This window comes from Falco cherrug, chromosome 11 (genome assembly GCF_023634085.1).
Source record: "Falco cherrug isolate bFalChe1 chromosome 11, bFalChe1.pri, whole genome shotgun sequence".
NCBI lineage: Eukaryota > Metazoa > Chordata > Aves > Falconiformes > Falconidae > Falco > Falco cherrug.
Window position 1 is genome coordinate 27,526,663 of NC_073707.1, and position 483,510 is coordinate 28,010,172.

Genomic DNA, 483,510 nt, shown 5'->3' on the forward strand with positions numbered 1-483,510 from the left:
TGGGGGGAGAGGGGGAACGAGGGAGATAGAGGTTATCCTCTTTTTACCCATATTAATATAATCAGAACTTTAATTGCTTAATTTCACCGTTATAAAGTACCCTCGCTAGGCCTCCCTGTATCGGGTAAAAATAAAAGGATGCTTCACGTCTTTGTAAGCACCTTTTTTTCACTACTTCATACATATATGCATTTATATATACAACTTGCTTCAACAAGAGGGTAGCTCCTGCTGTAGTCAGGCTCTGTACTTAAAGTCAGTGTCAGTGCATGGATCAGCTGATAAAGGCACCAAGACAGCTTAAACTAATTACAATTTGCAGGTAGGGTGGTAATTGCACTTCTAACTGCCTAAATTAGGCATACAAATGCATGGCTGCATTTGTATAGAGGCTGACAGAATACTCTGTGCCAGCTGAAATTTCAGCCCTAAATAGTGCTAATGTTCTTATCTAAAAATGACTTTTGTTTGCCTAACATCTGACAGTGTTACATCTATTTCACTAGATGTTTAATTAGTTTGTTTTCATGGTGTTCTCGTTTCCATTTTAGCTGTTGTTACTGATGGGAGAGAGCAGGTTTCTGGCTCTGCGCTTAAATCCGGTCCCAAGGCACAGAACGTGGCACCAGTTTGCCGTCACCCTTCCAGTGTCAGCTGCACCGAGCGCTCAGCCAACATGCTGAGCCCTCAGCAGCTTTTGTGGTTTTAAAGTACATTCGAGCTAGCCCCTGCTTTGCCTCTGATGGCTGGCTTTCAGAGGTTGTAAACATCCATCTCAGTGGAGTTTTCAGTTTCTATTTTTGAAAGAGCAACTATTTTTCTGCAAAATACAGGTCAAGCCGTCCCGTTGCATCGACAACGGATTCACGAGCAGGTGCTCTCAAGTAGCTATAATGTCTCCACCTTTTCTCTTTGAACAAAAACCCATAAAAGATTAATCATCTTGGTCCATAAATGCTTTAATAGCTTGCCACGAGCGTATGTTTATGAATTCTAGGTATAGGTTTGTGACTGGCCGGGCTGCTCAAACCCAGACTAAAGCTACACAAGGAAGTTCACGTGATTCAGGTGTCAAGAAAGGGAGAAGGGGACAGCTCCGACTTGTGTCCCACACGTCCTCCGGTCTCTTGGCCAACTACCAGCTTCTTTAATATCTCACTGGGGTGGTTTTTTCTAATTTTTTTAAGCAAGCAAACATATACATCACCCCACCTTAGTACGAGCTTTAGTCTATGCACTCCCTTCAAACCACCCCCCAACAGCTATACAGGCCCCTTAAACACTGCTCACAGTATAAACTGCTGAGCACTATCCTGCATTTCAGCTGGTAACAGATCGGCCAGTAACCCAATACCTCATTTTCTCAAAATGTTGAAGGGCACACTTAAATATACAAATGGCACACCTACTCATAGGAATTTTCTTCCTGGAGCACTACCACCCAGCTTCCAGATGCACACGCTAGCAAGGGCAGCCAGCAAGCCTGCTGCTAGGAACTGCATTTGCCTTGGAAGTTCGGGGCAGAGCAGTGAGGCATCCCCACCGAACACCCACCCAACAGAAGACCCTTCCCTTTGACAGCTCTTCTTCAATTGTATAGGAGGCCCCGATTTAGAACAGTTAAGAGTAAGGATTCTTGTAGCAATGAGCATGAGCTCAGCGAACTGTTTGATTTTGTACAGCCTATGAGAAGGGAAGGTTGTGTGTAAACAAAAACCATCTTTTGACCCCCTCTTCAGAGAGTTCCAGTTTTTCTAAATTAAAACAATTCTTCTGTATGCTGGACAGGTGCTGGCTAACTTTTTAGCCCAGTGCTGAGTAAGAGCTAAGTTAGAAAGAAATGTTCTTTTTATTCCCAAGTTTGATGCAAAAGTCGCAGAACAGATCCTATAGTTTTACCAATAAAGAAATCTCAGCACAAAGACTTAAGAAATTATATTTAATTCAACTAAACTCTCTGAATTTAAGCTTAAAAAAATATTCAGGAGAATTGAATTATCTGTGTTATGATCAAAGGTAGGTATTGTACAAAACAAACTACTGCTCCTCAAGAAGGCACATCCCATAACAGCTAGATGGTAAAAGTATTGTTTAAAATTCTGGTTTTGAGAACCAGTCTCACCTAGAATTTAAAAGAACATCAGCCAAAATACCCCCAAAAAATTACACACTTGTTCTTATGCTACACGCACATGTAGTATTGGAAATGAAAGAAGCAGGAGCAAATCCCTCATTTTGTAAAACTTTATTTTTGCTTGTTTGCATTACTGTGGAGCACTTCTGCAACTTAGAAAGCTCACCTCCACCTCTAATCCCGCTATGTCACACACTCAGCTTTCTGGCTGCTGTGTGACAGCTGTAAAACCAGTAAGCACAGACCCACTCCATTACCCACCCAGAAACACCGAACAGACCCCGGGGAGCCCCGCTCAATGTGACCACGGCACTTACTAGTAAGGTTTGTTGTCCAGTAGGTAGGGATCAGCCAGTTCTGTATTTGCTCACTAGTAGTTTCCCCTCTGCTAGCAAACTCACAACGCTGTCACACAAGACAATGCTTTACTAAAATTGGGTCAGATGCTTCCTACTGTCTTCTCCAGTATCCAGAAGATTCGTTACACTGCTCTCGGTAATTACATTGAGAACAAGTTGTCAAATCAGCAATTCAGTGTTAATTATTGCTTATCACCTTGTTATTTTAACCCAAAATCTCAGTGATTTCATTTCTCCCTATCTCACTGACAAGTATCTGGTCCTCTGACAATCAATATCCAAAAAAGCAGTTAAGGGCTTCAGTGCAATCCTAATATACACAGTGGCAGTGTATCCTCTCACCAGTTTGGGGCCAGGCACATCTTCAGTTAAGTGCTGCTAGAGTACATCACCTTAGAGTGTAGTCAAAGAGCAGTAGACAAAGTAATGAATACATTTAAAACAGACAATCACCTCATTTAATTACAAGGAGATTGAGCTGCCATTCATCTCTTAGTCCTAACATAAGATTTTTATTTTTTTTTTTAAAAACGGTGTACTTATTTTTTTAAAAAATAAAAACAGAGGCATCTCACACTGAATCGGAACATGGCAAGTTAAGATAATAATGCACCCAGAATGCAGGAGGGGGTAAAGTCACACTGGAGGCAGGCATCATGTCCCCCCTCCTTCACCGCCTTCAGCAGCTAGCAAGGCTGAGCAGAACTAGCTCCTCCGCTAGAAAGTTACATGCAACAAGTGACGAGCAGTAGGACTCCACACTCTGAACAACCATTTTCCATTCATTTAGCAACCACAGAGCTGTGCAGTAGTGGTAACGACACGATTAGGCAATATAGTAAGCCCTCGCGGTTCAATTGGGTTTAAGTGCAAACAAACTTGATATAGAAACTAAATACAAATAATCTGCTAACTAAGACAACCACAGGAATAATGATAGGCTGATACTATCTTAAACTTGCATGGAGTGCACCAGGCTGAAATTGCCGTTTCAGAAACAACAGAAAAGAAAACAAAAAGCGTTGTCAACCTTAAGCATAGTATTTATTGAATGTTTTTTTCCTAGAGCCACTTTATTAAGTGCCAATGCATATTTATCTATGGTGTTTATTTTGAATGGGTAAGGACAAAAGACCCATGGCTACATATATCCCGGGGAGGAGGGGAGAATGGTGAATAGGTCGAAGAAGAAAAAGGTTGATTCTGGCAGACCCAGACCTAGGAAGTGGTATACTTTATTAGGAACAGCCACATAGCTAACCAGAATATAGTTGTAGGCTGGAGTCCAACACAATGCTTTTTATGTGACTCTCATAAAGCAGACTCTCATAAAAGCCTGTTTAGCAAAGCCATAAGCAGTGTTATTTTAAACAGTTTATTTACATTACTTGGATCGGCAAAAAGAGATATAAAAACCAGTTAAGTCTGACACATTCAGAAGCATCACTAGTTACATGCAGACACAAGACAAAACATTGGTGGTTAAAAAAAACCAGAAGTTGAGAACGCCTGCTAATACACAGTTAAACTGTTAATGAAATGCAGAAATATACATATTTAGATAGTTCCTGAGATAGCATTGCATCGTGAAACAAGGGAACATACAGTTTTGAAGGAAGACAAATACATGAGAAAGCCCGGTAAAAGCCTTAGGAGTACTACAGCTGAAATCTGACACCCCAAAACTGGGCCCTCTAGTTACAGCATCACACCAAAAATCCCATACATTAAATAATGTTTCATTAACCAACTATGTGGAAGACATGGGGTTTTCAGGGTTCGTTTAGCAGCCCTACTGGAAGGGAATGCGATTATTTTCCTCAGAGCTTCACTTCAAAGAATTCATTTGACTTTTGGGGGTCAAAGCTAGTCATAGCCTTTAAACTTACTGTTCAAATAAACCCACATAACATACCACAGTGTTAAAGCGAGGCTGCAGAAGATCATAATCACAAAAACTCAAATTCTATATATTTTTTTAATAAACAACTACACTTATAAAATATCTGGAATAAGCAGCTGTACAACAGGTTAACTGTCATACTTGAAAGGTCAGGTACTTCATAATGCATCTCCATTTAAGTAATCTAAAATTCAAACAGAGTGCTCTGCCAACTGATGAAGTAAGGCAAGCACAAGTCATCCAAACTAGCAGTACGTTACGTGGCCATCACCTTCATTTCAAAATCTGACAAAGTAGCTCATTGCCTAGAGGCGACAATTTCCACAGAAGAAAATGCTTCCATTACGCCGGTGAGAAAATACATTTGTGCAAGGGAGTACTGCGTCTTACATGACAACCGAGTTACTCATCCCACTGATTAGCTGATCTGCTTCAGGACAACTAAAGTCCCCTTGTGATTAACTTAGTGTTATCTAAAATTTTGCTAATCACTGCTAAGTGCTAATGACTAAGGTACCATTAATGTCAGTAACAGGTCATTTGAACAGCCAGCTGCCTGTCAGTCACTACAATACAGCACTGTATTTTACACCCGCTTCATATCAAGTGGGTTGTTGATCGACTTAATGTAAGACTCCTTTTTTCAAAGATTGAAGGAAGATTGACCAAGGAAGGAGAAGGAATACCCTGTTGGGGAAGAAAGAAGAAAAAAAAAGTTATTTAATCATTTATTAGCCAGTGTCAATAGTACAGTAGTCATTTCTCGATCCTGATAAATACCTTCTGTACTGTTACATTCCTTATACTATGTGAGATTGGCAGCTTTTTGAAATTAATGATTCAGCATTTCTAGATTTTGAACAGAAAAGTTAAATGAGCTAAATGAGTAGAATGCATATATTTAAAAAAATGCAGAAGAAAGATTTTTCCTTGTTACCAGCCTCAAGAGATTCAGATGCAAGAACATGTTTTTGATGAACAGCTGTTAACCAAGTATTAGCGTACATCTTGCATCACACTTTTTGCAATAATAATCTCTCTCCAAATTGAAGGCAAGATACATTATGATAATCTTAGAGAAATGGAGCTCCCCTCAGATCCTACAAATTTCTGCATCCTTACCAGCTTTAAGCCCCAAATTAGATGCTGAACACATGCCTTCTTGGCTACAGAAGGCAACAGACATCACAATGATTTGTCAAAGCTTGCTTTAGCTGTGCCTGGATGGGCACAAACCGGGCAAAAAGCTGACTTTTCTGGTGCTAGGAGCATAGACTGCTTCTGGAACTTAAAATTACAGTGAAATCAACACATCAATATCTAGTACTAAACGTTAACCTCTTCGGATCAGCTGAAACTTTATATTCTTTTTTCATTAGACCTCAAAATACTTCCATAAGCAATCTTCTGTTGCTCTTTATAGCACAGCCAAGCTTTTCAGCATATAAACAGGTCATGGTAGTTAGGCAGCTTGCTGCACCTGCACGCTTCAAGAATCTTTTAAATAGGGATATTTTGAGCAGGTAAGGATATGCCACCTCACTATGAAGCCTAAAGCCCATTTGTGGCACATCTTCTGTTTGCAGTCATATGCACTGTTTGAAAATTAAATCCTCAACTCCTCTTTAAATAGCAGCTCTTATTAGACTCTAAAGTACTTTATACAGGGTATTTCTTCTGTTTACAGATAGGGGAACAAAAGCTTAAATCCACAGGTAAAATTAGCTGCTCAAAACTTCCCTGAAACCAAGTTATTAAAGTCCTTTCAACTCTGACCCCTAAGCTATACTGCCACTTGGACAACTAAACAGAGACGGTAATTCAATTGTATTGAAATTAAGGGGAAACCTACACACACACAGATTAACTAAAGTTAAAGGGGTCTGTGAAAGAATTAACTTTGCACCCAGAACCAGAACTAAACCACATGTGAGTAATTACTCCAACTCCGTGCACTAGAACAAGTCAAAGAAAAACCCAACACCATCTAAAACAATTCATGGATTCTAGGGGTTTATATAGTTGTACCACAGTGTCTTAGTTTAGAGGAATCAAGATCAGGTTTTTTTGCTCACTTCATGCAAGATGGGTATTAACAGTCAGGGTTTGATGCACAGTATTTTTCAGCACCATACTGATTATCTCCAGCATCACCACAAGTGATAGTAATAATAGGGATACGACATAATCTGTCCAAGGCATGACCATTTAAGCTTTCCAAGTTGGAAGAGGTTTTTTCTTCTACAGCATTAGAAAGATGAATATTTGGAGAGCCAGGACACACCACAGGTCGAGGCCTGGAATTTTGGGAGCTCCAGTCAGCAGAATTGGAGCGATGAACATTAACAGCACATTTGACAGACCCACTTAGGTTGCATGTTGAAGATGAATGAGCAATCTACAACTAGGAAGGTGTTCAAGAGTTAGTCCAAACAACAATAAACCCAAGCATCTAATCTGTATTGATATTTTCACTCTATAGGTTTACTGCACTAAAAAAATCCCCACGTAAGCACAGGCCAGGATTTTATCTAAATAAAACAATATGTCTGAATAACAGCTTTGACTCTGTCAATGGACTCAAGATATGTTTCCTACAGCTTTAGCTTCCTACCCAAGAACTGCACTGGTATCCCAGCTTGAGGGGCTGGAATTCAAACCTCTCTTTTCCCCTTCAACCTTATGATTCAACCAGAAAGGCTTTATGCAAGCTCAGTAGTGTGTGGGATTCGTTAAAAAAAGAAAAAAACCACACAACACATGATCTGCTGCCAAGCTGCAGCTTACTACCTCAGATATCCGAGAACTCTGGGAAGAATTTAAAATAGGAAAATACTTTTTACTACTATGAGTTCCTATCATTTTGCAGAAAAAAAGTATTTTTGTACGGGGCAGACACACGAAGATAAGTGCGTGACTAGCATTTCCATGAGAAATGAGATACAGTGCCATATCAAAATGAAGACAGAATATTAGAATTATAAAAAAATTATTGGAGCAATCATAATTGAATGAAGAAAATCTCTACAGAGAACTGGGGTATAGCCACACTGATAGATTTTTTTATTATTTCCTTTCAAGCAAGGGAGTCCGCTGTGATACTTCCTCCCTTATTAATTCATAGTTTCTCATGCCCACCTCACATGGCAAAGCAAAGCAATATCTTCATGTTGTACAATTTAACGGCCACTCAAACATACTGAATTATCTCTATATTCAGGTCCTGACATAGCAGGCAGTAGTAGAAAGATACACAGGAAATCCTATTCTTGGCCTTCTGTCCCACAAACTACAGACTTTAGAAGTAGATGCTTACTCAGCATACAGATTTACTCAAACACTAGAATAAAAGCAAAGATGATGAAAAAATTCCTTCAAATCTAGTCTGCTTTAACTATACTGTACTAGGAAATTTAGTTTGACCCAATGTAGCAGAAGAAAGCTGCAATAGGTAGCCAGGCATAGCAGAATAGTTACGGTACATGGAACAAGAAGTTATATCTGTTTACGAAAGTTTGGTAAAAAGGAGGCAATTCCCTTGCCTTTTTGAAGCCTTACAGGCTGGAGCATGTGTATTTCTCTACCCTTCCTTCCCAGTTTGTTTCACTGAACGTCTATTATCTCGCTACTTTCACAGTTCTATTCGGGGCCGACCACCACATTTGTATATATCGTCCAAACTTAAAAGGATGAGCCAACATAAGACAGTGGGCTGGAAGCTTCTCACTCTCTCAAAAGAGGATACATGTTCCATCTCTAGCAAAAGAGGTTGCTTAGTTTCTCTCCACCCCCAACTTAATTGTACAAGACAACTCCCAATTTCTAGTACATACAGCAGATTTTTCTGCGTTTTCAGCAAGCAAGCCTTCCCGTTACACAACACTTGCTCAGAAAATAGCAAGTCTCCGGATGTAGTTAAAAATAATTTTTTCCACTGTGGATCTTGAAATTGTTAAAATAAGATCAGCACCAGACATTAAAATAACTGATCTTAAAAAGGTTACTTATTTGGCCTGCACAGCCAAATCACTTACCGTTAATGACGACGTACTAGTCAGTCGGCTGCCTATATAATTCTCATTAGCCGAGCTGGGACTTCTTCCTTCTGTTGCACTATGTGACATCAAAGCCCTTCGAAGAGCTCTCTTTGGGGTTTTTGAGAAAGAAAATGCTCTTGTAACCTGAGGAGTATGACAAGCAGCTTATACACTGACAAAAGACAGGCTGTATTAACTACTACAGTATGGGCTACCATTCGAATTGTGAACAGCTGCAGGACACATCAAATGTTAATATGACTGTATCAAAGCTGGCCAAACACACACACCCACAAGGTGATCTGGCTTTTAAAGCTCCCCATCACTCATGCTCTTCTCACTCTCTCCAAATACAAAGACAACATTTTTTTTGGGGGGGTGGGGGGGTGGGGTGCAGAGACCCAGACAGAAGTCAAAACAAGGCCTAGTCAACTAGGCTTCCCCGCGTCCCTTGGGTTCAGCAAAGTCAGGCCTCCCCTCCTCTCAGATGCTCTCAATTTGGTCTTCAGCAGCTTCCAAACTACAGCAGCCCCTACAGTGATCTCTAAGAAACAATATTATTGTCTTGAACATATTAAGGCTGTCGGGAGGCTGCTGAGAACGGACAACAATTCCCCCTCGCTGCGTCATTCCCTGTCACCCCTTCTCACACGCCACAGACTTTAGCAGAACCATGCCCAACGCAGAGCCAAGGTGACACAGCTGAGAGGCAGCCTTCCTCCTGCCTCCCAGCCAGGTCCTCGCAGCAGAACAGGGCACAGTTTCTCTAGTCCATTAGCTGACTGCAGCTAAGCTGTACAAAGAAGCAAGACAAGCACACACGGGCAGACAGCAGCATTCAGCACTTACTTCCTTGCCATTTCAAAGCTTATTTTATTACCAGAACACATATATTCTACACCCATCCTACTTTTGAAGGTACTTGAATTTCAATAATTGTATGCAGCTTTAAAACTCCATTCAGTATGCTAAAATACAGTTACAGCTGAGGGTTAGGGGTTTTTTTGTAATATTGTTAATCTTTTAAATATGTTAAACAGGGTAAGTTCCATAACAGACTCAAAAATGACTACATAATACTTAAGACTATACACAGATACTCCAAAACTCAGTCAAAGCCTCAAACGCTCCCCACCTGCTTTCCTTAAGGAGCTTATACTTAACAGTTTTACTTCAAATTAGGTTTCTCCTGTCGCTACTGTTAAGCGCTACAAAACACCTGAAACAGGAATACTAGCACAGTTCCCCATCTAAAATGGGGTTTATGGTAAAGCACTATCTCTGTAGTATCTTACCTTTTTTGATGTTTTCTTTATTGCCCTGGAAGCTCTGCTTAAAGTACTATCCATGTCTTTAGTACTTACTTCAACTGAATCGGGATCAGTAGTATAAATGAGATTTTCCTGCAGACAAAAATAGTCTTAATAATGGTCAAACATCAGCACTTGACAGAATTTCATTCTCCAGGTCATTAGGTAAGACTTAGTGGGTTTAATTACCATATTCCTCCATATTTAACTCGTAATATACCGTTCAGTAGCTATTTGCTTTCATGCTATGTCATTAGATTAAGTGCTGGTGCAATCAGTTTATGAAACCACTTCATCAGTAGTTTTAAATTTGGTGTGATTCAGTTTCAGGTTCAGGGTTGACCAAAGTAAAGGCAGCAGTTCTGAAGTATACCTAGGGAGCTTCACAGGACAGATACCCCTTTGTTTCACTAGCACATCTAGCACTCTTTGGAAGTGAAACCTTGATAGCTCCAGCTGTCAAAGCCTGAGACTGTCTTTCAGCCGAAACCCAAAAGATGTTTCAGAAGAGCCACAAGTCTGGTTTTTTCATACCTCTTTCTTAACTCTCGCATATGCAAAGCAATCTCTGACTAGCTACTTAGAAAACTTGGGAGGGGGGCACGCATGGGAGTGGGAAGCTCCTAGAGATTTTTTTTTTGCTGCTGTTTTGGGTTCTGATTTTCAGAAAAAACAGTTTACCTAAAAAAAAAAAAAGTTCAGGTGCTTTTTTTCCCCCGATAAGGACATCACACAGCAAGTGGTATGGCTATTCCCAGCGCCGAACAAAGAGTCGTGAAAGCCTTTAGTGCCACCACGTGGCAAAGCCAACGCCAGCTCATTCTCACATGATGCTACACAGTTCTTAAAAGCTGGGGAAAAGGGGACGAGTGCTTAGATTGAAGCTCAATTTGACATTCAAATCAGCAAGAAAAAGAGTATTATATAGTTGGTACAAAGCACTAGTTACAGAAATTGTAACTAATGGGATTCCGCATAGTAGGTTACAATTTGTCAGCGTATGATTCTGAATGTCCTGGGTTAAAAGGGAACAACTTTACCTAACTACCTCTCCTGAAACAAGCATGTATTTAAAAGTAACTCTTTAACTAGCATGTATTTAAAAGTAACTTGTACAGTACGAGTACAGCACAGAACACAAACCATTTCTAACTTAAACCCAAGCTGTTTCAGCTATATGTACTGCACATATTTTCAGCAATTTGCTGTGATATGCACACACTCTTATACAATTAAAACATTAGCTGAAAGTCTCTTGCCCTAATTGGAGAGGATGTACTCTTCAAATTAGTAGTTTTCTGCCTGTGGAAAGCCCACACATTGAACTTCAAAAAGCGTGAGGGGGCTAGTGCCTCCTTTATTTCTTTGTTTTCTTTATTTCCTTGTGTTGAGGTTGTAGGCTTCCGTCTATAGCAGGAAGACGCTTTACGTCTCTCACATTACAGGGCCTATGCAGAAACAGAGAATTCAACCTAACACAGAGTTAAACCAAAACATACAATTCATAATGCTCGGGTCATAAATCAAAACATAGCTGTGCAAACAAGCTGGAGACAATCCTGTTTAGATCTACAGTGCAGACTTTAAATAATTTATAATTAATCTGTGATGGGGGAAGGGTATGACTCTTGATTTTTAATTACTTATTAGCTTCTATAGAAGCTAACTTCCAGGCTGCTTCTTTTTCCACCTTTTAACCACTCACTTGCAGACATGCTAGCACAAATGTTTTCTGCTCTACTTCACCTCAAGCATGTCTGCTATTAACAAGTTCTTCAGCTTCATGTGCTTCAAGCCAAAAAGAGTGAAGTATTTCTAATCAGCAACATGGTTCCAGAGTACTTACTGCATCTGCTTTACAAATCGTGTTAGCCACGTGCCGACACAACAGCTTCAACCAATCTTCTTTGGGAGGCTCTTCACTTGTCATCTGGAAACTGAAGAGTTTGTTGTTGAGTTCGGTCGGTGGCCGCACAACTAAGGCGAAAGCTTTATGGCAATCTACGGTTTATTAAAAAAAGGCAGGGAGTTAAGACAAAGAATAACCATTTTTCATATAATTCAGAGGGGAATCTTCAGAAGAGTTAACCCTCTATCTGCCAGGAGCCAGTTAGAGACAATATGATTTAATGCAAGGATTTTATCTTGATTTACACAATAGCTGTTTTATTACTTGCAAGAGCACGGAGTTCTGTCCACATCCTTCATCAAGAGGCTGCAATCAGCTGTTCATGCACCAGTTGTTTATTCACTAAATAATCTGTACAGATTAGTCTGCAGAGCAGTCAGTCATTACCAGATATAGCAGTAAATATCAACTCATTCTCTATCTCATAGAATGCTGGACAGATCATTTCCTTACCAACAGAGAACACTGAAAACATTTACCCTATTTTGTAAAACGGGAAAAGGCAAAAACAGTACTATAGATGACATTAAAATAGTCAAAATACAACAGGTCTAAACTTGACAAAGATTGCTTACTTGATAGCAGACAATTAATTTATTGCTGGTACTCCTTTATAGGAGACAGCTGAAGCATGCTAAACACAGTTGAGGGAGAAAGAAAGAAAAACCAAGCCATCACCAATTCAGAAAAGCAGCACTGGAAAAGCGATCCTATAAGTGTATATAAGAGAGCAGCTGACCTCTCCCAGGGTTTGCATATTGAAGTTCTTGGCAAATATTACATGATATGCCTAGAAAGGGCTCCCATCGCCCAAGTCCCAAAGTAAACCTAAGCATTGCTTAGTCATTTAAAGAGAATTCTTAGAAGAGAAACCCTAAAGTACCTTTTAAAAATGCAGGTAAGCATCACATTTACTACCTATCCTCTTTGCCAATTCCATTTTTTATTTGGCTTCTGTGTTCAGGTGCTTCAGAGAACATAAAACAGAACAAGTACAGCATGCATACCATCACCTACCGTGAAACATCAGATCTATCTTTCTAGGGTATAGATCTATAAACTAGTCTGACTAGACTTCTCTGAAGTCACTACCAAGACTGGAACAGTATTGCAGCATGAGTTCTGCTGCTGTAGCAATGCAATACTTCAGCGAAACCTCTACAGCCTCAGTATAGCAAAGCAGCCAGAGAAATTAAGTCATCTAAATCTTTCTTTTAAGATGCTAAGCACAGCTCCTCCTGAGCATTGTTATCACCAGTCAAATGAAGATTTGGGTTCACAGCAACAGCACTTGTCTCTGGTCAGCCTAATACTCTGGACTGAAGTTCAGGTTTTTTGGTTTTGTAAATCCAGAGCCGTCAAGCATACTCCCCTCGTTTAACTCACACTGCCATTTGGTTGGCGTATGCTAATGCTATCTAGCAGTGCTGCCAAATTCAGCATCGTGCAGCAATTCTTGAAAAGCCAAGAGGTGTCAGCACAAGGAATTCTCAAGCTCATACAGAGCTTCAAACAGAAGCTTATACTAAAAGTCACATCCTAACATACCATACAACAAATATACCTTAGCATTCTATCCCACAACAGCAGACCTTCATCCTTTAAGCTACTGAAAACTGTGGTTCAGGGTAATCACAGCACTTCAAAACATACAGACCTTCTGTCTCCCTGATGTCTAGGACTTTCTTGATCTGGGAGAGAGGCATTAGAACAACATGCTTGAGAGATGCAGGAGGCCTTGTGTGGCCATGTGGACTCCTGAAAACACCAATAACTTTATGCCGTTTCCTCGCAATCTGCAGTTGAATAGAAGATAAAGAAGTTAAAGTTTGAAGGTCTATTCCCATTGTTTTGTTTCTCTTCCGTTCTTTTATCTTCTAGTATACGGGAAGGCACAGAAAGTCTTGCGACAGAAAAATACTTTAAAGAGTATTTTACTCTATTTACTCTACCACATAAATCTAAGGAACTCATTTCTCATTATTCGCTGTCTACAGTTCAAGTGACCCAGCAATATTGTTACTTAGCATCAATACACTCACCTCAAAAATAAAATAAATTTAAAAACAGGGAAAGTAATTTTGCATTAGAGACCTCAATTCTACCTTCCATAACAAGCAAGGGCTCTTTGAAACCTACCAGAAAGGCAGTCCAGATTTATACAGAAAAGACAACATCTATACACATGAACCAACTTAGGCTGTGGTGCGTTATACCCTAGAAATAACACTTGATGTCGCTTGCGCAAGCAGCCATCATGTGGGTTTTGCAGTGGGTCAGTCAGTTTTTACTTTACATTAACACACAGGTATCTTAAGTGGTTTTTAAAACAAGGTACCTTCAGTGGCTTGTATCTTGTACAAGACATAAGCCAAGAAACTTTGTTAGAAGTATTTTCATTTTCCTTTCCTTCCTTTACAAGGAGCAATGAAGCTGAATCAACTTGACTCCCAGGAATAGTTCATCACTCGTCACAACAATAGGCTTTTGCCTCTAGATGCCGCTTAAGACAGCACTAATTTTGGATTAGAGATGGTCTTCTATGAAGACAATGTTCTTTACTGCTGCAGACAGTAACAAGTACTTTTATCAAGTGTCCTTTTCAACCTCAGTTTCTCCACATAAGTCTCCTTTTTTTCTCTCCATATTTCTTCCTAACATACTGCTAGTCCAAGGCATTTAAGATGTGATTTTTTTATTTTCATTTTTTTGTAGCCTAAGCACAGACAAACCCAACCCAGAGGCCCACTATTTACTCATAACACTCAGTATAAGTAAACAGTAAAAGGACAAACATCCTGCTGAGTCAAGGACTCCAGTGCTTTTTCATCTGTTGGCACTACTCAAAGTATTATTCAGATAAACATTTATTTCTTTACATATTAAGCCGCTTCTATATTTTTGATCTGGCTGCAAGACATTAAATACTACATTAACACCCTTCAACCATCCAGCAGTGACTTGCGCTGGCTTATACAAGAGCTATCAGAAAGGCAGTATCAGCATGTGTTGAGCTGTCAGCTTTCTGTAAATTAGTGCTCTGTTTCATAGTTTTTAAATTTTACTTGTTTATACTCCTACATAGCGTCGAGCCTTTTATAATTCAGTTCATGAAATGTACTTATATAGTCATCTTACCTCTAGGCAATCATTGAACAGAAAGAGTGTAACCTGTTCTCCCCTGTCACAGAGGTCATCACTAAGTGCTACAGTTTCCAAACGTTGAACTAAGCTTCGGTGAGAGGACAGGAGATTGGCCTAAGTGACAGAAACAAAAAGCTCATTAAGCATTTAGTTCAAGGGCTGGATTACTGCTTGCTTACAACTTAACACTGGAAATCTGTTTAAACCAGCACCTACGCATTTTAACCTCACATGCTTTGCAAAGGGAGCAAACTACTGCACAGTCATTTTACAGCTTCAGAGAAATTACTTACTGGACATCCATCAACTTCATAGACAACATCAAAGAACTGCCTTTGTGCCTCCGTTTTTCTTTTGTCTTCATTAATATGCCTGAGGGAAGCATTTATATTTATCTTCAATAACAAGTAACGATAAATGAATGCACTGCATGTAAGACACATAAAAATAAGGAAGCTAAACATCCAGAGATGTATTTTACACAGCAGCACTGGAAAACACAAAATCAACCTTACTTGCTCATTGAAATATCCAAATACCACATGCTAAGCATATGGGAAACTTCAGGACCTAGAACAATATTCTTGTCACATTATCAGTAGTCAACGCACCATTCAATTCTCCTCCCTTACCCCGTAAGATTTTGAACTAGAGACCAACCCAACGCATTTCTTTCCAGCCTGCATTTTACCTCCCTCAAGTCAGGGCTGCAGCTCACCAAGAAGCAGATGCAAGAATAATTACAATTTAAAAGTTGTTGTTAAAAATCAGACAAACATTTACCCAATTAATACAGGAGGTCTCATTGCTGGAGACATACGCTACACTTCAAAAGAGGCGAGACTAAATCTAAACAACTTCAGCTTTGAGCTAATTAACTCATGGAATGGTGCCAAGAATAGCTAATACAGAACCAGAAGAGAAACTAATCTTCCACCAACAGTGTATCCTTTCAGTGGCTATATGCATAGGAGTAAGATTTAAAGACTAAACACATCTCTTCCATTCTGGAGGGAATAGATAGAAATGAGTTGAAACAGAACAGAGGACTCGGGAGGTTCAGCTTCACGCCAAGGCAGGGAGTCAGCAGAGGTTCAGGTAGAAGTGCTGTGCAACAACCCACAGGCTCCTCCAACAGCTCTGGCACAGAACACCGAAGTGACCACAGCCATCAAAGAGAGAGTGAAGAACACGTGCAATTACATATACATACATGAGACTGAAGTTATGGCGCCAATGCACCAGAAGCAATTCAGAAGGAACGGAGATATCTAAATGGGTAACAGTACGTTTCATAAAATGAGCATCACTTACGTCATCACTTCCTTTAATGATTCAATAGCTCTCTCTAGAGTTACTTTGTCTGGGTTCTCTTCTGCTGTATGCTTCTTAATATCTACAATTTAAATAAATAAATAAACAAACAACCCCCACACTCAATTGCCTGAAAAGAAAGATGAAAATATCAAGTTTAAACCGTAAGCCAGATAAGATGACTGAAGGAAACAGAGCTATCCAGGAGTACAAATAGCCTTAATTAAGTGGAAGAGCAGGCAAGGCAGCAATTGTCCATACATCTCATTAAGAAAAAACCCACCTACAGTGAAAAAACTAAACGCTTAAACTATTCAAAAATCAACAAGACCATGTACTGGTTTTGTTGGAGTGCAGCGACAAGCACAGAAGGTTTTTTCTAGCCAAAGCAAAGGATGCTGGTGTGCTGTTTTTCTTATTTTTACCAACATAATCGTTACTGCAGCAAGTGGTTGATACCAGGTGGAACCACAGGAAGCTGTAAGCCTTGTCAGTAGGAACGGCTCCCTAGTCTATGCTAGCTGCATTTGAATCTCAATTATATTTGTATTTGAAGAGACAACACTGTTGTCAGAATTCTTCCTCTACCTGTATCCTGCAGACAAATGTATGAACAAGTGAAACCTAGCCAAAAGTATGCTTCCTTCAGTAATTGCTCTTGCTGACTGCCATTAAGCAAGATTAACTCCCAGAATCACACTTGTTTTATATGAGAAGAGCTGTTGCTAATTATGACAAAAAGCAGACATTTAGTTTGTATGTGAAGGGTGTTAAAACAAAGATATAAAAATATACATATATATACACACACACATCACTAGATTACCATTTAGTAGTAGAGCAACACTAGGCAGCCTTTGAACAGGACGGATAAGGAGTTCAGCTAGGCTTTGGCGGCCACATTCAGGTTTAGCTTGGTTTATCTGAGAAAAGGGAGAAAGGAAATAATTCTTACCCTTTTTCCCCACACAAAAAAAAAAAAAAAACCAAACACACAACCCTGCAAAAATTACACATTAGGAGAAAAATTGTCTTCCTTGAAACTAGAATTGCAGTAAAAGTTTGAGAATCATTTGCCACGGATACTTAGTCATTAACAGATCATGTTAAAAACACATTGCATTCAAATCTGCACGATATTTATCACACTATGTTCTCAGAACATCTAGTTTTAAACTGCCCCTATTATTGACCTCTCAGTCTTTGTTTCAGATGCTAATGTGAAGTGGTACAGGAGATGACCTGTTCTCTTATTCTCCATCTTTTAGATATCAATACTGGGATATAATTCCTTTTACCTCAGAAAACATGAGCTGAAATCTGTCAGTTTGATTACTCCACTATTTGAGAGACACTTGTTGGATATAGAAGAGGAGTTAAAGCTATGCTGCACTACTCATCAACTCTATACCTTTATCTGAAGGGCTCAAGAGTCTTTAGACTTGTCTTCAGCTAACTTTCTTTGAAGATCATCTTCCTGTTAGATCTCCACTGTTATGCTCCTATTCATTAGTCACAAGACTGTTGACAGATTCTACCTCCCTGGACTTCACAGACGCTGAGAGCAAGTTAAAAAGCTATTTCAGAAATGTAAGTCTTTTAAGCACAGGGAGGGGGACCAATAAAAACCAACAGCTGTAGTTATCTTTACAGAAAGGAGAAGACATGTATTTGGGAGAAGGTAAGTCAGAATGCACTTTTTCCAGCAACGAATCCATATAATCAAACTATCTTGAAAGCTAAATAACAGAAAAGGAACTTGGACCTCTTACAAAATAGTCTTAAGAGGAGCTTGAGGGATTGAAGTTCAAATCCTTCCCCTCTCTGTCTCACCAAGAGGTGTTTACATTCCTCCAAGCTTCCAAAATTCCACATTCTTCCACCTACTGCGTTAAGTAGCTTACTTGGTAATGGTCTCCATGTTCTACACAAAGACTTAGTTGTGCACTTACCTTTAAGAAGGCATGAAACCTTGGCTTCTGTTTTTCACACCTAGTAATAGTCTCCTTGCTCATTTCGAAGAAATTCACAAATGGAGGGTATGTTTTCAACAAGTCTTTTGACTGAAAGAAACAACTGTTACAGCTCTGCTTTACATATTATGTAGCATTGTACATATGTTCATATGCCCTGAGCCATACAAAGCTGCTCAAAGACACATTTCAATAAAGAATAATAAAAAATGTGTTGTAAACCCAGGCATGTTCACAGAATAAGTTAAGACATTTTTGCATGCCAGATGCCCAGGATTTAATGCTACTGATTAAATGCAGACTGCTCTCAGAAACATCAAGTACACACATGACAATCTTAGAAGCTGCCGAGCAGCTCAAATAGAAGGCAGGCTCTCACCTAGCAAGATGGTTTTGGCGAGAATTTCAGAAATTTCTGACAGGTAATTTCTCCAGTTACTGCAATCACCTTTAAATGACACTAAACCACCAGAAGCAATACCTTAGACTGAAAACTTTTGAATGCCAAACGCTATTTGCCTCAATATGATCAGATCAGCAAAAGCACAAGATACCCAGCAGACTACCGATGTTAAAACAAATTGCGGTCCCAGACCTAGCTTTCCTGTTCTGCACATTCTGTACGTGGGAAAACGAGTCCTTATTCACTTACACATTTTGAGTCTTGAAGGATGAAAAGAAAAAGTTGCGGTAAAAAGCTGTTTTGCTAGTTATTTACTATTGATCAGAAACAGCACATAGCTAAGGTTACAGAAGAGCCCCTTTTAACGTGGGAGTAAAAAGCATATCCCTAGTGTTGCAAATTACAGTTGTCAAACTGTATCTATTTGGAGTTTTACCCCCTCATTGAAGAGGACAGGCACACATAACCTTACCCTGAACTGCCCATACAAAGTATATCATGTAACTCAACTGAAGAGCCTAAACAGAAAATACAATGATACAAGTTAGCGGGTTTTCCTCACTCGCTAGTGCTTTGCTTGTATGTGCTAGCTCCTACAAACAGATTATTTATAAGGCAAGATAATAGCTCTAACACATAAAAAAAAAAACCAGACACTTACATATTTAAGAATGATATCACCAATACTTCTGCTTTCAGTCCAGTTCATCATAAGATCTTCTAGGTCTTCCTAGAACACGTGCAGGGGGATGGGGGGGAAGAAAGTGAGAATGAACTTGCATAAAGTTGTAAGATGGGATCAGTGTTCTGCCAGACACATGTCACGAGCTGTGTGGCTCACAGAGGTGAAAGCGAGACCTCAGGCTTACAGAATATACAGCTCTAAACCAATGCAAGCAGAGCATCAGCACCAGCCAACTCTGCAACAAGAGGACACTGCTGTGTCCCATACGCTACAGAACATATCCCAGAGGTTTATTAAACAAGTATACACAGAAGACAGTTGAACCAATTCTAATTAAGAATGCACACCTAATATAGAACTCTTAAGTCCATAAGACAGGACTGAAATAGAACTAACATAGTTCTCCCTCAATCGTTTCACCAGGGTGTCAAGGAAAGTGAGACCAAGCTGCTAAGCCTGTATCAGCTTGATAAGGATCAAGCTTATTCACTGTCAGCTAATAAAAGGGCAGGAGGGCAGACCTGAAGGTTCAGGATTTGCCTTAAGTGAGAAGGATTCACCATTAATATTGGTCTGTTGCTGCCACTTGTCTTACCTTTGTTACACCAAAGATGAAGGAAAACACAACTACATCTAAGCAACTTTGTCTATGCTACATGCTGCAGGTGAATCCTACTGGACACATGAACACACATGCTCTACCTCTGTTTCAGTGGGCACATACCCTATTTAAGCACCCGTTGTGCTTAACTAGACTAGATCCCAGTGGCTGGGGGGAAAAAAAAAAAAAACACAACAAAACACCCAAACCACTTAAGATACAGGCAGTCTGCAAGTCCTATTTTAAAAGCCTGTTGTGAAATGCACACAGCAACAGGCATATGCCATTATTTGAAGGAGATTTTGTGACTTCAGATTTGAGGAAGACTTGCGTTGTAGTCTATTACGAGACCCAGAGATGGCTTCAGAGGGTGTTTGCAATCCAGAGCAAAAACCCAACATAAAGAAAGCCTCAAGAAAACAACCTCATAGAGAATTCTAATCAGCTCTTATTAAGCCTCAATACCAGCTCAACTGCTTCAGAAGTTGAAGCATGAGCCAGTTTTACAAGCTGGTAGTTTCTAACGTTTGGTTCAAAGCCATTTAAGGAGGGATTAGTTTCTCCTACCAAATGATATGTTCATATAGTGAGAATCCTATCTAAAACCCACAAAAAAAACTGATTTTGTCTTGGGGTTTTTTGGTTGTGGGTTGTTTTTTTTTTTTTTTTTAATTCCATAGCTTTACCTATCCTTCCAAGAGTCCCTGCTTACTTCTTTAATGGAAACGCATATGTTATAGTCAGACTACTGTTTGATACTACTGGCCCCTTTGACCAGTTTTGTATCAGTTACTTAAAACCTCCTACAGGAGGGATTAAAATGGGAAAAGGAGAAGCCAGCTTATGAATGGCAATACTAGTTACATGCACAATTCTCAGATTTGATATTTATAAGCAAGTGTTAAATCTTCAAGCATACTTTGGATTTGCACATAATTCCACAGGTTGAACAGTTTGTAACAGCACCAGGATGAACCTACACCTGTCCAGCAGACACAACTTAAAGCACACAGAAAAGACTCGAAATCTGTATCAAAGCTTCCCCTGCAAGGGAGAAGTTGCAGCTTGCCTTGATTTTAGTATGGACATCAAGAATATCTGGAATGCTGCCAAATATGGTCTTAATCTCTTCCTGTGCAAGGATTGGTCCCCCAAGTTGCCCTTCCTTCTCCAACGGAACTTGAAATAACTGATGAAATAAGACCATTAAAAAAAAAGTTAATGCCCTCCCAACGACCACACATTGTGTTAAAAACAGTTACGAAGAAACCGACAGCATTTTCCTTCTAGATCATGCTTTCCTGCACTCACAATCTTGAGATATTCCCATTTAGCAAGAGTGGGTTCAAGATAAAAACACCAAGTTCAGTATATGACTACAGCATAACACCCTTTCATCTACTCTTCTACTCACACACATCTTAGCTCGCTCTTTAAGTAGATAATCTGCTACAATGCAAACAAACTTTCTAGAAATTAAGCTCTTCCTGTAAACTGTCTGCCAATCTGCTCTTGGAAAAATTTTAAATCCCTTGCCATCACTCTCTAGTCACTAATATCTTAAAAATCTGAGTCATGAAGACCCTATTTTTTCTGGTTTGGAATTTCCATGCAAACTGAAGTTCCACTGCCGATCCCAGATTAGAAATTGTATTTTCCAGCCTTTATTATTAACCAAAACTAAACATTTTTATATGCCAGCAAAATTACATGAGATTGTTTACATTGTCATCATGCACCTAAGCCCTCAAAAGCCTGCACATTACATCAATGACCATTTTCAGCCTATGAACACTAAAAGTCTTATTACAATTGACCTGTACTTGCTTTAAAACCAGCTTACCTGAATGATTGTTGTTAGAATATCAACATAGTTACTTTCTGTCTGATACAATTCCTTTGCAACCTGCCATCTTGCAGACTGCTTCAGCGGAAGAGGAGTTGAGTTTTTTGAAGGCTTTGCACAGGATTTTGGTGTTTCTGATGAAAAGATATTCCCAAAAGAAAAATAAAGCTTTATTACAACGAGTCCCAAAAAAAGCTCACCCTCAACAACATGAAATAAGAACTTCAGAACTTTTAAATGAAGATAGTTGTTTGGGTTTTTTTAATAAAGGCTATTCTGAAGGATATTCTATAGTTATCAGAGCTCTTTCTAGAAAATCGCTTTCTTTATTACAGCCTAATTATAGAACAACAGTAATTATTATTCCTCAAAATTAGTCTGAAACTAGTAGTCAATGACTTCACCCTATTATGTTTAGTAGGGAGTGAGGATTAGGTGTTGAACATTATTTATACATACAGTAGGTACGTAGCTCAAAACCATTTATTAAAATCAGTTCTTGCATGAAACATTTCATCCTACTCTGGGAGGAACATAGGGAATAATTTCTCTTAAAGCTAAAGCCAATTGGACCTGGAGCAGTCCATTAGTTTTAGACACTTGGACATCAGAGACCTGTACGTGCTCATTCTGGTGTCAAAGTTCATTACTGTCACAGTTACTATGAAATGAGTACCTTTCCAGTTGTCCTCAAGATACCACTTTTTCTGAAACTTTCTGCTGACGTTGGATTAGAAGCAAATTATGTAGCAGGGATTACAACAGCACTAGCATGATCCAAGAAAGCTGGTCTTTGAGAGTAATCTGATCTTTCCTGTGTTTCTTCCGAATTATCACTTACAGGTTGTGCCTTACTGAGATTTCTTGTTTGACTTGTGTTACAGGGGCCTTTTTAAAACAGTAGTAACTCGAGATACCTCCTCTATATGATGCCAGTTAACTCATCAAAACCAGTTGGTGATTTATATCCTTGTGAAGTTTTTGACAAGATAGTTTGCTAGCACAAATAGTCTTACCTCAACAGAACACTTCAAAGACCTAGGAATGGGCTTTGCAGGAATTTTCCCTTTAATTCCTTTAGAAAAGAACCTTTGTCCTCCTTTCTCCAAGTATACTACCAGAGAGGGTTTTTAGACTATTTACTTTCAGCTACATTGCTTATTTGCTGCAGATTTCCAGCAAAGTATTTGAAGCATTTTGGAATAACACTGTACTGTACTTCATATTTATAACTCCATATTTTTCCTTGTTTTCCCTCAGATACAAATATGCTTACTGTGACGACAAGAGGCAGCCAGGTGTCTGTCTGAACTCTTCACTCTACTTCTGCTTTCTGCACAGTTTGAAAAGATGAAAGTCTGGAATTACTTAGCAAACATGCAGCAAAACCTGTTAGACTTCCCTACCACTACCGTTACCACTTCTATGCAGAGAACTCTTCAACATTGCAAGTGTGTCTGAATGGAAGTTTTTAGCTCTACCTCCACTGGTAGTGCTTGACTCTGGAGTGTTAGAAATATCCAGCAAGGACCCAATAGAAAGCGAATGTTCAGCTGACGGGCGTTTCCGAGGAGGGAATGGCGACATATCTGTTTCTCTGGTCAGTTGTGCAAGAGTCTCTTTCAAACGGCGTCTTTTGCGATTGCTGTTTGGAGTACTCAGAGAAAGTAATGACACAGACTTCTTGAGGCCAGGACTCTCTGACTGTAGCAAAAGAAAGTATAGTTTAGTGGTTTTACCCACTGTGTCCAGCTCAACTCAGTGCAAAGGTAAATTAATTGCAAAGACCAGCACAACTCTTCTTAGGGAAGAGGAGTTCTTTCAGAAGGAAAACGGGTGAAGCTTTTTTTTTTTTTTAACTGGAAGCCACACCAGTATTTTGTTTAACTAAAAATAAGTTCAGCCTTTGGGAAGCAGAAAAAAGGGTTTTTTCCAGATTAGTATTATATGAATAAAATTTCTAATAGATTATCTGGAACTTAAACGCCACTAAAACATTTGATCTCTGGCCCTACACATACTATTGGATTTGGGGGTAAAATTAGCACATACATGCTGCGCATTACGTGACAGAGTTCAACATACCTTCTCAAATAAATACATGGATTCTCCAGCTCTGGCATCCATTTGAATGCTTCCCCAGAACCACTAAAGGAAAAAAAAGAAAACACATATTAAGAACACATTACAGGGATTCACCCAAACCTAAAAATACTCAAAATAATATATATTATTAATAGCAAGGCAGTCTGCATACATTTTTTCAGAATAAGCCAAACGTTTGCGTTTAGTATCTCAGATACTGAGTATTACATAGCAATGTTCTTTCAACATTATTTCAGCACTAACCTCTTGCTTTACAACGTACAGTTTTTCTAAAGGCTCAAATGGAAGATCTTTTACTGTACTTTCTTCAACGACTAAATGTGTACACCTTTCATCACCAACTGGTAAATACTGTCCTCCTAGATAAAAAAAGGCAAATTAGCAAGACTAAAGAACATTATTGTTAGAAATTAATAGCTCACTTGGTAGTTCTGTGGCACCTATCATTAAAGAGACAAGAGCCGAAGAGAGATGAGCTCTTGCGAGCTGATCAGTTGTTGGGCTTACATAACACGCTGTTATTATCAGCAGTGGACAGCTTTAAGGAAACGGGATGTAACATGCAGTAGCAAACTACACATTGAGAAGTCAGGAGTACACAGCATTCAGAAGGCATTTAAACCTGTCCGGCAATAAACACAATATTCTTCTGCAAAACTTTTCTTGTTTCTTGGAAGAGCAAGCCAGGAGTACTCACCCTAAAGGCATCCATAAGCTAGAACCTGTGCATGTCACAATCTTATAAGCAGCTTTAGGTAAACAGGTGGGGGGGTGGGGGGAGATGAAGCAATCTGAGCCACCTTTCATCTCTTTTGAGGAAGCCTTGCTGTTGCAAGCTTGCTCTGTTCCCATGCCTACAGTTCTGTTACATGCAACTCTAGCAATACAAGACTGAAGACTTGTAAGGTGTCTGTTACATCATTACTGTCAACGTAACTATTAACATTGTACTACATTATTGAAAAATGGAACACTTCCAATCAGGTGTTTCACCAGCAATGAGTCATATCAATGTCAATGCTTTCTGTGGATTATGTAAAGATACGTACTACAAAACGGAAGCAGAATATACATATTATGTAGCAGGTTTTCCAGGATATCTTCAAGCATCCTACAATCACTTCTTTTTAAATTCTCTAGTTTCAATCAGCCTCAGAAGTCTGAATTTTTCAACAGCTACCAGAACTTATGCATACATGACATCTAAAAATCAATTTATAGCTCTCCAAGTTGAAGAATCCTAATACTGCAGGATTCATGATCCAGCATTTCCACTTCAGTGACATTTATCAGCTACAAACACCATTCTTCCCACAGACCAACTTGCATAAACAATAACCTTGCATTTCTGTCATTTCTTCCATGTTAGCTTTCTCATCATCAGAGAATCCAAGGAAACTTAACATGCAATCCTGGAAGGGAAGAACCTTAAACTGATCTCTGAAGTCATCATCAGCTGCACAGAAATCACTGAAAAAGAGAAAAATAAACACAACAAAAAAAAGAATTGCACAAAAAGGTCACTAAAGCAGTGCTACGTCACTATTTAAACAGAAGCTCATAACCTTGCATCCTGTTCACCTGCAGTGTTAAGGCTGAAGAAAAATAAACACCTACATTTCGTTCCTTTTCTCCCAAGCCTTATAAATCCACTCAGCTTTCAGGATAGGAGTACCAAGACTTACAGCAGCCTATAAAACAGGAAAAGCACAAGTTGTACCAAGTATTTCCCATTAAGTCTTCCCATGCCAAGAAAAATTTGTAACTTAGCTTATAATTTTCTAGACAGATAGTGCAAAAAGTGAACATATTCCTTCAAGAATTGCATCCAACTCACTCCCAAAACTTAGAATGTATTAATTCTTCCGTGACTAGGAGATCAGATCAATAGTTATTTTGGAACTTAGAAGTGCACCGTTTTATTAGTCTGATATCCTTCATCACTCACAAAAACACAAAACCAAATCCCTGTTCCAGTGGAGTACAGGACCTTTTTTCTGCTTTTGGTACTTTGTACGAAGACAAACATCCCAGCCTGCTTTACCAAAGATAAAGTGACTATTCCAAAGGAAACTTCCATGACTGCACGGGAGAGATTGTAAAGTTTTCCTACTTTTCCCCTTTGAGTTGGCAGAAAGGGGTGTCAACAGTTCGAAAGTACACCTTCTCTTCTAAATGGAAGGTAAGACAGGCTAGGAAAAAAGCAACAGCTTACTAACAATTCAAACAAGGGAGAATCAAGGGACATAAGCATTTATATGTCATATTCCATGGAATAAAAACCTATAAACTCATATTTACTTCTCAGCTGGACATCGTGGCCTGCAAGATCCCCTTTTAGTAGATTGTCAGAGAGGAGGGAAAAAAAAAACCAAAACCAAAACATCCACCACTCATAATTACACATAAAGGAAGATTTGCATCTTTATATACAAGTTAAAAGTAATTTTTAAAAGAAGATGCACACAAATTGAGCACTAAAGTTTTTTGCAAATTACCTCAAAGTTTATTGTTTGGACAGGAAAAAGAAGCAGGCATGTTTATATATAAACACCTGTTCATCAAGTCTTAAGTATACTGCCAACATCAGTAGATATAGATGTATTGATGTAATCAGTACTTAGGCATTTTGGTTCTTGTTATTTACTATACTTGTCTATTTCAAAAATCCCTGCACTCAGGCAATTCATATTATTTAGATCTCAGAGACAAAAACATGTCAAAAGCTCAACACCAGATGGAGATGACCTTACCATTGCAAGACATTGCTGTTAGTACAGGAAAAAACCTAGCAACTTACAGCTGAAGTATAATTTACAGACTTGGTCTGCAGGAGACAAATTCTGAAAGTTTCTATGAAGTGCCCACTCAAGCTTACATACTCTGAATTTTTCTCCATGTGTCGAGTGAGCCACCAGATGTGTAACTTTTGAGCTAAAGTCCCTTCGAATAATTCCACCCATATGATGAACCAAGGTCACTAGTTTAACCTGAGAAATAAAGATGAAATAAATTTTCAGTATATCTTTTGAAGCATACTATGCAGAGAGCAGTACAAAAATAGTTTACAAACCAAGCTACAGGAAGTCACATCAAATGTCTAGGAATAGAAATGCTCCTATTTGTTCTTAAACTTGTTCACATCTACAGGAGACAGTACAGCTGATATCTCAGAACTACTAAATTTTTCTAAAAAAAACCCCCTTAATACAGCCTCTCATGATCATGATACATAATGGCTTCACATTTTCATGCAAAACAGATTTGAAGCACGTTTAGCTCATTGATTTAGTCAATTGTACCTGAAAGGGTAATTGCCAGAATTTACATAAGAATTTGAATCTAGCAGATAAAACCTAACTACTCCTAACACTGAGCAAAGGCTTTTGTTTTGGGTTGGGTTTAGGTTTTTTTTCCTGATGAAGGTGTGGACCCACACTGTCAATTCCCATTCATTCAACAGGGACATTAGGTGCCAACTGCACCATTGAGAAAAAGCAAAGTACTGGAGTATCAAACCACTTCATACCTAGATACATCAAGACTGAAGTCCTGATAGCATGGCAGCGAGATAGCATGTCTGCACATCCTCTGAACAGGACTACTCGGCTTTACTTGACCACACTACTACCATACAAATAAGAGGACAGTATCGGGTAAACATCATCTTACCTGAAACCTCAACCTACACATCTTTAAGCCCTGCTGAAACAGAGCTGTTTAACGTCACTCAACAAAAAAAGTGACAGAAGTATGGACAACACTACTTGGACAAGGAAACAATTTTGTTCCCATCCTCAAAAACTTCACTGCCTCTGGACATGCAACAAAAAAAAAATAAACAATTCATTCCCTGCAGTCATGAGCTCTAGTCATGGCTAAACCCTATGGGTGAGAAAACAGAAGAGTATTTTGAAAATAAACTTAACACAGTTTTAAGAAAAAATATAAAAGAAAGACAGTCTTACTAATTCATCTTTCTTTCTGAATCCTGTAAAGCACAGTACCAAGTTCAACATACTTGCACAGTACAGTGGACGACAGGAGAAAGGTAAAGGCTGCAAGTAAGAAGTAAGCTTATTAGTGAAAAGCATATTGCTTCCATTAGTTTTAACATTATCTTTAATACAGTACTATTGTTCCTAGTATTAAAACGCATCGGGGACTACTCCAAGTCTGTGTATTCAGTTATACCTCAGCTCCAGACCTGCCAGCATTCTGATAAACTAGAGCAACCCCAAGTTCCACGTAGCACTCCATCCTTTCTTTCCCCCCCCCCCCTCCCCAGTTCATGCCCTCTATGTGACAACCTTTGGAAATATAAAGCGTCTGCTGGAGCATCATTTGTGTGCTGCCTTTCCTAATGGTGCAATCCCAACTAGTGGGTCAACAACTCCCACAGCTACTGCAGTCGTTGTAGCCATACTGTCTGTTTTTCACTACATGCAATATCCTAACACAGTATTAGAAACTTGCTCTTCTCTTGCTACAAATATTTATGATTGATTGGCAAAGCAAAATAGATTTTATTTTGTACACTTAATGTTTAGAACTCACCACATCAGTGAACTGCTCAGCTGATTTCAACACAAAGCACATACCTCTCCTTTTCGTGCACAGTGCAGTACTACTGGAGGTCCAATGACACGGCAATCTGCTTTGCAGAGGTTGTTAAAGATACAATCTTGGAAGTCTGACACAACAAAGATAGTTTCAAATTCTGGGGAATCAGAATCTCCAAGCTCTTCTATTGTGTCTGTCTTTATGTAGGGCACTTTAATTTCCTTGATGCATGGGAACAAAGGGGAAGGCGTTATTCAGGCAACATAACTTGCATTACTGTCAAGATTCAACTGACTTTTATTTTGGGCCATTCAGAAAATGTACAATTCAGATTTCAGAGACAGACTCCCAGGACTTGTGAAAGCTGAATTAGATGCAACTGTTCTCTAGCATAAGAATAGCTATGAACTGCACATAAAAAAAAAAAATATCTTAAAGCAATTCCTGCTTCTGAAAAATAAGAATTCTAGTTACTATAGTATACTACTATAGTAGTTTACGTATCAGTTCACACTGATAATATAGTATGGGAAATATCTACAGACAGAAAAAAAAACCCAAACAAACCAAGCACAAAAGAGTAATTCAATTTCAGACTGTTGGAACAGCATAAGGTAATTCTGGATGCTACTAAAAAGTAGGATCCAGCTTACAACAGCAAGATCCATGCTGCGTAAGATCTAAAGTACAGAAGTCAATTTTGTTCATTGCTTGATAATTTTAAGGGTTCTAAAAATTTGATCTATTCCAGTTTCAATCATTAATTGCAAATTTTCCATGTTTTTTACATGAAAAAAATGGAGAACCACTTTTACATCTAAGCTTAAACGCAGCTTTCAACTGAAAGAGAAGTCAATTAAGCAGTTATGAGTCAGTTCATAGCAAAACCTTATTTGTTGACTGTTAGCATGCAGTTGAACACCCCATCAATATTTCTATCCCCATGTTAGAAGAGAGCTGCAGATGCAACTTCCATATTTGAGAGTATTCATAAAAAAAGTGCCTATTTTGACAAGCTTTAAGTGACACCATCAGTAACATTAGCATACGCTGCGGCCACTATGCCCAATTAATATAAAGGGTGCACATTTCAGTTCGTGAAGTACAACATGCTGCATGCAATCACATGTGCTTTAATTGCATGACATACCATATGAATAATACTTTTTATTAGTTTTTCTTCTGATTTACCAGGACTAGTTTTCTTTATCTTTATAACTGGTACTTCCATTATCTTAATGGTCTGTGGAAAAGGAGAACTTTAGTACAGAACCGGACTGGCTACCAGAAGTCTAAAAGCATACCATCTCATCCCCGTGACTGTTTTATCTTAAACCCACATACCTCCAAGGCTTTCAGAAGCTCCTTATGTTTCCCTGCTTCCTGAACCAAAACCACTCTTGTTTCTATTTGAGGCATTTCTTCTGTTTACAGAGAAACAAGGATAATAATATTTTAATAGAAAACTCCATGTTAGACCTAAATCAAGCAATAACACATAGAACAATACAGGCAGACTGCATTCTTCCAAGATACCTTGTCTATCAGGAACAAACCTGAAAATAAATGTTACCTCAAGAAGCCGGTCCTTTAATTACAGCATACTCAATTGACCATAGAACCTAAACTGCCCAGTATTTCATGAAACAAGATCCTGCAATTCATGACCGGTTACCTTACAGTCAAAGCAAGAACATGCAAGAAGAGTCAGTGTGGGCAAGGAGGAAAATGAAGAAATAAAATTAAAAAAAAATTACAAAATTGACTTAATGCTTCTAGCATAATTAGATACCAAGACTTGCTGGAAAATAGACAGCTGGTATCTTTTCTAGCTTCTGTGTTCCTGGCTGACAAATTTTATTACTTCCTAGTGGCTTCTCAGTTTCACCAAGGAATATCTGAACTGAAGTTCAGTATCTTGTTCTTTTTCTCCATGTATTAGGAAGCTTTCAAGATATTAGGAAGGAGGGACAAGCGTTGTTGCTTCCATGTCATTTGCACCAAAAGACCACCACTGGATTTTGGCTACTGCATTGCAGAATAACAATATGTCTTTTTTGTTGTTTTTTAATGTCAAGATTTGTTCTTGAATTAATTTCAAGCTCAAGACTATTCATCTCTAAGGTCTACCTGTACAGAGCAGAGCAGCTGTAGTTTCCAAACACTAGTGTCAAAATATCACCTGGAACAATTTATTCCACAGAAAAGGCATCAATTGCAACTAACAGCTTTCTATGCATCAGCCAGAAGACTCACTTGATCTCATGGCTGCAACCCCAAATTTTTATAATAAGGTGAGTTAAAGATTAAGGAATTCCCTTTGTTGGTGAAAGGATACCAAATCAACACCCTTTTAGCTACCCTACACACAATCCTGTAGTTCATCAAAGCACTTTGGTTTTTCAAAACTACTTAATGCCTACAAAGTAAGTAGTCATTACAAAAACATAGTAGTCTTAAAATAAGTTTCTCCCGTTACCTTCAACATCCAAAGCAGACCCAGGAAATAAATTCTCTTTGGAGGTTTCTATAATTTTTGAATCAAGAACAGAAGAATCAGCCAAGAGGCTCCTCCCAGCTTCAGATACCACCGTACTGTTGTCAGCCATGATTATGTCTTGTTTCTTTCTTCAACAGCTAGAAGATAAGATACATAACTATGTTACAGTTGCAAAAAGCTCATTCTAAGAGCTCTGTGACTAAAAAGTCAGAAGTAACTTCTGAAAACAAAAGATTTATACTCTTATTAAAACCCCACTCACACTGATGGCATAGTTCTAATGCTCTTTCAGGAGTCACACAACTGATAGAAAGGACTGACAACAATCCTGTTGCAGAAATGGTTCTGAGCAGGCTACTTACCACCACAAATATTTCATTTGCACAGAAAGCTGCAGAGAGAGTACTTCAACTCTGAGCAGCAGGAAAACAGTAACTCTAGTATTATTTTTAGTAAGTTTTACCACAAAACACCAACAAACTAAAAGCACTTGCTTGCTTCAGTGATAAACTATTATAAGCTAGATTTGAGACCAAGATTAGCATCGTCAATTCTCCTGCTGAAGTTTCACTTCAGGGTACACAAAGTGTCTTGCTAACATTTGATTTTTCAGGTGAACTGGCTAGAGTTACTGTGATTACCTAAAAATGACCTCTCAGGGAGTAGAGCCAGCAGTACCCAAGAAATCCACGAGATTTCTCAAAATGCATGAGTCTTTACAAAGGTAATAAGCATATCTATGTCTAACTGTATGATCTAGTCTAATACCTTACATTAACTAAAATATAGTAGAAGTATCCATTCATCTCCAGATAAAGAGGCCTTCTGTCTTCTCACAGGTAGACTAAACCTGGGCTCTCCCTGCCCATCAAACAAACTTGTCACGTACTAGAAAGGCAAAACTCTTACTCCTCTCATATTTTGTATAGGTAGCTACCTGAATCTTGTAGCAGTAAATTTGTTCCAAGACATCTGCCCAACACATAGCACATTTTCTTTTGTCCGTGAAGCACTAAGCAAGTATTTCCTGTGATTCATCATTTATATATTTGCACAGCGATATCAGAAGTTATCTAGATTAGCCACTGTATCTGAACTGCTGCAGTATAATGACTTTCTGTACCACTTTAACTGAAGTCATTCTCCTCAGGACTGTAAAAGTCCCCTTAAAACAGTAGCCACCCAAATAATGCCCTAAAGCACTGTCTGAAAGGGGACTCATGAGGTAGTAAAACCCCTAGAGACCAGCACATACTATCTTTCAAGTTGTGCAATGCTTGTCAAAAAAGAAAAAAAAAAAAAAAAATCAGAGGACAAAAAGCAACGGGTGTCCAGCATAATGGCAATATAGAAAATAATTTATCTTCTAGAGTTTAGGAAATTGTGTTTAAGACTCTTGGACAGCATTCACATACATTCATAATACATCAGGTAAGTCCTAATATAGTCACAAGCAATAAGTCAACACCACAAATCTAGCAATTCTAGGCATATTCAGTTATCAGAATTGCCACCCTAGTTGCAATTATGTTGCACACACAGCTGTGTGGGCTCCACAGAATTAAGTTTCCTAGTATCAAGTCCCAGTCATCCAGCTACTTTAGACCTAGAAAAAGGAGAAAGTACTTTTAACTAGAAGAGTCTTTAGGGATCACCTGACCAGAAGGTTCTAAAGATAGCACTAGGAACTGTCACACAATTACCTCTCCTTTAGCAGCAAGAGTGGGGGGAAGCATTAATCGCTGAAGACTCAAGCCATATTGTTAATAATTATTACCACACAGACGTATGTAAAATCAGACCAAAAAAACACTAACCACCTCCAGTTAAGTGTACCATTAAATTTAAATCCTAAAGATTATTTTTTAAAATAACAGCAATATGATTCCTGTCATGCTGCTGTTGTTATACCTAATAACATGTATATGAACTCACAGAGAACTTCACAGTGTATTTGTGAGAAGCCCATACTTAGGGCTAGGCATTGATTTTCTTCATGGCTTTTCCAATATATTTATGAGGTTCCATTCTGGGTGTATTTTTAAAACATTCCCTGCTTTAATGGTCATGTATTAATTAATAACATAATATTTCTGGATATTACTGGACTTACACACCAGAAGTGCCAAGATACAGAAATAGACAAACTGCACACAGGGACATGAAACACAACAGCTTTACCCTCACACCAAAAAAAAAAACCCAAACAAAAAAACCAAACAAACAAAAAAAACACCTAGAAGTCAGAACACCATCACTACAGGACTCGGACAGACACGAATGCCCCTCCAGCACTACACTTACAAATGACCTCCCAAGGGTTTGTGGAAAGCCCGAAGGTCGCAAAGCATCCACAGGCGCAAATATGTTTTTGAAAGCAGGGAAAGGATATCTAAAAGCTTCCCGTGTTGCCCATTTCCCTTCCGAGAAACCACCCGGCAGCGTGACCAGGCTGCCGTGCCGAGGCGGCCGGCGCAGTCCCAGGCACCAACAGCCGCCCCCACCCCGAGCCAGCAGGTGCCACCGAGCCGGCGCCTCCGCGCTGCCCCGAGGGTCCGGCCTGCAGCCCGCAGCGGGCCCCGCCACCCCCACAGGCCCTCGGCTCTCACGGCTGCCCCAGACACAACCCCCTGCCCACCCCAGCGGCCACGGCCGCGACCCAGCCCGCCCGAGCCCACCACCGCCCTCCGGGATCGGCTGCCCCGGCCATACCGCGCCCGCTGCCGGCGCCCAGGGCCGGCTGCCCACTCACCGCAAACCGCAAAAACAACCTCCGCCATGAGCGGGCGCCGCCACCAATTCAAAAAGCCAGCCGCCGAACTAAGTGAGCCGCCCATTGGCTGCCAGCCCCACGGCATCTCTGTAAGCCTCCACCTCATTCGGTATCTCTCCCAGATGTCCCGCCCTCCTCCCGCACAATTTGGACTGCTCTTCCACGCCTTCCCTTTCCGATTGGGTGTCGCAACTGCTGCTCATAGCGGGGACGTCTTCCATTGGCGGGAGGCGTTTCCTGGGCAGACGAACTGGCCTCGTTGCGGTACCCGAGAGCAGGTTGCTGAGTGGGTGGGGGCGCCCTGCGGTGATTGGCTGCTGGGAAGGTTCGAATGCTTCTAACGGCCGCGCCGGAGAGACCCGGATGGAGCGGCGGCGGCCGCGCTGAGGCCGCGCTGAGGCCGCGCTGAGGCCGCGCTGAGGCCGCGCTGAGGCCGCGCTGAGGCCGCGCTGAGGCCGCGCTGAGGCCGCGCTGAGGCCGCGCTGAGGCCGCGCTGAGGCCGCGCTGAGGCCGCGCTGAGGCCGCGCTGAGGCGCAGTCCCGCTCCTGGGCAGGGCAGGCCGCATGCCGGGGAGCCCCGGAGCCGCCTTCACAGGTGTCCCATGGCCGCACGGAGACGGCAGTTAGCGGCCCGCAGCAAGTGCGGGAGGGCTGGGCCCTCAGCGGCCATTGGCGGCCCGGCCCCCCTCATCCTGGCCGCCGTGTGGTGGGCCGCAGGGCACGGCCTGGCCGGCAGTCCCTCAGACCGCCCTTGAGCACTACCCAAAAGGGAGGATAAATAATGGCAGTGGCCGCCATAAAAATATTAATGCTATTAATAATGTAGTAAGCTCTGCCTGGCTGAGGATACCGGCGTGCCTGTATTATGCTGAGTTTCAGAATAACCAGTTTATAGGAAACAAGGGGAAAGACCTGGTCAAGATGAAAATCAACCAGCACCAACCTCAAAACAAATCAATTATACCAAATGTTTTGCCGTCCTTTTCTTTTTAATTTTCTCTAATACTAAAACTTGCTGATCTCAAAAGGAGTCCTTTCATAGGGGCCCAGCACCTCTGCAACCTGATTTAGCAGAATGTCTCACTGGCTCAATGTAAAAAGAACAAGAGATCTATTTTCTATTAATAGAATTTTCTACTATATGCTAAACTCATATATGCCAAATTAAGTTCCTTAGATCTTACTCATTTTTTTATGCTACAGATCTTTATTGGTTCAGGCATTTTCATGACTGATCCATCAGCTGTAGTGCCAGTAAGAGTCCATCAACCTTTTTATGACTTGGAAGAAAAACAGAATAGGAAAACGCAGCAGAAGATGGTAACAGTTGTTGTTTATGTGACTAAAGATTTGCTGGTGAGATGCACGCAAATTAGGACTATTTTCTTGCGGAAAACATTTCAGAATAACAGCCTGGAAACCAAGAAGATCATTTCAATTATTACACAGTCCTACAATTACTTTATTTCTTACAGAGTACTTGCAACAATGACTTGCAGTCGAAATACAGCCTAACCTGGGGTCCTTCTGTCACCTGGAAGTAGTATTGTGGGCCATCATTTCGCAGTCCCACGGCAGGCCAGCCTTCACTGGCTTTTCCCCTGTTCTTTCTTTGCACTCATACCATGTCCTTTTCAGCCAGGTCTTCAGTCTCCCTGACACCCGGAACCAGGGGGCAGCTTTCTCCTGGTTTGGAACAAGTTCTGCAGTACTGGAGTCAATGTTGTCTCCGCAGTACGGTTTCTGGGAAAGATATTGGTGATTGTACATTAATTTCCACTTAACCTCTAGGTCCTATATGAAATGTTGTGCCTGCAAAGACAGGAGAAGCATATTTATTGGGGCTGAGGATTAACAGGTGATACATGCATTGCTTCTCAGTTAAAGGTTTAAAAAGAATGTGATACCTAAATGTTCGGTATGTAAATATAGGCTCACTGTGCCTATGGAGAGTAACGTGGGCATTAGCGATTTTTTTGAATATACTTGAAAATCCAGAATTACAATCTCATAAATCAACTAGGGTATTTCTGATGAACTATCTTAAGCTGTCCTTCCTGGGGGTGATAGACAAGTTGTAGGTAGTAATCACTTAAGAAAAGTGGCTAAGATTTTTATTTTTTTTTTTGATCAAGAGCATTTATTCTCTCTAAAGTTTCGATCAGGACTGATGACAAAAATAATTACTATTCTTTATATGTCTGACATTTAAAAGTCTAAGTGCTTTTCTGATAAAAGGCTCTGAAATAGAAACACCTATTATTTTTTGTTGTGTAAAATGTAACACGCAGTTGAAACTTGCTGTTCCTTCCAGTTATCTAAACATCATTAAGCCAGGAATATAACACTTAATAGTTAAATAGTTTCTTCTCACAGTAACACCCACAGGGAGAAAGTTCCAGGAGATTAAATCATTAAATGAACCTTGTCACATCAGCTTTGTGGGAGCAAGGATCTTGTACCTTGTGGTGAAAGACAATGGAGGCACATCAGAAGAGCTGATGGAACCCCAAGGGCCCTGAAGGACACTTGGTGCCCTGCCTTGCCTCTGGAAGTTGGCTGTCTAGCAACCGTTTCTTGGCTTCAGGGTGTGAGTTTACGTAGATAGACTGCTTGTCTCCTAGATAGCTTGCAAGTGTTTGGGGGTTTAATTTATCTATTTATTTTTCTTTTAAAGAAAGGAATCTTTCTCAGACCACAGTGTTTTATTTTTTCAACTAACTGACTTCTTTCTAAACACCTGGAATAACCCGTATTCCTCAAAGAGCTATTGGTTCAGTTTACCCAGAGCACAGTAGCTTTAAGAATGTGAGGAAGAGGGGAGATCAAGCCCAGGATGTATGTGGGGGTCAGTGGGAGCATGAGAAACCTCAGAAGAATTCCATCCAACCTTTGTAGTGCTCTTTTGGAGAGAGTAGATGAGAGAGGAGTGGGACTAGACCAGTTTTGCCAGAGGTCTGGGAACCATGTTTTTGTGGAAAGAGGCAGGTACAAATTACTACGCTCAAGGATCCTGCATGCGGGCTTGAGGGGCAGATGCTTGGGAAAGCAAGGGAATGGGAGCAGGCAACGTAGAGGAGGCAGGGGAGTGGGGCACAATGTGAAAGAGAAGGTGTGAGCACAAAGTAACACAGAAAGGGACCACTCAGTCTAAAAAGCGTGAAAGCTCAGGATCCTCACCTTGTGCTGCTTCCTTGACAAAGCTTGTTTCCCAACAGACCTTTCACATCTGTAGTCTACTCAAAACTGACTGTGGAAATTACAGAAATTCCATCTGCTGCTGTTAGGGAAAAAGGTTAAAGATGCTTGAGAGGTGTATTTCCTCACAAATTCCAGAAACTTTCTTCTGCAACCTTTAGAATCAGCAAGGTTTTGCTTCAGTTCCAGTAAAGCTGGCTCGAAAGCTGACCTTTTACCTCTTAGAAACATATTTTTCTTTTATTACCTTTTCATGTCTATTTTTAAAAGAAAACTTGTCCTTTCCAGGACTCTATTTATATTTCTGTGTAACTTTTTAGTATTATGAATTCATTTTAAAGGCAATGTTATTGTTAAAATTAGTACTCATTCTTTTTCCTGAATTAGATTCATAATGCACGTGAATCTGGCTATTTTAATAAATATTTTAATTTGCTGAAGATAGTACTATGACTAAATATTAAGGAGTTATTTGTGCCAAGGCTGAACTCTATGGTGTAAATCCTGCGTGAATAAGAGACGAAAAAAGACCCATTTAGAACATTTTCTTGTCTTAGGTGTAAGAGGTGTTCCTGCATTAAACCAAAATTTGGTGCTGACCAAGGGGATGGGGGTGGTAAAAAACCCAAAACAAATAAAAAAACCCAGAACAGAAATTCCCCGTCCAAAATAAAATTATAATTATTTTTATAATAGATAAAACCCATACTTTTTGAAAAAAAAATCTTCTTTCTGGAATTGTAATGCGTTAAATGGGGAGCAGGATGGTTTCTTCAGCTAAAATAAGGGTGTCCCGGTGTTCCTCCTGGAAACACACTGGGTGTGGGATCCGCCAGCAGCGCCGGGCTCCGCGAGGCAGCAGGACCTGCCTCTGCACCGGGGCTCCCGCAGCCCGGCGGCAGCGAGCGGCCACCGCACACGTCTCCGGGCCTTCGAACCCCGAGAAATGGAACCCGGGGGGGGGCCGAGACACGGCCACCAGGCCGGGCGCGGGGGCCTCGGGCGGCCCAGCCAGGCAGCCTCGTGTGGAGCTGCCGGGCGAGGCCGGCGCGGCGAGGCCAGGCCCGGCCCCTTCCCGCAGGGACCCGGCCGCCCCGGGCACGCCCCCGGCAGCCCCCCGCCCCGCAGGCCGCTGCCCGGCCGCGCCTTCCCGCGGCGGCGGCTGCGGAGCGTCCGTCCCGCCCTTCCCGCCCCGGAGCGCGGCGGCCCCGCGGCGGGCGGGCGGGCCGACGCTGCGCTGCGCGGGGGCGAGGCGCGGATAAGGCCGCCGGCGGGCCGGGGCGGCAGGGACGGAAACGCCGGGACTTCCTCTGGGGGAGGCCGGCCCCGGGGCGGTGCGCTCCCCGCGGGGGTAGCAGCGATGCGGGCCGCCTGGGTGCTGCTGGCGGCGCTGGCCGCCCTGGCCGCCTACTACGTGTACCTGCCGCTGCCCGGCACCGTGTCGGACCCCTGGAAGCTGATGCTGCTGGATGCCACCTTCCGGGCGGTGCAGCAGGCGGTAAGCGGCGCCCCGGCCCCGCCGGCGTCACGGTCCCGGCTGCGGGGCGGCGGGCAGACCCGCCTCGCCGGGCCGGGTTCGCGCCGGGGGGCTGCGGTGCCCCCGCCGGGGAGCGCGCCCCGGGCATCCGCGCAGCGGGAGCGGCGTCCTCCGCGGCGCGCAGCGAGGGCCCCGCACGGCCCTGCCGGTGCCGGCGGCCCGGGGCCCGAGGGGAGCCGGCACGGCCGGGGAGCGGCGCCGCGGGCAGCCCCGGCAGCTGGGGCGGCGGGGGGAGCCGCCGGCATCGCTGACACGCGCGGCCGCAGGGGCAGGAGCCGATCGGCGCCGTACGGGTCCTGACCGCACCGGGGAGGGAGCGCGGGGGCCGGGGGGAGCGCAGTGCCCCGGGGGCCGGGCGGGGGGTCAATGCCTGCCGGGGCGCAGGCAGCTCCGGGCAGGGCCACCCCAGGCTGCTGGCCGTTCGCCCCCACCCGTACCTCGGGTGAGCCCACTCCGGTGCAGCTGGCATCCCGGCATCTCCTCTGGGACTCGTGGTGCTGATGTTACCCGGCGTAGCTTACTCTGGTTTCCAACTTGCAGGCTGTTGGTAAAAAAAAAAAAACAATAAATTAATGGCATCTATTCTGATGTACTAAGTGTGCCCTAGGGAAAGAAGACGTAGGGAAGCTCTTCCAAATATTAAACGGCCTTGATCTGGCATCCTATCACTAAACACAACTCTGAATGATTGGGTTTTGTCACAAGGCACACAACAGTTGTGTCACTTCATGATGTCTCCCTCATGATGTCTCCCTCGTTTTCTGCCAACGTTTCCATGCTGACATGAAACAGATCAGAGGTCACAAACTTTCTGATAATGGCTTTAGCTGGGAACTCAATTTTCTTTTGGAATAGCCTGGTCCCTTACAAGGGCTGATGTAAGGTACTATGTATGTGAAAGGTTTTGGGGTTTTTTACTTTCCTAGCAGCGTTTCCGTTTACTAACTTCATTCTGAAATGTACCAAATCTTGTGCCTTCAGTGGGTGAGAGTATCAGCATATTCAAAATGGGATCCAGTGAGTTAATGCACAGAGGGCCCACAAATGGGTACCAAAAGGACGAGAGGGCAGCGTACCTTCTACATTCCTAGTACAGTAACTGCAGATGCTGGGAAGTATGAGGAGAGTGGACCACACAGTGCTCCAGGATAAAACCTGTTTGCTTGTACAGGATAAAATCCATTTGCTTGCATACCCTCCCCTATGTCTGCTATGAAATTTATGCAGCCATGGCCTACAATAGCTTCATTCTTCAGTAAAATCTATGGCTTGACATTCACTTGCTCGGTCTTTAACGTGAGTAACTGAACAGCAAGTGCTCAGCTTGACCAAACCCCCTGGGAAGCACGGCCAGGACCATGATGCCCCCCCAGCATGCTGCCTGCAAAACACGCAGTCATGACTCAGCCAGGAGCACCTGAACCAAGGCCATAACCTCTAGCTGAAGGAGACCTATCTTTAGAAAATCGTATGACTGACTATATATATATAAAACTATTAGCTGATGTACACATTCAGTTTGTTTATGTGGTATGCTGGGCATAGTCAGATGAATTTAGCCTTTAGAATAGTCAGAATGGTGCCTTTAGCCTGAAGGCTGAAGGTTATGTCTTTTGGGTTATTCTAGAGGTCATAATCCCACGAGGAGTTGGCAGGACACAGCCTGGCAGGTGGCAGCTGGAGCAAACTGGCAGGCAGGGCTGAAGTGCCAGCATCTGTCCCTGCTCTCCGGGGTGGGGAACTCTGTTAGGGGGAAGTGGCAATTTCTTAGTGTTTTGCATCTCTGGTCTTAGAAATAGGAATTTCTATAGCAAGAAAAATTACTAAACAAGTAACAGTTCCTGTAACAGAGCTTACAGACCAAAGGAAGGAACAAACGAGTTTTACACAAGCATAAAAAGTGAGGCTTTAGGGGTGCCCTGAATCACACCACAGGTAAGCCTTGGGGCGTTTGTTCCTGGAGAGAGCGAGCGAGAGAAGGTGCTTTCCTGGTGTTCAGGAGTCTTTCATGACTGCCATTAAGAAGGAACTGTGTGGACTGAAGCTAGGATTGTAAAAGTTAAGTTTGAGTATTTACTTTGTCAGACAGCTTTTGTGTGTGTATATAAAATAAAGTGTGTGTCCCTTCTTAGGGCTCAGCTTCCCCTTTTTTCCTTTACCGGCTATTGCAAGACCAGGCGGTTTAACATTTCTCTAAATGTGACCACTGAACTTTCACCTGCTTCGGAGTGTATTTTCAGCTTGCTATTTATTACTTTCCTTTGTAGGTTTGATAGCAGCCAGAAGTACATTTCTGATTTTTGAAATCTCTGAAATGTACTGTAAGCCTTTTTTTCCAAGAGCAGGAAACAAACTTCATGTGCTTCAGATGCAATTGATTGTCTCTTGCTTATTTTGAAATGGATTTGGGAAGACACTGACAACCAAGCGTGACAATTTCTTGTTGGAGATTATGTGTTTGTTTACTCAGCACAGTAATACTCATTACCAAAAAAACATAGTAAGGTTGTCGCTGGCTTTCAGCGTACTAATGATAAGGTTTTGACATTTCCATGTAGAGTTTGGTCCCAGTCAGCTACAAACTTTTTACAAGCTTGGGACTGACTCAGTGTCCTGGCTTAGCATGAGACACTTGAACAAATGTTCGAGTATAATCACATGGTTAAAAAAATGTGTAATGCTTATAGGGCAGTGCCTGCAAGTAGGTTTCAAAACCTACTAGGGGAGGGATCCGAGAGTGTTATTCTAATCTTAAACTGGGAGGGAATAGAGATAGGAAGAGATGAAGTGCCTTATCTGAGGCCACAAAGATTCCAGTGGTGGAGCTGGAAACCGAGCTGGGTTTTCAGAGCCTTGTTCCGGCACCCCCTTTAATGTCCTGTGCTGCCCCAGAAAGAAAGCAGAGACACTTAGACTGTAATAATAAATTAGTTCATTATATTAATTTAATTAATAAATTATTGATATATTAATACATAATATTAATGAATTGATGTTAAAGTGCTTAACTGAGAATGAGAGTAATTTGCCTCTTTCACCTGTCTTAAAATGGGACATGATAACACAGAAAACTGTGATATAACACAATTTTAGATCAGAAATTAAAAACTATGTATACATTTGTATACAGATAGATCAGAACTTGGCTTCACTGAAATTTGGACAAACGCATAAAATTAATTATGGGATTGAGCCATAGAAGAAGGGATAGTTATTGTTTTACTTGGACAAGAAGTGTCTAAAGCAACATTTCATAACTGTGCTGTTGACAGCTGGGTCAGTACATGCGTTTTTCACTTCTTCCTCTAACCCTTTTCCTTATCAGAGTGAAAAGAGCAGCATATGTTTATCTAATAAGTCCACAGAAATAAATTATTTCTGAACACCACTGTCAAGATACTTGCTATTCTGGTGCATGGCAAGAAAGAAGGGAGATTTTTTTTTTTGGGGGGGGGGGGGGAGCTGGGACAGCTGTTAGCAGAGGTTTGGAAGGACAAATGGGTTGGCAAAAAGGCCATCAGATAGACGTATATGGAAGAAGGTAGACAGCTGTACAGGGGAGAAAACTATCCTCGTATTTGTCCTCATCACAGCCAAGTGATTCCTCATGCTTCTCTACCCCTCACTTGCTTTCAGAGTAAAATGTAGGGCATGGGACATCAACATCTAGGATTATAGAAAACAGTAATCAGTTTTTTTCTGACATTTTAATATCTCTCTACCCATATATTTCAGAGTATGTGATACCTGGACAGATGTAAATCATAGTTGTAGCCGGCCAAGTAAGTTGTTGATGTTTCTGTGTGCAAGATCATAGTCTTGGAATTGGTTTGCAATAAACCAAATAGTTAGTTGTGTCACGGCGGTCTCGCAGCTGTGGTACCTGAGCAGAAATTGAACAGCACTGAAAGTCCTGTTTGCAGCAACAGAGAATTTATGTCTCTAGGATAAAAGCAGATCATCGTGAGTATATGCACCATGCCTCACATTAAAATGTAATCTAGTTTCTGCTTCTAATTAATGATAAAGCAGTCACCTTGGTTTCTTTTCAGTTCTAAAGGAAATTCATAAAACTAAGAGCACTTGTCTTTGAGGACTGTTTTCGTACAACAGCATTAAAAATACATAATCTTTACTGGGCAATAATGCACCTGCATTAAGAAATGGCTCCATAAAATAAAAGAAAATAGACATACACCTTTAAACAAGATAAACTGCCTGAAATGCACACAAAACAGTATGTTGTGTGTGCAGCTAAATGGGGAAATGATCTTGTTTATTTTTCACTAATCTCTATTACTGACTTCAGATGTAGTTGGCATTTTGGACTCCAGTGTTATAGAAATGTATTTTGCAAAGTGATGCCAGAATTTATGATAGTGGCTGCATCTTTTAAGGTAGGAAGTTTAGCCTTCAACTGTTTGGTTGCCCAGTTCCAGCATCATTAGTCATTTGAGTCATGAGTGCGATTTGGCTCAGTCCTAAGTGGTGGTGTATGAAAAGAGAGCCTTAGCTGTTTGCTTAATTCCTGATCCTGCTAAGGCCTGAAAGGTCAGCGCGGGACCTTGGGTCTGACCAGCTGCACAGGCTATAGAGGAAGCAGCTGATGCATTGGGCTCGGCTTTAGAGGCATGCTGCCTTTGTGCGCTGGCTGCATGCGCCCTGCTGCAATAGTTTCATGGCTAAAGGTCAGAGACATGAAGCCGGAGAGTGTCAGCCATGGAAGTCACATGAGGACAAAGAATTCCAACATGCTGAGTACTGTTAGAGGTTAATAGACATTAGCAACAGAAAACATTTTTTGATTTTTTTTTTTTAAATGAAGAACACATGACTCATGTAGAGTACAAGTCCATGAGGGAGGTAAGCATAAAAGCAGTGAGCATTTGGGATTCTTCGTGAAATTCAGCCGAAGAGCTAATCCTATTAGTTTAGGGACACATATTGGTGATTAAAGGACACATATTGGTGATAAAATAGTGGTGCCTTAGTAGAGCAGTACTTTGTTCTATTGTCTGCTTTTTATCGCAACCCTGCCACCTTTCTTCACTTATTAAAAATTTTCTCCTGCATCAATTAAATCTTTCAATGTCTGAGGGGTACCTCACCAAAGAATTTACCAGGAGGAAGGTGGCAGTCTTGAACAGTTTCATCTCTAGGGCATCCCTGGGTTGTCCCTGCCTGAAAAGCTCTGATATGGGGATGTCCTGGGAAAAGAGGAGGAGGTCGTGGCTGTAGTGGTTGCTTTGCCTGATTTGTTGGAGAGCTGGGGAGTATTACAGCATGAGCATAAATCACACTGCTGCCAAGGCAGTGCGGGATCACGGGGAGCCAACAGCCCCAAAATGAAAAGCTGCAGTTGGAAATGAGCAATAGATTGTCAGCAGGGCTACTGTAATATGTCCACAGCAGTTATTTGCTGAATTGGCTCAAATGCCAGCAAAATACTCACATTTGCCTTGCTAGCCTGTCTAGCCCTTCTCTCCTGGGGCCCTCCTGCTCATCCAGCTCTGCTCGCTTCCCAGCGGCAGAGTGCTCCTGTGTGTCAGCCCATTACTCTGTCCAGCCCAGAACACAATGAAGTTCACTAGCCACATTTCCCCAGTTACCTGTTCAGAAAACAAAAGTGTTTTTTCAGACAGATGCATAAAACCAGTCGTTACCCGGGACAACCTGGGGCTGTGACCCAGACCAAGTGATGTGCCCGGCACAGCAATTCCAGGCTAACTGCCCACAAGGCTTTCATCTTTATACTATCTCCTCTTTTCTGTGCGTTGGTCTTTAATTTTTCTGTAGTCTGTTAATTTTCCCCCTTGTCCTTTTGCTTTCTCTTCCTTATCACTAGCTTTTGTTATTACAGCACTGTTTTCTCTCCCTTTTCACCAGAGAGCATCACCGTTTCTCTCTTCTATTCCACATGCATATATACGTACGCACACATCATTCCCAGATATATTGAAGCGCTATATTTGATAGCCTGCAACAGTCCTGCATGTTGGCACAGGAAGGACAGTAAAAATTGCAAATACCAGCAAAGAGCAAATGAGTTATTGCTCATGTGAGATGACTGGATACAGTTTGGTAATGGATTTAAGGCAATCCAGCTGTGGACGGCTGCCAAAAGGCAGCATCCTTTTCCTCACTCCCTCTTTCCTGCCTTGGGTTATCAGTAAGATGGTGACCTGGCTGAAGGTTCGTGTTGTTTCTCTGTTTTTGCCGGGTTCAGGTTGAGCTGGTGCAGCAGGGTCACGCCGACACAAGAAAAGCCCAGCCAACAGGATAGGCATGTCTGCCCTTGGGGCGGCAGCTTAGTCCTAGAGGAGAGTTATCCAACCGTTCAACGCGTCTTCTTCTGCCAGTAGTTATATCACAGGGTGATATTACATATCTATTTTAAATATTTATTTATAGAGAAAAAAAAAATCTTATTTGTAAGAACTTTGGACAAGACTAGCTCTTTGCCAGCAAAAAGTGCAATCCTGATGCCTTATAAATGACAAATAGGCTGATTAAATATACTTACAAAGAATCAGTGTGATAAGTGCTTGGCAAAAAAGCTGCCTATGCCTAACGAAAGGATTGGGACTGTTGCTATCGTGTCCTGATGTACAAAGCGTCTCTTCCAGGTTTTTGTGTTCTTGGAAAGAGTGGCCTATTATAGAAGAAAAAATAGGCACGAAAGTGTGTGATAACCTGCAGATGGCCACAGTGCTCTGCAGTTTAAAGAAAACACTTCTTGGTAAACACCACCAACTAGCCTTGAAAAGAAAACATTTCTGATTCCAGGGAACATGTGGTAATCTCGTCTACAAAGAATGTGAACTCAAGTGGGAGAAAACTAAAATGGGATGTCTATTGCAGCACAGTCAGTCTGAAAAAATCTCCAAAAATGTTGTTTTCCCTGGCAGTATTTCCAAAATCTCTTCCCAGTGGTTACCTTCCCCAGGAACCTCCACAGGGCACAGGGAGGATCAGACTTTCAGCTGGTTACAGCAGCAGCAGCCCAACAAATTACATGCCAGGCTGTTGGTAGATGTATTGCTCTTCAAGTTTCAAACTCAAACTGGGTTTTCCTGTGGGAATTTTTAAGTAAGGGGAGAAAAGCATGATCTGAAATTCAGAGATACAAACAGCCTTGTGAATTCAGCATTTCTTCTTGGCAGGTGGATACTTTGTGTTTCTTCTCCTAGAGAAAAGCCTTCCAGGATGAAGAAGTGATGTTCCATTCAAAAAGCATCAATTGCCACAAACTATCTCAGCAGGGTGACATTACCACAAGCTAAAGCAAGAAAAGAAAGTAATATTTTTTTTGGAAGTGATTTCCTCTTCCTGCTCACATAGCAGCCCATTGTATTTGGCATAGATTTTGGGGGGAAAAGTATGAAAGCTTGTCTTTTATCTACAGCAATCTGCAGTGGAAGTGGGGCTGGGCAGAGCCTTTTCTGTACACCACCTCAATGAAAGCCATTTTTTTTTTTTTTTAAAATTTATTCAAACTCAGGATGACATATTAAAAAGTTACGTGTAAGGATCTGGGGCTGTAGACCTAAGGAGACAGATCTTCTTTGGCATGGATGCTGCTGAACGCTTCAAAAATTACTTTTCCTCTGGAGGTGTGTGTTTGCCTCCATTAGCCCTTCTTTTGCTGTCAGCAGGCAGTCCTGGCAGGGAAGCTTGGCACTGAAAGTGGCTGTGAAAACAGTACTATGCAAGTACGGTAAAGAAAAAGTCAAAAAATTAAATAACTGTCCATGTGAACAGGTAATAGAAACCAGAAAGAGACTCTGAAACTCTTTACTTGCAAAATTATGTCTGTCACAGGGAGCCATACACAACGGAAATACTTTGCATTTCTGGTACCACCACAAAAACTTTGCATTTCTGGTACCACCACAAAAACTTTGCCTGTGTGGCATTGCCCTCTGCTGGCACCGCTCTGAGGAGCTTCCCAAGTGCTGGTGAGGGTCGTCTCCTTTCCGAGGGGTCTTCTGGAGGCAGGGATCAGAGCGCTCATTCACAGTTGTCTTGATCCACATAGTGCTCATGGTTTGATTTATTTTGACAACAAAGAATCTTTTATGGACAGGTTTTTGTTTTAATACACCTTTAAAAGCATTAGAGACCTTTAATAATTCATTTTCCAATGAATATTCTAAGAATCCATATTCATTTTAATACTGGACCTGCCCTTTGAAGACTGTTGCATTGAACATCAATGCGGTGTTGTATGATATGCTCTGAAGTGACAGAAATCTCCTTTTTTCTTCTTTTTTTTTCCCCCCTAGTGTCACCTGATTCACTATCTGAGACTCAGCCATCACTTGATAGTCCTGAATTATTTGATTTGTACTTTTGACAAGCTGAAGTCTGTCTCCTCTGAAGACATTAACATCACGGACACTGTGTTTGATGGGGTGGAAGTCAGAGTGTTTGAACCTCCTGCTCAGCCAGATGGAAGGCTCAAGCGCAGCGTTGTTTACATCCACGGAGGGGGCTGGGCCTTGGCAAGTGCACGTATGTATCTGCCCGCAATTAAATGGGATTCTGGTCTGGTTTTCTCCTAGCAGAAAAAGCCACAAGATGTTTTTGCCTGTCAGGGCTGACAGTTTTGCTAAGACGTACCTGAATTCAGTAGTAACTGTCTCCACTCTGTTAGATCAGCTCTATGGAGGGAAGGGGAACAATATCGTGAACACACAGCAAAGAACACCTATCTTATCTGCACGTGAGCTGTAAAAGGACCAAAAGGTTAATTTTGTTACATCCTGAGAAGATAAAATAGCTTACTGTTTAAATTCCTGAGATGCCTGGATGGGCTGTTAGGGCCAGTCCCCCCTTTTCTGTGGTCACGTGCAAAAGCCGAGCCTTTGTGATCAGGATCCAGTGACTGCATGTGAGGGGTTTGCCCCATTTTCACACAGTAATTAGAAGAGTGAGCTGAACAACACCGTCTGTAACAACATGGCTAATGTTTGGCTCTTAAATAACACATAGCTGGGAATATGTGCTGCTGATCACGCACAACGGGAATCGTGATGGGGGAAACAGGTAGGGGTCAGTTCCCGTCCCTTAGGGGAGCACTGCCACTGCTAGCAGAGATCACCTTGAAAATTAATGCTGTTTGCTTCAATTAACTTGGAAGCCACAAATGTGGTCAGAGAAATGAAGGTATAGCTATAGATAATGATAAGCTACCCACTTATCCTTCCATATCGTACAGGAGAAAAGCCTTGGGAGGAGAAACGACATGTGGTTTTCATGGCTGCTGCAAGATCCAGGGCCGGCAGGAGTCTTCCTCCTTTTCCTTCCCCACTGCTCCTCAACATCATGAAGTCCATACAGCCCTGATGCATTCTATGGCTTCATCTATTTAGAGAAAAAAGAACATTAATGGGGTTTTCCTAATTGTTCCAAAACAAAGACCGTATTGATTGCATTTGGCCTATGCAAGTCACTTAGACCATGATCTCAGTGAGATTTAGGTTCCTAAATAACTTTAAAATCTGGCTTTCACGTGCCTTTGGAAATCCCATCTCTCTGTCCTATAGTCCTATAGCAGCTATTTTTGCTCCTCGTCCTACAGAGGAGTTGAGGTGGTTTCCTTAGGCCAGCCTAAGGCATGTTTCTCAGCGTCCTGCCTGCCTCATTCGTTCTGTAACAGTTTGCATCTGACTGTTGTGCAAAAAGTTTATATTAAATGACCACGCTTTGTTTGCATGACTAACTCCGCTATGTCGGGTGCTATCCTCAAGTCCCAGATGCAGAAGTTAATGGCACAAATGTTACAGCTAAATGTTAAATTCTAAGACTAGATACTGTAGAAAATGCTTAGTGTCTTAGTGTATTTTATAGTACTGGGAACCAACGATTAAGTAACCAGAAAGGAATAACATTAAAGAAAATCAGTCCACTGATAAACAGCATAGCTGTAATTAATCCTCTCTTAAATGAGTAGTTCAGTTGGCGTTAATAGGGCAACTTGTTTGAATCAGAGCAATGTGTGCTATAATAAAATGAACAACAAACAGTGACTCATACAGCGATAACTAGCTCTGGATGCTAATGCCCCCAAACCACTGGGTACCTTAAATTTTGCCAAACTAAGAGAATTGTGGTAGGCGGATGAAGTGACGTACCCCAAATCACCAAGAAAGAGATGAGAAAGAAAGCATTAGACTGTAGTACTTGAGTCTACAAAAAGAGAAAGCTACAAGGCATGAATTATGTTCCTTCTGCTACAATATGTATTTGCCACTTTATCTATTGCAAGCTGATCTCACTTAACTTTGCTTATATTTGTATGATGTCTTTATATTTTCTGAGAAGGCTTACACACAGCTTTGCAACTGTTGACATAAATGGACTCATACGTCCCTAACACCATGTCCTATCGTTCCAGGAACGAGTCTTTATAACAATCTCTGCAGAATCATGGCTGAATCTCTTAATGCTGTCATCGTCTCAGTTGAGTGAGTAATCTAAAACCAATCAAGTAATTTTAAGGTATTAGAAATATGTAATGTAGTTCTTCTAGCTTTTCCCTTCTTACTAGCTTGCGTATAAGGCTTTAACTCGGACAACAATTCTCTAATGCCAGTCTGGTATTTATATCCTTTTAAAATTTCAACAAATTGGAATGGCATCAAAAATTCATTTGGGTTTCTCAGTATTTCAGAGGTCGTTTTAGAAAGCAGAAATGTAGGCAAAAAAAGTAGCACTGAATTCAGTTGGACAAATACTAAAACGCAAATGTTGGTGCTTCTTGCAATTGTATCTACATGTAAGGAGTGCAGCTGAAACCTGAGGTCACTCAGGTGCCAAGTTGTGATTCTGTAAATACTTGTGAATGTTAAAAACAGTCAAACAAAAACCCCAAACACATTGGGACATGATATATACCTGCAGGAAGGCTGAACCGTGTCTCAGTACCTGCTCACATAGCAAGAGGCACTGTTCCCATCCTCGAGGGTCACTCCACTGCTGCAAGGCGTATTTTTAGTATATAGATGTAAAGTAATGTTTGTATACATACATGGCATTAAAATACATATAGACAGACTTGAGGGGGTTTTAATATAAACCACAGTTTTTAAGTTATATCGAGCAAGGGTCTGCAACATAAAAACTATCAAATCCTTTCACCCCTGCTCATTAGTGAGAATACACCGTGGAGGCTGGCAGTTTCCCTGCCGCTCTCTCGGTCTCCCAACGTTCCAGTCATCTCATTTAAGCCTTGTGCTCCACTCAGGAGCCGAGGACTGCCAGGGTGCCGGACAACAGAGAAGCAGGGCTGCTTTTTAACACACTGAACAATCGCAAGGTAAACAAACCTCTCAACTAGCTAAGTTACCTAGATGACTCCAACTCGATTAGCACTTTTCCCATCCTTACTGTCAACTTCAATATTGCCTTTTGCAAACCAAATCACTTGATGTAATTACTCAAGTTTCCCACCTGCAGTTGATTACATACCAAGCTCTGTGATCTAATTGCAACTTAATTATATGAAGTTACTCATTCAATACTTATTATAGCGTACTTTAAAGGGTCATTTTCTTTTTTATTATTCTTTGTTGTTTATTAGCAGAAACAATGAAAACTAAAAAAGCAGCTGTTGGTTATTCCAGGCAAGCAGTGATCACAGTATTGAAAACTTCCTTATTATTCCTTTTTTGATCTATGGTGGTATAATTCTGCCTGTTTCTCTGAGTTATTGTTTACCTCTTCTCCTTAGCCATTATATCCTTCAGTCAAGGCGTTTGTACTCCATTAGTGAAGTCTCATTAGATTTCTCATTGGTTTAATTGCGCGTCTCTCTTTCATGATCTATGCACAGTCTGTTACGCAGTTTTGCGAGGTGTTCCCAAAGGATGCACTTATAATTCCATATATGCAGTGTATAGATCACTTTCTGAAAGCAGCTGAGATTTGGACTTTGAAACTCTAAGCCAAGTTTGAAATTTATTCTGCCTATGAAACTTTTTTAGCTTACATCCTAAAGAAAATGTTTTGAATCAGAAAACTGAATTTTGTTTTGGTCGGCTCTACTGAGAATATGTAAAATCTGTTGTTTGGAAAGCTACAAACAGAAGATGAGCTTTGTACCAGAAGGCCTAGTAACAACTCTTAGATTACAAATTATTCAGCGCATATGAGCAGACTTCTCCTGCACTGCTGTTTGAAAACTGAGAAAATCTCGTGAATGGGATGCAGCTGCTGGCTCTTCCTGGGCAGGCTGTTTGCTCCCTCCGTGCCTCAGTCTCCCCACTTGCACAATGGGTATGTTTCTGCTCCTCTGCTTGGTAAAGGAGAGGAATTATCGCATCTGTTGCCTTGGAGCAAATTGGTATTACATCACTTCTTGGCCATAGTTTATTTAATGGTATAGAGGTACAGCCAGGTTCATTCTCTCCTGAGCAAGCGTGAAAATTTGGGAAACAGAACTGCTTAGGTGTTTGGCTCAGCAGAATCGGTTGGGCGTATGAGACTTACTCCCCCTTGTTCTAGTTGAAGTGGGGATTTGGATCAAAAACAGTCTGATTGTAATGACTGCCTTGCCAAAGGTGTTTTAAATATTCATTCATTTTTATAATGTATGATGAAATCCTCTATTGGGAAATCCCAGGGAAGTGCTGCACAATTTTATACTACTTGCTATTATTCATGTCTAGTAGGTTCATATTAATCTTTCAGAATTAAAGCATTAATTATAAGATTAAGTCTTGCAGAAGTATTACGCACTTCATATTTTTCCTGTAGTATTTATCCTAATGAAATAGTTATTTGCCATTAAGGAACAGCTGATATCTGCTATTAATCCTGAAGGAGAGGTACACTGGTGGTAATAATTGTCTCTCATCTCTTTTGTTTTGTAGATACAGGCTGGTGCCAGAGGTGTGCTTTCCCGAGCAATTCCATGATGCTCTTCGTGCTACTAAGCATTTTTTGCAGCCTGACGTTTTAGCTGAGTATTCAGTTGATCCAAGTCGAATTGCAATTTCTGGCGATAGCGCAGGAGGAAATTTGGCAGCTGCTGTATGTCAGCAGGTAACATCCAGCACCTGTTGCACTGCAACAGCCCCTAATTCCGTGATGCATATAGGTTGGCAGAGTCTTTGTGCTGCATCATCACAAGGTCGTATACCAACCCTGAAGGCAGGAGAGTAGAAAACCAGCATCTAGTCACTTTACAGAAAAAAAATGAGTCAATCGCAATATGAATGAATCGCATAGCTTGCAATGTCTTACTACAGTTACCGATTGTTATGGGCCAGATTTTAAGAGCAAGTAGCTAAGTGACATTTTTTACCCCTTTTGCTGGTGAATTCTGTTTTCTAAGTAGGTAACTAGGTACATGTGTAACTTACCAATTTAGCTTCCTATTTTTAGATGCTTGTCTCTGAAAATATGTTTTTATTTCTTTCAAATACAAAGGAAGGACAAAAAATACAATAAATGAAGCTTAATTCTTCTGTTATTTTCCTGTATCATTTTGTAGCAAGTTTAAGGAATCTTTTTTTTAGTATCTGCCATTTAAATGTAATCTGAATTTAATCTAGTTAAGATTTTAAAGGCAGCCTGGAGCAAGTAATAATATTTTTCATGGATGACTGAAATATTATTATTAGCTTTTTTCCTATTGCCATAACTATTGGTGATAAGAATGCGGATACCATGTCCAGACAACTAATTATCATGACAACCTTGCAATATTCAATTAGAGCAAAAAAATTAATGAGACAATTACACTATACATTTCAATACTGAGGCCTGATAAACATGATAGTACCATGGTTTGGAAAAAGCATTCCTAATTTGTTTTCCTGATGCATAATTCTTTTTAAGCAAGATGAGATATGGTAGAGCACCGTGTATCTTGTGTAGAAGATGAAGCAAAACAATTAGGGGGCACCAAATGTGGAATTGGTAGGCTCACATCAAATGCAGGTGGCAGGGTCAAGTCAGAGAAATGCTTTTACACATGGTGAGCCTTTGCTAGAGAAAAGAGTGGATACCAACAATTTCCATATGCTGGAAAAAAAATACTAGGTAAATTCATGGAAGAAAAATCCATGAAAAGCCGTTAAAAGCAAGAATATCTCCTTTGACTCATTAAGTCCTTCAGTTGCCAGTTGTTAAACTGGACACTGTGTTAGAGAAATGCCACTTTACTTACCCTTCAATAAACTTCTGCCACTGATTTCTATTGGAGACAGAATACTGAGTATGCCTGAATGGCCATCCCTACAAGAGAAGAAGATCAGGCTGCTCATATTTCAGACAGAAGAGCAACATTATCTGCCTAAGAGCAGAATTCAGCCTAAAAATCGTCACATGAATGGTTGCTTGTATGAAGTTCTAGGTTGATATTGTATTGTTCATTTTCTTTATAATCCCAGTTCTAACCTGTATTTTTCCCACAGCTCAGCAAAGATGAACACTTGACCATCAGACCGAAACTGCAGGCCTTAATTTATCCAGTCCTTCAGGCATTCGACTTCAATACACCTTCCTATCAGCAGAACATGAATATGCCCGTCCTTCCTCGTTATGTCATGATCAACTATTGGATAGATTATTTCAATGGTAATTACGACGTGGCGCACTCACTGCTGATTAACAACCACACTGCTCTTGACGTTGGCCAAGCTTTGTCTTTTAGAGGGCGTCTGAACTGGACATCTCTCCTGCCTTCATCGTTCAAAAAGAACTACAAGCCTGTAATACAAACCACAGGCAAGGCTGAAATCATCCAGGAGATACCGGCGCTGCTCGATGTACGAGCAGTCCCGCTCCTTGCGGAAAATGAGACACTTCAGCTGCAGCCCAAGACTTACATCCTGACCTGCGAGAACGACGTCCTGCGAGATGACGGGGTGATGTACGCCAAGCGCCTGGAGAACGCCGGCGTGGAAGTTACGCTCGATCACTTCGATGACTGCTTTCACGGCTGTATGATATTCACCATTTGGCCTACCGATTTCTCTGCAGGCATTCAGACCAGGAACAGCTATATCAAATGGCTGGACGAAAACCTCTGAAGAGAGCGTCTCTCTAGAAGATGCAGGGTGTGTAGCTCTGGTGGCGGCTCTTGCAGAAGAGCAAACAATGAAAAAGTGCACTTTCCCACATTCTGACTTCATCCATTCAGCTGCAGCTGCTGGGGGTATAGACCACTAACTACAGCATTTTCTAGATCGATTGGCCTTGCCCAGCAAAGTGTTTTGAGAAATACTGTTTCAAACGTTGATCTTGATTTTTTTCTCGTTCTTTCAGATGATTACTGCCTAATACAAACAAATCTTAGGCAGAGAGATCGGCATTCCTGTAGCATTCTTAACAGGCTCCCACTATCAAGCTTTGACTCAATTAGGCACAAAGGCCTCGCTTTGCAAATGATGTGAGGTAAAGCCAAACACCTACATCAAAATACTTCAAACCAGAGCTAGTTTTCAACAGTGGTGAGCACCTGATGTCAAAGAAAGTGTGAGCACTCACCTTTGACAGCAAAGCAATGCATTGGAATGTCAAGCAGGGATTCAGGTGTTAGCTTTTAGGCACACAGATGAATGGCTTGTTTACATTAAAAAAAGAAAAAAAGAAAAGAAAAGGCTCTTCTAGGCAGTTGAGATGATGCTGGACAAGTCTCTTAGCCAAACATGTAATTCAGCTTTGGAATTTGGTCTTTATTACCTTTTAGTTATTTATACTTTATAAAAGCACAGCACTCAATATATTTTCAATAAAAAGTATTATAGCATACATGCAAATGTATAGGATAAAATATTATGTCTAGCAGCAGAATCCAGGTTGTTTATGTGAGCGAGCTTCAAAGCTGACTACTTATTTGGCTAAGGAATGTGACTTCACCTGTGTTTAAAGCCCCCGTTGTATGACCTCCCTACAGAAAATACTGAGCTTACAAAAAATAATCTGCTGTGTGGTTTGCACTAATGTTTTTAATTAATAGAGGAAGGTTTTGTTCATTGACTTTTCTTTTGTGCTTGTAGTGTTTATTTTATTTCATGCTTCCTGGAAGGACGGGAGCAAGCAAATAGAAGTAGGTTCTAATCTCTATGGAAGATTTAAAGCTGAGCTTTGCAGCTAAACTTTGTTTGTCTTCTAGACTGACCCACAACACCAGGTAAGATGATCTCACTATCAGACAGCAAATCTCTACAGCTTGAGCCAGTCTGTAAAATTCAGATAGGCAGGACAGGGCAGTGAAACCACTTTGCAGCAGTGTGTATGGTCCAGGATGCTTACTGCTTGCAGAAATGAAGGTTGTGTCAAAAAGCCCGGTGTTTCTAGGCAAAGAGGAGTGAATAGCTGCCCCATAACTGAACTAGTAGATTAAATTCCTCCTTTAGCTTTATCACAGGCTTCCTGGGGGACCCCAGGAGAACAACTTCATCTCCTTCTGCCCCACTGTCTTCTTCTGCAAGAGAGGGAGTAGTAATTTCCTACCTCACAAAGGAGCTGTGAAGCGAGTTCACAGATGTTGGTGAAGCACAGGGATGTGATGGTGACTGGCAGGCACTGAACAGCTCCCGTAGCTTTTGACTTCCCATCCTTCTGTAATAGCTGGTGCTGAGCAGCCTGCCCCATGATGGGTGGTGCTGGGCTGCGGGTCCTCCTGGGCGGTTAGCTCAGCTCGGTCCTGGCTCCCGTCACAGTACCATAAGGTGAGGCTTCTTGGCTGTTGGGAAATCACGACAAAGGCAGTTTCATTAAAGCTTTGCTCATGGCAGGATTCTGAAAAGTTATTTAAAGTTTAAAAAAAACAAAAACAAAAACAACAAAACAAAACCTCAACCGAAAACCCAAAACAAAAAAAGAAACCCAAGAAAAAACAAGATACTATTAGATCAAACTGTCTTCTATCATTTAAAATATATATATTTAAAATATACAGAACAATCCACTTCCACCGGTATTTAAAGTAAATAAGAGAATGGCTTTGCTGAATCATTGCTTCCCAGAAACATCAGGTTGTTAATGTGGTTGTACGTATTAAGAAAAGCTATTAATGAGACACGGCTCTGATGCTGGCTCAGTCATGCGGGCTGAAACTCATTTTCTGGGCATGGGTTCACACAGAGATGACAAGGCAAAGCTTTTTCAACAGTGGCCCAAATTCTTCTTCCATTTAGATTGTTACGAAGACTTGGTGGAATGAGAGCAGCTGAGCGACAATCTGAATCAAAACAAATTTCGGTCAAGGTATCCAATTAACATTGCAGAAGGATTAAAATTTTGTTTCTGGATTTAAAAGCTCTTTCCTCCTTTCCCCCATAAACACAACTTCAGTAGATATAATTGACACTTAGAACAGACAGCAAAGTCATGTCCATTCGAAAGACAAATTACTGATCTGTTCCAGAGTCATTTTCCCCAGTGTGGAGACAGCTCCATTTACCTGACTTAATGACTTAGAGTAAAAATAAATATTGTTACTCTGAGTTGTAACAACAGGCTTCTTCTCAGCTTTCCCACTTAAAGAGTAAACCCATGTCAGAAAAGATGTAATTTATATTCACCTGCCGTCATTAAAAGAGAGTAGTAACCGTAGTACTGGGAAAAAAAAAATCCTATTAATTTTATAATAATTACATTTACCTTAGAGCTGTCTGCAAAGCTTTAGACCAGCATTTGTTTATAGCTAAGTTATAAATATCTGCTATGAAGCTATACTATAATTGCTGCTGTTTGTTTTTTTTAATGGAAACGAAATGGAGAGCTGGAATATATGTATTCATGGAGTCGATTGTAAATTTCCTTCATGCACTGAAGCACATTAAAGTCTTGGCACAAGAAATGGTAGTAAGTATGTAACTGGACTGAAGGTGTTTACCTAAGTCATCACCAGCTTGATGTGCCATCCAAGACTGCAGCACGACTTGGATGCGACGTTACAGTGTTAACTAGTTCTGTCAGAGTATCTTGACTACTGTTACCTTGCAGCTGTATGGTTTAAATACACGATAGCTGCAAAAATACGATGTGATGGATCCTATAACGTATAAAAAGAGGTCTGAGATCCAGCTATAAAAAGACCTTTTAGTATATAGCCGCACAAGACACTTGATTTACAATTCAGTGGAAACCTTGAAGTAAGCGTTAGTCCAAACTCAGCTTTTCTCCTACTTTGTTCTCCTTTGCATATGGTCCCGATGCCCCATGTTGCAAGTTCAGGGTTGTTTCCAGCTGCAGGCTCCTGGAAACAGCGGAGAGCTGCGCCGGGGCCGGCCGGCATGGCTACAGAACACTGATGCCTGAGAGCAGGAGATGAAGATTAATGCATGTTACGACACCTCAATTTGTTCGTGTGTTTAGTCCTACGTCTCCTGAAGTGTGTCCTCGGGCATACCTAGCACTTTCATCCTTGGTTATTTCACAAAGCAGTTTAGGCACTTTGCACATTGTAGGATCAGATCAAGTATTTGTAACTATTTCACCTGTGTGTAGTAAAAAAATCAGACTTCTAAATGGAGATAAGTTTGTCTACTTACCTTCTTGTCAAATCAATGAGTATGGCTAGCTTTGTATTGTAGGTGGCTTTTTTTTTTCCCCTCTGGCCTACAATTAGGCTTTATCAATTCATTGCCAGAATATCTTGTTCCTGATGGCCATCAAGGCATTCAAATGTAAGCTTTAAAAATAAAATTAAAAATAAAATTAAAAATACTTCACATAACAGAATCTATAGTCATTTGTATCCTACTTTCATAGACCTGGGAACTATATTAGCAGGTCCCCAGTATTTTGGCCAATATTTGTAGGAATAAATGGAGGTTTTGTCTTCCTAGCGTAGGACTTCTTAAAAGATGGATGTTCAGCATTTCTGAAAGCCCGGACCCCTTTAAAGATGTTGCATGGTGCATAAAAAATCACAAATAAATTGAATTTCCTAAACTTCATCTAAGAAATTCCAAGATTACATCCCTGGCCAAAGCAGAAAGACCATTGCAGGTTTTAAGCCCTGCAAACTAAAAAGAAATGCTTTATATTTAAAATCATTATTTTGTAGTCTTTGGGCCTCTGTATTTTTTTGGTCTCTTACCAAACTTTATTATAAACTTCTTCAAATAAAAATATTAGAAGTAGATTATCCTGTGTTAAACCTGTTAAGCTGCTATGATCTGTAACAACGATCTTGTTAAAAACAAACAAGCAAATAAACAAAACTAGCTGGTTTAATGTCCTCTTATTTATGAAGTTCAGAACCCCAAGGTACAACGTACTTGATGTGAATGCTTTCAGTATCTTATGCATGACCATTTTTTGCTTTTTTACCAGTGCAAGGGACAGCTCTTGTAAGCTTTAATTAGCAAGTGGGATTGAGATGTGCTACCAAAAGGAAGAACAAATAAAGTTAAATATATCTGATTTTTAAATATTTTTTTTTTTTCTCCAGGACCACTGATTTTATTTTCTGATGTACGACAGTACCAGTTTGAGTTTTCACTTAGCAGAGGTCAGGGAAACAAAACGGGAGACCTCAGAATTCCTGAAGAAATGTCGAAGCAAAGCCCAGGTGGTTGTTTCCATGGCAGGAGACTTTGCCTGTGTGTCTGCGGGCGGTGAGGGCGACCTCCTCTTATTTCAGTTCTGCCAAATGACTAATGGTGACCGACCACATCTGCTGGTGTTGAACAGTGGATGTTACCTGCACTAGTGCTGTTCTCTTTTGAGATAGACAGAGGAGCTCATGTTCTCCGTTCTGATCTATAAACACATTTTTATATGTTTGGAGATTACCTATATGTTTCAAATCTGGTTAGTCACTGCAAATCCTACTTCTGTTCTCATTTCTATTTGCCTGCCTTCCCCGTTCTTTCTGAACTGTTACCCATTTTCCTCCGCTGCAGTCTCATTCGTTAATGGTCATAGCAGCGTTAATTTTGAAATCTCCTAATGTGGGCGTTTGCCATTTTATCCGGCAGGGTCCTGCGACTTTCACAGAAGATAAAGCTTTCCTCCTGCTGAAAATAGTGCTGAGGAAAAAAACCTTCAAAGGACTTATAAGCCTATTTTTAAGTCAGCAGGAGTCATACTCCTCCTTGCATTAAACTGAATGCATTAAAAACAGGCTGGACGTCACAGAAATTTTTTTTCCAAGTCCTGTTTTGTTAGATTTAGTAAAAAGCGTGACCCGCTGGCGCCAGGTGCTGCTGCAGCTGAAGGACTCACTGCCATCTGTGTTCGCTTCCACTGGCACTGAGCTGCCACCTGAGGGTGGCCCGGCACAAAATCCTCAACAGCACCTTCAAATGGCATTAGGCGAGTGCGTGAGGCATCTTAAATCAAGCTGTGACCTGCCATAGATCCAGCACACTGGTTTTTTGCAGAATGATGGTGCGGTTGAGCATGAGCCATCCACGTGGGGCTGGCCAACTTGGCAAAAACTCACGGGAGAGACGAGCTTGGAGGCTGAGCCAGGGGCCAAGTGCCTCCCTGCTGGCCCGGCATGCCCTGATGGCACTGAGCTGTATTTCCCTGTTCCCCTCACAGCACCCTGTCTCCCACCTCCCTCGCTGGAGTGGGGCTGTGAGCCAGGGGTCCTCCAACCCACGGCCAGGCAGCCCGCCACATCCTCGTGCCTCTGCATCCAGAAATCCCTCCCTTCACCTGCATCCCTCCCAGCTGGGCGCTGCTCCTTGCCTCAGCCTTAGCAAACCCTTTGGATCTGGGCCATGTTTTATTGTGTTCATTCCTAGGGGAGCAACATATTTTCTCTTTGCTCTTAATTCCATTTTTTCTGGCATTTATTTCTTTTATAAATGTTGTTTAAATAGTTGGCAGCATGTCATTAATATAAGACTAAGTCCTACCGCTAATGTAAATTTAATCATTTTTCACAATGGTTTTCACAGCATTTTAAAGTGTTTATCATCAACTGTTCAACAGGAAGACAGGCAAAAGGAAACAAAACCAAACCCCGCAATGGCTTCTTTAAAACTCTTTTTACAGAAGCTGTATTTTAAATAACTCTTTCTCACTTCATGTAAGCAAGAGAATACTAAATATTTCCATCACAACCACTTGTTCCTTTCTGAAGCAGAATCTCTACAAAACACAGCACTTCCCATCATAAGCCAGTCTGGGGATACAGGAGACACAGAGTTTGTTAAAGGATAAAATATATACTAAGAAATTTAAAACAGCAATAATACTTGGTGTCATAGAAAACTACCTCTCCCTCGAACACTGTGCCACTATCAGGAGATGTGCAGTACACTCAGAGGCATCGAGATGTGGGATTCAGAGTATGGTGGAGGAACAAAGAAAGGGAATTTTCACTGTTAACTTCACAATTTCACTACGATCAAATTTTAGCCTGAGGTTTTTAATTAAAATCTAATAATTCAGGCTATAGCCAGCAGAGGGAGCGGTCAAAACAAAGACTCCTTTGAAAAGGTCCAGCCAAACCAACTTCGAACCGAAAGCGTTGTTGTGGGAACGGCACCAAAACGTCGGTGGCAACTCAGCCCCTGACTTGTGAATTCATGCATGGACAAGGCATAAGGCTCAGGCTAATGGGAAATCACTCAGCCTTCTCACAAAAATAAACAACCTGAAAGCCATTCCTCAGCATGACTCACTTTCAGCCCTTGGCATGCCGCAAGGATTTTTTCAGGCCACCTAGCTGCTGTTAGTTCGGGTGTTGCAGACTGGTTGGGGTGTGCGTGGTTAATCAGGTCTCGCCATAGGTGCCCGGACATGTTTCCAGTGTGCAGCTCCAAAAGAGCGATGGAGCACACCGCGGGGAAGTCTGCCTCACTGTGCCAAGGGCACGGCAATGTGCTTGTGGAGGGCTGTATTTTCAGGATTATCTCCATTGCTTGCAGATATATCTGGCTTTGTCAGTGAGGGTTGCATGGCAGCGTGGCAGCGCCTCCAGATATCTATGAAGAGTGGCTAGCACCCCTGGGAACAGTTGCATTTCAACCCCCAAGGGTAATACCTGGGGAAGCGGGGGTATTTCTGCCCTTGAGCTATACCTTTTCTGCTCTTTTAACAGTGCATACGGCAACACGTTGTAAGGAAAGCCTTGTACACCCTGCTCAGTGTGGTGAGGAGGAGAGCACCTTTCCAAGAGCCCCACTGGCCAAGCAGCCCTGACACTCTGCTCCGGGGTCCCTGGGAGGCTGCGTCACCGGGCATAGTCAGCAGTTACGGTTTGGATTATTTTAGTGAGCAGATGAGTTACCTTTGATGTTTTCCACCATCCGGCCACATGCACACATGCCACACTGCATTAGCTGCCATCGCATCACCCTCTCCAGTGCTTTCATCGCTGCAACACAAACATGCTGTGGGTTATGAAACAGTGTGAAGCGAGAGCAGTCAACAAAGCAGCAGCACATGTTCAGTATGACTACTCAGGAGATAGTCCTCCCCTGCCAAAACCCCATGCTGAAAAGCATGCAAAGGCAGGAGCCAGAAACACCGTCTCACCTCCCTGCTGCAGCCGAAGAAGCTGGGCACGAGGGGTCAGGGGCTGCGCCCAGCGCCAGGGCTCCAAAAACTTGCGCGTTTCACTTTGCATTCCTATTTTCATGGCCATTTTCTCTGCAAAAGTGGAACAGAGCTTACCAGACTTCCAAAATACCATGCCGTTACATTTTAAATCCCACTTGTGATCATCTGCATGGACTGTCAAGGGAGGGAAGATGCTGTTTGTTATTTCCCAGTCACTGCAATGCATTGGAGCACAGCATAAGCCTGGTTTTGGGCACTAAGAGCCAGCTGCTTACTTCAGGTCGTGTATGATCTGCTCAGATTTCAGGCAATTGATCAGAGATCACATTGTGGATTTCTATTGACTGTTAAACCCCAGAGCAGTTAGCATACAGACAGGGCATCTTGTGTATAAGGACTTTCTTTGGACACAGACATAGAGTTCATTGGGTATTGTCCATCTCCGTGGTAAAATTATGAAAATCGAAGACGGGGCTACAAATGTGCAAATGGGCTATGGAATTGCAGGACTCACCATGAGTAATATGGTGAAGCTGGTGAAACAGCAGCTTTGATGTGTATTTTTAAGCATGCTCTAAGGAACTGCTTATAAATTGTATTTGTGTATATGCGTACATATACTCATACATGTTGCAGTAAGTACAAACCTAGAACCACTTCACTGAGGATCACAGACTGACTCAATGGTCCTTTTAGTCAGACTCAAATGATACTATTGGCATGAAGTTGGGCTCAGACCTTCTACTTTGATGAGTGTCATCATCTTGATTTCTTGGGCTAGTGATCTTACTCACCTGACTGAGTTTCCAAGGCAGTGTGAGTTTAAACAAAATCTGAAAAGCTGTCAGCTTGAGGCAGATGCACATGCTTACTTACATCAGCCACCCATCCCATCTCTTCAGGCCTTAACTTCAAAATGTAAAGCCCAATCTCAACTCACTTTTCAGTGTCACCTTGAAATGCAACTTTACCCTGAGCAGAGTTTATTACTGTGGCAGCTCTCCTGTGCCCGCCCAGAACACTTATCTCCTGAGCCCTGAAAAGCTGTTTACTGTTTGCATATTGACGCAGCAGAGCCAACACAGCTGGGTGCTCTTCATCCTAAAACTTCCTCCACAGACTTGTTTACTAACCTGTAGTCAGTTAAGGGCAGCAGAGTTAACTCAGCACTGTTTTATCTTTGGTGACAGGAGTCACCAAACTTGACTTGCAGGCGTCCAAGCCACTCGGCTGGACTCAGTCTCAGTTTCCAGAGCTGAAGGCAGGAGCAAAACCAGCTCTCTGGCAACTTCCAAGTCAGCCGGGGCACAGAAATCCATAAAAGCTGGTATGTGCCAGGATGCATAATGACAATTTGCAGTTATTTGTTTTGCAGATGAAAAGCAAGAGGTGTTTTTCCTCGTAATACTTCATCCCTTTCCTAAGTATGTCTCGGGAGCCAGGGGATTTTACTGGGTGGGAAGAAGGGCGTTCGAGAGGGGGAAGGTTTGAAAAGCAGCAAAACCAGCATGGCTTGATCAGCTGGGCTAACCTGGCAGCAGCAGCTCTGCCAAGGGCACAGCCAGCCCCCAGTGGGGCTGCTGCATCCCAGGTACCCCGGGATGTGGGGAATTCCACCGCTCCTGTCACTCCCACGTTCCCTCCCGAGCAGCGCCTGGCTGTGTGCCAGCTCTGCCAGGGTGAAGCAAAACAATGAGGGCGTTTACTCATTTAGGCTTGCAGGAAGAGATTGTGAATTTAATCAAAACAGTGAGCCTGCAGCCTGGGGAGCTCTTCTTCTGCTCCCAAACAGAGCTGGAGCAGCCAGAGGCTGGGATTTGCGACCGACCGGGCGCTCGGCTGCACGTTTCACTGGAACGGCAAGGTTTCCATAGCCGGCCTGTGCAAGGTATCGCACAGCCCACCAGTTCGCCAGTGTCAGCAGTGTTTACTCGGGTAAGGACTGCAGAACATAAACACCATCATGAGCTGGCACTCGTGCTAACTGAGCGGGTTTGCTGTTTTTTTCCTTGACAATGTCTCTGCAACACCCAAGCTGCTGCAGGCTGGGGGGCATGGAGGGTCCTCCAGAAATATTACACTCCTCACAACAGCTGGGGAGACTCAGCTATGTAGTAAGGAAGAAATGAGATAACTGACATATTGGCATTTTAGGACCTTAACTACAGCCTCCTGCAGCCAACAGAGAGGTCAATGTTGTCCTAAGGAGCCCCGGGCCCACAGCTGATGGAGAAGGAGCCCTGAGACCCCAGCAGTGGGTTGCTGCTGCCCCCGCCGTAAGGGTCTCTGAGCACCTACCACCTCTTGAGCTTTGTCACAGTGAGGTTCCAACAGGGTTAAAACTCACACAGATTATAAAACTTTTGCCCATGCATTTATTGTTGCTTCATCTAACGTGCTGGTGAAGGAGCCTCGGACACCAGAGTGGAGCAGCAGCTGGAACAAACAAACAGGGCATGCACGTTTATTACTGCATGTCTTGAATAGGCACACTGCGGCACAGGTAGCTCAGGTCAAAACTGTCAGACTCGGTGCTTTCCACAGCATCAATAAACTCTCAGCCAAGGAAAGGATTACATGGGACTGCTGTCCTTTTTACCTGCTCCGCCCCTCAGCTCGCTTCCCTTTCCCTGAAATGCTAAAAAAAAAAAAAAAAAAAAAAAAAAAGGAGCCAATGTGGTTTCAGTGAAGAGAGTTTCAAATATTAAACGAGCCTGTTGCTCGTAACTAATAAGGAAGGAGGCTGGCCAAAAGGCCTGCCTGTTTTCTGCCTCCCTGCCCTGCTGGAACTGCTGCCAACTCTCTGGTGAGAGCAGCATCGCCCTTGCAAAGCCATTAAAAAGAAATCTTGGGAAATGCTAGGAACTTGTGCAAGTCGGGATAGTTTTGCTCTTTAGCAAAACCTTGCTAGAGAGAGCCAGATTTCACAAGCCCAAACCAAACGCCTTGCAATTGAGCAGAAGAGTGCTTTTACACGTTTTCAAGTGTCCTATGTACCTGAAGTTTCGTTTGCCCTGAGAATAGAAAGTTTCATTTACGCTTTCTCTCTGATCTGTCTTGAGCAATAATCATTAAGCAAAATGAGTCCAACTGGGCAATTGCCTTGCTTTTATATATTCTTTTACAACCCTTATCAGGACTAACAAGAAGGGATAAAATGTTGCAATCAAACCATGCACAGTCAGAGCTGCCACCACTCCTGACACTGCCATTCCTGCACCTTGCGCCAGTAATTTGCCAATTATCGTTGGGATTTAATGCATCAGGTATTTCCCAGGTTTGCATGCAGCACAGTGTGCAGAGCTAGACATGCAGGCCCTGGACAATTAAAAAGTCACCTTTTCCCAGCCTGATCCGCAGAGGTGTCAGCCTATCTGGCTTTCATCACCTAACTGCAGAGGCAGACACGTCACCACAGAGCTTGACTGCTCCGGATTCATCTTTCTTTCTTATCCTTTTATTTCTCCTGCACGTACCTCTTCATGCTTTAGACATTTGCTTTCTATGGAAACACCTTCTTGGTTAGGAGATGTATTTTTAAACTGTTTTGTGAGAAATTCATACGACTCTAGTATATATTCTCAACATAAAGAAGGGCATAAAGCTCAGTGGGTTTAGAAGCCCTAGCATTAGGCATTCCCGGGTTCTCAGACTCACTGATAAGACAAGCAGCCTGAGTTTGCGTGGTTAATACCATTTCAGGCTTTTTCATCTTTTTTGTTTCCAGACTATTTTCACAGGGAAGTAACCACAGGAATCTGAGGGCTGCGTTCCACAATGCTGCATTTCCCGGCTTTCCAACTTACTGTAACTACATTCTGTGTAAGAAGTTTGCTTTTCTTTGACCATTTATTTTAATTTGGGAATGAATAGTGAGACACATTTGCAGTCCCCTTACCTAAGGTTGCTCCTTGGAGGCTATTGCCACCGCAGCTCACAAGCCCGTGCTCCCTGCTGAGGTGTGTAAGTAGGAGGGACCTGCTCCCATCACCATCACCTGAGCTTCTTCTCTGCACTTTTCATCACAGTTGAAGACAATTTTGTTTATACGCAATAATTTCCATGGTGCACCAAGCCAACCGCTTGTTTATCTGAAGACATTACCTAATTACATTGTGTAGGTGTCTGCAAGCATTTTGAAGCTTGAATGATATTTGCTCAATTCAAGTTCAAGTTCAGACCATACTCACCAAGATGAGTCAGGTGAGGTTTTCCAGTAGGGTGACATCTTCCTTTTCTTTCCTTAGACAAACAGGCATGCAACTTGCTCATTCCATTTAACGTAGTCTTTTGAGAGAAATAAAACCTGTTTATGAAATCTAGTAGCACAGGTAGATCTGCAGAGATTAACAATATGAAAGAGAACATTGTCAAGCGTATAATGATATTTTGTGGTATGTTTACTACAGCTAATGCTTTTAATTGCATTTTCCAGTTTAATTCTAGTAGCCAAAGGCCCAATGCACAAGGCAAATAAAAGACAGGATAATTGGCATGCCCAAGTGCCCCTTCTCAACATAAATCAGGCAGACAGCAAATATGAGTTGAGCAAGGAGATCACTGTGTTGCAGTTTAATTCACTCAAGATTTTGCCAAAACTAATCTTACACTGCAGGATGCAAAAACAGGCCTTGGGAAATGCATTGAAAATGTCAGGAGGGATGGAAGCCACAGTATCCCCCTTCCACATTATCGTTTCACGCAGGTGTGAGAAAGCTCGGCAGCAGGCTGATCCAGGAGGAACAGGATCACATCGAGTGGTGCCTGCACTTCTCCATTCCCTACATTTGTCTGAAGATGCGTTAGTAAAAGATTTCTTCTGTGATTACAAGTGCAGTTAATAAAAACCTTTTGAAAGAGAAGGACCTTCCTACAAACCCGACCGCAGCAACAGATGGTTTTTTTTAAGACATCAGCTCTGCAAGCACTTGCAGAGCTGAACTGTCATGCTATTTCAGTCGGCGTTACTCAGTTGTTTGTACGTACACAAGGGACTGCAAGGTACCCATTTTGACTGTAAGTCCTCCAGGGCTAAGATTATCTCTATGGGCTCAGAAAAATACATAAATATATCACCAGAGCTTTGGGTTTAAGTCCATCAGAGTTGCAAGGTGAAATAAGTAAAAAGTTAAGTACTTTTCCTTGAGTTTTAAGCCAAGGTGGGTTTTCTCCTCTTTGATCGACAAGTCCAGCCAGAGTAAACAACTTCAAAACTGCTAAAATTCATTAAGCACAGAAATTTGCTCATCTGAGTCCTATGCACTTCTCATTGGGAGACAGAATAAATAGGTATTCCTACTTATTGACACTGCAGAGCTTACACAGTTTCTTTGCAGAAAGCCTGATTCTCTAGAGCTTTGCACAGCAGCAGCTGAAACACAGCTGGGCAAATTCCCTGCTAGCGTTATCTGAAATATTTCCATTAAATTTGAGAGAGTTTCACCCCTTTATGCCAGTAGACCCTTGACTCTACTGCATATGCATTGTGTTCCAAGATCCAAAAATCTGGCAGCTCTTCACCAGGTTTTTTTGATCATTTTTACTAACTGTAAAGAAAACATGCCTTTATTTGGCTTCTCCACAGATTATTTGGCCATCTAACCTAACAAAACACTACAATGATGCTGTCGATCACATCCAGTTTTGGAAAGCCGCACTGCACTGAGTACAGTATTTCCAGGCTGTAAGCCACAAAACAAGCCTGTTCCTGCTGCAGTTCATGTGGCTTTTGCTATGGACTGGAATGAGGGCAGGACCACGTCCAACGCATGGTCCCAAAGACACTCGCACATATTTCAAACCCAAATATCATCAGCTGTAAAAACAAAACATTTGGGAAAACTCCAGTCAGGGAGCAATCTTCCAAAATAATTTATTTGCTGTGTACGTGGAGTTTTTGATTCCATTTCTGCTCTGTGGGCTGGCCCAGGGCAAGGGCAGGTGAGTGCTGGCTCAAGGGAAAGGGTGGGAGCAAGCAGCGGAGGGACAGGACAGTCCCTTTTCAGCATCGACAAACCATCAGTTTGACTTTGCTTTAACGTCAGGTTGCACCCTAAGATCGCAGTGCTTGTTCCAATAGATCCCTCATCGTATTACTGAAGACCAGCTCCTGAAGAGTGTGACATTTCTCCCTGGCTTGACGATAATCCCAATAGCTGGGTGCATCTCCCAGCACAAATCATGCCTCTGTGCCCATTGTGTGATTTCTGCAGGGATCGCCTGCGTGGCTCGGTCTCGGCCCTTTTACCGGCTGACGTCTCAAGTGCAGAGAGCTCTGTAAGCATCTTCACGCCCTTGTACATATACTTCACAACCTTCAGTTCAGATCAGTGTTATTGTGAGCACCTCTTTACAGTCAAAAAGGCGGTGTTGCAAGGGATGAAAGCCAGATGTTCCATGTTTATCCAGTGTCAGTGATTTCACAACACTTAGCTTGCAAGTCATGACTAGATTATTTCAGCTGCCAACGGCACAGCCCCAGCATCAAGCTGTGTTCCCTCCGCTCAGCGCACTCACAACTCTGAACTGAGTCACAGGAATCTTAAATTACCATGTCTAGGAGGAAGTGCTTCAGAAATATGTATTTTGCCTTTTGAAAACTGGGTTTCACAAATAGGTAACACATACCTTAAAAATACTCCTTGGGGGCACATAAGTTCCACCTCTGGAAGCATTCAGCTTTGTCTTTGTGCAGACAAACCAGTGAGGCGTGATGCTGACCACCACCTGACCTTTTTGCTGATGCTGCCTGTGCCAGAATAAAGCACGGATCCTTCTGCAACTATACAGACTTGGCAGCACTGATACTGTTAGATTAATTAATAGTGTCTTAAGACGAACACAACCTAAGGCCTTCATAGATGCTAAGGTATAGGTGCTAAGGCAGGTGCTTCCTACACCTGACATTTCTGTTCAGAGGATCATCCAACACATACCTGCTCACTTTCTCTTACCTTTACAAGACTTTTGGACTCTGCTGTAACAGCGGAAACACAAAGAGCAGAAATTAGGTAAGAAACTCTGGAAGCCAGGTTGGACATTATGCTTGCTACCTACATGAACCTGAGAAAGACGTGAATACAATAGATTTTGCAAGAACTGCAAAGTCTACAGGACAGTGTAAATACACATTAAACATACATCAAGCCTCTGCTCCAGACTGTCAGAAATGGCAAAGTAACTTGATGAGTCTTTTGAAGAGCTACATACTTACCAAATACTGAACTGCATTTGCTTGAAATATATATTCTCTATGTTAAGTAACTCCAATACTAGGTGTCTTGTATGCAAAACAGATAACTGGTTCAACTACAGTCGTACTCCACCTGGGGATGAATGCCATCCAGATCATTTAAAGCACAATAAACAAAACTGTGTTAAATGCGCCAAATCAGGATTACTGTTCCCTGGTAGGAATTACACAGGCTGTGTGCAGGCATTCAAATATTTGTGTATTTAGACAGCAGTACGCATTCATTCATATACCTCTGTATCTATGCAGACAGAGGTTTCAAGTCTGGAACAGCATCACATGCAAGGATTATGTGATTAGTGAAATTTTTAAATAACCTGTTTCTTACGACATTCCTTGCCTGTGCAAAAAAAGCAGGGGTTTGTCAAGGCATCAATGATCGAGTCTTAAAAGTTATTTTTCACAAAGTGCTCTTTAAACATGAATGCTTCATAATTTGCCTGTGGGGGGAGATGGGTGCTGAGATTTCTTTCACCTCATCGTTCCCCTGAAGACAGGGCCACATTGTGGTAGGAAAGCTGAATAATTTGGCAAAAGCCAGAGGAGTAATCACACAAAGAGCCCATCAGAGCTCTTAGGAGCTCCGGGCTGGCAGGTCTCTCCCTGGACCACCCATCTCCATCAGTCTGATGCAGCTGACTGTCTACAGCGATACCACCTCCCAGAAACAGGTGAATAATCAAGCGTCGATAATAAACATATACTTGTTAAAGAAAACAAAAGCAAGCTTCCAGCCCTAAAAACTGTAATAAGATCATCAGTGCTGAGAGAAACGCAAAAGCAAGGGAAGGGAACACCAGATGTCCTCTTTCAGACCTCTGGAGACCTGGCAGCCTGTTGCTCCAGGGAGGATGCAGCCATCCAGCCTGCAGCCAGATCTAGCCAGGGAACCGTAAGGTCGGAGGCATTTTTTTCTCTCTCCATGCACTCCATCATGAGCAGTGACAAGAGCTGTTGGAAGTCTGGAGGCTCACCTCATGTAACACATTACACCTGGACTGGCTCTAAGGAGGGCGTGAACAGAACCGATAATTCACAGACTCCTTTCTAGCGGGATGCAGGCGAGCAGCAGCAGCTTAAATGTCAGGCTGAAGACACAACTACCACTCGCCGTACACTTGTAAGTCATGCCTTCATGTAGAGCATCATCAAACCGCTTTGGTCGCGTACAAGTCTCTGGATTCAAAACAGTGACATGGCCGTGAGCATCAGACACAGCCCAAATCAGACAGACAGCACACCAGGGTAACGAATGAGGAATGCAATTTACCCTTCAGGCCCTTGTTTTGATTTACAAAGTGCAAATGAAGAAGAAGTTATTGCTTTTTCCTACAAATCTTGCCTCAGGAAGATTTACAAAATTTGGGAGATTTCCTGTATTGCATTTTAAAGCCATAACCTGGAGCCCCTGGCAGTCAGCTGGCCGGCAGTGTTGCCTCTCTCTGATTGAAGCAGAGACTTACAAAAGAAGGGAAGAGGCCATTAAACCTGCTCTGGTGTGTAACAGTTCTTTTCTGCGTCGGGCAATGATGCCTCTGTGAATTCACTACCTCTGACCTTCAAAAAGTTTCTGTGTTAAAGAAAACTGATTTACCTTTAACACAAAGAAACTTAAACCCCAAAGGTGCTTGCTGAGTGATTGCACCAAATTCTCCCAGCCCTTTTTGCCTGGTGACAGATTCAGGCTTAAAGTTCCCAAAGGCAACAGAATCTACCCGATTCCCACAACTCTGGTGTTGCTCTGGTTCTTTCTGCAGTGCTGCTTGCGACGATGGGAATCGGAGACAGGCACCAGGGACGTGTTTAGTAGAGATGGAGCATTGCTACAATGGGACTTGAGTCTGGGCTCGCATCTACAGTGGTCCTGGTAAATAGGAACCTGTTCCTACACAGCACGCAGGGGAGGCAGGAAAGCAGGTACTCCTTTGGTGGGGAGAAGAGGCGCTTAATCTAATAAAGCCCTTTGTGCTTAATCAGATGAAGCAACAAAACCCACCTCAGGAGCTGCAGCCCTATAAATAATGGGACTTAGTTCTTTCAAAACAACAGGGTGCCTCATCTGCAGGCAGGAAGCAGGGCTTGGAAAGGGAGTTTTTGCAAACAATGTGCTCACATCTGCTTTCCTTCTTACCAAAACTTTCCTTCCTGCCAGCTTCCATCTCCTGCTGCTCTAGCCCCCCTCCAGGCTGAGACCCCAGCCCTTGCCCTTCTCTCCCTGCATGTTTACATACCTTGGTTAACTCAGGGATGTTGAATTCTTTGTGGGAAACTTCAAAGTGCTTTACTGCATTGTCCTGCTAATGATTTGCAAGTCTATTATCTGCAATCTCTGCTATCCCCATCCAGCTATTGTGCTCCCTGTAGAATAAAGATCTACATAGCCTTGTCACAATGCAAGACAAGCTCAAGAAAGCAAACAGATTGCTACTGGAAACATCGTTTTTCTGTTTATAATTTTCAGGCTAAAAATATAAGCACTTATACAATATACACATGCTCATGCAATAGGCACGTACGCAGTCAGACACTTTCCGGATCTGTCTTATTCACCATACCTGTACACATCAGTTTTCAGGAATGCGTGTAATTCTTTCTCAAAGAATTTGATTCCCTCTGAATGTGGACATAGGTGGCAAATCTGAGACTGCTGGAGGCATGGCAGGCTGGGGAGGGCTGCTGCGCTTCTTCGGTTACATCTCCTAGTGACCCTGTAAAATATTTCTGAGGAAAGAAAGAGGGTATGACCACAAAAAAAACCAGGCTACGTATGGAATACTTATAAAATATTTCTAACTTCCACCCTATGAATGTCTTGTAAAGATGAGGAATTTGCTGTTTAATAATAGGTTCCACAGGCCAGCTGCAAAAAAAAGGCTCTCTAAACAAGCATCCATTGGTTGTGGACAATTTATCAGTTTTAACTGATACAAAATTAGAAACAGCACCTCTTCCCTGTGACAGAGAGGCAGCGATGGTAAATGTATCTTAAGAAAACACATTGAAGAAAAGGAAATACAGTATTGTACAGAGCTGAGCACTTTTTGGATGTCCACTCCCAACATCTCTGGCATGCAACATCTCTTGGGCAATCCTGATGGTGCAACCCTGATAACCCCTGTCTAGATTAGTGGCAGCAACTCATGGTCTTCTGCAATCCTGTAATTTAAATAAAATCTGTGTATCCATCAGCAAACAGCAGAACAGTAGCATTGTCAAACCTGGTGGGCACTACAGTAGTCTCACTGCTCAAATTAAGATTGCAACTTCACACCCCGTTCTGTTCCAGTTGATAACAGTGAGTTCAAAGGTCCTGTGCTTCCTACTTTAAGAGCTAAGCTGTAGTCTCAAAAGATCTACTGAAAATTGGCATCTATCTCAGCATATCCACCACAAAGCCGAGAGGTGTGTTTCCCCAGCTCCACTTCCCACCCCTCTCTCTAAATAATGTTACAGGAAAGAAGGATCTGTATTTCCCTGAATAAGGCAAATGCCCTTTACACAGCTGGGCGCTGGCAGGGAGTAAGGTCGGTGTAGTTTAAAACTGGTTTGTAAAGCTGTCGTGGAAGGAGGCATGTGAGTGACTGCCCCATCGCCCCATCCTGTCCTTTCATTACAGGGGAGCTCAGGCCGCAGGCTGGGATGAAGGCTTCTCATGCTCCCATGCCCCTTAAATATAACCACAAAACTCCGTGTAACCACACCATAAACCAGACTGGGGAACCGAACATTTCTTTCAAACCCGATCGGAAAGTGGCTGAGAGCTGTAAACCACTATTGCCGTTGGGAAGGTCAAAGCACCACCTCGGAGCAGCTGTTGGTGATGCCTCCCAGGCTGTGCCTGACCGACCCCTCGCTTGGCCCTAGACAAGACCTCCCAGACGGCACGATGGCACTGGCACGGTGTCCCTTGCCTGGGAGGCACCTCAGGTGTCCCCGTGCCTGGAAGGCACCTCAGCTTCCTTCATGGAGAACCACCTCTAAACATGAAACTGCTGCTAACAAAGAAAATGAAAGCAAAACAAAACCCAGTCTCTCTGCAGGAAATAAGCATTGTGTTTCTCATAAACGGCAGTTCTTTCCAAAAATGAGCATTTCATAACAAGTAAGCATTAGGCAGATCTTTCCCGCTGATCTGTTGGGCAGGTGAGTTTCAGTAGCCTGAAAATACTCTATAAAAATGTGTGACGGGGTGACTGGAAAGCCATTCACTGGCTCTTCTTTTTTTTCTCAAATGTGAAACCGCTGAAGAGAAACCAGGGCCTGGAGAGGAGATTCGACCTCTGCACTAAAGCGAGATGCTGGAGTAGCTCAGGCTGACCTGGGTGGGCACCTGAGCCCTCCGCCTGGCCAGGGCAGGGTCCTCCTCGCCCTGGCACTGGCTCCCACCTCTCCTCGTACTGCCCTGGGCTCGCTGGGCTCTTCACTGAGCCAGGTCTCATTGCTAGCCCAGAGAAAAGCTATCTGGCTCTTTGCTGGATTAATGAGCTGTGCTGGCTCTGATGAGCGCCAGAGTTGATCCAAGGCAAACAGCAAAATTATGGGTCCACAATCAAAAAGGGAATGAGCCAGAAGCAGAGTTTATTTTCTCTGAGAAGGGGTGAGCACATCTAACACCGCGCTGCGTGTCTCATAAGCATCATTCACCATTTGTGCTTTGCCTGTATGGATGGCTATCATATCCTATCCAATTACCGCATCCCGCCCCTGCCACTGATGCCAACAGCAGCTGGTTGAGAGGGAGCAGTTATTTCTGTGATGCCATATCACCGTCTCCTGGTGGTTTTCTTTCACAAAATTGCATCTGCAACATTAAGGTCCACTTCTTAAAATTAAGCCCTCGAGTCACTCCCTTTTGCATGCGGCTGCTCCGTTTCAGTGCCACTGTCTGCTGCCAGAATACTCTGTGCTGGGGATGGCTCCCTGCTGGGAGGTGCGCTGTGATGCTTCTCCTCTAGGTGATTAAGGAGCTAATTGTCCCAAACATATTACTGGACTGTAGACTTGCAGAAGCCAGGGAAATCAAGTTCACCTGCCTCCAAAAGTAATAGAAAGGAACATATTATTTTAAGCCAAGGCAAGCCCCTAGGTGGTTGTTTTAATTCAGTCAGTCATGGAGGTAGTTGTGCAATCTAACTGTGCTGAAGAACTATTTCACTGGCTGATTGCAGTCATCAATTATTTTTCAAGTGCCGTTTGGTGATAATTCTCCCTAGTTATACAGAAATTACTTCCGTATTTAATCTTTCCACCTAAACATTCTGTTGCAACATTTCCAATTTTTGCTTATCCCAAACCCCACGAATCCTTAACCAGTATACACTCACAATCCAGAATTATCCAGGAGACTGAAGAAGCACAACCTTTTACCCAGCCTGGTAGCATTGACACGCAACGTAGACTTCAAGCTATGCTTCTCCATATCTGTCTATGCATGTCCATATATCTTTACTAAGGACACAAACATCCTCCACAGCCTTCTCCATGGCGATCTCATGCACTGATTCTGCCAACACAAGTTTTCAACACTCATCAGCAAAAAGTTTTGAAACGGTTTTACTATTGCGAAACATTTTACAGGCAAGTCTGGATTCCTTTAATATCTGTGTTTATGTTTGAACCCCCAGGATGTGCCTTTGCTGCATTTCCAATCTTTCCTCCTTCACTGTAAAATCTGAAAAAAATGTTTTTTTTCTTTTGCTTATGACATCTGAGAACCTGTATGAACTCTAGGAGCTAGGCGTTAGAAAAGGTCAGCTACATCAACATGATGTCATCATATGGATGTTTTCTTTGGCAAGAAAACTGTTTGAAGTGTTTCCTCCCATCCTTTGCTGCCCTTACACAGTTTGTCATGCTTTCAGCTGTGCCCCTACAATGTTTTGGTGTCCCTGCTGTGAAACTGCTCCCAGAACACAAACTTTTTTAATAAAAGTGTTTTTTTAACACCTTCTGTGACCTGTCTTTGCATGGTGGCCCCACTGACCGTTGCCCTGGCCAACTCCAGCACAGTGAGGCAAGGACTGGCCAGGCACAGGCACTGCCACTGCCTCGGCTGTCAAGGAAACCTCGGCGAAAGAAGCAAGTGCACGAGGGTCCGGGGGGTTCCACGGCTTGCTTGGCTCCTCTGCAGATGTGGGGGCAGCAGGGATTTGCAAAGCCTCCAGACCCTACCCACCGTAGGCGTCTTGCACGCACCCTACGTGTGAGCTCTCACAGCTGCTCCCTCCTGTTGAATGACCTGGTCATCTTTCCTTCTCCCTGGGTCAGAAATCGTGCCTACGCTAAGGTGGAGGCAGTTTCTGAGGAGCTTGTATTTCTGCCTGTAGAAAGACCCAACAACCCCAAAAAATCACTTGAAAGCACCATCTGAAATTATAGGGAATCCTGAATCCTGTGCACTCGGGTCTGAGGAAATACCTGGGATAAAGAAGGATGAGACTTTGATAAGACTCAAAGCACCTCTCTAAAGCTCTTTCCTCCTAAATGTTGACATCTTGCATTTTGTTTTCAGATGGACTTTATTTGCATTACCTGAATAAACCTTCTAGTTAATACATTACTTAACAACTCTGTATGACCAGAGTAGTAGATAATCTGCTGATATTGTTGTGGTGTTCAGGCAAACAAGAGTGATGACTGAACAAAGTTGAATACACAAGTTGGGAATGTTTTGTTTGCTAAGATATTAAAAAGTCTCCAGGGCTTGCTTGGTGGACTACTCCTGTATTAACCCACAGCTTGGTGCTAGCTAAAATTTAATGCGAAAAAACAAGTGCTGTGGGTTGCCCAGAACGAGGTACTGGGTTGCGTATAGCAATCGCCATCATTGCCACAGCTCTAAACCACTGAGATTTTTAAAAAATACTATATTCTCCCCTTTAAGATTTTTTTACATTAGCTATTTATTGTCAGGAATCTTTCCCAGCTTCCTTCCCAAGTAAATAAGGAAATCCTGCTCTGAAGAGTCTGGGGAAATGTTTGTTATAAGTTTCTTATTCCCAGACACTCAAGTTCTTGTTTTGCAAATCGATGTCAGCTTGAGTTTAACTTGAAAAATTTGAGTGAGGAAAAGTGAAAAACTTAGCCCTAAGAGTAAATATACTGCAGCTCAGTGAAGTACACTGCAGTTTACTTTTAGTTAAATATTGTTATAAATGTTTTTTCAGTTAAATATTACACAACTTTGGAGTAGGAATGATGAAACTAAAACGCATATTGACCCAGGAGACAGCTTTGCTTTCTATTCCTCAAGCCCTTTCTGTTTACTGACTTTCAGTGCCATACAAACCCATGAAAACATCTTGCACCTGGCAAAATATGCCACCTGTAAACAACACCAGATGAATTCAGACTACTCCGTCCCTGCGGCAATCTGGCCACAGAGCTGTTGTAATACTGCCTTTGCCAGGAGGTGTGGGGAACTTCTCCTCCCTACCATATAATGACCCATGTTTCAGGACAGAAGGAAAATGCCTCTTTGCTGGTCGGTGTTGCTGAAAATACAAACTGGCTGCCAAAGACCCAGATACACAAAATGCCATTACAACGTTTACATAACATTTATGCAATACTTTCTATAACTGAAAAGCATGTGCGTTTTGTATTACCACCGTGATATTGGCGTGTTCACTGAGGCTGATGTTTCCTTTCAGCTTTGCTTCAACTAGCTGATAACCCCGCAATCTGCACCAGGAATTCAAGTCCTGCTGGTCATGCATTGCCTCCACTGCCCTGTGTTTCCTGCTCACCAGCCTCTGAAGTCTCCCTCTAACACCCTGGACAGCCCTGTCTAGCCCAAACTAACCTGGATAGCGGTCCCTGAGCTCTCACAGCCCCCCTAAATTCACAGCTGTTTATCTGAAAAGAACATTTGAGATGGTGCAGCTACCACCACCCTGAAGGATTTAAAAGTGTTTCCTGAGAGTCACGACACCCCACTCCCAGAAAGTCCCCCATGTCCCTCACTCCGGGCTAAATAGCTACAATATTCTCAGGCACATTCTCTTCTGGTTATTGCCTACTCTTTATACTAATCACACCGCATGAAAGACGAAGCAGATGAGTCTTTCCAGCTACCAGCATGAAGTCTTTCAATAGGCATAAAAGAAATGGTAGAAAAACCTTTGTGTCTTAAAATAGTCAGTGTCTAGTTTGAAGTATGCAGCACTTCAGCAATCATCCAGGAGCCAGATCCACATGCCACAGATCAGAGCAGTCCACAATATCTCCTAGTGTCTGTATTGAGGCTAATGCATAGACCAGTACAGACCAGTATAGACCAGTATATGCAGTGTCCACTTCACCTGCTACCAGAACCCCTCCTCAGAACACAGCAGCCACCAAGCAGTCTTAAAAACGTCCACAGCAGCAGGACGCAGAGTGAATAAACCCAGAAAGCGTGCACACAGCAATGGGTACCACCTTATATGACATGACGCTCTTGCTGTAGGTGCGTAGGTGAGAACATGCAAACACAAACAAACCTGTTTCCCACTTCCATTAGTATATCCTCATGATGGCTGAACTGGTATAAATACAAACCCAAATCCATGTATGCTATGTGTGGATTAGGTATGTTGAAGACCAAGCCAAACCCAGGCTGCAGGAAAACAGATTCTGCTGGACAGAGCTGAGAATTTAACTTCACTCCATGTTTTTTCAGTCACAAGAAAGAAAACAGTCCATCCAATGAATACAGTGCAAATATATGGTCCAATCCATTATGCCCTATTTTACTACTTATGGGAACAGGGAAGGGGTTTCACACAAGTACAAATCATCCCCAGCTGCTTCTCCCCATTTCCTCTGCACCCACAGGACTTTGTTGCCAGCTGGGGAACACATCTGAGCGGGAGCCCCAGCTGCAATGCCAACAGCACAGAGGAGGCAAACAGCAGGTTCCCTCAGCGAGGAAGCAGAATTCTCATTCACTTCTCTACCTACAGCCTTGTTATGGATTTTGATCTGTCCCAGAAAGAAACTGTAGCCCAGATGAAGATAGGGAGCTGTGTGACAGATGCTTTACCGTGAAGAAGCCTCCAAAAAAGTAATTTATTTGCATATACATCTAGAACTTTACAGAGAAATATTTGTCTTCCACTTTCAGTGGCAGTTAAAAGCACTCACCTATGGTAAAGATAATCAAATTTCATGCTTCAAGGCTTTGCTGTGTGCTAGGGACAATTCTTCCTCTTTCTGAAACGTTGCAGAGGCAGCTAGGTGTGTTATGGGTTTCCTCTCAGCTTCCTCCAGAGCTCAGGCTGCAAGGAACCTGTTTCAACATTATCACTTTGGTAATATAATACAGAGAAAGATGTAAAAGCAGCTGTAAACACCCCCTTTGCTCCCTTAGCAAGGCGGCCTTACCATCATCTTCACTGAAAGGGTGGTCAAGCCTTGGAACAGGCTTCCCAGGGTCATGGTGGAATCACCGTCCCTGGAAGAGTCCAGAAAACGCATAGATGCGGTGCTTAGGGACACGGTTTGCTGTGGATTTGGCAGTCATGGGTTAATGGTTGAACTTGATGATCTTAAAGGTCTTTTCCAACCTAAATTATTCTATGATTCTATCATCTAGTGCTTCACACAAGTCTGGTCATGCAATAAGGTAATAACCACATGACCAGATCCAGCCTTGGGATCTGCAGCTGAAATGAGTTGCTTCTACTGTAGCATTCTCAAGGGACATACAGGGATGTACAGCTATATAGCCCTTACAGTGGATATATGTTATTCTAATGATAAAGTCCCTTCAATTATTCCAAAATGAAGTTTTTAGAAACTTTTCTTCATCCAAAATCTTTAACTCTAGGACAAACAGAAAATCTTAAATGTGAGACTTCCCCATGGAACTGAAATTCTGTGTTGTGCCACTACAAATAATAATGAAAACAATGACATAAGAACCATTTACATTAAAAAACTTGACAAGGAATCTCGGACCAAGGCCCCCTAGTGAAACGAATTGCACTGATTTGCTGAGTGACATCTAGGTGCCCTGCTGGGATGTGCCTGGTGACAATCCCTGGCGTTTGGCTCAGGCAGTGAACGCCAGAGGAGCAGGCACCGTGGGCGGCACTGCAGCCTAAGGCTGGAATTTCACCAAAACTCCCAGGGAAGTTCAGCATCAGGAAGGTGCTCTTTCCTTTTGAAGCCACAGCAACGTCATAAACCAGGTTGGTTGCCCAGGACAGCATAAAGCACAGGAGTTGAGTTTCCAGAGATGCTGCCAACAAACCTCAAATCTGTGGTTAATGACCTTGTGAAGGGTTACAGAGTATACACTGGAGAATACTGCTGCCACTGCTCCCATCCTACTCAAGAGCTGGCTTTCTAAGCACAACCTTCTTGTAAAAAGCTAAAGAAGTAGTAATCCTTTTAAAAATGACGAGCGCTCATAAGTGACAGTATATTTTTGGGAATACCCCTATATAATTGACATAAATAAAGAAAAAGATTAAGATCTATATGGTACATTAACAGGCACAAAGTTAAGTATTTTGTCAACTAAAGAGAAGAGATCCAAAGATCTAGAGTGCTAATGGTACAGCATTACTGAAAATTAGTGCGGCGTGTGCATGCACATATATTCCCTGCTCTATTTATCAAACCCACTGCTTGGGGCACTGAAACAGAGGCAGCAGGTCTGAATACGTTAATTCATAGGTGCATTTTGGGCCAGCTAGACCTATTGCCATTGTTTGTGTAACACCATAGGCAAAAAGATAAACAGATCCTCATTCTGATCCCATGACAGCACAAATCATGATTAACTCATGAATTTGCAATGGTTTGCAATTGACAGTAAAACATGAGGTCTGAATCTGGCGCATGGACCACGAAGGAATGAACAAACCGCAAGAGCCAAGATATGATTTGTCCGGCCCATGTGCAAAAACAAGGACCACTGTGCAAGGTTAACCCTGTGCTGGCTGGCACGAATCATGCTTTTTGTGCCTGCTTAACCGGGAGGCTCGGCAGGGTGAGGCTGTTGGTGACCCGTGCACCTGCAGCAGAGTGTGCCAGTGCCCCACATGTGCACTGGGAGGCTGCGGAGGTGAGCATCCACTGCCTCTTCCCTTCAGGAAGGAGAGAGGGCATGGTAATCTCTTGGTGTGCTCCTACAGCCAAGCATTCAGTGGCTTTGTGGTAGAAACTAGCAGCTGGAGTAGCAAAGCCCAGATCAACATCAGCATTCAGGTGTCTTCTGGTAGGAATGGGGTACCTCCGTTAGGCATTAACTTGTGAAGGAAGACTCAAGTTGCCATCTCGGGTGACAAAATGCTCAATCTATCCGAGCCATGCTCCCAGGAGGTGAAAACTACAGCCAGAAGGCACAGCCATGGGGCTGCTCTCCGCTCCAGAATGGCTGAATTAGCTCTCTGCAACTACAGCACTACAGTTACGTGCTTTGATACGCTTTGATGCCTGTGATGAAAAACACAGCCTCCTCTGCTGCTCGGCAGGGAAATCAGTCGAGAACTGCTATGTACCTGGAAGTCAACTCTGCTTTCTCTGCCTTGGGAAACGAGCAGAGCCCTGCTGCGTGCCAGGGCTGGCAGGGAGCGACAGCAGTGGTGGCAAGAGCCATCTGCACCACTGGGAGACCTACACGCATAAACAAGGGTGAACCTCTGGCCTCCTCTGAAAACATATTCACCCCTGCCATCGCTGCAGTCAGTGAGGAATGAGAGCTAAGGACTTTTTCAAGATGCAATTCCCTTCATTTTTACACATTTTCAGAGCCATTACGGATTCCCAACAGTCACGCTGCTGGGGGAGAAGTACGACAGGTCCACTGCCAGGTGTTTCCTTGACATGCCAAGTAACACAGGTCCTGAGCCCACAGGGCGGATTAAGGTTTATCTCTAATTAAATGGTTCACCGAGTAAGCTTTAATAGGATGAAGGAGCTGGGAGGAATCAGGGGTTTTGCTGGGGAGCTGCTTCGGTCTGGCACTACACAAATGCACAGAACTTGGTTTTGCTTAAACGGGCGCTGACGGCATTCCTTCCCACTGGTGTCACGACCCCACAGTCTTACTGCAGCAAAATTTCATGCAAACACTAATTTTACACACTCAGGACTTTTGAAAAAAATTATTTTCAGTATAAGTTTACACTTAGTAGAGACAAAAATTGACCGCGGAAAAGTAAGCATTGAAAGTAGCGAAGATTTTCAAATCTATTCAATGGCTTTCATAGTATCCTATGCCAGTGTGGAAACCCATAAACATTTTATCATTGCACAATGAGATTTTAAGATCTAAAAACCTCAGAAAGAAACACGATTTGATCATTTTTGGAAGAGGTGGATGTGAGTAGTTTTTTCCTTGTTTTCCCCATTGCTCTTTTCAAAACAAACTTCATTAATTTTGCCTTACAACCAACACTGGCACTAACTGAACAAGTATTAAATCAGAGAGATAAGGAATATCCAGGAAGGGTTTCAAATGATGGGTCAGGGGGACATGGGCCATGCCCGGTAGACATCTACAAGCTGAGTACATAGCTTTTGAAAAAATGTTTCATGAATTGGTACGTTAACCCACAAAAATAGTTTGAGCCATAGGTTGGGAGAAAACCTGTGAAGAGGCTGAAAAAGCACAGAGTAAAGCCCAGCTCCTAAATGTGAACAATAACAAGAGCGCTCTGTAGTGCCCTGGGTTTCCTTTCACTTTTGTTTCTGTTCTCTTTGAAAGGAAACACTGAAGGAAATTTTGTTTCTTTCAAACAAGGCAGCACCTCCCTAAACACTGGGAAAGAAAACCTGCCCAAACTTTTCTTCATCAGGCAGGAATCTCCCTCCAGGTTAGCTCACCGCCTTTTGATTGACTTTTTACATGGCTCCCTCAGATGGAATGTCTTTCTTAGCGCTTTATGAACCATGATAAACAGAGTAGGATGCAGACCATTTTTTTTATCAGAGTCTTTTGTGCATGTGCTACAAATCTATAGGAAACTCCTGTTCCGAAGCTGCTACAGAGAGCTACTTTGCATTAAGTAAAAGCAAACAGGAGTCCCACCAGCCCTGCTCAGCAAGGGGCTTGGATGCTCCAAAGCAGGAGCCCAAAATGTCACACTGACTTTGCTGAGAAGTCATAGGAGGAGACCATGATCTCACTTTCAAGAAAACGTTCATCTTCTCCATCTGACATATGTGTTGGAATTACACAGATCTGAACTGTTTTGGCACACAGACTGAATGCTGCAAAGAGCCAGACAAATAAACTGCCTGCTTTGCTGTGATGAACAGGGATCCAGGGATCATTTTGCTACATTATGATGGAGAAAAAACAATCAATTTTCCTGTAAATGGTTGAATACACTGTGGTTACATCTTCTAAAGGTCTTGTCCGTAGTCAGGAGAGATGGAGAGATCTTTCTTTCAATTTTTGGCTGTAACTGAGAACTCCCACCTGCATCTTAGCACCCGGGTTATGGATTTTGGACAAGAGCCAAAATTTCTTACTGCCCTGTAGTAACAGCGTGACAGCGAACACACTCAAGCCTCTGCGCTGGGATTTGAAATCCCAGTTTTCCACAGCTATGCTATTAGCAGACCATAGTGGCGCTACCTCTGCTTGTTTTCAAGCATCTGCAGATCACTGTGAAGTGGTAGCCCAGCCTGTGCAACGTGGAGGTGTCAAAACCCCAGTGAAAGTCAGTGGCCACACCTTAACTCGCACACACCCACAGAAAACTTCTCTCTGGGCTCAACCGTTTGCAGAAAAGTTTGCAAGGAGTCTTCAAGGTTTGAAAAACAGCCAAACCAACCCAAAAGTGGTTTCAGATCAAGCCAGTCCAAGATGCACCCGATGTTCACGTACTATGACATCAAGCACAGGTGCCCAGGGAGGTGGTGGAGGAACAGAAAAGATGTGTAGATGTGACACCAAGGGACATGGTGCAGCAGTGGCCTTGGCAGTGCTGGGATAACCGTTGGACTTGGCGATCCTAAAGGGCTTTTCCAACCAATGTGATTCTACGGATCGATGATGGGGGGAGAAGCGGTGCAGCACCGGGCTGGGCCTCCTGGCCAGGTCGGGGCCCCCAGGCCCCGCTCTGCCACCCAGCAGCTCCACAGGAGCTCAGAGGCCCCAGCAAGGACTCGGGGAGCTCTGGGGCCTCTCCCCTCTTAGCCAGAGCCTCAACCGCCCCAAAAAGCCCGTTCCCACCGGTCCCCGGCGGCGCTCGCTCAAACGCTCTGCAACGCGGCGGCTGAGAAGCGACCCCCACCTCGGGGCGGGGGGAGCGGGAGGCGCGCGGGAGGCGCCCGGCGGCCGCCCCCCCGCCCCCGCCCCCAGCCCCGTCCCGGCGGCCGCCCCCCTGCCCCAGCCTCAGCCCCGTCCCGGCGGCCGCCCCCCGCCCCCCCCCACAGCCCCGTCCCGGCGGGCCGGGCCGGGCGGGGCGGGCCGAGGGCAGGCAGGGTCCCGCCCGCTCCACCGCCCCCCGCGGGGCTGGGGCTGCCGCAGCCGGGGCGGGGTGTGCGGCGGGCGGGCGGCCGGGGGCTGCACTTTGCTTCGGGACAGCGGCCGGTGAGCCCCCAGCCCAGCCGGGCCGCTCCTCCGCCGCAGGGACAAGCCCCCCGTACCCCCGAGCGAGGGGCGCAGCGCTGCCCGGCCATGATGCTGCCCGCGGCCGGTCCCAGCGCCGCGCAGACCTGCGGGGCCGTGCTGGTGTCCGCCGTGCTCCTGCAGTCCGTCTGCGTGGCCATCACCTTCCTCTACTTCACCAACGAGCTCAAACAGGTTAGTGGGGGCGGGCGGCCCGGGCCGGGCCGTTTTCTCCCTTTCTCCCTCATTTCGGGCCAAGAAAAGGCAGGGCGGCCCGAAGCCGGCGCGGCGGCTGGCCTTGCTCCGAGCAGCAGCCGGGTGCGGGGCAGCGGGGCTGCGGGCGGGAGCGGAGCCGTGCCCAGCGCCCCGCAGACGGAGCGCCTGGCGCCGCCGGTGCCCGCTCCTTTGTCCGCGCCGCCCTCGGGCCGGGGACGTGCAGGCAGCGCGGGGAGAGCGAGGCAAGGACGACCCAAAAGTTTTTGCTTTGCCTCCCCCCCCCCCCCCCCCCCCCTCCAAGTTAGGCGCTTTTGCAGAGAAGTAGCAAATATGCTTCTCATTAGAGCGCTGGATTGCTGCCTCAGCACATTGCGGGGCCCGCAAGCGCTGCGGCGGCGTTCGCGGCGCTCGGGGGACAACAGCAGCCTCTGGCAACTGGGTTTGCACAGAGGCGGCGGGGAAGGAAACACTGAGAAAGGCTGAGGTGCCTTTTAAATGCCTTCTCTAGGAAAAGGCATAGTTTTAAGACAATGACTAATCCCAGAGGAACTTCACCCAGACAGCAAACACCACTGAATTCCCCGGAATGACCTGGAAAATACCCATTGTGTAGTCTGGATGCTTTGGTCTTGCAGCCACCGTCCAGCCGCTGCTTAACTCTTTCCTCTTCCTGCCAAAGATCATTGGCATGCCAAGAAAACTGCATTTAGCCGAGAGCCCCGTGAGCCTGTTGCACCCATGGGGTCCTGCTTTTCACTGCCCCTCCAGCACTCAGCCTTTCCCCGAGTGCCTTGCCCCAAATTCCCAGTCCTGCTGCCAGTTGTACCAGTTTTGTTTCTTTCCCTGGCACAAAGATAAACCTAACTGCAGGTAGGTGTGCTATAGTTACACAGCTTCAAAGAGTATTGCAAAAATGTAAAATATTACGTTACCTGTGCATTTATTCCACATCAGGTTTAATAGGTGGAGTCCTCTGAGGTGTCAAAGTCCTCTGTGAAGCAAATGGCAAAGGGGATGCAGTCATTCTGCAGCCAGTGCTCACACTTGGGAAATGCACAAAACAGATTTTCCTGCTAAGTTCATAGCTGTGGCTGCCCCACATTTGGTGAAATTGGGTGTGTGTGTGTGTGTGTGTGTGTGTAGCAGAAACCTGTTGATTTTAGGAAATCTGGTTACATAATATTGCTAATGAAAAACACATTCATGCATTCTCATCTCTTCATGCATATGGTTGGGAGTCCTTTGCTAACAAGCTTGCCAATCTAAGTAATTAGTAACCACACTTACCTTTCCCTTCCTTTTACTCAAACATGTACCTGGGACACAACTGTACCGAGCGATACTTGCCCAAAATACAACTCACTTTTTCAGAAGAATAAAAAGCCTGCACTTGGTGTGAAAAGCTAAATCTGCCCACCCTGGAGTTCTGCTGGGCTGCAGAGTAAGGTTACTGGCTCTGGAGGGGGTTCCTTAAGCACATACTCTTGCATGTGCCATCTGGTGCACAATAAACAAGGAAGCAGCTTATCCAGAAACACAGTCTGCTACCATGCATCCACGTGGTGCGTGTGGAATAAATCTCAAAAGATAAACTGCAATTTTTGCCTGCCCATTTCTCTTCCCTTTGTCGTTCATAATATCTGCATTTCTACACCTTCACCAAACTACTATGTCTGCCCAGACTACAAATATTTTTATCTTTAGAAAAAGAATAATGTATAGCTAGCAGGGTTTTTTTCTCTACAGCTGCAGTAATCTGAGTAGGACTACGAATATGGCTATTTGTTTTAACGCTTCTGCTGTGGGAGGAAGTGCTGAGACATGAGCACAATAAAGTTCATTATGCTTCAGGATACAGGCCTGCAAGGGAAATATCCTCAGACTTCCTTCTGTTTTGAAAACATAGTCCACATACAGCTCCTGGAATAGGAGAGAAGCTTTAACAAGACAGTATTCCTGCAGGACTTCTGTCCTCAAAGACTTCAGTGCTACAGGTAAACCTCATTTGAGCAAGTCTTACAACACCCTTGCTTTCTCTACCCATAAAACAGAAATACCAGTCCTTCAGTACCATATGGTGCTAACACAAGGTTGCATTCCCAGAGGATTTCAAAATGTGTGCAAAACACTGTCCCAAGGCCAGGATGCTAAAGCTGTTAGGGGGAAAGTGTGCAGGTAAGGAGAAGGCAGAAGCATTGAAGGAGGACTGTGCTTCCAGACTGGAGGGCAAAGCTCAGAAGTGAGGAGATCTGGTCAGACAATACACAGTAACAGCTCAACTGCTCACATATATTTTATGTTTTTTTAAAAACCCCGCTTCCTCAGATTACTTTGTTGTAGAAGCTAGCATAGTTAAATCTGCCAGAGCCCTTAATTTTAAGTGTGGTTTTGCCTTTACAAGCACCTCATATTAATCACTTTCTTGAAACAAGAAACCTGATTTATCATTGTACTCCTCAGCAAAGACACAGAAACCTTCACAGACACTTGTAGTGCTGGCCCTGTGCCACTCTGATGCCTATAAACTACAAAACCATTGCAAGGAGCAGACGAAGCTCGGTGGAGCGTGCTGCTGCAACAAGGTGCTGTTCGGCAGGGCAGTATGGCTCAATCTCCCCATCCTTCTGGAGTGGGAAATCTCTTCCTAAACGTATCTGTTTAGCAAACCTAACCAAACTTCTTAAACAGAACAAGGGCGAAATGTCAATGTTGCAACCAGAAGTCCATCTGCGCGAGCTTATTGCTGGTTCTTCCCAGCTCCTGCAGCACCTCTGCTGCACACAAGTCCTGCCAGGCTGGAGCCGATGCAGCCGCAGCCCAGCTCCAAGCGCACAGGAGCTGGTCTTGTGGCATTTGCTGGAGGCAGCGCAGGTTTGTGGGCTCGTACATTAACCAACAGCGCCAGCTGGAGTTGTGTGTGTGTCGCCTGGCCTGCGGATGCTGCAGAGCTCGGGAAGAGCTTTTTGCGGTGCTATAAGCTCTCCCAGTCGGATTCCCTGGGAGCCAACAGGAGTCTTGCCACTCTTTTCAAACTTATTTCTTTTTATCAGAAAAAAAAAGGTGTTTTCTCTATGACTAGAGGATATAGACACAGGCCCATGTCATAAGCATTCAGCATTTTAATTTGATTTGGACCCAAATGTCATTTCTGCTGCCTGGACTTTGTTCTGGACTACTAGGTCAAATACAGTTAAGAGGAGACCCCAGACTGGATATGAGGAGGATATGGTATGGATTTATAACAGCAAAAGCCTGGATTAAAAATGGCATTGGCTGAACAGACAGAATAGAAAATACTTTTAAGGTCTAGTATTTGATTTCATCCTCAATAATTTGTGAAGAAAAAGCCCTTCTGCAAAAGAAATATTTCTAATGCAGAACTAGAAGAATTCACAACCTGAGTGATTTGGGTACTGAATTTTCACAAAGCTTATTTAGTTGAGTGCTGGGTACCAAAACTATGTCCATGGAGATAATGCAAGTATATTTTTGCATATTAGGTATGCCATCATAGTTAAATAAATAAGCTAAACCAGGATGAATTACTCATGCTGTCTACATAGTCATATATATTTTTGCATAATATACATTGCACTGTACTAGCAAATGCTTTAAAGAAAAGAAAGTGTGTTCCTCAGCATAATGAATTTAGTGACATACTGTAGCTGCATCTCTGTGAGCGCATCACAGGAGAAAAATCCTGGCTTCCTCTTTTGCTGCAGCTCCGGGACACGTACTCCAAGAGCGGCATTGCTTGTCTCACCAGTGAGGAAATGGGAGATTTCATCCAAAACTTGGATCTAACTGAAAGTGAAGACAGAGTGGCTGATCCCTGCTGGCAAGTAAAGTGGCACCTGGGAAAGTTAATTAAAAAGGTATTTGGGAACCGACACACTGGAACAGTGTGCTGGGTGATGGTACAATTCAAAGAATCCTACTGGCAGAATAAAGGGGGCTCTCGGATAGATTTTTTGCAAAGCAATAGTCATGGCGCAGCTTCAGCTGCAGAATGCTTGCACAGAAGCAAAAAACCCGCCAGGACGGTGGTTGCACTACATTCAGGAAATAACAAAGCAGAGACAATCCATTTTTTCTAAGCGAATTTCAGTGTAGGCTGGCTTGTCTGAAATACCTGGGGGTAAGTGTTTGACTCGAGCTTGTTTTCTCCCTGACCATACAGCTCATAGTGCTAGCAGAGGTGTCACTCCCTCCTTGGAAATGTAGGGAGACTGACATGAGAAAATGAAATGAAATGTAACATGGGGAAAGGTAAAAAGGTGCCTGAGGAATGGTCTAGTCATGAGCTGCGTAATGTATTAGGGTTGGAAAGAGCGAGCAAGTGCACAGCATCAGGCACAGCACCTTCCCAGCTCAGTGTTCAGAGAACACCATCTTCTGCATGACTCACACGCAATACATACAATATTGGCGACAGAGAAGAAAATAAGCCTGGCTGAAAAATCAGAAAGGCCAAAATCCGGAACAGTTTTCAAATCTCCAGCACATTAAAAAAAAAAAAAAAAAAAAAAAATTATCCATACAAATTTACATCTTGCTGAAACTTACCTGGCAGATCTTGCCACCCAAAATAAATCTTCTATTTGTATTCAGAGATCTCTGCTCCTTTGGTGGAAATTATGCCAGTGAAGTCCCTGAACTTCTGTGTAAAGAAAATATTGTTTTATTTGGTGGACATTTACACATCTAGTATACCTACCAGCTCCCTGATCGCTTAAAAAAAGATAGCCTGGGTGCTAGAAATAATAAATTATAATGATGATGATAATGAAAATTATGATGATGACGATGATAACAACAACAACAACAATAATAATAGTAATACAATAATATAGATGGATGGCTAGATAGATAAATAGAAAGGTGGCAGGGCAGAACCCATCAGTAAGTGGCAATACAGGGCCCATGTTAGTCACGCAGGGAAATCGCCTCAAGCCATCAGCACACTGGCTGCAGCTGCACCACCGTCGGTAACCGCACTAGTACGTGTCAGCAGTCAGCAAACAGTTATAAAGAAGGGGAATGCAGAAAGTAATATAAGCTGGTTTAAGAGCTTAGGTAGATAGGTAAAGGCATAAAAATTTCTCAGAGCTAGGATCTCACAGAAGTGTATGCTGCCAGGTATTCTGCAAATGGAAGCTTGTGCTTGCATCCTGTATCTCTTATTGGAAAAAAGCGTGAGGGACAAATTTTCCAATAGACTTAACACCTAGATGGCTGAGCTCCCTGGAAAATGTTTTCCCACGTATGCTGTTACATAAAAGATGTAGAAGGAGAAATACTTCATTACAACAAATTAATAGGCTCTTTTTGATTTGCTTGTTGATCAAATCCAGAATATCCTTTATTTTCACGGGTCTGAGAAAGTGTCTTTTTCCTCTACCTATCAGTTTCTGCTGATAAACTAATTCATTTTCTCTTGTGTTGGCAGATGATGTCAAGAAGCTATGAGGAAAACATATCTGCAGTCAACGGTATTATAATAATTTTATTATCTGTGGCAAAAAGGAGCTGTTAGTGGCACCTGATGGGTAGTGACTCAGTTTTTTAGAAGTGCAGAAGACGCTGACTTAAATCTCATACCGGCAGCCAGTCATTGAAAAACGATTACTTATTACTAGAAGGCAAATTTTTCAGGAGCCAGAAATACGGTCAAGTGGTTAGAGCAAGGTAACCAAGGTGGATGCAGAGGACTCTGCTTCTGGACCTCAGTCCCACAGTGTTACAGGAACATTTAAAAAGCCTGCTTTCCTGTGAACAAGCAGCACTGAACTGCTGTACACACAGATCAGTTAAGGAGTAGCTCTGCTGAAGCTCGTGCGGCATCAAACACGCTGAGCAAATGCATTTCAACCTCCAGGTGGAAATTCGGAGTAAAGGTTGTGAATACTTGACTGAGAAAGGTACTGATCGTGAATGTGAGAATTTGGTACCGTGGATTATTTTAGGTTGTCTGCTGGTAATTTTGAGGGGGGGGGGGGGGGGGGGGGTGAGGGTGAGAAAAAGGAGAAGAGAGAGGCACATAAAGACATTTCAAGGAGAGCAAGAGGAAAAGGGAAATGTAAACCTCATTACCCAATGCATAGCGTTCAGTCTGTGATTCAGTCAATTAAAGAAAATATATACCTATTCTTGAAAAGCAGGTCAGATGAGACAGATTCACTTTCTGATGTTCTTGCTTCTAACATGAGGTTCCTTCTCTCATATCTCCTCAGCTGAAGGAGCCCTGATGCTGCCGACGGACAGGCAGCCCCCACGCAGCCCCAGCAACAGGATCGCGGCGCATCTGACGGGCAACAGCAATAGGAAGAATTCCCTGTCCCCGTCCCCACGCAGTAAGGAAAAACCTTTAAAAACAGTTAAAGGTCACAGAAATTACTCTCTCATTGCTAGCCTCATGCTTACATACACCTTTTAATACTTGCATTGAGTGTATAGTAAGAAACAAATCATCACAAAGTCTTGTCCCAGACGGTATTTTTCTTGGCTAATTCTCGTACAACGAGGAGATACATCTGGATACATCCCTAACTTTTCTTCTGGAACCTTCATGGTGGGGGGAGGAGGGAAATACCCTTCTTCCTAACATGAACTTTTCCTCTCTTCTTTAATTTCCTTCTGTTAGTTGTGAGTCCCAGCTGCTATGGTGACAGACCCATTAGAAACGCGAGACAGACAGGAGAGACTTGACATTCAGGCCATATTAATGATGGGCTCGTTAGGGTTCCTGCAGCTTTGGAGGGCATCGGACACAAAGGGATATTGTAATTTTGTCACTAAGTAACAACATGATAAATTTTCTCTTATTTGGGAGCACAAAAATGAAAAATAGAGGTGGTTCGTGTGAATTCTCACATAGAGCTAAACAGCTCACTTCTGGACCTTAAATTGTTGGAGAACAGACCTAACGAACCGCCGGGAAGAGCAGGTTTCCTTACTTCGTTATTAAAAACCAGACTGCCCAACTAGCAGACACCTGGCTTCACTATCTGGCTTAATTTCATGTTTTCTCTCTTCTTTTTTCCTCAAGTAGATTCCTCACCCAGAAGAGGGAACGGACAAAAACTAAACAACTGGGAGTCCTCCAGGAAAGGCCACTCTTTCCTTCACAACGTGGAGCTGAGAAACGGCGAGTTAGTGATACCCCAGATGGGCTTGTATTACATCTACGCACAAACTTACTTTCGTTTCCGTGAAAATGAGAATGAGGATTCAGATTTGTTGGCCCAGATCAGGAACCCCAAACAGCTTGTCCAATATGTTTACAAACTGACTAATTACCCAGAGCCCATTTTGCTTATGAAAAGCGCAAGAACAAGCTGCTGGTCTAAAAAGGCAGAATATGGACTTTATTCCATCTACCAAGGTGGCGTGTTTCAGCTGAAAAGAGAGGACAGGATTTTTGTCTCTGTCAGTAATGGTGACATAGTTGACATGGACAAGGAAGCAAGTTTTTTTGGAGCCTTTATGATCAGTTAAAAGGTGAAAATGGTGCTCCAAAAGGAGCCAGTTTTCCTAGTCAGGACCGGCTTAAAATTCTGTAAAATAGGGGATAATAAGCAAACACTGTAGCAATACCGACAATACCAAAGTCCCCTTTCTCAGCTCACTCAGCGCCAGGTCCGACCATGCCAGACACCCTCCCAGCAGCTGGGAAGGAGCAGCAGCAGCTGGCTGCAGCTATGCTGGCGATGCTCTGTGCGGGCACGGGCACCACGGCTCGCCGCCCCGCCAGGCCGGGGATGTGTGAGGATTTCGCACACCACAGATGATACCTTCATCCAGAACCCCAGGCAGGTAAGCGCTCGCCACCACCTCCGCAGAGATGCTCCCAGCTGGCTCAGCCGTGGCAGGTGGGATGGAGGATGCTCCATCACGTTTTATTCGTGGTCTCCATTGGGATCCTGTCTGCAAGTACTGCTTCCCAGATGCCCATGGAATTCCTCTGGAAGTTTTTGTTTGAACCTGAGTTTTAGAAAAGTTAAAAGGCCATCAGAAACTCAAACTGCACATCTTCACCTCACCTAACAAAGCACTTAAGCGCCTAATTAATTTTAAGCACACAAAGAGTGTGTCTAAGCCAGGGTATTTACGTGCTTGAAACTAAATATGTGCTTAAGCGTTTTTCAGGATCATGGCTTGAGTAAACACATTAGTCTGTCTTAATCAGGATATTGTACATAAAAACAACTGCTGAAATGGCACAGAAGAGGTTTTGAAATCAATTACTATTTTGATCAGTGCATTATGATAGCGCCTATTTACTTCATTGCTGTACTGCAAAGATTTCACCCCGCTTCCAACAGGTTCAGTAATGCTGTAAAACTGTTGACAGCAGTTGATCCAGAAAAAAAGGTGTTTTTCTGTAAATACTGAATTCCATTGAGACATTTGCCACAAATTAAGCATGACATGGTTCTTCCATGTTTATTTGTACTGGCCTGTATTTGGTAGGATGTAATGTGAAATAACACCCCAATGACTAATATCTTAAGGAGAACAGACACAACTATCTATACTTGATCGAGAGCTGCATATTTAGGTAATGCTGTTTTGATTTTATTTTTAGAAATGGGTGGGAAATCCTCATAGTTTTGTGTAAACCATATTTTTTTTTAAAAAAACTGGCCACTATATTTTCTAACTCTTACATTAAAAAAATATAATAAAGGAAAACGAAAGATTTGCAAGTGTAAGCTAGACACAGCAAAAGTCAGGCAGCATAAATCAGTACATCTGCAGCCCTGTCAGTGGAGCGATGCCAGTTTGCACCACAAACGCATTTTGCCCAGGTTCAGAGAAAACAGCGGGGAAAAGAAGGTGAAAGTGGAAAAAAATTGGAGGGAAAGGAAGACGGTTATTCTGCACATGTTACTGTATGTCAACAGAATGATGTCAGGGGAAAGTCTGGTTGTCTCCTTTTTTTTTTCTTTTTCTTTTTTTAATACACTAATGTTGCTGTGGGAACCCTCACATTCATCTCCCCATTCTGGTAATTAAATCACCCTACAGCCCTTGCATACGGGCCTCGTGAGTAAATGGGCATCGTTCATCTTACTACTTTGTCAACAAGAGGAAATGAATAGGCATAAGCCCCTGCATTTATTTGCCATTCCGAAAAGCAGGTACATTGGTGCCCTTAAATACCTGTGTTTGAGCAGCCAGAGAAGAATTTCAGGAATACCCTCCATTTCACAAGTTAGGGCAAAGAAACACTCTGCCGTAAGCCTAAACCGATGAGTTTTAACTTTTGCCTGCTGTTTTAACGTAGCGTCACACATAATGTTTTCAGTGGCAAACACATGAAATTCTCCATCGTTTACTGGAACACTTTGGTTTGCCCCATTCTCAAATCACCTGTTTCAACAGAGATCAGAAAAATGTTTCTACAGTTCTCTTTTTGATTTCAGTATTGTATTCAGAAATTTTCTGCCTGCCAGAAAATGCTGGGGAGAACAAAACCATTCCCTACATATCTGGGTGTTTGCTACATTGGAGAAATGACTTTTGTAGGTTCACTTTGCAAACGGACCGGGCTTTTCCATCTCGGCACAGGATTGACCCATGTTAGCAGGTTTGAGGTTATTTTCACAATTTATTATATTTAAAAGTTAATTATTAAATTTTTTTAAGAAATGTTATTTTAGGAGCTTATTTGAAAGAAAAGTTATTTGAACTGTGAAAAATTATTTTGGATGTACTGGTGACAGCTTAGAGTCAGAAACTCTCTCTGGGTAAGAACCGATTTGTGTAAGAGCACTAGTGGCTGCTAGAAAGGACTGGAAGGAAACCGTGGGGGACTCCACAAACTTTCAGCTGATGCTGAGAGAAACTATTACACACCGATTTTTTTGCTGCATGTTCTCCCCTCGGCTCTCATTATGTAACACTGTGCCCACTGTCACTTGGGGAATGCTCCCTGGCATTGCCTGCCTTTTGTATCTAAATGTACATGTTCTTGTTCTCTGCATGCAGAGCATATCGCAACAGGGATCACACCAAATAATCCTATTTTATTCCTGAGTAATCCAAAGGCATGCTTGCCGATGTTACTTTGGGGGGAGATTATCAAGGAACATCAGATGGGACGCATTTGAAGATGAATGGAAAGACAGAAACTTCTGTTTGTACATTTGCACGCTGAATCATACTTTTCATCTCACTTTACCTTGAATGGCGAATGTAGCAAATTTTTATTTGTGGTTATAGGTTGTGGTAACATGTAAATAGTGTAATTTTTCTACATGCATTTTATATAAAACATTTTTAGTAAATAGTTTTTTAGTCTTGCAACGGTTATTGCTGTGAGCTTATAGCTTCCATAACAACAACCCTGTCTAAACTAATTTCTCCGACACTGGTTGGTGTCGGTTATAATCCATTAAATGCCGCAAACAGTTGCAATGCAAAGGACACAATGCAAACCACTGAGCAATGCCATATTGTGTTGTGTCATGTAACTGGCTTCCAGACCCCCCTAGTTGGTGAACAGCATCTGGAAGCAGTACACTGAAGAAATTGCTGAAAATGATTTCATGACCAGAGACTACAAAGCGCTGAGCCCTTCCCTTGAGGTTCTTCTCGTGTTTCTGGGCTTTGGCAATTATTTAAACACTTGGGAAATCTGTTTAGTAGGAAAACATCTGATCCTTACCCATTACCAAGCTACAGTAGAAGATATATTGAATTCAGAGGGACAAGGACCATTTACACAGATGCTGCAAAGCAGCAGTAAACTGGAGATCCCCTAATGCTGAAAACAAATGCACTCCCTGCCCCAAACGCAAACATGGGATATCCTGTGGTCTGTTCGCTCCACTTCTAAAACTTGCCCCGATGAAAAAAGTGTATGAAACCCAAGCAAACCCTGGAAACTCAAGAAAACTGGAAACAAAAAGGCACCACTTAATCTGAACCCCAGCCCTGAGGTGGGAGAGAAAATGGTTTCGCCCTACGCGGGCAGAGAAGGGCCACGGCTGGAACAGCAGCAACGTGCCGCAGCAGGGACCTGGGGGACAAACCCCCAGGAACACTGCCCTGACCTTAGCCAACCCAAGGACTATTTCACCTCTGTGTGTCTCCTTTGACATCGTCCCCTCATAGCAATACCCAAAATTATCTTATTTTCACAGTAATGGGCTCTGGCAGACCCTCATCACTGCTTTACGTGCTGCACATCTACGTGATTAACAAAAGGATGCTTGCCTCCCTAATGGATTCATAATCTAAATACATTTAGCCCAGTGTTTGTGTTTGTTGGGCTTTATTTGGAATAGATAGGCATGCTTTAAACCTCAGGAGTCAGATGCGTAGGTCTGTGTGCTGCTCTCCCCATCCACACTGAGCCTCACTGGCACCAGTATGCCATCGCCAGGGAGGAGCGGCCCCCATGACCGCAGCCCCATATTGAAGTGATGCACACAGGTTTTGAAAAGAAATTATTCCCTTCATACAGACTGCTTTTATTTCTGCAGAGGGTTCTTACTTTTCTGGTGTTTCCATGGGAAAGAGGACATGCCAGCTAACTGGCTTTTATTGTACCTTTCAATACTTCATGGAAAAGGACTTCTATTTTTTGCCTCTCTTTGCCTTAGTAAAAATTATTGTTTGTATTGCAGCAGTATTCACTGCCCAGGCAGGATCAGGGCTGTGTTTGCAGTTAAAAAGCCTGGTTCAGACACTGAGATTTTTGAGATTCGTAATTTTAGTTTTCAGATTACATCTAAATATTAGGGTCTAAGAAAGACTGGATGTAATGATCAATACAGCATAAATAAGCACCCGGAGATAAGATCTCATTCATCCCTCCAAGGCACCTTGTGCTATTCAGTAGCAGAAATGGAAGATAAATGATTCTATGATATCCTAATGTATGTTGGAAAAGATCCTTAAGATCATCAAGCCCAACTGTTAACCCAGCACTGCCAAGATCCCCCGCTAAACCATGTCCTCAAGTGCCACATCTACAGGTTTTTTAAAAACCTCCAGGGATGGTGACTGAGTCGCATCCCTAGGCAGCCTGTTCCAATGCTCGACTGTTGTTACTTGGAGAAGAGACTGACCCCCACCTCGCTACAGCCTCCTTGGGTCTGATCCAATTTTCACAGGTTGATTTTTCTTTTCATTAGAGTTACATGGAAATTTATAGTAACTTTCATCAGAATCATCCAAAATTTGGTTCTCTAGAACTTCTTTCTGTATTAACAACCTGAAATTGCATGCTATGTCACAGGTTAAAAATCATTATTTTTCCTCTGATTACCAGGGTACCACAGTTAACTGCCTGATCACCGCTGCTTTGTAATACCGTACCTTTTTCCAAGACATTCATAATCCAAACCTATATAGACATTTCCATGAATTTATTCTGAAAGTTTTAGAGGTGACATTGAGTTGAGACACTGGGTTGTGGCAGAAATGCTGTCAAACTGCTCATGGTCAGTGAGACAAGGCTACAGCTTATGGCAGAAGCCTGCCACTTTAATCGGCTTCCCATTTTTGGGGGCAGTTCTACCAGAGTTAATAGAAATCACACTCCTTGTCTTCGATGCACATAATGCTTCTGCATCAAACACATCACGTATATAACACTCACAGCATCAGCAAACATTAGGGAATACAAATTTGTTCAAACTGCCTTTCAGAAACCAGCAATTTAAACACAATAGAATCCCAGGCACACATCCCTCTTCAAGATACTTTCTTTTCTGTCTGACTGTGAATTCTTCAGCTCATATTATTCTCACTTTGCATTGAGTCATGGGTATTTAGCCCATATAACTACTGGGTGAAGACAAAGTGGATTAACTGCGCATCTGCTGGTGAAGCAAGCCAAGTTGTCACTCCCCATTTAACATGAGACAGAAGTCATCAACAAGAAAGTATGACCGGGAATATTTAACTGTGCAATCCCACCCTGCATGTTCTGGTGCTAACAGAACTCAAAACATAATGACTATTAATAAACACATGTAGGTCAGGTGAACATTTCCATCTAAAGCTAGGACAGCTTTGAGTCAAAACCTGCAGATCTTCTATAGGTAGAATTATACTAAAAACATACTGGATACATCTACTGTCATGATAGAAATAATTTAATAAACACTATGTAGCTTTAACCCAGAGTGAACATACCTGTGACCGACTGTGCTGCTGTTGGCTGGGGTGGAGTTAATTTTCTTCAGAGCAGCTGGTACGGGGCTGTGTTCTGGATTTGTGCTGGAAACAGCGCTGATAATCCAGGGATGTTTCAGTTCCTGCTGAGCAGCGCTTACACAGCGCCAAGGCTTTCTCAGCTCCTCGCCCTGCCCCACCAGCCAGCCGGCTGGGGCGCACCAGGAGCTGCGAGGGGACGAGGCCGGCACAGCTGCCCCCAGCTGACCCCGGGGGTCTCCCACACCGTATGATGTCACGCTCAGCACGCAAAGCTGGGGGAGGAAGGGGGGGACATCTGGAGCTACAGCCTTTGCCTTCCCAAGTCACCGCTGGGCGTGATGGAGCCCAGCTCCCCTGGGGGTGGCCCTGAACACCTGCCCGCGGTGGGCAGTGGGCACTGAATGACTGGTTCCGCTCGGCTCCTGTGCGTGGCTTTTGCTTTACCAGTTAAACTGTCTTCACCTCAACCCACCGGTTTTCCCACTTTTACTCTTCCCATTCTGTCGCCCATCCCACTGGAGGGGAGCGAGCGAGCGGCTGTGCGGGGCATTAGACAGCGACACCGATGTACCACGTTCTCTCTCCACTTGGTGAACAAGTCTGAGGAGGAGGGACACGAATGCCCAGGGTGTGACTTAGCGGCACAATGAGCTGGAGCAAGGCGAAAAGCTACGCTAAAACAGATGCCTCTGAATTAGTGGCATTAGAGCACAGCTCTGCTGATTAATAAACTAGCACTGTTTTGAAGTCTGCTTGCGGATGTTTACTGCCTCGTGTAAAGTCATTTGAGCACATTCTGGGTTTGACATTATTAAGTTGGATTGCCACTATCTCATCGGCACTACTCACTGATGATAGCTGCTAAACCATAACCTTTGAAAGCATACACCAGATGCTACCTTCTGTTCTTTAAACACATTTATGATACAAGTCAAAACATCTTCTGCTCCTGGATACAATAAAAAACCCTACATTTGCTTTTCTGCGAGTTGTTGGAGTTGCATCATTTTTAAATGGGAGATCTCTCCCTTAAAGTCTGTTTTCCACTTTCTTCATCTCTCCACAATAAAACCATAACCATTCTATATTCAAAGCCTTCAGATATTTGCATGACAACAAACAATAATATAAACAAGAATTAAAACTTTATTGGATGAGAAGAAAATGGAAAGATTGGAACATCGGAGAGAGATTTCAAAAGTCCATAATTAGAAACTCTCTTCTACCTTATCTCCAATGCTCAACACAGCTTTAAAGCTACTGAAGAGAAGTACCAATATTTCAGGAGTTCCATGAAAACTAGATGTGCATTATATATGCTTTTTAAAAAATTTTTTTTTAAATCTGTTTTGTTCATACATCCAGCTATTGGATAAAACTGTGAATAAAAAGTGCTTAACTTCTGCTTCTTTCCATATTTCTCATCCCTATCACATCAGTGACTTCAACCTTTTCTGCAGTTGTTAAGGCAACATGCAAGTACTGTTCTTGCAGCTGAGGGCTAGTAGATAACTTTCTGGAGCCTAAAGCCATCCTCTCTCACAGCTCTTATATCTTCTGTCACCATTATCTTCACCACTGTCTTTCAACATATGCAAAGCCGAGACAGGAATTCATTATCTTGCAAAGTTTGTGAGATGTCAATTCTTTATATCCCATCAAAATTTGGCCTGCAGTTGCCAAAGAAATCAGAAGCAATCAGAAAACTGGAGCTGCTTTTCTTCTGTCTCAGCTGACAGTTTTTCTGGCGCTGACCCCATGAAGGAAAAGCAGTCAGAGAAGCCCTTGACTCGAGATACACTTTAAACAAGAAGGGGATCGATGCTGCTGGATTCAAAGCACAACTGCCATTTCTGATCCAAGTGGCTCATCACTTAGCACATCAAACTCCCAACGAATTAAGTGTTAATTCATTGTATTACAAGCTCAAGTTGCCCAGAGTATATAAATCTGGAGCTACCTCACTTTTGGCTGCTTGCTTTTGCTACACACACCTCAGTTCAAGTATTATTTTAATAAGGAATATTTTTTTTTTCCTGAAAAAAAGTAAAAGAAAGCTTTTCGCTCCCTGGGGAAAGGGGAACAGTCATCTCTGACAAGACACAGCTCAGCAAAACCTAGAAGAATTTCATGAGAATGAAGGATCCTCTCTATGTAGAAAAGTCACATTTATAGCTCAGGCCATTTTCTCTGCCAAATATCAGCATCCTGCAGCTAATGCCACTGATCTGAGATATTATATATTAAAAAAAAAGTGAAATAATTCTTTATAATAACACAAAGTATCTGGCAGCTACCAGAGGCAGTTACCAGCTCCTCCATAATATAATGCAATGTTGTTTAAATCAGGGCGTACACAAAATTCTAGTATGAAATAACTGTACATTGGTGGTATAGGGCCCACGCTTTTTCTTCAAAAATATATAAAACAATTATACAGGCAGCTGGGTAAACAAAGTGAGGCACACATTAGACTGTTTCTTCTTTTCGACTGCAATTAACATGTAGCCATCCCCCGTAAAATTTCACAACTGTTCAGTAACTTGCTACAACACTCTCTCATGGTTCAAGAGCAGGGGTGGCAAATACTGATCCAGATGAAACTGCAAAAATATATCATTCAAATTAGGATATGGGTAAGGCACTAAGGCTAATGCTTGCATTATTACGGGAAGTAAATTACAGAAAACAGGCACTTCCAGAGGCACAGGCAGAGCAACGCAGCGTTGTGTCACGCCACACTTGTGCTGCCTCCTGAAGTATAGCTCTGCAGCTCTGCGATAGCAATGCTCGCAGGCGGTGTACACACGTATGTGAGCGCATCCTGGAAAACCGGCGTAGACCCGTTTCTCAGCAGAATTAAGCCAGGTGCTGAGAGGCATCCAGAGTGTTGGTTGCCACCTGAGAGAGGGGGTACAAGGGAAGGGATGCAGCCCCTCTGGGTGGAAAGACGGGAATGAAAACATATTGTGCCACAGCACACCCTTTCCAACACTTTGCGGGGACAAGTTGGAAAAGACAAAAGATAGCTACAGCCCTTACAGGTGTGCTGGGGGTCACTTTGCTGTCCCCGATCTCGCTTTGTGCTGCTCCCACCTTATTTCTTCTCGGGCACGACGTTATCCCGTAGCAGCAGGCGGGAGCCTGCCCCTGGGAAACACGGGGTTGTAACGTCCGTGTCCGCACAGGGCAGAGCGCAGGGCAGCAGAAACGTGCCGAACCGAAACGTAACCCTAGGTAGATCATATAGGAGAGGGCGATTACTGCAGCTTCAGCGAACTGGAGCTTTACCGGGCTCCTGCCACCAGCCGAGGGCACAGCAAAGGCACAAAGGAAGGAGAGGGCAGCAGCCGCCCCCGCGGGACTGCGCCCCCCGCAGCGCCGTGCGCTCGGGGCAGCCGCGCCGGCCGCCGGCGGAAGCGAGTTCCGCTGCTCGGGGCGCACGGCCGCCAGCGGGAGCCGCCGCTGCCCGGGGCGGGGCGGGGGACGAGCAGGGGACGGGCAGGGGGGACAGGCAGGCGGGGGGAGGGCTCCGGCGCCGGGGAACAAAGTTGAAGAGCCGGTGCCGGTGCGGCTGTGGCAGCCGGCCGGGCGCTGGGCTGGCTCTCGGCCCCGGGGCAGCGCGGGGCCGCTCCGCGCCCGCGGAGCCAGCGCGCCCACGTCCCCTCTGACGCGGCGGCGAGCGCCGTCCCTCCCGGGGCCGGGGGGAGCGGCGGGCCCGGCGGAGGCGGAGCGGGGCGCTGGGCCCTCCCCGCCCCCCGCACCTGCCCGAGCGCGCGGCGCAGGGCGCGCAGCGGCGCGGAGCGGGGCCGGCCGGGCCGCGCGGGGCGGAGCGCGGGGGCGCCGCGCGGGGATGCGCAGCCCGCGGCGGCAGGATGCGGGAGGGGAGCGCGGGCGGCCGCGGCGCGGAGAACCGGACGGGCGCCGAGCCCCCGCTGCACCTCTTCCCCGCGCCCGTGCTCACCGGCATCACCGTCGCCTGCGTCCTCCTCTTCGTCATCGGGATCGTCGGCAACCTCACGACCATGCTGGTGGTGTCGCGGTTCCGGGACATGAGGACCACCACCAACTTCTACCTGTCCAGCATGGCCTTCTCGGACCTGCTCATCTTCCTCTGCATGCCCCTGGACCTGTTCCGCCTCTGGCAGTACCGGCCCTGGAACTTCGGGGACCTTCTCTGCAAGCTCTTCCAGTTCATCAGCGAGAGCTGCACCTACTCCACCATCCTCAACATCACCGCCCTCAGCGTGGAGCGGTACGTCGCCATCTGCTTCCCCCTCCGAGCTAAAGTGATCATCACCAAGGGAAAGGTCAAGCTGGTCATCCTTTTCCTCTGGGCCGTGTCCTTCGTCAGCGCCGGACCCATCTTCATCTTGGTGGGGGTCGAGCACGAGAACGGCACCAACCCCCTGAGCACCAACGAGTGCCGAGCCACGGAGTACGCCATCCGCTCGGGGCTCCTCACCATCATGGTCTGGACCTCCAGCATCTTCTTTTTCCTGCCCGTGTTTTGCCTGACCGTGCTGTACAGCCTCATCGGGAGGAAGCTCTGGAGGAGAAAGAGAAAGAACATCGGTCCAAACACTGTCGTCAGGGATAAGAACAACAAGCAAACTGTGAAAATGTTAGGTACGACTCTTCTTGCTCTGTTTTTCCAAAGGATGTGTGTGCTTGTGTGTGTGAGAGAGACGGAGAGGCTGAGAGCGCCCTGGTAGTTCCCTGTAGGTGCTTCCAAAGGAAAGCATTTGCTGAAAAGGTTTCATACAAAGGGCTACATCTCAAGGTGTTCGTAAAATAACTCTCCTCCATCCTTAGATTTATTTCTAATGGGTTTGAGCTGGGGACTCTCAAGCAGTTAAACAAATGTTAATAACAATCACCGGCAAGGGCAAATGTGACTGTTACAATTAGCTCGTGCCCTGGAGATTTTTGAACATTTTTCCTCTTCGGTTGTGGATACTGACATTATTTACAGAAGGGTAGTTTATCTGATTTTTAAACAAAACCGAACCCTTCTCAAACACACAGTTGAGCTGCTGACAACTAAGCAAGCAGGAGATGATGTGCACTTAGAAGAGAGTACCAAGGTTTTAACCAACTGGGGTTATTTACTAGCATGGTTGTGTAGGCTTATAAAAATCAATCTGCATTTTTATATTAGCAAAACACCAGGATGTGCTGAACAGGGAGCACTGTGTCTCCTTTGAGATCCTGTAAATTCTCACTGACTTCAAGAAAACAGGATCTAGAGGACAGACACTGCCATTCCTAACTCTGTTTCCATTATTGAATGGTTTAAACAACAGATATTGTTGGCACATGGAAACACAAATTTTAACATACTAAGTCAGTGCATGTGGTGGGAGTTTGATGCACAAAACCAAAAAGTTGTTCTGCAGTTTAGTGTCTGAAAACTGCAGAATCCTGCTGCTGCGTACTTTTATTCAAGCAAAAAGTCCTCCACAGTGCAAGTCATTCCGTGGATTTCAGTGGGGGTGAGATGCTTTGCAAGAAGGCGGCTTCACAAGTGGCATCTCTGCTGTGCTTTTTTCATCTATGTTGAAGTGATGGGCTAATGAGCTAGATGAAGAGGTGGCAGTGTGTCTTAAGTACCTTAATTATTAAAAGGGAGCCTAACTTATTTTTTGTTCATATCCTACTTTATCACTATGCAACAGCAGGAAGAATAATAAAAAGGGCGGCATTCTTTGTGCCCTTTCAGCCACATTTTATAATCAATAGAATTACTTCAGTCTGGTAAGCGTGACCTTGGAAGTAAATGATGATTTACACTCCTAGAGTTTCAGGATTATGAATCTCTACTTACAATAACTACATAGCTAGCATATATTACTACCATGTTTAGATTTCTATATACTTACCCATAATGACTTTTGAAATAACTGTTAATTTCTGCCCGCAGTATTGCTGCAAGCATTCCAATGTTTCAGACACCTTTTTGTGCTTTCTTTTACAAGGTCTGAGAACAGCAAGGCAGTGGCAAGACTCTTTTCTGACAGGGAGCCAATATTCTCTGAATGGTAACAGTCTGATGGAAAGAAGTTAGCAAGGGTGCAGTATCAGCAGATGCTCCATGCAGTCTGCTCTCGTTGCTTGTAATACTCTGCTCAACATTTAGAAGGCTCTTTCTAAGACTTTAGCAAGTCATGGGACATTAAGTAAATGGGATTAGCATCAACACTTCTTTTAAATTGTAGAGAAAGGTTATGCCTCTAGGTCCATAATTCAACGCCTAAATGTATAGCCTGACTTGCAAAGGAGCTATCATACCCTGTTCCTGTTGAAGTCAGTGTGATTCTGCATGTGTGAAGATCAAACTGTTAGGTTTGATCTATTTGATTTGAAAGACCAGGGATATACATGCCTACACGTAAAATACTGACTATGCATAAAAATTTGTTCCTAATGACCATCGTGGTAAAATCCATTACATGGATTAAACTCTGCTTGAGAGCTAGGGGAACAGTATCTGAATTTTGTAGGTGAAGATACACGAAGGAAAAAATGGAAGTGGTTGGCTCAAGAAGATGCAGAGCTGGAAATCATCCTCTGAACCTCGGCTCTGTGCTTTACAGTCCACCATAAGTCCTGCATAAGTATCCCTTTAAACTTGGGAATGTTTGTGGAGAAAGCTTTGGGGGAAAGATGTCTATAATCATCCCTCTTAGCTCTTTGATTATTATTATTCTGCTGTGACTTGACATGAGAAAGCAAGACTGCTAACATGAGGGAACAGGGTAACTGGTAAAAATTGCTTAAGAACATCAAAAAACCTCGCTCGAGTTCCCTGGTTTCTCTCTCTCTGGTATATTAATAGACACACTCAAAGCAATATGAAAAATAATAAAGGTCAATAGCACACAGGATATGAACAGAAAATTTCCCTTTCTCTAGGACGGAAATTCAAACGGGCCAGTGTTCAAAGATACACGCTTCCCTATTATTCTACATACATCATATTTACATATATAAATGCAACCACAGGGGTAGTGTAATATCACAGATATACTATATAGCTATAATTATGCAGCTATGTATTTAGTTTTGCTCTTGGAGTAACTCATGTTTCAAAAAATGGACAAACAAAATGGAGGGGTACACTACTCTTCTGTTCTTGCCTCGGCACATGCACTTGTGTGAGTTCACATTCTGGTGGTTTATTTTATTTTTGGGCCTTTGCCTTAGATAATTTTGTTCTGCCTTGAGTAATTTTGCTTTGTATTAAATAATTTTGCTTCCCAGTGATTACATGTTTCATTATAAACTACAGTGTTGAGTCTGCCACATTGTGTATGTAATTTGGTTTTGTTAAAACACTGCAGATGATAGGTTCTTATACTTTTTTAGTCACCATTTCGTTTCTTTAATTCTCTATTTATGAAAACATAAGTTTTATAGGTCAGAAGTGTGCTACATCAGATTAGTTGTGCAAGATACAGGAAGCCTGTTTAGATATGATCAATGTGTATTAAGCATTGCTAATTTATACTCCTAGAGAATGTATTGAGAGGCACAAACCTGAAAACTTATCAAATGTATTTTCACACTTTGTGATTAATTTGTTAAAGAAATAGATTTAAAAGATAGGATTTTAATCACCCATATTTTAATACTTGTACTTAACACTATTTCTTCTGCTGTTTTTATTTTAGTTGTGGTGGTATTTGCTTTCATACTCTGCTGGTTGCCTTTTCACGTAGGACGATACTTATTTTCCAAATCCTTTGAAGCTGGATCCTTGGAGATAGCAGTGATCAGCCAGTACTGCAACTTGGTGTCCTTTGTCCTCTTCTACCTTAGCGCAGCCATCAACCCCATCCTCTACAACATCATGTCAAAGAAGTACCGAGTTGCCGCTTGCCGACTGGTTGGGCTCAAACCCCTTCCAAAGAAAAGACTCTCCAGCACAAAGCAAGAAAGTTCGCGCGTTTGGACAGAACAGAGCGTCATCACATGACATGTGATTTCCAGTACCAGAGCATCACTTACCTGTATTTCCCAGAAAGCCATAATGGAAGAGGAAGAGGACAAGAAACACACATCGAAACGTTGAAGTGGGACTTTCGTCATCATCTGGATTTGCTGAAAGATGTAATGTAGGCAGTTAAAGATTTTTTAAAAAAACAAACTAAACGTTGAGACTGTAAAAGGAAACACATGGCTACAGAATTTGGCAACACTCAAGTATTATTTTTCTGCTGCTTTTGCCCATATGATTTTTTATCCCTGACTGTAGCAGGAGAGCTAGGCGTTACCATCCTTAACAGGCAAACATAGCCCAGTCCACTTGAGAGTTTGTGTGACTTCAGCAGCAGCTAATTTGAGCTGAATTTTTCCAGAGTTAGCTTTAATTTTGCTAAGCATTTTGCTAGCATATAACCAGACCCTAGAGAGAGAAAACTGAATTGCCTTTTTGGAATATTAAACATGGAATTTGATACACTTTTCATAATTTTGATTTTTAAAGAAACTAACATTTTTCTCTGAATGAGAAAAATGATTTCTTAAGAAAAAAAAAAGATAATTTTTAAACATGCTAAAAATCAATGACCTTCATGTCATGTCCGAGTAGAAAGGAAACAAACAAACAGAACAACCTTCACAGAAGTGGCTTAGAACATGACTGTACTGAAATATTTTTTTAAAATACATATCAGTAGGACAAGGACAGTGCTGACTTCAGGATTGCAGTGATGCTATAAAAATATGGAATGTAATCTCCCACCAAAGTTTTTTTTTTTTTTTTACTAGCTAAATCATCTGTACTTGTTCTGTTCAGCTTGACTGTGAATGACTCAGTGTGTTTGAACTTGGAAGCTTTTAGTTGTTTCGATATTTGTAACAAGTCTGTGGCTACCTGTCCCTATGGTGTGCACCATTGTACCCCCAAACTTTGCTGAGTACAAGTCTCCTGCCTGTAAACCACCACTTGTTTCTGTTTAAAGCATATCAGCTGGTTACCAGTACCACATCCCCCCATAAAGCCCGATGTGCAGTTGTACTAGTTTGCTGCAGTATTAAATTGAGAACATTTTTTAACCAACGTGACTTGACAAAGTAATAGAAAAATCTGCATTAAAAAGGCAGACAGACACATTCTCATACTTGATCCATAAAAATCTTAAATTCAATTGATTTTTATAACTCAAGTATGTCATGAAAAGACAAACCAGAGAACTTTCCATCCTTTATGCTAACAATTATTTCTTATATTGCATCTACTGTCACACCAACATGTAGAATTTGTGGTCCAGCTAATAGACTTCAGAGTACGCATGTACAATAGCAGCTTTCTATTTACTTTGTTCTAGTATTTATTACCAGCTGGTCCACAACCGATTCTCCGTAATGAATTGTCTGTTAGCAGAATTCCTACTGCCTTCAAACTCCTTATTAACGCTGATGGGCCATTTTCTGCCTGTTACACCTTTAGCTGATGGTGCTGCTCAGGTATAACTCGAGAATTTGGCCTCTTCTGTATATACTGTGTCTTTTTATATCACCCCCTGCTTTGCTAGGGCCAGGGGGCTGATGACTGCTCCTTGGTGTGGCACCTGAGCCTGTCCTGCCCCCCCCTCCAGCACTGGCAGTGAGCACCGGTTTGATGTATGTGAACCTATAAATTAAGGAATTGGGGGACAAACGAGCAGCAGCACTGTAGGATCATCACCCATTTCATCTCTAACCACATCCGCCTTGTTACCCATTTTGTTCTCTCGCTCGTTGACTGACAGATCTGATGGCAGATGTCGTGCAACTCAGGGAAACAAGACATTTGGGAATCTTGAAAAGATTGTGAAGATGTGCGCTCACAAAACAACATGTCTGTGTAAATGAACTGATCACGCACCCAGCGTCACATAAGTGTTTCAAATCTCAGCTGTATCTGTGGTATTAAATGTGAACAGAAAAAGAAATAAAGTGATGAGACCCTTTATAGCCCTACCGGGTCAGTGGTGCTGGAGGACCTGGTATAGCTGCACGCAGGCTGGAGAACTGAGCCTCCATCAGGTCCTCTCAGCGCTGCCACGTACCTTTCCTCGGTGCGGGGGAGCCGGGCACGGCCCCAGGGGCTGCAGGGCTGGCAGCAGGCAGGGCAGGCAACCCACAGTGTCGGGACGGGGTACAAAATGGGTACCAGGATCACACACAGCGTGCGAGACTTCACGGGCTGCCTCCGTTCCCTGCAAGTAGAACCTGTGTCTCAGTTATAGGAAGCAACTGCGTGGCCAGAATGGTCCCACAGAGGCTTTAACCTAGCAGAGAAGCTGCATTGTTGGGTTTTAATTTTTTTCCCCAAACCTGTATAACTAACTTGATCAGACAATAGTGGTTTTGGTTGGTTGGAGCTTTTTGTTTTGCTTTGGGGGTTTTGTTTGGTTTTGTTTGTTTGGTTTGTTTTTAAAACTAGAGTAACTGTAACAAAGCTCAGTGTAAACACATTCAATTTCTGCATATAAACTATAAACATACTAACAATTTCATTCCGCTGAACACTCCATCAGGAAAGACTGTAAATTTTAACTATACCAACACTGTCAAATTGCCACAACTTTGTCTAGAATTTAAAACATTTGATCTGGGGACACAGAAATCAGAAAGAAAGGGGTCTGACTGCTTATTGGGAGAGAAGACAAGGGCTTCTTCCTTCCTCCTCACTTCAGAAATGGACTTATTTCTGCAAGTCATTGAACTTTAGGCCAAATCTAACAAAATACACACATTTTCATTAAATAAGAGTAGCCACCTTCATATGACTCTTGCGCAAGCAGGAAAATATTTCAGATCTAGCGGGGAACATTCAAGCATTTAACTCACACTGTAGCTGTCCCTCCTGCAGCTGGCACCATACCATCCATTATTTTTGCTTCCCTTGGTAGGGAAGCAGATGGTGGGTAGGGTCTGCTTCTTCAAACAGGTGCCAGTGCGTAATGAACTGCTTTTATATGGAAAACAAGAAAAATCATCTGGATATCCTTCACTTTTGCATGATAAAATCATCTACTGTCAGATGCCTCCAGAAAGATACATACCTCCCCACCAGTGCTGCTGGATGAATCCGGCATTGCTTGCCTCAAGGGTTATTGCCCAAGTTGTAAGAAGTAACTCCACTGTCAAAAAAAAGTGCAATCAAGTTTTCAATAGCATTTTTTACTTAGGAACAGCTAACTGAAGTCAGTCCAAAATAGGTATCGTGAATTTGTCTCAGGTGGTAACATGCGGCAAAGTTCCTCCCGCCTGGGCTCTATCAGGTTTTACCCAGGCAGAGCAGATGCTGCAGGCAGAGCAGATGCTGCAGGCAGAGCAGATGCTGCAGGCAGAGCAGATGCTGCAGGCAGAGCACGCGGTGGCAAACCACCTGCCTTGGCAAAAGCAATGCTGGCAGTGGTTTAATCGTCTCTCTCACCTGTTGCAGCTGCTCAGCGTTTGCAGCGTAGACTATCCTGGCAAATACTTTCTAGCAGAGGCTAAGCATTTCTCCTCTGTTTCCCAGGGCATTTCTGCAGCACCTCACGTTCCTGGCATCTTCTTCCCAAAGCCTTCCGTACGTGAGAGAGCATGGGTGTCTAGCCCACCCCATTTTGGGTCTGGACATGGCTTTTGAGGTCTGTTTTACATGCAAGGAAGACGAGAGCCCTTACAGGTGCTGGGCTGCTCATTAAGTGTGAAAGACAGGGTAGCTCTGCAGTAAGATTTCTTTCAGTCTGTTGAACCATGCTACATTCCTGAAAACTCCTGTAGGAACAAACTTTGCCAGTTCTGACTGAAAAAAAAACCATATAGGGGCTTTATGAGTCAAAATTCTGTGTTCTCACTGACCTGGATGTGAGCAGCCCATATAGGATATCGCTGGAGGTGCATTCATTGAACAGTTCAATTTTTGAAAGCTTTTCTAACTCTACATTTTCTACCACAGCTTCAAAAATAAGCAGGAACAATTTGGCTGCATTTTATTTCTTGGCAGCGTGTTAAACTGGTGATGAAATAGGTCAAAAGCACTTTACCAGAAAGCTTCATTCATTTAGAGAAGTACCTTTGATGGAGGCATGCACAGGCAGAAAAATCATGTCCTATTGTATTTCTTGCCAAAAATAAAATATACTAGAAAAATGGCACTTACATGTCAAATTTTCAGTTGATAGATACTCAGCAGTTATGTCAGTTTGTGTCAAATGACATTTGCATAAGCCATATTTAAAGCAGCAGCCATTAGATACCTAGATACCTAGGAGAACCTCCTCTCCATTGTGGATCTGCCGTAGTGGATCCCTCCTCATCTGCTGAGGGGCAAGGATGAGGCATGGGGAGGCAGGAGGGAGGGTGGCTGCAGCGGCTGCTGGTGCTGCTGGTCCCTTGGCAGGTTTGAAGGCAGCTGGCCCCGCTCCGTGGGAGACACCCCACACTTGCTTGCATCGATCAGCGCGTTTCCTTACTACTGCTAGCAGTTCCCTGAGCCCTTCAGTCAACGTTTCCTCACAGGCTTCCGTACCATTTATATCATTTGCAAAAGCCCTGTGGCCTGAGGAGGTAAATTCAGTCTTGAGAAGTAAATGCAAAATTCAGTAGCAAAAAAAAAATAATAATCTACCTAACTCCTCGTACCCCAGTGATGCTTCTGTTGTTCCACGCACCCCGAACCACCCTCCTCACCCCCAGGTGGAAGCACAGCGATTAGATTTTACTCTCACAATGAACAAGATTAGCCCAATTTTACAAAAAGGGAGTTAAAGCACTTGGTGTTTTAACCCCTTGTTCTAACCACACTGTCTCAGAGCGATGGGGTGCGGATCCACTCACCTCTGGGTGTTAGTCCTTAGGCTGTGGGCTGGTGCAGGCAACTCCGAGCATCATTTCTGTTTCTAAGCTGTGCCACTCGAGTGCTCAGCACAGTAGCCCAAGATAAAAATTATATGAGAAATAAGTAACCCCTGGATGACACTGCAGCATCCAGAGAGCTCAGCCAACGGGAGCCTGAGCACAGGAAACACAGGCTATGCTTCCAAAGCCCTGCTTCTGCATCCCTACCGTCAGCAGCGAACATGCGGTAGTGGTCAATGCAACACCTGCTCCCACAGTGGGATTTGTATCTGCCCACGAACCCTTAGACTGGTCCCTGGGGCTGCACACATGCAGGAGCTTCCCAGAAAATCCTCCAGATGATCCAGATGGACATGTATCCAGCAAATGGGGTTGCAGGAGTTGGCATGTCTTGGGAACACCTGGCACGACTGAGACTATTTTACACTATTTGCTGTCAGGCTCATTTAGCTGGAGCTACACACTGCCCAGCCATAATGCAAGCAGCACCTGGAGAAGCTGGAACATGGAGTCTCTCTGTTCATTTTGGCAGGTCCATCACCCACACAGGGCAGTGGGTACACCCCCCCGCCACTGACCCCAGCCATCTCCTCCCACCCATGCATCCCCACGTGATGTACCACAGCAGACTCCTTCCCAGCTCCGCACAAAGACCAGGAACTTCACAGGAGCAAAATAATTTCCTCACGCAGATGTGCTTGCTAATGGCTTTTCACTCTGAAACATGATTTCTGGCCAGAGACAAGTAAAACCTCCAGGGGTTTGGCTTCAAGTCCCATGTCCTTGGCCAAACTTTTGCACAAAGCAGTTTGTTAGGTGATGGGGTCCAGCTTTGCCAGCTCTATCAGACAGCAAAATCACAGTTCCACTTCCCAGAAGCCCTGGCTGTTGCTGTTAGGGGCAGGGGGGAAGAGAGAAGCGAATGCTAGATCGCAATTCGTCTTTTACCTCTAAAATGTGATTATGCAAGTACAGTGAAAGAGGATGAAGAAAAAGACAAATTTAATCCATCTTGTATTAACACAGGTTTACAGGTTTCTGCAGTCACTTCTGCTTGCTGTTGAGCCTTAGTAGGGCTGTCATTTCAGCACACAATGTAATACATCAGTATAACCAAATATAATTAATATGTTGGGGGGGCATTTAACAGGCTCTCTCGGCACTCTAACCAGCAGAAAAGTCTCTGTTCCCTTCCAAGCCCAGTGCTTTTGTGTTACTGCCCTTCCCAATCTCAGTTATGGGCTGATGCATGCAGTGACTTCAAAAGCGAGCAAAATCCTGAGCCTCTCATTAACCCTATTTTTTGGACCATAAAGGAAATTATAAAAAAAAAAAAAAAAAAAAAGCAGCCTCTACTTCATCTTGGAGCTGCACGTGGTGATGCTGATTGCATGTTTCTCCATGTCCTGAAAGCACATTGATTTGTTTTTCCTCAGCAAGAGAAGCACAGCTCTGCCGCAAAATTTTGGAGAGCAAATGCCTCCAGACTTGTCACGCACACTTACTGTTGGGGAGTAACGTGGCTCCCATCATTAACACATTACAAAGGCACTCTCACACTGCTGGCCTTGAGCAGGCTTGAGGGGCAAACACAATGTAGGCGGAGGACTACAAGCTTTGTGCAGCACCCCAGCAAACCACCCGATGGGATGTGAGCAATCCCCAGCCTCTGTAGTCTTCCCTGGGGTTTTGGGCATTCATGGACAAGGAGATATGTCCTGCACACACGGGGTCAGCTCCAAACAGACATCAGTGGTGAGACCGCTGCCTGGACCCCAGGACTGCCCCTCGCTAGGAGGGTACCAACTCCTAAGTTGGCATCTAAAGTGAGTGCTGCCTGGTTGGAGCCTACCACACTCTTCTGTGCACAAATACATCCTTTTGAAATGCTACAGTGTGCTCTTCTATCTGTACTTAGACATAAAACTCTTCGCAATGGAGGCATTTTATTGTCCTCCATGCTTGCTTCTTTCCCTCGCTGTGAGCGAAATGAAGGTTTGGTGACGTGTGCGAGTCCGTAAGTTGAAATCGCTCTCAGAACTGAAGTACCTCATGCTCAACTTCAGAGGCTGCTCTGAGGGCACAGGAGATGCTCTGCCAGCACTTGCCCCTTTTTTGAATGCTGCTGGATCCAAAGAGTAGAGCATTACTCCCTTTTTCTCACATTCTGATTGATTTTTCGCATGATTGCAGTGCTGTCCCTGAGAAAGAAAAGGCTTGGCGATTTCCAAGCCTTTATTCACATCGTTCTTCCCTGCACAGCCTCCTTCCACAAATGACCTGGTGCCGCAAATCAGCCTTCATTAGGGCAGGCTGGCAGGGAATCTAACACCACGAGCCTATTCTGCAATAAGCCCGCAGCACGGCAAGCTCCAAGGTGCAGAGATTTAAATAGATTTAACACACCAATATTACAGAAGACAGCAAAAACTCATACTACAAATTCTCACCAAAAGTTAAGCCAATACTCACGATCACACGTGGGCATGTACTCTGCCCAGTCCATAGCACCTTGGTATTTTTATCAAGCGGCGACAATGCGATTGATTTTTGTAAAATTCACCACCCTGTGCCAGGGGCACCAGCATGGGGCTGCAAAAGGTGTAATCTTCTGAGCTGGTTTCGATTGAACATGTAGTTTTGACCTCACTGAACTATCGATGATTTGTGAAAAGGGAAGCAGGTGGCCAGCACAAGGGTTTCCTTGTGCCTTGGCTGGTGCCCTGGTTCCAGCGGAGAAACACTGGTGTGGGGCTCATCCCTCAGATGAGTGGCTTCCTTGGGTGCTGCCTGACCATCTCCGGACTAATGTCAACATATAAGGAAACAAAACTAGTTTAGATGTACTCAGATCACAACAGTAGTTTCTTTTTTATAAAAAGCTAACCTGTAGGGCTAACCAATGCCACTTGCAGAGCCACTGCCCCCACCTGTGACAAAGTCACCTCGGATCAGCTAATTACTCTTGCCACGGTGTCTAAAACCACGAGAGGTTTTTATTTACCTTCTTTCTCCTTGGTCTTTGCTGTGGCCTTGTGCCTGATTTCCCACATCGCAGCGTAATTTGGAGCTTGCCATGTAGCAAGAGGAGTGCCATTGCCACAGGCTGCGGGGAGACCTCTATCAGATGTCCCTTCCTGCAAGACAGGCTGATGTGAGCCACAGGAAGGGGCTTGCACCATCAACTGCCCAGGCAGGGCTTATTTAGAGAATAACCAAAGGTTTGTACAGCTGTAACACTTTCCATTTCAACACACTGAAGTCAACCACATCATATTTTAAACAACAACATCACAAGACAGAGCTATAATGTGCAGAAGAAACGCCGAACCCTCATACTGGAGAGAAGGCAAAGCCAGGAGCAGTAGCAGCTTAAGCACTGTGACCCAGAGCAATCACAACTTTAGAGCTACACCTAAGGCCGTACTAAGTCCACACAGCAACATCCCAAGGGAATTCGGCCCGACTGCGTGCACAGACCCACTTTTTCTCAGCATGCCAAACCCCGACACACCGCAGTGACGGCTGGGCAGGCACCGAGCAGCATCCCACCCAGCGTGCTGCCTGGGGACATTAATGGGGACATTAACAGGTACAGTCCTGCATACAGTCCTGCACAGCCCTCTGAACTGAGGGCACCGCAACCAGCTTGCAAGCATTTTGTGGCAAGAAAAGGCATTTGAGGTGCCAATTAATAAATACAATATTTGCATTGGATTATTCACGTATTAATTCTCACAAGACTTCTGCGTCCTTACTTTCACTCCATTTTATTTGTAGACAATAATGGATTTCGTATGACAAAAGGGAGAGAGATGAGCTAATAAAATTATGAAGAAATGACATCCACTGAGCACACTGATCCAAGCAGTTATTTATTAACCGTGCTAGTACACCTAAAAATAGTTTTGATTGCATGCAATGCCATCTACGTCAGCAATTAGTATAATAAATGTAACTACTCAAACTAATAGCAGCATATTCACCCAAATAACACCAGATAGCAGGCTAATCCGCTGTGTTTGAAAGCATCTTGTGAAACTTTATATTTTATTTTGCCCAGCCAAGAATCTGCACATTATGGGAAAGCAACTGTCAAGAGCAGAAACATGTATTTAGAACTTATTAAATGCAATACTGATGAAATAGCCCCTTCAAGGGATCTCAGGTGGCTTTTTCTCCTCAGCCACAAAAATACTGAAATAAAATATCCTTGTGGTTCTCATTTCTGAGAAGAATGAGAAATAAAGTTGCTGTCTTCACTCCAAGACAGGTGAATATTAAGGACAGAGAATATAATTCCACATCAATGAATCACAATGCATCATGAATTCTGCAATAATACTATTAATTCTAGAGAAAGATTTGCACAGGAAATTTAGTTTACACAGCAATTTCTTTTTAACTTTTCTCTAATACCTTTGGGTGCAGACAGGTCAAATTGAACCGTCCGGTTCATGTAGGTGTCACTGATGCTGGGGGGAATCCCCCCCTCTCCCTAGTCCATACACCCACAGAATGGCAGAGCGGCCGGGGTGGGAAGGGACCTCGGGGGGGCACCGAGGCTGACCCCGGCTACAGCAGGTCACAGAGCCGCGTCCGGGCGGGTTGTGGGTGTCTCCAGACACGGAGACCCCACCGCCCCTCCGGGCAGCCCGCTCCAGTGCTCCGCCACCCTCAAGGCAGAGAAGTTTTTCCTCACATTCAGATGGAGCTTCTTGGGCTGCAGCGTGTGCCCGCCGCCCCTGGTCCCATCACTGGGCACCGCTGAGGGGAGCCTGGCCCCATCCTCTTGGCATTTGCCCTTGAGATGCTTGTGTGCGCGGATAAGGTCCCTTCTCGGTCCTCTCTTCTCCAGGCTGAACGGGCCCAGCCCTCCCCGCTTTCCTCATCAGGGAGATGCCCCATCCCCTCACCACAATTGCTCAAGGTTTGCTGAGAGCTCGAAGGATCCACTTAGGCTTGGCAGGAGGGGGTAAAGATTAGGTTGCAGCTGGACTCCTCTTCCAACCCACGAACCGCCCTCTTTCTGTACCACACGTTTAACCCCGAACAAGCACACATACGAGCAGGAGAGGTGTTTCGGTCCAGGCCTGGCCGGAGCTGAGCCGCTTCATGCCACCAGCTTCCCAGGGGTTGGCGCTGGGGTCTGAGCGGGCTGCGAGCATCAGGGCACAGCCCAGTGCTTTCCACCCGTGTAACTCCCTTAAACTCCAGCAGAAGGACAACAATACATCGGGGTGGTTGAAGAGAGCGGTGATCCAAATCACCTCACGCAGCAGCCTTGGCAGCCCTCGGCCTTCCCCGCATCCAGCCGGCACCTCACGACGGCGCTGCCCATGGGCTGCCCCCGCTGCCATGGGCTCTGCGCGCCCAGCGGCACCGTCCCCTCCGCTCAGGCAGGCGAAGTGGCTCTCCCCAGGGGACAGATCTCCCGTTGCCAGCCTGCCAGCGGCACGAGGCCTTTGGTGGCGCAGCCAAGCTGCCGCCTTGGCCCAGAACATGGTGGCGGCGGTGCCCTGGCCCGCAAGGCAGGAGCAGCTCCAGCTGCGCCGGTTTACACAGCGCGTCCTGGAGGCCTCGGCTGGCGTCCCCAGGGTATTTCATTTTCAAGGGTATTTTCAAGTACCTCTGCTACACTTCAGGATGGGAGGGACGGGCAGGAAAGCCTCGGGCTCCTGACACAAAGGCTAGAGTCGAGCTCTACCTCCCTTCAAGCAAGTGCTATTTATTCATAGCGGGCTGAATTCCAGCATCTCCTAAAATTCAAGTGACTTGAACGATCCTGGCAGGAGGAGCTCTGCAGCTGAACGGCACGGACTGATGCTGCCTCCAGGTCCCGTTTGCTTCCCTTCTGGTCCCAGGGAGCGGGCGGCTCGGAGCACGCCATGCATCTCACACACCGGTTTCTCACCCAGAGACCACCTTTAGAAGGGGCTTAACTCTCCTCCACCAAACCAAACGCCCTCCACACTTGCAACAGCAACTGAAGTCAGAAGCAAAACAAATTCTACCCGTTTTGTTTTCGAACGGGCTCTTTCATTACCAAGAAGAGAGAGAATCGCTGCTGCTATAGAAACAGCAGCTACCAGCCCGGTGACCATGCTTTGCTGCGGGCAGACCTGCACGTTGCTCACACTGCGAGATGTGCCTTGGTACACATCCACCTACTGTACCACCCTAGAGATTGTTTCTAAGGCCACAAAAATATCTAAAAAAATGAGCCTCCACTCTGTTTCAGAACTTTAAAGCAGATACTTTTCTCTCAACAGGTATGAGCAGGTGAGTGATGTCGGTAAATACAATGTTGCCCAAGCCTGGTTACAACATGCTCTGTATCACCTTGCAAAACAAAATCCATCGGAAACTTACTGCTACTTACCCCACCTCTGCGTAGTTTGGCTGTGGGAAGGTGACCCGGTACCTCTGCACCAAACCTGTGGGTTACATATAACATTTAAAGATAACATTCAGAGCTCAAACAGCAAATACCAAACCGCTCCTTCGCTCCCATAGGCTTCAGCTGTCCCCCATCATCCCTGCAGACAACCACGGCGATGCTGCAACCCAGGGACTACTGAAAATAAAAAGAGCTCTCCAGATACCAAAGCACTCATTACTATTCTATAGCCATATTCAAGAGATTTTGTTAGACATTGTTTAGATAAGCACCATTTAAATAAAACACAGCTAAGCAACTGAGTGAAAAAATTACTGTATTTCCCTAGGAAAAAACCCACTCGTAAATTGCTGTAATTAAAAAAAGTAAACAGATAAAATGTTTTATTTATACAGTGATTTGAAGAAAAGCTATTTATAAAAACAAACATTAATGTGCTTGCCAAGAAACACGTATATGTACTAGATTAATTTTTTATGATGAGCAATTGAATTTGTTGCACATAATTAACAAATAAGTAAAAAGTTCTGATATTTCAAGCATTTAATTACAAAGAGATGACAAAACTAGGTATATTTTTAACATCTGTAAATTTTCCTGCCAGCTATTTACAAGACGTGATTAAAACACCGCAGAAACCTGACTTTAAGATTATTTCTATAAACTTGTGCTTGCTGCACGTCAGCCCTGCCAAGGAAGCAAACTATGGGGCAGCAGTCAGAGCTCGCTGTCACGGCCAACGCTGCCTAAAGTGGGGCAGCCCCAGGGAGAGGACTGTAAATTCCCACGGGTGAGGAGACAGAAGGCTACAGAGACTAGCTCAGGTGAGGAGCAATTTGGCATTCACCTGGGTTACGCTTAGGTCAAAACAGCAGCAGCCTTCAGCTGCACGGTGCAGGTAACAGCCTGGCTGAACTCCAGCTTTCCAGGAGGTGGATGAGCAATCTGCGGTGTATTTAGCTTAGTCTAAGAAAAGATTACGGCATAAACTGCTGAACTGCACCAGCAAACGCTTCATGAGTAACACTAAATCATTCCAACTACAAACCAACACATCCCGAGTTAAATGCGGGGCTCCCACTCCTGCCTCGGGCTGCAGTGACATCACTAACCTGCCAGAAAGGGCTCCCGCACAGGCTGAAAGGGCTGCATTCAATTAAGAAACCTCCTGGCAATATCAGAAAGAATTAAAACATTTATTGGGCATAAATATATTACATATACACTACAGATACAGTTAAGTCTTACATACATAGTGTAGTATTTGCAAAATCTATACATTAAAATTGATATGGCAGTTTTAATATAATGCATATGAAATAGTCTAAAATTTACAATACAAGAAAACTTATGACTATTTTTTCTTTAAAGTTGAAAAGCTTGGAATGTATGTTCCCATAGTGAGGTAAAAACATTTTATTTTTTTCAATTTAAAGAACTGTGCAAGGATAAGGTTCATACACATTCAGTTAGGGCACTTCTCAATCGTGACACTGAATACTGAGCTACTGTAACCAACGAACAGGATTAGAAAACATTTCAAGTTCATAAAGAAAAAGGCAGAACAATATAAAAACATCTCTCTCCTTCCTTAACAGTTTTAAATATTTAGTGTTTCATTCTACCTTGTTCTGTGTTGTTGTTTGTAACTTCTTTGAGAGCAGAGTGCCCTCGGGTCGGATGCAATGCCTGACGTTGCCGGACCAAAGGGCACAAAGATTTATGGGGAAAGACAAGGCATCGGCAAAAGCAATCAGAACAGGAATGGTTTAACATTTCTGATACTTTATTTTGTTGTTAATATACGAATGACAATCAAAGCACTATGGCAGAATATACAAATGAAAAGTAGGTCTGATTACCTTATTTAGGGCCTGTCCCAACTCCTACAGAATACTTTCTCTGACAACCTCAGGCTTGGACTGGGCATTCTCATTAGCAGGATAATAAGGGACACCAAACAAATTAGCAATGACAGAAATGCTTCAACAAGAGTAACTGATTGCTTTTCTCTACACTTCTGCTCGCTGCTTTTAGTATCATTTGTATTTCAAACTTTCAAAACTGATCAAATCATCTAAAGCAGGATGTTGTTTTTTTATAAAGTGTTTTTTTTTAAAAAAAAAAAAGGTGTCAAGCTTGGATTTCATAGCAGCACTGCTGAAACAATAGTCCAAAAATAAAAAAATGGGAATCTATTCAAATTTCTGGGTTTCCAAACTAGCGGTCTTTTCATTGTTTTAAAAAATACACTCTTTCCCCCTCCATTGAAAACAGCTGTATATGCTTTGCTCACAAAATACAGATGCAAGGTCACAAAGTTTCATATCACAAATAAATTTAAATAAGATGTAAATAAATTTGACAAGCCATGACTTTGGCAAAAACAAAAAAATATATATATTTAGCTCAATGCCATTAGTTCGCAAGGCTAAATTAAACTAATTATAGTCAATAACAAAATACAGAACATTTCTAATATTTGCTACATCTAGAGAGGCACACAGAATAATTCATTGATCTTAGCACTTTCTTTCCAGAGATGATTATGTTTTTGGATACATGTAAACGTTTGAATCACTGATAATGGTTTTTTTTGGCATTTAATGTACTAGATGCTCCCATCTTCAAAAACACAAGGAAAGGTAAGAAGATTAATAATACTAGGAATGCTGCCAGGTAAAAAGTTGACCTAAAGTACAACAGTATAAAACAGACAAAATATAACATGCTGTGGGGAGGGTGGGGAGGGGGATTAGTACATAAGTACACTTTTTCTTTTTTCTTTTTTTACAATAAATAAAAGATTGCACTGTAATTGGTATTTAAAGTACTGTATGCAGTATATAGTATAAATAAACCTAAAACAAAAATAATGTTGTTTTTTCCCCCATTACTTTGGTTAAGGGAATATTATGCTAGTACAGGACACTGAATCTTAGACAATGGAGACAGAGCACAAAATAGCTAGGACAAAAGCCAAACCAAGTAGCAAAAATATACAAAAACAAGAGGCAGGGAAATACACTGTGTCTGTTGCACCCTTTTGGAATCTATTTGCACCTCCAGCTCATTTATGTCCCTGAGGTACTCACACAATGTTGACTTAATATAAATAACCCAATGAATTAAGAGTTAAAAATCTAGTATCTTGGTGGAATAAAACGTGTGTCTGGGAAGGGGCAGGCAGGAGGGGGGGACACTCCCATCGGAGCAGGGACTATTCCTCTGCAGGACTCTCCTCTGAATTTTGCCATGTACCAAGTTATTTCAATTAGCCCTGTGGCAAGAATAGCACAGTCACCCGTTTAAGGTATTTAAAATAAACGGATCTGATTTCTGATACCTCCAAGAAAGTTCCAGAAAATGTATACCCCCTCCACAAAAAAAAAAAAAAAAAGAACAACCCAACAAAACTAATAATAATAATAAAAAAGATCAACTGACAGTAAAGTTTTGCTTACATTGAGTGTAAATCTCACCTAATTCAGTAGAGGCAGTTAGCTGTCACCAGCTCTAATCATATAAATCTGGCTGAACATAATAGGATAATATCTAGTATTAGATTAAGAATAGTTATATACAGTGACAAACAGACAAGTTAAAGCAGCTTTTAAATAGCTGAACAAGGGAATAACTAACTATTGCACAATGCCCTCTTACTTAAAATTACTGCTAGGAATCAAAATGGTAAAAAAATCTATAATGCTTCATAATTTATATGCAGTTCGGTTATTTGATTTCTTATACAGGCAGTCTATAGTGTTGTAAATGTAAAAATAATAGATAATTAAAATGTTCTTCAACTGCAGAATATTGTTCCGATTTAAATGCACTAAACAATTAAAATAACTTACGTTTTATCTAGAAAAAAGTGGGGCAAATGTAGTGAATAATTCATAGGCGACACTGCTAATACTGTTCAAGAAAAACCTGGTACTGTTGACTAACACTGTATTCTAGTCTTACCACTATACACACTTGTGACTAATGTTTAGAAGGAAAGAGAGACAAAAAAAGTGACTCATGATTACAATTTCCTAAATAGTAAGATAAAATAAGAGACGGTACGAACTTCAGTGAAAAAAACCCAAAACAACATTGAAAAGGCAAATTGGTGACAATTTTGAAACTGTGAAGGTAGGAAAAAAAATATCTTGCTTTTGGTATCTGGTTTGCTTGTTTCTCCAGTTTGACCACTTCCTAGTTTTGAATTTCAAAAAGGTGCATCAAAACACTGATTTATCTTTCTTCAAGCTAGAACTGTAAAAACAAGAGAATATAAAATGTATGGTAGAACAAAAGGATTTCAAAAAAGGAATATCTGAATAAATGTGTGGATTATAATGCGTAGCATTAGTTAAATTTGTATCTCAAACTTCCATTGAATTGTCTACTTCATAAAGAAGTATTGTAATATACAGGCAAATAGAATTGACAAACTTGCAAAGCCAAGAACAATGAGGGCTGCAAACTGTTCATCAGTAGGAATCATGCTTTTCATCTTAGGATCATCTATGCTTCCCATTTCTCCTGCAAGCATGATCTCACTTCGCTGGAGCATAAAGGCAACGGATGGGCTGAAAGGTCCACTAAGTTCCTGTGAGGTATCCAAGCACCGGCGGCAGACGCAGACGCGAAACCGATAGTCTGTGTTGACTTGAAGGCCTGAGATGTGGAATGTGGTCTCTTCTCCCTTGTACACCTTCAAAACAAAACAGCAAGCACAGTCAAAACCAAAGAGCAAGACACCCTCCTGCTTTCATAGTACCAAACAATTTAAAAAAGTAGTAACGTTAGATTTTTGCAAGGACTTGAGCCAGAAAGTTAGGTGAAGTCCGAGCCTCTTAAGGAAACACTTCTGCAGCTCTCAAGGGAAGGAGCTCACTAGGTCACTGCAGGTTTTGGAAAAACAGAGGCATGCGGAAGACTATGTAAGAGACATCCAACCGTTTCTCCATCTTGAGTGTTCAACAGAGTCAATGCACACAAGGACAGACAAAACTTCAGGCAATTCATGAACCGTAAGACGTACTCATCTTTTGCGGGTGTGATGAATTCTACAAACATGCTTCTGTACTCTTAAAACGTGACTATATGCCTAAAACATGTTTAAGACCTAAGCACCGTGTTTGGCCCCAGAAGGAAGAAAACCTGCAAACTAAGGTTGCTGGAAGACATTCACTGTGTAATTGTAAAATTGGTTACAAATATTAGTTTAATGTACTTTTCCTCACATATCTCTCAAGAGTCAGCAATCTTGCCAGAAATTACGCTTTCAGAATTGTGGAAACAACAAAGTAATATTAAGGAATAAAAGAAACCCCTCCTCTCAGTTGCGTCTTATTTGGTTCTTCAGCAATCCAAACCTATCACATATTTAAGTTAATCAAATGTAGGTACTGCATGACTCAGGGCACATGTCACAATATGAGAAGGAAGAGAAATAACTGAGTATCTGAGAGACAGCTTTGTGACATTTTAAATTGAAAAAGACCACTGGAAACATTTACGAACTCTGCAAACAAGTAACTAGTCAACAATTTTTATATAATGGAGAGTTGTTGAAATTGCTATTTTATGAAATGAAAAATGTGTCACGAAGTGCCTGTGTCTGCTGGGAAAAAAAACCACCATCCTGAATGTCAGATACTTTTTCCTCTGCTCATTTAGCCCACCTCCTCACTGTGGGAGCAGAAAGCTGAGAGCATCTCTGCCTTCCCAGAGGTTAAGAACTAAACTTTAGAAAAGGGTAACAGGAGGGAAATTAAACCTGGGCCAGCAGAGGATTTCCTGTGTGTTACTCTGGAGTAATAAAAACAGGAGGAAAAAGAAAAGACGTGCTCAGCTAGACACCACTTAAAGAGTCCACTTTTCCTGCCTACGCTTGTCTCCAAGAACTCAACCGTCAGTTAAAAAGCCAGTTGCTGATTTCTTGAGAAGATCTGGGACAAAATTTTTTTCTTTCATTTGTTCTGTCCCCTCCTCTTAAACTTTCACCGTTTTCCCAAATACAGTTTGAATGATGGTGACACTGAGTTTCCATACTAAGTAGAAGTCCTCTAACTGGCTCATGTTTCTTGGCCCCGAGGTGCAAATCAAGAAGCAATGTTTAAAGAAAATCACGTTACCTTCCTCAAGCACGCTCAGCATGCACAGGAAGTTCACTCTACCTCAGGTGACAGGAAAACAACAAATTCATACCACAAATCTCTGCGATTAACCACAGATATGCACCGCTGCCTTTCTTGTCATCTTTGCTTGTCTTCCCAATGCCAATGAGACGGGAGTCATTAAGTTACAGTAATGCTGTAACTGCAGGGAAAAAAAACCCGACACCCGACAAGTGCTGTAGTGGTCTGCAGAAATAACGTGAAGGTTGAAACACCTGTTTGTAAAGCACACCTCATCCCAGCAACATCTCTGCCACTCTATCTTCCAATGACAATTCCATTTCTAATACCCACCTGTTGTGGACAACTGTTCACCACCTACTCCATCATCAATGCTCCACCTTGGAGGTAGTTAATACTCGGGTTTACTCCCAATTATAAATGATCATGCGAACAAAAGTTGCATACATTTGGCACATAAATGTAGGTTCAGCAGCTAATTAAAAACCCAATGTGTTCTTCCACAGGACCAGAGTCAGGAATCTTCTCCTTGGCAGACTTGGTTAATTCCCGTATCTTTAGACTCCGAGACACAGTAACTCAAAGCATCTATCCTTACAAAACAACTGCAAACAAGGTATGTTTTCTGGTGCTGATGTAATTATTTTAATTTCAAAATATATAATTAGAGGAGCTCTACATGCCTTTGCAACCAACATGACCACTTCTAAACCAAAATAAAAATCCAGTAAAACCCAAATAATGACGTTTAATAATTTTAAAATCTAAGCTTCATAAATTACATTTAACAGACACAAAGGATGGGATATATACAGCCTGTCTTTGAACTGAAAAAGCCTATCCAGTTAATCGTTTTTTACTTGTTTTGTTCCGTTAGGGTGGTGAATACCAGTGTAACTGGAGGCTGCTTGGCTAAATCAAAGACCTGTATCTTCATTACATTCTAATAAAAATAGATGACCAAGTTCACTCAAGGCAGCTACTCAACAGCGCTTCTCAGAAAAAGGCCAGTCAAGGCAGAAAAGAATGTATCTTTAAGGAAAGTTTGAAAAATAGCCAAAAATACACAGAATACATGAGTTAATATTCACTAGTGATGAAGACAAAACATTTCCTGCACTAGAGCTAGGAAGGTGGTGGAAGTTGTTCTGCTATCAGTGGTTTGATGAGTATTTAGCACCAGTGGAACTATGTCCTTTCACAGTAACAGGTGAAAAATGATTGTGCTTAATTGTCATTTACTCCTGACAGAGGCCTCTGTATCCTCCCCAGCTGGCTGCAGCGAGCGCCTTGGAGACACTACTGGCTCCAGCTCTATTTTGCCTGCAGTAGCGTCTGCAGGACCAGGCTAAGCCAATGCAGAATGCCCTCAGCACAAAGACAGATGCTTGGTCGTGAACAGTTACACTCTGTGAATGGACATTACACACACAAGAGAAAAAAAAATTGACAATTGTGTACGAGCTCTTTAAATTTGCTAAACAAGTATGAAACCAAATTTAACTGTATAAAGCAGCATTCTTTTTTTGTATGTAGCACATTATACTTTGGTGGTCAACAAGTCAAAGTAAAGTGGTTATCCAATTTATCACTTTCAGTTCCTAAACCCAGCTTGTCTGTTTAGGCACCTGAGAATATAATAAAAACATGATGAGCTTTTCGCCCGGCTCCCTCAGTGAAGATATCATCACAAGTATTAAACCGCTGCTGAAGCCTCTTATGGCATTTGATCCTACTGATCAAGCTAGACAGCTCAGAGAATTCCTGTAGGCAAGTATTTCTCAATTTCAATGATGTCACTAAAAGATTCCAACCCCCCTTCGTCTTTTCCAAACAATAAAAATGACAGCCATGTTTGCCCTATAAGCAACACACTGAGGAGTGTAAGATTAATTTACCTGGTTGTTGCACCCCATTCCAATTAATTATTTAATAATTAATAAAAGCATATTTTGCACAGCAATAAGAAGATCAAGAACCAGAGGCAGATTTCAGTCTACTCAGAAAGCAAGCCCACTTGAAAGGTTTAACTTCTTCTAAGACATCTCACAGATTTCTCTTTAAGAAACTGCCTGTTATTTTATTGAAACTCAGAACCAGCTGTACTCAACTCCACCACTGAGATGCTCATAAAGTCTTAAAGAGTTGTGTGGACAGCCTTGTCTCCTAAGCAAAGAGTCCCTCAGATCACCTTCCACTTGGGCTGCACGGAAAAACTCTTAACAAAGGAAATTATTTGCTTGTCTCATGACAAAATTGGCATCAGGAGGCTGAGAAAATACTCCATGCAATTACCACTAATAAGAAATGCCAATGCATACTGTACAACTGTGTTGTGTTTTGGCATGCAACCAGTACAAGTGCCTTTGACTTGCTACTTAAAATAGGGAAGGAAAAAATTATTTGCTGATCAGACCTTTACACAAATTAAAAGGGCACTGAATGCATTTCAGAGATTGTGTGTCTTCAGAGCCTGAAACAATGACGAAACAATTAATAAAACTTAGAGCTTGGTAAGACTGATTGGGTTCTCCCAGACATCCACCCTCCGGTGCAGACCCCAGCAGGCTTCCCACTGCATTGCTGGGGATTTTTACACAGCCAGTGTATCCTACCCATATGTTTTCTTCTTTTGGAAAGCATTTGGGGACAGTTTCCTCCCGGAAGAGATGTGGCAGAAACTGAAGAAACACCATTGCCTCCAAATTCTTGGAAATTTCAAAGGTAGAACATTTTGTCTCACTAGCAAACAGTTTAAGGATTAAGAAACTTTAAAGCTTAGCTCTCGCTTCCCAGTGGTCAGTTCTTATGAAGAGCTGGCTCCTCGGTGACTCGATCCCCAGAGCTGCTCAACTGGGAAACTAAAACTTAGGCTGCTGGGTGTTACGGCCATTATCCCAAGCTCCAGCTCGTGCCAGCGCTGCACAGCCCAGCCTGCTCCCCTAACTCCAGTTTAAAACTAGGCAAAACTGGAGACTATTTTAACACACTTTAAAGCTAAGTTTTAACAAAAAGTTTTGCTAGATAAAAGTGCAAGAAACAGAAGATCTGGGCCACCGATTCCTGGAATCTGCCATGGTTTACATCTTGATTTGTAAACCAGGAAAATTTGATTCCTAAAAAGAACTGTCACATGCCATTGCTTTTTTGAAGTATCCAAATAGATAAAGCATGCAAATATATAAAAAAGAATGCATGGCTTAAGAAGCAGGAAAAGGAGGTTTTCATATTTTTTTTAAACACACTTTTTAGGAAGCTAAATTGTCATCTGTTTAGCTCCTGCAAATCCAGTTCTTCAGACAATTCTCAGCACTGAAATATTTACAACCTGTTCTCCCAGAGGACAGCAGGGATGGCTATAGCCCCAGGCTGAAAAAAGGGCTTCTGGGTGCTTTGATATCCCCTCTGCTATGCCAAACGGTGGGGAAGCCGTGGCTTCTGGGCCATGGAGGGCTACATACACATCAGGCTGTGGCAGCAGGGCGACAGCTCAGGTGTGATGGTCTAGCGAAAATCTATAGCTTTACCCAAAAGCATGTCAATGGCTAATGCTGCAGCAAGTGAAGGAATTGCTAAAGTGACTTAAACTATGTTATACATTAATGATGACTATTTTCCGTAACTTGAATTTGTTTCTACAACAGAAGCGAGGTACAAGTACAGACCGGTGGTGTTCTTGCATCTCTCAGGAGCTTAATCTCTAGGATGGCACACAGAGCAATATATTAACAAGGAGCTCAAACTTTGAGAGTTAACAGATGGCAGTAAGACTTGGTTTTCCCCTATTAAAGTTTTATTTAATAATGTATTTATTCACTTCAGATAGAAAACACACAAGACAGGTGTTACGATGCCCTACTTTATACTGATCCACAGGCAGTTGCAAAAAATCAGTGCTGTGTGCTAAAGAGCTACACTGTGTGACCAGGGGAAGTAAAACAAGGCCACCTGCTCCAGTGTGCACCCGAGACTATGCCAGAAAAAACTGAAGCAGACTACTTCATGCTTAGTCAGCAGAAACTGCCCAGGTGGATTTTTTTTCCCCTATTAATGAAATTAACGTGGACAACATTGCATTCTGCACCTTCCGAAGGGCTTCCTAGCAAAGAGCTGGGATAAGATACATAACATAAAATCTTTCCAGATATAGGAATCAAGTGTCACATTTGTGCCACCTAAGTAAGGATTTCTGTGAGCTTTCTACTCCATGCTCAACACCATGCCACTCTGTGGGCACAACTGTTCCCCAGAAAGTCACAGGATATAGTTGAAAACACAATCATCATACAAAGTTCTAACTCTGTTTCTATGATGATAGGATCTTTCTTCTCCAAGGTTTTATTGCGATGAAAAGATTAAAATCAACAATGTAAAAGCATACAACGTTCTTGTCAATAAAACACCATCACATCAGTTTGGGAAACATAACTGAGTATGAATGCTAAGCCAATATTACAAAAGACATGTTGTCATCTTCCTAATAAGTCTGCCAGAAGAACAATATCTTTGTAAAAACTCCTGGGGGAGAAACACAGACATGTATCAAACATTCGACACAAAAAGTAGGTTGCCATGCATCATCATCTTGATTTCTGCCGTGCATAGTCACTTCTACAGACGGTAACGTTCAGTAAATGCTTTACCCTTTAATTGGTTTGTTCTGCTCCAGGATATGCCCACACATGAACTTACATCCATAAGGTTGTACTCAATTTATACACCGAAAACAACAATTAGGGCTTTAAGGTAAAATGAAGAAACTGGTTTTGGTCACTTACGAGTTTACTTCACCTTAAGTAAATCAAATAGGTGTAGACCCAGAGACACAGCTCCAGGGGCTCGTAACATGTCTTCCTAGTTAAAACTGTTTAATGCCTTGTCTTAAATAGTTGCCTTTAAATTGCTGCATATAAAGTGATCTGACTATTGACAGGATCACCACCTGATCAGAGAAACAATTTTATACATTCGTTAGTTTATAAGTTTCAATTTTAAGGTGATTTTAAAAGTGGATTTTTATTCTGTGAAACACATCTGCGTTTGGGCTGGTGTAAAACATGCCATCCTTACAGGTCCCTTCCAACTTGAGATGTTCTAGGATTCGGCGTCGCAGAACACACCCAACTGTGTCCTGGAGGGTGAATGAAGGAGAAAGTGTCTGATGATGTGTCACCCTAAATGTGATATGAAGTCCTGCACAAGCCATAAAGGCTTGAAACAACTATTGTTGCATTTATTTCCATGCCAGTGGGACATAAATAACTTTATGCAGCTATTTATTTCCTCCTCATCCGGCTATACTATCCCTGGATCTTGCAAAATGCAGTGGCGACTGCTATAGAAACTCCAATTGCTTAAGACACTATTCTTTCTCATGGGTGTATTTAATAGCCTGAAAATCTACAACATTTTTCATCTCTGCAACCCTTCAAAACAAGTTGCAAAACTTTTCTAACAGAATATGCCCCTTGAGATAGGTATGCAAAATATACATGTCACTTGTACTTCAAATGTAATTAACGTATCACTAGCATTACTTTTCAGTTAAACACTAGCAAGTGATCACACACACGCCACAGCAAAGGTAACGTGAAATGCGCTGGCCAGAAGAATCACTGAGGGATGTTTACGTATTTGATCTCCTATTGACATAACAGGAGCTACGAGCATGCATATCGCTAGAGCAGGTCAGCTCGGGGACAGCAGGTCAGTGATATGGCCCAGTGCTGAGACAACACCCACACCTGTGATGAAGGTAAGTCATTTTGATGGGTGAAACTGATTTCTGAGAAGGTGAAACAGTGGAACTCTTCCACTTTTCCTTAGCTGGTTATCAGCCAGCCCAGCTGCAGAAGTCAGTGTCAGCTGTGAGCATCCCAACCGGGGGCTTCTTCTAGCGAGTTACTTGTGAAAACTCAAGCAAAATTCCCCTCATCAAGGGCATGCTTCATGAGAAATGAAGACCTTCAATGTAAGACCCTGAAGGTATTTTTTATTTCCTTTATTGCTCATCTTTTATATCACAGTTTCTTGACTGTAAAGATTAAGCCATCACCTACCTTAGAAGAACACGAAGGCCTGCCCAATCTCCCCCAAGGACATCCAGAACATTTTAAGCGCTGAAGCTATACTTACTAGAGCCATACGTGGAGGTTATACATCAAGGCTACTTTGTAAATCAGGCAACAGCAAACCGGGGCCCACTTATCCCCTTACTACTGATATTACGAGGCAGCACAGTACACAGAGGTTTTACTACCTAAGCCAGCACCAAAAATATTTCCTGGCAAACACAAGTTAGGTTTCTGAATCTTTAGCACCCACATGAATTGCCTTGCATTTATTTTTGTTATTTTTGATAATTCATTAATTCACAGTAACACTCAAAAACAGACGGAAGAGGAGCAAAGACACAGTTGCAAAGGGAGTACTACCTTACTTGTATTTTTAAGTGTTTAATTTAAGGTTTAACAACATATCTCATTCCCTGATTTGGATTTGTTTGTAATCTGTATGACGATGAAAGGATGGACAGGGAGAAGACAAGGGCACAGATGAAGCGCACTGTAAATCACTCAGAGATGTGACAGATGAAATAAAAGATCTAGCTGTGAATGAGTTGTTCCATTTCAGGTGCTCTGGGGAAATGTCCACTTGTGATCTCTAATCGAGACAGACAAGGAAAGAACCAGTTGTACTTCATTCACTTTGTTTCCGCAGTGCAAGGAAGGACACAGTCTCTGTGGGGCAGCTAATACACAGCAATTACACACCCATGCTTTGACATCTTCGACAGGAATGGGATGGCTCAACAAACCAATTTAAAGTTATGTACTTGACCAAAACCCTTGATGGAAGGTCTTGGAATTGGCTTAGTGAACGAGAAAGATAATCTACCTACTTCATCTTCTGACAATGGTCAGCACCAGCCAGTTCAGAAGCAAACACGGGTGGATGGAATTGTAACTCTCCAAAGGTTAGTTCAGTTACAAGTAGTGATTAATTATGGACAGAGCAGAAATCACTCCAATAAGGTAATGATGTTCTATATACTTCCTCGGGGGTGAAAACAACCTATTATGGCCCTTAATTTTGATTCAGCCTTTACCAAAGTTCACCTGACACATCACCATAGGGTGTAATTCAATACAGCCAGAAGAAGCAGCACAGCAAATGTTCAAAAACATTTCCATTATGTCATCAATTTAGCAATATTAAAGCAAGCCCATTTTCCTACCTGCTTGTATTCAGATTCTCTTCCAACCAGTACCTGCAGAACATAACCAACAGGATCTCCCTTCATGGGTGGGACCATTTCCCAGGTAATTTCACAGGCGTTTCCTCCCAACTGTGTCACTCGAGGGGCTACAATAAAATGAAGCGCATTAATATTGGCTATAAAGACTACATTGAAATCTTACCCATTTTATGTCTGTAATATACACAAGAACATTTTAACAAGAGAAGTCTGGGACATCACAGGGGTCAGTAGCACACAATCTGTACTGTATTTATGTGGCAAAAAAAAATTATAAATCAAATTGCCATTACGACTGAATGGAAGCAGTAAAAATTTTAAGTCATTCAAAAGTCTCATTTATTTCAGGACACAATCCACAGAAAATTGGGTGAAATTTCGAGCTGATTAACAAGCTCCTATGAAGCTTACTGTAGGAGCCAGATCCCTTCTGCAGAAGGGCAGTAAGCTGTTAGAGCACCTCTCGTCCGTCTGTTGTGTGAGCTGCTACAAAGGGGGAGCGGATGTGACAGAAAACTTTTAAAATTCAATCACAATGCTGTGCACTTGATCTTTTCGAAGCAGAAGCCAATGCATGAATTACATTGGCATTAATAAAAGTAGCTGTATCTTGAAGTTCTGGGCAAACACCTATGCCGGTGGAAATGCCTGTGTATGTCTCCCATGCTATACATAACAGAAAGAGAGGAATAGTATCAAACACTTCATTCAGGTAAAATAGGAGAAGGAATGTGAGAAGGGAAGCTAAATAATCTTCTGTATTAGAGATTAAGTCCAGCCTGAGAAGCAAAAGTACTAGCATCATTTTAAATACTTGGACTTAATATGTAGTCCTGAGCTTGACATTCAGACGATCAGACTTGCTATTTCTAGCAGGCTTAGACCAGTCTTTCACTATAACTCCAGAAAAAATCAGTTTTTCAGCTGCTACAATACTGTCCTTGGGAGAGGATCTCTCACCAGCTGAAACCCAAAAGATGCTGCACTATGCCCGATGGCAAGCCTGCAGGTGACCCGAGCAGAGTACTAACAGTGGCAGCATGTTTATATGTACAAGGAAGCATCTGCCACTGGAAGGCATCAAAACAACTGCGACAGGAGCCAGGGGGTCCACCAGCCTCTTGATCGGGCAGAGCAAGCAAGCACGTGAGCAAAAAAATGAACTGGGAGAAACAAGAGTGCTGAACACTTTACCACGTGGTGAACATGTGCACGTGCAAGGACATGAGCTTGTTAAAGGCAATCTAGATTCCCAACCCTATGAAAGCTAACGACAGGAGAGTCTATCAAAGAAACAAATGCTGCTGCTGCATACATTACACAAATTTTAGACTAATTTGTTACTACCCAAGAGGAACGCATGAATCATACGCAGACCCAAATGTAATCAATACCCATTTGCTCCTCTCTGCACATCTGCCAGTGTTGAGTGAGTGATAATAGACACCTTCATCTCAGCTGACAACAACATACTCAATTAATTTCCCTCCTCCTTCCATACCTCACCCTGATACACGTAGATTTTTCTCTGACACTTACAAAACATTGCCATTAACAAATAATGCTATTTTAGGGCTGGCATTACCAAGTGAGTAATTAGGATACTTTATAGGAGAAGAAACATGTGCTTCTGATACATAAAAAACCTGCATTCAGTTTATCACGTACATTCCTTCGTATTGCTCCAAACAGAAGGAAATCAACACCATTTTGCCTCAACAGATCTCTTTCTCCTACAGCATTACCTCCCCACGGCAGCGTTCACTAACTCCGGTTTTGTTATGCCCTTTTCACTGTTACGGCTCGGGTTTTGTCATGTACCTGTGGTCCCAGCCCACACATGACCCAGTATTTGCACCGTATTTTAACTGCTTGATATTCAGTTAAGTGTATGACTCATATTTAACAGGTACCAAACAGGCAGGCAGGGAGTTCAAAACAAAAACCTAGGTGAGATCTGAATTTAATAAAATGGATTTCTATCCAACAAAATGAAAATGCGAGTGCAGCACGCGCTGGCACCCCTGTGCTAATTAAATGCACTTTGTGCAGCTACGAGAAGCAATGGCAACATGGACTCGGGATCTGCCAGTGACACGTGCCTGTGCCCAGGCACTCTGACCACTTAGAGATGCTAAAGCGGTGAAGGACAGCCTCCCTGCCACCGTCACCTATGCCAGCCCCGTTCATTTGGTATCAACTGCCTTGGCTTTGCTGGGCAGCATCTCCTACAGCCGTGGCATAGAGCCAATCAGGACAATTCACTGTTGAATAAACATATTTACCCTCAAACTTAACACCAAACACATACAGATTTCTTCCAGAACCAGCACTGAAGCAAATGCCAAACCCCAGGGAATATCCAGGTAGAAACGAAGGTGGGATTCTTGCATACGCCAGTTTTAGCACGGGGAAGCCAGCCCTCTGTGCTTGGGAGCAGCTAACCTAGGCACCAGGGAAATTACACCCCAGCAGCGTTCTCCCCTTAATCTTTGATTATGAATTGTGTCAAAATCACCAAAGCCAGATTTTTAAATACAGCGGAGCAAACAAAACCTCTCTGACAAGCTAACAGCCGCTGTCTCTCACAGTAAATGGTACTGCTTGACAAAGGAGTCTTATGCACAGAGGAAAATAAGGAGCCTCTGATTTCAGTTCACCTGACACCCAGTACAGTGAATCCACTGCCTTTGTAATAGTTCTCCTTGGAAGGAAGGAGCAAAATTGCTTAGGCCAAAATTTACACACAGTAAAAGACATTCATTATAAAACTTCATTGAATTAGGCCTTTTGTTCTTCCAGTGGAACACACACCAAGTCTAAATCTAATGCTTTATGTGTGTGAAATATTCTAATTCATCTTATACATTAAATGAAAAATCAACTCAAGTTCTACACTGACCATCACCTACACAACCAAAACCAACATTAAACTTTACTAATGCTTAAGTTGGTACGTACATGTATATACTACAGCTGTTACATCCCTTATAGAAGCGCTGTGGCAACCCAGAGCAATCCCCTGGTAAGTATTGTTAGCAGCAGCATTTTAACAGTTTATGTATAACAGCAGTGGTTGGTATAACATTTATATTGTTTATATGCATTTTTTTGGTGATAATTTAAGCTTCCCACCATAATGTGACTTCACAAGTCACAGAAATACACAAACAGCCCAAACTGATTTTTTACATGTGTTATTGCACGCTTATGTTAACCCTTACAAACTCACTGCATACTTACCAACTACTTAAATAATTACACGCTACTTACATATCTGTAAAAAAACCTACTACATACCTTTGATTGCAGGTGGGACTGACTTAGTTGTGCAGAAGGTACATATTTCTGAGAAAGGTCCCTCCCCAGCATCATTGACCGCCTGTATTCTGAACGAGTAACAAGTGGATTCCGTCAGCCTTTGTATCTTGTACGTATGACTTGGTCCCCTATAAATTGGAATAAACCTGGAAACAATAAAAATGAGAACACATAGTTACACTGGAGTGGCACTGACATTTCTGGCTGTTACAGACATCGGTGGAAGGTATCCAGATCGGGAAAACTGGCACAACATGCTTTGCAGAGCTGTTGAAGGCAGTAACACGCTATTTTTATACTCAACAGACTAACAATCATTAGCAGGTTAGGGAAAGCAGAAGTTCATTGTCCCTTTTGCAACCAGTACTTACCTTGCAAAATGATGACGTGAATTATTAGGAAAAACATCTGTCAATAAATTTCCTACTACCTAGTAATCAAAACTGATTCAAACCTGTGTTCTGCTACAATAAACCGCATGCGTTGCTGGTTCAAAAGCATGTTTAAAACAAGATTAATACTTTGAATCTTTTATTGCTTGATTTGGACTTTATTTGCGCATTAAGAACCAAAGCCCACATCTTATAGTCATCTGTGCTATCTTACACCGGAGTAACTCTATAAATCAAAACGCATGGATGGTGTAATACATGTGTGCTGCACCACACGCTTCTCAGTTTTGAAGAGTTCACAGACTGAAGAACAGCCTAACAGCAGAGACAGAAACAGATTCCGAGCAACACACGGTGGTCCATGAGTCAAAAGGAACAGGGGAAGCACAACTGCAGTGAGTGGGATATGGAGGATGGAGAAGGATGCTCTGAGGGATGCCCGTACCGATAGCTCTGCTCGTGAGCAGGCCGAGAGGAAGACAAAGACACAACACTAAGGAATTGATTTCCAAAACACTTCCACTGACAAGACCAAACATCAGCAGCCACAAGCTTGTCCAACAGTGTAATGCAGAACAAAGTCAATACCACTTAATCTTAAACAAAACAACAAAAAAAAAGTAGTACACTTTGCTAAAGAGAATCTGACTTTGTTAGCCAGCAATTTCTAACTAAGATCCTGACCCCTGGGTGCTGACAGAATGGGGATGAGGGTAAATCAAGAGGAAGCACCCAGCATCTTGCATCAATCCGCTTTAGCCTCCTCTGGGGAGCAAGGTCAGTCCTGCACCTGGAGAGCATAAAATTCACCACGTAGGACCACACAGGTTTTTTTATGATGTAGTACGCTTATTCAAATTTCTTAATCATTCCAGCCTATTTTTAATCACCAGGAAGCCAAAGAGATTTGTTTTTGACCTCCCTACCTAAGTGCTAGCTTTATCCTTTGGCTTTGCATGAGATACGCAGTATAAGCAATTTGAACAGTTCACAGAAACTGGGTCTGTCATTAGCTCTCAGGGAAATAAATCAATTTATATTACATTATGAATGAAATCCATGTAAGTACAGAGAGATCAAGAATGATTTGTAATAAAAAAATATGTTCAGGTAATTTAAATTGCTGGAAATGTACTCTGAGGACTAAAGTTACTTAATACCCCCACTGAGTTTTAGTGAGCCCCTCACCTTGACTCAAAATCAAAGATCTATGCCCACAACGTTTTTAAGAGGAGGTTTTAGAGCCAATTTCCAAAGAAGATTTTTTTTTTTTTTCAACCTTATGCTTACACAGTTTTAAGGACTGCCTGCTCTCCCACATTTTTGAGACTCAGGAAAGGAGCTATGGTACCTTCCAAAAGACTGCCACAGACCTGTTTTCATGGAATAAAATTTCTTGGGATTCACTGCATGATGAACAAAGCACACATATTTAGGACAGCAGCAGGACTAAAGAGACAAGACTACTGTCTCTCCCTCTCCACTTCTTGTGGCTCAATCAGGCAGCTGGCTCAGAAATGACTGCAGTACTCACAGAAGTGCAGAGACTTGTCTCTGACCCTGATCCAAGGGCAACAGATAGTAAAAAAGATGCAATGCGGTATTTTAGACAAATGACCTCTTTGTAATCGAGCTAGATTTGTAATGGAGCTAGAGAAGCAAGGGAGCATAAATGTACCTTTCCAGCTAACAGCAAGCACACTCAGACCCCAGTTTGGGCTCATGGTACACTTGCTAGACGTGTTTGTATGGTGGATACCAATAACTTAGTTCTCAAATTACATTTTCACCTTTTGGATGTGACTAAGGTTTCACAACACTGAAAAAGTAATCTGGTAGAACACTTGAGCTCCTCCTGTCTTTTGGGAACTGGACAAGTAACTCCCACCCGGTTTCCATCTCCACCCCTTTTAACTTCTTTGTCTCAAAACCCATCTGTAATGAAAGCAAAAACCATTATGGAAAGAGCTTGCATCCATGTTCAATAGAAAAGACTGTAATGGAAGCACACTCAAACTTCTGAGATTCAACCACCTTTGAAGAAAGAGGACTTCCAATTTCAGAAGAAGAAAGGCTGATGACTAAATCAGTCAAATTCAATTGCTGTTAGGCTTTACTATGGCAAAAATGCTTTGTAATTGTGTTTAAAAGATGCAGGTCATAATATAAAAAACATAATAAAGATGAAACATTTTAACTTCAAAAGACTAGTGATTTTTTTATGATAATGTAGCATTTTTCTCATGTCTAAAGTAGGTACTTTATACTCCTCCAGAATTATTTTTGTTATTTTTACAAATAATATAGTTATTTGATGCAGATGGCTATATACTTGGAACAATATATTCTACCATCTTTTTCCAGTTTCCCGGGCTTTCTGTTGAAGGACCGCAATGAACAGTAAATTAAATTGATTCAATGAAGTTGAATCAATCAGTGTGATTGCACATTGCTACTGTGACGTCTGCATACATTAAAAATTGTCTAAAGATAATTTGTTCCTATTATTGCAAGTTCATTTTTTTAAATCTAATGATTTACATTTACATCTAAATGTAATTTAAAAAGCACATTCAAACGCGAGTTCTCTACACCTTTGCCTCCCTGGCAAGGCTGACATTGTTCACTGTGCTTTATCCAGGCCCTGTTCCATACATTTATGGACATACTTAAGAACAAGCCAACTCTGAGCTTGTTTGCAAAGACTTAATATCTTATGCATTTAAAAACTGACTTAATCTGCATAGAGAAAATCTCCCTCTCACCCTCTTCCAGCCTCTATTCAGTTCTCCATCTGAATGTGGACAATGAGTTTTCCTTCTCAGATGCTGTGGGATGCCATTAATATGGTCATTAACAAGGCACAGCCATCAAAAAATCTTTCTGGCTCTGCAGAGTGATAGCTGTACTACATTGTGGGGCTGCGGGGTCGATTTTTTTTTTCCCTTCTACCATCTAACAGAGCTTTCAGTCATTCACAAACTTAACGTGAGAAGGCACAAGCCCCAGTCTCCTTAGAGCAGCAACACAGTTTGCACATCAGTGCAACTGGGAGCTGAGAGACTTGTAGAAGAGGCAGGTCCGTGGCTTAACAGAGCCTTCTCCATCCCTCCTTCCCATGTGGCTAGGCTGGAGCCGTGGGATGGGTGCGTGGTTGAACACGACTGGAATACCGCAGCTCGACAAGCTGGTGCTTCCTGTCCTTCAGTGAAAATGGATATGCTTTTAGCTGCAATGTTGAAGAAGTTTGTTTAAACTTTAGTGAAATTGCACCCAAATATTAATATACTGATGTTTGCAGTGGCAGCTAAGCCTGCCCCAGCCTTCCCGAGCTGGCTGTTCCATCCCCACGCTGCTCCTTCAGCACAAATAGTATAGGGCTAGAAGGTGAGCTAGATTTAGGGACTGATAGAGGCTAAAGATCCTTTAAGTAGATAGTCTTAAGCTGACTAGCTCCCTAGCTGGTCCAATGTTATGTTAAAACAGTAGTATTGGTACAACTGTGAGGACAGAGAGGGGACACAAGTGGTTTAAACAAGCCAAAATGCTCCTGTTCCTATATAGGAACACACTTACAGAAATACAAGCGTTTACACTTCAATTTCTTACTTCTTCATCACTCTTCCCCTCCAAGACAGACAAAACCAAACCACAACATGCTCAAGTGTGTCTCAGCCAAGATGCGTTCGTTCATTCTCTAACCTCTGCCTGCTTTCATGTAAGCCCCTAGTCTGCTAAATAAGCACCGAGAAATTTTCAGTTCTCAGAGGTTTGTCCAGTTTAATTTAAAGGACAGTAGCTTACATACCTTAAACTAGTACCCTTTGGAAAAACGACCATCTCTGTGAGCTAATGGCATTCTCAATACACTTTTAATATTACGTTTTTTAAAGTCTGCACCACCCACAAGTACATCCGTATTATCCAAACTCAACAGGCTGCAGCGTTGCCTCTCCTCTCCGCTAAACTAACAGTGGAAACTGAAAACGAAGCAACTTTCTCCAGGGATGGAGTCACTCCTTAAGAGGCTACTCCCCCCATCTCACTGGAGCGGTCCCAATTCTCCTCTTCCCAGACATTCTCATGCCGCTCACCAATTACTCATTTACCTACACATAGTGGAGGAGAGAGAACACAATGTCCTAGAACGATTGTTTGGGAGACACCACTGCTGTTAGTTTTTCATCAATACCTTTTCATTCTCAGTGAAGATCTTCTTGGAAACGTTACACATCTTGCAGCTATTTTGTTTCCTCCACTTCAGTCACTTCCAGTCAAGCAGAGGAGTAGGAATGTACTCGCTCTACCTCCGCTCATTAGCTTTCAGCACATTTAATCAGCAGGTTCCCTTTCAAACTCTTGGGTTTTGTTTATATTTTATTAACTCATTTGTCCTTGCAACAATTTAATTTGAAAGAAAATCTGCTGTACAGCACTAAATAAGACAGCAACCTTGAGCTGAGGTTCAAAGGCTGAAACGACCATCTGAATGATTCGGTCACTGCCTCCCAGAAAAACGTGGTCATCTGCCACAATTTTGGCTGCAGAGAAATCAATAACAGCACTGGTCTAACCTGGCAACCCGAGGCTTTATTTCACAGGCAGCTGCGTGATTAGGTACTAAATTACACGAATTTCACAAACCAGCGGCTTTTTTAATATTAATATTGCAACATCGCTGTTACCTGCACAGTTATAGCGCCCACCTACTTCCCTAAGTTAATTCTATTTTCTTTATAGAACATTATCAAGCACCCACTGATTTACATGAGTTTCTTTCCACACCAGCAGCTCCCTATACTACAAGGTGGCACCAAGGAAAGCAAAGCTTCAAAACAGAGAAACCTAATTCAGAGATACAGGAGTAAAGTCAATACACAATTATTATTTTTTTAATTTCTGCTGTATTTTAAAATGTTCGGCTCAAAGAGAAAAGCTTGACATCTGCAGCATCCCCTATCTCCACATCCATAACCAGTACCAGGCTGACCCAAATCTTCTCAGCTTTGGGACACCTTTCCAAGCCAGTCTTTGGCATCTCCTTTTGCCAGCAGGTGCCAAGGGAAGTCAAACACCTGGTAAGGGGCTCCCAAAAGAGTTTTGTACTCCCCCAACCCTGATTTCCAGTCCTAACTTGAGGTGTGAACCAAACAGACAGGATGCCTTGGCCCCCCTGATCCGAAGATCTGTCTTCTAGAAGATACATTTTTGAAGGATTATAACGTATGCTTGTTCACAATATATCTACATCTTGTTCATAATATATCTAGAAAGCAACCTCCACAATGCACTGTCAGTAAAATTTGTGTTTATAGGCGTAATAATAGTAGTAACAACAGGAATGCACTGAAGGAGGCAACCCTTCCTTCCTTATACTTTGAAAAGCAAAACTAAGTGGAGAATACAAAAACACAGAAAGAGAAGCAGTAAGTCAGATGGGAAGAGTTTTCTTTTCTTCTCTTAATTACCTGGCACATGCGCAGGCTAGACAAAGCAAACTTCTGCAGCCAAAAAATCAATTTTTAGCTTGGTTCTACTAGATCATCTTTCATCTGCTGCTGAATTTGAGCGCGTAATCCATATTTACTATGGACAGGCTTTTCAGATGTCTGGAACTACTGAAAACAGAGATGTCTTAGCCTACAGAACCTCCCCCATAACAAGAAAAAAAACCACCTTTTTGGAAGGAGCTTCTGGGAACATTCAGGAGGAATGGAAGATTACTCAGCAAAGTGCCTGACAGATGATTGCTGTGTGCAGCCACATCAGAGGCCAAGGAACTGATAAGAAGGAAAATACTGAGCACAACTTCATGTGAATTAACAGCATGTGAATGAAACATCTGGGAGAAGTTTGGGAAAGCATCCAATGGCCTGTTGAAACTATACAGTCAGGAAGAACTAGATTACTAGGCAGCTACCAATACTACGGCTTGCAATGGCAATGTGTTAATTATTAACTGTAGATATAAATAAGACTGGGCTTAAAGCTAAAACCAAGAGAGAACAAAACACTGTTCAGCAGTAGCAAACTGCTGCTCTTATAGCCATACGCATTTTTATCTTCCTTGTGCGGCTTTACCATCCTCGTATGGCAGCAACTAACAGCGTCTAGAAACCTTAACACAAAATTCTTCCAGCACATCACAGCTATTTACTGACAGGTCACTCAGCAATCTGTTGGCGAAGCTCGGTAAGGAAGCCAAGCGCAGTTTCTAGTTTACCAGCTTCAGCAAAATGAAGTTGGAACCTACAGATGTTGCTCTTGGAAAACTGACCAACATGATCCTGTTGCTCTAAGTTGAACCCCATCACCACTTCAGACAGTCATTACTCTGATGAAGGCATTATTTTTCTTATGAGGTTGTTACAGATGTGCAGAAAATAACTTCCATTACAGTGACAACCTTTGGTCTATGTGCTGCCGTTATTTATGATCTGCCACCTGGAACATCCAATTACACCCATGAAGTCTGAAGTACCTGCAGATGTACACTGATGCAAAGACAAGAGAAAATTGGTCCATTGTGTTTCTATGTAGACAACTACTAAATATCTCACCAAATCAGAGATTCCTTGAAAAAAAATCTTACAGATTAGCACCTCATTCTGTGTTTTGCAAGATTCCCAATAGCTGAAACATCTCATCTCAAACATTTAGCATTGTTTTCTCATGCTTCACTTTGTCTCAAAAGATGACTCACATACAGTTAACTCATATCTACCAAAAATGCTGTTTTACTCCAGCTCCTAGGAACAAAGCTGAAATGCATTAACAAGTTAAGCTTTTTACACTTGGAACAGTTCTTCCTCTTTTTTGATTTACACAGCACTTACCGCAAAGCCCCAAGTATGTGATCAGAATGCTCTCAATTAAGTATCATTACTGTTAACAGCAATACTCATCTACGCAATACAACAATACGAAGTGAAGACAGACCACCCAAACACTTTTCTGAATGTTAACTTTCTATTTAGCAGGCTTTCAGAGTAAACTGTGGCATGCCATGTATCCTGGCGCTCATCCTTAATTTCCTTTCATCATTGTTTTACCCAATATGAAAATGATTTTTCCTGCAGGTTTTTACAAGGATATGTTAATGTATCTGATTTTATATTTTAATAGAATTTCACAAGCTACTAGGCCTGATACATATCAGTAATTGCTGCTAAAATGGGTTTAAATTGTCTTGATCAAATCACAAGTGTAAACAATTTTTTAATTAGACTGCTGGAAACCTGCAGCAACCAGGTGATGATTATGCAAGTCATCAGGCAAGGCAGCATGTTTAGCAGCTCATCCCTCCGTGTTTCCCGCCTACCTTCCTTCACGTTAATACAGAGCAAACGAACGTGTCAAGGCTCACACATATGACCTCTTCCTAAGACGCAGAGGCTGCGCTTGGCACTGATCATTCTGCAAAACAAGTGCTTAGGCCAAACCATCAGATGTGATATTCCACTTCTACAGCCAGGGAAACTGCACCGGACACCGTGACACAGGCTGGCTCCACGTCATGGTGCATTCCCCGCTCTTTGTTATACTTCTTCAAGGCGTAACAGAAACTATGCTGGAAGGAAGGGAAAACAGTGTCTTCTGCTATACACAACTTCAGCACGCCTGGGGAGAAAAGGTTTCCCACATCACTGGGTGAAGATGACAGAAGAGTGGGAGAATCACTGGGCGAGCTAGGAGCTTCACAGAACTGAACCCTTCTGCAGAAAAAATGAGCCCACGTGCATCTCCGCGCTGGCTTTTTACTGTTCAAAGCATGTTTTAATTTTCCTTGGAAACCAGCTCCCCAAACAAGTTTTTTTTGGTTCCTCTCACCTTCGAAAATATTGGCGTAAATTTTTATCATATACTTTTCTCTCTCTCTCATAGGCTTTCTATACGCAGTGGAATAGCTTACCACGCAACTGAAAAAGACAGTACTACACCAGGAGCATCACCAACATCTGGGTTAGGAGGCACTGAACCAGATGAGACCAAACACCTCCCTCGCATACCGGGAGAAACCTGCCTGCCTGCCCTGATCCTGCTCAGGCTCCAAAAGGTGCTGTGATAATGCACCGAAGCGGTGCGGGGACAGGCGACCTGAGCCACTGAAAGGCACCCGCGAGCCCACCCAGCTTGCAGCTCAGGTACCACGCTGCAGGCAGCAGAGGACAGCAGGCACTCCTGGCATGAGGAGTGGGAGGGGTGGTGCCTCCTGAAATAAATAGTCAAGGTAAGGTCAAATTCTCCAAGTAGAAGAAATCATTTCAAGGGATTATGTCATTTGGTTACAAATGTTATTCCTTCCTTGGAGTTGCTAGAAGCTTCCAGGACTGCATCAATATGTGGCCATGGCCTTTGGGCCATTCATATCCTAACGAGAAAAACTGTGCGCGCAATAACTCTGCCCAATTAATATTTACAGTCATTAGGCAAGCTCTGTTTTGTGTTCAATTTTTCATTTATATTGAAGAACAATATCTCCTTAAATGGCAAGTGTATATAGTTTAGCAAAGCATTTTAAAACAGTTTAATACCCGCACAGATAATCCTTCATACGATATGAAAGGGAAGCACTACTACTAGTAGTAGTTAACACAGTGATATGGGGTCATAGCATATTTAGTCACTAAATAACCATAACAGAAACAATTACAGTTTAAAATGCCAGTAAACACCATCTCTTACAATTCACTTACCAAAGCAGACTTATTAAGAATTGTCAATGCTTCTTCATTTATACTTTTAAAGAATATTTGTAGGCTGCTGCTTAGCCAACCTTACCAATGATTATCCCTTAAAACTTAATTATCTACTTTTTGTTTGGATTCTGTAGACACACAAAATACCCCACAGAATTCATCTCAACTGCAATATACATTTATCTGAAAGGAACACAAGCAACTGATAAATGACCCACTAATAATGTACTTTCCAATTCTCTTTCAGACTGGATATTCCAAGTATTTTAAGATACTAAGAGGTATAATTAGTGCTAGGAACAACTAAAGACTAATTACCAGTACAGGAAAAAAAAAAATATTCAAAAGCATTACTATAATTAAGTTCATCTGTTTCACTTGGAGAAAAAATATCCACTGTAATCTGAAAAACAGCGTAACTTGATTAACATGATTTTCTTGACATTACTAGAGTTAGGAAATGAAGTCACAACTGACAGTTTATTTAAAAAAGAATGAAATTTTATAGTCCTCTTTACATAAAGGTCAACTACACTCAACTAACGTTCCCATGTACTGTGCTTTCTAGAAACAGATTTTTCTTCATTTCCACTTAATGCTACACATAATTGAAAGGACAAGAGATGCTAATTTGATATTCCTAAATGTCACACAGTGAAGAGCAAATGAGAGCTAAAGCAGGTACATTTCTGATGTGCACAGCTTTTCAAGCCCTTACATTAATCAGTGTCAGTAGATTTCCAAGTATTTTGTTTCACAGGTCTTGAAATCAATGAAACATTTAGTCTCCAACAAGTGGCCTGCTATACCTCATTACAGCATGGAAAAGTTAAAAACAATTCTTAATGACCAGGACACATTCAAGAGCACTGGCTCACTATCACTGCATAAAACGAGAGCCAAATCTTTACAAAAAGGCCATTAAAGCTACCAGAGTCAGAATTTAACTTACTGAAGATTTTCTTTTTAAAAAAAGTATTTATTCATCTTTGTATTTGGGTTTGTGAAAATGCTTCAAGGGCATTTTAAAGCTATTTTTTAATATTTTTTTTTTAAATTTTAAAAAAAAGCATCAATTTTAAACCTCATCAGTGAGCAGCATTACATGAAGCAAGCTGCATGCTCAGATTCACTGAAGAAGGGATGATCGTAATTCTGAGTTGAGGGATTTCAATATAAAGCTGCTAACAAGTAGTGCCAGATATCTTGGGGAACACAACAATATCTTCTGAAAGACTAAGGATGTGACAGAGGTGAATTCCGAGTTACGCATGCTTACGCCACAGCCTCTTCCCCCGAGTCAGGTGCCATCTCTTCTCTCAACCGAAGGGATACCACAGAGCCTTTCTACAACCCTTTCACACCATCAAAGACTCCAAAACATCCTTCCAGATCGTTTGTTTGGTGGCATTTTTTCACCAGAGGCTGGCTTCCTAGAAAGGTGGTTGATGCCCCGAGGCTGTCTGTGTTTAAGAGGCATTTGGACAATGCCCCTACCGTGCTTTAACTTGTGACCAGCCCTGCACTGGTCAGGCTGATGGCTGGAGGTCCCTTCCAACTGAAATATTCTGTTCTATTCAATTATTCTATTAGGTGCCCTCAGTTTACTTGCAGCCGCCTGTTAAAGCGCTGCACAGCTGAAGAGGCCAGTGATGCTCGAAGAACCGCATTCCAATTTTTTTCACAAGCACACACACAAGTAACCCCTCAGTCACGATGGGGTTTATTTCACAGGAACGATCCAAGAGAGGACTCTCACGGCTGTTACCAACAGCTGGTTCTACCACGTGTGGGCTGTCATTCTCTGTTCATTAGGAATGACAGCTCTCCTGAACGTACAAAACTTTGCTGCTGTATCCTTTCAGGGACGTCTCTCACCGCGATTGATGCACACAACGGGGAGCAACAGGGGACTGTCACATAGGGAACAAACACATCTGTCTTATTGCCAAGACCTGCCAGCTCCAACTGTTCTCAAACACAGCACCAGCACAGACAACAGCACCCGTTCTGCTCCTCCACTGCGCCCACGCCAGCCCGTGCTTCATCAGCTGGAGTGCTCAGGGCTTATTTCAGTTATTACTCGAACTAATTGCTACAAACCCAACCGCCAAGGAAGCCATCCCATGCAAGGGCTCTGTTCAACAGGAGGCAACAGCGCAATGGAGATGACTAGTTACTCTGCATCTTTCGGAGCTCACGTAACTATAAGCCAAATTCAAAGTTAAGACAACCTCGCGGAGTAACAAGTTCAAATTCCTCCTAATTAACAGCTCTTAAGAGACCATTTGCAGTGGGAAAAGTCTGTGCAGAAGCAAAGGGTTATGCTAAAACCTTGTGCAAAAGCAAAAGAGAAAAAGCTTTCCTTCTCTGCTGCCAGGTAACATAACGCCTTTTATTCTTACAAGGAAACTTATTACTTTCTCCAACATAAAACCAGGTTTAGAACAATTTACAGTTCTTCACCATCCTACCTGCAGTGCTACATGAAAGCAAACAAAAGCAGCCTGCTGGATGTTTCTTTAGAGCTGACTTGATCACACACTGCTGCGAGTGACGGGCTCCTGCCAAGCATCATTGCATTCTGAAGAAACTGTTTTTATCAGTCAGACTTCCAAATGGGCATTTATATTCATGGGACACCTCTCAGTATCAGTACAGGGGGCTATGTACCCTCTCTGCATCAGCATGGTTGAGATACTGGGAGGTATTTAGGCATTATTCATGGTGGTTTTATTACTTATAATTAGAGCTTTTGGGCCAGATCTTCAGCTGGCATAAACTCAGCACAGCTTTATTTAAATTAAAGGAATCATGCTAATTTACACCAAATTATAATCTGTACTGAAGGTCTCTAAGGATTATCTACTTGATACATCAGTTATTTTATGTGATTAAACTAACTGAGAGTGTTTCTTAGTCAATTATGAGCCATCTACGATATTTATTCATTGAAGAACTCACACTGTTCGGCAATACTCACGTATTGTCTTTCTTTCCTTCCCTTTTTTAATTGACTATATCTCATCCCAACTCTGGAGCTACATTATCACATCTTCCCACACAAATTTGCACAGGAAAATACTTTTTGCTGAGCACTGACTGCTCAATGTTTATCCTTGTGTTTCGTGCACACTGAAAACTCTCATGGCTTTGAAGAAAACGTTAGGGAAGTGAAACATGGTGGGTGAGCGACTCTGCATCCTTATTTCATAATTATTGCATAGTACCAAGCTGATGGCAAACTCTTACTTTCTAATGCTCCAAGATATTACACTTGTAAAATCCTGACCATCATGTTGCCCAAAATCTTGTTCTGCTCAGTTCTGCCTTTCCTAGACCTCTGACTTTGTAACTGTTTGGTTTTATTAATACACACAGCACGTTGGGTGCAATATTGTTGTTTTGTATATTCCAAAAGGTAAAGGCCTATGACCTTGAAACTCAGTAACTAAGTTTTGTTGGCAGAGGGGCCAGGGTCTTGCTAAAATTTCAACAGCACAGCACTGATTTCAGTTGTTCTGTAATAAATTTAACAGCTTTGTTACATAATTTGTTCAGTTAGACGACAGGCACAGAATCCCTATTAAAACAATACTTTGTACATATTTGTTGATATGAAGTAATCAGGAAAACATTTTTCTTGCCATGATTCACAACTGCATTACGATGAACACGAATTAATTTTCATTAATACAAGGAAAATCTTCCTCTCTCTTACCTTTTATTTCTGTCTTCTATCTGCAAGATATAGACCATGTCGTCGGTCGCGTGAAGCTTGGAACTGCTGTCTCCCCATTTCAGCTTCAGGCTCTGAGGACCTGCTGCAGCACACTCTAACCGAGGAGGTAAGGGTGGTAACGGCCTGGTTTTTGCCTTAATAAAGTGGCTAAATGGTCCAGCTCCAATTTCATTAATAGCCTGGATCCTGATCCTGAAACAAACAGCAAAGTTAAATGTTAAATAAAGTGCTTTCATGAGGTTCTTGGTATAAAAAAAAAATAAATCTCAAGATACAAAACAGCCTTTGTGGACCTGACTGCTCCATCAGCAACACAAAGCCTGCTCCCAGCACTTTGCTTTGGTAACATGAAAGGCTCTGCAAATGTAACAAGTAAGAGCTGCAGTGAAAAATATCACAAAATTCAGTAAGGCAGAGGGGGGAGGATTTGAGCAAGCAATCTCAGAACCTGATGGCAGACCCTCTAACCACAGGAACAAGGGACAGCAGCACAGATACAAGTGCAACCTGGAAAACATGAAGTGTGTAACCGCGAACAAATAAAATGCAGAAACGTGTTGTGATGGTCTCAAAGTTCATGAGCTAATTTAGGTGAAATCATGAAGTGAAAACATTGGCGTCACTACTGTGAAACCCATCTCCATGTTGGTAAAGATCTCTGAAGACCAAAGAACAGTTATCTCAGTGTGTGCAACACCTCACAAAGCACGCTATTTAAGTACATGAAACTCAAGTGGGAAGAGCTAACCAAGAAGGTTAAATACACATATCTTCTGCACGTCTTACACAAACTGTGGAAGTATTAACCAGCAGTGAATATCTATTAGATCAAACACAAGTTGGACTCCAGTCAGTCTCACAAGATGCACAACAGCTCTGGAGCCACCTGGATTGCATTAAGGACATTTAGAAGAAGACAAAAGCAGACCACCTACCTAGTCATGGAAGTTTTAGCTTGGAAATATTCTTTAGACTGAGTTAGTCTTCTACATTCTATTTCTTTCTTAAGATAATGACTCCTGTCTTCTGTTTTGTCACTCTCTTATCTGTCTGCACCTTAGCTTAATAACTTGCACAATGAGAATCTGCTTACAGAAATGAGCGAAGACTAGTAAAAAGTCTTTTACTATGGTAACATCAACAAAAACATCATAACAAAAATATGAAACAGGCATTTCTAAAGAGCTTTGGGGACTGTGTAAACAGAAATACTGGCACAGAGGAGCCTGAAAGGTTTACAAAAGTTTGTTCAATCGGAGTGAAAGTAGGAGAAAACAGGATGGGCAAACTAATTAGCTCTTTTAGATAGTTCAGTCTAGTTCAGATAGCTGGACAGATGCCATTTACTTTGGAAATTCTGTGTACAGCAGCCTAATATTTTCTCATGGGAAAAGACTCTCTACAAGAAGTGTTGCTTCTTCCCCAAACTATCAGCCACCAAGAAGCCAGAAGTCCCTGAGGAAGGTGGCAGGGGGGAGAAAAGAGCAGAAGCTGGTAGATCCCTATGACTGCTCGCTTCAGAGAAAGCAGAAGAGAAATAGAACTGTCTTTGGCTGGCATTAGCTATTTATTTTGATTGAAGTATGTGAAGTGATGTAATTTTATATAAACAACATATAAAAAATGACTTTGCTTTGAACAACAAGTTTCCAGCTCTACCATTACAAAAAGATTAGGAAGAGTTAAAGGGATAGAGGAAAAACCCTCAAAAGAACAATATTCCCTGTTACAAAAGCCCACAAAACTTGTATTTTCTGCAATTTCAAGAACAGAAAGCGTGAAATGATTAATAAACATATCGCAAAATACTAAGAGCCTTATCTACTCATTAGGCAGCTAAACTAATTGTACACTGTAAGAATGCATTGCATTTACAAAGTCACATGTAAATGTGTGCTTAAACCTTTGCTTACTGACCTAGCCATTAAGAAGGGTAAAGCACCACTTTGCATGGAGCTGCACTTTCCTTTTAACCTTCCATTCGGTTTCAGGAAACACATCCTGATCACCTTACAGCACTATACAATGGTGACTTCATCCTCTTCCTCCCAAAGCATGGATGCTATGAAGACAGATCTAGTGGGAGCCCCCTCTTCAACTGCTGCACGTAAGCATTTGACATAAAAAGAACAGAAAACTTTTCTAGGATCTTAAGAAGTGTAATTAATATAGACATTGCTCTTATGCCATAGTATGTTACTGGTTTGCTTTAGATTGAAGAGTCATTATTATTTAATGGTCTTTCCAGTAAAAAGTGAAAACTCCCTGAATTTTCACTGGATTCTGGCAAGTGGTCCATTAGCATATGCACATAAACAGTAACAGTGACATTAAGAAATGCTGCTCCTTATTTGTGGATTGATTACAGCAACACGCTCTGGAGCGCATAGCCTTTTTTCCCCCCGTTTTATTTTGTATTATCCAAAGTCCCAGTAACAACAAAGCCTCTCCCATCCTCAAGCATCGTAACTAACTCATGTCCACACTTGAAAACAAGCAGCAATTGAAATTAATCTCTCTCAAATCTCACTTTTCTTAAGCAGAGGTGGATAGATGTACTTTTTAGATATGTGCATGAACTTTTTAGATATCTGCATTCACTTGTTTTCCCTTTGCCAGGTGTATTACCTTGCACAAGGTACAAACTTTTCTCTTCCTCTTCCCTCGTTTGCTGCTGCTTTCACCTGCCGCATGGCGCTCTCGCTCCTGCCTTCCGCCACACACAGCTACACCCCCCCCCACCCCCGCCCCGCCACCACTTCTGACTTGGGAGCACAGCAAGACTGATGGAAACTCTTAGGCCTTAAAATAGAGACAGGCATCTTTCCAGATGAATGAGATAATACTGGGAAAGCAAGAATTGATTTCTTTGACTCTCATGGCTGGATGTGGCTACCCTTTTTCTGCTGATTATATCATTGTAACACTCTCTGTAAACGGCCAGTGTCATTCCCAGGTCCCCAGCTTTGCCAGACAGGAACAACCAGCCAGCTCTGATTTCTGTGCACGTGTCAGTGTAACCCAGACCCAGCTCTTGCTTCCCTCTGAACCACAGCAGCATCTCCTCAAGGGATATTAAGCCTCTGAAACATCCACAGGGAATGGCAGAAGGAAGAAGGGAAAAAGGCAGGGGAGAAAGGAGGGCTGTCTGGAAGAGGAGGGGGAGCACACGGTGGTGGGAGAACACCTCCAGCTCCTGTCCCTGCCCCAGCCCGTGACACTGAGCTCCTCCAGCTGGGTGGTGGCACAGCCACGGTGGGTAAGGGAACTTCCATAATTATGTGGAAACCAATTACTGTTCACAGAACTGATACTGGCAAAAATCAATCCCTTATTTTTGTGTAAAAGTAGTATTTAGACACACAGAAATGTTCAAATGAAACCACTGCCTCAATCCCTTTCAACTTTTTCACTAATGGTTTCTAAGTGAAGATACCCCAAATGCTGTCCTGGAAGGGCAGTTTTAAAATCTGACAATCACAATTTGAAAGTGAGGTTTTTGAGAATGTATTGACTATATTTATTTATATCTATATATCTATATAAATATATAGATATATGATATGGACTATATATATTTAGGGATAGTACTTAATTCTGCAGGCTCAGGACCAGTCATACTTGTATCTATTCTCACATTTTCCCACTGCATCTTTTAAACATTTAGAAAAAAATAAATCAGACTAGGCAAATTTAGAAACCATTAAAAGACCTTTAACAGAGCATTCTATCTTAGAAGATTCTTGACCCAGGGAAATAAACACACTAAGCAGGATGCTATTTTCAGATTGGTCACAAAATCCTTCATATAGTATTCCAACAAAATGAAAAATCAACTTTTGAATTAATCTTAAGAGTCTGACATGAGAAGAGTTTGATTTGCTAGTTCCCATAAGTGGAATGCCACCAGTGGGAATGCCTGTGGAAACCTGTGGGAGTTAAAATGCCACGGACTTCAAAAGGGAGGAGAAGCAGGATGCTCCCTCGTCAGCAGCAGCCTGAACATCCTGGGTGGTGATGACACACAGTGCCCAGGACAGGCCAGCCCCACAGATCCCCGCTCCGACTGCACTCTTCTGGGGCTGCAACAAGGCTTAGTTTTACACTCTGAAGCATAAATTTTGTTTTATAACCCACTTAAGTGATGTTAACTTGGACATTTATGTGCATTCTTCTCTCCATCTTGGAAGATCTTTTCCTCAGTACAGTTCAGAATTAAAATATCTAGATTTTTTATTCCTAAAGGAGATTAAAATTTAGTGTTGATATTAACATTTAATAAGACTACTACGCATTTCTGTGAACTAACTTCAGAAGAAAATAAGCATTCTAAAAAATTCTAAGTTGTTTTGCGGTGAAGTATCTCAACAGCACAATTAACTACGGAAAGCATCGAGTGAAGCTTGGGAACACAGAGTATAACAGAAAATTGGTATTTCTATTACTGTTGAATACTTATTTATTGTGGAATATTTATTAACTCACTTCTAGTTACATCAGTTCACAGAAAACCAGTCCATGTATTATTACCCTATAATCAGAGCTTCCAGAGCTTCATGGCTACGTCAATAAAACAGAAAGACTGCAGAATTCCCAGACATATTTCTGCAGCCGCTCACCAGCAACGATGTTTACACAGTGCATTTGCGAGGCATCTGCTTTTTGCAGCAGGGGTGCTGCTCTGTGCCTGACATGGGAGAGGTTCCTCCCGACATCAGCCCTGCGCCGTCCGTTAGCAGCACAGCAAGGGCATGTCCCAGTTCCTCCTGCCTCGAACGTATGTTGGGATGCAAATCTTCCCTGTGGCATGCTGGCTGGATTTGCTACTAAGACACAGCAACCGTCAGACTTGTCAGCTTTGAGCCCACCTCTGCGAAGAGCCTGGTGTTTGCCTGGCACGTCAAGTCACCCACGCACGGGCCATGGACGGGCGATTCCCAGACAGGGGCTGGAAGCAGCAAAGCAACGCCAGACCTCAGCTAACAAGTCCCGTAGGGCGGACACTCGCAGACATGCTGTCAGAGGCACACTGCTACACAAAACAACGTTCCTTTCCAAATCTGGACTTGGTGGATTCATAATCACCAAGATTTGCTCTCAGTTTTGGGTTCTCCCAAACAAAAACATTGACAGTAAAATTCCAATGCAACTAAATCATATAAGCCCTTTGCTGATTTACCTCAAATTCTGCTGAAACTCTGGCAAGAGAGTTCAGAGTCTCAAACCCAGTAGTACAGGAAAAACCAGGGCTAGGAAAAAACATGTTCACCACTTCTAAACAGAGCAGGGAATAAACACAAGAGAGAGAGAAGGGCTAGCTGAGATAAACAGGGCTGACATGAAAGGAAAAAACACTGGTGAACAAATTTAGAAAACAAGCTCAGTGATGTTTTGAAACACTCCTCCGATGAAAACAGGGAAGGTAAAAACCCATCACCTTTCAGCGTACAGCTTGATATGCGCGTTTCTTATGGATACTGTTATCAGGGCACAGACATCGCCCGATGAAAGCCAGGTGGTAAGTCAGGCTTGAAGAACAAATATCAATGAAAGAGTTAACGATTCATAGCAAAACCAGACACATTAAATTGGTTTTATTAGCAGAAAAATACTTCAAGATACAGAAGAGGTGCTTCTGCAACTTGACTGCAGTCACTTGTCATCCCTGAGAGGCACGAGACGCGAGACTTGGGGGTTTCTTTCTCTTGTTTCATTGAAAGGGCTTTCATATATTATTACTTCTGATTAGTCATCCCCTGGTTTGTACTCTTCACAATTTAATATTATTTTTTTAGTCTGACATTTAGAACAGTCCCAGTTAATGCTTGTGCTTTAGCCTTTCCATCTGGATCAGAGACAGGCAGACTCCTGACTAAAAATATGTTATTTAATACAGGGCTTTTTTTTTTTAAAATAAGAAAATAAGAACGCAAAAAAAAAGAAATCTAGTATTTCTTACAGCAGCAGGAGCAAGAGCTTCACAGACAAGACTGCAGCATGATTATAAAGCAGAGTAATGTCCTGCCCATCCCTTCATTCCCCATCTCCATTTCCAGGCTTTGAAGGCATGGACACCTCCCTAAAAAAAAGCTACAGGGAACCAAGAACCAGCTAAAAAAAGAAACTGAAGAAGGAAGACTTCAGCGAAGAATTTAGATAGGTCCTTCTGGCTGTCTTGACTGGGTTGCTCATCTCATTTTGCTCTGGCTGTTCTGAGACTGGATTGAGCACGTGAGGAGAAACAACCAGGGAGTACGAGACTGCCCAAAGACAGTGCAGTTCCACAGCTGGGTAGCCAGTCAAAAGGCAAACTTTTCAACTTACTAGTTTTATTAAGGTTTTGATTAGTCTCTGATCAGTTGGGTTCTCTGGTCTGGCTTAGAGTAAGATGACACAAACACCAGTGCTGACGTGAGGCAGAGAATGAGAAACATGGGAGAACAGGGAGATGGAGGCAGCACAACAGCAACCTGAACCAGCTCAAACTGCTGTGCAGCTTCACTCAGGTGCAGCAATTTCACACTTCAAACAAGCCTAGGCCAGCTTGTCTGCTAGAGGAGGGGGTCCTGTCCTCTTCTACCCCTTCCTTTACCCATTTACAAGGTAAAAAATACAATACAATTAGTTTTTGAGAAGACCAGTTTTCCCAGTGTGGAATGGTGCGATAGCGCTTCGCTGGCACAAAGGAGGGAACACCACCAGGAGGGAAGACGACGTTTCCCTCGACAGCAATGCTAGCTTAAATTGACCACATAACTAGGATCTTAAATAAACACCGTGGAAGACAAGAAAAAGCTTATACTTTTGTTACTGCCGTTGCCAAAAAGGATCACAGCATTACAAGCTACCGAAGAGCTGGAGACAGCGATAATGTAGTCACACTGCTTGGATTTAAACGAGTGGTCTGAAACAGAGAGGTTCTGAATCACCAAGTTTGTTTTGCCTTTTTTTTTCCACATTGCCGAAGGGATGGATATATATATGTGTGTTTATATATGTTTCCATGCATATATACATATTTTTTAATAAATCTACATCTTCATTTTTTATTACGTGGTTTTAAAACCTTGATATTCTAGGCAAAGATCAGGAACCACAGTACTAGGCACTGCAAGCAATATACCTTCCTTGCTTTAAGTAACATCTAGTATACATACTTGTATACTTCCTACAAGAAGTTATCTTTTTTTGGTAAATAATAATATTTGAGAAATGAACTTTTCATTTAAACTCTACAAGATGTGTGAGATTGTGACCTTGAATAAAAAGAAAAAAAAAAAAAGAAAAATATTACAAAAGGTCTGTGCCGTATCTAATTTTACAAGTGTGCAATCAGAGTCCAGTTTTTATTAGAACAGTACTTAAAATAGAATTTCTTTTGTCACACCACCTGCTGTACTGCTGTTCATTGCCTGCATGGAACCACAGTTTTTTTTTTTTTTAATTAACGAACAGGGAAAAAAAACATATACGCCTGAATGTTAAAATAATAATAAAATTCTGGCAACATCACTTAGAGATTTAGACTCTGAAGCAATATAAAGAAATTGTTCAGATTATCTTTTAATTAATCTCCATATGCTAGAAAAAAAACAGCTATAGTTATACGAATAAAAGTTCACTGTGTGCAAATTGCTATCTCCTCAAAGAGATCAATACAGTTAATAATATAAACCCCTGGATGGAAAAACATGAGCTATTACATTGTAATTTCAGTTATTCCCCATTTTGAAAATTTATTTACCTGCCAGCGTAACCTCACCTTAGCAGAGCAACTTAATAATAAGGAGAGGTGAAAGATAATGCAAGGAGAAGAGAAAGGGAAAAAGATGGGGGGAGAAAGCAACATTTGGACATGAACTACCACAATTCATTCCATAAAGGAATTATCGCAGATTTCTATGCTCCCTAGGCTGGTTGGTGTTGTGGGTTTTTTGTTTTGGTTCCCCCCCCCTCATGTAAAATTAAGCTGTGTGTTCTCATCCCAAGCGCTCTCTGTATCACACCAAAAAAAATCTGTACTCACCGGTATGAGGTTTCTGGAAGCAAATCATCAATAACGTAACTTGTAACGTTTCCTACTGCAATGCTGATGTCACCCAGGTCAATGTTATATGATGTAATCTCAGCTCCGTTATTGCATGGCTCTTCCCAGCTCAGTACAAGGCACACAGAGGGGGAGTGCTGACAGGCATCCATGTGCTCATCCTCCAGCACCGAGAGCACAGAGACTGCATCAGGCACAGATGCGGGGATCCTGCAGGTTACCAGGTCACTGTAGGGTCCAGCTCCTGCCTGGTTAATAGCCTGTATGTTTAAAAAAAAAAAAAAAAAGAGTATTTTTACAGGATAAATGTTCTCTTTCACACGACTATTGAGTTTACAATATTGAACCGTGCAGCCTGTAAGAGCTGCATGGATTCTTCAGAGGATATGCACCGCTGGCTATCCTCTAAAGCATGACTCATAACCTCTGCCTATACTACAGCAATTAGTATCTTCCTTTGTTACTCAGGGGTATCTCAGAAAAACTGGAGAGTATTTATCTTTTCCCTAAAAGCTATTTAAAACCTAACAGTAACCTTTTGATCAGCAGCAAACTTCGTTTCAAAATGCCAGTCGTGCTGCCAGTGATGGGTAACATCACGCTGTTCAGCAAACCGGCTACTCAGATCTGTTGAGCCACCCTGTATAAAATCCTCAGCACACACACCGCAGAGTGTAACGTGCGATGTTTTATACAAGCAGAGTACCCCTAAGGCATATGGGGCACCTGGCTTGCTGAGAGCTACGCTGGTTCCTAACTCGGAGAATGGATTACTAATTTCATACTAAAAAGATTCTGATATAAGAACATAGGAACCCAGCACGGCGTGAAGGCTGTGACTCAGAAGTCACAGATCACCAGCAAACCACCTCCAAAGCACCGAGCTCAATATTTTCTACAAGAAAGGAGAGCAACCAATTATCAAGCATCTCATCTTGACTCCCAGATCCAGGATCCCAGCAGAGAAAGTTTCAAAATCTGGCCCACTTCTGCTCATTAATTACAGAGGCTGTTGTCTTCGCAAGCTCAGCGCTGCACTCTTGTACAGACCTGGCTTTTCCATCAGTTGATGCTCAGTCAGTGGCAAATGCTGTAAATCTTGCACTGGAATGGCCTAAGAAATGACCCACATCACCTCCTCTGGATTATTATAAGCTCCTGTGCACACAATCACACAATTAGTGCAGGCTGGAGGGGACCTTGGAGCACATCTAGTCCAACCTGCTGCTCCAATCAGGGTCAAAGCTGAACACAGACCAGGTTGCTCGGGCTTCTGTCCAGTCAGGTCTTGAAAAATTACAAGGATGGAGATTGCACAGCTGTTCTGGACGAGTTACAATCCTTAACTGCCTGCACAGCAGTAACTTTTTTCTTTTTATCTCACCAGAACATTCCTATTTCAGCCTCTGCCTGGAGCAGAACTGGAGACAGTATTCCATCTTCTCATGAACGACATGTAATAGGCACCACCACCTTCCCTTGACCTGGCAGCTGGGCTCCCCCTGACACAGCCCAGCATGCTGCCGGCCCACCAGGTACGCAGAGAGCTTATGACAGTAGTTATGGTATAGGCCGAGCTACAGGAGATCCAGAAGGCACAGACCTTCAAAAGCACCTTTGACATTGCCCAGCATCATCTACCATCCACACTTCCTTTGCATTTGGGAAAACGAGCCCAGAGTCTCCCACCAGATCAAAATTAATTAGAAAACCCGGATTTACAATGTTGCCAGTAGGACTACGATGGCAAGGAAAGAACATGTCAAGCAACTGTTTGATTTGTAATCTATGCTTAACTGTAGCAAATAAGTTATTTCTGCTATGCATAATACAAACACAAAGCTGTGTTCTGTTTTTCCAGGAGGCGTTTTGTTCAATTGAAGAAAAGAGATAACCAAGTTAGATCTGTCAGCCTTTAAAAAGCCCTTCAAAACAAATCTTGCTCCAGGGACATCTTCTATTGAGTGAAGCGCTCCTAGAGCTGTTAAAAGTGAGCCTTGTTTCGTGGTCTGCCAACGATATTATTTGTCTTGCCTCTAAACCAGTGTTTGGCAATCTGTATCTTGCTCCAAGCAATTTATTTTCAGAGGTGCTTTTAACTGCTTTATTGGACAATCTCATCACCATAACTGATGGGAATTTCATTCTTCTTTGCTTCCTAGATACCTCCCTCCCCCACCCCCAAATGATACAATATTTCCTTTTGCAAAAGCCACAATTGTTTTCAGGAATATTCATTACAGCAAAAAAGTTGAGCAACAGTAAAGACAAATTATCTGCCCTGCAATTATACATATCTGTGTGATTCCTCAGTTCTCTCTTTTTATTGAGTTGTTGTAAATTTGAGAGCAGTACTGTGTGTTTGTTAGAAGGCAGGATAAATATCGTTTGGGGAATATATTTTTAATAACCAAAAGGAAGATTTTTCTGTTAAAGCTGTTAACAAATAAGAAAACCAGCTATTATTCTCACCTTTTTATTAAAAAAAACAAAAAAAAACCCCTAAAATTTCTGAAACTGTTTAACTTCCCTTCTTTGTCTGCTATACATTGTTGGGGTTTTTTCGGTAATTGTTCAAATGCTCCAAGTGTGTCTTACACCAACTTCTTCTCCATATAATACACAGATCAGATCTAGAGAATGAAGCCCTCTAGAAAGTAATGCACGGGTCACTGACGGCCTTAAATAAAATGGCTTAGTGCTGTTGTGCATTTCATTTAACTTCTACCTATGGATTAAATGGCATTGGCTGTGTTGAAAACCGAGTAGATTTGTGCAACATTTTTGTGGCAGGTAATTTTAAACGAACATCCACTCGAAATCAAAGATGCTATACAGCTGGCTATTTCCATTTTTAACATTAAAACCTCCTTGAACTCCCCGCAGAAGCGGTCTCACAGTCTCCTCCCTGCCCAGCGGATGCTGAATGCTCTCCCCCTTGTGCGAACACAAGAGGCACTTTCTGGCTGACACTTCCAAGCCACTCAGACACACTCTTTCAACTCGCCTCCCCCAGCAGTGCCAGGGCAGGGATACGGCGAGCTCCACCGAGGCAGAAAATACAGCTGAGTGTCCTTACAGCTGCGGGGCCCTAGCTCCTTGGCTGCTGGCCAACAGCTCAAAAGCTACTTCATAAAAAAAAATTAATAATAATAAAAAAAATGTTCGATATCCTGTTTAAAAATACCAAACCTGTAAGGAGGAAACACTCAACAGAAGCATGTTGTCCTTGATCAAAGAAATGACCCTAGGTGGTCCAAACATTGGCAGCTGGGTGGGTACATGAACTTGTGGTTGGGTTACTGGTGGTATTCTGTCTTCACATACAATTAAGTTTTGTGCAAAAGTATCCAGGGCAAAAATATTTTTACTTTGCTCCCACCTACTTCACTTTCCATTTATTTTTTCATTAGACATAAAGGAGAAGTGCTGTATTTTTATTTTCATAAATATTTAAGAACTATATTTTAACTTACTTTTTGGTGAAAATAATAGGAGAGAAAAAGATCAAAGAAAAAGAAATTATATATAGGCTCTATACACGGTCCAGCCTTACAAAGCTAAGAGACAAAATGGTAAAGACGACGGCTCGCTGTCTGGCAGCTCCCATCTCCTATATACACAGGGATCTACTTACCTGGTTTGCTTTACTTGATAAATGAACCAGATGTTGGAGTTTATTATTTAAGCTAGGGGAATCTTCAACATCCAGCTGGGAGGTAGATGTTATTTACATCTCATTACATCTCATTACCAAAAAAATAATTCAATTTTTGGGGAATTGTCTAAAATGTTATCTTTTTTTTTTAATATCAGAGAGCAAGATGGCTGTTAACAGCGTTATTCACTGAAAATAAACCACATGATACATGAGAGCAATTTTCAAGAGCTAAAAGTTACATCAACTCCCTTGTTTATCACTTTGAACTGTACAGAATCTAAACTGTTCAGTTCTATAGCAACAGCCTGCATTACTTAAAATAAATGTACATTCCTCCTGACTTACAGAGCACATAACTTCATAGCGGCTAATGACAAAAATACAAACACAGTGGAAGGAAACTGTTTACATCTTAAGATAGCAATGCATGCAAAACCTCATAGCTTCCATACCTGCAGCCTACAGCAGTAATGTGCTGCCGCTGACAATTCACTTATTTCAAAACAGGTATCTGTGCCATTATATGCAAGTTGTAGAGATTCCTCATCTTCTCCCCACTCTAATCTGTATTCAGAGATGTCAGCACCAGAACGTTCAGGACTCTGCAACACAAATATTTATGCGGTTCAATTCAAAAATGAGCACTTCAGATCTCTGTGTTTCACTGGGTATGGAATTAAGTGCATGAAAAAAAGAACACCAACCATCCCACCTTATTTTTAAATTAATACAACATAACTGCTGCAAATGGAAATGTGCCAAATTAAGCGTTCCCTAAAAGGTTACTGAAACAGGCCAATTCTGTGCAAAAATTATCTGCTAGAAATTCAGAGAAATGAGACAGTGTATGCAGCTACTTTGCTTTCATCAGGACACTCCGGAATAAATTGTCTCTTCACTGGCTTGGCAGAAGCACAAGCATGGAGAACACAAAACCGCATCAATCTACTGAGTCTAGTTGAGCAATCAAAACACAGCCCTGGAAGAGCTGGCCTTCAAGCCTGAAACAGTCACTCACGTTACTGAGAAAAGAACAACCTCAACAAGCAAGGAGCTTGTCTGAGTGAAAGTCACCCATCAAGCTAACGGCCCCAGTATGGGATACGGGAGTGTGGACCTGGGTACATTAATGTCCGCTAAAAGACTGCGACAGGATCTATGTGTCCTCAGCAATCCCTTTATCATCCTGAAGTCCAGCGGAACACAGAATAAATACCTGAAATTGGCTGGAGGTGAGTGAGTGCAGGCATAAAGGCACGGTTACACAACAAAATACTTAGTGTTTTTACCAGAACTACCCAGAGCTGCACCACGTGGACCGAAGCAGCTTGGGGAACCACTGCTCCATGTGCAGAAGGGTGGTGTAGGATATGATAAAGACTGTGATTACAGCATGCAAGGTGTCATTTCCAGTCAAAGGATGAAGAGCGTCGCTGCATGCCACAACGACCACCCTGCACACACATGCAGGCTTCTCTAGCTCCGTCTCCGAGCTTCCAGCTACATCAGTTGGAGCATTCAGAATGGCTAAGCCAGTGTTTCAAAACAATGTGCAAAAAACTCAGTAGGCACCACAGTGTGCTCTCTAGCCAGACAAAAAACCTCTACGGTTCTCCACTGTTCTTCCTTCATATTTATATCAGCCAAAAAATTATAGACTCTTTAAGAAAACATAACCACTGCAAACCACATTACTCCTTCCACAGCTTCATTTTTAGCTAGAATAAACAAATATATCCTGCATATAAATACAGAGTCTACCAGAAACACTGCTGCATTTGCTCATGGCTGGGGAGAGCAAATGCTTGTCCATATGCTCATAAAAGGTAACATTTAAAAGTTTAGTGTGACTTCCAGCTTAGTTTCACAAAACGTTGCAAGAAATATTAACAAATACCCCTGAATGGCACCAAATGCACCTGTTTCATTATAAAATTAATCTCAGATTATTTTTATATTTAGATATGTTGTTAGCACAATCATTTTAAGTATCTCATGAACATTAGCATTGTCTTTCTCAACAGGGGCATTCTTTTGTGGAGGGACCGGAGAGATGCAGGGCTGGAACAGCTGCTAGGTTTTCAAAGCAAGTCCACGGCAGAACTACAGTCCCACTGCTCCACACCATAATGTTATTTATGACAACATCTTTTCCTTTCTGCCTTAATTATGTAACTTTTTTAATTACACCAATCAATCCCTCAGCATTTGAGCTAAGACTTATTTTAAGAGTCCAGTGTCTAAGATCCTGAAGAATGGAGAAGGAATGCACAGAAACTAAAATAAAAGTAAATATTTGGGGAAGATAAAAACAATTTTTGAGGAAAAAAACACTACATCGTAAGCATCTGTGCAGAGTTAATTTCCTATCAGAGACTCCAGCTTCAGCCAAAATTAAATATTTGCCTTCACAATTCCACCCCAGGACATGCTGACATGCTAAAAGCCTGTGGAGAGCCCTTGTACCCGACCCGTGCTCTATCATCTGACGCCAGTGTAGGAGGCCTTCTGTCTGAATCCTGGTCCGGGTGACTCATGATCAACTTTATGCCATTCTTTAAAGAGAAAAGTAAAAGATGATGATTTTTCTCCAATAGCAGAGTTTCTGCATACGCTTTTCTTGCACAAAAGAAAAGCTGCAAACCAGCAAATAGCTCTCAAGCTAGCTTTCAAGTTTTGCAGTGACCGTGTGAATTTGGATAAGCAAGATGGAAATTAAAGAACGAGGGCACCTGACTCACCTCCCAGCTTACAAGTACACGTGTGTCGGACAGGAAGGACAGGGAAGGTGCTCTGCACTGGCCAGGCGGTCCTGCTGCCGTGGTAACCTCTGTGGCTTCCGAATACGGCCCATACTAGAGGGGAACAAAGAGTCTGTACATTAATATATAGGTGTAAACCAGTCTCGCGTTCCTCAAAGGCTTTTCAAGAACAGCGCACAAACTTTTCAGCGCAATAAACTTTCTCAAACACAGACTGGGCTTCCAACACTCAGCACCAAATACCAGAGTTCAGTAGGAGACCACGTCAATTATTGCAAAGTTAGAATGTCAGGTAAGCTCAGGTATGAGCAGACAGCACGTACATCCTCCTGTGTGGTGGTAAGTGCCCGTGAAAGCATAATCCATCTCCGATTTACCCCAGAGTGAGAACATGCACCCAGCCACAGAGCCCCTGAGGAGCCGTCTGCGCCCCTCCACCTTACCTTCACGCAACAGGTTCACCCGTCTGTGCCGCAGCCTGGCACAGCTGCCTTCTGGCAGATATAAGGAGCGGCACAGCAACAGTAAAGCACATAAGCTGGATTTGGACTCCAGTCTTTTATAAAAACACGTCTGCAACATTAATTATAAAAGGACAGCAGGTGATGGAGCCCCAGGCGGGGTTCAACGTGCAGGGGCACGCTGCGCACACCCCGTGCATGGCTTCGCTCTGCCGGCAGCTGAGCCAACGGCTCAGACAACTTTTAAGCCCTTGGCAGAATAATTTAAATGCATATTAGCAACAAAAAAAGACAATTTTCAAGAGCCTGCAAAACTGGCTTCAGCCAGCAGTGCAAGGACAGAAGAGAGATAACAGTGGAAATAGACTCTGAGGCCTCGAGTGGGATAACAAAGTTCGTTCTGTACATCCCCAAGCTAATTAGAAGTTGTTCTCCAGAACGAAGGAACTTTACTGGAAGCAGAGGAAACACACTGATACTCACTTATTTTGGAATGCAATACTAGCAAATAGGAAAAAACGAGCCACTATGAAAGGTGAACAGCACTAAAATGATGAACCCCATAAAAGCTCTCAGCGGGCACATCTGTGTATCCATGCTATTGAGAAAGGCTAACACTGATCACATTGTTTGAATTACGAAGAATGCACACTTCAAAAACCTGAGTTATGGACTTCTGCTGTTTTCTGTAATGAATTGGAGGAAGAACGGTGTTTGCATCTGGTAAAAAACACATTCCTCCATTTTGCATCAGGTAAAAAAGCTAACCAAACCAAACCCAGCCCCCTCATGTAACAAAGGGCAGGACTAGACAATGCTTTGCAACGTTAAACGCTGTTCTGCCAAATAAGGAAAAAAAAAAAAAAAAAAAGTGAAAAAAAAGAAGGCAAGGCATCATATAATCGTATATCCAAAGTTACAGGAGTAGGTAATGGCTTTCATTCCAGCAAAAAAATCCATTCTTTGTATATGCATTTGATTTATTTTTCACAAGAATAAAGTAGTGGATATTTTTAAGACAAAACAGTTTAACAGTCTTGCATATTTTTGTAATACCTAAGGTAAGTTTTAAAAGAAGTTATCCCTGTAAGTGAATAACTTTACACCTCTGTGTTATGTTTATCATCAAGATTCCCCGAGGAACAAAACACATCAATACGCATGTAGTGTTGCTGGGATGGCCTCTACAAAAAAGCCTTGGAAAGATGCTCTCACAAAGGCAAGCAGAACCATCCCAAACCTCGCTGAATCAGCAAGATCTTTCAACAGATCTCTGTGGACATCAGATAGCATTTCTGATGTATTTGGGAAGGCACATCTTCCAAGGAAATCATATAACAAAAATCAGCAAATCCACAAAGCATGTATTCTTTTCAAATTAAAACAACAACAACAAAAAAAGTCATTAGCAATGCAAGCTTTCCTCAAAATATATCAATACGTGAGTGACATTTCAGTGATTGGTTTTACAGAGTTAAGACAAAAAGAAGGAATGCAGTGGAAAGGGAATAAACAGATTTCTCCTTGTAAGCAGCTACGACTTTTAGCAAAGATTTTGCCGTTTGGCATAGCTGATTTTGGCCAGCCAAATCGCATCAGTACCTGAAATCTCCTTCTAACAGAGTACCAGAGTTAGTACTGCAGCTCTTCCTCACAAGTTCCTTCAAACATGTCTCACTGTTTTCTTCTGCCCACCTCCCCTTCACCTTTCCGACGCCCAACACCAGCAGAGCCGCGCTGCAGAGCCGCCCACGCAGGCCCCGCGGCACCTGTGGTGCGGAGCGGCCACGGCACGCCCCGGCACGCCGCACGTACCCCGCCGTCGTTGGCGGCTCTCACGCGGAACCGATACGTTGCTCCGGGAAGCAGGTCGCTGACAGTGCACTCCAGCTCAGGCCCGTGATACACTTCAGAAACAACTTCTCCGGGTTTGGTCATTTCTACACTGTACTCCGAGACGGGACAGCTGCTTTCTGACTGAGGGACATCTAGAAAGAAATCACCTAATTCATTAATAACGTAAGGACAAATGCCAGAAAGATTAATTTTTCACCTCACGTACCACAGAAATATTTGTGTGTACAGACACGTGTGTATCTACGTATCTATACGCACACACACTACCCAGCAATGATTTTTCTCTTCGATAGATGCCTTACCTGCATGACCTCATCCATGTATGCGACCGACATTTTTAAAACAAACGAATACAATTACTCTTAGCCCTAAACGTTCACCAAGTCAGATCGTCACCCGCAAGAGCAGCAGCTCCCCCGAGGCACTGACCTGTCACCCCGGGAAGCTGTGCTCGATGCCAGGACGTACCCAGCTACTTCTGAAGCAGAACACAGCAGCTGCCGTTCTTTTCTGGGGATGAAGAAGAAGCTACTCTGCTTCTTTCCCCCATTAGCAAAGGTGGTGGTGTGTGCAAAAAAAAAAAAAATATGGGTCAGTGAGGCAGGAGAAAAGGTACAAAAAGCTGCACCGAGAAGGGGACTAGGGCCGAACACACCCTTCCTGGGACAGGGAGAAATGAGGAGGCACACAGTGGCTGGCTGACCCAATCCTGGCTGCTGGCGATGGTTGGACACAGGCTGAGGTGGGTCACGTACACTCCGAAACTGCTACTTATACATGGGATTTCTGACAAAGCCTCAGTAACACCCAGTAGAAGTATGAACTGCCATCCTCAAATTTTATTAGTCACACAGTCAACATATATGAAATTCTAAATCTCCGTATAATGATCTAAACCCTGCGCTTCACCTGGAATAACAGCTTTGAGGGAAACTGAATTTCTTTTCTGTGCCTGTATTTGTTTTGTTGTGGGCACCTTTTTTTTCCAAGAAAACAACAAATTTGATAATATTTGCATGTTATATCACAAGCCAGTACCACATAATCAACCTGGTGCTCTGAAAAGCAGCGCTCCACCATAAGTACAGTCTTCCAGGAAACACAGTACCCTGGATGTACAGGTGAATTTTTATTATGATGTTGAGATACATTTGTCAGTTAGAAATGGTACTGCTCCAGAATTCAGCTTAACCAACGACACTATAAAGAATCTTGGATGCTGCAAGATTACTGTAGTAAAGAAAAAAAAAATATCTGTTGGATACTGGCATGTACCTTGTATTCTTAAAAATGCGTATTTTTTTAGCAGTTTAGTGTTACGCCCGTGGTCCAAGTCCTTTGCAAAAACTACAGGTGTCCCATGGATTGTGTGTGTTATACTGTGGATAAGGGTTTAAATACCACTCAAAATCCTCAATATGTTCTAACCCAAATTTCCTGAGGTAAGTCCTACATTAGAAGTAGCAAAACACTTCTGCTAAGTCAATATTGCAAAGGAATAAAGTAGATCTTGAATCACACTGTGGTTTTGCAGTAAAAGGATAGATATTCTCATAAAGCTGATACTTTATAGTCCTGACATAGAGCTGGGTCCTAACTAAAACAAATTTGGGAGCACAGTATCAGGCCTAAAGGACAGCTGGAGGACAGCTAAGTTCAGAAACCAACACAGAGCCACAGCAGCCGATGAGAAGTTGCACTTCTGACCTGCACGGACTTCACTGGGCTTTGCTTTGTACTTCGCAGCGAGCAGAATACACTGCAACTTTTCACAAGGTCTACCAACAGAAATAAAAGCTAATGCAAGCCCAGCAGCTAACCATCAAGACCTAAGCTATTCAACAGTGAGATGCTCCAACCACTTACCCCACTGTAGCTGAACTTCTTTGTGCCTTGGCTTCCCCAAAACTCTTGGTGGCCGGCAGTGTCCTGGTGCAACACTTAGTGTACGGACAGGTAAACTTTCAGAACACTGGAAGAGAACAGGAGCAGACGTTAGCTCGCCAGTACGATTGCTGCCTACAAAGTGAGGCATGATTAGAACACAACACAAGAAATTGTTTTCTACAACAAGCACTTAATAGGAATTTATATAAACAATGAAGGATAGGAGAGGCTATCAAGCACGTCCCTTACAAATGCAAAGAACAGAGTTCTTCCATTAGCACACTCAAAACTGTAGCACAGTAAACTGATGGCTAATGTTGTGGGGCTCATTATTTTAATTTTCCTTGGTTTTAAAATAATATCAAGGCCTAAAGTACTCAATCATCAAAAAAAAAAAAAAAAGGCAGGAAGAAGAAAAGTGTAGGTACTGAATTTTTTTTAAATCAAAGGAGGGAATGACAGGAATCCGTGGCTGGAAAATGGAAGCTAAAAACTTAAAGCAGAATTTGGCCATAGAAAACATAATTGATTGTTCCAAGAAACTACCCCTACTGCAGCTCCAGCCACGAACTGTGTTCAGTACAGGCTCTTTCTGAAGCAAGCGGCCAGATAACTAAACACGATGGTCTTTTCTAGCATAAGTAATAAACACCTACAAATTGGTTTTGAGGAAACCAAATCTCACTAAATCGCAGTCTGCCTCAAAAAAAACCATCAGGTACACAAAGTAGTCTTCTGAAATTCAGCATCTTGCAAAATAAGATTAACTGCAATCGGTGTATCTTCACTGTGCTACACGAAAAATATTCACCTATTTTTTTAAAGCAGGTATCTTTTACCAAAAATAGCAGGTAAATCTCTGGAAAATATAAGCCCAGTAGTTATTACTGTTTCATAATGCTCACCTGACTGTGTCCGCCAGTGCTGATACAGCATGCCCGGAGTTTATACAAAGTGCCTGGTTTCAAGTGAGTACAGGTATATTCTGTAGCCGATCCACTATATGCCACTTCCCATTGATTTGCTAAAAAATGGAGATATAACCAAGTTTGGAGAAGTATAATGCAATGATTTTAGAAATGTCTCAGAGGAAAGAAAAACCTTAGTGTCGTCTTCCTCAAACAATATATGTTAGCAAAGTCCTAAGTATTAATATTATTATGAATATTATTCCTGCTTAGACATACATACACATAGACACATACACAACTATATATACTTACAATTATAAGTATTTCTAGAATATATTAAAAATATAATATCAAATAGTAGGTTCAGCTAAAGAACCTAAAATTCCACCAGATTCAGAGAAAAAGAGCATACCTGTTTTAAGGCTGTAAGTACATAACACAGTTTCAATTTTATGTACAGCACCAGTACGTTAATGATGATAATTGCCCAAAGGGTCAGTACTTCTTTATAGTTGCCACAATGGACTGAAATCGAGACAACCTGTTTCAAGTTTACCTTCTGGACTTCCTTGAGAAATCTCTAGCAGATACTTTAGGATTTCTGAACCACCATTATCCTGTGGAGGATCTGAAAAAAAATAAGGCAAGTTGTCAGTAAATGAATATTAGCAGTGATTAGCAGTGAAATATAATAGATTACAGAAACTGTTTCTGTTTCTGCTCCTTCTCCCCCCCCGCCCCAGTAACTACACCAAGGAATTTACAGCAGAAGTGGGTAGCAGATGTTAGTTTTCAGCATGAGTCAGACTAAGGTCACTGGGTAAGGATGCTACAAACAAAACACATGGGAAAAGGATTGAAAGAGATGCAGCACAGAGGTTTGCCCCATCAATAAAGGAAACAGCTGAAATGATGCTGCACCGGGACATGAAATGGAAGGTGAAAAGCCTGAAGATACACTTGAGTGCAAGTTAGTCCACAAAAACAAGCAACATTTTTGATTCTGAAAACATAAGACCTTCTATGCAACTTCTAAAATACTAAAATAATCAGGTTGTCAAGCTCTCCAAAAATGTTCAACTTTGGACTGAGAAGCACCATGAAAAAAAAAAAATCTAAGTTCTAAGACATATTTACATAATTTTATTTGAATTTATTATGACCCAAAAAGCTCTACTAGGACAAACTGAACTGGCTTACCCCACTTCACACTAAAGCCATGAGATGTTATTGGCCCCTTAATAACGGGTCTGGTTGGAGGTCCTGGCCTGTCTGGACTGGTTGTACAGACCAGCACTTCGCTGGGAGAACTCTTTCCTTCCACATTAGAGGCAAACAGCTGAAACAAAACCACAATAAGTTTACCGTTGTTTACTGTAACTTTTTCTGACAGTTCTGCATGAGAGTTCGTTTAGTAACTGCACAAATATCATTAAACTGGAAAGTGTGTCACATCCCAACAAAGCGCGTGGGATTCTATTAACAGACATTAGATTGTCACGCTGTTTCTTTACAAACCACATCGATTTTTCCCCTCCCTCCACTAACAATAGATCATGACATGTTTAATATAGGAGCACTGCTGTTTTTCCCTTTTAAAAACAGTCATGTGGCAACTTGCAGTTATTTATTCACAAAAGATGAAAACAACAACAATAACCGTGCTATTTTTGTTTTGGAGGAGTTTCAAACTGCTATGTAAAACAAATTAATTCAGAGTATCGGTAATCACACAACTAAAAGATTAAGTAGCATGACACGCAAACAAGCACATCTACAGCCACTGAACCGAGCAGGATGCACACAAAGAAAACCTTCTCAGCCAAATCCTTCGTCTCTACTCAAGAACACCTTTTACTGACTTCAGGGAGAAGGCTGCTAAGCTAAGAGAAGCCATGAGGACCTGGCCAGGAGATTGAGCAGATCAGGATCATACAAGAAACCCCAAATGGTCCAATGTTTTGTGGCTGCTGAGAGCTGTATTAGCTCATGTTAGTCTCTGGGACAGAGATCTGCTGCCAAAGGAGTGAGCAATAAACTACGTACTATAACTGCTAACTGTAAATATAAGCTAGCAGGAACTTTTCCACTTTGGAAGCTCTGTTACTCTCAGGAACAGTCATTTCTATCTTCTCTCCTAACATAGGCATCTGAGGAGAACAAGTTTCACTTTTTAAGGCCAAAAAAGTAATTGAGGTTCTCTAGCCCATATGCTTGAACAACTAACTAAAACCATTATCAAACACCCACTTAAGATCTTTTGGTTCTTCTCTGACTATTCTCCAATTTAAGACATCTTGCCATGAGCACCAGATACATGAGCTAGAGCTAGACAAATACCCCAGTAAAGCTCTGAGGAATCAGTGTGAGCTGCAAATGTAATGCAACATTCAGACACTTCCCCTGTGTAAACAGCTAAACATTGCACTAGCCTGGCAGGAACTGAAAATTCCCATTAAATGGATTGTTCAAGCAGGATCTTCAACACTTTTTCAGAGTCACAGCTTCTCCAACCTGGAGTCCCTCATTGTCTCAGTAGGAATAAAAATAAAACTGTTCGTTTCCAGGTCACCGACAATATTATGAAATAGCAGACAGCACTGCTTTTTGTGGAACCTCACTATGAACAGCCACTGGTGACCCCCTTTACGCCGACACCTCAAACCCTTCAGACAATGCGGCTGCTGCACCCTGTTGCGCTTGGTAGCATTTGCCCTTCTGTGCCAAACCCTTACTCAGTACTGAGCAAACGCCTTTACAGCAGTGAATTACACCACCATTTCTATTATCATTAGCCAACCTTTATTTCATCAAAAACGTTAGCAGGGTATTTCTTCTATAAGCACACATTGCCTGGAATTAAATTTCCACCTTAATTATTTATTATTAAGGGGGTTCACCAAAGAACTGCATTTTGCCCAGGTTCCAAGACAAGTCTAGAACAGACCAGAGAGCCCCCACCGTGAGTCTTAACACGCTGCTGTGATCACGGGGTGCCTGTGTTTGGTTTTGTTTGGTTTGTTTTATAGCTTTTGGGACTCTTCCCCCGGTTCCCTAGCTGGTCCGCATGCAATGAGGGAGCACCTTGGTGCTGAGTCCGAGTTGTGCTGGCAGCCAGCGACGCGAGGCTCTAAGTTTGCTCTGATGTAAACCTGGTTCTGTAAAATTCACATTTAATTTGAAAGCAGGGTTGCAGAGAAACACTAACCGTCCTTTTCCCTCAGGCAGCCACAGCAGCTTTTACAACGCTAAAGTAAAAGGTGTCCCCCTCTGAGGGACACTGCCACAGCTTTGTGGTTGTTTGGGCAGTCCTTCCTGCATCTTCACAAGGTCTTCTGTCCCACAATGGAATATACATCATTTTAAAGGAGTCTTTGAGCGAAGTTGTATTGTGTTGCTCCTGAATATACTAAGGCCTTCAGAAGCCAAATGTTTTTGAGACAACACACACCTATGGCATCCTTCTCTCCTCGTACTGGTTAGAAATGCCCCGACGCTGCTTCCAGGTGCTGTTTCTGGCCGGCAGCCCGGGTGGTGGGGAGAGCTCTGGGAGGGACGGCATGGCCCAACACCCCCTTGTGCAGTCCGGCCTTGCCTGAGCCACTGTGGCCACCGCGGCCGCAGGACGGCCGGGCAGCCACACCGCAGCCTGGCCGGCAGAAACCACACTGTCCTCCCAACAGCGCCCGGCAGAACTGCTCCACAGCTTCAGCAGCGAGGCAGGTGACCGAATTGTGTGTTTGCAAGAAGAATTCAGAGCGTCTTGCCTGGCGGGTCTGTATTTAGGAGCACACCCAGGAGCAGGAGGTACCGACACTTGCTATAAAACCAGCTCCAAACCCAGCCACACATATGTGTGAGATGGAAAAGCTTCGGTTTCTGCACGTGAGGGGAAGCCTGGCCCCTGAGCCGGGGAGAAAGCTGTGCTTGCAGCTCCGTACAGCGTCTGCTCCCCTGGGGGAAGCGAGACTGCTTGGTCAGGCTTTTGGGGAGCTGCTCACCCACAACCACCTCACGCTCTGAGCCATGCTTGTACATCATACCTGCCAGTACGTGGTACCCAGAACTATGCTTGTTTCATGAAAGCTGAGCAATGAGCAGCCCCTGTGGTAAAAGTAAAAATGCAACTAACATTTAACAGTTTAATCTGTCAGGTCACAGTATAAAAGAAATTTCTGTTTGATGATCCAGTTTTGGAGGTAGTACTAAAGGGCCCTACCCCCTCCTGGAAAAAAAACAACATGGAAAATGCTATGCAATGACAACTGGAGAAAGATTTTACCCTGAATTTATACTGTGTGCTTCTTCTGAGATTCTTCACAGTACAGGCTTGCTCCTCTCCAGTGTACTTTGGGTGAAACACGCTGTCCTAGAGAAAACAAAACCAGCCAGTCTGAGGGAGGGCTCTGTATTACAGACTGCAGCTACAGCACGTTACAGCAAAGGGGCTTCACAGCCAAGTGCTTTTTACTATTTATTATCATCATTACTACTTCTACACTGCAAGGCTGCAATAATTTTCTTTTTAGAAGGATGTTGCAACCGAGCTGAGTAATACAATTTTGCTGTAAAATAAGCACAAACCCAATCGTGACAGTTTAAGATGTTACAGAAACAGAAGTGACTGGTGACAGAACATGAGCACACCAGACAGCAGCGAGGAGGACACAGCAGGCTGAACCTATTAAGGACAAGCTGCCCCGTACCTTGTAGACTCGTGTGAAGCTTTGTAAAGTCATCAAGGATGGCGGTACAGATTTTTAGAAAAGGATTCATAATTCTGCTGTGGAGCAGAACAAATCACACAGCTCTGTCTTGCCAAATACCCAGAACTCCTAAAAGACCCCCCCAAAGCAGCAACCCACCACTTTCTCAGTGATCTTGAATTAATAAATGAAAACTCGATCTAAGTACACTTTATAGTATCACAGTACTTACATTATCTTCTTCCTGAATTTCCAGGGTGTAGGAAATCACTTCCTCTGGTGTACATCCTTCTACTTTATTCCACTGCAATGAGATCCACGTAACACCAGCTCGAACAAGCCTTGGTGCAGAAGGGGTCTGAGGAATATTACCTGCAGTGTAGCATACCACCTCCTGGCTGTACCCACTGCACAGAGACAGAGAAGACGACAGTGGAAAAAAAACAAACCTCAGTGTATTTAGATTATTATTTCACATTTTCAAAAAATCTAGACAAAGTTAAAATTACCCAGGTGGGAAAGATGAGCACCCAGTTAGAAAACACCAGAACTAGTAGAAAAAAAAAAAAAGCAGGGTTTTATGTATCCTCACAGTCATTTTTACAGATCTCATCACAATAATATTGGAAAAAATAGTATTTGATTGCCTAAAAATATTAACTTACTATTAACTGTAAAGTAGAGGAAAATCTCATTTAATAATGGGGACCTAAGACATAAGAAAAAAAGCCCCAGGTGCTCCACTTTTAGGTGCTGAATTTAAGACGCAGTTTACACCTTTTACAAACTCAGCTTTCAGAGGTGTAGCTTAAATAGAAGTTGTACTCTAAGTGCTTCAGCAGATCTAGTTCCACCACTTCAGACATCCTCTTCCAAAGAAAGCAGGGAAATAATTTATCTAGTCATGACCATACATGTTCAGCATCATGTAAGAGCTGTCTGATGCAGGCACAGGTACCTTCCAGCCCTCCAGGCTGGCTCTACTCCTTTCCGACCTTCCCTGCCCAAACCTCTTTGCATTTTAAGCTGAGCTTAAATTTGCTCTTTTGCACAGCTCAGGTTGCAACCAGAGAGAACACTCCTGGCAGAGGAGATGAACACTTTCATCTTCTTTAAATCCCAGCACACGGTGCCTTGAAAACCTAATAAGCAGTTGTGTCAAGCAAGTGTAGGAAGAGTTCTCTTAATACCCCATGCAGAATATATTATGTACAACAGAAACTTAACAACAAAATTTAAAACGGACAGAATTTGCCAAATTCTCAGAAAGAGAACATCAGAACTCAACTGAAGGTAAGGTTCTTGCAAAATGTTTTGTTTCCAAAGTACAAATGTACTTTGTTCCTTGAAGTAATAGCAGGAATTTAATATGCACTGAAAGCCACATCCCCTTTTTCTGAGTCATGTTTCTCAAAAATATTTGTTGTAATATTCTTGTATTTAAAAAAAGAATTTGAAAAAAAATCAACCTATAACTAACACCCAAATCAGACAAAAATCATCATAAATGGTAAGTCTACAAGCATTACAACTAACCAAAACCATCTTTCAACATGAAGTGTTAGATGACATTATCATGTCATAATTTCTATGTGCTGCCTATAAAAATAAGCCATGGGCTGTTGGTACTTATCTCATAGATTAACACAGAGCAGCTGACCATGAATACTGTTCTTCATTCACTCCCTCCTCAATAGCCAGGGGGGAAAAGAGAGAGAGAAGGAGGGTGAGAAAGAGAGAGAGAAGAACCAAATAAAACCCCAAACAAAAAGCAGGGGGAGGGTTGACGCATGCCCTAAACTATTTTAAAAATCTGGAATCTGGCAAAAAGAAGAGATGCCAAAACTGGGAACTTTGCACAAAACTGGCATCCCAATTCCAGCGACGCTCAGCAGCTCCAGCTGAAGCCTCTCTCCCCCAGCCCAAGCGTGATTTCATTAGGGAGGGAAGTAATGTCACAGCAAGTTGGCAAAAGGGACTCTGCACGCATGAACAGCCCCAGTGCATCTCAGAGGGAAAACACAGGAACATGAATAAAGAAACTTTTTAAAGCTATATATTACTGAGAGGTTTGTGTTTTGGAAGGGAGAACAATACAGGAATCTCCCTCAGCAAAACACATTGTAACATACCACTAGCGTTTCTTTTTCTGTCCTTCTTATTATAACGATTAGATCCTGTTTAGCTAAGAAGGACAATAAAAGCGTACACAAGAGCACTGGATGTTTAGCTTCTTCACAGCTAAACTTTTCCTGGCCTGCTTCCCTTCCGCGATCCCAGCAGCGACAGCCCCTGCAGCACCGTGTCTCCTCGGGTACACTGGCCCTCAGCTGTGCCGCATTTTAGCTCAGCACTCCCTGGCAGCTCCCAGAGGATTGCAATAAGCCTGATTGCTCATCATCTTCATGCGAGCTCCTCTGGTCAGGTGCAAAAGAAAGGAGAAGCTGAAACCCATCCTGCAGGGCCCTCGGGTGTGCCTGTTCTCTCCAGTCCCAGCTCTCTCGCCTGTCTTTCCCACCCCATCAACCAGTCCTGCAGAAGAAGGAAGGGACTGTGCTGCTGAAAAAAGACAGACAGGCTTTGCTTTAAACCAGAAAAATAAATATATCGGGATTCCTTTCAAAATCTGTAACTCAGCTTCCTCTTGCTTGTTTTTCTTGGTTCACCGAGATCCCTAGTGGGAATTTTACATAACAGATGTATTCTTTTTGTATTAGGAATAGACCACAGAACACCATTTAACACCTCAAAAGGAGCCTATCTTCTCAGGCTAACCTCATCGTGCTGAAGGTACACGCTGATTCCCTGGGAGGTGAACGATACCACCAGGGGAAGGTGCGACTTACCCTAAAGCATTAATAATAGAGCAAATGTCAGATATTTAACTCGAAACCAGAAAGAGAAAACACACACAGACACACACTCCCCTGATTCCTCTCAACACTGTCATTGATTGTTAAACTTTCCAACTACCACTTTTTCTCAACAAAGCCTGTAACCTGGGTAACTTACCTAGTACCGATGTCATTCTGAGCTGCTAAGCGGAAGGTGTAACCCAAAGCGGGACAAAGCTTAGTCAACTTGCAATGCTTCTGGCTTCCAAAGTAGCATTCTCTGAAACCACTGTTCCTCTTTCCCTAGAAAGAGAGAAATCTGTAATCGGACAGCTATGAAACAAAACCACGTGGTTCTTATTTAAAAAAAACAACGAGCTGTGAAATGATTTCAGAATTGGAGGCTTTCATCCAGGTGCTGTGCAAAGAAAGCTGTGCAAGCCACCGACAGCACCGCTATGCCACCTAACACAATACAGCTCAATTGTCAGTCTGCGGCCAGAACCCTCCTCTTTTCAGGTTATCATCTTCATGAGACGCATCTACAGCTTCAGCCATTCTGCTTGAAATGTAATTTCTCCTACTCATTAACAGAAAAGTACGCAAATTAAGGGCGAGATTCACCTCTGAGTTCAACCCTGTCAGAGGCACAGGAAAGCAGCAACCAGCATTTCTCGCAAGCGCCACCCTCCGTGCCTCCAACCCCACGCAAACCTCCGCCGGTCCTTCAGGAACGCTGCATCCCACAAGAGGGCTCCCGCTGCCCACGGACCAGCCCACCCAGCCCAGGGACAGCCCGGGTGCACCCCTCTCTTCAGCCCCCTCCCAGCCAAGGTGAAACAGATCCGCCCACCCTGGAGGAACGCTTAACATGCCAGGTTCTGCACCCACCCCACTGCTCAGGGCATGCAGTGAGGATGAGGAGGATTTATTGGGAAGCATGCAACTTGGGTACCAGAGGTAGGTTTATGGGAGCTTCGCGTCAGTGTGACTATGAGCCCTGACAAAACCAAGACAGGGCAGCAGCGAGAGAGGGTATCGAGACACCTCTCCAGTCCCCAAGACCTTCCTCAGGCACAGACCTGCACGGCGGGGCACAAGGACATTCAGAAGTTCTCTCCCTCCCCACCACGTTTAAACCAGAACAAAACCCTTCTCAATCCACCCCAATGCAGTATGCCCTGGCATAAAAACAAAGCCAAGCTTTTTGGGGGACAGAAGCCCCAAGACAACAGAGAATATCTGCTCTCATCCCATGTCACATGTGGGAAACGGTCGATTTGAAATCTTTCAGGAGAAAGGGCATGGATTGCTCAACTATCCATAAATATCTACCTCAGCTGAAGCAGTTTAAAGAAGTTTTCATTTCAATACCTGAATACAAAATGAATGGACATTTACATCACAAAGTACCCAAAAGCACACCAGAATAGAAACTTAGCAAAGCCCACCCATGCAGAGATAAGGTTATATCCATCTCTGCAACTTCTTCTGACTTAAGAGCTCTGCTACACTTTTTACTATTTTTGGTACCCGTCTCTGCGATTTTTAATTTTTATTTTATCTCAGCAAGATTAACATCTCCCCACAGACAAGGCTACTTTTTTCACCGGGAAAGATTTCACACAGGACAATTATTTATAGTGGTGTCCCTCGCTGCGGCCAACACCCTCACCTGCTGCTGCCTCCCTGGGCTCTGCCTGTCCTCCCACACACCGTTCTTCATGCTCAACACATTACTCCATCATCAAAGATCTCAAAAATGTCCGAATGGAACATCCATTTTTCACTGGCCCTTTCTCCAGCCCCTATTAATTTCCACTTCTTTTCACTCAGATTGCAACACAGAAGGGAGAACTCCATAAAATGTTTGTGGTAAAGCTCCTAAAATGTGTTTATCAAGCTAGGAACGATCATGCAGACCTCCAGCACGGCACAAGTTGAGAGTCCTGGAGAGACATTTAGCGCGGGCAAACAACTATGACTTATTTATGCAGTGTGATCCTACGCTTGTTCTAGGAATCTGGTTTTATACATAATCTTTTCAACTTCACCTACCTGCCCCAGCTGTAGCATTACTGTATGGCTCAAGTACACAAAGGGGAGGAATTGGAAAAGAATCACAAATCCTAAAGCAAAAGTCTTCTGCAAGTGACAAAACTTTTTCAGATCTAAAATCCCTAGATACAGAGTTATTAGAGGACAAGACTCCTTTTGGACAAAAGTAATGGGTCACCACACTTCCCAGCTCAGCAATAATGCATTTTAAATGCAGACTACACAAAACCTAATTAGTAATCTTATGTTTTAGCAAAATTTCTGTTCATCAGTGCAGGACTACTAAGAATAGATTTCCCCTCGCCCCAATGCAAACCCTCTTTTTTAGGTTCAGATGCATTAAGTAAATTTTTATCTTTTTGACAACTTCACTACCTGTAAAGCATTTGAAAACATTTAATTTCTTCTTGACTTCTGCTTAAGAATGTGGGGGTTTTTTTTAAAAATAATTTTCTAATGCTTTTTCTCCAAAAGAACCAAGTGACCAAATGCTAAGCATGTGGTTGATGAACAGATGAACAGTGATGGTCAGCTGAAGAGGAAGGTCATGAAAAATCTCACCTGGGGCACAATGCCTGAGCAGAGAGCAACGGGCCAGGGAAACTCCAGTTTGTCACACCGGCACGTTAAAACTTTGCAAAGATGGCCAAACATTTAAGTTACCTTTCACTTTATAACAGTACAAGCTCTGATACTGTATATATTTTTCTTCTACAACTGGTATTGTACACTGCCCAGACTCATTCAGAGACCAACTGGTATTCAAATTACTCAGACCGGCTGGTATTTTGGATTCTATTGGCACTAATTGGAGAGGCTGGCCGATATTTCTAATTATCCTGGCATTAATAGCCTGGAAATAGTCTCTCCGCTCCTTCTCTCCCAAGATTTATGAAAGCACTAATGCTGGCATAATTATAGACAGGAACAACTGGCAGGCTGGTACTGGCTGCCACCCAAGAGCCTTACAGCTTTCCCAGAATCCTTCTCCTATTCTTTGTACGCTCAGCATCCAAGTTTTAATCCTTTAAATAATGTTTCGTAAGTTGCTTAAAATACACTGTATCATTTCCACAAATATTTGTAATCCAGGCATTTCAGAGGGAGGGCACCACGTTGACTCCTTTGCTAGCCCTGCTTCCTCCAGCCTGCAGTCCCTGTTCTTCACCAGGACAACGCACACTGCGAGGATCATCAGGGCCTGCCTGAGGGAACAACAATTCAGCTCCACAAATCCATCAGAATTTGCACTATACTACAACACAGCATTTTAACACCATTTCTGAGAGTTTTGCCGGCTGTTCCAGCTACGGTTCAAGCTACACGCTCACTCAAAACAGGGTACTTCTGTTTCTCTTGGAGATTGTGTTATCGAGACAAGGGTTTTGACATTTTAAATGGGTTTTGTTGATCACATTCCCTGCAAACACACACGAAAGGAGGAACGGGCCACTGCAGGTGCAGCGGACACAGAAACAGAGCCCCCAGCCCTTCACAGGGCCTCGCTGCAAAAAGTCTGAGGAAAAGCTGCCAGCGTCAGACTTGCAACCAGGAGGCAAGATGGCAATCTGCTGCGGGCCACGCCAGCGCTGCTCCTGGGTTTGGTTCATATTGGCATTGAAAACCAACAGACTGATACTCAATCTGACACAAAGCTGCAGAGCAAACTGTCAACAATTACTGTAACACACCCTAATATCTCTGCAAAGCATTCACCGCGCAAGCTTATACAAGTAACTGAATCTTCTGTATACACAAACATTTAGAGGACAGCACAGGACCTACGAAACACCCTGAAAACATACACAAAGCTCAATTTTTTTCCAAGACTCTCCTCTTGCTGTCTCACAGGAGCGATACAGCCACAGAATGGATCAGAAGCCCAAGCGTGGAGCTCCATCCACCCGAATTCTGGTGGGCCATCACCAAGATGCATGGCCCAGATTTTCAGCTAGTATAAATGAGCATGTCTCTGCCAGACTCAAGATGTTTAAAACTTTGTGGCAGAACAAAATTATCTCCGTTTATCTAAATGTAACCATCCATCACCGAATCATTACATAGCGTGGCACTGTATCTGCCTCTCTCTTGAGCAAATTAAAATGAGGTGATTACTGGACGAGAATTAAAGCTGCTTTTGAGTTATATACAAAACAGCGACACACACTGCATGAGAGGGACGTCCTTGCCTCTGGCTCGGGAACAGTCCTCCACTTTCCCATAGAGAATGAATGGGATACTCCTGCTATCCACATGCACAAGAGAAACATTTATTTACTACCGCTTAATCACAGAATGAGCATTTCACATGTAATTAGTAACAAAGGCCTGATTCTTACAGCAGTGCCAGCGGCATTTATCAATGCAGTTACAGTTTACTGATTTTGATGAATGTTGGCATCCGCAGACAGCATCACCTCCTTCACAGTGATGTTTTCTGTTTGGTGTATTTTTAACGCTCTTTATTCGGATTAGCCTTTTGCTTACCCTGAACAACGAATCCTGGCACAACGTCACCAATTGACTAGTTCAGGTTTGTAGGTCCAAAGGGTTCAGGTTTGTGAAGTTCATAGGAAAAGAGCCAGAAGGTGGACATTTCCTTAATTACCAATTTTAACTGATTTTATTGCCAGACTGCTATTGCCATTCCCCACACCTGAAGTGCAGTCACGTTCAGATCCTACTGATTTTCAAAATACCCGAGATGAGGGGCTGAACCCACCCCCTCTGCAGTCAACGGGCACTTTGCTAGCCTACAGCCGATGTAACTAAGCGGCAATTTGGTGATCTGCTGTTATACTCTGCTGCTGAAAAATTAGCCTGTCCTCCATAGTTCACCAGGCATTTTAAGCAAAACCAAGTTTATTAGCAAGGCATCACAACTCTTAATTCAAAGACCTAAATCAGTACTGAGAAAGGAAGTATTTGAATTCTCTAGAAGTGTAACACCACTCACACTAAAAACCATTTAATCCAAACTGGGAGGGAAAAAAGACGGAAGAGCAGGAATAGCGTTGTCTGCTGGCTCCTCTATCTTCCAGAGTCTGCAGGTCAAGAAAAGCCCCAAAACTCAGAAGTGAAGCAGCAGCAGCTGGGTAGGACTGGCACAGTGACACATCAAGCAGTACAACCTTCCCTTCAGCAAAGTAGGTCAGACTACAACACGCCTAATTCCAACGAAGAAACCGAAGCAACTCATTTGTGTTTCAGCTGAAGCTCACCTCATGACGCCAGAGAAGGTTTTTCAAGTACGTATGAGCAACAGACAGCTAAACCAGAGAATGGGAACAGTATTGCATCTATTCTCGGCAAGACACAGTAAAATCAAATGAAAGACCAAACCTTGCTCCCAGTCCCTGGAGCGACCCTGCAGAGAAGGGGGGAGCCTGCGGGAGGTCGGCGCGGTGGCATGGGGCGCGCTGAGGAGCACTGCACCCAGGGTCCCTGGCAGACCCCCAGCACCCAGCTGGCTCTGCAGCGCCTCAGCCCTGGGGGAATCCCCAGCCACAGCCACGAAGAGATGAGATAGTGTCCTCACTACAATTTACAGCCTCACCTCATCCTAGAGCTGTAAAACACACCGCTTCTGCTGTCATTTCAGAGCAACGATTTATTTTTTTGCCTGTACAAGTGATGCCAGCTACACTCCTGGCTGTGTTTGGGATGCTACAAACTATGCCTCTGCCCTCTAAAACCAGGTGGAACTAAATGAGGTACTGCTGAGCATCTGACAGTCCGAGAGCTGAATTGACCCAGAGAGGGACAAACCGTCACCCACCGCGTGGCAACACGAAGGGGCTGCGGCTGGAGCCCCTCCCTTGGCAGCAGCAGGTGGCACAGCTCCAGCTGGGGGACCACGCCAGCATGCCTGGGGTACAGCCAGACACGCTCCCCAACCACCTCCACCACTCCCCACGGCTCCCGTGCTTGATGCCCATTTTGTTTCTATCGTTTGAGGCTGCAGCCCTTGCAAGACGGCTTTCCAGGATCTGCAGGTCGCCTGTGTAGCGAGGCTTTCCGTGGCTCACGGGCATGCTGTCCTTCCCTACCCAAGGGACTCAACTTCTCGAGGCAGACTGCCATTGTAGGCTGTTTTTCTAACTTGATCATCGGATAGATTTCTTGTTCTCCGCTCATGCAAAGCCCGCTCTGCTTTGCAGCCACAATTTAATTTCCTTCTGATTGCTGATTTTCCCGTGTTTATATTTTATTCTGTGCCCTGTAGCTAATGAATGTTGCTCTAGCTGAGATCTGGCAGAGCGCTTGCTGTTGTCTGGCAAGCGTTCTCCTCTTCCCTGATGTATTTATTTCTTGATTTCACCGGGACACAGTGTGGCATTGTAAAGAAGTCTGTGCTTTTCCTTACATGGCGTTTACACAACCAAGTGCAAGGGTACGGGGCACCGCATGTGAATTCACTTTTGTGCCTGGGTGCTGTGACCCCGGTAGCTCCCTGCACCCTGCCTCAGAGGCACACCTTGCAACGGCACATGAAAAAGTGAGCGGGACAGCCCGCTCAGCTCGCCATCACGGGTAGATGAGGCTCCTGCAGATGCAGGTGCAGCCAGTCTGCATCCTTTGACTTTTTCTTTACTAAGCCTTAATAACAAGTTTTAATTCAGCAACTGGAAGCTGCATTTCTGTCTCATATCAGAGGAAATTTTTTTTCGGAAAAGCTACACCTGTGGCATTAACTGTCCCACAACTGGACAACTACATTTCAGTCTTGTCAAACCACTGGAGATGTACCAAATGAATTTGTGCAGGACCATTATTCTTTCATCTTTGCTGGCAAGCTATCCACCAGGATCTCAGATTTCAGAATTGCTACTGAGAAAACAAGGTAATTAAAATAGATAAGACTACAGGAATCAGGATGCCTTCATTTTTCCCCATCGGTACGTGAGCTGGCCTAAACCAAACTACTTTTGCCCTGCGAAAAACAGACACCATAACAATCCTTTCTCAAGACAAACTCTAGGTATATATGCAGTATTAAAGGGTTTATAGGACAAAAGCATTTTAGAATTGCCTTACATACACCCAAAATTATGACTAGGCGCCATGTGGATGAAATAAATATCAAAAGTATTTGTGCTATATTAATGGTCTGTTGCTGGTTTTTCTTTTCAAAAGATCTTCTGTTGCTTCCCTTCCCTTTGCAGGCTGGAATCATTCACGTTTCCACTGCTTCACCATTCGGTGCTGTTACATCCCCATGGCTCCAGGTTACTGGAAGCCTTGTGAGAGATCACAACCGCCCAGTCAAGGTGTCACAGATGGTGTGACGGGATCATCCTGGCCTGTCCTTTGGCAGAAATGTTTTTTTCATCTCCTTTCCCAGACTTCACACTTCACTTTTTTTATTTTTCACTGACGACCTTTCCCCTCCCACTATACGGAGAGGGACAGCAAGCCATTCTGAAATTCGTTTTATTTTACTTCAGTGAGTTTCCCATCACGTAGACCCCGCTTGCTGGACACTGTGTATGACAAACGCTTGCACAGTGAGTGGTTCCAAACATCCAACATGTAGCAGAATGATCCGAGTACACGTTACATGAGATGATGGGAAACCATTCACATCAAAATACTCCCTTTGGAATATTACTTTTAGACTCCTAAAAACCTCAAGAGACTCTCCTCCGACTGTACAGCTCATCACCCTTTCACACTCTTCATTTCCTGACTCATCACATACACGTTACCCAAGCCTTTCCCACCAACTAATACTATTTTTTCCTTTAAAGATAATCTTCACTGACTCATGATTACTGCAGAAACAGGGCTTGCACAATGGGAAGGAGGCAGAAAGGAACTGGGGGATGGAGGGAGGACTCCTAGCCAGAACCACCTCCCGCAAATACTCCCCATCCCTTGCATTTACACTGCTCATGAACAATGTAAGGTATTTGGGACCGGGAACTCAGTTCCTTTTGTGCCTGGAAGGGGACTAATTGCCACTGTGTCAAGGGCACTGTTATTTTGAGCCTGAATACATTCTCTGTAGAAAGGGCTGCGAGATCATGACTCTTCTCCTTTGAGGCAGGAATAGGTTTTTATTCTGTGGCCAGAGAGCAGCCAGAAAAAAAAGAGACCATGAACAGAACTCCACGATACACCACAAGGAATTAAATAATAAGTAATGCTGATTAACAAAGAAAGTACACTAAATGAGGGATAAAAAGTTATATTTCAAGACCACAGAACCAGAACACTGTCTCTGCACAAAATACACTGAATGAAAAGTTCTCCCCCCACTGCCCCTTTCACCTTTCCAACCCTTTACCTAATGCCATCAGGATTTCATTTTCCTACTTCTACTTTCTGCTGTATTAAATTATTTTTCTTTACTCAGCAAATCCTTGTAAAGTCTGAGTGCCATTTATTCATGCCTTTATTTGAACTAGTTACTACTTACCTCATCCCACTCCAAAAGGTAGCTGGTGATTTTTGAACCATTATCAATGGGTGCCTACAAACAAAAACAAACAGAAGGGGATGTTGGGAAGAAGAGAAAACTAATTTTCCCCCAGGCAAATGAGTCCAGTTTAAAGTGAAACCAAAGCCTGGGGTTTGCACATAGCTTGGCAACCTCTTAACAAATACCGAGAAGAAGCTGGATGTAATGAAACACATACATTTTAAAAGTCAAGTCAGTGCACGGGGAGGCATTTGTCAGAGTACAACAAGTTCAAGTCTCTCACTGAAAAATTACTGTCTCAGCTTCCAATTATTTTCAACGGTCGTGCTCACTGTCAGTAAACTGTATTTTTCCCTGCTTTCTTGCCCAATCCAAGCATTACCTACCTTCCATTGTAAGGTTAAGGAGCTTTTGGTCCTGTGTGAGGGTTTGGGTGGGAAGGGACACTCTGGTGCTGAGCTGTGAGTGGTGAAGCTTACTGGCTCTGAGCAGGATCCCTTTACCGAGTTGTACATTGCATATACCCTGGAAACAACATCCAAGCGGGTTAGAAATTTGCCAACAGTTACAAGATGAGACAGCACTGCCCCAGCCACAATATTTGACTACCAAAGCATCCACGATACCCTCCACTAATGACAGATTTCTCACAGAGCAGGGGCTACCATTATTCTACTTCACTTGACAGAAGTATGCAAAAAAACCCCAACCACAGCAGAAGGGGAATATTACAGTGTTTTGTGCAAATACACCCATAGATCACCGAGTTACCATCTTTTCCTTCCACCGCTCTTTCCTTGCCCATTGCCAGACTTTCACATACTGTGCTAAAATCCCCTTCGCAATACAACAGAAAGTATGAACTCATGAGAAAAAGGTATAAACTTTAACGCCTGGCTTACACGTGATCCACGCATACCATGCTGAGTGGTGTAACCGCTTGTCTCCTTCCACGGCTACAAGCTTCTGCACAGCTTAGGTGCCAACACTTAGTGGACCTCCATGAATTGGAACTAACAGGAACATTGCTCTGACCAACTAAAAATCTTCAAAGCAAATTTGATTTCAGGCAAATCCTCTGCCTACCAGCACAGAGGGAGATATACAATACCAAATAATGTGGGAAAGCAAATACAGTATAGTTGAGCACTTCCTCACGAGGTGCTTTTCTCTGAAAAATTTGGGACGTTATTTTTTCTCCCTTCACATTTTCCATGCAGCGAAAGCGCAAACTGGAAGTCTCTTACTCAAAAAAACGTTCAAACCATGACCAGACGATGACCTCTGAGCTGGCTGTAGCTATTGTGTACTTGAATGCAGCGTTTAAGAAAGGGCAATTTCTAAATTTGCTTTCAGTAGATAAGAGAAATTTATGTACAATGGCCACCTATGTAGAATCAAACCTTTCAGGGCAGGTTCACAAGAACTGCTGCAGTGCTGTTTTACCCATCACCTGCTAGCAGTCAGAAGTGAAAACAAATGCAATTAATTAATTGACTCTGCACCTGGCAAGCAGTATGTACGTGTGCGGGAAAGCAACATAGTCAAGCATCAAACACACACCGTCGGGGAATACAACCATGCGAAAAAGAGCTTAACGAGCATTTTCTGCAAGTCACTCAAACACCGAGCACAGCCATCGCTGAAGGTACCAAAACGACACTACCTGAAGAAACGCAGGCAGCAGGTTCAGCGCAAACCAAGTTGTCCTGGCCGCCCAGGGCACAGCGGGGCAGGAGCGAGTGCAAGAGCTTGTCTGCGTGGAGACAAAGCCCTGAGAGATGCTGCCAAGGTCAAGGAGACCCAGGGCCATCTGCCAAGTAACTGTTGGCCCCATAAATTTCTTTACTTAACAGATTTATTTCTTTGCAGTCGTTAATACGTAATGCAGTTTCACTGAAGAAAAAAACCAAACTGTCATGGAAAGCCAACAACCAGCCTTTCCAGTGGCGGTTCCCTCCACTACCAACACGTGCTGCTGCTTTTTAAGTCTGACTTTTATATTTAGCGGTTATTGCTAACTGTTCACAAGTGATATATACATCTGGCAAACCTGCAGGAAGGTGGAGGGAGCTGTAGGTATGGAGGAAAGTCAGCCAGGACATGGGGCAAATACGCACAACACCCCTAAAAATCACAGAAGACCTCAATGCCACGCTGAGCATGGGGACCACTCTGCTCTTTGGGGCTGGATTTAAAAGTGATGCTCGACTGCTTACAGCAGGAAGCTCAGCAGTGTTATACAACTTTCTCCTCCTTGCTACCATCCGTTTACTGCTAGGGCTGGGACTACTGCCCAACCTGGGAGCCTGCGTCTTTCCCTTATTTACAAGAAGTCACTTCTGGTCCCATGCTTCTACTTGAAAAGTCCATTTCAGGGCTCCAATAGAAAGTATCCTTAAAAATAAAAAAAAAAGAAACTATAGTATCAGAGCAAGACAGACACATTTTGGTGTTGGTCTTTTTCACAGCTCAGAAGCAACGTGTTTGTTCTTCAGAGTTTTACAAACAGGAGCAGCCTTGATGTGAAAAACCTTGCCAAACCTAGCCCTTGGCTGGAGAAACAGAAGGAAACAACAGACAGGAGTGAAAGGATTTTTTTTTCTTTTAAAGGACATTGAGTGTAAGTGAACAGGATGTGAATTTGAAGCCTTGGTTAATAAGCAAAGTCTTTGAAAAAATGCAACGTGAGCAGGTAACACAGATGGTGTTAAAAACATCAGGGAGCAAAGCTGAGAATGTGTTAAGAGGTAACAAATGTGTAAAACATTTTTAGAATCAAAGAGAAATATGCTCTGAAAATACCAATGTAGGCCACTGAATTTTTTTTTTTTTTTTTAATAAATGCCTAAATGACTGTGGTCAGATGAATCCGTAATCAGTAGATTTACTTCACAAAGCAGAGTATTTATGAAGAAGCTGTGCTGGAGTACTTTCAGTGCTAGCACACCTATGTTACCATAACTAAAAAATGCCAGTTGATAGAGTCAAATTTTTAAGAAGCTTGAGGTATTCCACTTCCATACACAAGCGCTTCCAGGCCTGTTATACAGACAGACACACAGATACGGAGATGTCTTTTTTTCCTCTTGCTACAGCAATGACAACAACATGACAGAAAATGCATTATTGCTCAAAAAGCACTCTCATAACTTAAAGATAAAATCTATCAGAAAATATTACAAAGCCACTGAAAACATACCTGCAGAACTGACCATGAAATTCTTGAGCTACACCGTATAGTTAAGAAAAAAAGCTTTCACAATTATCCTCATATAATTGAGAAGTTTATATTTAAGTGACATTCACAGTCACACTAACTCACCTGACGTGATAATCTGTTGCTGGCCTAAGGTCTTTCAGGTTATACTCTAATTCTTCTCCACTGCAGGAAAAGAAGCCCAAACCCAACAAATCAGTAAGTTATGAAAAGCAGTATCACACTTAGCACAGCTAATCACTTCCCAGTGACAACTGACTCCCATGTATTATGGTTTGAAAGAAGAAAAAAAATCCCACCACATAAACCCAGTAGTAAACATATATACCAACAATTTGTCGACACACTTCATGTTTCTTTAACACTTCATAAAGCTCTGTATACATAGAAGTAGTTATAATCTCATTTTATATGCTAAGTTAGCTATACGGGTTTATTTCAATGCTATCATTACATTCTGATGATATTTGCAGAAAGCTCATTGTGTTTTTCAACCCTCCCAGAGCTGAGAAGAGCCAAACTGACACATTACTTTTGTACTTTCTGCACATTCATTCTTGCAAAATATATAAAGTGAGTCATTGAACTTCTGAGGAAAAAAGTACAGGTTTTGTACAAGCATTTCACTTAGTTGCTTTTTTTCCCAGAGCTGTGCTCTCTGAGAGGACCATGGCAAGGAGTCATTTCATGTCCCAACAGCTGGACCCAGATCTCTTTCAATACCAAGAAAAGTAAAAGCACAGTTTCAGACGTTTTTGGAAAAAACCCCAGCATATAATCTATTAATTTCAAATGGAGCCAACATAGTTAGGGCTATTATTTTTCATTTTGGCTCATTTGCTGGTAAATGAGCACTAGACTCAGTTACGCGGTGCCAGTTCTGTGAAGATTAAGGTACAGATCAGCGTTTAATAAGTAATAGTCATCTCATGGAAGTGCTCAGCTGTTCATGATTTTATAAAAATATGGGAAAAGACATTTCTCAATTCTACATAAAGAAATATTTCATAACTAGCTGGTCAAATACAGGGAGATGTCTCAAAATCAAGAGAACAAAATCCATCAGAAAGCACATGCCTGCTGGGCTGCCAGAAATCCACTGAAAAACCTTCTTTTTTTCATACAATCCAATCCTCTGCAAATTCAGTTTTTTTCCCTCTGAAATGAGTGCACCTCCTTGCAAAGACAATGTATTCAACATATTGCAGACTTTTTGCCTATAGTAATAATGATTACTGCTGCTCATGACAGAGCGTACAGCATTAAGTTAATGGCTGTACTCTGGCCAGAAGCAGGAGACGAATTATTACTAGCAGCTTTAAAACAGATGCACAACATTTCATAACCAGGAGAAAATGTGCAGCCGTCACACCAACAAGCACAAGTAGTACTAGAAAGTGTCCTTCCCGTTTTAACAGCCCAGCAGCACATATTAACCTACAGAGATGCCCACGCTGGCTCACAAACAGCTAGCGCAAATACTAAAAGAAAAAAATTAATAATAATCAGGCAGCATTTTCCTGGTTAATATGCTCGTTTTACATTACCCAAGACAGTTCACACAGATCTGCCTCTAGCACACCAAGAGGAATAGTGTAATTCACAGGACATCTTAAGAAAGGAGATGGTTTAGTCTTGAGAGGTAATTCCATAAATGCTGTATCACCTGGACTTTATTTAGTGAGATTTGGGAAGGATTAGCTATTTCACAACAGCCAAGGTCACATCTCAAAATTTTCTTTCCTAGACATCATTATTGGGGGGGAAAAAAAAAGCATAACACCATATGTACTTGATCACAGAATGAGCTCAGAGGATCACTGGAAGGAGAGGGAGAAATCCCTCAGAATTTTTCATGAAGATTGCTGAGCGCCAAGCATTCGGGTTTTTCTGGGGAGCTCCTATAGCCTACTCATTGGTGTACTCCCTCCTCTGCTCACTTAAGACATTACAAAGCAGTAAAGCCCTCAAACCATTGCTCGTTAGCTCAAAACAACAAGCTTTTTAGTTCTTAATTGTGCAAGCCCACACAAAGTTAGGCCATTAGGAAGGCAGCTGTCCTGCCTGCATGGTGTACATGAGAAGCTTTGACGTTTAGCGTAAGAGAAGAAGTAACCTTTCCATTGGCAATGGGAGAGATGGCATCACGTGCCGGGGAGGTGGGATGGGAGGGCAATTAGGGACCTTGTGACACGCTCTCAACCAGCTCCCTGCAAGCTCCTCCAGCAAGGCAGGCTGACAGGACAGTGGGGGAACAACTACAGGGTCTTCAAAGGTGCCTTCTTTCTGCAGCTGATGGGCATGCCAAAATATACCCTGAAAAGCCCAGGGAATGTATTCCTAATGAAAACATGCGTGTAAAAATGATGCTGTTACCTGTAAATTATCTTGTATTTTCCATCCCTCCCTTTATCCGATAAGGCAACCTCATAGGTACAGGTGTAAGGCAAACTGTTGTTGTGTCTATCTGCATTTAGAAGGCCAGTGGGAGGTGACCAGGAAAGTAAAACTGTTCTTGCTTGAATATTTGTAACCTGTAAAAGAAACAGCAGTTACTCTGACTTGTAAGAAAAGCACTATTCTCTTAAGTATTTGCTTTTTGCTTGCATCTTCACAATCGATTTCTTGTACAAAGGAAGTTCCAGAGTTAGAGGTGAAAATTAAAAGGTCAGAAATGGTCATCAGGAACACAAAACCAGATTCATGGCATAAACCAACCTCTAACAGACAAGAAATACAGAGAGATGTCCCCCTGCAGCAAACTGGCTCGTCATCATCTGAGCATCCAGCAAAGGATGTCTCGCACCATTCTGGGGGTACCTGCTGCCGTGGCCATTACCAGAAGGGAACCGGAACTACGTGGAACGAAGACTTGACCCTACAGATTGTTTTGTATGCAATTATTTTTCTAAAAGCTTTTGTCAGGAAGATTCTGTAATAAAACTCTTGATGGCTTTTTCAGTCATCCTGTTCCTTCTTGCAATTTGAAACTGCAATAATTCAGCTGCAAAAAAGTAAAAAAAACCCAAACCCCAATTCAATCTACGAAGTTACAGACTCGACAGTATAAGGGAAATCTCATAATAGAAGTCCAGCTTGTCAATTAAAAATTACATTGCAAATCAATCACTTCGTGCCCTAAGAGAAAGACTGCGCATACGATCTGTGGTCACTCCCGGGTGCAATGCCTCAGTGGCAGACGGGTGAGGATTCTCTTTTATTAGAGCATGGAAAAAATACCTCAACCCCCTGCACACCAAAACAACATATCACCCCACCAGCGCGGCTGTATCCTTCTGGAAACGCAGGTCCACATAACTCTAGACTGATGGAGCTTGCAGAGCTAGCATCGCCTTTCTCACCAGGAGAGCCCGCTGGCACAGCGCCGGAGGCATCGTTCATCAGCTGCACGTACCGAACAGCAGCTTCCCAGAGAACGGCCTTCTGTTATCATGCCAGGAAAGAAGAAAAAAAGATACACACACACACCTCCCCACCCCCTGCCACTGTCTCAAAAGAAAAAGAAATAGAAAACAATAGTTGCACTGGCTATCTTGGAAAGACAGCACAACGTTTTTATGCACTTCTGACAAAAGCCCAGGGAAGCCTCAAAGCCTCCGTAGCCTCAACGTCTCTGCCACAAATTCTCCCCTTTTCGTAATGAAAACAACTACATTGCTCTTTCTTAATTGTAGTGAAAACGTAAAGAGTAATTTTTTAGCTAGCCTCCATGAAGATGAATCAAAGCAAGAGGTTCTATGTTCTTTATTCATTTCTCCTATGCATCAAATTTCACTGGTTCTATCATTTTAGGAGATATTTTTCCAACACACAGAGCACAACGGTATTTCAGAAGCTGTAAGATGAATAATGCAGGTGCTTAGGTACACATTTCCTACGCTCTCCTGGAAACAACTGAAACGCCTCACCCATAAATGACTTGGTAATGACATACTAGCAATCACCTTTCAGGGACTGCTTGTTTACAAACCCGGCTTCGGGTTATCTTTAGATAATGGAGAATATTTAACTTCTCCTGTGAAAACACATTGCTTCCAGCTGAAGAGTACTGCAACTGTTGGACGTGACACCCATATATCAAGCAGATTCTTTCTGAGCAAGTCATAAATCTGTATTTAACAGACTGACAAGTAGGTGACACCGCAAAACGTCTCATCTTAACTTAAAACATCATGCTCTCAAAAGTTAAAGATTTTAATTTATAGCTGCACACTTAAGCCTTGCCAAAAAGAAAACCTCTGTTCAACCTAACATGAAAAACAAGTTGTAAGGCAAGAAGTTTTAAGCAGCATAAAGGTTTTTTTCATAAAAAAGACAAACATGCAAATTCTTGTATGAATCTTCACAGGATTTCTTGCTCTAGTCGTATTTTTCTGATGCTATGAAATCCATGTTTGGTTCAAAAACCTGGACCAGCAGACACTGATACCGCATTAGATAGCTTATCAGAATCTTGAATGATTCAATTAAGACAGATAAGTTAAATTTTTGAGAGGTGCACACACACATATGTGAAGGAAATTGTGAGAAAGCTATTTAGAGCTAGAAGGCCGCATTTCAAATAATATTTTGATCAGAAAACTGGATAGTAAGATTCACATAGATTCTTTTTTTTTTTTTTAACATACATGACTACTATAGCAGCTCAGCCCATCAACACACAGTTCCTTTTATTATGGAAATACGCTTGCATAATTGTTTTTCATAAATTCAGACAGACTTGGAGCTGGAGGCACAATATCCTGCCAATGTTCTATTGAAATGTTTTTCTCTATGACTACTCACAAGGACACACGTATATATTCTGCGTATGGCAAAAACTCTGGCCTTTCATGAACTTTAGTAATCTGTAAGAAGTTAGGTCTTTTATCATTTCTTAAAATAAGAGAGAGCATCTTACGGACTAACCGCCAGAAACTATTAGGCTATTATTCTGAAGTCCGCACGCAGACGCTTCCATGCCATGGATAAAAGTCCAAACCCAGTTGCTAAGCTGCTCCAGTCACACCATTAACTTCTTCCTGATGGAGCGCTGAGTGGCGGCTGGCCTGCCTCAGTGCTGCTATGCACACAGCAACTGCTGGTGGAGGTTTAAAAATAAACACCAGAAATCGTTAAATACAATTCTAAGCTGCACTGAGTACACACAGCAAGCGCAGTAAAGCAAGTGAGGGGTCACCGTCTGCACGATGAAGTCAGAAAAGGCAAATCTATACACTGCCCGGGTAGAGAGAGAGTACTGTGCGTGTCAGCACCAGTGCCGGGAACAGATTTATTTGTATGGCTAGAGGTAGAACTATCTGCTGCTCACTAACAGGCTTGATATCCTATCACATGTACCAGCCAAAGGTGTATCTCTTCAAGATCTGATTTAGTGGTCAAAGCCACTCTTAACTTTACCAAGGCACTCCTACCTGGAGCAGGAAGCACCAGCTTTGCCATGAGAAGGGCTAAGTTAATTAGACAGGGATACGATACGCTGAGAATAACAAGCAGGCACTTGCAAACCAGCTCAGTAGCTTTAACTCCAACTTTTCTTGCTTACACCTGGGAAAACAAGCACCTTTCAAGTGACCTCGAGCAGCTGAACGGACGGGGCGCAGCCCTTCCCAGGCCATGAGGAGCAGCACGGCACAGGGCTTAATGCCGCTGCCAAACTTGCGGATGTAAATACTCAGCAGGACGTAAAAACCGGTTCGTTGTCCACCAACGGTGCACTAATTCCACCCGACCACAGCACGATAAGCAGCCAGAGCACCTCGTCACAGGCTGGGCAGGTAAACCTGCGTGCTGCTTCCCAGTTACCCCAGCCTGTCCCACCCGGCCCCAGAACTGCTGGGCTTGCTTTGAACGGGACCGGCTTGGCCTTTTAGCCCAGACCTAACAAAAGATTTTCCCCACAATGTCTGATGAAAAGCACAGTTAATTAGTTTCTGAAAACTTCTCAGTTTACACAGTAAATGCCTGCTTTCTATGCTATCAAAACTCAGTGGTGTAAATAATTATTTTATAAAAGCCCCTGGGAAAGAATCCCAGCTCCTGCACTACTTTAATAAGGTTACAAGACTGATGAATATCGGTCCTTCCCGTCTTTCAGGTAATGAACAATGTTTCTGTACAACTTTCATTATCTTTCAAATTCCGGGTTAGCATTCACAGGCATCGTGTGGTTCGGGGTTTTATTGTATGTGTGAGAACTACACTGCACGCAACATTCATTTACTCCCTCGAGGGCAATGTTTGAAAGACTTGGGGGTCAAACGAATTCACGGTTATTACCAGGTTGAGATTTTGCTTTTAAACTATGGCTCTAATCCTGCAATTTTAGGCAAAAATCCTGATGATTAAGTATGAGTTTTGCTGCAGAGCCAGTCAGCAGGAGCAGGCTGCCTTTCGGAAAGTCAGACTAATGCCTGAGCTCCGACCCAGCAGACCCGCGGGAGGGGATGCCCCCCCGAGCCGCCCCGCAGCCATGCCGTCGGATGCAGCGATGCTTTGGAAACCCAGAATCAAATTTCCCTTCCCTCACCAAGATATCTGCTTTAGGGAATGCTTACTCTGCTGTAATGTGAATTAAAAATACATTTCAGTTTAAATAAAGACATGGAGGGGGGGAAAAAACCCAGAAGGCTTCTTTTAAAATTTTTGCCATTAAAAGGATAAAACCACAATTAAATATAGTTTGCACATCTTAAACATGTAACAACATCTATTATTGAAAACAGACCTCTTATTAATTAGTAATTTTTGAAGTGTGTATATTTTGTGCTCAGAAAGGTGAGAGAGACTTTGTCATGCAGAGGTACCCAGACAAGCCAGATTAAAGATGCCTCCAAGCAACACCACAGCTGCTCAGACAGCTAATCCCTTCAGATGGCTTCCCCACCGCTGCTGGCGAGCGCTGCTCGCTTGGGCACACCAAAGGCATGTGCTGCAGACATAGCATCACTCCACGTGTCATTGACTGACTACTCTGTGCCCTTTACTTTTGTGCCATTTCTCTCTCACGCAGTTGTTTTTTTTAGATATTGTTCGATTTTTCATTCATATAATACATAAGGCTTGCCAAGAAATACGGCCCAGCTGACTATGCATAATATGATATATTTCTCTTAGATACAATACTGACTATACACACAACCAATCATTCATAGCAATTAATGGTTTGTAGAGATTCCTATGAGTTTAACTATTCTCTTTCTAACTTCGACATTTGTGAGTAATAGATAACCCTCAGCATCTTCTCACTAAAGGTCAGTATTATCAAACTAGCATTCATCATCTTTTAGATCTTTCCCTTTCAAAAAAAAGAAAAAAAATCCTATATTTGCTATGATTCAAGAAAAATATTTTTTTGTCTATTTTTTATTTTTTGCTTCCCTCTGCTTTAAATGCTCTGGTTACCATAAATCTCACTGTACAAAATCCTTCAAACTGCTCAAATAGCTCCTCTCCTTACCTCTGTGAAATCACAAGTTTTTTATGACAGCTCTCCAGATCTTTGTAGAAGACATCTAGCTGTGGCATTTTACCAGATGAGCAACATTCAGGTAGTTCTCGGTACAAGACTGACTCTGTACAATAAACTAGCCTAATTTTGTGCTAACTGCACCGTCTTTCCCTTCTGATCTCCCAGAAACTCTTCTCTGAAGTCTTCAGCTTCGTATGGCCACTTGTTTCTACATGAAACAAAGCAACTTTCCTTCTTGCAAACAGAAACCCGGGCTGTAGCCCCCCGATACTTATCCCTGAGGGTCTGGTTTAGGCTCTGGCTGCCTTTGAACCTGCTTTGTAGGTGCCACGACACTAGGATCCACCTACCGACTGAGCAATTCAAGGTGAAAAACCTTTTGTATTTGTTCAAAACAAAAGCAGCCAAAAGAACAGAACCTAAAAATAAAGCTCAGCCTGCGCTCACGCCTGCAGCCCCCGGAGCGCTGCCGCTTCTGCAGCCAAGGAATACCCACCCCTTCACGCTCCCACTGCAGAATTTCTTTATACCAGCCTCTGCCGGCTACTTGTTGAAGCCAGCCTTTAGATCAGCTCTCCAACGGTTATTTTATTTGCTTATTTGTTTACTAGCTTTCTCCACACAGAGAAAGGCCTGAGCCCTGAGAGCACAGGAGATAAACCCCCACAGCACAGCTGTCTCCCTCTGCCTCGCGGCTGCTTCTTCCACTGCATGTTTGGACCATTCATTTAGATCCACAATCCTCTCCTGGTTTTCACTTGACACACCAAACTAAAAAACACCCATCACATTCAAAGGGCTTACAACCAGATTTATTAATAAACTTACCGGGCTGTGGTCACACCCAGCATTATGGTTATTTACATGGTGATTCAATTCCATTACGATTAATTCACATGCTTTTACGGCTCAGACTAATGTAGAATACAGAAATTGCCATTGAATAATACGATTAGCTTAATTTAATCATGATTACAGACATAACTTGCTCATGACAAATAAAATTAAACTCGGGGGAAAGGGGATAGAAGCTCTGTAAGTCACCCCAGTGCACTGCCTTCCCCACCACAGCGTGAATACTGGGACATGGCCCCTGGAAACAGGTGACTGGTGAGATTCCTGCAGTGGGCAGAGCTCACCAATACCCACGAGCAGAAAAGATGCTTCAAATTTATATCCCAGCAAAATCAGTTAAGACACATAAAGCTGCAACAGTCTACCACAGAAAAAAATGCAGAGGTGCTCCCCTGTGAAATCACCAGTATGTTGGGACACAATCCACTTATCACAGTTGCTATTTTGTGCGTGTGTGGTAATTTGGGATCACATACCTGTGGTTTCTCCATTCCAGAAAGAATGTCTTGAACTCTTTTTGTTTCTGAATCAAATTCTGTAAAACAGAGCAAAATAAATGACCAAAATTAAATAAAAATGTGAGCTATGTCAGTCATTCTTCAGGGATTTGTAAATAGGAGAGAGACACACATTACCTGCACAGGAGCATCGGCTGTTTTGCTCTTGTGAATTTCAAGTATGCAGTTACATGGATTAATATTAAAAAAAATATGAAAGAGGAGGGAATGAAACTTCCAGTAATTGCAGATATTCAGAAAAGTGGGATTAGTTGTGGAGGTGTCCTCCACAAACAATGTTATTAACTGGGATTTGCTTCACAGAGCGAAAAAACATCCTGTTGCCTGAGCTCAGCCATGGAAGAAGCCCAGGGGTTTCTACAGCTCAATTACTGCTGAACCTAATCCTAGTTTGTTTAAGCAAAGACATCCTTACTCCATCAACTGCACAGCTGGGCTACCCACCTGCTCACCAGAGTGCTGGGCTACTGGCGAGGACGAGCATCCCTGCCCCGCGCGGGCAGAGCCCAGACGAGCTGCGCAGGGTGCCTGCCTGAGCCCTGGCACCCACCCTACAGCTACCGGCCCTGAAACCGTTACCCTGTAATGCTCCAAGCTCCTCATTACCTTAGTTGTAATATACGTAGTTGAAAGGTGGTGGTTAGAAGTCATGCCAGGCTGACTGAGGTGCCTGCTAGCAGTAACCCATCCTCCCGCCCCAAGCGCAGGGGCTACACAGCGTTATCACCAGGCAGGGTGTGAAACACTTCCCCTAAATTAGATGGGTTAATTAAGCGCAGAAGGTGTTACAGAAGCAATCATCTGAGCAGCGGAATCAGCCTTTCCTCCATCCCCCCATAAAGTCTTAAGTTAAAACATCAGCTTAGAGTGATGAGGTGACACAGAGCAGCTTTATTCCTTTTGGACCGCAGCACAGAGAGGCCTCACTTTCCACTACAGTATTCTCTAATGGAAAACTAGGAACATTTTTTTTCCTGTTTTTTTAAATTTTTTTTTATTTTTTAATGTTAACGTAAAAAGTTTGCTCACCAAAGCAAAATACATTGCACCTAAAGCAAAATGAGCTGGACCTCTTCACAAAAGGCATAAAAATTTGACATAGGAAGCATAAAATATTAATAAAAAAATTGGTAAGATCAGATCAACAGCTTTTGCAAATGATTCCCCCAAAGCCTGACCTACTTCTTGTAGCCCAAGAATGTGCCTTTATTTTTGTCTGTGACCTGCTTTAAAGAAGTAGATCATCTTTTTAAAAATTCCATGTGCTCAGCTGCCAAAAAGGAGAATTGGCTGAAAGCTGGTGGCAGAACTCCAGTGTAAATGCCCATCTCTCCCTAAAAGAATGCACCTTGGTGTGGAGTGGGAATGACACATCTCCTGCTCCATGCATTCCTGGACTCCTTTTAACCTCAGCCACTCGGAAAAGAAAGGAGTAGTAATAATTCAGGAGAAGAGCAGGATAGCATGATTGTTTTTTTCCATACTAGATAACCCTTAGAGTGTATTATAAACCAGCAGGATTTAGCCAGCATAAGATAATACTGACTTGAAAACTACACAGATGGACTAAAGCAGCTAAGGAGAAAGTTGAGATGCTGATCCAAGTGAAAATGTCATCAGTTTGGGGTGTTTCAGAATTTAGGGTTCCCCTCAGCATCAGGACAGGAGTAGGACTGCGCCACAAAAGCCTGGATCTGGAAACGGCGGAGGTCCTGTAGGTTTATCTTGAAGGGATGCTAATCAGAAGCAGCTTCTGCAGCTACAGATTGCAACAAAAATGCTGCTACTATTTTATTGAAAGTTTATGGTTATTATGTCACCCCTAATTACAACCCCCAGAAGCTAAGCGTGAATCACTCTCAACCTTAAATCCCAAACATGTGGACTGAATTTTCTTCCCCCTCTCTGCTTTCTAACAAGGATGCTATCTCTGTCACACTAAGCAGCAGAGGAAAATAAACTCTGAAGCCCGAAGAAATCTCACTTCCCTCTCCTGTGAAAACCAATCGCTTTACACAGTAACCATGTCCTCTGACCCTTGCAGGTCAGGGCTGAAGGCTGTAACTGCTCCAAACACAGGAACTGACTTAAGACCAAAAGGAGTTGGGTTTACCCAGCAAATAAATAATAGCAGTGGTAGTAGTAATAATGATAATGATTATGATGATTCAATCAGACTTCTCAATGAAGAGTGCTACCAAGGAAACCCTTTATATTGGCTCCCCAAATATGTAGCTTGTTCACAAGGAGAAGGCTCAGAGTACCAGATTCACTGAAGCCTTCGGTTATTAGGGACACCTGGACATTTATGCGGACTATGTCATTTGTGTCACCAAGTGTTTACACAGATAAGCTGGAGGTGGAAGAAGGAAAGCCTTCCTCAAAGGTCTTGGGGTGAGGAAGAGGGGGAATGGGACACACACAGACCTAAGGTGACAGTGTGAGCGCAAAAAAAATGAAGAGTTTAATTTAAAGCCGATGAACAATACATATATGAATGGGTTCTGCATCACGTTTTCTAAAGAACAAGATGTATCAGATGATGCACATATGCTGACCAACCATGTCAGATGTCCCCCCATGCTAACCCCCCCCTGCACTCACACGTGAGACCGGGCAGGTGCAAGTGATAACCTGCACACCGCAAGCCCTTCCCAACCGCCGCGCACACAGAGCCCACGTACCCCTGCTGCCCATTTGCTAATGCCATGAATCATTTTACAAGGACACAGCAAAGACAGAGAAGTCTACAGTAAGAAGTGCCCTTTCATCAGAAGCTTTGAAATCACCGTACCGCATGGGAAGGACAGCGTGTGCCTTTGAGCCCCGCACGGAACTCAAACTAAAAACCACCCCCGTGAATAACGGGTAAATGCCCTGTGAAAATAGAGCAACTGTAAAACTAAAGACCGAAAGCAATAAATATGCATGAGTGATGGCTATAAGCACACCAGAGAGTAACCGGGGTTGGAAGGGGACCTCAGGAAAGGTCGTCACGTCCAACCCCTGCCTGAAAGCCAGAAAAAAAACAGCGCAAAACTGTCCCGTGGAAAAACCTGTTAATGAAACTGAAGCCAACCTTTTTGGGAGAGAAAAAGTTCTCTCACAGAATTGTCACCTTCTTATAGTATTTCAAATACTTAGCTTCCCATTTCTAGAGCAATAAAAAATTCTCAGGCTTCTATGGATGGTTGATCTTCTTTCAGTAATAAATGTAATTATTCACTGTGCCCTGAGCTAGAGTAAGCTAAGGAGAACGAGACCTGTCCTGAACCCCTCCGTAGGGAAGTTGGTCTTATCTCCCAACCTCTCTCGTAACACATTAAATATCAAGCTCAACATCTTTCTCCCAAACCAACAAAGAGAAGAAATCCTTCCAAAATAGAAAGTTACAGATGAAAAGAAAAAAATTTTATTTGGTCTACGCTGATAATAGAGAATTGGTGAAGTGCCTTCTCCCCCAGCTCACTGTTGCTGTCACTTGTCAGCTGCTGAGGACTGTTCTACAAGATCAGCTCACTGGAGCATTTAGGGATGAGGAGCATGAACGTCTCCCAGACATCACAGATGCAGTGGCGGAAAGGTGAGGAAAAACAGGAGGAAGGGAAAGGGAAGCCTTAACATAAAACAGGAGATTAAAATCCAGAAAAATTACCTACAACTGCTTGGGAAAGGTGGTGGGTGGCTGAGCACGATTCACCCACCTAGCACGGGCTGGCCTTGAGTAACAGCCAGCTGATTTGCTTTGCAGTCTTTGCCCCTTCCCCTCTCTCTCTTCCCCTCTCTCTCTCAGCTGAGCACTGTTATCCGACACGAACACAGAAAAGCTCGGTACGCCAGCGCCCCGACCTTAGCACGGGGGCTCGCAGAGGCAGGCAGCGGACACACGCTGCTTTCCTCCTCTGCCGTCGGGAACAGAAGTTCAGTCACGTCAAGGAAGACCCCAACTAACACTTCAGGTCATTGTCCCGTTTTAACTTTTCCTCTCCACATCTGCTCCCCACATCTGTCATGGCAAAACTCTTCCTCCTAGGAGGAAGCTGGGGGTGGGGATGAATTCCTTGTGAATGCTCAACGGGGTCCTCCGAGGGACAGTACAAAAACCCGAGTTATCCTGTAGATCCCAGTGTCTAAGAGATATTAGAGCTGTCCCAAGCTACGGTGTTAGGTTCTAATTCCCAGGCTGTGAGTTATGTGGATCCAATGTTTCAGGCAACCCTTCCGTCGCAGGGAAGCCAGCTGTAAGACCTGGACCACATTAAGGCCGTATTTTGGTCATCTCTCTTTTTCCAGAGTTTTGGGTCATAACCAGAACTCCACAGATACAACCAAGAGTAAATAGCCCTAAAATTTAAATACTTTCCCAACAGCTGTTTGGTGCTAACAAGGTTTCAGTGTCAAGTCTTGCTAAACTAAAGCCTTTTATTATATGCTTCTGTTAGCCTGTGTCTATGTTCCTGTCTGCACGTACAGTACAAATAGAATTTTCAGATCTTTCCAACCATACTTTTGAACACCAAGCAGAGCTTTAAAAAACAGGAAAAAAAATAGTTGTCATTTCAAGGTAAGTTTGAAGTTTCCATCAACAGTTTTCATGTTTGCATGAACAGCAGCTGTGTATGTAAATGGTTTGAAATAGCTAAAAGCTCTAAACTAATTAAGATTTTCCCATTGCAAATACACATTTTAGGTTTGTTCTGCATTCTTTCCTTCACAGAGAGGAAAAGGTCTAGCTCAAGACTTAGCTTCTGGCCACAGAAAGTATTTACTGTTTCAACAGCCTTTCCATTCCAAAGGAATGACATCAGCACTAGCACTTTGCAAACTTTTAGTCTAATTCTCAAGCAGAACTCCATGCTTACAGATATGCCAGTCATAACATGACATGCTTTCTCAGAATTTGTTCCAGATTTATTGGGGCTGTGACCGGCTTTAATGCTAGGAAAGATCTTTTATCAGTCACGTACAGCACAACCTACAACCCGCCAGAAAACGAACTCTTCAAAACACAGCCCAGGTCCTTTGTGAACTGCCTGCAGTGTCAAAGCTTCAGACAAAAAGAAGAACACAGACAGACTTTTTTCATTTCAGAGAATTGTAAAAATGTGCATGAAAAAACTCCTTGTACGAGAACAAACCTAAAACTGCAGATGCCACGCTGCAGCTGTGTCACAGAGAGCAGGACCGGAGGGAACGTGCCACAGTCATTGAGTCCATCCTCCTACACTGAAAGACGATCATCTACACCTAAAGCATCCCTCAGAGATGCCTGCCTACCTGTTGTGTGAAAAATAACTAAAAATTAAATAAATAACCTCCCGCCCCATGACTGTGGCAATCTCAAAACTTCCTCGGCTAGGCAACCTACCATAGCACCCAGCTCTTCCCACCGGGAAGACCATCTCCTCGGCTTTCCCTGCTCCACCTTAAAGTTATTACTTCTTTCCTGCACACCCACCGCAGGCGAATTCATCACCGATCTCTTTGTTGCAACCTTTCACACACTGGAAGGCGGTTTTTCCTCTTTAAACAAAGCACGCTCATTCGTTCCACCCCTGAATTTACCAGAGCACAGACCCCACTTACTGCTGTCCTCTGGAATGTTTTTTAAATTGGTCTCCATCCTTCCGAAGATGCGGTGGCAGCCCTGGCCACCACTCTCCCCCCACCAAGGAGCAACGTGCCCACTTACAGAGCTTGCTTTGAGGTTTCTTCTTCTCGGCGTTCTATAGAGTAACTTGACTCTTGGGTTTTGTAGTCTACTATGCCCCCCAGAACTACTACACAGTAAAAAAAAACCCAACCAACCAAATTAAAAATAAGAACAGATTTGAGGAGGAGTGGCTGAAAGTTACTTTGCTCTTGTCTTGACTGAATTTTTTCATTCAAGGCCATTTGAGCTCTCCTCCTGTCTTGCCCTCTTTCCCTTCCCCCTAACCCACCAAGCACTCTCCACGCTGTCAGAGCCTGATATGGACTATAATTTAATAAGCATCAATCCTTATTCCATCCTTCAACTCCTTAATGAAAATATTGAATAAAATTAGACCTAGGACAGATTCCTGCCTAATCCAGTTTGATGCATCTTTCCAGTTTGTCAGGAAGGCGATGCTGGGCAGGGTCACGGACAAACCGCAGGGCTATGTGCTGGCTAACAGATGTGACACTGAGAAGAGCAAATCCAGCATCACACTGAACACACAGTGCTTTACGCAACTCTTCTCAGCACCACTTCCACAGTGGGTAAAATGGGGAGGTCTTTAGAATAAAACACTTGTGAAAGGAATATTTACATTTGAAACAGTCAGTCACACCATGCTAATATGTAATACACCAAGGAAGATTAATTAAGCCTACAAATATCTGGAATGAGATATCTAACTATTAAATATTACAAATTTCTGTTAATTACATGAAAGCTAATAAACCCACAAGTGATAAAACACAACTGCAGCTCCCATGTTCCAGGTAGAGAGATTGACATTACCCAACTTCAAGAAAAGATCCAATATTTGAAACACATTTTAATTCCTAAAAAATGGCTGTGCATGAGCATCTCACATGTTTTCCATTTCTGAGAGCCTTGCCACTGTTGCCATCTTAACTCTCCTGCTAAAATGCCTTATTTGATGTCTATAAGCTTATCTTTCAGTATTTGACCTTAAAGACCAAATCATTTGTGGAGAAAAAAAAAAAAAAAAGCCACTCCCCTAAATAGCTGAAGGCAAACAGAACAAAAACCGTGCATAAACCCCAGAAACGTACATTTTCAGATGTCAAATAAGGAAAAAAATAAATATCTCTAGCCATCCTGACTCACTGGGACATAAAGCAAAGGATAACTGAAGCGTTTGCCTCAACAGCCTTGTAATTTAGGCATGAAGTTAATGGCTTGTTTCAGAGATGTCCTGGCCATCGCCCATATCCATTAACCTGCCAGTTTTACCTTGACTGCTTCAGTATCCTCCTGGCAATGGGGCAGGATACTCCAAAATACCTGGAGTGCAAGCTCATATCATATGGTTTGTCTCCCTGCTTCAAGCCATCCTTCTTTAACAAAAGATACCTGCTATCGCCTGGAAAAGCATCAGATGTTGTCTCATCAAGCCGATGTGGAAGCACTCAGATTTAAGTAACGAAGTCACTTCTGCTAAAAAGTGTTTTAAAAATAAATGTAAGTGTATTCAGTCCTCCCTGTCCCCCAATATTCTTTCTATGTTTATTTTTTGTTGGGATGGAGCAAGGAAAATAAGCTCAGTAGGAGCCTACGAGGGAAACTGGATGCAAGGGACAAACGGAGTGTAAGTGACATGTTGGGTTTGTTTTTCTCTGCTTCTTTGCTGCTACTGCTGGAAGACAGCAATAACAACTCCTACTTTATTGGCTAAAGATCTGAGTGAATTCCTACTGTGAACAAGCAGTCGGTCCATTAGAAGGCAGAAAAGGGCTTTCTTAGTAAAATACAGCAACCCCCCTCCTCCATCACATATATTTTACATCTTAAGAAAGCGCTTTGTACATCTCACCAAGAAGATAACAGAGGCAGCGCACAGCGTATGGCTGCAGCTGGCTGGCTTTGAAGGAACACCAAATTAAACAATGACCCAACCTGCAGAAACAGAGAAAGCCCAAGCTGAGTCTGCTGGAACAACAAACTGCTTACACACAGGACCTCTTCTTGGAGCGCTCTCTTTGGTACTTTTGACTTGCTTTAGCTTATCTTCTGTGTCAAAATAACTTTTTCCAATTTTCAGCAGCTTCCCTTTTGCTATTATCTAACAGCAGCCCGCACGCTATGTGGGTTTGAGCGACAGCACAAGCTTTGTGGATAACCCAGGGCTGCCTATGCAGGCTGCCGGAGGCAGGGGCCACCCCGCCACCTTTGTCAACCACGCTTTTCAGAACAGCACAGCCAGCTCACACAGAAGTAGCTAACCAAGAAGAACTATTTAAGTTCTGTTGCTTTTTATTAGCATAATTCCAACGCTGCAGGCTGCAATTTCAAAGCGCTCTTCTAAGTTGTGTTGGCATAGGCAAAACTCCTGTTTGAGCAGGCAGGCAGCATCCATGCGTGCGAGGCAGGCAGAGAGACACCGTGGCGATGCTTCCTCATTCTGGCAAACCCCCACACGTGTGACAGCTATCAACACGGTTGAATCTTTGTGGCTACAATCTTGAGCCCCTACAGCTTGATCTAAAGCGCTGCCCTTCTCGTCACAGAGATACAGCAGGTTCGCCTTGGTGGCCCAGGAGGGATGGACGGCACTGCTCCCTGGGCTGCACGCTGAATTTGTGCCAGGAGGAGCAGCAGCTCAACGCCACCAGTCGCTTCATACAGAACACTTCAAAAAGAAGTTTTACTTCTTGAGTTTTGCCCCTTCCACACATACCACAGCCCCGTATCCCACTGCAGTTCAAGTGTGATACAAGACTGAAGTAAATGGTAAAAAACCAAACCAAACCCAACCAAACCCACACACAATCAATCCTTTCCAATTGAGTAATAATTTTAATCAGTCTTGCTTAAGGCACAGGAAGATGCCTAAGGACCGCTGAGAGACCCACTAACATGTAAGTGAAGCTATTTTTATTTCTTTGTTTTTTAAAAAACATTACCTCCCTTCTTTCTTGACTTTCTTGTTTCTGTCGTTTCTGATTTGGTTGGATTTATGGGAGCTACCTAAATCTGATACATCTTTGCAAAACATTTTTCCACCTACTTTTTCAGGAGTTTGTAAGTGATCTACCTGCATTTGCCATCAAGGCCTTCCATGTCTAACAATAAGAATTTTTTTTTTGATCTGACACTGAGAGGCTCTTCCCTGGAGCTCCTGACTCCCACTTGCCAGGTAAAGATCTGGCGTTTCACTCTCTCTACAAACGTCACCAACAAATGCTTGTCTTTTCCTAGAGACAATGAAGTTCTTCAGACCTCTCACAATCTTCTACGACAGCCGGGATGCGTGACTCAAAATGCCAGCTGTGAAATGACGTTATCTGGCATTTACAGAGGCAAGTTTTCCCCTCGAAGGAGAAGGCTCCCTTCAATCATGGCACCCAACTCCCAGCTGCCAGGCAAAGCAAGAGCCTGAGCACCACAAGCACAGCCAGCGGAAGGAGTCTTACCCCTTCCTTCTTCTCCTTACACTGATGAAAAGCACAACTCTGACAGCACCAAAAATTACTGTCTCCTCTTCCCAGCTGGGTCACCGACAGCCCCACTGCATCCCAGCAGCAGCCCGAGAAGCAGCAGGCAGCACGAGCTGGTCTCCGTCACTCCTTGGTGTCCCTGCTGAGACAGCCACAGCGGGTCCTCCCGCAGCAGAGGTGACCCCCACACCCGCTAAGGATGGAGGTGGAAAGCACAATTCCTATCAAACACAGACTTTGACAAGTCTCCAGTGTCACCAGCCTGGAGTTTTACATTCTGTGACTGCTGCCCCATGCCAATCAGGAAATATTTTTCTCTGAAATACTGCCTGTAGTGCAGGGGGACAACGGCATCGGTATTGAACCCAGCATAAAACATGCTTTTTCTTGACCTTCAAAAAATATGACCATATGAAAAATGACCGATAAAAACCTTTCCTAATCTGCTCGTTACACAAGTAATAGCATTTTCCTGATCAAACACAAAGCTAGCGACGTAACCTGCAAAACTGCATATTTGCACAGAAAAACAATCAGGCAGCGCAGCCAAAACAGACGCCATAGGAGCCCCAAACTTGGTCGGGATTAAACGGAGTTCCGCAGCCAAAATTAACAACCTCCTTGGCAATGAACCTTGTAAAGCCACTGAGTTTGCTACAACAATACGAAGGCAGCAGAGCACCTACCCAATGCAAAGGCATAACGCTGCCCATCAGTTTACAAAACTTTTAAGAAAATAACCAGAAGCCGAATTTTGCCCTCAGTCACAACTCCTCAGCCTTGCTTGAGTCAAAGAAGAAACAAACGGAGAAACGTCATCTTTCGATTTCACAGTGGGTAAGGAGAAGTGCTTCGGGATGCTCAGATTTAGCGCTGACTGCTATTTCTGTCTCAAGGACAGAGTCAGAGCAAGCTATTCACTCTTCACAAGAAATTAAGCAGGGAAAACTTTATCTAAAACAGGATAAAAGTAGAAAATGCCTTCTCTTTTCACTGTTCTCGGTATTGTCTTAACATTTACATTAAAGCAGAAATGTTATTTCCACATACTACTTAGACTATCAGCATGTTTCTAAGAGAGGTTAGATTCCACAGGAAAAGTCTGTTTTTAAGAGAAAGAAATCATTCCAAATGATAACACTTGAAATACAAAGATTTTTCATGGAGCCTCCATTGGGATTTTTCAATGTCAACCTAGGGAATGGCTGCAGAGTCACGGTACTTTCTGAATGAACCCCAGCCTCTCTTTTCTGTTACCAATGTAAATTATTGCCATCTTTTTCCAGACGAAAACTATGAGATAATTCAGACTGCAACGAGTGGTGGTGGAGATCGCAGTAATCCAGGAAATCTATTAACTTTTTTTTCCTCTTTCCCCTCTGCACTACAGCTCAGAGATGGGGAAAACAAAGAACTCCCACTCCCCTCTCTACATCAACCCAAACACCTACAGATTGACAGCTGAATAGAAACCAGTCTTCTTCCCCATGACAGATGACAATCAACTTATGCGACTAATCCCAGCCTAAACTGTTTTGCAGCCAAGGCTGAATGATGAACTATGACTATGTGAGCTAGAATTATATTAAACAGAACATTTGATAAAGATCGGGTGCTAAATTTCTACAATGCAATAATAAAAAAAAAGGCTGACGTGATGTTACTGATGCCCTCCCATGCCTGTCGTGTGAAGAGCGCACTCAAGAAAGTTTAAAAAAGCCTGGTCTGTAATGTCTGCACTAACCAACTGCTAGTAAGCTGGAAGAACTGCCCGTGCAATTAGCAGTCCTGTATGGGATGAGGGCAAAATACAACCTCTGATATTTGCACAACCAGTTTCACCACTGAGAATCTTTCCAAATATTTAAAATATTTCACAGAAATATCCACCTGATTACAGCTCGCTGGGAAGGCATCAACAAAGCTACAGGAATTTCAGCTCGATCTGGATTTCATTGCCGAGATGAAATTCAGGCAAAAGTCACATGAATCACAGTAAATCAAAGCAGCTGCTTTTAAGCACAGCTCCTTACGGAAGAAAAAAAATAAACAAAAAACCAAACCCAAGCTCCAGGACAAAGTCTTTTATCATAAACCTTGGAGAAAACTGAAACGGCTGCTTCATTCAGGAGCAGTGCTATGGCTTCTGTCAATTGAATACTCAAAGCCTTGCCCCGCATTTCTAAAAATAAGATGCCGTCCCACCTGTCTCCAAAAGAAAATACACCGAAGGTCACAAAAACTTTTGAAATCAAATTCCACCCTTCCTCAGAAAAGGAAAACTAACTGATGGGTTTTGAAGCACAGCCTGAGAGTGAGGCAAACAACTCCCGTTAACTTCAGCAGGACGAGAAATTTAATTTCACCGCCTTTGCAAATCCAGATGAATATACAGACAGCCATCGTTCCTAACATCTGGGTATACAAATAGGGGTTGACCATTGAATGATTAGACTTAAAGGTGTTTTATTTTTTATACTCTAGAGGGAGGAAATGTTCTACCTCTTCCCTACAAACACCCTCTCCCGTTTGGCTCCGTGTCCCAGCTATGGCCAAATACGGGAAGCATGGTTCCCTTCCTTTGTCACTGGTCCACGTTATCTCCTCTGAACTGGTGAGAATACACTGTTTATCTCACCCTGAAGCTCTGAGACCTTTGCCTAACTTCTCCCCAGCACGGGGATTTAACCACTGAGCATTTAAAGCAGGATGAGAACGTATGGTTTTTTACTGTTGATTTGGCATTATACATTACATAAAACTCCTAGGAAAAAGACTCAGATTTCAGTCTTCTGGATTTGACTGTCAGTTGCAGCAGAAGCTGCAAATTCTTGAGACAATATGAAGATCCTCTGGGGGAAGAGGTTGTGCCTTACGTCATTCGACACTGACTTCCTGATAAATCACAGGGCAAACAGCTTATCCAGCTCCCCCACCCCCACCCCCCGAGGAGATCCTGCTGGCCAAGTGAGACAAGGGAGGGATGAAAGCAGATGAGAAGAATATGAGTCTTACAGGGGTTGATCAGGATTTGGAAGAACAGCCTTGGGGAAAAACTCCAACCACCATCAAAAGGGTTTTTAAGTCACCACTAAGGTCAAACGAGAGCCCTGGATCCAGATTTCCCCAGCCTTCACCAGTTATGCCCTACGGTTTCCTAGGTGGACTCCGAGCTGTGTTTCTGGCAGCGTAGCACACTTAGATTAAGGAGCTTCGGCTGAGGTTTACTCTGTCTGAGCTTCTGTGATGAGACTGAAAAATGTCACTAGAATTGTGGTCACCCATTCTGCCCCATCTGTGCCTCACAGCCGGAGATGCCCAAGCGACCACTTCTCAGAGCAGCTTATAACCACGCTGGACCACGTGTCCACAGCTACGTTTCTAGTCATAAAAAGTCTGCATGAAACCAAGTTTGACACATTTACATTCACCTTTAAAAGTAGCTCTCATGGAAGATGGGAGAATACTGTGCAATTGAACTAAGAGGCAACGCTCCCATTTAGTTAATGAAAACAATGTCTTATCTCCTCTGGTGCCTAAGTTATGAAGCTGGTTCTTTAGTCTTTCAAGATAAGTGCATAAAAATAGAGCGCGAATATCTGCTCCCTCCCTGCCCCAGCCCCCCAGCTTGCAGGACTCTGCTAAGGAAGCACAGAATGAAGCAAAGAAGGTAGGACCGCCACGGCACTCGGGCTTCCCAGAAACTTTGGGTTTGTTCCTGCAGCATGGGTACATCAGGAGAATACCACCATGCTCATGACGTTTCACATGCAGACAAGATTTTGCAGGCTTGTAAATTCCTGGGAATTATTTTGCACACAGCAGACTTCTGGGAAAGAGTTGGTCGAGATGCACGAGAAGGAGCTATCCACAGGCAGCTCCAAGCGAAAGGCTGCTGGGTTTGGAGCTGGGCAAAGCGACGGCCGAGGGAGCGAGTATGTTGGCGCTGGGCATGGACTTGCTTTTCAGTACCACTGGTCTCCTTGTGATAGTTTTCACCTTTCTCCATCAAGCCCTATGATGCAAGTCAAGTTTCAAGACAGCAGATAAGCAGACTTGTTTCTCTCCCTCAACGCAGCGTCTTTCTCTCTGATACTGGATAAACATTTTAGCAATTCTCACTGAAGACAAGTCACAAATTAAGCCTAATCTGGATCAATTCTTGCATGCATACAAACTGACATGAACTTGGGTATCTATTTTGCCTGAACCCTGCATGACATCAATATGTTCCTAATATATCCATCAATCTATATAGAGCCCCACTGAAGTGGTTACTTCATGTGACTATTAGGTGAAATATTCTTTGGTAAAGAATCTGTGTGGCCCAGCTAATGGAGTTGACCCTGGTACACAAAGGTATACTCTCAGCATGGTAACATCAGCAATTTCTGCAACTCATAACCATTTTATTTTCTGCCTGGACGAGCAATTTCACACCCTATTATTTTAGGGAAAACACAAAAGACAAGGAATGTTTAAGAAGCAGGCATATTTCCAAATAGAAATAAACAAAACCACAAGCTCGGTCATGATGTGAGAGATGAGGTCGAGGCACGAGAATATCACACTGGAAATTCCCTGGCGTCACAAATTAACTGTGGTTTCTCAAGTTCAGACTAGTGCCCTAATTAATGCATCTATTTCCTCTCACTTATTAAAACTTAAAGAAAAACAGCATGTGCACAATACACAATCTATATTTCTAATTAGATTTAAGTCTAAACAATTTAGCCAAGTAATATTATTTGCTAAAACTATTAAAAAAATGCAGCAGGAACAGTAATACCATTCAGATTTCATATGTGATGCTGATCTATGCTTACAAGATTCAACAAGTCTCTGTTTCCACTAAATATTATGTTTCACATTTCATTACTTGGTATAATACTGAAACTGACAAAGCCTAACAGATGTATTTTAGAATTCAGAGTGGTTTTTTCCATGTTCCTAATGTAATTACTGTGTCAGTTTTGATGGGTTGTCTTCAGGAGCCAGCCCTGCTAAATCTCCTTATTTTACAGGAGCAAATACATTTAAGGAAACCAGGGAAGCTGCACTTACGTAGGGACATTTTGTATTTGAGCAGAAGAACCATTTAGGACAAATTTTGTCTGCAGAATACTTCTATATTGGTATAACAAAGGTCTTTTGTTAGCACCTACCAAATCATCAGCTCCTGGCAAAAAGAACACAGAAGTTACACATATTAGCACAGTATTTCTCAGCCCCTCTGCCTGCGCAGACCGAAAGTGATGCAACTAGTCTTTTAAATCTATAGGATATACAGGTACAAACACATATATGGCCATTAAGATTACAAAACAGATTCAGAACCAAAATAGGAAAGAACTGACAGCATCTAGAATGAGTAAGTAGAAGAACTTCGCCTGGTTCCTGTCTGCACTGAATCATAGTTCCCTCAATTCCCCTTTAATTCACAGGCTCTGGATTACAGAAAACCTGATACAATTAAAAAAAAAACCACACAAAAAACCCCAACAAAACCAAAACCAGAAAAAAACCCTACTTTTCCTGAATATATTTAACTGTTCTAGACAAAAGAGAGAAAGAACAGGATAGGGTTATATCAAGAAAGCAGCAGCTCTGTTTTTTTATATATCGTCACCCATTCTGCATCAGACACGAGCAGCTTGCAGTGCGTATCCCACATGGCTCAGGGATACTTGCTGGTACTAGTTCTTGCTAGCATCAGCCCCAGCTAGCCATACCACTCACATTTATATCTTCATCTCAGAACTTCTGGCTTGCCGAGTTCACTACTTTTAAAACATTTTCAAACTGAACCCACCACAGTTAAGAAAGGTCTCTGGCTAAGCCCATTTTCCATCTGTTCTTGGCCCACTGACTTCAAAGAAATGAGCACAGAGCTAGCCATATCTCCTGAGAAATGTCCATCAGCCATGCAGGCAGGAGTATGGAGCAACAGCTTCCACCTTTGGGAGCATCTGAAGGCTGCTTCAGTGCACAAAATCAGATTTACAAAACCTCAACAACAGGAAAGTAACACCTTTGCGTTTTTAAGCTGGTTGTACCCATATGACAACAGCAATGGTACTACAGAAGTTTATGATTTATCTGTAGTCTACAACAACTTTTGGAACTATTAGACCATTCCATATTTTGGTCTCCCTTCTCCATTTGTAAAACATGCCACTGCCATGTCCATGCGAGAAACCAGCTGCTCAGAGAAGCGAGGTGGACACCAAGTCAGCATTCCTCAGCCTGGGCAGTGCAAAAGCAAGTCTGCTTTTCAAAAAAAAAAAAGTGTTAGACAAGTCCACAGACAACAGGTCGACAAGTGGGTACCCAACGGACTAGGCAGGAGTAAACCCTCTATTGTGCCCGGCAGGTCTGGATGCTGGAGGAGGCTGGAGGAGCAGGGACCAGTGTGCGTAGGATGGGGCCGGGCTCGCTGGCTGCACCCCAGCAGCATCTCCGCCAGCTGCTGAAACCAGACCGCTGGGCTAGATGGGCCCCCCTGCTCTGACCCAGGAGAGCCAAATATTCTCAAATCGCCACCAAAAAAAATTCTTTATGGAACGCTTACATAAAGGTGCATGCGACCCCCCTGGAGCTGCCTCCCTGCCCAGGCTCGGTCTGTTTATTCTGGCACCCAGTTCCCAGCACCCACCCAGCTCCTGGACAGGATGCACATAACAATCCATCTCCTGCTTTCTGCTTTTAGCCATTTGAAGTGTTTTAGTTTTGGCTATCTTGGGTTCTTCAAACTCCAATGAGGATTAAAAAAAAAAAAAAAAAAAAAGATTTTATCTCACTTGAAGGGGGAAAAAAAAAAAAGAGGTTTTATTAGCAAATAGGCAAAAGCATTGTAAGAATGCTCAAAACTGCCTATGTTCCCACAGTACTTGCAGTCACACACAAAACTTCTCAAACTACCAGATCCCTACATGACCAAGTGAACCACTGAGTGCATGAGAAGGAAGTGACTCAGACTGAAATTCATAAAGGACAGCATGAATGGGACAGGATTTCCGCTTACAGCTGTTTTTATATGGCAAGGCTCCTTTAGAAGAAAAAAAAAAAAAAAAATCAACCCACAACAAACCCCCCCTTGCTCCCTCCTCTCCCATTCAGTTTTTAAAACAGCTCTGCAGAAAAGCTACAGTATGGATTTTAAATCAGAAACCCTACATCATACCTCCAGGTCTTCTGCCTGTGTAAGACACCATCCATCCTACCACAACACACACTCAGAATAGCTGCTAACTTTTCAGACCAATCTAAGCCACCAGTTTCCTATTTTTTTTTTGCCTTGAAATGGCATTCTTCCAGCATCACTAGAAACCTTTATTTACAAGTGCCACTCCCAACATAAAGACACAATGCTGTCAATGGAAAAAGCCAGAGCAACTGCACTTATATCCCCAAGCTGAAGCTGTATTTTCTCTACCAGAAAGAGGTCCTGACCCATGTTACAGGGCCAGCCTGGGGTAAGGGTGCATAGCACCAATGTACTTTTAATGTACCATCACGCTGTACAGAGCGGCACAGTGGAGCACGTGCTGGACCCACAATTGAGGAGGTGACAGAACCAAAGGTACCCCAGAGTCATTTATTTTAGTACTACTGATGATGCTGTCACCCCTTTTCTTCTACCAGTGCTGAATCGGCTTTTGGGGGAAATCCCTGGTCCTTTTAATTCTGAAAGGAGGCAGTAAGTTATTGACACATAGCAGAATTTTCCTTGACCACTTACTCAAATGTCATGGGTGCAATACATGCAGTGACTGTATGTTTTGATGGAAAAGTATGTTGTTAACTGAAATATCTCATGTCCTGTGGTTTCCATCATACCTTTTCAGGGAAAAAAGTAGAGCTGTCCTTGCATTGTACACTGGGCATTTTCTTCAACATTATTCTTACGGTACTCTAATAACCTCAGTGCAGTAGTAGCAGAGGTTGCTCTGGGGTGCTCGGTAAGGAGCAACACACCTCCCACAGAAACCGCTATCAAGAAACAAGGAGCAGGACAAGCATTTACTGAAACACAGGGGTAGCAGATCCAAGAACCTATCTTCCACTTCCCCATCACAAACACCACGGTGCAGATCATACTCCTGTACCGATTAAACCAGACACTCAAACCGCCTTTCCAAGCGCCGGCTCAGGTGGCACGCACCCTGCGCAGGGCGAGACGCCGCCTGCCAGCAGCCAGCTCCTACCCACGCTCCCAGCGCTCTGCTTCCGAAAAGCCCAGTTGTTAAGGAAAGCGATGGCTGTGCCGTGCTGTAGTACCTGGGATGGACCCACGCTGTCTTCTGCGGCAGCTTGGGCTGTGCAAGTGTCTGCTCCAGCTGCGTACAGGGCTCCTGCAGCCCCGCTCCCTGGCAGGCAGCGCGGCTGCTTCGGGGACAGCAGCTTGCCAGGAGCTGGCTCGCCGGATGGCTCCAGCATCCAAACACCCGGAGTAAGTATGCTACTAGCTACCCTTGTGCAAACACACGCACACCACAACCAGATACGAAACGATCAATGCTATAAAACACAGCACCATCTCAATCAAGAACTTCACACAAACGAACCCATCAGGTCCAGTTCTCCTTCACCTTACTCTTCAGATTCACTCTAAATTTATACATTCCTACTTGCCTCTTAAGAGTTATTTGGCTAAGTGGTTTTCTAAATAAAGACTCTTATTCTCTACGTATTACACATATATATTTTATAGTTTTTCCAGGCTATTCTGCAATTTTGGAAGCAGCCACCCAGCACCACCAAGTTTTTAACTATTAGAAGGCTTGAACTAATGCACATGCACAAAACATGTAAGTTTAAACGCCTTCGCTGCTTGCTGCTTCTGACATTCTCTTCCTGGGTTACTTTAAACACAGTCATCTTAGCAGCATGAATCACAATTATCAACTGCTCCCAGACTGCTTTTAGTTCTCACCCCAACTACCCATATGGCCAGGTTAGTCAGGCATCAATCAATAAATCCCTAAATTCAAGAAGAAACAGAGAAGGTAAATATAAAGCAGCAAGTATTATTAGAAACTTAAAAATATCAAATAGGAACTTCTTTCAGGGTATAGTTCGGCGAGACACATTACAAAAACTCTTGTGATCACCTGTCCACATATACATATACATGCATATACACCTATAAAAATAACAATAGACAGATGTGAAAAAGCTCACATTTGGGTCCACAGCATTATAATTATTTTTTCTTTTATTATGAAATAATTTCTCCTATTCCTGCTCTGGCCACAGACTTTGCTGTAGAGCAGTCTGACAGTGGCTCCCGGGTCACCATCTCCAGGCTCCGATGCAGAACCTAAGTTTAAACCACCAGTGAGTTGGATTTATCAGTGTGGGACAACTGATGTTTCTTTGCATGGTGTCCTGTTATGGACTTTTCCACAGTCTGGGGAAAGACTCCATCATTTGCTGTTCCCAGTTTTAAGGTGCTTTCCAGTAGACAGACTGGACGTGCCGTAGCCCTGACTTCACTAATTTTCTTGGCATTTTAAGAGGGCTTACACTCTTCAGCTGAAGCACAGCAGACTACTCCAAAACAAAACAAAAAAACCAAAAAAAAAAAAAGGCAAACAAAGGTTGCAGGAAACGCTTAAACTAGATGGTTTTAAAATAAATCTAGATTATTTTCAAAGGGATCAACCAGGCTGACTTCGGTACCCACTGAAGCTATATTGTGCTGTTTAGCTGTTACGACTATTCCATGTCTTTCACGTAGGTGCTTCCAAACACCTCATGTATCCCAACATGGACTAGAGTAAAAAATAAAATAAACATTAAAAAATAATTTTAAAGGTGATATAAGCTGGTTGACAAGGAAGAATTAGGAAGTCTAATGCAGTGATTAATTTTCTTGGATTAAAGGATTCCCAAACACAGCTCTTTGCTAATTCTCAAGACGCCGAAGCAGGGCTACAAATCCTCATTCCTTACCATGCCAGTAGCATTTTTTACCCCTTCAGCTATCAATTAAGTTAATTTTTATGAGTATTTATTTCAATTATGTCTCAAGTAAAAGCAGACAGCCAAATAAATACACACAGTATACAGATAATGGAAAATCTATGCTGCATGTATAAATTCACACAAGAGATTCCAGAGTATGCTACATCATAAATACCCCAGACATGCCAGGTATAAGCTTGCTTACCACATAAAAGTATTTTTTAGCCAGCTGCAGTTGCAGCACTCAGCAAAGAGACAGGCAGAAAAGAGAAAGGCTGAAATGTATAATGGATTATCACAAGCTACTAAGCTAAATTTACGTAGAACTGGCTACATACAGAATGGCTTGGGATAAATAAGATTTGATTAGATGAATAACCTCATGTTTTATTGTAAACTTTCCTTTTTTTTTTAAATAGTAAGCCTCTGAAAGCATTGAAGAAAATTATTTCAAAAATAGCCAGGTTTATTTGATCACTAACTCCAATGGCTAAGATTAAGCAATTTCTTCTCAAATTTGTTGTTTCAACTAATCATACTTCCATTGAACTTTCACATAAAAAAACCTGGTTTTTCAGCAATCACCTCAAAGCTTTCTAATACTTTTACTACATTTACCTAGGAGATGCAAAGTAGCAGTATTTAGCGGTCACGTTTTGGTTATAGCTCAATTGTCTGTAAGGATTTCTGCGAAGTGCCAAGATGCCTGAATGAAAAGCAGAATAAAACCAAGAACTTGCCCATAAAATGCATTTCTGTTTCCAGTAGATAAAAAGAAAATGTTGCTGCATCTACCAGGGAGCAGTCATGAAAGATGGGGAGGCGACCGGTTCATCTTACAAAACAAATATAGTACAGCAAGCCCAACGTTTATATTTAAGTTCACACTGTATTAACACTGTCTTTATGTGTGGGTGGTAGTGTTTTTTGGCATAGTTACTACATCCATATACAGGCGGTCGTAAGCCGGAAAGGTGCAATAAAAAGGAATTAAAAATAAATAAAACTGTCTTTACCATGTGGGTCTTGTTCATTTGACTTCGGGCTGCTTCTTGCTCTGCGCTCCGGTTTCTTTACTGGTGGAGCCCCCCCGCCGCCGCCTCCGCTGCTTGCTCCATTGTGGCTCTTTGCATAACCATTATATACAGTTGTGCAGCTGCCTATATGGCTTTTGTAGATGGATGAAGGGGGACTATTCAGACGGTTTTGGCGATCAATCTGCCTGTCTTTGAGTTTTTTGTGCTGGGGTTTACTGTACTGATCTTCCCTGGTTATATAGCTGGACATCCCATACAGTGGTATGATTTCTGAAATGAAAGAATTCAGCCATGTTAACCGCCGTATTTTTTCAGAAAATCAAATTCCTGACTATCTCTAAATGAAATTACTGCAGATTCTCCTGGAGACATTTTACAAGAAGCCATTTTTTTTTTCTTAAGAAAGCTTTCCTGCAAGGTTGATGATTTTTTTGGTAGTAAGTGTGCTCCTTTGCTGATAGAATTCCATAACTCCTTGGATGAGTGTGAAAAACACAGCAATTAGGGCAATAGTTTTTTCTTTCCTTTTCAGTCTTGTGTTTTGGGGACACATTCAAGCAAAAATCCAGTGAAACTGATACTTGCGGAAAAGCCTCCCTAAGTTCACAGCAGTTTAGCAGTTTCTTCCCCAAGGCCTGACTGGACAGAATAATCTGGGATGCCCTGGTTCCAAGCTGCCATCACCGATTACATGCAATTTAATTTCCCAGTATAAATAGACTTCACAATCATGTCAACTGTGCCTGCCTAAGGAGAGAAGCGTAGCATGAAATGGAAGCTCTGGGTAAGTAAAACTGCCTAAAAAAAAAAAAGCTTGAGAAATATAAATATCAGAAGTACACTTCTGATAGACTTCATTAAATACAATCCCCACTTTTCCCCTCCAAGGATTACTCTCTCTAACCTAAGGGCAGGTCAGCTTGCAGGAATCTGAGTGTTTTCTGCTTTACTCTATAGTCCAGCCCTCCTTTTTGTGCTCTACTTTGAGTCTGAAGCTTGAACAAATTCATGCTCAGAACAACAGTTTTGCCTTTGCTAGCAAAATAAGTGATACTCTATATATTCTTATTTTTTCTACATCCATTCAGATGCTATTATACAAACTTCTGAGGCAAACAAGCATCCTATCCAGCTGTTTGAAGCCTTGTTTATAAGTTGAGACTGCCATGTATATTGTATTATAATTTTTCAAGTTGTTTCAACTAGCCAGATTTTCTTTCTTTGCTATGTCAGTGTGTCTTGGTTTTCATCTTTTCTTATCTAGCTACATAACCCTATTTGTATTCTCGCAGTAACTAGCTGCCTAAACACAACATTCTACAAATAAATGCAGTTTTTATTTAAAGTATAAGCCATTGTACAGCAAATGGGAGACAGTGGATTAATACTCTTCAGTACAATATTCACCACTTCAATTATTTCAGTGTTGCAGGTATAGGTCATTCAGTAAAGCAACCGAGGGTATTTATTTTTTTTTTTAATAAATTTATTTTTAAGTTAAATTGGCTTCTTGGTATCTCCAGGCTATGGAAATATTCAATGTCTACTTAACTTGCAGAGTGAACGTAGAGCCACTCACTACCGTGTTTGCATGCAAGACTTGGCCAAGTGACCTGACAAACTGCCCTGTTCCCTTTTCAAGGGAATAATCCCTTCCCTACAGTGGCTACACCCTCCTTCTGCTTTCCTGAGCTTCCCATTTCCCCAGCCCCCAGTATAATGAAGTATAATCAGCAGTAAGGGTCCATTCCTCACTAGAGAATGAAGTTTGTTGGTCAACAGAAACTTCAAGAGGTAGCATCAGTATATACCCTCCCTCCCTCTTCCTTCCTGCTCCAGCAGAACCTCGTATCTGGTGACATGGCTTCAAAAATATTCTTTAGAAAGGGTCTTAAAGTCCAGGTAGTTCAGCAGTAACATAAAACCATGAACCCTGAACTAATTTCTATGTTAAGCATCGAAAGGAGCTTTGCAGATTACTTTTTTGGTTAACGCCCTCTTTCAGATTACACAAAGACTTATCTCCAGGGTGGCAGAGACACAGCAGTGCATACATAGTTCAGACAGAAACGTGCCCCTTTCACTCCTTTTCTTGCAAGTATTTACTCACGGCCTGATTTGGGTTGCCATGCTACCCTTTGGTATCGGGCAATGCTTTTTTCAGTGACTTACTGCACAGTCTCAACCAGAATAACAAACAGAAAATGCCTGTTGTTTCTTGGAAAACCACGGCTGGGGGGGGGGGGGGGGGGGGGCAGAAAGCACAGTACTGCCAACAGGAAGCAGGACCCGGCTCTTCCCACTGGAAATGACTGCAGCAATTCCAGCCCTCCGTATCCATCCTCATTCCTGAGCCAGGATTGACATACTTTGTCTCTAGGTTTTCTGTACAATGCTGCATCATGACAGGAACAGCAACCGGAATGACTCATGTCCTTAGTTTGGAGCATGGGATGAGAGATTTTTCCCCCGCTTTATTTACAAATTAAGTTCAAATTGGCTTTGTTTCTGCAACCAAATGCTGCAATGTAGGACTGCCCTGTGCTGCTGCACTCCGGATGGCTGACACCCCCTGCTCTGGATGTTGAAAAAAAAAAAAAAAAAAAAAAAAAGATGCTCCACAAAGCCATTCTACAAGTTCTCCAACTCCTTTCTACTCTTGGTTTCACTAGCCCTTAAAAAGTGCTCAACACAGGTGTGAAACACCAGTATCTTCCCTCCCTGCTCACCTTGTTCTCCATATATTGTCGGGGGAAGATGATGCTGTGGGAAAAACTGCGGTGGCATGTCCCCAGGGCCAGTGACGGGAGGATAAAAAGCTGTATGAGAGTTGTGAATAAAATGAGGATGATGTGTCAGGTATGGAGGTAAGTGATGGGTTGGAGAGATGGCCGAAGGATAGCTAGGAGGGTAACACTCCGGAGACTGGGGGGTAACCACCACCCTCCGAACGCCGGTGTTGTCTTCTATCACCTGGAAGGGAAGGCAGGGAAACGAGCACGTTATGCAGAATCTGAACCAAACATATTTTTAAAACATTACTGTTTACAGTTTGTTCTCCCATTAGAAAATGGTTGGTTTATTCATAAACACATTTCTAAAATTAATATCAGCAGAAGTAATCATAGTGGTGATGTGGCTTTGCTTGGAGACTCAGAGTGCCACACTAATCACTAGGAAACTTACTGCTGCTAAATGATAACTATGTGGGTAAGAGACAAAATAAATAACCTGTATTTAGGGAGTACAACAATTGAAAAAGGAACACAAAGCACCAAAATAAGAGTACTCATTGGGACCAGCTTTACGTTCTGCCCATAAAATTTCCGCTACTGATTTTGACAGCACTCCGAGTACAGAGTGCGTAACACTCGGAAATTTGCTGGCACTGCTGCCACGGAGCAGCCGCGTGTGTGCACAGAGCCATGTACCCTGCAGGAACCCGCTCTGCTGACACACGTTTTCAGAAGAATTGCCCTGTTCACAACAGGTATCTGCTCAAGACAAACCATAGGGCAGAAGGTTGATTCTGCTGCAGAGCTTGTCTATACACCCGTGCAAATCAGCTCTGGAATATGCATAACTTGGCCCCTAATGCCACAGTCAAAGATGTAAAAACAGATGTAGGAAGGTGGAAATGTGCTTAGGCTGAAAAAAAGTTTTTCAGCTTATAATTTTTCCAGAACTATATTTCTGGAGAAGAGTCAACCGGCCAAATTTCAGTCCAGAATTAGGAGCCAAGCTTTTCTTGAAGCTTATTCAAAAAACTTCTGCTGTTTCTGGAACTTAAAAATACAAGTGCGTAAGAACAATTACTATCCCTTTGATTCTCCACACTGACGTGCATAAGGTAGAGAAGCATCAAGGAAGCATAATGTAGTTTTATACACAAATAGGTGATTAAAACCCTGTTCTTCTCTAAACTGACTGATGACACAGATGGAATGCTGTATGTGAGGGATGTACTGTATGAGATAATGAATGTGCATCCAGGGCACCTGCTGTGAGATGCTGCCACCCCCAGCTGACCACCACCACCTGGAGTTATCCACCCCCCACAGCACCACCAGCAGGACAGACCCTGCTAGGGACCCCCATGCCTCAGCGACTCTGGTCGCATCACCCCCCCTTAGCCCAAACCACAAAGAAAAATTTGTTTATGCTGATATACCCCAAAGTGAAGCTACAGCACGGGCACAGGGTTATTTCTGCTGACACCGCCGCAGAGGGCCAAGCCCAAGAGGCCGTGCCCACAGCTGTGCGCCATAATGCTCCAGCAAACACAAGTCCCTGCCCCAGGCATCAGCTGAGCGCGTTAAACAGGGTAAAATTTAACTAGTATTAGCTGGCCCAGTTCCTTCTTTGGGCCACGTGTTTCCTTGGGTTGTATGAATTTATACCTGTTAGCTACAGGCTGCGACCGCGGGCCTGGACAATTTCTGTGGACTGGCTGGCCTCCTACAGAAATCAATTTTCTACACTACGTTAAATCATTCACTTGTAATTGGGATTTTACATTAAAAAAAAGTGTTGCTTGCGACGTTGAATAACCAGAATAGGAATTTAGTTTAACATACTTGACCCTAACCTCTAAATTTAGAACTTCAGCTAGCAATTTGGCACCTGCTGGCTTTAAGTTTTGAAGGCTTTACAGAGTCCTCAAAAATGGCTGAACCTCAGAGACATAGACTATCACATCATTGTAGCTGCTGCGTTTCCAGGCCTCTCATCTTTGCTACTGGTTCCACTCAACCTCCACAGCATTTCTTATCCTGGTGTCAGGTCCAAAACCTGCCCTCCGGAAGCTGGAGAAGAGGAAAATCCTTTTCCATTTAGCATGCATTTGAAAAACAGCAATACTTATTTAGCACTGTGCACAAAAATGCTGGACTCAACTCTCAGACTTGGATCAAATTGAGATAGCAAGTTTCTGCATCCTGATCTGAAAAGTTTCCATCACGGCTTTAACTAGTCCAAGCCTCAAAGACAACATCAGTCTTTCAGGTGGGTACAAGCTCTTATCTGTGCACATCTAGACCTGACAACACATGTATTTTGTGCTCTAGTGAAAGATGAGTATGTTAAGGAACAGATTTAGACAGAGAGCTTGTACCCTGCAGCAGCCCATAATGTAAACCATATTTAAAATTACTAGGATTCCTCTTCCTGAACTATCTTCTACAGAGCAGGGAAGAAAGCTCAAAATCCTGTCAAAGACCTTTTTGATGAAATTATCCTGCTAGACAAAACTATAAAATATCAGCAGTAGTGAGAGAAAAGCCAGAGATGAGTGGGATAGAATAGAATATTTCAGCTGGAAGGGACCTACAATGATCATCTAGTCCAACTCAGAGGATGAGCCAGCCTTCCAAAGGACTTTCATCAAAAAGCTAAGAGACTAATATCTTTTATTTGTTTCCTCCCAGGCCACAAATGCTGACAGCATTCTTGTTACTTCATGTGCCCACGTTCCAAATGAATGCAGAAACAGAGAGGACATGGTAAAAAATACTGTATCTCCCTATCCTACAAGACATTTTCTCCCCAAACTAGGAATTTTATATGTATGTATGTCTGTGTGTGTGTGTATGTAAATTCCTGAAGCTGCACATACAATCTTTAAATGTACTACCCTGACACTAACAGATAAAAAAAAAAAGATAATCCAATGCATTATGTATTATATGCATTAGATAGCTAAAAAAACAGCACAGGTTAAGACATCAGGCATCTCTGGATTTGTAAAATTTGCAGTGGGTAGACTGTAGTAGCGTCATTCTGGGAGATGACACTCTCATCAAAGACAGAGCTGATTAGTTTTGATCCATTAACATAGATAACACAACTAAGCAGAGAGGTTAAACTTTGCTAATTGAAGAAGAAACCTGCAATTCTTTCTATCTGCTTAAAACTGTTTGTCATGAAGATCATAAATCCATCAGGAAACACACTGTCTGCTAAACTGTCTCCAGTGCCCAGCAGCAATGAAACCCTAATCCCTGTTGAGGTCTCTAGATGCAATTAGAACATCAGAACTAATTGCTACTACTAATTTTAGCAGTTTATATTTACAGAAAACAAATATCTCTGGTCATTTGGCACCTAGAGCTAAACTTTCATTATTCTGTGTTTTTCAAACTGTTACTAGGTAAACTGTCTTTTGCTGTTATTTTTTGTGCTTGCTGGTGTAATTGGCACGCCACCTCAATAACAATATTATTATAGCATAGTTCTGTGTGGTTTTTTCCCATATTTTAGGGAGCTTAATTGCCAAGTGAGGTAGGTAGATGATCCTTCAGAAGGATCAGGATGAACATTACTCATACACAATAAAACTGCCTCCCCCATCAGTTGCCACATTTTGAGAATACCATTTTAAATGTTAGTTGTTTCACATTAGAGGTATCACTGTAGCAATGAAAATTCAGTCTAACTAGAGATAATGCACATATTCAAAGTACTTCAGTACTCCACATTGTCTCATATTACTCCACTGAAATGTAATACTACACCCCCACGAAAGAGGCATGGTGATTTTGCACAGGTAAATTGTATCTGTATTTTGAGAGTTCCAGTTAAAGGAATATGATCACTCTCACGCTGTAACACACACACATTTACTGAACGGGTATAATATGGCAATATGCAAATAATTTCCATTTGCTTTCAAAAAAAATTCTGATTTCACTTAAGCTTAGCATGCTAGATCCAGCAAGGACATCTGGAGCATGGCCACTGGGTGGACCACAACCAATACTTCAGGAATTTCATAAACTAATTTGAAACTTCATTCATAAATCAATCTGTACCAGAAAACAGTACAGAGTGAGCTCATCCACAAGGAACTTGGATGTCAACATTTTATTTATTCACTTCATTTCTTAAGGATGCCAGTCCAAGTTCATGCCAGCCCTGGCAAGTTTGCATCACTATCTTTGCCATCCATCACGTACAAACACCGGTATTAAATCTGTACCTCGAAACTGGAAAACAAACAGATGAACATCTGTAATGCTGGCAAGAACGTTAGGGTATTTTAGATCTAGAACGATACAGATCTTCAGGACCAACGCTCATGAACTTAAAAGGATCATCACTTTATCGCTTGCTCCGCATACGAGATCTGCACAACCTTCCTTGTGTTCAGAGCGTTAGGGAGGATCATCCTGTTAAAGGGTGGATGACTTAACTGACTGCAGTCTACAAAACACACAGGGGACCTCTCCGAGCAGTATGCCACACAAAACCGAAGAGTTTGTGGTTAAAAGCTTAGCCAGCCAAACATGGTTTTGGAAGAGAACATCTCTCTTAGGGTAGAGGATGTACCCGAGACCAAAATCCTGGTTCCTGAGGATATGATGGATTTTCTACCACTTCACATGTCATTGGAAGACCTTCCCCTTTCTCGAAGTTACACTTTAGTTCTGTTATAATGCTACGTGTTTCATGGAGGAATACCGAACTGCAGGACATGCACAGTTCAGGCTGTATGACCTCAACGTTACCTCCCGACAAAAGGAGTCTTATCAGCACTATGCATGCTTCGTGCTCCAAATAGTAAATTGGTCCTTTAGCCTTAAAATATCTGTGGCAGAGACCACATATTAACAACTCTGTAAATAAAATTCAAAAGCGGAATTTCATGCCAAATTTTCACGTCCAACTACATGAGTAATTCCTCAAACTCCAGTGGAATTGCTCCAGATTTATTTCAGAGAGAGCAGTCCTCAGGCAATAGCACTAGCCCTAAGCAAACAAGTTCATGACCGTGCTTTTTTGTATTTCCATTTTTCTAGTTCTCCTCATTAGAACACCCCAAATCCTCCTTCCCTCCTCCCAAACATAACACACTGTGAAGAGCAGAAAAAACCACCCATGAGAATGTCCCCAAAATTAATAGCTTAGCATCCAAATCATGATCTTTGATCTTTAGATTACGCTGACACCAGGGAGGTCAGGTGCTCGAGGAGCCAGGAGAAGGCACTGGGCCACAGACCCTGATGGCAAGAAGCCTCCAGCAGGCATCCTAGCGGAGGGTGGGCTCCCACCCTGCCCCGCAGGACTCCTGTGGCACCGAGGCGCCTCCGCCTGCAGCTTGGAACTGGAACGGGCATAACAGCTTGTGCCCGGCTCCTGGCAAGTCATGGGAGCTGCTCCTTCAACCTTCAACAGCTGCAGCCAAAACTGTTGATGTAACACACATTTAAATACAGATTTTCTACCACACCACCTTCCACAACTCACTTTTACAGTAGCAATATTGTCCACCGAGAGCACAGCAAAGAACTTTTTCTCTCTTTTATATTTTACTAACCCTAGGCCAACAAAGAATTGCAGAGACCTGAACTCTGATCTGATAGTTCCTATCTGCCAGAGGTGCACAGAGGTTTGTTTGCTGAAAAGGAAACGCAAACCAAATGGCTGCATTGAACTGGTCTTTGAAAGCAAAACCATAGCATGAAATAGCTGAACTGGTGGTGTGTATTTGTCTTCTATTATTTTCCTGGATTTTCTCCCACCCTGGCTAAGCCTCACCATTGGGAAACATCTCCTTAATATCAACAAACCCAGCTTCTAGTCACGGCTACTAACATGGTCCTTCAAGTCTAGAAACACAGTCTATTTCCCTGCTGCTTCCAGTGGGGCTGGTCTGGCAGGGCACACAGCCTCCTGCCAATTGTTTGCTGATCATTTTCACAATACTGAAGAGGTCACGAAGCATCATTTTAATCCGAGGTTGCAATCACAAGATCACCAATGTAACATTTCAGGCTAATACTCACAGTTCCCACAGGCTTGGCATAACAAAATGGAAAAAAAGATTTCATGTCTTTTTTTAATAGGCACCATTACTTCTCCACAGAGGTATCTGCTTTCTGCCTGACTCTTAGATGTGCACTTTAGGGACAAATCAAACCAAAAATCAAACTTATTTTGATTCCTATCTCAGAGCGCATTCATTTGCTTTATAGCCTTTCCCTTGCCATTCTAAATTTAAAGCCGTGTTCTCATTACTTATCATAAACTAGAGTTTTGAACTGTGAGGCAACAAACGCAAGAGCAAATGAGGCAGGGACACTTACTACAGTATGAACTAATTCGATCACCACACACTTTCAGCTACTACTATTCAACACGAAGCAGTCTGAAAAGCAAGAGGCTCTCTTGCCACACAGCAGAACACACATTCTGCTGCCGAAAAGCACGGAACACAGAGTTTTACCCTAAAACTTTACAACATATTTCCAGCTCCTTGGAAAAATTTCTTCAGAAGAGGGTTTTTGGTTAGGGTGTTTCTGGTTAAGAAATGACTTAAAGGCTTTTTTTAGTGGAATTATTCTGTTGCCCCACAAAAAGCATTAAAAAGGAACAGAGTTCAGAGAGAGATACAACTGGAAGACTTTTATCACTCTGGTTTGGAAAGAGTTTCAATTATACCCAACCGTTTATCTCAGCACAGGGGCTGAAAGGTACAAACATTTTAATAATTACAATGTGTTAAAGTAATTTCAAAGGAAGAGTAAATCTTAAAAAAATAAAATCCTTGCATGATATGGGTCAGTTCATTGAATTAGGTCAGCCCACAAGGAGTATTAAAACAGCACTGCAAGTGCTGTCTCAAAGCGTACCCCAGCCACCCACCTCGGGACGCTTGAGAAGCGGGAGGAAGCTGGACCACCCTGCCGTCCTGCCCTCTCTCCTAGGCTGGCTAACAAAGTCCCCTGCACTTAAAGCATGTTCTCATTCTGTTCAGAAGTTAAAATACCACAGAGCAATTGCAGTATTTTGTGGGATTTAAGTATGACGCCATCCACAATTTTTCAGAATGACACAAGCTCACATGTTTCCTGGGGAGGGGAAGGAATTCCAGGACATCAACTATTTTCTGCTTAATAAGATGCCAGGATGTATGTACCAGAAGTTCCTATGCTCTTCATCAAGGATATTTCAAGTATTTTGTATACTTTTAATGAAGCTTTCAATCCAGTCCAGGTCTCAATGAAAGCGGTTTGTTTTTTTTTTTTTATTTAAATTACTTATTGCATTTTTCACAGCTATTCTGCCTTACACCAACCTTTTTTTTCTTCCTGACTTCAGAAAGGGTTTAAGCTTTGCAGAAGACAGCAGGAACACAAACAATCTGGTAATCTATAGTGGTTATTTACACAGTAGAGCAGTAGGTGTTCAAGAGTCTCAAAACCTAATGCAACAGCTTTGTGAAAAGCGTTTTCCATTTTTTCCATGGATAGGTAATTAAATCCCATCTATTCTTCAAAACAAAACACCACCACCACCCCCAGCTCTTGATACGCTGCAGTATTTCTGCTGGGAAGATACAACAGCGTATTTTATAGCTACAGTGGTGTCTCCTCTCACTTCCAACTCCTACCCCTTCCGACTATCACACTAGAATTAAGGCACCCCCTACCATCGCGGACTTCTTTCCCTCTCACAAAGGGTAAGAAGTTGCACATGTAGGCTCAATCTGTATGCATAGCTTTTGTTAGCGTTAAAAATAAAACAAAACTGGTTGCGCAAACGTGTGTATGCTGTCAGTAAAGAGGAGCAGTATGAAAACGTGTATTACCATTTCCGTTAGTATTTCTAGACTAGAAGTCGTACTTCAACCAAGTACACTTCTCCATATGGATCAATACTATTGCTTCTATACACTATGTAATTCTTCAAGATGCATACCTGTGAGATATAACCAGGAGGCACATGAATAGGGGGGATGGATCCATTGGGTGACATCATGGGAACCTCTGCTGGTCCTAACAGAGAGAAAGAAAGAAGATATCAGCTTTTTCAGTTTTTTAAAAAATGGTGCAATTGCTCAGAAAAGGCTAAAAATAGCTTTATTTTTTAAGTCTCCAACAGCAAAATGAGCAGCTCCACTAATTTCTGGTATATGGAAAATGCCTTGTGCCATCATTCTGAGAATAAGATCACTGTTCAACGACTTTACCATATATTCCATTGAAAAAATATTTTCATCATAAAACAGCTAAAATATAGACTTTATATTACCCACTGATCAACTTATACAGCATTAAGCAGTAACACAATATGTCCTTTAGCAGCCCACAATTCCTATATTGAAATCTGGTTAAGTTATTCTTGTCGAAGGCATGGAAGCAGAGAACAAAGCAGAAACTGTGCAGCCTGGAATTAGGCTGCTCCCAAGGAAAGCGTCCAATTGTAGCAAAAAAAAATTCACATATGTGAAAAACTATCTATCTATTTAAGAATGCACAAAGACCAAATTCATTATCTCAGCTATTCAGACTAACCTTGGAATGTGGTTATACAAGCAAGTAGCTTATGGTTTCCACTCCGAAATCCAGCCCTGAACATGCAAGTTCCATTTTGAGGCACTGAGTACAAGGATAACAAAGCCAGTGCCATAACCATCCAGCTTTTACAAACACAGCCTCACAGCTCAACGAAAGAGTCCAGATGAAATGCAAGTAGTTCGCTTGATTGCTCATTGACTCAGCCATTAACTGGGAACATCACACAGAGCAGTCGGTAAAATGAACCCCCCAAATGTCAGACAGATGTTTGCATGTTTGCAGTGAGAGTTTATACTACTTAATTTCATTGCTTCCTTAATACACATTAAAATGTTTACACTAACCTGGTAGTTAGCCCAAAACCAGTCAGGGCCAAACTCTTGAGAAGAGCTCAGAGAGAACTTGTTGTTGCAAACTGAATTTTAGCTTTGGCTAACAATACAGGAGATAACTTCATAACCTCCTCTGATGGAGAAGCCATCAAACGCCACCAAACTGTATCACATTCTAGGTAAGGAAGCTAAACACTAGAACAGATGAAGGACTTCAGGCACAGATGGGATGTAATGGCCCTCAGGAGCGATTTCTCCCTAAGTTTAGGCAAATCTAACAAAATCCTGAACAACCTAGCAAGCCACAGTCTAATAAAAGCAAAAGCAGTCCACATTAAATTATCAGAAAGATATTCCCTATCCATCTACGTTTTTATACTCCTCAGGCTGCTTATTGTACAATAAGCAGGATTTCCCAACCTCTCAAAACCCAAGTTACACACAGGAATCCATCCCAGTTATTTATATCTCCTCTGATCACGGCTCATTTTCTCTAACCTGTTATTTATAATCTAATCAGCACATATGGTTTTTACCAGTCACGTCTAGATCTGAAATAGGATAATTTATCATCAAGTACATTAAGCACATGGAAACTCCAAGGTTTAAACTAAAAGAAGTCATTTTCGGCATGTGGTTCTGCTGCTCTTCAAACTTGCCTATACTTAGCTATGTAGGGAACTTGACCTATACTACAACCCCAACAAGAAAAGAAAAAAGTCATTATTACTACTTCTTATTATTCAGCCCATGAGTCCCCTGCCACCTTACTCTATAGTCAACAATCCTTGTGTGAAAGGGAAAAATAAAATATCAGCATGAGCAGTAAGCGATTACTGGGGGGAGCTGTCATCTAAATGGTTCTATTCAAACCCATCAAAAATATGAAGTGACAGTTCGTTCGGAAGGAACTTCACAGAAATATTGAGTAAATGTGTTTTCCCTATCAAAATATCTGCAAATTTCTTTTGAGGAATACGGGTTTTTTTATTTCTCTCAGAAACTACTTTGGTCTATATACGCTGCCAAGTTTCACTCCACAGTAAGTTGGACATGTATCTATACGTAGCAGCCAATACTGGTAAACACAATGACACTGTTTTGGGGGATTCGGTCCACACCGGATTATCAAGTGCTGTTTGGTTCTTCAGAATGAAACATGCCTGAGATTAGGTAAAATTAATATTCACATTGTTATGCAACTCGTGCCTTGTCAGTGATTTCTCAAACCTGAAAAACTGCAAGAAAAAAGTCATTATAAAATCAAAAATCCCCAGTTCACCATTCAAGTATACAACAGCGTAAGCGTTGCATGTAAACGTTGCTTAATAAAGCTTTAATGCTTAATTTGTTTCAGTCCCCCACCAAAATGCTATCTACTTACAGTTGTATTGGCCCGAGCCAGTCCTTCCCATAAGACTGGTACTCTGATTTGGAAATAAATTAAAAAATTAAACAGTTTTGGAGTTTCTGTGTATGGACCAGATAGTCATTATACAACAAGGGAGAAACACTTTGCTCGCATGCCTCACATCTGTCCTTCCAAACCTTGTGCCAATTGCTCATATGGAGTAGCGATCTACTTGCAGGAAGAAATCGAACTCCCACACTGATACTGTTGACTGTAACACTTCCATTCCCATAAAAAAAAAATAAATAATATTGTGTTTTATCATCAAAACGTGCACCATGCAAGATGATTCTTGACTTTGCGTATGACCCACAAACTGTTAAAGTCATTTGGATAACAGGTTTTAAAAGAATGACAGCCTAATGATTTGCAGTTAGATTTTGTTTCCAGTGCTTTGATTTCAAGGCTAGCCAAATGACTTTAGCATACATTATTTCATCTCTGTCATCAACGATATCAAAACAACTTCAAGCTCCAGCAACTGAAATACAGGCCCCATCTCTACAGCACGATGAGCCCCAGGAATTATTAAAGACTTGTTATTGCAAGGAAACCATTCCCCAATTAAAAACAATGGTATGGTTTTGTTTTAGTGGGGGTGGGGTTTGCGGCATGGTGAGGGTTTTTTGTTAAGTATTTTTTAACTGTTAAAAAGCAGACAATTAGTGAAGGATGCTCCTCAGTCGCTTTGTATCCACAGGATGGATACAAGTAATATGTCCTCTAGGGAATTAGAACTTTGCAAGTTTTAATTGAAGCTCATCTTTCCATGCTAAATTTAATAGAACTGAGAAAAAATCCTATATCCCATTTCTATTTCCATCCACTCTAACACGGATGCTATACACTGAAACGAGCTCATTTTAACACTTTTCGAACCTGTTGACAAACTGAGGCTGTCTCCCAAGTTCATAATGAAACCGAGCCAGAGGAGCTTTGGCCATCTCTGCTGACAAAGCAAGAGGCCAAATCCCACCCCGAGCTCCTTGGCTGTAACCAGAGCACATCCATCGGCTGCTGGGGACACCCCAAAGCACCGGGGCTGGCTCCGTGCAACACGCCGGGGCAAGGGGATTATTCCCCTTCCTCTGACACAGGGGGAGAAGCAGAGGAGCCACCAGGCTGAAGGCACCGAATGAAGTCCAGCCAGCCAGGCAGGTGACAGACCACACTTGTCCCTAGCTGCAAGAGCACAAAGCTTTCATATTTCTAACATGTGAACAATTAAGAAACAGTAAAAGAAGCAACTCAGCCTCATACTGCGGCAGAGCTAATTAACAGCTTGACAGCCCAGGAAGAGCCTGTCCTCTTCCAAGCCACATGCTCCCTCTTTTGTGCTGCCCTGTTACTCCTCCCATGGCATGGAAACTAATTATTTTGACCGTTTTAGATGACCAAAGGGGTTTTTATAAATCTCTTGCCTTTTTAAAAAAACACCTGCACATGCAGTCTAACAAAAGTGACAACAATTAATCTATTCCTTCTCTTATCACGGTTTATTGTGTGAAGTAGCAGATCAAAGCAACTCTCCCTTCCGTCTCCGTCTCCCACTTCCCCTGCCAAGAGGATGCTTCTGTCACCAAGAGATTGTCAGTTCTCTTGGCCGTTTTTATTCCTTCAGGAATAATGTAACAATCTACTAGAGAGACTTCAGTCCCAAGGTTTTCAAGGCTAATTATAGCCTTGGTTGCAATCCATGGCACTTTCAAAATTCTTATTTAAAGCCGGTTTTGGAGTAAGTATGGTTTTTTTCTTGTTCCTGAGTGACCTTTTACACATGCATTAAAGATCGCTTTAGCTTAATTAGGTTTTCTTCCTTAAATTATAGAAACCAAAATCTAGTGTTTCAGTTCCTCCAGCTGTAGCAATGCACCTTTCCTATTTCCTTCTTCCTGCATCGCATTTTAAGTCAAACAAGCAGTTTCACTACACTATTTTCCTCTCCTCAGTGCTTACAGAACATGGCTTTTCTCTCTTTATGACTAAATTATGTCCACCGTAGAATATTTTTCAGACCCAGCTCCAGCACACGGGCACAAGTTTTACCCCGTGTTTCTACTGACCGTTTTGCACAGCTACTTGCTAAGCGCGAACCCTACCAGGCTTCGTTACGAAGTTCCCATTCTGCGATCAGTTACAGAAAACTCTGCAGTTCAAGAATTTCTCAGCCCTGTTTCTAGTAAACACGTACTGACTTACCGTTTCACACCGCAGTACCTGCGTTAGCACAAAACAACATGAAATGTAGTGATTTGGGTACTTTTACTTTGGAATTTAAGAATCCTGTACATTTTAATAACAAGAACCTACTGTATTAGCAAAGTAGAAAATGAAATCCAGCCAGGTAAATGCACTGTATTTTATAAAGCTTAACAGTTTTAAGTAATCCATGAAAAAATATTATGCTTCCCTCTGATTCAGAACAAAACTGGTATCACATCTTTCACACAGGGTGCTTCTCAGGAAGCGAAACTATGGAGCAAGAGGTGTGACCAAACGAAAGATAATTAAAGGGCAAATTGGCCTGCCTTGCTAAAACAAATGACCCAGGTCCAGCTGACCTTGGCCAGGACCCAAGGGTTTGCATTTTCACATGGATGAGCAGCTGTTCCGGAGCAATTTCCTCAATGAAAACAGCACAAACAGGCTCCCCGTTGCTGTCAGGCACACGTGTCTTCTCCCTCCACTTGGTTGTTCTCAAAGCACCTTATGGACCAAACCAGGTGATGACAAGGAAAACACAAACAAACAAACAAGGCACCCTGGATCCTTCCATTCATCTTCTTTCCTTCACAGCAGAGAGAAGTTTTTTTCCTAGCCTTTCAGCCACAGCCTAAACCTGCTTGTTCGCACAAGCTAACACGAGTGTGTCAGACCACTTCATACAAACCTTTAAAGCGGGATATGAAGAGCTTTCACACACAAACATGACCACGGTTTTGAGATGCAATCTCTCCTAGAAAAGAGCTCATTCAGATGTTAACTCTGCTCTCCTACGGTAAAAGGCAGAGAAAGAGTCAACTCCCAGGTGTCTACTTAAGTCACTAGGACACAGGGTGTTAAATTTGCTGCTGATCAAGATTTGAATACTTTGTCCTTGGATGAGTATACATTTGTAGATTAAAGCAACTCCACACCAGGAAGAAAAGAAGGAGTAACTTTTACAGTATTAAGTACTTGAGGGGGTAAAACGATAGCTTTGAAAAATACCTTTGGAGAGGTCTGAAATGTCAAAAAAAAATCCCACCTAATGCTGCACTCAACCTGCCACAGGTGGGGTTGTGAAAGGTGAAAAAAATAACATGATCAATACAGCTTATCAAGGCATAGGTTAATGAAAGCATCCAGCACTCGGCCATCCCCATGGCACCAGCTCATGCCTGAAGGCAGCAGCACATAGAGCACTTTATACTGCTTATCCATACATACCTGTCAGTATTTTTAAGGCAACCTTACCTGCACATAAGGATGTGAATAAAAGGATGCCTACCACGTGTCCATTCACATTGTCTGGCACCTCAACTGTTTATTTTCTATTCAGATCACAATTTACTAGTAGGAAGTAATTCCTTCACCTTATAAAGAGTACTACAAAAACATTACCAAAACCCTCAACTTTAATAGAACTTGCTCCATGGATTTCAAATGATCTTGGCCCCCACAACAAACAGCCACTTAAATGCAAATGAAACATTAAAAAAAACCCAACAAACTATCAGCTTGAAGTCTCCTGTACCCACATGGCTTAACCACTGAACACCGTTACCTCAATCTGTACCTGCAAACACAGTGTTTGAAAGTGGAGATTGAAACACTTTCGATGTAGGTAACACGTGCCGCTAAACTTTGCAATTTCTACGACCACTTTAGGTTTTTTTCAATATCCTTTCTAAATCCTGTGACTACATTAGAAGAGGTTACAAATTATAACAGTCCTTTACGCACCCCCACCCCCATTATCAAATTTTATTTGTCGCAAATATAATTAAAAATGAAACATAAAATAATTAAGGTTAAAAAACGCATTAATGTCTTGGAGTTTCAGTGCATTATCACCCCCAACATTAAACTGCAAATCATGTACACCTGGTTTACATGGTCAGTACTCGGCCCTTACAGCCACAGGCCCTACGACGTACCCAGTTTGGAGACTGGTTTGACTGATGTTTGCAGCATGTGCAGACAAACCAACTCACCCAAACATCAAAGTACTCAGAAGCTCAAGCCAAGCACATCAAGCAGGCAGCTCCCGGAGCATTCTGTGGCTTATTTAAATGACAGCACCCTTGCTGTTTACACCGGAGACTCTTGAAAACAGCTTATTTTACCTGTGTTTGCTGTTTGACCTGCTACACACTGCGAGGGGCTCAAGTACCTTCCATTTGGACTTAACAGCACTCTATGCTTTTATGTAAGAACCAAGAGATTCCTACTCAGCAGCATGCTATTTTGCAGTGCGTGTCTCCCAGATGTTGTGTCCTGGTTCAGGGCATATTCTAGGAATAATAAAGTCACCCACACACACAGGAAATTAACTCAAATACATCAGTCGCACCGAACGTGCCCTCTCCAAAGCTATCGCAATGCTACAGATGGTTACACAGCAGCAGTATTCCATCTGAATTTGAGGAGGAAGCTAGGTTAAATTCTCATTTTTATCTCCCACGGACCTATGAATTCACAAATCTCCAAGTGTCAAACATTTGATGTCTCAAAGGCTAAGCGCACGGCGTTTTGAGATAGGTATCCTGAGATACACAGTTTGAGATGGGCATCCTCCCACTCCTCACCTGCGAGAGCTCACACGCCGTCCTGCACCTTGGTTTTGGAGTCACCACTCCTCACTGATTTACCAAGCGGAGACAGCCTGGGCAAGGCCATGGGCACATCGCCCCTCGCGCAGGGCAGCCTCTCCTGCCGCGGGGCTGGGAGGGCAGCAGGGGCCGCCTGGGGACACAGACCCCGTCCCGCCGCGCAGGGCCAGCCTACGCCACTGACAGCGCCGCTAACGGTCTGCAGCGGTGATTAAGCTTACACATCAGGAGCAAGTCTGACAACACAAAGCTCACTGAAGCCTTTAGAAAAGGTTAGACGAGTCTACTTGCTCAGCCACAGAGAAAGGGGATGGACAGGATGGGCTCTTCAGGTCTCTTGTTCTTCTGCATCCCCAAGTGGGTTTTGTTTCTTTTTTGAACTACACCCATCTATCCCTCTAGAGTTTCAATTTTATGGGCAAGATTTTGGAGCAGAACACTTTTTTTGTTGTTGTTTTGAACAGAAGCGGAGTATTTTCGTGCCCCAATCCGAACAAACAAGTTGGATTCTTTTGCTAAAATAAACCTTTTCTGATGGTTGGCTCATCAGCCGCTACTGCAAAAACACTTGCAAGGAGTATGTTGCAATACTTCAAGCATTGAAAATAAGAATACTCCCATGGCAATTCACCAGATGGGCTACAGATTGTAAATCATACATGTCTAGACTAAAACACAAGAGACAAACATCTGTCTAAAATCAGTTGACTTGAATGGCAAATACTGTTAAATAAATTAGGACTACTTTGGAAACAAAGAGAACAACCAACTACATTGAAAACATCTGAAATTAATCCATTAACACACAAGCCACAACACAATAACCTGAAACTGGAGAGACATCCATTTCATCATGAATATTAACCCAAGATGACACCCTGACATCTGAAGCAGGAGCACAAAAGCATTTCTGTGACCCAGCACCATGTTACCCGCAAGGACTCATGAATCCATCCCCAGAACATCTGGCTGGAGCAGGGTTGTTATTCTCCTCGCTTCACAAGTGAAACTGTGGGACAAAAGACACGAAGCGCCTGATGCAGAGTCACACAGGAAGCATGTGGGAACATCACTGGACACAAACCCAGAACAGGGCTTGGGTCGTAAAACGATACTTATGCCTGAATAAAACTTCAGACTGCTGAAGAAAGGTAGGGTACTGCATAGAAAAACTCTGGTTTGAAAAAAAGTAAGTCTTCCTCCTATCTACTAACTTTGCTTTCCTTTGGTAACCCTTTTTTTTTGTGACAGAAATATGCCAGAAAGTCCATGGATGAACAGAGGGAACAGCACTACCAAGAAAGGTGAGACAGAAGAGATGCTGCACAGAAAACTGCAGCCCGTCCTTTGCAGGAGTCTCCAAGAGAAAAAAGGAGACTATAAAGCTGAACTCGGGAATGGGAGAAACTCAGATAACTATTACCAACCCATGCAAACGCCGGGAGATCTCTGTCAGCATCAGGCTTCATTTTTGAATCAAAAAATCTCATGTATCAAGTTTTTACACCACTAAAGGTTTGAAAAGCAACAGAAGGATTAGCATCCTCCAGCTGAGCTCCCACCAGACCTATAACCATTGCACTAACTTTTAACCAGAACTCAGTTTTAGGGGAAACAGATGTCACAAAATGAGAATTTATTTTTTTCCACCAGTTATTAACAGCATTATCATTTACACAGAATGGGACACTATTTGCCTGATAACAATAGAGGTTATTTGTTTGTAGAAAGACAAAAAACAAGCCACAAAAACATCGTAAGGATGGAAGTTCAACTACAGACATGATTTTGCCTTTGCAGTTTCGAGACAGCTCTTTAACACATTCTAGTGATGTAAATCCTTTTTGGGGAGTGTGTGTTATGTGCTAGCTTTCTGGCAATTTTCTAAAATGGCATTCACTTGCAAAAAGTTTTGTTCTCTGCAACGGATTTATACAAATGATTAACAATCGGCTTTGAGTACAACTTCCATTAAAGGTACCGATAATTATACAACACCACTTTTCTGCCGCAGTAAAAGAAAAAGCTCCAATTATGAATAATATAATTATTGCATTCCCATGGCAACAACACAAGGACCGTACAATCAGCAACAGACCCAAAACCTAGCCAACAATAAAGTTTCACAGTACATTCTCTTCTGCCTGGCCTAAAGGAGGCAGCAATTAGGTGATGGCTATTCTTTACTTGTCCACCCACAGTGACAAATATCATCCAGGCACCAAAAAATAAAGCTAACTTTCAATCCTGCCACCTGCCTGGAACTGACACTGTGCCATCAACCGTCATCACAGGGGCTGATGAGTTCTGCTCGTGACATGTTTGCATCCCAGACTTCAGTGAATCGTCTCGTTCTCTATTTGAATGTGCTCATCAAAAACATAGCAATTAATACCCACCTGCCACAAACAAGCACTCTACCATGTGGGGCTGGGGAGGGAAGAAGAATCATCAGCACCATCGGTACTCAGGTACAGGTGGGGATATTTTGTGAGGCTGATGGAAATCTGTCACCTCCCTGGAGTAGAAGCACATTCTTAATTCTTCTTCTTCTTACATATATAAAACAACATACGTATTTTAGATACACTTTTATATAATATATACATTTATATATATGTTTATATACATTCAGTAAGTATTAAAAGCACATGTCAAAATATTTAATACTGTCTGTCCCTCTGTTGAGAGTTTTACTACAGTATTGCACTTCCACCCAAATAACTTGGGGGAAAAAAAAAAAAAAAATAAGACAGACACAAGCTAAACTTTTAAATGTGTCAATGAGTGCAGTGCCCAGAGATGCCCTTGGTGAGCCCAGGGGTTTCCCATAAAGAATTAAAAAAAAAACAACAACAAACCAGAAGCTGCATCTTAAGTAAAGAAGCCTCAACCAGAACATTGCTTTCTGGATCAGTGAGTGCAGCAGACAAATAATTTATTTCCCTGAAACAGAGAGCTGCCAGAGCACATCTCCCCCCTCCCCAGAGAAGGCCAGCTCTGCCTGAGCCTCTCCTGACTCCTGCTGCTTCTTCAGCATCTCCAGCGACTCCAAAGCTCCACAAAGTCCCCAGCTAGTGTTCTCCATCGCCTACCTGCCTTTGCATTGGAAACGTGTCCAACTTTATTTTCTTTCCTTAAAAATTTCTGCTTGTTCTTTCTCCACCCATGGCAGCGGGCAAAGGAGCCTTCTATTTTCTTTCCAACAATCTTTTACAAAAGCCCCCAACCCATCCCCCTTCCCTTTGCCCTGTATCTCCCTTGAGCCTGCACTTCCATCGGTCAAACACCACCTGTTTTTTCAAGGTTTTCTCTTCACTCACATTTACAGACCCCTGATTCTCCCAACGAGACACAAAAAGCTGCTTACATTGACTTTGGTTCCTCCTCACCTCTTCTGCTCCAGCAGACTCCTCTGGTAGGTCTCAGCTCAGCTGTGGCTGTTCCAGAGAAGGCACTAACTTGTTTTTTCACAGCCTGCTTTCATTTATGAGCACTAAAGGTGAGGAGGAAGGCTGTGACTCACCAGGTTATGTCTGAAGCGCCCCATCGCCCACCCCTTGCTTTCTCTTTGTTTCTCATGTTTCTAAGCCGAGCCACTGCACGGAGCACGTCAGCGGAGTTCTGTCCTAAAACATGCCTTTTGGCTAACGACAGCATTACATCCCTCAAAAAATAAACCATAAATTCTTATTTTCCTGTGTCCTCAGGTAAAAAATCCTATCACACAGCATGACATAGAGGGCAGAATTAGCCTCTTCTCTTTCTTTATAAATTAACTGCTGATAAGAAGCAAATATTGCGTAATTAACTAAATTCTTCCAATTATTAAAGTAACACTCCTAATTTAAAAAGAAGGGATCTAGGACAGTTTCTCCATAGCACATCTGAAATATTCTGCTTTTTCAAATGCAATAAAGGGAGTTTCTTGTTGGCTATAGCAACTGTGACTTTAATTTACTATCCAAAACATTAATCATGCCGTTTGATAGAGATTAAAATCCGCTACCCTCCAGGGACTATGCATTTCAACTGGTCATCACTCTTCAGGTACTTATTGCCGAGGAGTTTTTAGGGGAACGTACAGCTTGGTATCACACAGGGGTTATTAGAAAGTTTTCCAACATAGGAGCAAAAAGTTATCCTTTCAGTGGCTTCCAGTCCTCACCGTGTCCATCCCAGCAGAGGAAGAAGAGCCCTGCCTCGCAGGGGACCAGGCTGCTGCGGTGCCTCTGCTCAGGAGGCTTCATGGGGTGGCTGCATTGGAATAATCCCATCGCCGGGGCCCTCCCCAGGCTAAGAAGGCTCCCAGAGGGAATACCCCACACAGCGGAACCCACCGCAACAACCCTGCCCACAGGGGCTGGAATTTGCAGAAAGCGAGCGGGGTGCAGGGAGAAGGGGGTTAGCCACTTTGCAACTATTCAAGAAACGCGCTTCATTTCCTCCTAACAACCTTAGGTTGAAAAACTATCTTCCAAATTATTTTAATTTCTTGCTACCTCAGCTCTGTTGTTGGGATCTAACATCTCAGTAAAGTCAAGAGTCCAAACCCAGTATGACAGCATTTCTCCTTAGGAAGCAAGGGAAGGGAGGGGAAGTGGCAGGAACAAAAAAAAAAGAGATGTAGTGCATTATTTAAAAATACAATCTTCAAAAGGTAAAATTCTGAGGCATAACTTTGGTCCCTGTGGCTGCAGGAGTGCATGTGCTAACAAGGGCATGGACTGTGTGCGCCCTGACAGAAACGGGGAGCACAGCAGCCTTGACTTATTCCAACTGATGAAAACAGAACGTCTCATCACCCACCTTGTTTCATTTAAGTTAATTTTGAGCATTAAGAAAAAAAAACGAAAATAACCTTTCCCAACATTTCTGGACCTAAAAAACTATCAAATGTTCATATTGTAAGGTAGAAACCATCATTTCTGTTCAAAATCTCCCATGTTTGACTTGTATTTCTATGCCACAAAACCTGCACACACATACAAGTGTGCAACTCTTACGTTGCACCCAAAACCAAAGCGCTTCTCTGTCAAATCAAGGAAGAAATCCACGGGCATATTCTTCCTTTTCTTTCTCCTCGCTTCCACTCAAGCCATCCCTGGCAAGCTCCTCTGGCTTAGTGAAAAGATAAAAGGATGCCAAGTGAAAACCAATAAAATGCACCTGGCCATCAGGTCTACACCACATACACTGCCCTAACACCTGCCCCAGTGCGGTCCAGCCTCCAGCTCAGCCCCCGGGACTCACACACAGTCGGGTTGATGCTGCCTTAGGTAGAGCCCACAGCACAGCGTGCTCCTCCACCCAAATGCCCTCCCCATCCCTTCCGCTGCTCCAAACCACACTGCTCCTGAGGTCAAGCAGCAAGCAGCATCTTTTTTTATTTCTAAATCATTCCAGTGACCCCATCAATCAGGGAGCACTGCCGACAGCAGCAGTGGCGATGATGGGACAGAAATACCTGGAGTCGGCACTGCTGCACATCCAACAGTATTTGTCTGACAGCGAGCAAAACAACTCACTGGGTCATACGAGTTTGTGCATTACCCCTCCCAGCACGCAATTTTTTTAAAAAATAATAATAATGAAAACAATTTGTCCTGGTGACTCAGAATCTCCACCGCTTGAAGAAAGCCCTGCTTCTGTAACACTGCATCACTCTGGCTTCAGATCTATTCTCTTGGGTCTCAGGCTCGTGACTCAACCGTTTTCCCCTGTATTTGCTCATGCAGTTACCCATCGGGGAGTTATTGAAATTCACAGGGTCCGGCTAAAAAGCAAATAATCTAGAGAAATTAACATCACTGGAGAATATATATAAAAATAATTAACACTTATTTTCTTCAGAAGCCTACAGAAATCACAATTCATCAGCCTTTCTGGTTAAAGACTGCACTGTTTACTTACCACAAGCCTTTCTAATGCTGAGATTGCAACAATGTTCAGCAATTGTTTTGGAAACACCAGGAGAAAACATCCTGGAGAAACACACCTCACACCGCAGCTACTCTATTTGCTGGGAGTGTTCAAGAAGTTAGTTTCATTATGTTAAACTCAGAGCAGTTCTACTCAACTTCTATCTCACTTCTAAGACCGCTGCTTTTATTTCAGACCTAGAAATGTGTTTCTGTCCCAGAAAGATGATGCATTCAGGAAAAAATACTTCATGCCAGAGACATGTCTTTCTTCGATAAGCTTGTCTTTATCTGCAGCATCCCTGAAGGCCTAATGCAGTAATATTTTTTTTCCAAAAGCAAAGAATTAAGAGTCTTAACCATGAGCTTCTCACCTCCTTTCCTTTCTGCTGAAAAACCAGGCAGCCACTGAAGTTTGCATTGCATGCTCTGTATCACACACCCGGACTCTGAATTTTTTTGTCCAGGTTACCCCAGCCTTGGAAGGCAAGTTAGCCTTTGACTTGTCAGCAACAAAACCGTCAGCCATTATTTTTAGTCAGAGAAACTGACTATGTGACACGAACTGTTTTATGTTGAACCTCTGACACAAGCTAGCGGAACAGCCTAGCACAACAGAATTGCACTTACCTCATTTATTTGCCAGGAGAAAGTTTAGCATCAAAAATTACATCTTGCACATAGCAGCATTGAAGGACCTCTAAACCCTACCGTACGTTACCTTGTAAGCTGTAATACCCACTTTTATAGGAGAGCACAATGACGAAAAGAAACTATCAGATACTGCCACGTCAACCGCAAGAAAAAGAACCAGGAAAATAAATAAATTGTAGTGATGCTCAGCGCTCTATCCACTAAATCATTCTCCCTTGACACCTAAGATTCAATAAGCCTTACGACAATCCAGAGCCATGACAAAAGAAAACAACTTAAAGAATTCTCTGAAAAATGTGGTTTGTCACTTTGCATTTTGCCCTGCATCTGAGTTACATTAAATCAATATAGTTTTCATTAGGGAAGTTACCTTTTCTATACAAACTTTGCTGTGTCAGCATAATAGAAATATTGTTCCACACCATATGTTTTAAGGATTTACCTCCTTTCTCTCTCTCATTTCTGTATGGTTGTGCACACATGTACACATACTTATATACACTTTACGCTGGCATACATGAGATAAATAACGCTGAAAAATTAAGAACAGTGAAATTTCAACCTATAAATTTATAGTCATGAAAGATTTTCATCTGTCCCGTGTGATAAATACTCTAGCCATACCTAGGCAAAATTCCGGAGGACACAAAATACCCTACAATGTCCCATTTAGAGCAACATTGACAGTGATCAGATGCACAGCAAAAGTTTCACTTTTCTAACGCTCACCCACAACAAAGGCTATCACTACGCCAAATCAGTAAGAGTTTCGAGCAAGTTGAAAGTTTTCCAACAAAGGTCTTCCTATAGAAAACAGAAGTTTGCCAGAATCAAAGCATTTGACAGGAAGACTCTGATGACACTGATGAGAACTAGGCAGGTTTTCAAGCAACACTCACCACCCCCCCCGCCAGCTCTCCCACTGGCTACCAGGACTTTAAAAAGACCTGACAAGTTAAAGATGCTTTCCAGGATCCCCTCGCACCCACTACAAAGAACGTGGGTGGCCAACTGATAGGAACTAGCTGCCTTCTGGAGGTTAGCCTGGGCTGCACCGGGCTGGCTAGAGTCCTCTGAAGGGAAAAAAATAATATTACATTCTGAAATGGCAAATGAGAAACCCACGATTTTGCACAACATGTGGTATTACCATCTGTATAGCTGGCACCATTGCTACGCAAGGCAGAAGCCACAGCTGGAGCCCACAAGTCTGGTTCTTTCAGTATTAGCTGGTGGTACAGGATATATAGGAGTAATTCATAAATTTGCATGCTCAAGTTTCAAGCTCAGCCCATTTTACCGTCAAAGGCCAGGTCCAAATGAGATTTTGGTAGGATGTGGCCATAACGGAACACTCCCGTATAGGTTACGCTGCTTTAAAATTGGGCTTCTGATTAGCAAAACATATATGATAAAAGATAAGGGATCATCTGGTGAAAATTGCTACTGGAATTTAACTTTTCCAGCTTTAATATAAATAGAAGCTTCTTAACATCATGCACTTACAGATATTTTATACCCCAATATACCACGCTGAATCCATTAACCAGGGCCGTTTACAGGTATTTTATAGAACCGTGCACCACAGCGGGGTATTACATCAGCATCTTATCGTATAATAAGCTACACTAACCTCTGAATGAATTAACTTCGACATACAATTTATAATATACTGTGAAGAGCCTATAAACACTCAGAAGCGGTTAATTTTTTTTTTTAAGTTTTCTCGCTATAAATGATTGACTACAGTTTATGTCAATACCACCCAGAGAATGAGCTGTCACTATAGAAACAGCGACAGCAGTGAAGTCCTTCCTCCCTCCCCGGCACACAAAAGTCAAGGAACAAACACATTCTTGTTATTTCTTCGACAGTGTGTGCACACTGTGAAATCCTGGGCAAAACTCAGCAAGTTCAGCATTTTTCCCTTGGTTTTAAAATGCATTTTTCATTTCCAGGAACTTGTGCTCTTCACATCAGCTTTTCCTTCCATGGAAAAAGCTCTCTAAGTTTGGAGTTGCAAAATTGCTTCTGAAGCATTCTGAAAACAAAAATAGATGAGCAGGGCACTTAAAGGAATTATAATCCATGTTTATTTAATTTAGATATAAATATAGTTAGGGAATGGCAGAATGCTTCTTGGGGGAGGGAAGGGAACAAGGGTAAAATTTTACTTGGGCCTCAAATTACCGTACTACACATTTCAGTTTTCAGATCCGCTCACCAAAATCCTATCAAGTTATCTATACTACGCAACCGAGTATCAGATGCAGAGAGTTAAGCTTGTATAAAATCCTTTAACATCAGAGGAGCTTGCACAGGTAATAGAGCAGTTAATGCAAACGCTGTTGTAGAATCAGGTATTACTATGGTAATTTTCCAATACAAAAGTACGTTTACAAACTACAACTGAAGGCTTAGAAGACGAAAATAATTATTTCACAGGCACTACTTTAGTCTCTTCAAAAAGAGTTATGATGAACTTGATTATTTTGAAACCAATGTTTGCTGTCATTAACTGAATCGTATGTTAAAAATGTACATTTACAAGAAGTAGATACAGCAACATTGTGTTGTGAAAAAAGTTTAATGCTAAAAATATAGCAACAAATGCTAAAAATCCCATTCCTTCTTTTTAACTTCCTTCCCTTTCTGAACCCCTGCATTATGGCAACACTCTCATATGGTCGCTAAAGGTTTTTTGACATTGCAGAAGGCTGAAAGGAATATTTCTCTCTCTCTCTCGCATTCAGAAAGCCTGAGCACAAGAGGAGCTATTCAAGCTGTGATGGAGTGCCTCACAGAGACTGCAATATGTTCCCAGTTGGCAAGCAGAGATCTGTTTGGACAGTGAGCCCAGCCATCCCCTCCGCAAACACCAGCATTCCTGCGACTGCGGCAAGGAGCGCTGCTGGCCCTTGTCGAGGGCTCTTGCAACCCATCAGGTTGGGGCTCCAGAACAAACACCTCTTTGTGCCATGCCTGCAGTTCAGTAGGCTTTACAAAAAAAAAAAAAAAAAGCGCTGTCTCCCTCCACTCAGCATTAGGTTTGAGTCCAAAAAAATATTCAAAAGTTGAAAACCAGGAAGGAAATACCATGGAATTATATTTAAGTGTATCTCTAGTAGCTTAAACTTTTGGACAATATTACAAATCTGTCTTTGGATACTTATCTGGTTCCTAACGCTATGGATTTTTGGAAGTTTCTAAAGCAACAAACAAAAATCACCAAGTGACAAACAGACTGGAAAGTACTGGTATTGCTGCAAGTTAGCAGTGGATATTAAAAACTAAAATACCACCCTCAGCCAAAGCATCAGCAAGCTGCAGCTTTCACACAGCATCACTAGCCCCTGGTGGGAGCCTTCCCCAGACCCGCAAATGTATGCGGAGCTTCTGCCTGGCCGGGTCACATCTGCTTTGCAGCCGAGCACGGGGGGATTCACACCCCCCGCCAGCCCCTGCCCGCGGGGATTCGGCGTGCCCACCCTGGCAGGGGTGACGGCACCGGGACTGCGCCCTCACACCGGCGCGCCCCTCCCTTCCCTCCACCTCTGCATCCCAACACCTCTGCATCCCAACCCGTGGTCGTAACATCAGCTCCGGCCACAGGGAGCCGAGAAGCCTCTCTAATACGAAGAGGCTGACACACGGCACCAGGCCTCCAAGCAAGTAATCAGCTTTCTCTGCCCGACACGTGCTCCATCTTAACTATTGCTATTTTGCACTTGTGGAATTCATTAGCACAACCTTAACAGAGAGACCTGCAACTTCTACATACTTCATCAAACATCCTCCTTCAGACAGACTCATCTAGTGGCAGATTCAGCAAGAGAAAGAAAACAAAACCACAGAAGTACACGAGAAAAGCACTATTTGAACCGACCAGGTTATGCTGCAAAGTCCCAGTCCTCGCTTCACCTTTCTCCCATCTCCTGTCCGAGGCTGATGCTCATCCCCAGTGCTTTTAGTATCTCAGCCAGAGGTGGGTTTTTTGGATTTGTGGTTTGTCTGTCTGTATTGGAGGAGGGGAGAAGTGCAGATGTTAAAATGAGGGAAGGATTTCTACTGTGATATACTCCCAGATTAAGAACCAGGCTTGACACAGCTATGTTTGGTCCTATGGCCAGCATCACGTGGTATCAGATTAACCAATAACATCCTTTGAAATCTCTGAGTTTATGAATCTCTATGTTTCCTCCTCCATTCTACCTGGGCAGCATTAAATCAGACCTCTGCTCCTGCCTCCTGGTCATACCATGGCTTCCATCAGCCACGAGCAGCAAAGTCCACTGGCCTTCCACAGCCTTCCACCAGAGCACATACAATCTTCAGAGAATTGAGCTGTCAAAAGGACAAACCCCTGCAGCTCAGGAACATTTAACATTTTGCCCACTCCCACCTTGCCTGGGTTGAGCGAGATACAGCCCCACTGCAAGTGTGATGGGAGAAGGGACTGCAAGGGCCTGAAGAGGGAACAAGGACCTGAAGAGGGGATGGAGACAGTGCTCCACAAGGGAGGAGGAGGAGAGGCTGGAAACGGGAAACCAAGACCCAGCAGAAGCAGAGAGGACTCAAAGGCACACACATACAGTTTGGGGCACTTTCTATTGAACTCCGTGACACATTCAATGAAGAAGGGTAATTCCTTCTCTGAGGCTTCCAAAGGCACCAGGCAGAGTAAGGAGGAGCAGGAGGAAAAGGGTAAATGGGAACCCTGAAACTCACAGAGTTTTTTCACTTGCCTCGCAGTTTCCAAGGTTGCTCACTGGCAGCCCCGCATCTCTCAGGCACAGCCCGTTACCCCTCAGCAGAGCTTCATAAACATTAGGAGAGCATGTATGTATGGAAAAAGTCTGTATTTACATTGCAATAACACACCACTCACCGTAAGCCTACAAATGAAGCCCAACCAAAGGGCTCTCTAAAAGAGGGGGGACGGGGATCTCTCTATAATTAAAGTGCAACAGAACTATACCACAGAAACTCTGGGACATTATTCAAACCATCCACACGAATAAACTATCCCACTTTTGCCAAGTTTTGTTCAAGCTGACTTCAGCTTTCTGCTTAAACAAACCTCAGGCAATACTGACATCACTTGTAGCAGAGGCAGCATTTTATTTAAGCTTGAAATCTGAGGGTGTTGGGTAGATTACCAAATAAAGAGTCGATTTTTCATCTAAAGAATCTCAAATGACCTGACTTCAAAGGCTGGATTTAGACTTACTAAGCCAGCAGAAAACAAACATCTTTAATCTCCATACTGACATTAAAGTCAAACAGAAAATAACGCTGGGAAAAGCCCTTTATTATCAGAAGACCACATACAAATAGGGGAAAGGTGGTGGTGGTGAAATCCAAATTATTCTACATGAATAGCCTGCTTCACAGGCAAGGTTACCTAGCTCCTCTCTTCCTGCTATCTTTTTCCATCCCATTTTTACTCACCTCTTCTTCAAATGTTAAATTATGCTAGCCATTGAGCCTAGATTAACACACCTGAACACTGAACACTAAGAATTTACTCAAGGGCAAATCCAGACATTTAGATACGTAGGCAAACACCTAAATTACCCGTCTTCCGCATTCAGGTGCTACTGCACTCAACTAAGAAGGAAGCTTTGCACATGAAAGAAGAGAGGTCTGGCAGCACTGAGGGATCGTTTTTTGGCCCTGAAAATAGCGAGTTATTAGACCTGAGCCTTACTTCTGGTATAGAATTCAACACTGCCTGTTCGTCATCTCTGAAAATCTACTGAGACTAGAAACCATGTGCCTGGCTAAAAAGGACATGCTAAGATCAGTTATCTTCTTCCCCATCTCAAAACCAACAGCTTTCAAAAACCGCTCAGAAACACAAAATACGTAATACTCCCCAAAAGAAGAGACTGGGTAGAGAAGGAAACCACATCCTTTACCATAGGAATATTGCCACCAGGTGATGTGTGGTTCAGGCACATATAGGTGACAGTCTGCCATTGCGATGAAACAGGCTCTGGCTTTAAAGGCAGGAGCTGTTTAACAATGAATAGGAAGACAACAATCAAAGCAGGAAAGATACCACAAATTGTTTGGAATTACTAGAAGAAAATTATTGGGGGGAATTCCAATACAGCATATACATCCTTTATTCAGGCACTAGTAGAAGGTAAGCGGTCTGAAGAAAGCTGTTGCACGCTCCACAACTCAGGCTTATAAAAACATACCCACAAGTAATAACACGCCATCACATTTCTTTTTTAAGCAAAATCATCACCCTTCTTTTGAAAAGAAATATCAAGTTTCCTGCTGAATAAATTGAGGGAGCCTCATTATTTTTAGCACGCTAAGTGAACCTGTCAATCTACTTACATAAATACATACAATTAGTCTGATCCAGCAAGATGCTTAATACATGTAATTCTGAGACTTCAGAAACCTGAGCGACTCACCAGGGCGCACACAGTATCTGGCAAGTATGGAGTTACACATACTCTGTATTTTTAAGCCACAAACAGTGACAGCAATACAGCATTAAATTGGGAAGACCGAGCGCTCCCTTTGCACACAGGCACTGGAGCATTCATCCCAGTTTGGATGTTTTACTTCCAGTGCTGTCAAGCCACATACGTGATGTCACCCGCACTTCACACACGCTGACGTGCAAAACCCAATCACCTCCCAGAGCACAGCACAAAGCTGTGTTTCTTACGTGTAGTTTCCTACTAATAACCTAGACCTCAAAGCAAAGCTGTGCCAACAAGCCAGGTTTTATACACACAGTGGAAGTTACTCCTCTGCAGAGTCGAGTCCTCTGGGGAGGCAAATTGCACACAGGGCTGAGGAACTCCACCGCTAGGTCTACAGCTTTCAGATGTAAACCAGAAATCAGCTCAGCTTGATTAAACGAATGGTACGTTCTCTTGAAATGCATGTGCCATTCGGTGAAACTTTGGAAACCTTCTTCCAATTCACCTTCCAATTACAATTGCAAAGAGTACCCTTCTCCACCGGGCAGGACACCACAGAGGAGCCGTATGGAACTTGCTCAAAGTGACTCAGCAACGCACTGGGAAGGTGCCTCAGCAGCACACGGCAAGAGCTTCTGCTAGATCCGCACATCTCAAGGTAATCTGCAGGCTTGCGGGCAGTTCTGGGTAGATGTCTGGATTTGACTTACCAAATTAAGAGTCAGAGAACACAAAATGCACAATGCTGCTAGGTGGAAAGCACTTAAATATTACCGAATGGAATTTTTGAATATTTATGGACAGAAGTAGATCAGCTGTAACTGGAATGGAAAACCACCCACACTCCAACTCCTCCTTCAAAACACCAAGCTAGGAATTTGTGATTTATACCTTCAGAAAGGTCTTCAAGGAAATACAGCCCAGGGTTTAACTACAAACTGCGCCTTCGTCCAGAAGCATAAAATAGCTTTTGTAACTCAAGAAAAATCCACTGCGACAGAGAATACTGAGGACAGAGAGCAGATGGAGCCAGACTCTTTTCAGAGGTGCACAGCAACACGATGGGAGGCAACAGAAAAATGGAAACATGAGAAATTTCAATTGAATATAATAAGGATTATTCTTTTTTTGTCTTTTTATAAAGATACACCTTAAGGGTAATCAAATGCTTGAACAAGTTGCCCAAAGAGGTTGTGGAATTGCAGTCCTTGGAGTTGTTCAAGACTCAGCTGGAGAAGCCGCTGAGCAAGCTGCTCCGTTTGACTGGCGTTATGCAGCTGGTTGGACAGGACGGCCTTTGGAGATCCATCGAACTGGAGCGATTCTAGGATTTAACTCTGCAGTAAGAATCCGTTAGTTTTAATGCTGAACATAAGCCTTGTAAGTGCTACCTATAAAGGCTTCTTAAAAATATGAAAATTAAAAACAAAAGACATCCAAACAGTATGAAATGTATCATAATAATCAAGAAGGTTTACAAAATACAAGGTTTCTACTCACGCCTGTTAAGTGAGTTACGGTTTGTTAATTACTCCACTTCATCACAACCCATTTCTTATGAATCCACCAAGCATGAAAAGAATGTGAAGAATATCAGGTAGAAAACGTCTGGGCACTTCTGCCACAGTTTGTTTCAATGCTTGCTAATACTGGGTGAATTATTTATACAGAAAAGATGGAAATGCATGAGTACACCAAGCAAAATCTTGTATGAATTTTTGAGACATTTAATTTTTGGAAACTTAATCCTGCTACCTATTAGCTTTCCTCCCATGTAGGCAACACTGAGGGTAAAGCAGCTTTTCTCTCGAAAGCATTGCTTTTGAAAACTCATGTCATTAACAAGAGCTCCTAAACCTGGCAGGTCACTGTTGATACGATCAAACAGCACAAAATTATTTAATGAAGTTCACTGGATAAAAATTACCCAGCCTGCATTCATCTTTGAACAGTGAAATTGTTTTTGCTTTATTACATTTTAAGACTGCCCTTAAGAAAGCCTATTAAGAAAGATCTTTTTAAGCTCTCAACAGTATAGCTGGATACTTTGTACCACTTCTACTCATGATCAGCATTAAAATCATTATAATCAGATAATTTCAGGGCTTTAGGGAACCATGCTCTACCATCTGGGGACTGAACATGCTCGAGTAAATCGGGCACAACTCCATTGATGTTGAAGGAATTAGAATTATAAAATTATTGCAACTAATCTTACAGGCCATATTTTGCTATGTACTAATTTGAAAATATACCAGATGTCTTTATTTTCAAAAAGGAATAGGGGCCAAATTACAAAAAAGCTCTTAATAAACAACAGATGATGGTGAGAAACATTTTGCAGGCAGCAGTGGTACAACACGGGTAGGAGACTATGCCGGGACGGGGATAAAGTCCTGCCCAGGACCCCTGCCCGTCCAGGGGGTCACTCCGGCCGTTTCTGCTGGAGCATCCCTGGCAACCCTCACACTCCAGCCAGCTGGCAGAGAAACCTGCCTGCGAGACTGGGGAGGAGGGGGCCTTTGCTAAGAATTACTAGTGAACCTTTCTTTAAGGGGTTTATCAGTTCATTTCTGCACCCCCTAAAAGAAGGGAATTTTCTCTGCCAGCTTCACATAAGTATTTCTCTTTCCTCAGAAACACTTTACTGTTTGTGGAAGTCCTCAACAGCTGCATCAAGGTCTGACAATCCGTACTACAAGAAAAAGGAGATTTCAAAGGTGGAGTACAGCCGGACTAAGAAGATCCAAAAAGTTTAAGAGTTTGGTGTTACCATGTATCTGTAAAACCAACCACCTTGAGTGAGATGGACCCAAGCAACATTTGTTCAATTACTCCTCTATTTAAAGATGTATTTTGCTCTCCCAACATTTTCTAATGGTTGGGGGACTGCTTCCAATACAAGCCACACAAGTTCACCCCAGTGGAATAATGCATTAATTACCCTCAAGTTTATTTTCTCAAAAATTACTTCCACAGTAACACTGTGAGGGCTGTAACTCTAGCAGAAGAGGTGCTCTAGTTGATTCCAGGCTTCAAAAAAAGTCAAACTCTGAACTTACAAAGCGTGCTGACTGGATTGAGGCATCTTCTGCTCAAAAGAAAATGTTACACCCCAGCGGTGCAAGGTACCGCATGCGCACACAGGTTAAGCCAGAAGAGGCCTGCACATGCTTCATTTGAGTATATGAATGTTAAATAGGTCAGTGGTTACTCAATAAACAAGGCATTCGGACTTCCAGCCACACCAACAAACCAACCCCAGTCTCAAGTGTCGGGATACAAGCGCAGCGCAGAAACAAATCTGGAAATCAGCCTTCCGTCAACAGTTTCTCTCCAAGTTCAAGATTATCCTGTTTTGTGTCTATAGCTAGCGTAACACAATCATTTTTTCGTGTTAAGCAAAAGCTCCATCAGAGTGCTGTTTTAAAAGGCAACACTATTTCTTCCAGCGATCATCACCATGTATGAAGTTACCAAGCAGTGAGTATACCGGGTCAGCACTGTTCAGTGCTGTGTACGTGCATCCCTGTTCCAGCTAGGCGAGCCACGTACGTGATTGTTCCTTCGCTCAAGTAAGAGTATTTAGCGCATGGGAAAAATTTTCAGGTTCTTACAAAACACTGTTCGTTTCCTGGTTTTTACTGAGACACGGAAGAGAATGATTTGCAATCACCTTGCACATGCAGCAGCAGGCACGTTACCAAAGCGTGATACAAGACAACAGGCAAATCACAGGGGCTATGGAAGCTGTTCCATGTCGGAGTCATCTCTATGATAAAGCTGCCTGCAACAGGCAAAAAAAATGAAGGGCTGAAAAAAAAAATCCATCAGGTGAAGTTTTACAGCAGGGTTGCAAGGTTGCTGCCATCCTGCTACCAGCCCCTGGGCAGGGCTTTTTTAGTAAGGGGGGGAAAAAGAAAACCCCAAAATCAAAACAAAAGAGTCACCCAAGGAGCTACCCACAGAAAGCAGTTAGAGCAAATTATGCTTTTACAAACATTAAAAAAACCTCTAAACAAACAACAGAACGAGCTGAATTTTCAGTCCTCCTAAGCAGTGCTCTTCTACAAATGGTAGCAAAGAACACAAACTGTGTCTTCATATAGGAGAATTATTTAAAGCTACATTATTCCCCTAAATTCTATTTATGTTAAGTCATTGTTTGTAAAAATAGGCATAAGTATACAAGACACGACCATTTACTTTTGCACATACAGACACAGGAGAGAAAATGATCTATACATTTTTGAAAATAATTAAAGGCTTTTCTTCCGTGTTTAAAAATTAATCTTGTTTATTAATTGTTGCCTTTTGAATTAGCAAAGCTTTTAGTTGTCTAAACTATTAAGTGATGGTTGTGCATTAAACAAATCAAGTATTCAGCAGCCTCATTCCAAACACCTTTCTGTAACTCTGCAGAATGTCGTACCAACTACCTTGTCTCTTTTGTAAATGAACGGGTATTTCTGCATTCATTTTAAAAGCTAGCTGTTTTCAGATTTCAGTAGAGATTTTATGCAAGTATTTATGACAGTTTCAGAAATATCGAGGACATTTTTGCTGTTACAGAAAATCATTGCAAGAGTATGCAGTTCCTAGGAAGTGTCCCCACTCCATGTTTAGAATTCCTCGCATGCTTGAGCACTATATTTTGGCATCAGGGCAACAGTAACTACCGTGCCAGTGAGGGTTGCCTGAAACGCCCTGCAAGAATAATAATGGTATGTAGCCATTTTGTAGATAAAATATTATGACATAAAGGTGGTCTGAACGGCTTTGAAATCAACAGATTCCATTTCACAGCAAAATAACAGCAAGTGGAAAGGTCTCCTCTAGCAATAAAAGCCCAAACAGGCATGAAAGCTCACATTTGCCATTAACTGTGGGAAACGACTGCACGTATCATGCTTTCCACTGCAACCAGTGTCCCATCTGTAAACAGAAACGAGCAGCAACTTCTCTGCCATTCCCTTTCCTGCTATGGCAGAGCATTACCTCTGACCATCCACCAGCTGCACCTCTTTCCCCTGTTTTCCTGAATAAAGCTGGCGCAGCCGTTATTGAACTGCTCCCAAGCGTGACGAAGGTGGTATCAGCACTTTTTTCTACAGGTTATCTGATTGCACCCTTGGGAAGTGAAACACCTGATATTTGGTACTGTATATTGGGCTATAGCTTGATATATCCTCACTGCATAAAGAGGAGCTCCAGGTCAGCTCCGCACCAGGAGGGATGAGCACTCCCATCAGCGCAGAGCCACATGAAACAAGCCCCCTCCCCTTGAGATTAGTGCCTGAATATCACGTGCCGGTGAACACTAGGTAAAACACTTCCAACCTCTAAATTCTATTTAAAAGGTCTGCAAGACACAGAGAAAGTTACAACAGAGAAATCAAGGGAGAGGCGCTGCTCTGGGCACAGGGGAAGCTCTCATACAGCTACAATATTTTGATAGTCTCATGGAGAACCAGAAACTGCTGATTTTCATCCATTCTCTCTTCAGTTCAGGGTGGAGATTTTAATTTTGACCTCTTCCAGCACAGTTCAGCTGCCCAAATATAACACTGTGGACCTAAGGACGACCGGCACAGCCTGCTGTGATATCTGACTGGAGAGGGATGGAAACAGCCAAGCTGGTCCCAGTTTGCATTTGGTATGCACTGTTTGCATGAGGCTTACCAATCTACTAAGAGGGAAAAAAATAGTTCATAAGCATACACAGGCTGTTCTGAGGCATAACACCTCCTATTTTACTCATTACTACCTACAGGAAGTGGTGTTTAATGGAAGAGAAAAATACAGTTTTAAGAATTCAGTATGTGTTCAAGCTGCCTTTTGTATTAATTAGCACAGCAAATTTTTTTCATGACATTCCAAATGCATGCTGTGCATACGTACACACTCAACACCTATTGTAGTGATATACATATCATGCTATGCGCAGAGTGAAAAAATTAAAAGCATTATCCCAAAATAAAAAATGCGATGAGATAGGAAAGAGCTATACAAATGATGCTACATGCAGAATTATAAAGACACCATGGAAAAGCATTAAGAGTTTGGGATTCCAGAACATGTTTCTGGGTTACGCGCTGTTACATCAGCGGCTAAAATTATACTTTAACCTGACCTGTCTTGCGGTATCTAATAATCAGCTTGAATTTCGGGTGATGTGAACCAGCCTGCTAACATACTTTTGCAGTACGTCATTCAAGATAATACAGCCGTTGAAATGGCTGCAGTGAAGACACATTTTTTTTGTGTTTGACTTCACGGGCTCACAAAAGGTGAGCTGCAAGACCCATTTCAAGCAGTCTGCAACATCTCCTACACCGGCATTGCACAGACATGCAAATCAGTACATTAGCACACAGACTGGATGCGCATACTATTTTTGAAGTCATCATAAGTAGACATAAATAAGTTTCTAAGAATTTTATAAACAATCTCCCCAGTGCTCACACAGATGAAGAGCACACAACCTTAATTCTCACTACTCACCTAAAGGAGAATGGAAAGCGAGAACATAATTCTAAACCGTGCTGTCACAAAACTCAAAGAACAGCCCGAGGTTGAAAGCAGATTTGAAGATCAAAAATTAACAGGATTAATACACAAAGGAAGCGAATAAGCCATTAAAACTTGTAGCCTTTTTTTTTTTTTTTAATTAGAGAGGGCTGAATGTTACTACTGATTATTCCTCAAAGAGCTTGCACGTGAATCTAGCAACTTCTCATTCAACTGAACGGATTACTGAAGATAAGAGTTTAACACACAAATAATGTTTGTAATTCTTTTACTTCCACGAAGAAAGGATACCAAAAACTTGCGCTTCCCTCTTCACCAGGAGTGTGAATAGCCTCAGGCATCACAACCACTCAGCACAAAGTCTAAGCAAACAAGTGATGTTTTTTAGATACAATGATTAAGGCCTACGACATCGAAATCTTAATTAGCGTAATATATGACATGCTAATATATGTATATGTCTGCAGACTATATACATACCATCGTATCATAGAAAGATACCTTTCTCTTGCCTGAGACATTGTAAGGCATCTCAACACCAGATCCATGGTCTCTCGCAAGTCTGTTACACCAACCAGTTTAGGACAGCAAAAAGAAATTTTACATGTTTTCTCTTGAATGTATGTAACCAACCTTGTAGCATGCTAGTCCACCCCCACATACTGCACACAAAACATTACAAATGTTGCCATTTTCTTTCTTCTCAGCCTTCTGTCACAAAACACTGGAAATTTTGAAGGAAGAGGGGGATATACTGAGGAGCTCCACCAACAGGTTCATGTTCTACTCTAGTGGTCTAACAGTTTAGGTCAGTCTCTAACAAAGTATTTATGGGCACACAGTTATGAAAGTTTAATTTTTTTTTTAAAGGGTATAACAAGCTGCTGAAGAAAAAGAATAATCGAAAGTGTAAATAAACCCACAAATATTTAAGTGGATGTCTGGTCTTCTCAAGTCGGACTTAACAGAAAGCATTTTTCCTTCAATGTAAACTATGTTCCTTGCTTTTTTATACTTGCAGGAATCCATAAGCACGCATTTGAAGCTTCCACTTTGTGTTTTGAACAGATCTACACATCAGAGGCACAGATCACGATGCACTATCACATTATAGTCTCAAGACGACATGACAGGGTGGCAGAAACCAACCTCACTGAGCTTTTTGAAAGAATGTAGTTTCAGAGATGTATTTAAGGAATCCCATATTCTTAACATAGGAAAACACCAGACAAGTCGTAAAATGAGTTAGATGCTGCAGTCTAACTTCCATATTTTTTAATATTATTTTGTCATTAAACAATTTCATTACCAGCTTATGCTTCAAGTCAAGCAACTGTTATTGTTTGAGTTCTTATACTTTAAAAAAAAAAAGTGCTTAAAGTTTGGCAGAATATTAAAGTAAGTAAGAAGAAATGTGCACAAAGTTTGGCAGATAATTAAAGTAAAATCTGATTTTTCTGGTTCCTATCTGTATATATTAAACTTTTTTTTAGACTTTGTTCTAAAAACATTTTTCTAGAACAGTGAAAATGTCAAAGCTAAATAATCTTACTAGTCAGGCTGAAACAAAGCACAGGCAGTAGACAAAGCTAACAATTTTGAAAAAGCATATGCCAGAAACAGCCATGCTTTTAAAGAAAAATAAGTCTTCAAGCTCCCTAGGACTCTTACAGATAATAAGTTAACAGTAAGACAACCATAGCTATGCATTTATTTGCATCAGCTGTATGTCAGATCACTATAGCATCGCAGACATCTTGCTTTCCAGCTGCATGCACTCCCCCATTAAAACTTTATCTATGTTCAGAAATGTTGACGACACTGTCAAGGAGGAGAGAGCTCTGACAGAAACTCGTTAATCCAAGCACCTCAGTGAATGCAGAGCATTGCCTGCTGTAGGTGTTTACCATGACAGCCGGTCCAGCTTGCTCATACTCCTCCTTAAAAATAGATGTGTCTAAACCAAAACATGAAAGACCACCTGCAGTCATCCCCTATTCTCTTCTGCTAACTTTAAAATGAATGCTTTGTTTGATACTGTCCTGTTTTGCAACAACATACTTTTGTCTCCCCAGTCATGTTTATGAAACCTAGGTTCAATTAACAAATCTGAAGGACACGTTTTTTACTGCATTACTGAAGAAATGCAGCAAGTTGTCCTGGCAACCTGAACACTAAAGAATAACTTAAATTATAAAACCTGCAAGCAGGAATAGCCAGAAAAATGTTTTCACATAATTTTGCTTCCAAGTATCAAGTCAGGTTTTCTTATTAACAAATATTTGCATTATTAAAACTTTATTAACATCTGCTGAAAAAGTTGAAGGTGAGGGAAAAATGACCATGCTGAAAGACAGTTTCTTTCACCCTCGCTTCTGACAAGGCTTTCGGCATTCCTGTGCCAACTGCGTGTCTGGCTAACGATAGCTATCTTGGCTGCTGCGATGAAAGCAGGCATCGCATTTGATCTGCTGAGAGCTTGGCCTGGGTATTGTCCCGTTGATCTCACTGGAGTCATCGAAGCAGTCACTTGTGGCGCTCCCCAGCATCCCACCAGCACTGTCCCGTGCATCGTTTCTGGGCTGCAACATGACTCCAGACCTCGTCTGCCTAAAACTGCTGCCTCTGTAACCAGAATACGTGTGCGCCAGCAAGAGCTGGGCTACCAAAAACTCCATGTTAGAAAGCTCTTTCTTTTCCATTTTGCACTCTGAAGATTTTATATGCTGCTAAGAGGAGACTTTTTTTTTTTTTTTTAGATCACGAGACAAAAAGCCCCAAAATTATGACCCTCTGAAACAAAAATGTTCTTTACACCTTCGTATTTCATTGATGGAGTATCATGGCTATACCCTTACTGCTCTTGAAAATGAAGTGCCTGTTTCTGAAGCGGGCAACCCGAGCAGAGCAGCAACACCTCCTGCCCGACACACTCGCTCTGGCCGCGCTCCCACACCAAAGCAGCCCCTGTTACAGGAGCTGAGCAAGGACCGAGCACCTCAGCCAGCTTCACGGAAGCCTGGTCTTTGTAAAGGCTTTAACCCAAACCATCCCACCAAACCTTTGGTACCTGAGGTGCCCACCAACACCCCCATCCATGCCTCAGGCTGTCCGGCGCACCGCACCCTTTGGGATGCCCTTGCTGTTACAGAGGGAACCAAGGGGGCTGGTTACCTCCACTAACTGCCCAAAGTTATACGAACACAAACTCTTTGGTCAGTCATCACACTAACAAGTGAACCAGAAGCAAAACTGTCTCACAGTTATTTCATCTCAGGTTTCCTAGAGCCCACGGGACTTTTGAGATTCTTTGGATTTCTCACCTTCTGTGCTCTTCATTTTTTCCCCACAAATACACTTCCAGTGAAATATTTAGTGACAGCTATTGGTAGGCTAATACAAAAACAGGGTTTTGAAGTTATTTGCTTCTAAAGGCATAGAGAACAAATACCTGAGAAATCTCTCCAAAAAATCCCCAAAAATCTGAGAAATTGAGCAAGTCTCAGTGTTAGCCAGCTGAGAAAAACATTACTGCACGGACACTGGAAACGAAATCACTGTCTCTGCACTTTGATGTGCAGAGAGAAGTATCCTTCTGTCTTCTAAAAAACTAACTATAATCACATTCTGCTATTCAATACCTTGCATTTCAACAAGCAGGACTGTTTGTTATTTTTAATGAACAACAGAAATAAATCTAAGCTCTATTTCTGAAGTGTCTGCAGACATGTACCTCTCCCCGCTCCCCACACAGTCCCTGCTGCTCTCCCTCCTCCCTTCCTCTTACTTCAAAGGCCAATGATGTTCCCAAGGCAATACTCTTGCTGATTCTACCTAATATATTTGGGTGACCTGTATCATATACCAGTTTAGCTGTACCAAGTTGTAATTACAGATCCTTCTACTGAGAACTTAAACATGGAGGAACAGATTGACTTACACAGGTGGAGAAAGAAGGAAAACCAATTCTCACTGTCCAGAACCTCTCACCATTTTGCTGCAACGTATGGATTTTCCCATATGCCAGTTTAGCAACAACTACACATTTCTCGGGGAGAACCAGAGAGGGGTATCTTGAAATACAAATCCTTTATCGCCTGTTCAACAGCTGACAGCAAGAAAAAAAGAAGGGAGTTTGGATGTACTTGGCATGTGTCAGGAAGCTGAGATACATTTGCATCCACAAACCATTACTATTAAGTAATAACAAGGCAGAAACATTTTCTTCCAAATTGTTAAAATTTTCCAGACAACGGATCCCAATTAGTCACAACATAACTATTTCATCATACCGTTAAAATAAATGCATCCATTCTGGCAGGCTATATGGCAGCACCGCACCTAGGAGCATGACACGACGCACAGATGCTGGCAATCTGGGGAGGGGGTGGCACTCTACACCACACATCTGTTATTGTGGGAAAAGTCCATGTTGGTGTTTTGTCAAATTGCTCTATTAGTAATGAATACAGCTGTTTCGCGTCAGATAATCTGTGTTGCAACACTTCACTAAGTGACTCTGTGCAGAACTATGCCCTGCTGTTCATGCTCAGCTGTAATTCTGATTATCAAGGGAGATGCCACTGTGCTTTTTAAAAAAAATAAAAACCTTGAAGGCAGCTGTTTCTGCTTCAAGAAACGTCAAAAGAAATTGTTTCTCCCTGCTATGTAGGTATTTTTCACTGTAAATTAAAATGCGTTCTGGCATTAAGGCAACTGCCCACTGGCAAAACACAAACACATGCCATGTGTTTTTTCAGCCTAAACTGAGAGCGGTGCTAGTGCCCAGCAAGGTTTTAGCATAGAGAGATGCAAGGCTGAGGTTATCATGACGACAGGCTTCAACTTAGGCCCTACGTAAGGGAAATACGATCATCCTCCTCCACTTGATAAATCCCTGCATGGAAATAAATGGTTATCGGTGCTACAGACTCGTAACCGAAAGTCAGCGGAACATCTCCATGCTCAAGGTTATAGATTTTGCTAACAAGCCTCTTGTCACATCCGAGAGAGATGTTATGCCAAAGAGCATTCCCTCTTAGTGTTTTGTGTTTGAAATGGCACCTAAGCCCTAAGCTTACCGAGATAGTAACTACACGATAATGTCTTAAACCAGGCTGCAGGTGCACCACTGCTCCCCTTTGAAACACCCGACTCGCAATCCGAACGTGGAATTTGTGTCTGTTTTCCCCACAGAGCTCAGCTTTCAGGCTTTGTAAAGCTACAGAAAAACATGAGGACAGAGCCCCTTTGTACGCAGGCCCAGGTGGAGAGCTGGGTCCTGCTGCTGGCAGACACCTCCAAGGAGCCTCTCTTTGTCTACAGGTAACAAAACCCTCGGCTTCCAGCAGATACAGGACAACGGTTAACATGATAGGGAAGCATGTGCGCCGGCGAAATTTTATACCAAAAAAAATCCCCATCAGTTTCAAGACACTTACAGGCCAACAGGAACACTTCCAGTTTTCAAGCAGCAGCAGAAACTTAGAAAAGGGAAAGGGAAAACAGCCAACTGGAAAGGAAATTAATTCACAGATATGCAAAGCTTCTATTGGGAAGTGTAATTTTGAAGTGCTCTCGTACAAGGACAAATAGAAACTTACAACGGACAAATTTTCACCTCTACAAATGCAAATGAAGCTTTCTGGCAAAAATTCATGTATGCACAGATAATACAGGCGCTTATACTGAACTGCCAATTTAGCTGTTTCTCTGCCTCACATACAGGCCCCCCAAAAGGCAGACGTACAGCCCACACAGCACCCTCAGCCACAGCCAGCCTGCGAAGCCGGGCACCCCGCAGCACGAGCAGGCTGGTGGTGCAGGGGTGGGTGCAGGACGCCCACGCAAGGCTGCAGCCCAAACCGTGCGGCTGTCAGCACCACGCCGGCACAGAACCCCAGCGCCACGAACCAGCTGCCACCCAGGCAGGAGGATGCTCACACAGCCCAGCACCGCTCTGCTCAACAGACACCGCTTGGTGAATGAATCAGGGGGTCCCTACAAATCATCCTGCTAGCTTTAAAAAAACAGAGCACGAGTGTGGGAGCAAACCTTTTTACTTTGATGTGATCGCCAGACAGGATGCTTCAAGGTGAGAAAGGTTTTGTGAACACTCATGTAGGGCCAACAGTAGCATCAGACTAAGCCATTAACAATCAAATAGACTAATGACATACCAATTAGAGATCATTCAAGTCAGCCTGCATACAATAAATCAATGTCTGTCTTAAGATGAATCCACAGTCAAAGAATTTTTCACAGCTTTTAAAGCCATAACAACACAGCTAACACACAGTAAGTGTATTGAAAAGAACATACAAGCTAAAAATATTTTTTTTTCAATCTAAATACGTGGATTCCCTGCCTGAAGACACAGCGACTTCATATTTATTTCCACTCCAGAAGCAAAAGTGAAGGCAGAGGCAGACCTATGTCTTCAGCTCCTTTACCCATTTAAGGCATCAAATCTTATGAAGGTCCCCTGTAGCAGCAAAGAACACGACATGAGTACTCACCGATGCGATACTGTACACATCAGCTCACTGCCTGCAAGCGATCTGATTACAGACATCTTCCTCCTGACAACTCCAGCATTAACAGGTTAACAGAGTCAGGAATACTTGAACTAGAGCTACAAGACAGCCCTGACAAACCAAGCCCCAGATACAGATAATTCTTAAAGGAAAAGTTTTCAAGAATAAATAACAGTCATTAAGGATGCATGCTGATAACCAAAAAGCAGATTTCAACTATCTTAATCTTGAACTTCTAGAATCAAAAATTCAAAAGCCTTTGGCAGAATTAGATCAAATTCACTCAAAACTCAAGCAGGCTAACTGGCAACGCAACTTAACTCAAAAGCTGTACAGGGGTGATCTGTTGTCATCTCATTCTTCAGCAAAAACACTTTCTGGAGAACAACTGAGAAGCTATCTTGTATCTCAATAAAGCATCAACTGAGGAAGATGATGCCAAGTAGCATTTCACTTGGGTGAAAACTGGATATTTCAGGTGGCTTCGGAGGATGTCCAGGAACAACCACGTGCTTAGGAAAAGCAGTACATGGTCAGTTGTGTTTGCCTACAACTCCACTGATCACAAGGGTGCAGATGACCACGTTAGAAAAACAAAAAAAACCCAAGAAAATCGCCAAACAAAACAAAAAACCCCTGAACCAACCACAAAAAGACACACCATTCAGTATTAGGGCATCTCAGGAATCCTAAGAATTCTAATTATTTGAGTTGATCAGAAAAATGTCTGCTTGTTGAACTTCAGCCACAGCATGGTGAATTGCTCAGAAATGCAAAACACACCATCTGAAACATCCAGAAAGAAGTTCTAAACTCATCAGGCTACTCTCAGTTACAGCTCCCAAAGTGGCAAAGCTGACCTTCAGTGTGGAAAAATGCTGCAGGTACAAAAATCACAAATGTTTCTCATAGAGTGGGTGCACTGAAGCAACGCAATACAAAACATGCAGATCAAGTTGCAAGTCAGGAAGATCTAGAGTAGGGCAGACTGGCATTCCTCTTCTGAATTTTAAATAAGTTATGCCAAGCTCTCCTAAGTCCAAAAGGAGCCGTTTACTCTCCCGGTAATTGGGCAGAAGAACAAGGCAAACAATAAAAAGGGAGACCACTGCTTTTGAACTGAAGAATTTATATCACTCCAAAATCAGGGAGGAATTTTCTCTTGCAGCACACTTTAGTGGAAGAGCTTCCTAGGCTGGGGCCAGGGAGGAGCAGGGACTCCACGGATGGCCCCTTTGTGTGCCCCTTACAATTTGCTGGTCCATGACAAGTCTGTTCAATTTTCCTTGAAAATAAGTTAAATGGTTCCCAAGTAACTAAAAGAAAAGGCACAGTCCTGCCAGTGTTGCTCCACAGGCCTGACTGCCTGGCACCTACTTTGCTCAGGTCCCCCTTGGGCATCTGAAGTTTCTACTTCTTTCGGGGCCGCTCAGAAGATGGTCAATGCGGTTCACAGTAGAAAGAAGCCTGAAGTGACCTCAAGCACAATGGATGATTTCTTTACGGGCAGGGTTTCAAAAGCCCCACAGTAAGAGTGTGTGCAGAACAAACAATAAAAAGGGTCTTGAAGACAGGAGGGTCCCAGACTGCTCTCCTGGGTGCCCACATGCTGATGCCCTACCGTTGGCCAAAGCCTGTAGCACGCACACCCAGCAAGCTGTGTAAGCAGGTGCTTCCAAGCATACATAAACAGAACAAAATAATCCAACGAGTGGCTTTCTTGAATCCAAACCTTTGTAACTCACATGATTTTCCTACCAGGGTGCATAATTAGTGACTGAGTAAATAGGTTTGTGAGCCAGTGCCACTAAAGTGGCAGTCTCACCCTCTTCCTCCTTCTTACCTCCTGCTCCTCTTTTCTGCCTCTGAACGATGGGAGTCGAAACTAAATGGCAGAAAAGCACTCTTCAGGTTTTGTTGTTTGGTTGGTTGGTTTGGTGTGTTTTTTTTTAAAAAATACGATCAGTTTTCCCTTCCCGACCAGGCTAATGGGTCAGGCAAATGCCAGCATCAGGCAAAGGAAACAGTGGGAGATGACGCAAGGGGTGGAGAAGACCTCATGAGGTCATGTCTTTCAGCAGCAGCTATCCATCGTCAGGTCAGGTCACTTGGACTTTGAAGAAGTTGCGGTTTGGTACAAAACAACTGCTGTTTTTATCAGGAAAGGCTTGCCCTGTTCCACCCATAGAAAAAGGACAAGAGAACTACTTTAGAGCAGCAGAAAACAGAGTAGCCATTAAACCGAGCTGAAAGCTGTGCCAGTAGCACCACATCCACCATCACAGCCAGATAAAAGCATCATCATCCTGCCTCTGAGACACCAGTAGAAGAAAGGCTTAAATGTAGGTTAGATAGCCCAGCAGATCTAGTAATTTGCAGGTAAAATGTGAAAGAGAAGGAATCGGAGAGGGGCAGAAATGGTTTGGAGTTTCTTCTCTACAATGAAACAACACTGGTGGGTGCCAACAAACCAAATAAAATAAAGATAGGGAATTAAAACACTATTTTTCACTGTTATCTCTGTCCAAAAGTTCAACACAGGAAAATACAATTAACATTTTCAAGCATGATCCTCTACAACTTCTTATCTTTGGAGCAAGTTACCTTGGCTGACAAACAGCTGAAGCTCTCTTAAGATTTCCAGCATCTAGTTCCCTCCGTTTACTCAGAAATACTCTAAAAAAGCAATGTTTCAGAGCAAGAACTTCACTTACAGGCTCTGAAACTCCTTCCAAGGGGGGCAAATTTGCACCACTGGCTGTTCAGAAACCTGAGGGACCACCGGCCTCCCTGAGCAAGGCTCTCGCCCCGCGGAGCCTGCAGCTCTCCTGGCCACGTCTCACAGGGAGCAGCATCAGCTGTCTCCAGAGGGAGTCCAAAAAGCAGCTCCACACACAGCAAATACAGCCACGTACAACAGAGTCACTTTTTACTGAAGGGGGTGGAAAACGTGTGGGGACAGCAAGCTCTGCTACCAACTGTTGAAAACATGAACAGCTCTGATGACAGCAATGTGGGAGCGTGCACGGCTTGGAGAGCGCCGCGTTCCTTATCAGCAACGTTGCATGCTCTCAGCTTTTAAGGGCTATCTGGTTTGAAAGGCCATTTCTTAGTCTCTAACTGCATTTGTACTTAAAACAGAATTACTACTGCTTTAATGACTCTCATTACATTTTTAGTTATAAAAAAAAATTCCATTTAAAATTGACCAGACATTTGCACAAACTGCATTCAGCAGATCACTAAACCCAGGCAGATAAGACTAACCACTACGCCTGCCTAGCACATCCATCTTAAAGTAAAAATAAAGCAAGAAAAAACATGCTCCAAATTGGATATTCAAAATGGTCCTTGAAGTACCTCCTAAAATGATGAAACAAGGGCTTTAAAAAAGCTGCAAGCAGAGGAGGCAGAGCAGTATTGGAAGAATATTGCAACTACACAGCCTGGGGTTAGAAAATAGCTATAGTTCTATTTCTAGTGTAGCAGCTGGCTCAAATAACTGCCTAATTCACTTAACCCATCTTGTGCATAAGTTTTTTTGGCTATATATAGAATGGAAATAACTATGTGAATGCGCAGCAGTTGGTAAACGCCAGCTATCGGCTTGTAAACCTCTGTTTCTTTCCATTGGTGTATATGATGCAACACAAAACGGAGCACCCAAATTTGATGCTCAGGTATCTGGAACGGCCTTAAAACTGAAATTCAGTCTAATTCATTTTATTTGCTGTGCTTGTCAACAAAACAATTTTAGTCTTAGATTCAGCCTGAGGAAACTGTAAGCTTATGTTATTTGAGCATATTAAAAGGCCATAGTTCAAATAAAGACAGGGCATCAATAAATAAACTGCAGAGCCTTTGCACACACCCTGCCCTTCTGTGGAGTTAAGCCCCACTTGCAGAGGAACTGCTGAAGTGGAAAGGAGAAAAATTCAGCTTATGATAATAGGACCAAGACTTTAGAGTTTGTGGGTTGTTGGGTTTTTTTCAGTTTTAGGGGTTTTGTTGTGTTGTGCATGTGCAGTGCATTCCCCTCCCCCTTTTTTTTTTAAAAACACATGGCATACACTAAAACACATTCAGGATGCTTCCGTATGTTCTGCAGGACAAGGATCTCTACTTGATGGGAACCACTGTAACACTATTAGCCATTACAGCCATAATTATTATGTCTACCACTGCCACATGCCTCACCACAGGTTCTTTCAGATTCACCATCTTACCGTGTTCTGAGACACAAGTTTCCAAGGACAATTTTCAACTTAGAATCTGACTAACATTTCTGGCGTTGCATATACGCTCATCAAAAGCAGCCCACCGCAGTAAGACCCAGCAGAGCATAAAAGTTTCTCCGTACACCCTTCTGGCCATAAACCACCGCCCCCCCCCCGTCCCCGTTCGCACACACCAGCAGCCACCCACCGTCACAGCCCCGGCTGAAGAGAGTGCTCTCCTGGGCGTTCATCATTACAACTGCCTTCAACATCGCATGAGGTTAGCCATTAGCGTGGTATTTACAAATAGCATCACAAGGTGGGGGCTCCACCTGGAAGCCACAGTTGTTATTTACCTGGTAGCGCAATCCTAAGACAGACAGTTACAAGAAGTTTCTTTAAATGCAAACATAAGTGGCATATCAATTAATTCTGCAGTTAAAACCATTTGAAGGTAACTTATCAAATACCCCATAGAGGAAGGGGAGAACCCCTTCACACAGTAACTGCGCTTTCCCCAAAAGCATTCTGTAAGCCACAACTCCTGGGCTAGGAATCCACCAGGAAAACACGCCATTCCTGCACTAAATAACGTCACTGCTGATGAGGGGGGACCGGCACACGGAGGGACCTGCTGGCCAGGCTGCACACTGCTCAGACCTTTCGTAAGAAATAAATTCCCACCAAACTCCAAGTGAACTCTCATACCCTGGCAGAGTAGAGTTTCTAGAAATGTAGGTAATAAAGTAAGATACTGAATATCCTTACAAGCATTCTAGGGTGGGTGAACTTGTACAAAGCGACATGAAATAGTAGAAGGGATAGTTGTATAACTTATTTGACAGGCTCCAGGCAGTTCCAATGGGCATGTCGATAGACATGATGGGCACAAAAATACAGAAAGAGTCTTTAAAGAAAAAAAAATGCACAGAATGAAAATAAATAGAAAATAGGATCAAAAGAACCGGACAGTAGCTTCCTACTGGTTTCCAAGTACACTGACACATAGCGAAGCTGTGGGTGCGCACCAGGGGAGTCTCCCTGCAGGAATGGGGCAGGGAAGTATCCCTGCAACCCCCCAGAGCTGCCCCGCAGCCCCTCGCCCAGCACCCAGCGCAGGGGGCCGGGCCCCAGCCCAGGGGGCTACCAGCCCGGGTGGCCAGCAGCAGGCAGGGAGGGGAGGCACCCGCACAGGGCTCGGCCGGCCGGTACCCATGGCACTGCGTTAGCTGCGGACAGCCCGTGGCCACGCTCAGATCCTCCCATCTGGTGCTAGCGCGGTGATCTGAAACGGTTAAAGTGTTTTGCAAAGTACAGGAAAATGTACACTGGTTCTTCTAGCCACAAAGGACAGACACCTGGATGACCTTGGAAGAATAATCTGGAGTATTACCATGCACATGCATTTTCCAATTGACACATTTGTGATCCCTCTTACCTCATCTATTCCGACACGTTAGTTATTCAAGCAGCTCATAAGAACATATAAGAATATCCCATGAGAGAACTTCAGGAGAAGCTTAATTAAATAACTGATTATCCTTCATGTTTAAAAAATAAATACATGCACATACACTTCCATGTGATGAGCTCCCAATGGAAAATTTTGCAAAATAAGCATAAAGTGTTTATTTAACTCAGAGATCTAATTAAACCATTAAGAAGAGCTCAAAGTAGGCATTACACCGATTATCCCTTAATTGCATGCATTCACAGCAGTGACATACAAAACTGCAACAACAACTATGTTCCATACTAAATTTTTTTTCTGACCTGGGCACATTTTACAACAAATCCATCAGCATACATATTTGACGAAAAGCTAGTTTAAGAGTGCTGGTCCATAACTGCTCAAGTTTTTCCCCTACCAGCATGGAGATATACACAATTACTACTTCTACGACCAATTTAAAAGTACTAAAGTTTACTTCAATACAAATAGCTGAAGCTATTTATTTTACCTACTTTTCATGACATACTATGTCATGTTAATGACAGCCTAATAGCAATACTCATCTACCCTACTCATCTGCCCCAACTCGGCAGATGTGGAAGCATCTGCCCGTGTCTCTGCATCCCAGACACCGCAGGATGCAGTGCGGATGCAGGAGCGGCAGCCATCGTTAGGTGAACTGCAATCCAAGGAGCTCCTTCGGTGAAATTCCAGTTAACAATGTGAACGTTTAAGAACCACCACTGAGGAGTCCCAAACTTTCCGTTTCCCTTTGCTCGCAGATGGGGCTTCCAGCTGCATTTACCACACAGGAGCAGCCTGCCAAATTACACTGTGACCACAGCCAAGTCGCTGAAATGCAGGGGTTTGAACATTTTTGCCACTCAAGATTGGTCGCATCTCCTGCGTCCTACAACAGGGGTAAACAAAGTAATTTTATAATTCCCTTGGCAGCAGCAGCAGAAGAAACTGCCGAGAGGAATGTGCTCTGCTCCAAACGTGCTGGAAGAGGAAAGCGGCTGCCAAAGCATCTAGTCACCAAGAAAATTACAATATGATAGTCTTAATTACACTAATTGCGTTTCCTGGTAGTGAGGCAGGATTAATATAGTATTTCTTATGCTAGATTTCATAAACACAATCGGTTTCAGCTTAACTCTTGTAATTGTATTTCACAGCTCTTGCAAACAATTAGCCACCAATTATGTTCATTCCATTTTGAAGATGACTGATAAACACTCCAAATATCAGAATCTCCCTCAAGGGAAACAAATTACTTCTAACTTGTTCGGTAATCTTAATGAACCCTCAGCGAAAATCCTGCAGGCAAATCACCCACTGGCACTTGCTTGCCATTTCCGTGCTGTTACCAAAAAATACATAAACTTCCACCAAAAGGAGAGCCACACTTGGACCACCTTCGGAGAGCTAAGCAACAGTCTGTAGATGATGAAATGATTATATAAATATATATATGTTTATGTGTATGTATTTATATATTTGTGTATGTTTATATATACTTCTATATGTAGAGATATACACAGAGACATACATGTATATTCATGCACAAATACTCGAAATTAAACATGTTTGAGCTAATAGAAATCGCAAAGCAACAGGTGCCGGGAACTGGAGTGGCATGGTCTTACTGGTTTCTCCCTCCCACCCTCCTCACCCAACGCCGTCATCACACCCAAAGGCTCCGGCTCACACAATTGAGAACGATGGACATTGTGTTTCAGTCCCCTCTCCAGGCACAGCTCCAACGTTCAAAACAATTCAGCTAGAAACGTTCAAAAAATGTTATGATGAGATAATACAGTCTGCGGAGACAAAAACAGTATTTTACAATGCTATGCCGAGGTCATCTGTGGTGACCTAGGCAAGATGGCATTGGAAGAGACTGACCCCTTAGCAGCAGCAGGAGTCGATAATCAAAAGCCTATGAGCCTACGAATTTTAGGCCAGATTTTTGTAAATAATATAGTATAACCTTGCTTAACATTTGCATCACTTAAAAGGTGAAGTTTGGATAAATAGGACACAGACAGTTCTAGGCTACATGGTTACTTACAAAACTTTGCTTGAAAGCCGTATGGACAAAACACCCTAGTATTTTGAGCTACAATAAAATGAAGACTCTTGCTTGGCCACCATTGGCAACAGCAAAGCCTTCCCATAATGTACCAACAAGAATATATTTTGCTGCAAGCCTTACACCAGGCTTTCTGCACAGGTTACTTGCTTCCTTCTTCCACACCTGTGGGGACACAAGCCTTTCACTTGCCAAGAGAAGAAAAAAAAAACCCAACCAACCTTGCTGATTAATAACTTGAAATACTTCACATGCACACTGAGTTAATGCGCTTTGTGCAACAAAGTATTTTTTGAAAAACCTCCTATGTTAGGGTATTGTCAGAGAATTAACAGTAACACAGAGGAGAAGGCACTGCTGCTGACAAGCCATCTACAGACAAATGTGTTCCTCCATCACACTTCCAACAGAAACAAGAGGGAAGCTTACAAAAACAAAGAAAAAAAAAAAGGCAACCAAAACCAACACACTCCACCAAAACTGTTGTTAATAATATATCACAAAGTTGTTTACAATAACCAAACACAGCTTATAAACAAAGCATTTGCAGAACCCTGCAGCCTTATGTTATAACACACAGGGGGTACATCAATAAAAAAAAACTGCACGAATTATGACAGAATTTAGTCTTGTGCTGAACACTAAAAAAAAAAAAAAAAAACAGACCCCCCACTCATCTCCAGGAGTAGCTTGATCTTTAAGTTGTATTTGATGCTCTCTGATAAAGAAAGGAAAAAATAAACTTAAGTTCTGCGGTGTGTAAATGAGTAAATCCAAGTGTAGGTTTGTTTGTTTGTTTCCATTGTTTTGGCCTTAAATATTTTACAATACCAGTTCAGATTCTGGATTTGCTTTTTGGACAACTATTACTGATACTACTGGATGGCAGCCTACAGCCTTCAAGGTTGTCCAAAGTTACACAATTTCAAACTTGATAGTGTGGTTGCGTGGGTTTTTTTCTTTCCTTTTTGAAGCCAGTGATGTTTTAATTACAAAACTGACTCAGTAATTTGTTTCTGTTAATAAGATGTATTCTTCAAACCTATATTAATGAAAATATTAAATGATACAGAAAATGTTCTACTGATGTCACAGGCACCAAACCCACCATATTGCAGCAACTGAAAGCAAATGCTGGTGCAAGAAGGAACAAACGAGACTGCTCTTAAGGATATGATCACACATACTATACCTAAATATAGACGAGGTCAGGCTTTCAGGGAGTGAAAGCTAATCAGTCCAAGAAATCTGACAACAGCAGAATCAACAGCTGATTCAGACAGAGCTTCCAACAACTCCTACGTATTTATTTTTAATAGTGGCAATAAGTACAATTTAAGTTTCAGCAAAACCAACAAGCAATCCAATTTACATTCTTTACCACCAACACATCTGAAGTCAATTCATTATCATTACTTATTCAAGTTGATATTTGCTTTAAAACTAGAAATAAGAAACATAATAATAAAAGCCCTGAATGATTATGTCATCCCCCACCCACAGCTCCTAACTTATTTCACAATTAATTGATAGACAATCTACATGGCTGTCACAGATGTGAAGAGTGTTTCCTCAGCCTCCCTCAGGGAGGGAATTTCATCTGCTGTTCCCTAAGTGAAGTTCCAGGTACAAGTATTTGGAAGTTGCTACCAAGCTGCTTTCCACCTCCCCCTGCTTCACCCCTCAAATGGGCAAGTCAGGAAAAGTCTCCACTTTGAGTCTGCTGCTTAACTTCTGTTTTCCCGGGTTAACAGTCTGACTACATAGAAGGAAATACCCGCCTCAGCCTTTTTATAAATACCAGAAAAGTATTTGTTATACCAATTTCGGGCAGTCACAATGGACCATATGAAGTTAATAAAAAGTTATGAACTGGCAGTTAATAAAAAGTTATGAACTTGAAAAAAAAAGATTTTTTTTTCCCCTGCAAGGAAATAGTTCTTGATATGCTAAAATACAGAAAGTGTATCATTAGAGGCAGAAGCAGCACTGTTTTGTACAGCACAATGGTTTCCCAAGCCTCAGACACTTGCATTTGAAAAACTCATCTGCTAAATAAACACCTTGAGTCCTTAGGCAGCAGAATCTGGGAAAAACCACGACTGAACAGAGGTAACATCTTCTCCACTGGGAAGTCTGAAGAACAGGTTAAACACACCCAATTTACATTTCTCCAGCTTGAGGTCCTTCCTCAAAGTGACCTGAGGGTGTGAAGTCTATGCATGCAGGCAGACAGCAATACAACGCACAAGCTACGTAGACAGGCCCATGGCAGAACTGACCTGGAGGTCGGTTCCTCTCATCTGGATAACATGCTCTCTTTAAATCAAGGTTAATGCCCATTGCCACACCAATTACTTGCGTTTTTAGCAAGAGGAACAGGCAGGACTTCAGTTACCTGAATCTACCTTCCATCCTCTTAAGACGAACGTCCCCCTGCATGTCACACCAAATGCACGAAGGCTTGTTAGATCTGGCACCTGAGACACAGCTCGCACTGCAGTAACGCCAGGATACCTATACATTTGTCATCCCTCCTGCTGTCCTAGTCCCTGCATTTTTTTCATCTCCAGGAGACTGAAAAACTGGGTAAGGCTTGTGCAATAATGTTATACAAAGAACTATTTCTGGTTATAACAGCACGTGCTAGCTTTATTTTGTAATGGTAACCTTTATCTAACACTGCAAATCACACTGCACCATGGTGAGTTTTCATCACGTATACAAAACAAACATGAACCAAAATCAAAGAGGATAACGAGTAACAAGTATAGAAAACCAAACACTTGCCTGTGAGGAGTAGTAATGGAATTTAATAAGGCTGAAGGAATCATTTATTGACTCTTCTGGTCAACCAATATAATTGTGTCAGATTACGAAAGCTGAATATCATTGATTTACTGACTCGGAACTATAACTGCACTAATATGCTTTAAGACTATTAAAAGCACCGACTAACGTGTTTGCAATGTCTGTAGTCTGAGTAGACTGGGTAAAGAATGTGGATCTTTGATTTTAAAATCCTGACACCATTGACTGGAATGTACTGGGTCCGCACTTGGAGGATTACTTGCATTGGAGCAGGATGAACACTGACAACTTGGGCATTCCTGCAGGTACCGACACCCTCACATAGCTCCCCTGCATCCCGGGGAGAGATCCACAGATATTGGGTGGCATTCAAAACCTGACAGCATGCTGGTATGGAAGAGTCTTCCCAAGTGCCCTTCAAATTAGTTTACATGTACCACACTTACTGATCTTTTCAGACATATACACACACACACACACACACACAAGTAAATTAAGAACTAAGGGCAGACACAAACCCCAAATACAAGTCCTGCATATTTACAAAGCCAAAAAAAAAGTCTGAAATTATAGGTCTGACTATGTTCTAACATTTGTCTTCAAAGTCTGCTGTCCTAATTCTATAGATAAATGCATTTCCCAGCAGCAGATTCTTAGGCATTCAAAAAAAAAACCAAAAAAAAAAAACAAACCGAAACCAAATCAAAAATCTTCATTTTACCAAGGAACAAACTTCATGAACTACTTTTCTGCTCACTTATGTGTTATTCTCCTGCGAAGCAGGATGCTTCGTTGTTATATACTTGCAAACCAGAATAGCTGGAGCCTGTATTTATTTCTCCTGCTGCTGATGATTCAGCCCCTGCCCCTGCGCTCTGGCCAAGCTGCTCTGCCGGGAGGCCACGTCAGCAGGACACGGCGCTGGCTGCCAGGTCACACCGTGGCCGGCTACAGCGGAGTCCCCGGCAGCACAGCCCGGCTCTCCCAGGGAATCGCACCATGGGCTGCGTTGGAAGGGACCTGAGAAGAGGCTGCAGGGTCGGGAAAGACTGTGGCCACCGCTCTGTGTCTACACCGATGCAGACCATTAGCAAGGCTCTCACAAACTGCTTAGAGTTTCCATGTTTCCAAGTGTTCCGAAAGTATTCCCGGTTCCAGCAGCATTTCTCTCCCTCTCTCTCCTCACAATGAGTAGTGTAAAACATTCAAACTTTAGGATTTGGAAAGACTGAGCCAAGTTAAAATGTAGTTACGTGTCAAGTTTCTTCTTTTTTCTTTTGTCTTGCATGAGGGGAGTTATATCAAGTAATACCTGCCAGTTCACTGTATTTTCATGGAAAGGTATTTTTAAAGGATATATACTCCATAGAGCAAATCGACTAGCGCAGGTGCATCTTCCTCAAGATCTAATCTGCACACATGCAGAAACAGATTTCCATGATTATTCTTAGCATTATCAGATTTAAAATGGAAACACTAAGATTGTTCACACAGTAAACAAAGCATCCTACTGTTTACTTTTGGCTTCTTACATGGCTTCCTATACTTTACTGTAGCGTGCTAAAAACAAAACCTACGAGATTAAAGGAGAATGGTGCCACTGTCACGCTGATTTGACTCACAAGGGAAAAAAAAAATAATCTACTCTGAGTTAGCATCCCTTTGCTCTCTCAGAAGATTTCAACACAAGTTACACAAAGCTATCGAAACGTGAAAGTTAGTTATTGCACATGGAAGGAATAAATGATGCACAATCAGGACCTCAGTTTTCTAAGGTGACCAAACACTGAAAGGCTAAAGAGCCCATGTCTGAATTTCAGGTGAAGTCACCAAAAATAACACCGAGGATAAAAGGCTCCACTGGAAAATCTGGTATTTTCTGGCTAATAATAAGGCAACAATGAGAAAATAAAATATCTGTTGTGATCACATGGTTAGGTATTAACAACAGGTCATTTATAGCTATGCCTCTGAAAAACTACAGAGTACACACCATGGGTATCCAAACGTAACTCAACAAGGGGCATGACTGAACCCAGGCCGGGGGACATGCCAGCGCTGCAGAGCCGAGCTTGCCATCACACTGAAGTGACCAAAACTAGAAGATGGTGACAATGCCTCTAAAGGATGATACTGACTCTGTTGATCGAAGAAAATAAGTATTTTGGCCAATACAGCAAGGTTGGTTAGATAAAAATTACAAACAGCGACACAAGATTCTCCAGACTAGAGCTCTCCACCACCGTTTTGTTCTGGAGGATGCTTGTGCTGATAATTCCGTGTTCATCCATTAACAGAAAGAACCTTAATAAATCTAAACCTTATTTAAATGCGTTGATATGCTAAGGAGGCCAATGGGTATTGGAGGCCTGGTTTCTCCATCAAGTATTAAATTTAAATACCAAGTACCACGAGTCAAGTAAGATGATGTAAATGATTAGTAAGAATTATGTCTTAAAACGTATTGGGGTGAAAAGGGTGTTTACTGTAAAAGGGAAAGAAATTGAGCCAAAAATTAATAAACAAAATATAAAAAAGCTGTTTAATATCAAGAGAGCAGCTGTATTTTAGAACACTACTACCCAAACCATTTTTCTCCAAACTCTAATGACCAAAACAATTTGAACTGAAACTCCATTTTTCCAGCTGCGTAACCAGTCTGCACACCAGCATGTAGGTGGAAAGAGCCGAAACACTTTGGAGAAACAAGCAGGAGCAAAGTCAGAGCTCACTCTGCACTTCACCCCTCCCTCCCTTCCCTGACATCACCAAAGCATGTCCATCCCATCCCACCCCCGTGCACCCTGGCAGGTGTGTCCCCAGGAGCCCTTCCCGTGTCCCAGGAACATGCCTGACCTGATGCAGACACCCAACTAGCATCACACACAAGGCAGATGAAGCATGCTTTTCTTCCTGCAGAATGCAGAATTTCTTCCTGCAGAATTTCACGTTCTGATCAATGCAGTGCTCTGCAGCACATTTTGAAAACAGTAGTAAATTAATTTCTTCAAACTTAACCAAGGACCAAATTCTGAGAATTCAGCACCAGCTCCTGGCTCTCACCAGTGTATAGGCAGCGGCTGTCCTGAAATGCCCAGTGTACCTTCCCCCCCTCAGACTTCATGAGCTGCCCTTCAACTAAAGCCTATTTCCAGCCTTCTGAAAACCTCTCCAAAGCAACATGATTTCAGGTGCTGCTATCATTTCATCTCAGACTGAAAACAAGCCAGGTACACTGAGGAGCAACGCATCATCTGCCTCTGTACCTGCAGAGCGATGGAGGGAGATGCTCTCAGCAGCTGATGCAACAGGTAAGCTTACAGAATCACACAAACAGCCAGCTGCCTGATCCTGTATTTTTTTTGTCCCACCTCCTTCAGTTCCTTTCATCCCCAGTCTCTGACACCCACCAGCTGCCTGCACGTGCCCTTCACTGCTCTCACCTTGGCACCTCCATCCGCACCCAGTAACAAGCCACAGGGATCACATTTGCTCACACCATCTCCCACCTATTTTCTACTCCTTCCTTCCCCCCAAGAAACTGACTCACTTCCTCATTTCCAATCTCATACTAAAGGGGAAAAAAAAATAAAGCCGCCTTTTGGTTTGCTTACACAAGATTGAACAGCCCTATTTCACTGACACACACACTCACTACATAAATCTGCAGCTATTTAGCCTTTAACATTACTCGTTCCTTTGCATTACCACACCAAACCACACCCACCCATCAAATTAAGGGAATAATAATTCCAGGAAATCTTTCATTTGAGAAACCACTGCTAGATTTTTAGCATACTTTTGGCCCTTCTCTTGAGTTACTGGCTTTTAGAGCCACAGAAAAAGCAGCACTGAAATTTAATTCTTGCATTCTTTGTTTTATGAGACAAGAACAAGCACAGGCCCTGGAGAGCTTCAAGTACAGCATCAATGGCAAAAACTTGAAAGTATCACTTGAAACAAATACCAGGATTAGTAAGCTATGTATGTTTATTATCCTGTTTTCATTTCAAAATGTAACCACCCAAAGGCAGCTTAGGTCCTTGTCTACTACTTCATGCTTAAACTTAGCTACAACCCCTCTGCGCCACTGCACATCTGTATCTTGTCCCTGAAAACATCACAAAAGCCCATTTAATGCACAGCCTTGTTCACCTGTGCAATGCTAGAATTAAAGCATAATTTCTTTCATTAGCATATTTTTTTTCTTTGCATACAAATTTTGTGCTTCACTATTCCAGACCTAGTGCTGTGACACTGAACAAAGTCAAGAGGTAAGTTTCAAGAGGGTATTTTCAACAGCATGGGCTAGACGGAATACAGCAGGAATTTCCATTTTTATCACGCCAGGTGTTTTTCTGCTACCTGTTCTTTCTTCTGTTACAAGTTTTTTGCATGCTGTGCATACATACAGAAAATTACAGAACAGAAAACTCAGTCTGCCTTGCTTGTGGCAGAAAATGAGACCCAGCTTAGGTATCATTTAGATGGATGGCAACAGAAAGTTCATTTAGCAATAACTGAGCAATTCTGCGTGATCAACGGATAGAAGCGTTATGCAATCTGTATACTCCATACATATGTATTTTCAACCTGTGGGTGACAACCAAGTTCAAGTGGCAATGTAGCACCGGAGTAATCATTTTGTCCTTATTTTTCATACCACACTGCACATGACAGCTTGGCATTATTGCCTTCTAGGATCAAAATGCACTGAACAGATCCTCAGGTACAGCTTCACTGCCCCACACTATGCAGAAACTGCTGTGTTTTTAAGTAATTTAGCATATGCCACAACTCTCATGCAGCAATAGAAGTTCTTACCAAAGATCTAAAGATAATGGAAAGGGGAATTTCCTGAACACGTCAGATTCACCCAGAATTCATTTATCCTGAAATTCAGAAAGCAGAATAATATTTTTTTCCCCCAATACAGAGGGGCTGTTTCAATTCCATTCTGCAGTTGATCAGATCCACGTTCTCTCTTCCATATTTCATTTAATGTGGTTACCCCAAAGCACTAGCTAGAAGTAATCTTTCATGTAAAGGAAATACAAGGTCTACAGTTACAGCTAAGCAAAGAAACAGGTGAGGATATGCCTTGCCCTCGTCCTTCCCTTGCAGAGCTGGCAACAGTCGAGTCCTGAGTTTGTGAAAAATTAAGTGGAAAAACACAAAAAGGAAATGAAGTATTTGAAGTATTGACGTATTTATGAAGTATTTACTATCCGTCAAAACTATATAAAGAGAGCAGCTTTTAAAATATGCACATTTCATCTCTCAAAAATACTAAATTAAGATCCTAAATCAGTCTGCCTTTAACCACCCAGAGAGGTACAGTTTTGCAGTCAGAGCCCAAAGCTCGGCTGGGGCAGCTGATGAGCAGGGCTCTCCTCCCCTGTCCCCCAGGGATACCACGGTTTTCAGAGGAAGGACACTAATACTGTGTCATTAACACGCCCATGGCTTAAAAGGAACAAAGAACGGTCATCCAGCCGCACACAAAGGATGTGCTTTATGTTCCCACTTTATAACACAGGCCAGGTGGCCAGCCTCGATACTCAGCAAGCACTCAAGTGTTTAACAGCCTAGAGGGGCACAGGCAGCATCAGCTCCCCGTCTTCTACTCAATTTCAGCCTCTACCAGTTATTAAAAAAAGATTCCTCTCAATGAATCCCCAACATCGCCTTTCTTTATTCCTTTATTTGGTGGTTGTTACAAAAGGCTACAGAAGTCACATACCACAGCATCTCTTCTACCACGTGGGATGGAAGAGGCAAGCCCTTCGGAAGCCAGCTGGTAACACATGTCCCGGTGAGAGCTTCCAGAACCGCTCAGATGCTTCCCTGCATCTCCCGATGTGTGTGCTGTACCACACAGACCCGTCCTCGAGGGCCGCGTTTCTCCAAAAGACCAGACTGATCAATCTCTAAATCTGTCCCTCCAAGGAAACCACAGACCACCTACACTTCTCCCAGCCACCGGCGCTGGTGAGCTGCCCAGTCCAGCACCCAGTTGTCATCTGCGGGGCTCGTAATCAGGGTCCTGAACAAGTCACCTCTGGCTACACACAAATAGGAAGCAGGAATGAAGAGAGCGCTCGCTGTAACACATTGCACATTCCATCAAAAGTACACATGTATTCTGGTTTTATAGTATTTAAGGGGTTAGTTTCTCAAATAGGGGCATTTTTATTTTTCAAAGTTTTCACTGATTATCTTACCGGTGAAACTCTGAGAAACTAGAAAAAAAGCTTTGTATTCAGGATTTCTCCACTAGTCCAAAACATCAGAGAACATCAAATGTGCATCTACTCTTTCTGGTTTTAAATAGTGGTTATTCAATTAGTGGCTAATTACACTTCAGGGCATTTAAAACAGAGGATATTCCGCAGAGGTTTTCCTCAAACAAGTGACATTCTTCCAACCTTGAGAAGACAAATGAAGTTTCACTAAGCCCTTTTTCTCCACTATTTTCACGTCAGTCCTCTAACGCATTACCATCAGCCACCCCCAGATACGCCATAGGCATGGAGCCAAAAAGGGTCCTGGGTACAAAGCACTGGTTCACAGGGTATCCAGACCACGCTCAAGGAGCACAAACCAAGGATTTCAAACATCTCAAAACGCCATATATAAAAATAATGCTTTCCCCAAAGATAAAAAAAAATGAAAAGAAAAAAACAAACCACTTTGCTCACATAGAATAACAACTGCCCCTGCAGAACAGATACATTCCAAAGCAAAGAACAGCTTTCATGTAACCTGAACACTTTAGTGTAACCAAGTCATGACATCTCAAGTTTTTAATAACAGTGTTCACTCCCTGAAATCAGGGGAGCCACATGATTTACAGTAATGTAGTCCTTTGTATTGTGAATGCCAATTAATACTATTTACAAGCACATCTTGCGTCTCAACACTGAATACGTGGCAGCAAGGAAAAAGCGAGTATCGTCCGTTCAACAGGGAGCTACCAGCTCAGAGGCATACACACTGTCCAAAAAGCGACTTCCATTCTGCCTTAACAGAGTGCTAAAATTATCCCGTAGCCTGCCAATCACAGTGCAATGTGCGAGCAAAGGAAAATGCATCATTATTGTCCAAGTGCTGCCCCACATAAAGGGCATACATTAACCTTTAAACAGAGTATTCTGTATCACAGAAATATCAAGAAGAAAAAAAAAGGAAAAAAAAGACACTGTCAGTTTTATGGAGCAAGGGAGTGTGTAATTTCCAAAACCACTGCAGACAGATTAAGTCCATCTTTTACAATAACCTCAGAGCACAGGAAAAACAGAACTGTCACGAATCCTAACCTTAGTACATTTGTTGGCTGATTACAGTTTCTTCTGCAACAGATCACCATTAATATTATTTAAGTTTTCCGCAATTGCACTGTGAACACAGCTTTATCAAAGAAATAAAAGCAACAACAATACAGTCAGGTGCTCTTCTGTGTTCGAAGCATGTACTTGTTTCAGCAATATAGATATTTCATAATAAAGTAGGAGTTGAAGCTTTAGCATGAAAAGAGTACCAGAATTTTCAGACTGAAATTCAAGAGTGTATACAAATAAACACATATGCTTTGGTGGTCAATACCGCAGCTCTACCAAACAAGGTGACAATCTTTTGCTACAAATTCTAGATTAATTTTATGAAAGACTGCTGACTAGTACCAAATAAGCCCCATTAGCACAAACATGTTAAACTACTGGGATTACAGAACCAGGACATTTCAAATTGCATTCATTTAAACACACTGCCTGAACAACAGTTTGAGCATGAAAAAAGTTATAAATAAATGGTGTCATATTTGTAATGGGAATTTTTTATGCATTAACCAATATGAAGTATTCATTTCAAATAAAAGGAGTAGCCAGCTTTAGTCCTCTGTTAATTGCCACGTGGGCCAATTTCTTACCACACAGCATGTTGGCTATAAACCTTAACAAGCAGTTTTAAATTGCTGCTATTATTGCTCATCAAGACCAAATAATCCTGGATGGTGTTCAGGGAAGCTTCTGTAATGTCTGTCTCAAACAACTATTAATTTGTCATTTCCATGGGGATGAAATTTCAAGTAACAATCACCAACTCCTCCACTGTTTAAAGGGGGGGGGGGGGGGGGGCACAGAAAAATGCAAAGAGACTGCAAGATGGAAAATTTTAAATAGACAGAAAGGACAAACTCTTCCTGACAGGAGCGGTGCAGCACTGAAGCAGTTTGCCCAGGGAGCAACTCCACCCTCAGAGCTTCACAACCCAGGAGGTTGTGGACAATCCGGGAGATTGTGGACAACCCAATCCACCTCTGGCACTATCCCTGCTTTCAGCAGCAGGTTGGATAAGGTGACCGACCCCCAGGGGTCCCTTCTAATCCAAATTTTAACAAAAAGCATAGTCATCCTTGAGCTGTATGACCTTCGTAATCCATCTAAGAAACAGTCTTTCTTGAGTAGATTTGAAATTCACAGTCAAAAATACAGGGGCAATTCACTAGTTCCACAATTGAACTGACTTCCCCCCCTCCATTACTATCACTTTTTTAGGAAAGCCTTTTGAATTAATAGCCCACCGAGGCTGCTGCCTAAATGGTACAAGATCTGGAAGGGATGAGGGATGCAACACCACCTACCTCCCTTCTCAAAAAAGTAACAGCACAAGCACACAAAAAAAATATCACTGGAAACAGCAGCAGCAAAACAGCTACACAAAGTCTATTCCCTTCAAATTTCGATTTAACCCTCCTGTATGACTGTAGACATCATTATACCGAGGGAAACATCTGCTTCACCTCAAAGCTGTATTTTGCCACTAGCTAGAAACCCTCTTCACATTACTCAATAAACAATCTGAAAGGTCTTTTGCTGCTTCTCCCTTCAGACCTGTTGAAAGATTTTATGTGGGTTCTCTTATAAAAACCAGAAACACTACCTATCATATTTGCACAATTTTACCAAGAGGTAAGACAGCAGTCAAAAGACTGCTTACGTGCTTTTCTTCATACTACACAATTAACTATCTCTGCTTTTGAAGACACAATTCAAAATTCTCCTCAAAGCCAGTCTGGCTTCTCCAAGCACTCTGCACTGTCTGCACTTCTCTGCTCATTTTCTATCCCTCCTGATGCCTGTATGAAAACAAAACAGTTTTTTCATAGAAATCCACTTAGTCCGTTACTAGTCTAACTTGAGACCTCTCATTCATATGTATTACTTCATTGTAAGGAATATGCATATATATAAAATTTAAAAACAGTGATAAATGACTGAACAGAAAGAGAAATCTCCTGGACTTGCAATAAATTAATGACTCATTCCAAGATACTAAAGTTCTATAAAACATACAGCAGCCACGTCCGCAGCTTCTCACTCTTAAATGCTTCACTGTATTTTCAGAACTGCATGTCACATTTTTGTGGAGGTGAGAGAACCAGTTTTCCATAATGCAAGCAATGCTCATCCACACATTCCTGTATCCTCTTACCTTGGATGCACTGCAGGGTTCCATCCTCAGCCCTTATTGTAAAGGTTTCACCTGGATTAACTTGAACCAAAAAGACCTGCCAAAAGAAAGACACATTTGTTTTGCAGTGTTCTTAAAAAAAAAATAATTTTCTCCAAGCCAACAACTGTTTTCCCCCTACTTAGGAAGAGATACAGGGGGTAGCGAGGGAACAGACTGGCATACTGCATCTTTGGGTACCACCAGTGGCCAAGAGCCAGTAGAGAGTTACAGCCTACCTAGTCATCTAAACTCTAAGAGCTGAAATAAAGATGTAACTCAGTTGTGTGCAGGTGAGAATTATGGCTTCGGGTTCCACCACCACACTCCTGACATTGTTGTTAACTTGGCCAAATGCTGATAGCTAAGGACATAAATATTTAGACCACTGGCACATGAGAGCAGAGAGCGCAAACTCCAGCGTGCAGCATCAAGGCATACCAGGATTTCAATTTCACAGGAATAAATGTTTTTTTTTTTACAGTGTAAGGTGAGTCGATTCATCGCATTTTTAAAAATTTCTCCTTCGATCCTACACGTTACAGAACTTAGTTAAGCAAAATCCTGACACACACAGTTCAATATTTGCACACAGAACCAGTAATAAACTATTTATTTAATAACTAATATAATAATATCTTTTTTAAATGGTCAAAATATAACCTCAGTCTCCCACCACCTAACCCTGCAGATACAGGAATGCAACAAAGACCAGGAAGCACCAAAACCCATCCCAGTTCGGTGTACACTGTACTCACCTTTATTAATTTTCAGGTGTCTAAAATGATGGGTTTAAAATTTGCAGAGTTTCACTGGGAACTAGTGATCATTTATCCCATGCTCTTGCTACTTGTGAAACTTCTACTCAAATACTTTAAACACACTTCTGTTAACTTTGCATTGTCAGGAGTTCAATCAAAATCTGGATTAATCTTGGTATAAATTGAAAATTTAGATTTATCTTTTTGTGAAAGCTCTCTCTAAATTTATGTCTGATCTTTATATTCCAGGACACCTGCATGCAGAATTTAATCATTCAATCCGGAAAGACAGAATTTGAATTAATGTTGTGTTTCTGAATTCCTTAAACTAAATGCTAAGACAATTATGACCCAGAAGACCTTCTGAATTACAGTAATCCTACAGCAACCCATTGTTCTAGCAACATTTTCAAAGCACAAGCTAAAAATCAGAAAAATAACATATGAACGGCATTATTTTGCCTGCAACGGTAATTTCTCAGGGATCTGCGATCAGGGTGGATCTGATCCAGCACACAGAGCACAACAAATAGTTCAGAAAAGGTGAAAGGCACTGTTAACACCATTCCATCCCTAATCGCTGGAAAATCAACATTTAAGTGACAGCATTTAAATGCTCTTTTGCTATGAGCAGGCATGGATTATCCATCACAGGATATGGGCATCAGGTCAAAAGCAGCACAGAGCTTATGCAGTGTCATTCAGCTTTTAAAAAAACCACCCAAAACACAAACCAACAAACCAGAAACAGAGGCAAAAAATCGTAAAAATATTTCATTAGCTCATTTGCACTGTATGTCTAAACCAACCACTCTAAAGCTGGTTATTTATTAACACGCTTGATTAACATAAACCAGATGCACCATTAACCTTTGGAAGAACCTGGTCCAGCTCCTCAAAATACCCACCCTAACCAGACTGATGTCTCCTACATGAAAAGCTCGATCCTTTCCCTAAAGCAGAGTTGAGTTTGATGGTAGATAAAAGACTGACCATGAGAGAGGGACTGGTCTCGCCACATGAGGTACATGTCCACCCCGAAGATATCAAAAGGGTATGACTTAGGAATTTCTTTTCAAGGAGCCACTGCCAAAGGTCCATCACCAGCCCACACATCTGCACTAGCATGCCGGCCGTTGGGCTTTGGAAATAATTCCTTGCATTTCTGCATTAAAAAAAAACACTATATCCCCAATAACAGCTGTTCTTGATAGTCAGGATGAAGTAGCATTATCCTTGCCTAATTGTGTGTGTTTTTAACACAAACAAATTGTTCCCTCGATAAATTTGTTTCCTGAAGGGCAGCAGCCATCACTTTGTCCCTGCATCACAAGCCCATGGGACTTACATACAAAATGTTACATATATAGAAACAAACAATTCCTTACTAACAGTTCCCAGAGTGCAACAGCTTAAAAATTTCACATTTATTAAAAAAAAAACCCAACAAAAAACCAAACAACTAACAAACAAAAAACCCACCACCACCTCAGCACTACCTACTGTCACAAAACATGGGATTAAGTCGGTCAGACAGCAAAGTTCCCCTTCATATGCTGCAGGATAACAACTGCCAATTCTGCTTGGCCTGTCTGGAGCAGGGACTACACTATTTTGCCTGAATTTTAAGTACAGCCCAATAAAGACAAGAGACCACAAAATATTTTCACCCAGGACTGTGTTTTGAGGTTGACTATCAAATACATTGAAGGGATAATGTTCTTCAACTATTCACTGTGCAATGAAGCCACAAGCCTTTTCAAAGCAATATTGCTGCTGGAAAAAAAGTGCTTTATTCCATCAGTCAATGATTTATACCAACTTCTACCACAGTTGTCACCTAAAATCCAGTAAAACTAATCCTGGTTTCCCAGGTTCTTGTGTAAGTTGTTCAGCTTCAAATGTTCACAAAATTGTTATTTCCGAAATGCACATGATTTTTACCATCTCATCTCCTAACACTTTACAAGGCTGAAAGCCATTACCAATCCGGTTTTATTCATATTTAAACATTTAAATATATACGCAAGCACAATTATTTTCAAAAGGAGGTCAATGACTGCTATCAAACCAAGTAGGGCTTCTGCACCTAATGACAGCAGCCCCACCAGATCTGTACTTCCAGTGCAGGGTTTTTTTTGTGCTACAGAAGAAACACGAACATTTGTGAAATTCATTCACTTCAGCAAAATTCAGAACAATTAAGAGCCAAGGAGCAAAAAGAGAGCCCAAGGCCCTGAGCTGTCAAGCCTCCACGTACAACTGAAAAGGCTATCTCCAGCTAGGCAGGGTTTCTCGGAACGGTGAAGGAATCAACCTTCAGCTACAGTGGTACAGAAAAGCGCATGCTAAAACCAGTAACCACCAGTGCACATCATGGACTTAGAAGTTATACTATAGGCAAGATCTGCATAGCAATGAAACACTGTAGCTTTCCTAAAAAGTTAAAAAAAGTTCTGAAGATACCAAAAGACATTCTTCTGCACCGATGTTCACATCAGCCACCTTTGGAGCAGAACACCCCACTTAAGGGCTGTTGCTGGGGGCAGGCAGCTGTACCAACAGCAAACAGGGATAGCTGATGTGACACAGCACTGGAGCAAGGGCTGGACATGCAGGGAGGATGGTCGCCACACAAGCATGCATACCTGAGGTGGCTTCAGACCCAGAAGCAGCAATCGGGATGCTGCTCCTCAAGTAAGACCCTCTGCTTGCCCCCCCACTGCAGGCTGAACCCTTCCAGCAGGCTGCAACCTGCCCCCCCCCCCGCCTCTCTTCTCCTCCCCTCCGCCCAAAGCTGGGGTACTGGGGTTTGCCCACATAACCCACCCCACCACCCAAACCCCTCCGCACCCACCCTGGCCACGCACAACGCCCTCAAGAGCCTGCAATTGCAAAAGCACTTACTAACGAACCGCAGAGTTGAAATCAAACCATTAAAGGCAGCGCATGTCAAGCACTAGGTACTCTCCATCTTCCAGCCAACACCCCCAGTTTGTCCCAGTTGCCTGGGACAAAATGTATCAAGGCATGCCGCGACTTCTTTTGTTTATACACACAAAGTATTTCAAACTAATTCAAAGATTTATTTTTCCCCATGCCCTCCTAAACAACGAAACTGTGTCCTGCAGCCTGGAACGCAGCTTTTCTCTTTCCTTTCTACACAAGGGATCTTCACGAGAACGCCTTGTTTCTGAAGCGTTTCATTAAAAATCTGAGGAAAGCAATAAAAAAGTCTAAAGATAACATCTTTATTTTAATGCAAACAAACACAGATGATATTTAATTGCCCTATGCCTCTTCCAATATTCATCATCCCAAGTACACACGTTTATGAGATGGCAACAAGAGGAGAGATAATTTGAAGAGTCACTTTGAGCCCACCCTGCTGGCCGGCAGCACCACGAGGGTGCGGTCCCATGTCACTTCAGCCCAGTTTCAGTCCCCTGGCCCCCTCACGTCCAAAAAGCTGGAGCTCATGACAGCTGCGAGGTCAGCAGCACAGTCCCAAAAGCTTTTTATTTCTCCCTAAAAAGTTCTCTGATGCTTGCTTTAGCAGTTTAATCCACTCAAGTGTTGAACCCAGCCCTATCTCCTACACCCTCAGAGAAAGCTTGCCATCTCCCTAACACTTTTTTTTTTTGCATTTATTTGGGATTTAAGAATGTTACTGTTGCTACATTTTATTTAAAGCTGTGTTTGTTAAGACTGATTAACGTTACTAAGTTGCATAGTTACTGTAAATATTTACAATCACACACACCCAATTTGGCAATAATTGCTCTGTGTCCAGACTATGTTTTCATTATGAGCCAAACACATGTCACTGGTGTCCCCCTCGGTCCTGCTGTCCATCTCCCATACCTACCCGGAGCAGGGGAAGAGACTAGCAAAGTCTAACATAGGCTTAAAGCTCAGGTTCAGGAATATAAAACTATATATATTGTGGGTAAACAGTCCCATACAGAGATAGAAAATGTTCCCTGATAAGGACCAAGGGCATATGCTATTATCTGTTTTGCACAGTGTTGATAGACTTATGCAGGTGGGTTTTTTAAGCACACACAAGAAAATCCACATTCAAAACAGGCCATCATCTCCTGCCTGCTTTGCTGCACATCACCTGCGAGCACAGGCGCAGCAGCAAGTAGGAGGACACCCACTTGCACCCACGTGATGCAATACAATCCAATGCTTGCTCTAAAATTTTTCCACTTTACGAGAAACTTTTCCTTGCTAAGGTTGAACAGCCACTTGCACTACTTTGGCTTATTGAAACGCTGCCTTAAGCGTTTCCCAATGTGGCCAATCTTCCCTTCCCTCTTTAGATATATCAAGCTACATACAGCTGGGGGGCATGGCATCATAGGCACCACCTGGGATCCAGCCACAGGTTCCTCACAAATGCTTTACATTATTAAAATCTACTGTATTTACAATTTCTATAGTGCAGTACTTTTGGAATATATTGCATCTTTGGGGGGAAAAAAAACCAACGAAAACAAAAACAAACAAAAAAAACAACCGAAAAAAAACACCAAAACCAGAATAATCACTTGGGTCCATTCTCTGTTGTACTTTAAAAGACTGTTCCCCAGATCCCGATGAGTCTCCAGCTCTGTCCCACAGGAAGGGCTAAAGAGCTCACACCATGCTATCTGCAACATTCTTCTCAGGACCATGCATTCTCCCTCAGCCACACAGGAGCAGGTAGAATAAGTATTTTCAACCTCTCTTCAGCAAGAAAAAAAAAAAATAATCGAGGAATATGCTACATCTTAAAACAATAAAACAGTGACTTTCAGAAATCAATACTTTGATAGGTGCTCTGGGCTTAACTATCCTTTTTTTCATAGAACAGCAAATAGAGGCATGAAGCAATTCAGTTTATGAGCGTTACTGATAGACAAGCCCCACAAGTGACAGATCCTGAACCCCCTCATTTATCACAAGTTCAACATGCTTCACAGCAGCAGTTTACAAAATAAATCAATCTGTATATCTGCATAGCAAATTGCTCAGATAAGCAGGAAATTTTAAGATTCATGAAGTTTTAGCAAATTCTGTGTTTCATTGTACTCACAGAGAAACATACTTATGAGAACAGCCTCAGAGTTTGCCCACCAACAGCCTTCAGTTAAAATTCCTTCAGAAAAGTTCAGTTCAGAGATTTCCTAGATAGCAAACACTGCCTATGGGTTAACTCCGCTAAAGCTACTCTTCTGCTATCTGTTCTAGTCTAAATGCCTAAGACTGAGTGTTTTAAAAATCAGAATATTTAAACAGAAGGAAACTTCATCATCCTTTATCTGATAGCCATTTTTCATGGACTGATGCTTCTCAGGTACCTTATACGTGTACCAGTTATAAACTTTTTTCTTCCTGAAAACAAGCTTCCCATTTGCAATTATCACCCTCTCTCCCCTAAAAGGACATTCCTGCAAGTATCTATCAAACTTTATACTTTCGTGAAATTTTAACATCTCTATTTTTTTTTTGGCACAAAGCTCAGCTACTGCTCAGGTGCAGTATAAGACACAACTAAATGCTTTCAAGCTCTTGCAGGGTGCACAGACTTGTGCTACAGGAAGGTACCAAACCTTGCTCCTCGTTCAGAGGTACTCTCATCTCCCTTATTCCAAGCGTGTGACCCTAAAACACCAGAACAAGCACGCACAGCACTACCTACAGTGTCTGGGCTCAAGCCAAACAGTGAAAAAACAGGGTTTGGCAAACACACCTTTACAAAGAGCAGGCAAGCACAAAACTTGCTACACCACTGCAGGTGCAGTGAGCAAACCAAGCCAAAATAAAACTTACCAAATTAAAATCACCCAGCATTCTGCACAGACATGCTATGGCACAGCTAGCTGCCCTCCCACTTTATACTGCAAGCTTTTTAGAGTTTGCAGTGGAGTACCTACAGGAAACCATTGAAATTCTTGGACCGAAAGGTTAATTATCGCTCCCTGAATCCCCACAGGAGTTAGAAGTGGATTAGAAGCAAAAAGAGAGTAAGCAGCAGCTCTGGAAGGGACATGAAAACATTAAATACAGTCAGCAGAAGTGGAAATTAAGTGTGGGAAACTTTAAAAAAAGCCAGTGCTAGAAATGCCATTTTGGGTAGTCTAGAGAAGAGGGATTACCGTCAAGCAGAGTGCTCTGCAGCACTCATACCCAGGAAGATAAAACAATTGAGCGTTCCTCTGCAATTGTCTTACAGCACAGGACTGTTTACTGGCAGAATTGCCTTCTGCATCGCTCTCCATCTGGCTGCTGGCAAAGTTGTTTTACCAGCTCCAGTCTGCCCTTTTCTACATAAGAACTGTTGTGGTTGGGTTTTTTTGTTTGTTTGTTGGTTGGTTTGTTGGGGGGGGGGGGGGGGGGGGGGGCGGGGTTTGTTGGGGGTTTTTTTGTTTGTTTTTTTTTTTTTAATAAAAGCCTTTTCTCTGAGACAGCAAGTGTGTCCAGAGCATCTCGTCAGAAGCAAGTACTGTCAGCTCCAAAGTATGCGGCACTGATCTGTGTGCTGGCCACACTGCGCTCTGGAAAACTCCACACGCCTCGTCTCCCACCAGCTCAGCTATGATGCTTGCTTACCGCCAGCTTCTAATAGAGACTGTAATTAAAGCCAGGAAAAGCACATGTCCTTATAAAACTAGCACCTATTTATGGAGCAATATAAACCATCTTTCTTAAGGAAGTCACTCTTACACAAATCTAATCTGAAGGCTGTTCTCCTGCCTTACAAGTAACTAAGATAAATCTCTTTCAACAAACATTTAACATTTGGTTCTATATTCCGTAACAAATCACGTTAAAAGCAATTAATGTAGTCCATTTGCTGCTATTCTACACAAAGATCAAAGCATTTATTCCAATCTCATTCCATTTTAGAACTGCACTTTTAAAAGGTGAAGACATCAACTAAAGCTTCACAAATAGGATGAAAATAATAAAGCATAGAAGGCAGCTAAGCTTTGCAACATATGAGGGCACATCCAGACTAGAGGCTAAAAATAGTCTCACAGAAAACTGGTATTCCAGCTACAAGTACTTAAAGAGATAAGGCGGTGAGGTCTAAAAGCATCATCCAACAAACATTTACGCAGAAAAGGAACCTGGCCCAAAACTGTTCTGCCGAGTCATAGTTGCATAGCAGAGAAAAAGCAAGATGTAATGCACTTCCAGTACGTCAGCAATTCTTTTTACTCCAACACATTAGAAGAGAAGCCAGTTTAAAGGCAATGGAGGCATCCGCCAAGCAAGGCTGCTGAGTCATCACTGACGGGGAAATTCAATGACTGGACTTAGAGCCCCGTCTCAAAGGAGGGCTCAGAAGGCTTCATTTATTCTTTCTGTAACACAAAGGACCCACAGGACAGTCTAACCTGATAAATGGTTTCCAGCAAGGAGGAAAGGGCATATGTGAAGACCAATTATCCTATCCAGTATCGTAAGACTGTTCCTTTCCTTAAGCATATTAATATTGGACTTGGTAAATGAAGCCACTAAAAGCTTTCTTTTCTGTTTTTTCAAGTTGAAGCACACTGTGCAGAAATGACTTTTAAAAAAAAATCACAGCCATGTAAATCTCTATTATAATGAGAACCTAGATAAGCCAACAGACTTAAAAGCTTGCAAGAAAAGTAGAAATTATTCTTCCTCTTAAGGCTGGTCTAGTCAAAACACAGCTTAGAAGGAAGAACATGTGATCAAGGGAATAAGTAGTAACAGAATGGCATTTGATATTGAATCATGAAGTATGGCTTATTTCTAGCTTTGCTAAAATACTTTGCTGAAATGTCTCAAATCAGGAAGGAACCAAACAGTAACACAGAAAAACTGCTAGGGTAGATGTTCTACAAAGAGAAAGCTTAACCCAAGGTGACAGGTTTGGAAACCTACCAATGATCAGCTTGAACCTCCAAGCTGTATCCTGACATGAAGGCATCGTTACGGTCTTATAATCATCCTACCTACTTCCAATCAAGCTTATTAGAGAATACCTCCCAGAAAAATACAAAGGCAACTATAAACTTGCCTTCCCTTCAAAAGCCCACTCAAAACTCCCTTCTGCTTCTTAAAATGAAGCACAGGGTAATACATAGGCCTGCCAGGATCCATACATTTAGGTAAGCAAATAATAGTAGACATCATAGGACTCATCTTAAGTTCTCCAGTTTTTTCTTTCTTTACTTTTTTTTTTTTAAACACAATGTCAGCATTTTTGTTTTAAGTTCTTAAAATCTCATCACAGATAGTAGCAAGATGTCTGGGCAACAGTAGAGTAATTAAATCATAAAACTAACCCCCTGCAAAGCTTTCAAACATGTAGCATTTTTAGCCATAATTTCAATCCCATTAGTTTTACTTCAATGAACACACATGCAAATAATCATATTAAATTTAACGGTACACTCAAAGCACTGCTTTTAATGTCTTTCCAGGGTAAGGACAGATTTCTACCTTCCAGGTAATGCTCCACCCTCCCTAGTGCTAGGGAAACCTATCTTCCCCATCTTTAAAATCCCTTGGTGGCCCACCAATAGTTTATTTAATCTACAAAAAGTCGCTTAAAACTACAAAAAGTCACTTAAAACTGTTGAAAGTAATTTTCTGCAAAGCTCACTGACCTGCTGTGATCCGTCACCATTCACAATGTGAGGCATCATGGCTACCTCCCCGTTCAGCAACGGTGGCAGCTCCAGCGGAATTTGGTCGGTCATCATCATTGTGACGTACATTCATGGAGAATTTTCCTCAACGGGCTTCCTGCAAGAGAAGCATCAGTTACAGACCCTGGAAAACCCACTTATATTTTAGAAGGTCACCAGCACCTGTATGAATTTTGCCATCAAGGCAGCAACCTAAGCAGGATACCTGCTTTTGTAAGAGGATGCATACAGGAACCCGATGCACCAAATGGAGGTTTTCACCGTTAGATTAAAAGAGCGTGAGAAGCCAAGTTGCCATGCAAGACTTCCAGAAAACAAACAGTCAGATTTCCACTCTTCTCCAACCCCATCACACAACTGAAATAATCAAGTTCCAAGATACTTTCAAGATTTGCTCTGTTCCTGGAAAATCAGCATCCTGCTTGCTACCATAGCTTTTGGTGCTGCATCATCCATATGGTTAAGGCATCACATCAGTTTCACTGGACAGCCACAGTTTAAAGCCAAACATATTTATTTTCTTTCTAGGCCCGGTGAACAGTGAACTGCCACCTGTAACAGAAGGAACAGGCACCTGACTTCCACTTAATCACCATCCAAGCGATTAAGGTTTCTGCCAGAGCAGGAGGGACAGCACATCCTCATGCTCCGAGTACCCTGTGCTATACAGACGACAACAGAAATCTCCCTCAAGGATTTGTGAAGAAACATCTATCGCTTCCAGCACACCCTCCCTCTTCACAGCTAATTGATGCAATATATAAGCATCACTAAAACCACAAGGAGACTGGTTTATAAACTCAGCATTAAGGGTACCATCATACTTATTTATGGGGCAATAATCCAGTTCTTCAGTGAATAAGATGGATGACATACTCACTTAGCTTATCCAGATTTTTGCACAAGAACTCCTAAGCAAAGCAACCTTACAGGTCCAGTGCTGATCAGGCAGCCTCCTTAGTACCTCTTGTGCCAGAGAATCCCAAAGTCCTCCTGAATAATTTCATATACATCACAAATGCAAGTTAGGAAAAAAGAAAAGTGCTGTAACAGGTGGCTGATAACAGCCACGTAATCTGCTGGCACAAGATCACCTGAGAGGGGGAAATTTTTGGCCAAGGGCAACAGGGAAATCCCCACTCACAAGGGAAGTGTGGTGGGATCTAGTATTCACGTGGAGCACTGGACTACAGAGCCATAACCCAGTTGTTTAAGTCATCTGCTCTGGAGGGGATGGAAGGGCTGAGCCAACCTCACCAGGGTGGGAGCGTGCAGTTCCACAGATGCTGCACACTGCAAACTTAATATCCCCAGAGCTGCTCTGCCCCCAGGTGCTGCTAGGCTTTAAACTAAGGGGGTTTGGGTTGGTTGGTTGGGGTTTTTTGAGTTTAAGAACTAAACCAACAGTACAGTTCAAACACACTTTCATCATTTCCATCAGCCTCTTCTAGAGCTTGTTGCAATTCCATCACCTGTGGAGTGGCTTACTGGTCAGAAACATCAGCCTGCCGAGGAGCTGGTACCCAGCTCCTGAAGAGGACTGCTTGGGTGGTTTGTAAGTGATGGCAGTGCCCACACAGACTGAATCACATCTACCCTTTCACTGCTGTCACACAGGTCCCCCCATCACATTTAAGTAGGGCCAGAAGACTAAAATTGCAGGTTTTTTTCCTGAAGACACGCAAATGTTGTCATTACCTCCAGCCATGCATCTCAAGACCAACACTTTAATTTAACTTAGTACCAAGTTTAGCATGATTCTCAGAGCTCTTCTGAATGTTCTTATCCATGTGAAAACACTACTTTTTTAATCATCACTGAGACATAAACAGAGGCAATCTATTTTCACCCACCTTCAAATGAAATCCCTCCTTTTATTTGAAACAACTACAGGACCGAAGTTCTCGCAAAGCCTGAGACACAGCTGTCAAGAGGATGGTACAACCACAGCCGTGTTTCAAGTCCCATCCCCTGCCTGCATCAACTGCTCTGTCGCAGCGCCCAGCAGTGTTTTAGTCCTACTGTCACCACCACCCTGAATAACCTGCCCTGCAGCACATACACCCACGGAGGAAGGAGTAAGGACACCTGCCGCACGCTCCCGCAGCCCACAGAACCAAGCTCTGAGCCAGCACAGCTCTATCGGTGACCAAAGCCCCCCTGGCTTAGTCATTCCGAGCTCTGCCCCAGCCATGACGTGAGCTACAAAAATCTGTCCAGCAGCCCAGCAGCTTTGCTCAATGCATTTTTCCCCCTGAAGTTTCACAATATTTGGAGCTTCTCTCCAAACTTTTTCCTTTGCATTACTTCACGGTCTCAGGTTTTATTTTTGAGAAAGAACCAAGCTCACAACCAATACACATAGGTGTTGGGTTTTGGGGGTGGACGGGAAGGGACGGGGCAGTGTGACTTGGGGGGTTTGTTTCTTTAATTGGGATGATGAAGAAGAGAACACGTGAGGGTTTAAAACCATTTCCTAAATGGTTGGGATTAAGAAAAGGACTGAAAAAGCCTAATACTGAACACCAGTGAGAATATACGAGTTAGCAACTTCCAATGGAAACAGACTGATTTAGTCAATAGTCAGCTGTACCTTGAACTACATTGGTTATGCATGTATTATGTATCTATATTTTTTGTATATATATTGTCATCTACAAATATTTTAAAGGAATGCGATGTTCACAGGAACTATTTTAAACCCATGTAATACCATACCCCCCCCCCCAAATAAACGACATTTTCAGCTAGTCCGAATCTGAAAGCCTCAGCTTTAACACAGTGTAATCGTCACTCCGATGCTATTTTCTTAAGGAAAAAAAGCCAGACTGTAGCTTGAAGCTACATATTTTCCTAGTAATATTTCCATTCCAGGCACAACCACCAATATGCTGACATTTATTTGCTACATGTCATTATTTAAAGTTTTACAGCTGCATTCCTTTGCTTTATTAATGGTTTGTCACTACAGCCATGTCTACACTTGCCTCACTTTAAAGGGGAAAAAAAAAAAAAAACCAAAACAAAAAAAGAGAGAAAAAGAAATAAAAAGGGCTTCCTTTATTTGTCAGGTCTGGTACAACCCCACCAGAGATAAAGCCAGCAGCAGTACTGGCTAGAAAGCACAGCTGCCACAGACTTTTTTTCTAGCAGTATTTCACACAGATGTACGCCGGGCAGAGTTACATGAGACATGGTTAAAACATCTACCATGAGACTGGAAGACTTCACACCAAAGCCAAAACCTTTGGAAACGGGCTGCACGCACTTTTTTAGCTTATTTGCTCATCCATCCTACGTAAGACAGATCTATTCACCAGGCATTCACACCCTTCGTAAAACCAAGGATTCCTCCTTCCTCAGGGGATGCTCATATAAGCAAACACAATTAATATGAAGAAGGTGAGATCTGAGGACAAGCACTTTCTTTTTCCTGTGAATTCAAGAACATCGATGGAAGAAAACATCGGACCAGAATTCAAAGAGCCAGGTCACATTTCAGGATATGAGAACTCTTCCTTAGCTAAAATATGAACTGCCAAATACTAACCCACAGCTTTTTTTTCAGGTACTAACTCGAATTTGGGGTTTTGTCTAGAAAGCTGACTACATTTAAATTTAACAAAGGTATTTCCTGTGCGTCTACATTCCCCTAGGTTTGGCTGGGATGGAGCACAGCAACGCCAATGTGAAGCGAGAAGCTGCATCTCCATCTCTAGCCACCTCCAGGAATACGGGAAATCACAGCTTGCTGTCTTGTTGTAGAGCAAGGAAGAAGAAATAACTGTTCAAGTTTGAGGTTCCTCTCTCCAAAGCAAACCTCCAAACCATTCGATGTCTGCAAGTTACAGTTACAAATCTGATCTTCAGCTCGGTTCTGCAGTCTTCTACTGATCACCGAGATGATTCTGTTTCCTTAAATTAGTTCAGTATGTGAATTAGTAATACATAATCTGGTTGCACATGGCACTAGAGAAAAAATTGAAACACAGAGAAGAACAAAGGGTGACTATCTAAAAACCAATGTCCATGTATGGTGAATTCACGTGACCCAACAGGTTACATCAGAGTTCTCCTGAAATTCAGCATGAACCAGATCAAGATACTCAAATCCTACCTTTCCTAGAAGTTTTACCCATGCTATGAATGGGACTATAAGCCATGAACATTTTTCTTTTTGTGGGGTTTTTTTCCCCACCTCCTGCCTTTTATGAAGCCGAAGAACCTCTTCAGCTACGGCAGACAATTTCGGAGAACCCAGCAAAACCAAGAGGGGTTCTGAATATTCAGTCCTATGACCACTCTCTGCAAAGGCTCAATTTTTATTTCCCCAGCAGCAGACCATTAAAAGCTACTGAACAAAGTGTTCTGCTTCTTTATCAGAATCATCTGGAGTTACAAAAGTTGTACCACAAAGATGACAGGCAGCTTTCCAATACCTAGTGGAGCCACATATCCTAGTTCATTTAATGTACAACAAAAATCCAGTACTAAACACAATTTGCACTCGGTGCGGTGCTTAAAGATTATTCCATGTGATTAGGAAAGAACGTACTGTATGAAGAGTACGAAGCTACACCACCTTCAATCCTAGAGTTACTATAGAAAAATATGTGGAACACAGACAGTATAAAACTCTAAATGGAAGACTCTTTCCAACCTAAAAAAAAACCACCTCACAATTTCAACATGATCAAGTTAATACATAGATGGTGCATGCATGCACACACACAAGCCCGAACAGCGCACGCAGCAATTAATAAACAAGCCAACAAAAACTCCTCAGACCTTCTACAAGATTGGTCCTCAGGCATGACAAGCCATCTGTTGACGGCCCAGCCACCTCCCAAACCAGCTGCGACCACAGCCCCTCCTGGCCACTTGCCACATCATTGAATGAGACCATCCATTTCTCCAACTGCTTTCCATGAGATTAGGCTCAAATACTTCTCAAAGGCAACCACCAGAGAAAGCCAGAGGCGCGCTGCTGCTCAGTCTTCCAAAATTTAGGATAGATGTCTAGCTGTCACAGTCAGTAACCATAAGCTATCTTGCCTTTATAACAAACCCCAGAAATTACATGGTATTGGCATGTATGGTACACACATGCCCAGTCCCCCCCTAAAGAAAACCAATCTAAAGTATTCCTTGCAAAGACAACTAAGATTGAGAGTGGCTTCAAAGATGACAGAATCTATTACTCTTCAACAAAGCTGTGTGCTATAGAAATGGTCTCCACCCGTTCTTCGAAACTGTAAAACATCCCATTGAGGATGACAGAAGAGGCTTGTGTCAGACACATTTAATTTTATTTTTTTAAAATATCAGGTTATACAGCCTAATATCAGCTCCTTTCTACCATGTTTTTTTTTAATATATATGTATGTATTATGAAACCCTCTTCTACAACTCCATCTCCTACCAGCCATTTTCCCTGGCTTGTCCTGGGACAAACCAGGTTCTGCAATGAGGACGTTGAGAAATTGGCAGCTCTGACCACAGCAGGAAAGTATTTTTGCTACCAGATCTGCATCCTCAGAACCACATCCTAATACCCCAACCAGCCCAAGCCCTCCACTGCCATCTGCACGGTCGGCTTGAATGCAGGCAGGCTCCCCCACCCACCGCGTTACACTGACCCTCAGATACTTGCGTTGTTACAACTGGAGCAAGAAGTTGCAGTTCCTTAAAATGGTTTTGCCATGGTTAAAAAAAGAGGTATGGAATCATGGGCTCATGTCAGAGGGAGTTCTACTTAGCACCACTGAGAAGGCAAACACAGCTTTAGAAACACAGGCCCCAGAAACTGGGAAAACTCAAATATTTCCACAAGAAATCTCACTTCTGGAAAGAAACACAGTGAATTGCAATAGATAAAAAAAAATAAACCCTTTCGCATTTGCAGCAGCCGTTACCTGCAGCACACATTATTCCTCTTCCATAAAAAGAAATATTCTTGGAACCATTTGCTATTTTCCAGGAGACTTTGTGGAATTGAAGAACCATATCAAAGTCTGGTATGTCAAATCGTGTCACTGTTGATCATTATACAGTTGAAGAAATGGGTGCTTTTTCCAGGGATATTTTGAACAAACTCAGAAACAATTCCAGAGAAAAACAACTAGGAAAATAAAATTGCCAGGATGTACAAACAGAGTATTATGCACACCCCCACAGACTTATTTGTACACACACATACTCAGACACTAAGAATCTAAAATGAGTACGTAACCCACTAGGAAGGCTCCAAATGACAAGTGCTTCTTCTCAGAGTTGCTGTTGATGCTGGCGTTTGCATGCAAGAGATGAACGCCCTGTTTTCCTATTGTATTTTATACAGCACATGTTGAAATTTAAGATTAATTAAAACATACATAACACAATTATATTTTCACTAAAAAGAGCGGTAAATATAGCTGCTTTCAAGAGACTCTTGCCACGGCTTGCCACTTGAATTCAGAAAGGAGTGGTAATAATTGTTCATGTAGAAAAGCCTCTCGAGACATGAGCAGTACCTGGAGGTATGCGCACAGATGGTTGGTCAAGGCACAAACAGTCTGGAATTTGTCTTGTCTGATGTGTGTTCATTACTTTAGTTAAATCACATCCGTCTGAAGAGCGACTGAAACCTGAAAGCATTCTTTCTCTATTTAATTGCAAACACGGTAGATTAATTTGAAAGCATCCCAACAGACTGGCTTCTCCGTAATGATTTTGAAGAAATACATGCAATTTTTAAAATCTGTTATGACAAAAGAAAACAGAGCAGAGGGAATGCATACCTACAAAGCTCACTGGCCCTTTCTGAAGAGGCAGTAAGATGCCTGCCCCTTGTTCTCTGTGCCATTTCAGACAAGGCCACCAGCAGCTAGATCCTAGCTCCAGCAAGCTGAAAAGCATAAACATCCTCCCCAAAATTAACCGCTGTAATTAATCAGTGGGTTTATTCCCCTCTAGTTTATTTTTATTTTAAATAACGACACATTTCAAAGTCTGCAGTACATTCCATCTCTTAAGACGGAATTATCAGCAGTTTTCAATTCTATAGGGGATCAAGGAAAGTTAACGGCATTTTTCCCCACACTAGTGTGAGATTAAGGCAGCTATCCGAAGGGTAACAGTACGATGATTTTCCGTAGTTTGCATTTATTTAGACCTACAATTTTACCTCACATTTTCATGTCTTGAAAGTTCATTATTTTAAAGAACAACAATTTGCAATGCAGCTAGCTGCATATCCTTCATAGGAAATGTAATTTAGGAAGAGACAATGTATAAAAAAAGAAGAAAAAATAAGGGGGGGGGGGGGGGGGGGGGTCCCTAGCTCAACCCTGGGATGAAACTGAATAACCAAAGAGCTTCTAACACGTACCAGAATCAAGGACCAGGAATGGGAAGATCAGGTCAAACAGCATCATGCAGGGGTGTCTTATTTCACAAGGCAAGCACAACTAATCAGCATATAATAGCTCTGATGAAATACCAGAATAAATCAAGCTGATGCACAAAGGAGTCTTTTATCCAAGATAAACTTCACGCCATTAGGGCTTTTTTCCCCCCCCCCCCCCCCCCGCCCCCCCCTCCCTGGTTTTCCGGAGGGGAATCTTGTGAAAACTTGTGTAGGAAAAGCCAGCCCACCCTCCTCCCACCGCCGCGCACGCCTGCGGTGCGCACGTGCCCCAAAGGCAGTCATATTCGAGTGAAAACGTAATGACACTAGATTTAAGGGAATAAAACACACCAGAAGTGAAACAGATCTCCAAAAATTTTATTAGGCTTGTATTAGCTACGGCTGAGCACAAAGCCACAGGCAGACGAGCTAATCCAATGGCTCCACAGCATTCTCACTTCTGCAAACGCTATTACAGCAGCAAGTTCATCTGCTGCTCAAAATCAATTCTAAAACATGCAAACCCACCACCGTTACAGCCTGCACCGCTGGCATAAAAGCAAGCTACACAGAGAAAACCTGCATACAACTCACACTCACCATTTGGCTTTTTCTGGGCTTCTTCTTCAATCTAAAAATTATGTTACTCATTTTTGCTATTTCTATTCCTTTCCATCTTTCCCATCCTCACACCCTCCTTTCCTCACTTTTCTCCACATTAATCACAATGGATAAAGACGACTCACAAGGGACATAGTTGCAAAAATCAAGAAGTTTGCAGGCACACAATTCTCACAGCAGCAACAGGCTGAGGTAAACTTCTTGCACAATGATGGCAAATTCTTTTTTCCCCATGACTGTTTACACTGTTTTTTACATTTTTAATTTGAATTTTTTACATTTAGAAAATGTCCAATTATAAAATTTGTTCTGACAGGTTGCTTTCAATGGCAACTACTTTAAATATTTTTTTCAAGGGAAGTTGTTTTATGCAATTGCAAAAACACAAGCAGTAATCAACTTTTCTAACTAATTTGTTTCCGCTCGTCCACCCTTGCGGAGACATTTGATTAAGAGTTCTGGGCACTGATCAATCAACAGCTGTATAATACACCACCAAACGCACTCAGCATCTCCGTGCTTTTCTAGAAGACCACAAGCCACATCAAACAGGGACAGGCACGAAGCAGGACCTTTGTTTCACCGACACCCTCCTCTGCACTGGTCAGCAGAAGAAAGAGCTCTTCCAGCTGCGGGCCCCCCACATGCCCCGCAAGGAGGGAGGATGCCGGCGCCCTGACAGCTCTACATCCCACAGCACAAACCGGTCCCCTAACGGCAAAGCACCATTTCATGCAACAGACAACACTGCATGTCTCTTAATAAAATGATAATCCTTTTCAGGTTCTCTACACTCTGTGTGGCCTCTGAGAACAGCAATTTGCAAACAAAAAGTCCCAACGTCGCAAAAGATACTCAGTAAACTTAAACACTGTTTCAAGCAAATACCAAATTATTCCAACTATTTGCTTGAGGAGGAACAAACCCCTTCAATCCAGACCTACATCTGGCTACAATTTGGGCCCCGATCCTGCAGACATTTGCACTAGAGTACATCTTTATGCACTCTTAATAGTTTTATTAGCAAGTACTGAGCTCCCCCGGACCCGGGCTGTGACTCCATGCACATGCCCAGGCACACAGGAAAAACCTCTACATGAAGAGAAATTCTTGCACAAAGGTGCAAGTTGGATAAGGCGTTGTTTCACCCGTTTGCTTTCTTCTACCATTTAATAGCCAAAGTATTAATCATGGTCAGAGGTTGATAAGCATAGCATCTGGCAACAAATACCCTCCCCTTCAACTCTGCTCTCTCAAATAATAGTCTCTCTGCAGTAATATCACAAAGACCTCAGTTATCCCTTCTAGAGTTCCTGTGCAGTGGAGAATCTACTGAAATCAATGGGGTGGGTTTTGGGTTTTTTTACCACTGATTAAATACAAAGAAAAAAAAAGGATATCTATCATATCAATCTGCAGCGCTTGAAAAGCACGCATACCAAATTCCATTTACAACAAGGTTTCAGCACACCTTTGTGCAAGACAAACTTTTTTGTTGTTGCCATTCACCGCTAACCTGACTCCGGGCTGACGCTGCACTGACAAAGTGGCTCATTGTGTTATTGTGGGAAACTGCTTGGGAGAGATCTCCCATTCAGCCCCAGGATTCAAGAACACATGTTCTCACGGAGCGGCCGCTGCAAGGGAGCAGCTCTGCATGGCTGCAGGAGAAGTTTCCCATGTAGAAGGAAAGTTGAACCCATTATCATCATCATGTTCACAGGATCTAAGTGCCTAGACTGTACGTTTAACAAAAAAACCAACCCCAAACCCACCACCGAACCCTCATCACTCTAGAACTTTTCACCATTGGGAGAAAAAAAAACCACGTTAGTTTTGTTTCATCATCACTCACTTTCCAGAATAAAGTAAAATTTGCAAGAGTTTTTTTACTTTCCCAAACTGCTTCATAGAAATTAAGACAGTATTTTAACTAAGAAGATTTCTCTTAATTAGAGATAGACAGGAATTCATATTAAGAAAACCAGCCCAAACCCCACAAACGAAAAAAGAAACTACACACAAATTCATCAATTCATTGACTCATTTTTGACTGAGTAATTCTGGTATCCAGCACCTTACAGGAAAGAAGCCTTTCCTACTCCAGGTATCTGATTTTTATCTCTGATGATAATAAAGCATCAGGATCAAAAGCACTGAATCTTTAAATGCAGCGTACTGGGGGGGGGGTGTTTTCTTTAAGAACTGAAGACAGGGTCTCTGTCTAGACAGAAAATGCTGAATCTTCACCATGCTGAATATGCCAAATGATGCAGCTATAAAGCTCAAGTTATTTATTAAATGGTTAAAAAAGGAAAACCTTTGGGTTTTGTTACCTGTCTGAAGCGGGGCACAGTTTGCAATGCAGACTGGAAGGGAAATGAAGTTCTGTTGATACAGAAGGAGACAGCCCAGTGGGGTTACCAGCACTCGGATCATCTGTATCAATCTTAATTCTGAATCCTCACCCTTCCAACCAAGTTAATTCCCAATCTCTGCCAATCCATTCAGGCAATGAAAGGCTGAAAGTTACCCTCAATAAAAACACATTGTTCTTTGATAACAACAGCACAGTTAAGTACTGAGCAACTTGTATCATGAACTGGGAAACGAACATCACTTAGAAAAATTACACCAAACTCAGCAGTGCTGGTTGAAAGGCAGCCAGAACCATGGCATGGTGCCAGGCAGGTGACACTCTCTGACCGCACTGAGGGCAGTCAGAAGGTGACAGCCCCATTCCTATAACTCCTAGTTACAGGAGTTACTCATTACTAAGTTATAAGGCTTTGTTAATTAGAATTCCTAATATTTCACCTATTGACTTTGATACTACCGCTTTCACTGTGAGCGGAACAAGAAGAAGCAACAGCGGTACTGAAAGGTTATTAACGCACCTTAAACTAATTATTTTTCACATAATGAGAAATTTCTGAAGACCAATGAAAATTCTCCCAAAGCCCAGAGCAAGCAGCGGGCACCTTCCAGTTCACAGCACATTGCCAGCCAGGCTCCTTTGGGAACAATCCCTGAAAGAGTGGATCTAAAAGCAACCTACCGTTTCTGGTTCTTTGGAGTTTTTTTTAATTACAAACTATCATCCGAAATATCCTACCCTACTGCTTTTAGCACCAAAACAGGATAAAACATTATAACAGCTTGCTGTTACTGTGAGCTTAGGCTAAAAGGTAGGAGAACTGAGAAAAAAAAAAAAATAAAGAGAGAAGAGGCAGTGAAGCAAGAAAACAATGTGTTTTTACGCTAGGTCTGCAGATGGATACCCAGAGCTCCTTGTTTCCTAAGAATTTCAAAAGGACATAGCCGTGACCATCCAAGCCTGCACAGACTCCATCTAGGATAAACAGCGTTAACCTGCAGGCTCCCATCAAAACCAGCCTTGACAGAAGGCAGCTTGGGTGCTCGCTGAGGCACAGCTGGACACCCCTGCCTGCAGAGCAACGGGGCAACAGCCCTGCAGGCGAGCCCTCCTGCACCAGCTGGCCACACGACTCTGCAGAAAGTAAAATTTTAAAGATAGAAAATAACAAAGGGGGCCTCAAAGAACGCAACAGAGAGTTCTTTTGGCCTAGTCAAGAGGCACATGTACAAGACAATAATAAGAACCAGGAACTTGAGCTAGGTCAAGGAAGGTAAATTTCTCCACAAACTGCAATATTTAACGCAAACTTTTTATTTAATCAAAAAGGGGACAGTCATGCTTCTTTACGCTTCTCTACTGATACAATGACACACAGCTCCAAGGAAGACAATTAAAGTCTTGAAATGAAAGTTGGCTTTCCACATCCTTTAAATTACTCAATTCTAGCCAAGCAAAAAAACCTTAAACCGATAGGCAGCAGAAAGCAAACCAACTTCCAAGCTCCGTGCCACATGTAACCGCAGTTTCATTTTCCATTGTTACACCTGGAGAAATTCATTTCCATAGCTGCACACCAAACTTCAGAGGTGCCAGAGTCTACAGTCTGTTCAAACGCATTTAAGAAATCCCCAGAGAGGTTGAAGTTGCACTCTGTAGAGGTATGCCAGGAGAAGACTGGTCTCTCCGAAGATCAGTGGGTCTTTGATTGAGAAAAAACAGTTCCTGACTTCGTAAGATAAATGCACTTTTACTTCTGCTCTGTAAGCGAGATACCCGAGTACATGCCTCCCTCTCCCTGGTTCCGTAACGGCATCCCCAGCCCCACAGATGCAAGACACTACTCCAGCAGAACAGCAGGGAACCATAAACTTCCTGGCCTGCCTGTTGCTGAAAGCAGGCTGCTGTCAAGCCCCACGCTGAGAGCCCTTCCAGCCCGAACCGCTACCAAAAGTTATTTAGTCTGTGTTTGTCCCGGGAGCATTTCACACCACCTCTGCCGACACATACGGCTGTGACAAACAGCCTCGCCTGGGCTGAGCAAAGGCACATGGAAGGCAACAGAGCCATGCAGCAAGGATTGCCCCTCTTTCCACGTCCAACCCTGGAGTCGTCCTGCTGGGACAGGGTCTGTGGTACTGACGTCAAAACACTTCTTCTCTTTCTTTGCTCCACCAGCTTTCAGAAGGTAAACTTCATTTGTTTCCTAGGCTGGCATCAAGAACCTGCTTGTGACTTACAAACATGGGGTAGATCCATTACACAAGGCTCAGAGCAGACTAGCAACAAGTACGTAAAAATAAAACTGTTGCTAGTATGTAAAAATATCCGTAACGAAGCAGAGAAAGAAGTAGCTTTGCACCCTAAAACGTGCAAACCTGAATTTCAAGAAATGGACTGTGACTTGGTTAGCACCTGGGGGTGGGGAAAATGACCTTGAAAAAAAAAACGTAAGCAGTTTTGGATCTTTGCGGAGAAGGTACAAATAATACACATTTCATCCACTGAATTTCAATAAACAGATCAGAAAAAGAAGTGCAAGTCCTTCAAACATAGGAAAATCCACCTCAAAACTCAAGTTGGATGTACCTATGTGAGGAAAAAGACTGAACCTACATGAAAGGCTAATTCTTTGAGAATGTTTTCTACATTATCTTGCATAAATATAAAGCACTTCACCACCACATGTCCTGATGGACTTCAGCGCTCAGCTTTTCCTGGACATGCACCTCACTTTGCTTATTGCAAGAGAGATTCACAGAAATCCCCATGGAGCAAAAAATATTACAGTAAGTTTATGTCCTTCCAGAATGAGTTCCACATCAAATACATACGTACAGTATATATATATAATAAGTTTTAAAAATTAAAATGGTGGTCAACAGTAGCTTATCTGTGACAGCGGAGGCAGAAACTTCAGAGTATCAGCAAACTCTGCGGTTTGCTGATACTCTGAAGGCAGCAGCACGGAACAAGCCTTCCCCAGTGAAGTCCCACCTGAACGACCTAACTGACCCACCACCCAGCTACATTTTATTCCACTGCTTTAACACCCAGGGGAACGCTATCGAGGCACGCGTACGTTGTGTGGATAAGCTGGCACACCCAGGTGCTATCACCGAAAGTACTGCACGATCTGGATTCTTTAATATTTACATTCTGACCCAGTTCAGTCTCATTTTGGCAGCGCACAGCAGAAAGGAGCCCATACAGATACCCACCTTAACCATACAGTACACGGTTAATCAGTGACAAAAGCCTACCCATTAACCCCAGTACTTCTTCCAGCAAAAAGCTTCACAGGTCTCAGAGATTCAAGTGGGTTTCATTTGTTCCCTAATTTCTAGGGGAAGGGTACATATTCTTCCATCATTTGACATGCTAATATCTGGTTTAAAAAAAATAATAATTAAAATTAACTGAAATGACTCTCTACCTACACCATAGCATACTGCTCTTGGGGCCAGGGAGGAAGATGACACACCTCCATGCACCAATTTTTATAGTAATGGACCTGTGTAGGAAAAAAGCACTCCCACTCTCTCTCACATGAGCATATTCTTCCTCCCACTTCTCTCTCTAGTCCCTAATTAGAGCTCCAGGATGGTACGGAAAGACAGTCTGCGTGTTCAGAGTTGTTTTAGCCTGCTGAGGAGTACGTAAGCAATGGAGTGGGCTGCAGGGAACCCCTCCAGTACCAAAATAACTCTTGAGCATTTCATCCTCCTCCTGATGCTCACTAAGGCAATTCCCCCATCCTTAATGAGTTCTGACTAATTTTTTCCTTTGCCCCAGATGAAACTTCAACTGCAAGATTTTTCTCTAATCTTGTTCTGTGTTCCTAGGCATTGCTTCATAAAGCCCTGTTATGAATAATCTAAGTCACAGATTGCTGGGCGTACCTCCCCATCATCCCATAGGTGCCAGAGATACCTTACACTTCATAAAGCAACTGCTTAGAGCACAACGTATGTGAGTGCTGCAGCTCTACACCAAGAAGTAATCACTGCCCATTACAGTTTTAAGTACTTGGAAATTAGTACTATGAAATTCAGCACCATTACAAGTCACCTCACCCTCAGCCTCTTCTTTGTTCAAGGAAGAGCAGAACAAGATTTATTATCGTTTCAATCAGATGCTCAACCTGCTACAACTTCTGTCTTTAAATCTGTAGCTGAAGAGACAGTGGATGCTCTGATTTTCCTCCTTCTCATCCATATACATTAGTGGTGCCAAAATCCCCGAAGAATACTTGGTCAGAAATAACGAATGAGATAATCACCTAAATTGAGCAGACTATGATATGTTTATTATTAAGAACATGCTGAGACACATCAGTTTTGAAGGCTTGTTTTGAACACTTCTTGAATCTATTAAGGAAAATCACTTTGTTACTAGTAATTTCCTTCTTGTGACAAGCATGAGTGGGTTGAGCCTCCTACCTGTTACATATGGAGAAAGTACTTACGCTAATAATAAACAAAGAAAAAGCAGTTAGTACAATCACCGACTGCATTCTGCTTACAACATGAATGCTGAAGCATCATTGGGTTGTAGGAGGGTTAAGAATTTCCAAAAATTAACAGAAAACTAATCAAAAAATGAAGAAACATGGTGGTACCTAACAGCAGAGCTATTTGGCTGGTAAACTGACAGAATTTTTAGACCAGCTAACAGACTGGAAACCCACTCTCAGAAGTCATCCTTCCCTCTCTCTAGGAAGGAACGCTATGGGGAAAACATGACTTCGGTCTGACAGCTTGCATATAACGTTAAACTGCACTACAACTAATACTGTAACAAGGACCAACATTTATCAAGTTACTTAATCACTGGGAAACCAGTAATGTAAAACTAAAGAAAGTGAGCTCCCCATCCCAAATAGAAATAGGTATGTCAGACAAAAGGATATTATATTAGATTTTATGTTAAACGTCGTGTAACATTGTCAAACACAAGGTAGAGGTCACAATGTTTTTTGTAAACATTATCCGAAAAAACTAATCAGTGGCAAGAAGATATAAAGAACAGGAGCATAACATTCGCTGCTGGCTCCAAACTTTAGCATTTAAAGGCATGCCAGTGGCCCCAAATACAAAACAAGGTGGGTTCTGTCTAGTACAATAGTGTCAGGCCACTGTTCATCAGTACAATAAAACTGATAACTACTTTTACAGCTTCCCTTGGCAGCTTTATCTCCTGTAGTCTACATTCAGGGTCTTACTCTCCCCATATCTAATCACAGAGGCTTGAAATCATCGCATAAGTCATGAGATAAGTAGGTATACACACATATATATGTGTTTGTCTACGTAACGGGTATAATTACCTTCATTTTCCTTAAGAACCTTAGAATGCTTAAACCATGTTTAGAAAGAAACAAACAAATTAAAAGAATTACTAAAGACTATAAAGCAAAGCGTTAAAGACAAACATCTCAGCTTCTCCCTCTCATTTTCCTGGATTTAACCTGCCACAAAAAGCTGTAGGCTGACAGCGTGCCCTTCAGCCGAAAAGCACAGCATGCCTGTACCCCAAAGCCTTACACACACTCGCTTCAAGAGAGCGGTGTAGCGGGAAGCACAGCTCCTGCCACTGGCACATACCAAAGATTCCAGATCATTTTTGCACCACGACTAAAATGTTCTCATCAACTTGGATTTCTGTTGTAACATGTTACTCCAGCCTCGGAAAGTGCAAACTCAGTGTGCGGAGTTCAGTGTTGTTTCAGAAAGCCTTCTCTTGGGTGCCAGGGATGCAGGGAAAATGCATTGGGAAGAACACACACAACAATCCTCCTACTTGCAAAACCAAAATCCAGCTATAAACCCTAAGAACGCCACACACCTACCACAGTCTTTTTTTTTTATTAGCACAGGGAAGATAGGAACAGGGGTACGTCGTTAATGCCTCACCTCTTCGTTACTCCGCCTTCTTTCTGTAAATGTGACTAAATGGCTAAATACATGTTGCTAACTGAGATATGTCTACAGGCAAATTAATCCTTTACGACTATACTCGTCGTTAGAAACACACACACCAAAGGGAAAAAAAAACTATGGTAAACAATAAATTCTCATTGTACTTAATAGCTGTAGGTCTTTGTTAGAAACAGCCATCCCAGAACACGCAGCCGCATTCATGAGATCAAGTGAATTCTATCTGAAGTTTACAGAAGGAAGCGTATACAAACAGTCTCACAAAGGTATTTTCATAGCAGGAAGCTACAAGCACTTCTCTGCCGCTCCAGCGGCTGCTGACCCCGCTGCACTGCAAACGAACCCTGCAGTCAATGGGGGAGCAGGCAGCAGCAGCGCTAAAGTACACTTTACTTTTACTACAGGGTTAACCAGATCACAAATCGCCAATTAAATCCTGCTTTATGATTTAGGCTTTAATTCATTACGAACGCAAAGGCAAAACGTGGAACCAGTCTGAAGCGCTTTGCTCCAGCTGTCCCTCTCCCCAGGCTCAGCCCTCCTTGCAAGTCAAGGATTTTTTAATCATGATGTTCAAAAGTCTCTTTTTAAAAAGAATCTAATGGTTAATTGCTGTACGTTGTTGACAGTGACAATTACCAGCCACTAAATATCCATTGCGAAACTAGACACACTGGTGATTTACCACTACATAAGCGGGGTGTATTTTTCTGTTCTCCTCCAAAGCCTTCCTATTTCTTCACTTAAGGCGTAACAACTAGCAACTTCTCATCTCCTGCAACGCACAAGTTTCCATCCCCCACTTCCATTTTGTGGATTTTCTGCCAATAGTACTGTTGAAAAATAAAATCTTGTGGACAGGAAATACCCTGCACAAAGGATATCCAGTTTTATGATACTCAAAATATTGTGCATTCCTCCTCATTGTCACTGTGCAGGCCAGCTGTTGGCGTGTGAGTGGGCACGTAATGCCTTCGGGTGGCCGGGAAGGGCCCCCCACGCATCCCCCCCAGCGGCTGCAGCCTCACACCTTTGGATAACCAGCTCCTTCAGATTTCCTTAAGTTTTCCCTTTTCTCCATGCTCAACTCCAGCCACCACACTGCAGTCCAAAGAGACGAGATGCAAGGCAGCTTTCCAAGCAACGCCGGCTACCAAGAGCACATCCTCCTCAACCTCTCCTGATAACCTGCTTTATTTACATTATGCCCACAACCCTCATCTTGGTGGCCTAATCTGATGTAGGTGCCTCAGCTTTTCAAGAGATCCCTTCGTTTAATTTCCTCAACGACCGCACTCCACAAAAGCAAACATCCTGTCCGGTCTCCAGAGCCAGATCCCGGCGGCAGGCAGCTGGCAGCAGCACGGGCAGGAGGGGAGCGAGGATGAGCAGCACAGCTCCAGCCCATGCCAGGAGCCAGTCCGTTCACCAGAATGGATCAAAAGTTATGGTAACAGACGTGTAGTTGTAAGGGAAAGTTTGACATGTTCAAGCATCTGGCAGGGGGGTGGTGCTGGAGCCCCCGGTGCCTGTCTCACCTCGAAGTTGGGCTCCCCGTGCAACCAACTAGGAGCCGAACAAACATTCATCATTAGGCTTTTGGGGGTAACAGTGACTGTACAGACATTCTAAGCTTTTAACGAAGTCACCAAAATTACATGATGTAGATACCGGGGGACAGCCACACCATAACCTGCTATGCAACTCTTCCCTGCTTGACCAGCTTCAAGCCCCATCAAACTGTATCTAAGTCGACAATTCACGTCTAACATTTTCTCAGCAGTCAGTAGCTTAACAAGTAAACTTGTTAAATTTCTTTAAATGACTTGTATGAAAATCAGGGTTCAATCCCCTTAAGGCACTCGGACACATCAGTAGCCTGCTGTTTCCTCCTACAAGGACACCAACATCTCAAGCTAAATGCAGAGGAGCAGCTGAGGTAAAGCCAAGGCTGCCATCTCGGGAGTAAAGGTGGCTGTTCAATGACAGAAAGCAAGCATTTCAAGAAGAAAAACAAAAACTCTGACAGCACAAAATTGCAGCCATAACACACAGATCTTTTTAGATTAGATTTCTCTAAAGGTTTTTAAGTGTCATTTATTATGCTGCTAATCAACAGACATCCAAATCTGGCCCCAGTAATAAACAGTTCTTCCACTTTACATCTTTGTTAGTCTCTATTTAAATATCTCTCTTCTTTATAATATCACTGCGGTTTGACTGGAGACAACTAGAGGCTAATGCTTGATTTGTGGAAGACTTAAAATTAACACCCGCTACCATTTTTAGCACCCCATAAGCCATCAGGCTTTTCAGGGTGTTTTAATACAGCCTTAGCCAAAGGATATTCTTATTTCAGTCAATTATACTTGCAACAGCTGACAGTCTTGTGGCTACAGAATACCCGTTAGAAGGTAAGGTCCCCATGCACCGACTCTTGCGTCCTGACAGCCCGTATACATTAACACACTCTCCCAACCCTGGCGCATCCAGTGCAACGCTCGACGCCCACTGACCACCACGACGTGCAGGGCCATTGCCTGCTAGGTTCCTTGACACCACCCTTAAGACAAGCTCAAAGGTAAGTATATCAGAGGGGATTTTATTCATACAGTTCAAATATAAACACACAGCCACAGTTTTAAAAAGCCACACAGGATCAAAGGGAGAAATCGCCACTTTCACAAGAGAAACCTCCTGCGCCTCCTCTTGTGGCAGAGCACCCCTAAAGATATTTACTCAACTACGGCCACAGACCCAGTTTTCATAACAGTAAGCACTCACTTTTAAAAACAGCTCTGCAGAAAGAAGTATGCATCTTGTCAAACACCAGATGCTGGGACACACTCAGGCTTCAGCCAGCACTGCAGCAACAAAAGGGAAATTGTAGTGGGTTTTCCCAATTTCTGTTGGCTTCACCTTGCTAGCTGGCACAGGTTAGATCCTACTCTGTGCCCTACACGAACAACTGATGCTCAACTCAAAATCCAAACTACAGCTTGATCTGCTCACTAATCAGAGCAAGCACTTCATACTAAAATCATGTTTATTCGAGAGCGCTCAATGCCTGGGGGAAAGGTGCTTCTAGCATCAAACGTTTTATAGCCACAGCATTATTTCTCTGATATTCAACACCTGCAATCACAATTTACTCAAATCAGCGAAGGAGCATCACAACTGCCCACTCACCTCATGACAGCTCCCAGATGAAGCTTGCTGGTTTCCAGGTGTAATTCACATCGGATATGCGATACCTTCATGTCTCCACTCCTTTGAGATCAGCCTGCTGTCCCACCACCAAGCCCTCAAACTCACTGAACTAGTGGGTCTGAACATTTAAAAGCTGAGATCAAGCCATTTCCAAGGGTAAGTACTTTATGTCAGACATTGCCAGCAAGCTTTGACTAGACTGCAGGAGCGAGGAAGAGAATTTGAAGAGCGTCTGCTCCGACACATCTGCCCACAGGGCATGCAGGGAGGAGAGCCAGCAACGTAAGCAGTGAAGTCTTTGTCCTTAGGTGACACCGAGGCAATCTACACATGCCAAAATTGTTGTGCAATTAGTATGTTCTTAATTTTGTACCCTTAGAGAAGTGTACTTTATCAACCGAAAATAAATGCAAAATAAAGCAACCCAAATAACTAGTTAAAAGACGTCAAATGGAAGCAAAATGAAGTGCCTAATTATACGCCATCAGTTCAAGCGTACAACAAAATACAGACCTATTAAAAAAAAAAGCCACTTCCTAAATTAATCTAAGCAATCTAGCTAAACACCACTGCTGAGTCATACCAAAGAGAAAAAAAGTTAAGAAACTAAGACAATGGTCAAAATCTTTCCAGTGAGGTTCTATAAGACCTTTTCAGTCCACTGAAGTTAACTGACAAACCTGAACCAAATCCACAAGATTCAAAGCTTCCTGCAAGACAGTCTTATGCAACAAAAATCATTTAAAGACATGACAAAAAGTATTTGAGTTTTTCTCCACTATTCATATGAACTGTACACTCTGCTGCATCCTCAACTTTTATTCTCAAAGCAGCATCTCTACCTCCAAAACCATTAAGCTTACTGAGAAATAGATGTTGACAGGTATTAATTAATCTGGGAAAAACTTCTTCAAAAAACTCCATCCCCGTTATTGCACTTCTTTGACCCTCAACCAGTTCTCTAATGCTATCGGTTCACATTATCGGTCAGGAATGTGCAATCTAAATGCAAGCCATTGAAGATTATCAGATCACTGACAACATAATTTTAACAGCTTAGAAAATTAACAGGTTTGGGGACAAATATCTTGAAAACAATGAAGCTATGCAGATGTGCATCAGAGAAAAGGCTCCCTATATGCTTGCCAGTTTTATTAGTTTTATTCTAACCTGAGTAATTGCTACAGAAAATAAGTGTCTGTAGGAAGGTGCGGGAAAGGGAAGAGGTAATGCAGCGTTTCAGAGGATATAAAGTGCCCTCAATGTTTTTCCAAATCCAGTTTTACAGAACCCAAGTGTCTAGTGTAACGGACATTTCCGATCTCCATTTCTGACAAGCTGGTTTTGTTTGTTTGCTTTTTAATTATAAAAGTCACCATCGCTACTTCAGTAACAAAATCCTAGCATCCAAAACCCTTCTGTGTGTTCTGGAAACAGCAGCAGCACATTTTGCAGAGGAATATTGTAGCATTTGCAAATATTGTGGAAATAAGTTTTTCCTTTTAAAATCAAAACAATTGGTAGGAAAAATAAGGCATTTTCAGTACACTATACCAAGCACAGTAAAATTCAGTCCTTGAGCAGGAAAGCACACATTTAATTGAATCAGATGGGATCAGGGCTCTTCTTCATTAGAAGTAAAGTAGATGCAGCGTTGTAGTATTTGCCAGGCTATTATCAGTAGTTTTGCAAAAATAAAGGTAAAAAGATTGGGCTTTGAGTTGTTTCGTCTTACGTACAATTATTGGCAATTTAAAAAGATTTTCAGGAAGACTTTACAAAAACATTTTCAGAAATAATCAAGAAACTTTAAGCTGCACTCAGCATGCAAGTTCCCATCAAGCCACATTAGCAGTCCTCTAAAAAACAGAATTAACCAAAAAGATGCTTGGAATTCTTTCTGCATTACACAGACCTTTCCCTGTCCAGCATCCCAACTCTCCCTCACGCCTACATTGAAATCATTCACCCACCCCTGGGCCAGACAAAGCCTACTGCTGAAACCAAGTCTCCAATGATGCAAGCAAAGAACAACAGTGAGCGCAAATGTAGCCATGGTGTAGGTGAACCTATATAAACGCAGCTGACCTCAATTAAGTTAAGCCCACTGCTTTAAGAGCAGAACTCTATCTCTCTACACACACACAGGGAAACACGACCCAAGGGCTACATTCTTGGGTGGAAAAACCAAAGTCTCCATGAAGCATTGCTCCATATCTCAGTAGGCTTCTTTTTGGATGCATCCTAGTAGCTGAGATTTCCAACAGAGGCGTTACTAAAAGGAGATGTTAATCATCTAATAGTTCTTTACACCGCCTGGGATCCAACACACAGAAGAGGCACTTCTGTTACAGATACCTTTCTGTTACTCATTCCTGCCTCTGTATTTCAGCATTAGAATCGTGCTTGCGCCTCAAAGCTCACTATCCCTTCCCCCATAAGGACAGAAGTCAAAGATCCGTGGACAAGCACTTCGAGCCAAACACACCCTTTGCTATTTCAGCTTTACCATAAGCAGATTACAGCTCAGCTGTATTCCGTCTGAACTTTTGTTTATCTCTTACCAATGCTGCACTAATTATCCCTGACAAAAGACAGACTTCAATTAACAAGCAGTGACCGACTTCTATCTATAAACTTTCTTGCCTCTGCCTCTAAGTAGCTATCAAATACCAAATTTTAGCAGCGAGTAATTAGGAGAGATTCTTACCGCACAGCGTTAATGCTGCATTCAAACAACGCAGGAGAGGCGCAGGTCGCAGGGGCTGCCAGGGACACCCCGGCTGTGGGAGAAGCCACCACGCACCTCTGCCCGCGGCTCCCAGCCCTTCCACGGATCCCGGGTGTTTGTGCTCTTGCAGCACACGCTGTTCCAGGAAGGCTAGGTGGCTGCTATTCAGTACAACGCGTTTCACAGTGAGTAAATATAAAGACAGACAAGATCTCCGCCTCAAGCCGTTCAGAAGAGAAAGGGAAGATCTTTCCTGACGCCTTCTCGCCTTGTCGAACAGAGGATGTGAAAGCCTGTCTCTTCAAATGTGAGAAACAAAGAGCAGGGACGGTTTCAACAGAGGAAGAAACTGAGGTATTGGGACAGATAGCTAAAGCAAACACTAAAGGAGAGCAAGTTATTTGAATCAAAACCAGGTAGCTGAGCTGTTCTTTTAACCGGCACATCACTTCCTAAGGTGTACTACAGGAACACTTTAAGAGAAAGCTGTCCCACATGTGCACAGCAGAGCCCCGAGGAAACCAGGAGGCTTTTAGCTCCAACACTTCTGCACTTACCATCTCTTAACCCTCTTCCTTTCGTGTGGGAGGTGGTGGTCAGGGGACAAGACTAGCAGACAGGGAGAATGATCACTGATGCTTTGGTTTCAAACATCTTTTTGATTATGGTTTGGTTTCAAAAGCCTGAGTACTGCAAGACTAAAGCCAAAGTAAAACACATCACATGTCCGCACGAGGACAGACCCCCTCGCACTGTACCTCAGCAGGAACATCCCAGCAGGAACATCCCTGCCTGCTGGGGGAAGGTGCTGCTGTGGCTGGGGAGCCAGCCTGGCAGCGGGAAGCCGGCGGGGCGCAGGAGGTACCCCAAGGCACACCATGCCCCACTCGGGCACCCCGCCGCCGCAGGAAGGACCATACGCCACCGACACCTCGGAAGCCACAGCTCCGCTGTTTGAGCCCAGGTTCAGGGAAGGCTGAAGCAAGCCTACTGCCAAGCCAGCACCAGCGGAGCCACACCAGAACCCCCGCTGCTGCCCCTCTCGCTGTGCCAGGATGGCACTCGCCCAGTGGCAAGGCAAGTCAGACCGCAGTTTAACTTCCAGACCAACCCCGGGGTCTAACTCGCCGAGGCAAGACAAGAGGAGCAATAGGAATAAAGGGTGCTGGAGGCAGGACTGACCTTTCAGCAGCAGCGCGAAGTTAGAGCTGTGTAATCAGGCCACGAACTTGCACTTTGATGTACATCTGTAGTATTTTATCTATCAATATACACGCAGAGTTGGATTGCAGCACCTCCTTTTTTAATATCATGATGTTTGACTACTTCACTGGGATGATCCGCCAAGTTCTGTACAGCAAACACTTGTGAAACCATTTCCTTCCCCCACTGCCTACGAAGTATTTAGAGAACTATTTGATTTACACCACAAAGGAAATTCAAACATAGCTCAAGAGCAAACAAAACTTCACTACACCATACACATAAAAACTATATAAGATGTGTGAAAAAAAATGTCAGTGTTTTCCTATCCTTCTGGCTTCTGCACACTCAGCTCCCAACAGCTGGAAGTTTCATCTTCACAGAACCAGTCAGGACCATCCCATGAGAGCTTTTGAAACACCACAGCAATCAAACATTATTAGAGGGAGATTAATTGGAGTTTGTACATGCAGTTTAGATTTAAAACAACGAATGTTCATTTCCCAAAACTGATGAGGATTGCGAGGAAAAACTGACTTGAAAGAAAATTTATGTATGTTACAATTGTAAGCTCATTTAAAATATATAATTTTTTTAAAGACAGACAACTGGAAATGAGAAATTACGATCCCCTTGTTTGAAAAAGTGGGAAATTTTGGCTAAAAAGCTATCTTGACTCCATGCTAAAAGAAAGACAATATAAATGTAATGCAACATAAAAAGGAGTAAAGGAGGGAAAGAAGAACTGTGATGAAAGTGAACTAGAACTACAGAACACTGCTAAATGAAACCAAGACCGAAGTCAAGACAAGTCAAACCAAAAAAAATAATCACAACTTGCAGGAAAACAGAAAACGAGCTGCTTTTAAAAATAAATCAGGAAAGACTGAAATCTAATAGTAGTATAACCCCACTGCAAAACAGAAATGAAAATACAGCTAACAGTGCAAGGAAAAAAGCATTTAATGAGTTTTTCTGCTCAGTATTCAAAAAAGGCAAGAAACAGCCTGATGAATTACCTCAGCGGCCAAGTCAAACCCAGAATCTTGCAATTAAGTTTTGGGTTAAGCCTTTAAGGAAATGCCTAACCTACTGTCAACAACAGGGTGCACTGGTGTGGAGGGACGGAGGGGAGGCCATACTGATCCAGCACCAGTAGCTGAGAGCGATGCAAGATGACCAGTGCCATTACATCCCATTAGCAAGGCACAGCTTTCAGACAAAACGATCAAAAGTCAGCGTAGGATTCCATCGAAAAGGAATTCAAATATATGAACATAATCAGCATTGCTGTTCTATATAAAACAGGTCCTGTCAAACAAATCCAAGTGCACCCTCTAACAAGATTACACCTTTGGCTGGGAAGATAGCCGTGTTAGCACACGTCTATTCTTCAGCCAGCGCTTGACTTAGTACCATGCAACACTGATAAATGAGTTAGCACTGCATAATCAAAAAGAATTATCTTCAAAGCATTAAGAGCTGGCAGCTAACTGACCACAGCTTAAATGGGGAGCTGATAACACGGTTTGTGCATCAGCCATGCCATGGGTGCAGCTCAACGCATGGCGCTCCAGCAGGACTTACAGCGCCGCGCAAGATTTATTTATGTGGTCCCAGGGCCAACAAGGATCGGACATTCAAGAACAATAAGAACCAGTGAGCAGAAGCAGCAGCCAGGCAAATCAGAGCTGGGCACAACATTAAAAACCCGAAATCCGAAGATTAGCTACTGAAGTAGATGGGATCAGCCAGGGGAAGTGAACGGTATTTCCTCCTCTTAGGGAAGTAGGACTTTATGTGCTCACCAGGAATATAAATTACAAGTAAGCCAGGATAACCTTACCCTTTCTAAGAAAGAACTATAACTTTACTAAATTAAGCGCATGCTGTACTGCCTACTGACAATTTTACTAGCTTGCAAAAATCTTAGCTGGCATTTGTAAGAAAACCATTTTCACCCCCCTCACCTGTAACAAGTCAGCCTTTTACAAAGACTTCCTACAGATACAACATAACATACTAAGTAGAACGCAAACAGTTATTACCCTCTTGCCAAGCTGTCAGCAATCCTCCTCTGGGAGAGGCTCGCAGAGGTACTGGAACCACACACAGGCACTGCCAGGAGGCTTGTCAAGTCTCTTGTTGGGGAGGGAAACCCCCAGACACATGCAGACCACTAATAAGACTTCTAGTCCAGCCTCAATTGGAGCAAGCCCCAGCAAACAAGTATCTCCAGTTATTTCACTTCTGTGTCTTGTTTTCTCAGCTGTAAAATGGGGATAATGAAATGCATTGCCTCTGTGAGGTGCTTTGGTATCTACGGAGAGCAAAGGAACGACCACATTCATTTTTCCAACGTTTATTTAATGGTTTCTTACTACAATTGACAGCCTGTCCCGGTCAGTAACGCTAATTAAAATTATCAGTTGGCAGGACCTTTCTGGCTGTCCACATTGACAACTACAAATTCACACTGCAAACTCTGTCATATGGAGCTTCCTAAATTAGGAAATGCTTAGCAGTTTGTAGGTGGGATCTAAACCACCGCACCCAGCTGCCCACATCCAGCCACTCCTAAATAAAACCCCACAGACCACTGCTGCTGCCTGTGCCGTGGCCCTGCCAACCTGCTGGCAGGTCCCCTGCCTGCCCAGCCCAGGGATGCTCCATGCTCCCTCTGCCCCTTCTTCCCCCTTCCCAGCCAGGTTCTTCCAGCCAGCTCCTGCCCTCCTGCTCTCCCACCAGCCCTTGAAGTTAAGTTAGTTCCTATTGCCCATGTTAACTCCTCCCTTGCCATACTGGGCTGAAATCCCATCAGAACAATAAAATCAACTCTGACATACTCTGCACCAAGTCAACCATGATTGAACAAGAGGCCACAATGCAAGACGCCATTCCCAGCCATTTCATTAACTCCCCTGCCAGAGACTTTTTAATTTAAATGGAAAAAACAAACAACAACAAACCAAACCAACCAACCAAAGAACCCCACTTCACATGCACTGGCTTATTGTGATTATTAATTAGCGACAGGATTTCTGATAGCGCACACCCCCGGCACCAAAAGGGGAGTGAGGGGAGTATGTGTGCATGCTTGTGAAAGCATTGTTCCTCTGTCAATACAGCTCATCCTCCAGCCCATCCAAGTTCTCAGCTGCCCAGTCACACAACTCTGAAAGTCAACAGCTGGGTGTTTTATAACCCTGGAGAACTCACAAGCCAATCCTTACACTGCTGGCAAGGAGCCTTGGCCAAAGCCTGAGGACCCCACAGGGACCATTCCTGCCCCACCACACTGCTTCACCTTCCTCCTTCAACCCACTGCCAAGGAAAGCGAAGTCCACGCTTATGAAGCCAGGCAGACAGCAGTTTTGTAAGCAGTTAAGTGATAGAGGCAGGCGTACTGAATTGCATCGGGCAGTGGCTGGGATCCAGGATCTGCAACCATCTGGAAGTTTGCTTGGCTTTTGTTTCAAGTCTCCAGCACTGATGGATGGAAACAAGCTCCCAGTTCTTCTGCATTAACATCAAGACAATTAAAGCAATTTCGCACCCACCCACCCCCCCCCCCCCCAAGTAGCTCAGAAATGAAAGCACATCACACAAGCTTAAATGAGACAGTGTTGATATATTTAAGTAAAACCTGACTCTTTGGAATAAAAAAACCAACCCAAAACAAAACCTCAGTTCAATCACAGAAAACAGCTTTGTCAACAAGTTCCCGTGACTCCTTGTTGTAAGAAGAAAACACTCAGATGAAAGCCGGCAGAAGGACTCGCTGCATCCTCTCTCTCCAAGAAACATTAACTGCTGCCTGACAAAAGCCTTTCTGCTGAGAAAGGGAACACCACAGGCCAGTATTAAAGCAGTTTCAGCGTAGCTACCAAGCAATTAGCTAGATAATACCTTCACTCCATGCTGATTTTTCCTTTTCTAAAGTACTGGTGCGAGCATAACTACTAATTTGTTGTTTGTACAGCCACTTCCGAAGTTGCAGGTGACTCGATTTAGGTTTTCCTTTCCATATAACTGAAAATATTTCTATTTTGGCATTGCACATCAGTTCACTAATGTTTTTTGGGTGGTTTGTGTGTTGGTGTTTTGGGGTTTTTTTAAGTTTCATGTTGTTTTTCTGGATAACTACCATCTTATATCGACAAATATAAATTCAGACATTTTGATTTTTAATTATTTGAACTCATATTTATGGAACACCAATCTTGTTATGTTTTTCCCCCCAGTGCCAAAGCATAAACAAAGTTGAACTTGTATTCTGATTTTGCTTTGAAGCTTGCAATTATCCTGAAGTTAACATGCTCCTTCCCAGAGATTATCATTAGTAAAATTCTGGATACAAACCTCTGGGCTTTACTCTGATAAGTGATCCACCACTGTCACAACACAGCTTTGGAAAACACCTTTATCGTTTGACCTGATGTTCAAAGCTCTTTGAAAGCTGCCTATCTCCTTTCCTGAAGCTATGGTACATCAGGACCTTCTACCAATAAAAGTGAGTATCAGTAACAGGCTATAGGAATGAAATTCCACCATGATCGCAGCCATATCAAAGTTTCAGCACCAATACTATACAGCTCCACACATCCATTTTTTTTCATGTCTGCTTGCACGTGAAGTTATGTTTTTTATCATGTTGATACATTAAAAAAAAGATCAGGTTTATAAATTTTGCTGTTGCAATGAATGCCTGGAGTATTTTTGTCACAATATTCCAGGACAAAAGGTCCTTTTCTGTTCTCCCACTTCTTCAAATCACTCTGCCATTTGTACGCTCCTTATCCATACATGAAAATACAACAGCCACATACTCTTCCATAGCCTTGCATAAAGCTCTATACATTACAATTCACTAGGTCTTTCTGCTTGTCATAAGCAGTCTCTTGCTTGGATAGCTGGACTGGTTTTGGACTAAGCTGTCTGATCAAATTCTGAAAAAGTCTTTACTGACAGCTTGCATCCACGCATTCATCTGCTGACACTGGCTTTTGGCTTAAATAGTCCTGTACACCTTCACAGTGTTTACATCTATTGGATTTAGAGATAGTGAAGTTCACTGGAACTTTTTTCCTTGTTTAATATTTCTCTATCTTATAAGAAAGGTTTTCTACACTTCCACTCACGCTTGTAACCCTTGCCCACAACTAGCACTTCAAATTTTTCTGTCTTTCCCTAACAAAGGTGATCAGAATGTATACATTTTTCAAAGTAAGTCCCAGAAGGACTAGCAAAAAAGTATGACTCTTCCTTCCCATCTCTATTAAAAGCATAATAAAAATCCACCCCTTGGTGCATGCCTTTTTTCATGGCTGTACCACCACTTCCAGACCACACTCACACTATGCTCGAACAGTACAAGTAGTTGCACAGCAAAGTCTCTGTATCTGCTTTACAAATCCTCAATGCTCACACTGATCACAAAGGTCAGGAAGAGATGATGTTGGCAGAAAAAACATCGAGCAGCCACGCTAAATCTTTGTCTAATGCATTAGAAAAGAATAGATAAAAATGGTTGTTTTCTGTTTCTTCCTCCCAACTGCGTATTTTTGCATATGACAAGAGTCAGGCTTTCATTTGTTTCCCCTTTCCACCTGCCAAATCCCTTTGCATTTTTTAGAAATGCACTAGTTGTTGAATGTTGTGAAACATTTTCTGGGAGAAGTGGGGATGTGCAAAAATGCTAAACCAGAGATACCTTAAACATTATATACCCAATAAAAAATACTCATTGCAGAACCAGTCAAGCACTTCCAACATATTTACAGAGAGTCAGCTTGTAAGATTTTCTTCATCTGAATTGCCTAAATTTTGCATATAGCTCCCTCAAATTGCCTTGCACTTGCCATGCAGTAAGAAGACGAGCAGCCGCGGCAGGCCAGCACAGGCAGGACACCGATCCTGGGGCAGCTCTGCACATCCAGCCGTCCAGGGAACCACCAGAAGACAGTTAAACCTTGTTGGCTTTACAGAGCCAGGACACCGATACATCATTAAGACACCTTAAATATATATATATACACACACACACACACATACCTAATTGAGTAATACCTCTCCTGAGGACAGAAGGAAAGTTGACAGATCCAACCTGCCATCCCCACACGCTTTCTAACCCAAGTACAAACCCGAGGCTAGCCCAGGCACCCGGCCAACGCTCTGTATTCCCCTCCCGAAGGGAAGCGGCAGATCTCCCACTGCCACGTCGCTAACCCACAGCCAGAAAGCAGCACCTCAACCCTACCCAGCGCTGCCCACAGCTCTGCGGCAGAACCGTGTCACTGCCTGTGATGAGGATACATCAAATTTGCTCAAAGGCGGTACTATCACTGTTCAACTGAACTCAATCACGTAAGAGAGCATACTACTGTACTTGCTTATATTTCATTTAGAGAACACCACAGAATCTTAGATGACAGCAGAGCCACAAATAATACACTATCTACCCGCAAACTTTTTCATTCATTTTATTATATTCCTTGTCTTCACATATTTGTATTTTCTACCTCGCAACTCTCGCATTTCTGAAGATACTACAACCACTTATTCACTCATCTTTGTTCCCTTACACTAACCCAATAATTCAGGATGCACTGAGATGAATACCTTGTAGTTTAAGAAAATTTAAGGAAGGAAGAAGGAAATAGAGAAATAAGGGTTTATTGAGATAGATGAGAAATGACCCAGATCTGCTAGCATGGACAACACTAACAGTCTAGAAGGTCTGAGGAACTGAAAAACATTTTAAAGCAACTTTTTAGAGCATAATATCATCCTGTTTGACTGCCTGATCAAGAAATGCCAAAAGGAAGTAAAACGGCTGATGTCTAACTTCAGTGTTTTATATCCACAAATATTGCCTTTACTGCAACATAACAGCTCTCACACATCACTGAAGCAACCTATTCAGATACTTCTGTAACCGCAACCTATTTAATGTACAAGACGGCTACACTTTAATTTTTGGGTATCTGAATGACTTGGCTCTTATGCTTCATCCAGAAGTGGCTGCCATGGAAGAGATCCGCGACCCTTCGGGTTGCACTCGGCAGGATTGCCTAACTTCCATCCCATCACCATTTCCTGCCCACTGAACAAGGCAGCTGGAACATCTGGACAAGCACGTCCAGCTCTGTTAACCGAGAGGGCAAAAGGTAAAGATAAAATACCACACACACAAGAGCTTGTAGAGAGCTGACACTTTAATTAGGTAACAAGACCATTCCTCTCCGTTTCAGATAATCTGAGCAGTCGTGGGCATCCAGCGCCCTGACCGCTGCTTGCGGTGCACGCTGACCTGAGGAACAGGCTTCAAATCCACAACAAGAAGTCTGCACTGTACATCTAACAAAGTCACAGAGGATGTTTATCTTCTGTGTGGTCGTTAAAAGCACCAGAGAACTTAATAAGCAATAATAAACATCTGTTAGAGCAGCATATGGAGTTGCAAAAATAAATATGTGCAGAGCAGAATCAAGTTAATTTTGCCACCAGCTGACATACAAGAAACAAGGATTAAGGCTGACTGTATGTAAGCGTGAGCAACCTTAACAACTCTGATCGCTTTTGCCCAATCTTGTGTTAAAATCTGCGGAACTTGTGCTGTGTTGAAAATCCCAGAATTTGTCTTTTTTCCTCTTTAGTCATAAGGTTTCTTGTGTATCGGTTCCACCAATAATGGAACCCCCACGTTCCGCACCAAGTCCTGTAAACGTGTGGTTCTAGACCTTCACGAAGCAAAACTGGAACATATGACACAGCAGCAAAAAACTCCGTGAGCCGTAAGCTGCTGCCTTGGTACGGCACTCTGCCCTCCCAGCACCGCAGAACAGCTCAGCACAGCACAGTACCTGCAAGGATCATGCAACAAGACACGCACTGAACACGATATTGAACACACATATGAATGTTCTCAGTTCATATACTCGGCATACAAACATGCAACAAGACACCCGTGTCTGGTGAAATCCGCTGGCTAATTCTGACCTCTGAACATAAGACACTATTACCTCAACTACATCTGAAGTTAACCAGAATGTGGCATATGAAGTCATTTTGGTTTGGTCCTTTAAGGTTTTTGGTTGGTTGGTTTCTGTTGCTGTTGTTTTGAGGTCCTGCCCTACTAAAATGTAATTTAGTTTTAAAACAAATAAACCCAGACAAAAACATACAAATAGAAATTGATGAGGCACCACAGGTGTGAACCACCTACTTGCTTAGGGGAAACAGAAGTATCGGAAAAATCACGCTTCACTTGCTTATTCTGAGAGCTACTTTCATCAGTATTACCTGAGACCAGGAGAGCATCTACAATAACCTAAATCACTAGAGGTGTGATCGGGGAACAGCAACAAAAACTACGTCAAGGGAGCTAAACTTATGAATGTATCAATACACCCACTGAATTCCTAGAAAATTAACCCTTCATCCTCAAAACATCTAACATAACTTTCCAGACGGTAAAAAATCTGCTTTAACTTCTCTGAGCGGAATGCCTGCAGGGTCACGGTGTGCAATACGAGCAGCATATCATGCTTGCAGCTATCAAGTCATTTTGCACCGATGTGGAATTTTAAACTTTGTCAGACTCCAGAGTTTATAATAGGTGAGTTATCTGCCACACAGTTGCCATTTTCCCCACCTCCCCCCAACTGCATAAGGTCACTCATGTAAGAGGAAACAACGTATACGCGTGCTCAGATATCAGCACAAGCACAGGAAAGCACCTTTCTCTAAGGCACTGACAACTTAGACTGAAAGTAATAATTTATTTTTAATGTCAAGATTGTTTTTTCTGCCATCTCTTTCTCATCCCCATAAACACCATCAACCTTCCTGTAGCTCAACCTGCTTCTGGGTTTGTCACCGAGTCTAAGCTCTCCATAGACCACCCAGTGCTGCAAGCCACGCACAACTTAACTCCTTCAGCACCGCCACCCCCATGCCTCAGTGGTCCCTCCTCTACATGACAGCCACAACACAAGGCCACCTCCCTACATTTCCAATTCTTAGCTTCCATCCCCATCACCCTTCATCCATGTACGCTCTTACCAAACAAGCCAGAAAACTTCTGACCCATTCCTCAAAACCAGCTTTTGAAGACGCCCATGGATTTTCTCTCCCTGCATGGCTGGCTGACAGGTACCACCAACAATGACTCAACCTACGATCCAAAAGGAGTGCCCTGTGGTCCTGCCCGATCAGGCCACTTGGACTCTTCTGAAGTACTGGGGGATTACATACCACAGCCTTCTTGTGTCATTTGTACCCACCGCTGAGCCAAGACACAGCCACCTCGGCAGTAATGCCGGGCACACCCCCACTACGCATGTGGATGGACACGTTCCTCCCATACAACTGCCTCGTGTCCACATGCCTGCATTTTTAGTCATGCAAAGGCCACGCATCACACCCATTGCGTGAACAAGAGCACGAAGCAAAAAGGAAGAGGACAGCAGGGAATGCAGCGTGCCACAAACAGATCTGCAGCCCCTCCCTCACCCACATCTGAAGCATTCAAGAAAAGCCAGCAAAGAGCAAACGCTGTGCCAAATTAAGCGCTGTGTGTCTAGTCGCTCAGTTCCCCAGACACATGGATTGTCAGATGGCATTGGCTGCTCAGGACGGACACTTCTGCAACACCAAATGCTGCACCCCAAGCCTCCGGTCTGCAGTGCGACAGCAGAAATAAAGGTGATTCTCAGCCATGCAGCGAGGTTAACAACTGTGCAACCACCAGAAGAACATAAACCATACAGAGATATAATTAAAAGAAAAACCCTATCTTAGTATCAGAAACCATGGGCAGCCAATGAATAAGCGTGCCAAAGAAATGATGGGCAAGCACAACACTAAGAAAGGCAGAAGTCCTTAGAATAAGAACACTCATTAAAGCAGAAGCCAATTCTGCAAAAATCCAGAATAAGAAATAGTTGTTTTTCCATTTGCTTTTCTTTGAGATGCCACATCTAACACTTTCCAGCATCAGAAAATAAAAAGAGTTGTTGCTCTCCCCTCCCCAAGGCAGGCTTTGAAAACAAATTTCCTAGTTAACCTGGCAAAGTAGAAGATTTGACAGCAGTCGAGTGCCCCTCTGCCCAGCTCAGGGGATGACTTGATGGAAACCAGCCCTCAAAAAACGTGTTCTCATCCTTCAGTCAGTGCAACTGATTAGGAACAAATTTCTCACCTTAGAAGTCATCGCTCCCAAAGTAGCCTCAGCTGAAGGCAGCATTGTATTCCAGAGGAACAGCACCAACAGGTTTTGGTGAAAACCAACACCTCACTTTCTACCCCTTTTTTCAATTTTTAATACAATTACTAAAAAGGTATCTACTGGAATTACACCACAAAAATAATTTCCTCACAGCTTTAGAGTATCTCACAAAAGAACAGGATATTAATATCTGTGAAGTGGATTAAGAACTGGGAAAGACAAGGCGAACTTTTCAACTGTTCAAGCCAACCAAAAACGCAACTCAAAGGAAACACCAGCCATGTAACCACCCTTCTGCTTTAAGAACAGAGGAATGTGCGGGCAGGTATTCAGCTGGGTCTCAAACCTGCACCCAGTTGAAATACATCTAGAAGAATCAGGTACGTGGTATATGCCAATATGCCTTATCTGGTCACAAAAGAAGGATTTTTTTCCACTTTTCACTTCGATCTAAGCCATTATCCTTGACGCTAAAACATCAAATGGAAGGCAAAAGACTAAGTCACATGGTACAGCAACATGCTTCGTCAAGTAAGTCAAGCCCAAGCTGTGCCTTTGCTTTTCAACGCCACCACCTCTGTCAGTACTTACAGACAAAAGCCACTATTCAGGCTTTTGAGTTCAGGCATTACACACCCCAAATAACCCACCACCTCTGCTGTTCTGTGTTGCTTATGCTCTGTTAATTTATCCTAATAAAGTGATGCTTCAGTTTGCCACACGTTTGCTAGTAACAAGACACCGAAAGCGATTCTTTTTCTTCTGTGAGTTGACATTACATGAGTCTGCAAGAAATACACTGACCAGAAGGAAAACCTACTCTCATTATCACAAACGCTATCATCTTTTTTTCTCTGCTGCATTATTCCACATCAATAAATAAATAACGAGCAAAGAACAATGCATAATACTTAATAACATACCTACATCAGCTCAAGTGTCAGCAAGCAGAAGGTCACGTTATATGAACTGCCACTGACTAGGCATATACTTCCACAATAAAGGCAACTTATAAAGTAGAATAAATTCTAGCGGCTAACTAATCTTACACTAAAGAAAAATAGTAAGGTGATCCTAAAACAAATCAGGACAATTCGCTACTCCTATGCTGTTTCTGCTACCGAGGTCCGAAACAATCACACCATTTTACTTCACTACGGCGTTGGCCTTGACTAAAGAATCGCGCAGAAATACTTGGGGCGAAAGATAACATGGGGATTTAGCTTATAAATGTTAGCATTTTATTAGTGGGTGTGTGGGGAACAGGGAGCAACCATGAAAAATTGACACAGCTGTACAGAGGCCCAGAGAATGACCTACAAACTAAGCAGAACACATTTGACATTTTTCTAGCTTAGATTAAAAGCGTGGGGAAATCTGCCCACAACATCCCAAGGATCTCCGAGGGTGGCAAGGGTCATCTAAAATTGTTGCGTATTGAAGTTTTTATTAAGAGCCTCCTGAGAGCAATTTCTTTTTTCTCTTTTCAAAACATTCCGTATGAAACATTCCTGAAAGCATGAAGTATATGTTTAAATACATATATGCACACATACACACATTCTATTATTAGAGTCCTTTGCAAGGACCTAATAATAGAAACATCCATAATTACGTATAAGGCAATTATTAGAGACTCACATATAAAACATGCTTTAAGGTATTTGCATTGCTGCCACAGAATAGCTATACACCAGGTCAACAAAGAGAAAGCAGACAAGCCTATTAGCATCTCCAGAGAATTCCAGTGTTTGGCTTCAGTTATCCTAAATCTAACAAAACCAAAACAAGAGCAGAAACCCTGCTCTTGAATCCATCTTGTCGCTCCACTGAGCGGCTTCTAGAGGAACTAGAAGCAGACGCCAGAAGAAGTAAATGCCACATGTCACTGCATGAGCTGCAACCTTTGTCCTCTTCAAAAAATAATAGAACGTATATGCTTATATTACTTAGGAATTGTATGTTGCTTCATATCACATAAATAACATTATACATAGCTGCAGCTTAATAACCAGAGTATCTAAACAGTAACTTTCAGTATATACCACTGTTATAAACTGTCACCACCAGAAATGCCAATAAAGAATGTTTCTTACACAGCTGGTGGTGTAGTTGGCTTTTTGTCTGTTATCTGCTAACAAACACCACAATTTACTTGTAAACAAAGGATTCCTTAGATCAAACGCAGAAAGCATGTCACTGGAGAAGCCCTATGTTTTAACCTCTAAGCTCAAGAAAAGGCATCCTTTCCCAATTAAAGGCACTGTGAAGATTTGCTCAAAGCCACACTACCTGGCACCTCTAGGGAATACCGCTGCTCAGGATCATACTAACAGGCTACGCTCTTCTTGTGTACTTGCTCAACAGCACCATCATTTTTCATCCAGAGCAGAGCACAAATTTTAACACCCGCAGCAGTGTTTCTGAAAGGCAACTAATCTCTCCAACACTGTTACAAATTCCACAATAAATCATATTTAATTAGTCTGTGCTTTTTTTCCTGGCTGTCCGTAATCCAACAGAGAGGGGGCTTACAACTTCAATTTTGCAAAGCGGCGCTTACAATAAATTGGTAAAAAAACCGCGAAGCCCCGCATCCCCACTGGAAACTGTTGGAGTTATCTGCTTGCTGACAGCCCAACATTCCTGCCTGTAGATGGCCTGTTACCGTTGTGTACCCAGCCTCTCTTTCTTTCCACTGCCTTGTTTGAAGAACTTCCCTCTTCCCACATACCTTCCATCTCCAGGGACAGATCACACAGGGACACTAAACCTCGGCCGTAAACAACACGACTTTTGATATTCCTGTTTCTAAAGGATCCTCCACCGCTCAGCTGCTGCTGCTCAGCAGCGCAAAGATCACCTAGGCACAAGTCCTCTGTGCAACAACAAGTCTGAGAAAGCCTTTGCCTCACTGCTATTTTGCACAGCTGATACTTACACAGGGGTCTGCTGGCTTTCTCTGCTCTTTATTTGCTGCACATTAAAGGCTACTGCAAACAAACAGGACTCTGACAACCTACAGCATATTGCACAGAACCATTCCGATGTACTGGCACACCCGATTTCCAGACTTAACACCCACCACCACAGCATCCTTGGTGGAGAGGCAGAGACGCCCTGCGAGGGCATCCCAAACTGCCCGTCCTGCAGCTCCCCACAGCTCCCTCCATCTTCCCTCACATCTTCCCTTCTGAGAGGAGTGGTGAACTACACTGAGAAGAACAGCACTGTGGAGAATCATTTGTTTTATTCAGCTGTATACAGGCTCTTGGACTTTTAAGTAATTATACGTATTTTGTAGGAATTAAGATCCCCACACTACAAACATTTACTCATACTGTAAACTTTGGTTCCGCACTAGCGCTCACCAGACTGACAACCTATGTTTTTGAGGGAAGAGCCAATTATACTAATTAAAAAGTTCATGAATTCAACCCCACACATGCAGAACTTTACTGCCTGATCTGTATATAGTTTCTTGCACATATTTATGAACTGTAGAAGTTTAACTGCTTCTCTCTCTCTCTCATCAGAGCACTCATAGTAATCTATAAGGTGGAAAAAAACCCCATAAATTCTCTGCTAAGGAAGAGGCATGATGCAGAAATCTTCTTTCAGTTCACTAAATACCACACGTAGAAAAAAAAAAAAAAAAAAACCACAGCCAGAACAAACGCACTTCAGATTGGAAGTTGCAAACTTTTCCGAGAGTAAAGACAAAATGATTGCGGTATGGAGTTACAGCTCTGAGCTTCTTGGCTATAGAAGAATATCTGCTTATTTTGGATGTAACTTTCTTCATTTCTTATCCTTTGGCCAACTATAGGCTAACAGTATGAAAAACCCCTCTCATCGCTGTCCCAGCAGTGACCTCAAACCCAAACCAGATGAGTCCCGGTGGTTCAAAACAAAAAGAGAGAAATATTTGTAAAATATATCAACTTCCACACAGACTCATCTCTGAGCTACGTTATAAGCATAAATAGCTAAAAGATACTGAACTGGGAAGAGCAATATGCAATACTTCTGGGGCAGCAGACATTTCTGTCCCAGCAGGGTCCCAATACAACCACAAAGCACAACTGCTTCAAAAACTGAGAGGGAACCACAAAGTGCTGAAGATTAGGAGAAAAGCACTAACAGACCGCTTCTGTGCGAGACCCGAAATGACCCCGGGAACATCGCCAAGAATCATTTTCTTACTGGTAGCACCGGCAGCATGTTCTCTTACTGCCGAGATGCCGGTGGTAGGTGGGCAAGACCACCGGTGGAATGGGTGAGAGGAGCAAGATGCCTTCACTTGGGAGGCAGCCCACTGCCTATCCCTGAGGTTATGGAAGCGATGCCTTTATCTGGCTTTTCAGCCAAGCATTCATCATGTCATCTGTGTCTGGACCAGTCAATCCCCATCAGAAAGGAGCAGAGCCCAGACCAGTGGCACTGCCTGTCTCAACCTTTTTAAAGCGAGCTCAGCTGCAAAAAAGGTTGAGAAATAGTGTTCTAGACTTAAAAATGCATGCAAGTTTGAAATCCCATTACCTAGCACATTGTTAAACTCGAGTTAGACTGGTTTGGCACCTTTCAGGAAGGTACTGGCTGAGCCCTGGGTTCTGCAGGGTAAGTGGTTAGAGGATACAGCAAATGCGGTTAGGGCACAGGGAACTGGGATTCGTGAATTCTGTTCTCACAAATCTAGCACGGCGTTCAAGTTTAAAAAAAAAATAAATCGAAAAGCACAATAACAACAACAAATCCAAAATAACCAAAAAAAACCACCAAACAAGAAACTTCATTTTCCCGTATCTCTGTTTCCCCCGTCTGTCACAGGGAAACTACCACTTTAAGGAGTCAGGCCAGTAATTTTAGGTACTCAAAGTGCACAAAGAAATGCAAATGAAATACAAACTCACTAATATGGAGAGAGGCATGCTTGCCCCCCGCCTTTTATTCTACAAATATAGATGGGATAAATGGTTCGTTACATTTACCTCCAAGCCGCAGTACCTTCGCCAAAACCTTATTTAAATAGCACATTTCTGAGAAGCGGGAAGGGGGGAAGGTAGAGGGGAGGGATGCAGATGTGGTCTTAACCTAAGAGAGGTTAAGCTTTTAAAAGAGTTTTTCTTTTTTCATTCCGTCTCCTGGTAGCATGCCATTTTAAAAAAGGTGTCTGGCAAGCAAAATAAAAAAAAGTTTCCAGGGTTTTCCCTCCCGAAGCCGCCAAAGCCAAGAGCCGGCGGCGAGGACGAGGCCGGGAGAAGCCGCTCGCACCTTTCTCCAGCGTTTTCTCCGCCGTGCCCCCTGGATCCCGGCATTTGGCAGGGATGGACGGAGGGGGCGGCGGGCGAGGCGCAGCCCCGGTCCCCACCTGCCCGGCACCCCGCGGCCGCCCGCCCCCGCCGGCCCCGGGCACCGCACCCCGCCGCCCCACGGGCACGGCTCCCGCGGCGGGCGGCCGAGGGCAGGGCGCGGGCCGCCGCCACCCACGCACCCACGCGTGCTGCCGAGCGCCCCCAGCGCCCCCCGGGTTCCCCCTGCCGGAGCCCAGCGGCCGGCCGGAGGCGGTGACAGCGGCCGGGCTGGCAGCCCCGCGGGGTTCCCGGGCGGTGCTGGAGGGCCCGTCCCGCCGCCAGCCCCTCGCAGCGCCGCTGCCGCCTGCCCGCCCGGCGCCGCCCGCCGCGGGGGAAGAGCCGGCGGGGCCCCGGGGCGCCGCGACAGGCACCGGGCGGGGGGCGGGGGGGCAAGGCGCCGGGAGAAACTTTCCGCCAAGTGCGGCCGCGTCCCGCCGCAGCCGCCTCCGGCCGCCCCGAGCTCCCGCCCCGCCGCCGAACAAAAGAGCCGGGACCGGCAGCGGCGCCTCGGGGCGGGGGACGCGGCTCCCCGGGGCTGCCCGCCGAGCCCAGCACAGCCCGGCCGAGCCGAGCCCAGCACAGCTCAGCCCGGCCCCGCCGCCGCGCTCCCCGCCCGCGACCCCCTTCCCCCGTCCCCCGCCACGTCCTTACCTGGCGGCGAGCTGGTGCGGGGCGGCGGGCCGGGCCGGGCCGGGCGCGGCGGTGAGTCCCGGCTAGCTGGAGCAAGCGCTAGGAGGGCTCGGCGGGGATTCCGCCATGTCAGTGATGTCGGCACCACATGGGGCCCGCGGCCGGCCCACGCTACCGCGCACTCTGGAGTAGAAGCTCCCGCCGAAAAGCCGGCTGAGGCGGCGACGGCGGCGGCGGGGCGCGCCGGGCCTCCTGCCCCCGCCCCGCCGAGCAGCCGCTCCGCCCCGCCCCGCCGCCTCCGCCCCGCCGCCAGCGGGGGCAGCCGCTAGGGGCGGCCCGGGGGCGGGCAGCGGGGAGCGCGGCCGGGGCGGCTCGGGGCCGGGGCCGGGGCCGGGGCCGGGGCCCGGGCGGGTGGCATCGCCTCGCAGCATGCCGAGGGCCAGCCCCGCCGCCCCCCGTTCCTGCAGCGTTACCGACGGCCGCCTGTCACCCATGAGGCGTCAGCCGCCCCCCGACCCTCCCCGCGGCCCGTTTAGCGGCACCGCGACGCAGGCTGTCCCGCCCAGGGGCCGCCTCTGCCGCGGGAGCCCCCTGGCCCGGGCGGCTGAGGGCCGGGGGCTGAGGGCCGGGCTCTCCCTGCCAGCGGATCCCTCGGGCCCACCGTGAAGCTCACTCCTGCCTTTCCATCCCTTGGGAGCGAGGAGGAGAAGCATCAGGCAGTGTTTTTCCGAGCTTACGAAGTGCCCTGATTTATTTAAACTCTTGCCGCCCAGGAGAAGTGTATGCCCTGGCCGTGGGGCTGAGCCCCGGGGAGCCGTGGTGGCCATTCACCGCAGCGCTGCACCGAGGCAGTGCAGAGCCATGGGCAGAGCGTTCATCTGGCTACAGCAAAGAGTTTGAGCCAGCGCTCGGCCTCACCCACGCCACAGATCACAGCCAGCGCCATGAAGGCTCTTCTGATGTGGCCTCAGCCCCTGGGCTGGCCAACCGTCCTCCACAGCAGCGTGTCACCCATCCACCATGTGCTCTGCGGCCTCCCCGTCACTGACTCCTCAGCGCTATTTTTCCCTATAGCTTTCATCAGCGGCTGATCTACCCTACCCACCCGGGTGAGGTTTTCTTTCAGAAACTAGAAAACCCTGTGGAGTCGTAAGCAGCCCAGGTGTATTTTCATCGGCTTCCATCAAAATATCAACACAAGCGGTTTTCCCATAGGACTCCTTGATGTTCTACTTCTTGTTGGAACTCTAAAGTCTAAAGAAAAGTTGGTTTGGCGTAAAAGTTCAGTAAAACCAAAATGCCATGCCCAACCAGGCTGAGGGGTTTTTATTTTTTAAACGACCAAAACACAGAAAAATGAAAATAAAGTTATCTGAAATAGATAATTGCTACAAACACAACAAATCGGCCATTTCCCATGGGAAAGATTTTTCAATGTGAAATGGTTAGCCAGCACTAAGTATTGTTCGTCGTTAATAGCAAAAACTTTTGTAATGAGTAAAATCTAAAAGTAGAAAAATGTTTTGTTTTATTAGTGACCCAAAACATGCAGACTTTTTGATGATCCTGGATTGAGTTACAGAGTCAGATGAGATTAATTATTCACTAGGGTGGTAAAGCCTTTACTTGGTCTCATAGACTGTTTTGTGAAGGAAAAGTTAGAGAAAAGGGACAACAAAGGCGTCGGTTTAGAGAGGAAGAAATCACTGAGCTGAGTTGGAGAATGACATAAAAAAGATAACATTAAATTGAAGAATAAATAGAATCAAACCTGAAGAAGGCAAAATAAAAAGAAATAAAGAGGAAGGAAATGAAATCACAGAACTGATTTGTAGCTTTTCTATCTCATGGGCCAGAGGAAGGCGAGGTCCTCGTCTGCAGAGCCAAAACAGAGGCCTCAGGCACAGGGACATTTCCAGTCTCACCTGGAACCGCAGAAGTGTCCAGACTCACAAAAACAGAGAGCAAAGCCAGCCTGGGCCTGGAGCAAATGTGTACCTTCTCCTTGGAGCATTTCTGTTCAGCCACAGTGCCCTGATGAGTTGGAAGAGCATTGTTACATGGTTAACAGCAACTGTCAGCTGGTTCAGTGGAAGCTGGTCATGGCTTATAATCCAAGGAAGAGGGCAAAGGAGAGTGAAGCAAGGAATGCTTTTCCTCAGAAAGTTCCTACATAAGTAACAAATAAAACTGTTCCTTTAATGGTTTACTCCCTGAGCCAGCTCATCTAGGAAGAGCATTAATCAGACCAGGAGGAAACATCTTTTGCCCCTGAAAAAGGAAAAGGATTAGGTTACATGGTGACACAGCAGGGACAGACAAAATGCGCTGGAGAAAACGATTGACCTGAACTATCAACCAAATAAATACAGACCAAAGCCATGAACATTTCTTTTCTGTTTTGAGGAGTCAGGGTTTTTTTTCAATAACATGCAGATTTTTGTTTTGTCACAGCGAGATCTTTCTGTTTGTTCAGGAAGCAAGTGGCATTTGAAATGCAGTAGCGCATCTCTTCTGTTTCCCTTCCCATGTGTGCTTGTTGCAGAGGAGCGGGACATAGGGACAATGCTGTCTCCTTCTTTAGCCTTTCTGTTGGATCCATGTCTCCAGGAGGGTCATTCCCAAGCTGCAGACACACCAGGACCAGACAGAAACCCTTAACTCCTTTCGAGCAGGAATTGTTTAGCTATCACATAGTAGCAACTTAGGCAGCATTGACTGGGGCTGGGTCCAAACCGATTCTAAATCCTGTATTCTGCCATCATCCCCATCAGCCATCCCCTCCTATTTGGTGACAAATCCCAGAGAGGGGCCAGTGGAAATTCTCTCTGTACAATCAGGATGTGGCCTTGGAGATCGGGCATCATTGTAAAGGCTGTGAAGACGGTCTTTATTCTCACAGGACACTTTTCCTCACGTTTCTGTTGAGTTAAACTTTTCCTTTTCCCACAAGCCGCACGTTCTTCATTCTGGAGGACAGACAGGCTGAGATCTTGGCATGGGTGCTGTTTGACAGTATACAGAGAACGCTTTGGTTGATTTATTTTACAAATACTGCTGGTTTGTTGTAGGGTTGTTTTGGGTTTTTTTACGTGGGGTGTACTGCCCTCAGTCATTTTTAATACCACATAACTTCAGCGTAGAGGGTGGATGGTTCTGCTCAAACACGGGTTGGACTGCAGCCGCAGGAGTTTTCTCTCCATGTGCGTTATTACATCTCTGAGCAGCTGTGGGGTGGGCTGGCTCAGGACTCGGTGTCTAACGAGTCACATTTACCCATAGCAAGAGCTCCAGGTTCAGACTTTTACTTTCAGGGCCAGCAACAACTTGGAAGGAAAAAAAGAGATGTACTCAGCAAGAAGCACCTTAGGTGACCCCTCAGCAGGCTAAGAGCAGGCGCTGCAGCACCCCTAACTCGGACCTCACGCTGCAAAGGGAAGGGCAGGATGCTCAAAGCAAACAACTGGATGATCTCCTTATGAAAACATTCAGAACGAAATTATGTAGGGGCTGTCCTCCCTCCCCCTTGTGATCACATAACTTACTCCTTCCACAGAATGAAGACTGGACCACATTATCTGGTTTTTCTTGTTAATGAACCCGTTTTCTGTCCTTATCTTTACGTATCATGAACCATTAAAGTTAGTGCAATTTAAACAACTGAGTACTCAAAATCACACAGTACTATCTGGTCACGGTAGTCTTCTCTCACTCTTTTATCCGGAAAAAACAAAAGCTAAAGGCAGATTAGATTGTACAGATTAAAACATATTGAATTCCTTCAATCTTTACAATGTTTTATTTTCAAGGCGGTGCCAGTGGAGACTGGCACAAGCAAGAAGTTCTGGGCAAGTGTATGCAGTTTGTAGTTCCTAACGGTCACTTTTACCGCAGGGAATCCAAAATTTGGCAGGACGGTCTTTTTAAATATCTAGGGCATGTAAACATCAGCATGAACCAGGATTTCTATCTGTACCTCTCTATGTAGAGGAAATGAATGCCAGTTATTCACTGAGCATATATTCATCTTTTTGCATTCATGAACTGACCGAGTTTGGTAAGGAGTTTGTGTTCATGGTATTAATTAGCAGATTTTTTTTCCCTTTTTAGGACACAGGTCAGTATTTCTTGTGCTCAATAACACGTGCAGAAATTAAGCCCCAAAAGTCTTATTCTTGGGATAAGATCAAAGGACTAACCACTGTAAGATTCTGAAATAAAAGTTATCTGCCTGTCTTTTTAGTGGGGTGCATGATGGATTGCACATCCATCTGTGATAAAACCAGTGCCTATTGGGCATCCTGTTATTGCATTTAATGGGCAAGACCTTAATCTGATCTTTGAATCTCTCAGGCTACTACTAAGCACTAAATATGCCCAGTTAAACTCAACTGGAAGTCACAACAGACCCAGGGACTTCACCAGCAGCTGAAAAGAAGTCCTCTAAACGCCAGGGCCATTATTCTAAAGATGTGATTTCTGACACACCAGAAATTGTTGTTTGTCAGGGATATTATTCTGTTAGTTGTTTCTTAAGCTTTACAAAGGCATCGTGGAAAGAAAATGTTGCTGTTGCCCTCTTTTCCATGAGAAGAACCATTGTCTTTGTAATTTGTCTGCTTGCAAGCTGAGGACTTACACAGGGCATTTTTTACATTTTTGTCTACATTGGTTTTATAAGTTTAAATAAGTTCCCATCTGCCAGAGCTTCCAAAGTGTGTTGGCACTTAACCAATTCAAGAAGCTTGCCATGAAGATCACACACCAGTTGTGCTTATTCAAAACAATAACTTCTGACCACTGCACCAGAAGAAAATAGTCTCATTTATTGTCTCATAATCACACATCTCTGCAGTGTTAGTTCCACTTTTTCCAATGAGAAGGATGCTCCTTTTGATATTTTACAAATATTTCAGTTAAATCTCCCTAACACTGAGCAGTTCTTTGGCTTGTTAGGTTTGCTTTGGTTTTGTTTTGTTGAAAGCTCTTGTTTCAGTTCAAGCTCTAAAGAAAACAAAGCAGTATTGCTTGCGATGTTAAAGCCAAAAGTAGGGCCATGGAAAAAAAAAATGTTCTTCTTGGACGATTTTGTAGATTGGTATTCATGAAACAGCTGGAGATGAAACATACAGCACTAATCCTGTCCAGTTGCTCCTGGTCATGTTGCACATTCAGGAAATTCATAATTAGGTGATTATATCCCCAGCGTTTCCCCTGCAGCACTCTTTACAGTTTATCTTCCTTCTTGTTAAAAAAAAAAAAAACCAACCAAAAAAAAAAGATCCCCAACTACACAGGAAGAAGCCGGGGAGAAAACACAAGCAGGAATTACTTAAAATATGCTTAAATTTCTTCTCACTGTAAGAAAAAAGAATCAGATGTCATTTCTGCACATACCAGCAAACTTCTACTGATTCATTGCCCTTTTCTATCACAGTACTTTTCCTCTGTGCTGTATCTCCTTCCTCTTCATAGTATTTATTTTGCTAGTTAATTTTTTCTTTTTCCTTGCCAGTCATGCACCCGCTTTCCTGTAAAGGGCAGCCACACCTGACAATTTAGAAATAAACGCTTTAGTAAGTAAACATTTATTTTGCTTGCCAAATGGAAGCACTATACATGGGGGTTTTATTCCTAGCTCCCTCCAAGGTTTCTAGTGAATTCCTAAGTAGTTTCTGCCCTTTATTTTGACTTCTCTAGTGGCATCATGAAAGCCTTGCTCTGCACACTGAGAATCTTCATACTGCATACTACAAACAGTGCTCTGTCAAAAGTTCATGTTCATTTTAAATCCGTCAGGGTGCAACTTCAAGGAATATTTTTTTTTATAGGCTTTAAATAGACAGCCTTATCTACTATTAATTACATACCTATACAATGTGGAGATTTTTGTATGCAGGGCAATCAATGAGAAACGTTGCCAGCTTTGGAATTAAACTATTACCAGTGACTCAGCAGGTTTGCTCTGCAACAGCAAGGCATTAAATATAAGCTTTTGAAACAACCATCATTACTGATTTTCCCCCAAAGTAATTTAAAAAAAACACCTGGGAAAACCAAGACGACTACTTAGATAGCACTGCTAGTTAAAGTTCAGGAGTTTCCATGCCTGTGGTTAGGAAGCTACACCGGTGGCTCAGAAGTCTGGTTTTTCAGAGATAAAGAAAACCGACAGCAGTTTCATAATGCGTACAGTGAATGCACAAATAACTTTAAAACAATAAAAGAGTCATAAACCCCTCTGGTGCTGGAATGGCAGTTCCAGCCCCTAGATCACAAGATCACCATAAATCCCAGTGAGAGCTTAGGGAAGAGCCAGTCCTCACCCCAGCCTTCCTCCCAACGTTTCTTATCCAGCAGAGCCTTTGCCACGTTGCTGTGCACTTGTGGTTTCTTCCTCCTCTCAGAATTTTGCTTAGTGTGTTTTTAGTCACAAATGCAGCAGAAATACACCTAGACATGTCTGTCTTTTGGGGTTTTTTTCTCCCCTAGCCGTCAGTGAGCATCTCTGATTACCTGGCTGGAAGTGTGGAAGCAGAAGGCTCGCTGCTTTTGAATAGAGATGCCCAGTCATGCCCATGTGCAAGTCCTCTTTGAAAACATCATGGAAAAGCATGGTGATTTTCAAAGCGGTGAAACAAGCCTCCTCAAAAGCTTTATATAGCTGCAATAAAACAAGAGCCTTTGTGCCAGGTGGGAGGTCCTCATGAAAAAAAATATCACCAAGTTTCAATAGCACATCTAAAAAAAAAAAGAAAAAAAAAAAAGAAAATTCTACATCAGATTCCTCTCCATGAAGGAATTTTCCTAGAGCTTCCCCAAAACTGCATGGAAATACATGAAGTGTTACTCTGAAAAGCAATCACGTTTTAAGAATTATTTACCAAGTTGCTAACTTTTCCAGACTTAAAAGGTGATGCCTGAGATAATGTATCTATTTCATGTTGATAAATAGTTGAGCCTGGAATATAAATGTTTTGGTATGGCCTTGGAAAAATCTCTTCAGCTAACTGTGCCTCAGGCTAGAATGGTTTAAAAAATAATGTTTATTTTACAATTCTGTTACTTCTATCTACTATAAATAGCCAGGCTTAACCTCTCCGTCATGCTCTGTCACACACACTATCACACTCAAATTCTACCCACCTTGAACGCTTCTTTTTAACAAAGTGAATATCTAGCAGCACGCCCTAAAGGTTGACAAAACCTGACGTTATTTTTGACTAAGGGAGGAGCAACCGCTACCAGGGTGGTGATACAGGCAGCGTGCTGCCTCAGCTCCTGCCTGCCTGTGTGCACCCTGGCAGACCACAGCTGCAATATGCAGTGACGTGAAATGGTGTCTGCGTCGGTCCCGAGTCATTCGATGGCTGATAGGTGAAAAACGAACCTATATCTGACTTCAAGGCTGACCACAGAGCTGGCAGAGAGCTGGGGGAATGACTGTGGCATGTTTGAATAAGGCGGCAGGGTTGGATTCGTCACAGGTTTCTGCTGCTGTTTTTCTTTGAAGCCTTAAAGATTCATGTGATTTAAAGACATCTTGAAGTGACAGGAAAGCAACTTCCATTACCCACACAATGATTATTGAGGCTTAATTGATGGGTATTTATAAATATGCTTTGAGCGCTCCAAAAGAGATTTGTTACAGGGGAAAGGTGCCATAAAAATGCCAGTTATTCCTATTACAATATAAATCTTATGCTGTGTACAATAAGGATTAAATCAATACAATAGACATTTTAGAAGGATTGACAAAGCTTTTGCATATGTATTTCAGATGTTTCTTACTCCCCTCTCCCCACATTACTTCAGCTTTAGAAATGGAGTTGCGAAATAAAGAGCAGTCTGCTTTGGGTTGCACTCTCTACCAGTTCCTCCCCCTGGAGCACATATTTTTGTTTCCCTAAATTATCTGCAAGATTTGCAGAGCTGATTCCTGATGCCCACAGCCTGTTTCCATTTGAAGCAGGGCACAGTGGTCCCTCCCTCATCCCTGCGCGCCAGCCCTGAGCTCGGCCCTGCTGTGGCAGGAGATGTGCCTCACGCTTCTCCTCTCCCTTGGCTTGGCGCTATCCCACCTTGAAGCAGAAGAGACTTAAGTCTCAAGTGAAGTTTCTACCCTGCCCTGTGCAGGGTTGTTAAGCGTCTCTGTTGAGAAGAGCTTACCTAGGAACACCAGCAGGCAGCAGATACGGAGGTGTACCTGCGTGTGGCTAACGCTGCCGCGCCTGTGCCAGCCTACGTCTCACGGGACACTTCTGCAGCTCTCACCACCGTCAGCCTACAGCCAAGGGCTCAGCCTCACTGCGGCCAGGCAGCACTACAGTGCCTGGGTTGCTGTCAGGTTTTACACTCTTAGATACTTGGAAATGCCAGTAAGAGGCCAAATGAAAGGATTATCTCAAGATTTCCCCTGGAGTCCAGCTTCCTCTGCATTCCCATGCCACCCAGTTCTGCCTCCCATGCCACCTAACACATCTTCTTTCAAGCTGCCTTGGTCTCTCTCCCTCCACGCCAGCAATCCACTTGGGTTCCCCTGGTCCATGTTTACTACTAAGCCTTTTTGACTGCCCCAAATTCACAAACATCTGCAGGGTCTCACCGTCTGTGGTCCATCGTGTTTACAACGCAGCCCTGCTAGCTGCTGGATGAGGGTGGGAAAGGGCAAAGATGCCCCAAGAGCCGTGCTCTCCTTTACCACGGACCACATCTCTTCTCGGCTGAGGTTGTAAAGCCACGGTTACGTGAGCAGTAATACTGGATCTGCATACTTCCAGATTTCTTTACAGTGTATTTATCCTGGAGCGAGCGTGTCTGCGGAATTTGTCAGAGTGCACGGCACAGTTCATATCAACGCGACACCTTTATGTTAACCCTGCATCTGCTCTGGGATTCAACATATAGTTGGGATGGATGTGATGGACAGTGCATGACCTGGCACAAAGCTTGGCTTTTCAAAGTTAATTGATCAGAATTTAAAAAATAAACTGGAACAAGCAGATAGGGTTTAGACCATACAAACACTTGGTCTCACATATGGCAGCACTTCTTAATCCTGTCCTGTCCAAAAAATGAATGCACTGTCCCACCACTCCTTTAGTCCTTTAGTGTTTTTGTTCTTCTGCAACTATAAAATAGGTATCCCAGCATTTCTGTAATGATGCTCCTCTAAATTTCTCATGAAAGACTGTGCCCACTTGGAAGCAATAATGAACTGATATTGATCATTTCTTCTGAATGGCACTAAAATCCTCAGAGATTAACCCAAAAATGCTTCAGTCCTTCAGAGTGCTGGGGCATGTATTTATATTTAACTTTACCCTGAGATTAACATATTCAAAACAGACTTGGCAGTTCATTATATGAGAGAGCTGTGAGAGTACTCTGAGGTATTCAGAATAATCAAGTAAGCACATGCAGGATCAGGGTCCAAGATGGAATTGTTTGGAGAAAGTCTAGTTCTGTCTGGCACAAAGAGAATCCAGCGATGAACAGAATGTTAATTTCAACAAATACTCAAGATCTCTCTGTATCTTACTTTACATTTCTTGCATAATGGTACACGTGGAAAGAAAGAAGGAGAGCTACAGTTATTCTTGTTGGGGAAAGATTTGAGTGTCAGAGAAAACTATTATTTTTTTAAGTCTCAGTAACTCATCTCTTTTTACAAGCTTGAACTTGATCCTGAAAACTGCTCAGCTCCATTCATCAATTGGCTTTGTGACTCCATTTTAGTAATAAAAAATGGCACCTGAGTATTTTAAACACCATTCACTGAATTTGAAAAAGAAAACTCTTGCAATCTGTAAATTACACATCCAGACCTTACAAAAACTTAGCTATGTTAATCAGGGGATGGAGGAAACACATCTGGAGTGAGATGGTGCAAATGCTACATATTAAAGAGCCAAAAGATACTGCTAAAGAAGGGAAAAACAAGTACATTTTTATTTTTTGTGATAAATCAGTTGAATGATCAGGTGTTTTTCCAGTTAGGACACAGGTTAAGAGAATGAAAGCTAAGAAAAGGAGAGCAGAAGAAATTTTAGGCAGGTAAACTTTAAAGTAAGCTTGTTAACACCCTATTGCATTCAAAGACTAACAGACATTATTAGTGGGATTTCTTTAAAGCTGTGTTGAATGGCGTTTGAAATCTGCGATGAAAGAGTTATCTTTTGCCATCTCCTCATTAATTACATTGACAGAAACAAGCGGCTTAATAAGGTTTCTTTGGGTGAAAGATGCAAACCTGAATTCATGCCCCTTAACTCAAAGACAGAGATGAAAACCAGCTAAACCTGCATTATTTCTGCATTGGTCAGAATACAAGCTGGGTTAGGCTGAGCTTTGCTCCCCAAACTGCAGCTACAGGTTTGTGATGCAGAACATTCGGCAGCAAGTGAGACTTAAGCTATTGCTGCCCCTCACTGCTGGCTGGTACCTCCGTGCTCTGCCCTCTCAGACGTGATGGTCCTCCTGCTTTCTGCATCAGTGCTGTGAATCAGGTCAGGAAATAGATCTGTCTGAAAACCAGCATTCCTAAAAATGCTTGGGTTTACGTTTTCTCTTCCAACCAGGCATCTCCATGAGTGGCTGCAGATGGCACAAGCAGCGGTGGCCCAGAGGCGGAGTGGTGGGCTGCAGGAGTGAGGCAAGAGTGGATGAAACAGGACAGCTATACATTAAGCCAGCATTGCTGCCAAGCGCATGCAGCAGCATGACTTTGATCCACATCTCATCCAGGCACATCACATACCAAATTCCACCAAAGAGAGACAATTCTCTTTCAGTTCAAATACAAGGGACTTGTGGTTTGGAAAGAAAAAGCTGTATTATTTCCTCTCTCCTGCTAAGTGTTTCTGAGCAGCTACGGTGTTGACCCTGTTGACGGGCATGAAACCCTACCTGGTCACTAATCCCTTACCTGCTCCCATGGATAACTGACTACTAAGCATAAATGCTGCCGGCAGCATTTTCTGTTGGGAGGTAGCCCAGCCAATGCAGAGTGAAGATCAAAACTCGCTGATAATCCAACAGTACCAGGGTTATGTTACCAATCTCGCACACACCCTGAGTCATGTGTCTGCTGCCTCAGTTCCTTCTTTTTGCTTCCCTGATGAGCACATGCATGCACTCACATGCATATGTGCACAAACCACACACCGTGGGGTTCAGGAAGGCTTCCTGCATTTAGATTCATGCAGCCCAAATTCCACCTAAAAGAATTTTCAAAGGCTTAAATCCTCCTGGACGCTGAGATGCAGCTAAAATAAAACACCGAGCTAGGGATCTCGGTGGAGCCTAAGCAAGAAGAATCTGGTCACGGGAGTCAGGCTTGTTGTAGGTTGACAGTAAATATAAATAGTTGCTGCCTTTACACAGCAAAAGCTCATATTTTGTGTACTTCATAGAATGGTTTGGGTTAGAAGGGACCTTTAAAGGTTGTCTAGTCCAACCCCCATGCAATGAGCGGGGACATCTTCAACTAGATCAGGTTGCTCAGAGCTCGGTCCAACCTGACCTTGAATGTTTCCAGGGATGGGGCATCTACTATCCCTCCAGGCAACCTGTGCCAGTGTTTTACTGCCCTTGTTGTCTTTGCTGCCTCTATCCATTATTTGTCCTTTTTCGAGAACTCTGCTAGTTCTGCTGCCCGTTAGTCCTCTACTCTGCTCAGTTTCTTTATCCTGATACTTGGCAAATTCTCCATCCGTCCATTATTCACCCTACCTCCTAACTCTTCCACAGATGAAGGGTCAGTTTATGCATCTCTCTTCTGATATCAATTTTTTATGTTTTTTTATGTTTTTAAGCTATTTTATGTTAACTGTCCCATATATTTGTGAACCATACTGCACCTGAATGGTAGTGGTGACATGGGTGCCACAGGCAGCTGCCCTGGGGTATGGCTGTGACCTAGGAGGGAAGGGTCCTGATTCTGCTGCTGTGAGCCAGCCAGTTCTCATCATCTCCTGCTCTGGAAGTTTAGTACTTCTGCCTCTTGGTATTGGACTCTTGCTACCATGATCCTTATAACAAGGTCTTTTTAGGGTATGTAAAAAAGAAATATTTGCTTTCCAGTGCTGTTTTCAGGAACACTTATTTGCATTTTCTTGCTTTTACTGCATACTGACATGCAAATATCCAGAACACCCTAACAGATCTCCATTCAGAATTGCTTATGTTAGTGTCCGAGAAGCCAAGCATCCTTCAGTTTGTATACAGTTCTTTCTTCTGCAAATAAAGCTGGAATTAATTCCTCATCAGGATAAATCCTTTGCAGGTGAAAGCTTTTCAGAACTCAAAACATCTGAGAAAATTAATACAGCAGCTTCCCAAAACAGCCTAAAATCTTCAAAATGAGTAAAGATGAAGAAAACCCACTGAGAACAGCTGACATCTTTGAGAGAAAGCCCATGTGGAACAATGGAAGTGTTTGGAAGGGAGAATTCCCCCAGGGTGAAGAGTGTTGCTTAATGTAAGACTGTTTGAAATGACCTGTCTGTGCTCAAACTCCAGATTCAGTTCAGCGCTGTTCACCCAGGCACGTTTGTAGCCAATGTCAGTCAGAGCCAGCATGCTGACTTCTCGGGAACAATTTTCTTTTCCTTTTCTTTTTGGAACTACTTCAGAATTGGTTTTGTACTTTGAACTTAAATTATAAATGACCAACAGTGATAAGGGACATGCCATACTTCTGCAATACACACACCTGTTTGAGCTATTCCCCTCTGGGTATTGCCCTAATGCAAGTTCTCCTTAATGTCCAGTACAGTTTTATTTGTTTACGTGCCTCAGCAGTTTCAGGGAGGGTGGAATCCGGCTATGTTATTTTCCTGTGCTTTGTAAGAAAGCACAGAAAGAGAGGAAGATTTTTATTTTTCTCAGATGGTATCAGTGCTAGTTGCAGACTAGGTTATATTTTCTTTCTTCTTTGGGACCTCTGGTCTTTGACCTCCTCGTTGCATACCTACGCTTCTTGCTGGTGCACATGGGTTTTCTGAGAACTTGTCATCCCACCTGAAGTATGACAGGTCAGTGTTTTGGAATGAGCCTTCAAGGCATCCCTTGGGGACTGGTTGTCTGTCAAGACACATTGTGCAAGCTCAGCTCACTACCTCTGCTGGCATTCACAGAAGTCAGTCTGTGAAGCCAGGACAGTGGCAATGGGATGAAGGGGACATGGTCACTTTGTAGGGTTATCGAACAATGGATGTGCTTATCAGCTGGACAAGGAACTACTTTGACGGGCAAGAGTCAGTAAGCGTAGTTATGAAGGTAAAGAGATGGGGCAAAATTGAGTCTCTCCTCTGTTTTTGTTCTATGGAACTGGAGGCAGAAACCTTGCTGGAACAAAGAGTTTCTTCTCCCTGCTGCAGATGGTGGTTTGACAGAGGAGCTTTCCTACAGAGCAGAGCCATCCTCCTAGGCCTACCTCCTCCCTTCATTTTCAGCTTTTCCAGCTCTTGAGGCTTTTTTTACAACTCAAGAACCAAAAAGTAAAGAAGGACATACAAGAGCCTGCGCTTTTTACCCTTCCTTCCAAACCCTGCTAGCTGGGTTAATTTTGCTGTTCTTGTTTTTTACATGTTTCATGGATTCCTAGAGGTCCCTTTACCTATGATATTACTGAGCCTCCTTCCTATCAGGCTTGTGTATATCCAGAGCAGACATCTTTGATCATGTTGTACCTACTATGAGGAGCAATGCACCCAAATCACTGGTGATGTTTAGACTCCCACTGACTTGTTTGGGTGTCCCAACTCAAGGAAAAATCTGCAAAAGCAAGGACAGCATTAGCTTAGTTCTTCTTGACCTTCCCTTATCTGCAGACAGAGACATGGGTCCATAAACTCAGCGTTTAGTTAAAACATAACTGCTGGTACTGTTAAGTTCATAATGAGGAAAATGAAGCAAAGATCAAAAGATTCCCTCTTTTGCAGATTTAATTTTCTCTCTCGTCTTTGCACTTTGGTCGTAAACACTGCTGTTCCCCCTCTGCCCTCCTGTTCCATATACTGAAGATGAAGTTGGGAAATATTTTTAGAAAAGACATGAGTATACAGAGGGGAGTATTAGACTGTGACCTTATAGCTGCTTTTGAAGTTTTTGAAGGCTACATGGCAAACGTTCTCAGTATTTCCAAATTCTCAGAAAAAGGAGATTCATAGATTGCTCTTCATTAATTTAAGTGTACTAACTAATTGGCCACATGTATGTTTATTCCATCTCTCTCATGCATGCACACATAGAGCAAAGCCAACACATATATTCCAAGATGCTTTAAACAAATAATGGACCCACAGTATTGCCTCGATAGCTACTGGCATGGAATGAAAAGTAAACAGCAAAACAGGAAAAGGAAGGCTAAAACTAGATTAAACAGATTGCTGCATTCAAGAGTGTGCAGTCATCTGGGAACTTAATGAAAAAAAAAAAAAAAGAGTTGAAAGGAAAAGTTTAAACAAATAACATACAGGCCTCTCTTGTATTTTTGAAAATCCCTCGCCAGCTGTGTGGTAAAATGCCTTTAACAAACTAGCATGCAGTATAAAACGTAGATGTACAGAATTAACCTTTCATTCACTGAGGTAAGCAAAATATCAGGATATTCCTCATCACTGGAATTCAAAGTAGGCCCAGATTGTTAGACAGGAACTGGAAGGAAGATGTCAGGGATCAAAAATCAAAAAAAGTAGCTTCTTTGTCTCAGTTGCAGGGGCGGGGAAAAGTAATTTCTCAGAATGAATATATGTTACCAATGGAGATTTATGCTGCATATATGTAACACAATATGACTTCAGTTATCTGTAAGAGTTGTGCAAAAATCAAGGCAATTTAAAAATTTGGCCTATCAAAGCCAACTAGATGTCTCACTGTCTCTATCATTTGAAGCCAAAATCTCCTGCTGAATACTCTAGTCCTTTTTAATCCTGATTTGATTTGGACTCGAAGCCTAGGTCCTAGAAGAAATCAAGCCCAGATCTTAACATGTTCTTTCCAGACCATTTCTGATAACACCACCTCTATTGAAATAACCTGGCTTCACTCCTGCAATGATTTCCAAGAACTACAACCAGGAATTTACTACTTTCCTGACCGACTTCAGACTTACCTTTTCAGGTTAGCCAATTGAGCCAAAAAAAAAAATAAAATCCTTGCCTCCTCCACCACTCTTCTAGGTTTTTACATTTGGAAAAATGAAAACTACCTTAGAATAAAGACTCTATTGAGACAACCCATCATGTCAACTGGGCAGTATTTTTCCCCTCTTGTCTGATCTTCAAGAGAGAGGGTGATCAACTTGTCTGCGATATTTCTGAGTTCTGCGGTAGCCCCATAAATTGAAAGAACTTTTTGAAGTGAAATGCCCACTGGACAGAAGGCACAATAAGAGACTTCTCAACTAAGTTAAGCAGAAGTTCATCTGTTATTGCCCTGATGAGAACACCCCTAACCAATTCTACAGACCATTTAGGCCATGGAGTCTAAAAGCAAGATGCTCTTCTATTATGCTAGCAAGGGTAAAATTTTTTTTGTAAGTTTGGGCCAGCACTGCCTTTCGGATGGATTGTGTAACACAGGACACTTCTTCCTTCATCACCAAGTCCTCTGGTCCAGGCCAGAAAAAATATTTTCATTTGGTTAGCCCAGCCTGGGCTAGTGAATGGCACAGGCTCACCTGCAAGTACTTACGGCTGAATTTATTCAAAAGCCACATACCTCTCAAATTCAGTCTCAGGTATCTAAACCTACATTTCCAATGATATTTTATGTAGGACGTAACTCTTTGTTTATCCTTAACCGATGTCCTGCAGCAAACACTTGACTAACTTGTTACTAAAATCAGCTGTGTTTCAATTTCCAAGCAAGGGAGATACAGATGAAACTACACAGTCTCCAGTTCTTCTAAATTAAAGATGTATACCAAAACACAAATAGAATCTGAAAGGCAGTGATGATCATTATTGGTATCGCTAGCATCCATAGTCATTAAGAATGAGGGGGTACTTGTAAACATCACTACTTCTCCTAACAAGCTAGTCTTTCTGCTCTTTTTTAGCAAAAGGTTTCTTCTATAAAAGGACCTCTAGATGCATCCATCTATGTGAGTGGTTTTACTGCTGAAAGCTGTTCACAGCAAAACTCTGAATAGAAGATGCTAGTAAAGCAAAAAGCAGAATTAAAAACTCCCACGGAGCTCTGCGTTTGAGCAGGACATCCTGCTACACCAAGAGAGCTCAGACTCCTGGCAACTTACGTTAGCCCAGACTCCATTGAATGGGAGCACTGGCAAGCTGAGCTGAGTGCTGGGGTGGTTTGCGCTGTAGGTGTCTGAACTGTACATGAATAGGAGATTTGAAGTTCTGGGACAGCCAGGATCTTAACCTTCACCTGTACAGATATTTATCCCAAAAAATAGAATACAGATTTTGGAAAACATACACATTATAAGCGTGCTTGTTGCATTTCCACCTGTATGAGTCACAGACACATCATTTCAAGGAACTGGGAACACCCTTACTAGATATGAAGCCATGATAACACTTATGTAGAAATAGGGCTTATGTAGAAATGGGGCAGTGGCTCTCTGGTTGCTATAATTTTATTTTTCTGAAGATTCCAGGTACTGGTACCATAGAAACAACATTAAGATACTAAACTCCAAGATGCTCATTGCTCATCTCCAACATTAGATACGAGCCTTGGTGCTTCACTGGTACGCAGGGAACTGTGCCTAATTTTAGCAGTCACATCACAAGACAAGTTTGCAGGCAGACTTGCCCCTTTCCTCCAGCTGCTCCCTCCATCTCCTGATGGGCTTTCAGCCTCTGGTCCAAGGATCCCTCCCTGTTCCCTGCCCCAGAAATGCCTAAGGATCTGAAAGTTTAAAAGGAGGATGTTTCTCCTTGTACTCACTGCTGAGCCTTCAGCTGCAATCCTTGTGCCTGGTGGAATGCAGGTGGTAGACAGCAGTCTGTAATTACTTCAAGGACTGCAAATAGAGGAGAAAAAAGTACTCAAAGAGATGAAACCCTGGTCCAAATGGAATCAGAAGGAATTTAGCTGTTTACATCAATGGAGCCAGGATTGCCCCTCTAGCTGAGATGATAAGACCCTGGAGTTTATCTATACATTTACTCTTGTTTTCTGCCAGCAATAAACACAGTAAAAAGTAAGATAAAGATGTATCAAAGAAGCTGACTGTGCTACAAGAGATGTTTCTCCTAGCTTCAGGCCGCAAGATTATCTTGCGCAAAGCAATAAGTAGGAAAGCCATTGTGCAAACACTACGCACCATTGTTTATTTTGTCATATCACAGCTAATCATAACCCTTTCAAAATGCTGAGCAGATCTCATGGAAAGCACCACACTGTCATTACTGTGGAAGGTAATCACTGCTAGATTGGAGAGTTCATTTAAACCACTTCAGCTGTGGTTGTATTGTTGTACAGGAGTTTGCAACTCATCTGCTCTTGGAAATGAAAATGGATTATAGGCAAGAACTGGTCTGAATGTGAACTTCGACATACTCCAAGATCTGACTTATTTACTACGCCATATATAACACTACCATAGCTTTGATATACTGTTTCTTCATGCAAGGGAACAGGACTTCATTACTCAGCTTCTCCCAAGTGCAGCTATAAACATCATTAACACTGTGTGATTCTGCTGGAGGGCTCTGTCATTAAAACTGGTGATTTTAAGACATTACTGGTCACAGCTGTCTGTCCTGCTTGGGGCAAACACACTGTCATGGTTGATCAAGTATCCCAGAGGTATGCAACTCACTGCTTATGACATTATGTGCAGGTGAAGCATCCATTAGTTTGAGGCTTTCTTTTACCTGGGGTCATCCCAGCTCTGCTTGTCTGCCACAAAAATCCTTGAGAAACGACCATACAACCTCAAACCACCATCGATGATTTACTGATCCAAGAGTATAATCACAAGGAGAAAAATGACAGAGTGAGGAAGCCACAAGGACTTGCGCTACCTTACTGCTGTGAGCTGCTGCCTCTCCAGCCGGGCTGGCAGTTCACCTGTCTGCTCCGCACAGCCCGAGTGCGGTCTGGCACACAAACAGAGACATTACGCCAAACTGTGAGGCAGGATCCTGGCAAGGGGAAGCAGGGCCAGGCAGGACAGAAGAGCAGCTACAGATTTCAGCCCATTTTCTTCCACAAGTATGACACAGGGGCCATTGATCGGGTTTGTGCTCACTGTTCTAGAAGGATGCTGACACTAACAAATTTTTTCCTCCCCCTCCCCTTTTTGTCCCCATAAAAAACCCCACACTGACAGGTAAAGCTTTTCAAAAACTTCTTCCATAACAAGAGATTTAAACCAATTTTGATTTCTGCTTGTTGTGAGCACCACAGGTTCAAAGGCACAGAGAATAATCAGAATCATTTAGGTTGGAAAGGACCTTTAAGGTCAAGTCTAACTGTAAACCTAATGCTGCCAAAGTCCAGAGGCTAGAAGGGCATCAGCTTTCCTGGTCCTGGTGGACCAGACATGTTGCAGGGTTCTTCCTTTCCATCACGTGGCTTGACATAAGGGGAAGAGGCAGAATTACACAGCTCTCCTCCTCTTCCTCCTCCCCCCACATCCTCCTGGAGACCTCTCCCACGGACACGGGGCACCGGACACAGCCTGTGTGTCAGCAGCAGCCAGTCCCATTTCCCTTCTCCTCCTTGCAGTGAATAATCTCCAGCTCATACCAGGCAGCAGTAGCCAAATGGAAAAATTTACCTCTTCTTTTATCCACCACCAGTAACATAAGGTTTAATCATATATCCCCAGTCATTTGTGCCCCAAGATTGGCACCTGAAAATGTAGTGCAAGTTCAAGACAGTCATCTTCCACACGCATTCACTTCACCAAGTTCAGGAGCAGGAGGAGCCCAGCCTGTGGAAGCAGGGTCATTTTTCAGTTCTTGCACTGTACTTTGAGCCAGTCACTGTCCTTGCTTTTCCTGCTACAAAACCAGGCATCAGCGTGTAAATCAGTTCGCTTCTGTCTCACAGAGTATGCTAGACAAACTCCCAGCAGAGGTGTGAACTTCCCCAATTAATCTTAATGAAGTGTTAACTTCAAAGCTGATCTGCAGCCATTTCTAGGTTAACAGAACCTTACACAAAAAACCTCCCAGTTTGACTTGTTAAAAAACAGCTCCAAGGGGACAAGAGTGGTCAAATTTGGGGGTTATTCTGGGATCTGGAAAAAAAAAAATCCCACTTCACTGGCAGCTTTTGCTCATGCACCACTTCCATTGCAGCTGCATTGTTAAGAGACCAAAGGGTCAGGCAGCCAGACTGGAAAAACCATACAGTGAATGCATGCTAAAAATATCACTGAAATGGAGCAGATGGAACAAGATAAGGAGGCCTGGATGATAAAGGCTGTAAGGAACTGTGTAATCTTATTGAGCCAAGTGATGACCTTGCTCATACTGTCTTTTACCTTATCCACATCAGAGAAGTGCAGAGCCAAATTCGTCCTGAGGCCAGATTTAATCTGTGTATTTCCAGAATCCTTAGTTACCCAAGGATGCAGATCTTTTCCCCTGAAAACTATTAATCAAGTGTATGCTTCAAATTGGTCTGTAGGTGTTTGCAGCATTACTGTTAGATCCACTAGCACCTTCAGCCATTGCTGTATGAGTGCATTTGGAAGTGTTAATCCACAGCAGGGACCCTAAATATAGGAACTCGTGTTCCAAGTCCTTCATTTGAAAGAATCTTCAATCTTGTTTTCCTGACATAATGCCACAGATGTGGGGCCTTTTAAGCAAGTTTTCCCTGATGTGTTTCTGCCCAGCTTGTGGCCAAGGAGCCCACCTAAGAACTGGGGAAGGAAGATGTAGCTTGGGGAACTAAGCTATGACCCATCAGTATGTATTCACTTCCTAGTCCCAGCAAGAACTCTTGGTCTTTGTGCTCATCTGTTACTCTAAAATAGGACCAATATATTGAGCTGGTATAGTTGTAGGGACCATATAAACAGACTGGCAGCACCTTCCCTGGGGGAAGTGTCACCAGATCAGACTTTTATGTCTTACACACTCAGGTACTACAGCAAGTAAAAACTCAGACACCTCATTTTTAACTGTTAAAGGCAATAGGAAAAGCATTTCCTTTGAAACAATTTCATGGATCTGTTTGACATAGCCCCAAAAGCCAAAGCTACTGTGCTGAGCAGTTCATGTCACATTTCGGGTATGAATATAAGAGAAAGATCCTTCCTGGCACTTCATTACAAGCTCCCTTGAAGATCTGACTCAGCTGATTGTTAATTGCCGGAACACACCCACATCTGCCTGTGTAAGCTTTTAAACTATAAAAACTGGAAAAAAGCTAAATTCATTATTCTTATTTTGAGATGTTCAAGACTAAGTGGCCATGAATGCTTTTTTTGTTTGTAGCATTGATTTTTCCTCATTATTAGCTACTATTAACCAACAAGAAACAGGAGTTCACCTCCAGCACTGTAACATGGCTCTGACCTCAAATATACTGCCAGCAGTGGGGCACAACAGAGTTTTAGTTTGGCTAACAGATGGGTGGAAGCCAGATGATGCTGAAGCAAGCAATAGTTCTTCCAGATCCATATGATTTTCTGCAGAATACCTCAAAACCAACTGTGCTCACCAGGGTCAGGAAGCAGTTATTTTCACATTGCAAAGTTAATTCATGCTAGCAGCTACTGTATGTTCTTCTTTCTCCAAAGCGCCTCATTAGAGAGACAAACTAATCGACTGAGCTTGGCAGCAGCAGGCAGTCAATAGGGAGCTGGGTAGAGGTCCCAATCCTTTCTAGGAGCGGTGGGTCATCACTGACAGGAGTAGGAAACCGTTACTTGAACTTACACAGTTATAAGATAGCTGGCGAAAAGGGGGCTTTCAGCAGCCCCAGGCTGGGAGCTCTGTTGAGCTGATGTGACAGCTCAGTCACGAAACCAAATTTACAGCTGCCAATAAGTTGTTTCCCAAGTTAGGGAGGCTTTATGTTTTTCCAGTGGAATGGAAGCATTGGTGGGTATTTACTATGACACAGAAGCTGCACAGGCTGACATCACTCTGCACCGCCTCTCCTTGCTCCATGCCAGCAGGAAGAGTGTGTGGTTTTATCCCCCCCAGAGGCACACTGCCGATTGCTAACCTGTCTCCCATCACCTCCTTCCCAACGTGTGTGTTCAGGGGGAACAATTCAGGCTGCACAGATTACACCATTTTTCTTAATCCTTTAAGCTCAAACTCCAACAAAAGCAAAGCACACAGCACTCCCAATACAATAACTTTTTTTGAACCAATTTGGTATTAACTTGGAAGTCTGGGCTGTGCTGTTTTCTCCAAAAACTGACCTTGATATACATATGGGAACACAATGGAACAGCTGTACTTGGCTTGATTCATCAGATATGGTTATATCCTTTTTAGCTTTAATTGTATACACTGTTTTCTTCACTTGGAAGACTTTGTAGAGACCATAAACCAATTACTAGCAAAAATAACGATTCTACATTTTACAGATAAATTATTAATGTCCAAAACCTTTGTGCTATTTCTTCCCTAAATTATTTTTCACTGACAGAGTAACAGTGGAAAGGAACAATGCATCTCAACAGAGCAGCCCTATTGACTGGGGAGAAACAGGTGCTCCCCTAGACGCTGCTCTGCAGGGCTGCCAAGACATCTGTAAATAAGTTATGCTGTTGCACTGTTCTCGGTCTTATTCGCATAATAGAGCTTGCAAGAGTTTAAACCCATAGCAGTGAATATATTCTTGCAGATAACAAATCAGTAAAGCCACAAAGCCACAAGTTCTTAGGCATCCCTCATCTCCTAATTAATTTCAGTACTAATAAGCAAAAGGGTATGCACACACATGTGCATGCCTACATCCATTTCTGTGTGGAAATATGGAATAACTAAGTGAACTATGACTCTTTGGGACCGAAAGAGATGGCTATGAAAGGAGCACAGTAGCTTACAGTGTAAAATGGCTCACAGAAAGCAAGCAAGAACTGACTGTTCATATTATATCACTTCAAGAAGTGATGGGTAACAAAGCTAGAAGATACAGGGCTCAAAACAGAGAAGATGTTGTTCTTCACATCACATATTATGTCATTGAACTCCCTGCTGCAGGCCAGTGAGGGTGCTAAAGGTTTACATGGGTTCAAGGGAACACTTGAGAATTTCATGTAAGGGAAATACACTGACAGTTATTAAATATAAAGGCATTGACTCCAGTTCACTGAGCCGCAAATACTCAGAGATTGAAGGAACACATTGGGGCAATATCGCTTCACCATCAGCCTGCGCCCACTCAGCTACTTTTACACTCCTCTATTAGTATTTGGTTTTGACTACTTGTCAGGGAGAAGCAAGGGCCCACTGCTCTTTAAGGGGTGGACGCCAAAGGGGTAACATGGCCAGCAGGATAGGAGGACCCCTCCAAGCACAGCCCACTCCCACAGTACCTGAGCAAGGCGAGTAGGGCAGGTTCACCCAAGAGTCCAGACCATAAGGCAATATCATGGTGATGAGACAGGTCCAAGGTCAATAAGTCAATCTACACATCAAGACTAAGATCAGGTCCTGTGGTTGCTGCATGGGCTCGTATTGCAAGAGAGTCCTAAGGCCAAGTCAGGACATCAGGCTGTACATTGGGATCTGGACCAACAAGCTCTACAAACAGGTAAAGGCATTGCCAGGCTAGAGATTAATACCCCTCCAGTACAGCTTAGACAAGAGCTGAGGGCCCCCAGGCTGAGCTTAAATAGAGTTACTGGGCCATGGGTGTAGGTGGAGGTCCCAGGTGAGGCTGATCAGGGTCAAAAAAGCTTGCTAAAAAGCACTCGTAGCCCGGTCACCACTGCTGGGCTTAGTGAGTGGTATTTTCCTGTATCGTGTAAAACTGCATTGGAATGTATGTGTTAACAGCTTAATGGCAGTGCAGAGCATCAGCCTCACCAGCTGGAGGGACAGCGACATGATGAGGCCATTGATAGTTCAGTAGATGAGGACCAAGCCCTGAAGATGAATGGTCAGACCAATAGACTGCAATTATAGCAGCTGTAGACAGGCATAGTCACTAATTAGCGCTTTGCACAGGTCCACATATTCATGCTTCTGAGATCCAACAAAAGACTAATGCCTTGGCTTAAGTTATGCTGTACAATGTTAGCCTCTTCCTGAACAGAAAATATCCAAAAGACCTGATATATTTTATTTTTTCTCCTGCTGATATGTTTCATATGACATCACAGAGGCAAGGAAATATTGCATCATTTTAACATACGGACTTGTGGAAAGGCCTCTGCTTGAACTGCCTGTTGCAGTTACGGAACATGGATTATGTTAGTGGTTTTCAGTCATCCGTAATGTGGCCTACATTTTAACAGACTATGGAAAGCCAGTCCTGATGTGAATCATGGACCATCCTGTGCATCCCTTCCCCTTGCATCTCATCACACAGCATACTCTGGCAGGGATAGCAACAGCATTTATGGAAAAATAATGGCAGTTGTATCATTAACTTGTTAAGATGCTGCAAATAAGAACACCAACACCAAACTATGTGTTCTCTCTCTGTGGACCACTAATGATATATTTACTAAGGTTGCTGAGCCATGGGAGCATACAGTCCTCTACTTAATAACATGAGTCATTCAAATGGAAATTTTTTACTCTAAAATTTTATTACTCTAATTAAAAGCATTAAAAAAATTATACTAGCCTTTTTGTAACATCTTTGTTTTGGGTATTACCTTTATGATATTTCCATTTATAAGAATCACAAAGGGTAAATGAAAATAATCAGAGTTCTGCTTGCAAAAAAGGGAAGTTTATTGGCCTGAATTCTTAGGTCAATATCCGATACCACATACCAAATAAAGAAAACAAGCCTTTTTCTTTTCTCCCACTGATGCAGTAGTGAACTCTCTTCTTAATTAAAAGTGTGATTGCCATAGTGGTAGTCCAGGGTGTCAAGACTTTTGTTGTATTATTAAGTTGGGTAAACAAATTTTATAGAAGGGTCTGAGGACCGAGCATTCAAAGGAACGTCCAGGTTTCTATAATACTCAGCAGAAACAGATGACAATGGTGACGCTGTGAATCCTACCGTGACAAGCTGTCTGTAAGAAAATGTTTTGGCCCATCAAATCCAGCACTTCATCTCTCTTATGAAAAGTCTTTCAGAATGGAAAGGAAAAAATGGGAGCGATGGACTGCAAGTGGCAAACTGCAGAGGTAGTGATGACAGCGAGTCCAAAATACACTACAGAAGACATTGCTGCATTAGCAGCTCTTAGGTGGAAATGGCAAGGCCAACAGCTAGCTAGAAATGGTAGACTTGTCTGGACAGAAAGAGAGATGACCTGAACTTCTACCCACAACTTGATCTGCAACCAAGACAAAAATGTAGTTTATATTCTAAGCAGTCAGTGCTGTTACTGCAGTGTTTGCTGTTTGGGCTTTTGGTTCCAGGCTGATGTTCTGTCTCCCAAAAAAAGTCATTGTACCTCTACAGACAATAAAACCCATGAAAGTATAGTTATAAATGAGCACGGTCACACAACAGCTCTCCTTCAACAGCTTCTCGACAGCTTGCACACTGCCTTTCCTGATTACTGCAGCTTCCTCCCCAGCCTGCCTTGCTCCCTGGAAGGGTGCAGTGAGGCACGGGGAAGGTTTTGGTCCAAGGCAGTTTTTAGCCCTCAGCTTGTTACCACCAGCCCGCTCTGGCAGACCTGAACATCTCAACTTACTTTCCTAATCCTGTACCAAGCTGTCTGCATGTGGGGGAAAAAAAATATGTATTCTTTTAATTTATTATTGCATATTCATAATTTCTTTATTATCATGGTCATTTTTCTTAATGACATACACTAAACCCAGACAGCTTTGCGTGGGCAGCATAAATGAAGATAGATGCGGTGGGTTGGTGGGTGTGGGTGCTGTAGGGAGTTCCCCGTGCAGTTACTGGTGGTAACTCCCCATACACATCAGATTGTGTCTTGCATTGTGGCCGAGCTTACTCTTTCTGTCAATCAATAGTTCAATACTCTTTAGGACTAATCCAGCCAATACTTTTCCTGGCAATAGTTTTATATACCATGGTAATGTACCGCTCCTATTTCTTTTTCATTTTTTCTCCACCACTTCCAGCCATCAGCTTGGTGTTTTCTTGAAGACCTGACAGTTTTGCAGACATTCAAAACACTGCTCCCACACCATGCTCAAACAACACAAACCTAGAGCAACTCTGCTCTGGCTTTCCCAAACTGACCCTTTACTGGCTTGCCTAATACACCTTCATTTAATTACATGAATCTCTCAGCTAGCGAGTTTAGCAAGGAAGTGACTTCTGATTTCTGTGTGATTTAATCTCTGCCTTGGAGAGTGTCTCAGGAGCTCCTCAGGTTTGAGGCTGAGGCAAGGGGTTTAGGGGGGATTAATGGGGTTGGATGGCAAGGGGTCTGGGACAGCGTGGCAGAGGATTGGAAACTGGGGTTTGTGATGTTAAATTGTGCTGCAAATATTAAAATAGAAAGGTTCATTGGGTTTACCATTTTTGCCCATATTAGATTTTGTATAAATTAAAGATATACAATATGTGCTATATATAAATATAAAATACTATCATCTTGCTTTATCATTTAAATACAGGCCCATCCTGTGAATCAAGTTCTGAAAGGGACCTCTTATTTTCCTGCGGAGAACTGAGTCTTTCTTCCAATTTAAAGTCTTTTTATAGCTTAGCTGCTGTTGGAAGCCAGTCTACAGGAGAACGCCAGCTCAGCGGCACTGCTCGTGCAGGACAGCCGCTGTTCAGACTCCTTTTGTTTGCTGCTTCTCGCCCAACACCAGACAACACCAGAAGCCTTTGCTTTTGCTACTCGTTAGGTGATCTCAGCCTCCCATAACACCACCCTTGTTTCACCATAGCCCTGGTCTAGTCCAGAATAAAACATACTGTTTTCAGGAACATTTTTTCAAGGAAAGTGAAGGTTGTATCGAGAAGGGTCATTTAAAGAGATCAAATTAACTCTGAAATTTGTTACCTGCAAATACAACTCAAATGCTGCTGCTTCATATATTCTTACCATTTTATGAAATTATCTATAGAGATAACCCTTGATTTCAAGAGATGATGGGTTCGGATCCAGTACCCAAATCTGGGGTGAGCCCTTTAGAACCTCTTGAGCCCCAGCGCTGAGCTGCAAGCGGCACGGCTGTCCGGAGTGTAAATAACTGGAATTTATATCAGGGTGATAGTGATGTCATTTGTACAGCTGGGACATCACATGAAAGCCAAAGAAAAATAAAAAACAACACATCCACCAACAGAGACGCACACAGATTAGCGGGAAGTTTCACCTCAGGAAATCACTGTGGCTCTCCGTTCCTGTCAGTAACGTGTCTGCAAATGTCACCCAGCAGCAATGCATCGCCCCACGAGCAGCCCCAGCACACAGAGGCAACCAAAAGGGTGAAGAGAAAGAGATTGCCAAATACTTTTGGAACAAATCAGGGACTGGACCCGTCGGGAGAAAAATTACGCAATAAAATAAACAGCTTTTGCCAAGAAAACCAAGAGTCAGGGAGGAAGTTGCCTGTGCCAGTCCTGGCCACAGAGGAGAAAGCTGTTTCTCTGGGAAGGACAGTGAAGTTGGATTCAATATTTGCTTCTCCTCCTTGTCGACTTCCTCCTCTACTTAACGTCTCGACAACTAAGTTTGTCCAAGCTGGTCCTCAGCCCCAAAGCTTCCCCTGTGAACGGTGTCTGGCTGCACACAGGCTGTACCTCTGTGTGAAACCACTGAGCTAATTTCCAACAGGTATACGTGGCACAGGAGAGTAATATCTCTCCTCTAGAGAAGCCTCCTTTTCTTCTTTGCCCTCTCCTTACAGCATTGCTCTGTGGCCTGCTGTTAGCAGAAAGACCTCTTTTATCTTTATGCTAGACCAGTTCTTAGAGGAGGAAAAAACACAGGTCCAGGAAAACCTGATTCCATTCTGTGCTCCCGGTGAGCACAGCTTCCCTGCTCGCTGAAACGAGGAGGAGGGTTGGCACACCACGCCAAAGGGTGCACCTCCAGATACACAGAACAGGAGACACAGAGGTGCATGGCTCTCCTAGGAGAAACCACAGCCTACGTGGACCCATCGCTGGAAAATGCCTCTGGAATTTCATCTGCTGGTGTCCTGTTTGTGTCCCGGCCCGAAGCCTTCATGCTGGAGACCTCACTTCACTCCTGGAGCCCGCTCAGCCTCAGACGCTCTGCTGACAGTACCAGCCTATTTGCCAACCACGACGGTAATCACAAGTCTACGAGGAAATGAAGTCACAACAGTAACTGGAATAACTTCAGAAAAGCCTTCCGTGAGGCAGCAGGGACCGAAAACCATTACCGACGAGGGCTGAATTAGAAACAGTGGAAAACTCTGTATCTCATTACAAGTTGCCACAATATACAGATTAAAAAGGATTAATCTGGTTGGTGGTGCCATATGCTGCTCCAGGTGGGCTGGAGAAGGACTTGGCTCGGTGGAGTGCTCAGAATGTTTTAACAGGTTAATACTGGCAAGTGTATTTAATACACTGAGCTCAGTTCCTGTTGGCTAATGTTAATGTTGGCACAATTAGGCTGATGAAAACACTGTGCAGATGTCCTCTGGTGATCCAGTCCCTCCCCAACACTTGTAACTATCAGATAATAAACTCTTTTTCCACGGCTGCTCCGGTTGGTGATTCACTGAAGATTACTTAGACTAGTTCTCCACTTCCTTTTGTAATGTGTCTGGGCTTCTTACCTAGCTCCGTACGTTCTTCTTGGTTGCTCTCGTGACGGGCCGTTCACAATTTCTCCAAGGTTTCTTGCAGCTTGCAGAAAGCAGGGCTGAGCCCGGCACGACGAGCACCCGCGGGGGGAGGGCTGCTCTGCGGGTGTCGGGGGGAAAGCTCCAGAGCAGCAGGGGTGACTGGCACACTTCTCATCTCACTCTTTTAATTTGAACTGCTACCAATACGTCAGCCTGCTGGAATTTTTTCTTCTTTTTTCTTCCTTTTTGTTCTGCTTTAAGAGCTTTTTCGCTGAACTAAACTTGTCGTACTTCTATGTAGCTATTTCCTTCAATATTTACTAAATGCGATGTTGAAATGTAGTCGTAAATTTAAGCTCCCACCTTCTTTAAACCTCCATTTAGAATATTCAGAGCAAATAGCATTTTTTGAATTGGAGTTTAATTAGTTCTTGCCCACTGTTTGTGCATCTAAGATGCACATTTTGCTATCTTATTCCTACTTTCAATGATGCTCACCTTTCCTATAATCATTGCTAACAAAAAATAGAAAAATGAAAGGCAGGTGTTGAAAAAACAGTGGGTCCTTATAGGTGCCTGTTCAATATTCAAGTGGAAGTATGAAAAGAGCAATCCATAGAACAATTACTGGCTGAAGAGCTTGGAGTCAATCACAAGGAATGAAGGCAAACCTTTGTTCCCTGAAGAGTGCTGGGTGGGACCACTCTTCTAGTTCTCTTGACAGCAACCTCTAGCATCAGCATGAACTCCAGAACAGATTCGAGTTGCTCTGCTTGCCCCCATACCTGCTTTTTTTCAGCTGAAGAAAGGGTTCTGAGGTTCTGGAGCATTTCAGTGTTCTAACATTATTCTGCAAAGGCCTGTGTCTATGGGGTGGAAAGTAGGCTGTACAAGGATGTGCTGGAAGCAGTTTTAGTGCCCTGGCTATGACTGGAAGGAGGAACATGGGTTTCATAGCACTCAAAGAGCTCCCCTGCCTGAGCGTGTTGTCTGCTCAGTGCTCAAGTTCCAGGCTTTTCTCTGTGTTTTCCTTTTTATGGGAAGGAAATTTGTATGTGTGGGGAAAATGAAGGTCACTGTGCGGTATAATCAGATTCTGGGGCAGGATAATCAAGGACCGAGACCCCAGGACATCCAGTGTTATGTCCCTGCTGCTCAGCTGAATCATCACCTGGTAGTAGCCCTTATCGCCTGTGGGGGACGAAGCCCTTGATGTGATCTGCAGAAACCAGCCTGCTCCTGTGGTGCTGACTTTTTGCTTATTTTCAGCTGCTTGAGCATATTAAATAAGCCTTTTCCCAGTATTACTCTTCCATGCAAGCCCCTGCTTTAGTTGCCATAGGGATGGCTTGCGACTGCGACTGGCAGGGATCTCGAGGCCATCTCTCTGGTGATGTGATGTCTGCTGTCAATGAGTGAAAGCCCTTACTCATTTGCATTTCACAGCTACAGCGATGTTTATTGCCAGCATCAGAGCAGAAGAAAAGAATGATTTGTTTTACTTAATTTATTTTTTCTTGCAGGCCAGTTACAATTCTATTTTATATTCTCTTTTGCTAGAAGTCAACATGAATCAAGCCTAGAAACTCATCATTTGAGGCAAGGAACGCAATGTTGACCTTATCTCCAATCTAAAGATGCCGTACAGATTTCCAAGAAACAGGAAGCCTAAGGAATTGATCTGTGCATGGAGGGAATCAGAACTGATCTGTGCATGGTGGGTGGCAGTGGTCAACTGTGCACTTCAAAAGGCATTCTCACGGAATGGCATTAGTCATTTATACTCAATAGAAAATGAGGAAAGCAGCCTTTCCTCCACTACATTGTTTTAGTTTGCAAAAGAGCATGTTGACAGCATTGTTTCTTAATTAAAAATATTTAGAACATGTGATGTGATAAATATGAATCTCTAAGAAGAGAAATAAAGTTAGTATTCTAAGAATAGACCAAACAAAAGTGATTTGTGTTTCAGCAAACAGTTCTGGGGCATTTGTCTTTATTTGCTAAACAATACTATCTAGATAGAAATATAAATGAAATATCCCACTTTTCTGTAACCTTTCACTGTAACAGCTCCCCAGTGCTGCATCTGGCACTACAAGAGCCACGTACTTTCCCAAAGACCTCTGCTGTCTTCTCCCGCAGTAGGATGGGAAACAGGAGGTTTCATTTTGGCAGTCTTGAGGAAGGGAATGAATTTCTCCTCGATGCCTCCTCCCCAAAAGTTAGCAGTGAGGTGGACTTGCCTTCTGCAGGGCCACTGCACACAGGAAGGGCAGGGACTGGGGACCAGGTTGTGAGGCTGAAAAAGGAAAACCAGGGATCAGCTGTTTCAGCATGCAGCGACCCTTCTTCACAGGACGAGGGAAAGGACAGCGGATACTTGTCTATATGCCCCGTGGCATCCCTCCAACACCGATTTTGTAGGCATCATCAATGTGAATTCGGAAGAAAGTAATGGATCTTCATAATGCCTAGTCTGGGGAAGGCTACGTGAGTTATTTATTTGAGAGGTTTTAGCGGAGCTCTTCCTGAAGGAAGAGGAGTGTAAATTCACGTGCACTTTCAGTGAGGAGTTTCTCTTCCACATGAGTCTCTGAGACAACGGAGAGGACAAAGTGTAACTGGAAGGATGGATATTATTAGTGACCTCTGAAACCATCTTTAAAACTTCTTCTGGATTAGTTCTCCAAATCAGGTTGACAGAGTAGGGCTGCCACCCATCTCCTGTCCATCTGAGCCTATTTAAGACAGGCCAGGTCTAAACTACAGGACCAGCAGTGCTGTCTAATTGTGGGTGACATCCAAGCATGCAACTTTCTTCTCCTACATTCTAGTCTCCATGGGGAGGAAATGCAGGTAATTACTCTCCGTGCAGGTTTCCAACTGAGCAAGACTGCACAAAAAATCTTTGAAGAGTATTTCACACCCAGACTACACATTACCAGAATCAGCACCGCCCCACCTCTCTTGTGAAAACAGTTGTCATCATCTCTCTCCCTGCTGGTCTTAATCTTTGTATTCCTCTTGTATCTTTTCACTGCTTTCCTACTCCGTTGCTATCTTTGCTTTTTCCTCTTCCCCATCTCATTTCACCTCCTGCTCCGCCCTGCTTCTTCCCTTGCTTGCCTCAGTCTTTACCATGTTACTTTCTCACATGGGTGGAAAATCCCGACTGAATAGGTGGGGTCCTGCCAAATAGGCAGGAAGAACTGACAAAGAATAGCTGGATGTACGGACAACTTCAGACCCTTACAGTGCTGCCTGCCAGCAAGCGGCAGGCAGACAGAGGCTGCGTCACATGGCAGACTAGAAAAATGATGCTGTAGCAACGCATCCGACACCAAGACTGATAAGGCTGGATTGAAGAGCTTCAAAACACCCACGCTATCAAAAATGGGCTGCACTGATCGATTTAGAAAGACAAAAAGCTTTTGGGCTTGACAAATCTAAATGTACCAGCTACATCCATGAGCAATAACATGGCTGAGTATGGTATTTGAAACTTCATGAGACTTGCTTATCCTGCTCCTGGTACCTCTGTGTGCGTTACATCCTTGAAAACTGTGAGGCTCGTGTGAAAAAGGAGACGTACGGTAGAATAAACATTTGTACAGTGTGTGACTCACATAGAAACAGCACTGTCCTTGCAATAAAAGTCCAGGAAAGCATCCTAAAACCCCTTTGAGTCATGTATCTTAGGTTACCCATTGTATGTTCAGTAACTGATACACGGCTGCTAACCACAGGCTCTGGGCTCCTTTCTGAATCCAGCTTGCACCATCTTTGAATAGAAAACTCGGTAAAGGCACTATGACTTTCCATTGAGAGACTTCACATCTCACTGAGAGGTCGATTTACATTTTTAACCCTACTGACTCTTGACGTATTTGCTCGAATAGCATTCGCAGACAAACCTGGGAAGCTCTGTGGCTGGGAGTGCCTCCTGATCTCATGTGGATTGCTGGCGCTTTGAGTAGACATTTACCAGCAGCTGGGAGCTTGGAGATACAGCATCTATTCTTTCCTTTCACATTTGCCTACAGAGCTGTAAATGTCAAAGCCTTTCAAGTGCCCCTCAAACAAAACGAGTTAGTAAATCAGCAAATGTGGCACCGCACACACTCATGCGGTGCATGTTAAGCTACTGTACTTCATTCACTTCTTTATCCGATGGCTCCGTGAGAAAAGAGAGCTCACTGAGGCGCCGAGATGCCTTAGTCATTTTGTTTGTTTTTTCACATGGCTACTGTTCTTGTTTTGTTTTTTTTCCAAAAGCTGCGTCAGATGTGCTTAGCATTCAACTCGACTAGATACATTGGATGAAAAGGCTATTTTCTCTTCACTGATGAAATATAATTGAACCCACTTATAATGAACTCACATACCAAATAATGAAACTCCATTTGTGTGACCGGGGCTCTTTTCCGAACCCCACAATTCCCATTCCCCTAAGGGAATGTTTTATGTGCGTTTCCACCAATTTCACTGAGATCACAATTTGGCACATCAGCTTTCGTGGAAAATGCAAGTTCTTCATTGTCTCTATACCAGAGAGAAGCCAGTTTGGAAAAAGAAAATATAAAGAGTAGGAGCAGTTTAATTAGCAATCAGTGTTATTTGCAAAAAGCCCCAGCCTGGCTTTGCCGAAGAAACCATTTCTTTAGCACACAGTTGTTCTTCCCAGTCTTCTGTTCTAGTATCCCGTTTCACTGCGGCTCATGGTTTACTGGGTGTCTTCTTCACCTTCAACCTGTTTAAAGTTATCTACTGCAAATTCTGCAGGAAGCTGCCAGTTTTGGCACAGCCCTGCAATCTATTCCCTTGAAAGCTGTAAGGGCCTTGCTAAGCAGTGAAACAGCGTAAGGCAAACATTTGTATTGTGTCTCTGGGGCTCCTGCCGAGATAAAACTCTCCCTTTGGTTCAAATATGGGAAGATGTCCCCAGCCTCCTTTACGCGCAAGCACTGTGGATAAGGAGGGTACAAGTCTCTGCGTGACCTCATGTGCATATCTGGAGAATGTCAGAACTGCTCCCTGAAGATAAGGAAGAAGACTCGGCCCCAGACAGGGAAGATGTGGAAGGAAGGGTGGGCTGTACTGTCTATACATGCTGGATTTTAGGAAAAATAAATTTATCATGCCCTTATTCAAATCTGACTGCCTAAAGCCAGGCATTTTGGTTCCTCAGAGCTGGAGCTAGTGTGGAGAAAGTCAAACCAGCTGAAGGAGGCTTTGGTTTTAAACTGAGTGATGTGCTCTTTCTGAGGTGGCATTAACCTGAGAAATTTGGGAACTAAGGAAAAAAAAGAATCATTTAAATTTGACCACATTGCCACTGCCTGTTACCAGCCCAGCGTTTTCACCAGTCATGGTGAGGTCTGGCGTGGGAGCGGGCTGCTCGCCATCAGAGACCCATGGCACAGCGGGGCCACAGGACTTTATCATGGGATCATTTTTGGAGAGGTTCTGATATATGACTCCTGTCTGCTTTTGGTCTCACACAGCAATAAATCAGTATGGCTTCACACACCATATTTAAAACTAATATCATCTGTAGGTATACGTGTCAGGGCCTCACCTGGACTTTATGGCCCTGAGCAGCCTCACCTGGGACCTCACCCACACCCTGACCATGGGCTCTGGATGCTATTTAATCTCAGCCCAGGGCTCTTAGTGTCTGAGCTGTGTTGTTGGGGTGGTGGTTTGTAGTTTTGTTGCTGCCTCTGCTTCTTGGACTGATGCTGTAAGTCGTTGTCTCCTGGATGGCTCCTTGCACATGCATTGTAGTTCATCTGGTCCTTACCTCCCTTTGCTGCTGGCTGGGCTCCCTGGGTGGCTTTGGACATGTTGTTCCCTTGCCGGCTCTGGGGATGTGGGTGTTGTGCTCAGGCTCTGTGGGAGCAGGGCAGTGCCCTTGCTGGGGTTGCCCTTGCTTCTCTTCCCTCAGGGAGCAGCTGGAGCCCTTGCTGTAACATCTTGGGTCTTGTTTATGTACCTTGTCCTTTCAGGAAACAAAAACCCATGAATGTTTTTTAAGAAGCTGGGAGATGAATTGCTTAAATCCATGATGAGTTCCTCCAGGCTGTTATATAGGTTGTAGCCCTACTGCTCCTGTACAAGCATCTACTCACCCATGTGAGTAAGAGCATGTGAGCTGGTGCTGGCTGCCTCAGACTCTGAGAAAGGGCATTGATCTTTGGAGCTCTTCCTGAACCGAAAGTAATAGATCTTGTACCTCTTTCCTGCTCTGATAGGGCTGTTCTGATGCAGGTACAATATCTGAGTATGTTTCTGTAACTGTTCCCTTGCTTTAACTAAAAAGCAATGTTTTTCACTATCTAATTGATTTTTTTTTTTGTTATAAAAATTACTGTTAGTAAGTGCCTCTCTTGTAGCATGGACTTTAACTTTTGGAGTGAGCAAGTAACTGTAGTTCAGAGGAAATTATCTTACCAGCTGCAGCAGGCAGCTATATGTGTAAGTGCTAGCTGCACGTTTAAACTGCACTGAGGGCCAGGCTGGTGACAAACCACATCTGTCAGGCTGAAGAAGACATAGCTGTAGCTTTGCTAAAGCCCGGCATAGGTGTGCTACTCTTATCATATCTATCTAACCTGGGAGTGAAACTGAGATGGAGACAAAGGCTGGGATGGTGTCTGGGAGCTGCCCACGCTCTCTGGCTGCTTTCTGGGAAGGTGGACGTGTTGCTGGATACTGCTTCCCCAACACCTGTGACTGCAGGGGCGGCAGCACTAAGGGAGGTCTGCGAGACTCATCTAACTTGTTTCTTCTTGGGCTCCTTGGCTTTTTCTGAAGTATCGGTTTATTGGTGCTGGCCTGTAACTGACCCCTCATCACATTGGGTTTCTGATCAGGTTGAGGCAGGTCAAGTCCCTTATTACTCTTGTCTTCCTTTGGAGATCGCTTACAGGTTAGACTAGATGAGCTAATGCCCTGGCTGGATTCACTCTGCTAGGTGATTCATCGCCAGCATCCAGGGAAGGAGCGCTTTGGCCGTCCTGCTGAGATGATACAAATGTAAATGGCGTACAGAATCAAGACGGAAGACAGCAGCAATGCCCAGCAGTAAGCTGTTACCTCGGAGCCATAGTCCAGTGAGGTCTAAGGCCAGGAGTTTCCTGGTTTCAGTCTTTTACTACAGTTAAATGGAGCTTTAGTAGCAATGCTGGCAGCAGCTAGCCTAGCTTCAGGCACGAGCAAAGCCGCGCTTCTTTCAGTTGGTACTGAAGAGGGATATCAGCTGCTGATGACAATCAGTGAAGAATTAAAGTCTGAAGGTGAATAAATATTGCTTGTCTTTAAGATGAATGAGTTGTCGTGTCCTGCAGCCTGGCTTCTGAAACTGCTGGGAGCTGCAGACAGGTTTCCCTGCAGACATGCTGCTCCCCCCCTCGTGCCTCTGCAGGGGCTGGGAATTGGAGTGGCAACTCTCACTTGAATTCCAAAGAAAATTGCATAGCACTTCAAACTAAGCGTTGCAAGCAAGGGTGAAGGGCTGTTAGTTATTGCCGTGATGAAGCTAATCCAGTCCTGAGAAGGATAAAGGGTTGCTTAGCAATACTTTAGCAATGACCAACAATGCTTTGCCAGGCTTTTACTGTTTACTGAGACTTTAATACTGGCTCAGTGGGTTTTTTAGTGGAATGTTTTTACTATTTTTGTAATGGTCTCCCCTCTTGAGAAACTGTCAAACTCATCACATATAATGAACGGGCAGCAGGCAGCAAGCTGTTGATTGCTGATCATGTGTTGATTTTTGGCCTGACCTCATTAAGATTCCTTATCTCCACCTTCTCTTTCCCTAGGAGTTCTTAAATTAGCTACAGAGATTAGATTATTTAAGTGCTTTTCATATAAATGCCTCCTGGTATGTTTATTTTTCCTAAGCCACCCCTTGTCTGTGTGGAAGCTCATTGCTGGTACTTGATGGAGGGATGTACTGGGCAAGAGATTATCTGAACCAGTCCAGAGTCACATATTGCAGGAAATGTTACCGTGGCCTTCTGTAAAAGCCTTTAACAGGGAAAGATGTATAAGGTTTCATTTAATATTCCTTAGTAGCATAACTATTAAGAAAAGTCACCTTCTTGATGGCAAAAGGCTGCTACGTACCGTGCCATATATTCATATACATTCCATTAAAAGACATATTGAGGGTCAAGTGTTTGTGTTTTTAGATATTCAGCTGAAAAGTATAAGCGCACACCAAATAAACTGATCTTCCTTTTCTCTGTTGAGGCACGTGAGTCATGGCTGTCACTGTAGAAAACGTGTAGTAATATTTTGGGGAAAGGAAAACACATTAAAGCTGAGGAGTGCATCTGGATTCTTTAAGCATTCCCCTTGGCCATATCTACACTTTGTTGCCGATGCTATCGGGGGAACCAGTAACAACATGGTAATCCCCAGCAAAACATAGCTCACATTTTAACTGTGTCCAGAGACTACTGTGCAAGCAAGCGCCTCTGTGGGACTTCATCATGCAGCACAGATGAGCCCTGCGTGTTCCACCGTCCAGGCAGCCAGACCGTTAGCTCCCCTGCGTGACAGCCAGAGCCTTCCTGGCCTAGCTGGGAGTAGGGGTCCCATTTAATCAGAGGTGTGTGTAGCAAAGGACCTGTGGCAGTATGACCGGTTGCCATACGTTTGCAGTCAGTGTTCATATAATAGCCAAATAAGAGTGTTCAGCCTGGGAGCTCTACAGAAAACAGTGCTGTGGCGTGGCTGCTGGGGGCTTCGGCAAACCCACCTGGGTGGCATACAACAGCCCTCTAGGAGTTCTGAATAACTGTGTATCTCTGCAGCTTTGCGTATATTCCACAGTTGTAATATTGATTACTATGAGATGGGATGTATCTCTGGTCTTGTGAACACCAGTACAACTTCCAAGACTCTGGAGGACACAATATCTCTCAGGCATTCAGCTCCCTTATCTGTGCAAATTGGCAATGAAGAATAAAGATAAAGTGAACACATTTCTAGAAGCTCCTGGTGCTTGCTCTGTGCTGAGATTCTGGTTTTAATTGTCACAGGAATTTATGTAGCTCAGATTATTCAGCTGGGATCCTGAATTTCTTTCAGCACTGCTAATTCCACTAACTTCTTAATTTTCAGCATGTTTAGAGAAAGTACAAAAGCAAGCATCTTGGAACTGAGCCGGGAGCCTGCAGCACCGTCACCTTGGTTTGAGACATGGGGCACAGCCTGCTGTGGTTTTGTGGACCCATGAGGAGGGCACACCAGGTGAGACCTTTCCTTCTGCTTTGGTGAGCTGTACTGTTGGCTCAGCCACTGAAGCGATGCCCTCGGTGTACCCAGCACTGTGCCAGCTGCCCTGTCACCTGTTTGTCATCGTGCTGAATCACCTGGGGAACATTTGATGGCTAGACACCACGGAGCACCAAGTCACCTCTGCTCTTTGATGTTTCTAGAGGGCAAATGAAGAAAGCACCTTCTCTTCTGAATTTCCTCTGCAGTCCTAGTCTAGCTGTAATCTCCAGAGCTCTGACTTGGAAAGGAAGAATGGGAATGGACTTTGAAGTTAAAATTCATCGTTTAGTTGTCCCCAGATGCACTATGAATATTACCCCAAAATCCAGTTCCAAACCCCTCTGTATTTAGCAGACACGCCTTGAAATCTGAACGTTGTCCTCTAAAACCATGACTAGACTATGAAAGTGACTTAGATAAATGTCATCTTTGATCTTCCATCAATGCTGTCCATTGAAGCATAGAGTGCAGCAAAGAATTAGCAGTGACATTTTTAGTGAGCTGTTAGTATGGGCCTCCCTAAGAGTCCTTCAGGCTTCTTTAAATCTGAACTGAAGGAAGTCTTTCCAATCTTAAGAGAATCACTTTACCACTAACCTCGTAGCACTGCTCCTTATGATGTGAGCTCAGTGTATTAACGCAGCCGTTCTGCTTGTATTTTATTGCTGGTATTTTTATAAGGTATTTGACTAACTGTCTGTGGGAATCCTTCAGCACAGAGCTATTTCTGCATGTCTATTTTTAGATAGCACCATGAAATCAGTATTTTGGTGCCTTCTTGGTATGTGTAGACTAATAAAATCCAATATATTCATCTTTTCTACTCACTTTTTCCAAGCCTGTCTTTCTCCATGGCCCTCGGTGGGTACAGATATCTGACACTGAAGGTTTATCTGAGGCTTTTTGAATACTCTCTGCTATACTTGACTGCAATCGGTCTATAATATTTATTACTTCAATGAGCTTAGTAGCTGTGAGAGGAAGGGAAAGCCACACAATAACAGCAATACGTGTGAGACTTAGCACATTCCCAGCAAAACCAAACCTCCACTTGGGAAGAAGGATGATGATGGCATGCTCCATAGAATAAAACCTAACTTGGGGTAGGTGTTCTGGTATGAGCCTCCTGTGATAATGCAGGAAGTCTCACTTGGCATTGCTCAGTGACAGGGGTGTCTGCAGCTGTGTCAAGCTCCAACTGAGTTCTGTGGCTTGGTTTTCTCTTTCTGCCCTCCCTAGGAACATAAAGAGAAGAGAATCATTCTTCACCTAGCCTGGGGTAACAAAAAGCATCACTAAACCTTGGTGATTTGGCTGGATGGGGTACCCAGAGGCAGTGTTGGAGGCTGCTGGAGGCTTACATGTGGGTGCCAGGCATCTCCTGATGCTCTTCACTGGCAAAAGGGTTGGGAGGCTGATTTTTAAAATGAAAAGGGGTTTTTTCCCAAGTATTTTTAGGAAAGAGGGGGATATGGGGGATGATCTGTTCAAAGGAAGCAGGTAGGTAAGAGAGGAAGAGACAGGAATGCTCTTACAACAAAGTATTAATTTTTCTGTAGGGATCTCCTACCTACATAGAGAGGAACAAGCTCCAGACCAAATGGCTAGACATGCAGGGAGGGGATTTAATCCCACAAAGGTAGGAAAATGTGCTTGAGGTATGTATTATTTCTCTAGCTTTTTATATTTCTTGTGCTAGCCAAGCTGCATTTGTTTTGGAGCCAGTCCACCGTCTGTACGCGTGTCGCATACCTTTGCCCTGCAGCTTGGAGCGTGGGCAGGGCAGGAGCCCTCTGGAAGCACAGGACCGAATACTTTGGATGGTTTAGGGAGTGGAATCATCTTGCCAAAGGGTCAGACAGGCAAGGTGCAAGGAAATCGGTAGGAAAATTTGGTTGGGCCTGGCACTGCCTCTTTTGGTGACGGTGAGCTGTTAATGTGACTCAGGTACCTCTTGAGACCTCACCCTTAGACACCAGCGCTGGGGTGGGAACAGAGGGGAAAGGCTAAAACACTAGAGGTGTGGTTTCTGATTTGGACCAAGAGACTGTATTTAGTCTCAAAACCAGCAGACTTGTCGGGAAGTTGCTGCATGGTACCTGTTTATTCAGTTGCTTAAGACCTGCCCATCTCTATGCGTGCTTCAGCTATATTTGATATTTTCCCATTCCATCATGCAATGGTTTTGGGAATTCTACCAGTCGGTGAGGTAATCCAAGTTAAATATTCTACCTTCCACCCTTGTTTTGAGGCTCTTTTCCCTGAGGATTTTCTTAGACTGAGGTGTTTCCATACCAGTGCCACCAGCCCAGACGGCTGTGGGCTGTGGCAGAAATCATTAAACTGGCTTTGCACTGAAGAAACTATTCTGTGTAATTATAGTTCGGTTATAAAAGGTAGCTAGGACACATCTGCTGAAGTTAACTGTAAGTTCAACCAGGGCAGACGTTCCAGTCTGAGGAACTTTCCTAGAGCTTTGTGAGATTTGTTTCCCTGAGCCCCCAGCCAGCTGGGAGGTGGATCTCTTCAGGGGTTAGCGCATCCCAGCTGTGGGTAGAAGTGGGATCACCGAGGGCTGTTCAGCCTAGCTAGTCACTGAGCTGTGTGTAGGAAAGCAGATATACAGACATATTGGGTTAGTTCCACAGGGCAAAACCCCAGGCTGGGAGGGGAGATCAGCAGTGAGGCAGTAGCTGATGATATTATTGTGGAAGAGCTTCTGCGTCCTTTTCCCTTTCAAACAATCCTGAGGATCTGCTTCAGCCCTCTGAGATGGGCCTTGAGGTAGTCCTCCCACACAGGAGCTATTTTTACTTCCATTTCTTGTTCCTGCTTGCCACCAGGCACCTTGTGATGAAAGCAGTGCCACCGTCCAAGGTGGAAGCTTCTCACCTTGCACCGTTCTTGCGCTGAAGATAGTCGTGGCTGAGGGGAGGCTTCCAACAGGGACAGAGGTACCAATGTCCCAACATAACCTTTCCTCCCTACTCTATGAACAGAATTCAGCTGCTGCTGACACCCTCCCCCTCCAAGAAACGGAGGGCGTAATACCTGTGTTTCTCAGCTTTAGCCTCTAGCCTGTGGCATCATCAGTCCCTCCCCTGGCAATTAGGAGTTAAGAGAAGAGTGAGATCTACTTAGTCCCTGCCAAGAGCAGCTGTAAGCACCCAACCAGGGTGGGTGCTGGGCGCTGTTTTCAGCCCATGCCACCTTAAAGTCTCAGTCCAGGTCTTAAAGCCCTGGAAAGTGCTGGGATTTCAAACTTCTCCATCCTGTACCTACCCTCTTTGTTCTTGCTTCTGCCTGTTGCCTAGTTCAACCACCTGGGGCTTTGGACCTTCCATGAAGTACATGACTTCTGCCGTGCATGGGGACTCCAGTAACTCAGCAATACTGGTGTGGATGGAAATCCCCCATGCAGGCGGACACCTGACAGCTGGGCACTCAGCTATCAACTGTGTTGGTATCATAGTTTTCTGCTGGGTCTGAGCTTCCATAAGTGGCCCAATCATTAACTCAACCAAAGTCGAAGTAGAAGATTTCAGTAGGATTGAGATAAATCTCAGCTGGCAACTTGCAGGAAAAATAAAACATTATCCCACCCAGCTTTGCAGTCAGATTATTCACTTAGGAGTAGGTGCATGCTTTTCTCCTTGGAGGTTACTCACATGATAGAGAAGTTACTATAACAAAGTTTTCAGAAGACATGCATAATAATGACAGTGTTTTCAAATTATTTTCTTTCTGAGGGTGTCTATGTACCTTGGTTCAAAGGGACTTTACGAGAATCAGTTTCATCAGCTGTTGCCTTCAAAGGAAGGGCTTCTTGTTTTAAGAAAACATGGCTATTAACTAATGCCTTTTCTTTGATCTTTGCTAGCAAAATTTATTTTAATTTCTTTAGTAGCCTTTCTTCCACATACAATTTGTGGTATGCTCACTTATTTGTTCTTGAATTAGTTTCCAATTAATTATCAGAGCCAGTTACAAAAAATCCATCCAATATGACAAAAAGGCCATTTTTGTAGAGCTGCAAAATCAGGCAAACGCTGTCTCCTTTCATGTGGTTTGACTTTAACCTAAAGTGCCCTGAAGGTAAAAGATGAGGAGATGAACTACTTCTTGCTTCTGACGGGCATTTGCAGTCAAGTGGGATGTGAGCGCAGAGCAGGAAGCACTTTGCCAATAATAAATCAGATGTCCCGAGGAGGAAAAGGTTGATGGGGACTTCAATGATGTTTTCTTCTCTGTTATTAGTACCTGCACAGTAGGATTAATGTCCCATGTTTTCTGAGGTGAGTCAAACATACAAGCTTGCCCTTGGCTGGGAATGCTGGGCTGTGCTCCGAAGCCAGCGCTGCAGCCAGGCAGGCAGCGCGGTGGGGCGGTGGGACGCCTGCACGTCCCCCCCACGGAACCAGGCATGCCCTTAGCCAGGGCTGGGAATGTGAACTCGTATAACCTCCCTGAGCTCAAAGAAACACAATTGCACTTCACATGCTTGAAAATATGTTCCTTAACTGCTGGTTTGTTGAGCCCACGTTTCCAAGCCTTCAGTAAAATCTGTAAGCGCTGCATATTTGGTAACCACAGCTTCCTCCGTGCTGTTCCTGGATAAGGATTATTTTGCTTTGCTTATTTACATGATGTATTATCAGATTTAAACCCTTCCATCTGTGAGGTGCAAGTGGTTTCAGGTCACTGTCTTCTGCATTGAACATGTGTCATGGCAGCTGGATCCAGCCCTTCCCTTTACAAACTTTCACAGTGTTATCCCTCTTCCTGCTCCATCACTTACAGCCGTGCAGTAGCTGGGATAGTTTAGTAGGCTGCTCGATCTCCTTTGCTCTGGTCAGAGCAAGACTTGACAGCACTTCCTTTTTGCTTTTCTGGTTGCTATCAGCAGTGAAGCTGCATGGGTGACGGTGGTGGCAAGGTGCCCACGAAAAACCCTCTAAAGCAAAGCCCATGCAGAGACACGAGGACAGCCCGTGGAGAGCTGGGGTGCTGCTGCTAAAGATTTCCTCCTGACTTGATAAACAGGATTTTATGGTCTAGAATGGACACATCTGGTGCTAAAGTAATTTATTTTTTTTAAACGAGCAAAATAACCTGTGCCTCGGTGCTGTAGCACTATTTAGATCCTCACTTGTCTTGTGAAGGAGTCATTGTAGTTTTGAAGAGCTGGAGAAGGGTGGCAGACTGGTAATGCCACCTGGAGCTGCTGTAGCAGAATCTTACATGGCATCTTCATTAGAGCCCCTGAACTATTAATTACTTGGAAAACTCATTTGTGGGCAATGACAGTTCAATAAGGAAGTGTGCTGAACTGAAATAGAAATTATAACGCTTCCAGAGAAAATAGCTTTTTTATTCTTGCTGCCCACACAAGCAGAACTGCTGACTAGAAACCCAAGAGATTAAAAAGGTTATCGGGCAGGAGTGTGCTGATTACCTGCCATAAAGCATTCTGTTCAGCCAAGCAGACCATCACCACTGTAATTTTGCCTGACTGATGATTGCAGGTTTAGACTTTAATTCTGCTGTCTGCTCTGTGTGCAGATGGACAGCTGCACGGACTGCAGCCAGATGAGAGGAGGAACCTGTGCTCAGGAGTGATTTTAATTTTCTGCAATGCCTCAGACTTTCTATTTTGGTAGAAATGTCTCTAAGCATCTCTAAGCTTTATCAAGTGAATATCATAGTTCAAGACTGTGGTTAACCAAACCACTGAAAACAGCATTACTGTTTCCAAAATCTAAGTAACATTAATGTTTCCATAAATACCATATAGCATTTCCACACAGTTTAGAAACTGTAGTTGAATTGTGGAAAGTGAAATTGTAACACAGGCTTACGTAGGTCATTAGCTATCGGGGTTGCCAGACTTCCCTCGTCTGGAAGAGATAGTATCTTGGCTTGAACCATAGTTATTGTCTCTCTGGGCAAAAAGACCTTAGGTTGGCTGAAGCTGCAAGGAGCTTTCTTTTCCATTTCTTGTTAGGAGCTAGTGGATGAAAAATGTAAGCAGCAGGATAAAGGATCGAGGGATGATGCTGACCCTGAGCTACGAGCTGAGCTGGGGGGGTTGGGGGCAGACTTGGGGAAAGGACGGTGATGATTGTGCAGGAGACAGATGGAGAGATGGATGAACAGAGGTGGTGAGCTGTTTAGCAGAAAATGAGTCAAAGTCGAGAGTGACCCACGATCAGGAACGGTGTTTGGAGCAGTGCTGTGAGTGGCAGGACTCGGGGGCACAAGTCCACAATCTCATGCCCAGAAGGTCAGTGCTTGAATCTGTAGAAGCATCGAATGTGGGTCGGTGAGCTGGGACTCGGCTTGAGTGTAAGTGCCAGTGGCAGCCAGACACACAAAGATAAAGGTTTTCTTAAAGTGATGCAACCACTCAAGTATCTCTCTACTTTGCTTTTGTAAATTAAGGTGTTTTCTGGGGTATAAATATGAGCCAGTGTCTGAACAGGCAATGGAAAGACTATAGCTTCATCCCTTCAAGTGATGTACTGGCATTCACAAACTAAAAAAAACCGTTTTACAGCACAGTTGTATTTCAGATCCTATCCAACCTGTAACGAATCCTGATTATCGTAATGCCACTTACAGCACTTGCATCAAGCGGAGTTCAACAGCATCTTCTAGCATGCCTGCTGCTGGGTATGTGCTAAAGTATTTTGTTGAGTCGGGGCCTTGGTATCTTTCTATATTGTTAGGTCAAGCATCTCATTTTAGCTAAGTGCCTTATTACCTTCCACTTTTACCTTTGTATATATGCACGATACAAGTTTGACACCCAGTGAAACGGATGCCACCTATAGTCAAATTTAATTGCAATGAAACGAAGGCACTGCTTAGGTTTAATAGCAAAATAAACTTTTCTGGTTCTTGAGGGCCACTGAGATCCTTTGCCGTAGGGTAAGACAAGACCCTGTGTGCAGCCTCTTATGTCTGAGTGGTGGGAGAGAGTTAATCAATCCATTTTGCATCAGATTCAATGGGAAGGACGTGTAGGATCTGGAAAGGCTTTACTGCTGGAGGACATGGTGGAGGCAGATACTGAAGCCCGTATCTAGAGTCTGTACCAGCTACCACCGCTTTGATTTGAAAATTTTCTCCTAGTCAAGGGCAGATTCTTTAAATGGATGCTCTGTACAGAGGTCCCTGCAGTCCGTGTGGTCCTGTGCAGGTGTTAAAGCTGAGATTAGGCTTGGTGATTGCCTTCGTTGCTCAGCAATACATATTCTGCCTGTCTTTGACGTAACCATTAAATTAACCGCTTCCTTTAAGTGTGCTGGAGGTTAACAGGATGTCAATATATAAAACAAATTTTCTTAATGTCAGCACAGAGCCTTTGTTATCCCTACTAGTCACAGTGCCAAAAGCAGAAAGGTGTTTCTGCTCACAGGGGATCCCATCCCCAACTGGTGTAACTGGTCAACACCCTTCCACTGATTCCTGTGGCTTTGGGGTCAGCCCTGGAGCATGGAACAGTCTGACCCTTCTGGGTAATGGAGATATTTGGAAAAGCTGTCTGTAGAGCTAATGCAATAGGTGTCTTTTCTGGTGTTTATAGTTATTGAGCAGATTAATACTGGTAAGTATTAAATAGGGTCATCTGGAAAGGGATAAGCACTCTAGCTTTTGCCAACAACCCACTTAAGCACACGCTTAGAGATAAGCACTCATATTAAGGTAAATGGAGTTGTGCACAGGCTTGGTGTTGAGCAAACCCAGGGTTTCTGGGTTTGGAGAAGCTCATTGTTTGAAATCAATTTTTTATCCTTAATGAATGGAAATTAAGCTCTATTATGAGAATTAATTTTCATTAAACAAAAAAAAGTGGAACTATTAAAAGGTAAAAAAGTCAGGATGAAAAAGGAAGTGATCCAATCTGAATGCCATAAAATGAAAAGAACATGATTTCAAGAAACATTAAAAAAAATTTCCCATCTTCCAATCTGCTTTAAAACTTACTCAGACCCCCAGGTTGCCTGGCAGGGTCAGCTCCGTGCCTTGGGGAGTGGATTCCTGTGCTTGATGTCTCCAGTACTCCTGGTGAGTGCCATGGTCAGGTCCAGCCAGCCCAGGGAATGACCATGTTGGGGTAGGAGGTAGGAAGGGTTCTCCCCTTGCTGAGCTGGCTGGAATAAGGTAAAAATAAGGTTAAAACTTCTCCATGCAAATCCTTAGAGCAACACCGTTCATTAGGAAGCAACTATCTGCATGGAGTGAGCAGTCGTTGCACGTACACTTCAAAAATCTTAGTTGGAGCTTGAAATATTCAAATTCAGAATTACAGACCTGCTTTGGATGCTACAAAGCGATGTTTGGAGAGGCAACAACTAAGACTGAAGCAAATCTGACCTCCTGCCAGGAATACTGCAGGAGTGTGCAAAAGCTGATATGAAGAGAGCTCCTGGGTTGGCGTCTATGCCTTTGTCCCGAAGAGGAAGATAAAATGGTAAGAAACACTCTGAATCCTGCTTTTTCCCTTGAAGCACCATGGAAAATCCGCTGCTGTGCCAAAGTGTATCAACATCAAAAGGGAGGGAAGATTTTTCCAGAGAAGTCCAGCACAAACTGAGAATTCCCACTATGCTCAGTGGGAGAGTGTATATATATATATATATATATTTATTTCTGTATATATGTAACTTTTTATATATATAAAACTATATAATCTTGGCCCTTCTTTTGGCAAGTTTATGACTTTTTTGTAGGGCAGAGTGTCCCCAGCTGGGGGGGATGGGCGGTGCATGCTGGCATTTCCCTGTCAGGCAAAATTGGCATAAAGACAGGGAAAAGAATTACTATCAGATCTTGGATGTGAACTCTTTTTAACATTAAAAATGGATAAGCTATGCTCTTGAGAGGAAGGCAGAGGAGGGAAGGGAAGCTGGGGCAGGGCTGACCCTGTGGTGGGTCAAGAAGCACTCCCATTAATAGCAATCTGCAGCATTGGGCTTTTAACCAGCTCATTAAAAGCTTGATTTGCGCTGTGCCTGGCGAAGGAGTGCCTCCTGCTTACCTGCCCACGGTGATGGAGGACAGGGCCTGCCCTGCTCCCACATGCAAACGAGGATTTATATGGCTAGAGCTGAAAATTTGGCAAGTGAGTACACGAAATTTAAGGTTACCTGTAGGCAGCTGTTGCTCACCCTGTGGGTGTTTTATATGGCTATTTAATTGCATGTTGCTCAGTACTAAATGAGTATGACTTAAGTGAATAACCACAGCAACACAAATGCTGCTGCCTCTGAAATAAAGGAGTTTGAGAAACAAATGCTTAACTAATAATACCGTGCACTTTTTGAAGTAAGTCTGTACCTTACCTCTGATAAGAAGGAAAGAAATGGTCTAGTTCTCAATAATAAACCCAAAAGTATTTTAAGGACTTTTTTTCACGCGCCCCCCCCCCCCCTTTTTTTCTATTCTTTTCCCAAGTTGCAAAAATATTGTCTGATAATGAAATGAAAACAAGCTGAATAGTTACATTCAGTGGAGGAGGGAAGAGGTAGTCGCGGACAGCTGGAGCATGTCTGGGCCAGTGTCTCAGCTCTTTTCTTTCTGCTAGTTTAGTGCCACTCCAAGAATGCAGACAATGCTGGCTACGACTGTTTCATATTTGATTTCCACACTTAAATCTGTGCCTGTTAAATGAAACCCCATTGTCAGGCTGGCACGCATCCGTGCTGCCTCCTCAGGTCCTGCTTCAGAGCTCTCCGTCTCTGTTCGGGTGTCCTGCTCGCATCCCTTCGGCGAGGATCAGGTATGCGAAGAGTATGTGGCTGGTTTTGTGCTGCTGGTGGCATTGCAGCAAAGGCTCTTGGACTTTTCTTGCAACTGCATCCATGGGTAGCCCTCGTAAATCTTGGTCTGAGGGCAGACAGAAGTGCTGCAGGGGAGGGATGGGGGTTTGGAACAGCCTCGAGAGCGGTGGATCAATCGGGCACTTGGCTGGAGCCGGGCTGTGGGCAAGGTACAGGCTGTGCTGCCCGCAGGAGAAAATGCTTGGGCAAGCAGGGCCTGATGCTGCAAAGGGCTGGGATCCTGCCCTGCTCCAGGAGAGGAGGCAGCTGGGGATGCTTTTGGTCTCGGAGGGGCCCGTTGCCTGCTTTGCTGGGCTGGGACCCGGGGGATCAGCGCTTGCAGGGCTTTGCTGAAGGGCAGCAGGAGCAGTGCTATGTATTGGGAGCAGAAGTGCTATCTATTGGAAGCAAAGCAGCAGCTGTGAATAACAAAGGATCATTTCATATCCTCTGTAAAATACCAAGGAGGGCATGAAAACTAGAAATCTTACTAATAAAGTTTAGGGGGCTACAAAACCCAACAGCTGTCCAGTCCTTTAGACTGCAGACCCTCCTGGCCTTTCTTCCCCCACCATAAGTTGGTACCATGGTCTGATACCTGCTCGTGCATCACTTGTGTGTGTGACTTATCGTTCAGTAAATGCCAGTAATGCCAAAGCAGACGGAGCACTGCCCACAGTAGTTTGCAGTCTACTTCAGCGTGAGAGGAAGGAGAGCGGAGGGGATGGGGCCGTGGTACCTTGGGGTGTGATGCTGATCGGAGGAAGAAGCACTTGCCGTGTTTTGATGCTTCAGATGCCCTGGAGGAGTCCACTGCTGGGCTGTTGTCATGGGAACACTGTTATTTTTGGGGATTCAAGATTGGCTCCAAACAAAGGTTAAAAGGAAGAAAAAAAACCTGAAAAAACAGAGGGATCAGCTGCACAGTAGGTGAGATTTTCCTCAGCACAGCAAAATCGGTGGATATCTGAGCCAGCCGCAGGTCCTGCAAGGTGTGTGGGCAGAGGTGTGTCAGGCTGGACACTGATGCTGTGCCTCACATGGGAGCTGGTCCGGAGCATGGTGCTTGTGCTCTGGCTCCGCTCCGGGTCACCTGAAAGCCTGTTCCTCCTCCTGCCCTCACTGCTCATCCTCCCACACTGGCGAGGGGCTGCTGCCTGGGGCTCTACTTGGAGCAGAGAAGGTATGTGCTGGATGCTGGTTATTTTTCACACCTTTTTTGCTGTTTGGGTAACAGATCTATGTCTGTGCAGGTTTCAGCAGCTCTGTGCATTAATGGCAGCGCAGTCTTCACAGTTGTAAAGAAGAGCAGAAAGGCAAATCTTCAGGTTATGCTTTTTGTAATGTCAAAAGCAAATCATATAATTTCTCTAAAATTTCACCTAGGCTTTAAATTTGGATGCCCAGGCTATGTATGTTAAAAGTGTGTCCCTTTGGTTGAAACGGTACTGCGATGTAATGGGTATGAAGGGCCAAATTGCTCATTCATGAAGTGATTTAATGAAATGTTGCACATGGTTTCATGGGCACTGCTAATCTTGATGTGAGTGCATTCGGGATCTGCCTGTCCTGGCACAGCTGTGCTGCCCTCCTGGCTAATTACCTTTATTATTATTGCCACCTGTAATGTTAACAGCATTACAGGTGGCAATCCACCTTCCCTGCCACAACCAATGCCCGCTTTTAAATGTCCGAACTGGAGCAGTCTCACAAAGGTCATCACAAAACCTGAAGATGCATGGAATATGGCTGAACTCAAGCACAGGTCCTGTATTTGCAGGCTGAGGTGGTACCATTCGTGATGCGATGGGTCTCTGCAGAGGTTTGGGAAGTCAGTGTAGGGAAAGGGGAGCAGGATGTCTTACGCAGGTACTTGGTCCCAGCATTGCAGCATATGAGTAGTGGTGATATGGGCCAAGTAGAAGAGTTGCAACGGCAGCAGCAGATTGCACCGAGGCGCTTTGATGTTCAGTATGCCAAAAGCGAAACTAGCCTTCCACTGAACTGGAGACAAAAGCATTTTGTCACTTTTCTGACCTGCTGAGAGATTCTTTTTTTAAAAAAAGAAAACACTCTAAAACTAAAGACTCAGTATTTTTTAATTTCTTAATTTCCAATTTGTAAAAAAAAAAACCCCACCCTGTTTTTTATATTCAGTCTCCTTTATTCTGTGTCCAACAAAGGGTGTGATGGTAAGGAAAATTAGTAGTTTGAATATCATGAACTTATTAGAGAAAAATATGGATTTTTTTTTTTTTACAGGGAAGACAAAGTCATTGAAACCATATTTTCTAAAAATACTAGAAGAATAAATTGGAACAGGTATATTTATGCAGTTTGTCATATAGCCTATAAGTACAGTGGGTGGCCTTTAAAATTTAAACTGCATACTTGAATACTAACAAAGTTCCTCATTATGAAAGAAAATGTGACAGGAACTGGCAGAACTACTGTGCTGGTGGGATACTTAATGTGCACCCTCTGTAAGCCCTGCACAGCACGCTTGATCCACAATATTAGCAAGAAAACAGCTTTCCCCGCTGAATGCATCGTCCAGATTGACTCTGCTGCTCCCTTGCTTCCTCCTGCGTGCAACACATATAGATACCATATAGACTCCTGGACTTGTCACCCAGACTGATGGCACTTGCACCTACCTCTGCCCTCAGTGGCTCCCCGCAGCAGGATTTTGGCGAGGTTCAGCTCGGCTCTGGGGTAGGTGGGTGAACAGCTTGGCTGCTTGAGCGGGTGCGGGCTGTCTGGGTGCTGGGTGCTCAGCCCTTGGTGCCCGCTCGCAGCTCTTGCGCCTCCCTCTTGTCCCGGCGCATCCTTGCCCTGGAGGGGTTTGCTATGGAGCCAGCTCTGTCCTTTGTGCCAGCTGAGAGGCTTTTCCATGCTGGGGGAAGCTTTAAAAGAGCTTTTAGGAATAATTTACACTTCCTTTGATCCAACAACTCTGCAGGTAAAGGACTAATGCTATTAGAGCAAGCAGTAACTAGCTGCTGCTCTCCAGCCAGAGCAGAACGGGCTCTTCTCCTTGATCAGGCTGGAATAACTGCTCAGTGTTTCTTCCCGGTCCAGTGCACAGAGTGGCTTTAAAAGGGGCTGCATCATGCACAGCAGAGGCAGGACCAGGGACCTGCTGGCATGCACTCAAGGCCAGCTGAGAGCATCCTGAAGGAAAAAATACATCTTTTGTCGACTCAGGCATAACATTGCATCCTCGTTGTGCACAGTGCAGCCACAGATGATATTTACTGTTGGTTGCCAAAAGGCCAACAAAAACTGTTATGTGCATCTCCTGTGATTGCTGTTCTCATGCTCCTGAGGCACATTGGAGCACTTGGAAGGAGATGGCCATCCCCAACAGGGGACACCATCCAAGCCACCAGGCTGGCGCTGACCACCACCGCACAGCTACTTTATTCAGGATTCTCACACTGACAAAGGGGGAGCAGGGAGGAAAGCGAGGGTGCCACAAAGGGGAGTGCCCAAGGAAAACCCCAGGTGGTGCAGAACGGTTATTTTAGTGTCTGCTTCGTGCTGCTTTTGTCACTCGACAAGGAATAAGTTTGGGTTTGATTATTCTTCCCAAGTGCTGCCACAGGCACAGCAGATCCTTGCGTTATTCAGCAGGTCCCCGTCAGGGCAGGGTGTGTTTCATCACTGCCCTTATTTCAGAACCAGATTTGACTGGGGACAGTATCTGTGTTGATGATGGGGAGGTGACATACACAGACAGATTTTCATTCATTTAACTACACCAGCAGTGACTCTGGCTTGCAGCAAGTAATCTTTCTTTTTTTTTTTTCTCCAGCATAAGCATCTTGGACCCACGTGCATCTTTGCTGTTCGTTTTGGGCTGGTGAATGGAAAGAAGAGCTGAAGATGTGCTAAAGATGAGAGTCTGTGTCAGAGAACACAAAATAGCACGATCTGGGCTGTCACTTCTGGTGCAATGTAAGAGAGTGTATTGCACAGATCCAGAACCTTAAGCAATATTGTCCTGTGGTTTGATTTCCATTCTGGCATGCTCAATGCAGTAAGGCCCAGGTTTTACATGGCACTTTCCAGTTTTGATATAGGGAATTTGAAAAATACTTGTCTTGAGGCTGAGCCTGAAGTTATAATCTTGGCATATCCATACCATTAAATTCCCGTGGATAAAAGCAGAAACATCTGGATTCATGAGTGGATGTTGGCTATATCCACCAGAAAAAAAAGCCCTCAAGGGATCCTAAGGGGTTCTAGCCAGAATAAATAATACAACAAAATAAGAGTGCTATTAAGAGTAATTATAATACTGAAGCCGAATTATGAGATGAGGGCCAAGCCCTTCTCACAGTCTGCTTTTCCAGCTAAGAGCCCTTCAATTTACACTTAACGCACATGTGGCTGATGGAACAAAGAAAAAATTGAAGAAGGATGAAAGCAGTGCAGAGATTATTCAGCCTTGCTGGTTTAGCTCCAGGCACATCGTTTAAATGAGTAGATGATCAGTTTCCAGTTTGTTTTAAATTCTCTGGCAAGAAATTTTACGCTCCATCCCAAAGTTGGATGTGCTTAAAACTTTATTTTTTAAGGCTTTGCTATTTTGTTTCATTTCTGAAGGCAAGACCCTGAAATTGCTTTGCAGGAGACACCTGCGTGCTGGGGCTGGAAGGGGCAGGCTGGCTGTGTCACCGAGGGGCCACATTGCTGCTCCCAGGCCATGGTGACCCCAGGACTGGGGAACAGTTGCTCCTTTTCTTTCTCACCTCTGGGAGGCTGAGCCCTGCCTTGCTGAGCCAGATGCCATATGCAAGTTCAGCAGTACCCAAAGTCAAGGGAAGAGGCCCAAACTGCTGTGTCCTGTAGACTTGCAGCCTCTCTCGGGCTGCATGCTGTTGTACCAGCACTGCTTGCCTGGTTTAAAGCTGCTGAAAGGGAAAAGGTTTGTACTTCTTGCCCCTTACGTCTTCTCTTGGTGTTTTCAGGGTTAAAAGCTGCTGAACGGCACATCCTCTGGCCACCCAGCCCTTCCTGTGTGGGTCCTCTCCATGCGCACAAGCACCAGGTCAAGCGGCAGGTCTTCCCCTGCTGTGACAGGGTGAACTACACCCACGGGCAGGTGATTAAAAAGTAAGTTGTACATTGCTGAAAATGCCCTTAATGCACCATCCCTCCCCAGCCAAATGTAGTCAGCGTTCCTCGTTATCTGCACTTTGTCCACGCAGATCTGCCTTGCTGACCCTTGCTGGCCTTGCACGTCACCCTTCCCGATTCCCGGAAAGCCTCGGGCCTTTGCCCGCTCTGTAATCTTAAGCCCACGCAGCTTGAGGTGAGTTGTTGCTTCCTTGTGGAATAAAAATGCTGGGGGTACGTCCTTGCCCTGCCCTCCTCCTTGGTTGCCCTCTTCTCCCCCATTGCCCATACCGCAGCCGACCGGTCGGGCAGCTCCGGGGGGCTGATCCCTGGGTACCACTCCAGCAGGTCCTCCTCCACAGAGGTTGTCCTCCATGGAGACGCTTCTTGGGATGTACTGTCGATGCTTAGCGCACTCTGAATGGTGGGATGCACATCTGGGGCAAGGCGATACTTGAAGCATGAGTGGAAATACCAGTGACATCACAGTGACGTTTACGTTGCTTTGTGTTCCATAGAAGGAATAAGCCTGTTTACACTGTGAGGAGTGGGAGTTCAATTAGCCTTAAAATAGCCTCAACACATCTAGGAAATCCATAAAAGGATGCCCCAGTATTTCTTAGGGCATTATTTTCAGTAGTTCTGGTTATTTAATTTGCTGCCGACATTTGCTGTTTCCTCCACTGTGCATTGCCCAGCACCCACATCCTGGGTCTGAGCCGAAAGCTGACAGGACCTAATGCAAAAAAATTCAGAGTGGTACTTTCCATTAGTCTAGCATCTCGACCATCAAAGTTAGACGAGGAAACTCATCTGCTCATAGATGTAACAAAATACTTGCTTTAGATTACATCTCACTGCCACTGTCCCCGTTTGCAGTTGTATTCTTCCGCCTAGGCTGAAGGCAATAGGAAGGTCAGCTGAAACTGCACGGCTCTTGGTTGGGAACGAGTAGTTTGAGAAGCTGAAGAATGAAAGATGAAGCCGAGCTAAATTTAGAATCTCAGCTAAGGAAATATGTGTATCTTCTGTGGTTTTATTTTGCTCTACACAAAGCACACCTTGGTTTTGCATGGCTGTTTGCAGATTGTACTGACTGAAAGAAGGCTTGGGGGGGGGAAAGGCTTTGATGTCTTCAGTAAACAAATAGCAGTGTTAAAAGATCTTCAGTACTTGTTAGCATGCTGCAAACAGCTATGTTTGAAGAAAAATAAACATCCCAAGGTTGATGGAAGGGTAGGAAAGCCATAAAGTACTGTAGTCAAATCCCTGGTATGAGGACATCAGAAATAACAATGCCATGAAAAAACTTATTCTCTCTGCCTTTGGATTAAAAAAGAAAAGAACAAACTGGTTCATGGTTTACCAGCCCTGGGGTGGGAATATGTGGGTATAAAACCCCATGGCCAGATCATTACCATCCATATCACCAGAATACTGTCTGGTCCACTGGAAAACCATGGAAGGATGGAGGCTCCGAGTCCCCTGGAGGTCTTCCTCTCTAGCCACTGGGGCGACGGGGAGAAGACGACTCACCCTTCCTCTAACCCCTGTTTTGATTCAGCTTCCTCAGCGCTTCACCGCCAGCCACAGGGCCACCGGCACCTCTTAACCCTCACAGCTACAGGACCTGGTCCCGAAAAACCTCATCGGCTTTTACGTTGCGCAACCAGAGAGGTTCCATGAGGAGGCACGAGACACGCATCGCGCTCTCAGAGGATGAGGATTTCACGGCTGCGTGCCTACCGGAGCTTTCACTCTGTAAAGCTTGTTGTACTTGTCTCATTGCATCGCTTACAACATCCCTTTGGAAATTCAAAAGCTTAGGGAATGAACCAAAGGAAAAAGCTAAACAATTATCTCAATTACACCAGCGTAACCCTGAGGATGTTAATTTACATTTATATCCTTTTAACAATCCAAATTAGGTTCAGAATGAGAAAATTTGAGTTTTCTCTGTAAAGGGAAATTAAAAATCGGCAGGTCATGACAATAATCAATATGCCAATATTTACTGCAAATTTAAATCGTATCAAGAGCCTCTAGGGAGCCTCTTGCTTTAGTTTCATACAGTTCCAAGCATTTCTCTGTCAGAAGATAGTTTGCAGGAGCTAGCAAATAGAAAATTCAGACACAATTGACTTTAAAGTGTCTGTAGCATCTCTAATGTCTTTTTTTTGACAACGCATTTGTTCTGCCTACCAAAGCTCCATTGCAAATGGCACTGGCAAGGCAAACGCTCCATCCAAAGAACCAGAGCTTATAAGAAAAAGCAGGGGAAAAAGGCAAAATGCCAGAAAAAATGCTTATAACCCCAAAGGTAATAAGTACACTTCTATTAACTTCGTACAAGCCCTTCACTTTCATTGTAAACTTCTCCCTGCTGTATTCACAGTGAGGGTTTGTAGCTAAAGCTGAGGCAGAGACATTTCATAATAAACAGAAGCTCCTTAGAGACTGTAGCCATGGCATGTATGAGCTGTTTACCTGGCACAAAGAAGCACTATTCTGTTTATCTTCAGATGTTCCTACAGAAACAGAGGGTATTGCAGCATGGTAAATAAGGCTCCTTCACCCCCAGGAATATGTTTTTTTTCCAGACTCGTTGCCCTTCACTTTCAGCTGCGGAAAGCTCATCCTGTGATTTCGGAATTACTTCTTCATCCACCTTCCCAAGAGGATGGACTGCTTCCCAGTGCAGAGAGCGCTAGCAATGGGCTAACAGCAACTGGGGCTGCTGTTTCCAAGGCTGTCCTGCCCACCACAGCCCCTGTGACACCAGCCCCCTGGTGCCGGCAGCCTCTGCAGGACACAGGCGCGTCCTCCCCGGCCGGACCACCTCCTCCCCAGGGAGAGTTACTGTTGGTGCAACATGTCTGTAGTAAGGAAATTTAGAGCGAATGGGCTCTACCTTGTAACTTGAAATCAAGCGAATCACACAGCTAATGCTGTTGGTGTCTTTGATTGCCCCCAACATGAGAGGTAAGGGCACTGGGAGCTTTGAGAGGCGCTTTGGAGACAGGAGGTCATTCCTAGGATCTGCTCCTGGGCACGGTGGTGGAAAGGTCTTTGATTTGAAAGGGATTAGGGCTGGTGCCTCCCACTGCTCATCAGACTGCAGCCCTGTTTCTCCCTGCCTGCCACAGCAAATATTTTGTTTGCAAGAGCCAAAGCAATTGTGTTGTGTACTTTATCATATGCAATCCCCCAGGCATGCTGCTGATAACCATCAGACTCATTGCAGACCTGTGGCCCCCCATCCCGCCCCCGCTGCTGGAATGCTGCCATCAGCCGGGGTGGCACTGGGTACCACCACGTGCCCCAGGAGACTGGAATGGTCCATGCTTCAGGGTAAGCCAGCTTGCATGGTGGAGGCTCCTTGGGCTGCTGTGATGACAACATCCCCTCTGCACTGCAAGGAAAACCAGAGTGACAAATTTAATTTACAATTAAACTTACACCTCTGGAGATCCTATAGTACCCAATTCAGCCCATTGGGTGAGATGTAGCATTGAACGGATTTATGGCATAGCGCAGCAGGCTGTGTGGGGCATGTTTATTGGAATAACAGCAGCCCTCTCTGGCAAACACTATTCCACTTCTAGTTTAATTAAAACACAACTAGCAGGGCTGGCAATTTTCTTAAATATGCCCAATCTTCAATAAAATTAGTATTAATCTCTGTTCAATGTGCAAGTCAGTAAAGCGCATGGAAAATTACACGTTCTTGACTCAGGAATGCAGCTTGGAGGATGACTTCATGTTCCTGAATGAGATCGGCATGCCAGATGCGCTTAGTGCCTGACCCCTTTAAAGGCTCTGAAAGATCACACGTAATTTTAAAATGTATTTTCAAGCATGCAGAAGGAAGAAAAAGGTTCTGATAGCTTTATGTTACTTAGCTTCCCGTTTAACTTGGTTAGGGCGGTGTGAATGCCTCAGTAACATAGAGCAGAGCTCTGATCTGTGTTCTGGCTGCACATTTCCAGTAGACACCCTAATGCCTTTCTCGTGGCCGGGGTGGTTAACAATCCATGTTTCTTGCTATTAATTAGAAGCTGTATTTCGTTTTCTGCTGAAGAGCTAGCCTTGCAGTATGGCTGACACGCTTGCAGTCCTCGCTTTCAGTCGTGCATTGAATTTCACTGAATTGTTTTATCTGGAGACAAAAGCCACAAACGTGAGTATGGAATTAATAGCTTTTAAAAGTTGTAATTGTATTTTTAGGTCACAAAAATCTGGTGGTATTCAGTATTTCCTGCTTTTGACCCTTTACTCTGCTATAGACTTGAATATCCTTTCTTTTTCCTTGCCCAGCTGCTTGCTCCTTAAATCCTGCTCAAAAGTATCTGGAGAGGGATCCAGGTCTCTGTCATTAATAAGTGTTTTCCTGTAGGAAATTATATAACAGTGTTTTGCACACTTGTATTTTTCCTCTCCCCCTGTGCATTCCATGCACCTACACAGTCATGCTAATTAGATCATGTAATAAACTTGGATGTGGCAAAAAATCTGTTCACAGTGTGTTGCAAGACAGAGCCGGATTTGGAAAGCAGCCATTCATGAGTCTTGTTTTGTTTGAGAAAACCCAAAGGATGTTATTTTACTGAAGATGAAGCAAACCCCATGTAAGAGGGGCTGTAACCTAAGAGGACAAATTATTTTATTCTAGTCCTCTGTAAGCCCTGATGTAAGGGCTTGCTTATACGAAGAAAATTGTGAGAGTTCAACAAAGCCATTAAAAATAATTACATCTAAACTAAAAAGTGTTGTTATGTTAAGTTAAACTTGATTAGTTTAGTTAACTAATTTAAAGTAGTGTTAATCCATAACCTACGGAGGAGCTAAGTTGCAAGGGACTTAACTTTGAGGATCAGAGGTCTTTTAAAGGAAAAGAAGTGTCTACATGGGATATGGTGATGGATTTAAAATGCATCAATACATTTTTCTATAGATGGTCTTAAACTGCACATAATACAGTAATCCCTGCGTTTGCAGGGCAGTACAGGGGAGTGAGAACACAGCCTTCTCTGACAGTCCACTTAGCGCTGCAACCTTACGCTTGCACGCTCATTTCCAGGGAAAGGAGTAATTTTGAATGTTCCACCAATTTGACAGCAGTGTTTAATTGGTCCTGGGTTTGATTATACAGCTGGTAACGTGATCAGCTGCCGGGTAGGAATTGCTTTCTTAATTTCAGTTCAGATGCTAAGAGTTTTGGCCACCGTTGCACTGAATCACATTTAAACCTGTAGATCTATTGAGTCGTCTCTTAACTACAACCACAGTAATGTTCGAAACGATCTAGGCAGATGGAGAGCGTTACCAGATAACTGCACTTCTGTGAAGCTAACGAAAGCAGTGGCACGGAGCATGAAAAAGTGACGTGTTATGAAAGACACGGGAGAAGGAGCCGGGGTGGTGGTCTGGGAAAAGCCTGCCTGCAGAGTTCATCAAATGGCCGTTATTAATGAAGTATGGCGATAACCTTCAGCTATATCCCTGATCAACACTAGATGTTGCTATGCTGCTACTCATATAAGCTATACATTAGCGAGGCTTTTAAACGGTATTTACTGCAATTTCCTCTTTCCTGTTTCTGCTCTAAGCTATACCCCGAGTACTGGGTGAGCTGCTACTTTCATTTACTTTTTTTTGAAGTTTCAATTTTATTGTATAATAACAAGTTTATAACCCCCTCGAATGTACACGTAAAATTTTACAGGCAACAGAGGCTCTTATAAGTGATAATGTGAAGCAACTCCTATATGAATGTCAAATATTTACTTAAACTCTGCTTCTGGATTTTTTGCAATCGAAGGGGAATGACATTGTTAACCGGACGATTCCGGGAACAGACTGACAGCTGCAAGGCCACGGAGGGAAGTTTGTTTATAAGGGGGGGGGTGGGGGGAATATATAAAATTTTAAAAAACTGTTTAGCCCTGCTGGGTTTCAGGCTTTCTACTCCCACGTGTTTGAGTGGGAGAAAGGACAAATCTTAGGACGTTGATTTCCCCATGGCAACAGAAAACGGAAATTACTTTAACCCCATCTAGTGACAGATGACTCATTGCTCAGCCTGCTGCTATTTTCCAAGCACTAAAACAATACAGCTGCAAAGAAAAGGCCAGCCTATATTATCTCATAGGCTGAGCGCCGGGGCTCGTGGGAGAGGGCAATTCTCTGGCTGCCTTTTTATCAAAGACAGACAGAGCTGAAGCCTTTTGGTGATTCTTCTAATGTACAAAGAAATGTGTCCGTGTGCTCTCCATCCCTAAAGAAATGTGTCCGTGTGCTCTCCATCCCTGCTGGAGGGCAAACCTGGGGTGTCCCCGTGACCGAGGTGATGTGGCACCCCTGGGGTGAGCGTGAGTGTCCTACTGCTTGGTCCAACAGGGGACTTCCACACTTTCAGTTTAAACATCCCCCCTTGACTTAGGTGCAGTGAACTGTGCATGCACCAGAGGAATGATTCGGTCACAGATGCAGCCCGGTGAGGGGACAGCAGGTGTGAGCAGGGGTTCCAGACCCCTACATACAAAAAAAGCTATCTGATGGCAGAAGTGCATTGCTATATTGCTGGAGAAGTTGCAACAAGATCTCCTAGAAGAGACTGAAATAGAAATATTCAGCTTTGAAAGCTTAATTATCCTAGGTGAAAGGGTAATTAGGCAGTGGTTTCTGAGCAAGGATGGTGGAACCTTTATCACTTGGCATCCTCAAAGCCAGACGAGGTGTTGTGGTGGAAGATAAGCTTCAGTCCGGCGTGCAGGGTGAAGAGGTAAGCTATGCGCTCAGGATGTCAGCCTCAACAGCCATCTCTCTTCTTGCACCTTAGAGCCCTTGCAGCGGAGCTGCACAGAGCTACAGCTCGGCTGAGGAGCACCTCTGTTGAGCACCTCCAGCATCTGGATGACTTTGGCTCAGCACTTTCTGGACATGGCAGAGAAGGGCTGTTTTGGAGGGGAGCTGGTCTGAGCTTACAGGTTTGAGCGTTGTTCTTCATCTGCCTCTTTCCACCAGCAGCCCAGTGCAAGAAGTGCCCTCTCTACCAATGCTGATTTTTGCACATCCTGGTAAGGATTTAGTAAGGCTCAGAAGTAAGGCTGGTAAGGCTTACCGAGCCTCAGATGCACTTTGCACACAAAATATTACATCACTGAATGGGGAAGGTATTAATGCTACCACTGAGAAGATATGCTGAATAAGTCAGTCACTGTCAACTCGTTCACCACAAACTGTGCGCAGACATCACGGTGTTGGGAAATTCAGGAGCCCAGGGAAATGACATGGTGGGATGGTGTCATGGGATATGTGAAACATTTTCTGTCCAGGAAAGGCGGGCTGAACTGCTGGTACAATAGCTGAGTCTCTACCCAGTCTTGCCATTTGTATGCTGGTATGATTAATTTTCTGCAGAAAATCAGGTCCATAAGCTTCTATTTGGATAGTACAATTAACAAAAATAATAGCTTCACCACCGAGCTGTTCTGGAAACCAGATGCTGGGCTGCATTAACGGTACAGAGATTACCTTTGTGCAGAAATCAACATGTCCCAACACCAGCTGATGGCTTTCCAGGCTCAGACCCAGACCTTGAACAGGCTGCACAGCGCGCTGCTCTCTGGGCCTCCCTGTGGCTTCTTATCTGGGAACACCCCAGCGCTGGCTACAACCAATGTGTTCCAAAGCCATAATTTCAGCAACAGCTTCACCAGGGTGCTCGGGGCTGCTGCCCCTACCTCGCCTTGTCCCTGGCGGCTGCTGCTTCAGCCCAGACCCTTTGTGGCCAGCTCTGATTTCTGGAGCAAGAAAAGGGATGGTTCAGTCAGGAGCTGCTTCTGGGCTTTGTGTTGTGATCACATCGCTCTTCTCTCTTCTGAGCCTTCCCTTACAGTTTAGTTCAGTGCTCTTCTACAATGCAAAATGTTCCCCGTTCCAAAATGCTAAAGCCCTGTGAACCTGCCTGCTGTGGGGAAGGAGGACCAGAGAGCACAACAGCTTATTCTTGAAAAAGAAAATAGACTGTTGCCGTCTAAACTTATGGTAGAATAAACTTACACCTGGTAGAATCAGAGAAAGACATGGGGATTCAGATGGGATTCCACATGGGGATGGAAAGTTTCAACTCCATCTTTTGAGAATTCATCCATCAGCATTCTGGTTTAGAAGCCCATGAATCACGGCACTGAACAAAACAGCTGTTCCTGTCAGAGAAGAAGCAATTGCCAAAATGTCCAGGTAGAAAATGAGAATAACAGTTTTAATTTAGGCCTGGTTTTTGCTTTAACGTTCTCTCTGCTGCTTTAACTAGAATATGGCTACATTACCTGGAAAAATATTTTTGTATCGTGCTGCTTGAGGGGAAGGGAGTTAATTGAATTTGTAAAAGTGGAAAATGATGTCTAAGAGGTCTTTGAAAGGCTGTGATTCTGACTGCCGGTGTCAGCTTTACCACCAGTTTGTGCAGATGGTAACGAATGAGCTACCATCAGCCATCCTTTATTGTCCTAGGGCCCCACTCAGCTCGTAAATGTCTTCACTGATGATTATTTCCAGTTATTTAGTGTTCAGTTTGTAAGTGCAGTGCTCCCATTGATGCCCTACCCCAAACCAGGAGAGCAGGGTAAGTGGCAGCCGTTTCTCAAGCAGCTCGGAGCACAGGGAGACTGCCGAGGATGCGCTGCAGCAGCCAGCATCAGTGATGAGACCAAGACCTCTACAGCTGAGCTGCTTGCTCATAACTCCAGCCTTCCAGCAAGAGCCTGGGCTGCTGGGACCTCTGCAGCACAGGGCCAAGGCCAGGCATGGACCAAAGGCTCTGGGTTTGCAGGGCTGGTGGCTGTGCAGGTGAGTTTGAGCCTGGTAATGAAAGGTGGTTATCCCCTGTGTGCTTCAGAAGGTCTAGGTAATGCTTTCAGACTTTCCACAGGACATATTGTACTGAATTTTGCATAAGCAGAGGACATCATTTCTCCTTACAAACAAGGGCATATAGTAGTCTTTTCCAGAATAAGAATAGAAACCACTTTCCCCAAAATAGTATTTGAAGCTTTGGGCAAACGTAGTGCCTGCTCTTTGATTTATCAGCCTGGCTCCGGTGCCATGTTCAGTTCTCCTCAGCCATCCTTAGAAACACTTCCTCCGCCTCTTTCAGCATACAAACACTGCGGTAACTTATGTAAACCACAAACAACTGCTGTACACTTTTTGTCAGTAATTCTTAGTTCATACCAACAGGTTCTTCTTTTAGCAGTATCTGCAGTTTCTGGTTTATAGCTCTGCGGCACGTGGTGCCCCGAAGCCTCTTCCCTAGGCAAAAGCAGCAGGCAGGGGGGCTCTTCTCCTCTGCCAGGCAGGTGGGGGTTGAGGTACAGATTCTCCAGCTCCTTTTTGTGAAGCTACTTTCTTCAGCTCTGCCAGAACAGTTTCATCCCCCTTAAGCCATGAGGGCTTAGCTGTGCCTGCCGCTCTGGCCAGCCAACGCTCTGTCCTCAGGCAGCCTTTATAGCTCCTAGTGAACCCCAGGGCGACTTCCCCTGCCACTGCAGAGTCCAGAAAATACCAGCCGGTTCCCATTCTCCGTCAAGGCAGGAAGAGTTTCTTCCTTGGTGTCTAATCCTCCTAAGTGTGTCCGAGTTTTCCTACTGCAGTCCACTGATTTCCAAGCAGAGTTGCCTATAAAAATTTCCCTCTCTTAATTTCAACACATTTTCCCTTGCACTGGAGCAATGGAAATAGTCACAGGCTTTCCTGGCTTGCCTTTTGAGGAAAGCTGCAAATTCATGTTTCCCAGGAACTACAGTTCCCAGAAGACAACTCATCTGCCCCCAAACAAGGAACCGAGGCTCGCTGGCTCTGTTGCATCTTTCAAAAGGCTTCCTCCTCCCTGCACAGCAATGATGGAGGAAGGGACGCGGGCTCCTGGAGCAAGCTGCCCAGCGTGGGCAGAGGGGCAGGCAGCGTGCAGGGGCCAGGTGGGTCCTACTGCTGCCATTCTGCATCCATCTCGGCACAGCCTTGGCTCGCTCAGGGCTCCATGCAAAGTCAGGGGGAGAGCATCCTAACACCCCTGTCTGGAGGCACTGCTTCCACTTACATAGAACTACAAAATCCCAAGAAAAAGCATGGTGTTTAATGGGCTGGCAAGTGTTAAATAATTTCAGGGACTGCGTGAGAATGGAAGGAATGCCCTCCCCAGCCATGTGTCTCCACTGAAGTAGTATTTCAGTATGTCTGTTCTTAGGAGTCCGTGAAATGCTCCTCTTTAGCCTCTGACCAGACACGGTTGTGGTACCCGCTTGAACAACGTGCTGTGCGGCCAAGCGCCGCGCTGGCTTCCTCCTCCCAGGGGAACAGTCTTAGCAAAGATTTTAAAAGGCAGGACTTAACTCCATGGCCCTAAGCAATCTCCGTACCGTTTCATGTGATGTGACTCAGTACCACACTTGGTCACTTAGCAAGCCTTAGTGCTCCTAATTAAAACCAGTTCTTGCCCGGACTATCGCTGTGTGAGTGCTATCTCAGCCAGTCAAGTCGTTAAGAGTGGTACACCCCTAAACAGAACTATTTGTGCGGGGGCGGTAATCTCCTGAAGCGATCTCTGCTTTTTGCAATCAGAAGTTAAAGGTGTTCGTTTTACGACATCCTTCTAAAGTCTGCTTTTCAAAACATTGAAGCCTCAAAGACTGCATGTGGAGTCATGAGGAGCCTCCCAAAAATCAGATAGCAGGGTACACCACTGTCCAGGGCTGCTGTCTGCTGTGTAGAAAGGTTAGGCTCCGTTTCCAGCGAGGCAAAGGAGCTGGGTAACAAGCAGCATCATGTCTTCAGTGCTGTGGCCACACAGTGGGACTTGGGGTGCAACCGTGAAAAGTCAGGCTGGCGTTTCAAGGACAGCATGCTTTTCCCTATCTAAGCAAAGCAGGAGGACTTAGCTGCTCACTGATAGCAAGTTTACTGAAATACTAACCTTCAAACAAGTACTAGCACTAATGTAAATAACCTAAATACAATAACCTGACTGTTTGGGGTTTTTTTTCCCCACTGGAACCTACTCTGTTTCCAGAGGGTTTTTGCTCAGATCTCTCCCGGGGAACCTCAGCATCCCTTTTCATCACTAAATGAAGCTTCAGGAGAGCTTTGCTCTGTGAGTTCAGCCTGAACCACCAGCCTGACAAAAGCTGCTGTCTCACGGACTAGAGATGGAGAAGTCATTCAGGATAAAGATGAGAGAACCTTTCAGAAGCCTTGAATCAAGCACTTCTGAAGAGTTTATAAGAAATATCCCCACTTGCCAAGAGTAAATCTGACAGGTATCGTACACACACACCTCCCCCCCCCCCCCCCCCCCCCCCCGATGATGTTTCCCTGCCCCTCACAGGAGGAAAATAACGAAGCGCTACTGCTGCAGAAAGCAATCAGATAATGCTCGTTTCTAATTGCTGCTGGCAGGAAAGCCTCATTGTGCTCCGATTTTGGTGAAGCAAGTTTTAATTGCTGAAGTTCAGCCACAAATGTTTGCTACCTCTTCCCCAAAAGGCTGTAGTTTCACCGAATGCCGTAGGAGCTGCTGAGGATTTGTGAGGAATAATTCTGCAGCTGGCTGCAAGCAGCTGTGCGCCGTGGCATGTGATGGCTGGGCAAGATGCACCCAAGGAGATGCAGGTGGGTGGTGGGAACCCCAGCTGGAGGGGCTGTGCAACTGCCAACTGTTTCCAAGAAACACAATATTTGGACACCTAAGTATGCCACAGACATCTTGCTCAGCCATCATGGGGAAGGAATGTGCCCCCTCCCCAGTTTGTTCTTAGGAAGCCTGCTGGGGCCGGCCGTGCCCACCCTCCGGGGACCAGATGGGCACCAGAAGCAGCAGAAGAAAAGCAGAGCTACCCTGTCAAGATATTTCAGTAGATTTGAAGCAGCTGAGTGGTTTCATACCAAACGAGCACACTGTGCTGGGGGGCCAGCCGCTTTGAGCCAGAACCTGCAGGCCTGAAGCATCTTCTCCTCTGCTGTCTCTGTGCAGCCTCGCACTTTCCTACCTCTATTCACCCGCTTTTAAAGTGGGGTGAATACCCTTGCAGCACAGATCTGTGAAAAGCAATGAAGAGAGTGGCTGGCCAGACTCCTAGTTTTGCCTGGTTTTCTGAAAACTGCAGGGGATTTTTCCTTTCCATTTAGTATGGTTAGGTGCAGGAATATTATACAATTTTTTCCCCACTACTCTGAGATAAAAAGTCACTTCTTCCTACCTTTAAAACAATAAAAATTAAACTAGTTATTTAAAAAAAAAAAAAAAGGAAAAGAAAAAGGCCATAAACTGCTTTCTTTTTGTTCCTTTGGTATAACACTAAAGTGACAATGGAAAGAGGAAGCGCCTCACAGCTGGAGCCACAACAGGCGATCCTGTGCTGCTGCTGGCATATCGTCACCCACTTATCTCTTAACTTCACCCATCTTGTGGGTCAACTGCCTCCCAGAGCAGAGGCACTACAGGCCCCTCCGCAGGCTCCAGAAGGGCTCCAGAAAAGGCTGTGTCCCTGCACCATTTCATGCTGCTGTGCCCCACAGCTTAATAGGACCACAGAACCATTTAGGTTGGAAAAGCCCTTTAAGATCATCGGGTTCAAACGTTAACCCAGCACTGCCAAGTCCACCCCTAAACTGTGGTGCTCAGTGCCACACCTACACGTCTTTTAAATACCTCCAGGGATGGTGACTCCACCACTTCCCTGACTGTCACATCATTTCTGGGGACTTCGCAGTGGATTTAGTTCAAACCCAGACAAGTGCCGACTGGCTGGAGCAGGAGTTTGCCAGGGCCAGCTCAGTGGGGTACTCGTTGGCACGAGGTTTAATTTTGGGAATTCCACAAACAGCACAAGAAAGTGGTGTGAAATGGTTCTCTCCCTCATTGGCTTAACTTCATTCCTGATTCCAGAGCAGGGGTTTGCTTTAAAGGCAGAAGGAGCAGCGCTGCCAGCAGATAAGAGTGTTTGGATCCGGGATGGGCAATTTGCTCACCGCAGCCCTTTGGTTGCTTAAGTCAACACTAAACACAGACACACAGCTTTGAATCACGCCCAGGTGCAACCTTCACTCCTGTAAACCAGCCTGGAGATGTTTAGCGACCGGGAGAACCCAAACACTTGGAAACAGGTATCTTCCAGAGCAGCTTTTCTGTTCAATGTTAATGCAAATTCCAAGTAAATGCTGGTTGTTTCAGAAGGACCTGCCTGGTGAGATGGTAGAAATGATGCTGTGACCCGAAACAAATGCCAGGCCTTGTTGTATGAGCACAGAAACCTCCGGTGTCCTCAGCTGGATCCCGGGGCTGTGGCAGTGGGGCAGATGCCAGCCAAACACCTCCCATCCGTGTGATCCATCGGCATGCGGGAGAGCCAGAGACCCCCCGCCACGGCCTTCCTCTGGCGTGTCGGTGAGAACCGGGCAGCTGGGTACCCACTAGGGACCGGCAGAAAGTTAAAAGCCAAAGAAAGGTAAAAAATAAAGAAAGTAAAAGCTGAGCAGCCCATCTCTGGGTGTGCGTTACAGGCTGCTGTACATGATACGTAGAATTAAATTGCTGAAGAACCGGTTCTGGTTTAGGTTTACGTTCCCTCAGTAAGTAAAACAGGGTAATTTGGCACTTCACGGCCACTTTCATTTGAAGGTTTAATGATGACCGACACCTCTAAGGCTGCATGCCACTGCTTGCTCTGTTAGTGTCCTTTATGTATTTGTTAATAATTTTGAGCCATCTTTAGTGGCACACCGGTTGCCAGCTGAGGGAGTGCAAAAACTGGCTGAAATGCAAAAATTTTCAGTGCTTTTCCTTTAACATCTTCCACTGTTGAAAGAAGACCTGATGGATTAGCCAGGCAAATGGGCGTTGCACGCAGGTAGGTAAATACCATGCTGCTGATCCTGAAACTCAGATAAACACTTGTGCCCAGTTATTTCCTTCAAAAAGACCTCCATGTGAAGGCGACTCATCCCATGTTGTACACTTGAACATCTTTGCCCGCCAAGCACGCCGTGGTTTGTAATACTCTGGTCTTCCCAGATCTATGGATGGAATTAAAGGAAGGTGAGAACATCCCCCCAGCAGTGCTCCTCAGAGGTGTGTGCAGCTGGTGCTGGTGACTACAAATAGAACCGATCGCACGGACTCTGCTGGGGTTCTGTATGTGAGGTTTTGTGTTTCTTTAATTGTTTGGGGCTTTTTTCCCACTTGTTCTTCCTTTTTCGGTTTTCATCCTATGGCAAAGCATGGGTTTAGGTTTTTTACTTGGGCTGTGCAAACTGACTGGGAGTCTGGCAAACAAAAAAGAGGAATAAAGAATTGTGCTACTGGTTTTAGTGGAGGGTGTGAGCAAACTGGGGGCAGAATACTGGGGAAATGGGACTGAGGGCAGCTTTGAGTTTGGTCTACTCTCTAGAAAGGCAGTGCACAGCACTTCTTATTGCCTTTTTGCTTGTGTGCTTGTGGAAGGGTAAAAATATTTTTTTCTGAGACTATCTTTGTGCTTCCTGGTGGATTTTCTGAAGGAAAAATAAAACCATTTTGTGGGCCTTATGTTAGGGAGTGGCATCAGCTCCAGCCTGCTTTTTCCTTCCATGTGTTTGCACACCTTTGCTGTGCGGTGCCGCGGGTGCCTGGTCCTTCTCTGGGGGGCTGGCTGGCCACCTCAGACTATTGCACTCAGCTGTGCCGGCTACTGCTCCTCCTGCCTCCCCTGTGGAGCCAGTGGGGTTTTCCAGCTCATGGTGTCTTGAAACTTTCATAATTCGTTCAACCCCATGTTTTTCCCTGTTGCCATCCATCCCATGGGCCACAACGTAAAAATCCTCTTTCCTCTGGCCACCCTGCCCGAGGGCTGGTGTGTGCAGCAGCGCACGGGAGATGGGGTGGTGGCAGGAGGGGACAGAGCTGCTAGGTGCATGGCCCCAGCACGGGGACTTCCGAGGGAGCACTCACTACTGAGCACTAACTACCGAGTTAAAGAGCAAAGCATAGAGCTGCCTATGGCTGGGCACTGTCTCCCCTGCTCCAGAACGCTGAAGGAACTCCTCAGAGTGAGTCACCTTCTGATTTACGTGAGTCAGAAGCTGGGGAGACACTAGTGCACCAAAACCCACGGTAAAACGCTGGCTTTCTGTCGCCAGGAAGACAGAGATGAAGTGGTGTAAGATGTATGAGGCCACTTTTCTAACAAAGTTTTGAACAGGAAAGTTTTGAAAGTTGTAACAGAGCTCAGATAAAAAGGAGAACAAGCGAAAGCAGCTGCATTACTGGTTGCTGTGGGAGAACTGGGTGTCTCAGGGGGACTGTAGGCGAATTCAGATCATTTAAGATCAGAAGCAGCAACGCCCTTATCTTGCCTGACCATCTCTCTGTGGTGCAGTTGCAGTTTGCCCGGATATTTGTAAGTGTTTAGGTATGAATGCTAGAATAAACTATTCTGATCATCTGGTCTGACCTGCAGTGTCAGGCAAGCCACAGGATTTATAGTTTCCCTGAACAACTGTAGCCTTTAGAAGGAAAAAAATCTCCAACCTTTGATATTTTTAAAATACCAATGCCAAACGACGATTCTGCCTCACCTGATGATGGACTGTTTCACTGGCTGCATTTGTGTCAAATCCAGCTTTGCCTGGTTCAGATTCTGACGGTCAGGTGACATCCAAGAAAATATTTTCATTTCACAAGAGAAACTTTCCAATAGTATGAACAAGGATCTGAGGAACTAGGAAAGTAGCACATTGCAAAAGCATGCAAAAATGGTGATTCCTGTGATAATAAAAAATTAAAGCAATGAGCTAATTGTGAGCATTTTGATAGTAGGAGTGAACAAAGCCAGAGTTTAAATTAAAATATTGAGAACTAATACTGCCAGCAGCTATAGGCACATGTAAGCCTGACAGAGTTGTTTTAGGGGCAGAGCATAACTGGAATACACAGAGCTAGCACCAAGCAAAAATGAGAATATAGAGAAAAATACACTAGTTAAGAAAATACAGCTATAGAAAGGTAAGATACATGTGCTATAGGGAGAGATTTTTTAGTGCTCTCTCCATATGGGATCACATGCAGTCAGAACAGCAATAAGAAGAAAATGGTGCTTACTAAAGCTAACAAGGAAAAGAAACTCAGGAGAAACAGCGTGGAACATTGTGAAAGAAGCAAACAGTGGCTCAGAGGATGAGATTTTTGCATCTACCTCATTAAAACGGAGGGGAAAAAGAAAATAAAGCGGGACGATTGGAGCAGTATTAGGTCCAGAGACATGGGAGCAATGCAGAACTGGTGGTACACTGGGTAGCACAAGACATCTCAGCACTATACAAGAAAAGCAAGTGACATTTAGAATCAGAATCATTCAGGTTGGAAAAGGCCTTAGAGATCAAGTCCAGCTGTTAACCCAGCACTGCCGAGCCCGCCGCTAAACCATGTCCCTAAATGCCACATCTACAGGTCTTTTAAATCCCTCCAGGGATGGTGATTCCACTCCTCCCTGGCTGTGCCAGTGCTTGATCACCCTTTAGGTGAAGCCTTTTTTCCTAATATCCAACCTAAACCTCCCCTGGCGTAACTGAGGCCTTTCCCTTTTGTCCTGTCACTTGATTTACACCAAATAAAACCAACTTAAAGTTATGCAATGACTACCACACTTCCTATCCCCCCTCCTTGGAGCCAACTTTAAAAATAAAACATGAGGAGGAACTTCAACTCAGGAAGTGTTGCTTTTAATTTAAACAAGTGAACCTGTGCACCTAGGGGTATAAAACCAGGGGGGAATGATTCAGAGAACAGGCACATCAGTAGAGCAATATTATGTCCAGAAGAGATAACGAACTTCTACTAAAGTTGGAAAAAATGCAGTGGCTTTAGTTAGAGCACGCTCGCCTAGCCCTGCAATGAGTAAGGCACTTGTTGCAGAGCATGGAGCAGCCTCACCTCCGGCTGATCCATCCTCAACCGGGCTGAGTCACGGGTGCAAACGCCGGCACAGGGCTGCTCTGGGGAGAAAGGTGGTGGTGCTCTTCTGCTTGAGGGGGTGGAGGGGGTTTCAGGAAGCCTGGAGGCTTTTGGGGAAGGAAGTCTGGGGGACGAGCGACCAGGGGATCTGTGCGAAAGCGAAAAGAAGTAGGGGAGGAAGGGCTGGCCGAGACCTGGAAGTTGTTTCTGGTGAAGAAGCGGGCTGTCGGTGGCCAGAGGGGAAGGCAGTGCCGGCGCATGGCGGTGGCTCCGTGGGCTGGGGTGTCCCCGTGAGTATGTGCCGGGGGAGCGAGGCCGACGGGGCACACCTGGGCTGCCTCCGGGGTGGGAGCTGTGGCCGCAATGGAGCCCCAGGAAGGGCTGCATCGACACTGAGCTGGGAAATCGCTTTTGGTTTGGGAAGTGCTAAACCATCCTTGGGGCTTCAGTGGTGACGGTGCAAGCTGGTGGCAGCTCCAGGGACGCGGGCACTGGCTGCAGCCTGGGCTTGGCCGGCGTGATGCAGCGTGAGGGGTGATGGGGTGACGGGGTGATGGCTGCCGGTGCTGCAACGGGTAGGGAAAGAATACAGGGCTGAAGAGGCATCAGACAAAGTTTCAGCGGTCCGTAAGGCTGTGCAGGGACATTTGCTGCTCTTTTGAGGACAGAAACATGGCCGGCGGTCAGAGGGTGGTCTCTTTGGCTGAGGAGACGGTGACAAGATCCTATGTGAAATTCTGAGATGCCACAGCCCTGTCCCCCAGAGCCACACATCAGGGTGCTACTGTGTGCCTGGGGTGGTGGGGGGCATAGCCCCTCCAACCCCAGCAGGGCAGGGAGCCTGTGCAAGGGGGGAGATGCCCAAAGCTCTCCGTTACCAGGAAGCTAAAGATCTTTCAGGCTTACGCTAAGATCATTTATTTCCTCAAGGAAAATACTGCAGCCCAAAGTAATCTGCAAGGAGGTGTCTTAAGATTTTCCCAAGAGAGGAGTTGTTCCCCCACAATAACACCAGGAATAGCCCCGAACGAGCACCCCACAGCTCAGCAAGCAGGGTACAGCTGGCGTGGCTTGAGTCACAGAAACAGAGTTTTGACATGGCTAGGGGAAAAAGAAAATAACGGTGCATTCTGATGGCAGTCACAGGAGAGACTCGCTCCTTTCAGTGGCCTGGTGCTGCAAAATACCCCCTGTACGAGACAGACGTCTCTTCTCAGGAGTTTGAATGGCTGTTCTTAGCTATTGGCAAACTTGGAGTTAGCAAAACAGACTCCTCTTTATTTTCTGTAAGTGTAATAAATATAAATGCACTATGATAAAGAATCAATGGAATATAGTGAGTTGTTACATAAGTAAATTCATTACATTTTGTTCCCAGACAACGGAGACAAAGGGATGCTGCAGCAAATGCCTCGCAGTGATAGAGTTTGAGTAGGGAGAGGAAATTAGATCCTGTTTCTGAGAGGGGAGAGAGAGTGAGGGTTTGTGAATGAAGAATGAATCTGAAAGGTGCTGCTTCCCTCTGTGCTCAAATACCAGTAAGGTGAATAACAGTGGAAGCTGCAGCTGGAGAGGGCACTAGGGGTCACCACTGTCTTATCTATGTCATCCGGGTTTAATTGTGAAGAAAGATAAATAGATAGATAACATGATAGAAACCAAAGCCAGGCTTTTTTCTTTTTATTTATTTTTTTTATTATTTTTTATTTGTCGGCCAGACAGTTTGAATTCATATCTCCGTTTTCTCCTCCTGCCTGCTTTCTGTCTGTCTCTCCCTTCAAACAAACCCAGGGAAGCCTGTGGGCTGCAGCCAGGGGGGATGCTCTAGAATCAGGGGAGTTGCATCAAAATTCCCTCTGTGCAGCTCCCATTTATTTAGAGCAAAGGTTAGGCAAGTCACAAACGCTGTCAGTCAGGCAGAATCATGTAGCAGCCTTGGCATGTTTCTGCAAGTACTGCAGAGCAAACTGATGACTGTAATGAATAGCACCCTTGTAGTCCAGAGAGTAACTCCCGATACGTTTTGCTCTGCCTGACCAACAGTCCCGTGCCTGAAGATCTTTCCTGATCCTGATTTTCCCCTATCCAAATAAGTATCCCCGATTGCTCATGGAAGTGCAGCTGATACCTGCGCTGGAAGGAGGATTGGGTGTTGGGGTTGTGAAGAGAAGTGCAGATCCTCTTCTCTGACACTCTTTTTTGACCCCCTGTCTAGGAAGTAACCATTGGTGTGGGCTGAATCTATCAGCTTTGTTGGGATAGTGCATTTTAAGGTGGGATGCAAGGTGTCTAGGGAGAAGAAGTATTGCTTTACTGAAGCAGATGATTTGTCTTGAGACAGACAGGTTTCAAGCATAGAAGACCCGATGAAGGTATTGCACCCCTGCCAGTCTGCTATTTTCTAGCTGTAGTAACTGATCTTGCAAGATGTAGATTCCCTTTTCTCCGCAGTTAAGTTATGGCAAATTGTGGTGGATTTTGTTGCATGATATTGCGGAAGCTGAAAGTTCATGTGAACTTGAAACCTGACTGGACAATTTATTGAAAGAAATAGCTGCCAGGCACTTCTGGCTTGGAAAGTCCCTTGCTCACAAATCCCTGGAGACAGGGAGACTCCCAGAGAAGTTTCCCCACAATCATGCTCTGTTCGCGTACTCCTTCCTAAGCACCACTTATAATTCCCTTGGGACGGCACCCTGGGATGAGATGGTGTTCAGCCTGACGTGGCACGCATGAGAAGACAAGCACGGATGTACATTCTTCGATCATCACAGCGATGATCAAGCTGCTCAGAGCACGTTCCTGTACAGGCTCTTTCCGGGGAAGCGTGGGGGCACACGCGGTGCTGGGTGCAAGCACAGGCAGGGCACCCCTGTGCCACCAGCTTCTGCTGGCTCCAGCCCGGCCATTGCTGCGCCTTGGCTCAGGGATGGCTCCGTGTCAGCTCAGGTACACGTGGGCTGCAGTCACGCTAGCATCCGAAGGTGGGGGAGTTCTCCGGCTCTCTATTTTAGGATTTTATGTAACATCCAGCTTATATAAGCCTTTGTCTGTTAACGAAATGGGTGGAGCGTGCCTTGCTTGGATTCCTCGCTAAAGAAGCGCTCGTTACTTAACTCTTACTCAAGGGCTCATTACATACTTTAAGAATATTTTAGTTCCTTTCCTGTCCTGACTTGACAACCGGTTATGGACAAATGATAAAATGTGTAATTCACCCTTTAATGAGCTGCATCTTGGAATACATTAGAAACAGTGCTGTTGAGGTAGGTGAGGGAAAAACAAGGCGTACCCCAAACCCTGGCCCTGCGTTGCGTCTTGCTTTCTTCTTGCTCCCTCCTGGCTGGAGCGAGTTTGGCAGTGCTGGTAGGGAAGGAAGGGTGGTTTGCCCTTGCCGGCGTGGCTTGGTCCGCAGGACATGCCTGGGTAGCCGGTGCTGGTACAACCCCCTCCTCTTCAGCACAGCCAGGGCTGCACCCAGCACCAGTTCCCAGGCAGAGGGAACGGGGAGGGGGCAGCAGCACTGAGCACCCTGCGGGCAGGTGTCCCCATCCCAAAGCTGCAGTGGATCCCAGGAAGGTCACACTGCTCTCTGTCCTTAATAAACACCTTTCCAGATCTGGGCTTCAGTTCTCCAGCAGGTAAAGGTGGGTCATATACTGCCGTGTCAGAATGGTAAGGCATTAAAAGCTGTCAGGTGCCCAGATCCTGCGGTGGAGAGGACTGTGTAAACTGTTTTTACATAAACTTGTTGAGCTCACTCAGACCTGACATGCAAGTTACTGTAGGGCTTTAAATAGAAAAACAGTGTGTGTCTTAGCTTAACACCATAAGGAGACGGTTTGCGCTCTCTCCTTCCTCCAGATACTGTGCCTCATACTGACGTGCTTGGCATTTCTTTAAGTTTTATGAATTACTGCAAAAAACCACCCTCCTTTTGATTTTTTCCTCCCTCTTTTTTTTTCTTCCTAAAGCTGGCATAGCCCTCCCTGCAGCCCTGCCCGCTGGGGCTGCACGGGGCAGCTACCACACGGTGGCATCCAGGTATCTGCGGAATGATGTGCCAGCGAGGAGACTTGCAAGGGTTTGGGTTTTCATTGTGCAAAACCAACTCTGAGATACAAGAAATAATCTATTACTTTAGCTCTGAGGCCCGTTTCTGTCCCCTGAGACTCTTAAGGGGTGACACAGATTGGAGATGCACTGCTGCAGGGAATATCAAGCTAGAAATGGTATCTCATGTTTTATTTCATATATATATATATTAATTTTTACTCTTTTTTTTAGCTTTTCATTTACCAATTTCATTCACACCCGGCCTCGAGAGGAGGAAAAAAAACCCCAACCAAACCCAAACAGAGAGAGCTTTGTTTTTGTTTCCATGGGAATTCTGTGAGAGGGAGGGTGTGAAAGAAAACTGAAATATTCCGGCCGAAGCTGCTAAGGTTCGGATCCTGAGCAGCCCTGGGGCTGTCCTGTAGGAACGAAAGTCCGGGGAGTCCTGCTGTCCCCTGGCCATGCAGGTGGGGAGGTCTGGGACAGGGCGGCAGCTGCTGCTGCATCACGGGGAGCATTACCGTGCTGCCGAGCTGCGCCAGAAAAAGCGATTTGGGTGGGAGAAGATATGACTACAACTCCCAGGAGGCACCGTGGCCAACTCAGCCCGTCATGTCTAAGTGCCTTTCATGAAAACTTCCTCCTCTGCCTCTTCCTCCAAAGTTAGGAGGGCAATTGCGGTCCTTGGAGGGCAGGGAAAGTATTTGACAATGTGATTTCCATAAACACCCCTTCCCCCCCTTTTCCTTTCTGGTCTTGTGGGACAAAACAATAAAAATCACTTTTTTTGTGCATGCCTGTGGCTTGACGCCAGTTGGCCCACATTAGGGCGTCTCTGGGCTGCGCCATCCTTGGCAGCATCGCCAGCGGCTGCCCCACTGCAGACCCCACAGGTCTCCTGGGGTGCCTGGTGCGCACGTCCACGGGGATTAGTGGTACATCCACAGGGCTCCACCGCCCCCTGCGCGTGTTGTGGTGGTCTGGGCAGCTGGAGCTGAGCACCGTTCTGTCCCATCCCTCTGTGTGCCTCATGGGAGCAGGTTCCAGCCCTTTCCCTTTGCACTGCTCTGCAATGGCTACAGCAATCCCCATCTCCAGTTCCTGGTGAGGTGATGCTCAGGCGTACAGGGTACACCAGCCCTCTCCATCCTCAAAGAGCTGCAGAGTCACTGTGTCACGGGGCAAGCCAATGACGTCTGCAAACCTGGCAGAGGAGTGGTAAATCCACCACCACTGGTGGACCCTTTGCTCTACAGAGGCTGGGACGGGCCGCGGGAGCGGCCGGCAGGGTGGTGTCCCCCTCACACCATGCCAAAGCCAGCCCTTATCCCACTGCCAGGTGGTGCAGCCAGTTCCTCCCTGCCTCGGGGCTCTGTGGGCTCCTGCCCAAATGGGACCCAGCTCGGGGGAAAAGCTACTGCCCAGTTTTTGCTGTAGTTCCCCTCTGGTCCCCATGGCTCTGCAGAGGCATCAGCATCACCCGTGCTTGGGGCCGGGGAGCTTCTCTGAGGCTAAACATGCGGGACAATGTCCTGCAAGTTGTCTGCAGATGTGAAAGACAGGCAGAAAAGCACTCAACTCAAGCAACCGATGGTTGTTTTGTTTGGTTTTGCCATCTTTGATACTTCATGTATCCAGGAACACGTGGGCTGTGGTGACCGGTGTCAGCTGAGGCAGAGCGGCTTGGCAGTGCTGGGCTGGGGGGGTAGCGTGTTATTTGTAACACTGCAAAAAACAGTGCTGGAGTTTGTGCTAGTGGAGCTGTGCTCATTTAACAAGGGAAAAGCAGCCCAGTACAAAAAAACCTCTACAGGTAAACCCTTGTATTTAGATGACATCTGTGCTCAATACACCAGATGGATCCCTGCCACGACTCCACTGAAACTACCGAGGGCCCTTCTGCACCCTAACCTTTGGGAAAAACTGCTTTTCACCACAGAGTGAGAGTGCTTTTCTGGGTGCAGGAAAATGGTTTGAGACGTCTGGAGAAGTTGATGGCTTTTTTGTGCCATCACATGCTAGCTCCAACCTGCTCTGAGGCCAGAGTTTGGCATTTTTCTAGTGTCTAGCAGCCACTGTCCCTGCTTCCTCCCTTTCCCCCTCTTTGTGTTTGCTATGCCAAGTAGTGACCACGACTGAGGATGAGGTTCTTCTTTTTTAAAAAAAAAAAAAAATATCTTTTTCTTTTCCTGAGTTATCTTTCAGTTCCCGGGCTGGGTTTGGTGTGCAGCAGCATAGGCTCCTCAAAAAGCCCTTCTGCAGGTGTCTCTGTATGCCTCATATATCCCCACTTTTGGCCAGGTCATTAGCCATGGCAACAAAAAGTTTTAGAGAGAAGAAAAAACATGAATGAAGTGCAACTAAATAACAAGAATAAAAAATTCCTAATATTAGCACCTTGGTTTCGCAGATTGCAGTGACATCGATCCCTGTGTGACTGGCACACAGCGCGCTCTTTGCACCGGCATCAAACATTAAATAAGAAAACTTCACACCCTCTGTGACAGCAGTAAGTGCCCTCTGAGGGATGTGTGGAAGTTCCTGAAGATTGAAAAGCAGCTGGGAACAGAGAACCAAAGAAGCCCTTGACAGACAGAGATATTTTTCATGGTTTGTGGCAAGTATCCACTCTATAAATTGCCTCTGGGACAGGGCAGGTTACGGGGAAGTGTAGGAAATCGCTAATGGACACAGGCACAACAGCGTTTCTCCTGATAACTGTGATAACAGAGAGAACTGTGGGTGGAGAACCTTCTGTGTTGTGCTCGGAGACAGGAATTGTGCTACACAGAGGCCAAAATGCTCATCAAGAGTGTTTGCTCTCTTCTGCTACTGGTCTAACCCTGCTCACAGTGACTGCCAAAATAAACCTAGCATCAGAGAAATTAAATATGCATCAACTGAGCTAAGGTTTATGGATCTGTAAAGTTTTGCCCGAATTCAGCCAGCCAGTTGCATAGGAGATGAGCACTGAAATGAGCGCTGGGCGGGTGGGCAGGGGTTTGCTGTGGAGAGAGTTGTTCCTCCCTGTGTCTGAGAGGCCCCCTCCCCACAGCAGCGTGCGTGGACAGATGTGCAGAAATGGGAGACAGTGGAGGTCCCCTGCAGCCCGCTGGCCTCCTGCCCCAGGAAGCCCTGGGGTTAGCAGCGGTGAGGCTGGAGGCTGGCAGAAACGGGGCAGCCCAGGCAGGCAGGTGCCCTGAAGGATGCTCCCCGCCATCTGTCCACCGATTCCTATCCGTTGGCGTTGGCATGAAGCCCCTCTGCAGTGGGGGGGAATGTGTCCTTCTCGAGCACAGCTTTGCCCGCTCTTTGGGACAGAAAGGCGATGCCAGTGATACAGGGTGACTTACCATATTTCCCACTGCCCCTGTTCTTTGCTGCAGAGTTCCACCCTGATTTTCTCTGTTGCTTTGTTCTCTCATGACACTGAGCGTTACAAATGTCTGTGCTGTCTTTTTCTTGCTCAATACAGACGGCACTGGTGAGCCACCCTGACTCACAGCTCTCCATAGATGCTGAGTGTAGCGTTGCTTGAGCTCAGCACCGTGAGTTGAAGGAAGCTGTGTTGCAATGCTGTTGGGGACCCACCTTAGATTTCTGAGTTTGATATGAAGCCTGAAGCACGTCACTCACGCTGATTTTGGTAAGCGAAGTCATAGTAAACCCAGTGTAAATGAGCAGAGCCGATGTGTTGCAGTTGTGCCCATGAACAAAGCCAGTACTGTTCCAGTGGAGAACGTGGGGATGCTTCAATATGGCACGGCCAGAACAGGGGTAGAAGCTGCCTCTGCATTAGCCGTGACCAAAGTTGGGTTATTTATCTCACAGAGATTTGAGGACCACGGTTCAGTTCCTCACTATTTTAAAAAAAAAAAAAAAAAAATCCTTCAAGGAAGAAAAATATCATTAACAACCATATTGAAACCTTGCTGAAGAGACAGAATTCCCTGGAAAAAGTCAGCAAGACGTCCCCTGTGCAGCTGCAGCGGTGGAAGCCGTAGTGCTGCAGACAGGTTTCAGGCATTTTACCAGCATGCCAGTCTGCAAGACTGTGTTATAGCTGTTTAACGTATGGAGGATTTTTGCTTCTCTGCTTGCCAGTTCAATGGCTCCATAAGCACATTTTTTTTTCTCTCTCTCTGAAAAATCTGCTTCTTTGCATGTTAAAAAGGGTGTATGGGAAGTAACATGAGAAATGCAGCATGTGCAGGCAAGTACCGCTCAGATACAAACAATATGTGACCATAATTATCCGCTTGTCTTATGCTAAAAATAACATCGCATATGTACTTAATTCATTGTTAATTTGCACTGACTTTTTCATTTGTTCCCCTCGCCAAATGTAATTTCTTGGCGGCGGCAGGGGAAAACTGACTTCTCCCTGTTGGAGTAATTGGGCTTCTGCGAGGAGAGTGCAACAGGGGGGAAATCCGCGCTCCCTGTGAAAGCTGCGTTTGCACGAGTGTGGAGCAAATCACTTTGAGCCCCTGTACTTGCAGCTGTGAAGTCGAAACAGAAAAGCAGTTCATGGGTCATTTCTTGATTATTACTTTTTTTTTTTTTTCCTCCCCCTCTGCTCAGAAGTGCCCAGCATAAAAAAAGGGGCAGAACTCATTAAACCGCCCTGCCCTTTTCCTCCACCCTTCCTGCCAGCATCCCACTATTCTCCTTAACTGGCGGGGAGTGGTTTCCCTTAATTAGCAAGTGCTCATAGGCTGCAGTGCCTTGTGGGCTGGGTCGCCCTTCTCCTCGCCTGCGGAGCCGGGCTGGATGCTGGAAGCGCGGGGCCGGGCGGTGCCGGGGAGCGCGGCGGCTGCTCGGGGGGGCTCCGCCGGCTGCCGGGCCGCCGCGTCCTTGGGAGAGCGCCTGTCTCTGCCAGCGCCATGGGGCACCCGCTTCCACCGGGGCAGGAGGTGGGTAGAGAAAGAATTGGCGCTCCCGGTGCGCTCCCGGTGCGCTCCCGGTGCGCTCCCGGTGCGCTCCCGGTGCGCTCCCGGTGCGCTCCCGGTGCGCTCCCGGTGCGCTCCCGGTGCGCTCCCGGTGCGCTCCCGGTGCGCTCCCGGTGCGCTCGGCTGGCTGCGGGGCCGTTCGGGGGAGGAGAAGGCGGTTCCTTCCCCACAGGACGCTTATTTTTCAAGTTCATTCCCTGCTTGGGCTCTTGGCTGAGGCAGGCGTTGCCGCTGGGAGGTGTTTCTCAGCCCTGCAGGGCATACTCGGGATGATTTACTGGTTTTCCATGGGTTTAAACGGGTGGGTTTGGGTCCAGCGAGGCTGCCGAGCCTGGGCCAGGCTGGTGTCATCTGTGGGGGGTCTGGGAGTCTGGAGATTGTAGCTTTGCGTTTGCTGTGAACTCAGCGTTTCAGAGATGTACTTGGCTGGTACGTCTCCAAAGCCGGTGAAATTGTGTCTGTGCCCTGTCCCTTTGAGCAGTTGCTGTTTTGGGACATGGGAGAAGCCTGAGGGTTTCCTGGTGTGCTGGCAGCGGGCTGACATAACCCCTTCTGCTGAGCTGCCAGCTTGATTTTTTGCAGTGGAAGCCTTTTCTGCCTGTTGCTTTTTTTCTTGATTTGGCATGATGCCCTTCCTTGGTGTAGGAGGCTGCTCTTCAGAGCTCTTCAGCCCCAAACACCTCTACCTGGCCTGGGCAGTGATTCGAGCCGGTGCAGCTCCGTTGACTTTGGGAGTGTTTTGCCTGCGCGGTCAGGGCTGACACGGGCTCCCTGTGCGCAGCAGGACAATACGTACTACATGTCCAGGTCTATGTGGTCTCCAGATCCCTCCTTTGACTAAATCTGTGCGACGCCTCTGAAGTCAATAGAGTTACGTGGCTGTTGGAGGGGCAGGCACTGGCAGTGTAGTGGGGTGGATGCAGCTCTGCTGGTTTGACATTTGGTTGGAGATTGTTAGTAATGAGGTGTCGTGGCTAGGCTGGTGTGTCCATGGCTGCTGGGACAAATACTCCCCGTTTGCCTGTGGTGCTGTGTTTCATAGCTGCCTGTGTTTGCAGCGTCAGGGGGGACTCATCTTTGAGTGTCTTCAGTCGCTCAAGAACTTGTGTTTTCGTTCCCGTGCTGCCTCTGGCATTTGATAGTGTGAGCTCATGCCAGAGGCTTGCAGGTAACCAGGGAACTTAATTTCTGACTGCCTCTTCGCATGATGCTCCCAGGAGTGTTAGCTCTGTGGCTTGGGTCTCACAGCCAAATCCTGCCCAGCTTTGCCAGAAATTGGGAAGCTCCAAGTTCAAGCCTGTGGGCCCCGGGCCACCCTTCCTTTTCAGCTTGCCATCTGTCTTTACTGTGAATATGCAGAAAGCCCCCTCCTTCAGGGTAAGTGTTTCTGTGCGATGCTGAGAGCTGCCCAAGGGTGCTGGGATCCCTGATCCCCGCTCAGGGGGGTGAGCGCTGAGCACTGTCGTGGGATGGTGGCTGCCACCCCCTTGGTGTAACTGCCTGTGCCTGCGGCTCTAAGGGGCCCTTCCTCCTGTCCTTTTGCTGCAAGATACCACCAGAACTGTAAAAAAGGGGTTTTGCAGTGGAAAAATGTGCCTGGGCTCCACCTGCTGAGGGGTGCAGCACATGGGAGACCTGCGGGGTGTCCCCATCGCCCATCTTCATGCAGGGTTTAGCTGTCTGAAGGGCTGAGCCCCCCCGGGGCTGCCCTCCCCTCCAGAGAGGGGGCCAGCCCCCGGCTGGGTCAGAGCTTGCTGGAGGAGAGGCTTGAGGCTTATCAGAACAGGTTGGGGAAAACCCCGATCCCTCTGAAAAGACCTATTAGAATCTATAGAGATTCCCTGTGTGCTGTGGTTCAAATGATTAAATGGAAGTTGGAGAGGTACAGCTGTTTAATTTTTTTTCTTTTGCCAAGGCTTAGCTTTCCTACTTAGAGAAGATCAAAGGGTCTTGCTTAAATACCCATTTGCACATTTAATTTTGTCCAGATACATAGCATCCTTGTTTTCAGGATTATTGAAAATTAGTGGTGAGGCTCTGGTCTTACTGGAAAAGACTTAATAAAGTGATTTCTGCTGGGGGCTGTGATGCTCTTTTTACTGTGAGAGGCTTGAACTCCTGCCACAAATAATGCTGTTACTGGCAGGTGTCTCTTGAGCTTTTGCAGCTGAGGAGGAGTTTGCTGGGATCAAAATTGCAGCTTCTTTAAACTGCTGAAGATACTGTTTAATATAAGTAAAATTATGAGCGCTGGGTAGGTACTCTTTGCTGGTAAAATCATTCTTTCATGAAGCAAGCTGAAATCCCATGCCTCACCTAGAAGTTTTTACTGTTTTTCTTACTAGTAGCAAAGTGTAAAGGCTTGTGTCAACTTGACATTGTTATCCCCTGTAATTTATGAGGTGCTCTTTACGCTGCAGGTGTGTCTGCAATAAAGATCCTGTGTTTCACAGTGGGCCAGCTTTCCAGCAGGGATTTAAGAAATCTCTTCCATGATAAACCATGCAAAGAAGAGCAGCTGTGTCTCCTCCGCCTGCTAGTTAGGCACTGAGCTTGGGTTTTTACAGTTATCCCTTCTCCAGCAATTGATTTAAAGCAAGTTAGCAAAGCTTCAGGGAAAGAAACATCAGGGGAACGCACTTAACTGCCAGTATTGCCACAAACTTCATTCCCTTGAAATGAAATTGTAAAGAAGGTATCGGTTGTTAATGCTCACACAAGCTTCTAGATTTATCTTCTCTATCACTACCTAATGAACACCCCGAAGGATGAGGCCCCAGCCTGCTGTAGTGAGGCATCGCGCGCTGTTAGGGGACGGACCCTTCTGTTGCCTGTCTTGCAAACAGGTGGTTCCTTAATTTTGCATTGGAACAGCTATTTTGAAGCAAGTAGTTTAAAAAAAAAAAGTTACAAAAAAGTGTGAGTGGGAACAAGCATTGTACAGTGGCCTTAAATCTGTGTGTAGCAGCTGAGGAAGCAATTTGATTTTCTTCTGGGTGTGGAGTTGCTGGAGTATCTAATGCCAGTAAGCACCTGGGCTTAGCTGAGGCTGAGGAGGGTGAGAGCGAACACTTTGTGCCTTTTCCTCCCATTGTCTGGCTGAGAACTGATGTGTTTTTAACTTGCTCCCACATGCCCTGTACCCTGAAAACTCTCCTGCAGGGGCTGGGAGAGATTCGGTCACGGCTGTGTGACTGAAGTTGCAACTGTGTTCTTTTTAATTTCCCTTCACAAAACCTTTGCCAGCTGCCTTTTTTTTTTTCCCCAAAAACTTCTGGTTTTGGTTTTAGGTGGTGGTGGTGGGGAGTTAGGGTGCGTTTTTTGTTTTGTTTTGAGCCTTATTCAGGTGGTGCTTGCCATGCTTTTTCTGCACTCTGAGATGTGGGATGTGTGAGTAGCTGGCATGCAGCCTGGCTTCTTTGCACCTGACTATATGGGGGCAGCCCTCAGCCCTGCTGAGCTGCACAACGGATATATACATACATTATAATCAGTTTGAATAAAAAAAAAAAAATAGTTGCTGAACAGGTATTTAGCTATGTGCCCCTGCCCTGCCACTCTCATGGAATCATGAGCATCTGCCTGGTGTACATACCAGCTGTGTGTGTAGACGCCCTGAAAGCAGAGGATGGGGGGGCTGGGGGCGTGGGGATGGAGGGTGAAGCTCTCTTTGCCAGCTTTTCTTGACAAAAATATTTTCCATGCTGCTCCCTGCCCTGCTTGGCACAGGTTGTCCAGGCTGGCAGGAGGCAGCTGTGGCCCTTGGGGCAGGGGACATGTACCCTTATCCTGGCTCCTGTGCCTGGGGGGACCAAACAGGAGGGAAACATGGATCCGCAGATTGGGGATTTGATATGTGCGTACATATACTTGTGTGTTCAAGATCCAGTTTTCTCTGTTTCCATGCAATAATAGTGGGAGCTATCTCATAGCTGGGGTCGGCATTGCGTGCCGTTGCCACTGCCCTGAGCGCTTGGCGCATCCCTCGCTCCTCGGCCCACACCACACGCCGCGGTGGCATTTAGTGCTTTCAAGATCCTTGAAGCAGATAAACACCAAAACCCAGGGGTTTACGTAACGAAGGAGTGGGCTCGTGTCTGTCAGACAGCTCGCCTGCGCTGGGGTGCCACGGCCCCCAGGCACCCATCTGCTGGTGCAGGGAAGCGGGGAGAAGTGTCTGGTGGCTGCTGCTGCCACGCTGGAGAGCCAGGACCCCAAGAGGAGCTGGGACAGTGCCAGGCATCCCCCTGGCACATGCTGCCCCCTCGCCAGGGGAGGGGAGGAAGCCATGCGCCCTGGCAGGGAGGCAAGCTTTGCCTCTGGGAATAAAACCTTGTAATTTAAAAACATGTCTGTCTTGCATGAGCCAAAGTAGATGTCAGTGTGGGAAAACTTGCTAAAAAGGGGTCAGGGAGGGGAAGGGAGCAGCTATCAGAAGGACCCGCTACAGCAGCGAGCACAGCGTGCACCCATGGCAGGCAGGGTGACAGTGCCGCATGTGGTTAGGGGTCATTGCCAAAATGGGATGCCGGTTTTTAATATTGAGATAATCACCTTGAGATAGCAATCTTAATGGGCTAATATGCTTGCTTTGTTGCTGAGAAAATGTGGCCAGGAGTGGGGCTGGCCGGGAGTGAACCCGGCAGCGTCTCCTTGGCACTCATCTTCTCGTCGGCACTAAAGCCATCGTTGGCTGCATGCGGCATTCGCACCTCTGTGCTCTTTGGTTGATTGTGTTTCTGCAAGCATTTTCCCTTAAAACTTCCCCCTTGTGTTCTGGGGGTGCAGTGTTGACCTGATTGAGCTCCAGCAAATAAAATCATGCTACACCTGTAGTAGGAACTGGCAGCAGAGTAGCCAGTTTGTATTGGTTATCTTGGTTAATGCTGTCCCTTCCTCCTCGCCTCTTTTCTGGCAGAGAAAGCATAGATAAAATAAGAAATGATCTTCTGCCCTAAGGGGCGAAGTCTCTAGGGAAAAAGCCTGTAATAAAAAGGCAATGTGAATAGTGATGGGGCAGATCTTTTGCAGAAGAGAAAGAGCATCACTCCGCTGCTCACCCTGGGCAAGCTGGGCTGGGGTAGGGAAAGCCCCTGAGAGAGGAGGTGCAGAGCTAAGGATGAAAACCCTAATCGCTATTTGTAGGTTTACTCAACAGGAAGACTTGGGTTTTTTTCTTGGGTATGGAGTTCTGTTTGCACTATACTGGCAGCGGCGAATATTCATGGTGTTGAGTTATTTTTCTGGTTTACACCTGTTGATGGAAAAATAATTAAATTGTGATTTCTTTGATTGTGTTTTCAGGTCTGTGAGTGGGCCTGATTCCTGCCTTAGACTATTTCTGCCAGTGCAATGAGCCCTTGTGCAGCCCTGATGTGAGGATTTTTTTTTCACACCACACACACACACACACCCCGGTGAAATAAGAAAAACCTGCTGACAAACACCTGGTGCTTTCCTGGGCTCCTCCAGGCAGATGCGGGGGGGGATCCTGGCACTGCTCCCCAGCTCCAGGGGCTGTTTACAGCTCCCTCCCCACGGCTGGGGAAGGTGGTCCGGGCACAGAGGGACCACTCTTCTCCGGGACGAGCGTTCCAGTGCACAGAGACAAAGGGCAGTGTCAGGCAGACAATGTCCCTCAGAGCAGCGCCCTGCCGGCCTCTGTCCAAGCCTGTGCAAGCGGGTGATTCACAGCCAGTTGGTGTTCCTGGCTGTCTCGCGTGTGGGAACTTGCTCCTCGGCTCTCCCATCCATCAGGGTCCCACCGGCAGCGTGTCCTGGGGCTCTTCCATGCTGCCAGCACTGACGCATCGCCCAGCCACTTCCCAGAAACTTCTCCCACTTTACTAGCCAGGCTTCTGGGAGGATTTTAAAATCTGAAATCCTCATTTCTTCTTCTTTCCCCTGGTCTTTATTTCCCCTGCCCAGAACACAGCCCTTGTGCGCACACACTGCGCTGCTCTCGGTCAGGTGCAGCTGGCAGCACAGGCGGCTTCCACCATCGCTGGGTGACTTTGCTTGCAGCCTCCAGCAATCCCCGCAGGAAAAATAACCCAGCACGAGTACTCTGTTGCAGATTTCCAACGCTCTCAGTAACCTCGGGTGTTGTGGCTGTGGCAGTACCTTGTAACAGTGTCCCACTACCTGGCTAAAGGCAACCTCACGGCTTTTTTTTAATTAAAAAAGAGTAAGTTTTCTCTCTTTCAACAAACTTTGAATGTGCCACACAAGAGGTAAATAAGTGGATATTCTGGGCCTGCATTTTCTTTTTTTCTTCAAGTAAGATGCGGTTTCATGATGCAGTTGACTTTTCTTCATGGAGAATGCAAATCTGCCTTGCTTGGTGTTTTCTTGGGTGCAGCAAGAAGCACCCGTGGGTGCTGGGGTCTCCAAGGAAGCTCAGCTGTCCTCTCTCTGCCACGCAGGGCTGCTGAAACCACTTGGAGAGCAGGCAGTGCATCATAGTCTTTTTGAAAATAAATGCTTTAGTTTCTCATTGCTTTTATTTTCTAAATGTCTATTTATGTAGTCCCCATGAGATGTTCTGAAGTGTATTTTTCCATGACACAGGTTTCCTGCAAATTGATTTTTTTTTTGCAAGTGTCCCACCCAGTGTTAAGTCTTAACAAGAAAGAATAGTAGATGACTCACTGTGGCTTTGAAAAGTCTGTGGTGAGACCCGATTCCACTGAGTTTTGGCAGCAATTATGGCAAATGAGCCATTTTGTTCACTGGGAGAAAGAACCAGTGAGATAAGAACTGCTGTCTGAGCCGATTCAGGGGTTTTTTTTCCTCTCCCAAAGCTATTGCTTTTCTTCTGCCAAACAGCTTTTTTTTTGTACATGTAGAAAACAGTCTGCAGCTACCTTTCTGAGCACGGCTGGTCCAGAAGGTCGTGGCAGTTGAGGGGGGAAAAAATATTTAATTTTTGGCTCATGGTGTGCAGCAGCCCATCTTGTGCTGAGGTCTGGAGGGTTAAGCTTGTGAAGTTGTAACCTCAATGCTCTGATTTCTTCCAGGAATGTGTGGCGAGTACCATACAGGAGTTTTCACAATGTGAGGGAGAGCTGCAGGGTGTCTCTGGCTTGTCCAGACGCCTGCATTGCTTGTGAGGTGGTGGAGGTCTGGTACATGGGTAGGGGAGAGGGATGAGGGGGCAGCTGAAGCCTGAGTTGAGTTCAGACATGAGCATCATCTTTCCCTGCCTGCCGTCAGTGTGCTGCTGTGCCGGTTTGATGGGAAAGGAGGAAAGAAAATTATATTAGAAGCATCTATTTTCTTCTAAAAAAGCTGTCAGTATTGTCAATGTGTGTAAATGAGCTATTTTGCATAAATTTGCAGGTGTTTAGTTGTGTTTAAGCAAGAAACATAGGGGAGCTATTCTGTTTCTGCAAGTTACTTCTTTGTAACGAGCAATTTTCTATTGAATTTGCCTGGGTTTGATTTTAGTTCGGCAGGTACCAACCTGAAACCTCAGCCATTGTTCCAGAGTTATTTGTGAAACCAGAACTGAGCTTCTGTAATTATTGATCCATTATCAGAACTGAGCAGAATGCCTCGAGGTGTAGAAAAATTAACTTTTCAGTACCTTGGGTACCCTGTGTTCCGAGTGCTGTTATGATCCCATGGAGGGTCATATGGAGATGCCATGGAGTCTCCTTGGGAGAGGCTGGTTTGCAAAGGCACCTGAAGCCCTCCAACAGGGCTTGTGGACTTCATGCCCTCACCTTTGCCCTCGGAGCTTGGCTCGCAGCTTCTCTTACAATTACCTTGGCATTTCCCCAAGCCAACTCTTTTCGTCTTGATAACTACATGTTCTCAGATGTTTGTTTTAGCTGGCCAGAGAGAAGGAAAACGCAGTTTCGGGGAGGCCTTACTATTACCCTAGATCCCCAGGTGAAGCTGTTGGTCAAGTGGTTGGAGGTTCTGACGGCTGCCTGTGTCGGTGCTTGCTGGTGGCCACGGCAACCGCTTTTGGAAACGCAGCGCAGGAGCAGGCACGCACCCAGCTGTCCCCTCCAGCATGTGTTGTTGCTGGCCCTCTGGGCACAATGCCTTGTTGTACAGTGGGCTTGTGGCGCTGCGTGCCCCAGCTCGATGCTGGGAGCTGAGGCCATTGAGCACTGCAGCTCTAGGGGTAGGCTAAAGAATGGAAGTTGGACAAGGATGGAGACATCAAATTTCTTTGCAGTTTTAGCCAGAATACATGAAACATTAAATGCATTGTTCAAAAACGGCAACAACAAAATTATTAGGGAACTTTAGTTTGGAAAGGTGCAAAATCCAGGTTTGTGGGCAGGGGTACAGAGCGTTTTGGGGTGATGCAAGTGGCTGCCCTGTGTCACAGGGCTTTCACCAGTGGCTCCAGCCCAGCTGCAACATAGCCTTGCTGAGGCAGCTGGAGGTGTGTGGTGTCCCCAAGGTGCCACAGCTCCTCTCGCTCCCAGGAACCAGACATTCATCCTGTGCTTTGAGTTTACCAAAGTCCACCCCTGACGCACTGTGGGTGCAGTAAGCAAACAGCTTAGCAGAGGCTTATGTTTGGTGTGCGTGGTGGCAGGATTGATTTATGCCACCAGGAAACATCAGCACGGGATGGCACCGTGCAAACATCTGTGTGGACCTGGGGGCTGCTCAGGTGTGCAGATGGGCAGCACCCGTCAGTACTGCATGTGGGTCCCAGCCATGCACCCTGCACTACTTGGCTTTTTTTAAGAGGGACAAAAGCAGCAATAAAACCTAGGTGGTGGTCACCCCTGCAGTGGTTGTCCTTTAAGCTGGTGGTACCCCAGGGAAGCTGTCCTGGGAGATAAGCCTGTGCCTTGGACACCCCCCCAGGCAGGGGAGGGAGCTGGAATGGGCTGCTGCTTGTATGGGAATGCTGCGAGTCCTGCACTGTGGTGCTACCTTCCTGCTCCATCATGGCCTTCTGCTCATGCCAAATATTTTGGGGGTTTTTTTTCTAATGAAAATTATGTTAGGAATTCCATTAAAACACCAAAAAAAGCCCCACCAAAAAACACCAACCAAAAAATCAAGGCAAGGGAAGTGGCATTTTAGTAGAGCAGTGAAACATTAGTAAATTATCTCAATCTGCTACTCCTTGTTGCTGTGATACATTCAGCAATTTCTTATTTCTTTGAGCAAGTCACATAAAGAGTCAACAAGAAGTTAACACCTTGGCACCTTCATGTGCTTTTGCATGTGGTTTTTACTAGCAGAAAGAGAAAAGAGAACTCGCGTTCCCATTTAATGGAAACTTGGCGATAAGCAGCAGGGCTGCAGCTGGAGCGGGGATGGTGACCTCCTGACATATACCTGTGCTCTCTGCCTTGATGCAGAGCAGCTACCCTGGGAGCAGGTCTGGGGAGCGATGGCTGAGAGATCCTGTTGCAGTCCCTCAAATCCCACCCGGAGCGCCGGCTGTAGCGCTTTCCCTGGGTTTAGCTTGGCTGGCGGCAGTTCTGTGCCGATCTGTCCGCATTTATCAGCTGCCATCGAACCCTGCTGTGGGATGGAGGTGCTGGGCTGCCTTCCAGCATGCCGCTCTGCTCCGAGCTGCCGAAATTCCCTGCGGAAATATGGCTTGGCAGGTGGTGGTTGCTGGAGCAGACGTGGCACTGGGAGATACCAGAATAACATTGGATGATGTATAGGGCATCAGCCGCATGGACATCTATAGGTTTAGATCATGAAAATATGTCCTGTGTTTATATGACATGTTCCACTATGTAGAAGAGCAGCAGCAATGCTTACCATCCCGTGAGCCCCGTGGTGGTCCTTGTCACCGCTGGTCATTGTGGACATGGTTACATTTGCATTATGCTGTCGCCCTGGCAAGCTCCTCGCTTTTAGGGTTTTATATAAAGCTTTCATGGTCTCTGCCTCACGCCAGGCTCTGCATATCTGTCAGCACTCTGAAGTGCTGCATCCTTTGAGCTTCTTACTTTTTGTGCTCTTTGAAGCGAGTGCTTTTTCCAGCCTCTCTTTTCCCTCAGCCCAGGACTCCCTTGGCTTCTTTCTGTTGTGGGGTTTGGGGATGCAAAGATGGTGCTGGTACCCATGGTGCTGCCACCAGGTTCCCTTTGTCCATCTGTGGCTGCAGTGCTGGCTGGTCTGTGGGGGTAAATAACCAGGTGCTGCAGGCTCTGGGCATCCCCTGCCGTGGTTTCAAGGGTGTCATGTGCAGTGCTCCTGGCTTTAGGGGTGTGGACTGTGTCCCATGACCGCACCAGAGAGCAGGGGGGTCCCGGTGACCCAGGGGCTGAACACAGGGTGCGAGTGCTGGACTTAAATGCTCTCGTCCTTGCCTGAGAAATCCAAAACATGGTGATGAGTAAGTGTGTGAGGGGCTGGCGTTAATCACCGATCAATACCTAATGATGGGCTTCCCCTGGCAGCCCGGGGTGAGGGCTGTGTCGCCGGGCAGGGGGAGCAGAGCCCCATCTGGGGGAGCAACCAGCACTGCAGTGGGAGATCAGCAGCCCCTGCTCATCTCTGCCTGTTGGCGCTTTACTGTTCTGCAAAGCAAATAAAACGAGTCCTTGGGAAGCGCCTGACGCGTAGGCTGGTCCTGGGTGTGGGGGAAATGCAGCACAGAGGGGTTTTCTGACTCCTGCAGTGGGTTAGTCACCACGTAACGACAGTGCTGCCGGCGGTGGTGACCAGGGCCTTACCTCACCGTTTCCCTTGACCTGCCCCATTTTTCTGTTGCCTGTTCTCTGGCACGAACGCTGCGGGACATACTGCAGAACCCAGTATGGGGACAAGAGTGGCTCTGCCCCAGCACGGAGAGGGCAGCAGAGGGATTCCTGTAGATTTACCTGTTATTTCCAGGCAATCCCATCTTGAAGCCTCTCATCCCCTCTTGCAAACAGGCCGTGTGGATTCCCATGACTTAGCTTTTCCATCGGGCAGGCTGGTGGCTTGGCAGCACGCCTCGCAGGGAAAGAACTGTGGAAATCAATAAAGCAGAACCAGGGAACTGTGCTGCAGTCATTAAAGTGGGAAGAACTAATTGGTTCCTGCATTTAGAGGTATTACTATTAAATGCAGGAACTTTGTGAGAATAATTGTTTTGGAAACAGTGTGCTAAAATACTCTGGTTTTATCAGCATTGGGCCAAAGATAAGAAAATTAGGTCAGGGTGATGTCAGAACATGACGTTCATTGCTGATTTGGATTCATATTTCAGTTCTATTCCAGCTCCAGATCTTTCCAGGGTGGGAGCAATACCTTGGTTCCGATTCGGGGATTGTTCTGCTGCTTTTAAAAAAGAAACCCTAATCCTTCTGTGCTGTCCTTGTAGTATGAGCATCCAGAAGGGCACATTTTCAGGAGGTGTCTCCATGTGCCATGCTGGCCGCTTGTTCGTGTGGTTGAATGGCTTCCATGTACTGAACTGAAGAGCGGGGTTAAGTCATTGCTGAGCATTTTTGAACCCCTCAGTCTTTTTATTAAAAGGAAATTTAATGTGCTACCTACAAGTAGCAGGGGAGGGTATAGTGAAAAATAAAATCAGCGTGTGTCTCTGGCTCTGTGTGGGTATGTGGCTTTCCTGAGCTGGAAAATGGAGCGCTCTGCAGGTGCTGGTAGGGACCTCAAACCTGGGGGACATTTGTCAGCTGCTCGGTGGAGGTCTGAGATCTGCCAAGGACTGTGGAAGGAAGGTGTGCCAGGCTGTACATCTTCAGGTGGTGACAAGCCCAGCTTCTTCTGGGGGGATGCAAATAACCCCTCCAAAAGGGCTCCTGTCAGATAAGGGTATTTCTCCATGAAGGAGTGGTCCAAACCTAATGTTAGGTCTAAACCATGATGAAATGGCAAGTATTTACGTGGAGAAGCTTCATCACCACCAGGCAGCGCAAATAGCTGTTGAGGACACTGTGCCTAGGATTGCTTTGGCGTCTGTCTCCTCTGGGCTCTCGGTGCCTGTGTGGCTCCCAGCCTCCTGGCAGCAGCAGCAGCAGCAGGAGGTGACAGGAAATTCATGGCTTAAGATGTTTGGGGGTTGTTTTGTTTTTTCTTTTTAACAACGCCATCTCATTGCCCTCTTGTAGCCTGAGCCGGTTTTGCTCCACGCAGGCAGGGAGTCTTGCGTGGGTCCCACCGCCCGCGCTGCCTGAGGGACAAAACCAAGTGTGGGAACAGAGGTGACTTGTCACAGCCCTTGCCAAAAGGTTGCTGTACTGGGAGAGATGTCATGAGAACTGGAATGAGGGTAACTTGCAGGGATTACAGTGTTACTCGCTGTGGGGATGGGAGTTGATGTAGAGCATCAAACCCTGGGAGGCACTAGCAGGAAATGCCTGTTTTTACTGGATTTATTTTCTCTTCCCTCCTCCTCTCTTTCCCAAATGAAAGTTTTCTCAGTTTCATAGCTCTGCATGGTGCTAGTCAGCATTGTAACCTCATTAAGGAGCAGGGATTATCTGAGCGTGTTGCAAATCTGCCACGAGACTTGCAAGAGAATAGACTTAGGCTGACTGAATTTTAGGTAGTCTGTGCTATTACCATCTGCATACATTTTCACATCAGGACTCGAATGTCTTCAAAACACAGAACTGTTCATGAATATTTACTGAAATATGCATTTTCTGTCTTCCAGTTTCGATGTTTCTAAAGCTGGGGTTTTGTTGTGCTATGCAACAAGTAGAAAAACACTGTTCCTTTAGCAAAGGCTGAGATTGTCATATGATCCCCCAAGGGATAATTTGGGATTTAAGCAGAACCAAAACAGCAGATAAGAAAAATAGATACTGGGCTTGCAAAACTGCAGGATGGAGGTTTGCAATACATTCACAAGCACTCAGGGATTAATATAGCTAATTTTTGAATTTTATAGTAATTTTTCCTGTACTTGCAATCTTAATTCTTGGTGCAGTCACTGTTTCCAATGTATATATGTCAGTGGTTCGAGAGGTTTGGGGCCCACATGCTGTGGGGACAGTCGGGCAAAGGAAGGCAGGGAGTTTAAGTTGTGCTTGGAAGAGGAAATAATTAGTCTGCAGTCTGGGCTGGGCGGAGGTGGGGTCAGCGGTGTTTTACAGGTTTTTTAGTATGTTGTTTTCCTTCTGTTTTTTACTATTTCTCTTTTCCCATGTTTGTGCATGCTTTCCAAAGTTTTCCTTTCCTGCTGAATTTTTTTCATTGTTTTTTCCTCCTTGCTGCTTTTGCACAGGCAGGCTCTGAGGAGCCGGATAATGGTGGAGCAGGTCACCGTGCCAGCTCCGGGGAGGCAGGTTCGGGTATGTGGGTGCCGGGGGTCTCCAGAGCGAGCTGGGGGGCTGTTCCCCCTTCCTTGCCCCAGGGAGGTCCATGAGACCTCCAGCCTTGGGGACTCACAACCCCCTCCTCGGACAGTCCCGTGTCTTTGCCATGAGACAAGGCTTTTCTCCCTGGTCTCTCCTGGAAACCTGCAATTGGGAGCAATTTTCCCACCGGTCCTGCTCGCAGCAGCCTCCTCCAGGCTTGCAGGCAGCTGTCATGTTTTGTACAAGTGTCTTCCTTCTCTTAGTCCTGAACACTGTTGTTATGGGTCAAGTGCTTCAGATCTGAATCTTCCTGGTTTTTGTTCCCTATCTTCCTTTTCGGCTTGCAGGCAGTAGCCCCGTTTGTACACCTTGGCACAGTTTTTTGCCGTTGTTTGGATTCCTGAATCTTGACCTGCTGGAACCCTGGGCTCTTTTTTTTTTTATAACTTTTTTGTTAACAAACTGCTGCTTATTTTCCATCCTGGATGGCAACAGCCAAATACTGAAATGTAACATTTGTTTCCAACAAATCTCATCCTATTATTTACACCCTCCTACAATTTGCCAGTATCACTTGAAGTCTCTGTCCTTCACATAATTGCAGCCTCCAAAGCTGACAATATCAGCGAGTGTTCTAAGTCCATCATTAGCGTGAGCAGCGAGTGGCACTGGATGGCCAGGGCCTCCCCAGTGCAGCCCATCTATTTCGCAGCTGAATCACGGCCAGCCGCGCTTGGCGCGTGCTTGCACCCAGCCTGTTGCAGATTAACCCGGGCGCATTCCTCAGCCTGCCTATGGGAATGCCAAGAGCATCCGCATGGAAACTCTGGCCAAGAGGTTAAATAGTTTTTACCGAGCAGAGCCGTATAAAGCAATTTGCAGAAGCTTTTAGCAGGACGTGGTATGTCCTGTCTTTCCAGCTGACCCCTGTGCTGCCCTCCCTGCCCGGGGTGGGTTCGCCTGGTGTGCTTCGGCTCGGCAGCAGCCAGCTGTGACGGGGAGCTCAGCCGCTGCCCGGGTTCCTGGGGCTTCTGGCAGGGCTGTAGACAAGTCACGTTCTCCCTCTTGAGCCCATAATCTGGCTATAATCTTGACAGGGAGAGTCTTGCTGCTGGGACTGACTCGGGTCCAACTGTGTCTGGACTCTGCTTTATTCCAGGACGTATCTGTGCCAGCTGTGAAAACTGCTTTAGCTTTAAAAAAAAAAAATAAAAATTATCCTGAGTTATGCAGCTCTGCTGTGGTCCTTAGCAAATAATCGTGGCACACACTGGTTAATTGTTTATCCATTAACTGACTGTGTCAAATAGTTTGACAAGAGGAGCCCGGCCGTACCTGGCACGGCGGGGCAGGGAGGAGGCGGGAGGATGCACGTCCTGTCTGTGTTGGCTCCTGTCCGCGTGCCCTTCCTCCAGCCCTGGCCGTGTGGTATTTGTCTGCTGGTTTCCTTCAAGTGTGATTGCTGGCACGGCACGTACAAAGTGTGTTTGGTCTTGTGTTCTCTTTGGCCATGAAAACCTTTACTTTTGGAAAGTGCATTAACATTCCATGAAGCAAGAGCATCTCTTCAGACTTTGAAAAACAAACAAAACAAAACCAAGCGCCCCCCCCCCCCCAAAAAAAAAAAACCACCAAAAAATAAACCCCATCCCCAAACTGTGTTTTGCTTCTAAATGTGAATACAGACAGAAGAGATACAAAGCAAGATGCTGCTTTATTTCCAGCTAGAGATGGCAAAAAAAAAATTCCTTGCATGGAGTACTGAGCGGGAGATAAAATAGGACTTTATTGTATGCGTCAGTGCAGAGTGGGGAAGAGATGCTGTCCGGTGTAGGGCAGCTCTGGGCTCCCCCTGCCACCCCCCGGGTTATTTGGGAAAACCCGATAGCACGGCCTCCCTCCTGGGAATGCTATTTCTGTATGTCTGCTTTCTAGGGAGGAAAACAAACATCCAAAGCCAGTCTATATCTGGTGGAATGACTTCACTGCTAGAAGAAAATAAAAACTGTACCTTAAGCTCTCTGAATCATTAAAGCCCCCTGCAGTGTAGTGTTGGGAGCAGGTAAGGTGTAAAGCTTCTGTGGATGAGAACTGGCTTTCTGTCAAGCCATGGGGAGGGAGGTGTGGGCAGTGCTGGTGCCCAGTTCCTGCTGCGGGGAGGCTGTGTGATGGGGCAGGGTGGTGGGTGACAGCACTGGGTTGGTGGTCCAGTGTGCCTGTCTGTCAGGGTTGCTGCAAACTCCTGGTGAGGTGGACACATGTGTGGCTTTGCAGTTGGATTACTCGGGCGGGTCTCTTGCAGCGCTGGTCCCAGCGAGCCCCCAGTCTGGTCCTAAAGCCGCCTGGGCTGTGGTGGCATTCCCAGCCACCAGCGGAGAGTGGCAGAGCTCCAAGACCCTTGAGCACTCGCTCTCAAGATGAGGCTCTTGATTCAGCATTTACTTTGGTATAAAAGAAGAGATTGACCCAGTTTTTCCTAATTCAGGTCTGTGTGCAAGTGGATTTTTTATTTTCTGAAGGCAACTGATTTTAACATGTTTTTCAGCTTACATGATATGAGTCTTACATACTAATAAAATTACATACTTGTTTCAAGAGCAAAGAATAATAAAGAATGTTCTTTCAAAAGCAGCTAAACACATGAATTATAAAATGTTAAATGATTTCCAAATTACAGCATATCCAGTTCTTTCTGTGGAGCTCACTCAAGAATAATTGCGCAGTGTTCTTTGCAGAATTTAACATCAGAAACGTCACACTTCTCTTTCTTTTTTTTTTTTTTTTTTAATCTTTCTGTCTCACAGTGCAAGAGCTTCCACAAGTATAAATGAGCATCCTTGTACTGGCTTCTGTAAAATGTTGCCAGTTTGTCCCATCCATATTTTTTCAGTGTAGCTGTTGAGCTGTGACATTTATTGCAGAGCAGAGCAAAGACTGAAGGGACTTTTTGTCACAGAGATGCCCAGGAGCTGGAGCTTGGCTGCATGCAGGGACCAGCGTGGGTCCACAGCCCCATGGCTGTTGCAGAGCCTGGAGGAGGAAGAAGCTTTGCAAATACTCATGCAAGCACTGAAAGTTTGCACTGGTGTTAGTGGATGTGCTTTGTATCTTGATTTTTTTTTTTATCATTTTTTCCCCTATAATTTTTTTTCTTCTTCCTTCCCTGTTTTTGCCCTGATTCAGGCTCCTGGCCCAGATGGGTGGGGTGAAGATGGGAAGTGCTGTATTTGTCGGTGCCTAACATCGCCAAGAGGCACCGCATGACTGCCCTGGCCAGGCAACAGCCTCCCCACTGCCCCTGCTACCAGGGCTGGTGGGCTGGTCCCCTGCAGCCCCCTGGGCTGTGCAAGAGGTGCGAGCTCGGTGTGGGGCTGTTAGGGGTGGTGAGCATAAAGACACGCTGTGGTGCCCACCGGTGTTGCTCCCAGGCTTTCTGCGGGCACTGGGGTGCCCCTGCCCCTGCTGTGCTCCCTGGACCAGAGCCCTCGTGGCATTAACTGTTGAGCCTGCTGAAAGGATGGAGCTGTGGGAGAGCACGAGACGTGCAGATGCCACAGGCAGTTGTATAAGGTGCACAGAAATGGAGGAAATCAATGCCAGGAGTTGATGTCACTAGTTCAATGAAAGGAAGAACACTTAATAAAAACCTCTCCTGATTTTCTGAGTGAGTTTTTCCTCAGTGCAGCCTAACCTGGGAAGCGCGGTGTCATGTGATTTAAGCCTAGGATTTGGCTGGGCATTAATAATTTATACTTTTTCTGATGCATCGCCGTTATTACAGAGCTAGCTGAGATGATCAAGCAAGTTGATGCAGAAAGTTCCTTGCTTTCCCTTTGAAATGAAGGCATTCCTAAGCCACAACCAACCCTCTGCAGGTTTTTGTAGCTGGAAAGTGAAATACTGTGTGTTTTCCCTTCTAACGTACAACCCGAGTGTACGAGTCCTGTGGTCACTGGCACTGGGGAAGTTTTCCCTTTTGGCCTGAAGCTACCTGTGCACTGTCACTGCTCCAGCTGCCCTGGGCAGTGGTTTTCTGTAGCTGCAGGGCTGGGCATTTTGCATTGGGTGTGCGAGGTGGGGGTGGTTGGGTGCCACAAAGATGCTCAGAGGGCTGGAGCACCTCTCCTGTGAAGACAAGCTGAGAGAGTTGGGGTGGTTCAGCCTGGGGAAGAGAAGGCTCTTATAGCAGCCTTCCAGTACCTAAAGGGGCCAGCAAGAGAGCTGGAGAAGGGCTCTCTACAAGGGCATGTAGTGACAGGACAAGGGGTAATGGCTTTAAGCCAGAAGAAGGTAGGTTTAGATTGGATATTAGGGAGAAATGAGGGTGGGAGGCGCTGGCCCAGGCTGCCCGGAGCAGCTGTGGGTGCCCCGTCCCTGGCAGGGCTCAAGGCCAGGCTGGACGGGGCTGGGGGCAACCTGGGCTGGGGGGAGGTGGCCCTGCCCGGGGCAGGGGGTTGGAACTCAGTGATCTTTAAGGTCCTTTCCAACCCAGACCAGTGTCAGGTGTCGCAGAGGGAGTGATGACAGCTCTGCTCCTCCTTCCTCCCCAGTGCCCCGTGGCTCTGGCGCACAGGTCCCTGAGATGTCACTGAGAGATGAAAGCCATGCAGCTACGTTGACGCTGAAGAAGATCGCTGCAGACATGAGCAACATCATCGAGAGCCTGGACACCAGGGAGCTCCACCTTGAGGGGGAGGAGGTCGATGCGGAGGTGCTAAATGACCCAAAAGGCACTGGTGAGTTGGCAGCTGTACGTTCTCACCTCTGTCTTGCCTGGATTTAATAACCTATAACCTGCTGACAGGTAGGGTACGACCTCAGTGGTTTCACCGAACTCTGCTGTTGAACCTGGTTTATTTAGGACCAGGAGGCATTACTCTCAGCGCTTGAATTCTTCAAGTCACCTCCCTTCTGTGAAAGTTTATCTCCAAGCTCTCTTAAATAAAACCTGGTATATTTTAGTGGAATTAATGCTGCCGTGTAAATGCTCCCATGTTAAAGTATTGCAGCTGTCTGCTGGCTTTCATGCCCTCGTTGGTTGTTACGAGGCTGTTGAACTAATGGGGTTTGTGGTCCTTCCAGCGTGCATTCCTTTCTCTGCCATCTATCACACCCATCCGTTCAAAGAGCCGGCCACGCAGACGTACCTCACAGGATGTCCTGTTCGAGTGCGTGTGTTGGAAGTGGAACGCTTTACTTCCACAAAGAAGGTCAGAACTTCCAGAAATCTTGTTTAATTTCTGTACAACTGTATTAAAATGCTTTTTGTGGGTTAATTCTGCGGGTGTTTGTTCGTGGGCTGCAGAAGCAGGAATGCCTGTGTCTCAGAAAACACTCGAGAGAGAAGGTTATCTGTCTATGAAACCTGATAAAGCAGAACGAGAAATTGTGAGACAGAATGATCCTCAAGTAAAACTGAATGAGGGCCCTTTAGGTGAGCAGCTGCAAGAAAATGACTGTTGCAAAGCCGCATGCCTTGTGGTGTTCTCCTCTGCAGGTACCAAGCCCCAACGTTTACACCATCGAGCTGACCCATGGAGAGTTCACCTGGCAGGTGAAAAGGAAGTTCAAGCACTTCCAGGAGTTGCACAGGGAGCTGCTGAGGTACAAAGCCTTCGTGCGCATCCCTATCCCCACCAGGAGGTGAGTGCTCAGCCCTGCAGACGCCGTGGGCTTTGGGAAGATGAGGTCTTCTTTTAATAGCACATCAGTTTGGCTTCACTCATCCCATTTACTTTGCTGTAAGGAGGAGAGGGCGGGAGAATTTAGCCTCTACAAATATTTAGCAGCTATAATAAAAATATTTAATCTCTACGTAGTTAGCAGCTGTAGCCTAAGTGGCACAAGCATCCCTCTGCTGACGCAGAGAGCATGTGGGTCCCAGGTCATCAGCTCTTGAGTTGAATTTGCCTTGAATTTGGGGAAGAGTTAATGTCGTAAAAATTGTTGGTGCACTGTGGCTTTCTGCAGACACGGGCTGGGTGTGGGCGGTACGGGGGTCCCTGGCATGGGGTGGGTGCTCGAGGTGGCTGGAAGCACAAGGGGAAAGAGAAGTGGTATGGGTCAGCGAGAGCCTCCTGATGCGAAGAAATGCGGGGAGATGATCATAGGAAAGGTGAAATTATGAGGACTTAAGGGCTGGGGGAACATGATGCCGTAAAACTAGGGGTTTAGGCTCCCTTCCTTTGTAAGGGTTAAAAGAGGACCCTCAAAAATCAAACTCTTATATTTATCTGTTATATTTTAATTTGTGAGCCAGTTGGAGCATACTGGCTTCTTAAATGAATCCATGCTTGCTTTTTTTTTTTTTCTTTCTTTCCTGCCCACCCATCTCAGTTTTTAAGAGCTTGGATAGGAAAACTAAAAGCATTGCAGAAGGGTTACGTATGGAGGCATGCACACGCTCGCAGCGCTTAGCCTTGACATCGGGGTTTGGTTTTCCTTCCAGCCACACGGTGAGAAGACAATCCATCAAACGGGGAGAACCGAGGCAGATGCCGAGCCTGCCGCACACCGCGGAGAGCACGGTGCGGGAGGAGCACTTCTCCAGCAGAAGGGTAAGCGCCTGGCTCGGTGCGCGGGGCCGGAGGGATGTGCTGGGGGAGGTCCGGCGGGCGTAGCGATGCCAGGCAGTTGGCTTCCAAAGCCACACACTGTCAAAGCCCTTGCTTTGTTACCGTTACGGTCTTTTGCTTGACAAACGTGGGCTTTGACGAGTCCAGCTTTAACGCTAGATTTTCCTCTGAGCCAAGAGGAGGAGGATGCTCCTGGGGTTCGTACCGGTGAAGTTTTCCTCTGCCATGGAGGAAAACCATGATGCCCAGAGTGGTGGTTCCTCTTCTTCCACCTGCTCCAATGTAAAGGTAGCAGAGGCAGCTCACAGGGCCAAGTTGTGTGATGGAGGCAGCCCCACAGTCATCAAAACCTGAGAGATTCAGTCCTGTCCCCCTCTGAAAGAGGAGATGACAGTCAGGCTCTTGATGCAGAAGTGGGTAATTTTAGCCGAGGCACACGTGTTCTGTGTAACTTCATCAGATGTTAACAGATGGGCCCTTCTGCGGAGAGGGTGGATGTCTTCCTACCTCTTCACTGCAGTTTTGCTATTTGTGAGAAAAAAAAACAAACCCAAAAACACACAAAAAAAATCCAACCAAAACCACCACCACCCAAAAAAAACCCCAAAAACCTCTGTAACCCCCCACGTTTGTTCACCCTTTAGCATCCTTTTTCTGCCGAAGGCCCAAAGGGCTGTGTCTCATGACTGCGGTGCAGATGACCCTCCCTGCTGTGCACAGCTTTACTGCTGTGTGGGAAGTTTCAGGAGAGAGATGTTCATTTAAAAGAGGAAGAAAACTGTTTTCTAGATCCTTTTCCCCGTCCCCGCCTTGATTTCTCTGGGGGAATCCCACAGCTTTCACCATGGGGATGCATACCCCTGCTGCCCAGCTGGGGAGCTCGGTGCTGGGACACTGGCGCTGAGAAGGATGAAGGTCCCCATGGCATTTTTCTGTTTTCTTTGCGTCCTGCAGGACTCTGCCCAGTTTCCCATGCCCAAACTGCCTAATCTCTTCTTTGTCCGGTTACCGTGAGGATGGGAAGGGATTATCTCTCCTCTCCTGGTTTCTTCTCTTCTCCCCTCCTGGCTGAGGGACGCACAGGCTCTCCAGTGAGTGGTGGTCTGGCCACCGCCCTCTCCGTGGCTTTGGGACAGGGCAGCGTGGTCACTGTGCTCCTTGCCCCATGGACCTGGTGTTTTAGTTAAATAGGCTCTCCCGGTTTTATCTGAGGCTATGTTTTCTCACGAAGCTAATTCATGTGGGTCAGAAACAGGGGGGGCGTATTTTGTATTTAAAATTGTTCTGAAATCTGGGCTCGGCCAAGAAAGTTGACCTCTAAAGCAGCAGTGCCAAGGAACAGCTCTACTGGTAGACGGTACAAACACGGGTCTGTGAACAGTAAAGAACCTGTGATCAAACTGTTGATGCTGCTGAGCTATATAATCTTCCATGAGCACATAATAATGTTTTATTTTTCCATTCAGGCTGAAAAGCCTGTCTGATTTCTTGATTGCTTCCTAATGCCAGACAGTTGGATTGTGGGTTTTTTCCCTTGAAAATTGCCACATCTTACCTTAAAGTTTCAATGTTTTAATTGTAGAAACAGCTGGAAGACTACTTGACAAAGATTCTAAAAATGCCGATGTACAGGAACTACCATGGAACAGTAAGTAGAAATCGGTTTGCTTAAACTCGTAAAGAATTTAACAAATGTTGAATTCATTGGAAGAAGATGTGCAACTTATGTAAGAAAACTTCACAGCCGTTTTGCAAGCATTTTGTCTTAGCTGATTTCTCCAACATGGATGTAATGCAAGTAAAACCAAAGGAAGAGAGTGAATGGCTCAGTCTTACAGGTCACGTAAATATCACTAACATAACAGTGATATATCACTGTGGTATATAACACACATGTATCACTGTTACAACACAGTGCTAACCTCCTCAGGACAGTCCAGCCCAGAAAGCTGATTGTACATGTATGATGTAGTGAGTTTCTCTGTAAATCTGGGGAGTGTTAAGATGATAAGTGGAAGTTTTAAATTCTTAAACAATTGGAGTCCAAGCCATACGTGTAATCGCTCCTTCAGTCTGGGCTTTTTGTATGGTCCAGGGTGCAAATACATCTCGGGTTCCTGTGCGGTTTCACTGGGTATCACTGATACTGACTTTGTATGAGCGATACCCATCCACCTCTGCAGGTATTTCGTCGCTTCCAAAGGGAGACAGTAGTTGGCTTATTTCCCCGAGTCAGTAATCTTCTTGAAATGAGGGGAGATGTCAAATCCAACCTCAGGCCTATTTTAAGCAAAAATAGTTCCTCTGAAAGCCATCCTCAGATGTTTCACCAGTAGTCCTCACCTGTCAGCCACAGCTGTAACATCTCCCTAACGTGGTAATTTATTTCCCCTATTCTTGGCTGCACAGTGGCTGTGTAACTCCATCTTTTGTATCACCAGCAAAACCTGAGGCACGCACCGAGTAGCTGCAGAGCTCAGTGACGTTTCTGAGCAAGGGGTGCAAACTGGGAACACTTGGGTTTCAAACAAGCCAGAAATGTAGCCTGAACATAGGGTGTCTGTAGCAGCCAGTTCTTCTTTTTGACTTTTGTTGTCTTGCTTGGGTAGGTATCCTGCTCTTTTGAGGGATGTCAGTTGTGTAGAGATGTTGGGCAGCTCCTAACTGGATGTGGTGCCCCCAAACCGTGCGCGCGCGCTGCAGAGCTCAGTGTGTTGAGCGTTATAAGGGACAAAGTGCTCAGCCAGGGCTGGCCATCGCTGTGGGTTCCAAGAAGTCTTCAGACTGGGGCTGAAGGAGCTGTGTTCCTTGCGGAGTGCTGCTTGTAGGGACAGGCTGTGGAGCCAAGTCCAACGCAGCCGAGCCGCGTCAGCCTGCGTGCGGCAAACAGCCATCTTTTGTTCCGAAGGCAAGACTGGGATAACTTGGCAATTCTGATCAGTAGCATATGCGGAGCGGGGGAGAGTGATTTTACAGTGCAGATCTGTCTTGTCACTCTTAGGCAGGCGTGGCTTTTTTTTCCAAATATTTTGGAGGATTTCTGCTCCTGTAAGACCGTGGGTGATCTTTTGCCCAGGTTGCTGCAGTGGGGGCCGGCGAGGTGGTGAGCGGTCCTGCCTTGCCCGGGCAGCTGTGGGGTGCTCCCCTCCTCCTGTGCTGAATCGCCCTTCTGTCCCCAGCCCCCGGAGCCAGATGTCACTTTGCACATAAATTCTCAGTTCATTGTTGGCTTTCACTGGATTTGGCCGCAGCGAAGCGTTCAGTGAGGCTTCAGTGCCGCCAGTGGTGGTGGCACTGAGAAGTGCAGTGGGTCCTGCAGGTGATGCTGGAAGAAAGCACTGGGAGAAAAATGTTCCTTTAAAAAAAAAAAAAAACACACCAAAACAACCCCCACCGTTCTCTCAGTAAAATCTGAACGAAGATTTCTGGCATTTTCCTTGGAACTGTTTGTCCTCCTTGGAACAAAAGGAAGGCTTTGCTCTTCCCGTGGTTGGGAAATCTTTTGCCTGGACACTGAAAAATGCTTAATCTTGGGCACGTTGTGACTCCTGTGTGTTCCTCTCATCAAGTCTGCACACCGAGGTGCGTTTTAAAATCCTAAATTTTTTGTGAAGTCAGACCTGGAGTTGCAGTGGCAAGCTGCAACCTGCCTGATGTGTAATCCTTGGTCCTCATGCAGAGCCTGCTCGGGTCAATCACATCTCCTTGGAGGTGGTTTTACATCTGACCTGCACAATTCAATTCGCTTTTTTTACTACTTTTATTTTGCATTTGTGGCTAATTTATTATTCGTCAGTGAGAGGATCCCCGCTTTGTAAGCTGTCTCGAGCAGGTGCTGTGCATGGGGAGAGTCGAGCCTGCAAGTCGAGCTTGTAGTGGTTTTGTAGACCTGAAGCTCCCAGCGGGGGGAGGATCAGGTCCACGGTGACCACATGGCACTGTGGAGGTTGTACACCCTCTAGCCTTTCTAGGTGACACTTCTGCAGGCTGTGGAAATAGAACCTACCGAAGCATCATCATTTAGAGGTGTACTGAGTGGCCCTTTGACTGGGTATCTCTGTCTTACAAAATTTACAGCCTTCTCGTGCTTCCCTGAATTTCCCAGCCCTCATTGTAGCAGAGTATTTTGTGTGGCGTTCACAAATGGGTGGGTAGCTGCATCGTGTTTTGTGACCAGACATCAGGCTTCATAGCCTTTCATTATTTTTTTTTTTTTCTTTTCCTTTTGGCTATGTGACTTATGATTAAATCTCATGTCTTCTAGTCCCTTCCAAAACCTTTTTATAGTATTTCTGGGCTGAAGTGCTTCAAGACAATTAATGTTTAAATGAACGTTGTGGGAATCTCAGTGTGTTAATTGTCCAAGCTTTTGTTCTGGGAAATGGAAATTGGGGAATATAGCCCAAAACCATCAGAAACAGGGCCTGTGGTTTTTATCTTATTCCACATAAAAAAATTTATTAATTGGACCTTTGCATCATTTTTTTTTATGAGCTGCAATAGTTGAAAGATGCCTAAGCAAAATAAGAAATTAGATGTGGCTGAAGCAGGGTGTCTGTGTCTGTAACATTTTGAATGAACTTTAGTGAGCGAGTCTAAAAACCTCATTGTAGGTGAAAGCAGAACAGTGTAAGAACAGCTGGGGTATGTGAGAGTAGCTGCTGTTCTGCCTCTGATATGGCACTTGGATCTGCAGACCATGGCAAAGGTCCCTGTCCAACCCTATGGTATTTTTAGTTCTTGCACTTGAACTTCAGCATGTTTAATTTTTAAAATTTGGGTTTAGTTTAAGCCGGGGGTTTTTGTGTGAGAAGTAACTGGCATCTTTAGCTGAACAATATTATTCTGAAGGGTGGTGTAATTTCATTTTTATTGCCAGGCATAGCTGCTAATCAACTCTGTATGGGTTTTTAACCCACTAAATTAAAAACAAAAGTTGAAATGAAAACGTAGTGAGGAGCTGCTGAATTCTTTCTGAAATGCAGATGCTCTGTGACATTTTTGCTTACATAAATCACATGTGCTCGACATTGCTGGCAGAACGGGGCAGTTTAAAACCGTGGCTTGTGCACCTTGCAGCTGGCTCTCCACCTCATAGCTTGTCTTTCTGCAGCTGATCGCTCCCGTCTGGGTGCTGTTTTGTTGTGGTTTTTTTTTTTTAATTGCTACAACAATGTCATTGAAACGGCATTCTCTAAGCCTGTATCTCATACTTAAAATATTCGGCTGTGGATCACTCTGAAACCAGAGCGGGGTGCCAGCTCCCCGGGGAGGCAGCTGGGCCATGCAGGGATTCCGATGTGAGGGAGATGAAAGCGTCTCGCTGCTCTGCCTTCTCCTCCTGGTTTGTCTGTGAGTGACGAGCACCTCGGATGAAAGGCAGCGTAATGGTAAAAATAGCCAATGCAGCAATAATAATAATAACCAATCATTCGATCAGATGTTTTCCATTGCACTAAGGAATTTTCCTTCTAACTGATGGAATTTATTTATGCGTTGGTTTTTGTTTTTTTTTTTTTACAAACCAGTGCTTTTAATTGGCACTGCTTGATCAACATGTTGGATGGGCTCCTGTCACCATCTTTGCCATTTCAAAGACTCCTTGGCTGAAGAGCAGGTGGCGATGCTGCCAGACAGTCTTCCATTTATGTATTAGTAATTCTGTTTCTGCAAGTAATTTTTCCTCCTTTTTGCTTCTTCGAGGACAATTATTTCTCTGCATGCAGTGCATCTCAAATTGCTTCCAGCTTTCTGGTCACAGCCAACATTTTCAAAGGGTTTTGATACTCATATATGCGTTTTTTGTGTGTGCCTGCTGTGAGAGAGATGTCTGGGTTTCTGATTCGGCTGGTGGGGGATGCCAGCCGTTTTCTGAAGACATGAAAATGGGAGCCAGGGCAAAGAACTGGCCTGAGACTTCACTTGAGATCGCTGATAAGAGCTTGCAGGATACGCTGGGTTTTCAGATGTCCCCCATCCCACTCCAGGTGTCACTGCAGAAACAGCTGAAATGTTCATAGGTCATGCCTGGTGCTTTTCCAGAACGAGTGGTGAGCACAGCGATAGCAAGATTGATAGTAAAAGCATGGAATAACGTGTTCTAGCTGATTTCTGAAAACGGGCTGAAATCATCCAAAAATGAGGGCATTAAATTTCCCTCTGCTGATTAGAGGTTACTTTATGTCCTTGGGCTACCCAGAAGAGAACAAAAGGCCTTTTGTTCTTCTCTGTGACCTTACTGATGTGAGAAGTTTGGGAAGGTCCCAGGAGCAGCAGAGTGTGAGGATGGGGAAGGATCTTCTGCCCTGCTGCAGCTTCTGTGGGGCAGAAGGGATGGTGCTGGGAGGGCAGCCTGAGCCGTCCTCACCGTAACTGCAAGGCACGCCTTTGCCCCAGATTTACTGATACTTTTTATTACGCTTAGTATTTGAAAATACCTTTGAGACTTACAGGTTTACCCATGTAATTCCTGTGCAAAATGGGATTTTGTGGATGAGGCCCCTGAGGTCAGTTTGCCAAAGAGCAGGTGACGGTGACCACCGTGGAGGAGAGCCCTTCCTTGGGTGCTAGCACCTGAGCTGCTCTGGGGAACGGGTGGGCATAGCCTGAAACTGGCCCGGGGCTGTCTGATGTCCTCACTGCGGTCAGGAGCACGGGATAAATCCTGGACTTTGGCCCCAGCAGCTTCGTTGCCAAAACATGTGGTTAGAGGGTTCTCCCCGGCTTGCTGCCCGGCCAAAGCGGGGAGCAGCTCCTGCCCTCGGCACTCATCCTGCACTCAGACAGTTTTATGTGATGATAAACTCAAAGTCCCGGGTGCAGAGAAGCCTCTGCCATGCAAGGCAGCTCCTCCACAGGGCTGCTGCCGCCCAAGCCCTGTCCTGCACGGGACGCCCGGGGCAGGTGTCTCTCCCTGCCAGCGGGGCCCAGGGCTAAGAACCAGCAGACTGTCAGGAATGTCCTGCTGTACAGCCAGGAAAAGCCTGCTCGGCTGAAATTGCCTGGAGTCCTATTTTTAGAGGAGAATGTAATCGCGCTGTAGCTTTGCTTGTCATTACGTTCCTTTGCGCTCTGCCGAAGCAGGAGGAGGCACGAAGCGGCAGGTTGCTTGAATCTGAGATGTGCTGGGAGACCTGCTAGTGTGGCACATGCGCTCCCCAGGCCGTGCCTGCTGTGGAGCTCTTTGCAGACCTGCAGAAGTCATGGAGAGTGTGCTTGAACTTGCTCTCCTCCTACTCCACTGTGACTTTCCTGTGGGTTTTTGGCTCCCGATGCCAGACGGGGCAGTGGCATGTGCACAGCGCTGAGTCAGAGCGACCTGCTGCTGCAGTGGTCCTGGAGGATGCTCGTGGGTTGAGGGGCTGAACCCCCATGTGGTGTGTGCCCATGGGGTGAGGGACTCAAAGGGAATAGGTTGCTCCCAGCTCTGGGGATGTGTGCTTATTCCTTTTCCAGCCTTTTTGTTGGGTCACTGGAGGAAGGAGAGGGTTCAGGCAGCCAGCCAGCCAAGTTCCACAGACACCCAAGCACCAAACTTGAGTCCTTTTTTCAGCCAGTGATCCAGGAGGAGGACATGGTTTAGTGGTGGACTTGGCGGTCCTGGGTTAATACTTGGACCTGGTCTCTAAAGATCTTTTCCAACCTAAATGATTCTGTGATTCTGTGCTAGTGGGTCCCTAAAACACATTTGATTTTGATTGTCCTGGTTGCCTGAAGTGTGTTCTCCAAAGCACATCTAAAATAAACAAACAAAAAACCCCAACCAAACTACTTTTCTTGGTTGTCTTGAAGCTGCTGAGGTGATGGTGGGTAACTTTTGCTCAGGTTCTTCTGTAGGTTCTGGCTTTATGACAAGTCACTTTGATGAAGCAAAGTATTTTGCGGATTTCAGAGTATGAAAGATGGGGGAATCTCTTTCTTTTTTCCCCAGATGGAGTTCGTTGGAGTAAGCCAGCTGTCGTTCATCCACGACCTGGGACCAAAGGGCATGTAAGTTGTGAGCTGTGTCTTTGTGAGTTACAATTCACCAAGAGCACGGTTTTATGGATAAATTTTGTTGAAATTAATAGCTTTCTTTTCTCGCCAATAGCTAACTGACTGGGCAATGTTGTACCATCCAGATAGAAGAGAAGATTAATATTCAGACAGAAATGCTACAGCTTTGGGAAACAGTTTTGAGGGCGAGGTGCTGGCTGCAGCTCACGGGCTGGCTCGCAGGGTTTCTCCCCTTCCCTCCCTGCAGCCTATTTGGTCAGGTTCAAGACCTGCTTGTTCTTCTGCTTGTGCTATAAAACAGGGCCCTGCATTTCTTAAATCTGCGTGATTTCCTGCCGGAGGGGTAGTTCTGCCCTTCTTCCAGATTTCAGGGCATGGCACAGAGGCTGCTCAGGCATGGCTGGTGGCACCAGGAGCCGTCCCTGGGCACAGGGTTTGGGGGGTTCAGCAAACACCCTCCACCTGAGAGCCCCCCACCTCCAGGTGAGCCATGCCACCCGTCCTGACGGTGTTTCTGTCCTTGCAGAGAAGGGCTCATCATGAAGCGCTCCGGGGGGCACCGCATACCTGGCCTGAACTGCTGCGGCCAAGGAAGGATGTGCTACCGATGGTCCAAAAGGTACTGCTGGGACGGGATGGGGTGGGATGCTGCGTGCCCCCTGGGCATACGTACAAACCCCCTCATTTGTCTCCGTCTCCCAAAAAGTCTAGGAGGTAGATTCTTGCTTTTTTGCAAAAGCCGTGGATTTTCAAGTCCATCCCCTCCCTGTGGGGAGGATGCTGGGGTTTTTTTCATCTGCTTTGGAGTTCATAGAAGGGACCTGTTGCTCCAGAGGAAAACTGGGATTTCTGACTGCCTCAGGCTTGCAGAAATGGCAATGATCCCCCAGTCTGTGCCCAGCTTTCCCAGCTGCAGGAGTGTCCACGGGGCTCCATGCCTTCGGGAGGGGACATGGCCCTGACCAGATTTCAGCCCAGTTTTCTGAGTATTGCTCCCTCAAAAGAAAAGAAAATGCTTTTCAAAAGAAAATCAACTAATTGAAACACTTTCTGGACTGCTTTGGAGATGGGTTAAATCAGATGTCACCTGCAGCAGTTAGGAGCTCTGCTTGGTGCAATTAACCTTGGGATTAAATACATCACCTCTTCGTTACTACTGCACGTACTTAAATGCTGGTGTTTTCATGGGAGTTTTCACAAGCCACCCTGTTCCCCTGTCCCTTCCCACTGCAGACAGACATAACCTACCGTCCCCATTCCTTTACCTTCTGTGTTAGATCTCAGCGTTTCCTGAGGCTTCAGCGTAGGAGGCACGTGCTACGGGGTGCGGGGGGGGGATGTTACCAGCTGGCATCCAAAAACCACAAGGGGTACTGCCTGGACCTTGGCCTTCCCAAGCAAATCTTTCGTTTTGAAAATCCAAATAGTACATATCTGCCTTAGAGCAACATTTTTTGGTCTGTAGGAGCTTCCTGAACGTTATTCATCTTTTGGATTTTACCATCGCCAATGGGCTGTCATTAGTTTTTTCTTAAAAATTTCTGTTTGCCAACAAAATCTTTCTGCATTCTTGTGAAGAAAAGGTTCTATTTCTTCGTAGTCTTTCCAACATTCCTTAATGTAATTTTACTGACCTCTATAATGAGTGTACAAGGAGATGAAGATGTGACCTTCTTTCAGGTCAAATCATTGAATTGTCTCCAACTCTTTTTTTTTTTTTTCTCTTTTATATTTAAAAAAAATGTCTTTATCTCTTGATACCCCTTAGTTAACTCTTCCCTGCGTTATGCAGAGCTCAAGCTTTACTGGGGAGAGTAGTACATCCAGCTTCGATGGCCCCACCGTAGCCTGCTGGTAGTGACAGCCTATGCATCAATAAATAAGCAAATAACAGGAATATTTCCCAGCAAGGGTAATTTTAAGTGAAGTTTTTTAGGACACGTCACACTGCAGACAGAGCTCCCCCCAAGCGTGGCACAGGCTGTGGGCAGCCTTTTCCCACAACAGCTTTGCTGCGGACATTGGGCTTTCTACACGCCACGTTCATTTCACTTATTATAGTAGGTTGGGTGCGTTATGGCCTTGGGGGCTGTGGAAAGGGATGCAGAGGAGAACAGCGGGGTGATGCTGAGCATGGGCATGGGCAGGACTTGTTGGGCATGCAGAGCTGCCTGGGGAAAAACAGAAAGGGAAATGCTTGGAAATGTACCCTGTGAGATGTTTAGGAGTGAAATTATGGGCCAGATAGGGAGGGGAGGTATTTTGGCACCAAATGAGGGGTGATGCTGGGATAACTCTTTCAGGGCCCTGAAAGAAAAGAAAAAATTATGGGATCTGGCAATAGGTGAGGAGCTGAGGCTGTTACTAAAGACACAAGAATGAACAGATTTTTGCAGTATTTTCTGTTGCTTTGTGTGTTTCTGAGCGTGCAGAAGAATGAGGCGAAGGTCTGGTGGCTGAGACCTGTGTGGGACAGAGGGGGCCGGTTACCCCAGCTACGCCGCAGGGGGAGAAAAAATTAGAAATGCCATTCACAGTAAAAAATGTGGGTTTTTTCCTAGAGTTGCCTTCAGGCTACGGTATTTTTGTAAAACCTGCCGGTCATCTCTCATCGTGTGTTTCTAACAGGGTGCTGGTTGCTTGGCAATAAAATCTTTCCGAAATGCCTTGTTCATCTATTTTGATAGGAGTGAAAGGGATCCTAGCATCATAATTTATGTTAGAAATGTCAAGTGACTCCCGTATAGCAAACAAGCTGAATAAAAACCTGGGGTGGAGGAATGCTTCTTGCACCTTGCCTGGTGCTGGGGCACCCAGCTGGGAGGTTTGTGAGCAGGGAGGTTCTCATTGATTTTGTTACACAAGGAAACCTATGTTTTCAAAGGCTTCTGTGAAAAGGTCATGCAAGTAACTCTAAAAGTCTTGTATTGAATTCAAACTCATTATCCAAGTTCATAAAATAGGTACTTTTCCTGCTCAAGAAAACCATACCCTGGACTAGCCACTGAAAATAAATTTTACCATTTGGTTGAACGCTTTCCTTTCCCTGGTGAGGATTTGCACTTGTTTTGAAGGAAACCCTTTTCCATTTTATTGACTTTTGTGGTGGCTGGTGTTTTGAAGATGGGCATGGGTGAGGTGCCAGTGCCGTGGTCGCTGTGCCCGACAGGTGGCTGGTGGTGAAGGACTCCTGCCTGCTGTACATGAAGCCTGACTCGGGGGCCATTGCCTTTGTCCTGCTGGTCGATAAGGAGTTCAACATTAAGATAGGCCAGAAGGAAACAGAAACTAAATACGGGTTGCAGATTGACAATCTCTCGAGGTAAGCAATACAGACTTGATTTAGACCCTTCTCAGTTTGCTTTTGCTTTTTTTAAGGACGACACGATGCCCCTCGCTGGGCTGAGGTGGTGCGGCTCAGCCTCCCGCAGGGCTCAGCTGCTGGTGTGTCGATACCTGCTGGGGATTTGGCCTCTAATGCTGATCGTTTCCGATGTCTTAATGAGGCATTTGGAGCCTCAGCTGCTCTCTGTCCACCCTTGCGGTTATTGCTGGGGCCTGAGGGCGCGGGGTGCATGCTGAGTTGCACGGTCTGGTTTTGCAGCAGTTGTCTATGGTAATTTTCTAGGTGTTCTGTGCCTTTTGTGCTGCAAGCAGGGACTTGTTCTTCTCCACCCCAACTGGAGTATTACCCAAAAGGCATGCTAGATGGGATAAAGAGATATTTAATATTTTTATAGTGGCACACAGTATAAATTTGTCACTTTTTAAAAAAATACAGCATTAGCTACGCCCCCTGAGTTAAGCCAATGCTGTTAATTTAAGTGTGGGGTATTTTATTTTATGCTTGGCAGCGCAACACTGTGGTAGTTGTTTGGAGCAGCTCAGTGCTGATGCATTCTTTTGCAAGCAAAACAACAAAGCAAAGTCCTTACTTTTTGCTTAGGCAAAATATGACTTATATAGGTGCATTTATCAACATATACAGAGAGCGTGGAACAGCCCATTTAAACGTAAGTGGCTCCAGCATCCTGCCCCACGCATCATCTGTTTTACAGGTCGCTGATTCTGAAGTGTAACAGCTACCGACATGCCCAGTGGTGGAGGCAAGGCATAGACCAGTTCATTCGGAAACATGGCAAGGACTTCCTCACGGAACACCGCTTTGGGTCTTATGCAGCCGTGCAGGAGAACACGCTGGCCAAGTGGTGAGGACCATGGCGAGGCTGCGACTGACCCTGTACCTTGGGTGCAGTTACCTGCAGCAGCAGTGGCACACGCCTGGCTGTGCTACGCCGGCTCTGACGGGTAGACCTGGTAGCGTTTGGCAGCTGCAGAGGCTGTCTATAATAAAAGAAGTTGCAAAGAACGAGGCTTTCTTCACCAGGAATGGAATAGCAGTACTGGTGACAGGAGTGCTTTGATCCTGTTACGGCTTTGCATCACAGCTAAAATAGCATTTTGCAACATTGAGTTTCATTTTAATTTGAGCAGGTTGGGTATTTATTATTGGAAGGATAAAAATGGTATCTTGATGCACATATAATTGGCAGGCTTCTTATGAGTTAAAACCAGAACTGCTCTTCCATTAAGATGTTCTTGGCTTCAATTTTATCCCAGTTTCTGATTCTGAAAATGCTATTTCCTATGGGTTCAGGTCTTTGTGCTCTGGGTTATAAACTCAGGGTAACATATGTGCTATTGAAAATGTCCACCTCTTCGGCTACTCCCGTCTTCATAGCTCCCTCCCAAAGCAGCTCTGCTGCAGCCTGCCCTGCCGGCGCCTCCCTGCAACTGATGGTCTGATCATGCCCTTCATGCTCTGAAATGCAAGATATGTCCTGCTCACTACATTTGCAAGGCTGTTTCTCATTCTGTAGCGCAGCATCGCTCTTCCAGGCATCACGGATGTGTTCGGGTGCAAAGGGCACTCATTGGGTTGAAAAGTAGCATCAGATTCAGGCCTGGCAGGTTGGCTTTACAATGAAAGAGAATCAGCCAGTGCGAATTTGGGTAGTCTAAGAATGACTGGGCTTTACGTACACAGCAGTCCCATGAGAAATCCTTCTGTCTGTAGTGTAACCTGGTTGCACTAAGCCATTCCCAGAAGCATCTCAAAAAATCAATTGTAGCGGGAAGCAAACCCTCTCGGTGCTCTCACTGCAGCTTCTGCCTTGAAGCAACTGCTGCCCAAATAGTTTCCATAAATCAAAGCAAGCCCCACTCCACCATCCTTTCCTGAGAGCCAAACCTAGCTCGCTCGCCAAGCAAAACCCGAGAATACTGTGTGCGCTTGGCAGAAGTACAGAGTAGCACTTAATAATCTCTTATTGTGCTGTTTCATTAAGCTACTAATAGCAGCATGGAATTCTCCCTGCATGTTGTCCTAATTCTTGAAACTGGGTTTGTGTTTGCTTTTGAGAAGAGAACCTAGATGGCATTAGCACAGAGCCCCACCGGACTTTGTTGATGAAGGGGGAGGAAGCCTGAGCCCATGCGCTGTGTTTGCTTTTACAGGTATGTGAATGCTAAGTGGTACTTTGAAGATGTCGCAAATGCCATGGAAGCTGCGAAGGAAGAAATTTTCATCACAGATTGGTGGTTCGTACTTACATGTTTGGATGTTGACCAGCCGTGTCTCTTGGAAGCTTCCCGACAATGCGGCAGTGTTGGGAGGCCCTACAGTATGGCAGCTAGCCGTGTGGCCAGATGGTTTGGCAGCACACCCAAACATCTCCTTGTGCTGTACTCAAAGGCCTTTTCAGGAGGGCTGGCAGCAAAAGCGCATGCTTGGAATCAGCAGTTTGGTTGTCTCCTTCCATGGAAAGGCCTGAAATTGCTTGAAGGCACCACCTGAATTGCAAATGTTACGGCCTGAGGCGCTCATCAGGAGCGTAAATCCTTGCAGACCGGAGGGGCATGGGTGGCTTTCAGTGTATAAGGGATTGTGGGTGCTCAGATGCCTCTGACAGTGCTTTTCCCATGGGATCCTGCACGGGATCCTGCTTTCAGCTGCTCCTCACTGTCTTGGGAAGCCTCATGCCAGCAATAAGAGCATCTTGCTGGGGGGGGGTGATTTTGCTCTGCTCTTACATAGGCCATACAGTGGGGGGGGAGTTTTCGTTGCCCCTTCTGAGCTATGTGGCTGCTGAAGGACCTGGCTCTGTCACTTCATAACCAGTAATTCAATACATTTATGCAGTGCGCTGGTTCCTGCTTGAGGCAGAAAAAGGGTGCTCTCACAGACTGGGGGCAGGGTTTCTTGGCAGGATGCCAGTTGCAGCTGCCTATGCCCTGCCTTTGTGGAGTTCAGTCTGGCTGAGCCTGGACCTTGGGGTGGGATGGTCGGGCAGGCTCCCAAGGCATGGCTCAGATGTCCCCTTTAACCTTGGGCACATCTCTGTGCTCCCGTTTCTCCATCACTAAAATGAACCTTTTGCTGCTAATCCCCTGCCTGTAGGAACTGGGAGGATTAGTTCTTAAGTGCCAATTATTATGAGAAAATGAAATACGATGTTAGCATTTACTGGGGTAAAACGGGTTTCCTAACATGAGCACAGATAACCCCAGGGCTCCTGGATCCCCACGTGCAAAAGCAGGTAGCAATGCAAGAGCATCACGTTTCAGACCTGTTATGTCTTTCTTAATGATTTATTCAGACAATTGTTAATGTATCTTGGAATTCCAAAACTTATCTGAAACTTGGCATTTCAGATAAAAATGCTGTTGTCAGAAGCATGTTTTTAGGATGTAGCAATATGCTTTATCCAAGCACGTGTTTCCATGCTTGGTACAAAAGTAAAGGAATGAAATTCTGTCACCTTGCTTTGGGAGAGGTAGATGAGATTGTTTAATTATTCCTTCTAATCCTTAAAGCTATGAATCAATAAAATGTCCTGTTGAGAGATCATATTGCTTTGTCTTTAGGCAGCAAGGAAAATCCAGTACAAATCTATGCTATTCAGACAGCCTAAGTACCAGGAGAACTGAAGTCCTACTCTTATTTATATTTTATGTATACATATCTCTTTCAAACCTACCTTGGGGTTTTCTGTTGTTGCATCTTTCTTTCATAGTTAGAGTCCAAGTTTCCTCATTTATACATCACTATTAAACTTAGTCTCATGGGCTGTTGAATACTAAGATGAATGTACTGGACACATCCCCTGCCCTCTGTAATGCTCTGTTATTAAAAACCAAAGGGCATGACATCAGAGGATGCATCACTGGGACGTGAACCTTCACATCCATTTTATATAAACTGATTTCTTTGCTTCCCAAGTTGATTATTCAGGCCAACGCTTTGTTTGCAGACTACATATGCTGTGTTTTTTCCGCCTCTTTATTTTCTTAGGCTGAGCCCAGAAATCTTCATGAAACGACCCGTTGTGGAAGGAAATCGCTGGCGGCTGGACTGCATCCTCAAGCGGAAAGCAGTAAGTGAGCTCCAGCTGCAGCCTTCACCCCGCGGGAAACCCCATGCGCCCACCCACTTACAGGGTCATGTTAGGACCGGAGCATTTGCACCACTTGTTTTGGTAGGGATGAGAGTTAACGGTGGCCGAGCCTCGTTCCAGAGGGCCTTCAGAAAACCACGTGTTTTGATTTGCTCCCCCGTTGGGTTTGGAAGAGCTCAGAGGCAGAAGGGTAGCTCCTCTGATTGTCCCCTCATGTCCTCAGGTTTGGGTCACTTCAGCCTTGCATTACAGCTACCCCAACTCCTGGTGAGGTCCAAGACCTGTTGCTGTCCAGTGCTTTCCTGGTGGCATATGTAATTTAGAGGTAAGGGAAAGAGTAAGCGCTTTGTGGTGGCTCTTCGTAGGTGGTTTGTACGTTACCGTGTTGTGCAGATCCTGTCTGTTACCGCCGCGTATTGTCTGTCTGTGCTGCAGCTTTTGGCGCTGAAGCAGTGAAAGATACCATCAGTCTGCCAGGAAAATCAGGATGTTATTAACAAACAGTCACTTGGTATCACCCAGAGGTTCGTGCAATCTCACAATAGCCTTCTCATTGAGTTTTCCTTACTTAATGTGTTGCATAGGTCCTTGCTACAACTAATCACAAAGGAACTGATGATCTTGCTGTTCACCCGTCATTCCTTGCTGTAGTAAAGAAGTGCCTGCTGGCATCAAACATCATCCTAGTGTCTTCCAGCTCCCTGGTGGAGCCTCTTTTGCCTTCGTCCTGCCAGGCCATGCTGCCTTCGTGCCAAAGCTCTTCATGCCACAGCTCTTGCACAGCTGCTGCTGTGAAATAATAAACTTTAGTGGGGCATATAAGAAAGGCCAAAGCCTTGAAAGGTTTTTGTGTTTTCTTCTTATTATTTTTATTTCCAAGGATAACTTATGATTAGAAAAGGCTTTATTTTTTGGTAGCTGGCTCTTACTACCTGTATGTCTCCTGGTTTTCTCTGTTCATGCCCACCCCTTTCTGTATTCTCATGGCTCTTGTGGCCACTAAGACATGGCAGATCAGCTGCGTCCTCCCAGCCTGTTCCTCCTCAGGTTGAGACCCTGGTCATGGGGGTCCTGGTGTGTTGATGTGGAGAAGGGATGTGGGGAAAGAGCTTCAGCAGAACATGGGGGGGAAAAAAACCACCTGTGTACAAACAGAAGCAGCATACATTCCCCAGAGCTGGACTGTGGTGTTCAGCTTGTTTACAGGGAGGTGATAAACATGACTCAGAGACTTGGACTTCTCTCTGCATTGCCACATTATCTGAGCTAATAAATGCTCGTGTTCAGTAAGCAGAGGCTGGTATGAACTTGATAAGGCTGCTTTTTCCCTGTTTTCATTTCTCCTTCCCTGCTGTCCCTGTGGAACAGAAAAGCTCAGACCCGCCGTTGACCTGGTGCCTTTCCTGGCGTTCCCGGTCTGGGCTCCCATGCAAAGCTCTGCGCTGTTGCATGCTGTCCTTTCTTGTGCAGCCCTTTGTGGTACGGGCAAGAAACTGCTATTATTAGCCCTGTTTCTCTTTTCTTTAAGCGTAGCGTTTTCATCTCAGAAAACAGTTTATTTTGTTGCTGGTTGTACTCTGCTTTCCAGTAAGACGTCTGGCTCCAGCCTATAGAGAACACGTTTCGTGGAGCCAGGCAAGGCAGAGGAGAAGCCGTGTGTGAGGAGTTTAAGAACGTGGGCTGTGTTTCTGATCACTCAACCCGTGATAACACCGGTGCTGGAAATGGTAACTTGCCCCGTGTGAGTGGTGAGTCACAAACTGGAGCATGGCTGAGGAAGTCGCTTCAGCTGCCGATGTGGTGGAAGGGCAGGAGTCCAGGCAGAGATGCTGAAATAGTCTTTGACTCCCTCCCTTTCAAACCTGTTGTCATCACAGTCCTCACTCCTCTGTGTGCCTAGAAAAAAAGTAAGGTTTTTTGTGTCTGTTGCTGATTTGGAAGTAGTCTTGTTTTCTGGCAAATGAAATATGGCCACGGGGCAGGCCCACCAGCTGGAAGAATTTGGCTTTGTCACGTTGACATGGATTTTCCTGTGGCTATAAATACCTTGTAAGAGCAGGGAGTGTTTTAAGCTTAGTTCCTGGAAATACTTGCGGGCTCTTCCACTTGCAGCATTCCTTTGGCTCGACAGGGCGGTCAGCAAGCTGGTGCCCTGGTTTAGGGGTGAGGCTGTCCTTTATGTATGTGCAGTGCTGCCTTGGGCTTGTCTGGGTGCAGGGGAGAGCAGAATATCGCCCCCAGTTTGGAGACTGCCTAAGCTCCCAGTACCACCTTTGTGGCAATAGGAACGTAAAAGGCTGTGGGAAGTTGAAGTCCCAATTTTAAGCTGGCAGATTCCACTGCAGCATTTTGAACTGTGCTGATTTACGGCAACTGAAGATGCCCCAGTGTGTGACCAGCGGCTGCCGAGGTTTGGGAAGTACTTAGCAGTTTTGAAAGTGCTTTAACAAGTGTCCTCAGAAACCTTCCTGTGGATACCATTCTGGTCACAAAGCACCATCCTTTGAGTGCTGCTTATTGGATTCCAGGAGCTTGTTTAGCTCTACCAGCAGAAAGGAGGTGTTTGCTGGTGTTAGGTTGGTTGTGTCCACTTTAGGAGAGGGATGTCCATATGACCACACTGGCATCATTGTCCTGCAGAGGCTTTTCACTGCAGGCAAACATCAGGGCAACTGAAGGAGCAGAAAACTGAACTTCAGAGGATGTGTGCAACAGGATTGTATGCGGACTGAATAAGGTTTGCAAAAATCTTCCCCCACGGGATGTTTAGAAGGGGCTGACCTGTTGGTGGGCTCTGGTGTAGCTCAGCTCTTCGCACACACCCAGGTACCGAGCCCTCCTCTGGAAGCTGGAGAGCTTTCCTGGGCAGTGCGGGTCCTTGCACGCTGTGGGGTTACCAAGGGGGATCTGGAATGAAGAGCAAGTAACCTCAGCCTGTGTTTCTGCCTGCAGGTTCAACATGCTTACCACCTCTTAGCTTTTCCTTGCTTTGGAAATGGGCTGTATCCATTGGCATACCTGCATAGCATGTGTTTCTTTTTATTTCTGACAGCAACAAGGAGTGAGAATTTTTGTTATGCTATACAAAGAGGTGGAGCTTGCCCTAGGGATCAACAGTGAATACAGCAAGCGGACACTCATGCGCCTCCACCCCAACATAAAGGTAATTGCTCATCGCGCAGTTGTATGAGGGACGCTTACATTCATTTGTTCTTGATAGCTGGTGCGGACCCTCAGTGTATTTGGCTATGAACTGGAAGAAAAGTGTTTCCCACCACTGTGGTGGGAATAGTGTGTGAGGGCGTACCCATACAGTGATTACTACATCTGGCAACTTCATTAGGTTATAACTGAACTTAAAATTGCTTAGTTCAGACTTGCCAAAGCAACTATTCATCTAATTCACAAGAAACGTGTTTGGTATGACAAGTTAATGGGGTTACATCAAATGGAAAATTACCATTTGAGAATGCTGTCTCATTTCAGCATTTCTGTTCAAACACAGAGGGCCAGAGTCAGCGCTGAATGTTTATGTTCCCATCATAAATAAAGAGCATTGCACTGTCCTGTGCTGTTAAGCTGCTGCTGTGCCACTGAACAGAAAATGAGTTGTGGCAGACGAACCAGTAGATAAAGCTAGATCCAGTCTCTTGAAATTAGAGATATACACATTTTAACGAGCAATAAGATATATGTTATGCATGAGGGTGACTAACAAACTGCTAGAACAATAGATTTATCGTCAGTTGGTCAGTTGCCACAGTGAAGGGAAGCATCATCTTCATGGCAAGACTGGAAGATGTATCTGGAAGATACCTGCTAGCTGTGTAGCAGGTTTTGGGAGCAGCCCAAAACAGGTGAAATCCTGTAGCTTTTTCCCCAGGAAGCTGGTCTAATGGCTCTACTCTAACATAAAAAATAAAAAAACTATGTACTGTATGCTTAGATATAGAAATTACTTTGCCGTAAACACGTTAAAAAGAATCTCATAAACAAATGCTAAACATCTTGCCGATTTTAAATAGGGAAAAGCCAGCCAACTTCTCATTTCACTTCTGTAGTGGCAACGAAAGAAGTGAGTCAGATCACCAATATGTTGTTTTGTTACAGAGCAAGCTCTGTGTTTGAAAGCTCAGCTATTATAGCTCTACTGAAAGCGTGATTTTATTTGTTGAAACAGCTTCCTTGTGTATGGTCCTCTACCAAAGTGTAAGTAAGTGTGACCTATCCCAACACCAGTAACCACTGCTGCCGGGGAATGCCCGCGTTGCGGGGAAGCACCTGCCTCCAGTAAGGCTGAGCCCAACTAGCACGGAGTCATGGAGCTTCAGCATTTACTGCAGTCTGTGTGGATGCATCTTTCAAAAACTCCAGTGTTTCCCCATCATCCTGAGCAGCCAAAAAAGCTGGGCAGCCCTCTGGCTGGAGGGATGTAATTTGGGTGATGACACTGAGCTTGAGCGCTGGTTTTCTCCCTAGGTGATGAGACACCCAGACCACGTGTCCTCCTCCGTGTACCTCTGGGCCCACCACGAGAAGCTCGTCATCGTTGACCAGTCCGTGGCATTTGTGGGTGGCATTGACTTGGCGTACGGCAGGTGGGATGACGACGAGCACCGCCTGACCGATGTGGGCAGTGTGAAACGTGTGGCGGCGGCGAAGTCGGTGTCAATGACCAACCTGGCAGTAAGTGGGCTTGCTCCAGCTGGTGGCCACGGTCACGTCTGCATGGAAGCTTTGTGGTGGGGCTGAACAAGCTGTGCCTGCTTCGAAGCATACGTAGCGTTGGGTTTAGGAGGTTTAGAGAGTAATGGGAAGTATCCGAGTACTGAACGACTCTTCAGGGCTAGATGCTGACCAGCCCTTGCCAGGGCACGGAGACAGCTGGGTTTTCCCTGGAGCTTGGAGCAGCAGTCACAATGTGGAGGCTGCGTTCTCAGTAAAACTTAGCTAGAAATGCCCAGTAAGCAGTCGCAGAGTGCTCCAAACTTTTGGGTACTCGGGCCCTCAGCAGGTGCCTTGCTTGCCAAGCTTTCTGCTAACGTGGGTCTGTATGCAACCACATCCCTCGTAAAAATGTAGAGAGGTCTAGGTTTTTCAAGGGGAGTAAGAGCCCAGAGTAAAATTATGGAATCAAATTCTGCTGGTATTACCAGGTTTTCTTGTCGAGTGCCATCTCAGTGCAGACTCTCTCCCCCAAAGGCATTCCTAGTTCCCTTTGTCACAGAGCAAAATTCGACTCGTGCTTGTTTCTGAGCTTTGATATGCATGACAATCTGTAATTGAAGGGGAACCTGTCCTTACATCACCTGCAACAGTGTCTTGTGTCTTTTCAGCCTGCAGCAGAGTCATATGAGCATGTCCCTCTGCAGTCTCAAGCTCTGTCCCCAGAAAGCCACTTGTTCCAGAGAAATGCAGATGATGTCCCAGACATATCAAAAATGAAAGGAGTAGGAAAACCTAAGAAGTTTTCAAGGTTCAGTATTTACAAGCATCTCCATAAACATGGCATGCACCATGCTGACAGCGTCAGCAGCATTGACAGTGAATCAAGTAAGTAACACTGTTCAACTAAACAACATGTACAAAGTGTATGTGGAGGTGGGTGGGTGGGTGGGTGTACCTGCAGATTCACATAATTTCTGGAGTAACGTGTTCTTTGTGAGGAAGGAAAGTCGACGAATTTCTTAACTACCAGAATAACAGCTACGTGTAGTCAATGTGTAAATTTGTGTTGCTGCAAAATATACAAGACAATTTCTAAGTGGATTTGCATTTAGTTTAATTAGAGATTGCTGTGAGCCATCAGGTGACATGGTAGAGTGTACATGATATCTAATGTTTATATTGTTGGGAAATTTTTGCTCCTGCAAGGGAGAACTGAAACATTTGTTCTCACCTTGTAGTGATTATAACAAGCCAAACAGTTTCTGAAGGTGATTATCCCCTCTCATAGGCCAGTGTTACCTAGGTTTACATCGGTTCACTTAAACGGAAGTATTCCTCATTTACCCACTTACTAGAGAGGAGAGACTATTCAAGAGTTGAATATTTGAATGTAGCTTTTCATTCCCCACATTAAAAATAGCTTCAAAGCTAAAATTACAAGGGTCAGCTTAACACTTGTTCTAGCACGGAGTCCTTCCTGAGATCTGTCTCTGAAGTCCTCGGCTCCTGAAGCTGCATGTTGCTCACGGTGGGCACTTATCTGAGTTTCCATTGCGCCCTGCGGATCTTGCTCCTGCCTCTCGCCGGAGGAAGCCTTGCTGGAGCATCGTTTGCAGTCAGCTCAGGACATAGCCATGGCTTTGCGACTTCATCTGTTTGGTTTAAAATCAGTTGGGCCTTGAGTTTGGTCCTTTGCCTGTTGGCCACTTGTAGTTTCAGCAAACTGAGATCTCATTTGAGCCTCTGTTGTGCAAGGTGTCTTCAGACAGCATCAGGCACCAGCACAGAAGTAGTGGACACGTGTTTTTGCCATGAATAGAGCATCTTGACTTTCTGCAGGTTACTGTAACCCCACTAGGAGCCAACCGAATATAATCCAGAGTTTAAAGCCCCATCTGAAAATGTTTCATCACCACAGTGAATCCAAGCAGGGGCTCGCTGAGCCTCGGGAGGGTAAGTGAGGAAAGGCAGAGGTGCGGACCCCTTCAGGCTTTAGCTGCTGATGTTTTTGCATTATAACTATGGTGAGAGTTAGGTTGGGTGCTGGGATCAGCCTTTGCTGCTGCTTGTTCTCCCAACATCCTTAGCACCCCTCTGAGAACATCCTGGCAGAAAAAAGCCTTCTCCAGAAGCTACAAAAACTGCAGCATAAATAAAATAAAAAACCCCACACCAAAACCCCAACAAAATTAAAAAAACCCACAGCAACAAAATTCAAAGGGAAAAAAAGAATTGCAATAATGACAGCAGGGAACAATTGAGGAAATAGCTCTGATTCTGGGATATGATGATTTCAGCAGCTCTCATCCTGCCAAGGAACGGCTTGTTAGTGGGGCTGGGAACTTCTGCCTTGGATATTTTAAAGTAAGCCTGGTACAGGAAGAGATGCAAACAGAGAGAGGAAACAGCAAAGTGGCTGCTGCCAGACCTGTGTTTGAGTGGAGACCTGGGCCCCCCACCTTTGCCCTGTATTAAAATCAATGAAAGCATACTCAATTGAGAAAGGAGCTCGGTGGTTGTGAGCACTAAGCTGTTCTGATCTCTGGACTGATGTTGAAGGGGCCTGTTTCAGTGTGGTACCTCATTGAGATGCCTTTGAGTTCTGGTATGGGGTGAGGTGTTCTTCAACATCTTCCTCTTGCTAACATCTTCCTCTAAGGCATTGATTGACAATTATAAAACAAAATAGTGGAGGTAACAAGGAAGAGATGCATTTGCTTCATGGAAATGAAGTGCAATCCCCCCTGTGGTCACCTCGTGCTCATTCAGCAGTTGGTGTACACTCATCGAAGCTCGGTACATGAAGTGTGTTTCGGCCAGACGTCGTGTCCCACCCATTCCCATTTGAGCATGCCGAGCCAGCGATTCCTCAGCTCCACCCGGACTCTCACTAGCCACCCAGGCACCCCCAGGCAGCAATGCTGCACGCCTGCTGCATGGCGCTTTGGCATGGCTTGGCTCGGTGGGGTTACAGCGGTGCTGGTAGGGCTTGCTTTGGGTGAGCTGGCCGTGTTGCGCTGCTGCTGTGTGCTGCTTTGACTGTTGAAAGGGGCTTTTTTCTTTTTTTGTACTAAGGGTTTTTCATGGTTACCTGGTGATGTGGTCGGGTTAAGAGAAGACTGCTGTTGGCATGCTGCTGCACAGTTACTGCACTAGCAGATGGTGCGGCAGATGAAGGCGGTTCTCAGTGTCAAGAAATAACGCTAGCTAAGTGTTCATGGTCTAGGCCGGTGGCTTTGGCTCTTTTAAGAGCGAGGAAAAAAGGGTTCACTCTGTGCCAAAATCTGTGCTCTAGAAAAGGGATCCTGTCAGGAGGGAGTATCTCTGTCTACAATACTTCTGCCCATTTTTAATCATCATCGATTTGGAATTTAGGATCCATTTGTTCAACAGGTAAATTTGTATCAAAAGATGACATTGTAATTTGGAAAAACAGTAAAACAAACCAACCCCCACACTACTGAATAAGGGAACATGAGCTTTTTAATCATCTCGTTCTCGTTAATAAAGACTAGCTTCTGTTAGAGGAGATACACCCTGCTGTAGAGGCAAAATAATAAACCCTCTAGCAGAGAAGTTGAATTAGTTCAACAGTATTGAAAAATATATTAAGTAGATGATATATGTGTTGTTCCTGTACATATATCTACTAAGGGCAGTCACAGCTGGGCTATTTAGATGTCATAGGACTGTGGAAAGAGAAATTACTATAGGGTGCTTTTTTTTTTTTAAGTCCAATGTAGAGAGCATTCAGCATCTGCTTTTTGTTCAGTAACAGATTGTCATATACAACCTGTTCTGATTGTGTAGCAAATACTACAATAAGGAAGAAAAAATACTAATAGATCTCCTTTGAAAGCAACAGGAAGACTAGGGAGAAATCTGCTTTGGCTGACCGGGACTGGCAGGTCCCACCAACGCTGTTCCGCGGCAGCGAGTCTCTCGCCAGCGGTGCGCGATGGGCAGCCGTGACTCACAAACCAGTGTGTGGTTTTGTTTTCTTGTTTGCCTGCGACAGATAAAGGATCCATCCGCAGCTTGAAGACGGGTGTTGGCGAGCTGCTAGGGGAAACCAGGTTCTGGCATGGCAAAGACTATTGCAACTTTGTCTTTAAAGACTGGGTTCAACTTGACAAACCTTTTGCTGGTAAGTGCCTTTGCACCCTGGAAGTCATTACATTCCCCACAAACCCTCTTCCCTATCTTTTCAGTCTCAAACTATATTTTTTTCCTGCTTCTGAGCCAGAGGTAAGGAGGTTATTTTGGTTTGACTGCTAGGAAGAAGCAGCAAAAGCCCCTTTAAGAGGTTCTAGAGCCAATTACGCTGTCATGGTTCATGGACAGGCCTCGGTGCCATGTTCTGGAAACTTCAGCTTGGGGGGAGTGGGTGCCATGCTTTTTCATATTCATGTTCTTTGTCTGAGGAGGTCCAACCGTGCTTTCCTGTCCCGTAGATTTCATTGATAGATACACCACCCCAAGGATGCCCTGGCATGACATCTCGTCTGTGGTGCATGGCAAAGCAGCACGTGATGTCGCCCGACACTTCATCCAGCGCTGGAACTTCACTAAGGTGGGCTGTGGGCATTGCTGCTGGGGCATGGAAATAAATACAGCTTCTGCCTAATTCACGTGTCCTCCGGAGGCATGCATTTTATTATTATTTTTTTTATGTTATTCTGCTATGTTGCAATCTTTTCAAGGATTTTTTTTTTTTTTCTTTTTTCCCCTGGGCAGATTATGAAGCCCAAATACCGATCCCTGTCCTACCCCTTCCTGTTGCCAAAATCTCAGCAAACTGCAAATGAGCTGAAGTATCAGGTGCCCGAGGCTATTCAAGCTACAGTCCAGGTGGGTGTTGATGGTCTCCTGCTCATATACTCCTGAGAGAGCTTGTTTTGCATCTTCCCAGCAGGAAGTATTGATACTTGACAGACCCTCTACAGAACTTGAAATTAAAAGATAAAAACCTCTTATTTAACTCACAGTATAGATGGTCAGATCCTCAATTACAATAAAATAATGCAACTCTTTCAGTAGAGATGCATTAATTTGTACCTTTGCCTTTGAAGTAAGAGGACCAAGCTGTATGCAGCACTCAGGCTGTGGGAACACCATGACCTTGTATAGCTGTTTTGTTTTCTGCTGCTCCTCTAATGTCTAACATTTGTTTTTTACATTTTGGGAAGGCCTGATGGGTTGAGGTTGACCACTGAATATTTATCTCAGATCTTAGAGCAGGCTACCAGGCCTCTGATGCCTCACTCGGATGAGTAGTGGTCAGGTACAACCCAGCATTAAGTGGAGGCTCGAGGCTGTTGCTTTCTGCATTGAACTTCATCTGCATTTTATTATGCAGTCGCTCATCCCTGTGGGTCCTCTGAAGTTCTGCACAGTCAGCCCACAGTCTCATTTGTGACAATCATCCTCTCAGTCATAACTGCCAAAATACCTATATTTAGAAACCCAGTTATCTATATGAAGTGCATACACTGAATACTCAGGTTATCCAGCAGAAACCTGGACTTGTTGAAGAACACAGTCAGAACAGTTATGCTGAAGCAGCAAAATAGTTGTGTGTCTGTGGATGAAAGATGTATGAAATGAGAGCAATTAGACCAAAACCAGGAAAAAACACATGCCTTTGCTCTTCGTAAGGAATGGTCCGCCCAGATGACAGCAGCGCTTGGGGAAGCTTAGTGTAACAAAATGCATTTTTCTGGGTTTGTGGGTTGCCAGGGCATTGTCTGCTCCTCCCCATGTGGTGTGAGGGATGGCCAGCAAGGGGATCTGGTGTCACGATCTTGGGTGTTTTGCATCAGCCTCCAAAACAATGCTCGCAGCTTGTTGAGAAATAACCTGGCTTTGGGCATCAGCATACTTCCCTGTGGCTGTAAATGCCACTCCAGCTGTGTCTGTGACACCAGCTTCCTGGGAAATTTCATTCTCGTGGAAGTGAGGGGCTTGTGTCTCTTGAGTTCTAACTGCAAGATAAGTCTCAACTTCTAAATCATGAGGTTTGCTGTAGCAAAAAGCTACGTTGTACTGATTACAGAACTGAAAGCAGTTCCCGAAGGAGGAACTGCAGTGAGTGCAGCCTAGGTCCAGCTTTCCTTTGGGCAGTTCTGCGGAGCTGCTGGCTCAGAGCATCAGCCTGTGGGAGAGGAGGATGGAGCTTGGGCGATGACTGATCAATGCTGCGTACACCAGTGCTGAGTGATGGGTGAGCTGTTTGAAAACTAGCCTCGTCGTGACATTGCTGGGGCATTGCAAATAACCAATACATTCCAGGAAATGAGGGGCTGTTCTCTGCGACGCCATAAACAGCAAAAAGAGAACAGGTTTGGCTTGTAAATTATTCATTTGAAACTATCTTGCTCATTTCTAATTTATCTCAAATTGTGGCTTTGAGAGACCTGTCATGGTAGCTCAGCCCTGCGTATAGCCAGATAAATAACATTCTATGATACTAGGCTGAAAACATGTTGCCCTGCAATGTACCAGCCTTCCCGGTATGAGGGAAGACTGTGGGAGAAGGGCATTTTGCAGCACCAAGCACGGTGGAAGCAGCGAGGGTGGCTCCTCTGCCCGGGCTGGTGCACCCTCCTGCCTGGGTGCAGGTCCCTTGGCCCTGGGCTGCATGCAGCTGGGTGATGATCTCCTCGAGCTCCCAGGCATGGATCTGCATGCAGATACTGTAATTTTGGCTGTCTCTTTGGCCTGGTTTTCCTCAATCCCTAGATGGCACAAGTGCCCTGAGCATCCCTGCAGTCCCCGCTGTGGGTCAGTGAGTGGCTCAGGCTCTCCTACTGGTGTGGGCTTTAGTTTTGGCTGCTGCAGGAGGGGGAGAGAGGGGAGGATAGCTGCAGCTTGGATCTGACCTCCCCCCGCTCCTCCCAGCTGCCTTTTTCTGGAGCTGCTGGGGTCTGCATCAGGGCATCCCTGTGTGGCTCCTCCTGGCCGCAGGAATATCAGCCTCTTGCCTGTCCAATGTACTAGTTTTGGACCAGAGGGCTGCAGGTGCTCACATCTCTTTCAGCAGCACAGTCCAGTGCAGAAATAACCAGATACCCTAAAATCTTTCACCGTTTCTTCATCCAAAAAAATTAGAGCAACATTGTTGTTCCTTATGCTGAATCCTTTGGCTGGCCAACAGCCAAACCCACATTATCCCCATTTTGGTGCTGTGTAGGGACTTCGTAGGCAGCAGTTACTGCCCTGACATGAAATCCAGCATCCAGTGACTGTCCTTGGCTGTGGGGTGATTGAAAAAAGTCTGGCTGCCAGTTTTCTTGTTGCTGAGCTTGTTTGCAAATCTGTCTTCAATTATGGGCAGATCAGAGGAAGGGGAAACACAAAGGATCTGTGGGGATTGCAACGTTGCTGCAAGCCCGAGCCACTGACCTGTCAGCAACAGATTTTGACCTCGTCGTACCATCTGGTTTTGCTCTCCATTGTCAGAGGAGAGGAGCAGGAAAGTGCTTTCAGGAAGGTGGAGATAGCAGGAGCAGCACTGACAGGGGCTTTCCCCTGGGCAGGGAGGATGAATGCATCATGCATGGGAAACGATGTGGAGGTACGGCTGGGGACAGGAGAGGAGGAGCCTGTCAGACATGGGGTCTCATCCTCTTTCATTTGAACTTCTGAGCTTTGCTCACAATAGCAATGTGATTGCACATTGATTTTTTGCAAAAGTCAAATAGCTGTTGGCCAAAGGCGGTGCCAGGTTTTTTTCCATCTCTCTGTTTCTATTCCAGAGTTTCCAGTTATCAGCCAAAGCCAGCACTGCAAAAGATGTGACGTGGTGAGGCAATATCCATTTCCTGATGTAAACGCAATGAAAATTTAATGCTTTGGCAACAGCTAATGCCCTTACCTCTTTGAAGTCTGCATGAAAGCCTGCATTGTTCAGGTTTTATGCGCTAGCCCACAGCAAACACCAAATGTATTACTATTGTATCGGTTAAAGACATTAAAGGGATGACAAGCCTGGCACAGCACTCCAGCAGCTGTTGTGAGGCTTAAGAGGAAGGAGCACGGAGACACCAGCTCCACTTGGTGGGCACTGCGCTGGGCAGCATGCGGCCTTTTTTACCTGGGAAAATAGATTGGGTCTGAACCAGCTCACTTCAGATACCTTGACAGGAAAGGAGAGATGTCCAGAAGTGATGAAACATTAGTGATAAAGAAAGGCTATGTAGGAAACTTCTAGGTGTGTATTTGTCCTTGCGTGTCACAGCTTTGTTTCCTCAGGGTGCGTGACACATTCATGTGATGCCAGTGTTGGTGGCTGCAGAGATGCTGAGGTTGGTGGCCTTGTCCTGTCATCTCCTCGCCTGTCACTGTGGCTGCAGAGCTGTGCCGTGATCGGTGGTGGCCACTGAAGTGGTCCAGATTAAAAATAACTATTTCCAGGAAGTCCAAGCTGGAACACCTTACACCCATTCTGCTGTCCAAGCCAGCATCTTCTGAAAGCGCCTCTTCCCTCCACATGTGGATTTGAGGTTGTACCTGATGCGTTAGCTTTTCAGGTGGTGCTGAGTCAGCTTTTCAGGATGAGCCATGACACGTTATTCTGGGGCGAGGGCAGAGGGGTGATGGTCCTGTAACAGCGGGCAGCCTGGCGTGTGGAGAGAGCTGGGGTGCCGACGAGTGGAGGGGTGAAGAGGAAGGCAGGGGAGGCTGGGGCATGATGCTGTGGGAAGCTATGGCGCTGGGAAGGGGTAGTTTTGTGTGATGGTTCTGTCGCATCAGGTGGCATCCCCTGGTTTGGAATAAACTTGTCTTCTGGCAGTAAAGATGAATTCAAAGCAAGGGGCTTTGGCGCTATCAAGTTCCCAATTCAGAAAAGTACATTTATTTCTTGTCTGTAATGGTTTCAGTTATTGCTGCTGTAAAAAAGGGTGTGGAAGTGACTTCGTTCAGTGCAGGGCTCAGCAGCTTATCTTGAAAAGAGAAGCGGCTCTTTGGAGCGTGGACAAAGTTAACTAGCAACAGAAAAAACAGAAAAGTATTGAGTGTCAGTGTTTCGTCACCTAGGAAGACACAATCTGCAGCTTTCTGAAGTGCAATTCCAGATTGCATTTGCTGGATGTTCCCAGCACCCAGGGATGGGCTTCGGGGCCCGAGGTTTTCACCGCAGCAGGACAAAAGGCAGGGTAGGGGCAGCACAGCTGCTCATCGCCAGCTGTGCTGGTCGAGGTGGAGGGGCTACAAGCTCCTGCCAGGCTGCAGCCTGAGCTGTGTGCATGGAAGAATTAGCCTGCTTTCTACTCGGAAAAGCTGCTTTTCTGTCCTTATTACTGCTAGATGGTGGAATTTTGTTCAGGAGCTCTGCCTGCTGTGGTGTTTTGCAGGGCTTTAGCACTGGCCAGCCTGGGGTGAGTAGGAGCATGCAGCGTTGGCTTTGCAAACCAAATGGATGATTAAAACCACACCAGCATGAGCAGCATCGCCTTCGGGGGGTTGTGCAAGCAAAGGGCAGCTGTTTGGGATGGGTAGAGGCTGTGACGGCCCTTGTGTTCAGGCTGGCTCCCACACTCAAGCATCTGTGACCCCAGTGTTCAGTTTGGGAGGCTGCAGCGTGCTCCGTCCTGTTGGCCAAGTGAGCAGCCAAATGGGGAATTGCAGGATCTGCTTTTCAGTGAGCTGTGGGAGAAAGCTCCTTCTGTCCGGGTGAAGGAATTGGCTCAGGAGTCATGTGCTACTCGGCAGCAATGGCCCTCAGTGCCACCTCCTGAGATGCTCTGGAGGTGGGAGGGTTGGTTTCGTTCAGGCATGCAGCACCTGGACCAAAAGGCCAAATCCTTATCTAACTGGTATACTACTGGAAATTAATTAGCTTTTGAAATTCTTCAGCCATGCCACAGCCAGCAGCCTGCTTTGAATGATGGATGATGATGACAATGTGACAGCAGAGCCCAGGGCCAGGGTATCAGGAATGTTCAGGGGATGGGGAGAGTAACGTGGAGCAAGGCAGAAGCTGGACACAGAGAATTAAAAGAAACACATGGGAGGGATTTCCAAGGAAAAATGTTGTTGAGCCCCAGAAGACATCAGGATTTTGCATGTACTGACACACGCATTTCACAGGTCCTCAACATTTGGATCTTGTCCTGCTTGTGACTGGCCCAGAGTGCTGGTAAAATGGCTGTGTTGAGATATTTTAAGGCTGTTGTTTCAATGGCAATGTTTAAAGACAGAGGGTAACCACAAATAATTATTTCCCTTGAGCACATACCCTGCCAACACTTAATTAAAAAACACATTTCCATCTAGGAAAATGTCACTCGGGGCATAGTGTGGTTGCTTCTTGACTCAAAGCGCGGGAGCGGGTGATGCCACAGCATCTCTGGCTGCCGGGGCCGGGAAGCTCTTTGCTGTGGGGCTTGCTCAGCCTGGCCGAGAGCACGGACCGAGGTTCTTTCACATGTTGGTTTGGCTCCCTTGCACAAAAACTGCGGGAGGCAGGGGGAGAACGTGCCCGGGGGATCTTGCAGTATCTACTTTAAAAGTGGATTTCCAGTAAAAATTAAGTGTGGGCAAGTGAACTGCTATGAATTTTAAAAGTCGTATCACAACAAATCAGATAGCTTGTGGAAGAATTTGGCAGAACAAATGACTGACCTCGAGTGCTCAGGACAAAGGCATGGGCTGTGTTACCAGGCTGACCGTGGAATTACGTACCGCCTGTCTGGGGGGAAAATGCGTTGCCCAGGCTGGAGACCAGCCTGATGGGAGATCAGCGATTAGGTGGGCACACCTAAAGCTTGGAAATTTCAGTTGGTTTAAAAGCAGTTAATCATAAGACTTAAGCAAGAACAAGGCTTCTGTGCTGCTTCTATTGCATCTCGACCTGCTCAGGTGGGAGAGGGCAGTAATACAGCAATGGGACAGGGCATTGATATTTTTGATCAAAACATTATTAAGCCTTAATACTATTTTTGAGCTTCCATTCTTCTTACTACAAATGCACTATAAATGATAAGTGTTGTGTCTGTTACCTGATTTAGTGAAATCCTGACAGGCAAAAGTATCAGGGAAGAGCGCTGCCTCTTAAATAATGCACTTGCAATGCTGTTGTGTCCTGAGTGGGACAGGGCTGAAGGTGTTAATCCTTTGCTTTGCAGGTGATCCGTTCTGCTGCTGACTGGTCAGCCGGCATTAAGTACCATGAGGAATCCATCCACAATGCCTACGTCAACGTGATAGAAAACAGCAAGCACTACATATATATAGAAGTGAGTGGCAGTGAGGGAAAGCAGGAGAGTCCTGATGCTCTGGGCATGGCTCACAGCCATCAGGAGGCTAATTCTACTTCTTGAGGTTTGGTCTTAATTTTTTATCAATTTAGACACACATGGATATTAATACAGCATCTGAATTTCTGGGGCTGTTTCCACTGCTTTCAGTGGTCTTTGGACCAGTCTGATGGCTATGTACCCCGACAGCCTTCTGACCGCAAGGTGGAAAAAGAAGATATCTCCTTCACAAGCCTCTTTGCAAAATTGCCAGCAAACTTTCATGGCCTCTGCAATAGTCGTCTTGTCCTTTCCATGGATTTGCAGTGTCCCCTGTGTGTGCTCAAACCTCCCACTCACAGGGCTGGTCTTGCACCTGCACAGCCTTGAGGTGCAGGAATCTCCCATGTCCAAATGAATCTCTGTGCTGGCTGAATGGAGATGCCTATTATCCTTCTTTTAGCCTTTTGTTAGGTTGCTCTTTACATGAACTTCCTAAGGAGTGTGACTAATAAGGACTAATTCATTCCCTAAGCAAGCACAGACACACACATCATTTAATAATAATTAAAAAAGCATCCACTCAAACAGCACACAAACCCAGTTGTTTGCTCTTTAGTTGCTCTTGGTCTGAAGTAAAGCATGCAAATACTTTTTTTTGTTGTTGCTGGCAATGTCTGACAGTAGCTTTGCTTGCTTTTCCTGCAGAACCAGTTTTTTATTAGCTGTGCTGATGACAAAGTTGTCTGGAACAAGATCGGCGATGCGATTGCTCAGAGGATTCTTAAAGCTCACAGGTAACCTGTTCTTAACGAGGCAATGAAAGTCTTCCAGGTGCATGCATATGGTGTGGTGTAAAATCATATCTTGATGGACGCAACTGTATAATAGCTTTTGTAGCGCAGAACCGATGCGGTCAAACATTTGCTTGTGTTTGCAGCAGTAGGACTCTGGTGGTTTCTTTGCAGCCAGAAGGGGATTTTCTGGACTTGCCCTGATGCAAATGTATTTTTAACTGTGGATCTTGTCCTTGATATACCAGTTCAACAACCCCTTTGCTCCATAGCCAGCCAGTCTTGAACTGTGTGGTAAGGCAAGTTAATGAGTGAGAAGTTGAACTGGGACTTGTGGTTTATTTAAATTATCTATACAGAGGATTGGCTTCGTGTAGGGGAAGCAAACGCATTTCGAGGCTTTGGCTGCAGGGTTCAGTTATTGTCTGAACAACTTTTTCTGGTAAGTGCTGGAGGGTATTTACAACCTCCAGCCACCATTGCAAGGGAACCAGCACTTGTTCCTGTGTGGATCAAATCCAACCATGTTGTAGACATGCCTTTACTTCAGCATGCCTGACCTCATGTTAACGTTAATACCACAGGTAGTGGCTTGTCTTCGCTTTGATCCCGGACAGCCTTACTTAAGGTTGCTCCCCTGGAGTCTCCCTTCGAGATATGTATACATCACCATCTAAAACTGTATGCTGGTCTTACTGGGCTGATATACAGAAAACTTTCTAAACATCTTCCTTTCATCTCTCGTGCTTTTTTGCCATGCATGGAGACTTTTCTTGCAATGATTGTTTTCCATATTGTAGTTGTCCAGAACTATGCAGGGGCTGCTTGCCTGGAGGTGCTCTCTCCAGAGTCTCAGAAATTTCTCTCTTTGGCTCTTGAGGTTGGTAATTCCCACCTGGATAAAGGCAAACACCCCAAAAGAGGCAGCCACCCGGGTCTGGGCAGTACCTGCAAGGCCACAGGAGCTGCCATGAGGCAGGCTTTGTTCAGAGGCACTGTGGAAAGAGGAGCACTGTTCAAACCGGGAGAGCATGGGTGTTCTCTGCTATGCCTTTAGTAACAGGGCAGAGTAACAGGGTGGAGTTGCTGGTTATCTGTGAGCTGCAATGCATAGGCTAAATAATTGCAGTAAGCTGAGGGTGAAAGATGGGGAGGATTTTCTCACCCAGGGTCAATGAGGAGTGGTGCCAGTGCTGCTGGAAATGGCGTTGCTGGTGTTTGCGTTGCAACCTCGAGGCTCGCAGGCAGCCGGACACACAGCTCTGTGCTGGTCGGTGTCCCCATGGAAAGACGCTCTGGGTTATCTTTCCTGCCTTTGGGAACTGATCACCATGGGCCCTTTGCATCAGTTGCCTGCTTTTTAGCAATGCTACTGAGGCAGCAGAAAACTCTCCAGGTACTCTGTTAAGATCTTCCCATTATATCAAATTTATTTAACAAGTGTCGTTCTGTCCAGATACCAGAAAGCCTAGCACAAAGGGGAGTCACGCAGATTCATCAGTGGCCCATTTTCATGTGTGATGCTCACATCTGTGTGACTCCAGTTTTATTCCTAACCGAATATGAGATTCAGATTCTGCCCACTCCAGCATGCTTGGCATTGCCTAGGTTTAAAAGTAATTTCAGACCTAAATGGCTTGTATCATAGCATTCATGTTCCAAACTGCCCCAGAAAACATGTAGGTGACGCACAGATGTTGAATTGTAAATTAACATCTTTAGTTAAACTTGTACACTTCTCTCTCTTCTAGACTAAATATTTTCTATTTATGTAATTAATGATGTTCTTTTCTTGGTTTCCTTTTTTTTCATGGGTGGCTCTCATAGCCGTGTGTTTATTAAACTAGTTTATAGACAAACAAACTGCTTTTTTGGGAATGCTTTTGTTGGTAGATCTCTTTCTTCATGATACAAACAGGCTTCGTTTCAAAGACCTCATTAACTGTTTCTGAGGTCTGCTGACAAACTAAAGCGCGTAGCACAGCTATAAGGAAGCGCTGGCTGAAAGGAAAGAAACACGGTCCTCCATGCCTCTCTGCCAGCACAGATGAGACCCCAGTGCTTTAACGATTTTTGTTTAAACGAATTTTAATTTTAACGAATTAACGATTCCCGTTACCCCGAAGCTCACAGGCATGGCTTGCCCGGGGAAGGAATACTTTTAACAAAAACTGCAGGCCGCCTTACGTTCAGACTGCTCCTGCACGGGTTTTGTCCCGATCAAACCGTGTTTGCCATCTAGCGGCAGCAGCCTTCGACGGAGCATCCTCCTCCCTGGCCGGGGCGCAGGGCAGGGCTCTGCCAACCCGGGGTGCCTGGCAAAGGCAGGCGGAGCAGATGCACCTGCCCTTTGTCAGCAGAGAAAACCCAGAGGTGGGTTTTAAGAAAAGCCCCAAGCAGTGCCACAATTGGAGCTTTTGTTCCGAATCAGATCGCGGTTAGGGTATGGTTTACTTTGGGGGAACTCGAACTGAGTTTTTGTGGGTTGTGGTGTATCGGTGAAATACTCACCCTCCCTGAATGATCAATGTGTCGCTTGTGCCCTGAGCTTTTTCCACCTTTTGTGATGATTCTGGCTTCTAAAAACGAGAATGTCTTGGGAATGTCAGGTCAGAGTTGGGTTTTCTGCCTGTGATAGCTGTGTACTCTCGGCTGTGCTCTGCCAGGCAGTCGTCCACCCCAGTCCGCACCAGTATCACTGTGACTGGGCTATTGGGGAGCTCTAACCAACTTCTATAGTGGCAGGCACAATCTGCAAAATAACTAGCAGATTGGCCTCGAACTTCAGTGAAAATGCATTTCTTTTCCTTTAGCTGCTTCTGTTGTCTGCTGAGAGTGAACTAACTGTTCCTTCTGCTCCTGAAGGTCTGAGCACTTGCTGTGGTGCTGATGACGGGTGTTGAACACCTGAAACTGGGAATACACTTCACACAGTGCTCCCTTAAAATCTGTGTCATGGCCTTGGATGGAAACCAAGTTGGTCAGCACAGGGAGAGTGAAACCGAGGGGATTTCACCTTGTACAAAGCTGTAACATTTGCAGGCTGATGTTTCCCCAAACTATCATTCCAGGGAAAACAAGCGTTTCCGAGTATACGTGGTGATCCCACTGCTGCCTGGCTTTGAAGGAGACATTTCGACCGGTGGGGGGAACGCGCTGCAGGCCATAATGCACTTCAACTACAGGTACTGTGGGCAGGGCTGGGCGAGACCTCCTGTCACCTCGTCACCAGCTGCGAGCCGTGCCCGAGGGCCAGCTGCCAGTAGCGGGGCGTCACACTAGATGGTGTCCACGCAGGCACCCGGTGTTTGCAAAAGGACAAAAAAAGCATTTGTGTAGCTTCTTTCACTTAGCTTATTTATTTGCTAGCCACAGGATTTGCATCGGGAGGCGAGGCGATGCTGGCTGAGCGGGGAAGTGCAGTGGGTAAAGCCTGGTGCAGGCAAACACCCCCCTGGATGTGGGGAACCCCTGCCTCTGCCCTGGCGCAGCAAGCTGTAGAATCATAGAATAGTTTAGGTTGGAAAAGACCTTTAAGATCGTCCAGTCCAACCATTAACTCGGCACTGCCGAGCCCACTGCTACACCGTGTCCCCGAGTGCCATGTGTCCCCCGATCCCTTACACAAACGCCCCAATTCCTGACTCTCAGCCGCTCCCACATGCGGGGAGTGCTGCCACGTGCACTCCCTTCCCTTTCAGCTCCTCAAACCGGGACTGACTGATCTCTCGGCTCTCTGCCCTCCCACTCGACAGCTGTGCTCTCCTGTAGGCACTTACTGCGGATTTTACTGGGGGTCCCTGTGGCAGCATCCCCAGCGCCACTGCAGCCGGGAGGCAGCATGCCACCCTGCGGGTTCATTAGCTGCGCTTCGTCTCCAAATCTGCCTTTTTGGCCGATACTTCTCCTGGCTCTGCCCGTCAGCCCCGCAAAGGCAATGGCGTTCTCCCCAGTGAGATTCCCCGGCTCTGGATGGATGGGTTTTGGGGGCACGGGCACCCAGCAGCTCTCATGGGAAGGACTGAGGTGCGGCCGTGTTGGGTGGACCCGCACTGGGAGCGGGCCGTGGAGGAAGGCAAAATGGGCCAAGGCAAGGTGGCTTTACTGATAAGCTGCTGTGTTATGGTATGGCCTGGGCACAGTTATCTGCGGAGACTACTGCCACCTCCAGTGTGAAATCCGTGTCTGCTGGTCTGCAGGGCTCCTGCTCCAGAAGGATGAGCAGGGCAGGAGGCACAAGCAGAAGCAAAGCAGTGTGCCTGCCTAGCGAGGCCCTTCTGCCTGAGCTTCCTTCTGCAAGGACAGCCATACGTCTTGAGAAATCGCTCATGGGTTGGGTTTTTTTGAATGAGATGCTGGCTGTGGCTTTTCCAGCCCAGCTGTAATCACACAAACTCCCAGACCTGGCACTCTTGCACATGTTGCCTTTTTTTCTTAATGTGATTTCGTATCCAGACCTGTGGCACAGATGGTAGCAGCCCTGTTTGTAACACGTTTATCGGCATCATGGCATTCTCTAAAAGGCGAAAATGCTCCCCAGCTCCTATGCGGATTGATACAAGCTCCTTTAGGAAATGAGCAGTCCTTGATATATCAACAGTCATTTGGGGAAAATGCGTGCTCTGGAAGCACTGTCTTTCGTCTATTAGGATGGGGTATTTAAGAGGCTTCTGTGTTTGTGATTTACCTTGCCCGGGTCTGATTCAGCATATGCTGTTGCCTCACGGCACAGTGGTGCTGACGGCTGCCTACCTTCTTTCCAGGACCATGTGCCGAGGAGAAAACTCAATCCTGGGCCAGCTGAAGGGAGAGGGTAAGAGCTTTATTCCTTTCCTCTATGTTGTTTGGTCTTGGGATGCTGCTGTTCGATGGATACATGTACAACACACAAACTGGACTCTCCAGCTTCTTGTTAACGTGGGCTTGCTGTTGCTGAGGGCTGCAGGCATGGACTGGGGCATCTCGCAACAACGTGTGATACAGGCTCGTGGGGCTGGTGAGTGACCTCCTCCTCCTCCTCCTCCTCCTCTGCCATCACCCCATGGTGAGGTCTGCTGGGTCACACGAGCCATGGCCAGTTGTCAGACCTCGCACTTGGATGCAGCCCTGATCCGGAGGAGAGGAGGACCCCCCAGGGAGGAGCACGGCATGGTTGCAGCTGCTCAGGATCGTGTTATTTGGAAAATGTCCTGAGTGGGGCCACAATTCTGGGAAAGACAAGCCCCCGGCCTCCCCTGTGAATCCCACCCTGGGATTGTGTCTGGTAGTTGAACACGGAGAGAAAAAACCTGCCTAAGCAGGACGCTGTTTCTGAGTGGCTTCCTCGCCATGAGGATGCCTGCTTGAATTCGCTCCGCTGGGAATCGGAGCACCATGAACACCCACATATCACAAATGCTAGGGGCGTACATAATGCCTCATTCGTTCCAGGTCTTTGTGTAAATCTGAGCTGCAGACACGTACATTAGGACATATTTTCCGTACTGTGCACGGACCAAACACCTGCTCACAGCCTCCTTTCTGCAGGATCTGCAGAACAGTCGCATAGTCCAGTTATTTTAAGATGCTTGGATCAGTTGTGAGCACTTGCGTGCTGTGCAAGGGAGATTGGGGTCATTTCTCACCAAAGTGGAAGTATCTGAGCAGGCAGCAGATCAGAGCAGCACAGAGAGCCCACAGGCAGCTTTTAAAGTCTATTTTTAGAGAAACTTATTTCCGATATCTGTTTTTTTAGTATTTTTCTAAAAAGTCAAAAGTGAACTGTTATTCATATGGGTCTCCATATAAAAAGAGGGTCTTTTCTCCTTCTTCTTCCACCTCCCTCATCCCATTGGTTTTGTTCTTTTCTAATTTTCAGTTGGAGATAAGTGGATAAACTACATTTCATTCTGTGGACTTCGAACATATGCAGAGTTGGAAGGAAAACTAGTCACAGAGCTCATCTATGTCCACAGCAAACTGCTTATTGCTGATGACAACACAGTTATAATCGGTGAGGAGGGGGCTTGCGGAAGGGGTTTGGACCACTCAGTTAATCTGGATTAGTCCCTTCGCTTCTCTGCCCTGTGCTCAGTGCAGGCTGTGGTGCCATGTGCTTTTCTGTGTTATGATTTCTTTCTCATGAAATATTTTGCTGTTTAGAAAAACCCAGAAAAACAAACTCATCAGGAGGATAGGTAGGAGGGAGGAAAGCATTTGGAGAGCTGTCGTTTAATTTGTTTTTCTGAAGTGATTTTAAATCTTTGTGTAACAGTGAAGAGAATCCCAGTGCAGGGAATATTGTCCATCTGTCTTGTATCAAACTCTGCTCTAGCAGGAAGACTTGTGAGACTTGTCATCTGTTCCTTAAAGAACAGAATGTGCCGTAAAATTTGGAAAGTTCGGACAACATGTGTCATTTATCAGCTCTGTTTCCTAAGAATGGGGAAATATGTTATAACAAGTAATAGATATCATTTCATCCATTCCTTTACCATATTTATTATGAGATCACGAAGGAAATACAAAAGACTTCAGGCTCAGAGTTCTACATCGCAGCAGAAAAGCAGAATTTTAGCCTATTCCTTTAAAGAAGCCCTTTTCGATGTGTTATCTCAGCAACAGAAACTTTGCCAAAGAATAACTTAATACCAGATTTTGCAAGACTCAAAATACTTCCCTCCTTCAAAGCAGCAGTCCAGCCTGTAGTCTTGGATGACCTGTGGTGAGATTGGCTCTTCTGTTACCCTCTCAGGGGTCAGATCCCATCTCTAGTATGCGGAGCAGCTCAGAGGTGGTTTTATTACAGCAGGAGCAGCGCTGTTGCAAGTGTGATGGTCTGGGGGCCTGAGACAGCTCTTAATTTCTATTTTCTGTACCTATAAGCCTGAGGATAGGTTTTTATACAGCATGTGCATCCGTGCCAGCTGGTGAGGTGATGGGGAGCCAGTGTTTTTCCACCCAAGAAAGGGAAGGTGCATGGAAATAAAATGCTAATGTGCAGGAGAGGGAGAGGAAAGGGTAGAGAGGGGCTTAGTTTGTTTTTTCTCTGGAGGTGTTAGCTCCCCTTGAGTTAGTTCAGTCACTGGGAAGGCTAAATGACTCTCTAGCACCTGGGGGTCTCTTACGGAGCTGGGAGCTGTGTCTGAAGGTTTTTTATTGTTTGGTCAGTTCTGTGGGTTGGTGACCTGATGACTCCTATTGCTGGCTGCATCCTGCTGTCCCTTTGGAGCCAACAAGTGCTGTGGTGTCCCCCATCCCTTGCCTTCTGACGGCTGTACGGGGCAGAGAATATGTGGGGCTGTTTGGAGGATAAAGCCTCAGCTGGTCTCGAGCAGGGCTGTGGGTGTCAGACCTTGCATGGCATGTGCGGGCTGGGGAGCTCCCACCGCGGTGCAGTCAGGGCACCCAAAGCGCACCCAAACCCTTACGTGAGCAGGGTGGTGCATTTTGGAGAGGGACCCCCACCCCCCAAAAGGCACAGCCAGAGCCATACGATAGAAATGCAATGAGGGAAACATCTCCAGCAGCTTTGTTGGGGACTGAAGAGGTTATTTCCCAGACGCAAGCAGGGAGCTGTGCACAGGGCACCCACGGGTCCCCCTGCCAGGGCAGGCACCTCCCCTGCACCCCTCTGGAAAGCACCTCTCTTCTTCCTGGGGTCTGGGTGTTACACAGCGTGTGACAGCGCTGCAGGAAGCACAGGGCAAGGAGTAGAGAAAAAACGTCTCCTGTGGTCGGGAAGTCCCCCAGAGCCCTGGGTCTGCTGCTGCCTTGCTGCCTTAGCTTTTGTGCCTGAAGTGTGGTCCTGGCAGGACAGGAGGGTCCAGGTGTTGGTTACCCACAGTGAGATGATGTCCTTCTTCCTAAAGCCCTCTCCCAAAAAAATCCCTACGTTCTAAATACAAATGAAAAACTTCCCCTCTTCACACTACTAAAGATGGGTGGATTTACCCATGGAGTCCATCCTGCGTCATTTAACTTGGGATCCAAATAGAATGCAGTTAAGACCTTTGAAATCCTTCAGCAAAAGCATCTGGGAAGTTACAGAGAGTAAACTTTTGAAAATGATGGTTTGAGTTTGGCTATGATTTAACTTCTTCCAAGCCTGGAGCTTTTGAAGCCTGCAAAAATTATTTTTTTTTCCTTTTCCCTCCCCCAGATTCTGACTCTCAGGGTCTGTGTTTCCATAAGGAAGCCCTCTGGTTGGGGTTTTACCTAGCAAAGCATAGATGGGGGGGGGGCGGGGTGTGTGCAGGAGCATCTCGTGCAGCAGTGGTGCACTGCCAGTGCTTCTTTTTCCCCCTTGCCAGGCTCTGCCAACATCAACGACCGCAGCATGCTGGGGAAGCGTGACAGTGAAATGGCCATCATTGTGCAGGACACCGAGACCATCCCCTCCGTGATGGACGGGGAGGACTACAGCGCTGGGAAGTTTGCCCAGTCCCTCCGGCTGCAGTGCTTCAGGTGGGATGCACAGGGCTGGCCAAGCGCGGGCAGCGAGCAGGGATGTAGGCAGGGCTTGCTCAGCCTTACGCCTGCCCGCAGCCTTTCAAACCAACGGGGCTGCTGCTGCCTGCTCAGGTTTAGCATTGCTTGGCCTGGATTTAGTCCAGGGTTTTGCTGCTGTTTCATTGGCGTTAGTTAGCCTTTCTCACGCCGCTCCTGCCCTCAGCTTGGCAGCTTTACTTACAAATTGTTTTACTCTGGGATTTCGCTAGGAGAGCTCATAAACAACACCGTGATATTTTGCCTCCAGATCCTGTTTTCACACTCTCTAAATTTTGGGGGGTGGTGGCTCTGATGCAAGTTTCTTGACTCGGAGCAGCCATCTGGCCCACAACATGGCCATTTTTTCTTTTAGACTTTTTTTTTTTTTGCCCCCCTACCCTATTTCCCATCTGGACAGTTATCACGCAGAAAAAAGGAGAAAATCAGAAAATCAAGCAGCGTTATGGCTGACAGACTATTGCAGGGACAGGAGTGGGAGGGTGCAGGAAGCGTGCACGGTCTGGCAAGTCCCAACAAAACTTTTCCTCTCCCGGCATTTCAAGAGGGGGAGTGCCCCGTGCCTCAGCCTCCATGAGCATCGATCCCTTTGCCTTCTCAGGGTTGTCCTTGGTGGCTCTAATCTCAGTCCAGAACACCAAGATCCCGTCTGTGACAAATTCTTCAAGGAGGTGTGGATTTCTACAGCAGCTCGCAATGCCACCATCTTTGACAAGGTGAGGAATGCGTTGACTTTCCCCTCCCTCCTTCCTGCACGGCAGCAGCAGATGCCAACGGGAGAAGCAGCACAGGGAGGACAAGGGCAGCAGGTCCAGCTCCTGGGGCTGGACCCTCGGAGATGCTTTGAAGGAACGAGTAGTGTTGGATGCAAGAGCTGTGGACAAGAAACCGGAGTTTGTGCATCCTCAAAGTGACGGCAGCCCAAGAAGGCAGCAGTTCTGACTTGACCTTTTATTTGTAATGGCTGTAGCTCCAGTGAATGGCCGTGGTGTACTCACTACTTCTAGCTGGCCATAGCATAACTGGAGTAGAAGTAAATTTTACTTCTGGTTTTTAATGAGCTTTTGCAGTGATTAGGAAAAGCCCTGGAGCCTTCCCCTCTGCCTGCTCCAGCCGTATCACAGATAGGCACATACCTCTTCCCTCCCCATTCTCCAGGCTGCTAATGAAGTCCCATCCCGGGAAATTTGTATTAGATATTTTGGTCTTTCTCGGGAACCCTGCATTGCAGTATTTCCCCCGCACTGACATGCCACTTCTTCTTTCTGTTTTGATCAGGTTTTCCGATGCCTTCCCAGTGACCAGGTGAATAATTTAACCCAACTGCGTGATTTCATCAACAAGCCCAAATTAGCAACTGATGATCCTGCAAAAGCAGCAGAAGAATTAAAGAAGATTCGTGGGTTTTTAGTACAATTCCCTTTTCGTTTTCTGGAGGAAGAGTACTTGCTTCCCTCCGTTGGAACAAAGGAGTCCATGGTACCCATGGAGGTTTGGACTTAAGAAGATGCAGACGTTTTAAAGCCTGGTTCTCTAGAGACAAGTTGATGAATGACATGGGATTTTGGAAAGCTTTTTATTGCTAAGTGAGGCAAAAAAACATCTCCACCAAGCTTAATGTGCCTTTCCTAAGGGTTTTGGTGGAGGAACTTGAAGCAAATCAACACTAGCAAAGGAGAGGAGCAGAAAGACTTGGAAATTATGGCAAATGAGAAGTTTTGCCTCCGAGGGAGTTATTTTTTTAAGGCATGTTCTGAGCACCTAAAGGACACAGGCTCCTTCCTAGGACAGGAAACTATTCCCAGTCGATGTTGTCACTGCTGCCAGCTGTGTACTGTGGATGCATACGTACTGTGGTCGTGCTGTGGCTGCGCAGGAGTCATGGGCTGCGTGTGCTTCTAAGGCTTTTGGGTATCTGTACCTTGGCTTGCTGGAGTCCCCCTGTGTTACCCCTTCCATGCACCATCAGAGCACGTCATGCTGCTCTGGCACTGTTGGGAAGTGCTGTTTGGTGCTGCCTTGGGCTGTCCTACAGCTTGCAAAGTGCAGGTCTTTCACTTGATAAATGGAAACAGACTAACAATCTTGTATCAGAATCAACATTTCTGTCTCTTCTCCTCTCTGGGGGTGGAAAAAAAGACATTTCTACCGTGGCTACAGCAATCAGCAGTCCTCACGCACAGCGTGACACTGCCTTGGCCTTGGCGAAGGGTGACCTCGATGGAGCCGGAGGTGCTGAAAATCATCAGGGTTTGCTGGCCTTTGCAGACACGCAACAACATCTCAGTTTGTTCCAACTGCGCATGAAGGCTTTCTCCAGGAGAAGATCAAGGTTTAAACTCAAGCCTTAGACCTCCAGAGCTGTAGGAAAGCGAGGCACTGTGTGTAATGGGACATAAACTCAAAAGCCAGCATTGGCCGCGTTAAGCTCTGCACTCTGGGTCTTCCATTCATGCATTTGTATTGCAGTACATAGGTAGACTTTTCTTTCCATCCCTTTCCTCCCTATTTAAAAGAAGGGAAAGGTCACTAAGCTAGAGCTGATGCCATGCTCAAACTGAGCTGGCGTGTCGCTTTGTCGATGGGCTGAATGCGAGGGGGAAGGGGAGCAGTCAGCAAAGCCTTGTCTCTGGTCTACTCCGTTAGACCAGCCACAGTCTTGAGCTCAGTCATGCAGGACGTGTCTTCCCAAGTGCAGGTAAAACTCAGCATTTCTGTAAGACAGGTTCTAAAGCTATTTGGCATCTCACTGTGCAGCAAAGCAGCAATTCAATTCAGCATCCCTGGGCAAAACACTACCACTCCTGGGTCGGGATGTCGTCATTCTGGTGCTATCCTGGGTCTCACTCCATCCTGCAATGACCTCACAGTTTCATGTCCAGCTCCTACTGCAGTCCCAGGAGAGTTGTTCCCCAGCGGTTGGCGGTGCCATGTTGAACACTAAGAGATCGGACCATTAGAAACACCTAACAAGGGCTGGGTCTGGAGAGGTGGGAGGCTGAGCTCCTCTGCTGCCACTGCGTCCAGGGGCATCCCTTTGCTAGCTGGGTTTAACTCTGTGTCCGACTATCCTTAGTCAAAAGACCAGGTGAACGGGTATTTACTTTAGCTCACAAGCAAGTTTCTTTTTTCCTTTTCTGGCTCTTCCAACAGTCTCACCTGTTTCTAACTGGAAAAGAATCATACCAGTCAAACTCACACCCAAAACATATCTGGCGCCACGTTTTAGCTGATTGCCTTCTGTGTCTTCAGACCTGTAACTAGGCATCAGGTCATTCTGTACCTGCTGCATCACCTGAGTAAGTAACAACCCCAGATGTTCTTCCAGGGCAGCCCAAGCCTCGGCCCCTTCCCACAGTTTCCATTGTTTTACGCTTGTGTTTTGTAGATGCAGTTGCTTATTACACTGCTCTCTGGCTGATGTGGCTGTGGTCTGGTTAGCCTGTTGGAAGTACACATGCAGCATTTTATGTGATGATCTTTGGTCCAGGGGGTTGATGCTTTTAGCTGGCACACTGTTAGCAGATAAGTATGTTCCTTTGATTATTTTTTTTTTTTCCCCCTTAAAAAAATTGACCTGGGGTCACCCTGTGTGGAGCCAGAGCCGCATGTGCCCTGACCACCTGCAATCAAGAAAGATCAAAGGTGTCTTGTTATTTCACATCAGTGCTAGTTCAGAGCTTTTCTCTTCTGATACGCTTTTAGCTGTTTTAGTTTGAACAAAGCTGCTAACTTTAAACAATTACAGCCTGTCAGGGAATCACTGTAGGTCCCACAGATCTGTATTCATAGTTGAAAAGGAAGCATTCAACCCTGCCACCCGTACACGTGAACCTTGAAGAAGTGCAAGACTCCTGTCATCTTCTAAGTGCTCTTATTGTCCTCATCCTCATATTAGCAAAGAGTCTTGTAATTGTTAAATTATCCTTATATTGTCTTTTAAGGTGGTAGGTAGCTGACAATTGGGCTTCATAACTCCAGTGGCGTTAAGTCCCCTTCTGCCAGGCTGCTCTGGGGAAAAACCACCTAGGTTCTGCACCACTCAGCCCACCGTGTGATGGCTGCAGGTCCCAAGTGACACAGCAGAGCCACATAGGAAGGATTTAATTGACTGATTCTGTATGAAAAGGTGCTAATTAAGAAGGTCTTTTGCTGTTAAAGTAGCAGATGGACCTCACATTGGCTCCCTGTCCAGGAGGAGGTTTCCCTCTGTAGGAACAGAGGAGCCGCACTGAACGTCCCTTCCCTGTGTTGGTGCTAAATTCCTGATACCAGGAGTTTAGTGACATTCAAATGCAAGCAAGGTGTGCAAGGCAGCTTCAGCGCAGCGTAGAGAACCCTGCATCGCCAGGGGCTCATGGGGTCATCAACCCCCTCTCCGTGGATGTGGCCCTGCTCACCCCAAACAGATGATGGGGCTGGAGTTTGCAGTGAAGACATGGCTCTTGTTCGCACCTGCGGGCTGTGCTGTTTGGAGCTGGCTCCTTCGGTCCCGTCAGCTAGAGGCGTATTTCTTATATTAAGAAGCCTGTGAGGTTGAACACCTTGAGAGAGTTAATTTCTGCACCTGAACAATCACTGTTTCTTAGTCAGTAATACCAGTGTGGGTTTATTTTTAATACCTTCAAACTGGAGAGGACTGCTCGCAGATATACAGTACTGTACCAAGTGGTGTGGATTCAGGCACTAGCAAACCCAGAAATATGAACTGTTTCTTGTGGCATTTATTTCTTCGAATTATAAGAAATGAGAACTTTTCCCAGGCTCAAACTATTTTGTAGTTCAACTTGAGTCTAAAATGTTTTTTCTTTTAATTTATTCCTTAACACATGCCACTTTGAGAACTCACACTTCTTACCGTATCTTTTTAATAGTCTGATATTTTAAAATACATGTTTTGTTGTATAGATGTTGGACTGGATAAATGTTTCACTGTAATGCTAATGCATGGTTTAAAAAATGAGGGATAAGATGTCATCATATGTAAGAGCTTTTACTAAAATACAATTTGTAGGAGAATTATTCCAGTGCTCCATGGCAGACACAAAGTGCTTGGGTCAGTTTCTGGGCCCTTGTCTTGGTGCGTGCCTGACGTGATGTGAGCTTTGCTGGATTAAACCCCAAACACTCCATTTTGATCAGGTTTCACAACATGATTTTGCAGTCCTGGTGCTGTCCCCAGGGGAGACCTCAGTGCAGGTTCTGCCTAGCTGGGACCCTGACATGAATAATTTACAGTATCTTTATTCCTTCCAAGGAAACTTCCATGTACAATCAAGCTCAGATGTGGTTTGCTATTGTTATTTCAGTGTAACAAGTCTTTTGTGCACTTGTTAGGACAGTCGGGGGGTTGTAATATGTGCACAGAAGCTGCATTTGTGGGGACATTGAAAGAAAATTCTGCATGGTCCTTTAGGTTAATGCCATTTCCTTCTCCTGCCGAATGCAAAGACCCAAATCCATGCTGGTCTAAACTGACACACCTCCATCAGCCGCAGAGCTGCTGCACTGGTTTTTCTGACAGAGAGGACTTGGTTTGTAGGATGCAGTGGTGGCCAAGGTGGAGAAAGCAAGTGGGCTCCAGACCAGGTAGACAGAGAGAGGTTGGCATCTCTTGGGTGACCTACAAGATGTGAATACATTCTCACATTTTGTGGCCCTTGTTCTGCAAATTGTTTCAAACGAGCAATCCCTCTGCACAGCTGAGCTCCTGCTGAAACCAGGAGCTTTGCAGAATCGAGGTTTAAACCAGGAGTGTAACGCCATGGTGGTGAATCAGGTTAAGCATGCAAAACGAAGGTGTATCAAAGTGGAGCAGACCCACAAACTGCACATTGACCGCTGAATGCAGTGATCCTCTTGGGGTTTCTCTCTCTCTCTTTTTTTTTCTTTTTTTTTTTTTTAATTTCCCTGCCTGCTTTCTTGTTGTATTTTCCAGTATTTGTGATTATTCCATTTTCAATATCCCAGCGTGTTTTCATAAAATCTCCTCCATGTAAATAACTCCACCTTACCTCTTTCCTGACAATTGGGAAATGAGAAAAAGTGTTGAAAGTCACAGTTCTGGGAATGTTGGTTGTTTTTTTTTTTTTCTAAATTGTGTCTCTAGCTAGACTAATCAACAACAGGAGAGCTTCCACTTCGGGTGAGTGCAGGTCTCCGTGCGTCTCTACCTTCCGATGGTGTGGTTGTGAACACTGAATATCCCTTCTGTGAAGGCTGCTGGAATTGAGTTTTGTATCCTTGTTCCTGCTAACGATCGCTTTCCTTTCCACTCGGTTTGTATCTGGTAAATGAATGTGTATTAATGGACTGAAAATACAACTGATTATCATGTCAAAATGTTTGGCTTTGGTCTTGTTTTTACTTGTTCTGCAGACTGTGGCCACATCCTCCTTGTGGGCTGAGTTCTGCCCTTGCCTTGCGTTGACAGTGCTGTCCCAGCAGCCGAGACATGATGGAAAAAGGCTCAGAAATGTAATAAAAATGGCTAGACTTGAGTCACTAGTGTTTTCCAGGGAGAGAGAAATTGCTGTGTGGAGTGAAACAGTATAGAAAGAGAAAATTGGACGACTTACATTTTAAAATCCTATTTTAAAAGTTTTAATAATCTGAAAGCGTTATGAGAGGCACAGACAAAAATGCTCTCCAAAACAGAACTAACTTGCCACTGTTCCTTTTAACTTTCGGTAAAGGAAATCCAGTATATATAGAGAAAAAAGCAGATTACCATTGTCCTCAAGGGGGAGAAGAGATTAATAAAGCATCAGTGGCGTTTCCAAGCTCTCTTGCAAACTGAAGACATATTAACTTCTCTGTTTCTTAGGTTTCATCTCCTTCCTCAAATGCCAAAGGGCTCTCCGCATCTTCAAAACTCCCAGATCCAGTCTGTGCCCTTGATAAACACAATAAGCCAAGATAACAGAGCTGGAGCTTCAGGGCAGGGGTGTGTTGGTAAAAGGCAGGCAGCTGCTGACTGACACCCCAGCTTCTGCTGCCACTCTGGCATCTCACAGCTAATTACATGCTTGCTGCATCACGCTTCCCAGGTCTTGCAGGCAGAGATAACAGCAGGCAGGAGTGATGGGAAGACCTGCCAGTCAGCACTGGGCACAGGGTGCTGGCTGGCAGTGGCGCAGGCATGAGGGCAGCGTGGGTGGCCACGGCCGAAGCTGGCAGCCCTTGCTGGCTCTGTCTTGCCAGCATCGGTTGGTTTCTGGGCCAGCAGTGCAGGAGAGCGGGGGTATCACAACGCAAGCTTATCTCTGTATGAAATTATGGCGAAATTAGAAGTGGTCTTGAATCTAGAGAGCGTAGGTATCGATTTGTAAGAAGGATCCTTTCCCTTCTCTACATGATGTAGGAGCCCAACTTGAGGGCACTGTTGCTGCTTTTTCTGTTTTCCCTCTCCTACACATAGGCATGCAATGCTTTTACTGTGCACCACTTCATCCACATCCACAGCCCATTCAAAATACAAGTGAAGGCCAGCTTACGGGCTATAGTGGGCACAAACTGTGCAGGGGAGGCAGGAACGCGCTGCCGTCAGCGAGGACAATGGCAAAACTCCCTTTGACTTCCCTACAGAAAGCATTTGCCTGATGCATGACTTGCAAAGCCTCTAATTTGATGGCTCCTCGCTGAGCAGAATTGTAGCCTATGCGTACCCTGAACACAAAGCCCAATTGCTAGTATGTTTAAGACCTGTTATTTCCAGGATGGATTTCTCCAGCCACTTTTGTACCGAGGCAGTTCCTGCCTCCTCTCGCAGGTCAGCTCTCCATTGCTGATGTGTCCGCAGGCATCCAGTGCCGGAGGCTGGAGAATTTCTCTCCTCCACCCCAGCACCGAGCACATCTGCTCTTTGGGCCTTCATTAGCCATGCATTTATGCACAGAGCTCTCAATAATGTGTCAACTTTTTAATTAGTGCCAGCCTTTTGAGTGTATGAAATTACTAATACTCTGTAGTTATTTTTGTAGAGAAGGGAAGAAAGAAAGGAAAGGTTTTGTGAGATGGGTCTAAAGGCATGTGAAGAAACAGGTTTCTTCTCACTGCTAAAAATCAATCTGGTTTAGTTTCTCTGCAATTGTGCCAGCTCTTCAGATTTTCAAGTATGTCTCTGAAGCACTGATGCGGTGGAGCAAAGGTTTTAAAAGCTGGAATCACAACAGCACTGTGAGTGAAATGCTCTATTTTTTTTTATTGGAAAAATTAAAAGTGACAGTTTCAAAATTGGTTCCACTGCTTTGATTGATTACTCAGAATATTTCGCTCAAAATGATTATGGCAAGATTTTCTACTGAGGCTTGTGGCTGGGATGGAAATTAATTTGAAGAAGGGGGGGGGGGGGGGGATGTTCTTAAAAAAGAAATTATTCTGCAAAGGAAACTGTTTATACCCAGAATCAGTGATGAGTAATCTCTCCATAGTCAGCCTGATCTTGATAATTAGACATCCTGTGACTCCCATTTGAGGACAAAGGAGAGGAGGCCAGGGAGATAGTGTTATCATGTCTCCACAGGTTTCTATTATCTGGAGATTACTAGTGCCCAGCAGAAGTGGGGGAACCATCTGCATGCTGCTCAGGAGCTTTGTGGTGCTCTGCTGATGGCCTGTCCATACCATACCTCCCTATGGGGAAACCTACCTCGGGCCAAGGGTTGTGCTTTTAAGGAGGCAGAGGAGTGCTGGAGTCCTGCTGGGGCAGACTTGCTGGAAATCACCCCTCGGGAAAGGAAGCTGAGGGACACTGAAGGTGGTGTGGGCACAAGAGAAGTTCAGGTAAGAGCCGGACCCACCTCTTCAGCTGGGGAAAGCACCAGGGCCAAGCTGTGTAGTGGCTGCACAGGGGCTTCAGCACCGCTAGGCACACCACGCTGTCCATGCAGATGCCATCCCACCACCTTGGTCTTCAGCCTCTCTTATCCTTGCCGGGTCCTTGTAAGTTCCCTTATGTTCCTGCGGAAGCCACAGCTTGAAAGCAGGTGTGTCACACAGATGCTCCAGTGTCTCCAGGCAGGAGGCTGCTTTCTCGCTCCAGGTTCCTCCCATGTTGGGAGAGCCAGGAACAGCTGGGAGAGGGGACAGGCAGGGCTGTCAACCAGAGATACCGATCTCCGCATCTCCCTCCTGTCCACAGCTTTGGAGCTCTGTCCTGCTCCTAGTGTGCTGCCTTTGGCATTTATCTGACTCCTCCCATTCATCTCGCCAAATACTCAGAAAATGATTTTGTATTTTCTTCTCTGGGTTGCCTTATTTCATCCTTTACCAACCAATTGTGCATTAAAGGACCCCAACCAAGCCTCAGCAGACTCGCAGGCTGAAACATAGACATTGTACCTCCAAGACAGAAACAGAAATTGTATCTTTTAGGAGGGGACTCGGCCTGTTTGCCTGGCATTTTTTAATGTCAACTTGAAAGGTGGGTTTGAAACTTCAGATTTTTTTGGTTTTTTACATTTCAGGAATTTATGTTTCAGACATGCTTCCTCTTGAAATAGATATGTGGTTTATGAAATGAAATATAAAGCACTGTAAACTTCAGAAATATGAACTAGATACTGAGTACCGAATTAATTTTAGGCAGAGTTAATGGCTTGCTTTATACAGAAAAGTCCTGGTTTTTCCAGTATCAGGCATGGAACTGGGAAACTCCAGAAATGAAGGCAGCTGTAGCCACACATAGCAGACTAGCACAGTACAGCAGTCGGAAGATGTTTGTCCTCAGGTGTCTCATGTTTTCTACATACCAAATCCCAGGTGAACCCCGTAGACCTGTTAGGACTGTATGTTGACCAGCACATACTGACTGGAAAGGTTAAGGCAGATACTGGGACTAGAATGACATTGTATGGATGTAACCTGTGTGTTTAATTGCATGAAGGAATTTAAGCTGTATTTCCGTGGGGCCACGCTAGTGTGATTTCACCAATGGGTAGCTTTTAGGTAACATCCCACCTAACTCCTCTTGTGCCTGCCGCAGCCCGAGGGACCAGAGGAAGAGCAGCCACCTGACTGAGGCGAGTGTCGGGATGCTGTGCAGCAGCTGAGGGATGCTAGGCTAAATGGAGCTGCAGCCTACGGCCCTCTGGGGACCACATGATGGGACCAAAGTGTCCATCTCCACACCTCCTAGGACTCCACTTCCAATTTGGGATAATCCTGCCATCAAGATAATGTTGGCTGCAGCTGGGGACACACCGGGGACCTGAAGCCCTGCAATGCAGGAACTTGAAGGACTTTTCCCTGGGTGCTGCTCCCCGGCTCGGTGGGGAGCCCTTGCTCCACCTCACCCTCTCCATCCCAGCCCTTGCCTGCAGCACTGCCCATCTGCATCCCCTCCAGCACCAGGAGGGAGATGCTGGAGGCCTGATGCTGCCCAGCAGTGGTGCGTCGCCCAGGCGAGCTGGTGCAGAGCAATGGATTAAACCTGCCTGAGGGATCATTGCTGGAGAGAGATGTTTTTCCGTGCATCTAAATCCTCCCTGAAAACAAGGGCTGGGTGACTGGGCTCCTCTAGAGGGTGCTGCGGGCTCAGCCTGCTCACCTGCCGGAGATGGGTGTCCGCGTTACCGGGGGGGCTGCAAGCCCCGACCCCAGGGTGCTGGGTGCTGCTGTGCCTGCAGCACCCCACAGCCGCAGCTATGCGGGAGGGGCAGGCTGCAGCTGCAGCACGTAACCCCATCGGGCTCCCTCCTCCACCGTGCACGGACTCCCCTGGGAGCCTGGCCCTTTCTCTGGCGAAGGGATGCAAACCCCCCACGGGAGTGCACCCCAAATCCAGCATTGCTGGCTGCACCAAAGGTGGGCTGCTCTGGGGGCTCGCAGGTCAGCGCCTTCCCCTCTCCTCTGAGCATGGTCATGCTGAGCCACTTAAAAATGAAATACTATGTATACCTTGCTTAAATACATTCCCTGCCTAAAATGTTGCTCCCGGAAGGCTGTATTAGCTCTCAAATGACTTGCTGCAATATATATTTCCACTTTTGTTTCCTTGCAGACCATATCTGTATGACATCAATTGTACTGGCTAAGAATGCTTACAAACCTATTTCCTGCTGCAGGATGATCACATTATACACAATTACACACTCTAGGAATTTCTCCTGAGATCCAGCTGGGTACAGGCTGGAGTGGTGGAGGAGCCGGAGCGTGTGTGGAATAATGAATCATTCATTCAAAACTCCACGCTGACTTCAAGCTCTTGGGTTGTGCGAGTCTGTGGTGAGCTGCACTAGCTGCTTGTACCCTAAAAAAAAAAAAAAACAAAAACCAACAACAAAAACAAACAACCAAAACCCCCCAACCCCCTGAATCATCTAAATCATTCCAAATTTGGTTTCTACTGTGTCTGTATGCTTTCTGTGTCTTTCCATTTCATTATTTTTTTTTTTTTACCATATCAGAAAGGTTTATGCAGAATTTATGCAAAATGTCTCAGCAGAAGAAGCCTCCCTGAGCTGACACATGCTGTTTCAAACAGAACCTTTCTCAGCAGGAGCAAAATCCAGTTGTCCAGGTCCACAAGGTTCCTGTCCTCAGAAGACTCGGACCAGTATGGCTTGTCCTGTGTTACTGGTGGTGATGGCAGCAGCAGCAACACTATTATGGATTTGCATTGCTGCACCATGGTGCACTGTTCCAGGATCCTGTGCTGCTAAGGGACCTAAAACCACAGCATTTCCCTGCCCTGCAAATCTGACACACTTGTATAGGACAGAGCCGACTGGAAACATGGAGATGCTGTTTGTCCTCATGGTGGGTAGTGATCTCATGCGCAGGGTTTCCTTTTTTTCTGTCAGTAAGTAAACCGATGCTTTTCTTCAAACCACTAGTGGCTCCCTCCAGCAACCCCATGTGTTGTAATGTCGTGGGAGGGACACGGAGATGATGCACGGACATGATGAAACGCCCCAGTGAGGAGTATGAAGCCCATCAGGCCATGCTGACCATCCCTGGATGCAGGGCTCTGGCACAGCCACGGTGCTGGGGCTGCTGCAGCAGTTGCAACACCCCAGGAAACCGAGCTGCCACTTTTCTTTTCTGCTTCCTGGCTAAGTGATGCCAGAAGCAGCTCTCCTGCTCTGCACCACTCACTCTGGCCTGCTGAAGCATCCCCCTGCATGGCACGATTTCAACTGTTTCCCTGAAATCCAGCTACATTTTATTCACATCATTATCTGCCAGCTCAAAAGGCTGGAGCATATTTGTTAGCTAAAGATTTCCTTTTAGGGAGCTGGCGGCAGATTATCCTGGCTGTTTCTAACGATGTGTAATCTAAGCTGTCACCCACATTTCCAATATTTTACTTCTGGTAAGACTACAGCAAGGCTGGAATGGAGCCGAGGCACTGGAGAGCCCTCCTCATGCAGGATGAGATGGTCTCTTCAGCCTGGGACCTCACAGATCACATCACCTCCACCCTCAGGACATCTGAATTCACCTTTAGTTTCTTTAACTTTCCCAAGGATCATATTCTATTGCTTTCCTAAGGCTATGGCTTTCAGGTTTTTATTGCTTTTTAAATAAGAACTGAAAGTCACATATAGACATGTGGTTCCAGGATCCACAAAAGTGCTGAATATAGCAAGAGCTGGGACAAAACCCAAGCGAGCTGTCTCTATCCTCTCTCCATGGTAACACCCAGATGTGCCGTTCGGAAGACCCATCCTTTCTGAACAGCCTTGTGCACTCTCCTTTTGTTCATTATAACTTATGTTCGTATTTACTTCTGCAAAAAGAAGCTAATAGGTAATATAGTGATAAACAGGCTTTTTGCTAGTTTTCTGATTTTGCACATTTCACCATCCAGGTGAGTTTAGCCAGTGCCTAGCATCTTCTTGATAAAATTAGAGTGGACATTCTTTAATGCTACATGAGATAATGTAATTTTGACCCTTCGTGCTTCTCTCTTTCTGATTAAACAGCTACTGCTGTTGGTGGTTTTACTGTGTTTAACCTGAACTCGGTATTAGGCTGACGTGCTCGTTATGTTCCCAAACTGCTTGCTTAATCCGCAGTGTCAGGATGTGAAACAAAACACAGGCAATACTGGTAAGGGCAAACACAGCTGTTTTGCATGCCTGGAAGAAACTGTTGTCTTATAGTTGTCTTACAGGTTTTTTCATTATTTTTAATGGGTAATTTCAGGTCAGCTGCATCTTAGATCTTCCAGTAGACAAGGGCACAAAAGTATCTCCTGCCTTTGCTGCTGCCCCGAGACTTTCAGTTGGCTCCTTGGCAGAGGCTGGTTTGGAAAAGCACCAGTAAGAGTATAGTGTATGGGTAAACATTGTGTTAGTACAACAGCACCAAAGATGTGGTCCTACCTCCAAAATAAACTATAAACCAGACATTTCAATGATGCATATTAAACTTGATGTGACTTCCCAAAATATCTCCTGTAAAGAGAGCAATGAGAGAAGCTCCCAGTAGAGCTGATGTTTTGGCTGTCCAGAGCCTTGTACTGGACATAGCTGGAGCACCGCTTTGACAGAGCCAGGCAGTAGCAATGGACAAAGAAGACACTCTCCAGTTGCTGTCATCTGTGGTTTGTCTCTTCCCACTCATCACCGCATGCTTTCAGGGACCTGATCTTGTAACTGTTGGGAGGCCAAAGCTCTTGGTAACCTCAGTGCAGGCTACAGCACTGTCAGTGCCAGCAGCCACAGAGAATCACAGACTTCTGAAACCGCGAGATCAGTTAAACATGTAAAGTCACTTTTCAAAACCTCTTTAATATGCTGGCTGCTTTGAGCCTGTAGGGGCCAGAATTTAAAAAAAAAATTTCCAGTTCATCCTTCCCACTCAGGACTGGTGCACTGGGGAAATGGGGCTCAGTCATGCCTTTGTTGTTTGGGGTCTACCTACCCTTCTTGCCAAGGTTTTTCGGAGTGTTCTGTTTAGTTCCCAGCTGATGACTTCCTCCCTGCAAGCTACTCGTGACAGCCCGGACTACGGGCTCCGGTGTGGGCAGGGTTCCCCCGGCTGTGAGGAGCAGCCCACTCTTTTCTGCTTTCTTAACTGAAGATGGAGTCATTCCACCGAACACGCAGCACGCCTTTCAGAGACATTTTCAAAACCACCTAGTTTCCTGCTGGTGTTTTGGTAGTTTCTGAGAAATCACGTGTTAACACTAATATAATCAGTTTATTAAATATATCCGTTTTCTTTTGTTCTATACATCCCCGAACTGAACCGAGTGTTGGCTATGCTGTTCCCACCCTGGATGTCACTTCATTTCCAGGCCTTTGCTGACCAGTTGGGTGCTGCACAGTGAGGTGAGCCCCTGTCCCTTCTTCAGGGGTTGGCCTCCTGGCACTACCTAACACTTGTGTTTTCAGGACTTTTTCCCTGCTATAATTACCCAAAGTCCTTGTTGTCTGTATTTGTGGCTTTCTGGAGGTATTTCTTGGTGGTGTGGTGGGTTAGCCTTGGCCCTTGAGGGGTCAGCCATCCTTTCATGCTACATTTGTAGTTGAATTAACAGCATTAGGCAGTAAGCCAAATGGCAGTGGTGAGGACGTGGCCATATTGGCCAGGGCTCTTGTTTGGCTTTTCACCCTTTTGGAGACTTTTCCATCTGTACGTGATGTTAATGACTTTAGCTGGGATTTGTAGGAGTGAAGGCTGTTCTATGTTGCAGGCTGAAAAGGGCTTTTTGAGGATCACAAAACTGATGTCAAAGTCTGCTGTTTGGCAGAGTTTTCTGACATGATCTGTAAATCAGAGTATGCAAGCTCTACAGGACCTCCTGGGCTTGAAGCCAGCCTCCATCCACATCCCTGCCATGCAGTAGCATGCTGCAGAAGACCTCCCATGCGTAATGTCCAGACTCAACCGGTTCCTTTCTGAGATGGTGAAGTGATATTTTTGGGTGCTCTGATGATGACTTTCTCTTTCAGCCAGTCATAAAGTCCCACGCCTTTGAAATTTTCCATCCGTTTCATGAGTGCAGCATGTCTTGCCTTCAATGAACGTTAGGGTTAGCTTTTTTTGAGTTTTTCCCTATTATGACAGGACCTAGAAACCACCCCACCACCACCACCCCCTTTTTTTTGTTGTTAGCAAAAAAACATTTTCATCTAATTCCAGGAGGAGTGCTTTCATAGACTGCCACATCTCCAGGAAAGCATGAGGAAGTAAACACCTCCGAGCAAAGCCTCCACAGAAAGGCAACAGCAGCTGGCTCAAACCCTGCCTTCCTACTCAGACACTAACACTTTAAGCACTACTCAGCCGATTACTTTAGGTTGCATTAAGTACCTTCAGTTGTTTTCTGATTTGCTTCTGCTTTGGTCATTGACAAGAAGTGGGAAGCCTGCAATACCAGACTTGAAAAGTCTGTTCTGTGGATTAACCTTTTGGTTTGGTTTTGGTATGGGGTTTGGTTTTTTTTTTTTTCAAACAAAAGGCTTTTGCTGGGTGAAATGATAAGTATACAACATGCTTCCAAAAAGGCAGAAGCGTAGTGCCTTTGTGGCTCTACCTTCTTTGCAGAACAACAGAACTCACAAGCCATGGTGAAGACACCAATCATCAAAAATAAATGAAAATCTGGAAAAAACATATATGCCAAGGAGGTTTTGGATGCGGATTGTCCCTGATCTCACAGGTCCCTGAACACCCTGTGTGCCTGGACACTGCTGAAGCCCTACGGGGCCTTCATTGTCAGCACCTCTGCTAACTGCAATGCACCCTTCCAGTTTTGTAACCCCTTTCCTGAGGAGAGATGTTGAACCCTACCCACACCTCAGGAACAAATTATCATTTTAAAAAAAAACAACCTCACTGTTCCTGAAATATGTCTTAATTAACTCTCAGCAAATTTGCATTTGACAAAAGATAGAGCCAGTTTCTCTTGTTCTACTGACCTATGCTGAGTGCCAGATGGGGGTGGCTTTGGGTCAGGTGTTTCCCAGGCCTGGGGCTGCCTTTGGTCTGCAAGGCAAGCCAAGAAAGAAGAGAGGAAGAGAGAATATAAATACTGGTTGTCTTAGGGTAGCTCAGCTCCAGACTGATCAGCATAAAGAACATATTGGGATGCTAAATAATTTTGATAAAAGGCACTTGAAAAAAGGAGCAGCTGTTCTGCCCTGTGGACAGGGTTGTAAAGCAGGTATTTACGGGCAGAGGCCCCCGGAGGACTTTCCTGCTGCAGCAGGTAGGTTCTGGAGAACGTTCTGATCCAGCAGCTCCCATGTTCTGGACCTTATGCATACCGATATTATCCTTGAGATCTCGGCAAAGAAAGGAAAAATTAGTATTCCCCTGTGGGACTGTGAGAACATGATTTGCTGGGGGAAAGGCTGCACTAGATTTCCTGCAAGCAGTGCAGAAATGGGATTTTGATTGGTTTCTAAACAGTCACAACTGGCACATTTTAAATGATTATAAAAGACTTGACACCCTCCTGAAGAGCAGGGTTGCCCTTTGGTGGTTTGTTTTTTTTTCTTTGCAGAAGAGACACAAAGGAAAGAGGTTAATTGACAAGACAAAGTCCTACATTGCTAATGCAGCATGTTCCCAAACAGTGACAGGGAAATGTGTCCTGAATCAACAACGCATTAGGGCTCTGATCCCATAGCCACACTGATGGGAGACCCAACAAAGGCATCAATGCCTGCTTGCATCTGCTGGGGAGACACACACATTATTATGTACAATTCTGCTTTACCTAAATATTGCAACTTTATATTTAAGTTTTAGTAGTCTGGTAAATAATACAAAGCCACTTCAAAGGGTGTGAGCACTTGCTGCCCTGGAAAAAGCTCCTTTAACTCATGCAAGGCAGACAGCGAGTCTCATCTACATAAACCAGGGAAGGGCACAGCAAGCATCCTGCTTCTTTTAGCACCTTGCTGGCCTTGCTGGAGGAAGGCTTCTAGGCTGTTGTCTCCTTGGTGGCTTTGACCCATGGTGGCAGCCCTCAAGAGAAGGCAAATGCAACTCCTGTGGAAGAGGCATAAAAGAAACCCTGTGCTGGTCCTTGGTGCTGAATATTTGGGGGAAGAACGGCAGCTTGGAGGGGTGCTGTGGGCGAGTTAAGCTCCTGGAAGTCTACCATCTACCTTCTCTTTCTCTGCAGTGCCCCAGGACTTTGCTATTTAAATGCACCGTGCTGTTCCCTGGGTATGAATCTGTGGAGGTAGGTTTTTGCAAAGAGCCCTCGATGATTTTCCATTTACTCCCCCATTGCAGCGATTACAGGGTTTTGTAGTTGAACAATGCTTAAGTGAGGGAGCGATTAACTCTTTACAGGTTTTGTTGTTGGTGGTTTTTTTATATAGGAAAAATCCTGGCAGCAGGGTTCACGTATGTAGTCCTGCTCAGCTCCAAGCATGCCATGGAAAAACACTTCTCTCCCTGGAGAGGAACCCATATCAGCAGAAGGACGAGCAATCAGTAAATGGTAATGAATCAGTTAAAGTGCATTTGAGAAGATCAATAGATGCAGTTTAGGGACACATGTAGCTATTCATTTCTGAGTGTCTCTTAACACAGCTGCATGTTAGCCTAAAACCCAATTATTATGCATTTAACAGAGTATTAATTTTTCAGCAGCCCCCATTCAGTTTGGGCAGTCATCTACCTGCTGCATTACATGGGCACACACTGGAGTAAACCAGCCTGGACTTTAGGGAACCAGAAAAATTACGCTGACTCCAGCCATGGGGCAGAATGGTCACAGAATTATTGGCAGCAAGTGACCCTTGCGTGCTGGAGGAAAAAATCATGTGTCAGGGCCTAAAATAGGGCCCAAATGCACTTTCTTGTTTGCTTCGTTCCTTTCCTTGCTAATCTGGACAATGATCCAAAGCACCTGAAAGCTCTTGCTAATCGGACAAGGCCTTATGTGCATACGCCCCCTCATGATATAATTAACAGTGGCGGCACTGTTAGATAATTAAATTTAGGTTTATGCAGAGGTCAAATGACCTGGATGGTTTATATGTGAGCAGATGCCTTCCAGTGAATAAATCAAAAATACTGACCCTGACATTAGCCCCCCACTGCCAACAGCAGGGCTTTGGTTCATTAAGGTGTTCATTGCTCACTGGGCCTGACCAAGGCTGGGGACTGCCACTCTGCAGGAAAAAAAGACATTTTCACTTTTCCCTGCTTTCCTAGTGGGGGTGAAATGGCAAACTTGCTACAAAATGGTCCCAGCTTCTGCGGCAGTGAAAATGCCAGGTATGGAGCTGATGAGAGATGCAGGGAGCTGAGCTAGGAGGGGCTGCGTCTTCTTCAACGGCTTTTGCTTCATGAAGGATGGGATGTGGCAGCTCAGTGCCTTTGTGTGGCTGGGCAGTGCCCTTCCTATGCTGCGGCTCACATGCAGCCATGCCAGCGCAGCAATGCAGCCAGGCTGGCTGGAGCGCAGGGCATCATGTGATGGGACCACGATGAGACACAACGGGGTCCGGCCGCCATTCCCAAGGGCACCCCCCTAGGTGGAAACACAATTTTGTGCTGAACTGACTCACAACAAAATATTCTGGGCCAATTCAACTGAGTACCCTGTTTTGAGTCACAGTGACTCCAACTGCAAGATTTTGTTTAGATGCTTCTGGCAGAAATAGAGAGTGCCACAGATATACACCTCCTTGTAAAAAAAATTTAAAAAATAAACCAAACAAACCAAAAAAACCAAACCCCAACATCTTGGAAACTACATTTTCTATAGAAAAAAGCTTCCTGCAGAAAATGACTTGCCAGCTCTAGCTCCTTTTGCAGCAAGGCCAGGCACTGGTACAGCCAGTGGCAGCCGCAGCATCTCAGGAGGTCGCGGGGTGCACACCTCCCTGCCGGGGCTGCTCCTGTTCCTGAAGCAGCCTGGAAACAGCAGCCCCCACTGGGACTTCCCTTTCACCTCATGCTAACACTTCATGCATTTCTTATGTCAGCGATATCAGAGAGTCCTCTACATTTTTACCACCTTGATAGACAGGGAATACATCATAATTAAACCCCGGGTTAGCTTGGGACTTTGTATTCATGCTGAGGATCAGGGCATTCTATTTGCAGGACTGGGCATATATGTATATACGTTTTTTAATCCTTACGTGTTTGACAAATAATTCCATGTATTTTTGGATGGCAAGTACATTAGAGCAAGTCAGGTTCCTCTTTCATCCTGTTTATTCTTCCCTTCTCTCCCTGAGAACAATGAAAGCAGGAGGAAGTCTC

At 44.1% G+C, this 483,510-nt stretch overlaps 7 protein-coding genes and 4 long non-coding RNA genes across 29 annotated transcripts; 6 read left to right on the forward strand and 5 right to left on the reverse strand.

The window, feature by feature from the left end:
* Positions 1-3,515: 3,515 nt before the first annotated feature.
* On the reverse strand, positions 3,516-33,680 carry ECT2 (epithelial cell transforming 2). Of its 9 annotated transcripts, none has more exons than XM_055723707.1 (25): positions 33,500-33,640; positions 30,767-30,924; positions 29,632-29,711; positions 29,438-29,530; positions 28,326-28,508; positions 27,693-27,782; positions 26,607-26,714; positions 25,342-25,415; positions 25,064-25,194; positions 23,968-24,083; positions 23,704-23,766; positions 23,100-23,322; positions 21,616-21,752; positions 20,842-20,961; positions 19,148-19,216; positions 18,063-18,173; positions 16,937-17,033; positions 16,111-16,192; positions 15,090-15,168; positions 14,791-14,910; positions 13,310-13,448; positions 11,590-11,744; positions 9,729-9,836; positions 8,431-8,541; positions 3,516-5,083 (listed from the first exon to the last, which is right to left on the reverse strand). In XM_055723707.1, the coding sequence occupies exons 2-25, from the start codon at positions 30,894-30,896 to the stop codon at positions 4,994-4,996; spliced, it is 2,709 nt and encodes a 902-aa protein (XP_055579682.1). In that variant the 5' UTR covers positions 30,897-30,924; positions 33,500-33,640; the 3' UTR covers positions 3,516-4,993. The 9 variants fall into 9 exon arrangements, with proteins under 9 accessions (XP_055579682.1, XP_055579681.1, XP_055579683.1 ...); XM_055723706.1 differs by having other exon boundaries at positions 8,431-8,577; XM_055723702.1 differs by lacking the exon at positions 3,516-5,083 and adding an exon at positions 5,092-6,794 and having other exon boundaries at positions 8,431-8,577; positions 33,559-33,680.
* Positions 33,681-34,665: 985 nt separating this feature from the next.
* On the reverse strand, positions 34,666-51,163 carry LOC114016664 (uncharacterized). 2 transcript variants are annotated; one of them, XR_008734365.1, is made up of 7 exons: positions 49,194-51,163; positions 47,513-47,660; positions 43,747-45,998; positions 42,042-42,177; positions 38,732-38,835; positions 36,740-36,839; positions 34,666-35,371 (listed from the first exon to the last, which is right to left on the reverse strand). It is a non-coding gene; the product is annotated as an uncharacterized LOC114016664 (long non-coding RNA). The 2 variants fall into 2 exon arrangements; XR_008734366.1 differs by lacking the exons at positions 47,513-47,660; positions 49,194-51,163 and having other exon boundaries at positions 34,667-35,371; positions 43,747-44,946; positions 45,817-46,588.
* On the forward strand, positions 37,907-57,494 carry NCEH1 (neutral cholesterol ester hydrolase 1). Its single transcript, XM_055723193.1, has 5 exons — positions 37,907-38,255; positions 46,580-46,808; positions 48,694-48,763; positions 51,170-51,341; positions 52,718-57,494. The coding sequence occupies exons 1-5, from the start codon at positions 38,118-38,120 to the stop codon at positions 53,333-53,335; spliced, it is 1,227 nt and encodes a 408-aa protein (XP_055579168.1). The 5' UTR covers positions 37,907-38,117; the 3' UTR covers positions 53,336-57,494.
* On the reverse strand, positions 51,312-52,830 carry LOC129737027 (uncharacterized). The gene is made up of 3 exons (XR_008734367.1): positions 52,701-52,830; positions 52,471-52,538; positions 51,312-51,443 (listed from the first exon to the last, which is right to left on the reverse strand). It is a non-coding gene; the product is annotated as an uncharacterized LOC129737027 (long non-coding RNA).
* Positions 57,495-82,507: 25,013 nt separating the features above from the next.
* TNFSF10 (TNF superfamily member 10) lies at positions 82,508-93,095 on the forward strand. Of its 3 annotated transcripts, none has more exons than XM_055723194.1 (5): positions 82,508-82,780; positions 86,524-86,676; positions 88,251-88,293; positions 89,035-89,154; positions 89,850-93,095. In XM_055723194.1, exons 1-5 carry the CDS (start codon positions 82,655-82,657, stop codon positions 90,296-90,298), a joined length of 891 nt encoding a protein of 296 aa, XP_055579169.1. In that variant the 5' UTR covers positions 82,508-82,654; the 3' UTR covers positions 90,299-93,095. The 3 variants fall into 3 exon arrangements, with proteins under 3 accessions (XP_055579169.1, XP_055579170.1, XP_027665473.1); XM_055723195.1 differs by having other exon boundaries at positions 82,509-82,780; positions 89,853-93,095; XM_027809672.2 differs by lacking the exon at positions 82,508-82,780 and adding an exon at positions 84,670-84,795.
* Positions 93,096-99,525: 6,430 nt separating this feature from the next.
* GHSR (growth hormone secretagogue receptor) lies at positions 99,526-105,880 on the forward strand. Its single transcript, XM_005442215.3, has 2 exons — positions 99,526-100,603; positions 103,648-105,880. The coding sequence occupies exons 1-2, from the start codon at positions 99,850-99,852 to the stop codon at positions 103,950-103,952; spliced, it is 1,059 nt and encodes a 352-aa protein (XP_005442272.2). The 5' UTR covers positions 99,526-99,849; the 3' UTR covers positions 103,953-105,880.
* Positions 105,881-116,391: 10,511 nt separating this feature from the next.
* Positions 116,392-325,998, reverse strand: FNDC3B (fibronectin type III domain containing 3B). 2 transcript variants are annotated; one of them, XM_055723542.1, is made up of 26 exons: positions 325,790-325,998; positions 286,041-286,179; positions 276,626-276,701; positions 223,308-223,384; positions 215,339-215,582; positions 212,589-212,879; positions 192,412-192,470; positions 185,965-186,122; positions 183,694-183,753; positions 180,755-180,893; positions 180,366-180,419; positions 172,065-172,189; positions 169,285-169,459; positions 168,629-168,715; positions 165,547-165,685; positions 164,903-164,974; positions 164,341-164,459; positions 163,415-163,520; positions 161,507-161,679; positions 159,210-159,323; positions 156,921-157,070; positions 152,787-153,067; positions 144,740-144,952; positions 131,907-132,073; positions 128,586-128,713; positions 116,392-119,919 (listed from the first exon to the last, which is right to left on the reverse strand). In XM_055723542.1, the coding sequence occupies exons 2-26, from the start codon at positions 286,149-286,151 to the stop codon at positions 119,608-119,610; spliced, it is 3,630 nt and encodes a 1,209-aa protein (XP_055579517.1). In that variant the 5' UTR covers positions 286,152-286,179; positions 325,790-325,998; the 3' UTR covers positions 116,392-119,607. The 2 variants fall into 2 exon arrangements, with proteins under 2 accessions (XP_055579517.1, XP_055579518.1); XM_055723543.1 differs by lacking the exon at positions 325,790-325,998 and adding an exon at positions 305,599-305,803.
* A 46,494-nt stretch (positions 325,999-372,492) lies between these two features.
* Positions 372,493-384,011, reverse strand: TMEM212 (transmembrane protein 212). Its single transcript, XM_055723862.1, has 3 exons — positions 380,033-384,011; positions 374,443-374,591; positions 372,493-372,675 (listed from the first exon to the last, which is right to left on the reverse strand). The coding sequence occupies exons 1-3, from the start codon at positions 380,220-380,222 to the stop codon at positions 372,493-372,495; spliced, it is 522 nt and encodes a 173-aa protein (XP_055579837.1). The 5' UTR covers positions 380,223-384,011.
* On the forward strand, positions 376,361-379,994 carry LOC129737040 (uncharacterized). The gene is made up of 4 exons (XR_008734396.1): positions 376,361-376,691; positions 377,708-377,852; positions 377,948-378,051; positions 379,420-379,994. It is a non-coding gene; the product is annotated as an uncharacterized LOC129737040 (long non-coding RNA).
* Positions 384,012-384,181: 170 nt separating the features above from the next.
* LOC114016104 (uncharacterized) lies at positions 384,182-392,217 on the forward strand. Its single transcript, XR_008734397.1, has 2 exons — positions 384,182-384,934; positions 388,927-392,217. It is a non-coding gene; the product is annotated as an uncharacterized LOC114016104 (long non-coding RNA).
* Positions 392,218-394,776: 2,559 nt separating this feature from the next.
* On the forward strand, positions 394,777-470,661 carry PLD1 (phospholipase D1). 7 transcript variants are annotated; one of them, XM_027806608.2, is made up of 29 exons: positions 394,777-394,895; positions 401,309-401,508; positions 402,374-402,544; positions 421,654-421,839; positions 422,186-422,313; positions 422,601-422,746; positions 423,552-423,660; positions 425,261-425,326; positions 431,609-431,667; positions 432,200-432,292; positions 434,843-434,995; positions 435,732-435,881; positions 437,191-437,274; positions 439,028-439,109; positions 442,183-442,293; positions 443,610-443,816; positions 444,467-444,683; positions 445,638-445,751; positions 447,817-447,945; positions 448,253-448,371; positions 448,536-448,649; positions 454,928-455,038; positions 455,747-455,835; positions 458,904-459,017; positions 460,596-460,645; positions 461,690-461,824; positions 464,124-464,277; positions 464,921-465,035; positions 465,598-470,661. In XM_027806608.2, the coding sequence occupies exons 4-29, from the start codon at positions 421,686-421,688 to the stop codon at positions 465,820-465,822; spliced, it is 3,228 nt and encodes a 1,075-aa protein (XP_027662409.1). In that variant the 5' UTR covers positions 394,777-394,895; positions 401,309-401,508; positions 402,374-402,544; positions 421,654-421,685; the 3' UTR covers positions 465,823-470,661. The 7 variants fall into 7 exon arrangements, with proteins under 7 accessions (XP_027662409.1, XP_005440166.1, XP_055579332.1 ...); XM_055723357.1 differs by lacking the exon at positions 394,777-394,895 and adding an exon at positions 394,991-395,136; XM_027806609.2 differs by lacking the exon at positions 394,777-394,895 and adding an exon at positions 394,991-395,132.
* Positions 470,662-483,510: the final 12,849 nt, after the last annotated feature.

Excerpts from the sequence above, each read along its gene's own strand:
- ECT2 (XM_055723702.1), bottom strand. The coding sequence starts at position 30,896 with ATGGCTGACAACAGTACGGTGGTATCTGAAGCTGGGAGGAGCCTCTTG. Across the intron at positions 29,712-30,766 it reads GTCTGCTTTGGATGTTGAAG|AAGAAATGCCTCAAATAGAA; the intron begins GTAACGGGAGAA and ends CTCTGTAAACAG. Across the intron at positions 20,962-21,615 it reads TTCTAACAACAATCATTCAG|TTATTTCAAGTTCCGTTGGA; the intron begins GTAAGCTGGTTT and ends TTATTTCATCAG.
- NCEH1 (XM_055723193.1), top strand. The coding sequence starts at position 38,118 with ATGCGGGCCGCCTGGGTGCTGCTGGCGGCGCTGGCCGCCCTGGCCGCC. Across the intron at positions 46,809-48,693 it reads CTGGGCCTTGGCAAGTGCAC|GAACGAGTCTTTATAACAAT; the intron begins GTATGTATCTGC and ends CTATCGTTCCAG. Across the intron at positions 51,342-52,717 it reads CAGCTGCTGTATGTCAGCAG|CTCAGCAAAGATGAACACTT; the intron begins GTAACATCCAGC and ends TTTTTCCCACAG.
- TNFSF10 (XM_055723194.1), top strand. The coding sequence starts at position 82,655 with ATGATGCTGCCCGCGGCCGGTCCCAGCGCCGCGCAGACCTGCGGGGCC. Across the intron at positions 88,294-89,034 it reads AAACATATCTGCAGTCAACG|CTGAAGGAGCCCTGATGCTG; the intron begins GTATTATAATAA and ends ATATCTCCTCAG. Across the intron at positions 89,155-89,849 it reads CCTGTCCCCGTCCCCACGCA|TAGATTCCTCACCCAGAAGA; the intron begins GTAAGGAAAAAC and ends TTTTTCCTCAAG.
- GHSR (XM_005442215.3), top strand. The coding sequence starts at position 99,850 with ATGCGGGAGGGGAGCGCGGGCGGCCGCGGCGCGGAGAACCGGACGGGC. Across the intron at positions 100,604-103,647 it reads GCAAACTGTGAAAATGTTAG|TTGTGGTGGTATTTGCTTTC; the intron begins GTACGACTCTTC and ends TTTTTATTTTAG.
- FNDC3B (XM_055723542.1), bottom strand. The coding sequence starts at position 286,151 with ATGTACGTCACAATGATGATGACCGACCAAATTCCGCTGGAGCTGCCA. Across the intron at positions 163,521-164,340 it reads GCACTGGCGGACACAGTCAG|TGTTCTGAAAGTTTACCTGT; the intron begins GTGAGCATTATG and ends GTTCTCTTCCAG. Across the intron at positions 157,071-159,209 it reads GTGTACTTGTAAGCTGGGAG|AGTCCTGAACGTTCTGGTGC; the intron begins GTGAGTCAGGTG and ends TTTGTGTTGCAG.
- TMEM212 (XM_055723862.1), bottom strand. The coding sequence starts at position 380,222 with ATGAAAGTGAAGGGCTTGTACGAAGTTAATAGAAGTGTACTTATTACC. Across the intron at positions 374,592-380,032 it reads CAGAACAAATGCGTTGTCAA|ACATCCTGCTCCCCTTTCCC; the intron begins AAAAAAGACATT and ends TACCTGCGTAAG. Across the intron at positions 372,676-374,442 it reads CAGGTTTTGTGATGACCTTT|GGATGCGAGCAGGACACCCG; the intron begins GTGAGACTGCTC and ends TCCTCGCCGAAG.
- PLD1 (XM_027806608.2), top strand. The coding sequence starts at position 421,686 with ATGTCACTGAGAGATGAAAGCCATGCAGCTACGTTGACGCTGAAGAAG. Across the intron at positions 443,817-444,466 it reads TGTCAATGACCAACCTGGCA|CCTGCAGCAGAGTCATATGA; the intron begins GTAAGTGGGCTT and ends GTGTCTTTTCAG. Across the intron at positions 459,018-460,595 it reads ATAATGCACTTCAACTACAG|GACCATGTGCCGAGGAGAAA; the intron begins GTACTGTGGGCA and ends CCTTCTTTCCAG.